General features: G+C 39.5%; 8 protein-coding genes, 3 long non-coding RNA genes and 1 other non-coding gene across 34 annotated transcripts; 7 read left to right on the top strand and 5 right to left on the bottom strand.

The window, feature by feature from the left end:
• Nucleotides 1-42,922: 42,922 nt before the first annotated feature.
• SV2C (synaptic vesicle glycoprotein 2C) lies at nt 42,923-136,183 on the top strand. 2 transcript variants are annotated; one of them, XM_085213554.1, is made up of 13 exons: nt 42,923-43,081; nt 67,569-68,234; nt 82,702-82,882; nt 91,169-91,320; nt 110,755-110,888; nt 112,792-112,881; nt 116,978-117,088; nt 118,098-118,186; nt 118,925-119,089; nt 121,961-122,094; nt 123,643-123,846; nt 124,068-124,227; nt 125,397-131,382. In XM_085213554.1, the coding sequence occupies exons 2-13, from the start codon at nt 67,655-67,657 to the stop codon at nt 125,428-125,430; spliced, it is 2,034 nt and encodes a 677-aa protein (XP_085069680.1). In that variant the 5' UTR covers nt 42,923-43,081; nt 67,569-67,654; the 3' UTR covers nt 125,431-131,382. The 2 variants fall into 2 exon arrangements, with proteins under 2 accessions (XP_085069680.1, XP_085069679.1); XM_085213553.1 differs by lacking the exon at nt 125,397-131,382 and adding an exon at nt 131,389-136,183 and having other exon boundaries at nt 42,924-43,081.
• An 11,313-nt stretch (nt 136,184-147,496) lies between these two features.
• IQGAP2 (IQ motif containing GTPase activating protein 2) lies at nt 147,497-263,845 on the top strand. Of its 9 annotated transcripts, none has more exons than XM_085213688.1 (38): nt 147,497-147,644; nt 167,891-167,990; nt 206,837-206,993; nt 208,110-208,187; nt 209,890-209,966; nt 214,781-214,848; nt 215,221-215,334; nt 218,042-218,220; nt 218,849-218,936; nt 219,510-219,673; nt 220,203-220,290; nt 222,598-222,758; nt 223,280-223,440; nt 226,242-226,366; nt 228,329-228,492; nt 236,447-236,537; nt 240,706-240,867; nt 241,864-242,006; nt 244,749-244,919; nt 246,161-246,244; nt 246,852-246,923; nt 247,091-247,160; nt 247,479-247,687; nt 248,388-248,537; nt 248,796-248,959; nt 249,514-249,738; nt 250,306-250,446; nt 250,774-250,858; nt 253,039-253,271; nt 254,396-254,528; nt 256,069-256,171; nt 257,120-257,261; nt 258,988-259,075; nt 259,843-260,055; nt 260,741-260,901; nt 261,388-261,531; nt 262,338-262,446; nt 262,924-263,845. In XM_085213688.1, the coding sequence occupies exons 1-38, from the start codon at nt 147,599-147,601 to the stop codon at nt 263,035-263,037; spliced, it is 4,977 nt and encodes a 1,658-aa protein (XP_085069814.1). In that variant the 5' UTR covers nt 147,497-147,598; the 3' UTR covers nt 263,038-263,845. The 9 variants fall into 9 exon arrangements, with proteins under 9 accessions (XP_085069814.1, XP_085069813.1, XP_085069816.1 ...); XM_085213687.1 differs by having other exon boundaries at nt 218,042-218,223; XM_085213690.1 differs by lacking the exon at nt 223,280-223,440 and having other exon boundaries at nt 218,042-218,223; nt 226,270-226,366.
• On the bottom strand, nt 230,309-234,402 carry F2RL2 (coagulation factor II thrombin receptor like 2). Its single transcript, XM_010725541.4, has 2 exons — nt 234,172-234,402; nt 230,309-232,482 (listed from the first exon to the last, which is right to left on the bottom strand). Exons 1-2 carry the CDS (start codon nt 234,224-234,226, stop codon nt 231,401-231,403), a joined length of 1,137 nt encoding a protein of 378 aa, XP_010723843.1. The 5' UTR covers nt 234,227-234,402; the 3' UTR covers nt 230,309-231,400.
• Nucleotides 257,119-270,120, bottom strand: LOC104914965 (uncharacterized). Its single transcript, XR_014880547.1, has 3 exons — nt 269,978-270,120; nt 269,597-269,889; nt 257,119-258,858 (listed from the first exon to the last, which is right to left on the bottom strand). It is a non-coding gene; the product is annotated as an uncharacterized LOC104914965 (long non-coding RNA).
• Nucleotides 270,121-270,469: 349 nt separating this feature from the next.
• On the top strand, nt 270,470-279,746 carry F2R (coagulation factor II thrombin receptor). Its single transcript, XM_010725540.3, has 2 exons — nt 270,470-270,608; nt 276,828-279,746. The coding sequence occupies exons 1-2, from the start codon at nt 270,530-270,532 to the stop codon at nt 278,021-278,023; spliced, it is 1,275 nt and encodes a 424-aa protein (XP_010723842.1). The 5' UTR covers nt 270,470-270,529; the 3' UTR covers nt 278,024-279,746.
• A 519-nt stretch (nt 279,747-280,265) lies between these two features.
• Nucleotides 280,266-324,459, bottom strand: LOC109363940 (uncharacterized). 6 transcript variants are annotated; one of them, XR_014880544.1, is made up of 5 exons: nt 324,291-324,459; nt 303,436-305,800; nt 302,611-302,682; nt 285,130-285,247; nt 280,266-284,081 (listed from the first exon to the last, which is right to left on the bottom strand). It is a non-coding gene; the product is annotated as an uncharacterized LOC109363940 (long non-coding RNA). The 6 variants fall into 6 exon arrangements; XR_004162182.2 differs by lacking the exons at nt 302,611-302,682; nt 303,436-305,800; nt 324,291-324,459 and adding an exon at nt 301,942-302,515 and having other exon boundaries at nt 280,266-283,227; nt 283,812-284,081; XR_014880543.1 differs by lacking the exons at nt 302,611-302,682; nt 303,436-305,800; nt 324,291-324,459 and adding an exon at nt 301,942-302,513 and having other exon boundaries at nt 280,266-282,319; nt 283,082-284,081.
• On the top strand, nt 304,047-313,545 carry F2RL1 (F2R like trypsin receptor 1). The gene is made up of 2 exons (XM_010725539.4): nt 304,047-304,181; nt 311,003-313,545. The coding sequence occupies exons 1-2, from the start codon at nt 304,112-304,114 to the stop codon at nt 312,106-312,108; spliced, it is 1,176 nt and encodes a 391-aa protein (XP_010723841.1). The 5' UTR covers nt 304,047-304,111; the 3' UTR covers nt 312,109-313,545.
• Nucleotides 313,886-345,868, top strand: S100Z (S100 calcium binding protein Z). 5 transcript variants are annotated; one of them, XM_085213699.1, is made up of 4 exons: nt 313,886-319,584; nt 324,317-324,418; nt 343,356-343,512; nt 344,575-345,868. In XM_085213699.1, the coding sequence occupies exons 2-4, from the start codon at nt 324,360-324,362 to the stop codon at nt 344,731-344,733; spliced, it is 375 nt and encodes a 124-aa protein (XP_085069825.1). In that variant the 5' UTR covers nt 313,886-319,584; nt 324,317-324,359; the 3' UTR covers nt 344,734-345,868. The 5 variants fall into 5 exon arrangements, 4 of the variants coding, with proteins under 4 accessions (XP_085069825.1, XP_085069823.1, XP_031413121.1 ...); XM_085213697.1 differs by having other exon boundaries at nt 324,314-324,418; XM_031557261.2 differs by lacking the exons at nt 313,886-319,584; nt 324,317-324,418 and adding exons at nt 324,436-325,150; nt 339,305-340,142.
• Nucleotides 345,869-357,244: 11,376 nt separating this feature from the next.
• On the top strand, nt 357,245-365,731 carry CRHBP (corticotropin releasing hormone binding protein). The gene is made up of 7 exons (XM_010725536.4): nt 357,245-357,525; nt 357,896-357,989; nt 358,470-358,627; nt 360,359-360,569; nt 361,690-361,838; nt 364,119-364,236; nt 365,006-365,731. Exons 1-7 carry the CDS (start codon nt 357,376-357,378, stop codon nt 365,161-365,163), a joined length of 1,038 nt encoding a protein of 345 aa, XP_010723838.1. The 5' UTR covers nt 357,245-357,375; the 3' UTR covers nt 365,164-365,731.
• A 35,718-nt stretch (nt 365,732-401,449) lies between these two features.
• On the top strand, nt 401,450-421,653 carry AGGF1 (angiogenic factor with G-patch and FHA domains 1). 4 transcript variants are annotated; one of them, XM_085212957.1, is made up of 14 exons: nt 401,451-401,867; nt 402,345-402,438; nt 402,902-403,023; nt 403,587-403,733; nt 404,293-404,481; nt 411,742-412,099; nt 413,632-413,743; nt 414,936-414,987; nt 417,154-417,255; nt 417,598-417,763; nt 418,025-418,107; nt 418,339-418,466; nt 419,834-419,933; nt 420,527-421,653. In XM_085212957.1, exons 1-14 carry the CDS (start codon nt 401,697-401,699, stop codon nt 420,725-420,727), a joined length of 2,025 nt encoding a protein of 674 aa, XP_085069083.1. In that variant the 5' UTR covers nt 401,451-401,696; the 3' UTR covers nt 420,728-421,653. The 4 variants fall into 4 exon arrangements, with proteins under 4 accessions (XP_085069080.1, XP_085069083.1, XP_085069082.1 ...); XM_085212956.1 differs by having other exon boundaries at nt 402,902-403,047; XM_031557262.2 differs by having other exon boundaries at nt 402,902-403,107.
• Nucleotides 421,654-422,098: 445 nt separating this feature from the next.
• Nucleotides 422,099-423,934, bottom strand: LOC146542168 (uncharacterized). 2 transcript variants are annotated; one of them, XR_014880358.1, is made up of 2 exons: nt 422,890-423,934; nt 422,099-422,354 (listed from the first exon to the last, which is right to left on the bottom strand). It is a non-coding gene; the product is annotated as an uncharacterized LOC146542168 (long non-coding RNA). The 2 variants fall into 2 exon arrangements; XR_014880357.1 differs by having other exon boundaries at nt 423,167-423,934.
• LOC116217577 (small nucleolar RNA SNORA47) lies at nt 422,576-422,704 on the bottom strand. The gene has a single exon (XR_004162270.1). It is a non-coding gene; the product is annotated as a small nucleolar RNA SNORA47 (small nucleolar RNA).
• Nucleotides 423,935-444,960: the final 21,026 nt, after the last annotated feature.

Here is a 444,960-nt window from a genome sequence, read left to right as displayed (position 1 = left end):
ATCTCACATGCCTGCTGAGAACTTGATCATATCCGGGCTATCATACGAGTCTTCATATATTGCTTCTCTCATGCCTAACTTGTGAATGTAATTTTGAAGGTCTTCCATGGAGGACCATAGTCCTATGTTTAAGGGAATATCTGTTTTTTTGGCCAGACCATCCGGCATGCGAATCTATTATTGAGTGGTTCTCACTGGTATACTGGACAGCAGAGTATATGAAGAGAAGTCTATAAATAGGAATGTTCTGCTGAGTACAGCTACTGAGCCTGATGAGAATGAGTCCAAAGTGAAACTGTCAAGGAGGGGTCCAGAGCAGCTCTTACTTTATGCCCTTCCTACTACCACAACCCATTTTCCTTCTTCCTGACTCCTGTGCAAATTATACTCCATAGGCATTCTTTCCTTTAGGAAATTTGCTGCAAAAAAAAGTGGTGGGAAGAGAAACATGCATCTGAATAAGAAATTGAGCTCTAACATAAATTGTAAGTCCCACTCACATAGAAACAATTCATTTTGTTTACTCTCTTAAGAGTAAAGACACAATCACAGTAAAGCCTTCCAGAAACCTCAGACCTCATAATAGATTTCATATGGAATCAGAGGTATTTTTGTCCTCCATTACAGATATTGTCTAACTAGTCCTTAAAGACTTCCAAAAAAATCCTTCCCAAAAGATCTGTTCTTTCACTTCAGTGCTTCCAGTTTTAGTAACTTTTCTATTTACATCTAACACAAATCTTTCTGGTCATCAAGTAAGCCCGGCATGTAAGCCTATTCCTTTGCTTACAACAATTCAAACTTACTCAATCTGGTGCCAGATATTTTTTTTTTACATTTCTTCATGAACTTTTATAGACTCTTTTCTGCTAACCTCCACATTTCTTGAGATGTTATGCCCAAAACATGTTCAGCTGAAATGTTCAAACGTTCAGCTGAAACTTTACAGATTTCTGAATTGAAGACAAGTTTTATTTCATATTGTCCAAGTTATACCTTCTTATCTAGCACCTGCCTTTTTCAGAACATTTGCCTTTTCCATAACAGCATGGCATTACTGGCTTTTGTAGAGATTGTAAATCATTAAGATCCTCAGACTTGTTCAGTAGAAATACTTCCCAGGCATTTATTTTCTAGCCCGAATGTATTTAAATTGATGATTCCTGTCAATGTACCTTTCAGTTGTCCTTGCTGATTTACAGTCTCTTTTAATTATCCCAGTTCTCACACCCATCCAAATCATTCCAACTTTATCCTGCCCTCTGGCATGCTTGCAGGTGCACTTAGCTCAGTTATCATCTCCAATTTGTAAGAAGCACACTCATCAAGTTCATTAAGGAAAATATTAAATATTACCAGGACAAACATTGTGAAATTCTGGAGTTGCAATACAACTCACCCACAGACTGCTCATGTATTCTCTCCAAATACAGTTTTCCAAACCGCTTTCTAATTCCCCTATTATTATTGTTTCATTAATTCTGTACTTCCCTAGGTTGTTTATGTGGTTGTTCCGTGACAAAACATAATAAACATTGTTAAAAATGTGATACATATGAATATCCTTCCCTAACCAGAAAGCTTACCATTGGCTTCTGAAAATGAATGAGTTGTTTGAGACGGTTTTTCTCTAGCAGCTCCTCACTGGCTCTTGGCTCTCCTTGTCTTTGTCAATGTAATTAGAGCTAGGTTGTTAGCTTCTTTCCTCCAGTAATTTGCCTTTCTCCCCTTTTTATGATAGATGCTTTGTTAGTCCTTCTCCTGTTATTTACATATGTAGATTTATGTGAATGTTTCCTTACTACAAGTAAGTTTCCTTTATGTGCTTTTTGTCAGATTTCGTAATCTCTGACATCTAGACTGGCTGAGACATTGAATGACTTCGAACAGTTTTATGCTGAATCAAACTTCTAGGGCTTTTTGCAAGTAACCTTAGTGAGGAAGGCAACACAAAGGTGATTTTCCAGGTTCACCATGTTTTTCCTAACATTTTTTACATTGATTGAAACAGAAGCATTGAATAAGAACAATCTTATAAGCCACAAGAGTAATACTTCCAAATTATACTCAAGCATTACTAAGATTCTTCAAGTACTCTGGTACAACATGGTTCTTAGGATGTCTGGAACAAAAGAAGTAGACATTGTTCTCAGTAAACTGCATAAGCTTCATTAAAGAAATTTTTTTCCAATGTTTTTCTTTAAAGGTTTCATTAATTTCTAGGGAGAAAAAAAAATCCAGTAAACTGCAATGAATTATTCCTTCTTTTTGTAGCTTCTAAACTGTTCTCTGGTTTTTCAGGGATGGCATCTCCACAGTTTCTCAGAACCTTGGTAAATGTTAGCTCAGAAACTAAATCAAGGATCATTATTGCCTGACAATGCAGGGTGTTAACCTTGTCAGCATTCATCCCACTAAGAAATGGCATTCACCTTCTGCGTCTTCAATAATTAAAATGCTGTTATTCAATTAGTCTCTCCTAACTTTCCCTCAGAAGTCATTGTTAGGATGAGCATTCTCAGTGCATGTAGCATGCAAATATTATCTGGTCTTATACTCTCTATGGCTAAGAATCTAGAGCACCAATGAAACAGGAAACCATTACATTAATGTTAGAGTTATTGTTTCTACTTCCTTTTGAGAGATAAAATACAAGTTCAATCTCAGATTTCATTGTTAAACGAATGAATTAATGAATTAATGACTGAAAGGACATGACAATTGAAAAGGTTCTTATTCAAACATCTTATTTTCAGATATCTACCTATGAACAATCAACTTATGAACCAGTAACAGTGTGCCACTGTCCCTGCTATCTGGGGAAGGCCAGATGGTATTAGGGAAATTATCTGCACCAGAGAGTGGTGGACATGGAACAGGCTGCCCAGGGCATTGGTCATGGCCCTGAGCTGCCAGAGTTCAAGGAGTGTTTGGACAGCACTCTCAGGGATAGGATTTGAATTTTTGTTGTTCCTGTGTAGAGTGAGGAGCTATGTTCAGCGTTACTTGTGTGTTCCTTTCAACTCAGGTTATTTTGTGGTTCTGTGATTAAAAACATGAAATGTTGCTTGCAAAATGATGTAACTACAGCAAAATGCAAAATCAGCTTGTGCAAACTGACAGTAATAGTTACATTGTGGATTGCCTGGGCCACACTGAGTGAAGAGGAATTGTCTTGCTCCACATATATAAAATGTATAGTATAGTTAATATGCATAGGTAACAAAACATATTTTTAATACTTGTTACTAAAATGTAGAAGAGAGAAACAAAATGCAAAACTAGTGGCATATTTGACCTTGTTCTTGTGAAACTAATGCATCAGGCTGGTTCAATTGCAGTGGCTGCAGTTCTCCGTGAGTTCTAAGATGTTCATCAGAGAATTCTGATGAAAATTTATTTTCCCTGTGCTTCATCCTTGAAACCAACTGTTCACAAATGTATGTACTGCCAAAAATCAGTGACGTGAATATGGCATGATTGTGAAGTGAGGGATATTTCTCTCTGTAAAAGAGATGTGATCAAATGTTTGAGTTGAATACCTGATTGCAACTCTGTATGTTCTATTTGAAAATGCACAGGTGATGTATTCACGTCAACTGAAAACGGAGGTGCAAATATGTTCAAAAATGATAATATTTTTAGCAATCTTCGAACATATTCTCAAATCCCTTTATCAAAAGAGACAGCATGGCTGCATTCTTTTTGCCATTCATACGACTGTGTTTACCCAGTGTATCACAGTGCGTACAATTATTTGCTATAACTTGAATTAGCACGACACTATGCCTTCCCTGTGTCCTGGTTTCAGCCCAGACAGTGCCAACCACACAAGAGATGTTTGGTTGTTGCTGAATGATGAGTGCATGTCTGGGGGCTGGGCTGGGCCTCTCAGCATGGCAGAGCTGCTGCCATGATGGAGTAGGACAGGGTGCAACTGCAGGACAGGCTGGGCTGGGCCGCATGATGCCTGAGAGTTGGACATGCTGGAGCTGCAGCATTCTGTGATGCTCCTAGTTAGGTCAACTGCATTTGTTTTAAATGATTTAAATAAGCAACTTATGGCTGAAAGCTTATTTTCCTATTCAGCACTTAAGCTGTCCATTTCACTTCAGTTTAGGCATTTTCCTGAGTGCTGCTTTTATCTGGAAAAGTTACTTCACTCAGTGTTTTTTTCTACTCATAATACTGAAGATTTGTAAAGAAAGTCAGTAACGTTCAATGATTCCACACTCCAGGTCCAGTATTTCAAGCAAGGGGACACAAAGAGCTGTGGAAATTTAGGTGAGAAAAGGGAGAGAGCTGTTTAAGGACAAAAGGCTTTGGTATGTGTGAATAATTGAGGACTTATATTGACAATGTCAAAGTGATTTAGATATTTAAATACAGCACCTTGCAGCATCTACAAAATTTCCATCACATGTATTTTATCACAGTAAGAATTCAGTTTTAGATTCCATCCCTCATTTTAAAACACTTCAGTGTTTTTCCCAGAATACTTTTGAAAATGTTTTCCTTGTGCATTTTTCTCCCAGTGTTTTTTGCAAGACCATATTTTTTTGCCCAGTTTGCATCCTCCACAACAGCCTGACATTTCTTTCAACTGTAGAAGACTGACCAGCCTAAAAACAGCAGGTTCTAATCTCATTATTATATGTGAACCTTTGGAAGTTAAATAATCTCTTCTGGTGTCATTAAAAGTGCCCCAGGAATCCTGATAAACATTTCTCACATTTGCAACACAAGTCTGAGGAGAAAAATAGTGCAGTTCTTCCCGCTCCAGCCATCGTGTGCACAGCAGACAGTGGGACACAACGAAGTCTTTGTGCCATGAGCTCACTTATTCTTTGTCTTGAGAGCACTACACTGTCAGACAAACTCCTTGAATCATCCGTAGTGCACAGAGGAACAGAAGTGTAAGAGTGCAGGAGGGAGCATTGTGAAGCACAGTAAAGCAACCTCCACTTACCAACATGCACCACAGATAATCATGTCCATTTTCAGTCCTGCTGCCCACTGTCCCATACCTAGTGTCTTGCTGTGTCTCTGAATAGCTGAACTGAAGTTTATGAAGTGCTGATCCTTTTGATGTCAAGCGACACTGCAAATGCCTTATCTTTGAGAGCCATTTATTTATGTGCCTGTGTTCAAATTTGTGTATCTCACTCAGGTATGAACATTTTACTCTATTAATTCCTCCCTTGCCTCCTCTCTCCCCCCAGATGATATGTGTATAGGCTTACATTTAATGGTACATTCTCCCAGAAGAACAGACAAGCTGTCTGAAGCATGTAGAGAGCAGTTCATCTCTGCAGTAAACTCTCAGAGTATATAGAATCATACCTCTCTTTGCTGGAAGGAACACAGTAAAAGGGTGCTTTGTATCTAAATCTTATCAGTGTAGTATTTGTTTTAATTATGTTTTTATGTGGAGTGCCTTGGGACATATGCACTGCAGGCACTATAAAATAGAGATTGGGTTAGACAAGCAAGGAAATGACAGTAGTGTCATATAGCATCTGTCTGGAGTCAAATAAGTGCAGAAAATGGCTGGGACAATGCAGTTTTGTTACTGCCTCTTTTATCTGTGTTAACATGGGAGAAATATGACAAAGTTCCTTTATATTACAGAGAGTGTCATACAGCAGAGTTTTATCCACGACCCAGTGGTGATTTCTCATTAGGGACCTAATACAAATCATTTCACTAATATAAATCAGTGCAGTGAGCTCTCCCATTTCTGCAATTTGAGTGTCATTGGGAACAGGATGAGCAGTAATGAACTCAACTTGTAAAGAAGCAGAATTTTCTTAGACACTGGAAAGAACTTTTTAACTGTCCAGAATTAATTGTATCAGGAAATAATGGCAATTCTAAAAATGTAGTCAAGATACACATGCTGCCAGCTATTATGTAGAAATGCTTTGGTGTGGAGTGGTAAATGAGATGATCTACTAACATCCATTGAATTTTAATTCTTATTTCTAAGTAGGTTCTTTAGGAATATTACATAATATATATACATATATAATATTATAATTATTATAACATATATTATTTATTATATATATTATATTAATAATATACAGGATACATAGAGATTGATCTGCTGTCCATTGAAGTTTCTATTTGGAACTATTGTACCATGCCACAGAACCTAGGAGCTGTAACTGGAAATCAGAATGAATAAATCACCTCTGTAAAACAATAAATCAATGCCAGATTCTGCTGCTCGTTCCCTGGATAGTTTTTTTCTCTCTAAGCTCTCTCAAGAGGATACTCTTGAGTTTTAAGGCCATCAAGACTTCCTACAAAGAGCAGCATCAGCCAGAGCTATGTCTTAGAGTGAATTGTAACTTTGATACCTCTGCAGCTGAGGCTTCAAACTGCATAGGGCTATTCTTCTATACAACACACTGGAATATTTTGTCAACCAATATAAGTTAATTGTCAGATACTTAAAGAATTCTGATTTCGCTATACGGCAATGAGAGAGAAGTGTTTATTCTGTTCATTTGTTCCATTGTGAACATTATAATTTCCTCTTCAATAAGATGGGAAAACGGTCTGATTTTTATTTAATATTCATTTTGTTATATGTTTTTATATTAGTAGAAGCTTGCCTGGGACAAGGATATTTTCAGACAGTGAATCTGTTTGTATAAATTATTCCAGTGGCTTACTTTCATACTGCTTTTCTAGTAATTCACAGGAACTGGTCACTTATAATCTTTTCAGTTGCTCCTCTGTAAGAGAGTCTTCCTTTCTTCAGAATCTTTCTCTTATTTCCAGGATCTGAGATTCCTGAAAGGCAATCTTAGCAGTAAGGGCTGAAGTAAAGAAATTGTTTGGTAACTCTGCCTTCTCACTCCATTAACAGGGAGTCCATCTTATTCAGCAGCAGACCATTGTCTTCCTTATCCTATAATTATATGTAAAGGACCTCTTCTTGTTCTTGATCTCTCTCAGATTTAATTGCAAACAGGCCTTAGCTTTCCATGTTGCATGCCTGCATGCCTGACAAAACTGCTGTATTCCTTCCAAGTGGCTGGACCCACATTCTGTAGACTTTCTTCTTTCCTTAGAGTTCTTTCATGCGCTCTTTGCTCATCCATGCAGGTTTCCTGCCACCTTTGCCTGATATCTTACTCTTAGAGATGCACTGATCTTGAGCTTGGAGGAACTGGTGCTTGAATGTCTAACAGCTCTCTTGTGCTCCCTTACCATCCAGTGCTCTAACCCATGGGATACCTCTAGGCAGGTCCTTGAAGAAGTCACAGTTGGTTATGCTGAAATTCTATGTTGCAATCTTATTTATCACCAGTTGGCTCGGCTGAAGTTCACTGTTGCAATCCTACTTATCACAGAATCGTAGGATCATAAAATCACAAGGTTGGAAAAGACCTACGAGATCCAGTCCAACTCCAACCACCATTACTGCCACAACTACTAAGCCATATCTTGTAGCTCCTCATCCAGACACCTCTTGAGCACTGTCAGCATGGCGACTCCACCACCTTCCTGGGCAGACCATTCCAGTGCCTGATGACTCTCTGAGAGAAATTTTTTTTCTCCTCAGAGAAAAACTGCTCTGGCGCAACTCGTGATCATACTTATCACCCTACAGCTTCTACACAAGGTCCTGAACTCCACTATCTCATGGTCATTGCATCCAAGTCTGCCTCAGCTTTTACAGTACTTCTTTGTTTGTAAGAAGAAAGTCCAGCTAAACATCTCTTCTCACCTTCCATCACCTGTGTTAGAAAGTTATAAGCAATGCTCTTCAGGAACCTACTGGACTGTATGTAGCTGGAAGTGTTGTATTTCCAGCAAATATCAGAGTGATTGAAGTCCCTTATGAAAACCTGTGACTATGAGTCTACTTTAAGCTGTCTGTAGAAGGCCTCATCAGCTTCCTCCTTCTGATCAGGTGGTCTGTAGCAACCCACAGTGATGCCAGCAATGTGAACCTGCCCCTAAGTTCTCCCCATAAACTCTCTGCTCCTTTATCATTCACCATACTCAGAGCTCAATACATTCCAGTTGTTCTCTGACATGAAAGGCAACTCCACTACTTAATCTTGTAGGCCTGGCTTTTCTAAAATGTACATAACCATCTGTGAGAGCATTCCACTCATGTGTGATGTCCCACCATGTCTCTTGGTCTGCAGTGAGATCATGGCCCTTGTGACCACACATAGATCTCTAGTTCTTCCTGTTTATTAGATATTATTATTTGTAGATATTTATTAGATTTATTAGATACTATTTGAATTGATTGCATTAGATATTTATTATATATTTCTTGTGTTGTAGCAAGACTAATTTTTTCCCTGATACCACTTACCTTGAAATACTGTTTCAAAATCAAATTATTTAACAAGAAAAAAAACACAAATATCAATGCAACAGTATAATACAATAATGCCAGCCACTCCGCTAGAAGATCGGACAAAGAGAACTTTCATTTTTTTTTAAAATAAGAACAAAAATATCACCAGTAATGCCGTTTTTTTTCCTGCAGTTTCAAATAATCTGAGAATGTTAAAAATACCAGCAGCTTTACAAGAGAATGCAAATGAGTTTCTGTTTTAGTTTATCTTCTTTAAGTCTCTGTCTTTTTACAGGACCAGAGGAATTTTTATAGCTCAAGTATTGTGAATTCCATAAGCTAAGCAGTATTATTTCTGTCAAGTATTGCAAAAGACTCACACATCTCCTTGTGAGGTTCACAAAATTCATGCTTAGGAGCAGCTTTATCTTGGTGTGGGCTTCCCTCACACATAGTGATTAGTGATTCTTATACATTTTTTTTCCAATCCGGCTTCTCACAGAAGCAGGGTTATTTCAGTGATGACTCATAATCAGTTTTGCCTTGTCAATTTCTTACTGCGTTAGTGCAGAGAGAGATATTTTTGGTAATTTTTTTCTCCACTTATCTAAAAATGCTGGGCTTTTTTTTTTTTTCTTACGTTTTTGTGTGTAGCATATGGTATCTGAATTTTACTTGCCACAAAATGCTCTAGAGTATAATTCATAAAGCACATGGGACATTTTCTAATGTCCTTGTTTGCTAAGGTTTCTTTAAATTGGCTTAACAGTCTTTTTTTATGAGAGTAATTACAATAGTTGTGTCTTATAAATAAATTTTCTCAGGCTGAAATCAATTGTTCCTTTTGCAAACTTGGGAATGGGACAATGTCACAACTGTTTTAATTTAGAACCTGATTCCTTCATTTTTGCTTAATACATCTGTGTTATAGATCCCAGTGGCACTGTTCATTAACACTTCCTCCCCAAACTGCTGTTCAGAAAAGGCCATATTATATTGCTGTGTATAGGGGAATAAGTCAGTTGAGTCCTACTAGTCTGAGGCAAATTAAAACAAAGGGATGACACAGTATTCAGATGACAAAGGATTAGAATACAATTATCTCCATAATTTTAATTTAATGAAAATAAATCTTGTTAAGCAGGATTTTTTTTCTGAGAAGACTGTAAGTTAAATTAATCAAAACTATGGCATAGTTTTAATAACTAGGCTTTTATAAAAGGTTAATTCGCAATTGCATAAAATTCAGTTTTAAATGTTAATATCAATAGAATAATGTCAAAAAACATCAGGAACTGATTGATGGATCTTGAAAAATTTAGTGAGATTCATCACCAAAAGGGTTCATTTCCTTTCAGTACTTCTGCCAGTGACCTGGAAGTAGGTTATAGATGTTATAAAATTGACATTATGGTATTATTTAAAGTGATTTGAAGAGTAAATAATGAGAATAGAGTCAACTCCAACATTAGATAATGCAGGTTCTTTAAAAGAAAATATTGTGTCATGCACCCAATCACAGTATCATAGAGCTGGACATAAATAGTGGTTTTACATAAACAATGGTACACTCAACTGGAAGATCTGTGGTAATCTGAAGACAATACCTTTATATGAACTCCTAGGACGATAAGATGGCAGTAAATACAAATTTTTGGTTATTAAGTACCGGAGAAAAGGAAATGACTGTGTCTGTCCACGTTATTGTTGAGATTGATGCTGAAATACTGCAGTACTTTCCTCCACAGCTTTAAAAGATTGAAAGCTTCACAAAAATAATTTATGAGTTGAATGACAACTCTCAAATGCAAATGTATTATAGGACACATCCTATATAATATAGAGAGTCAGATGAAATGCCTTGGTTCTGTCAGACTAAATTGTAAGTTGTGACTTCTTCGTTGGAGTAAGATGTAGTTTAGATATGAAGTAATTTCTCTTTAAACTCATTTGTTTGTACAGAACATCCTACCCTTTTGATGTGAAGATGTGTAAGTAAGAATGCCAAAACAAATGGCTCTGCTTTTCCTTTGCCTTAATGGTGATTTTAGTGGAGGTGGAGGCCTTAGCTTCAGGTCTGAGGTTTTTGGAGGCTTGTATTAGGCCAGAGGACGAGAGGATATCATGCCAAGCCAGTGGGCTGTTCAAAACCTATTCTTTCATTACAACTGATGAGATTAGAATATAGATTTTCCTCCATTGGCACTGTAGGTTATTATATGAATAACAGCAATAATATTTGTTACTTCCAAGCTCTGCCAACTTGAATCTGTCTCTTTCTCTGAGCAAAAGAATATTTTTTTAATATATTTTCATTTTCAAATGCAGATTTAATTTTACTTTGCATCACCTACGCAGTACAGATGCTAATATTTAAATTCAGTTCTCTGGCTGCTAGCCTATTGAATCACCTTTACATTAGGACAGTTTATTATACTGGCCTATAAAGAAAGTACAATCTGCAGTCCGTAGTCAGTTGCTTAGATCAATGAATCTAGTAACTCTAATTCAGGTTCTATAGTCTGAAGTCAGTCATGCTCTTTAATCTTTTAGAACAGCTACACAATGAAACCTTCTCAATCTAATGGATTCAGGCATATCTTTCTTTGGCTGATACCCAGAAACTGATTTTTTCTTCTTTTCTTCTCCAGTTAAATGAGAGAACTGACTTAGAGCAAAAAACCCTTTTCCATCCTTAGGGAATGCTGACTTTATCCATACAAGACCAAATTCTCCAGCTGTAGGTACTGATTGTACTAGCAACGGTAAGAAGGAGCTAGCCCTTACTGATAGACATCCTTTAATTCTGCAACCTGCAATCCCCAGAAAAATCATGCCTGTTTTTGTCACTCTCCATTGAGTTCTGTGGTTAGGAACACTTTGCATGATGAAAGGAATACTTTTTAAAAGGAAACCAGACTCCTCTTCCTAACAATTAGTGTGAGCTAAAGTAAGTGTGCTCAAAAAAAAAATTCAGATTTCTTGTTCCAAAGTTTTTGGGGAAGGGCAATACTGATCTTTATAAGACAGAGCTATGCAGAAATTATTGCAGATTTTGGCTGAACATTAAGTTAATAAAGTCAAGTGTTTATTTCTTACCTCTCCTGCACTGAAAAGCTGTGCCTTTGACCTTTGTTCTCCCTTCCACTGGGAGCTATTTCTCCTTCATTAAAGAGAGAGCACTTTCCGGTATTAAAATCACCCTCTTACTACAATTGAAATTACTGATGTATTTTTTCCTCCCTCTCACATGCCTTCATAACTGACACCAGATTCATGTTAATTCTTTCTATATATTTAGCCTTAGTGTGAGTATCGATGCTTAGATCCAAACACACAACTTAAGTGCTCAAGGGCAAAGGTGGATCCCCAAACTACATATGTTTCTGAACTCACGAGCATTTTGTGTACTGGGTCACAAATGTTTTCCTCTAAAAATGCTAGAGTATGTATTAATAAATGAGCACAAAAATAAAATAGATCTTACCGGGGTGAAGCAGTTCAGGTTTTGGCTCCTTCCCAAGTACACTGAAGTTCAAAAGTAAGTATTTGCTTTGAACTCCATCTCCTCTTCCCTTCTCTGGAGAAGCCACATTTAGAATCCCGTGTCCAGTTCTGGGCTTCCCAGTTCAAGGACAGTGACCTCCTAGAAAGAGTCCAGTGGAGTACCACAAAGATGATTAAGAGACTGGAGCTATCTCCCATATGAATAATAGCTGAGTAACCTGGATCTGTTCAGCCTGGGAAAAAGAAGACTGAGAAGAGATAAGATAAATGTTTATAAATATCTAAAGGGAGATGGAAGGCAAATGGATGAGGCCAGACTTCTCAGTGACACACAGTGACTGGACAAGGAGTAACAGCTAAAACTTGAACGTAGGAAGTTCTGTACTAACATGTGGAAAAATTTCTTTATAGTAAGAACACGTTGCCCAGAGAGGTTGTGGAGTCTTTTTCTACGGAGATATTCAGGACTTGGCTGGACAGCTACCTGTGCAACCTACTGTAGGGTTCCTGCTTTAGCAGGCAGTTGAACTTGATGATTGCTTGAGGTCCCTTCCAAGCCCTGCAGTTCTGTGATACTGTGGTTTCTCTGCACCTTGGAGTACACTGCACTGATTTAACCAGGAAAAGTGTTCATACTTATCCACAAGTCTCATGATCAGACTGCAAGTGTATACTACTCAGATGAACTCTGCCTTTATGATTGGCAGAGTGTTTTACTGTAGATATCTCTAAATCCTTTTCACTGCTTTTCATGAAATAATAGAATAGTTAACTGCAGAAGAAAGGAGCCATCTTAAATCCTTCTCTCCTTTCTGAGCCACAAGCACTTGGTGACAAACCTATTGTCCCACTGAGTTAAGACACTTCTGAAGGCATAAGATTCCAAGCATGAGTCCAAATTCATTCTCACTCTAGTGTCAAAACCACTCTTTGCAATTGCTCCTGAAACTTATGTACAATTTCAACTTACTTGTCCAGGAAAATGCAGCACTGAGGACTTCTCTTGAAGTAAATGAAAAAGGAACAGTTTGAACTCTAACACTGTATGACACAAACATGAAAACACAGCCCTTGCATTGTGGCTCTAGTGATATGCTGACATTTCTACTTTGGAATTAACAGTCTTTGCTTTAGTTTGATAGATACCGAGTGTTTGCGCTCAGAGCTTCCTGCCTCTCCCTCTTCTTGACTTTAGACTATAGAGCCGACATACTGAGACTGCTGAGTTGTAGAAGTGCCTGAAACTGTCCACAACACAAGAAACATTTTGAGAAATTCAAAATGATCAAAGTATACTTAAAATAAATTCACAAATTTCTATAATTTGTAAACATTTCTAATTTCTAAACATGTATCCTTCCACAACAGCTTTGTGAATAATAATATTTAAAAATTATTACTCTTACTTTTGATATGTGGGCAAAATGCATGCAGTGACTTGAACTTTTTTGAGTTTGGACATTTATAGTTTTCATGACAATTAAAGATACATTACTTGATTACTTGATGCACATTTTTTTACACATCTGTAAAAAAGGCATGCACGATGTAGATTGAAAATAGCTTACTCCAAATAATCAAGTTTCTATTGCATTAACATAATTTATAGTTTACTTATTTAAATACACGTTTGTTTGTCTGTTTGTTTGTTTATTGGAAAGCTAACATTGATAAATAGCATATTAACAAACCTAGAAGTTTTTGAGCAAGCACTGTCTATGATTAATGTGAGTTAAATATATTCCTTGTTGTACTATGTATTCTTTCTAGATACGAGAAATGTAACACAGCCATCTGGAACTGCAGAAGAAAGAGATAACTGACGAATTCTTTTGCCTTTTTTTCTTTATAAGTAGTAAGCATAAATACATTAAGGGACTTAGCAATGAGATGAATAAAAAGCCATATGGGCATAATAAAGATTTATGTTTTGAATTATTGTAACGTATAAATGTGTACATAATCTCCAGGACTTTTTCTGTAGCTTTTCTGGTATCTTGTAGACATCAATTTACTAAAGTAGAAATTGTCTTTCACAGCATGGACCCTTTAATACTTGATCATTTGTAGGACAGAAGAGACCATCTTAAAGGGATATTTGAGAAGTGAGAGATTTCTCTACTTCCTATTCAAGAAGGGATAAAATACATTGTATTAAATCATTATTACTATTTTAAATCAGAAGGAATTATTCTTACCTGGCAGGGGGTATAGGGTGGCAATCAAAGTATTTATTCTACTAATGATGATGACTTCGACCTAGTTTTTCTATTTAATATTTACATGTGGTGGCAAATGGAGCAATAATTATGTGTGCTTGTGTGCTTGTGTGCTCATGTGCATTTTCATACACATAAATGCACAATGTCTCAAGTGAATTAATCTAACTTTTAGGAATTTAAATCCAAAATTTAGAGTTAGCAAGATCTAATGTTCTAAGATTTTTAGGTAAAATATTATCATGGAAACTACAAAAATGTTAAAATATCCTCTCTTCACAAGTTGTTTGGTTTCATAATGTGAAGGGTGTCCAGCTGATTGCTGTAACAGGTGGTCCTGCTATAGAGGGCATTATCATTATGCCTAGCTTGCTCAAGAAAAGAAAACGTGAAGAATTCAAGGAATGAGATATATATTCTTCCCAGTCCTTCAAATTATTTGGAGAAATGACACAGTGGCAAATGGTAGGGCACTACCACCACTGTCTTTAACAGCTGTTGACTGCTATCAATGGATGGGTGGGTTTCATTGCTATGAATAATAAATGTGATCTGATTTATTGGGATTCTTGACTGCAGAACACTTGATTGTGTCTGGGAAATGAAAAACCACCAAAATTAACACTTTTAGATATGGTTAGATATATTCTACATAACTCAGGTAGTTTAGTCACTGTGTTGAACACAAGCCAGCAGTGTACCCAGATGGCCAAGAGTATCAATGTCACCCTGGCCAACAGGACTGGTGAAGTTAGTATTACTTTGTTCCCAGCATTGGTGAGATTGTATCTTGAGTACTGCAGGCTGGTGAAGGAACTAGAAAACCAGACATACAAGAAGCAGATAAGAGAACCGAGATTATAAAGTCTGAAGAAGAAGAGGTGGAGAGGAGACCTCATCAGTCTTTACAACTACTTCTAAGCAGGCTGCAGCTCAGTGACTGTTGGTCTCTTTTCTCAGGTGACAAGAAAACAGAAATGCTAAGGTACTAACAGGCTTACCTCGCCATCAGAAGGGTTCAGAAGAATGTTTATCGATAAGATGATTGGTGCTTTAAGTATAAAAATATAAATAGATTTGTAAAAAACACCTTGAGGCAATGGCCTCAAGTTGCATCAGGAGAGCTTTAGATTGGGTGTTAGGAGGAATTTCTTCACATAGAAAGTGGTCAAGCACTGGAACAGGCTGTCCAGTGAAGCAGTAGAATCCCTGTCTCTGAAGGCATTTAAGAGACATGTCAACATATCACGAAGAGACAAAGTTTAGTGACTCACTAGGTCAGTTTGATGGTTGGACCTAATGATCTTGAAGGTCTTTCCAGCTAAGACAATTCTATTCTTCTATATTTTATTCCACCGTAGCATCATTTTTATTTGCATGTTCTTTATAGATACTTAGTTGATTTGAGGAACTATTAAATAAAATAAGTTAGAGACTACATACATGTCAAATTGTTTTCTGACAGATGAAGAAGTTAAAAGATAATTTACAAATCATAGTCATAGTTAGATTTCACTCTTCCAGATAAAACATTCTGTAATAATAAATATCATTACATATTATTACAGAATCACAGAATTGTAGGGGCTTGAAGAGACCTCTAAGATCATTGAGTCCAACTCTGCTAAAACAGGCTCCATACAGCAGGTGGCACAGGTAAAATTTTATAATCTGTTGTTTATTTTTCAATATACAGATTGTAACTGATACTAATGATGAGCATTAGAAGAGGATTTTCAGAAAAATAGAAGATTTGCCATCCTTGGAGGTATTTAAGCAACATGTGAACGTGATGCTTCAGGACGTGGTTTAGGAATGGACTTCACAGTGTTAGGTGATGGCTGGACTTGATGATACTTTTCCAGCCTAAATGATTCTGTGATTCTAATTCTATGTGCCTTTTTACACTGAGAGAATTGAATAATAGAATGCAGTACATAGTCTGTGCAAAATATAATCTCAAATTATATGTCTTGTTTCCTCCCTATTGTTTATTGATATTCAGCTTTGTTGCACTCACAACTTCTGTGTAAATAAAGAGTTCCAAACAGTTTGAGCGATCAGCCTCAAAGGATGGCACTCTTCCTCAATTCTGGCTTCAGATGAACTGACATGACAGTGAATTCATAAGAATAATGAAAACTTTCATCAAGTTATATTAGTCCATTTAGTTGAAGGATACAACCATTTGCATAAGTGGTTAAAATAAAAGTCACTGATAGAATGTTTTCAGATAGTAGTTCTTTGGGAAGAAATGAAGTCTGACAATGAAGCTTTGTACATAGAAAATATGAGAGAAACTTTTCCAAATTAATGGAAGAGCAGATACGGTAGGTCTTGATGATCTTAGGAGTTTTTTCCAACATAGATGGTTCCATGATTTTATGCACTACTACAGACATCTGTTCTAGAATATGTCCTGTTTAACGTCTACGTCAATGGAGTGGTGGTGACAGCAAACACTTGTCAAGTTTGCAGGTGATACTGAGCTAGGAGACCTACTGATATGCTCAAAGACAGAGCAGTCATTCAGAGATACCCAGATATGGTACGTTCACACTGATTGTCACAGTAAGTACTCTCTTACTTGCCCTTATCAAAAGAACAGTGGAAGAAATATAATGAATACAGGCTTGTTTGAGATAAAAAGTAGTTCAATTAAAGGAAAAGGGAAAATAGCAAAGACCTTGTGGAAGCCAAATGAGAAAATAGTTGTTCTTTACTTCCATTAGCAAGAGCTGTTCAGACACTTCTTGGGAAAGGGCCTCTTCCTGAATGGTTGCTTGGGAGGACCAACACTTCGGTAACATGAGTCTACCCCTTCCTCCCCTTTGGAAGTTTTCCTGAAAGTAATGCCATACAATCTTGGATATCCTTTTGGTTACTTTGGACCATCTTGTCCCAGCTCTGTCCTCTACTTACCTCCTGTTTACCCAAACCTACTGGCTTTGGGAAAGGTTGAAGAGGCAGCTTTGTTGCTCTGCCTTGTTGCTGTGCTACTGAAACAGACATAACGTTGGTGTGATATCAAAGCTGTTGTACCACAAGCATGGAGCACAGCACTGTATGGTCTTCTGTGGGGAAAGTGAACTCTGTGCCAGCCAGACCCAGTTCATCAGATAGGCTATAGGGTTGGGTGGACAGAAAATACATAACATAAAATTCAACAAAGAAAATTACAAATTTTCCACCTGGGAAGGAAGAACTCCTTGCTACATTCCCAAAACAGACAGGAGAGTGACTTGACAAGAAACAGCTCTGTGTAGAAGGCCTTGGAAGGCTTAGTAGACTGCAAGCTGAATGTAAGCCAGCAGTGTAGCCTGATAGGGAAGAAGACCCTGTATTAGCTGGAGCACAGACAGTATATCAAGGAAAGCAAGTATCTGACTGCTCAGCAGTCACTGTATTTACTTAGAATGCCATATTTGGTTTGAGCCCTCCTATGAAAGAACAATTTCAGTAAATGAGGCACATAAATTTATTGGTGCATACACTTCATGAATCAATCAGTATCAAGCTACCAAGAAAATAAAGGAGATATTCCTGAACAATCCTTTCTTTTTTTTTTTTTTTTCCTTTTTTTTTTCTGTCTGCAGGGTCTTGCTCAGGCAAAGTTTCGATAAATGCAGCCTTATATTTAACTGCTCACCAGACACGGGAGGCAGGATTTTATTGATACTTTTCTTCCCTGCTGAGAGTACTGTCCTTTCTGACATTTTCTGTTCCTGTTTGTGTATTTTAGATTTACTTTTATTTTATTTACTTTTGTTTTACTTGATCTTTTGTGGTTGTTACTCTTATAACACACCCTATTTATTTTAATGGAAACTACAACAGATACAAAGAGCACAATAACACTGTTTGATAGAGAAACTTCACAGGTACACATCACTATTTTTCATCATAGTAACCACTTTTACCTATGCATTTTCACCAGCAAGGAACAAGAGCCTGTATGTTGGGCTCATAAAAGTCTGCATCACTGGAGGTAACCCACAGTCACTATTGAAATGCACTACCCACTGCCTCACTGTGCTACCATCCACTGTCTGATCCGCAGAAACATTTAACAAGCATTGATGAATGTCAGTATGGGCCATTTTTTTCAGCATGGAGGAATTCAATGATATACCTTTGCTTCATGCACACTTCCATGTCAGATGCCATTTTGCCAGACTGCCTTCTGTGACTTTGCAACAAAATGTAATGAAATATTGGTGGTAAGGTTCAACTTCTACTGCCATCAACATCTGATGTTGGGAACCAACAGAATAAAATAAAACGGATTACTTTTGGAGAATCCTTCCTATCTCATATCTCAGATTTCAACCATCTACAGAAAATTAATTAAGTACTCTGTACAATACAAAGATTGGAACAGACAGAGATTATACAGTCTGAGTTGTGTTAATTCCAGAGTCATCCTTTTACTTACATTTTTGGTGGCTTTCAGCATTTTAGCTTTTTAACACCCCACAGTCATTAAGGTTCATGTCTTCATTCACTGCAGGAAGGCAGATAAGTATTCTAATCTCTAAGTCTCTATCAGTTCTGTGGCAGCTGAGATGCAGGTCTGGGACATCTGCAGTCTAATGAGGACTCGGTGAGAAAATACAACTAACATCTTAGTTGTCTGTTGCATTTAGAGCTTTAAAACCATATGGATTTGAATTGCATCTATTGGGGTGATAGTCAGAGAGAGCAGAGGAGGCACTGAAATCTTTTCCTTGCTCAGTTTGTATCACGTAAATATTCTGAGTGCAAGAAATACTGCTATGAATTTTCCTAAGACTTGCTGTAGCTGAAATTAGGTCCAGTATTACTTGAGTTACCTAATCTTGAAGTGAAGTCTTGGATTGACTAATCTTGGATTGATAGCAGCAAAATACTTGTTAAGTACTGGTCAGTAGCAAAGACAGAGTTAATATTATTGCCATAGGATAGATTTAGTAGGATAACATTTATATTAAAAGGCACTGGCTATTGCTGAAATCACTTCTAAACCTTATTTAGGTGCACAATTTCACTGTATGTGTAATAATACTTCTTATATTCACTATTTTTAAAATGAAATTGCTAAAATGTGTTTAATTGAAGTTAAATGATTCAATACTTCTAAAAATAATTGAATACATATTCATGGAAAATAATACAGCTTTGAGCTGATTGAGCCCACGTTTTGAGTGAGTACATGCTGTTCTCCATTAGCCAGATATAGTATGACCTACTCTTGGGCAGTAAGAATTTTGGGAGAAAAATTACTGGACAAATATATTTGTACTCAATCTTGTCCTGAAATAAATGGAGGTAGCTTACCCCTTGGTGAGCATGACTGTCTGAAAAACAATTTTTAATTGTGTTAAAAGCCAACTAATATGAATCTTTTGTGAAAGAGTTTTGCCTGAAGTGACTGAAATGGACAATAGGAAAACAATGAAAACTACAAACAGAAATACTTTCAAATAGTTTGTCTAGTGCAGTAAAAACTTAAGTATATCTCATTAGTTCTTTTCACATTTTAATTTTTCAGATTTTTTTGTAAGCTTTATTGCTTGGCACTTACTTAATTCTTATGCTGTTAACATATTCTGTCAAAACCCACGTGGCAACAAGAAGTTTAGAAGAGTATATGAATAGAAACTGTTTCACAGAACTGCAAAACTATTTTTTTTTTCAGATAGCAATTACTGTGAAACAGCTTATTTCTAAAACATTTCTTCCATTAACTTCTTAGACCCTTCTACATATCTCCTCTAACAGTCAAAGACTTACCCACCTGACAGCTATTTTTTATTTCATCTTTGCCACATGCAATCGCTCGATGAATAGCAGGCTGTTTTATCAGCTGGAGCTATATCCACAAAACAAAGGTGATCTGGATGTTTTTTTCACTGGGAAATTCACCAGCAACAAGAAAAACAGAAGTCTTCCATAGTTCTTTGATAGTTCTTCTTAGTATATCCCAAACTCAGTGTGACCTTGAAGTTCTTAATTACTACAAGTGCTACCTCAATCAAGAACTAGTAACTGTATAATTACATTTGTTTCAAGTAAATGAAGGGCAAAATCATATATCTTACTTAAAACAGAGAAAATATCAAAGTGAGATTGAGTTTTTCAGGGTTTTCAGTTATCTCCAAGGATTCCACAAATAGCCTGTGGACTGCATAGCCTTCTGGTGAAGAATACGTTTTTATATGAAATATGTTTGTTAATTTACAGCCTGATACAGAAGTAAGATTTTGTGGAAGAGATATTTCTTTCTTAAATGTGGCAATGACAGCCAGCATTCTCTTATTTAAATTCTATAATTTACTAAAAAATTAACTCGTCAATCAAGTACAACCAAGTACACTTAGTGATTACACCAAGAGATGAACAAAGAATTAACAAAGACATTATTGTTTATTTAGAATAAATAGACACTGTAACACTCGTCTCTCAGAACGTACCTGGTCAATTTTAGGCAACGACTACAGTGAGATAAATCCCCAAAATAAGTAAGGAAACATGACAACTGTGTAATTAGTTTATATTTCTGTATGCTACTCAGTTAATTAGGAATCTTCTACACACACACACACACAAATATTCTGTAAGTTTAAATCCAAAGCATCTAAAATCAGAGGTCTGTGAAACTGCTTATGTAGAAATCAGAATTAAAGCTAATCATGCTCATGGCTCATAGCATCAGTGAACGTTTTAGTCATAATGCTACAATTCATCTTAAAAGACTTTATCATCTTTATTATCTTTATCACAAGATCTCAAAAGAAGACAAAATATTCCTTTGCTCTCTCACCACTTCGCATTAATTTCCTGTCATACATATATCTGTGTATTCTGCCCAGTGTAACATGCCATTATATCACATCTTTACATATAAGAGCCCTTCGTCTCACCACATCCTTTTACTTGAACAGACACAGTAAGTTACTAAGCTCTTCCAACTATAAGAAGATTTAACAAGTACCTGTTCTTGGGCTAAGGATTACATGAGTTTCCTAAATGTACTGCCAGATAGACACAATCTGTAAGTAACAGTATTAAAAGTGTTACTGTACAATTTCTCTGAGGTACTGTGACAGACAGAGATAGGCATAAGGATGTAATTTCAAAATAAATAAAAATTAGCACAATACAGAAATTACCTAAGCCCACACAAACATTGCATTCAAGGAGGAATTTTCTCTCTGTCCTGAAAAAGGGGATAATTTATTTAAAACAGAAATCCTGCAGTACATGAGGAAGATATAAAGTCTATGTGCTGGAACGGGATGCCCAGAGATATTGTGGAGTCTCCTTCTATGGACATATTCAAGACATGTCTGGACTCCTATCTGTGCAACCGATTGTACGGTACTTGCTTTAGCGGGGGGGGTGGACTTGATGATTTCTTGAGGTCCCTTCCAAACCCTGTGATTCTGTGAGTCAGAGAAAACCTCAGAGAAGCCAAATATCCTAAGCTAACAAGTTTCAACAAAACTGCAGCTTATTTAAAGATGATGCAGTTTTTCTTCCACCATTTTGAGATTAAAACAGTTAATAATTGTCTCCACTGAAGATTCTTACTGTGTATCATTCAGACAATCAACAGCCTGATCAATCTGAAAGAAGCCTGATTTAGTTAATTACTGTCAGATCCTACTTTTCCTAAACCTGTGAAAAGGAGCCTGAAGTAATTTCTAAGCTCTTAGAATTACAGGAAGTGTCCTAGACCTGGCACAATCTAGGTTTAGGTGAACATATGGAACAAGAACACCATTCTCTCCGTGTCAGATGTTAAAAAGCACACAAACTTCCATGAATCAGTCAGTTATTCCTGAGCTTTCTCTTATAATATTTTTGAGGATGATGGAGGAATTCTAGCCAAACAAAGTGTGAAACATTCTTAGTTTCTTTCTTAGTAACTTTCTCTCAGTTTTGCTGAGAAACTTTATCTCACTCACCTCTTGGAGCTTCATCAAGATTAATCTTCTCTCTGGCCCTATTAAACCATATACATATATGCATATATGTTTATACATAAAAATTACTGACTCGACCTGTAATTTTAGTGTGAAGTTGCACATTATTTTGTCTTATATAATATGGACAATACCATGTCATCCATATACCTTAATACCATGCAAAAAATATGAACATACAAATCACCTGGTTAAAGTAAAAGGCACAAAAAGCAGGCTGTGCTGACTGTCAGAAGAAGGAGTTTAGTATTTGTTTTCACCACAAGATTCCTTCTGACTAGAGACATCATTAACTTCTTGATTTCTTGCTTCCAGTAGAGGTTGTCTTGTTGACCTTAGTGTAGCATGAATGGTGAGTAGTGTGAATATTATTTTGAAAAAAAAAAGACTAGTTAAATTGCATATATAACTTTTCTATTTACCAGCTAAATTTTTAGCCATACTGTAGGAAGTTGCCAGGCCTTGTGACATGCAGGGCAATATTTCATTTTAACAGCTGTAGCATATCATGTCTGATCTATGTTCTCCCTGCAGATTTTCCACAGTATACTGAGAAATCACTTAAATGTTAACTAAACCCTGTCCTTACCTTCAAGACATCCTTTCATCTACCCTTTTGTGATATGCAGATTACTAGGGATGTGAATTGACAGAAACTGTTCTCCTTAGAAATAATGGGATAGGCATCAGCAGACATAATGTCCTTAATGTCCCTGAGTGCAGAAATAGGAAAGTCCCCAGTGAAAACGTTGGAATACCTACAGAGGTTTACCTGCTCTTGCTTGGAGTATATGCGGCTATGCAGATGTAGAGAAATCAAGAAACTGTGAAAGGTTAGGATCAGAAAATTCCTTATAACCCTAATTGAATTGTAACAACGCACATTGCACTGTAACAACAGGAAGATTTCTTCTTTGTACCCTGGTGTATTTATTGGGTAAGTCAACAGATGGTAATCTGAAATAATCTGTAGTAATAATAATAATATATAATGTATAAAATATTTAATATGTAATATATAGTATACAACAAATAATATGTAATACATATCACATATATATATTATATATATATTATATATATATATTATATATATATGTATATAAGATACATGTGAGTTCCATGAAATTTGAATTAGTTCAGTAAGAGAAGGAAAATAACAGATCTAGAACATATGATAGAAACATAGAATCAGTAAGGTTGGAAAAGACCTCTAAGATACTCCAACCATTGACCCACCACCATGTCCACTAATCATGTTCCTCAGTGCTACATCTATATGTTTCTTAAACGCCTCCAGGGATGACGACTCCACCACCTCCCTGTGCAGCCTGTTCCAATACCTCACCACTCTTTCTAAGAAGATTTCCCTGATATCCAACCTTAACTTTCCCTGGTGCAACTTAAGACCAAAATCAATTGTCCTATCTCTAGTTAGTTGAGTGGAGAAACCAAACCCCGCCTCACCACAACCTCCTTTCAGGTAGTCATAGAAAGTGATAAGGTCTCCCCTGAGCCTTCTCTTCTCCAGACTGAACAATCCCAGTTCCCTCAGCTGCTCCCTGTAAGACTTGTGCTCCAGACCCTTCACAGTTTTGTTGCCTTTCTCTGGACATGCTGTGGAGCCTTAGTGTCTTTCTTGTAGTGGATGGCCCAAAACTGAGCAGAGTACTAAAGGTGCCAATGCTGAGTACAGAGGGATGATCACTTCCTGCTCCTGTGGGCAACACTATATCTGATATAAACCAGGATGCCACTGGCCTTCTTAGCCACCTGGGCACACTGCTCACTCATTCAGGTGTTCAGGTGTTATCAACTAACAACACATCCAGATCCTTTTCCTCTGCTTTTCATCCACTTTGCCCCAAGCTTGTAGTGTTGCATGGGGTTGTTGTGATCAGATTTTACTTTAGACTTGCTTCAGTCACTTATTTATCAACATGTTTCTGATTACAGTCCACTGTTTAAGACAGGAGTTTTAGGCTTGGATGACCAATGAACTCTGTTTTCATGGTGACGTCACAGTAAATGACAAAATAAGCCTCAGTAAAGTAAAAATAAAAAGTAAAATTTGCTGTTCTTCTAATTTTTTGCATATGGAAACAATACCTTCCTCATATCATAGGGACTATTTGGATAGATTAGCATATTTATCACATATATAAGCTTCATATAGTTATACAAAGTTTAAACAAAATCCGTGCAAGATCTAAGCTTTCTGAATGTGTGTAAGAAATGCTGAAGGTTTAATGCTAACAAAGCAGGTACTGCCAATTTTGATAAGAATGTTGATTCTTAATTATATTTATATATATGTGTTCTCTTATAAAAAAAAGATAAAATACAGGTAACTAAATACTAAGATATAGATAACTTAGAAGTTATTGAAAATACCTTTGCAACTAGGAATTATTGACCTGATTTTAGTATTCAGAGTTAGGCACAGATATTATACAATATATATCTCCAGCTGTTGGAGGAAGAAAATTTGATATTAATTCTTTTTGCATTTTTACAGCACTTGAATAGTTTGTGAAATAGCCCTGAAAAGATTAAATGTTTCCTGCAAGTAAACTCAAGCTATTAACATATATCTTTGCTTTTTCCATTACCAGATATCTACATAAAGAAGCAACTGGCAAAGATACAATTGATTTAATTTCAGCTTTACTTTGTACATACTTTTTCAGAAAAGCACATGGAAAAATTCAATTGTAATATTTCATTACATTCTCCACAAAGAATTCAATGGTAGGACAACACTAGGAGAGTGTAAGTCCTCTTTCATTGTGGCTTTCTAGATTTTCTCCAACTCTGCTCTTTTGATATTAGCAAAAATATCTCCAGAGCTGTGCTGATGAAGTAAATCATAAATTACATACTCTAGTTGTCCTGGGAGCAGTTCCACATCTGTTTCTTTACAAGGTCTGCAGCATGATTTCATCTTCAAAAGCATTTGAACAGATTTGAGAAAGTAAAATCCAGCAAAGCAATCATCCACAAAAACACAACCTTGAATTCAAAAGACTCTTAAGTCTTGGGTTCCTTGAAGCAGGAAGGAGAAATAATTTCTTCTCAGAAAGAGTGATGCAAACTGGAACAGGCTGCCCAAAGAAGTGGTGGAGCCATTATCCGTAAGGATTTAAGGAAAGGATAGATGTAATACTTAGGGACACAGTTTAGCAGGCAATACTGGTAGTAAGGGAACACTTGGACTTACTTATTAGAGGTTTTTTCCAACCATAATGATTCTATGATTCTATGTGTTAAAAGAAAATATCACTATACATCTGTCTATTTCTTTTCCAACACCTGCTCATGCAAGGCTACTCTCAGTAAAGTCTCCAGGCCCATGTTCAGGTGGCTTTTGAAGATCTCTGAGAAAGAGATTCCACAACAGCTCTGGGAAATCTATTCCTGTGCTCTGTCACCACACAGTTTTATTTAAAAAACAAACAAGCACACAACAACATAGAAAGCCACGCTAACTTTTTTAAAGTTCTTAACCGCTCCCTTCTGGCCACTGCCCAAATTAGTGACTGAGTTTAGATGCTTTTTGGTTTGACAATACCCTATTTTCTTATAATTTGTTGCTGAGCTTTTTTTCCTGCAGGGTAAAGAAATAAGGAAAAAAAAAAAAAAAAAAAGGCAAGTTTTTCAGAGAAACAAGAAATCTCTTTTACTGAGTCTTCTAATCAAAGCTCTCCAGACCTTTAGAAGTCATTCTCATTTTTTCATAGATTATGCTGCTTCTTGCCCTTGAACATCTTTTACCTATTCTCTCTTGTATCTGATTTACAGGTAAAATACAGAACAGTTTATCTTTAGGGCTTTTTGTTTTTTGTTTTTGTTTTCGTTTTGTTTCCAAACTATGGGTTTATCAGGAATCACATTACAGAGCAGCTTTTTGGAAAAATACCAAAGTGTGTGTAATGCTACAATAATCTGATATGGAGGAGAAGATTGTCTAGACTAATAAATCTGAAACTTCTATGCATAAATTGTACATAGATTTATACATACATGGAATATTGAGTTACTCTATTTCTGATAACTATGTAATATGATTTCACCAGATAAAAGAGACAATTTCCTTTAGCCTCCTAGAATCTTCTTCTCATAAATTATCATCACTGTAAACAAAACTCTCATATGCATGAATATAATATCAGTTTAATACTTCAGTATATTACAGTTCCACTAGTATTCCAGTGACGAAAATTTCCAGTGACAGTTCTCTTTTAAGCATATAGTAACTTTGTCTTAACTGACCTACATTTTAGAGTTCAGAAACCAAACATTATTAAGCATATTTTCAGCACCAACTCTTTCCACTTTAACAGTAAAACGTCATTAGCAAGTGCCAAATTTCTCAGTTTATGTCATTGTAGAAACCCATCAAAATTTTGTTATTCATGACTCTAATCAGTACTTAAAAGTTTAATAGTGACTAGATGTAGCACTCTGTGATGGACAGCAGCCCTGCTTAATCAGAGCTCTTGTAATACTTTGGGTTAATGTATTGTGACTGTACTGCTGTTGCCTAACACTTAAAAGCATAAAATCCAATTGAAGAGTGACTATGCAGAGTTGGCAGCTTTTTAGCTCATCTAATCTGCCTCTTCTGTATGTTCCGGGATATAACTTCAGGCTTTATGGACTTAGATGTGTTTTCTCTCCTTTTTTTACCCCACTGAAAATAACATAAATAGCATCATTGGGCTTTGCATGGGATTAGGTCTATCCAGAGCATTAATGAAGGGCAAAAGAAGATCATCTGTGCCATATTGTCATGAACGTTTCTGCTGCTGCTGCTGCTGCTGCCAGTGGAAAGACTACAATCTCCTTCAGACGTTCAATATTTCTGTAGTTGGTATTGCCTATACATTATCTTAGGCCTTTTTGGATTCACAGAACATTTATTCAGTGTAATTAGATGAACACAGGAATGACCCAGTCATGTTTTGATGCTTGTACTGTTTTTGAAGGCCTAGCAGATACACTGGGGTCTTTTTGTAGTTTAAACAAGGAAATACTGTTTATATTCCAGTTCTGAAAATCCAGTGTCAGTGACTTTTATTGATCACTTTAGAGTACTTCTCAGTGCATCAGACCTCATAATGAGGAAGTCTGAAAAGGCCAGGCTCAATTTTCTTTTCTGAGTTCTATTTCATTTTTATGATTAGCATGCAGCTGTTCATACATTACAATACCTTATTTTTATTTTACTTTATGATTGTTTTTCCAGTGTTTGCAGCATGGCATGATATTAATGGTGAGTAAATTTTCACAATTTCATCAAATATTTTTAAAATTGAACTAAGTGTTACAAAGTTCAAACTCTTTTTATATTTGCTTCTGCAAGTATTTGTATAAGCTTGCTGGCCAGAATGTTCTCAAAAGCAACAAATATTAAGCAAATGTGAGAAAACACTGGCAAAAAAGTAAATTCGGTTTGCTTGAATTCAGTAAGCTTCAAAGAAACATGACCCTGTGTAAGCCCAGCCAGTTGGGAAACTGAAGTTGATAGTGATGCCATAATAATTAAAAACAATTTATTTGGAGTTGCATTAAAAGATGCCATTCTGTACTTGCCATCTTATTTGTTCTTACTTTAGTTTTTCTTTACCTTATCTTCATGTTTCTTTTGTATAGCACATCAGCTTGGCTGAGTAAAATGTATTACTTCAAGTTACAGTTCCACTGTTGGATAATGAAGCCCTCCACTAGATTATGTAGCAACCATAGAGTCTCTGTTACTGCTGGTCTTTAAGTACAAGTTAGATTCATATGGGTATTTCTCTAATGAGATAGGCACAACGGGTCCTGCTCTACAATACACAAGATAAGATGTCCTCTTGAGATTGATTCCAGAACTGTTCTAGTCTTTCAAACTACTTCTCAAGCAATCAATGCTTCTCTTTTACCTCTGAGGAAAAGGCTTTGTCTGTGTTTGCATATAGTCAATTTGGATCACACAATATGTAATAATACCAGTAGATAACAGAAATGGGAGCTGTTAGATTCAGAAAATCACATTCATTGCAGAATAAAAAAATAGTTTTTGTGATTAGTTTATCATGAGCAACCATGTATGCTGTCTTCTGAAAGACAATGTTCAGGTTATTCAACTTTTAGGGAGAACGAAATGAAGAGTGATGCAAATTTATGCTTCTAATGTTCATGAGAGCACAGAAGTTCTGTATTTAAAAAGTACCATTAAAGGTAGGATGTAGGAGAACATGAAGTTTCCTTGTTATATGTGTGCTCAAATTTACCAAAGCTGTTTTTGATGACTTGAAAAAAAATGAGACAGAAACATGATGGCTTCTTGCTAGTCCAGTTTTAAAATATAACCTGTTGTTTTAATAGTTGTAGAATTATTATTAACAAGACTGTTTGTAGGAGATTCATTGACATTTTAAAATTATGGCTTTTTTTTACTTTATTATTTTGTTTATAAATATATATCTTTCAAAACCCTTTACAAAATGTTCAGGTTGGGATAGGTTAGTTAATTAGCCCTTTCTGATTTTCAGAGGATTAACTTTCAGTGCTTATTCTACAAACATCCTTTGGATGGTATCTTAAGTAATCTCAGCATTAGCTCATTCTTTTTATTGTTGTTGTTCTTTCCCTAAGAGTGTGAATGTTTTTGACATTTTGGAACCAACCTTATGTTGGCACATTAGACTAGCTGAAGTTAAAAAATTAATGAAGTGTGACAGTGCACTGACGTGAAAAGTCCTATGCAAAAGATAGTTCATGGTCACTGAAGGAATACAATCATGTTAAAAGTTTATTAATTTATTTTCAAAGCCATCTCAGGTATCTGTCAGCTTCTTAGGTAGACCTGCCTAATATGTTCTAGTCGTTGGGAAAAGGAACTTCTAGGACAAGCTTAATAAATTATGAGGAGCTATTATGCTTGTAATTAGAGTCACGTTATCCAAGGTATTACTGGTCCCTAATGAAAACAGATGTTCTGATCTAATTGCCTGGTGACACAACAACATTTTAACTATAGTTAAACTGAGATATCATACACCTTGAACATCCAGTGATGCTTAGGTTGTGTGGATAATTCTGAGTGAGTAATATCACAACAGATGTGTCATCATAGAATGTGTGTGGTCATAGGTAAACTTGCTGCTTTATAGTAGAATTACATTTGTTTTCTTCCCTATGTTGTTTTTATTTTATTTTTTTTAATAAAATAATAAATAGTATTCTCCAGGCATGAACATATTTAACTTAACATATTTTCCATTTATATAGTTCTGCCCATTCTCCCCACAGACTACTTATTCAATATTCACAAGCTCAGCAGCATTGCTTTAAGGAATTTACTAAATTTCTTTTGTTGAGATGTTGCTTTTTTTTCTTACAATTTTATACATGTTTTTATAATGCTATTCTGTAATTAATCCTGTACTGCAGCATTAATGTTTGTTTTAAGAATATCTTGGGATGACATTCTGTAGCCATTAGAGCTAAGTAAAATTAGAAAAATTCTGTTATGTCAACAAGAGTATAAACTGGGAGGTGAGTTAATTACTGCACATAATCTTTCCAAAAAAAGTGGGGGAAAGTAAGATAAGTTCCATTTTTCTTACTCCAATATTTTTTAATATTGCTTGTTGATAAATGCAAGACATAGGAGGATAGTGGTCTTCAGAATTACACAATACTGAAGCTTCCAATAATGTAGAGTAAGAATGAATTTTTATTGAATACAGTGTTTCTAAATGTTCTAAAATTAGAATAGAGGTTGACTATTCCTTTCATAATCCATCAAGTATTAACATGATGCCCTATCATCAGCAATCTGTAATAAAGGAATGCAGTCCTTTCGTCCAGAGCTAGGTCAAGAGCTTCTTAGGGCAGTACAAAACAATCAGAATCTGGCCTCAAACCTTCTATCTTTTACAATCCGTTCTTTATTGTATATGGATGTCTCAGCCATTACTGCATTTATGCCTCTTTATCCTGTTCAAGTCTACATTTTGAAGGCACAAAACAGATGCAAAAGCTTACTTGTCAAGTGCCATTGAGAAATTTGTGGAAAGGGAAATTTTAAATGTGTTTCTGAAACTGGATTACAAATCTCAGTTCTGTAACCCATTATTTTGCAACCCTTCTGTCTAGATAACATCAGTTCCTCCTTTGTCTTGTGCAGAAATCCTCCTTTGTCTTGTGCAGAAATCCTCTTCAGGAAAATGTTGTTCCAACTCCTGGTATAAGTGTTTCTCAGGGACCTGAGTGTATGCTCTCCACTAATCTGGAATGATCACTTTAAAGGCTGCTAACATTAAGATCCGAGTTAATGGAAAGAAGTCTCTCTTGGCTAGCATAACCACTGACAAGCAATAACTAATGGAGAGACAGACACTTCGTAGGCTGTGGAAATAAGATAAAGGCACACAGAAACATCAGCAATGCATGCAATTTACACACATGAGACCTCAGGGGCAGCTGTCTATGAAACTGAGTGTGTCTGAGTTCAGTGCTCTGAGCAGAAATCTCGTAGGCTGCCATTTTTTTTCTAAATCCTTCCAGACACTTTATTTTTAGTACAGAAAATACTAACAATGCCTTTTTATTTTAATAAATAATATCTATTACAACTGATTCCAAGTCTTTCCCCTTTCTGTGAATTCAGCCTTGCTCTGAAAATGGCAGGAAAAGTGTAACTAAAATTATATTTTAATAGGAGAATTTCTTTTAATACACTTTTTGTTTTAATGATATGTATTTCTGTTTGTTAAGCTTTTGAATTCTATAGTATTTTGAAAGCCATTAACAGTGTTTTATTCTGTTTCTGTTTCTCCTCTCCAATTTCTAAACAAAGTACTTTTTGGAAAAAAAAAAAAAAAACATTCACAAAGCAAACAGTTGGGTTATTTTTGTCATTATTGAGCTGATGTTGTACTTCCAGTTATATCATTCCCACTCTTCTACAATGCCTGACTAATTACACGTAAAGGGTAGTTTTTCCTTTTTGTGATTGTCTATTGATTGTTTCTTCGTAATTCTGTAGTTTTCTGCCAGTACTGCCAGATCCTTCTTTAAACTTCTACTTGCAAAGAACTTATATTTTCTGTGAAATGTGAAGAAATGCAATTAACCTTGCTTTGACATTTTCTCCTCTTTAAGTGTACTGATTTGGGCTCTGTCTATAACAAAGTGTCATCTTTTGCATTGTAAAAATATTTAACAGTCCCAAATATTGAGAATAATCCTCAGCACAAATAAGGTGCATGTGATGTGCATTGTGATGCATGGGAGTGCGTGTGTATGTGTGTACAGGTCTGTAAGTATAACATACAAAAACATACATATGTATGCATTTGTATGCATAGATACAAATCTAATAGATTGTTTGTTATGTTATGATGATATATATCATGTATATAAAAACTGTCAATATATTCCTAGAACTTGTTCTTACAGGGAAGCATGCTTGGGAAATTTCTTTTTAAATCGTCTCTGTGTCTGCTATAGTGCAAAGCTATTTTTTTACTCAAACACATACATGCAAGGAAGGCCAGTATATTGTAAGTGAGCATCATGCTGCAAAAGATGAGTAAATGTTCAGTGTGGAGTAGGTTAGCACCAATCCTATTTCCTGGTATGAATGGGAATGAGGAGCTCAAATCCTAATTCTTCTTCTCTTGGTCTTGTTTTCATCTCCAGAACGTTGGGTTTTCTAGAAGAAATTGATGGCTTAGAAGGCTATGCAAATAAAGCTAACAGTGAGTACACCACATGTAGGGAACACATGTAGCGATAAGTAGGTGGAGCATTAGTAACAGGCAGCTTTGTGTGGTGTTGCTCCTAGCAACAAAATACTCTATTTTGAGGCTATGATCATTGTGTGTATTTAGTAAAATGCCATTAGATGAAGGAAACTTTCTAAGTATTTGAAGTATCCCATTGTATTTAGTGTTAGTGCAGCCTTACTATCAATAATGTGTGCGGTTCTGGGTTCCACCATATAAAGGGGATGTCAAAGCCTTTGAAATCACCCAGAGGAGGGAACAGAGCTGTAACAGGCACACCCTGTGAAGAGAGGCTGTGGACACTTGGGTTGCCCAGACTGGAGAAGGGGAGGTCAGGAAGCGACCTCAGTGCTCCCTGCACTACAAACTGATGCGCCCTTTTCTTCTGGTATGCTGTAGCAGTAGTAGTTGGAGCTCCCTGAAGAGGGCAAGCAGTGGTGATGCCAGGCTCTGCTCCTGGAAACTGATGGCATAACAGGAATGGCATAGAGTTGCCAGGGAGAGTCAGGCTGGGCACCCGGAAACATTTCTGTGCCTTGAGGGTGGTCACTAGAACAGGCTTCACACAGAGGTGGTCTTGAGCCTGCTGCTGCTCAAGGGATATTGGGCAATGCCCACACTAACATGCTGTAACTTTTGGTTAGCTATGACGTGGTCAGGCAATTGGATTTAGTCTTCTTTCTAGGTCCCTTCCAACTGAACTGTTTTAATAATCTAATCTAATCTTTCTTCCTCACATCTTTCCAAATATACTGCTGTATTTTATGTATTTGATTTAAGCAAAAGTATAATTAGCCCAGTAATTCATAAACTGCTAAGTAGAAGATAAAATGAACTTCAGCTTAAGACCTTTGTAAAAACAGTAATTTATTTAAATGTTTATAAAGCAGCAGAAGCCAGAAATGTTTCAGGAGATCATTTCCTATACGGTGATTTCTGTCCAAATTGTTGCACTTTTGCACCACTATTTTGATTTTAAAAATAGAGACCTCTGTAAAATCATAGAATCATAGAATCACTCAGGTTGGAAAAGACCTTAAAGATAATCAAGTCCAGCCACAACCTAACCACACAACCCTAAAATATGAAATAGCTGCAGGCTTCACTTTTCAGTAGGTGATTTGAAAATCAGGCTTGCAGCTAATCATTTTGCATTGTTTGTAAAGCCAACTCGAGCACACAACTATATTATAAAATATTACTCTCCTGTTACAAGTTGACTAGGCTTGGTTCTTAAAGCTATGTCACTCTACTGGTAAAATAAATTTGGCTTCAGCTGGGCTTTTTATGCATGTTTTCTCATTCCGGAAACGAAGTATGCTTAACTAAAACAATGCCAGAAAGAAAATGACAAATTGAACACCTGAAAGGACAACTGGAAAAGGCATTCAAAACAAACATCCAATGAATGATACTGCCCAGAAAAAAAAGAATAATCTTAATGCATTAAAAATGTACACTAAATATTACTAGATTTGTTCAGCAACTTATTTGATTGTGCATAGTTTCATAGTATGGGGACAACAGCACACCAGGAAGAGCGCATAACAAACATCAGAAAGCCATAGTGTGAAGTATCTAGTCACGTTAGTGAGCAGTTAGTCACATGAATATTTAATTATAGCTCCTTGTGTGAGTAACTGTTCACTGAGAGGAACATGGTGTTTCAAGTCTGAGCTTCAAAGATTACATGGTAATTCTGGGTTTGTGAAAGTTAATAAATCACCAGAATGACATCTCTTTGTGCATAGGTGTTGTGTATAGCTGATTCAGATAATTCTAGGATAGGTGGAAAGAAAGCCAGAGTTTGACTTAAGCCTTCTCCAACTGTGGCCACATTTGCTTTATAGCAGATTAGTGGTACATTTTGGATTTCTGTTGGTGACAAACCATTAGAAACCTTCTTTTTCTTTAAATTAGAAGGTGTTTAATGGAAGGACTGTACAGGCACTAAGAACCTTTCCCTGTTCTTGAAATCCTTTATCAGATCATATTTTAAATGAGACAGTCCTTTGGAACATGTCATTTGCACACACTGACACCCATACACTTTAGTAGATTTACAACTCTATATCTGCCCAAAAGCAAAAATCTCTGCTTGTTTCAATGCAATGAAGATTTGACTCCCTACCCTTAAGTATAAAGCAGCTCAACGGTTGCTCACCCACACAACGCTTATATCCTACCCATAATTTATCTACAAACTGATGCGCCCTTTTTTCTGGCATGCTGTAGCAGTAGTAGTTGGAGCTGGAGTTCATGACTGCACTTAGGATGTTTGTAAATTAAATGTAATTTACAAAGCAAGGATAGTATGAAATCTCCTACTGGGAATAATGAAAATTGGATGCAATGACCCTTACTTTCAGCTTTATTGTGATTTCACCTTTTGCTTATATACATGAATATTCAATGCCAATTTGGCTGCTACACTTGATGTACAGATTGTATCACTGTGTACAACATTTGCCATATTTTCCAGCAGCACACAGAAGACAGTCTCATTAGGGCTTAGTGGTGCCAGATATTGTACACGTATATAAATACATACAGATACTATAACAGATTTTGTATTTTGCCACAGAATTCAGTACTCATTTTCACCCTTTTGCCCCAGGTTAGCTTACTTTTGTATCCTTTTGTATTGAGAAAAGAAGAATAATTAAATTCTATAAATACTATCAGTTACAAGACAGGGCAAAATGCCTGTTTAAGGAATCACCTACTCTTACATCTGGAAATCCTAGACCAGATCCTACATTCTTCTTCATGCCTTTTGATTACTAAAGTTTCTTGGAGTACTGCCATTAATTTCATTGTGAAGAGCCATAAGGTCTTAGACACTGCCTCTGGTTCAAGGTGATAGGTGGGCTTAAATGAGAACAAGATTTGGGCTTTAATTTTTAGTTCTTTGAGCTGAATGGCCTTTTACAAAAGCAGCATTCAATAAAGGCATGCTCCATTGCAGATATGTTGGTCCTAGTTCTCCCTTTGTGAACCACGGTCAGTCAGCTATTCCATTGCTGTCAGTGAAGATACTGCAGGGGAAAGTGACGTCAAGAGGAAATTTCACCTTCACTTTTAGGAGAAAAAGATTTTCTGTGGACCTTGGGGTGACCAGATGGACCAATTACAACATGCTTGTGCTACCTGATAACCTCATGAACCTTTCTGATTGTTTTATAGAACTTTTTTATATTATTATTTTGAGAGTTAATGTTTTTGGGCTTATAAACAAGTATAAATGTGTTCTCTTTGTAAATACAGTTTTTGACATTAAAAAATACTGCAATCCAATAAATTCTTTCTCAGTGATGTAGTACCAATGTCAGCCTTTGGTAATAGGGGAGAGAAGAGGAAAGAAGCTAGGGAGGATAACTGGAGAGGTGAGGTGGGGAGTGAAGAAAAAATAATGAGTTCCTAAAGAATCAGATAGTCATGAGATAACCTGTCTTTTAATATAGATTAGGTGTCAAATGAAAAGACTTCTAGAAATGGGGTCCCAAAAGAGCCTTTATATGTGGTTTTATTAAAGGTTCAAAATCTCTCAAGATAGGTCTGGAAGAAGAAAAGAATTGAGCCTGGACTCTGAAGTCCTTTATGCTCAGAGTGTTAAATCAAGGAAAGACTCCTAGAGATGCTGAATCAATTAAAAAAAAATTCCAGGAAAATCAGATTCTTTCAATTAACTTGATCCAGAATGAATGCTTATGCAAGGCACCCTTGATGTGTTTACTGATGTTTATTTTCTTCCACTTCTAATAGCAGACTTTATTGTAGAGCGCAGTCAGCCACCCAACTGCATAATTGTATACTCTGTATAGATGTACTTGTTAACTCACTACTGTTCTATTTTCAAAATGTTTCCTATGACTTGATTCTGATCTCCGATCAATTTATATGTGGATTCAAATAATGGAAGAATACATGAAATGAAAGAAACCCAAAATCTTCTGTGGAATTTTTACTGGTCTCAGAATTTATTTGTTTTGTCTCAGAAATTCAGCAGGAAAAGCATGGTCCCTTTGAAAGATTTCAGAAAGAAAAAAATGGATAAATCACAGAATCATACAATAGTTTGGGTTGGAAGGGACCTTTAAGATCATCTAGTTCCAACCCCCTGCTATGGGCAGGGACAACTCCCCGTAGACCAGGTTGCTCAAAACCCCATCCAGCCTGGCCTTGAGCACCTCCAGGGAGGAGGTATCCACAACCTCTCTAGACAATCTGTTCCAGTGTCTCAACTCCCACACAGTAAAGAATTTCTTCCTAGTCTAGATCTAGTCTAAATCTACTCCCATATCAAAACCATTTCCCCTTATCCTGTCACTACAAGCCTTTATAGCATGTCTCTCCACAGCTTTCCTGGAGGCCCCTTCATGTGCTGGAAGGCATGTCCCATACCTGACCTTTAAGATCCCAATGGAGCCTTCTCTTATCTAGGCGGAAGAGCATGAGCTCTCTCAGCCTGTCTTAGCTCCAGCCCTCTGATCATCTTTGTGGCCCTCCCCTGGATCCACTCCAACAGCTCCATGTACTTCTTGCGTTGGGAGCTCCAGAACTGGATGCAGTGCTCCAGGGTGGGGTCTCACAAGAGCAGAGTGGAGGAGAGCAGAATTACCTCCCTTGACCTGCTGGTCACACTTCTCTTGATACAAGGTTCAACACTCTTGGATATTATATGCATGACTGTGATACTCCCAGGAGGGCTGTGGATTCATGCACTGAGTGAATGATCAAATTATTTAAACGATTCATTTACAGATTTTTAGTTATAAGAGATGCTGTTGAGGATATCTTTGTTTAAAAGGTGATTCTAGCATAATTTCATTATGTTTTCATGTAATTTTATCTAGTCCCAAACAACAAGTCCCTGGGACTGCACGTGCAAATGAGCAGTTCCTGAAATACAGGGTTGTTGGTTTTTTTTGTACAACCCTTAGTATAATTCAGCATTGGCTTCAGATAAGATGAACAGGTGTTTTACGTTTTTTCTTTAGACTGAAATAAAGCATCATTTATGTGTCCTGTCCTGGCTGAAAGAATGGCTTTAAAAGGGATTTGCAGCAGTCAATCATGTGACAATAAAAATTGCTACTTGTTTATGTTTTTGTTTTGTTTTAAAGAAGCAGATATGTGTAAGAAGCAAAACTGATGATATGCATTAAGAGATACTTAATGTAAGACACTAACAAGGTAAGTTAAGTTATAGCAGTTTTCAATATTCTGGACCATATCACTATACCCATAGGAGAAATGAGTTTTCTCAAGTCACATGAACTCATTTCATAGAATCACAGAATCGTAGAACGCTTAGATTTAAAGGGACCTTAAAGATCATGTAGTTCTAACCCTCCTGCCCTAGGCAGGACTGACACCCACCAGATCACCCTGCCCAGGGCTCCATCTAACCAGACTTTGAACTCCTTCAGGGACGAAGCGTCCATAGTTTCTTTGGGCAGCCTGTGCCAGTGCATCACCACTCACTGGATAAAAAAATTCCTCCTAACATCCAACTTAAATCTCTCTTTTAGTTTAAACAATTCTCCCTTTTCCTATCACTATTAGATCGTATAAAAAGTTGGTCCACTTCCTGTTCATAAACTCCCTTCAAGTACTGGAAGGCTGCAGTGAGGTCTCTCTGATGTCTCCTTTTCTCCAGGTTAAACAAGCCAAAATCTCTCAACCTTTCTTCATAGGCAAGGTGCTCCATCCTTCTGATCATTGTGGCCCTCCTCTGGACCTGCTCCAGCAGCTCCCTGTCCTTCTTGTGCTGGGAGCACCAGACCTAGATGCAGTATGCCAGATGGGGCCTGACAAGGGTGAGTAGAGGGGGACAATCACCTCTCTCTCCCTGCTGACCACTCTTCTTTTGATGAAGCCCAGGATATAGTTAGCCTTCTGGGCTGCAAGTGCACACTGCTGGCTCATGTCCAACTTTTCATTCACCAGAACCAGAATCCTGGGGGACACGGCCCATGACTGGTCTCCACTTAGGCACATTGACCACAATCAACCAACTCCTTATGCACAGAATAATCCATTCTTGAAACCGATATTTCTCCAGTTTAGAGATAAGGATGTGGTGCAGGACCACGTCAAAACCTTGCACAGTTAGACAATATCAGTTGCTCTTCCTTCATCCACAAATTCTGCCACTCCATCACAAGACAAAATGCTGCAAGATAGGTCAGGTACAAGCTGTCCTTGGCGAAGCTATGCTGACTCTCAAATCACCTCCTCATCTCACATGTATCTTAACACCTCTTCCAGGAGGATCTTCTCCATGATCTTCTCAGGTACAGAATGGCTTGGCAGCCACATCAGCCAGCTCCTTCAGGACCCTGGGATGCATGTCACCTAGCCTCAGAGACCTGTACAAATATTTATCTACTTTTACATTCATCTGCCTTATTATCAACAAATAACTGAATGTTGTGAGATACACTGCATTTTTTAACAGCCATCTTTTGCTTTCATGATTCAGATAACTCAGCCTGGTCTGTGCTAAGTTCATGTTTGAGTTCTCTGGTCAGTAACTTTTCTTCCTAATATCTGCATGCTGCCTCCTATATTAGAGACAATACATGACAGTATTGTCTCTGTCACTGGAGCCTGTGCTCCAGTGTGATCTGTGCTTTAGCACTGTGGGAACCTAAAAAAGTCAGCTTCTTGAAACGACAACATAACAGCATCAGTATTCACTCTAAAAAGAGCAATCAAACACATATGCAATATGAAGTTTGAAAGTGAAGCAAATTTCAAATTAAATAGTTAATATGATTCAGAAGTCATCTCAAAAAAAAATTGTTTCTTCATTGCTGAAAAGAAGAATTCTATTTATCTTGCTGTAAATTTAGGCCTTAATTCAGCAGAGATTTACAGGACTGAGTGGAACTGTTTTATGCAAGAACTATTCCCCAGATCTTCAATTGGATATAGTACTTAGGATGATGCAGTAGCGCAGTAGAAATGTTCTCATTAGACTTAGGGACAGATGCAGTTCTAATTATGAGATCTGTTCTACAAGAGGCGCAGTGGTATTATTCTTCATGTCTAAAGCTATAACATCTGAGTAAACAAGACCAGCAAAAAAGGAAAGCAGTGGCTTGAGAAATGTTCTGTTTAAGCTACAGCATCAGATCAGCAGAAAACCCTAAACTAAGACTTAGGAGGTATTGTTAAAGGGCTCCTGATACTCTAAGAGACCATTCATTTATGTCAGTTCGAGTATGCAATTTAGACAGCAGTGAAACAAAAGAATGCTCTGTCAAGAAGTGAGATTGTTTATTTCATATCTGTATCATGACCAAAAGGATTCAGGTATTAATTGTGTTGCTGTTGGTAGACTACTCAGTCAGCTGATAATGTTGCTCATATCAAGTGAAAATTTATTTAGTGACTCTTCACCTTTAATTCTAGGAGAGGTAAAGGATCTTTTGATCAGTGGCAGCCTTTATCTGTCAGAAGTTTTTGATTTTATGAAGCCAAAAGAAAACATGGTTTGCATGTGCATAAGTCAGTACCATATATGGTGATTTTAAAAGTCATTTTTCATTTGTCAGCAAAGAAGATTCTTCTCTTTTGATGCAGTATTTGTTTAACTTGTCTAATACTGCCAATTAAATTGAAAAAATCATTCCTCTACTCTTAATCAAACTGTAGATTTTTCCTCTGTCTTTGTCACTTGAAACTACAGTGAATTCCTTTTGTATATTTAAGCAGCATTTTCCAGCTGTTATTTATTTGAAATGAAGCTGTGCGCAAATATCTCACTTAGGACCGGATCCTGCTGTGTAGGTCCACTATGCACACATGCAGTCTCAACTGTCAGTGCACTGCATACAGCAGCATGCTGAAGAACTTCAGAGGCTGAGGTAGGCTGATTGCCACAGCAGTCCCTGATCCCTTGCTGAGGCTTAACTGCAATATTTCTATGGATTTTCCATATATATGCTGTTCATTTCCCATGGCCTATCTCATTTAGTAGCATAATGTAAGACTATGGGAGCATCGTGTAAGACCCTGATTCTATGGAAATTCAACTTTTATTTCAAGGTAAATACTATAAAGCTTTGCCAGTTGCTATATTCAAGCTCAGTAGAGAGATAAAGCTGTATTTATATCCTAGAAAGGAAATACTGAAAAAAATATACTAATATTTCATAGACAAATATTTGAGGTGAAAGTTAAAATAAAACAATGACTAAGTAAAGAAAAAGCTCCACTTCCCCCCCCCCCAAAAAAAAAACACAAAAAAAACACACCGAAATAACGAAACAAAGAAAGAAAGAAAAAACAGACATAATTACGTAGTACTTTAACACAAACATGTATTTGTCCTATACTTTTAAAACTAGAATGGAACAAGTAACTGGAAGCACTGCAGGGTCTGCATTTTCCAATTCCTTTACAAAGGAATAATGAATAGGAATAACATCCTTGTTTTTGTTCTGTTGGCACAGGGTTGCAATGCACACATGGTCACATTCCAGGATCATTCACTATCAGAACACTTTGTGTTGCTGGGTCTATGATAACTGTAAGAGAGTCCGTCCAGATGTCTCATGTGCTCACTGCAGAAAGCTGACATAACCACAGATGTCATGAGCTTAACTGAATGTGTATATAGAATACATTTTATGCATGGTACAAAAGAGTACTCTTGAGGCAAATTTCAAGAAAGTCTATGATCCAGGGGCAAGGAAGACAGGCCGTGTGAAATTCTAAGATCTGTAAGGCATTACTTCCATCAGAGATGAATGTGTGCAGGCCTCCTACCTTGGGATGTCTTTCATGGTGGTGGAGGTAAGACCTGGTTCCTACCAGCCTGCTCTGGGTTTGTGGTAGTGGAAGAAATTTTCTCCTATCATACAAAAAAATTACACTTCGTGCATAGAAAACAGATCAAGGAAGCACTGCATCGCTCTGTTTAAATGATGGCTCACATTCCCAATGAAACCTTCCAGAGATGACATGGTCATTCCTGTGCTGGTGCTTCAGGAGGGGCCTACCGCGGCCTGAGACAAGTGAATCAGTCAAGGTCCGACTGAAACCCACCCGGCTGTGGCATGCATTGTTTGTGTGTCAAGGCTGATCCTTCAGTCACAGCCACTCACCACACCATTCTACCCTGAGGCCACACAAACAATAAAGCCGATACTGAAAGTAGCCAGGCAGGCAGAGAAGTGGAAGAGCCATTCTCTTCAGCACAGAATTACTTCAGTTTAACCTGGAATCTTAAGGCAAGCTTAAAAACAGCCTTGAGTCTCTCAGTCTATCCCTTGTAATCTTACTACGACGACTTATCTTCCTTAAAATTTTAGTCCTGTCTATTCAAAGACTAAACAAGGATGTGGTTTTGTTGTTGTTGCTGTTTTGGTTTGTTTCTGTTTTTCTTTTTCAGAATAATTTGCTATTTTTTCATCAAGAAATCACTAGGAGCATGTCATCTGTCCTAATCAATTCATTTCAGTAAAATACAGCTGGGATCCTTTCAAGTACATTTTGTGTAGAAAAATGCTCCTATTTTAATTGGATAGTCAACATTAAATGGATGGTGACAATATTTTACCATTGCTCTTGTTTGGACAGCACCATAGCCTTTTATTTTGTTGTCACTGGAAAATTTAGTAATCTTTGTTTTCCATGCCTGTTGTACACAGCCGGTTTACTAACGAGGAGGTGCTCTTTTCTAACACAATGCAATTTTCTAATATTAGAATTACTGAAAGGGACAGAAAAGTAAGAGGTATTTCTTTTCTATTCTGTTTGCATTTCACACTTGACAGCGCTCTGTGCGTAGTTCATCCTGGCTTTCCCCTGGGTAACTAATCAATAAGTCCGTTTCCTTTGCTGTTTGAGACTTTCACACAAGAACAGAGTAAAACAAAAGCACTGTAGAGCATAGGAAAACATGAATATAAACTCACCAATATGGGCAGGACTTAGACGAGCTGTCAGAAATCACTAAAACCTCTGCAGAATCCATGCACCAGGCATGTGCAGAGCACAGAGCAGGTGATGGGGAATGGTAGCATCTGCCCATTACCCCACCTTCCTGCTGGAGGGAATATTTGTAGTGCAATGCATTCCAGAGAGGTAAACCCAAGTTGTGTGTTTGTTAATAGAATTGGTGGAATAGTTCCTCATTTTGAAAGGTATTTTGAATATGAAGCCCTACCCTCTCTCTTCACCCTCTCTCCTTTCTTTGCTTTGGTAATATCACTGCATTTGAGTGATGTGAGCTACTGGAAGAATTGCCTGTAATTGTACAAACCAGAAAAGGAAGAGCTCTTCATATTCTTTGTCCATCAGCGGCTATTAGCATCCACTACAACAAACTAATGGAATAATTCATAGCCCTTGATGCCATAGCATTAAAAAAAAAATAAAACGGTGATAATAGCAAGAAGCACAGCAACCTCCTGCTGTTCACTGAATAGAAGAAAAAAAGACTTCACAGGCTTACTTAGTTTATCCATTTCTCCCCAGACAAAGCAATCACCTTTAAATTTTTTTTGTGTGTGTCTTTTTTTTTCTTTTTGCTAAAAACCAACAACAATAGGGATTCAGCCAGCACCCGAGGCAGTCCCTTCCTTCCTTGCTCTCACAGTCAGGTGCTTTCCCACTCAGAAAGGTGAGTCTCACCCAGGAGACCTCCATCACCTGCTCTACTGTTTATCACCAGATTCAACTGGCAGCCTTTGCATGTGGAGCACACACAGCTTCACACTGTTGCTGAGAAGTGCTCACGGCACTCTCCAGTAGGATAACGGGGATCCGGGCTGCGGTGGTCTTCAGGCGGCCATAAGGCCTGTTGCAACCCTAAGGAAACTAGCCGCTCCACACATTCACCCTGCTGCTGCCTCTCGTGAAAGCCTGCCTTTGAAACCGAGTGCGTTCGTGAGCGTACTACCTCTATTTTCCCCTTTTACCGCAAAAGGGGGCTCGCTCCCGCCTCCCTGGCGGGGGTTTCCCTGCCTCCCTTCGCACCCGACCCTGCAGCGGGGATCGCCCTTGCCGCTCTCCCACGTCCTCCATCCCGGGTGGCGGCGGCCGCCCCCGCGCCGCTCCCCCTCTCCCCGGCACTGCCGCAGCGGCTGCACCGCAAGGCGAAGCCCACGCCGCGTCTCCGGCCCGCCCCTCCCGGCCCGTCACGCCTGGCGGCTCCAGCGGGAGGCTTTGCGCTCTCTCCTTCTCGCAGCCGGCTTCAGGAGAAGGCGGCGGGGAAGGAGGGAGCGGCAGCGGCTCGCAGTCCGCCCGGGCCCTCCGGTAAGTGATGCTGCGGGCAGCGCCCGCTGTTCCTGCCGGGCAACTTTTCCTCTTTTTTCCTTTTTTTTTTTTTCTTTTTTTTTTTATTCCTCTTCCTTCCCCCCCTCCTCCTGTTCGCATGCTTGCGGCAGGAGAACACCTCAACTTTTGCACAGAACTTGGGAGGGGGTTTGTTTGGCGGGGAGGAGGGAGCTCAGCTTCGGGCAGGTCGAGCCTTAAAGGGAGTGCAGGGATTCCCGAGTCTCCGCTCGGCTGCTGCTCACTTCAGTTGCATCCGGCGCCCGCGCGGCTGTTCGCACTCAGATGTGGTGAGACAGATGCCAGGTGGTGAGGGTATCTCATCTCGGCTCGGAAGCTGACCGGCATACTAAGGCTGGCACAACTTTTGCACGCTAGAAGAGCAGAAACCTTGGGGGGAATAGGTTCGCAGAGACTTCAGATGCTTGAGGAAAACAAGCTTGCCAGTGTCATAGAGGTAAGGATGGAGAGGAAAATCGGGCAGGCAGGAGAGACATAGGGATTCCAGCTCCTTAGGGAACTGACACTTTCTAAAATGTGCTTGGAAGCGAGCAGGCAGCGTTTCAGGCTATGGAACAGAAAAGACAAAAGGAAGAAAGGAAGAAAGAACAAAAGAAAATAAACAGTGTAAAAGCTTTGGAAAACTGTATTCCTTTTCTCACTATGGACTGCCTGCAAGGATCGTGATTCACACTGACTATGCTGGGAGTACAGTTTAGCATTCACCACTCGTAAGGGGGATCAAGGAACTCCCTTCCTTACAACTGCAGGCAAGGAGTTTTCCAAAACACAGTTACTGCTTTCCTAGCACTTTGGGAATTCAGATAGTGAGAGATGTCCTGGCAGTACGTGCAAAAGGAAGCATGGAGTTAGTTTCCTGGACAAAAGCCTTACTGAAGTCCAGGTGCAGAGTGGTAGAAAGACCCATGGGATGCTGAGTTCTTTAGGGACTGCAGGGCAGAAGAGCCAGAGGGATGCAAGGCAGACGCAACAGCAGGTCTGGAAGTCCTGAGCAGTGGCAGGACTCCAGGGATCTTAGAGCTGGGTGACACGGACGTAACTGAGCATGGTGGTCACTGATGAGTCCTGGTTAAACATGGAAGGACCATAGGTGCATTGAGATGGGGGCGAGGGTGGGAGCTGAGTCATGCCGGCTGGGGTGGCCACAGCACATCTGTGCAGCATGGGGGGGGTGAGGAGAGAAGGAAAAGATGAGAAGATCGTCTCATCAAAAGATGCTGAGATCATCCAGAGCTTCTCAGTGATTCATGATATCCTGCTCTCTTTCCCGGAAATAGCTGGGAGGCTGATAAGTATACCTCTGATGGGGCTGGGAGGGATTGCAGAGGTTAGTACAACAGAAGGGAAGCCTACCCAGACAGTCAGTACTGCTGGTACTTGGTCTGCATTGCACTGCAGTGCAGGGAGCTCACAGAACTTCTACCTTAGGAGAGAGGGAGATGCTGATTTGATCTGTTGAGGTGGCACAAACTATGTCAAAGATTATTGCATTGTGAGTTGAACTGTAAGGAGATTTTGGAAGGAACTTCTTGATGAATTTACAATTAACTGACACAAAAGAAATAGAGAAATATAAAGAAATGTAAACAAATAAACAAACCGCCAAGTAAAGTTCTTCAGCTAGAATCTTTGGGAATGGTATACTTCTGTTGGAAGTGTTTTTCCTGAGTTTTGTATATGAAAGAGCCTCCTGCTCTAATATGCCATATGTCCTCCTGAATTATTGAAGTTTTAGAATGGATTTTATTTTCATGGATGGATGTCCTTGAAGGAATGCAAATTATTATTATGCAATTTTGTGTAACGTTCATATTCTTCCTGGTCATTAAGCATGTATTCAGCATTTTCATAGAGAAGGAAGCACCATGGTAAATTGGAGACACTGGTCCTCCCCCCTCAGCTAGTCATTTTCTGCAATTTTACTGAATGATATGTTGAGTTAAATCTTATCATTTCAGGGATTATTTTGCATCTTTCTTTTCTTTCTTTCTTAAATACCTGTATCTGTAATGCAAGCATCTCTTCCCTCTGTATTCCACAGAAACATAAATTTTCTAAAATACAGTCATAATATATTCCAAGTAGAAGAAAAGGGGGAGAATTGAAAGGTGGAAAAGGGGCCCCATCAGGAAAAGTAAAAGGCAAAAAAAAGGTTTTGCAATAACTGAGAATAAGGGAGGTTAGAGGGGGATAGTTAGGGGTAGTTGATAGAAGCAGGAATGTAGAGCTCTTTAGAGAAAGGGGTATAGCAGACACGGGGTCTGGGATAGGGAGGGGGATGAAGGCCATGCTGATAAGGTTTGAGACATCTGGCAGGGAGGTGATTAGATGTCCACAGAGTGAGATGAAATTAGTTTGGGGGATGCCCCCCTTCTCTGTCAGGAGTTATGGTGAGGAACGTCAGAAGCCTTCACGAAAAAGACAACAAAATTCTTCAACCCACGACCCATTACACACGCGCAACAGGGGAGGGTCTGCACGCTTTGGGGTATAATGAATATGTATCTGAATTCCGGGAAACTATTGATTATGTATTAGTTCACTCTGTATCTGTAGCATGATTTTTCCAGATGGTGTGCAAGCTTGGAGGAGTTATCCCCCTTGCACCAGGGCTTTTGCGCAATTGGCCAAGTCAAGCGCGTTCTGATTATGTATTTCAAAAATGCAGTTAATTTGTCAGTAACAGCAAAACAAGAGTTGTGTGCTCTTTTTCTTACTTGTTAGCGGCGTTACAAGAAGGATGTTTACAACAAAGGAAGATGACGTGAAGTGTTCAGTTATACGTGCAAAACGCAGTGTTACTGCAGGTGACAACATGAAATCTATAATTGTGATTGTATGTTCCTGATTATATAAGCTTACATAAGTTGCTTGCAGTAATGGCTGGTGTAAAATGAATTTCTAAATGATGTGTTTCAAAGCACGGAGGACAAATGTTTATCCACAGCGGTCCTCATCCTGTCCTCATCCTGCCATTAAAACCTACGTGAGTCACGCTGTAGATTTCACTGGGAGCTCAAATGAATCCCGCGGTGTCATTACATAGTATTTGAAGCACAAAAATGGCATTAATGAAGATATTTCACAATCTCAGTTGTATAAGAGTTGGTTTAGCCTTACAAGCAGATTACCTGGGCTGTGTGTTGCTGTGAATCCTTGCAACCCGTATGCGTCACAGGATGCATATCAATGCTTGTTTAAACAAAAGCTCATCAATTACATTAAATGTGTTTGCAAACCTATGATAGGGAACCCACAGCTGCTGCCACCACCCTTTTATTATGTAGTGCATAATATTTTCAGCTTAGAGCAGATCAGCATCCTACAGAGGACTGAATTTAGACCTTGTTTTCTTATAGGTGTTTTTAGGAGGCTAAATGGAAAAGTAAACTGAAAGTGTGTACCACTAAGAAAATAGATACTACAGCTCTTCTTTTAAATAAGCAAACTGTTTCAATCTAGAGTTAAATGTGATATATTCTCTGATCCTCATGTTACAAAACGTGGTGGCCCTTTTTTCCATAGAGCGTTGGCTGATAGCCACAGAGATGTGTCTGACAGGCTTTTGATTGGTATTTGTGTATCACTGTGTGATTTTGTGTGTTTATTTTGCATTATCACCATGTGATTCTTTCAGAGACATTCTAAACATGCAGAGTAACTATTCTTCTGTACATATGCATGTTGCCAGTCTGTGATGCTCTAGTCAGGTTTGGTCTCCCCCTTTTTTATGTCGCTGAGAGATAAATACGCGTGTATTCAATACAATTAAAAGCAGATTTCTTTAGCATGATTATTATTGAAACTGCTGTGCCATTACCAGAAAAATCAGATAAGGTAAAGCAAAACAAAGCCTATCCTTTCCTTCTCTGTGGCTCGAACTCTCGGTCAGCTTCCCCACCCGGAGAGGCTAAAAAATGTTTAAATGCTGCAGGCATTACAATCAAACTGCTTAAGGTGCAATACGTTTTATTGATTAAGACATACGAATTTCTAAGACCGGATTCTTACCTTTGTCTGCATATCCTCTGAGCACCTGCTGATGGTAAAGACTTGACACGCACCAACAAAATATCAGACTTTCATGATTAGATGGGCATTCCTTCCAAGTATTTCTAACTGAACTAAAAATGCAGAGTAACAAAAGCTTGAAAAGCACCTCACATGTAATGTAGCTATTCCAGCACACAGCATATAGCTTTGTATTGATCCAAGAGTCATGAAAAATATAGTATTACTGCAGCTTCATGTTAGCTTGCCAGAAGCAAGATATATTTAAGATAAAGCAGTATCTCCGAGGCTGGCTATCTCCTTCTCAGCAAACTGTTTTTGCAGTCGTGGTCCTAGGGGTCTAGTTATGTTGTTTTGTTCTAGGGTGGTAATCTGCATCTTGTAAGTACGTATAGGTTTTCAACTAAAAATCCCAGCCACAGAGAGTGCGCTTGCTAGCTGCATTAAAGCATCCTGTAGGCTTTTTTTCCCACTAATGGTAATACAGGTTGTGTGTAGGGAAGCATTCTGGGAGACACATCATGGTTTAAAAGTACAGGTAAGCATGAGAGGTGGGCGTTGCTCTCAGCATCTTACAGTGTTGCTGGGTCTCTAAGTGCCATCATTTTCATTCCATATTAAGCTGGAGGCTAAACTTCCTTCCCTTTCTGTGGGAGTAACAGTGCTAATCCCAAGGAACAGTTTTTGCAGGCTGCGTTCCACCCTTCCCCCCCTCTGCTCCTCTACCCTAGGCAGACAAATAGACAAGGAAAAGGTGTATTAAGGCTTGTGGGAGTCTCTGCTATGCAGATATCTGCAAGATGGTTTCTGCAGAATATAGGTGAATGATAGAGTAATTCCCATTTGAAAGGACTCTGTGAGGCCATTTAGTCCAGCCAACTTCCAAAAGCAGGGCTGACTTTTATAGTTAGAATAGGTTTCTCACAACTATGTCCATCTGAGGTCTGACTGTCTCCAGGGATGGGGATTCCAGAGCTCTGCAGCCATTCCAATACTTCAACACCCTTATTATGACTTGCATCCCTACAGCTAGTTGGCAAAATCAGTCATATGATCCTGATGTGGTTTCACATCAGAAGAGAATAATTACTGCTGGCTAAACTCTTGTGCATACATCATCGGGCATTTATCTTTCATCCCTACAGAGAACATGGTAGAAGCATGAGTTAAAATGGCATCCATTTTGTCATAATGCAGGCATTATGTTTTTTCAGGAAGACGGTATTTCCTCTCTTACAAAGATGTTATTGTACATGATTTTTGAAACATGTTATTTCACGGGAAGTATTTTGAGACATGTAATGCTGAAACTCTATAAGCAGCTGGAGTTAAGCATATAACTGGACTACTGAGTATACGTAGGGGATTGAATATCTGTTAACAAAGCTGTGCTCTGCAGGTAGCAGTGTCTCAGTTGTGAGAGGAGAGAAACCATCTGAAATTATTACACTTCTATATACATACATATATCAATAACTTGTGCCCCAATACACACCCCTGTAATTTGAATGATGAGAATGGAATCACATTCCTTGTGAGTTTGGCTCAGAATCTGTCAGCAGAGTGAATTTGTTGGAAAAAGTTCTGATAGAAGAAAATGATTATTTTTATGATAACTATTTTCTCTTTGGTTTTACATGCTGTTGTAACTACTTTGAAAATAAGGAAGCATATGTGTGAACAAATGTGTGTCTTCCTAATACTCCGTATACTGGGAGATATCCTGAACTTGCATTTAAACAGAATCCACGTAGGTCGCTCTGAAAGTAATGCTTCTATTTGTTTCTGTGGAAACTACAATACAAAGAGCACAATAACAATATTTGATAGAGCAAATTCTCAGCTACAGCACCCTGGTTTTCAACACAGTCACCATCATTTTCACCTGCAGTCTCTGTGCACCAGCAGAGGTGACCCACTATTGCTGTTGCCGCTGCTGAAACACACCACTCACTGCCCCACTGTGTTCATATCCAGTTTTTGGTCTCCATAAACGTTCAGCAAGCATCACTGAATGTCAGTGGTTCCCATTTTTTTTTCTGCATGGAGCAATTCAATGAATTATACATCTTTGTTTCATTCCACACTTCCACGTGAGACACCATTTTGTTGGAGTATTCACCTGTTGCCATCTCTCACACGGCAACCACATGTAATGGGGTATTGGTGGGAAGGTTCAACCTCTACTGCTGTACCACCAACATCTTCCTCTGATGTCATGACCAACATCATAAAGTTGGAGGCAGTACTTTTGGAGCAGGCCTCATATGAAATTAGCCATGAAGATATTGTCATGTTAATTAACATGGAAAAACTCAGATGGATGTGTTTCTCAGCACCACAAATATAAAAATATAACATTATTTTTCCTTTTTGTTGTGGTACACTTAACTCGTAAAACCTCATAAAGACTGTAAAAGCATGTTCAGCTTTAAAGACAAAACTGTATGCGTTCTATATGTGTATTTTTATTCTTTTAAAGTTGATTATTACCAAAGAAAAATAACTTTTAGAGAAATTAAGAGCCTTTTTCTATGTATTTCATAGTTTACACATTTTTAATAAATATCTGTTTTGACAGATTTCACAGATACATTGACAGAAAAAAGGGGGGTTATATATGTAATCAGTTGTAAACTGTTTTAAAAACAGAATGTTGTTCTAGCTGGTGGCAGCCCTTTTGTTCCATTTATCATCATGATCTTATTTAGCCTCATTAAAGTCTTTGATATGGGTAGTGAAGAGAGTAAGAGTTTTGTAATACTTGAGATAATTTTCAAGTTAAAGAAAACATGATTTAAAGGAGGAATGTCATTTGCATCTGTACATGTGTGCATATGCTTAACTGTGAAAAAAAATAGAAAAATATCAAGACAGATCACTCTGTGATGTAAAGCATGTACATCTTGTGTAAGTGTACAACTTTGAAATTTGTAAAGAAGTTGAGGTCCCCATAATTGTATATTGAGAAAATTGCGTATTTGGGCAACATCTGACCTAAAGGGATGTCTCCTATAACATGGCATCATACTCAAGCATACTACTGGGGGAACTGGCTGAGAAGACTGCTGTTGGCTTGGGACTGGCTGGGCACTGGCTTGCTGCTGGTAAACTGGTGCTATTCTGCATCATCCTTTATTTTTTTCCTCTCTTTCTTTTCCCCTTTTTTACTAAACTCTTTAGCTATCTGCACATGTTCTTGCACTTTTTTTTTTTAAATTCCCTCCTCCATCCCTCCTGGGAGAGGTGGCAGCGCTGGTGGTGATGCTTTAAAAAGCAAAAAAATACTGAGAATTTCTCTGTGATTTCTTCTAACTGAAGTGAGTAAGGAAGACATAAAGAGTAACCCATGTCAGGCTGCTCTCTTCTATTGTATCAAAGCCTTTCTTTGGCTTATGAATCATTCCAGAAAATATTAGGGTATTTGTACCTTTGACTTCTGAGTATCTGAAATTTCAGGAGATCTTGCTCAAATCCCTACCGGGGATTGACATTCACAAAAATTTTGAGTAGTGGCTATTTCTCATATTTCTCTCTCTTGCCAAATTGCTACTTGTGTGATGTTTCTTCTCCAACACAGTATGACAAACTTTCTACTACTTAATAATAACTTATAAATGATATATGTAATCTATCTGAAACTTCGATAATCTTACTATCTGAGATACAGTGAGGATTTTTATAGAAATCATACATCACATCTTAGTACTACTGATGGCAAGCTTTACACTCGGTGTTTTTGTCAAACTTGGACTCCTTCTCTGTGAGTTTTAAAGTTTCAGATTCTTTCATCTACAGCTTCATGGCAGAGCACTACCAAAAGCCAGAAAATTACTTTGAATTCCTTTTCTTTTTTCCTTCTGTATTTAATAAACATTTACATTTCATGTGTTCTTAGAGTGCAACATCAAAGATTCCTTGCTATGACCTCTTGCAAAAGGTAATAAGGAGAATGGGGCTCTGCATAGAGAAAACATATTTTCCTGGGAAATCAGGCATCTCTGGGAAGAACAAGTATTTGCTAATTTTCCTATTTATAGTAACAAATAAGTTTGGTGAATTCCTGTTCAGCAATCCAGAGTAGGCAAAACTATTTCCAGTATTTGAGAAGGTGTTGTAAGGCATCTTTCAATCTGTCCATTGTATGGGTTTTCTCTAAACTAAACGTTGCTCAGAAAAATCAGCTGAATAATTTCATGCATTATATTTGCTGATATATGAGTAGCTCAAGGTGCAACCGGAAGTGTACTTAACATCCCACCTAGTGTCTTAAGGTGCATGTGTTATTTTGGTAGTGATTGGAAGAAAATGTTTGTCAGCTGTTCTAGGTTCTCCTAGATCTTAGTCCACATATGGTCTTCAGTACAGAATCGAAGGTTCCACCCAGTGAAGAAACACACTGACAGACTTAACAGTAAAGCAGGTGGCTGGGACACATGGTGACTTTGCTTAGCTGGCAAGAGAGGGCCAAGCAGACAGAGAGGTCTAAGTGCTGTCTGCCATCATCTAATGAGTGATATAAAGAAGATGAATTCAGGAGAAGGAATGGAAATTCCACTGCGATAGAAGGAAGAAATTGTTCACTGTGGGGGTGGTGATGCATCAGAGCAGGCTCATACAGATGCTGTGGAATTGCGTTCTATCATCAGAATTTGCCAAGGCATCATGCCAGAAAACCTGATCCAATTTTGAAGTTAACGTGGCTTTCAGCAGGAGTATGGAGTCATTAAGTCCCTTCATACCTTCCTTACTCTATGGTTCTAGTGTTATGAAGGGTTAGTGGCATAAAGACTGTATTTAAATTGAAGTTAGGAAATCATGTAATTCGGTGTCCCTCTCCTGTGAGCACTTTTACCCCATCGAGAATAATTTCTGGTTAAGACTATGGACTCTTTTCAAGAATAATTTCTGCTTAAGACTATGTACTCTTTTCACATTTGCTTGCAAAATCTAGACCTAGGAATGAAGAATTTATGCTCAGAGAGAGAATTTACTTACTCACAGCAAAATACTCTGCCCTATTAAACTTCATTCCATAAAGTGTCCCTTACATGGCTAGAAACTATTGCACTGGTACAGACTGAGAAACAAAACCAAGATAATTATATTGATCAAAAATTGTTTTTGCTGAGAAATAAGATTAGTGTTTCTCTTCCTAAGGAGCCAAATTATAGAAGTGCTGAATCACTTAATTTTGTATTTATTTATGGAAATTCAGTGGTTTATACTTCGAGCTCAGAGCTGGACATGAAGTGACCTCAAGGCCACATTTCTATCCCTTGGAAACTATTCTTTGGAGCGCACAAAGAAGATTTGACTGAAACTTACTGCACTTTCAGTCAGAATAGTTATTTCAAGTTTATCATGACTGTCAAGTGAAGTCCCAGATGAGTAGAAAAATGGAAATAACATTCCCAATTTTTAAGAAATGTAGAATAGAATATCTGGGTAACTACAGGCCAGTGAGCATCATGTCTGTGCCTGGAAAGTTCCCCGAACAGATTCTCCAGAGGTAGATGCCTGACCAGTCTGATGGCTTTCTGTGATGGAGTGACACCATCAGTAGACAAAGAAAGAGCAACTGATGTCATCCACCTCGACTTCTGCGAGGCAGATACGGTCCCACATCACATTCGTATCTCTAAATCTCTCTAAATTTGAAAGATGTGGATTTGAAGGGTAGACTACTCAATGGATAAGGAATTGATTGGATCGTTGCAGCTAGAGGGTTGTTGTCAGTGGCATTGTGTCCAGGAGGAGGCAGAGGGGATCTGTCATGGACTAGTACTCTTCAGCATCATCATCAATGACCTAGAGAGTGTGACTGGTAACTCTCAGCAAATATCTGCTGACAACATCAAGCTGAATGGTTCCATGGATACAAAAGAAGGAAAGGACATCATCCAGATATGGACAGGTTTTAAAAATGGGCCCAACTAATGAAGTTCGACAAGGCTAAGTGGAAGGTATTGCACTTGGGTTGGGGCAGTCCCAGATAGGAGTACAAACGGAGAGAAGAACTCTCTGAAATTAGCCCATCAGAGAAGGAATTTGGTATTCTGATGAATGACTGGACATGACTGAGCGGCGTGTCTGCAGCTGGGAAGCCCAACCCTATCTTGAGCAGCATCAAAAGAGGGGTAACCAGGGGGGCGAGGGAGGTAATTGTTCCCCTCTGCTCTGCCCTCCTGAGGCCTCACTTGGGACCCCCCCAACACAAGAAAGATGTTTAGCTCTTCTAGTGGGTTTAGAGGTTTACTTCACTTGGATAAGTGTGGTAATTCTAGAACTAATACATGTCGATGAGTGCCAACCTCCGGGGATGCGTGCACTTATCAGATTCTAGAGGAGAGCCATAAAAATGATCACAGCAAAAAGAGAGGAAATTTAGATTAGATGTTAGGACAAAATTTTTCACTCACAGGGAGTGAGGCACTGGCACAGCTGCCCAGAGTAGCTGTGGATGCCCCATCCCTGGAGGTATTCAGATTGGTGTGAGGCCCTGGGCAGTCTGATCTCGTGCATGGCTGCCTTGTGCATGGCAGGGATGTTAGAACTAGGTGATCTTTAAGATCCCTTCCAACCCAAGCTATCCTATGGTTCTATAAGCCTAAAATAATAATTTGAATAAATCTTATTGAATCATAAAGGATAAGAAAACATGGGGACTGTAGAACTTTTTTACTAGTTTAAGCTATATTATGGTAGTTTTTGTTTAAAAGATACAAAGTTTATTTGAAATATACAAGTCCACATTTCAAAGGCATAGGTAATTCTTTCATTTTCTTGAAATCATGTAAGGATTTTGGTGTGCTGGGCTGCTCTGGTTTTTCTGACTCACAGGGGCACAAGTGCTGCAGTGTATCTTCCTTGAGATTTTCTTGTATGATTTATCTTAAAAATAATGCAGTTGGATAAATTGTTTCATTTTCACCAGATGACCAATGCAGTGCAGAAGCATGCAACAATTCAAAACACAGAAATCTCATTCCTAAGAAACATCAGGTGGAGAGCCGATTGCCCTTCCCTCTGGGTTACTCATATGCATGCTCTCTTCTAGCTTGTACTCTTATGTCCTATCCCAGATGATGACAGAGGAGTAAATCTGTGCTTACCAATCTTTATACACGTACACACACACACACAAATCATCAAATTTATTGCAATAGGACTGTTCATATGAATTATTTTACTCAAGGGCATTGGTTCTTGCAGAATAAGATCACTTGTGTGATAATGTGGAAATCTTGTGGCAAATGAATTTTGACAGTACAATTTCCTGCCTGGAGAGACAGGTAGGAAATGGAACAGAACTACTGATTAAACTTATTCAGTCAAATGTCGATGACTTTTTATTAAATACGCAATCTACTTTTAGGTTCATTTTATTTCTGATTATTGGTTAAAACGATACGTTTTTCCAAGCTTGAGGGATTTGTTTTGTGTTGTACTTCTTGCACATAAAATAAAAGGAAGCCATTATGAAAATCTATGTTTCAGTGTAGAATAGCAGGAATGACATACAGGTTCAATACGTTGCTTTCTTGAATTCTTATGACTAGAAAAACTGACTTCTGTAAGAAGAAATGCAGCAGTTTTCTTTATCCTGTTGCATTTGTTCAACAAATAAACCCAATTTTATCTGATATTCTAATAGAGTTGGAATAAAAAATTCTGTGATGCCTTGATTTTTAGTACTTTAGTAATGTGCATTTTTTTTTTAATTATGAAGACCTTTTAGTTCAATAAAACTTTACAAGAATGTGAATGACGTAACTGGAATAGATTTGTTGCAGAGGGAACTGCTGTACTTCATAAGGGCTGAATAAACATGTAGAGATTTGTTAACAAATCCAGTTAAGTTCAACTTAAAAGCACTCCTTCCTGTTGGTTTAATAGTAGCAACACAGAGTAGGGGTTAAAAACTATGGCAGTGAATTTTGTTGTTGAAATGTGGAGGTCAGGAAAAAAGTATGCTGATTGAAATTCCTGTGAAATTTTGGATTGAATTAAAAGCTGCCTTTCTTTTGCAGGAATTCCCCTTGCTCTCAGACTGCAAGCAATGAACAGACCCAGCTCTACAATCTGCATTACTAGGCTTTTTTTTTTTCAATGCGAGCTGATACATTCATGCAAGGAACTGAGCACTTAATCAATGTGATATATATCCCGAGGCTAACATTATATGGTGGTTTTTAAAAGCTGATGGTGGTTTTTAAAAGCTAATTGCAGGCTAAAATCAAGATCTGGGTTATGAAGCAAGAATTTATATTTTAATTGCTTTACATATTAAATTTAAATATTTATGACATCAGAATGTTGGGGGTTATTTTGGTTGCTGTGTTGTTTTGTTTTGTTTTTGGCATGTATGTTTTGTTGTGCTTGTTGTTGTTTTCCAAAAAAAAAGGAAAATGAGTTTTAGAGCTTGGTTGCTGTCTTTCACTAGGACTTAGTTTGCTTGTTTTACCTCCTTTGAAGTTACATCTCTGTACAGATACAAGTGAGTTGTTTCTTCTTGTATGCTCTTCAGACTTGTGCAGCCATGGAATAGGCAAGAGGGCTGCTGGGAGCTGGAATCCAATTTCTGTTATTAGTGAGCTGGCACTGATAGTGTACAGATCATTTTCTGTCCATGAATAAAAGATATTATCTGATATGAGTCATCCAGGTGTCCTCTTCAGGGTGGCTGAGGGGAATCTTAAACTCTCATTTGAACAAGGAAAGTGATAATAATAGACCAAGCCCAAAGAGATGATAGATGGAAATACATATAAATGCCCATTAGTAACGTGGAATATTTTACATACCCTACTGCCCAAGTGCTAAATTAGATGACACTGAACACCCCAGCCAACTCTGACTAGTGGTGCTTCAGTGTGCTTTGAGGGTGTGCGTAATTGAGGTGTTGATAAGGCAGATGGTCCACCTTATCTGTGGCATTCAGGGGATGTACTTGATGTGGCACCACTTCCCCGATTTATTGATTCTAGCACTGCCTTTAGTTACACAAAAAGTGTATGTGAGAGTGGTACCATCACACAGGCTTTTGTATTTGAATCATTGAATCATTTGAATGTATTTGAGCTACTCGGGCCTCAACTGGTTTTATTCAAGGGCAGTATTAGTTAAAGCCAGGCTGTAAGACAGTGTCTGCTTATAGACCAGATTGCTACTAATGTCAAGAGTGAGCTTTCTGTTAGCCATTCTGGTATGAAATACAATCAGTGTTTACTAATGAAAAATAATGCAACGTTTTCCAACATGTGTCTTTCTCTGGCTGTTACTGGAGATTTTCTAAATGGTAGCTGTGGTCACACAAACTTCCTGTACTTGGACAAATGGATTTGTACGTATAAAGTGTGCTTCGGTCTTCTGGAGTTTTTTCAGATTTTCCTATGCAGATGTGGAGCCACTTGCAGACCATTTCAGCCTGCAGGCAGTATTCATACTTGTTCTTAGCTTTCACTGTCCAAAGGATAGCCTGCAAGTCATGATATGCTGCATCTGTGGGGATCCTAAATGTCTGAGCAGGCTATTTACCCTGCTGAGCTTCTTCCCAGCTGCTCACTGAGACATTATCAGGCTGGTGATCCTGAAGCTCCTCAGGCTTTGGGGCTGTGGGATTCATGAGAGAGCAGCAGCAGCCATGAGGAGGCTCCAAGGGGGAGGAGAAGGCGAGGATGCGGGGACCATAGTTTAGGTTGGGCAGCAGTGTCACTGGTGGGGCATGTTCCCCAGGCAGGGGGAGGGGAGGTTGTGAGAACAAGTCTCCCATATACAGACTGGTGAATGCTGAGCAAGGTGGTGTGGTGTTATGCCCAACTTCAGTCATGGAAAGCCAGGATGAGATTCAGGAACAGCAAGGGACCGAAGTAAGGTACCCTGAGTTTAGCACAGGCAAGCTGGAGTGCCCGTCTGTGAAAGTAAAGAGAATCCTGGGACCACAGCTGAGGCTCATCAGGGTCATTAAGATCTATGGTGCTCATGAAGTACACACAGAGAAAAGTGGCTGTCATAGTGTTTTAAAATGAAATTAAAAATGGTTCAAAATGGCAAAATTTCTTTCTGAGATGCTTCAGCACACCACACCTTGTTGCTATGTGGAGTTAAACACAGGGAACAGAACATTTTTCAGGTTAACATGCTGGCTGCTTTCAAAATAAGCTGAAGGAAGCTTACCAAAATTGAAAAAAAAAAAATAAATAAAAAAAAAATCACCAGCTTTTGTGTCTTCATTTTCTGCCTAGTCTATGCTTTAAATGCAGAGCTCTGTGTTTGTTCAGTTGTGGTATCCACTGCTATATATTCTACCCAAGGGAAGAAAGCCACACTGAGGTGTTCAGATTGCATGATGAAGATAAATTCTGTTTTAACAGAGATCTAGATTGCAGAACCAGTAAACTGCTGCCTTTTCAGTATAGAGTCTATTCCTCAGTCCTTTATCTTACTCTTTCTGTGCTCCCTTCCCACTCAGCTTATTAAGCCTACAAAATAAAGCCTCATGAAGTTCAGTGAACCAGGTAGGGATATGAAACGTAAGCCTCTAAAATATTAAATTTGTGAGTTAATGGAAGCCATGAACCTGCAGTCACTTGGATTTACTGTTTACTTTAGGGCTTAAGTTTCCTTGCAGTTGCTGAAAAATTGGATGCGCTATGGCACATGTGCACTATGCAAGTTGCAATAAGAGTATAATTCAGTTTAACAAGATAAAGAGACCCAATTAAGCATGTTCTTAACAAATGATGGATTTTGAATGTGGAAAAAAACTGAGCTTGATGGAATCTTTAGGAAGTCTTTGTTTTCTGTAGTGGATTGAAGCAGTGTAAACATTTTGTATAATTATAAGTCAGTACAGCCTTAAAAAAGTTCAGCAGGATTTTTAGTAGCAGCACTTTTAATTGGCAGGGCTAGGTGGCTTGATTCCCTATCTAAAGGTTAAGAACTGGAAGCCAATGAGCCAGACTTAATTGTAAAAATTTTCCACCTGAAACTGTTAATTTTTCCTCCAGGGAGAGGTAAGACTTTATGAGTGTAAGAAGTCACCTTTTTTAGTACAGCAGAACTAAGGCTCCATTTGAATATCACGTTCCATAATCTTTAGTATCTGAGATGCATCTGAAGCAGAGGGTTAAGTTGCTGTCATCACAGAATTTTAACATAGAATTCACTGATTTTCTTTAGCTCATAAACAAAAGGTAACTTTTGAAAATATGTTGTTTTCATCACAAGAGTTTTCTGATAATGAGACTAGTGAGACAATTCCTGAATTTTAATGAGTTTTTGGAAACTCTTTGGCCCTATCCAACCTGGCCTTGAATACCTCAAAAGCTGGAGCATCCACAGCTTCTCTGGACAGCCTGTGCCAGCACCTCACCACCCTCTGAGGATGGAGTGTCCTCCTAATGTCTAACCTCAGTCTAGCTTTAAGTCATTCTCCCTTCTGTACTATCACTATTAGACCATGTACAAAGTCAGTTGCACTAATGTTTATAAGCTCCTTTTAACTACTGGAAGGCCACAGTGAGATCTCCCTGGAGACATCTCTTCTCCAAGCTAAACAAGCCCAGCTTCTGCAGCTTTTCCTGAGAGGAGAGGTGCTTCAGTCCTCTGATCATCTAAGTGGCCTTCCTTTGGACCTGCTCCAACAGCTCCACAGCCTTCTTGTACTGAGGGCCTCAGGCTTAGGTGTGGTTCTCCAGACGAGGCCTCACAAGGACAGAGGGTCACCTCCCTTGCCCTGCTGGCTGATGTTTAGCTTTTCACTCACCAGGATCCCCAAGTCCTTCTCAGCAGGGCAATGAATCGTTCAATGAATCCTTCTCCCAGTCTGTACTCATATCTTGGCCCAAGTGCAACACTTTGCACTTGACCTTGTTAAACCTCATTAGGTTCCTGTGTGATCACTTTTCAAGACTGACCTGGTCCCTCTGGATGGCATCCCTCCCTTCTGTTGTGTCAGCTGCTCCACACAGCTTGTTGTGATCAGCACTGGTCTCCAGACCCCTGAGAGAAACCATTTGTCACCAGCCTCCAACTGGACATAGATCTGTTGACCACAACCCTCTCGCTAGTTTATGCACAGAATATGTGTCATTTACAGTAATCTATAAATGTTCTCCTACCACAACAGTTAAATACATTACGCAGAGATTTCCTGAGAGCATGAGTATTGCAGATAGTACACAGACCTCAGAATTAAATTTTAAAATGACTGATGGTTTCATATTTTGCTTTACATTATGAAACAAACTAATCACATCCATTTCTCATTATTTGCTGTCTTTCATTGCATCTTTTGCTTTGGGAATTGCATTGCTAGCCACTTCCACTTAGTCTGTCACTTAGTTTCTTTTCTGACATTTGAATATATGTTCCAGTAATAATCTGCATCTGACAGAGTATCCATACAAAGTGTGGAAAACAAGCCGAGGAAAATCCTGAAACAAACAAGAAGAAATATAAAAGATTACATTATGTTATACAGTACGGGTTTTCAGTCAAGGAATTCACAAAATATCCTGTAATAGAAACAGACAAGCTAGGGTGATGTGAAACCAAATTATTTGCAATATGTCTTAAGCAGTCTTGGTTGTGCTTGCACAAAATGTCTGAAAACTTAAGTGTGCAGTCCAGTTTAAAAATACGGTGATCTGTTTCTTAAGTTCCTTCCTCTTCTAAGTGATGCATATTTGTCCTTTTAGCAATTAACAAGGATCTTAGCAAACGAGGTAAGTGTAAAGTCTGTAATTCTCCCATCAGCATGTTAGAATTCAAATAAAAAATAATATGAAAGTGGTGACACCAGTATCTTTGAAGACAGATCGTCAACTTTTAATTACTTCAAAATGAATATTAAAGTCAGATTGTACAAAGCTTTGAAATTCTTTGTTAAATATGCAGGAAAAAATAAGCTATTTAAATATCTATTTTGAAAACACTGAAAATGCAATTTGCACAGATATCTGTTAATGTGAAATGACAAATACCTGATACATATTTAATTGCTATTAAGATCTGATATCTTTGCCAAATGTTTCTCCAAGACCAAATTTATATGCAAATGGGAGATTGTTTTCCTTTTGTTATATGGATAGTGCTTGTTTAAGCAGTTTAAGCTAACCATTTAGGTTTTGTTACCTCTGGTGTGAATATGCTACTTGTCCTCCAGAGTCCTCTGAGGTATTGTTCACTTTCTAGGCTGGATTTAGAAGACTCAGTTATTCTGTGAAAGATGTTTTCATACTGTCATATTCAGTGCTTGCCATTTGATTTTCTTTTATAACAATTAGCTCATTTAATGACAGATAATTGATTTTTTAACGTGTTACAATAATACAATATTTTGTGTTGGAACATCTTAGAATAACAGAATAGTTTATGTTGGATAGAACTTCTGTAGATCATCTAGTCTAAAATCTGCAATTATCTCAATACTCAGATCAGCTTGCTTAGGATTTTATCTGGTTGAGCACTGACTAGCTCCAAGGTTGATGCCTCTGAGCAGCCTTTTCAGTGATTCACCACCTCATCATGAAGAGCATCTTCCTTAGAAAAGATGGAGATTCCCTTGCTGAAACCTGTGGTGTTCGTTCTTTCCTCTTTGCTCTGCATACTTGAGAACAGCATAACACCATCATCTTCATAAGTCCTCTTCAGATGATGGGATCCAGTGATTTGTTTCCTCCCTAAGACTTCTCCTCTGGAGGCCTAGCAAGCCTAGCTACCTCCATCTCTCCTTGCAGGCTTCCTCCGTTAGGACTCTAAACATTTTACTGGTCCTTTCTCTCTCCAGTTTCTCATTGGCTGTTTTAAATTTGGTGGCATTAAGGGGATAAAACGGGATGTGGTAGTCCATAAGTGGCACACGAGCAGAGGGAATATATTCCCTTTGGCTAGCCAGCAGCACGCTTGTTGGTGCAACCCAGAATGCAGCGCATCTGCCAGGGGGAAAACAGCACTCTGCAGGCTGCTGTTCAGCCTAGTATCCACCTAGACCCTCAGACTAGACTTCAACATAACTCATGCAAGTATTTATTTAATTCAGGGAATGCATTCCCCATCTCAAATTCTTATTTTTGTGTAAGCAGCCTAATGAGATACAGCAATATCTCATAATAGAGCAGTAACTCTCTATTTTAATATTTCTGTCCGAGTGCACTGTTTCCTCTACCAGCAGCATTTCCTTCTTTACTATCTAGCACTAGTAAGATAAACTGCAAACAAACCAGTTCCTGTTGCCAAAAAGCTGACGTTTCTTTTTTTGACTGAACTTTGCATTCAAAGTTTTTCTTACTAACAGTTTGTCTGCAGTGAAGTGTTTCATTATAGATATAAGCATTTAAATATACACGTTATATATATAATTCTGGGTATCTAATAATAGAGATATACAAACCTATGCATATATATGCATGATGGATTTTTTGTTTGTTTGTTTTTTGTTTTGTTTTGTTTTTGGTAGATTTGGTTGTATTTCATCTTCTGTAGTCAGACTCATTTCACTTTACAGTACACCTGGGAATCTTCCTCTCCTTCCCTCTCATTATCTAGGTCAAGCTGATGAATGCTTACTTTCTCCCTCAGATTCCCACAGCTGAACCAGAGAAGCTTAATATGTCACTCTTGGTTTTATTATTTCTCTGTTTTTGAAAGACTTTTTGGCAAAGGTGCTGGATGAATAGTAATTAGTAAATGGGCTCCCAATCACAGAGAGATCTATATCTAGTTTGTCACTATTTTTTTTTTTCCCCAAGAGAAATAATACAAGCACATTTCACTGGAGGAGGAGCTGGCAAGCCCTCTCAGAGCTAGCATCAGTCTGAAGTTTAGCTTGTGGAAAAAAGTAAATACGAAGCAGTAAGCTCAATAGCTGCCATTGCTAAAAATGTGTCAAAATGAAATATTTAATATATGAGAACTGTGAAACTATAGAAAGGATTTTATTTTCTGTCTTCTTATGTTCTAATTCAAACAATAGTAAGTAACAGGTATTAGTGATGAAAGAATATATGCTTTGAGAGAGTGGCAAAATGCCTGAAGGCAGTGGGTTAAAAACCCATGGTGTCGAAATATTTCCTAACATTATGCCAAGGAAGCAGTACTTACCCTCTTACCCACACTTCATGGCAGCAACAGCTGACGGCCTGTGAGGAGTACAAAATGAACAGTGGAATGGAGAGGCTGGCAGCATCAGCTCAGGAGGGCAGTCTGGTACCTCAAATTCAGCACTCTCAGGGATGATGCACTCCTGTAGAAGGTCACAAGGTTACAAAGAGATTTTTGCAGCGAGAACCAGGACTATGACCCTTCATTTTCTCCTGAAACATAAAGAACTCTTTCTTGTCTGATTCCAGGAAGGGAGGAAAGGCGCTTAACTCCAGTGTGTAATACAGTTTGCCCTTCAAGATGCTCTTTAATCTTGCCGTATATTCCCTGGGCTGCAGTGCTGTTCTGTGACATCTGCCAGGCCAGTATTTGTATGTTTGTTGTTTTGTAGCACCTGTGCAATACAGAGTGGTGCAGTGTAAATCCAGAACTTGAGGCACTGGGGCAGATTCTGCTGTATTTGCAGATTTTATTCCCTGACGGCTTTCTACAATGAATTATTTCATATTTTTCTTTTTGGGTAGGATTTCTTGACTTCTTTTCAGAATTTCCTATCAGTCTCAATGCTTTTAAAATGCATTTTTCTCAATAACTTCCCTTAGACTTTTTAATCTGATGGTTCCATTGTAAGTGCAATTTCCTTTCTTCTTTCTGCTCAGAGCTGTTGTAGGGAGCTGATGGGTCTTTATGATCAGAGCAGTATGTTGTCCTCTTTCAATTGAGCAGGAAATATGACCATAGTGGATGCAAGAAAGTGCTAGCATTTTATTTTACTTGTTTTTGTCTTGTTTTTATTTTATTCGTTTGTTTGTTTTAAATAGCAGTACTGAGCAAAAATAACATCTATACCTGCTTTCTGCTGTTCCCTCTCTGTTTGTGGCACTGCAGCCATGCCATGGCTTATACTGCTTTGGCAGCTGCAGCCCAACACTATAGGAGTCACAGTATGGATGTGTATCTCATGAATGCTGGAAGACGCCAACAGCATCTGCTTGTGCTATAAATGCCCCTCTTATAATCAACTAATATCAACTGGAAAGAATCCTATACTTACCAGCTTTTGTGCCAGCACTTATATAAGTGTTGAAATTTAAGTTTCTAATTCTTTATTCAGGCATAGTGAATCAAGTACTGCTAATAAAAGAACATCTCTTCTGAGACAATTTTGCACAGATATCCCCATAAATTCAATGATGGGAGGTACGTATGGCGCAGATCTGCAGTGGCTTATAAGATTGCATCCAGTGTCAGATTTGAACTGTATCATGAGAATTGTTGGCAAGCTTCAGTAAAATTTGAATCCTTTGCTACTACGCAGCAATGAGTAATACTGTTATTTATTTTCTTATATATGTTTTCAGAGCTGAGAACACATGAGAGAAAACATCATCTGCTTGTGTGTTCAGGTGCTTATTTTTCATCTGGATATAAAACCATTTGACACGTCAGAGAGGTATAATTGGATGTGATTATGATCTAACAGAAGATTGATCTTCAAATGAAGACTAACTCATGACAACAGATAAACTCAAAATGCTTGTATTCATGCAAAGCTCAATAACAATGAAATGAAGGCTGGAAAAAGGAGAAATCAAACTCCAATCAAAATGTTGGCTAAAAATGAAGAGGCATTGATTAAAAAATGAAGTGTTTCTAATATTTTATTTCTATTTGAAGAATATTCATGAATTCAAAAGAAACATGGGACAGATGCTGTACGAGGTCCCTAAGTCTATTCTAAATGCTATAGCTCCATTTGAGTATGGCTTCCAGTTCTATTCTGGTAATTTATTGCGGGAATATGGGCATATAGTTAATACCATATGCCTCTTACATAACCCAGAGCCTTCCTATAGCCTACATTTAGCGAAAATGCAAGTGTTGGTGGGAGATAGGATTTCTGATGTCTCCCAGATTTACAGCTTCCTGGGACATCAGTGATTTATTTTGTAATGTCCTGCTTTTATTCAAAGCGTAGTAAAATACATACCGTCAGCTATACTACATAAACATGGCCGAATGAAATAAATATAGTAATATAATAGAATGAAAAAGAATAAACATTAGAGCAAACAGATAATACGTTAGTTTTCAATCTTTGAATTGTTGAACATTTTGAAAAATATATTTGTTAATATTTCTTGAAACAACGTCTTTATTTCAAGTGAAGACACTATATTCCTAGGGAAATAAGAATAATAAATTATTTTTTATATTTTTATATTTTTATTTTTATTCCAAGGAACTGACCAGGAATCTGTTGTTTAGTTTAGTTGAAGCAAACGGGTTTGTTGGGTAACACTAACAGGAGTGACTGGACTTCCAGCTGCTTTAGCTGTTTTATGCTACTCGGGTAGCTGCTAATCCTCATTCTTTCAGAGTCTTCAGTTGCTTACTTGCAGTCAATCAGTTTGTCATAATTAAAAGGGTGGGTATCTATCATGCATGGGCTATAAATAATTGCTCTTTGTACTTCTCACCTGTAAGGCAGGGATTTTGGTTCACTGAGAAGGAAAAGTTGTTGGAAAGAATAGTGGTCCAATAAAGTATGCTGCTAGAAAACCCAGGCAAGATAAAAGAGACATTTATGTTTTCACGTGCAGTACATCTTTCTGGTCTGCCTAGACAAAAGTTTGTTTTAGTCTGTGTGCAGATTTTTTTGCTGGCAGAGTTATGTTGTTAATTAATTTGAACAGATATAATTCCATATTGACATACTTGGTCTATTATAAACTGCACTATAAGCTCAGTTGCTTCTAAAGATTTATTTTTAGAGTGTAGCTCACTGAACTCATGAGGTAGGTGAACCATAGAAGTGCAATCACTGCTTTGCCACTGTTGACATTTGCACTTTCATTCAATATTCTTAAACACCTGCTGTCTTCTCTCCATAGAAAAACTATACAGTAAAATTGAGTTTGACAAAATCAATATGAACTGAAAATCTTTAAAAGAAGGCTGTAATTTCTGAAAGGAAAATATCAAGAATCATGGCATTTGAGACTTTAGTTTAAATGCACTGTACATGCATGCCTGGAAATAATCTAAAATGATCAAAACGATCCGGGAACATGTTGTCATCGTTCACGCTCAGAAAAATAGTAATGAGGAACTTGTGAAGGTCTTGGTAGCATCTGTGGAAGGCTGCAGTAGGTTTGGTGAACGTTTTTGTATAGTTCAGTAACAGCTAGTAGATACTGCAGTCCACACATAGGATGAGATACCTAATTCAGTACAGACAGTAACTTTGGAGGAGCACCTTGAAAACTGAAAAGCTGCAATTAGAGAAGCTGCCTTAGCATAAAAGATTCAGCAAGATGACCTACTTAGAGGAATCATCATGTACCTAGAAGCAGGCTACAGTTTTCAGTCATAAATATTACATGGTATTTTTTTTGCTAAGGCTGCATTTCTTTTCCAGAAAATGTTTCAGTTTGCATTGAAGAGCTGAATAATGACATCACATCTGATTTCTTTGAGAAACATTCAGAGTGGTTGAAGTTAATTTAGAGGAAGGGACCAAAAACAAATAATAGGTGAATATCTATAATCATTATAAAAACTATAAAACAAGCAGATCTAGTGAAATGTCTTTTGGCTTCTTTTCTCTGCATATTTTGCGATTTTCAGTTTGGTTTTCTTTTATCAAAAGTGCATCGTGTCCTTAGTTAATATGGTGAAGTCTGTAATTCTTTCACAGAATCATAGAATCACAGGGTTGGAAAGGATCTACAAGATCATCGAGTCCAACCATCCTGACATTACCACTCCCTGGGCAGCCATTCCAGTGCCTGACCACTCTGAGAGAAAAAGTTCTTCCTTATGTCTAAAAAGTTTTTCCTTATGTCTAAAATCTTTCTATCTTTTTTATCTGTCTTTCTATCCCTCAAAGCAGTACTAGTCTGAAAACCGATGCCTGGAATATACTTCTGGAAGGCATTTGCAATAGAATGAATAAATGTCAGCTTCTGAGCTCCTGCGGACCTCAGAGGACAGATTGACAACACCTTAGGAGTAGGATTTCCTTCAGAAATTTGCAGTCATTTATTCTTACTCCTGTTTTACATCCCACTGTGTTTTCAGTATTGCAACTTCAGCTTTTTGTGAAGTTGGAAAAACGGATCATTAAAATGATCGTGGTTAAAAATAACCTCTTCCCCCAAGCTGGAAGCAGGCAGTGTTTACTTGGAAGCAGTGACTGAGAAGCCTGTTTTCTCCCATAGGTGGGGTTTCTGTAATCCTGATACAGCTCCCAGTTTCATTCCCTGCCCCTTCAGAGACATGAGTAACGGTGCAGTTCTGTAATCAATTTCAGCTATTCTAACTATGGACTACTGCCAAAGAAAGAGTCTGCTTTTCCTCCTTACTTCTGCTTGCACTCAATCACCATTGCTTTTTACTAACCATAGTGATTGTGCAAACACCCCTAGTGTTTGCAGGATGTGATGAGCCAAATTACCTCGCTGATATATCTAAATATTGCCCAGAAGAAAAAGAAAAGAGAGAAAAAAAAAAAAAAGGAAATGGTTATGTCTTCAGTTAAATGAGCATGGTGCTTGGTATGAAGCTGCAGGGACACGAATGCTGGCACAGAGAAGGAGGTGGAACACTATAGCAGGGTGACTGGAAGGGAAACTAGGATGAAACATTCTGGTGCTTTTACGCAGATCAATCAGCATGAGCTCATACATGGACTAACACTCTGGGATATATTAGCTGAGGATACGTAATTGCTCCATCGTGCCTGTTGCTATGGGCAAGTAAGGGAGGGATACTCTCTGTCTGATTTTGGGACTGGAAATTGCCGAAGTGTGGAACAGTTAGCATTTCAACCCACTCATCTCCTTGCACTGATAGTAGCATGAGGCTGCGCCAAAATCGTTGTTAAGCACTGCTCTGTGTGAATGCATTGACCAAATTCAGTCAACTGGTACAGAGCTCAGAAATATTATCTCCTTAGTAGTTTTATTCATTTTGGGGGATGGAAGTATTAATGAAACTGGAAATTCTTCGAGAATAAATGCAGATATTTGTAGCCTTTTACTACACAGCAGTTCAAATGGGAAAGGACAGTGGAAACAGATCCATTGTGAAGTATAGCTTGTAGAACGACTTGTTTTCTTTCAGAACAAAATCCAGCATCTACTGAAAAATTCAGTTTTCATTCTGAAAACTTGTAGATATTAGATTTTACTATAGAATATTTTCCTTGTAACATGCAGTATTATAGCTGAAGTCCTCAACTGCGGTGTCCAGTGTTGATACACTACATAATGTGGGGAAGCAAACAAGAAATAAACTTTTGTTTTTTTTCTCTCATATTTTGCAGGTTCTTGGCCTCTTCCTGCTGGTGTCCAACACACAAATTTTCCGAATAGTGTTCAGCAGTTGACTCTGCAATAGAACAGATACAAGATGGAGGAATCATACAAAGACAGGACTTCATTAGTGAAAGGAGCAAAAGATATTGCCAAAGAGGTAAAGAGGCAAGCTGTGAAAAAAGTGAATAAAGCTGTTGACAAAGCTCAGGATGGCTACACACAGAGGTCCTACAGTCGATTCCAGGATGAGGAAGATGATGATGATTACTATGTCCAAGGAGGAAATTATGGTGTGGAAGCTAATGATGATGAAGGATCAAGTGAAGCAACTGAAGGACACGATGAAGATGATGAAATTTATGAAGGGGAGTATCAGGGAATCCCCAACATGGGGCAGGGCAAAGATGGCATGGTAGCCTTAGGGCAACTTGTGCGTGATGAGTATAAAGATCGTCATGAACTGGAAACAGAAAGGAAAGCTGATGAAGAAGAATTAGCACAGCAGTACGAACTGATAATACAAGAATGTGGCCATGGTCGATTCCAATGGGCCCTGTTTTTTGTTTTGGGAATGGCTCTAATGGCTGATGGAGTGGAAGTTTTTGTGGTTGGATTTGTGTTGCCCAGCGCTGAGACAGATATGTGTATACCCAATTCTGGATCAGGATGGCTTGGTGAGTGAAGTCTTCTTTCTGTCTTTTTGTTGATATAGATTTCACTTGAGTTACGTGTTAATATGAATTTTGTTAACACCAATGCTAGCATACAAGTATTCTTGTATTGAATATAATGAAGCAAACCACATTAAGTGCTAATATAAATTTAATGAAATTTGTAATAATGTTTTAAATAGTTGTTTTATTTTCAATGTCTTACGTGTAAGTACATCAATATGGTGGAAGATTGCATAGTAAAATTTAACAACAAGGGATATTCTTTTTCTTGTTTACAGGATAAGTATCCAGATATTAAAGGGAAATAAAGAAATAAGGAGTGAGATTTACACAGATGTGATAAAGAATAAATTATATATTACACACAGCTGTCCAGCAGCAGTTATCAGGCTGAATGAGAGCATTCCCAAGGATTGGGTGGAATACAAAATGGGAATGCAGGAAATCCAGGGAAAATACTGTCTAGTTTTTTTTCTCACTTTTATCTCTTTTTTCCTCACTGACTATCCTTTAGCCATCTGAAAAGTACAATGTTTATTTTGAGTCAGGGGAGAGAAGCCACAGGGGAGGATTGTTAAAGATGCTCAGGAGTTACGTTTTCTGTGTCTGGTTGGTTGGTGGGGAAGAGCTGCATTTTGTCCCGTTGACACTTCCCTCTAATGGTGCAAAGAGGCAAGCTGAAGCAGCCTTTTGTGCCTAGATGAGAGTGCTGCAAGCCAGTCTGTGCTTGTGCTTCCTGGGTATGCCTGACATTCTGATACTAGTAGTCTGGCTCTGTTTCAGTAAATTTAAAATCCTTCTGTATCAGAACGTAATGACTGGAAAGAGGAGTTGAGTTCTCACTGGGTGCTTTGAGAAATTCCTTTCCATTTGATGATCTACTGTAAGAAACGAACTGCTCCAGCTATCTGTACAGTGCAGTGATTTCTACTAAAATAAATTAATTTATCTAATTTTTTGTGGCTGCAGAGGGTGCATGCAAGTAATCTGCTTGGTACTGCTTGTTTACACAAACTTACGGGTTTTTTTGGTCATTTAATTTGTCATGCTTGAATGTGTGTGTTCTCAGATCTACTTTTTACAGAAAGAATATGCATAAACATATCTATATATAGCCATTTTGGAGCTTTACAAGTAGTTCAAAGAGTAGGGAGAATGAAGAGAAACAAAAACAACCTGAAAAGGAATGTTACCTTAATTTTTACTTTGCCAGTGTAGATAATACCACAGAATACATAACATGGAGAAAAATATATTTTCAAAAAACAGTGTTTCGTTTAAACAACTGTTGTGAGCACTGTGGAGGTGTCTGTGATTGAGAGCAGGAGGTGTTGTCCCCACAGCTGTAGTCGACCGTGACAATTCACATCTGTCTGTTATGATGTGACCCATGTCAGGATAAGGAGTAAGGGTTCCTCAGTAACTGGACTTTTTTTGATATTGTTTTGAGATATATTGGAATGACTCCATCAATTATTAAATACAGTTCAGTACAGAAGCTATTACATCCCTCATATCATGTATGTATGGACAAAACTATTGCTTGATTAAGTGAAGGCTTAGTGCAAGCAAATATTATCATGTCTAAAATATAGGATCCGTGATAGCTGTTCCCGTATCTTCCTTTTGTAATAGCAGAACAGTAGCCTCTGTGTTATTAACAAACAAATAATCCTATGTTAAAAGATTAAGGTGATAAAAACAAAAATAAACAAAAATAACACTGGAACTAATTAGTCTTTTTTTTTTTTTTTTTTTTTAATTCCTTCCCTGCAGTGTTGTGTGGCATTGTAATGTGGTTGTTTAATCAATAGTTGCAGAAAAATGATATTACTTGCCCATTGCTAATAGAAATACACTGCAGGTTAGAATCCTTCTGTACAGTGATGACTGTACAGAATGCTTATAGCCAATATAGACATGCAGCCTTTGCAGACAGCATAACCATAATTCCAGTAATACAAAATATTCATCAGGACTGTGAATGCTTAGTGAAAGTGTTTCAATATGATCATAACTAGATCCTCACAGCTATCCATTTCAATTACTCCGCTGCTGTGATTGTACATCATAATTACGTCCTGACTCGGGTCTTCTAGACAGGCGTGGTTTTTTTCCATGATTTTAACTCCATAATCTAGAGGACTTTGATATTAGAATACTAAAGTCATGAGACCAGTGTTAGGAATTATGAAGAGGAATTCTTACACATACGTAACATTTGTTTCTAAGGCATTTTGCTGGACTATTTAGAAATAACCTGAGAACACCCTAATTTGTCATTGAAAAAGCACTCATTCACTCAACTAATTGTAAAACCCGATTTCTCATACCTCAGCCATACCTCATGTCATGATGGTTTATTAGAAGACATGAGCTGATTAAAAGTATTTGGCAATATCCATAAAATCACTGTCACATTTTTGTTTTACTTGCACCAGGATAAATTCCTAAATTCCTTCTATATTCACTCCTGCGTGAGCTTCTGCTTGCTATTGATTAATCATCAGCAGTATTTCAGTGCCCATAAACTTATTAGGAGGAAGTTTTTATTAGAATTAAGAACTGGTTTCTTGATGCCTTTGGGGTTAAATAAAAACAACATGTATCTCTTTTCCTCTCTAAATTGATGTTTCCTTCAAAACTAGGAAGCTGATGTGATTAAACTCTTGCAAGGTTAAAGTAACTTGTCACCAACAGTGTGGGTCTGTTTACAGTATGTCCATGAATGTTTTGTACTGGGAGGCCCAGAACTGAACACAGCACTCCAGATGTGACCTTTGTAAACTGTGATTAGAGGGGAGGGATCTTCTCTCTTGATCTACTGGCAATACTTTGCCAAGAATACTGTTAGCCTTTTTTATAGTGAGGGCGCATTGCCGACTCATGTTCGAGTTGGCAACCAACAGGACTCCCAGGTCTCTTCCTGTAGAGCTCTTTTTCAGCTGGGTGGACCTCACGTATGCTGATGCCTGAGATTGTTCCTTCCTCCCCAAGTGCAGAACTCTTCACTTCTTGTTGAACTCAATAAGGTTCCTGTCAGCCAAGCTGTCCAGGCCTGTTGAGGTCCCTCTGGATGGTTGCATGGCCCTCTGGTGAGTCAGCCACTCCTCCCAGTTTCATGTTATCTGCAAGTTTAACGAGGATGTACTCTCACTATTGTCTAGATCATTAATAAAGATTTTAAATAGGACTGGATACTCTGATCTAATCCTCTTAACCAAGCTTTTCACACAAAAAATCAATATGAAAGTCACCGGATTAAGCGATTATTTTCCTTAAACTTTTCTTCTTTTTGCATTCCTGTTAAAAAAATCTGATAACAGGTAAGCCATTTGTATTATAACTACCGTCTTTTTCAGAGGCCAGTATCTTAAAAGAAATACTGAACTCATGAGTTGTATGTGGAGTTGCTGGTTCATACAAAGAATAGGGCGTAAATATCTTTAAGCAAGATCACGTTGCTTGAACCATTTATTCTCTTCCTGAGCCTGTATGCGTTTCCCATGGCTTTGGCAGAAACCTGGAAGTGCACAGTTACAGTGAATATTGAACAAAGGACTTAAGGAACTGGGTCTGGACTTTTTGCAAATATTAATGTATCTACTTGTCTGATGGGATTCTCCATATTGTCTAGATGCCTAACTAAATCCACAGATCCCTTGCATATATTCTTAGAAACTTAAGCACGTATACAAATCTGGAATTCTACTGTTATTCTCAGATTATGCTTCCCCTGGGTATTCTTCTTGTAGTTTGTTGAGCAAAATTCCGTTTTGGAGCGGCTTCTCCAGTTGTGGAGATTCAGACTAAGATGACTTTGAGCAGATTTTTATGTTTTCTCTAATATTATGGAAAGCATGTTAAAATTCATGACTATTTTGAGAGAGAAAAAAAAAAAATTAGGCTTCATTTTAAATGTGAAGTGTTGGCCATGGTATAATTTTTGTGAATGTTTCACGGATGTCAAAATGTTGAGTACTTATGTATGAAAAGTTACTGTATTCACAAGGAATACATACAGGCTAAGAGCAGTTACTGTAACTATTGCAGACCTTAGAGCGTTACACGTAACAGAGTAACAGAGTTACTTGCATTTATTGTTATAGTAGTAATAAATCTTCTGTAGCAATAGAAATATTTGAAAACAGACATGCAATAATTTAAATGTGTACTAAATATTGCAGAACAGGATAAAGATTGGTTTGTAGGATTAATACTTATTTCTTCAGAAGATGTGAGAAGTACAAATGCCATCATGCATGCTTTTCACCTCAGTATAGTACAGCTCTCTTACAGTGACATTAATAAAGTACACCTATCACTGCTTTCCAACCATAATTGTTTGAGGGAGAAAAATTGAGACACAGATCCTCCTCTGTTCTAACCAGCTATATTGTTTGGAGCAGTGGAGATGATGGTTGTGTTTCTTTTTCTTTTCTGAGGGTAAAAAAAAAAAAACAAAACACAATGGAGTGTATGTGATGTGATTTTTGTCTGCTAAGAGGCAGACTGAACATGTTTCAGGGAATGTTATAGGCTGGTAACAAGATGGGATATGGGAGCATGAATTCAAAACATTAACAAAACACAGTGTGTTCTGCCAGCAGAGAGGCTACAGAATTCTATAAGCCAGTAATTCAAAGTGGTTTACAGCTGCCCTCCTTTTTAGAGTGTGATTTTCTCACTGCCAAACCACTGTGCTATTAGGAAGAACAACACCACCAGGTCAGCTGTTTTTTCTTTCACATGGTTCCTGCATGCAGCTTTACTGAGGACTACAAGCTGAGCATCAACCTACGTGTTCATTCTTCACTTTTAAGAGGTTCACTGTTAACCCCACACTGTGGGGTTAAATATAGTATTTCTTTGGCTCAGTACCCCTCTAAGTCATGCAGATTCAACCTGAGTAACAAATATAATAAAAAAACAACTCACAATGACTGCATTGCAGAGCCACTTGCTGTTTTATCCCACTTATTTTTTGAGAACTCTGTAAGTAGCATTATCTTTTTTTCTTCTTTCTTCCTTTTTTTTTTTTTTTTAATTAAAGGACATTACTATACTTGCATACCTTGGAATAATGCCAAAGAGATAAAACCACCTGTATGTTGAGCTAGTAAATTACTGGGCAACTTTCTGAGCTAACCATTCATTGCCAGAATATATCATTTTTCAAGATTGAAGCTGTGCTTACTTCAGCTGAATTCAATGAGTACAGTCAATATTGGAAACTGGCTTTTATTTTGATGATGAAAATGATAGCCTGTAATTAGGATAATGTACGTACTTGTGAAGATTGTGTAAGTAGCCATTAAGATACTTCTGCATCTAATGAGTCTATTACAAGCATATTTTAGCAACATGTGCAAATATGCCTGTATCGCTAATCTGCATACATAAATAAAGCTAAATAATTTTGTTTGCAGTTATCTTAAAATCTTTGTCTCAGTAATTGATTGTGTCTAAAACTTAAAAATTACTGGACTGTTCTTTTAGGTACTGCAAGTTATTTTCTGCCTGTCCAATCTCAGATCAGTGATTTTCCATTCATGTCACACGCAAGTGTATAATCTTACAAAAATGGTAGAAAGAAGGAAATGCCTCCCGAAGGAAAAACCTGAGGGCCACGGTGATTTCCCATGTTTAATTTGGCTGTCACCATCACTCTTTTTTCCCTCCTTCAACTGCCACAGCATCACTGGCTGATTATATATCACTTCTTAAATCAATGCATCAAATCCAGTCTTTTAACTGAACATTCTGGATATGGTGGTAACTTGCACCAGATAAAACTGAGTCTAATTCAGGTGTCTAATTCAGCATCTTCGTTGTTTTCTATTGTTGTTTTGTATTGTTTTGCTTTGCTTTTTGAAGTCAGAGATTTCCAGGTTTGTGATATTTGTCTGTTTTTCGTCTTTGTGTCTCTTCCCTTCACCTTTTCACTGCATTGTGAAAAAAGAGATGATAACAGCCACTACAACATGGAGGAAAATAAACAAAGTTGGTTTGTCCTATTTACAAGGAAAAAAGTTTGCACAGCACTGGAATATAGTTGTTGATTAAACTCTGAAGAAATAAACATGTTAGTTTTATTGTTGTATAGATCCTTTTGCTAGAAGTGTAATCTTACTGATTAGTTCTTTGATCTCTTGTGTTAAGTTCTGCTATAGATATATATATATATGTATTTTGTAGTTTGTTACTTTTTGTTTTAGTTCAGTACTAATTAAAAGTTGGTGATATTTATAGACTCTACTCTGAGTCAGAAGCAGGACTAGGCGAATGAGGAATTAACATTCATGCAATAAAACTTGTAGCCAAAATGAATGGTTTTGATATGAAATGAGATAATTAATTCAGATGACTGTGTGGGCAATTTAAAGCTTTAGTGAAAATTCTTCTTCTTTTTTTTTTTTTTTTAACTTTGAAATTTAATTAATCCTAGCACATTGCACAGCAAGTTCAGTCACATGCAGTATTTATAATCATTCTGATTCTCAGGATTTCCATGGAAGTGCATTTCAAATTGCAAAGTTACAGTAATTTCTGGCATGACAGAAATTCAAAGCTGGGTGAAGAGTGCACTGAATTTAGCATCTAAATTTGAGAAGAACAAAATCCAGAGAAACCTCTGAAGTCACAAGGGAAGACAACCAGGAATTAGGGATATTAGGATAGCTTAACTTAACTGTGTGTGTTTTATCTGAGACTTGTCTGTTAGAATTTTCTTCCTAATGCCAGAGAGAGTGATTGGCTCAAAGGAGAAGATAGCATGAAAATCATATGTTCAGTTATAGCACCTAGAGAATCTGTCAACAGCCTCACATCAACATGTGGGATTACCTGAGTTTTTGATAAAACTATTCTACATGTTGATGTTGGTAACAACCATCTTTTAAAAATGCTGTGTATATGGGAAGAAAAATATCAAGTATTGTCTTGTTCTTACAGCCTTGTGTTGCTAAATTTAAGTACTGATTAATTATTTATGCTGTGAGTACCAAGGAAGTACTGCATTGGTCTTTTTATCTGTAATGCATTATTGATTTATCTAGTAAGCAAGAGTAGTATAAAGTAGCAGTGTGCGCTGCTGTTTGCTGCAATGATCACTACCAGTACTCAGTCTGAAAATGATTCTAATGAAGAAAATTGAATACTTTGACCTATTTTTTGTTCTGAGAAAATTGTTACAGAATAAATTAAATTATATTGACATCAGGTAATAGTTTGTAATTTTTAAAATAATTCGTTATTGATATGACAACATTCATAAAACAGAAGTGATAAAGACAATCTAATGCAAAGGTATTGGATTACCATGTTCTCAGTTTTGCTCCCTTATCAGAAAATACAGCTGTGAAGAAAATCCTCTGTTCACTGAATAATCTGTTACCTGTCACAACATCTGTAATTACTAAGCTTCTATGCATGCACTAGTTTATCTAGTTTAGATCTGAGGAAACGCAGGAATATCTATGCTTCTAGTCATTGGACTCTTTTAATTAAAATACTATATGAATACATAAGAAACTCATCTGTAAAGATGTAGTGTGTGTATATATATATATATACACACACATAGAAATCAGCACACCTGTATCTGCAAATTTTTGGTATACAATAAAGTAGCAGTCCCTGGAATGGTATGGAGAGATAATAGCATACAGAGCCTTTAGCCAATGTCAATAATACAGGAGTATACAAATGTAAACTAACAGACAACTTAAAGGTTCAGACTAAATCATATTGCTTGCACTTATTACATAAAAAAAAAATCTTCATAAATCTAATGAGAGGGAATAAGGAAATGAAATGCCATTTGTGGAATGAAACCGATCTTTATACTGCAAACATTTCAGGTTGCAAAGATCACACATGAGATACATGAAATAAGTAAACTGTGAAATGTGAGGCCCATAAACTTAATATAAACATGCCAGAGGAAACCAACAAATAATAGCTGAATAACATTTCTGCAGATGATTGATATGGGACATTTGATTTGCACACGAGTGGTATTTCTGATACAGCACTAGAAAAGCTATGGCAAAAACTTTCCATCTACGACTTTTCACCTCTGTAATCCGTCCCAGAGCTGACACAGTCTGGTATAGATCTGACATGGAAATACACAAAAGTTGTATTCCTGGACAAACTTATTTATTTATTTATTTATTTATTTATTTATTTATTTATTTATTTATTTTTATTGTCTGTGGAGACTACAGATTTGTCATTACTTATTCTTTCCTCCCAACTAACAAAATTGTCTTCCTGCCTTAGCCTTGAACTTTGTAAGCACACCATTGGGTGACAAGTTTGGGTACCTGTGCTTTCAGACCACTTTTATTTTATTCTCATAGTGATGGAAAGGAATGGAGTGGAGTGGAGTGGAGTGGAGTGGAGTGGAGTGGAGTGGAGTGGAGTGGAGTGGAGTGGAGTGGAGTGGAACGAAACGGAAGAGAATGGAATGGAATGGAATGGAATGGAATGGAATGGAATGGAATAACCTAACTGTCTGACCTCTTCAGGGTGAACCAAAAGTTACAGCATGTTGTGTGCATTTTACAAATGCCTCTTGAACACTGACAAACATGGAACATCACCTGCATCTTGTGAAACACTGTTCCAGTGTTTGACCAAAATTTTAAATCAAATTTGATCTACGATTTTCAATCATCAAATTTTGTCTTCTGTTACATATTTTCTGCCTTCTGAGTATGCCATGAGTCCCATTCACTTGCAGTCAGTTGCCTTCACATGTTTTGAGGTTTCTTAGCATGTTATTGACTACCTGTTTTCAATGTAGTATTCTGGCAAATTTGGAGTTGATTTTTTTGAAAATGAAAAAAAATATGGAAACAATCTCACTTTTCTTGGTTTTGTTTTGCTTTGCTTTGTTTGCTTGTTTTAAATTTCTATGTAATGTCTTGTATTTTTTCACCGTCGCATCTTTGTTCATTATTCTCTTTTTCTTCTCTTTAAAGGTATAGTACTTGAGTACTTCATGGCAGTTTTCCTTTGATTAATTGCTCATCTAATTATGATTGTCATAGCATTACAGACCTGTATGCTCTGAGTTTTCTGATTTGCTTATCATAGTTTTTGTTGTTTTTTTTTTTTTTCCCTACTATCTTAGAGACTACAAATAGCTTTGCAAATAGAATTTTTGAGATACTTGTTCTTTTTTTCTTCTTCTTTTTTCTTCCCATTTTAACTGGTCAGATCACAGAGTGTGATCTTTTCTTTTGCTCAGATTTGCTTTCAGTTCCATTTTCCTGACTTTCATGGTTGAGTTCCTGTATCAAATATTGCAGTTAGTCTTTACAGGCTGAGAACAGGATCATTTTGTCTGTGGACCACATATGTTTCAGATATGGTTCACTTGATTTCTATTTATGTGAAATTTCTGGGTTGGTACCAGACTGAGTGCTTTCAGATGTTTTGTAGGTATGTTCAAAAATGGCATAAGAGGATTGTCTATACTTGTTTTCCTCTTTTTTGTTGATACAATAGAGGGACAGTTTGTCTTATAAACATGAATTGTTTTGCTATATCAATACTATAGAAACAGACTTTTGGAAATTAATAAACAATTTTATGAATGATTTGGATGAAACAGTATTTCTTAGTTTTATTGTTTAGTGAAACCTTTGATGTTTCTACATTGACCAAAATATTTCGAAAGAGAAGATGAAGTTGTCTTTTTTTGATGTCACTGGCATTCAGCATCTTCCTTTATCTCAGTGAGAGTGAAAGTGTCCTTTTTTATTGACTGTGAAGGATATCCATCATGTTTTCTGGATTAAATGATAAAACAAACAAACAAAAAACCATAAAGGCTATATGTTCTGTTCTGCAAAGTTTTGCCACCATTTAAAAATTAGTCATATAGGTTACTCAGCTGCAAGTGACAAAAAAATCAAAGGTCCAAGAATCACTGCAGTATCACTGGCATTTAATAAACTTTTATAATGAGACTGAAGAGATTCAGTGTTCATTTTAAAATAGCTTTATACCTTTCATATCTTTAAACAGGTAAACTGTGTTACTACAGTTATTAAAATAATTCTAATGGTAAGATGGAATTGACTTTTTGTAGACATATAGTAAGTAGAACATCAAAAAGCTTCAAAATGAATATGTAGTTAAGCATCTGCACTAGACAGTAAGAAACTCAGAAAGAGGGCTAAGAATGAGCAGATTAAAAAGCAGACTAGTAATTGAGACAAACTTGATATGCTGTGGCATTTGGGGATTTGCATATATTGCATACTATCAGGTAAGAGAAATCATTTAGCGTATGAAGTTAAGACAGAATGCTGTGGCATACAGCTAGCATTTAGATAAAGGAAATTATGGCTTCAGAAGATCAGAAATTGCAAAAGTTAACATAATATTTAGTTTTAGTTCGCATGATCTGATAACTCACATGTTTTTGAAAGCAGTACCTTCACCTTTTTTCAAGTGTCTAAACAGTAAATGTTTTAGTCCCTTATTCGTTTAGATCTTAAGAAAGTACCAATTCATAAACATACTCCTTTTATTACACTATTTCCAGCCCTGCTTAGAGAAAAGAATGAATGACTGCTGTGGAGGAATATATTGGAGGTTTAATACCAGTGAGACAGGGAACAGAACATGATGACATGATCTATACAGGTGGTTTTAGACTTGTAAAGACAATGGCTCTAAAAAATGGAGATCTTTTACCAATTCTAAAGTAATTACAGTTTTCTTATGTTTGTCCTCATCTTAATGAAAGAGTGTTTGCTTTAATTGCTTTCCATTATGAAAATTTAATTAGATGCTATATTTGATTGAAGCAAATTTTTTACTGGCTGCAATCCTTTTCCATTTTTCTGATCAAAGAAATTACTGATAGATAATAACTATAGCTGTGAATGATTGTAATCTTTAATCTCTTGGTACACTGCTTATCAGAGCGAAAACAAAGATAAACCTGGATATTCATGCTCATGTTATTTGCACGTATTCAAGTTCTCCACTATAAGCTATTATACTCTGAGCAATAATGTATAGGAAGACCTCTGGAAAAATAAGAATACTGATTAAAGTACAGTATATGAAATAAGAATAAGCAAAATGAATTATCATACTAAGTAATTTCTTTTAACAGATGCTTACATTGTCCTTTCTATCAATGGAGTCTCAGAATAAAAATATACTTCTAGAAAACTTTATGCATGGGCAGTTGGCTGCTCTGTTGAAAGACAGCTCCTCATATGAAGAGGAAAGATTTGTATATTTTTATACATTTGCACAATGGGAAAAATCATTGAACTATGTAGAAGTTCTGCTGTTGGAGGAAGATGCAAGTTTTTACAACTCAATAGAAGAACAATAGAAGAGAATATTCATCTTAGTATGGGATGCTTCTTTTTAGCTGCCATATATTGCTTCTCAGCAACTTTCCACCAAATGATGAATGATGCATTTTAAATGATGTATTTTAAAATGAACTTTATTATTTTTAAAATATGTTTCTATACTCATACTACATGTAAAAACAGCTGTGTGCCTCATGCTACATGAACTAATTTCTTTAGAGGCACTTTCTTTTAGGCTAGTGTACCTAAAAGAAAATGAAATGCAGATAGTTTTGCAGTCAGTAATAGATGCTGAGAAAGGGAGGAAAAACCTGCCTCAAGATGTCATGCGACATTAAGATCTGAATACATATATATATGCCCATAAAATTGCTGTTTTTCTGACAATTACTTGTTTTTAAGGTTAAAGGCAAACAATATGATAGTTAATTTTTACATATTTACAATTACTAATTACTATTACTGCAATATGAAAAATGTAACGTGCAACTTATGAGTAGAGTACAAAATAAATACGGATTCTAAGATTCTACAGTCAATAGGATAATTTAACTTTTAATTTAACATTTAACTGCTATATCCCAGTGTTTTTGAGGAGGATTTGATGTTTCTATGCAGCATGAGAAATGTAGCTACCCTGTAAGATTAAAATTATGTGCATAAGTTATTTCAGAGATATTGGAGCAAATATATGTCTAAATATTTTACTGGCTTGCTGTATTTCTTATATGAGATTGTAGACTGGGAAAGCCAATGTCATGCAAGTGTGCGATATGAAGTAATAAAGAATTTAAGAGTATAAATCACATATATCAATATATATCAGAACTTTAGTTGCCTTTTTGAAATTGATCTGCTGTCCGTGCAGACATTGAACTATTTTTGCTAATTTATTTCAATTATATTTGATGCATAAGTGCCAGCTCTGCTGGATATAATTTCTAAACTACTTATGAACATCGATCTATGTGAAGTGTGGTAGAGTAGTCCTGCCCACAGGAGAGATATTACAGTAGTTGAAGTATGTCAAATCCTTCCGATAAACTTTGTGTCTTTAGCACCAGAAAAATGTACATGTGCTTGTATGTGCGTAGTACCTTAGTATCTGATAAGAAAGAAGAACCTGATGAAGATCTGCTGCCAAACCCCATTAACCAGGGAGAATACTGTCATGTCTGTGTCCTTCCTGGACTAAACCATCAGATTAAAGAGAACAAAGATATTTTACAATTTCAGCAAATTCTGAACTTATCATACAGTGATAGAATTCCTTGGATTGGAATGGACTCATCAGATCAGGACCCCATTCCAACCTGGTTTTGAATACCTCCAGGGATGGGGCATCCACACCTTCTCTGGGCAGCTGTGCCAGTGCTTCACCACCTCACAACTCACCTATATTCTCATCAATATGCCTTGATTAAGAAAGATCATAGAGAGAGTAAAAAAGTCCACCAATAAAAGGTCTTTTGAGAAGACATTTAACTGCTGTTCTTAAGGAATTTGTTGGTCTTGTATGGGTAAAGAAATGCTTCTGTGATCATCAACAGTGGATCCATCATGTGATCCTTAGGGACTCAAGGAGAAGACAGTCTAGAAGTATGCACTTCTTATTTTTTATGTCGGCTAAAACAATAGCTGAAGGCAAAAGTGATAGCTGTTTTCCTCTGTCTCAAAGATTCCATTTCGAGTGATGGATATTCATTTGATCCGGACAACTGAAGCAGGTAGAAATCATTATTTTAATTACAGATTTTGTTAGGCTGACTTAATTTAAGTTGAACAGACCAAATAGGAACAGACAAAAAAAAAAAATCTGTCTACTGCTTCTGTATACAAAACTCTTAAATACATACATAAATATATGTGGGTTTACATTACTGTTGGAAGCACTGTTTAGAAGTTATTTGAATTATACAGAGAATGAAAAAATACAAAGGATAGAAATCTCATATTTGTTTTTAATTATTACTACTACTACTACTATTATTATTATTATTATTCACTATTAATATTTTGATACATGGTGAATGTTTCATGCTCACTCATATTTCTGAACCTGCTACTCAAAATTCCATCTGCTTTCTTGACTAAATAGACTGCATGAACCTCTTACAGATTAGATTTAGAATTTTATGTATGTGGTTTTACAAATCCTTCATAGTAACTTATAGTTCAAAATGTAAAATTAGGGCTCAGAGACAGCATCAGAAGTTGCTAACTCAGTAGAGACCTTGAATTTACAAGAAACTAATGGATACTAATCATCTTCATACTACTGTTTTCTATATACTGCTTGAAATAACAATAACATAATTATTATTACAAAAAATTGTAAAATGTAAGAAAGGAAAATTAAGAAATTGTAGTCCAACCTTTGTATTTCACTGAAAAAGCCACTGTGAGTGTATATGCAGGTTTACAGTTGTCATAGATGTAGTAGAAATAACATGATAACCTACTGAAAAAACTTTTTTTTTTTAATATATATACAGGGTACTGCCTTTTTAAATAAAGTTACAGAGTGAAGCAAGAGGGAGAAAAAGATCAAGCTGGATATCTTCAGTTCTGTAGATCTCAAATGGAAAGTGTCTGTTGTTTCATAATCAACTTCTTTTAGACTTAGCACGTTTTATTCCCAGTGATTAATCCCCTACGGAATTATATTCAGGAAGTGTTCAAACAATTTATTTCTGCTGGGGAGGTTTAATGTTTGAAGTTTGAATGCTGTTCATTATTGAGGAAATGGTAGCATTCTTTCTCCAATGCACTCTTATTTGACTGTATTTTGTTTTAGCTAGAGGCACCTTATTTAGTAACTAAATTAAGCTTCAGTGTGTCTACTATCTGACACAGACACAATAGGACACAAATGTACTTCATTCTCCCTAGGTATATTTGCAAAGCTATATGCATACAATTTCTACCCACTGAAAAAGGAGAAATTAATCTCTGTGCCACTTAATTGGTAAACGTAGGAGACTACTGAAAGCAAATCATTCAAAAGCGTATAACTATTTTGGTGTGGTCAATTATGATCAGTTATGTAACTCACAAAACAACATTTTTTTTTCTTTTTTTTCTTTTTTTTTTTTCTTCTGTGTGTATTGCAGGTAGCATAGTGTATCTTGGGATGATGGTGGGGGCATTCTTCTGGGGAGGCTTGGCAGACAAGGTGGGAAGGAGACAGTCACTCCTGATATGCATGTCTGTCAATGGATTCTTTGCCTTCCTTTCATCATTTGTCCAGGGGTATGGCTTCTTCCTCTTCTGTCGTTTGTTTTCTGGATTTGGGTAAGCTCTTCTGTTTTTTTTCTCTTCTACAACTGTTTGTGTTAATAAAACTTTACTGTTTACAAAACTTCATTATTTAATGCAGGAACACAGTCTGTGTCAGGAGCAAGAGAATTAATCAGTGTGGCTATTACAATTCTAAATAAACCCGAAGGGATAGGATAATGGTAAAGACGTAATGTGAAAAAAGTAAAATTTTCTGTTCTTATTTTGCAACAGACTCATTTTGTGAACATGATAGACTTGCTTAAATACTTTGTGCACCAAATTCTCTATGTATTGTCTGTTCAGTGTACAATATAATGCATTTCTCACAAATGTACTTTTCGATTTCACTAGTGTTTGCAATGCTGCTAAAGTCCTTGTGTGCATGTGTTCATAATGTTGTTTATAACACCACTGCAGTCAAGACTGTCAAATTAATATGGAGATCTTGGAGCATGCTGAACGTTTTTGTTCTTTCCAGAAAAAAAAAAAAGAAAAGTTTGTGGGTCTGCATTTGTTTTATTTTTCCTTTAATTTAAATAATTTCTCAATTTTTGAAAATTCTTCAGATATTGTTCACTGTCCATTAAATGTATAATTTTAAACTTACACAAGCTGAAATTGAGATCCCAAAGTATCTTAGTATGGGGTTTCCACCTTAATTGTACCTCCATTGCACTCTGAAGAAAAAATCCATTCTTTAAAAAATGTCAGAAAAAATAAAACAAAATCTCCTTCCACTTTCCTACATTTTCCCTGTTATAGATCACTGAGAAAGATGAGAAAGATTCATGGCACTTCCCATTTGCTATTTTCTTTGAAGAAAATGTTTCTATCCAAAAGAACCCTCTGCCTCTCCTTCAGTTCCATTTTGTCCTAGATGTCAGCCACCATAAAGCCCATAAGATTTCTTGAATCTGTCTTTCTCGCCTTCAAGATGAAAGAGGTTCATTTTTGTTCTATGAGAACATAGTTTTTCCATCAGTTTACATTTTTGGATCTCATCTTTTTCATCTGCTCACTTAATTTCAGAAGGAAACTTACTTTTCACTTACCAGAGTTACTCAAGCTAGTATTTGTGTCACATCTAGCTTTCATAGAATCATCATAATAAAACTATGATAAAATGACAGAATGGCTTGGGAAGAGACCTCGAGGTTTATCAAGCTCCAATGCTTGTGCCACAAGTAGGGTTACCAGCAGCTAGATCAAATACTAGATCAAATTGCCCAGGGTCCCATCTCTCACCTTAAACACCTTCAGGGTGGAGCATCCACAGTCTCTCTGGATAGCCTGTGCCAGTGCCTCACCACTCTCAGGGAAAAAACTTCCCCCAACATCTAATCTGAATCTCCCTTCCTTTAGTTTAAAACCATTCCCCCTTGTTCTGTCGCTATCTACCCTAATAAAAAGTTGATTGCCCTCATGTTTATCAGTTCTCTTTAAATATTGGAAGGCCACAAAGAGGTCACCTTGCAGCCTTCTCTTTTCCAGTCTGAACAGGCTCAGTTCCTTCAGACTGTCTTCTTAGGAGATGTGCTCCAGTCCTTGGATCATCCTCAAGGCCCACCTCGGGACCTTCTCCAACAGTTTCACATCCCTCCTATGCTGGGGGCTCCCAACTTGAACACAGTACTCCAGATAGGGCCTCTCAAGGACAGAATAGAGGGGGACAATCACTTTCCTCTCCCTGCTGGCCACCCCTCTTCAGATGCAGCCCAAGATAACATTGGCCTTCCAGGTTATAAGCACACACTGCTTCCTTTTGTTGAGTTGTTCATCTACCAGGACCCCTAAGCCCTTCTCAGCAGTAGCTCTACTGTCAAGTTCTTCTCTCAGTTAGTATATATATCTAGGATTACACCAACCTAAGTACAAAACCTTGCACATTGCTTTCTTGAACCACATTATCTTTCCCTTTTTTTTTTTTTTTTTTAATTCACCTTTGGGTATGATCTTACATTGGGAGGAGCTGAAATAACAACAGACACATCACATGTCAAGCACCACGAACCATGGGAAAAGCTGGAATGTTCCTGTTGCAGGGATAAAAGAGTAAAATCTTTCCACCTATAGACAGAAGGGCATAAAGATACTCACTGCTAGAGCACACATCTTGCAGTTCTTTGTTTCCAGATACTTGGCATCAATCACTGCATAAGAACACAAGATCTTTTCAGTATCACTCATTGAAGAATTTCGAGGCATTTGTGCCACCTTTCATGCCATATGTTCTTGTAGCACAGTATGAATTTACTTATAGAGTCTGAATTAAATCTTGAGAATTTATTACATTCTTCACTACAATCCACATCTTGCTTGTATGGAAAGAAAGCTTCTCAGTTGAACAGGAATATAAATTCAACTTTAAGTCTCTTAGTAACCTCATTTCCAAAGGTCCTGCCTTTGAAACGTAGATGTCAATTCCCCTTTCCTAATGAAAGACATAGAATATATATCACTAGTCTCAATGGAAGGGGCTTTGTTCCAGCCATGTATTAAATAACCCAAATATGAAATATGGATAACTTATGTTTTAGAAGCAAAAGAATAATGCTTCACAGACTGGGCAAAAAGCTTTCTGAAGGGTCAGAGAGTTACCTGGGAAATTTCTGATAATTAAAAGTCAATGAAATATTAAGAAGTATTGATGAGATATAACATTTATTAGGTACATCAAATTTAAACTGTTCTCTTCTAGAAAATATGAAAATATATGAAGAATTAGGATCAATAATAACAGTATCTGATAGAAGATTTTATTTATGGAAAACACTGCGAAACTGATTTTTCTCAGATTCTCTTGCAGTTAATACATTTATAAAAGTGAACTGTTGAGGGAAAAAAAAAAAACAAACACCTTTCTGATCATGTTCTTGCATCTTGAAGATCTTGCATTGCCAAAAACTGAATGGTGTGGAATAAAAACAGTATAAATAATATTAAGTACTCTCGGGTAAAAGGCAATGAGGGATATGAAAGTCTGAAAAGTGGACTTAAGCTAATGAAAAGAATAAAGTGCTAAATAGCCTACAAAATCATTTCCTTTTACAAAAATAAAAATAAAATACAATAAAATAAATATATATATATAAAGTAACTGTGATCCCTCCATTGATTAATCCAAAATCCATACTCAAAAGGAAATTGAATCCCAAAGCCAGATAAAGCTCTAGGAATGCTTTAGACATGATTTCCTACTAAAAAGGTTTCTCCAGTAGCAGAACATTATAATATCACTGCTAGTTTGAATGGAGGATTTCTTGTCTATTCAACTCTGCCACTAGGAAACATTAATCTCAGTTGGAGAATTTTATCTAACCTCTGTTACAGAAAGTTGGATTTTTTTCATCTAGTTTCTAACTTACTGTTTTTGATACTTTTGGATAATTTTAGACGCAGTTTTTCTAATTCCAACACCTCAGTTCAAAACAAAGTTCCTAAAAATACACTATTTTTTTTTAAATTGGCCTATGCTATGGTTGCCATGAAGTAAACAAAGATGACAGAATTTGGGAAAATGTAGCATGCTTATCCCAGCCCAAATATTGCTTCTAAAATAATCAAAGTTTTCATGCAGTATAAAGATAACTGAAATAAATATGTATTCTGAGAATAACTACAGTTTAGAAATTATTCAGACAACCGTAAATTGATTCTTTTTCATGAAGGAAATATGAAAAGTTAAACAAGTGTGTCTTAATTTACAGACTAAACATTACGTACAGATTATAGAGATTTCTTCTATATTGCCAAAAGCACAAGTTTCACTGAACATATCCTGAAAATCCACAGAAATACTAGGAAACATGACTTAGATGTTGTCAACTCATCCAACTAAAAATCCATCACTGCCTGAGTATGACAGTTTTTCTCAGTCTGAACTATCATGTAGTATTTATTTTCCAAAAAATGTTAGACACCCTTTCAGACTTCTTTTTTAGCTACTCCTCAGAAAACATCTCTGCAAGGCTACCTGCAGTACTTTTTCCACGTTACCAGCATCTAACACAAAGTGCTGGTGTCATTGTAATAATATTAAACTCATTGTTTAGAACAGATTGTAATCAAATCCTTCACACCTTTTTGGGACAATGGTTATAAAAAATACAAAACTGTGGATGAGGCTTATTTTAAATAATGTGTTGGAGATGACTGGCCATGTAAATCCAACTTAATGGTTATTTACCACCATTTTTGTTCATTACATGTATAGAGGCAAGAAACTCTTATACTTTTCTATATCACCATTTTCTAAATCACCAAGACAGGAAGGACAGGTCCATACACACAAGATCTTCGAAAAATTTTGAGTAGATCTATGGACCATGTGAACACTATGCAGTTGCACAGCACAGCTACACAAGCTGTTGCCTTCAAGAACCTCAGATCTCAACCAACAGGCTGCTTTTATGTGCCATCAGTATTTATTATTATGTTGTAGCTGTCTTTTGTATCTTCATGCTCATTTGCTCTATTTCTTTCTCACACATCTTCTACCCTGTTACAATCCTTCTGCTTCTAATTTCTCCGTAATCTCCAGCTGCCTCCCACCCATGGCTATCAGAAAGTGTACATTGAAAGCAAATGAACAGCTCTGCAGTTTACTGGCTTCAGAATTGATAGTGTATGCCAAAAGAGCTGATATGTTTCTCAGACAAACCAAGAAAGAAGTTGGCCAGGTCTGAGCTTTTCAAATAGCTTTGGTTCCAAGCCTTTCTTCTTCAGATGTGGGTAAAGGTTGAATAATGTAAACCTGACCCAGCAGGTAGAAAAGTGGCTTGTTGTGTGAGGAGAAGAGAAAATTGTAATGGGAAAGGAAATTTATACAAAAGGAAGAGAAATATTGGAAAATTGATGCACATAAGAAAGGTAGAGAGCCGATACAATGTATAATCCGGCAGAGAAAGCAGAAATTTGAAAAGAGGAATGAAAAAGAGAGAGAATCAGATTTGCGAAAGCCCAAGACTTCATAAGCTCATAGAAAATCCCACATTGGAAGAGTCTTTGAAAAGAAGGGTCTTTGAAAGATCGTTACATCCAACCTTCCACTGGGAAAGAGAGACTATATGATATGACCAAGCACCCTGTCCAACCACATTTTGAAAGTCTCTGTTGAAAGGAATTCGATCACACCTGTAGGGAAATTGTGCCATTTGTTTCATTGTAAAAAATATCTTTTTTACATCATGGCGAAACCTTTCCCAGGTTTCTGGGAAAGGTTTCCCAGCTTGTACTCATTGCCTCTTGTGTTCTCCAAGTGAAGGGAGTGACTCCTTTCTTTTATTAGCCACCCTTCAATAGTGGAAATACTGTGATAAGGTCATGCCTGGACCTAGTCTTCTCCAGAGCGAAATAACTGCTTCAACCTTTCTTCATAGAGCTGATTCTCCAGGTCTTTGATCATCTTTATAGCTCTCCTATAGCCACTCTCCAGACTGTCTATGTCTTGGGACCAGAACTTCAGTGGTGGCCTGTGGGATGATCACGTCTCTATCTCTGCTAGTACTGCCTCTGTGGATGCGGAAATGATTTTGTGCTTGTCAATGCTGGCAGCTAATCTGACATATGAGTAGGTGCTGCAAGAAAACTCTTTGTAATTATATGCTTGTATTTGACATCAAGTTTGTCTTAACTCTTTTTACTGATGTTGAAAAAATCGAGGAATTAATTATTTACTCATCAGTTTCCATCAGAACTGACAGTATTTTAAGAGTTCTGTAAATAATCACGTGAGACTCTCAGAGACTCTTGCTATTATTACAGTATGGATCATACATGTACCTGGAAGACATCTCTAGTATATGTAGTATACTTTGTAAAATGATTAACAGTCTGTGATCTACACCGTGCTGCTGTTTTATAGGACATTATCCATCAGTTCACAAGGTGAATGAGTTGATCTGGCTGCTTGTTCTCACATATTTTACTGATCTAAAGGATGTTCTAGGAGGAAAATAAAAAAGATGTTTTTAATTGAAATTGTGCAGGTGGGAGTAAAAAAACTATAAAGTGCAAGTGGAGAAATGAAGGTGATAGAATAGCAAATGTGTTTTGATCTCATGGACTTTGTAAGTCATCAGCAGTAAGGTGAAAACTTGCAAAATACCAACATACACAGAAACAGTCTTTGAGCCTGAATCTTCTCCAGATTTGGAAGTGAAGAAGCCAAGATATCTCAGGAGAAGAACACCATCCTGTTTTGTGCATTTAGTATTTTGTAAGGGTTTTGTTGTTGCTGTTGTTGTTGTTTTCCTAATTATCTCTATTCCTATATTGCCTCTATTCAAAGAGGCATTTCAAGCCTCTTTGGCTAATGAATCTGCAAAAAAAAAAAAAAAAAAAAAGGCTTCCTGAAGCCAGAGGCTCCTGAATGCCTCGCCTAAATGTTGTTTTCATTTATTCTAGCTCTCACATTGAGCAGTTGCCAAAACCTGTTGTGACAAATCACAGCTATGAAGATAGCAGACATTTATCACCTTTGCTTGTGAGAACAAAAAATGCTAATGTACCTTAGTTTATTATTTATTTCACTAAATTCTGCTCTCCTGTGGTATGTCATTTAAATCTCATTTTGATTGCTCTCTCCTCATGATTTCACAGAAAATCAAAACCAGAAAGCATTCAGAAATAACACTATAAAGGCATGGTTTTCAATTGAGATGATTTTTTCTGATATCAGAAATGGAATTAGTTTAGTTTCTTATTCATGTATTGTCACTTTCCCCTGGATAACTGTTAAGTTTTTTGAAATGAAAAAAACAACTAAGTAAAACATCTAAACAAACAAACAGAAACAAGAAAGAACCCTCACCCTGGTCAAAATGGATCTTCCTTGGATGCTGAGGAAGGAATACTTTGTTAATACAATTCAGTGCTATGACTGAGTCCTGGACAGTAAGAAGTTATTATGTAAGCCACTTAAGCCTTGGGAAAAGGAGAGCCCACAGGCCCTAGAACAACAATGAGGTGGCAGAGCGTACTCAGTTACAGCAAAATGAGCTACAGTTCTTTTCTTCACCATGTTGCTTCCCATTCCTCTTCCCAAGCTTCCAGGATAACCTCCTAGGTCACTCTCCCTCACAGGGGAACACAATACCCTGCCAAAACATTTTAAGTGTTTTAACCATGAAAATAATATGAGATACTGCCCACCTCTTTGCAGAACTTGCAGAATGTTAGAGCTAACAGGCCCAGCAATGGTACATTAATTTTAAAGGTAAGAGTTGACTGGCAGTACTTTGTCAAGAGCTATCGAGAATGAAGTGATAGAATAGCACATAACTGCTCAATGCAATATTTCATTGCTTTACCTGAACATGTCTTAAAGTAGACAGCATTGACATGGAACTGATTTTTATTAGGATTGAAATTCCATTTCTGTATTCATGTGTTCCTTTCTAATATTTGTTTTAATCTGTTGTAAGATCCTTGGTTTTGCTCCCAGTTTACCCATCATTGAAATGACAGCATAAATACACATTTATCTTTAAAGTTGAGTTCAAAATTGCAAGACACTGCTTCTTGTATGGATGTGATCTGTTATGTAAGAATATCTCTTCCAACTTCATAGATATTTCCTTCTGCAGGAAATTACAAGGACTTGTTCTGTGTAGTGAAGAGGTAAAAACAGTAAAAGGTTACCTGGAAGTTGGTACATACTTGAGTTACACAAGTTTTGCAAAACCAAATTGAGATCTTTTTTTCCCAGGTGACCATTAGATGCTGTTTATTTTTACTGTATTAAAAACAGTGAATATGATATGAATGCATAGACTTTTCCATTACAAAAATTATGTACAAAGCAAGCACAGGCTTAGCAAATTACATCTTTTTAAATAGGAATGTAACAAAATGTATTAGTAATATAGTTCTCATTCAGTCACTTCATGGTTGCCTAAATCATGGATTGAAGACTTAGAGAAATACCTATTATTCTCTGGGAAAATTACTAACACTTTCAGTAAAATGGAGCATGTTTTGACGCTCAAAAATAGATGGCCACAATTACAGGATTTGCATGAAAGTTAGCGCTTTGTGCTGGTTTCTGTCCCGCCAGCACATTTGAATCACTGAACATACTGAAGCATATGTACAGTTTTCAAGGAAACCTTTGACAAAAGTTGCATCCAAACTGGTGAAAGCATATTGTTCTCCAGTACATGGTGCAATTAAAAAAAATACAATCTTGCTAGAAATCTGCTTGTAGTTTAGGTTCTAAATGACACTAACTATGACCTAGCTCTCACTATAACTAGCTATTACTTTCTCCCTTAATACATGGTATGTATCTTCTTCTAGGATTGGTGGAGCTGTGCCAACAGTCTTCTCTTATTTTTCGGAAGTGCTTGCTCGGGAGAAGCGAGGCGAACACCTGAGTTGGCTCTGTATGTTTTGGATGATTGGTGGTATCTATGCTTCTGCAATGGCTTGGGCAATCATTCCTCATTATGGTAAGGCAAACATCTCCTTGTGAGTTCTCTCTCTCCTAATAAAATAGTAAAGCTTTTAAAGTATAGCTTAAACATGTCAGTTTTCAAAATAATTATTCTGCTGTTTAAAAAAAAAATCTTTCTTTTGGGGGAAGTGAGGAGAATAGTTCATACCCTAAATAACAATGCATTACAAAGGAAAAATTATCAAATATCCATGCTTAGTCAGATTCTTTAGATTTCTGGAAACTTGGACAAATAGAAATGTAGTTGGTGTTAAAACTGAAACTGGAGAAAACAGCTGATATGGAGACTTGCTTCAGAGAAAATATCTTTTGAAATCTGAGTGTCAAATTTCTGTTAGATTTTTTTGTTTGTTTGGAATAGACAGAATCTCAATTACACTCCCTTAAGAAAGAAGAGTTAAGAATCTCTTAATGTTTGTGGCAGTAGTTGTGAATGTAAAGCTGTGCTGAATGTGTTGTTTTTAGTATACCTATACAGTGATGTAGAAATAAGAGAAATCAAATAGAGTACACTTAAATATGGTCCGGATGAGTGAGGGGAAATATGACAGAAATCTTGCTGTGGCTGAAATTATATGAACATGCAATATAAACTACTTTGTGAAAGGCCTCTTTACTACCGTGACATAATTAAACATTAAGTGGAGGTAGAGGATCTACTCAGTCTCCTGGTTTCGCCCTTTAGAGGAACTAAATTCTCACAGGTCTTCAGGGCTTTTGTGAATTCTCAGTGGTTTTTAAAAATTAGGCTCTGTAAGCACTTCTTGCTGGCATTCTTCAAGAGAAGTAGAGCAACTTTGTGAGCTAGGTAGCGTGAAGAGCAGTTTTCTTAAGCCAGGCAGTGACATTTATCGAAATTTATTGTGCAGAGGAGGAAAAAATTTAGGAGATTTGCCCAGACTGATTGGAACATTTAGCAGACACTAGGGCCCAGAAATAAATTATAACCATGCAGACCAATCAAATATGTAGGCTCTTGCACTAAAATTAATTTTAGACTGTACATGCAGCCAGAATCTCTGTCTTTAACCTTGGATTTTGGCTTTGCATTGCTGAAATCAGAGAAGAATCTTTGCTGGCAAAAGACAGTGCTTATATATAAAGTGGTTGGTTGTTTTTTTTTTTGTTTTTTTTTTTTCCCTCCAATTAGTAAATTGCTCTCGGTACAATTTTTTTTTTTTAATGTATTTTTATTTCCCTTACCTTTCAGAGAAAAATACAAACACTGGTTTAAATAGGCTGTCTAATTTCACTGTAGATTTCATCACTCTATAACCTTCACTGAAAAGCTTTTAAAAATGTTACAGGGCAGTGTATCTCAATGATGAACAATACACATCCCTATACTAAAGCTATGACAGGAAATGGAGGGAATTGTTTTCTTCGTTCTTCAGCAGTAGAAGAATATCAATAGCAAAAAGCCATGCAGCTTTTTTTCAGTTTTGTGTGTGGTAGACTTCTGCAAAAGTATATAGGAAAATCACTAAAGACAGAAGAATGTAAAAACCATTTTTAAAAGACAGTGTTCTTCAGCTATAGCATGCAAATTACTTTCTTTGCAGTATAGTAAGCAAAGTCGTAAGAGCCAAAGAGAGGGCTAATAAGGAAGCTGCAAACAGCAGGCGCAATTCTTTCTCATAGCAAGAGAAGTAGGTTTATACACCATTTTGGAGAATTTAACAAAATATGTTTGTGAGTTTGGATGAGGTCCGTCAATTGTCTTTACTGTAAATTAGACTTTGTTTTACTGCCTGGAACAAGCGTGGAGCTACTCTGCTGAGTATCAGATTGAAGATGCTTCATTGTTGTGATCACAATGTGCTAAGCTCATAGGCACTGCAGAGTGCACCCAGGTCAAATACTGCTCTAATGCTGGGGAGGATGTGCTCACGCAGTGCTGTATCCTGCAGACACTCCTGGTCAGGTTAATGCTGCCTATAACCTCCGCATCATTTGTATGCATGAGGACTCCTGTAGGGCAACTTTCTCTTTTAGGATTTCTGTGTGGTCTCCCTTGAATTGTTTTGATAGAATTAGGCAACGATTTATCTTTTTCTTCAAATCGTCTTCAGTCCTTCTCATTAATCACATCTCCACTGACCAGTAAGCAAAAGGTAATTATAAGCAAAGCATTCAGCCACTTCTAAGGCCTATTTATATAGTGTATGGAAATTTCTGAGCTCTCTGCTTCTCTTCTGCGGAATAAATACTGTTCATTTTTTCTATCTAAACACTGAAATTACTCAAAGGCAGTGCATGAAGTTGCAGCTATTGAAAAGCAACCAACTGCCATTGAGCATAGTAAAATTATTTTTAAATGGACAGAAAAATAGCAGACCAGCAGCACTGAGTCATCTTCTGGATATATTTTTTTTTCTTAGTCTTACATAAGACACTTAAAAAAGGTCCTAGATTCACAGCTGATATATAACATATATTATCTACCTCTAAGACAATAGTGAACCTGTACCACTTCAGCTGTTCAAGACTTACCTCTATCTTTTCCTGATAAAATGAAATCTAAGTTCAGTATGTGTAACAGTTTGTTTTTGTTCAAGCAGCACAGGAATGTCTGAAACCAGAGAGACATTTTAAAACTGAGACATTCTAATATATAGGGATATAAATACAAAGCTAGTAGTTGCCTTGGCATCAGTGTATTGTTAAGAGAGGAATCAGGGTGACATAGTGCTGCAGTGACCGCATACTGAAAGATTAATTTCATCTGGAATGCAAGCGAGTTCCAGAGATTCTTTAAGACTAGCTGTTGGCTTCTGTTTAAAATTTGAAAATGGATGCAGATTTGTTCAGAGTTCCTTACAGAAGAGTTGAGGTCATGGAGAAGCTATTAGAAGAAGCATCTGCAGACAAATGCTTCTAATTGCAGTCAATTAACAAAATCCCAGACCAGGCTGCTGTGAATAAATGGCTTTATCCAGCACTTCAGTCAGGCTCGATAGGAAGGATAATTACCATTTTATAAACCATTTTGCAAGTGCAACTTTAAATTTAGCATAATATTTCAAGGTGGATTACTTCAAAGACTGTCAAATGCATCAAATGTGTATTGCAGTATTCTTTAAAAGATTCATTTTTCAAACAATGAAAAATCTTAACAGTGAGAAATTACATTTCAGCGTAAAATCTTGATAGTGATATATTACCTTTTCATCACACTAGATTTATGTCTTTCTTCAAGGATAGGAATGAAAAGAACTCACCCTCACCCAACTTTTTTAGCCATTTTACCCCTTTATTTTAAAAAGTTGCAAAGTTATCAGTTATACAAAATATTGCCTTCTATACACGGTGTTATTTTTAAAAAGAACCTAAAATTTTATCGTTCTAGATCTCAAAACTAAAAATGAAGGACCGCTAGTTAAAGATTTTCATTTATTAATACTTTCTATTTTGGTATTCTGTGTAATTTTTTGTTTTGCATATATCAGGTATTCAATTCTTTTCAAGCTGCATAGACAGCAGAAATATTCCCTAGAATCTTTTTGCTTAACAACAAACAGATATTAACCTCACTGATTTACCAATCTTATTGATCATACAAGAAGTTGAATATGGGGTGTAAAAGAAGTTAGACTACTAAGGAGGAGAAGTGGAGATGACAGGGAGTCTGATCAGGATGGTGCAAATATTGAGGCTTCGGCATGTAAACTGCAGTTGAACCTCAAGCTCAAGAGAAAAGAACTATGTACAGCAACTGAAAGGCAGTGTCATGGATAAAATGAATTTGCACTTTCCTTTTGAATACCACTTTGAAAATAACGACAGTTTTATTTGCTTTTTTAAAGATCAGTGAAGCTAATCAAAAGTTTGTTATGTTTTTAGCCACATTTCTAAGTTATGGGATAGAGTCTTTATCACCATCAATTATTATTAGTTTCTTGGTTGTATTTTGCAACTTAATGGGGATTTCTACAACCAGTTAGCTATGAACTAAAATTGTAAGCACACCTGTGTTAGAGCAATGGTACAAAAGCACAGTTCGTAACTTCATCTCTCTAGTGTAGACAACAGACAAAGTGCAGTGGGATTATGCTACAGACTAAGATTCTCAGAGCAAAAATCAGATGTACGTACTTAGACCAAACATTTTATTTAGGCTGGTGCCTAAATTACATCACAGATCTTCAACTGAACATTCATTTTTCATCAGCAGAGACTTTTTTCCACTTACTGAGGACCAGCCACTTGTGTTTGTAAAAGACAGCATACTATAGAACCACTCAAGAAACACTAATTTGGAAGAGAAATAAGTGAAATAAGAAATCTTATAAACAAGTATTTAATTTCAGAACTTGAGATTTCTTGTCAAACTCTGACATTTCTTTCTACATATAAGCGGGAAAATATTAATGTGTTCTTTTTTTCTAGAAGATGTTTTCATTGCATTTGCAAATAACTGATAAGTTGTCCTGTGACTGAAAGAGAAAAGACTAGAACTTATATTCCTACTACTGTCATTAGAAATGTTTTAAATTAAGAAAGCAAAGTTTTGCAGAATACCTAATATATATAAATAAATATGTATTACAGATATACAATCAATGTAACTACAGTAAGTGTATACATAACTATATACGGATTTTTTTAATTTCTTTTTTTACAGTGACATGGAGCTTAAGAATGCAGACATACAAGTGTCTGAACTATAGACTCAAAACTAAGCTTTGCAGAACATTGTATTTAGGAGACTAAGCATGATTTCTATTTTAAAAGACTTAATAAAGTCAAGGACAGGTGCAGTGAAGTGCTAACATCTACTATCAAATACTGTTACGGGATCTCCACCACCAGGGGCTTGTATGGGCATGTAAGACCACTGTCTGCCTAAAAAGGTTACATGCACACTGAGCTCTCCATCCCCATGGCTGTACTGATTCTGAGAAGTCTTTTCATGGGCACAGGAGCTCCTAAGTAGCCTTTATTTCTGTGTGCAATTGTGATGACAGTGCAGAAATCTGATTTGTTTTGTGTAAAAGGCTTGTTAGGTGGCCTGATTAGCATTTCTATTGGTAGCACAATATAGTTGAGTTGAAGCAGATCAGTTTGCCTGAAAAAATCACAAAAAGATCTTATTATCACCTTTTTGGTAGATGTCTCTAGAGTAGCTTCTGTAGTACTTCCTGTTGCCGTGTTTGCTTTGTTCTTGTGTCATCCACTTAGAGATAAAAAAGGTAAACACACTTTCAAAACTGCAGTAAACCTCCCTTACATATGAAACAGTGAATGATACTGTAATAAAACAGGAACGGATGTAAGCTGAGTTGGATGCAGCTGCAATACGGATATGGAGATGGAGGTCTAAAGGCACAGTATTAAACTCAGAGCATGCTCAGCACCAGGCACTGTTAATGGAGGAGTTAATCTCAACTTGCAGCAGACTAAACTGAGGACACAGTGGACTAAAATTAGTTAATAGCAATTAAGGAAAAAAACAAACTTTTAGCTCCCTTTTTCTGTCTTTCTGTTGGAATTAAAGGTTCCTTACTCTTCTGTAGTAACGATTATTTCAAATGAATGCCATGAAACAATAGTTATATATTACATGATATGTACTTTAGACAATATAATAAAAAGCAGATTTTTCTGTCATTCAGCATTACTTTTTGTGGAAATTGAAAAGTTAGTGGTGGGCTGTTTTACAAAGACTAGAAGCCAGATTTTTTGCTAAGCTTTTATATATATATATAAAAAAAGGATATAAAAGGATATATAAAAGGATATATATGTATATATAAGGATATATATATATGTATCTTTTCCAGAAGTAATGCATCTCAAATCATCTTTTGGATTCTTTTCTAATTATGAGTTACTACTACACATGAATACAAAAAATTCTTGATTACTATGAAAAAGTTTGAGTCTTAACTTCATTATTAACTGTCTGTAGAATAGCCGTTATTTACCATATTGACATTGCTCAGATTAATACCTGTAACACATGCTTAGTTAGAATTTGTCTTTTCAAATATATACAATTCAAAGTGTCAAAGCTGATGGTGTTGCTGTAAACAAGTGGCTTTTACTTAAATGATATTGATGCTTTTCAGATATTTTGTATAGCACTTCGAAATTCCAAAATGTACATTAGAGGTGGGTCTAAGCACCAGACAAAAAGCTCAATTTCTCTCACAGCTATTTCATCAGCTGTTACCACCATTTCATCAGCAGCAAAGTTCAAAAAAGCTTATAAATGTGTTATAAATCATCATTTTGTTTTAGGCAAAGGATCACCGAGTTTCTTCTTCCACCTTTCCTTTGCTGTAGTCCCTAGAGGGGAATTTGATAATCTCTACTGCTGTGCACCCATCCAATCAAAAATACGGGATGCACTTATATGATTTATAATAAAAGGAGCCATGCTCGACTGATTTCGTATTGCTGCATCACTGCAGTATCTATTCTCTAAAGAACTAAGGGGGAAAAAATTCTTTTGTGTCTACAGAGATGATTTGCTGTGGTTGCTTGTACATCAACATCTGATCAACATAAACTGAAAACAGGAAAAACAGTTACGTTTGTTCAAAGCTGGAACATCTTGAAGTAGGGTCCCATCACTAATTTAGATATGCACGAGGGCCATCAATGATGTCTTTTCTAATTTTGATGAAAGAAAAAAAGCATGATTATCTGCAAAAGGAAAAGGAATAAATAGCTCATGGATGATAAGACAAAAAGTAATGAGCTGAAATTTTAGTCAAGTAGAGGTGGTATGGAACGGAAGAGCCACTTCCTAATAGTCTGTTAGTTAAACATCTGAATAAAACTTCTGTGGAAGTAGTAAAATCTGAGTCACTGAACGTCTTTAAAAAAGATCAGCTAAATATATTTTGAGAACAAGGTAGGGGCAATCACTGCTTCTGTCTTGGAGCAAGTAGCTGCATTGGCTGCCCCCTGCAAAGTCCCTTTCACCCGTTTTCACAGAGCAATTAAAGGAATAGAGTACTGGTGACGGACCGAAAAAGGCAGGAAAACAAAAGCAGAGACAAAACAAAGAGATAACTTCAGAACTTAGGAGAAATATTAAACAACACAAATTAATAAATGAAAAGCAGTATTTGTTATTTCCAAAACACATAGGAAAATGCTTGTTTATCAAACATTTCCTACTGGTAGCTTCAAAAGAAAGAGAGATTATTGTGTTGAGTAAACGTGCTCTGGCAGAAAAATCGGTGAAAAGGCACATACTTCTCCATTTTGAAAATCCTGCACTCCTAATTAAAATGAATATATACATTTTTTCATTTTTCTAAGACTTTTCCTCCTACTCTGCCTTTTCATAGGAGCTCAGAACAAACCCAAGCCATAGCAGCAGCCGATCTGTAAAAATCTCAGTCCAAGGCTCCATTTTCTGTTATGCAGTAGTTTCTGTTCTCTGCAGAAGATCTGTTCTCTGCAGATGTATCACTTTTGTTAATAGTCAAGAACAAAGAGGTATGCCAAAGAAAATGTGTGAGGGAATAGCTTCTTTTGCCTTTTCTTAATAATAAAGAGTCCATTAATGCAAAAATGTAACTGCAGAATTTTAAAGCAATCTCCCTTCCCTTCCCTTCCCTTCCCTTCCCTTCCCTTCCCTTCCCTTCCCTTCCCTTCCCTTCCCTTCCCTTCCCTTCCCTTCCCTTCCCTTCCCTTCCCTTCCCTTCCCTTCCCTTCCCTTCCCTTCCCTTCCCTTCCCTTCCCTTCCCTTCCCTTCCCTTACCCTCCCCTCCCTTCCCTTCCCTTACCCTCCCCTCCCCTCCCTTACCCTCCCTTACCCTCCCTTCTCCCTTCTCCCTTCTCTTCCCTTCCCCCTTCCCTTCCCCCTGCCCTCCCTTCCCCTCCCCTCCCCTGCCATCCTCTCCCCTCCCCTGCCCTCCCCTCCCCTGCCCTCCCCTCCCCTTCCCTTCCTCTTCCCCTTCCCTCCTCTCCCCTCCCTTCCCCTCCCTTTCCCTCCCCCTTCATTTCCGCTTCCCCTTCCCTTCCCTCCCCTCCTTCCCCTCCCTTCTCCTCCCCTCCCCTTCCCCTTCATTTCCGCTTCCCCTTCCCCATCCCCTTCCACTTCCCCTAATTTGGAGGAAACATTTTATGCACATTTTAAAAGCAGCAGCAGCTCTTAAAGTTTACCTTCTTTATACATTACTTTGCCTTTGTGATACAACTTCTGGTTTAGGAATCCATGAATCTGTGGTGCCATAGCCAATGGAAAGTACTGTTGGACATCTAAAAGATGTTTTGCTAATGTTGAATCTGAATTAACTATAATGCTGTAATGCGGCACAAATCGAATAGATCAGATAAAGGGCATCTCCTCTATAATATATAGTGCAACATATGCTATGTGATGCAATGACAGTTGATCTGTTCAGTATTCCACTAAGAGGCAAAATGATCCCCAGTGTGCTATACTCCTCCATACTTAGTGCATTGTCATTAATTCTGTATCCTGAGGGCTGAAACTGTATCTATACTTTAAAAATTTAAGTTAATTAAAGTGGGTACAAGATACTTTTAATGTTAACTTGATTTATCAGCTCCTACTCATGGATAGCTCTCATTTTGAAAAAATCCTATGAAACAAGATTATGTTAAATGTGTATACTTAAAAAAAAGTAATCTTCATCTTTAGAAACAAGAATGACAGAACACAGATTTTAAAACAGCTGCTTATGCATATCCAGCTAGGAAAGCAAAAGAGATCACTTTATCAGTCTGTTGTTTTCTGTGCCCTAATACAGGGTTTGATATGGTCGTTTACATGTTTTATTTGCAAGTGTTGGAAGCTTAGGTAGCTTTTACCACATCTACTTACTGATCACTAAGAGTGCTCATTAGTGAGCTTCAAATAAAACCTTCTGCTGGGCTCTGTAGTTTGACTGTGAAAGAGAAAATTTGCTTATCTGCAGGTTCAGTAAAAACCTAACAAGATATTTTGTGAGAAAAGAAGTTACAAAGCCTTGTTTCCTAAGGGTTTCTGGCCATCACTAAGTGATCCTTATTAGTTCCTTTCTCTCTGCTCCTCATTAATGAGAAATACCACAGAATCACAAACTGGCTGAGGATGACAGGGACTTCTGGGTCCATCTGGTGCAACTCCTGCTCAGATGGAGCTACACAAAGCCCTCATCCATGCAACTTCTGAAGATCTCCGAAGGGGTGACCCCACAGTCTCTGGGCAACCTGTGCCAATGCTCCTTCATCCTTCATCACAGCACAGATATGGTTCCTGACGTTCACAGGGAATCTCCTGTGTTCCAGTTTGTGCTCATTACCTCTTGCCCTGGCCATCACTGAAAAAAGCCTGTCTCCCTCTTGCTAGATCCCTCCTTTCAGATATTTACAGATATCCCCCTGAGATTCCTCTGTTCAAGGAAGAACAATCCCAGCTCTCTCAGCCTCTCATCGTAGAGGAGGTACTCCATTCCCTTCATCATCTTGGTGGCCCTGCATTGGATTCTCACTAATAGTTCCACATCTCTCTTGTACCAAAGAGCCCAGAACTGGGACACAATAATCCAGGTCTTACCAGTGTTGAGTAGAGTTGCAGCTTTCCATATCCTCCCCACAATAACTTGTACTTTACAGCCTTTTCCGTGCTTTGCTGACCTCAAAGAAGAGGCAGCACCTTTGTGCTCAAGTTAGATCTGGTGGTTTTGGCCACAGTGCAGTCCTAGCATCCAGGCTGAGAGACCACTAACTTCTGCCTTTTCCTCTCTGCACTGATAGGGCCTATCGCTTAAGCAGCGCTTTTCACGTGGTTTTGGGAAATATCGTTGTCTTTGCAACCATTTCTTCCTGTCAGATTTGACTGAAGAAAGTCAATGGTTTCAAACAGAATAAGTGTAGGAACTAATAGACAAATGAACAGACTGTTGCCATTAACATCAGTATCTAATGCCATAAACATTTTCCAAAGAAGCCATAGTAATTGTCATTCTTATAACAGCAAAACAACAGACTCTCCTCAGGCTTATTTTTAATGAAAACTTATTCCACACAATCAATTGGCCTTGATTACAAATTAAAAAATATTGCTTGAAGTTAATTAACCTCCCTTAGAATTCTGTCCACTTGCCACCAGAAGTGTCTACAGTATTGGACACTGCAGTAGTTTTTTTCACTTCCAGAAACAAATAAGATGCTAGATCTGGTAAGATTTCTTCTTTGTTCTTTTATTTTTTCCTTCTCATCTCCTCAGGAATGATACTGACTGAAGCAAGATTTCTACCTCTCTTAGTTCCTCTCATGCTCCTTGAGCCTGTATTATCTCGTTTCCATTCTAGTACAGGGGCTGCTGTTAGGGACAGTAACTGTTTCGGTCCCCATGCTAGCTGTTGCTTGAAGGTAGCAGTGCCTTAAAAAAAGATAAATCGCAACTGAAAAGATGTTGATAATGCTGTTAGATTTACTGATTATGAGGACTACACTGAAAGTAACTCCTCCTACTTTAGTATGTCAACCCATAATGTCAGAGGCAGACGTTGGTGGTATGGTAGTAGAGGTTGAACCTTCCCACCACTGTCCCATTATATTTCGTTGCCGTGTGAGAGATGGCAGCAGAGGGGCAGTCTCACAAAACAGCATCTGACATGGAAGTGTGTATGAAACAAAGATATGGCATTGAATTCTTCTGTGAATTCACTGACACTACCTGAGTTTTTCTGAAGACCAAACACTGGATGTGAGCACAGTGAAGCGGTGGGTGGTGTGTTTTAGCAGTGGCAACAGTGGCTCATCTCCACTGGTGCAGATTTTTACAAGTGTGGCATGCACTCTTGTTCATTGCTGGTAAAATTGCACAACCAGTGGTAGTGACTGTGTTGGAAAATGGTGTTTTGTAGCTGAGAATATGATATATCATACAATGTTGTTGTGCTCTTTGTATCTGTTGTACTTTCCATAGAAATACATGGGAGGCATTACTTTCATGGTAACATATGTATTATTTATTGTTTATTTAATCATGGAATCATGGAATCACTAAGGTTGGAAAAAAACCTCCAAGATCATCAAGTCCAAACCATATACGCAACCATATAAGTAGTTTTCTTTAACCCTTTTGTAGTTATATTTGAAACACTTAACTGCCTCTTGTGAGCAAAAATCTCCTTCTCACTTTGGACAAATAGGACAGATTGTAACTGGAAGTCATTACTACTGAATTTGTGAGGGCAGATAATATTGTATTGAAAGACTCTGATCAAAGTTTGAATTTAGGTCCTCTGACACATAGTATAGTGCAGAATATCCATGTTTTCAATCGATCAAGTTAGAAGATGTGAGTATGTGCATTTGGTCACATCATTAAATTACATAAACAGACTACCGAGTCTCTCTCTCTCTCTTAGTAATATGATACTGTTACTTATTTATTTGCTTGAAATTAAAATTAAAAAAATATTAAAAGCAAAATAGAAAATGAGACTACAATCACAGTACTAAAATGCTTGTGGAAAGAAACAACAGACAAGGATTTTTCGTGCAATAATTTTCAAAACAAATAAAATATAACAAGGTTACATTTTGAAAGACCTCCTCGAACTGTGTGGATGCTGTGTTATTACACTGCGGCAGAATGCAGAAGATGAAAGGCACATCACTGGTAAATGATCCATCCTCTCTCTGTTCTTCAGAAAATGTTGCAGCATTTCAATGATTGCTTTGTTTGTAAAAGTTAGACTAGATAAATAGGCCCCATTGTATTTTCATGAACTGCAGTGTTTTATTGTGCCTTTTTTCTGACTGTCCTTTTTGATTAATTGCTTCTCTTTTCTTGTTCACCATGAGCCCATCGTTTAAATATCCTTAGTCCAGATGCACATAAATCACTGGAAGTCTCAGACCAGGACAGGAGCACTTACGCTTTCAATTAGCTTCTACACTTAACAGCTGTTATTAATGGTGTCTGCAACAACTTCTCAACCAAATGCTTAGCTTTACAGCAGTTCTTACAACTCCACAGTAAAATAATTCCAAGGTTTGAATCACATTTTTCTCTGATTGCACATGCACACCAAGTGTGTATTTGAAACCATAGCGGTTGCATTTTGTGAGCTCAGAGCTATGGATAGGGTGCAGACGGCACTGTAGAAAAGCACTCAGAGGTTATAGAATGTGTTTTGTGTTATTGGTAGGGTGAAGTCACCACTCCGCAACAGTGCAATCAGATTTCGTCACAGACAAAAATTTCAGACTATTCCACAGGACATTTAGCCATTTTACACTGTTAGATTTTATCATCTGTTGGCGATTTGCTCTATCAGTACTCCCTGGTACTGTCCAAACGTACGTATCGAATTTCATATGCAATCCATTCATTACTTATTAATTAGGTGCAGTAAAATAAAGGAATGGAAAACACCAATGTAGAAATATAGAGGTAGAAATCAACAAGAAATCAAAAATGAGATCCTACAAACAAAATCTGAAAGCTCTTTCTAGTACCATTTGATTTCATGGGCTCGGGATGCATACTCACCACAGTATTCTTAAACTCTGACAGCTGCTTCTTGTAAATGTGCACACCCTACTCTTCCTTTTAATATTAGTTGAATCTGCTTGATCTGTGGTCTCTCGAAAGCATGACAGAGCCCTTTCTTCATAGACAGACAAGCCTCTAAGTCATAGGGGTGATTCAATACTGAGCTTGCCAAAGCTGTTCTCAGAGTTGTCTCTAGCAGATTTTACCTCTTTGTCTGTTCTGAGGGTTGTAAAGTGCTGTAAGTGAGCAGCTGCACAGAGCAGTACTCAAGCAAGGACTTTGCAGAATTACATGAGTACATAAATCTCTCGGGCCACAGACTCAGTCAGCCAAACAGCCAGATCAATTATGTGCCACAGTGCTTGTGATGAGATTTCTGATGGTATCAGCACAACATTAACCCTTAGTGGCCTAGAATTCTGTTTTGTGTTTTGTTGATTTTTTTTCTTTCTATTAGTTGGTTGTTTTTTTTCATGTTGGTTGGTTTTGGTTTTTGTTTGTTTGTTTTAAGTACATGACTATTTAGAAGATACTGGAGGGAAATCAACCTTTTACATGGACAGACAGTGACAGGACAAGGGAGAATGGTTTTAAACTAAAGGAGGAAAGATGCTGATTAGATGTCAGGGGGAAGTCTTTCCCTGAGAGCGTGGTGAGGCACTGGAACAGGCTGCCCAGAGAGATTGTGGATGCCCCATCCCTGGAGGTGTTTAAGGCCATGTTGAATGGGGCTTTGGGCAATCTGATCTAGCACTTGATCTAGTGGCAGGGGAGTTGTGTTTTATTGATCCTTGAGGTCTCTTCCAACCCTGGCCATTCTATGATTCTATGATTGCCTTTTCAGTTTCTCAATCCTCATTGGTTGTTCTGTAATGTAAATTCAGGAAAACCACTGAATATCTTACTCATACTGGAAAAAATATGCTTTTATTTTTTATGCTCATTTTTTATCTGGTTGTTAAGCTAATTCTTAGATCATTCTTTAATTTAGTTTTCTTTCCAGATACTGTCTGCTACCACTATGGTTTTCAACAATTCACAGTTTGCTTCTAGGCTTTATGCCTGTAAAAATTAAGACAAAAAAAGTTACTGTTCATAGATCTGAGTTAGCATTATAGCTGGCTTCCTTTCCCTTTCCCCATAATATGAACAAGACACTGAAAAAACTTTAAAAGCTAAGAGTATGTATTAAAGAATCTTAGATTCAAGCACGTAGTGCAAGCATTGGTTTCCACGTGTGTGAAGAGGGTACCACATGAGTCTTAGTATCTCTCTGTACAATTATGTAGATTTACATCAAATCTTTAAATGAAAGAATATTTTCCAAAGCCAATTCAGATGCAGGAATTTAACAAAAGCAACCATTTATAGGAAAATTCAGCACTTCAGCTTTTGATGGCACATCACAGCTCTTTTCATGCCTTGCATCTGAACAGTGGGCAAAGTTTGACCAGTCTCAATCTATATTAACTTCCATTACTTTCAAGCTCTTTTCCCTAAATAAGGGATATGAGAAATAATTCTATATAATGTAAGGGATATTCTCTGCATTTCACTTAATAGGAGTTGTTACTTAACTCTCTAGTATCATATCCCGCAATCTCCGCCATTTCAGAGATGAGTTTCTTGCCTGTATTTGCTTTTGTGAGTCACAGCACCTTGATCCATCTGGGCCAAGGGATTACTGCACTCCACACTCACACACTTTTTTCTCTTCCCATCCACCTTGACCCATCCCAACATTGTTAGGTATTCTAATAAAATCTACTTTTTATGGGCTTTGTATCAAGCTTATCACGGTTATGTTTGCATTTCCACAGCAAGGAAACAGAAACCTTATCTGTTCATAGCTCTAGATTCTGCACAGACTATTTATATGGATTCAAGTGAAAGGCTGACATATCATGTCTAAACTTTAATGAACTTTAGGCACGTATCTCATTTTTGAATGTACACACTAACATTCTCCTCAGAAAAAAGTAATAGACTAAGCAGCACTAAAGCAGGTATTAAAATTATTTAAAAATCAAGGTACTGATGTCACTGTTTAAAAGTACTGAAGCTGGAGGCTACAATACCATGTACTGGAGAAAGAATTTGTTTCTGATGTTATTAGAGAGCAGGTGATCTTCTAGGTGTGGTCAGCAGTGCTTGCAGCTGACCTACTGGTTATTTAAATGGCAGATATTTTAGCCAAAATGATTGGAGGCCTGATAATCTCAGGTCTGTAGATGTGAGTGCTGGCAAATGATGTGTCAGGAGCTGACAACTGCCTGCTCTGTGGGAGAAGGAATGTGTAATTAAAAAATGCCTTGTTCCTTTTAATCACAGTTTCAATTGTAAGCAGACAAAGTCTGGGTTTAATATATGGTAAAATACATCCATTTAACTACTTTCTTCTTTCATTGAACTGCTGATCCTTATGTCTGTAAAGGATTAATAGCATTAGCTTGAGAGACAGATAGATGTGAATGAGAATTATAGTCTTTTAGATGCAGCTTTGTCGAGGTAACCCAATCATGGCCTGACACACTTTGATTATTTTATTTCCTGAATTATTCTGCAAAAATTACCTGCTGAGTCAGTAGGGTTAAAGAATATCTATCAGTAGAGGCTAAAAATATCACTGCGTTTCCCGTGGGATATTAATAATCTAATCACATGAAAGACGTAAGTTCTCCTTTATGCTGTAGGAATTTCATATCAATATAATTAAATAATAATTATGAAAACATTATTTCTGCTTTTGTTAGAGACAGTGTATTTCACTCAGCCTTGTGAAAGTTTTGAGAATATTCCTCAGCTATGTCACTTAGGTGAACTCTCTTTTTTTCAATTTCAGTGATGTTTTACCGTTATTCCAATCAGCAGCACTAAAATATTTGGGTTCAAGTTCTGGATGTCACTCACAGCTAAGTTTAGCAGTATCAGGACAGACTAAATTTAAGTTCAATGGTAGAGTATTTTGGTTCTGCTAGATGTAGAAATTCCAGTCATTTTTGTAAGGTTGATTTAGCTTAGAGGTTGGAAATGCTCAGTGAACAAACAAACAAATAAACAAACAATAATCATTTGTGCATTTTTAATTGATTATTGTATTATGTGTGGTAACAGTGCCGCCAAGTGGCACTTCAGGTTAATCGCACACTTATTGGAAATGTTTCCATTTTAAAAATATTAAAATTGAGCCTATATGACCTGGTTGTGGTGAATAAGTGTGTTTAAAACAGAAAAAAGCAATAAAATCCATACATTCATTTAGGTTTTTTGAAAGGTGCTTTATAACTTTGTTCCTCTGGCATTTCAAAATCCTCCCTGCTAGACAGTATTTATACAGTCTGTAAACACTTTTTTTTTTTTTTTTTTTCCCATTGCTCACATTGCACTTTAAAACCTTAAATGATTTGCTGAGTTATCAAGTTCCCTTTCGGCCCTCATTTTGGAAAGTTAAGTAGACTATGTCCACTAATCAGATCTCATTAGGTACAGTGTGTCATTGTGTCATCACCTAACTACTGTAAAGAACTACACGTGACCAAGAAGACAATACTAGCAATGTAACTTGAAAAAATTCAGCATAATACGGACAAGATTATTTCTATGCTTAGTCAGAAAATCTACGACATGTTTCTTTCTTTTGGAGCAAGAACTGATGTACAGTATCCTTGTAACTTATTAATATTCCAAAACAGATGAAATACCATTAGGGTAAAGGTTTTGATGGCATTCAACTTCATACATAAACCCGTGACTGTAACTGATAGCAGCCTGTACATTTTGCTTTTTGCTCTGCTGCATTCTGCTGTGGCTCTGTTATCAGTAATTGCCATGTCTGTGATTCACTTGATCCTTTCAGTAATCTGTACAGTGAGAACACAATATTCAGCAAGAAGGCTGGTACATGGCTTCATATTTCATCACTGCAGATTTTACATTGCTCTACAGTAAACTTTTCCCAAGATGCAGTTGGGCCAAGAGTTTCAGCAATTTATAAAGTATTGCAACTTGGCACTGTTTTCAAGATTAATGGCCTTGGAACACAGCATAGCCAGGGAGCAGAGGTGGAGCTGAGCTCTGGGTTGCTGTGCAGATCTCTGAATGCTGCTGACTAGAGCTTCTCCATCTTTGCTATTGTATCTCGAATCAGGGAAGGGGAAGGCAAACTGAGTTACAGCCAAGCTCCTTTTTATTTCAAGACTCATAGACAGTGGTTATGAGAGCCACTTTGAGAGCTGAATTCAGAATTATTCTAATGGCTTCATTTTCCATATCAGCTCATGACCCCAGATAATGGGATGGTCAACATAAGAATAAATCTGCACTTGCCCTGTATTTAAAGTACATGTTTGTTCTGCTCTTCTACCAGGTGGTGGAGGAATAAGTAGGAGAAAGGGATCAAGATAGATGTGTTGCAACACTTTTTCTACCAATTCTTCTAATTCTCACATTCACTGTTATCCTTAATTCTGCAGACACAATAAATCATGGGATTAACTGCAGCATCTAATACAAAGAGAAAAAGATGTAATAGGAGCAATAGAAACTATGATGAACATTTCACTTAACAAGCTTTCAGGCATTCTGAGGAGTAAAAATACGTCTTGCAAAAGGTGAAGATGACAGCAGCATATACAGTGCAGTCATTGTTTTTAGTTAAAGACAATGTGGCTCACTTACCTTAATAAATCACACCTTGAAGTAAATTATTACTGTCATTTTTGAGGACTGCTGTTGTTTTACAACATCTATAAGACCAGCATAAAATTTTTTAACACGGAAATACTATTTAGGAAGCTAAATCTCTCAAAATATAAACCAGAGTGGTAAAAAGCAGAAAGTGTAATTATAATACTGTCTGTGAGTAGTGTGGAGTGGTTTAAACGACCAGAGATAGCATTTTGACTGTGCTGTTCTAAGAGATGAAAGCCCTGCTTCTGTTGTCTCCTTTCTAGAAGTTGCACTGCTGCCTGACTGGTCCGACTGAAAAGTAACGAAACCAAAGTAAATAGTTCTACAGTACAATACCAGAGGGTTTTGTACTGTAGGTTACAATGTATAATTAACATAATTTGAATGATTATATTAGAATGTGTACAAAATACGTACCCCTAATTCCTAATTGCCTTATCAACTCACCCTAAACCTTCCTTAATTTTTTTTCCTCCCTTTTTGATTTTGTCTTGGTTTTAATTTTGATTTTTCTTATTTGACTTTCTATCTTTGAATAAAATTTATCATCAAATTTAGGTTGACATTTTAGGTATCTTCTTTTTGTTGGATGGAACTTTGGAGGAGGAAAGTATATCTATCCAGAAGCTTCCTTATAAAAAAAGTGAAACGTCAGTCAGTGATCATCACCAATATTGTTTCTGATTTCACTTCTGCCTTCTGAGGCTAAATAAGGCTGTAAATAAATCTGATAACACTTCTGAAACTCAGAAAATTTGTAATGAATAGGAAAAAACAGGTTCCCAGTTCTACAGCTCAGTTTCACAGAGCTGTTGATAAAGGGCAAAGATACACCGTGGGTACAGGTACTTTAATTAGAAAACTGATCTTTTCCTGAGAATGAATTTATGGTGCAGAACATGAGATCTTTAAATTCCAAAATACACTGTATTCATTACAGATTAATACTTCTTTTAAAGAAGTATTTAATAAGACATTTGTCACTATGCTGTACCAGTTGTTTACTGATATCTAGTCAGATTTAGTTTACTGTGTATTTCGTCCATAAGGAATCAGTTAGCAAAGAAGTATATCAGATAAATCCAGCATTAGGACTTTCATTAGCCAGTATTCCATTTTCTCCTGGTAATCACTTCAATCACTATCGTTATTCTTATCTCCCACTGTACTTTTAATAAGCTTTCTTTCAATATTTTGCCTGAAATATTCTGCAGTATTGAAGTCAGACTGAAGGTAATTATAAATCATGTTTTTATCTTTCTTAAGATATTTTTTTTTATTTCTAAAAATTCTATCATTTCAGTAGTCCAATTCATGTAATTATATGTTTTATAAAAAAGCTGAACTAACAACTGAAGTTTCACATGAGTTTTTTCTAGTATTTCTTTCTGCTGTCTCCTTAGGAGTCCATACTCATGTATATTTCAACATCTGTTTCTCAAATGAGATGTTTTCTCATGCCATTTTTTTTTGCATAAGATCTTTACATAATAACAATTTTTTTTTCAGTGTTAACTTTGTTAATGTCAGATAGAAGTTTAAATACTAATTTATTTATTTTTTTCCTGTACATCAAGTTAAAAGAAAAGAAAGAAATTACCATATGCCAATATTTCAGTGTTGAGTTAGTACTGAGTTACAAGATACTAATTTGAAGAAGGTCCAAGAGCGTAAGTTTTATGAGCAATTTACTCTGATTTTAGAGCTTCTGTTTCTAGCAGCCTAAAAGCATATTGCTGTAGATTTTTCTGCACTGTTTCTTGAATACTTTTCACAAATTTCTGCTGTTTCTGCTTTATTCATTTATTTCTAACGATTTACTATGAGAACTCAGTGCCCAATATTCATTAACATTTAAAATAGCTTATAAGACAAAGATTTTAAGAAGCCAAATAGGTTTTGTCAGTAGAAGATAATATTTTTTTAAAAGTTTCTCATTTCTGATGCAACATTCAGAGTCAGAAAAATCAACAAAATATATCCTCTTAGTATTTTTAAGAGATTTTTAATTCTCCCTTCTTCCAGTATTCAAGCAGAACTATCTGCCTGTATGTTAAGTCTCACGTATGATCAAGACATCCCTTCTCCATTACTGTGACTACTTTCATAGAGGTTTTGCCAAATGATGTAGACTTCCTCATCATCATTCTGTATAGTATGGACATTTTCCATGTTGACATGCATAAGACTGAAATTCAAAGTGTAATATTACTTGTGAAGTCATTTATATTTGTGAAAGTTTGTGAATTTCTTCTTTCTTAGGATGGAGTTTCAGCATGGGATCTGCTTATCAGTTTCACAGTTGGAGAGTATTTGTGATCGTCTGTGCATTGCCCTGTGTCTCTTCTGTGGTAGCCCTCACCTTTATGCCAGAAAGTCCACGGTTCTTGTTGGAGGTATAACTTTCAACATGTTTTTTGGGTTTCAGTCAAAACTATTTCTGTGTTTACATTTGGAAAGAGACATCAAAGATAATTAAAAAAAAAAGCTTCTTTAATTATGTCAGTAGCAAAAGGAAAACATGGGCTGAATGAGGTGCCTTGGTAATAGAGGACACTGAAAAGGCAGAGTTACTGAAAGCCTTCCTCGCTTCAGTCTTTACTGTTGAGACTACCTAGCAGGAATCCCAGTACTCTGGAGATAAGAGAGAGTCTGAGAAAAGGAAGAATTCCCCTCAGTCTAGGAGAATTTGGTTAGAGGTTGTCTAGTCAGACTCAATGCACACAAATCCATGGGCCTCAATGGAATGTAACCATGAGTGCTGTGTGAACTGTTTACCAAACCACTGTCCAGCATCTGTGGAAAACAGCAGAGGTTCTTGAAGACCAGTGGAATGCTAGTGTCACTCTAGTCTTCAAAAAGGGCTAGAAGGAGGAGCTGGAATGCTACAGACCACTTAACCTCACCTCTGTTCCTGGAAAGTATTAGAGCAACTTATTCTGGGCGTCATCTCCAAGTAAATGGAAGAAAAGAATGTTATCAGGAGTAGCCAGCATGGATTCACCAAGGGAAAATCATGCTTGACCAATTGGATAGCTTTCTATGAAGTCATGAGTGGCTCTCCCTTCAAGGAGAGCAGTGGATGTTCTGCGCTTTGACTTCAGCAAGGCTCTTAACACTGCCTCCCATAATATCTTTGTACATAAGCTTAGAAAGTGTGGGATAGGTGAGTGGATAGTGGACTGAGAACTGCTTGACTGGCAGAGCTCAGAGGTTTGAGATTAATGGCACATGGTCTACTGTGGAGGCATGTAGCTAGCAGTGTTGCCCAGGAGTTGCTACTTGCTCTGGTCTTATGTGACATCTCCATCAGTGACATGGATGAAGGGACAGCGCACAGCCACAGCACATTTGCTGATGATGCAAAGCTTGGAGGATTGCCTGACACACCAGAAGGCTGTGCTGCCATTCAGGAAGATTTGGGCAGGCTGAAGAGTTGAGTGAGGAGGAACCTTTTGAGGTTCAACAATGGCAAATGTAGAGTTCTATTCCTGGGGAGGAATAGTCACACGCATCAGTACAGGTTAGGTGCTGATCAGCTGGAAAGGAGCACTGCAGAGAAGGAACTGGGTGCAATGCATCTTTGTGTCCAAGGAGGCCAGTGATATCCTGGTATCTTGGGATGCATAAAAAAGAGTGACAAAAAGGTCAAGGCAAGTGATCCTGCCTTTCTATGGTGTCCTGGTGGGGTCACATATGAGTGCTGTTTTCAATTCTGGGCACCTCAGTTCAAGAAAGAGAGGGAAGTATTGGACAGAATCCAGCTGATGGTCACAAAGACGATGAGTAGTCTGAGGCATCTCCCTTCAGTGGAGAAGCTGAAAGTGCTGGGATTGTTCAGCCTGGAGGAGACTGAGAGGGGATCTTATCAATGCTTAGTTATATCTGAAGGATGGGTATCTAGTGGATGGGGCCATAGTCTTTTCAGCAGTCCCCAGGAACAGGACAAGATACAACAGGCACAAATTGGAAAACAGGAATTTCCTCGGAATATGAGGAAGGTTTCTTTGAAGGTGACAGAGAACTGGAACAGGCTGCCCAGAGAGGTTGTGGAGTCTCCTTCTCTGGAGATACTCAAAACCCACCTCGCCGCTTTCCTGCTCAACCTACTATGGGGAACCTGCTTTAGCAGGTGGTTGTACCAGATGATCTCCAGAGATCTTTTCCAGCCCATACTATTCTGTGATTCTGTGATTCTCTGGTTCTGTTTACACAGTAACATTTGTATAACAGGCATTAAGATTGTTCAGTGGCTATCTGAATGTATGTTTTGTTTAAATGCTTTCATTCAATGTTTAGATTGGAAAACATGATGAAGCTTGGATGATACTCAAGCAAATTCACGACACAAACATGCGAGCTCGTGGTCAGCCTGAGAAAGTCTTCACAGTGAGTATTATTACACTTAATGTTCACCACCTAGTATATCAACCAGCTTGCTGACTGGTGAGATCTTAAGTACTTAAGCAATCAGTATTATTACTCTGCATGGCAAAGCAAATAATTTGCACTATAAATATCTAAGTATAGGGACTGAGTTCCTATGAAATTGTCATACATTCAGCAGATTTTAAGAACTCAGCCTTTGGCCGGCATATTCTTGGGGATAATAAATAGACAGGCTCCCAACTGTAATTTCTATTTTGTTTAATAATAACAATAGAAAAATGTGGAAGCCTAAATCAGCTGATATTTTTTCTTCTGAGATTTTGATTTTTTTTTTCATTTTTACCAGCTAAAATTATTTTTAAATTTATTGTCATTATTTTGAGAAATTGTTTTAATTTTCTCAAAATATCTTGCAAGATATATATTTTACTTATCTCATGATAAAGCCATACTCAAAATATTGATGAATTGTTTCTATGAGGAGGAGAAATTATCCAGCTTTGGGTTCTTTTTATGCCACCTTCTCTATTTATGAATAATATACATTTTTTTCTTTCTTCTCCCCACCCCACCCCTTTCCCCGAGTACAGTAGGACTAAACAGCAGAAAGCATTTTTTTACACTGAAAACCAGCTTCCCTTACCAGCCTGTGTTTTACCATGGGAGTGCTGGTACTCTGTTCCCTCTCATAGCCATGTGTAAAATTTTATTTCTCTTCCAGGACTTTCTTCTTACATTAATGCACATATAACTCAATTAAGAAATCCTCTTGTAGGTTCTGTACTTGCAGGCAGTCTTAGGAATGACCATCTGACTGTATAATTTTACTTCACCAATACTTGCAACTTATTGTCTTGGATATAGTTTCTATAGCCTACATTTAACTTTTTTTCCACAAGGAAACTCAAGAATTCAGCCTGAAGGAAGGCTAGTTAGCATATCTGTCATGTTACAGGTGCATTTACTGATATACCAGTGACCGAGCCCTAATACTCTCCAACCTAGCCTTATTTTATTTGTCTTTACTCAATTAGGGTGTACACATAGCCATAAATACACTTAGGGTGTAATTTCACATTTGACTCATGCTAATTTGAGCTGCTTTTGAAGGTATTCTTACTCTCAAGTCACCTTTTCAGTTTCTTCTGCCAGCATGGCTATTCATCAATCCATTGCAGAACCTGTCAGTCATAACTGACAGGTAATCCTACCCACTACTCAGACTGTTAGTTTAGGCACTTCTTAGGGAAGAAGACAGAAATGTGCTAGGAGAAAAAATATGAGAAACGATCAGCTATAGTATCACATCACTATTGGGGATTTTTGCCAGTTTCTGCCTTGACCATTGAGAAAACACAATAACAAGGAGGTGATTAGAAACAGTACATTGCATGCCAGGGATACACACTGACAGAAGTCTCTATACCCCCAAACCTAGGCTTGTGGCAATATGATTAGAAAATGCATCACTCTCTCCTCATTGGACAATTATTAGCACTTTATCATATTAAGCCCACAGCACAAAGAACTTCAAACATCCTTTTAGTCTATCTTTCTTTCCCTTTCTCTCTGGCCACTGTGACATTTTGTGTTGAAAAATTGTTCTCCTACCTCTCCTGAGCTCCATGGCTTCATCTGGTTTATGTCAATATCATTGTATAACTTAAGTGTTGGAATTTTCCTCTGCTTTCTGACAACAATTACACCAAGCAGATAAACTTTGATGGTGTGTTTTCTACTCTAACAGCTGGTGTAACTTTAATATTTCTATAATTTTAGGGTGCTTTTGTTTGACTTGTTTTCCTGAATCATATTGATATCATCTTTTTTGAGAAGCTTTTTCTTTTTTTCCACAAGTCTTGTTTATTCTTGTTACTTATTCTATTGAGGAATTAAATTCAAACCTTTAGAAAAGAAATGCATCAATTAATGAGCAATTGGTTTAAAGAGCCAGAAACTCCTAACTAGATGTAAACTAGTTATATGTTGTGGAACTTGTGGAAATAGCTCAAAATACTTTCAAAAATGTATTCTGAGACGAAACAGAGTTCAAATAAGTTGTTAAGGATTCATATAGATGCTTAAATTCCTCCCTGGGTCCATAAAATATGCATTACTTAGATAATTGGTTTAAAGGCTAAAGTAAAAACAAACAAATAAATGAATAAATAAAAATCCTTCTACCTCAGAAACCAAAATTCTCTCCATTCTTTCACTGCTGTATATAAAAAATCTTTCCATTTTCCTATTATATTTTCCTTCTCAGGAAAATTCTGTAGAATTTTAGACATTGTGTATTTCTACACATTGCTATTGAACAGAGGTTCTCTTTTCATTTAAATAGGTATTCACACCCTCCCTTCCCTCCCCCCACGTCGCTCCCCCCAATTCTTCATCCCTCACATACTGACAGCTAAATTTGCATGGTCCAGATGGGCCATTGTCCAGATTCTATAGGAGCTTTTTTGTGTGTTCGAGGATCATCAAAGCCATGGGCTTTTTGTTCCTAGTCACATGTAGTGGTCTTGGACATATATAATGCCCCCCAGCCTTTACTGCTCCAAACAAATCAGGTGGCCTGGACACTGAAAAGGCTGCAACTCAGCTGCTTGCTCATGAAGTATGCTAACTCCAGGAGTATTATTCAAAATGTTCTTTTCACTCAGAGATGTAGCATGAAAATGTTTGGGGAAGTTTTTATATACAAGGTTTTTGATAATATTAGAGGACTCAACTTTAAATCTAGACCAATTCTATTGCATAAAATATTTCATAAAAAATCTAAAAAATCTAAAATCAAATAAATGATAGACAGAATTATTGTTGTTGGAAAGGATATGATGAGAAGGTTTTGAATATAATAGTTTAGCAAGACAGTGAGCTTTTTTATTTCAGAAATTAGGTTGGTTACAGGTAGAACCACTTAGTGAGCTTTGTTTTGTTTCCATTAATGGGATGAGACTGCTGGTCCTTCTTAAACATAATACATCTGAAAAAGCAGTAGGCTGAAAACTAGAACCTTACCATTAATACCACTATTCTTTGATTCCCTGTAGTCCACTTCGATACATCTGCGGGTGGTGTCCTCGTTTTGTTAAGAAGAAACAGGATCTATTTTGGTTGCCAGATATAGCAGCCGAAAATTGAATACCCCTTCTGTTGGTCTTTCCTTCTTTCCTTTCTCATTTATCTGTCACTTTTCCCATTCTACTTATTTTCTTTCTATCCTTTCTATTCATCTTTATTTTAAATAAACTGTGTATGAATACACTGTGTTTTGCTATTATGGGAATGAAAGATAAAACTATAGTATATTAATTAGATCAAGAAATAGATAAGACTATATTAAAAATTTTTATTCTCCTACACTTCATTATGCAAGATAAAATTAGCATTGTAAGCAGCATTACATTCTCTGTCACTGGTATTTCTGTATTTTTCCTTTATGTTTGTTTATCTTATTTCAATTTAGATGTAGAAGATGATTGCTAATAACAGCAATAACATGCGCAGTTCCAGACCATTTCACCTAATTTTTTCTTTCCTCCTTAAAAAAGGATAATTAAAGCCTACATCTGAAATACAAAGAGAGTTCTCTGTCTGCTATTCCAGGAAATAAGAATAAAAGAAAAATGCTATTCAACTACTAATTCTTGATATTTCAAATGCTTCTGTATCATTACTGTATAGTTAATCAATAGACCTTCAGAGATGTGTTAATGGCAAGTCAGAAAAAAATATCAAACTCTGAGCATGCTTAGTTGAAGGTTTAAATAACATTTTATCCTTCATGGCATTAGACATAAGTACAGCAAAGCTTGAGCAAAACCTCACAGTAACATGTTGTTTCAATCAAAGGAAAAGGATTTCCTGCATGGTTTGAAAGTAGAGCTTTTCCAGTACAGTTCCCTTCATAATTAACTTTGTTATTAAAATGTGTTCTTTCATATTTCCAAAACATTCCTAATCTAAACATTGGTTTAATACCTGTTCATTTTTAGTTTATTGGCTTTATTAAAACCTTCTAACACTCGTTGATATTCAGTTCAGTGCTTCAAGAAAATGCAAATATTTGCTGTTCTGTTTCTATTTCTAGGTTAACAGAATTAAAACTCCAAAGCAGATAGATGAACTCATAGAAATAGAGAGTGATACTGGAACTTGGTACAGGAGGTGTTTTGTTAGAATTCGCACAGAGCTATATGGTGTAAGTAACAACATCTCTATTTGTTATGTAATTATCTTTTATAATTAGCATTCAGAAACACAATAAATTCTTTTGAACTAATGGTTGCAATAACTGCAATCCTGCATTTTCCATGCAACTAGAAAAGCCAGTAATCAGTGTAATAATCTAGTTTCCTGGGCCAGAAAAGGCACAGATGAATCACAGGTGTTCACTGTAACTTCAGAGGAGAAAAATGTTTCATTGGCCTTTACAGAAGTGACGGCTGACATTTGTTCAATCTCCACAATATAATTTGTACTGAAAATACATATTAATATCTACACATGTGAAGAGGTGATACATGATGAAAGTCTTTACCTAGAAATGGTAAAGTAATGAATAATTTGTGTAAATAGATGTCAGTGAGGCCCTATAAGCAATTCAATATGCATATATTTTTAATATGTCAGATATTTTACAAGAAAACTCCATTAGAGTTAATTTAAAAAGATTAATGCATATGCATTGAGATTGATACGCATTGATTATTTTTTTTTGTAAAATCAAAATTATGCAGTATTGTCAAACCTTGAAATGAAAGTTGAGTGAATACTCATTAATTTAAAAAAACAAAAACAAACCAGCAAACAAAAAAAGCAGAAAAAAAACAGTCCACGTTATTGAAAATGTTAAAAGAAAGTTCTACACAGGTGAGAAGGAAACACTTCTGAGACATACTTCAGCTGGTTTATTTAAGATAGTGAATGAAGCAACATAAAGGATAGCAGTTCTATGCAGTCAGAGAACAACTGAATTAATGGACAAAGTGAAAAGAAACCAGAAAGGCATAGAATGTACATCACCTGGTAATAGCCAGAGGACAGTGTACTTGTAACAGAAATACAGCTACCAGTTCTGTATCAACAAGATCACCCACTCTCTCTGATTTACTGAGGAAGCAAGCAAATCAGAATAAAAAAGCTTGTGCTATTAAACATAACTACTCAAAATACAATTTAAAATGAGTTTATTTCCTACTGCTTTTCAGATTTGGTTGACTTTCATGAGATGCTTCAACTACCCAGTGAAGGACAATACAATCAAGCTCACAATTGTGTGGTTCACCCTGTCTTTTGGGTAGGAGCGGTTGAGATCCTGAATCATTGTTTATGGACTTGACAGAAGAATCATCTGCATGCAAATCTCTGTCATTCAGATTACTTTTTTTTTTTTTTTTAAGTCCTTATTCAGTAACTTTACAAAAAATGTTATTGTATACTTTATTCGTGGTAATAAACCTGACTTAGATGATGTCTATCTTAGAACACTGGCATCTTCTGATGTTGAGATCATTCAGTATTTTTATACAGGCAATTGACAAGCACAGAAGAACTGTGATTGTCTCAACATTTTAAAAATATGAACATAACTTGAAAGTAAGTTCATATTCTTGAAGTTATTTTTCAGGGAGTCTTCAAGTTAGGCTTAATTTATACACCCTTTTGAAGCTCTTAGTCTGCCTATTTGTATCTAAAGGCAAAATTTAATATAAACACTAGAAGAAGATTCATCTTTGCAGCTCCCACAGTCTGCAGTTTATGAAGAGCATTATTCTTCATGTGTGGATGCTCATAGGACTTTCCAGTCTTTGTTAGGGCAGGGCCTAGCATCTGAGCCTTTCTCATCTGCCGAGCAAGAAGCAGGACAAGTGGTAACACCACCCTTTGGGACAGAAACAGATAGAGGGATAGGGATGGGAACAGAGAAAAGCCAAGATGTGGGGACCATGGCAGCTTATAGCTCTGGGAGCACAGCCCTACTGTGATCCCGCTGGATCGGGCCCTAGGACGTAACAGCATTTTCTGTTTTTCACAGCTACTATGGCTTATCTGTCTGGTTTCCTGATGTCATTAAACACCTTCAGTCAGATGAGTATGCATCCCAGGTGAAATTTTTCCGCAACGAGGAGGTTTCAAATTTTGTCTTCAACTTTACACTGGAAAATCAAATTCACAGCAGCGGAGAATACATCAATGACAGGTTTATGATTGTCTTAATAATAAATAAATGCATGTATTCTTGGAAGTCTGATTAATATAACATTTTCCCCTATCAAATGGTAGTTGATAGTTTTCTTAGTTTTTTGTGTGTTTTTTTTTTTAATGTCTCTATTCTCAATCTCATACAATTTACCATAATTCAGTCTTGAATAGTATGTTGGTACATGAGAATTGCTCCTGTGTACATCTTGCTAACTTTAGTGTTGGATCCCTTAAGCCAACATTGCTCCCTGCCCTCTTGAAAACAGACTGAAAAGAGGACCGGAAAGCTCACATTAACAGTCTTTCTTTCCACAGTGGGGTTCAAAGGTTTTCAGACACAGCATGTGTCACAACATTGCAGGGAGAAGGGGAAGGATGTACTTTCATTTATGTTGCTATTTTTTACTTGTATTGATTTAAGATGCTTCTTTGAAAATGCGAAACGTTGAGAGGATAAGATCTTAGCACAGGAAAACAGAAATTAATTACTAGTCCAAAGCATAAGATCTTAGCACAGGAAAACAGAAATTAATTACTAGTCCAAAGCAGCTCTAAAATGGGAGGACAACACTTTGGCAATGTCTTTTTTCTTTTAAACTGAATGTATACTTATTAAGGCTCTAGCTAGACTTTTATGGATACTAGATAACTTAGAAGACAGTTAAACACAGCTGCTTTAAGTTTCTGGTTTCTCTTAAGAGATAAAGAAAACCACCTTTGATTGGTCTCCTGGATAACATGGTGATAAGCAATTATTATTTCCATATGAAAAGATATATCTAAGTAAATAAAAATACTGATTTTATTAATTCAGTGCTTTTCTTCTTCTTTAATAAGAAATCAAGTTTTGACACAGCTTATGCATTGCAGACAAAAATGACCTGTTATCTCATTTTTAAACTAACAATTACATCCAGTTCCTTTCCAAGAGACATCTGTTCTCCTAACAACAAAGAACCACTTACAGTCAGTAAGTTTTAGATGTTTTGTACTCTGTCAACCAAGATCTTGTTAATCTGAACTATAAATTACTGTAAAACATTAAGTCTAGTACTAATCTATTCAAAAGCACTTGCAAATGTGCAAATTCAATAGGCATCAGACAGCTATTTGAAATTCACAAGCTATTTTGAGCAGTAGGGTGAACTCTTTTGATATGCTTTATCCACGAATGTTTCTGTATTCCTGTCATTCTTAATTTCAGTGTTTCCTTCAGCTGGAAGATACTGTAATACTTCACTTTTTACTTCATTACATTTCTGTTTGGTTTGAATTCAGATCACTGTGATTCCATTTTTAATATAGTCACAACATATTTCCTGTCAAAACTTGATATGTGCATCAGGAGCTTGTAGGACATATAATCTGTCTTTCCTATTACGTTTGACTAATCTAATTGCTAAATGCTCTTTTAAAAAATCTCCTCTGATATTAAGTTAATTTTTAAAATGGAAAGTGTTACATATAAAATGATAATGAGTTGATACTGAACACCAACCCGATTATAACCAGTGTCAGAAATGAGAAATGATAGAGAAGTGAAATTGAAACTAATGGGCTGAGAACACCTGCTTTTCTGACCAATACAGGAAGAGAATCATTAGCTAATAATTCTTCTTCTATGATAATTATAATTAGTTCTTGCTATACTTTCTTGTCAATACACAATTCCAAAAACATCTCTGCTGAGAGTGTAATTCCTATTGTTTAAAATGTAACATATTTTCTGTGCTGCTGTTCCTACCATTAGACTTACAGTAAGACATATACTTAGCTAATCACATCAGGTTTAATTAGAATAGAATCAGATCTGTGTTTGGAAGGGTTTGCTATTTTAACACAACAGTTAAAGATTGTTTTTTGAAGTGCTGCCACTTTGAATGAAGTCTGCCAGCAAAACTGTACATCTTTAATTGCATCTTTTTCCAGACCTCCATGTAAAATGAAGTACATTAGAAAGATGCTGCTTAATTACTACATCTATCTTTCTTTTTTTTTTAATTTCATTACCATGATATTAGTATTAAGTGTACAGTGGAAAAGTTTTACAGTATTGTTTTAAGCCTAGTAAAGTTTAGTTAGGAAATAACTACTAGTAAGATTCTTTGCCCTTAACTTTATCTACTGATAACTTGATTGAACGTCATGATCAAAAACGAAAGAGTTAAATAAAGGTCAGAAGGAACAAGGGTATTCAGAATTAGAAAAAGCTGCTGACGATACATTTGTGCATGTCTTATGCAGAAAATAATTGCAGTTACATTCACAGACAGAGCTAGGAAACCCATTCTTTCAGCTAGATATCTAGTTGTATGAAATGCCAACGTAATTGTTGTGATAATGGTAAACCAGTCTAAACCGTTTTTAAAATCTTGGATGGGTACATTCTGGACTTGAGCCTCACACAGTGCTCAGTGTATTTTTCTGAAGAAATAAAGGTTCTTTCAGAAATGCTTTCTTTCCAGCTCCTTGGTAACAGCAGGTGCTTGTTTGTTCTGAGAGGCTGGGTTTCTGGTGTTTGAGATCCCAATTTATGACTGTAATGTTAAATTGCAAGCACTGTTCCTTTTACAAGACTGTTGCACAAATGTCATGACATAACTGAAATATTCCGATAGAAATGCTTTCACTTGTTATGGCCAGCAGCTAGGTGCAGCTATGAACTTTATTAGTGCTTTTTCTGACAGAGAGTATTCCAGAGTCAACTAATCATTTATTACATCTCCTGAGTCTCAGTAAATAATCACTGTTTCTGGAGGTGTGACTTTTTAGAAGGATGCCTGTTAAATATGTGTAACTGCCTCAAGTTGACCTGTTGCTGTTTCTAACCTGTGAAGGGAATCTGATACAAATTATTTGTATTGGACAGGTTCGTCATGATGAAGTTTAAATCAGTAACCTTTGAAGATTCACTTTTTAAGAACTGTGTGTTTGAAGACATAACTTCCCTGAATACATACTTCAGGAACTGCACTTTTGTGAATACCACCTTCTACAACACAGGTATTACATGAAAAACCTGCGCTCTTCATCTGCGTATTCTCATTTAATTGTTATGATGTGATTATAAATTCTGAATTTCTAATAAGGCATACAGGAAGCCTTCCTATAGGGAATACAAAGCTGTAAAATCAACAGGCCTCACTGAGTAGTATCAGAAGAGAATGGATCACACCTCCGTTTGAAATACTGCAGGCCTAATATTGACTCAGATAATAAACTTTTCTTTGATTTTCAGCATTCCTAAAGATATCCAATCTGAAGATGAGAAATAGGTTGCTTTAATCAGGTATTTTATTCTGGCCTAGAAAGACTTGTGGAAGTATATTCTGCCTGCTGTAGCATGGGAGAGCGAGTTCAGGATTCATACTATCTCATCATTTCCAATCTACTAAATATTCTAGAACTTGTGTGGTTTTTTGGCTGTTGGATTTTTTTTGTGGGTTTTTTTTCCCCCATTTTTTGTACATTATAAGTAAAAGCAGAATCTTGCCAAGAAAGCTTGTGTTCAAAGATAGACAGCAATTTTAATGCTTTTCTGTAACTCTTTTATTAGCAACAGAGTTAGACTTCAGGACAAGCAATGCCCAGCTTTCTTCATCTGGAAGAAATGTACTCTTGAATAAGGATTTTAAGGCTGATGGGAAGAGAAGAAATAAAGGAGGAAACATAAGGAGAGACCTCTGAAATGTTATTTAAAAAAGAATGGCCTAAACCACTGCATGTAGTAATGCAACTGCATTCTTATTCAGAAATGCATGAGAATGTCACCAGTGTCATGGTAAAGTGGTGACCATCTGATAGATCCTAATAGGTTCTGACTGATAGCTTTCAAAATAATTAGCTAGACACAGAACTATTAAAAAAATTGAAGTCAGAAATATCTGTGGTTAGTTGTGCTTCAATTAGGAGTATTTAAACAGTCTCAGCTTAGGCTGAGATTGCAGAGCTCACAATTAGTGAAACAGTTTGATAAACAAAGAACTAATTGCATCACTTTGTCAGATACATTTTTAGTACATTTTCTTCAGACCAGAATGGAGCTGAAAACCAAACTGTCCTCTCAGGAATGAAAACAAGTGTAATCTGAAATCTGCATGAACATTTTCTTCTAAGAGAACTCAAAATAATCATGACAGGCTGTTTTATCTGAAAGGTTCTCTCGAAAAGTATGGAAAACATAGGTCTGATACCAAGCAAGGCTGTGGAACAGCAGCAATGATGATTGATAAAAACCTGCAGAAATCCTGTGCTTTTTACGCAAGACCAGCCCGTTAAGAAGGGCCTGAACCAAATGTAGTCCAAATAGAATTGAACTATGTTGATATAATCGACCAAATTCAAGGTCTCCAATGACTTCTTTATGACCTTTGCATATTTTTCTATTAAGGTAAAAGGCTATCAAAATTAACAGTGGTAACTTGTGCCATTTTATGAAGCAGTAAAATCTCCTAGTTGTCATTAAAGTTGTCTAAATTTGCAGTGTTTTTAATCAAAAGGTACACATGGAGGCAACTGTTAGCTGAAAACTTTTTTTTCTTCTTTCCACAGATCTCGAGCAATATAAATTTGTTGACAGTGATTTTATAAATTGCACGTTTTTTCACATCAGGACAGGATGCCAGATTTCCTTTGATGATGACTATAGTGCCTACTGGATTTATTTTGTTAATTTTCTGGGAACGTTGGCAGTGTTACCAGGGAACATTGTGTCTGCTCTTCTGATGGATAGAATTGGACGTTTAACAATGCTAGGTATGGACTTTACTTTAAAACAGGAAAAATCCCCAAACCCAAAGCTTTTCTTACAAAGTGACATTCTCTCTTCTTAAAGATATTCCTTTAGTTTTTTAACTAAAGTATATGAGACATTTATTTTGCTACATTCTGGGAATAAAATGTTAGACAAAGAAAGAAAAGTCATTCTTTCAAGTACAGTTCCACTTCAAATCCTTTTTTTACCGTCTCATACATAGGTGGTTCCATGGTTCTCTCTGGCATAAGCTGTTTTTTCCTGTGGTTTGGGACCAGTGAATCCATGATGATAGGTATGTTGTGCCTCTACAATGGCCTCACCATCTCAGCCTGGAACTCTCTTGATGTCATTACTGTAGAGCTGTATCCTACAGACAGAAGGTATGTAAAGATATGTCTCCTTTAACCTTGCTATCAGCAGGTATGGTAAAGATAAATAGTTAAGTATGACCTTTACAGCAATAGTGATGTTTTGGATGGATTAAAATCATATTTTGTCTTAAGAATAATAAAAAAAAAGATTATTTAGCTATTTGGTATGTCTTTCACAACAAATACTACCTAATAAGGAAAATACTGCAAACAGGCTTGGATATTTTCCCTGTTTTGCCTTGGGGGAAAAAAAAAAAAGGTAAAACTTTCCAGTTTTCTGCCAAATCACAGCTTGTCTCTTCTCTTATCACTGTGCTATTTCTTATGTCACTCAATGGAAGTTTCAAATATAGTGAAAAACATTTCCAGAACTTTATAAATGCTGGGTGACTTACTGGCAAGCCTGAGTTTGTCAACACCGATGTAACTGATGTTGGCAGTATCCTTTAAGGAAGAAAAACTGTAAACCGTTGAATATGTTTTCATATCTATTTTTAAAGAACTTTACTTATAAAGAACTTTGTCTTTATAGAAGAAATTAATGTCCATTGTTGTTGTTACATCAAAACAACTACACTAGGCTACTCAGAATCCAAAATACTAAGATTTAATTGTAAACACTACTAGTTTTATTACCTCAGGGAATCTCCTTCTGCAAGAGCTTTTTAATCAGCCAAATACTAAGGTATAATTCTAATGAATATCCTTTATAAAATATAATTATAAGTTATTTTGTTGGCATTCCTAAACATAGCAGACACAAGCATTTTCTTAAAATGAAATTAAAAAAAATAATTGGAAAACCCATTGGTATTAATGGAAGAAAAATAATTCATCATTGCTAGGAATGATTAGAACTATGTTACTGGTATTTATTCTAGGATACCTTTATTAGTAGCCAGTGATTGTTTTTAATAGTTTCTGCAAGATATGGGATTGTAGTAATTTTTTCCATGTTTTTCTTTTTTAATAATCTTACATGTGTAATAATAATTGTATAGAACTCTAATTCAAAAATACACTGGTAGCCGAATTGTTGGGATATTTTTTGCAACAGATCAGATAGAAAGTTATCACTTCATATTATCAGGGCAAACAGGTTGATAGGCCACATCTATCTGATCCAGGAAAATCATTGCTGACATAAACTGAAGATGAGTTTTCTGGTTCCATCACAGCCATTTTCTACCTAGTGGAATTACAAGGAAATGAGCAATTCCAGAAGTCTGTTACTACCCATGACTTTTCAAACTGGGGCAAAGGTGCTCACTGCATTGCTGTTTTACTATTCCAGTACATACTTTTTCTTTACTCTCAACCAATGAAATGATCACAAAGCAATTGTAGACTGCAGCTGGAAGATGGTCTAGAAGAAAAGTGTGTGAAAGGAGGCCAGTTCATGTTAACATGCACAGGAGACCAGACTGAGCAACCCCTGCTTTTCCTCATACACAATTCTTCTTTGGAAACCAGCCAGCTGCCAAGCTACTGGGGCTTTGCCAGTGTCATGCAGGCCTTTACAAAAGGTGTTTCTCAGATCGTACTCCAAATAACTTACAAGAGACTGTACTGGCTTTCTAACAGATAAGAATTTGGTGAGCAATTTGGAAATACATTGTGTTTGTGATACACAGAACATGCTTTTGTTTCCTCTTCATCATCTGCCCACAATGCAGTTTAAAGGTTGCTTCAAAATCTTAAGTGATTTGAATTCCATATGCATTCAAAATCATCTGTATCTATATTTATTTTAAATATAATATCTGGATATTAAGCAATTCAGTTGTTTCTCCTAAGTTCTTGTTAAGTGTGTTGTTGGAGAAGGATAGAAAACAAGACTTGTGAGGAGTGGCTGAGGGGATTATGACTGTTAAGTCTGAAGAAGAGGCTTCTGAGGAGAGATGTTGCTCACCACAACTGTCTGAGAGGAGGTTGCAGCAAGGTGGGTGTAGGCCTCTTTTCTCAAGTGACAGGTGATAGGACGCAAGGAAATGGCCTGAAGTTGTGCCAGGGAAGGTTTAGATTGAACTTTAGGAAGAATTTCTTCACAGACGAGGTGGTTAAGCACTGTAACAGGCTGCCCAGAAAAGTGGTGGAGTCCCCATCCCTGGAAGTATTTAAGAGACATGAAGGCATGATGCTCAAGGGACATGATTTAGTGGTGGGACTTGGTACGTCTGGATGAGGGTTGGACCTTATGATCTTGAAGGTCTTTTCCAAGTTAGATGTTTCTATTATTTTATATTTTATGACACTGTAACATAAGTTTAGCTTGTATGTTCTTTATAAACTCTGAGTTAATTTTCACAATGGCTAAAAAAAGAAACTTCAAGACTGTAAACATGTCAGGTGTTTTTCAGACAGATGAAGAAGTTGTGTTAGAAGGTGGAAGATATATTACAAATATTAGCCATAGGTAGGTTTCACATTTTCAGTTAAAAAACACTTAGTAGTATTTAAAGATTAATATATGACATTATTTAATGTGTTAGGTACTTTTTAATGCACAGATTTTAAAGCACACCAGTGACAAGAAGCCATAAATAAGCCAATTTCTAGTAAGCAAGCAAATTAGTCAAGTTTCAGTATTATCTCATAGGTTGTCTCATCTTTTATTTCATCTTTTGTCTTCTCTTCTTAATGACCTGTGCTTTTCTGGATTGACAGTCAACAGATTCTGAAAAGTCTTTGGTCTGTTGTAGCCCTCTTGAGAGCCAAACCATATTGTTCCACAGGTCTGGAAGTCCTGCTCTAAAGTAGAATTATTAAACATCTTGTGAACAGTTTTGTGTTGAGTGTCTTCTCTTTGATGATGGAGTGCTTTTCTACTCTGTTGTAAGCTTTCTGTATTTTCATAGTGCTACTTTGAAATGAGAGGATGCAGAAATTGTGGCACTGAGGAGAAAGATAATGCTGCCAAAACTGACTTTAGATGCGAGATTTGTCACTTGTGGGACCTGTTATTACTGTCACTTAGCATTTTAGAAGAGGGAATGGGCTCAGAGTGTAACTTTCACTGTAGCTAGAAGTATTCAGCACTTCAGCAAGACAAACTTGAAGGTGCTAAGCTGAGCAGCCAGAAAATGTGAAATTCATACTAATGACTATTTAGTCAGCTTAAATGATTTGTTAGGATCATATAGAATTCTGTGGCAGAAATAGGGATTGTGTACTTTCTCCTGAGAGAGCTCAGCTACCTTACCATTGAGACTCTGCTTATTCATCATACAGACCCAACCCAACAGTGCCCCTTCCAACTTCGGTAACATGTGAGGAAAATCAAGTGTCCTTCACTACGTGATTCATGTTTTATCCCTCAAGCTGTCTTTGTTCTGTGCACTGGCAGTGTGATATGGAAAAAAAATACTGTATGATGAGGTAATTATGGATTGTGCTGTAGCGTGTGTGCCCAAGGGGCTTGAAGTAACATTGCATAATTTCCTAGCTCTGCCCGTAATACAAATATGACTAGAAGGGAGTTAAAATTTTCTGAAAAAGCAACATGTAGGAGATTACTATCACTTTAAAATGCAGTCATTATTCATATGAACGTTTAATGTTTTCTTGTTAATTTGGGAAGCAGCAACTTTATAAGCCAAGACTCCGGTCCAGGAATGGACGCAATAAATAAATTTAAATCTTGTATCTCCCACAAAGTAAATCAAGGTCAGATTACATCAGATAACTGACAATTCATAGGTTTTGTAAAGGCTGCCAGACATCTGGGTTTGAATCATGGCCAGGAATATTTAGAATTCAAGATGTGCTATAAAATGATTTCATCCTGTTTTGCCTGCTTTAATACCTCTGAAAGAAGTTCATAAGGGTTTGGTCATGATTAAGAATTAAGTCACCTATCTTCAGATCATTATATTTAGCTTTTTCCTCTTCTGAAGCCCTGAGAATCTATCCCAAGAGAAATAAACCCTATTCTCCAAATGCCTTAGGTCCAACTTTTTATTGTTCTGGTTGTCAGAAGAGAAGTTTTCTATTCACTTGAGTCATAGCAGCAGTCATTAATCTACTGTAGACTGCTTGGCAGCTATTTTCTACTGCCATCCTGTGGATGTGGTTCAACTGCACTTTGCTGAAATTGAAAGGTGGTGTTTTTAAGGTAAGAAATGTAGCACCAATGCCATTTCTTAGGCAATTGTAAGGGAAGAAGGTACATTAACTTGTTTTATTTGCCTACTAAATGCTGTAATTGGTAAGCCAATGATATGCATTTGTGTACTGATTTTTAAAAAATCCAAAAATATTTTATCAGTAGAAAATCGTCAATAGCACATTCAGAAACTCTTGTTTTCATAACATTTGTGTATTATAAACCCCCACAAAAATGCTATTCTGAGTCTATTGTAAAGTGATGGGTAGGTTGAGCACCAGCTCTGGCAAGAAGGGTATCAAATGTCCATGTTATGCATATTCAGTACAACTCTATTACAGGAAAATTAAGTTTTGAGGTGCTCCATAAGCAACGGAAAAGTGATTTCAAACTATTTTAGATATACGAGCACCTTGTCTAACAAGGAGCATACATGGCAACTGAGAAGCAATCTCTTTTAATCTGAAGACTTGGATAATCCTTCTATTTTTAACTTTGGATTCTTGCTGTTTGTTATGTGGGGCTTGGGTGAAAGGAAGCTCAGTGTTTTTCTTGTCACTGCTTTCCCACCATCTGACATAAAATACATATGGTAAAATTCTTTTTCTCTAACACTTAGCTTTCTACCAGACCTGACGTTTTTACAGAATTTTCATATTTTTCTTTAATATTAATACTCAAATCTCTCTATCTCTTTTGTTTTTAACCTTTTCCTCCCTGCTTGTGATAAAGTCTTGGTTGGAACTTGATGATATTTGAGGTCTCTTCTAACACAAGCCATTCTGTAATTCTATGAAGTCTTACTTACCACATCCTTTCCATCCTATCTATCTCCACTCTCTGTGACCCTAGGAGATGTATCAGTTGGGAGATCCTTACCTGTTAGGAGCTTCTCCCCTTTCTGGACCACTTCCTCCAGGTACTCTTCTGATACTGAGCTTTGCGTGGCCACAGTACCAACGTGTCTGTAATTGACACTTGATAATAGGCTTTGAAAGTATACTTACTCCAGAAGTGTGGTTCTTCACTACTTCCTTCAGCACATCTCCCAGTGCTCCTTTGAACTATTTCCCCAAAAGACTTAATCATTCCTCCTCTGAGGAAAGCATTTTGAAGGAATTGCTGCAAACATGTCCCTTGCAGGAAAGTTCTCATGCAGGACTTAAAAAGTAGTGTGCTCTCAGAGAGATCTCGCTGGGTTGCACTGCCCTGCAGCAGAGCATGTCAGTTTGAAGATGATGACTTCTGGGTACACATTTAGCTTTTTTGGCACCAAATATTGTGTAAGTAGTGCAAGTTTAATCAAATCTAAAAAAAAGAAAAAAGGCTCTCGCTGTTCAGAAGACGTATTTGAGACCCTTCTGCTTTTTTTTTTTTTAGAGACCAAAACACTGTTGTCTGTTACAGCAGACATATAGCCAAAGTTCTAGTGAATATATCATGGTTATAATCACACAGTGAAACATACTATCTTGTATCTTGTCCTGAGATGTGAAATAGTTTGCAATATACAGACTGACAATCAAACACTAAGTATAAACTTTTGTGATTTCACTTCCTTAAGAAATGTTTTAAATAAAGAAGTTGACTTTGGCATGCTGAAATAGACAAATGAGTATTAAATGTTAATTAATAAAAACTTCTGGAAAGTATATTAACTAGTCTTCCTTTACATGTCTTCATTCTACTCTGCAAACATCCTCCTAACTAAACCAAGAATTTGACAAAGTACTGTTGCTTTAAATGATTCTGAAGTTGAAGAAAAGACAAACTAGTGACATGATGACTGTGAACACATGCATTGTTTGCTTGAGGAAGTGTTCTCCCTTGCTAGGTCTACTTTTTCAAAATTAAAAAAAAAAAAAGAATATTTCTATAAAGAATCTTGATAAACTTCTCAGTTGTAAGTTTGCTCTTGGTTGGAAGCAAGTTTGCCTGCTTCAGGTTGATTCTATGGAATGGTCTTAAGGGTCTGCAGTAGCAGACATTTGTCATATATGCTACCTAGGAGTACAGACTGCGTATGAGTAGAGGATTTCCATTTCTTTACATAGTGTCTCAGTATAATAACTAGGTAACCAGTTAGTCACTCAATCCACTAGTATTTATGTTAATATTTTCTGTTTAGACTGGAGGCATTTTTCCTCCTAATAGCAATGCTTAATATTAACAGTGTAGAGACATGGTTTTCTAAATCAAAGTTTCTATCCTCCTAAGTGCTATTATTTTGTCCCAGTGAGCACAGTGTGAGCTCCCTGTATTCCTTCTCCCTTTCACTTCTTGAGATTTGAGAGATGTTGGAGATTCTACCATTCTACTGATGATCGTTAGAACATTTTTGTTAGGATAAGATTATTCTTGCAACTATGAATCATACGGTCATGTTATAACACATTTTATTAAAATGATAGCAGTTTGCATAATGCTTTTACAGACTAAATATTATTAAAATCACACTCTACAAAGCAAAAGCCCTGCCGAGTTGCCCATACCATACTCCTTTTTTCATAAGATTCTCAGGGTCTTCTGTCCCAAACAAGGTTTTTTTTAAAGCCTCATGGTCTTTGCTCCTAAGAGATAGCCAATCATTATTATTACAGGTCTCACTGGACTTCTGAAAAAATATTCAGTGAATGTGCATACTACCTATAAAAAATCCATTTCTATTCAGTACCCCATGATGCTCATCCTTCTGTTTTAGTAACCTCCTTCCAAATAGCTCTTGAAAGACTTCCAACCTTCTCTCTACCAACCCAGCATGTTAGATATTCTGAATTTCCAGCTGCAGGTTTTGCTGTTGTGTAAAAGTACAAAGTCATTATTTCCCCATTTTGATTTCTGGAGGGCGGAATAAATTTGTCTCCGTAAAGTGCTGCCACAGTAGAAACAAGATTTCACATAAAAAAAGACCAGGTACAGAATCCTTGTTGGCATTACTTCTATGTAAGATATTGAGCCTATACTGATTTATTCCACTCAAGATTTGTTTCAAAGGCTTTTAATGTTGTATGCACATGTAAATTTATCCTGTTTGTTTGTTTGTTTGTTTGTTTGTTTTCTTTTAGGGCAACCGGCTTTGGCTTTTTGAATGCACTATGCAAAGCCGCAGCTGTACTTGGAAACTTGATATTTGGTTCCCTTGTTGGTATCACCAAAGCAATCCCTATTCTCCTTGCTTCTACTGTTCTAGTATGTGGAGGTCTGGTAGGACTTCGACTTCCTGACACAAGAACCCAGGTGTTGATGTAACAGGAAAAAGCCATTTTCTGTTTCTTTTTTCTTTGTACAAATGTCAGGTCTCCTGTTTGGTGGTGCAGAGGCTTCAGATTATTAATGCTTAGTTGAGAGTTCAGATGGCAGAAACCAAACACAGATGTGTTGAGTGGCAGAAATCTAAAATCAACTCTGAAAATTTTAAATTTCTCATTCATTTGCTTGCATACTTTGCTATTTAAAACCATTTCACTTCAAACAGCAACGCTGCCTCCAAAAACTTTCAATGACATTTCCAGGAAGATAAAAACCATATTGATAATTTGATACTTAAAATGTAAGCAGTCATATTTCTTAAAAAACACATGCTAAATTTGGCCATGGCCCTGTGAGCTCTTGTAGCAGTGCAGCCATGCAAGTCAATTACTTGAGAATCTTATGTTTATCAATGCATGCAGCAGTAATCAGGAATCTGTGCAGAGTGCATTGGTACTGAAAATACTGACCTTCTATAGCTAAGTTTATTAATAAAAACTTCTACATTTTAAGCCAGAGGCCTAGACAAAAGTGTCAGTGCCTCTTCATTGGGAAACAGCTTTAGGTAGATTCAATCTAAAGCATTCAAATTTAAATGTAGATACAGTGGACAAAGGGAGCACATTCCCCTGATGACAGAAACTGGCTTTGCTTTCAGTGAAGATATGACCTAGCTGTATTTTTAATTTTCAAAGAATAACTTTCATGTAAATCGTAAGGGAAAATTTATCAGTGCTTTTTCTAATTATGTCTCACTTCTTTTATTAGGTGACTGAATCATTGCCAAAGAAATTAGGCTTTCAGATAAGGTCTGTATAATAAACTAGATTTTTCATGACTTTTTCTTTCTCCTATGTGGGAAGTAGTAGTATCTGTCCCTGCATTTTGTCAATTGTCATCTTAGTTATTTTGTAAAAGTAAGTAGAAGATGGCCCAAACATCCAAGACCATATATTATATTTAAAGTTTACTGCTTGATTTACAGAATATAGGAGTTTCAGTTTTGAACAAATTCTTGTGTGTTGTAACACCATAAAATGAACCCAAGATGGAGTTTCTACTGTTAACAAATGACTAAAGTAACTAAATTAAAAAAGCAACAGTACTGAAAACTAGAGGACATATTTTTTTATGTTGATAATTAAAATATTGTATAGCAAGAATTTTAGTAAGTTTATTTTACAATATAAACAGTCCAAATGTCCAAGATAAAATATTTTATAATTAAATCTTATTTTAACATGTCTTCTAAATTTCTAAATATATTTAAAAAGAGGAAGAAGGATTATTTTTCATCAGGATAACAATAAAATTCTGGCCTTAGATTAGCATCTGTGGCTTTTCTCCACTAGTCAGAATCCTTACAGTACTTTAAGTCTATCTTTCCTCATAAGAATTGTATTTGCTTTTGGCTGTATTTCTCCGTGCCATTCATTAGTTACATGTGCCCACTTCCTTGTATTTCCTCTACATCTTATTTGAAATCTGAAGCCTTTGTACATGTCTGGAATGAACCTCAAGAGCAGTGATAAAAAATTACATTGTCTTGTTACGCACTGTACTCTTCAAATTCTGTCCAACTGTATGTAACACTGAAGAACATCCAGATCATACCATATGATCATTGTGAAAGAAATGGGCCATAGGACAATAAGATTCGATTTTGAGATTCTGGTTAAACATTAATGCACTGAAATCTCATCACTTTAGAAATTATGCTGTTTGCAGTGCTGGTTCTTGTCCTAAACCTTAGCCACATCATAAGTATATAATTAAGTCTGCATTTAGTTCAGCCTGAGATCCTGTTTGGAACGTATCAATAGCAGGGATAAGTAAAGACGAAGAAGTCCAGCACATGGACCTTGCTTGGTCCAGGATTAGAGTGATTGATCTGAAGTAGGAAAATGAAAAAGGAGAACAGTATGTAGAAGAAAGGTGAAAAAGTAAGCAAAAGAGAAGAATAATGCAAAAGTACACAAATATTTCCAACATACTAAACAAAACCTGAAGCTAGAATCTTCCTAGCTGGTGAGCCAGTTGGCTCAAGATTGTTGAAACTGTGTGTAAGCCAGCATGACAGCTGTTCGGCACAATCAAGTGGTTTGATCTTGAATGAAGTGAAGATCTATTCCATGAAGACAAAATGAATTAATGCAATTTCAAACTACGAGTACTTGGTTACATACTTACAATTGACAGTTTGGAATGGAAAAAAATGATCTGGATGCAAATGTTACTTACGTTATACTCAGAAGTTGTTTGTCTTTTCTTTAGTGAATTTGTCCTTTTTGCAGTTTCCAAAGTGATCTCAGGTAATAAATATTGGATAATATGAATTTCTCTTTCCTTCTAACCCCATTCATTGATATCTCATGCAAAGGGTCACATAGTGGTCTGTGTAGAATCCTGATAAACCTATAATTAAGAGGTCATTTGCATATACTTTCAAAAGAGAATAAAATAGCATAGTGGTCACTGTTTTTAAATGTGAAAATGCCAGCAAAACAGTCTGAATGCATTGATTTTTGCCAAATATATTTTATTTATGTTAGTTTTACTCATGACAAATTGACAGAAGAGCTTGACTTAGCAGACTCCTTTTTCTTAGCTTTCTGCCACTGAAGGAGAAATGGTCTGAAAAGTAAGGTTTGACTTAGCTGTAGCCTTCCACCAGCCACACTGTGCCAAACAGCGAGACAATTCACCATATAGAGGAACTGGTCTTGTTCCAGTGACTAGGAGAAACTCTCAGATATTTAAGCGCTTTGAGTTTTGTCTTATTCAAATAAAAGTCTTAATAAACTTAATGGGGATCTTAACATGTTAACTTCTGTGTAACATATGAGAAAATGTCTGTGTCTTCCTGTACTGTATGCTTTTCATTGTTCTGGCATACATGCCTGATGTCGTTATAGTAAATGTGGTTATTCTATTGTTTACTGTTGTTATCAGCAATCTTTGACCAGCCTGGAACAGGGCCATTGCCAGGGTTTCTTTCATTTAATGATTAACATCCCCAGAGATCTACTACAATAGCATTGCAGTATAAATTAATTCCAGCTACCACCTGAATAAATCCAGACTGAAAACTGCAGCATATGTGCACACACACTGACACAGAGCAGTGAGAGTGGGTAGGGCTCTGTCAAAAGCTCTGTCATACACTGCATTACTCCTTCCCAGTTTTCAGAATTCTCACTCTGCCTTCTGCTTCTATGCACATGTTCTATAGAACTAAAAAGCCTCTAGAGGAACATGAATATTCCTTTCAGAGGACTTAAAAATGTGCAGTTGCCATAGGGAAGCTAACTGCTTTAATAGTAAGACAAAAACAGCACTGTTTCAAAAAGCGAACATATTAAATACTTAATTGTGTATATTGGCATGTGGGAGTTTATGTTGATGTAAGAGAAATGAGTTCATCTAGCCCTTTTTAATAAACATGCATAAAACTATTCGTGTTTTAAAAGCCTAGCTTTTCCCTGTGAGTGCAGGGTTTCCCCCCAAAAAACAGTACTCTTAATAGCATCCAATGGTGCATGTCTAATTGTCAAACAACTTATTTCAGCCATTTTTGAAAGAATGTGATAGTAAAATTTCCCATTAAATCTTTCCACTAATAGATATTTTGCTCTCAAATGCTTAACATTTTGACATCAAAATTATGTCCCTTACTTGGTCTCAAACATACGTGTCATTTTACTCTACATTTTCTTTTGAGACAGCTGTTTTCTCTGCAGTATAATACTGCAAAAGTCAGGCATTAAAGAAGATCTCTCATATTGGTGTAAAGTGTTGGCATTGTAGGGTTATTGATTTTCTTTAAAACTTGTCAGCATCTCCTAATGCTGAACAACAGAAGGGAAAAGTGTATTTTTCTTTCTTCCCTTTTTTTTTTTTTTTTTTTTTTTTTTTTTTGTGAGCTATTTCCTCCTCCCAGTTTCTCCTACCAACCTTTCACCTTGCCATTTGGGAATACAATTTTTCAAGCTGTTTCTAGTATACAATAGTTTGGGTGTGCTAGCGTGCCTATGTCATCAAGAAATTCATAACCATTTCTGACATTCTCAGTTTCTTTATGCAAGAAAACAAGTAGATATTGTATATATGGTAATGGAGTATTTTGAAGTTGAATTCCCATTTATACGTGTTTAATTTCACATGCACTAATTTACAGCAAGATCTTGGCAATGGTCCTGGCCTCTGGTTTACAGTCATCACTATTGTACATATGTGTTTGCATGTGTGCGCATTGATAAACTCTCTTTTGGAGTTCCAAATTTTTCCTTTTAAGTCCAGCTGGTACACTTGTGAACTCATCTTTCCAGTATACTCCTCTGTGTCAGATTGCCAACTACCAAAATGTTTGACCAAGTGTTTTTATTAAGTACACTGAGGAAAGTTGTATGTATACTTGTGAAAGGGCATGCTGTGTAGCATGACTGTGTACAGTATAAATCTATAAAACGTGGAAGTGTTTATAAATTTATCTGGCAAATATTTATCATCCATGTAACAAATGCAAAATTATTTAGTGTACATCAGATTAATAAAAGGGCATTTTTTGCTCTACTATATTCAAATAAAGATTTGTTCTCTGCAGTGAATGCACATCAGGTGTGATAATAGCCAGAACATCATTTTTCACTACTCACAAAATACTGGAAACAGTTGTTTTACCTCAATTCAGATTCCTATGGCTTTCTGTTATGTTCTCCTTAGTGTTTGTAATAGAGGCAGAACATGCAAAGAAAAAAACATGGAACAAGTTAATAAAGTAACATAAATGACAATAAGAAAAGACAGATTTCAGGTTACTATGGTTGCAGGAGAAAAAGTTCTACAGTTAGCCATCTGGGGTTCACATTTTTATGATATATAATTGCACAAAATAAACATCTGGTCACAACATAGCTGCACTGCAAGACTCTGTTATCACCCCAAGAATCTAATCTGAGTCTGTGTGGAGAACTTACTGCTGCAAGGTATGATAATCTGTGCGTCCAAAAGGCCAGCTGGAATTTATACAATAAACTATGGTTCTACAAGAAAATGGTATCCAACAGCAGAAATATAAACAAACAAACACCCCACTCACCCCGAATCTACACTGCAACATTAGTTCATTGAATTTGTGCACTAAGTGCCTCAGAAAAACTTAGGTTGTACGGTAGCTTTAAAATAAGAAAAAGTCTGCCATCTCCATGGTTGGATCAGGAATATATTTGCAAAATGACAATAAACTTAATAAAGGACATGAGCTTCTTCATCTGTGTCAGCCATCGGAAAACATTAAGCTACATGTGAATTCAGGTATTTTTCAGCTCATGTATTGCACTGTCTACAAAACCCACTGAAGAGTACATGATTTTGTAACCATCTTTTGGTACAATATAGAAAAAGCTGTCTTGAATTACTAAATATAACCAACAGAAGCCATAATTCATATATTAGGTCTGATTAGTTCTATACTATAATCAATCTGCTTTTGAAGAGGATGGGTAGTATATGTGTCTCTTCCTCTAACTAAGGAAGAAACAAGCATTAACATTAGTCTCATTCTGGGAAAAAATCAGTCTTTTATGCAGAAGATACAATACAAAAGGGAGCATGGAAGAAAAATTGCACATATTCTTCATAGATACCTTTTAAAAACTTATCTCCTGAGAACTTTCATAGCAAGGAAATCTTCTGTCAGCAGAGCTTAGAACAGTAATGCAAACTGAGTCAATCATCCTCAGCAATGACTTTTCTACCTGTAAGACTGCATTTCTTAGAAGAATTGCAGACTTCCTTAAATCCAAATGAAGTAAAGAAATATATGTAGTATATTACTTTCCCTCCGTGAAAGTAATGTCTCCTATTTGTTTCCATGGAAATTACAACAGATACAAGGAGCACAATAATGCTATCTGATAGAGCAAATTCTCAGCTACAAAATACTATTTTTCAACATAGTCACCAGCATTAGTTTCACAGCTGCTATGACATTGTTTCTTGGAGAATATTGCTCATGCAGTTCTTCTGTCATTGATTTGAACAGTTGGAAATCATAAGGCAAAAAACTCAAATTATGCAGTTAGTTTGGTAGCTCAGTCCAGCCAAGACTGCCAGTGCGATCCTCCATCTTAAAGCTGATGTGGGGCCTGGTGTTATGTGTCACAAGAGAAAGGTTGTCTTCTTCTCTAGACTCACTCTGGAAATTCAACCATTCAGCTTTGTCAGCACAGTGATGTAGCAGTCAGAACTCCTGGTTTGTTCAAGTTTCAGAACATCCAGAAAGATTACTCCTTTCCCATCCCAAAAAACAGTGCACATCACTTTACCCACCATGGGCTACATCTTGATTTTTTTCTTCAGTCGGGAATTCACATGTCACTACTCCATGGACTTTCTTTCTGTCTCATAATGGTGACACCACATTTCATCACTGGTAATGATGTGACCTAGGAAACTGTCACCTTTAGCCTTTTATTGGTTCAATAGGTCCTAATGAACTTACATACACTGTTCTTTCTTTTCCTGTGTGATCATTCAGCAATCCAGCCAATATTTCCAGACTCAAGAAGAAGACAAACCTGTGTCAGCCTTATCAACTCTTGAGTCATTTTTATTATCCATCAAAGGAGACAGGCTGTGTCACTTCTACTACAGAATGGGAAGTCCCTCAATCATACTGTCCTCTGCATGTGTATGAATCATTAGCTACAAAAATGAAGTGTGAAATGCCTGCTGAAACCACCTCCAATGCTAGCTGGGCTTCTGATTAGCTTGAGTTCTGATCACATATAGCCCAGGCTACTGATCTAACCTTAGTTCTCCCACAGAACTGAACAGTCAAACGACATTTTTATTTTGAAAATCTAATGATAGCACACAGAGTTGCATTATTGCAGAACAACAGCAATTTTGCATGTGGCTAAAATAGCTCTGAATTGTGGACTTTACAACAGATTGCTTCACAACATATTTAGTTATGTTTTTCCTTATTCAATCTCTGATGCTGAGATGCTGACAATTCGCTAATCAAAATGGAAATCGTCTTAGTAAAGGAAGAAACATAACACCACACAGAGAAAAAAAGACAACAGTGAAGGATGGAGATGAATCATATTTACACTCTTTTCCTTTTAGCCTTCCTTCTTCTCCTCACCCAAAGAGCTCCAAACTGAGACTGGAATTGTGTAATATCCACCTGACTATTCTGAGCACTACATCTAAGACTACGATTTCTCTTCAGGTTCTTGCCTACTCCCTACTGCCTGTAGCCTTTCACAGCAACCACAAATTCTGTCAAAGAAGGAAGATGCTGCTCTTCAGGGCCTGTCTGCAATGGTGTCGATACAAATTACAAACCACTTAACCATAAGGATGTTGGGAAGCTCCTGGCTTTAAATAAAAACATCCCTAGCTTTGCAATCAGACCAGCTGACTCAAAGAAAGTAGGAATAAGAAATCAAATAAAATTGAAAGTAATTCACCTTCTTCAGCATCCTGGAAGTAAAGCCATTAGTGGATATATTCATATTTTTACCATTAGCTTTAATTGTATATACCCTCTCAAGAGCTCCCTTGTGAACTTCAGACTCTGCCTACATGATAAAGATAGATTATGAGAAAGGAAATCCTCTTCCTATTAAGGATTACATCGCAGCTTGGGTCTTTTTTAACATGTTTATTTCCCACCAGTCAACTCTGGGGTCTTGGTGGATTGTTACCTATGAGTTACAGAAATTACCCCTCCAAAAAGCTCAGGCCCTTTGAGTTTAAGTGCTAAACAGCAGCCTAATCTTCAGTGTGTGGGAGGGTTTATCTTTTGAGGCTTCAGCTAGAATCACAACTTTTAGAATTTGATTAAAATGATGAACCTGTTCAGGAAAATAAATAAATGAGATGCCACTGGCTATTACAAACACGTTGAAGCAAGACCAAAAAAATAATTACTATACTCTTGAGTTACAGGAATGTCACTATTACAGGAGTGTGGTGTGGACTTTAACCTGTCTTTGGTAGGGATATTGCACTGTATGCTTTGTGAACTACAATACACACAAAATATGTAACTGCTAAGGACTGGAATTTGTGGAAATATGAAATCCATGTGTCAGGGAAAAACTCTGGGCTTTTCCTGGCAGAAGTGTAACAGAACTACAGACTGACCACACACCAGGAGAAAGGTGGATAATAGTACACACCTGTTCAAAAGGTCACCTGAAATTCAATATATTACTTTGCATTGTTATTGCTAAATGAACGTTGAAACAAGGAAAAATATCTCTTCAGTACAATATAGGGCTCTCCCCATGTGGAAACATTACTGCCAGCCATGAGAGAGGAGTGTATTTTTCTGCAGAAGCCACTACCTGGTTAGTGAAAATAAACAGGCCCATGTTGATACACTGCAATTTCCAATCTGACCTACAGGTGGTGAAGGAAAAATAACTAATGAGAAAGGTCTGGAAAGATGTTGTGAACATTGTACTTGCAGTTTCAGTTACCGTTGCAAGCTGAAATCAATCACATGCAAGTAAGCATGATGCCTGGCAGACCCACTCTTTGCAAGCAAACTATCCTGAACTAGGGACTAGTTTACCTTTGCTCAAAAGCAGTCAGCCCTTTGGGAGAGGGTAACGTGGTGCAGAGTCACCTGGATGACTCCAGCCATGGCATTTCCAGGAGATCTGTTTCACCGGAAAGCTTGGCTCCTGGATGAAACTTTGCTGATAACGCCGTGGAAATCTTCCAGCAGCAGTCACCAAGAAGAGACATTTAACAAATTATCAAAAATGTCTCAGTGGCTTTGATTTTGCGGTGAATGTACGCTTCCCTGATGGGCCTTGCGGCGGTCTGCACAACATGCTCTCCAGCAGTTCCTGACCAGGGCTTCCAACTTGAATGTGGACCCAGGCCTCTCTGCAAGTAGCACTGCATCCACCAGTAAGCCAGTATCAGCATCTCAATGCTCACTGACCTATGTGGCCTTCTGGTTGATTTCTATGTGGTATTTCAGATGCTGATTCTAATTTTATAGCTGCAACTGGTTTGAGATCTGATTATCTGAGAAATACTTCTTTCCTCTTAGAAAAATAGCAAAGCCACTTCAGGAAAGGAATCCAAACTGAAGCCATTTTGATTTAAATAAGAGGAGGCTGCTGACACTGTGCTTTCTGTGAAGGGCTCTGTATGCTGGAATTAGCTTTCCTCACTTTGCCTCCCAGAGCTTGAGTTTGTCAGTCTTTCAGACACGTTTTTCATTTTTATACTAATGTGAATAATGAGGAGCTTTTCAAAAGACTGGAGCTATGCCAGTGGAAAAGTGGTGGAAATAAGAAGACACGAACCAGTATAGAGGAAATCCATGGGAGTTCAGATTCTGCTTTATCTGTGGGGCAACTGTTGGCAGGCAGGAAAATAATTGTAGGGTTGCCCTAGCCATCAGTCAGTTCCCTGTAAATGCAGAGCTCCTAGCTCCCTGCTTACAGAATAATAAATAAATAATACATTAATCAGTGAATAATGCATAGACTTTTAGCGGAGTGGAAACATTGCTAAGCACATGCAATTACAAAGAAGCACACAGATGCTGCATTACAAAAAACAACAGCAACAGAAACCACTGCCAAGCAGACCACCTCTAGCTTGTGGATAATGTGAGGAAACAATCAAGATTTTAGTTTTGCTACATCCAACATAGTCAAGAATGCTTTTTGCTGAATATGCGAGCTGCAGCCGGGCACAGATGTTCCCTGCTTTCAAACAGCTCTGAATTCGTTTTTATGGCCATTCATTATGTCTAGACAAGGAGGGTCACTCCATTCCGAAGTATTCTGTTAAATGAATAAATATTTATTCCAACAGACAAATGGACAAAGCTCTTTTCTGGCAGAGTTCTTGCAGAATGATTTCAATCTCTGTCTTGCAAAACTCATGCCACTTCTGCAGGATCCAGGGCATTTGTCCAACACATTTTGAACAAATGCTTTTTTTTAAAACCTGTTCAAGCAGAGAAACTGGTTTCTTAGGTAGCTGGGCAGGCAGGATTTAACCAAGCCCTGCCAGGATTCTAACTTCAGTGAGGAAAGAAAGGGACATTTCGTCTGACAGGAGTGGACATACACCTTACATATGCACCTTAGGAAGCACTGTGATGCGTAAGATGAAGTAATTAGCTAGGTATGGGATAGCATGGTATTGCTGCCTCGTGTTTGCTTCTCACTTTCACCACAGGACACATCACTCACCCTCATTTATAATTAAGTAGCAATTTGTAACTTGACCTAGCTCCTAAAAAGTCATATTTTGGGGCAGTGTTAAGTCAAATCAGTCCCATGGCTGAGTTAACTGTGTGGTTTCAGAGACAAAGAAGCACTATAAGCTAGTATTTGCACCAGGCTCCTTTGCAACTCCATACTGAAGTCCTTCTAGCACGCCAGTCTGAGGGGCAGTTTCTCTTCCTGCATGCTTGAACCGGCATGTTGTTCCTAGATCTAAGCAGGTCATATAAGTATTCAAGACTATCTGAAAGATGCTTACACGAGCTGTTTCCAACTAGTAGTTTGCAGTAAAGGACATGTGAAGAGTCTCTGCTGAATCACAGCATTGTCATCACCAAGTGGTCACTATCTGAAATCAAAATCCTCAGATTCGTGGCACTAACTTGGAAATCATGAGGTTTAGCTGCAGTTTTTGCCTCAAATTGTAATGTTTAGGAATGCTCTTTTTCCTCAGAACAATTTAAGTGCCTCAGAACAAAAGTACCACCTCACTTAGGCAACTGAAGATTTAGAGCAAACAGTGTTGAGTTCTGCAAGTGGTAGCAAGATGAAAGACTTCTGACACTGAAGTAATTTCTCTTTCATTTCCTTTTTCAGGTGTCAGTGCTATGCAAAAACATCCTACTGTGCACATTTATATATACTTCTGGTTTCTTCCTCTGATGGCCTTTCTCTGCCAGAGTTATCTGCACATTTATTTTCATTCCATCCCATGAACTATTTACTCTGTTTTTAAAAACTGCCTTTTCCATTACAATTTTAAGTAAGTAAACTATTACTAGTTGGTTTTTTGTTTGTTTGTTTGTTTATTTGTTTGTTCTCCTTTTAAGATGATGCCCAACAGGACTCAGTTTGACCTACTTCTGGCTTCTCTAGAAACTATTGCAAAATCTGAGGGATCTATTCTTCCATGCATTGTGCTTATTGTTCAGCATTGCCTTCAGTTTCAACCAGGACAGCTGAGAAGTTAGAATCGCTTCCTCAGCCAAAAGGAATCGTTGCCGCTGATACTGAAAAATGTTTTCAGTACTTCTGCTCTGGGTCTTCATTTTACTAAGCTATTGTTTGCCACGGTGTTTTGAATGACTTCCACAGCTGACTGCTTCACAGTTCCTAGGATGCTTCTGATGTGATGCATCCTCAGCCTAGCTTCAGCAACAGGGGACTCTGCTGGGATTGCAGACACAGCACATCTGAAGGGGAGTCTCAGGGCAGGAACCATAGGAGGAGCACGCTGCCTTACTCACCAGGTTGTCAGCAGAGGCAAGCACTGCTCCTTGTATCCTTTCCTGAGTGGGGCAGACACCGCCTGGCTGTGGGTTTTTTCAGGGGTCACTGAGGGCAGGTACATGATGGCCTGTTTGTTTACTTACCTTACAGAATAAATAATGCATTGCACAGATACTGTGCTGAGAGGGAGGATGCAGGCCAGCCAGCTCCCCACACTGTCCTTGCAGATTCCTTCCCTGCATTATCACTGAGGAGTTCAGCACTGCCCAGCAGCTCTATGGGGACAGTTGCTGATGTGGTGTTTCCTCATGTTTCCTGGAGTACCTCTTAACCTTCAGACACTTTATAAATGCATCACATCGTTTGTGGATTTTCCACTGCAGTTTATGTAAAACTATAAATCTGGGTCCATGGCTCACTGGTTCTCCAGCAGGAATCTCCTCATTGTATGTGGCTGGAGGTGCTGCTGGGAGCCCTCCTGACTTCCAGCAGTGCTGATGTGGCCCCTGCAGCTGCCCGGGGGACCCTGGCTGTGCTTTCTGCGAGGGGAGCAAGAAGCACAGCCAGGTACTTAGGGTTACACCACTCTGCCGTTTCGTCTATGCAAGCACTAGGGAGGCAAGGACAGCTACAGCTTGCTGGATATCGATTAGCTGTGCAAAGAAAATAATTGGAAAGGCCCTTGCAGTACCTGGGAGCCTGCCTAGAGTCTTTCCCCTCCAGTGGTGCTGCATGGACCCAGGCTGCCCCACTGCAGGAGGTGCCTGCCCCTGATCACCAGGGTGAACCTAGCACAGTCTTTCTCTCATGTGAATGCTAAAATGGAGTTTCAATGTGATGCACTAACAGGAAGAAGAAAAGAAAAAAATTTCTTAAATCATCAAATGCCATTTTTCTTTCTATAGGACAAATGCTGCCAACGAGAGCATGCAATTTACAAATAAAATAAAGGTATTGTCACAGAAAAACTGTTGTTAAAGCTGCTGTTTCCAACAAAAAGCCCAGTGTCTCTAATTACCTGCATGCACATGCGTCACTGCTGCATAAGCCACCCAAGAATTTCAAATATCAATATCCTTCTCCAGTTAAAATCCCTCTGTACACAACAGAACTGTCAAGGAGCATGAGGCAGCATAGGCCATTACAGCATTTTGATTTGAGCTCAGTCAATGAGATGCCCAACATTTTTGTTCCTCTCTTGTCACGATTTCCCTTCAGGTTTGTTCGCTCTAAGCCTGGAGCAGTGAGCAGCTGCCCCTGAATATGCAGCAAGCCTCACACCGGCCTGCTGCTCCACTCGCAGGCAGGTGTGTGGGTTGGCACTGGAGCCAGTAACAACGCATCGAGGAACACCTTCCCGCCATGTGATGCCCTTGATAGTGCTGGGGACATTGACCTCAAGCTCCTTTAAAAGACTTGGACTGCGAACAGGAAATGTTCGCCCTCAAACATTTACTCTAGATATCTGACTGCACTGATTTCTTAAGTGCCTGCCTCTTAGAAGCTGTGAGAACTACTAAGTCCTCTTTAAGGACTTAGAAGAGAATACGGCCAGCAGCGTTGGGTCTGCCCGGGACTGGCTAAAAGCCTCTGGTCTGTTTGATGTGAGTTATAGCCAGACTCCCTAGCCACACTCGGGAGGAGGAGGAGGTGGCAGGAGGAGTGGACAGTGCATCTGGGGGTGTGTGAGCCTCCTCTGTGCTGCCAACAGCTGATGGAGTCAGAAAAGTGGGGATTAACAAATCTGATGTGAAAGGTAATAAACAAAACCACATGGCTACTGCTTGTTACTCCAGCACTTTCACACCTCCTGCATCTCCTGCTGGGAGCACTGGGTTCATGCCCTACTGCTGTTCTGAAAGTATCATGGCAGGCAATGCTGTCAAAAACTCCTCCATCCTCCCCACTCTGGCCTTTCATTTCTTCTCCTTGCTCTGTGCTGCAACTTACATTTCAAAGAAATCATCCTACCAAAAAGAAAAAATTAAATAGATTTTATTTGGGATGGATTGGCTGGGCCCTCACACAGACACAAATATCAGCACAGAGCAGAGGGGCTGTATGGGGACGAAGGGAAAGGACAAATTTCAGGTGCTACAAGAGAAGGGTCTACATTTTGTCAGATGCAGTATCAACACATACTGGGCATGTGGCAGCTGCACACCACTGTCCTTCAGTGGCAGAGTGAGGGGCAGAGACTGGAGAATAAAAATACAAGAAGAGAAAGTGTTCCTCTGTTCTGGGTTTAGGCTAAGCATAAAATAAAAGTCAGCAAAAATCACTTACAGGAAAGATGGTGTTTTCTATCAAATTAACTTTTAATTGAACTTAGTTCTTCATTGGTTTTGGTCACCCATTTTTGCTTCTAAAAGCTAGAGCAAGTGTGTGGGAGATTGCTTAAAGGATGCTTCAGAAGCATTCATAAAGACAGGTAAGGACTACAGCTACTCCACTGCTGCTCTGCATGCCTGAGCACTAAGTCATCACTGTGTGCTCCAGGGAGTGGGGAAAACCTCAGTGAAGGTCACTGCATTTCCTCCTGGATTACAGCTACGCACAGACTGTGCTCTCTCTTCTACCACCTCCCACTGAGGGCTTAGAAGCAGCCTGAAAAGCACAGTACAGCCCTAAAACAAAGAATTCTAGAATTACTCAGGTTGGAAAAGACCTTAAAGACCATCGAGTCCAGCCAGACTAGCGTAACTCTAACAATCCTCCACTAAATCATGTCCCTGAACACCACATCCAAGTGGCTTTTAAACACATCCAGGGATGGTGACTCAACCACCTCCCTGGGGAGCCTATTCCAGTGCTTAACGACCCTTTCTGTAAAGAAGTGCTTCCTGATATCCAACCTAAACTTACCCTGGCACAACTTGAGGCCATTTCCCCTCATCCTGTCACCTGTCACCAGTCACCAGTGAGAAGTCACCAGTCACCAGTGCTGTAAGCACCTTTCAGATATTGGAAGAGAGCCAATAAGGTCTCCTCTGAGCCTCCTCTTCCTCAAACTGAACAGCCCCAGTTCCTTCAGTCTCTCCTCATAGGGCATATTCTCTAAGCCCTTCACAAGCTTTGTTGCCCTTCTTTGGAACATCTCTAACATCTCAATGTCCTTTCTGTACTGAGGTGCCCAAAACTGAACACAGTACTCGAGGTGAGGCCTCACCAGTGCCGAGTACAGGGGCAGGATGACTTCCCTAGTCCTGCTCACCACACCATTCCTGATACAAGCCAGGATGCCATCGGCCTTCTTGGCCACCTGGGCACACTGCTGGCTCATATTCAGCCGACTGTCCATCAGAACACCAAGGTCCCTTTCCATCAGGCAGCTTTCCAGCCGCTCCTCCCCAAGTCTGTAGGGTTGTTGCCTGGGGTTGTTGTGACCAGAGTGCAAGACCCAGCACTTGGCCCTACTGAAACTCATACAGTTAAACATGCCTCTGCCTCCAGTCCTGCTCACCTGCAGACGTCTCTCGTGCATCCCAGGTGTTGTCCAGGAGCTGGTGGCCACCATACTGTCACAAACCCTGGACTTGCATCAGGGTAATGCCCTGCCTGCAGCAAAGCCTGGGCTGAGGGCAGCCGGCAGTGAGAGCACTCACCCCATTCCTACACCTTGGAAAGGAACAGGCCTGCAGCTGCACCTTGTCCTGAGGTGCCTTGACTGCATAGCAAACTGCAGTGGTGGCTGCTAAGCACAGCAGGAATGCTGCTTGTGGAGTACAAGACTTATTTGACAGAGCAAAACTGCAGGTTGGAGTTCCATGCTTGGTATCTCAGCCCTCCTCACTGCTTCTTTTGACAAAAAGGCCAGAGAGGTGCCATGGCCCTTCCAATTTTGGTTCAACCTGTTTTTTATTTCATTGTAATTGTCACTGGCCTTCTTTCTTACTTGCTCTTTTTTTTTTCTTTTGTCTTTGTTTTTTTGTTTTGCTTTCTTGCTTCATCCTCTTGTCTTTTATTTTGCTTTTGTTATCTTTTATTGTTTTAATGTCTTTTATTTTGCTTTTTCTTGACTCCTTTGTTTTTTCTCTGTTTCTTTTTCTCTTTCTTGATTTCTTTCTTTTCCCCCCTTTATTTTGGCTTTCCCTTTTTTCTTTTTCTTTTTCTTTTTTCCCCAACTATCTCTCTCTTCCCTTCTCCCCCACCCCCCAAATTTTTTTGTTTCCCCTCCCTTTTTCTTTTTGTCTTCTTTGCTTTCGGCCTTCTTTGGGGCTTTTCGTATTACAATTTTTTTTCCGATTTCTTTCCTCTGCTCTTTCTCTTTCCTTTGTTCTTTCCTCCTCCTCCGTGTCGTGTCGTATCGTGCCGTGCCGTGCCGTGCCGTGCCGGCCCCGCGCCCCCCTCCGCTCCCGTGCGGCGGCGCCCCGCAGCTCTCACGCCGCCGCCGCAGCCGTACCCCACATCTCCGCGTCCCAGCGCGGGGCGGGCGCGGCCGAACGGCAGCAAATCAGCGCGAGGCGGCCGGTTCATAAGAAGGGCGGGCGGCAGCAGGCGCCGTCCCTCCGGCGGCGGCAGGATGCACCATGAGGAGCTGGCGTCCTTGCAGCGGCCCCGCTATGGCTGTGAGTCGGTGTGGGTCGGGGGCGGCGGGAGCAGAGCGCTGGGGCGGCTGTTGTTCTCCCCTCTCCGGCTTCGGTTCAATGCGAAAAGAGGGGCTCTGGGGAGGATAAAGGCAGTCCCGCCGGCGCCGCTGCAGAGCGGCGGTGCGCTCCGGCTTGCCGTAGCTTTCTTCGCAGCGACCACAGGCAGGATTCCGGACAGGTTTTCTGGCCGCTGTGTTGTTGTCTTTTTAGAAAAGTTTCTTTTCGTTTAGAACTTTCTGTACGCGTTGTAGTTGCAGCTCCGCGTTGTAACTTCAGCGCTTTTACGTTCTAGTCAGAATTCTGAGTTTTAATTCTGTAGCACGGTGTTGTAGGTGTCACACTCGTTTGTGACCAGATTGCAACTGCGTCTTTGAAATTATGATTTTACAACTTCTGGATTGCAGCTTCAGAATTCTGGAGGACAGTCGCAAGTGTTGTCTTATAACTTAGTAGCCTTCGAGTAGACTTTTATAACTTTAAATTCCAACGTGAGTGAGGTGAGAGGCAGTGCAGTTACCAGGTGTTTCCTTCCCGTTGAACTGTATTTGTTTCCCAAACCTCTATTTATAAAAAGTCCTGAGCACTTTCCTCGTGCTGCTGTTGTGCTGGGATCATGCACAGCCTGTACTTTCTATTGGTTCCTTTGGGCAGGAAGGTTTAAGCCCTTGGTTTTGCCATCCCAGTAAGGAACATTTCTGATACTTTAGGCAATGTTAGAAATGAACATGTAAATTGTTTGCAAAACTCAGAGTGCTCTCTGGTCTGATGAACAGCTTTCCAGGTTTTGGTGTGACAGTTTTATTTAAAGCTAGTTCTGAAATGTTTTTTTTTTTTAGTAGAAATGCAAAATCTTTGACTGCTGGAGGCAATGTCTGCCTTGGGAATGTTGGGGGAACTGGAGCCTAGCAGTGGGGCCTTCAGCTCAGAAGCCCTTCAGCCTCCTGAGAGTTCCCCTCTGTGGACACCTCCCAGGTGGTGCAGGTGGAGGGCCATGCCTGTAGATTTCATTTTCTGTTCCTGCTACCTACTGGGTATCCCAGAGATTTTTGAAGGTGTTCTAGTATCTTCTGAAGTGGTCACTGAAGATAAATATTGATGATGTTTTCTGGAGTGGTTGCTGGAGATGCATATTGTGTGTCTATCACAGTGATGAATCTTGGAGTCATCCTAACTTTCTTTGCTGTCACTTGTGAGGCAGGGCAGGGGACTGAGCCTGGGGAGACACAGTGCTGAGGGTGACCTCTGCTACTTAGTGATCCAGCCCTGAATGGTTGCTTTGTCCACTTGTCCACTACACAGAACTCATCACGTGCAGGTGATGTGGCCTCAGCAGCAAGTGCTTTGCTTGACAGACCTGCTCTGGCTTCTTCTTGGGACCTGTGCATCTGGACAGATGACGTGTTATCTGCCATAAAGTCCAGTGCAGTCAAAGGTGCTTCAACAAGGAATAGAGGGCTCATCCTTCATGCTTTAGTTTTCATCTGGATATTAGGGGTTGTTGATCGCCTTCCTGCCCGAGCTGCTCAGGTTGTTGCCTTAAGAATCCTGCATTCCTATTTGCTGTGGGAAAGAATGACCACATTTAACATGCTAAGTATTTGCAAGATATGGTCTCATCACAGTATTCTGAATCCAGAGTTTTTTTGCTGGCCTGAGTGGTCAGAGTGTGAAGCTGTAGCCTCTCTCCTGGCCTTGGTCTTCAGTCTCAGGGAGCAAAAGGAGTGGACAAAAGTATCCTTCTGTCTCTTCCATATGTCATTTCTCCTTTGACCAGTGCCCTCTGTATGCATAGGCACTGGTGGATGTTAAGTCACTCAGATATTCAGCCTGTTGTAAGTTGTAGATTCTCTTTATAACTGAAATTGCACTTTGAATCCCTGAGAAGCACAATTCCCTACACTGAACAATGCATCTACAGTGACTTCCCTAGAAGAGTTAATAAGTTGTCCAACTTAGGCTATCAAACTCTCAAGTCGTCTTGCTCTAGCAACCTCATACTGCTTTTAACATTTAACCTAACCTGGACTTTTGACTTTGGCTTCAAGTTCCTGGCAAAGCCTGCAGGTTGCTCTGAGGAAGGTTGGTGCTTCACTGTGACAACCTCTGCTGGGAAATACATGTGTGCAAGTAGCATTTCATTTTGATGTCTAAAGATGCATGCAGATTTCAGGTACATTTTGTAGCCTGACAGAAACGGGTGTGGGGGGAAAAAAATGTAACCCTGAGTGTAAGACCTAATAACACAAAGGTAGAGTAGTTGGGAAGACATCTCTAATTTAAATACTAGCTTTTTGTTTCAAGTTTTGCTGATGTAGTTAGTCAAAGACACGCATCTGGAAAAAATCCTCATAGCTGATCATTTTCATCTTTAGAGCCAGGAAATAGCTGAACAAAACCAAGCAAGAGGATCCCCTTCTGGTGCTAGTTCAGGGTGAACACTATACACTGAAGAAACTGTTTCAGAACAAAGCCTTTGGGCCTTCTTTTAGACTTTTTTGCTGCCAAAACTTTGTGGCTTCATGGACCACTTATTAAAAGGTGCCTCCAACTCTGTATGCTGTCAATAACCTTAAGGTAAAGGAAAGGTAAAAAGCTGTAAAAGTTTTTTCTTTGGTGCTATGCTGAGTTTGTCAGATGTCTGCGTCCAGCACAAACTCAAGTGAGATCATGTAAGTAAGAAGGAAGTAGCTCATACAGCAGAAACTGTGTTAACAGGCTCACTGCAACTGAATTTATGTAGCTGGTTTCCAGCCTGGCTACAGCTGTTGCCTGGCTTATTTCTCATTCCCAGCACAATCAATTGCAGTGTTTGACCAAATTGCAATGAATGGGGGCTTAATAGAGTTCAAGATACAAGCTATTTCTGTGATGAAAATGTTTGGTGTCATGGAAGACTGTGAAGATGAAAAGTGTAATTCTTGGGAGTACCACCCAGATTAACTAAATGTAAAGTCTGGGATGTAAGGCAGCAAATCATGCAGTGCTCTTCTTTGAGGAAAAAACTTTGTTCTCTTTTTATCTTGGTATCTCGGAAACCTGTGTGAATTAACAAACATATATGTGGATTCTGTAAGAAACACCTGAATGGCTTCATGACACTGCTAGGAATGCAGTATAGCTGTAGTGAGCACAGCTATGGATGTCTAGATTTGCAAAGGATTTCAGGCATTTCCATGCTCTGTATGTCTGAAAACATCTGTGTTAGTGGCCCCAGGTCCCTTCTCTAAGCAGAAGGGAAACTAAGTGCTTCAGCATCACCCAAGTTACTGAAAGGGAGGTGTGAAGATATCTGTCTGAAAGAAGTATCACACAGTCTCATCCTCTAGTTTTGTTCTTCCTGTGAATTGAAGCATGGCTTTGCTGTCGATAGCTTCCAGCTTGTCTCATTTTGATGAGCAGATAGAGAAGCCTTCGTCTTCTATGCTGAAGCTGGACAGCTGGCAAGTGGGTCTGACCTGGGTGTGTGCTGGGTGTGTGCCAGGCTGATCTGTCTCTGGTATCCAGTGGTGAGGGTCGTGTTGCTGCTTCTGGTCACGGTTCCCAGGAGTGCCTCTGCCTGGTGCTGGCGGTTATTGGGTGAGACAAATGAGCAGCATGGAGCTTTGAGGGCTGCCCTGCCTGTGGAGATAGGCAGGGCAAACCCAAAGTGTAACACTGCCAATGCCCTGATGAAACTGCACCCTAATTCAGCAGGATGTGAGTGCTTGCAAAGTAGTGACTTTTAGAAAAGTGGTTAAATGGAGAATCTATGAATTCGCCTGTATTGAATGCAGGGGAACAAAAGACAATTTTTTTCAACTGGATAGGAAAAATTCTTTTGGTAAATGTTCCATAGGACTTTCTTAAATGAAAACAGATGGGTAAAAAAGCTTTAAAAAAAAAAAAGCTTAACTGTATCCTATGCATATATATTCTTCTGGGTGTATGCTTTCTTTAGCACTTGCAGCTCATGAGAACACTTTCCTTTGTTATTGATGGGTGTAATTTGGCAACCAAATACTGTTTATCTCTTCTACTCTTTTGTACATTGGTAATAATTAAACTGCTGAATGAGAACTTGAAAAGTTTAACTGCTTTGTTTAACCAAGTGCTCATAATTCATGTGGTAGGAGTGGCTCCATGTGCTTTTTGTGGAAGGCTCATCTTCCCTGAAGTCTCCTGGTGAAGAAGGGAGTGAGCTCTGTTACAGCATGCTTACAGCTACTTGAGTGTTGTTGAAACAGGAAATATTAATATTGCACTGGAAGCAGGTTTTATAGCACACGCGAGTGCGCTAGATCAAGTCCAACACTGGAGGCGGTGAATTGGAAGCATGCAGATGCGCAGCTTGCCTTCTCTGTTAAGTGGGGTTTCAGCTACATAGTTGCTCTAGCTCAAGATTTAGTGGTCACTATTGCTGATTCCAGTCTGCTGTGAGGTTCTAGGAGTATGTTGGGTGTAAGGTAGGGGAAAAAATGCCTGGCAGTGATAGGCAGGATTGGTGGGTCATACTTCAGTGGGATGATAAGCACACTGTGTTCTGCCTCTCACAGCAAATGATTAACTTGATGTGTTTGCTTTACTACTGAGGCTGTTTAGATGACATATATATATATATATTTTTCTCTGGAACATGCATCTTCAAACCACTATGTGTTGTGGAAGCAAACTGCTGGCAAGGTAGAGAGGGAGCAATGCCCACGCTTGAGATGGTGGAGATGCAGTGGGGAGCAGTGTCCAGGGCAGGCATCTTGCTTGTGGGTGCAGTGAGAAGGGCAGAGGCATGGGCTGGGCCCTGCACAGCTCTCTGGTGGATCAGCACTTCCTGTGCTTCCGTGCTTGTGCTCGTCTTCAAAAAACCACAGACATCTGCAGCAGGGTGCCAGTGCTTGGACTGGGGTTGTAGCAGAACATGCACTGCCTCAGCATCAGAGCTGGGTGGAGGGAGATACAGGTGGGTTCCCCTGTCCAGGGATTCTCTTGTCTGCCAGGCCATGGCTGGTGAAGGCAGGCATTGCTTCAGTCTGCTACATGGGACAGAAAAGGGGACCAGGGCTCTTGGATATCTGTGGAGCAGAGGAAAGGAGTGCTTTGTCTTAGAGATCAGCTTCCCTGTTGCCCCTCAGTCAAGTGGTGTCTGCAGAAACTCTGCAGGCTACTCTTCTTTTGCTCTTAAATATGTTTTAAAATGCTAAAGAAAATAAACAGCTGATAAGAATGTTTGTTGTCAGTGTAAAATTAAATTGCTGTTTTGCTCAAGTGACTGTGTCTTTGCAAGAAACTTACCTGGGGGATCATGTCAGTGCTATTCTTAACACGTTGCTCAATGCAAATCTGTAGGGAGTCAAATTTGAGCAGTACCTCATGGCTCTGACTCACATCCATGGGCAAACAGCTGCCAGCCCATGGAGCTGCTCAACATTCAGCCTCCAGAGCTGGCAGGGATTGCAGTTCCCTACTCAGGAGCTTCTCCAGCTTGGGAACTGTAGACTGAGCACCAGCAAAAGCAGACAGTAAGGGACATACTCTCTGCACATCCTCCCCTGTGGACCTTCACCTACTCTGTTCATAGTGTAGCAAAAGCCCTGTGGCTTCCAGTGAGGTGTTCATATTGACTCTTATCTGGCTCCAAAATCTATCTGGACGTCCAGACTGGGAAATGAATAGTTGTACATACTAGCCCTATTTTATTGGCCATTTCATCTGAAAAGTGAGGGTATCCTCCCACACTCGTGCTTGATTTGTACAGCTACTCAGAATGCTGGGTGTATGTGCAGATCCTCCTAGCAGCCAGAAACCCACCATAGGGCAATAACTGGGGAGCTGAGTTGGGAAAAGCCTGAACTATTTACAGAAATATTATGTATTATGTAATCAGTATTCTGCAGGGTTGAAGGCCAGTGAGTCTTCTACTTGTGTTTTTACAGGAGTACATGGCTCAGTACAAAGGATACTTGTGCCTGGAAATCCAGTTAAAGTGACAAGATAAAAAGCTTAAAAACTGAAGGACGCAGTGGCTTTGCTGAAAACATGGTTCTGTATCTAGGTACAGCTTCTTTCATAAGTGAAACTGCTGATTTCAACCAGCCTTAATTACAGTGGGATCCCAGCTCCCACCTCGCTGCTGACCTTTGCAGATTCTGCATAGCCTGAACTTTCTGAGATGCCTTCAACTGATCTTATGCACTGCTGTGAGCTTTGACTCTCAGTGGTGTGGTGGCACAGAGACCCAGCCTGTCTGGAGTCTGATCACTCCTTGAAAAGCTGATCTGCGTGGCTGGGTTTCAGCCTCTGCAGGGCTGCGGTGACACAGCTGCTCATGCTGACCCTGTGACAGGCAGTATTTATGGCCAGGTGGAACTGCAGCAGCCAAGATTTAAATGAGTTTAAATTGCTCTGGAACCGCACCCTGAAGCTGTGGTTTTGTGTGTGTTTTCAGTTGGTTCTGCTGGTGTGAGAAGCAGCCTTGACTCTTTTTTTTCTTTTTTTTTTTTTTGTTTTTGGCTGGGTCAGTCCTAATCCAACAGTCAGATCTGCCAACCTGATGGTATAGCTGGCATGGGTATGAGCACCAGGATCAGGCCAAGCTAATCTGAGCTGTGTTACTGCTGCATGTGTTGGTGAAACGTGTCTGCAGAGGGGCAGTGAAACATGGGAGTGACAGTATACAGGGGGGGTCCTGGGCACACACAGGTGGCCTGTGTGGGTGGCCCTGCTTCATACACTGCAAGCTCAGTGCCCCATCTGCCTGCCAGGATGGGCTGTCTCTCAGCTTTCTTCTGGCCAGAGCAGTTCTGAATTATGAAAATGGTTGTGGGTTGTTTTTTTGTTGTTTTTTTTTTTTTGAAAGAATTTGGTCTCGCATGCCGTAGTTTCATAAAGCCACAATTGTTGGTAAAGGTGCTGCAGCATTCATCAGGTGCTGCTGAAGGGCTATGAAAACTGTAAGAAACTGTCTAAAAATTGGACTACTTGAACAAGAAGGGAAAAATACGCTTCTTGTGCAAAAAGTGTCGGTGTGTTTTTTCCATCCCATCTTGTAACACTATTCTGAGTTGCAGGGCCTCAGAACTGTGGGGACAAGAAACGGTTTGTAATATGCACTGCTTGTTTCTGGAATTTTTACTTGTGGCAGGGAAAATAATTGACTCAGTCGATATCTGTCTGGCCTCTGTTCAGCAGTAAACAAGGCTTGATTTCCATATGCTCTCAAAACAATGTAACACAAGAAATAACACACTGAAATAGCAGCGCAGGGCTTGCAGTAGTGTAATTTGTGCTGGAAAGAACAGCAATTATGCTTAGATTAATCTGGGATAGTATTTACCCAGGAAATATGTTTGGCTGTTTCTACTAAACTGGGCACAGAGAAAACATTATTTAATTGTATCTGAGCTCAAGCCGTTTTGAATACCACTTTTCAGAGCATGGCAGAGCAGTTATTGCTGTGCTACGGTCTGTGGTGGCAGAGAGATGGACAAGACTTCGTCTGTGCGTGTTAGCCAGATTACCTGCAGTGGTGCGGTGGGACTGCTTGTCACTTTGGGCTTGCGTCACCTCTGGCCATGGTCATAATAAATCTTTAGGAAATGCATTGCAACACTCTGAGCTATACGCGTTTTATCATATGGAAAGGAGATAGAGATATATATCAGGGGTGGGGTTGGAGACTAAATGCATGATTTTGCTGAAGATTTAACTGATGTGGATTGTTTTGAAACAAACTGAATGTAATTTTTGTTAGTATTTTGGACAGTAAAAAAGCAAAATAAGGGCTGCTGTTTTCCATAACAGTGGACCATGGCAATAACACTTGGTAATTTCTCCTTTTTTTTTTTGTAACTCTTGAACAAAATTAAGTACCTCCACAAATATTTAGAGACACTTCTGATAAAAGTGAATTTCTGTAGCATTTGCCTATTTCTTTACCTGAAACTACGGCAGTAAGCTGAGGACCAGCAATAAAATGCTGCTGTGCAGGCTGAAAATGCAGCTTGATGAGGGGTGTGTCTAAGTTCTCCAGATGGATGAAGAAAAAAGTAATCAAAGTGTTTGGGTTCCTAAAGCAATAGCAGAATTTGTCTGTAAAATCCACAATTGTGATCAAGTTATTTCAATTTAATTTCCAGAAGTCATAAAACGGGCTTCCTTGGAACCTGATCATCTGCATGGAAACTGTTGCCTCTTTGGAAGAAGTGTCTTCCTTCAGCTCACTCATTACAGCAGTTAATTTGCAGTCTAGCAAAAGCTGAAAAACTGATAGTGAGATAAAAAGCCGTGTTGTGATACTGAGTCTCTGCAGAATGAGCTTCCGTGTAGCATTAGCAGTTGTGATGGAACGGTTATTTTTCAGACTACTTTGATCCCTGAAGTGGTTAAGTGCCTTGTAGTAAGGGGGATAACAATAGGTGGTATGAGTGAGAAACCAGCACAAAGCCCGGGAGAGCAAACTGTTAAAGCTGTAGTGAAAGTGCAACGTTTTGAAGCAGTGCTTCTGCGAAGGGAGTGGACTGCAGCCTATGTAGGAGATGACAAAAGTCAGCACTGAGCCCTTGCAGATGTGATTTCCCACGCTGGGTTTAGCTCTCAAAACCTGAGAGAGCTAATAGCTCAAAATGATGCTAAACTTATGTGCCTTGCTTGTCCTATGTTGCCACAACAGTGATGAATGCTAAATGCACTTCCCGTGTTTTAGCAGTCTCTGTTTTGCTATTTCAAGCAGAATGCTTTTATTTTGAGGTGTATCTCCTGATAGTCTCTTTGCTTTTTTCTTCACAACTGACATTTAACATTGTCACTGCAGTGTTTTCATGAGTGGAAACACACTCAGGGCAGTGAAAAGGCTGTCCTGAGGTCAGCTCTTGCTGCATTAATCCAAATCTTTTTGAGTGGACTATGCAGTGCAGACAAGCAACCTGAAAAATTAAAGACAAGAGGTGGACAACATTTTTGTATCAGTTTAGAGGAAATCTGAATTCAGTAGGTCTAACAGTCATGCACCCACCAGTTTCTACACATGATTTAGCGAAAGCATATTTTGTGGGTGCACCTGTCAGTGACTTGCAGTGGAAATGGAAGAGCTCTGTATATTGATAAGGGGGAACATCTGGCCCACTTCAGATCTGATGATTATGCAGTGAGCAATGGTAGATGTGTCTTTGTCACTCAAACTAGTTCTGACTCCCAGTATTTAGGCCTTAGAACTGTTGAGTGAAAGGGTGGAGTTTTGTTTGCTCTTTTCTAACCTTATTGTGAGAGCTGAGATAAGGCTTTTAGACTGTTGGTGCTTCAGTTCACTCCCTCAGTTTTAAATCCTGGGAAAATTTAATTCTTATTTCTGGGCATGTATTCCAGTGAGAAATAAGGGTCAGATGGCTTGGAGAAGTCCCTAGGTGCAGCATGGGAATTGCTGTACAAGCAGTGCTTGCCTGTGACTGGTGCCCAGCAGTGAGGGAGCCCTGGGAGAGGATTAACTGGAGCCAGCGCTGCTGGTCCTGATAACTCTGTGGGCTCTGGTTGCTCACTGTGGAGCAGAGGCAGACAGGCAGGCTGCAGGTGATAGATGAGGCCATTACTGATATGGCACTGCCTTTGAAGTGCTTACCTGCGTGGGTATAGCATGTTTGTCTTCTACCTTCAAGAACCTATCATCTCACCTATGAGGCAGGAACAAAGAATGTCTCTCCTGCCTTACTGTACCTGGATGGACTGGCACAGTCAGTGACAAGTTTCTAGGGTGCGGTCTGGGTTTGTGAGCCCTTATGCTGCACCTCTGTCCTCCTTTTTTCTGCTGGTTTCTGCTCATGCAGGGTCACCTCAGCTGGAGAACAGCCAAGTGCATTGTGGTCTGAATTGTTATGCAGGCAGCTGAGCTGCTCTCCCTGGAGAGCTGGGAACACTGCGGAGCTGACCTGTCGCTGCTACAAGGTGCAGAGAGATCCCTAATTGCCTGAACTTGTTACCATGTCTGTCTATTGATGTTCTGTACCATGTTATTACTTTCCTGTGATTTGTAGGCCATTTTTATATTAAAACTTTTCAATTTAATTCTATGGGTCAATTAATTCTGTAGAGGCAAATTAAATTGGCTCAGCTATGTTGTCCCTACTTCTTAAGGTTTTCTTCCTACCCATTGACATCTAAAAAGCTGCTGCGTGCTTATATGTAAAAAAAAATTGATATTACAAACTTCGAAGGGACTCTAGCAATTATTTGGGAAGGGAAAGTGAAATGTTCTCCAAGTTTAAGGCTGCCAATCTCATGACACGCATGTTTTTCTATTTTTATTAATGTACTATTGTTTGTACTTAAAGTAAAAAAAAAAAAGCTTTCAATATTCAGGTGTTTTCTGGATGTCCTTTCAGAGTGCGGAGAGAATTAAACAGTATTTTAGACTTCAATAGACTCTGCAGCAGACTGACAGCATGGAAGGGAGCAGGGGACAGTGAATTGTTGAAAGAGCCCTGAAGTCCGGATGTCAGGACGGAGTGTCTCTATGTGCAGTCTTTCTCAGGATTTACCCAGTTCTTAAGCGATGTTTTTGCTTCTGGCTTTACTTAGGCAAGTGTTTCTGTCCTCCTGAGTCTTATAGTTCAGATGCTGAGGCTCATGCAACTCTTGTCTGTGTTACTCAGACTCAGTTTTCTCTGCAGAGCATCTCTCTCTTGCTACAGCATTCCTACTTGTCATCTTTTCTGCTCTTTGAACTACATCTAACCACATTTTCTTCTGCCCGCAGTGTGAGTTTTCTGGTGGGGCGCTTTCTGATGTTAAACTCCCAATGATGTGAACATTGAATCAGTTTGCTAGCTGTTCCCTCTCAAACAGGTTATCATTCTGGGCCTATTTTAGGAGGTGAAAGGAGCTTTTTCCTTCTTCTCTCTCCCCTCCCCTGCTCCTATTTTTGTCTCTCTCCATTCTCATAGCCAAGAGCAGCTGCTTATTTATCAACATCCATGCAGAAGGCAGAAGTGCACCTGAAATTGCAGTTGTGGTCTCAGACTGTCACGCGAATCAGATTTTTGACACTTGAAAGACCAAAACCAATGATATGTAACAGAGCTATCTCAGTTGGTGATCATTTAAATGGCAAGCAGTGTTTTGAAATTCTCCTGTGGAATAATGACAGTGACCAAAACTAGGTTTCAACTAGCTTGCAATTTGGTGAAGCATCAATACTCTTGTCAGTAATCTCTGGCTTCTTCAGACTCTAGGATACCCTGTTGCCACAGTAAGCCTAGTACTTTTTCTGTTCTCTTGAGAGAACTAAGACATCTCAAACAGCTTAGTTAGAGTGACCTTAGTTACTGTTTGCAGAATAGAGCATCTAAACAGACAGCCACAGGAGTGATAGAGCCATAGGTAAACTCAGCATGTGCACAGAGAGGATGGGTGGACAGTCCTGGATCCAGGCTCCCTGTTGTCACTGCAGTGAGTTCAGTCTGTGCTCTGTCTTTTCCCCCTGACAGCCTCTAGTGACAGCCTCTAGTCTTTCCTGTTCTTCCGCTCTGCAATGACTTGTGCTTCATCCGCAAACATTTATGGGTGGAGTTGTGGCTGCAGGTGATAGTGTCTAAATATAATGAAACATGCCTGTGGGGCTCAGCAGATGTATGTCTCTTTTTGCTGCAGACAGTAACATTTTGCTATGCCGTTCACGGCTGAGCTGCTTATTTTGCTAGCCTGGCAATATTTTTCATAACTGCTTTTATATTTTGTTTGTGTTAAGTTGAATAGGTAGGTAAGGAAACTTAATCCATATTGCAAAATTTTAGCTTTATTAAAGACTGTTAATGTATATTGCTAGTAAAAAAGCAAACATTTAAAGTAATTCTAGTGAAACGAACAGAGCAAATGTGTTGAAATACATGGAATTCAACTCCCAAGTTTAAGAAAGCAGTGAATATATGAAACTGACAGAGGAACCTTTCACGCTTTAATAGTTGATTCCTCATGAATTTACTTCTGGAGAAGGAAAGCCTGTCAGAAACTCCTACTGGAATATATTGTATTATTTCAAATGCCTCGAATCCCCAGTGAGAATCTTAACTGTTGATTTTTTTTTTTCAACATGCCTTATTTAAAAGCCCACATGAAAAACACCTTGCGTGCTCTCTGTAGGAATTTAACACACCTTTCAATCTGACTAACTCCCTTAACAGTGTAGATTTTCCCAAGCTTTTCTCAAGCTTGACTGTGATTATGACCATCTAGGTGAAGATGTGATGACCTGCCAGGGGAAGAAATAACTTGTCATTGGTGTTCACTGCCTTTTCATTTCCATCAGCCTGAGTTCTTAAAGCTTGCAACTTTATTACAGTAATGTAGACTGAGTTGGAATCAGCAAACAGTTTCAAGGTTGACTAGGTAGTTCACAGAAAGAAACTAACAGTTTTAAAGGTACCCTGAGTACCTGAATCTTGGGGATAAGATAGTTGGATTGAGGTAACCAGCTAGTGAAGTGTACAGAGATAAACAGCTTTAATAAGGAGTTACCTGAAATATTTCTATGCATGATGAAGCTGGCATTTAAATGTCAGTGGAAGCAGCTGGCAACAGGCTTAAAAACTGCATTTCATGTTTATAATTTTTCATGTTTATAATTTTAGATGACAACGTCTGCTTTGAAGCTAATTGAAATTGGTTAGGTTAGATTTTCCTTCCTTCAAACTCACATTCTGTCTCCCTCCTTGTTCCTCCAAGCATGTAGAACAAATGAAACAAATACGCTGAAGTTAAAATACAGTGAGTTTTATTTTACTGCATGAGTTAAAGTACCCTAGCAGGCAGGAGATGTCTACACTCTGGTATCATTATATTGTAAGATAAGATAGAACTACTTAATGTCTATTGCCTTTACTATAGTGACACTTTTATTGTACTGCAGAAAGCTTGATGTCTGAAAGTAGACTAAAGGTTATACATAACTACATGCAAAATGAACATTAAGCATCCCAGCTGTGCATATGATTACTTGCTGAGTGCCAAATTCATCTTGCATCTGTGTAGTTAAATGTGACTTTGTGAGAATTCAGGTATCCTGAGACGTGTCCCTGGAGTCTGTCAGCCCTCTGCCAGGGTCAACATTTGACAGACTCCATGAAATCTAACAGTTTTGATACTTGGCTCCAGAAGCATGGGTTGTGGTTGCTGTTGCATCACAGACCCTTTGTATGATACCACTAAGGTTCGTGAATTGAAATAGTACTCCATTTCTGTAAGTGGATGTGGTTGGACTTTGTGGTATGAGATATAGAAGACTGAGGCCTTTTGTCAGAGAAGTGAGGGAAAATGACTCTAGGAGAGTGAATGGACAGGCATAAGTCCCCACAAGAAAACTCCAGGGAAGGAGCGGTTTAGCAAATGTTTTATTTTGCATCAAGATGTCCTTTTACTGGACTTACTGTAGTGAAAATGGTGAAATGGTGCTTCATTTTTCTCTATGTAATGTCTGGCAGTGAAATCTGGTCCAGAACAGTGACCCGGTAGATCCTGCATGACAGATTTGTGAGATTGTCTGTCTGGAAGATGTGTATTTGTGTATGAAAATCTGAGCCTCCATAGTTCAGACAATGTAATAACTAAATTAAGAAATCCACTTGAGTCTTTTCTGAGGGAAGGAGAAAGCAGTTATTGAGGGCAAAAATAGAAATTCCAGATTGAAGGGCCTAATAATTTGATCAAGTGTGTTAGTCTACTGTCTCTGGCGAAACTATCATCCATGTTCACAACTGTGATAGATTTTGGTTGCTTTATTTTCTATTCAGAGCCCTTTCTGGAGCAGATGTTCAGCAAATTGACTCAACTTCCTTAACTGGAACCACAGAAGGAAGGCTCAGCCATCTGGTTGTATTGCAGAGACATGTTCTAGCTGTTTGTAACTGTGCTCTTTGGAAGAGGAAGTCTATAGAAGGCTGTCCTGGCTAGAATATTTGATCTTTCTACTGAAGAAAAATATCTTCTAACACAACAGCAGTCCTCTAAGTAATGAATGCCCTAACAGAACTCCTGTAATATATATTTGGTTTTGTAAGAAGTTTTTCATTGGTGACCTCTTGAATGATCTCTGTTCAGTTTTAGGTGGCATATTTTCATCTGCACAGTCTGTAAACTCTGGCACTAGATACCTGTGATTTGGTATTTGGGAACAGAGGCTCAGGAGGAAATTCTGTCTGCCTCTGTAGCTCTGAGCAGTTTTTTTTCCAACAGCCGTGTAAAACTCTCCACACTTTTTTTCAGCTGCCTGGAAACACTGTAAGCTTGGATAATAGTGAACCTGGTCAGAGAGTATGGCCACTTCACAAGCCTGCTCCAGTTACAAGGGCTGGCTGGTGCCCCATTTGCTAAGGTAGCTCCAGGAGCAATTATTGAGCCATGGTGGTCTATGCAGAGGCAGTCCTGTCTACCTGGAAGAACAGATTTTTACAGAAATAAAAGATGAAATTAAATTCATTGGACTAGATCATTCATGTTATGAAAGCATACAACTACTTAATCCTGTAACCTAAGATTTGGCATTAACCTTGATCTAAAATGCATTAAGTTTTTTCTTGAAGCTCCAACACTGACGTGTGATAGCAGATGTTTCATGTTTAAAGATTTTCATGGTGCAGACAGCTGCAAATGGAAAGCTGCCCGGAGTCTGCTCATCACTGCTTTTGTACCTAGCTCTGAATTCACCATAACAAAGCATCACTCTGGAGGTTTTGTGCAAGAGCTTCTTGGCTTTTATTTTAGTGTTCTTTGAGCTAATGCAGTACAACAGTTAAACATCTACCAGTGCACTAGTTCTGGTGATATGGAGATAGACTTGGGCAGAGCAGGGGACACAGAATTTGCAGAACTTCCTGCCATTGAGCAAGGGCTGTGAGTCAGTATGCCAGCCTTCTTATACTGCCATCTGCTTTACACAGCTCTTGGGATAGCACACAGCTGGTACTGTGAAATGAGATGTAGATGATGTTCAACTAATACTCTGGTCAAAAACCTTTATTCTAGCATTTCATTGTAGTTTGTTATATAACTTTCCTTCTCCCTCAGTTCCAAACTTACTAACTTTTCTCTGTTACTGTTTTTTTGAGGTACTATACTGTATGGGAAACGTGGAGGTTGGTGGCTCTGTCTGCAGCAGTAGGGTTGGAGCTTGATGATCCTTGAGATCCCTTCCAACCCAAGCCATTCTGTGATTCTCTGTCCTATACTGATGACTGTTGTTGTGCCAAAAGTCACTGTCTTCCTTGCTCATTTCTCATTTTCTACGGGAAAATGTCTTTGGTGGCAGGAACCTGTGAGGAATTGGCACAGGCAATTAAGATCATCTTTGCCTTTGTCAGTATAAGTCTTTGGGTTTGCTTGTGGCAAATGCCTTGTTAAAGGACCTACCTTCTGTAAGTAGCCATGTGCTGTTCCTGAGCTACTGCTGACAATCATGTCTAAGTATGAATGAATGACCAGGAAGCCTTAATTGGTGCTATATGTGTTATGATAATACTTTTCCCGGCCTCAGTTTTTAAAAATTAATATTAAAAATGTCTGTTTTGGAAATTGCTATCCCAGAACAACTTGGATTTTTCTTGTAAATGATTCCATAAGTTTACATTCAAAAATTAAAACTAAAATTAGTTTTTCTTGTATGCTCTTTAGTTCTTTTATTGAGGTTTGAGTCTGGCTTCATTTAAAAGTAAAATTCATGTATCCATGGGAAAGATTGAAAGTCACTGTGGATTAGACCTGTAAAAAAAAAAAAAAAACAAAAACATATTTACTGTTGTATCAAGTACAGAGACACAGATGTGAAAAATATGATAAACTCAGTGTTAATGCAGATTATATCTAACCCTGGGACCTTCAAAATCTTTGTCATGGTTATAGTAAGAGGGCAATATTTGCATAGCTAGCAGCTGTGGAGCTCTTGAAATTATTGTGTAAGCTGAGCAAATGGGAACCTGAAATTCTGCATCTCTTTCCAGGTGCTGTTGTTAAAGATTATGGCCCCTGTGCACCTAATCCTGTCACAGATTTCAGTAACTGTATTGAGGCTTCATAAGCAGTGGTAATGTTTCTGAGAGCTCATTATGCTCAATCTAAAAGCATTTAAGTGCTCTCTATTTCATGCCGAATCAGACAGAGAAAAAGTTTCTTGGGACACGTTATATGTAGGTGCACATGGCACTTAAGGAGTAGCTGTCATTGCATCAGAAGGCATCAGAAGGAATTCTTGCAATCCCCAGACTTGAAACATTTGTCTACTGTTCCATGTAGGTGCTGCACCATACCAAAATATTTTAAATAAAGGTGAACATGGCTGCAATATGGCAGATGATGGAAGTATTAACTCAGAATAGCCCTGTGTAAACAGACTCGGGAAGTGGACGAAACGTGTAGAAGGAGAATATATAATATAGATCTTAGAATACCACTTTATTCTCCATTGAATCAACTGAAGTAATTGTGGGAAGAGTTTGCTTAGACAATTGTTATATCATATGGTGTGCCACAGCAAGTCTATTTGTTCGTTTTTGTTGAAAATCGTGACAGTTTGAGTTTTAATGATGCTGGTTGTCCCATGCTTCCTACGTACTCTTCCTTCACTGTTTTTCGAGGAAGGAGCCTCTGTAATGAGGGAATCTGACTAAACATTCTTTTTTTGTATGTAATAATTGCTGGCTGATGGAGTGGCAACATCTTAAATGAGATGAAATAGAAAGCTTTTAAGCACTGTACTGGTATTTGTCCATATAGTCATAACATTCTCTCTTAGAGGAAATAGTCATGATGTTTTTCTGAATTCCAAATCCAAAATCCACAGACTGGTGCTGATTCATAAGGTGTGATTTTTAGATATATTTTTTCCAGTATAGCTCCTATATAGTGAGCATGTGCCTTGTTCTGTGTCATTTAGCTCTTTTCAGCAGTAACATTTTGAGTCTGTCCAGATCCTGCTTGGCCATACCAGTGAGCTGGAGGTCTCCAGGCGAAACACAGCCCCGTTCACTCTGTCCCAGTAACATCCTTTATAATAGCAATCTTTTCATTTCAGTTCAGCACTGTCAAGAAGCTACTGATAAAGCAGAATGCATTTATTATTTCATAACTCTTCCCTATCTTCTGACTGATAAGTGCCTTGTTGGGCAGAAAGACCTGAGTTCTCTGTTCTAAAACCAATATCATCTCTGTATTGAACTTCGTGTGAATGGGCATACCCAAAAATATATGCTAGAGTCTATAGTCAAAGACCGAAGCCTTTGCCGTACAAATGCTACAGTACAGTAAACCTTAAGGATCCATTATTTTGAAAGTCTTCAAATTAATTTCCTCTGCAGTTTAATCCTGGTGCTGCCTTTATCCTGAGGATTATCACTGCTGTTACTTAAAAGTGTCTGCAATAATTTGTTTGATGTGGTAGCACTGTTGCTCCAAAGCCAGCATGTGCTGGAGAGACAAAGCATAAAATGGATCTTATCAGATGGTGGTATTGCAAGAGACTCTTCCTAGCATAAGCAGTATAGGGTTGGCCTCCACATACTCTGATTGTTTGGATCTCACTTTCAGCACATAACCAGATGCTTTGACCTGTCAGGAAGGATGCTTGACTTTCTAACCCCTGAGCTGCTGATACAGTACCTCTTCTAGAAGAGATCTGTTATTTACTTTTCAGTGTCTATCAACTACTTGTCCTCTACTTTTATCCTTTTCCCTCATTGCTGGAAGGTTCTCTAAGCAGAGTGATTACAGCAGTCCTGTACTACCTGTCATTGCCTTCAGCCACCCTATGAGTTGATCTTCACAAAAAATTTTAATGAAGAATTTGAAGTTGGCCAGGTCTGTTCCCTCTGGTATGTTCTTGTTGAGGATGGGAGGGACTTGTGGGTATGTAGATCTCAGACTGGATTGTAAAGTATTAAAGTTGTTCAGGTAAGTTCCTAGAATGATGTTTATCAAGTGAGTTGTATGGTTTTTCACTCCCACTTTCAGATAAGCTACCTGTTATGTTGCTTTGATTGATTGTGGCAAGTTGTGTTTGGAGGACAGAGGAAAATGGTGGGAGCAACTAAATGCGTGAGCTGAGAGGAACAAGAAATGAAAGATGCATGTCTTTCAAGAAGGAGGTCAGATTTAGTACCAGCTGTCACATCGCAGTTGACAGGCCATAACAAGTCAGGGCAATTGGCTGGGCTCCTCTGATGGATGGCAGCAGTGCTGCCTGAAGACTTGCTCCAGAGCTCACTGACACAGGTAATGAAGTAGTGTATTAATACTGAACATGTGGCTCACTGGTACTTTGCCCTTGTCTCACAGAGCCAAGACTCCTGTCCAGCAGAACAGTGACAGGATGTGAGATCAGCCTGTCCTGGACATGCTGGTGATGAGGATGACAGAGCTCCACAGCCAGTTTGCCATGCTGAGTGTTCTATGACTTCAACCTCACGTTTACCTCCACACTAGTGTTTCAGTTCATAATGACCTGATTACAGTATCTGAGAGCTCTTTTTAGTGTGAGTCATGTTTATTGGAGATACCATACTTGAAAGAGACTCAGAGCAAGACATTTGTTTTATCAGTTCATGAAACTTCTGCATAACTAGGAGGAATCCATCTTAAGAGCAGAGGAAGATGAGAGATATCAGTTCTTGTGATGATTAAAACTGAAACAACAAAGCTCAAAGCAACTATTTGATAAACTAACAAATGTATGGTAGTTCAGTCCAGTGTGGGCAAGTAGTGTCATTTCTTGTGTACTCAGTGTGTGCTCAGTCCTGTGTATTCCTGCTTGGCAACACAGGCTCTTGGTGTGCTGAAGCAAAAGGGGTCTGTCCTGGGTGTGGTGTCCATTTGGAGAAGGAAGTATTTTAAATATCACTACTGCAAAATGAAGTGGAAGTGATTTTTCTTGACTCTATTTTTTTCATTAACTTCAAATAGATGGGATCACTTCCATTTTTTTCTTTAGGTTCAGCTTTCAATGTATGCATTGTAAAGCACAGATTCTTGCTTTATCGTGGTGTCCTTTATCCAAATGTCTCATATCAGCTCAGGAAAGTGGTTACTCGCTAAATGAAGCAGTTGCATCAGGGAAATGATGAAAACTTTCTTGTGGCTTGCGTGGTCTAAATGGCAGTTCAACTAAAGTAGTGTTGAACAGTGCATTTGGAGAAGAGAGGATCTTCTTTATGGAGTATACTTCTTGATGGTCTCAGCTTGTGGGATTCTGCAGAAAGTGTCTGGCCCTGTTTCTGTCCCCACCCTTTACTTGTATGAGCATGGCTGCAGTTGTGCAGTCACTCAGATCAGAGATGTGATCCTACAAGCAAGCCTCTTCACAAGTCTTGCTTTCCAGCAAGGACTGCTCTGTTTTCCACTTCACAAACACAGCAGTAGGTTAGTCAGCTCTGGCACAGACTTGGAATTTGTGGTTGAGAAACACGATGGAGGATAGATCAAACTCTTCTAGCAGGCACCAGCACAAACAGGGTGTCAGTTTGGTAGCTGGCTTTTGAAGGCTTCCTTAAGCATAAGCCTCATGCTGTGATTGAAACTTAGACAGAAGTCTGTAGTATTGTAATGGCCTTATTTTAGATTAATTACTGGAAACATTTGAACTTCTGGGAGGACTGAAGAATAGCTCACAAGATGGCCTGTGTTCCCTATGAAGGGGGAGATCAGTCATGGGGTAGTTGTTAATGATCAGGGATGTCTCCAGCTGGAGATGTGCAGAGAGTCATTCTTAATAGGTTCCTTAATAGGAAGTGATGTGGTTCAGCAGTAAGGAGTATGAGTACCCAGCTCCTTCATTTGCTTACAGCCCTTATCACAGGGTTCATCAGTGAGAGGCAGCTCACTTTGTTGCAGGTTAACAGCTTGCTGAAACTGCAGTTGGCTCCCAAGTTGCCCTTGAGACACATTTGCAGTGCGTTATTTCCATTTCTGCTGCTGAAGGGGCGGTTCCTCTACCAATGCTCACTTGGGTGGTCCCCAAACTCCTCCGAGTATGTATGAGTTGAAACTGTCAGCTCTCACACATAGCCCCACCTGCATGAGAATTCATTCTTGCCCCCAAGTCAGGTAGTAGACAAATGTGAGACCTGCTAGGTACGAGCATGTTGGGTCTAAATGTTTGAGTGCCAAAGAAGGCCACTTTTTTGGAGGATGGACAACTGTCTTAGTTTCTCTTCTTTGCTTAGGCTTTCAGTAAAACTGCTCTAAACCACTCCTGACGTGTGTAACTTGATATGGCTCTCTGTTTGCAGCTATTGTGGATGATGAAAGGCTTTCAGCAGAGGAGATGGATGAAAGGAGACGTCAGAACATTGCTTATGAGTACCTCTGTCACTTAGAAGAAGCAAAAAGGTGAGTAAATGAAAACATTATCACATACAGCCTTTAAATACAGAAGTTGAGGCATGCTGTGTTCCTGAACATTGTGATACTTAAAACAATTCTTGGATTAAGTTAGTGTTGGATTTTGTAGCATTTCAGTATGAGAAACAAATGCCTAATATGGAAAGATTCCTTGAAAGAAAGAGTTAAATACTCAAGAACATCTCTTGGGAGTTGCTGTGGTGACCAGCGTCAATGAAAGCAAGGGCAGGGTGCTGAAACCTAGGTCTGTGGTTTCATAAGATGTGTCAGACTTATGTGACAGACTGGGGAAATGTTTATCATCCTGGCTGCATGGTTCTCCTCCCTTCTTGATGCCAGCGCTTTTGTGGAGTGACTTGGATTGCTAAGATGGCAGATCATCGCTTGGTATCTTACTGGCTTAATGATCTGTATCAGCTGAGTGTTTTAGTGGCAGTGCGTGGCAAGTGCAGGCAGAGCAGTAAGACAAGGACTCCTTGTCTTACTCCTCTAACACATCAGTCATGTTTACTCCTCTTCTGAAGTGGCAAGCTCTGATCTGCAAGGACAAGGGATTTTATTACTCCTGCTCAACTATACCATCACATTTATTCTTCATTCTCAAAACAAATTCAGCAATGTTTTTGTAATTACAGACCAAGAAAGTAAGATAGAATATCCTTGTGCTTTTAGAGTAGCTCAAACTGCTGCCATTATCATTTGTAAAAGTATACTTCATGCTCAGAGACAGGACAGAGTTTTCTAAGATGCTGTCATGCTCCATTTCATCAGTGATGCTCTGTTGGTAACCATCCCACTTTGCTTTGCATCTGTTGATCGCATTTTATTCTTGATCTCCAGTTCGATGACTTTTCTAGAAATTCCTGAATACAAAAGGAAACCTTTACAATGACAATTAGAAATACAAGATATAAAATCTGGGAAGTATCAGTGTGTGATGGCTAATCATGGAATTCTTAGAATGGAGCAACGCAGGGTACCTCAGTCAGCAATCATCAACAAAAGAGTGCACTGGGCTTTGAGTCTACAATGTTCTCTTCAGTCACTGTCTGGCACTGACAGCTGCCTTTCAAGCAGCTATGGGGGCAGCTAGCTGTAGACGTCAGCCTTTCTTTCTTCATCTTCCTATTCATTGTATTGTACTATTTGTGGCAAGTGTTGCCTCCTTCACTCTTTCTTCCTTTCTTTATGCAGGGTGTTTTCCCTGTTTGTGTATTTAAGGTGACAGTCCTCTCTGGCAGAAGTATGACACTGGCCCTGCTCTGTGCACTCCCATTGCCTCCACTGTGCAGTTTCAGGAGATTGCCTCTGGTCAGCTGAGTCAGCTGGCTACACTGACAGGAAATCTGCAGCTCTTTTGCTGAGTTAGTTTTCTAGTGGTTTAATGAGCTGAATAGTCTGATCAGGGGGTCACTGCAGAATCAGTGCTGCCAAGAGGAAGGGAATGGGGTACAGCAAGGCTTCACCTGGCATACTAAGAGGAGGATCATCTCCACAGAGTGAGGAAACCTCACTCTGAATCAAGCTTTGATTTCTTTTACCTAAGGTTCCTCCTCTATTTATTGCAACTACACATCCTATTGGTTTCAGACAAGATGGAAATAATAAGTAATTGAAGTAACCCTTGAAACTTCATGAGCAAATGTGATATTTTTTACAATTAGTGAATTCAATTAGCATCTGCTCACCCCCCTCCTATTTCTTTCATTTACTTTCATAGGGATTGGTGCTACTAGTGGCATTCCAAGCACTACTTGGTTTTGCTCACAGGTGACAGGGCTCACATCAAACACTTAGCTAGAAACTCCAGGGCTATTAGTACCTGGAAGCATTTTTGGATCTCAGGTTTTGGAATGTTGATGTTAATTGCCAGTGCTACTATGTGAGTTGTGTATGAGTGCTGCAGAATAGGAGACCTTGTGTTTCCCTGGTGATACTGCTGAAGGGAAATTCACAGGTTGAGCAAGTGCAGCAGTACCATGCTGATGGGTGCCCTTCTGTGCATGGTGATGAGCTGGCAGAAAAAACAGCTTCTTTTAAATGAGCAAGAGGAGGAACTGCTTGCTGTTAGTGGTTTGAGTTTGTTTACAACACTGGGTGAGATTGCTTGGGGAGGGAGGGCAATGGAGGAGGAAGGGTGGTGATGGAGGCTTGAGGATGCTGTTAAATGGACGGTGTGGCTTTGGAGGAAGAGAGTGAGGGAGATTTTTCCCTTTGCTGCAAGCTTCTGGGGCATAATTCAGTTGCATCAGGATTTTTGCCCTCAAAGGGGGGTGGAAACACCCTAGCATAAGTCTGCATGAAAACTTAGGGAAATTAGCAGGAATGGTTGTATCTTAAAGCTGTGCAGCTCCTGTCCCTTCTCACCTGTAGAGTGAGTAATGCAAGTTGGGGCGATCTGGAAGCTGTTTGAGGTGAGGAAGGTGCTCAGCTGATGACATAAAGGAAGAATGAAAAGCACTGATAATTTGACCTTTCTGCTCCAGCAACTGTAGCATCCTCCTTGCAACAACAGAGCTTGAACAAACCCAGCTGTGGTAGAAAGCAACATAACCTCAGAGAGAGTAGCAGAGCCATAATTCAAGCTATGGCAAAATGGGACTGATCCACACTTGAAGGCTTGGGTGCCGGCTGCTTTGTCAGAATAACAGCCTCGTGTGCTTCAGGCACAACTCGAGCCAGTGGAGAAGCAGCTGCAGATTCCCCTGGCTGCTGGCAGGGCAGGGACTGTCAGGGTGGTGCTTTGAACACTGGACTGTAAGACAGCAGAGAGCTGCAGCCATTGCCCTCCTGGGTGAAACCTGGGAGAGAGAACTGCATCTCTTCTACTTAATATCTATCTACAGTTAAAAGCTTTTTTTTTCCCTTTGCCTCTTGTAAAACTGAGTGCACAGAGAGGCATCTTCCAGTATTCATGGCTCTATAGATAGCAATGACAATTGAAATTGATAAAGCAAGGCATTTTTTTCATTCACTTGATAACTGCAGAAACAGCTAAGCAGCAGTTTGCGAACAGTGCATTTTGACCCATACTGAAGAGGAATAAATACAGAAATAACCAATAATTAGCAGAGGAATTGGGCAAAACATGGCTTTATGTAAGATACTAAGGAAGGAGCTATGCTCTCTGGCAGTATTTGTAATCAAAACTAAGCAGCAGTTTGCGAACAGTGCATTTTGACCCATACTGAAGAGGAATAAATACAGAAATAACCAATAATTAGCAGAGGAATTGGGCAAAACATGGCTTTATGTAAGATACTAAGGAAGGAGCTATGCTCTCTGGCAGTATTTGTAATCAAAACTAAGCAGCAGTTTGCGAACAGTGCATTTTGACCCATACTGAAGAGGAATAAATACAGAAATAACCAATAATTAGCAGAGGAATTGGGCAAAACATGGCTTTATGTAAGATACTAAGGAAGGAGCTATGCTCTCTGGCAGTATTTGTAATCAAAATACCATTTTATAGTAAAATTTCATGTTGAAAGTTAATGCTGAAGTTAATTAAAATGGTGGATGTCTACTTCTAGCTGCTTTCTTGACCTTTGCGCACTTAATTACACACTAACTGGCTTTAATAAAAACTATTTTTCATTAACTTTCTGTGCTAGGCACAGCATCTGTTATACAGAATAGGAAATTGTTTTTTAAACACAATGAGTAGGCTTGTAGTACCTGTAGAGATCAGTGACGTTTGAAGAGGGTGTTGTATTTCATAGTGGGGGTAAAAAAAAAAATATTTTGTCCTTTTAGATCGTCAGTTCTTTTCTTCCTGAAATCACACATCTGAGGACAAATAATGACTTTCATTTTTCATATATAACTGGGTTTATTACTTTTGTTTTTATGGAAAATGTATTGCTTACTGAAAACATGGAGGGCAAATGAACATTCTCCAGTGTCTTTAAACTCCTGAGATGAATAAAACCAAGAATAAGGATTTTCTTCCTTCGAGCAATGTAAGCATGGATGCTTAGAACAGAGTCTTGCCAGTTGTTACATGAATACTTTTGCAGTATCACTTAGGAATTTTTTTCCTTTAAAAGATGAAGGTAGGGAATGAGTAACAGCTATGCTGCACACTGTTGCTTTATTAGATAAAGCAAATTCTATCAGATAAATCTTGCCACAGGATTCTTCTTTCCAAAGATTATCTCAGATTGTGCCTCAAGTTTGGCTTTTGCTGCTGCTTGTCTCTGTGCAGTTATGCATTTACCTGTCTGTGAATGAGAATATGGGTCTGAGGGTTTCTAAGCTGTGATTGAAGCTTTGGCAATAATGCAAGTTGAGTTTACAATAAAACTGTTGTGGCTGATGAGGGTTATAATCATCCATAATTAAGCAAGCACTATTTTTCTTGGCTTCTTGGAAATTATCACTTCTAGTACTAAGCTTGAATTTGCACTATGGGATACCTCATCTTGCCTCTCTGCATGAAACTGAACAGTTTTTACAGTATCTACTGCAATTTCATAATCATACCTGCCAGCATTGCTTATTCACTTTTTTCACTCATGCATTAATCAGGACAAGAACTCCTGTGAAACACTGAAATGAAAGAACAATGAAGACAGGGAAGAAAAACTACTGTGGGAGTTTCTTCTGAGAAATCTGGAAACGGAATTAGAGAAGAATGAGGATTTATTTTTACAATAGAAAATCAAACCATCCATTTTAGACTTCAAAACCTGCTCCCATCATTGTAGTAGGTTTTATTAAATTGGTTTACAATGGCTATTTGCAGTATTGGTCACTGATGAGATCACAGTTGGAAGCTGTTGTGAGAAAATGCACATGCAGTTTAATATGCTTAAAAGGTCAAGCCCTGAAACACTTAACTGGTTCAGCTAAAGCTAACAGCTCTGTGGTACCATTACACTACAGAAAAGTCTAGATGTGCCATTTGTCAGGACAGAGGGACCATGGGTGTTTGCTTCAGAGCCCACCCTGGAGATATCATATGAAGGCTCAAGATAAAAAGAGGGCTGGCCCAGCTGCCTGCTGCTATTTCTTTGTGTTTAGGCAGTAGTACCTGTGCAGTCTTGGGAGCTCATGGGTGAATCAGTGCAATTCAGATGCTTTGTTTTCAGTCTCTTTCTTTCATGCTAAAGAAAGTCTTTAAGGTTTTGTACTTAGAGACAAATGTGTAAAATTGTAATATGTCTGTATGACTAGCTGACTACAAGCAGCAAATGTTAAGATACTTCCTGGTAACCTGGTCTGCATGGGTTCATCATAAACCATTCTTCACACAGCAGCAGCCCATTGATATCTGGTAGATTATGAACTTTGAGTTCTCTCTCCTCTCTCTCTGCCCTGTGTCTAATAGGACAGCAAGCATCAGCTCTGTAAAGGCCAAATGTTTGAAAGTATATGAGATTAAATTCTTAAAAAGAATCCTATCTGGCAGTATAGGCAGTGATATACCTGTCTGTGAAATACTTGTTCCTCAATTATTGATCAGGAGGCATACTTATCACCTAGCAGACTACAGGCTACTGAATTAAACAGTTGTATAGTCATACAACTGGCAATTTTCACTTGCAAGTGTCAGCGGTATCAATCCATCCAAATAATGGCTTGGATAGCAATATTTGCATATGAAAAGTCTTACTATTAAGATCTGAAGGAGAGAGAAATCTTTGTGCTGCTGTGAGAGAACTCCTGTTTCTGTACAGCATGCACTGACCTGCTCATTGGGATGTTGAGGTAATTCTTGCATCTTATGGGTCACTGCTCTCTCTGTATAGTTGTCAGATCATGCTGCTGAGTAATGATGGATGCGACCTTTGTGTTTTTTTTTTGGTCACAAAACTGTATAGCACTTAATGTATAACATGCACTGAAGCTAATAGTACAATCATTTCAAAACCAGCTCTTTCCTAAAGCTTTCCTTTTGTTTTAGGCTGTGCCCTCTTGTAAAAGGAAGCTTTTGTTTCTAATAGAGAAGTGACCAGTTTGAAGCTAGGGCTCTGATACCCGCGCATTGGTGCAATTTTAAGTTCAGCTTCACCACGATAGCACATGGAACTTTCATTTCTGCTGTACTTTCTCTGTTGTGACTTAGATGATCTGTGGAGAGTCTCAGAAGCAAACTTGCCTTAATGCTCCACCCGTAAGCCTAGCTGCCTGTCAGATCAAATGGCCTCATTCTGTACTGTGTGTGTTCCTGGTTAATATTAATGTAACCTGAAGGAGCCTTGTTAAGATATCAGTAGTAGCAGAATTATCAGGGCACTGTAGGCAGCTTACCAAGGAATAGGGAAGCAGGCTGCAGAAGGATGTTGAGACTGGGTTCCCTGCATGTAACCAACCAGAACTTCCACATCCGTCCTGTTGGTAATGGCAACGGAAGGCTTAGGGCTGAGCTGTGCAGGAAGGAATAGATTTCTATCTTGTTCAAGGGATTCCTATGAAGTTACTGTTGAAAAGAACCTGTGACAGCAGCTTTGGAGGTGGAAAAATACTGGTTCATCTCTTGATTGGTGTTTGGAAGATTTAACTGTTGCAGTAAAACTTTGGGTAATCCTACACTGTTTGAGTAAGTCATGTGCTGTTCCTACACATCTGAGAGCAGGCAAGGCTTTTGAAACCTGGCATGTAAATGATGGAATAAATCACAATGTGAAATCACAGCATGAATGCTGGATGTGCAGGCTTCTGTTTGAGGCCAAATAAAACCCTCAAGTTCATGCTACCATGTTCAAGTTAGGATTGTGAAAACAGCCACGGTGCTTCACTTTTTGCTTGATTTTTTTTTTTTTTTCCTTCCTGCTGTTCATGCACTGTCTACAGCATGGGGGAGGTTTCAGGATAGTTTCTTCTATCTCATATCTAACACTGATGGGAAAAGATTCTTTAAGCCAAATATTTATTTGGGAAGTTTAAGTGATATATTTGCTTTTTTAGCCAAGTTCAGTGACTTGTGTGTTTTCTTGAGGTAGTACATGCAGTTAAGTAAGTTTAGTCAAGTTGTAACTTTCTAGGTACTTGGAGGACAAACATGTAGCCTGCCCCGGGAAGAAAGATTGTAGATTTGCAATTGTAAATATGTACTATAAAGGCTTGAGGTGCAGAAATGGTCTGCTCATATTGCTTTATGTGGCAGTGGAGATGAGAGCCTGGATTTGATTCTGGTTCTTATTGCTCCCACCTGGATTGTTAAAGCTTTTGGTTACTGGTGCTTTTTGCCCCCCAAGGAAAATGATAATTCTAGTCTGACAGCTTGTACTTCTCTGCCACCTATTGCACGTTATCTATTTCCAAACTTGATCACTGTCAAAGAGATTCGTGGCATTTTATAAAGTTAGTTGTAGTAAATAAAGGTGTAAAATGAGCTCTGTGATGAAAGTTACCTTTATAGCAGTGCTTTTCAACACTTCTCATGTTCTGCAACCCAACCATCTGCCTGTCATAGTGGCAGAAGCAGAATTCATAAGTGAAAGTGGTAAAAATTGTTACTATACTCAGGCATCTTTGCTGTGCAGAGATCCTGCTGTTATGGCACGGATAAGTCCAGGACACTGATGTGTTCACTTTGCAATGGTCAGCAATAGGGAGAAGCAGTGGAAGTGGTGTCCCTTGGGGTCAGTACTGGCACTGATGTTCTATAATGTATTCATCAGTGACATCCTCAGTAGGATTGAATATACCCTTAGCAAAGCACCAAGCTATATGGTGTGGTTGACACTCTTGTGGGTTGGGATGCCATGATTCTGTGAATAAGAAGAGAAAGGGAATGATGTGCTGGAGTGATGGAAAACTTACCACAGGCTACTGTTCTCCTGACTCCTTTGCACATGGGCTTTGTCCACCCAGAGGACTCGCTATGGGTGCTATAGAAAGCATCGAATGTATACTAAGTTACAATCTGTAGGAGTGCCTTTAAAGTCTGTCAAATAAGTTCCTCCAGGTTGAGTAAATACTAAGATACGCATCAAACATCTATAGGTTGCACCAAGCCTCTTTTCTCCGGTAGAGAAAGAAAGCTCTGAAATGAGTTGGAATTAGTGAGTGTTAAAAGCTGAGTTGCCTTCCTTCTCTGAGAACTTCCCAACCACATATTGCATCACCTCACTTAACATAGTCAAAGGAAAGCACAGAACATTTAACTTGAATGTGTCTGCCTTTATTGATGTACAGCTGGTCATGTGGGATTTGCTTTGCAGTGTGTTTGGTGGAGTGCCAGATCCTGGTCTCAGCTATGCTGTTTGGAACAGAGTTCAAGGGGGTTCGTGACTGGAGCTGGGTTTTAGGACTTCCCTGTTCTGTAGATGTTCATCAGAAAACAGGAACAATCAACTCAATACACCCATTTACTGAGTTGTGCTTTCTTTTAGCTGTTTTCTAAAGCAAAAATCAAAACTTTGCATTATGCTGACCACAGTCTTGGGATGGGGAAAACATTTTCTGGTTTAGTATCAATGGCTGTGAAAGGTCTATGTGCAGATTTTTGCTTTTAGAATATGTTTTTGGTGTTTTCCTTCCTCATTTTTCCTCCCCAAGATGACCAATCTAACTTTGTGATTAGCTTAATGTGGACAGTTATAAAGAATGTAGCCACTATCTTCTTTTATGAGCATTTATGCTTTAGAGTCTTGAGAAATGTGAGTAAATTACTGAATATCAGCATATATCTGTATTCAGTTCTTGAAGCTGGCAGATACTTTCTTAACATTCTTGCTGCTTTCTGTCCCCCAAACAGAGACCTTGGCCTGCTGCTAAATAAATATTTGTTGTAATTCCAATTTCAACATTCTCTGCTTCCTCAAGGCTAAAATGGTATCACATGATGGTCGCTAACACATATTACTTTGTCTAATGAGAAGTAATAGGAGAGAATTTCGAAGTAGGAATTTGTTCCAGGTGGTATTTTTTACACCTGGGCTTACACATTCTTATGGTATAAAGGAGAAACAGGAAGTCCAGAATTCTTGATCTTCTAACATCTGGCGTCCCTTTTGAAAGTTATGTATGGAAGTTATATAGTGAGAGGGCTATCGCTAGGTAAGGTGTGGTCTGCCTGAGTCCTCAGTGCCTGGGACCAGTAGGAACCAACTTAATTGCAATCTTTGCTGGCTGAGGTTGCAGCAGTGTTTTGAATGTCAGCAGATTGAATTGTTACTTCAATTCTTAAGAGAACATGTCAAAGAGTAATTTTCTTTTAGATCTTCGTGAGTATATCTAAGAAAAAATTAAACATCTTTCTTCTAGTGCAAAAAGACTAGCAAAACAGGAGAGGTAACTGGAACATGTAACAGGACAGGCCTTTAATAACATGAGATGACCAGGAAGAGGGAAGAGGCAGCAGCTGCTGGGTTGAGACTTTTGAAATCTGTGAAGGGCTGACTGAAACACTGTATATCCACAAGAGTCAGCAGAGCTGTTGTTTATATTGGTTCTGCTTTCTAAAATCAAGGCCAAAATCTGTATACTGGCAAAAGACTATTTTATGCAGTTTGTGTTTGGCCTTTTCTGTACTACAGACATATTTGAATCCGTTCTTTACTAAATAAAGACTTTTCCTTTCTTATTTGTCATTAAACTTCAAAATCTGCAGTCAAACTCTGTTGTTTCACAGACTTTCTAAAAACATAGTTACCTTAATTGCATCGCTGAATTCTCATTAATTGTGTATTTCCTGGCAAGTTCAAAAATGAAACACCAATCCAATACTTCCAGCCAGCATCCATATGTTGAAAAGAAGCCTCTTTTCTGAAGGCAGAATCCACAAGGCTCTCTGTATATTCTATGCTGTCTGTGAACTGAGTGACACTGGAGGAATTGGATCTTCTATGAAGATCCTGCTTAGCTGGAACTTTGGTAAAATGATTAGATTAATAATTAATGATTTGTGTGCTCTGTGGCCTCTCCTGTAACTCAAGATATGAGCAAGGTGGCTGTTATTAAAAATTTGCATGCCTGCAGCATTAAGAAGGTTTATGGTTCAGCAGCAAGAAAAAATGTAAAACAAGGAAGTGCAGGATGTACTCTGAGTCTTCAACTTTTTCTTACTTAAGGGAATGGCTGGGAGTAGGGTTAAAAGACAGTGCAAGGACCATCTGAGTGTTTTCAAGGAAGATCAAATGTCTTTTAGCATCTCTGATCTTGTTCTTGCTGCACTACAAATGTTGAAATTTAAACTGATATGAAAGTGGCTTTCTGGTACAGAAAATAGCCCCCTTTTAACCAGGAGAGCATCAAAATAAAATAAACATTTAATTGGTTTAAACTAAATGCTATGTTCTTTTGGTAGGCATGAGAAGGTTCAGTTCGTTGGATAAAAAAAGTAAACAAAAAAAGATGGAAAAAAACCAGAACTCTTGGCCGAAGTGCTAACAAGATGCTGAAGGAATTACTTCCTTATATTGGCTTTATGTCTCCCACTTCTCCGTTTTGCTTGAAACTGAATAAAGTTCCTGAACTTTCTCTGCTACTTATTTCATTTTTATTTTCTCTTAGTTATTTTTTAATTTCAAGTCTCAGACTTCAGAAAACTGCCTTTAGAAGAGTAGTAAAGAGCAACAGAATATAGTATGAGTAACAAAGCAGCTTAGTGTGCCAGTATCAGGATAACTCTTAACTTCTGGATTTCTTCTCCCAGCAGATGGATGTGGTAGACATTGAAACATATGGGAGCTGTGTTGCCAGCCATTTCAGACATCTCAGGCTGTCTACTGGGCTGGGAAGACTCAGCAGTGGGTGCAATGGAGGATGTGTAGGTACCAGCCCCACAGGCTGAGCAGAGTGGCCCTCGTTATGGGGTGAAGGGTATGGGGTGGGTGTCATGCCCTCCTCCCTCTCTCCCTGCCCCCTCAACATGGCCAGAACACTTCAGAGGACTTTTGTCAAATGCCTCTAACAGTCCAAAGCCACATAGCTCTACCTTTGCTTTTCCAGGGAAGTGTGCACCATGGATGGAGCAGGCATCTGGTGGTGAGGCTGGGACTGATTTGGGGCTGGTCACAGCAGAATGGGGAGGGACCTGGACCCTGGGGTGTCTTCCTGCTGCAGAAGGACATCCATTAAGATGGGCTGAACAAGGTATTTGGAATGGGGATACCTAAATTCATTAGCTGATCTGTAGGTGTCCACGTATCTGGCACAAGACATTCAGAGATCTGTGCATCACGTTTAGAAATAACCATGTGTTGAGTGTAAAATGGCTGTTACCTTGAAGTGGATCCTTTCACAGGGCTGCCTACTAGAAATATTCTGTCTGGGGAGCATTAGAGCATGCAAGTGAAACAAGAAAACTGCATTGTTTAGAAGTACAGCTTTGGTAATGTCTGATAAAGCACTTTCTAAAATAACAGTTGTTAGAGCTTTTGCACAATGCTGCTTTTATCAACGTCTGACATTTAAATGTTGAAATACTATTGAGTCAGTGTTGCAGAATGTTTTTGTGATGACCGTATTACTCTGAGGAGTCTGATCAAGGAGCCAAAAAACTGAATAACCTCAGGCACTTTTCTCCTGCCGCATCATCTGTTGGAAAGTTTCTCTCAAGGCACATATTCAGAAATTGTGATGAAGTACTCTGACATGGTACGTCCTGGAAAGTAGCTTAATGAGTTTAAAGTGCAATCCTGACTTGAATAGAGGTCATGTCTTAAGAGTCAAAAGTGCTTGAGCTGGTGATAAAAATGAGCCTTTGTTGTAATTCACTGCTGTTAGCCACGCTGGTTTACAGTGCTCTCTGTGAACTATATTCAATTATTTTAAAGGTTAGACTCCTAACTAGAGCTCACTAAATTATTATGATGTAAACCTGCTGAACAATTAAAGACTTGTGACTTGATCTGCAGAAATTTTTAAACAGCTGCAAATAATAGACGAGAGAGCTGGAGCCCTGTGGTGGATTTTCAAGGTTGGAGACTGGAAGAAGTGTTTTGAATTATAAACTTGGCATACCTGCACAGGAGTCACAGATGGACTCCTGCCACTTCTGTGAGTGAAGCTGTGTGAGAACTACTCAGTAGGTGCTTTGTAGCAAACCGGACCTGTTCCTCTACTCTGGGAAAGTGCCGGGGTGTGTGAGAGGAGATTGATAGCTTTGTTCCGTTTGACTTGCTCATGTATTCAGTAGGCTTGACAGTTTTCCATGATGTGCATTGTAAGGAAACACGCACCCGTGTCTCTAAGGATCTCATTAATAGCCTTTTTCCTAAAACTTAAGGAATGCAATCTCTTAGGCTCAGATGTTTACATATTCATCCCTGTACCTGTCCTGTTAAAGTCAGCAGCAACAGCTCCACTCATCTGGATGGAAGGAATTGTAGCTAGCAAATCTTAGCTCTTGATTCTGTGTGTTAAGTTAATGTGCTTTCAAGAGTAGGGACCTGATTCCAGTGGCTAGAGCATTCTGTGATGTTTTCACTGCCATTTTTCTTTGTATTCCTGTTAGATGTGAACGATTAGAAAAGCATTTAACAAATATGGTGTCACATCTGAACATAAATATAAATCAGGAGAGATCAAGATTCTGACTTACACATTGCTTAAATCTGTACTTTCAAAAAAGCACTTTTTATGCTTTTTCAAATACTTGAGAAAATACTGTGTTCCAGCTACCCTATCTGGCAGTGGTTGTGCAGCGTTATGAACTCTGGGTGACCTATTTGAATAGATTAGGGATGAATACAGTGAATATCCTGTCTCAGTATCTATAAAAGACACTGCACTGTAAGGATGGAGTTTCTGTAATGCACATGGCTTTCTGCTGTGCAGGCAGAGAATGAAAATGTTTGAACACTGTGCAGGGCAGATGGTTAACTGCTGTCATTGTGAGTGTCAAAGTACAAGCTTTAGAGAAGGAAATAGCAATATTTGGGATAAATGTATTTAAGTAAAAGAGACAAATGAAAGAAGTTCAGATGTTCCCTCTGATAACATTGCATCGGAATGGTTTTATCAACAGTAAAGGAGGGAGAAAGAAAGATAAGTGCTCTGTTCTGGGTGAAAGCCTTGGTCTAGTGGAGAACACAGGCATGTTTGTTCCACTGGCACACTGAGGGTGAGGACAGTATGTATCTTTGAGTCACAGGCTGCAGTTCAGTGGCTGATTAAACCAACTCCTGATTTTGAAGCATGTTTCTCACTGTCCCTCTTTCCCTAAGCCTGTAGTACATTCTGGGAAAATCTGCTGACTGTCATAAATGGCCCTTATGGCATGAATTACTCCGAGATGACAAACTTAAGAGTGAGCTAGAAGGAGAGGAAATGTATAAAGAGTAGAGGCAAATGTGGCTTGAAGGTGGGAACCTATGAGTGCATGGTGTAGGGGTGACCTAAGCGGAAGAGCAGCTCCTGACAATTCTGCAAATTTCTCCCAGGAGGCCTGTCCCAGCATGGTCATGGTTAAGTAGAATGAGAAGCCAGAAAAGCAGAGAAGGAAGGGTTGGGGGCCTTTTTGAATGAGGAGAAAAGCTTCCTTAGAGGATAAAAGATAAGTGTTGTTCCCTTTTTTCCTTAAAAAGGAAAGGGTGGGGTGAGGAACAGGAAAGAGGTACAGCATGAGGCTGTACTACTGAGCGAACAGAAAGAGTTAGCAAGTCTCACCCCATTATATATCATCTTTGGCCATCTGGCCTGGCTGGGCATACCATGACAGCGATGGGTGACAGTGTCAGGTGGTAATGTAATGTGGTGAGCAGCATCTGGAACAGCGTTCTTGACAGTGAGCTTTCTATGGCTTCCAGCATGCAGTCTTAGAAGAAATCTGTTTAGCTTCTGAGGAGAAAATATTTTATGTAATGTTATGAATAGCAGTAAATCAGTCTTGGTTTAAAAAAAAATGTTCTTTGTGAACTGCACCAATACAGAATTTCAAAAATCAAACATTTCTCCTCCTTCAAAACAAGTGCTAATGAGTGTTCACTTCTGTAGAGATAAAAAGGGCATTGTTCTGCTGTATCCAAATGTTGAGTTCTAAACTTTGTCTACTCAAGTTGTAAACATGCATCTAATGATGAATTACTGAAGCACAGTGTCTCTTGCTTTATAAAAGTAGTTTAGATATACTTTTAACTATCAACATTTGTCCTAGCTTTATAGTTGTAAAATCATGATAGCTATGTACTTGTACAGAACTTAGATACAAAGAAGGGGACAGGGTCTGCTGACCCTCTGCAGTGTGCCTGTTTTCTGCCTCTTCGGGTGCAGTAAGACCTGTTAGCTACTGTCTAGGTTAAACAGCTTCTGAACATGTCAGAACAACCTGTTTCTCTATCCAAGGTATTTGATAATCAAATGACGATATGCAGCAATAATTGTGACTGAGAAGCATGGTGTCAGTATACTTAAAACATTTTCTGGTAGCAATTCTTGTTTTGAAGATGTGTTTTATAGACAAGAGTTTAAGAGCCAAAACACTAAAAGCAAACAAAACATTAACCAAAGTAGCCCTTGAAAGACTAAGAGTTGTGTTGTTTACTGAAGCACAGTTAAAAAGATACCAAACAAGGCAGCTGGGGAATGGAGAGAGAAGACAATCGCAAGGAGTTATCAGAACTGCAGGATTATCTGTGGGATGAATGGAATCTGCTTTCATCATTATTTTGTACTGCCTGGGTAGTCTGTGACCATGAAATGTCCAGAAAAAACGGCCTGATGAAGCCTTGGGATGTACTCTCTGGGTCAGCTGTTCACGATCATTCTCTGCCTCTCTCTTAACTTTGAATTTGTTCCTGGCTCACTATTTATCTGAGAAGCAACACTGAGAAACAAACAAACTTGAGTTCCATTTCTTGTCCTGTGGTTTTTCTCTTCCCGTACCTTGCACTGGGATGAAGGCTTCAGCAGTTGGCTTACTGCAGATTCATCTTGCGTTAACTTGAGCAATATTTCCTGGATAAAACATATGAAGTTTGTGCCCTCTTTCGTATTATGGCAGTTACGTTTAACTTTGAGAAGCAGAAATATAATTTGTGCAAGAATACTACGCATTTCTTCATGCTCTTCCCTATACTTTCTAATATTTTTCTATGATTTCCTTATTTAGGGAATCCTAATATATGAGAACTCTGTTCCTCAATTCCATCTACTGATGCAATTTTCAGTTCCTGGAAGCAAAGTATTGCCTGCTGTATCTGTACTTTAAAGACTTTTCTGAGCTGCTGTTTTTCCTGTCTGCCAGGAATTGATACGCCTGGTCTAAAGAAAGCTGAAAATCCTTGACTGTACAGGTAGTTAAGGCAGTATACGAAAAGATGCTAGCTGTCAGCAAGAAAAGAAATGAGATGTGATCAGGGCAATATTCTGTTAAGTACATCCTTACCTTTGTATTCCAAGGATGAAGGGAGAGGAAAATTCTGTATTTTCCAGAAGAGCTTGTTCTCAAATCTGTCTTAAGTCTGACTTGGATGTTTTGAGTGGCTTGTTTTTATTGTTTGAGGTTGGTTTTTTTGTTTATTTTTGAGAAGTGGATGGAAGGAGGATTAAGCCAACTTCTGAAGTTCTGTAACTTCTGTTTTGTCTCATGAGTGATTTAAGAAGGTTTTTTTTTTTTTTTTCTGGCTCCCCTCCTAATACTCTTACAGCCAAAGCCCATACTTCCCTGCTGTTGCACCTTCTTCAACCTTTGCTTTTGCAAGGGCTAAGAGTCTTCTGTCAGTATGTAACTGACAGCGAGCCTTTATCCTGTACTGATGTGCCCTGCTTTGTCTCAAACAAGCACTGGTCTGGGGTCTTTCTGTATGCTGAACTTGAGGAGCAGAAGTGATCAGAATCAGTATTGTTTCCCCGATTTTGTAAATGATATAAATGCTGCTGCAGTCTTGTACACCCAGAGAGTTGTTGGGAGCTTTTGACTTACCTTGCCGTCTTATTTTAAGTTTCTTGCAATAATGAAGAACAGTAACTATATATTTTAACGAGATCTTAAATTCTAAGCATGTTCATTCCACCAGGTCAAACTTCTTGTTTGCAACCGATGGAGGTCTGCCAATACACGGTGCTTGAAAGGAATCATTGTGCAATATTTGACTTTTAAAGTCATCCTGCCCCATAACGGCGTGCTGTCAAGTGCAAAATGCCGGTTTTCACTCCAGAACAACCATAATGACACGGAAAACCGATCTGCATCTGTTGATTGTCACTGCATAGCCTAACGTTCAGAAGGGATCTCAAAAGGTGCAAAACTTGTCAAAATAAGCCATCTAGAAACAGTGTATCACTCAAAGCCTTACACCTTGTAGTCTTTACTTTTTTTTTTTTTTTTTGCATAAGGCTTTTTTTCATGCAAATCGCCCTCGGTGCGGACTAAGCCTTCCCGACATGAATAGCTTTCCTTCTTTCAGAGCCTATCTATGGCAGTTGTGATGTAAGCTGGGAGAGATTTTCCTCTTCTGGGCTCCCTGGTGGGAGCTGCTTAGGCAGCTTCTGGGGAAGGAAGCAGTTACTATGGGCCAATAGCAGCCCGGTGCCGTGCTCCTTGCTGCCGGCCTTGGTTGTCCCAAGAAGGCAGAATCCATTTGGCATCAGTGAAGTTGTTTGCTGTTTTTTTGAATAGTGCTCAATGCTGCTGTTGTGGCAGCAAGGTTTTCTGGCAAGGAAAAGATTAAGATGAAGGGGTAAGATATATGCATGCCTCCTTGTAACAGACATGTATGCTAAGCTTAACTTCTGTTTGCACAACTCCTTTTCCCAGTTCCTTCTGATAGCAGTTTTGTGAGGAGAGGTAAAAAATCTGTTGCCAGATATTGCTAGTTGCCTGGAATTTATTTTTAGCTACGAAGTCACCCTGACATGCATATCCAGAGTCATGATTTTGGTTCTCTGGGGCTCCTTTATATCAGTCTTGTGGATTATTAATTCCTGTTATACCTTTTGGTCCTGCTGTGGGTAGCAGAAGGGAGGTTTTATTGAAGATTGAGCTTTGTTTGTTTGTTTTTTTCCCAATTGCAGTACTGTAAGATAGAAACACCAGACATTTCTAGTTTAGCTGATGCTTTCTTACGATTCTTAAAGGGTGATTTGATAGCAACCAGGTGTTGGTCATTGCTAGTTGTCATCCCATAACTTTCAGGCAATGAAGCAGTGATTGCCTTTTGTCCTTGAATTTGGAAGCTATTGTGATTCACTGGGTATTTCTGTTTAGCACTTGATGTAGAAGCAGTGTGACACACCCACTATCCTGAGCAGTGGAGAACAGGGCTGCTTGTGGCTTTCATGGCATCTAGAAATTTAATAAATATTAAACATTTCTAGGTTGTTGTCCCATCTGAATCTGTCCATGACTGCACATACCAATCGTTACCTTGCTAATAAGACATTAGCTAGGCAGGGTTTAAATTCCTTTGAGTTCTTACCATGAGTGTCATGTCAAAAAATGAAAGGAAATATTTGGCCTCTGTTTCATGGAGATCAATACTTGTATGACAGGGCTGAGTCAAAGGCTGCTTACAGTGAGTGGAAAAGCAATAATAAAACTTCATGAAAATAGCTTTCTGCTGGGCTTTAGATTTCCTCCCTAGATACTAATTGTGTGTTTAAGATTACTGCTGCTTCATCGGACTGCTTCTGGAGATCTGGAAACATCTCAGCAATTGCAATAGCTCTTTCTGGACCAAAATGAGTTAGCTTCATTGCTTTGGTGTAGCTGAGTGACTGCACTAGGTTAGATAGTTGTCAAGCCCCTTCATTTCTTCTGAAATGGATGTTAGAAAAGCCCCATGTGCAAGAACTATTGAGCAGGTGAAAATCTTTTGGAAAGAGGGGGTGTTTTGTGGCTTTAATAGGAAATAAAAATATATTCTTCAATTCCAAAACATTACTTTTCTGTTCTCACAAAAAAAAAAGTTCTTTATAATGACTTCTATTCAGAATGCAGTTAAATACCATCTACTTCCAAAAGAGGTTTAAATACACATGAAGTGTTAAAAAAACAAAACATATTTGATGAGTTCACTGACTGTGCTGAGCCCTGTTTTTGGAAAGCATCATTTGCAGATGAATGTGCTTGTCACTTGGAAGGGTAGAGAAAGGGCCATGCAGCCGTTCTTAGCTTGTTCTCACTACTAAATGTAGATGGATTACACAACTGCAACACTGAACTTGATAGATCCAGATGGTCAACTTCAGATACTGTATATTTTGTTTCACATTTTTTGTTAATGCAGTAAATCCTGGGCTAAGGATTCAGTCTAGGATGTAAACTTACCTCGAGCTGCCCAAGAGCTTAGATTTTTTGTGCTCTCAGGGCAGGGTAAAGCACTTCCAGAAGACTATATCACCATCTACTCAGCCTTAGGGGAAGTGCCTATACTTGTATGAATGCTTGTCTTAGCATCTCCTTTACAAGTGTTCAAATTGGCTAAAAAACCTCCAAGTGAAATACTCTGACACTTAAGTACAAGCATGCACATCGTCTTTAAGACACTGTTCTATAACTGGATGACAGCCTTTGCTCTCCATGGAGCTGAGGAATCTATTTGTTGCAGTAGTCAAAAAAAATTGAGCGGCAGCTGAGTAGAGCAACTCAACTCTCCTAAGAGTAATTAGACTAGTTCTCTTAGTCATTTCTGCATTCCACATGAATGCACAGAAAAATGTCTAGACATATGTAGAAAAAAAAAGTCAGTCCTGATTGAATTTCGCCCTGAAGTTGTTTCTATAAGTGCTCTTTCAGTATATTTGGAAAAAAGTTAGTAACTTAGAGCCTTCAGTCGTAAGGAACGCTGTGTCTCTTGTGCACCATCTGTACACACCTGTGTTCACAGAGTGCAACTACTGGAAGAAACAACTACATTCTTTAAAACCTGTTTGGATAGTGTCCAGTTCTGTTAGTGCAAAGAATCCTGAATTATAGTGCCTTAAATCTAGTGCTAACAATAGTCATAACTGAAACACAAACCTGCTGCATTTCTCCAGGTTTTGATTACACTGGGATCCAAAAATTGACCATAGGCATTATGAGTTAATCTTCTAAAACAGATGATTCAAAGAAATCATATGTTCAAAAAAAGAAAATGATCTGGTAAGTTCTAACTAATTAAAACTCAAAGGGGCTAATTGAGGCTAATTAAGGCTAATTTGCAAATATGTTTGCACATCTTTGTTGAATGTTCTTAGGAGCAAGGCATCCAGCTATAGAATCTCTATAGATTCAGCTATAGAATCTCTTGTCCACCAGGTGTGATGGTCAGTTATTCTCTACCACACCTCTGAGATTCAATTTTGCATATAGGTTTTTTCATAATAATGTTTGAGATAAGCACAAACGCCTCCTAAAAGCTTGGTGTATTGTGCAATTAACATCCATCCTGGGATACTGGGAGTCCAATAGAATTGATAATAATGAGAAACCCCTTTTCTGAAAATTTCTTCAGAGGGTTAGGAAATTAAGTTACTTGCAGGACCTGGCCCTCAAAGTTACAATTTAGGTTGAAGCAGACAAAAAGTGTTTTTGTAAGCATTGATAGAGGACTTAATAAAGCAAGCAACAGATCTAATCACTCTAGTGGCTTGACTGAAATGCCAGTCTTTCAGTAAAAGAATCAATAATACATACAAAACTATTTGATGCACCATTCTGGTTGTAAAACAACCAATGGCCCTGCTGACTGACTTTTCATTAGAAATGCAGAAATTTCCTGTTGTTGGTTCTAACTTATATGTAGGTATGATAGTGGTCGTTTCTGAATATATTCCAGTTTCTGTGGTGGTCATTGCTGCTTGCTGGAGAGGGCATAGTTCCCAGACAACATGTGTGAAAGCTGCTCTTTTGAGGCTTGATCTGCCAGGAGTGAATGCCCTATGGGTTGGAACCCTGTCATTCTCTATTTTGCCAGGAACCATGCTCTCCTCCTAAGTCTCTTCCACTGGTACAGAAAAGACTCATTTTTCCCCCCCTTTTTCCACAGATTGTCATATCTGACTTTACTTTTAGTTTACTGTACAGTATTTGTATGTTCAGATTAATATGTTCAGCAGTAGGCAGTCTATCTGATTTTCTTTAGAAAAGCACGTAGAAAACAGACCTTGGGTTTGTTTGACTTTAAGCATTTTGCATTAGATAACTTTCTGTAGAACACGGGAACCAATTGGTTTTGCTGGCATTATGATGACGCATGTTGAGAAATCATTGTTTAAATTTTTGGTGAAAGCAAACTGTCTGCGTTGATAGGCTTGTTCTATCTCTTCAAGAAAACACAGCATATTTTGATAGAATATTTTTTCTAGCTTTCAAAAACAAAGCTTTGAAAGTATCTAGATGTAGAACAGCTTGACACATGGCACATTCTTAATCACTATTTATTAAAATAAATACTGTGTTGCTGATCTGGCATTCCATGAGTGTAACAACAACAAAAAAAAACAAGCGATGATATTGCGTTTTTCTGGTAGTAAGACATGATGCAAAAAACAAGGCATGGAGAAGGCATCTATGCTTTCAGTTACTAAAGCTATGTGAAATGATGTTGTCAGACAGCAAAGGAAGTGTGGATTATGACCTGGTGGTTTTCTGCCTCTGCAAAGTGTCACTGAAACTGATGCTGTAGCTTAGCACACAAGTTTTCTTCTGTGTATTGGCTGTAAAGGCACAGATAATGTATTCCCTGATCTGTGCTTCTTCCATCAGAGGCACAACTGCTGTAGAGGAGTGGAGATGAGACTGAACATTGTCCAGGTGACCAGCTTGGACTGATTTGGGTTGGGTGGAAATGGGGCAGTGCAGAGCTGGCTTAGCACCCGCTTGGACCCATATGCTTCCACTGAGGACTTGGCTCACATAGATGTGGTACATGTGTCTGAATTCTGTACTAACGCAGTCTGTCTGGGTGAAATCCATGTGCTTGGTGGCTGGAGATCAAAATACTTCGGCATGCTGTGCTCTCTTCTAGAGATAAAAGAATATAGACTGGCTTTGGTATCTTTTTGACTAGAGGTCAGAAAGGTGAAGTAACAGATGACTTAAAGTACAGAGAGATATACAATACTGTAAAATGGGAATTTTTAAAGTGGTGTTAGCTTAATTTTGTGAAGAAAAGAATCCCAAGTAAATAAGTTGTGTATAAATAATTAAAATTAACCAATGTTAAGCAACCATTATTATTTTAGTGACAGCATACAGAAAATTCTGAGAAGTTGGAGTTCTGTTACATAAGGGAGATGTATACATGTAGTAAAATTGTTTTTTGCATTTCTGATATTTTTTCGGTATCTCCTTGGAGAAGGAAGTGGTGATGTTAAAGTCCAAAGATGGAGATTCCAGGACAGCAAAACTGCATCTTTTTTTTAGTATACTCTGCAACCTTAAATGATCAGTGATCTTGCTTGGAATAGCTTTCTCCTAAATTTACCAACGGTACTCGCTCAATAAACCCACCATTTGCATAGCACTTAAGGTGACTGATTCAGTGTGTAATTAGCCTTCCCAGTTAATAAATAGTTCAAACAGGACTCTGTGAGGACTTTGTGGTTGCATGAGATCAGTTGCTTCTAATACACCTAAAAAAAAAAAAGTTTGTAGGATTTTAACCGAAGCCATAGAATAAAAATTAAAAAGGAAAATAACATAATACACCCCATCCTTTTATGTATGGACAGTGTTTCTAGGGTCTTTGACATCTGTGGAAAGGAATTTTAATCTTCTGCACCATAGTACTCTGGCTCTCAAACTGTGTCAGACTTTGAAACAAAGATTGGCTTTACAAACAAGATCCAATTAGTGACTAAGGATGAAACATTCTTCTCAGAGTGGATAACTGCCTGGATTCAGTGCAGAACTGGGAACACTTCTGTGGTAATTAGTAGTGTTCCCTGATACAGTCTGTAATAAGAAATTGTTTCCATAGTGTTTTGGACCTCTTTTCACCTTTTTCTTCAATTAATTGAAGCACTGAGCTGGGCTGAGTAGAGAAGGCTTGCTGCAGTACCACCTTGGGCACAAGGTTGGTATCATCTGTGGAAACTGTTAGCTGGAAAATGCAGGTAAAAAATCTTGTAGCTTGTGTTCTTGCATATGTATTATCTTGCACTGAAAATAAATTAATAAAGCAGTGCATGGAAGCGTGCGATTATGTAGCCCCATTTTTTTCAGACTGTACAACTATGCATCTGCCCATTTGCTTCTCTAGGATGCTCTTTTTAGTTGAAGTCATGTACTGAAATTTTTTTAGCTGCATTTCTGTTCTGAGAATCAACTGAACTTGCGTGGCCTCCACAGCCCCTGCAGACAACAGAAATCTTTGAATTGCTTGTTCTTCCCCAGTGTGACTCTCCCCTAGTTTTGGAAAGTGATGTACAGTTCTAGGCCTGCCACAGTTGCCAGAAAATGATGTAATGCAGATAATGTAATATCCCATATACAAACCAAAAGCTATTTAGAAATTGGGCTGACAAGAAAGAAAAGGAAATGAAATGGCTGTGTATCAGATGTATACCTAAATCTTAAAATCAGCATAACAGTGTGTGCATTTGTTAAATACAGAGGCAAAGAAAAGGTGCCCTGTTTCTTGAACTGTGTTTTTGGAGGATGCTAGAATAGGTAATCGTGTCCTGTTCCTCCCTTGTGTCACTGCACTCATTCACACAGCCAAGCTGTGCGTCAGACCAAGGAGCCAATCTAACTATTGCTAAGCATGTATCTGGTGATGTTGCACTAGTTCTCAGCAGGTCCAGTTCCTGGTCCCACTCACTTCTTGGACCTCTGGGCATAGGGATTGCCAAAGAGTGGAGGGAAAACACAGGTAAGAATCAGCAGCAGAGAGTGGAATGGGAAAAGGAGAAGTGTGATAACCTCTGTGGCCATCTGTGCCTTTAAACAACCCTGAAGTGACAGTCTTAGCCTCACTGAAGTGGCATGATGATTTCAAATGCAAGTTTTTCATGTACGGAAACAGGAAGTTTTTCAGTTCCTCTTCCCTGGTACTATTTGTACCAACAAGGCAGTGTTTGCCAGTGTCCCTTTGTCGCTGCTTGTGGAATGTGGGAGAAGGGCTGTTTGTCCCCAGGACTGCCTTGCCATCCCTGAGCCTCCCTTGGGAGGAGTGATCTGCAGCCCTGACATGATGGCGTGGACAGGTGAAATGCTGTGAATTCATGCTGTGGCATAAGTCTTTTTACTTATAAAATAGCAAAGGCAGCAGAAGACAACAAGTAAGGGTTGATGGGGAAAATTAATGTCTATGGATATTTGTTCCTCCCCTGTTGCTAGCAGATATGAGCTTGTGTTCTGCTGCTCTGGGAATGGATGTGGAATTTCATTTGTTACTAACCATCACACTTTCATATGTCTGACCTGTGCCTGGAAATATCATATACACTGTATCCACAAGATAAATTAACTGAGCAGCGTGTTTCTTATTACTTCACTTCTGTCACTGTATTCTGTATTAAAAACTAAACAGTGAGTAAAAATGGGCCTGTAAACTGACCCACCTGTACTAAGCACAGCATTGTACAAGATAAGTCTGCATGTTCAGTCTGTGCACTTCATTTCCCTGTGTGATATATGCTGGCTCTGCTCTTAGGCCAACATGCTTTTCTCTCCTGCTGCTCCCAATTATTGTAACCAGAACACAAACAGATGTTCCGAGTAAGAATGTTGAATTTGAGCTCAACACTGTATTTATCATAATGCAAACCTCTTTCTTAAAAGAAGTCTTTGCTGTTTGACGGTCTCTACCCAGATCACATTGTGGACCTGCAACTTAAAAGGAGTTAGGTCAGATTAGATGTGGCTGTTTTCTACTCCTGGGGAGGATTTCCCTTGATTTCCCTTGTTTTCTGTCATAATCATGTACATCATTGCTCTTCCACCAGACAGTAACTAAGGAACACTGAACATCAAATATTGCTCTTCCTCATGCAGGGGCATACTGTCCAAAAGATGTCCATTTGATACAATCTCTGAGAAACTAAAATAAATTACAATGCATTCCCCTCTTCAAAATACTTATTTCAAGCCCAATCCTGAGTTGTATTCACAACTTTGATATTTCCAGGTGAATTAAATTGCCAGTAGAACATTGTTTATGATAAGAGAGATGTATAATAAAATTGTTCCTATCTAAAGTCATTGATGATGACCGCTCCAAGTCCAGAAGGAAAATTAAGCCATGCCTCAAGCACTGGACCCTCGGTGAGATCCATTGCTGCTGTGATACAGTTCTGTCTTCCTGTGGCATAAATTCTTTTCTCAAAACTCTGGCATTGCAAACTCGTGTCGAAACACAGACTGGTGTTTTAGTGTGGCAAGAGCTGCTGTGGATCCAAAATGGGACAAATGAGGGGCTGTTGGGTAGCCTTTTGAGTGTATTTGTAAAAGTATACTTAACTGATTTTGCTGCAGTGATGTAGATATATTGTAGGAGTCTGAGTAGGATAGCTATGGAGTCAAAAATCATGTAAAGAATTTCAGAAGCTTTTTAAAAAATTGGAAAATGAAAGCAGTGGTGACTGCTAGAAAGTAGAAAAAACTGTATAACAAGTCTTCATCCTACATTTATTTTGTAATAGAAGATTAAGTCACTTTATCAGAGGATTGGGGAGAAACAGAAGGATACTTTCCTTAAACCAATGAACTACAATTCTCTACATATTCATTTTTATTCTTACATACAGTACTGACATTTCATTTAAACAGCAGAAAAGGAATGGCAGTGAACAGCAATATAAACACAATGCTTCAGTTTTGCTCACCATCATTTTCTAATAAGATTCCCCAAAGCGAAGTCAGGTATGTGGTTACTGCTACATAGCAGTAAGTTTAATGTATGGTGTCCTGTAAGTAAATATATTCATTTCAATTTTAAAAAGAAAGCGTATCTGAAATTTGATTCTGAAACTTGTGGAAAGCCTGTAAGAAATTACATATAAGGAAGATCTAATTATACATAATGCCCAACACAAGAAATTAGGAGCTAATTGTTTGCCAGTAAGTAGCGCCAATGTTAAAATGCAAATTTCTTGAAACTAGTTTAGAAATACAATACATGAGAAAAGATCTGAAAAAAAATCTGGAGTTTCCTTTAAACCAAAATATAGATATTTTCCCAGAGTTTCTTTGACTGTTTATTGCTCAGTACAGCTGATGTGTTTCTCTGCTCAGTTGTAATTACTGCAACACAAGATGTGGTGTGTGTTTAGTATGATGTTGTAGTGGCAGTTAATATTTTTTTTCTTAAAGCAGGACAGAATGGAGCAGAGGCAGTGTTTATGTAAAGCAAGCTATGTCAAAGGAGTGTACTATAATCAAGAATAACATACATATTTATAAATGAGGAATTAAGTTACTCAGGATTTTCCTAACAAGCTGCTCGTATCTTAATACCACTCTAGAGGCAGATGTAGTTTTGAAAGGAACATCTTGTTTTTCATTTAACATGTTTGCAAAAGAATCAGACCACAAAGAAAAAAGAAAACACCCTTATTTCTGAAGGATAGATGCTTTTGCTTTTTCCCTAGCCAGCCATCCTGAACACAAGCATTTGTGTGCAGTTATCTAGACAAGAATAATTTTCAGCTCTTTGTTCAAGCAATGGGAATATCTTTGAGATGGAACATTATGCTCTGTGTGTGCTAGGCACATTCTGCTATTTTTCAGTAAAGCTAAGAGAAAGTCTAAATACTTGCAGCAATCAGTTGATGGACAAAAGGATTCTTCTGGGATTCCTTTTTATTATCAGTTCCACTGTCTGATACTGTGCAGAAACATCACTTACTCTTGCTGAGTAATAAATAAGCTCTGAGTGTGTCAGTGGAAAAAAAAAGTGATAATTACTTCAGATTCCAGTCGCTATCAAGTGCATTCATAAAACCTGCTGTTCAGTAGGAGCTGTGCATATTTAATCCTGTCTACTTTTTTCTCATCCTGTTTGGCTTCTTTTGTTGGATGTATGCTTCATCTGACTTTCATATGCTTTTACTACTTCCCCTTTTATAAACTGTCACCTTAATATGCCCAGAAGAGATAATCTGAACATACCTATTCTATAGATCAAGTTACTGCAGGGGCAAAATTTAAGGTTTGCTTATTTGAGTGCTTTTTGCCTAATTATTTGTTTTTCTTCACTGCCATGCCCTTGAGTACTTGTCTTGATATCAGAATAATGCACATGCCTGTATGTGTACATCCGTATATACATTTTCTACCTAGATAGTAGATTCTCAGATTGCCTTAAAGCACAAGGTAGTGCTGGTTTTGGCTTCTTATCTATGAACAGTTATTAGTCCCCTTCCCAAGAACTGTAATCTGACACATCCTTAACAGTTGAATTGTGGTGGTTCTTCAAATTCAGCTTCTAGTGTATTACTGCAAAGTGTCACTGGTCTTACTCTGTACTGCTGAGCAGGACTGCAGTGATGAATGCTGCAGGTATTTCCTGAACAAGGATTTTGAAATTTGAGGGTCTGAGGCTTGATGCTCTGAGACAAACCCAAAATCTTTGAAAGTGGCTGAATGCTTGATCAACAGTTAGGATGCTCTTCTAGAAGTTTGGCTTGCTAAATAATTTGATGTCACGGAAGAAGGGTCCATTTTGCTTTTGAGTGAGCAGAAAGAGATTTGCTTTTCCACTTTGGAGAAACTACCCTTTGTGTAGTCTGAAGAAAACAGCTCCAAGCCAACAACTTGGAAGTATCTGTCTCTAGGAATGTCTCCTGTTTGTAAGCTGGAAAGAATAACCCAAAATTTTAGTGGTTGACTCCTTTACAAGGAAGTAAGGGTGGCAGAATGGCTACTACTATTATGTGTGCAAACATGCAATTTCTGCTGCGCTTCTCATTTAATTGCAAAACCAGCACTCCTGCAGTAGTCACTGAGTGTAGAACTCATGTTTGAAATTCAGAGCAGCTGAGCTATTATGTTTCTTTGAATGTACATTTTGATTTTACTGGAGAGAAAGAGAAGTGTATGGAGATGTCTTCCTTATGTTGAGTCTTCATATGGAAAGCTGAAGTAAAATGTGTTAAGAGTTTGACTGGGTCTCAAAGGAAGCACACAAGTTCTGTGGGATGCACTTTTTAAGTCTTAGATGAAGGCAAATATCTAATTGACTCTGTCAGAATGATTCCTTAGTTAAAAGCTTTATCTGCAATAATTGTGATGTACTTCAGGACTCTCAAGCTTTTTTTTCTCTTTCATAGGAAAAATTCCTTATGCAATTTTAGATTTAATACATCAGCAAAATTTAGAGTAACCACAATCATGTTCAAGCAGTTCTTCCAGTGCTCCTGTCAAGACTCCACATAATATAGGCTAAAGGATACCATTCCACACTGTATTCCAGATCTGTGGCACTTTCTATTGTCCTGGGCTTTCTATTCTCCTCTATTAATCTGGCTATCTGGCATCTGTTCAGCTGGCCCCTACGAGCTCCTGTGGCAGGAACCGTAAGGCATGGTGACGGTTGCACTCCTCTTCCTCTGCCCCATGACAGTTGCTTTTCCAGTACGAACAGTGTCTTTATGCTCTCTGTTGCCATATTGTCTTCCCACCCTGTGAGTCAGGTGATTTGTTGTTTATACTGATTTTTTTTCTGCTAAACTTTCTGTGCACTTCAGGGGAGGCAGTAGCATCTCCATGAATGTCTTTTACAGGAATGATCACATTGCAGACAGTCATTTGGCTCTGAAGGCTGCAACAGCCAGTAGCTCAAAATATGCAAGACTGTCTAAGACAATAGAAAGATACAAATGCTAAGAGGAAGTGGGAATCCAGTTTTAGGTTTGTGTGGCTTCTGGTTATAACTGCTACAGCCTCTGTGATCAACACCGAACAGGCACTGTGTTTGCTTGGGATAAGAGAAAGATGAAGAGCAAATTCTTATGTCAAAATAGCAACGTAAGGCACTTAGGTCTCCGTATAAGGCTGAGAGTTAACAAGCTGTGATGGTTTGCTGATTAACTTGATCGAAGTATCTAGGTCATGAATAGGCTTGGCAGAAAGGCAGATTGTCTTAAAATATTTTTGTTTCGTGTTCAGGATTTTTTCCTGTGTTAAATTGTTTGCTTATTGAGGATCAAAAACCTTGTCTCAATAATATTTGCTGCTTCCTACTATTTTAATGTTTTTCTCTTGTCCTGTTAATTTCTGCTTCAGGAAGCATAATTGTACCATCTTTAGAGGAGTCTCAATATAATAGTAATGTCACCTTTGTAATGTGAAACTCTGTAATAGCCCGTTACACCTTTTTGAGATAGTATCACCTTTTTGTGTAATAGTAAAGTGAGATTTACTTACCTAAAAATGAGATCTCTAATGAGGAGGCTAAATGCCTGGGTGACAGCCCTACATTTCAAAATAAATTTCAAAAATTATAAATTTATAAATATAAATAAATAAATATAAATATAATAAATTATAAATTTATTATAATAAATTTCAAAATAAAAATGTCACTACTTTTGTTTTCAGACATGGTTTTTACATTAATTTCCTATGTTAATTTCCTATTAATTTCCTATGTTTCAAAAAACTTGGAGTTGCTGGGGGAGGTGGTACTGGAATATTTCCATATTGGGTATGCTGCACTGGTTAAATCAATTGGTACCAATTTTGTTTCTGTTTGCTGTAGTTCTTACCTTACTGAGAAATCAGTTCTATAGGAACTGCTGCACAAATAGTTCTCTAGAGTTCATGCACCTAAGGATTCACAGAGAATTTAAATGGGCTGAAAAGTCTCTGGAAACCTCATTGTTGTAGAACATAGCTCCATAAGTAGCTGGAAATACTCTATAAATTTTGTCAAATTTTGTCCCCTTCTGTTTTTAAGTTTCTTCCATTTTTATTTCATCATATATGAACAAGGAAACAATGGTGCTTTGTTTTATATTTGCTGTTTTGTACAAAATATTGAGGATTCATATAGGTAGTCCTCAACATCCAACACATTCCGTGGTTACTGCCCTGCCAGGCAGTTCTAGTTATCCCAAATCTCATGTTTAAATTGGATGATGGGTAATGGCTATAGCACTGTCATTGTGATTGAGCAGCTGCTATGTGTAACACTGGCTTGGGGTGTGAGTGGTGAGGAGTTACCTGACGTTTTGCTTCTCTGGTTGCTAAGGTGATGACTCTGAGTGTCCCGAAGCGCTCATGTGTTGCCCTGAGCACCCGGCTTGGTGCTATAAGCCAGCCTTGATACCCCATCAACCTGTTGTTGAATTAACTGGTGTTGAAATAGCTCATTTTTTCCAGTATGAGGTGTCTTGTCTGTGACTGTTGGGCTCGTAGTTGTTTCTAGCACCTCTTACTGTCCTGAGTAGCCTTGGTGCTGGGGCTTAGATGATAGATTTTTGTCACACAGTGATTGTTGTAATTGATAAGGACATGGCATTATTCATTCCTGGAGACAGAAGTGCCTCACATATGCAAATATTGGAAATGGTGATCGTAAAAGCCCTTAAATTGAAGTGTTGTAACCAGATAGTACACTGAGCATTGATTATTTGAGATACTGTTAATCATGCTGTTAAGCTTTCAATTTGCTGAACACTACCAGTTCTTTTTTTTCTAGTCTAGCGTTTAAGTTACAGTTTGGTTTTCAGAGTCTTGTAGTCATATCAGTCATTAATATTTTTGAGGAAAGATTCTACACCCTTGTAACTAAACTAGCTTGCCCTAACCACATTCCTAAGGTATTTTGTATTCCTGGCTGTAAATACTGTCTAGGAAGACACGCTGGAGATGCTTGCAAAACTTTATGATTCTTCTAATTCTCAAAAGTCTTGCACTGGAAAAATTGCAGCCAGGTCTTCACCAAGAGCTCAGGCCTTCGTATTGTGCAGGAATTTCAGATATAATACTCAGTGTAAATCAGTATTAACTATCTGCCGTTCTAATTTAAATTCTGATAATAAACGTCAGGTTGCAGGTGGCTTGTGAGGCTTTTTTTTTTTTGATGATAGATTTTCCTTTAGTAGTTGAAATGAGGTGACTGAACACAGGCTGCCCTTGCTATTTGTAATGCTAGTCACTGCTGTAGAAAGATTGCTAATTTTCAGCAATATAGAACACAATGAATATCTTGTTTTTCTTACTTCTTGATTGTTAAATATTATTTTGCTGTCTACATCTTTCTCCTTTGATACAGGCCTGATTTGCATGTATGCACTTCACAAACTTTATAAATATATCATTGACTTGGTAGATGAGGAGAGCATTTCTTGCAGAAGCAAGAGAAAAAGAAAATGGAAAAAAGCTTGTAGGTGCTGTATGTGGCTAAATGCATTGGCTTTAATTTTGTTCCTGTATCTTATGTTTCTTTTTGACAGGAGACAAAGTTCGAACTTAGCAAACTCCCTCTAATTACTGCTGTTTTGTAGTGTTTACATAACAATAAATGCTTTTAGTAACAGTTCAGCTTTTCACAAGCTGACTCTTTCAGTCTTTTCACTTCTTTAACATCTTGTTCTCCCATCCATGTCTCTTAATTCTTACTTGGCTGCTGTCCTGCACTTTTTTATAGGTCCCAGCTGCATGTCTAGTAGCTGTATTTCTTGGTCTTCTTTATGATCTTTGTACCTGCATACTTGCTGCTAGTTATTTTCAAAGTAATGTTTGTCAGATGTTGGACAGTAAAATACTGATATCTGAATTAGAACCAGTGGAATTGAACTGATCCAGAGATAACCCTGGATCTTGCCGTGTTTGAGTTGGGTTTCCTGTTCTGCCTCATGCATAGCACTAGGCATGTTCTTTAGCCTACACATCCAAGAGGGCACTTCTGCTATCCCAGCTTGTTAATCCAAGTAAATACACAACTCTACCTGCAAATCTGCACATTTCTACTGCTATTTTTGAATGACAGGCCTGATTTTAGCACGTGTACTACATAAAATCTGTCATAGTGAACATGTTGTGAAGTTACTTTGCTGGTTGACTTTTCTATCCTAGGAACATGTTGGTTATAGTCATAGTGTTCACGCCTGTCTGCTTACCTGGAAAGAAAGGTCATAGCATATCCCTCTGTACAGCTAGACTCTAATACATGGAAGACACATCTGACTGCATGCAAAGACAATCATGCTATTCTGGTGGTCTCTTAGCCACCATTCCACAAGTGGTTAGTGATGACAGTTGCTATAAAAAGCACAGCTGGTGATGCACTGGAACTTGAGAGAGGGTGAACAAAAATGCTAGCTTCTTTATGGTCAGGTTTGGTTCATCTTGAGAGGCTTCATCAAAATCATTCTCGTATAGTATGCTTTGTAGGGACTACAGCTGTTTTTCTGTGCGTTCAGATACTAATTATTGCTGTGAGAGCACAAATGTTGAGTAAAGACTTAGTTACTTGTTCTTAAGACTAGAAGGTCTCTTGTATGATGTAGAAGTTGAGAGTTATATGAAGCAGCCATTGTTGGTTGCACTCCTGTAATGTGTTCATGGCTTGCAAAGGAGCATATCTTGTGCTGCAAATCAAAATTCCACTACTTTTCTCCTCAAGATGATTGCTTGAGTGGCCATTAAGTCATGCCAGGAAAAAAAAACTTCTTAAAATTGAAAAACATGAAATAACACATACTTGTTTTGGTTTTGACACGGTGCATTAGTGTATTGCCCCACTACAGCTGTACTGAACATAGGAAACAAGGAAAAAATGCAAAAGTATATAGAAAGACAGTACAGTATACAAGTCTAAACTATAGTCCTGGTGTCTGAGACCTCAGTGTTTTTCTTAATCGAATGTATGTTCGGACTGACTTTTATTTTTATTTTTTGGCAACTCTTCCATACCAACAAACACTACTGTTTTTTATTTATTCCTGTGCTAGCTTTTGTTTATTAAATCAATGTCTATGCAGAATGGTAAAATACTAAGTTTTGATAAATCCATGTGCTGAGTTGGTCTTCCCATATTTTCAGATAAAAGTTCTGCTTGCCTTGTAAGGCTGGAGATGGACTCTTTGTTTTTACATGTGAGACTTGCTTTGGAACTTCAGTCTGTGCTACCTGAAATTTAATTAAAATTATTTGAGACTTCCATTCCTCTGAAATGATGCTTCCAGGGGCCACTGGGCAACTGGTGAATTTGTGTTGTTGCTTGTTGCAGAAATTGCTTTTAAAACAGGGTTTGACTCTGGAGTTTTATGAAACATGAGAGTCTGAGCTGTTATTTTCATTGTGCACATCTTACAGTATCCTTGGGAGAAGACCAATCTCCAACTTAATATTTTACTTCATTTGGTCAAGTAACCTTAGAGTACTGTTCCTTCGGTTAATAAGTGTAAGTTGGGCTTTCCTCTGAAGAAATGCATCTGGTGACGCTTTTCCACTTTCCTTCCTATCTCTTCAGTGCCTGTACCCAGCCCTGGCAGCCTGCTGCTGGGCCAGGAGCTGGGCAATAAGGCAAAGCAGCTGTGTGATCACCAGCCCGAGTTTTGTTGGTACTGGCCCTTCTCACTGTGTTATCTCATAGAGTAGTTGTCACATTTGTGGCTGATATGCAGCGCTAAATCTTAATGTCACTACAAACAGAAGAGGCAGCAAAACAAAGCCTGTTCTGATTGCCATGCCGTTGCACATAAGATTGTAGGGTTGTAGACTGCTTGCTGGAGAGTAAGGATTTTTTCACCTTAAAAGAGCTAAGTAAACAGGACTTGGCTGCTGCTGGATGCCAAGTAGACTGTGCTGGCCCTGGGGCCATGTCACTGCTCCACAGGTTTCAGCACAGGTTTCCTGAGCAGCAGGTTGCCTTGTGGACTCTAATCACTGATTAACCCACATAAGGGTCTTGTGAAATAAACCAGATTATAATAACAAATAGTATCTGCACTGCCATCTTGTGAACCAGATTTTTATAACACCTTTAAGATTATTTTGTAAATATGATGGTGTTTCTATGGTAGCAGAAATCTGGTGTGGAAAAATGTTGCTGAAATGATTTACTATTTTTTTAGTGTGCCAAACCACATGAGCAATTTGTCGCAGTATCTTGTTTCTACTCATCTAAATTGAATGACCTTCATCTGGAGGACTTTGATCAGGGAGATGAATATTGTAGCAACCTGAATGCAGTTCTGTACAGTGAGATCCATACCATTTTAATACGTATGCATGACAAATATATATACAGGTTTTTCATAGTTTTCAGTGTAGCTCTTGCTGGAAGTCAATATCCTCCTGGGTTAAATAATACATGTCTTAATCATAAAAATAAGTTGTGATGCTGCTAAATCTTAAAGCAGTTGAAGATCAGGGGATACACAAAGATTTGTGGAGGGGGCAAAAATATTAAAAATCTGAAAATTTTGTATTATTTAATATAAAATCTCTTGCTATAGAATTTGATAGTCGTTTTACATGTTGAGATGAAGTTCTGAGGTCTTGTACGAGTCACAATATCCCCTGTAATATTGCATCATGTTATATTTTGTATGTACTACTAGAGAAACGTAGTAGCCTGCATCATGACTTCCCTCTCCATGCTGCTTCAGTAACTCACCTATTCTCATATTGTATTTCTGGAGCTGATAAAACTTGAGACTCAATGGAGACTGTCGCTGGAGTAGGAATCTACAGACTCAGTTTTAAACCATGTTACCAACATGTCTGGTTCCAGTGGTAAGTTATCAGCACAGAGCAGTACCTCTAACTTGAGCCAAAGCTTCCAGCTGTGACTAAGATTTGGGACTGTATGCGCCAGTGTGAGAAAAGAGCTGGAAAAAAAAAAAGCTATTCTTTTAGCTTCTGTTCTCTCTGATATGTCACTGCTCTGCACAATCTCTAAGGGAAGCCTACAAGCCAGTGCAATTATTTGGTAAAACTCATACTTGTTAAGATACTATTTGAATTGTCTGTACTGCCTTTCATTGAGTCACTGTAAGTTTTGAACGTTTTTTGTTCTGGAAATAGCACGTAGCTGTTTGTGAAACAATCTTTTTCTAAGATACCTGGTTGGCTACTTTGCTCAGCCACAGAATGCACCGAGCTCTCTTCTGCCACTGTCAGCATCCTTTTAGAAACAGTATTTAGAGGACTGTTAGTAAAAATAAATAAAAACCAGAAAACCCACCACTTTCTGCACTGGGGAACAAAAGCGAAGAATTAAGAGCAGAGATTTCTTAGCAAATGTTTAGATTCAGAAACTAGAGGCATAATGTAGCATTTGAGATGTTCCAATTCTCATGGTTCAGGCTACTGTGTATTTCTAAATATCTGCAAATCCCTTATTTAAGATAAATGTCTGAAATGGAGGGATTTTTACTTATAATGTGGGAGCCTAACATTTTGCTTTGGGACTGGTGGTTACTTTTTGTCCTTTTCTAGTAATGTGACTGTCATCCTTTCTGCGGAATGAGACGGCTTTAGAATAAGTGCTGGCTGAAAACTTCTACTTCCTTTTGATACGCGTGTGCAAGAGCAGATTGAAAGACTGTGACTGTGAGTCAGGGAAATAGTAAATAAGTGGTAACTTGTTTTTACCTTGTTTTCACTATGCCTTTTTCATAGCAGCATATAGTGTTTTGAGGCTTGGCTCTGGTGCCTTGCCTCTGCTTCTCAGGAGATACAAACCTGGTGTCCTTGGATCCACATCTTGCAGCGTAAAACCAAGAGAGAAGGGTAGTGCAAGTATAAATTCTGTTGCTGTATCCAGCAGGTGCCAAATGCAATGGGCTTTGGGCAGGTTGTACGATGTACTCTCTGCTGAGCATTAGCTTAAGCGTTTCAAGTCCCTCAGCCAGCAGTGTGTGTTTTGCTGACCGCACAGATTGCCAATGACAACTTCATAACTGGTGTAGTTCCCTTGACCCTTGCCTTGAATGAGATTCAATTTTTTTATTTATTTATTTTTCTTTCTTTTAAAGTGCAGGTCTGATCTTGTTACGCTGCTGCTGTTTTCTATGCTTGAATCCGGAGACTGGAGTCTCCTGATGAGTAGTATGCTGTTTACTGTTCATAGGTCTGGCACAGAAGAAATCATTGTTACCTTGCCAAAAGTTCACTGCTGAATCTCTCTGCCTCAGACTGCCAAAAGAGAAAAAAAACAAAACAAAACAAAAAAAACAGAACTGAGCAGAGAAAATGGAAACTGTACCTCCTGTACCTCAATACTCACTCCTGGCTGGCTCTGCAATACTGAATTTATGGTTCTGGAGGCCTATTTCCATTGATCAGGTCTTTCTTTCTTTTAGCTTTTTTAAGGCAAATCAGTGTTGACAACTGTTGGAGTGAAAAGAAATTAAAAGGCGGTTGGCTTTGCTTACTGGCGTAGTTTTTTATACTTATTTAAGATCCAGTGTCTTTTCTCAGGAAAACGTCTGTTCATACATTTGAAACCAAACTAAGAACAAAACAAGCATGCTTAGCACTGCAGGAATATTTAAATGATAGTCTAATTTTTGGTGATGCTGTTCCACAACTTCAGCAACATTACACACTTCAGTCTGTTTCCTGATACCGCTTTTTGTTCCTCCACCACAGATTGGGGTTTGGGTGTAGCTGTTGACTAGTGACCAAGTCAACTGTTGTATTCACCATGAAGGTATCTTTCTGTGACATGCATTTGCCATTTATGGTTGTTAAAAACACAGTAGTAGTTTGGGTTTGCACTACAGAAAAGGACTGTACATATTTGATAGCTATACTACTGTCACTCCACAAGCTTCATACTGGAGAAAAGTACACTGCATACTGCTGAGTTATAGACACTCTCCTCTGGTATAGCTGTGGTATTAACCTTTTCTTTTTCTTTTTTTCTTTTTTTTTTTTTTTTTTTTTTTGTGGAACAGCTCCTGTGACCGACTTTAAATCTAATGCTGATGCTGCAGAACCGTGTGCTCAGGAAAACAGTGGGAGAGCCAAAGGCAATGCTGGCTCTTTTTCAGTCTAAAGAAAAAATAAATTACTCCAAAGGAACCTATAAATCCTTATTGTCAGGTAGATACTATCTGTTTTCTTCGAAAACAGAAGTTGAAGGGATTTCTGTTTTTTCACTATAGCCTACTCTTGCTGTTACACCACATCGTATTATAACTTTCATAAACTTCCCAAACTACATCTTGAAAAGCAGAACTTCGTAGCCTTGCAAGTAATACTTTGTTCTGTTGAGAAGTGCAGTTACTTTTTAACAGAATTGGTGCACCAAGAACAGAACTATTGTAGTAGCAACAACTGCAAATAGGTGCTGCACATGTTTCAGTATACACAAGCAGAGACTAACAGTTGAGCAGCACAACTGAAACTCAGTGTTTGCATATTGCAGGGATTCACTGTAGTTCCTGTGGTGAATAAGTTCTGCAGCTTCCAAACATCAACAAAACTTGTCTTATATGTAACTTGATCATAACTATCTTCTCTACTGTGTCCCAAAAGGCTCTAAGATACTTGTCCTGTTGCTGACCTGGGAGAGTGTTTTTCTGGGATTAATATAATTTAAAGATTTTTAGCTACAAGTGGATATAAGCTTGTAATATATATATATATTCAGGTATATTCCACTTACCTGTCTCTACTTTCTCCTTTTTCCCATTGAATTACTAAGTTTCTCTCTCTGAAAAGACTACTCATATTTATCTGTACCTGGTGGATGGACAACTGTATTTTTGATTATCTGTTTTTTCTGTTTTCACTGCTTCCTCATATAGTTTTCAGATTTTTCTTTATGTTGCATTCACTCACTGAATTGCTGAGGGCAGCCTCACTTTCCAGAACAAGATGGTTCCATACTTGGGCTTGTCACCATGCAGGAAATGAATACAAAACAGATTCTTTTTTCAGACTTCCCATTATTTAAATTAAGTGAAAGAGCAGCTTCCACCTTGTATCAGCACTTCATTTAGAGCCTGGGGAATATATTTTATACAAACTCTCTACTGTCCAGACCAAAACCACCAAAATGCATAATTTTCTCTGCCTCATCAACAGTAATGGATTGTGTCTTGACAAGAAAGTTGGAGTTCAGAGGTGCAAAGGATCTGATGAAATGTGCAGAGTGCTGTTGTGGGGTGTACAGTTTCCATCACTGGAGATGGCTTAGTGGACAACAGGATCAGCTGTAGCTTGTGGTGACTACCTCCCTTTTATTTCTCAGCATGCTCCTCCTGCTGTCAGGGCCATACTTCCAGAAAATGTGTTTTAGGAAATAATGTAGGAATAGTAGACGTATGCTTTTTATTCCTTCCCCTGTGTTGAAGAAGACAAATGTTATGTTTTTAGAAAGAAATTCTTTACTTGAGGGTGATGAGACACTGGAACAGGCTGCCCAGTGAGGCTGTGGATGTCCCCCTCTGGAAGCATTCAAGGCCAACCTGGATGGGGTTTTGAGCAACTTGGTCTAGAGGGAGGTGTCCCTGCCTATAGCAGGGAGTTGGAACAAAATGACCTTAAAGGTGCTTCCCTACCTAAAGCACATTATGTTATGCCTTAATATGCACATTTATTCATTCTATAAAACATCATTAATAAAGATGACTGTTGGAATCCTCTGCATAGAACCATAACATATGAGTGTGCAATGCAGAACAGAGCAGAAATGTGTCTCAGTGTTACAATCCTTCTTACCAAAGCAGCTTTTGTGCTGCAAACTACAATTTCCCCAGTGACATCCAACTCTGTGTGATATTGCCAAGAATTATGGCTGGTGGTTTCCTGAAGAGCTATTTGGGTAGTCTGTGCTTCACTGAAACAACTTTCATATGTCTTGTAACAAATCCAAAAGTGTAATGGAATAGGTCATTTGTCTTGAGTTTTAATGTGAAACAAAATGATGTAGTCAGGAAAAACTGGCTCATTTTCAGCCTGGATTCCGCTTTCTGGTTTCTAGCATCACATCCACAAGAGTGAGTTCAGATTTGTAATGCTGTCTTGCACAGCATACCGCGAGCCTGCCTTAGTGACAGAAAGGCAAACTAATATCATCATATTAGCAAAGAACATAACTGAAGATACTAAGATACTAAAGGGAAAAAGAAAAAAGGAGGAAACAAAACGGATTTAAAACTCTTCTAATGCTAGCTACTAGAAATGAGAATACAATTACAGGGCCAGAACACTTAGGCCACCAATGCAAGGAACTTCTGGTGCAGTGATTATGATGGTAATCCTTTCCAGAATACTTTGATAGCAGTATTTCTTTTCTATGCAGTATAAATGTACAGGATAAAATGGTTTTGTCTTTTAAAGACCTTCTGAACTGGCTATATATTGACTGTTTTCTGTCTAGTGTCATACCTAAATCTAAAAAAAATAACTTTTTCACCTTGAAAGATGTTGAACAAGAAGCACTTTCCACTGATGAGTAGTGGAAATGTTTCAGCCAAGACCTTGCTGGACAGAGCTCAGATAGGCTGTTTCAATGAAAAGCTCAGATCCTTCCATCAGCAATGATACCAGGTGTCATGAGTGGAGATGAAGGGCTGCTGCCTGGTACAGGAGAATGATAAGATGCTGAATTTGCCTTGAATTCAGCACCCCTAGGCATTGGGAACCAAGACAACCCCTTGCGTTGCTGGCTTTGATGCCCTCATCATTCAACATAACCTTTTAGTCTTCCTAAAATGGGAGCACCAGTAATACACAGCACTCTGTGATTTCTTCTGGTTTCAGGACAAATCACTACCTACTTAAAAGCCTAGGATTGCTCAGAAGATCTTTACACAGCAGTATGAAAATAAAATAAATTAGACATCCTCGGGGGGACACATTAAAGCTTTTGTTTGGTTATTGATTGGTCCTTAGCATGCAGTGCGAATAGGACTCTAATTGTTTTGATCTGCTTTGTTAATGAATATGAGTATTTTCTCTTTCTGCCTATATGCTCATTCCCATTACTGACTGTGATTGTTGAGTGCTGACTTGAAAAGTATGATGTCTTTGGGGAAGGATGTCAGATCAAATGCACTGAAACTGCAGATAACAGTATTTCTTAAACAATGTCTTTGTATAGGTGGATGGAGGTCTGCTTGGAAGAAGAGCTGCCCCCTACTACTGAACTGGAAGAAGGCTTAAGGAACGGTGTTTATCTTGCTAAGCTTGCAAAATTCTTTGCCCCCAATCTGGTGTCAGACAAAAAGATCTATGATGTGAAGCAGGAACGTTACAAGGTAATAACTTTCTACTTTCAAAAAATTGTCCATTGACTAGCTCTTGAAGATCCATGAGCATGATTAGTTCGTTTTCTATGTCTCTTTTGTAAGCCTGTCAAGATAAGATGGGAGATGTACAGCGCTTAAGAAGCCAGTATGAAAAGTTAGGAATATTTTATAAGAGGAAAAACAGTATTAGTGACACTTAATGTTTTTAAAGCCAAACAAATTATACTTCTGGCTCCAGGAAACGGAGCAATTCATGCAATTATTCCTTATTAGGAAAAGGAGCCAAAAAATAAATAAAAAAAATCAATAATTAAACTTGATAACTATTTCTGATTTTATTAATCTTGTACGGAAGGACATTCTCTTCGTTAGATCTGTATCTATTTTTGTTACCAAATTTACCACTAAAGCAAAGTAATTAGGCTTGGCTTGCTACATGTGTGAGCTGTTCGTTAACTACAAGACTATGAGTAACAGAAAAATGCATAGCATAAGACCACTCTATTGAATGCTTTATTTCAGTCTGTAGAGGGCTCAGGAAAAACTCAGACGTTTAAGTTTTAGCGGTGTGATCACTGTTTGTTGTTTGGAAGTTCATAAATTAAGTTGTTCTGCTTTCATGTTCTTGATAGAATCATGGTTAGGAATCATAGTTACGTTTAAATGCTTCTCTTGAGATCCACAGAACTGGTTTCAAATTTAGCTTATCTTTTATAAAAGCATGAGTTGAATATTAGGAAAAAAATGGTGACTCTGACTGGTGAAGTGTTAGAACAGGCTGCCTAGGAAGATGATGGAGTCACCATTCCTGGAGCTTTTCAAGAGAAGGGTGAATGTGGCACGCAGGGACTTGATTAGTGGGTATGGTGCTGGTGGGCTGATGGTTGGACTCGATGATCTTAATGGTCTTTCTCAATCTTAATGATTCCATGAGTTGGACGTAGTGAGTCTGTTGATGTGTTAGGCTGCTTCATTAACAGGATTGCAGCTATGATGCTTGGGATCTCCAGGTCAAATGAGGGAAAATTGCTTTAGGATAAAAACTGGGAAGCGGCAGAGCAATCGGTAGTTAGAGAACTTGATTTGCATTGTTTTTATCATCTCTTCCTCCTGTGTATCCCATAGAGATCAGGACTTCATTTTCGGCACACTGATAACACCGTGCAGTGGCTAAGAGCGATGGAGTCTATCGGTCTGCCTAAGGTAAGCATCTGAATTTAGCAAGGGAACAGGACCAAGGCAGTGACTCAGTAATATCTCCTTTCAACTGCCCAAGTCTAAACTCGTGTACGGTAAGCCTCCTGGGAGGGCCAGTTTAGACACATATCTGAAGAGAAAGTAATGCTGCTTGGTTTGTGCTTGGTGCTGTGGGTGATGAGTGCCATGGGTGGGAATACTCATGGTGCTTATCTCGGGACTTAGAGGGGGATAGTAGTGGTGCTTTAGCTGTACTGTACTGTTAGTACTGCTTTAGCTGTAACTGTACTGTTAGTACAGTCTTGGTGGGGGCCTGAATGTGGTAGAGTTAAAACCGGAGAACTTTTTCTTCCTTTTGGTTGCTACCTCTGATGTCTTTTGCTGCCTCTTCCTCCTAACATATGTTGTAGTTTCTCTGCCTTTGCCCAGTTTCCAGGCTGACCCTGTACGTCCCGGTGTGACTGTACTGCTCTTCTTCCTCCAGCTGCTTTCTTGGGTCACCTTTCACACTTACCTCCTTTCTCATGGGTCTGCGCTTCTCATCTCCCTTTCTCCTGCTATTTCTGGGCACCAGTGAGTCTTCCTTTGGATGAAAATTTTTTAAGAAGGGGCTGTGTGGAAACACTCACTTCACTTGCCCTCATGGTTTGGTACCTGCAGGCCTGAGGAGCAGCCCCAGGTGGGTGCTCGGTGTGGGACTGCCCCACATTGTGCAAGGCCGGGCACAGCATGGATGCTCAGATGGCTGCCTGGGAACTGCAAAGTGGGACCAGCTCCCTGTGTGGGAGCCTGTAAGCAAAAATAAGCTCCTTTGACTGCCCTCAGAGGCATGATGAAGACTGAGAGGGAGATGCCTTTCCTAAGTCAACTGTTTTTTAGCTGTGTTTGCAAGCCTGAGTCTCCTCTTCAGCTGGCTGATTCCCTCTCCTTCCAAGGCTTTTGTCTCTGTTGCAGAGGAGAACTGTGGCCAGAAGATTTCCCATGTCTCCCTCCCAAAGCCACAGTGTGCAAGTGATGAGGAAGGCACCGTGCTCCTGGCCAGCTCAGTCTTACTCTGCTGGCCAATGTACCCCAGTCCTGAGCTGCAGTGTGCTGCCAGCTCACATGGATAGCCACGGCTTTCCTTTTGTTTTCACAGAGAAGTCATGGTTTGTGACTGGGTCTAAGGCCAGGAACAAATCAGTAGTAGAACCAGAACTGGAATTCACAGTGTGACTTCTTGGCTAAATTGTTTTACACTCCTCCATCTGAACTTATTTTTTTCTGTTAGTCGTGCTGGGGGTTTTGGTATTTGGATGTTTTTTGAATTGTTAAGTCTTGCAAAAGTGAACTAAAACCACCTAGTAAATAACTGTGTCCTAAACTCTGGAAGTCTGAAGGAGGAGAAATCCTATGTCCTGAGCTTTTGCCAGAGAGCCTTTTCTAACTGTCTTGCCAAAATCCTGTCTGCTTATCTTCCTTGCTTTGCATTTTAATATTAAACTTCAAGCTCTATTAGATTCTTTCTTATGAAAACAATAGATAAAGCTAAAATCGCATGAGAAGAGATTTTATTCATAAATGTATAGAGATAACAGTTGAATTTCTGTGATTCCAAGGTAGTGATCTGCAGGGAGCCCATTTTAGCTATTCTTCTGCCCAGTTATCTTTCTTTCGTTCTAACTGTATATTCTTTTTGTTTTGTTCTTTTTTCTTTTTTTTTTTTCAGATTTTTTATCCAGAGACTACAGACGTCTACGATAGGAAAAACATACCTAGGATGATATACTGCATTCATGCTTTAAGGTAATTGCTGATGGAAGTAAAAGCTAAAGTGACTAATTTAGGTGTCTAAGTCTTGAACAGCATTAGTGTAACCAGTACGTCACAATCCATCAGAATTCACAAGTTCACTGTCTTAACACTGGCATTAAAGGAAAACTTGAGCAAATAATTTCCAAAATAAAAAATGAAGTACTACTGAATTTAATGCAAATATCCCACTCAATGTGTATAACCTTCACAAAATGGTTTATTTTTTCATATCTATTTTGAAATGATACATGCCAATAATTAATTAAATTAAAACAAACAAACAAACAAAAAAAAAACCCTTAACAAAATATTAGTATAACTGTGGAAACAGAGGTGCTGATCAGAGTGAAAATGAACTGGCATCCCTCTGGCCCCAAAGTAGAACAAATAATAACTGTGCTATTAAGTCATTCATAGGAAATGTAATGTTTTCCAAGCTTTTGAAATTCTGTGCAATTCAATTTTGAATGTGAAATCTTGGAGGGCTTTAGCCTCATCACTGAAGTAGAGCTTAAGTCTTTTTTTGTCCTCCTGCAAGGAATTCCTTGTGATGTTTCACACTGAAAGCACTGAACATCTGCCTCATGCCACCCCTGCTACGAGAGGCAGAGGTGTGGGCAGGCAGCTCCTCCCTCCCATGGCTCTCCCAGCTCATTTCCTGCACATGGAGACCTTTTTATTACTTTAACTACACCTCCACAAGCCTAGTATGTAACTTATATCCAAAACTTCACTTTTTTTCTTAATGACACTCAAAGACACATCAGCTGTCCCATGGATATAAGTCAGGAGCCACTCAGTGCATGCTGTTATTAAATTTTTTTACAGTCTAATCTTTGAAATTATGCTCATGCTCCTACACTCTTGTGTGTACTTTCTGCCAATAAATACAGCAAACCACCAAAGTTCATCTTCTCCCAAGTGCTAGCAGTTCAGACTCAGTAACTTTGCTGTATGATTTTTGTTCGCTCTGACAAGTGTTGCCATTTGAAATTGCTGTGACTGCTGTAATGCTAACTGTCCAGGACTATATGAGGCAACACTTGCCTCAGTCCTCACAGGTCTGGCTCTTCTGCCAGCAAATGTCTTGTGTAAGCCTGAGGTGATTTTCTACAGCAGAAATGTGGGCCTGTAATGGTCACTGCCAAGGTGGGAGGTTGTGCTGCATTCCCCCTGCTGGTGTCACGGCCAGCTCAGATGTTTTGCACAAGGTGAGAGATCTAATAGGTGTGTGCTTGCAGAGCAAAGGCTTCATCAATTGTGGGTTTGAATGTTGCATGAACAACAAGGCATCTCATAAGATCTCCCTGGTTTATGAAATTGCAATAACTTTTTGCTTCTTAAATTGAATTCTGCAATGGATTGGCCTCTGGTATGAATTTCTGTTCCCTAGCTGTCCCAGGATTTATGTCCCTGTCAGGGCCAGTCCATGTTGTTTGAGTTTCCTTCCAAGTCTATCTTGTTTGAATTTTTTCCTCAATGCATATCAGCACAAAGCTGTAATTCCTTGCTTCTGAGCTATTATTTTAGAAATAGATTTCTGTAACGTGCTTTGCTTGTGATGCTTTGCCATGACAGAGTGTAGGAATCAAAGAAACAACTGCTGAGCTTTGTTTACTTACAGACGTGTTCCTAGAAAACATGTTGTAACCATCTCTCAACTCAAACTCCAGTATCAGTACTGAATTAAAGGCAGTCTGTGCTGAAAACAGCCAGGGAGATGGCAGTACTGAGGACAGGGTATTGCTAGACCAGCAACATTTGCAGTTGGGCTGGTGTCTAGAGAACTGAGCTGCAGGAATCCAGCTCTGTTTCCCTTCCCACTGCCCTCTTGTTGCCTGCCCTCAGCTCCATAGCAAGCACCTGCCTCTGCCCCATTCTGCTCCCTGGATCTGTATGAGCATCCTTGGCAAGGAAGCCAGCATGGGGATCACTGATCCTAGAAAAGTTCTTGCGTCTGGCCACACAGCACCTAGAAGCAGAAATGGCACGCAAGGATTTTCCCTTACCATCTGTTGCATATGAATTGGATCACCGTATGAAAATCACCACAGGGCTTAAGTGCTAAATTCTGATACATCTTGGAGCACATGCTCAAATTTCAAGGGCTTGTAACCTAGAAAAGTTAAGCACTTTGTCTGAGAGGTAAGCGGCTGGCCTACTTTCTATTCTTGCTTAGCTATTACCAAGTTATTACCCCAACACAGGAAGCTTGAATTTCCCAATGAAGCTACAGGAGTTTAACACAGATAGGATATTTTGTCTTAGTCCCATACATGAAAAAACCAAAACCATCTCCAGTTAAGATTTTTTCCGAAGTTAATTTCCTGAAAAGATCAGTATGCATAAGTGCTTAAAATTGCCTCTTTAATTAGAATGAAAAAGATTTTACTCTATGTAATGGAACCAAATGTTAATATTTCATATGAAAGTCTTCAGCTATTTGGGTTTCACTGATCTTTGAGCAGATGGAGGGCGTGGAGACAGGAAATGATTCTAGAGCAAAACTGTTTAAATATTTTGGAGATATGTTCTGCTTCAAGCCTGAAATTAAGACCATTGCCCTTAGAGCATGTGGAACAACTTGCTCTGTCAGAAACAAGCCTGATCTGTCCAGGAAAGAGTGACTTAGCAAGCAATTTCTAGATTCCTGCTAAGTACTGTTACCCTCTTACTTTTTCATGTTGATACTTAAATGCTTAAATCAGCCTTAAAAATACAAAAGCATTAGTCTCATTTTTTGCACCGTTTTTCTTAAGAAAGCTTTGGATTTGGTCCTGGTCTAAATGAGTTAAAGACCTCCCTCAGTAAAACGTACATGCTAATGATGATTCTTGTTCCAAAGTAGTGATGATTCAGATTTTGACTCTTCTGTCTCCACTACTCCCTAAAAACGAGTAGTTTTCAAACTATCTTTACAAGAAAATTGCTGCTATGTTCTGAACAAACTAGTTCTGAGGCTGGACAGTTTCAAATGTATGTTTTCCTAGGAAGAGATAGAATAACAAGCATATGCTTATAAAAGCGTAAGTTATTTTCAGATTTGTTTGTTACAGCATGCTAAACATGAGCTAAGCTTAAACAAGATTGAGGAGTCTCCAGTTAATCAGAACTATAGCTCTGCATTGGTTTGATGCAAGAGGGGCTTCACCTGGGAAGTGCTCTTTCTCCCTTCGTATCCCCCCTCCTCCCACTGCCTCCTATGCAGCCTTCTCAATCCCAAGCTTCCCACTTTGATTTTATATGAGTTCCCCAAGGATCACGCTATATGTACAAAGCATTATACAAGTTGTTTTGAGTGAACTTACTCCTTAACGTAGAGCGAAACTGTCCTTGTGTTCCCTGCAGAACTCAAATTTTCAGCACCACCTGGTGGTTAATAATCTTATCCAAGCAAAGTAGTGTAACACTCAAGGCCCAGCATCCTCCTGGAAGCTTTGAACAGCCAAAACATGAGTCTCTCGTTCATACCACTCATTTTTTTTCTCTGCATCTCCCAAATGAGATTATCCCCAAAATGCTGATCAGCCCTGTGCTGATTTCCGTGATTGCTGATGCATCTGTATGATCTCCAGCACTTAAACCAAGGTTCTAGCCCTGTCTTTAGCCTGCAGTAGAATATCTTTATCAGCCTGCAAGAAGGGATTGGCAGCTGAGGGTGAAGAAAGGTCTTGGCTCATTATTGTAGTCATGTGCCTTTCCTTATCCTGTTGTAAGTATCTTGCATTTAAGACTGTTTTGAAAGGTGAGAATGGCAATGGCAATGATTTGAAGAACTGCAGCACTCTAAAGCGTGTCTGGATGAGATCTGCTGGTATATCCATCCAGGTTGTGACAGTGCAGAGGAGCAGTAGCATGGAAGATGAAATGCTGATCCTTTGTGCTCTGAAACAATTACGGCAACTACAAATACTGGATTTGAAATCTCATCCTGCAATTTCCTATTAGACAAAATAGAAGTTAAAAATGGAAACAAAAAGGAAATGTCTCCTTCAGCAAACAGATGCCAAACCACTGTGCTCATCTGCAATGTATAAAGATCTGGATGAAGTAATTTGAATAAGAAATCCGAAATGATCCTGTCGAAGGAACACATTATTTCAGTCTTCTTTAAAATCCTCCTGTTAATAGTTGGTCCCTGTTCACAAAGCTTTATTTTGTTAATTGAGTTTCACTGATAAAAGATATCCCAGTCTTTGTTAAATAAATTTCTGCCTAATGTTTGGAGGATACCATGGAAAATATGTAATTTACTCAGCTATTTTTCAGATAACACTTCAGCTCTAGGTATTAAAAGTACAGCTTTTTTTTTTTTTCCCCATACTATACTGAATCAAAAATACTTTTTCGTGGAGAGCACTTTCACATTAAACTTACTTCATTCTGCCAAAGCAAATTGGTTAACGTCACAAATATACTTGAAAGGGGCTAAGTGCATATTAGTAGCCTTCAGTTACTAATTGTAAGAATATATGAATTTAAGTCAAAACAATTATAGACTCAAAGTAATGCTAAAATATATGCTAAAATATATTAGCTCTTGAGCTCCTTTAGAAATCCTTAGTGGAAAGCAATCACTAGTTCACACTTCCTCTGTGATCTGAGACAAAATGACATTATGTCTTACAGATCTTTCTTTGAAACTTCAAGTAAAATACAGTGAGAAGATAAATTTGTTCTGTACCCCTCCGTGAAAGATAGATGTTGAAGGACAATCTTCACAGTGGCAGTTATTCTAGGAAACATGCTCTTGAATAAAAAGTGAACGCGCCAATGTCTTCTAATGCTTGTTTTTTCCTTTGTAGTTTATATCTGTTCAAACTAGGATTAGCGCCACAAATTCAGGACCTACTGGGAAAAGTAGACTTCACAGGTAATAAACTGCTCATCTAGTCATGTACTACGAAACTCCCTCATGCCATAAATCTGCTAACATTGTACATATTTTTCATTACGGTCTTTCTCCTCCCTTAGGGTTGTACAGAGCAGCTCCTAATTAAATATGTGGGAGTTTGCTATTTTTAATAAATGTCTGTTTTTAAAAGGCAGAAGGGAGTGAATTTGTGTAGAATACTTACCTATCTTAGATTTCTTCAGAACAGAAGGACAAAAGCTGCTTAAAAACCCCTGATCACATTTGCTTTCAATAAAATAAATATTGCACTAGTATTTGTAGATATGGTGATTCACAATGATGTTGCTCAGATTTTGTTCTAATGATTTCTTTTCTTTTGTACTCGAACAGAGGAAGAAATTAGCAACATGCGAAAGGAGCTAGAGAAGTATGGTATACAGATGCCATCTTTTAGTAAAATTGGTGGGATTCTGGCCAGTGAATTATCAGTTGATGAAGCTGCATGTAAGTAAGCTCTTGTTTTGGTTCTGTTTTCTACTGAATAAACTGAAAGAATGCCAACAAAATACTGATCATCAATACAATACAAAATACAATAATCTTTTGATAAGTAATTAGGGATGCAGTCAAGTTTTCATTGACCATCGCATTGTGTATATGTTACGAGATCTTTTGCTACTTGTCCATCTGCATTTATGAGCAGAAAATATTTTTATGCATGTCCACTGCATTTTAGGAAGTACTATCAGAAACAAACACTTCTTTCCATCTTTTGCATGTGTTTATTGTTTTGGTACCTAGAATTGAAGAAGTGAGTTTTGTGGATGACTCCACTCCAGAAGGGGTACAACGAGCTACTCCAGACAGCATACCTACTGAAATTAAAATGTATCAATACAGAAAAGGAGTGCGTTGAGTTGAGGAAAAACAAGCAACAACAGAATACCCTGTGTTTATAATTAAGTGTTAGTGCAGCTTTCCTAAATTTTACAAAGCAAAATAATTGAAACAAATTTATTTCTGATTTAGTGTGCCGAAGTTTCCAGATAGGAACTTAAAGCATGCTTCCTTGTGTTAATTCACCTTATCACATATTTTGCAGCTTACTGCAGCTGATTGCTGTGTTCACTTGTGCAAAGCCAGATCTTAAAATACTCTCTTTAGAAATAAGGTTTGTTTTTCTGTTTGTTTTTTTTTTTTTTTTTAAGCAAACTTTCAGAGATTTAGTGATGACAAAACACTTTTTTTCCAGTGAGCTTCCTTCCTTCCCTAATGATGAAAGGACTGCAACTTCCTTCTCTGAAAGCTTTTTATAGCGTGTTATGTATAGTTTCCTTTAACTTTGGAAGAATTTCCAGCCCTTTATAGAAAATCAGTGTTTCCTGATCCTGATGTCTCTTTAGGCCTGGAGTGTGCTGTCAGTAATATGCCCTCCCCCAGAACAGGAAGTATTTGCTGTGGGAACCCTCACATATCAGCGAGGATTGATGTGGAGGTCCTGCTGCAGGAGGGTTATCACCCTGCTTCTGAAATGGAGTGAGCAAAAGGAGAAATAGGAAGTGAAACAATTGCTAATGCCTTTTGCTATGCTGTCAGCAATAGTACAAATCAGTCTGCAAAGAGTGCTCTCAAGTGCTCTCAAAACTGACTTTTTTCCTAAATAACCATATTTTGTACCTCCAGACTGCTCCTGCAGGTCCAGTCATGCTTCTTATTTTTTCTCTTGGTTCACAACATCCCCCAGCACAAGTTCACAGCTTTCCCAATCTTGATACCGTCTGTTTTCCACTTGATACTGGCTCCACTTCTGTTAGAGGGACCTCTCATGCAATATTGTGAGAGATTACATCCTTTCTGTGCATTTTTAGATGCAGGGCTTTGCATCTTCACTTTGACCCTTCAGGCAGATCTTGGTCTTTATGGAGCTGAATGTCAAAGAAACCAGCGTGGCTCTCTACATCTCCTCCATGCCAGCTGCTTATCATTAGAAGAGAATGTTGTACTGACTTGAGCTGGAGAAAACTGCTTTAGAGCAACTTTCTAACACCTGGGGAAGATTTTTCCATTTGATGTTTGCTGTCATGTAGCTTTGGAGGTTATATGAGGAGGGAACCTTTATGTTTGTGACGCTGTCTTCCCCAGTTGCTCATGGAGATTGTTGATTAGGAAAGGAGAAGATTCCTCTTGGACAGTTTTAGACATGGCATGTAGGGTTGTGCCCTGCTCGGAAACTCTTAGCTATGTTTTCTAGGTCACAAATTTCACTGTTTGAATTTTCTTTTTCCTGCATAAAATCTTTCAGAAATACTTATTTTAAACAATACTTTTGAGTAGTTGTGTAATCATGTAGGTGTTGGAGAATACTTCTAAGATCATGAAGTCCAGACATCCACTTAACAAGTCCACTGCTAAACCATATCCTTAAGTATCATATATACCCATTAAGTGTTGCTTTACAGACACAAAGGAGCTTTAACTAAAGGAAATGACTGAAAATCCTTTCAATTGCTGCATGTAATTGCCTTCTAAGTGACATAGAACTTGAGTAACAAAACTCAACTCACGTTTATTCTACCAACAAAATAGCAGCTCCTAGTTGGGAGAAGAAAACTTGGAACAGGCAGCTGTCAGAGTGTTACCCAAGCTGCTGCTGAGCGAATAGAGTACGTCTGTTGCTGCTGCTTAGGGAATGCATTACGATGGATTGTTCAAAGGGAAATATGGAAACTGTCTTACAGATATTAAACCATCATTTCAAATAAACTAGAACATAGTATCAATACTAAATGAATATGAGGAGTGTGTGATGCAGAAGGTTTCCAACCTGGTACTCTGAAGGTGTCCGTGGTGATGTGAGTATCAGTCCTGGGACTGAGTTGAAGGAACAGAGCTTGCATGCAGTAGCTGACTGAATGGGCTGGAGCTGGACAATGTTGCACAAGCTGCAGTTAATGTCATGGTCATAAGTGCACAGTTCTTGGATGCTTTTACTACTACTTCTGTACTTAATGGAATTGTTTTATTGTCTTGCTACAAAAACTAAGTGAATTCTTGTTAATTAGTGATTTTCCACCATTAATAAAGGAATTTGTATTTCTGTTGTATATAGCATGTTATCCACTTTCTCCTTTAAAAAAGAGGACTGAGGTCAAGGAATGATTTGAATGTTTTAATTGCTTCCTAAAATCTTGGTTTATACTTCTAATTCTAGTGCATGCTGCAGTGATAGCAATTAACGAAGCTATTGAGAAGGGAATAGCTGAGCAAACCATTGCAACTCTGAGGAACCCAAACGCAATGCTGCTGAATGTGGATGAGGAACTTGCTCAGGACTATCAGAATGAGCTCTTTGACGCTAAAAGGAGAAAACAATCAAATGCAAGACTTAAGGTAGTGGTATTTTATTAGACCTCACAGTATGTATATTCCTTCTTGTTGCTTTTCGTGCTGTAGTATTATCCTTTGAGAAGTAAGCTAAATTAATTGTTAATATTAAAAAAGAAATGGACTAGGATAAATAATGGTGATCTAACAAGCAGGCAGGCAATTCTAGAAGAATACGGTTAGTATGAATTTTGACCTAAGCTCAGCTTAGACCAAAGGATAAAACACTGGAAATCTAAAAATAAATAAATAAATAATATATATATATCATTTTCCTCTATTCCTTAAGGAAAAAATAGGTTTTCTGTTCAAAAAACAGAAGTGATGCCTTTTTTGGACATAAAATATGATCTCTTCCACAGATCCTTAATGTGGATGTATTTGCTTCGTTTTCACTTGAGAGCTTACGTTCTTGACTGCTGCAAAATGTTATGCTGTAGTTATATGGGTACTTTCCAGAAAACACTTTAAATATTGCACAGCTACGTATCATAGTATGCAGGTTCATGTGGTTACCAAATTCCTTCACAAGTGCATTCAGCAAATATTTCAGTCAATACAATTTTAATGACTCCTGCTAATGGCTGTTCTCCCACAAAATTTTTGTTGATTGCTAAGTATTTTGTTTTCTTAGAACGGCACAATCTCTGAAGAGGAGAGAGATGTCTATGAAGAACTGCTGACACAAGCTGAGATTCAAGGCAATATCAATAAGATCAACAGTAAGCCATTCAGGATCCTCACAGAAGTGTGCATGGTCTACCAGATTCCAGCTGAACGTGACTTGAACCCACAGGAACAAACAATATTTCTGTGGAAGCCTATAAAGCATACAAAATATATTATCTGTCTATAATAGGTTTTCTTGCTGCTTTTTCTCTACTAATCTTTTGGGGGCTAATGTTTGTTTGTATTTCTACAAGGATTTCTCAGTTCAGAATCTAATCATTTTTGCCTGCTTTGTTTCTTCACATTTGAGTTCCTTCTGTGTGCAGAATACTGTAAATTTTGACCCCCTCTTCTATATAGACTTGAGATATATTCGTAACCTATTAGTTAGCTGCATTAGCTGTGGTTAAATTGCTCCCACATGGGCTCATGCAGAGCCAGAAGCTTTTTTTTTTTTTTTTTTTTTTTTTTTGGTAGAATTCATCTTCGAATACATAATCCCCTGCTGGAGACTGCCACTCTGGCTGTCTTTTACTAAAAATGAGATGCTGACAGCCATGGGCTTTTTTTTTTTTTTTCCCCAAAATTGTGTATTTGCTGTTTTATAAGCATTGTTTTCATTTCAGTTCACATGGCTTTAGTCCAAGTGAATGAGGCTATTGACCGACAAGATGAAGTGGCACTGATGGCAGGTTTGAACCGTCCTGCTTTGAGCCTACTTGAAGTTCTGCCACAAAATTCCTCTTGGTACCTATTGCAATTGTGTGATTCTAAAGAACAGAAAATGCAGGTAATTTAGTAGAATGGCTACTATGCATCAGTTTTACTGACTTTTTTTTTTTTTTGAAGCTGGTATAAACCAGAGAGAAATTGCCATATTTAGCTTTCAATGTCACTTAAGAAAGAGTTTTATCAAGGTTTTAGAATAACTGATGTACTAATCAATCCCAAAGTAGTTGCATTTGCTCCTAAGAGCACAATGCACTTTTAAGTATTTACTAAGAAATCAGAAAAAAATTTGAGATGTGGCATGAAAGCCCCAGTAATGCTTGTTATATTTCATCTTTAAAACTTGAATACAACACAAGATAAAACTGAACGACAAACAAGTCAAAGCACTGGTGGAATTGAATTTCAGGGAGAAAGTCACAGGGATAAACTAACATTATGTGTACTGTGATATTCATATTGACTGTTCAGCAAATACATATTCAAATCCTAGTATCCCATTGAGGGTTTTTATCCCTTATCTCCCAACACGCTTACAAGCATAATCAAATCTATTTATTTATTTTTATTTTTTATTTTTTTGATGTTAGATAGCAGGGGTTCCAAATATGCTCGACAAAAGTGAAATACAGAAAGAAGTTAGTGTTGCCAATGCGGAAGCTGAGGCTCACAAGCTTAGTGAGTAACTGTTTTAATACTCATTTTTTAGCATCGCCATTTAATTATTTTAAGACTATTGATTCAATCCACAATTCTTTGCATGTAGACTCAGTTTCTTAATCTGAAACCATGTGCATTTTATTTTGTAACTGTTCTGAGTCACAACTGCCAAGTCACCAATCTGTGCTACACCGGATATATTCTTTTTACTTGAGGTAGCTAACATCTTTATTTGAATAACTTAAGCTACTGGTAAAACACATTGGCTGAATACAAACTGCATACAGTGCATGGCTTGATGGCTTGAATAGCATTAATCCTTATGTGGGTGTGATGACCATCATTGTAGTATTAAAATAGAACAATCAAATTGAAGAATATTTTGCAATCACATTGAAGAAAATTATTCTCATTTTTAGATGCACATATCTGAATCTGATCTGTTCTTAGACTGAGAATGTCACAATACGAAGGCTACAAGATACAGTTTTAAAAAATATAGCTAAGGGGGTTCTAAATTTGCAGTGCATGAATTGCTGTGTTTAACTGAAAACTTCTCTACTAGGAGATTCTGCTCTGTTAAACTGCTGTCATTTCATGCTACATCTGAGCATGGCTTAGTGGCTGTTTTCTGTATTTCCAGTGCTTTGAATCCTGGCTGATTGCTTTTGTAATGCAACTTGAAGGTGGTACAGTAAGGTCAACCTAAGCCAGAAGCGTGGCTTTACTTGTTAGCTCGAATGTTAGCTATGATGAGCAGTGCTCCCCTCTTTAAAGGGGTGCTGCTTTGCTATGGAAGCTAGAAGGAAAATTGTGAGCTGTGAAAAGCAGCTACAGTGACTCATTTCTCATGTTTAGTTTTAAAAGGGGGTAGGGGAGAATGTGAACATCTTAGTGTGTGTTTTGCAATCTGCATGCTTAGTTCATGAATTAGGAATTGACAGCTTAGTTACTGACTTAGTTCTGTTGTGGACTCTGAGTCTTCGCCTCTTATCTTTTCTCTAAAGAAGCATGAGTGCATGCAGTAGCTTTGAGAGCCTTTGCTGTCTCTAATCATGGCTGCAGCCAAAAGGAAGCCTTTGAGAATAACAAGATCCTGTCCAACCATGCTTCAGAGCAATTGAAATGACAGGCAAAGAGCTGGTATAGATGGGCCTGCTTACCTAGAGGTTTTCAAAGTCTTAATCCTTTATAAGTGTTGCTGCGTATATGAAAGATGAATGGTATCTGCTGCACAAGCGCTCTTGTATGGACTTTCAGCAGTCAGCAGTGATTAAAAATATTCTCTGGCTAAGAGGGTAAAAAAAAATAGATAAGGCAGAGGAAATGGGAATTATTTTGCTGATGGAAGTGACATTTACATAATTGTCATTCTTTACTCTGCCATATGCACTCTAACCTTTAAAGTTGTTTCCCTTTGCGCAAGGCCAAGGTGGTACCTTGTGCAATATCTCCCAGGGTGTGTTCTGGCTCGAGTTTCCTCAGAATTGGCTCTTCCTGGTGTGCAATTACAGTCACTGACTAAGCTGAGAGTGTTGCTGGGCTGCTGTGAATCCCTATGTTGATCCCCAGGTTGGAAGTGTTTTTCTGCTGGTATTCAGATGTCCTGAAGTGCGTTCAGCCAAGTTGAAGCTGTTCAGGGATTGAGAAGGATTGCATTCTCTCTGGTGGTTTGTTTGACACAAAAATGTGAGCTATGGACCATTTCTAGATAGTAGTACTTGTGAAGAATAATCTTCTAGACTTCAATGGACAAGGGATGGCACAAATGCCTACAAGAATTTGCGTGTGTTTTTTTCCCTCACTTTAGCCATTGAAAAGCCCACCAGCAACCTTGTCCAGCAGATTTCTAACAGGCCTCCTAAAAAGGAGTCACACTTGTCATTGTTGCAGGACAGGCTTGCTCTAGATGGCTGAGTTAGGTTCTGCTGAAAGGAGGATGTGAGGGAAGAAATAGAACACAAGGAAGCAAGTGTTTGGGTTGAGGTGGGACTGGAGTAATTGAGATGACATAACTGAGCAGAACAGAGAGACATTCTGTCCTTCTGCCTCTGAGGACAGGTCAGATTCCTGCTTTGGATTAAAGGTATCATAGAATATCCCTAATATCTAAAAGTCCGGAAGCTTTTTGTAGTCCTCCATTCAATTATTTGCTGGAAATTTTTGAATAGACACATTTTGCGACATTCAGCAGTTTATCTTGATCTGATACTTTTTTCCAATGACAGAAAATGATTTTCTTTGGATAACCTGTCATTTACACTGCATAAAAAAGCAAATGGCATATAGAAATTAATAGGTTTTTCTTTCCCTGCTGTTCTCTAGAACTTATAGCAGTTGACAATATCAATACTGCAATTCGTAACTGTGATCCTAGTAAAACACTGGTTGCACTGATGAAACCGGAGGCACAGCTGCCTGTTGTTCACTCATTTGCTGCTGTTGTCTATCAGACTGAGCTGTTCAACCTCCAACAGAATGCTGTGGTAAGAGTGAAACACTTATGACCTGCTCTGATGTTACATAGCCAAGCTGTGGAACAGCATAAACATAGCATGTTGTCATGTAAAATCAGACTTAATTCTCTATCCATGGTGTTATGTGTATTGCATGACTGTTTTCAATTGAATTGGCAATACCGAATCACAAAAGTCATTTCTTGACACACTTTGCTCTGGCTGAGCTGTTGTGTTGCAACAAATGGACTTTTTTAATTGTTGCATGCTTACTGAGGACTAACCGTTTGTACATTGCATAGAAAAGTAATCCCCTGCTATGGCACTATGATCAGAAGAGATGGGACTGTGGGGCAAAGGGTCCGAAGGATGTGTAGCAAACAGTGAGATTAACAGTGGTGTGTTAATGTGATCTGTCTGTGACTAGGGTACATCTTAGCATTTCAGTCCTAAATCAAGTCCACATCGTTGATGGTATCTGGACTGTGTAACTCAGATTCATTACACTGCTTATTTAGCTTCCTTACTTGAGGTACATTATTATCCTACAGAATTACCTGGCACACGATGAACTGTCTGTTGCAGTAGAAATGTTGTCAGCTGTTGTGTTGCTAAACCAGGCCTTGGAAAACAAGGACATCCAAATGATAAGGAATCACCTCAGAAATCCATGCACTGGCTTCAATAATCTGGAAGAGGAAAACTTGCAACGGTAAAAGTTCATTTTGTCTTGTCTAGAGGAGACTTGGCAACCTCTGCAGAAGGATAAGTAGGCATTTCACTAGGCAGGCTGTCCAGTGCTGTGGCTACGAAGCTGAAAAGGCTGCAAGATGATTATCTCTGTCAAATGTTGATAGGGCAAAACATAACAAATACCAAATTGCTTGAGAGTCCCTAAGCGGAAGCCGTCAACAACCTCAAATATTTGAGAGTAAGAGCTTATGCAAGGTGAAGGGAAGTATTTTCAGAAAGCAAACATTAAGACCTGACAAGAATTTTAGTGGAGACTAACATACATACCAGCTGTAGCTGGAAACTGTTAATCAGTAACCTCTTCACAGTACTGGTGGAGGATCTTTGGAATGTGATAATGTGCTTAATGCCTTAAGGTCAAGGAGACCCCTTGGACCCATGCTAACCCTATTTTTTTCATTCAAGATTTACAGAAATCAAAAAAATGTAGCACAGTCCCGCTTGCTAAAAAGCTGAGTATGTTACTGTGGCACGCATGCATGCCCAAAGCTAAGGTAAATCCTGCACTTAGCTGCCAGCTGCTTGCACTGCCACATGTCTGACTTGTCACAGCCATGAGCTGCTGCTGTACTCCTTTGCTTATCTGCAAAAAAAAAATAATAATAATAATCAGGCAGCTCTGAGGCCTGTGCAAGACCTGAGGCCCATATCTGTGGAGGTGTGGGCAGGTTCTTAACACCTGGCTGTGGGTGGTAGAAATCTGAGTGCTGTTGGAGGGTGTCATCAGGCAAAAGGGACAGCAGTGACCTGGTCACTGAAGATCTTCACCAGGGGACATGAATGTGAAAACAGCCCTTTACGCTGGAGGGAGAGCACATCAGGATAGGAATAACTGGTTAGTTTGTGGGGTTGAGGGAAGGAAGGATTTGTAGTGACTTGGAGAAATGGCAGAATGCTGTGAGGTGGAGCAAAATTAGTGTTCCACTTGGGTTCTGCTCATGTCAGGGAAAGCCGGTGGGAAAGAGAAACAACACTGTGAAAATAGATAGATGGGCCCCAAAGTGTCCAAAGATAGTGATTTTGACTGATGGCACTGCGGCCTGTTAAAGTTGTCAATCAGTACAAATTAAACAGTGGGAATTAATTGGATTCAGGAATAAAATAAAGCTACAGTGCCATTATGTAAATCTGGGCTGTTGCTTAGACTTAGTTGCACAACGCCTAAAGGTAAAAGGTAAAGTAGAGCTAGAGAAATTTCTGTGAGGGAAATACTCAGTGGCTTTCTACTGGAAGGCATGCATTTGTTAAGGAAATGCCTTTCCTAGAATGTAAATCTTCAGTGGAAATATGACATAGACCTGCAAAATCGCATGTGTTGTGGGGAAAGTTACTAGGAGTTGCTAGGTTCTCATAAATTTAGTTATTTTCTTATGATATCTGAAATGAGAAAGAAAAAAAAATTGAGATTATGACATATGAAGTTTAATACTTACCTGAGGAACCACCTTCTTACAAAAGATTTAATAAGTGGAACTCATTACTAAGCACTTTGTAAGTTTTCAAAATAGAGTGAATAAATGAATGGATTGCAGACCTTTTCACAACTATTAAACGTGAATGTGCATCCTCCCACTTGGAAATCCTTAAATGTAGTCTGCTGAATGCTGAGAGGACACACCAGAGCAGGAAATAATTCTTATATATTTTCCTAGCACCCACTCATTTTAGGACACAGATGAAAATAGGAGACGTGTTTCGTCTGACTCATGGTGGCAACTGAGTATTTTAATCAGGAATACTAAAATTATTTAACTTGCATGTACAAGTGCTGTGAAGGTTTCCAGCATGACTTGGTCTATGATCCTTCTAAAAAGCGTTGACTTAGGCTACAAAGCCTGTACTTGGAAGACACTGATTTGGGTGTAGAGGAGCATTATTCATGACTTCTCTCTTTCTATGGCCCATCATCCTCCCTGTGCAAAATGCAAAGTTATCTTCTGAACAGGAGGGGCTGCTACCTGATACTGTGAGAGCAGATATTCTGCTGTTTGAGTTAGTGCAGCAAGAAGTGGGCAGTTTCTCCCAAATTCTTTTGCATTACCACACAGTAAAGGATCTGCCCAGCTTTGTCACTTTTCCTTAGGGGCAAAATGGGGACTGAAGCAAGTTTCTGCTCCTGATGGCTTCCTATCAGAGAGGATATAAAATAGTTCAGGACAGATGGTGAAGAAAAAAGCCATCATGTTTTGCTATTATTTTCCGTCAGGAAGAGTCAAGGAAAGACAAGTCATTTAAAAATCAACTAATGAGCAGAAGTATTTGAAAATTTTTTCTAAGAGCTGTAAGACTCACCATGCGCCATATTCCTGCCTCTGTAACAGAACTTGGGTAGGCCACCAGGTTGCATGGTATATTTTTTTTATCCTGAGGTTATTAGAAAATTTCAAATTTTCTGGGAGCTAAATACAATTGATAACATAAAATCATACTGGACTGTGGCAGTGTCCCTGAAAGTACTGATATCTCCCGCTTAAGATAGAATCTGGGGAAAAAGCAGCCACTTCCTGAAATGATATCATAATCACTCTGCCAAGAAGAAGGCTTTGGATTAGCATGTAGGGTCAGTTTTTCACTTCCCAAAATACATGTGTGACCAAGGAAGCAGCTTGCATGTTTGTATAATTTCTGACAGGAAATGAGTTGGTCTGATAATCATTCATTGAAAAAGTCAATAAATGATGGATGATACATCTGACTAATTCTTAATGGCAATTTACCTTGTGTATGAAATACACTTATGTATTTTATATCTTCTTATAGTTATGCTGATACACTATTGTCTATTAAGTCAGAGGCTTCATCTCAAGGCCAAGATTATTTAAGCTGGAATGATATCCAGAACTGCATTGACTTGGTTAATATGCAAATTCAAGAAGAAAATGAAAGTAAGTAATTCTTCCTGTACATCGGTGGCAGAGATGGTAGTCCGGTCATCAGGACACACGTTTCTGTGCTAAATGGCCTTGCACAGACTCTGATCAATAGAGGAAGCTGTTAATTTTGAATGGCTGTTGATCTTTAAATCCATCTGAAGTGTTCCTGGTTATGTTGTGTCTGGTTCAAATGTATCCTAGAATGCCTACCGTCTGCAGCATTACAAATGTTGTGGTTCAGAATACTTGTCAGTATAGTTCAGTATTTGAATTGGATGATATTAATACAAGGATTTTGCAGAAATTGTAAGGCAAGAGTGTATTGGAGGATAGGGTCAGAAAATAGATAATACCCTATGTAAAACCATGCTTGTTAAGTGATTTCCAAGCCCCTGTTTTTCACCAGAGTTTGTAGAAGTACAACAGTGTGTCCTGCTCTCCTTTCACATAATTTGATTTCCTATCTGAAAGAAAAGTTTATTGTGTACGCTCTAATATAAATGGTTTTGGAGAATATTTCTTTCATTTAAGTGTGACTGTATGGCCCTAAAATTTTTATGTTAATTTAGATGTGGTCATTTGGGCTTCAAAAGTGCTAACAGACTGAAGTCTCTGCTAGATTATAGATGCATTTTCCATAAAATTTGAGGCTATTAGCTACCCTCTCCTTAAGCTATCAGCACAGTGCACCCTGCTATGTTTAGCAGTAGTAAGAGAAGAATCTTACCTTATGGAAATATGAAAACTGGCTGTGTTGTTGCTTCTGAACAGGAGATGCAGGCCTCTTGGCTCTTTTGATGCCTACCCAGCCTACCATCTTTTGATATCCTATCCCAGTATGGGATATAAGCGTATTTTTTCCAGTGGGCAAAATTACTTTTTGTGACTCTTTGCTTCGCTGGAGTCATGAATAGGTGAAAAAGGCCTTGAAATAGATGTTTCTTCTTTAGCAGTCAGTCTCTACTGGTGAGAAAGCTTTGCATATAGTTTCATTGGCACAGGCTTCTGCCCAGAAATCATTAACAGGGCAGAGAGGGCAGGAAGAAGGCTGACATTGCTTTCCATAAGCAAGCCTGTGTGGCTGCCCATTCCTGCCTTAGCCTTCATGAGGGCATGGATCCTGGACCCACCAGCTGTGGATGGCATGGCAGAAACATGGTGAGAGATTATCAGCTGCCAGTGGAGGGTGTCGTCTCTCACAGTTCATGAGAAGCCCTTAGCCAGTGCCCTTGTGGGGCAGCTTGACTTTAGGGCGAAATCACCCCAAGCAGTGCATCTCCACACTGTTTTGGAGAGGGAATACATTGTCACTTTAAATAAGAACAGTCTTGACAACTGAAGAAAATGAGTCATAGGTTTTATTAAGCACATCATGTGATGTGGCTGTAGTCCTCAGTGTCCACAGGTCTGAACAAAATCAAGCTGATCTCATAAGATCAGCATTGCCAGTTTGATTAGAGGAGGTGAAGTTTAAAGAATTTAGGTTAAGGTTCAACATAATGTTGTAACTTGTAGGTCAGCATGTACGTCACCTCTGAAATTAGGGTTTCAGGAAGTCTAATTCCCAACCACTCAACAAGTCTGGAATCTTTCTGCACAGCCAGCCAGTATGTTGATGCACACATAGATATGGTGTCCGGTATTTCTTTAAGCTTCTCAGAGCCTTTTGTGCTCTGCTGGTATAGTAAATTTTCTTTTTCTTTTTCTTTTTTTTTTTTTTTGTGTGAGGGTAAAATTTTATGTGGAGAGATAGGTTCAGTGGAATGAATAGGCATGGCAGAAAGGAAATCTATGGAAGTGAATATCTTCACACAAATATCTGAAGAAAATAATTTTAAGTTATTTGCTCTTGCTGCCTCTGCTTCTTGTTACTTGATTTTTCTTTTCTGTGTGTTACTGCTTTGTTTCTATCTGTTACATGATAGGCTGTATCTCTTTGACAACTATGCTTGTAATAAAATTTCTGTTTCATAGGAATTATTGCAATTGACCACATTAATGAAGCAATTGACCAAGGAAATGCTGAAAAAACTCTAGAAGCTCTACTGATGCCCACAGCCAAGCTGCAGGATGTGAGACCAGAAAATGCAAAGCATTATCAGGATGTTCTGCACGATGCCAAAACACAGAAGCGCAAGGTTAGAGCTGTTGCCTCTTGTCAGAACTGAAATGTCAATTATTTTTATTTACACATGCTCTTGTCCTGATCCTGCAGACTTTGGATTACTTGTACAAATGATATAAGCCGGAGACAAGAAATAAGCACTGAGTAGTTTTCTACTACAACTTATTCTGATCTTCACAGGAGATTAATTATCAATTAATTAACAGTAAGATACATTCTGTATCTGTTAGGAATTTTTGTAAGGATCTAGTTACTAGAGATAACTGTGCAGGTAGTTATAAGTGGGAATTGAGGCTTCTGCTAGAAAGTACTCAGTCATGCTGAGGAGAGTACTTTGGGAGCTCTTTTGCTGAGAAGCCTCGGTTGCTGAAATCTGAGGGTCTGTAGTAGTGGTGGTTCTGTTCTGCCCTTGTCATGCAACAACACACTTCCCATCTTGTACATGCCTTCAACTTCAGCCAATCTCAGCAGGATGCTTGTATCAGCTTCCTCAAAAGCAGTGCCCTGGTTAACATCACAGCTTAGGGAAGTGTAAACACAGATCAGCCTAACAACTTGCAGGATTTGACTGAAGGGAAGATTAGCTAAAGCTCATAGCTCAGCATATAGAATATTCCCGCAGTTTCAAGAAGATGTCTAAAATTCACATGATGCATTCTTAATGTCAGCTGGAAAAAGTTCCTGCACAATGGCTTGTAGAAACACCTCCCAGCTATTTTGCCACCTCACCTGCAGTACCTGCTATGAAAAACATGTGCTTCTGTCATCCACTGGCAGAGCTTTTGAACTGGGTGTTGCAAATCTCAGTCTTGCTTGTGTTCTCCCATAACGTCAGGTTTCACTAATTACTGGATGCTGAAAAGTCTACTCCCTTGCTGTGTGCTGGCTGTTTCATTTGTAGTCCTTTGACAAATACTCAAAACATCTGTTTTTATGTAATAATGATTTATTAAAAAAACCAAACAGCTCTGTTTAGGGAGAGAGCAAGGCGCTGTACTGTATATGTTCCCCAAATAAATATTCAGATGCATTAATTTGAGCTAGTAGTTTAGCTGCTGAATAAGAATATGGATACCACCTTTCTTAATATATGATTTAGATTGAACTTCTCCTAAAAACAGAATTGAAAAAACTGTGCAATAAACTCTAGTCTTTATCAACCTTTTACTTTTTTGATTCCTGTTTGTAATGCAGATTGGTCTTTAGCTGTATTTAACATGTTTTAAGAGTGAGTTGTGGCATAAGGGAGTACTTGATTTACAGCTGTTAGATACGTTTGACTTTGAACTTCCTGTATTCCTTGGAGTCTGGAAAACAGATGGATTGAAACTGCTGTCTTGTTCTGACCATGCCGTTGTTACATCCCTCTGGCTGAAGAGCCCTCAGCTATGTAGAATCTAGTTCCTATAAAAGCTAGCTGACACCTACTTGTTCATCGCTTGAAAGTACAAATACGGAATTCATTTATTCCTGTAACTTTATACAGTTGCTTCTAACAGTTCTCACTCTCACTCACATTCTCATTTCAAATCAAGTGTGTTCAAGTCTCATTGAAGAGAAACCCTGTGTTTAGGAAGTGTCTTCTGAATTCCTGAAAGGTTAAACAGCTGTGCCATACTTTGCAACATTTCCTGTGTTGTGTAATGTTGTCTGACAGATACATAGGCTTTACAATTAAGCTGGCATTTTTGTTGTTTGCAATAATTGGTTAATATGTGGATTACTTAAAAGTTATAATTAAATGATGTGCTTGTTGAAGGAATGACATAATTAATTAGGAATCAGAAGAAATTGAACAGGTAGAGCCTTGCCAGATTTCTTGGAGGCACTTCCCATTTCCCACTGCAAATGATTTTATTTTTAAGTTTCTCACAACATCAAGTACATCAAGTACTTTTTATTTGTTTTACACAGTTAGTTATAGGTGTCCACCAACCACTGAGCTTATTTTGTAGGATCTTATACTCTGCATTTGTAGGTCTTGAGCTTCTATAAATGTAAAGATAACCATTTACTTTACTAGCATGGACAATTAATCACAGCTTGCTTCAGTTCTTCTAACACTAATTGTTTCCTGTGAGGATGTGGAAATATAGAGGATACTACAAAATAGTTTTCCTTTTTTGCTTACCAAGCAAGAATAAAGCATGCCTGGATTCACAGTGATAAGGGTTAGCTTTCAGCAGTCCTTGCGGGTTGTAGGAGCATGGGTGCTGACACAGTGGAAGAACAAGTCTCCAGACCAAAGCTGGTTAAGCAGCCTCAGAGGAGATGCTTCCTTGGAAGCATGTCAAGTTCTGCTTTTAAGGCTGTAGATTTTGCTGCACTTCCAACCTAATGGGATTGCAACTCTTTAATTCTGATATCTAGGGCAGAATCTGCTCTTAGCTGTGTGCCATAATGCCTCTCCAATGCTCTGTAGCTCATGAACAGCTAGTGCTTCCACTTGTTCTCATTCCCACTGTATCAAAACCTCACATTCACATTAGTCCCGCAGTGAATGTGGTCACAAACAACATATAAAATGTTTTCAAGTCAGGAATGGGCCTTAAAAGTGCTGGATAGATTCTTCTCTTGTTCTGTGGTAACTGATGTGGATTCCTCTCTTGTTCAGTGGTAACTGATATTATAGTGTCTTCTCTGTGACCATGAATTTGATATTCTCAGAAGGAAGTTCTCAGCTGCTTCCCTGAATCTAGGTAGATTCACCTGACATCGTAGCACACACAGCATAATTATAGAGAAATATACTTGAGGATGCCTCTTGTGTGGGGTTTGGAAGAAATAAATTTCACTGAGATCATGATTTAACAATCTTAGAATTCTTTTTTAAGGTTTAATTGTCAAATCTGAGGTTTATCGCTACCTGGGTTAGTACTATTCAAAATCGTAATTCCAATAACATAAATATAGAATAAAATTCACATTTCCCTGGTTATTTTAACCATTGTTAGGTATATATTGGATTGACTTCGTATTTTTGACATTAAAAAATAAAGGAAAGGATCAAGACAGCTGTTCAAACTGCTAAGGCATAAAGCTATTAGATAAAAAGAATACAAATTATCTGTGTTGTAGTAGTAATAGTTGATATGATGGATAATAAGAATAATATTGCTTGGTACAAAGCAAATAGCGAAGATGGTAAGGATCAAAAGACTGACTTTCACATACCAGAACCACTCGTGAGTCTTTAGTGTTCGTATAATCGAAATATAGCAGAAAATGATGATTGCAAGAGGCATTAAGAATCCAAAGATAGCTAAAGAAACATAGTAGTAGAACTGGAAGGAAGATACAGTTTCGCAGGCACGGTGCACATCATGGCAGGTGTAAATGCCCAGTTGTTTCACATAATAGGTTTGCTGCATTATGCAGAGTGGGAGCATGTACAAAAAGACGATGGTCCACACAGTGGCACAGACGGCAATGGCATAGGTGCGTTTTGGCAGGCTCTTGTAGGTGAAAGGGTGAACGATGGCCACATAGCGACTGACACTAATGCATGTGAGCAGCAGAATGGAGCAGTACATGTTGCCATAAAATACCACAGTTGTAGTTCGACACATAATTTCTCCAAAAATCCAGTTGTTCTTGTTGATATGGTATGCTATTTTGAATGGCAGCATGATGCAGAAGAGCAAATCTGAAACAGCCAAGTTTGTGTAGAGGATGGCAGTGCACACAGACCGGATTCTGAAAAGCAGCATCCACAAAATGATGGCATTAGATGGTACACCCAGTAAAACAGCACCGAGGTAGACAGTGGGTATTAGCTTAGTGCTCAGAGAACTAGTCAGGTATTCCAATGTGGTGTTGTTCACTTCTGTTAAAGTGGAGTCATTATACTTTTTCAAAGAACTTTTGTTTTCCTTGATATGGATTGTCTTTGTCTCCCCTTCTATAGCATGAGGTGGGATGTAATCATAGTCTCTTGGTGAAATTCCACGGAAAGTCTTGATAAGAGACACGGTTTTAATTGCAGAATCATTCAGTGAAGACTCTTAAGTTCAAACAAACAAACAAAAAACTGTTAGAATAGGTGACCTACTGGATTAGGAATATAATTCACCTTCAAGTAAGGAGAAGGGTAAACCTTTCCATCTGAAAAACAGCTTGTGTTTAGAAAGTTTGTGGTGCTCCCCATTGCTTGGTTATTCGACTGTGCTCAGGAAAAATCTTTGTTTACTGATTTTGAACCCAACCTTGAAAATATAGTGTGAATGTAATGTTAAACTGATTTTCCTGCTTATGAGGTGCTTTCAATCATCTTTATCAAAATTGTCCAACGCTAGTTTAAAGCTTGCCTTGTAGGGTTTTTTTGCAAGGTGGTAGCAGTGTTGGTAATTTGTTACATAAGAAGTAACTGATCTGGACTTGGTAAAAATTTCCAAGCAAACGGCAGCGCTACCCTTGTCACTTAGTTGAATGAAATACGTGACTGAAGAAGATGGAAAGAGCACTGCCTTGCCTAGCACAGGTTGGGAATTTTAAATTTGAAAATAATTCTAAAAATAATTTTGGTCTCCTGTACCAAATTAAGGTTACATTTCTGTATTAGATTCTGACTAACACAAACTAAGACCTTTCAGCACCTCGTACATGAGGAATGATGGTCCCTAAAGATGAATGCAAACGTTTAGACTGATGTTAGATCAAACTCATTGGAAGATGAGGAAAATTTCTCATGCACTAGGAATATTTTTTGAATCAGTAAATATCACTGACTTTGAGCAAAGCCAGTTACTCCTACTGATGCCTACTCCTCAGCGCTTAGTAGAGAGCTTTGTAAAGGCATCTACATTTCTTACTGAAGTATGAATGTGTTCCACACATGGTCTGAAAGTATTTTGCAGAATAACTGTTGCAGAATGAACAGCTGCATAAAGAATTTTTGCATTGGGGAAAAAAAAAAAGTCTTGGCTGTGTTTAATGCCAAAAGACAAGGCGCAGAGGCGTGGATCTTGAAACTGGAAGTCGGAAGCAAGTTGAAATTTGGATGAAAACCTGTGGGAGCTTCGCTTCCAGATTGAAATAAAATATGGAAAATAGCTTTATTCAAGCTCAGTGCTGTGAATCTGGCAGGTTTTTGGTAGAACACTTAGAAATCATGATTAGTACGCCTCTATCCCTTTTAGTAATTTTCTGACTGATTAATAAAAAAATAATTTTAGCTGCTATTTAAAAGATAGGTGCAAGTATGGATATCTGTTTTATACAAAACATAGTCTTTAAAATAGCTTCATTTGAAAGCAGCTATCATTTTAGTTAATTAAAAACCAACTAAGCTTACTATTCAATCATTTCAATGATTTTTGTCACAACAGTTCTCAGAAAATTTCCTTCTAATAACGCAGTCTGAGGCTGCAGTTCTGTTGAACATTTCAAAGCAGAAGGAACGTGACTGTACAGGTTAAAGTGTATCATCTCACTACAGAAATATGATGTGTTTTCAGGAAGGAAATAATGATCCCTTAGGTAAAAACCCCTTACTGAAAATGACTGGGGAAAGAGAAAGGAAATCCAAGGTGTCACTGAAATGAAATGAAATTCTGCCTAAAGTGAAACTTGCTGGAGTATAGCAAAATGCAAAGGTGCATGCACAGCCCATTTAAGCCAGTAAAGCACCAGTCTTATCAAAAAGAAATGTTATCATCTAAAATAGAAAGTTGATACAGAAAGCAGAACTGACCTGTTGTAAGAGTTGATGTTAGAGAGAGCAGTCCAGTGAAAACGAGAATCTTCATTGTAGTTTGCTAAATCCAGATACCAAAAAAAAGGCAACACAGTTTTAGTTCATCTCAGTGGTGTTGGGAGGGGATTTTTTCCCTCTGTAAGGAACTAAGTCACAATTGATCTGTTCTCCCGAAGCATCCTGTAGGCATGAGATTTATGGCAAGGAGCTAGTTTGTTCTTTGTCTACTACAGCAAGAGGGTGTGACGTATCCAAATATGCACACATGACTCAGTTTCAGCCTCTGCCCAACACAGAGATTAAACTGCTTTACAGCAGCGGTTTAACTCCTAATTTACCACAGCCCTGAAGGTGATGGCAGTGAAGGGAAAAGGGGAGGTTCTGATGGAATTTTTATGTACAGGTAATTGAGGATAAAGGTATTTTCTGGAAAACTGTTTACAAAACACTCAGAGGTCACACCCACAGACCAGAAATTCCATACTGCTGAACTCTGCATGCTTCTTGGGGAGAGGCCAGAAGTGGGGAAGAGTGTGGTGATCTTGGTTTAGAAAATGCAGAGATGAAAGTAAACCACAGGGATACACATATGCCTTAAGACAACATTGCTGTGCTTCAGCTCCTCTGCATCCATGTAACAACCAGCTGTGACTGCATCCCAGCCCAGCTACCTACACTGGCAAGCCACTTACCCCCTTTTGCAGCCTCTCAAAATTTTACCTTATTTGCTGTTTTGTTGATCTCTTCCTTCCTGTTCCTCTGCCTGCATGGATGTTTTCTGCTGGTTTTTTTTGGTTTTTTTTTGTTTTTTTTTTTTAAGTTTGCTTCCATATTCTCCTCCCACCACCTTCACCTAAGCCAAGAAACAGTGGCTTGCTTCCAACAGACAAAATAATTGAGTTCTGGTCTAGCTTCCAAGCTAGTGGCAAGGCTCAGCATAAACCAGGCCTGGCTCCAGAACAAAATTTGTATATGTTTTTGTATTTAATGTGCTGAAACTGAAAACCAGATAAGAAATTCTTCTCAGTTTTGCAATTCTTTGCTATAAATTCAGTCATGGTGTGGGAGTTGAGTTAATGCACACTCAGGGATTAATTCTAGCTTTCTACTACGCTTGTGTGCATCCACTGTCATGCAATTGCCTGATGGCGATGGCACTTGACTTTATTTAGATAATCTAATATGTGTTTACACAGATGATGGAAACAGAGGTGTTTTTGTGTCATTCTTTACCCAATTTTCTTTGCAATTTCTATGGATAATATATTTTTCAGATTTGCTACATAGAATTGGTCCCTATGACAGTGATATCCATTGTGAAGATGGTTCTTTGCCTGCCCAGGAGCTGTTTGACTTTGTATCTCTTTCTGGTTTTTATTTTCCATTATGTTCATGTATGTATGTATGTATATATATACATACATATATATATATATTCCCAGATTTTGATTGAACCAGTACGTTGCTGTTTCGGTCATCATCTCTTTTAAATCTCTCACACTTACTGCTTCTATGGGCAGAATCTGGTGCAGCCCAGAGCTTCGTGGTGTCTCACCAGTGCATCCCTTGTGCCGGCAGTTTTTGTTGCAAACTTCTACCTGTGGCTGTTTAAGCTGTTAACACCTACATTCGTCCAGACATAATCTTGTCCATTGTAGCCATAGGCTGGAATTATAGGGATAAGGATTATCTTGTAAGAAGCACCCTCTCTTTTATTTTGGGTACGAAGTCATCATGCAGGGTTAGCCTGTAGAAAGTGAGACCTGCTCTACTGCTCAGCTCCTGCAACCTTTGCCACCAAAGCTTAGTTATCACTGCTAAACCTGAGCTGGGTTTTTACGCCAGCTTTTGTCACCATTTTGTTATGTAGCCCTTATTCACACACTCTCCTCAAACAAGGGATTTGGAAAGAAAACCAATTTCCTATGTGCTACTATCACAGGGCAGGCTGATAATTGCATTTATTCAATGCTTCAATTACTTTGCTTATGTGTTACAGAAATGGAGATATTTCCAGCTCTACTTAAAATCTCTATTAATCTAGCAGGATGGAATCTTCTATGTGTGAAAGCTTTGAGAACTTTTGTTTGAGCAGCAGTTTAATCTACTCAGCAAATAGAATATGAGCTTGTTTTACTGTTCATTTTAAGTGGTCCAATTACTTTTAGTGGTCGTGGGCTTTGAGAAGGGAGTTTGTGTGTTAGCTCTATCAGTATGTTCAAATACTATTTTAAATTCATTTTTGTAAGGCGTTTCTCTATCCCTTTTCCAGGAAACCCAAGATGAATCAGCGGTTCTGTGGCTGGATGAAATACAAAAGGGAATCAGTGATGCCAATAGCAATATAAAAGAAGCTGCAATCTGTAAGCATTAAGCTTCATCTCTATTATTCTTATTCATCTGTATTGTTCTTGTTCTTAGTCTTGGTTTTGAAAAACTGAAGTAGATGATTATTTTTTTTTTTCCCCTTCAAGGAAGTGCAGCAACCTTTTACATACACTGAAAAAAACAAATGATTATTCTTTGTCATACTGAAGTTAGGGTGATTTATGTCTGCAGGGTTATTGTTGGCTTTATCTGTGGTTACACAGGTTAATGGGTCCAAAATTTCCAGTGTCAGACTACTTTCATGTAACTGTTGAAACAGAAGGAAACGAGGATGGGAAGATGTGTTCAAGAGTTTATTTTGCTTCTTTAAGACTAAATGTATGTACCTTGATGTATGTTGTAAATCTTTCAGAATTTGCTCTAACAACTTGTTTCTATATAAGGCCTTTCATTATATAGCAAATAAAGATGAGGAACATATACTTCAAAACACTTTAAAATTACTTAAGGACATATACTTAAAAGTACTTAAATACATACTTTAAAAGTATTTAAAAGAAATAATGAAGAGCACTCAGGCTTTTTGGAATAGTGCATATTCTTATAGCCTCTGGAAAGGAGGAAATGTGTAGGAAGAAATGCTGAGCTGCAGTCTGTCAGGACAAGATGAACTCAATGCCTTCTGCGAGTGTAATATAACTAATTTTGGTAAAGTACCTGTACATGTAATTACTTTGGGCTGGCATAGATCTGATGTGAGGTTTCAAGCTTCCAATTGGTCTGGGTCACCTCCTGCTTGAATTGGCTCCAGTGGCAGATGGGATGAGACTGTGCCACCTTCTTTTGCACCCTGATAGGTTAAGTACAGCTTCTGTATTTAGCTTTCATTAATGCAGTGCTGTCATTTGTTTACTTATAGGCAAGCTATGTCAGTATTAGTGCTTTGAAAATTGTGTGTGGAACAAAACAAAACAAACATGGCCAGCTATTACAGCATTAAACCTCCTATCTGCTACAGAAACAGCCAATGTAATGTTACTATTTTTGATCTGCCATCCTAATTCAACCAGTGAGATGTACTGAAGACACTTAACATCAGTTACACATCTAACAGAATCATCTGGATTGTGTTTGCTAAGACAGGGTCTGATGCATGCATGCATGTAGAGCTGATACCCACTTCTTCCACAAAAGGAGCTTCCTTTCAGTGCTACCCAAAGGCATGAGAAAGCCTAAGGAAACATCTGGGCACAGGGAAGGGAAGGAAATGCATAGCTTATAAACAGATGTGAGCTAAAGAATGACTTGAAAACATGCCTATTTGTGTCTAGTGCTGTAAGAATCTTACAAACAGATCACATAAACTGCTTACAGAAATCAGTTATTATCCATATATCAGTACCATATGATACTGCAAATGATAACCATAGCTCTGCTACCAGTTGTTGCAATGAAGCTTTCTTTTGCGTAATCCATGCCAGTTTTCACAGTAAATACATAACTTTTCGTAATCTAGTATGATCAGTAGAACTGTTTTAAGAAGTCCCTGTTGAAAGAAGTACTAGAATCCTGTGCTCTGCCCTCCAGGTTGAAATGAGGCAGTATCTGAATAGCACATTCGTCAGAAGTGCTCTAGGATTTTGGAACTAAAAACTGAGATTTCCCCACAGTACAGAACCTGATACTTGCTGTAACAAATGCATCCTGTTTTGGGAAGTTAACATGTTCTGTTCACATAGTCTAAACTTAGAAAGCTCAACTCATTGCTTGGAAATGAACTTTTATTTTTAACTACCTCTGAGGATTGGTTTTTGAAAGGCAAACAAACACTAAAAACTTGTATACAAATGTAAAGGCAATGTAAGTCTTGTTTTCGTTTCACTCTGGACTAAATTTTTTTTAGATTTCTGCATAAATGGCAATAAAATCTGCATAAAAGAGGGTACTCATCAGTGACACTGGAGGAGTTTTGAACACTCCTCAAGTTATTGTAGTACTTTAAATAAGCATTTTATACTATGTATTAAAACTTCTCAGACCATTGCCTTTACAAACCGTCCTGCCAGTAGAAGACTCCGTATCTTTGTTTAGGAAGACCTGTTTGGCAAACACTTCTTAATTCTTTGTGGTGTTTGCTGTGCAATTTGTATCACCTTATTTTGTATCTCAAATTATTGTAGTCCTTGTCCAAGTGGAGTCAAAATGAGATTAGTCGAATATTATCTGTGTAGCATGACAGCTTTCAGAAAGAGCTATCAGCGCAGACCTTCAGCTTTAGACAGGAAGGGGCTGCCTGTTGAAGTAGTGCCTGTTTTTTGAAAAGCTGTGTTATAGAAGAGAGCAGAGATCTTTGGCCCCATTGAGAGCTCAGGCTTATCACGGCGGTCAGCTGCATCTTTGTGTATTTTTGCTGCTTAGAGGGAAGATGGGTGCGGAAGAGCCCTTCACTGTGCTGACCTGCTGGAGGAGCAGGTCTCCATGCTGCCTGATTAGGATGGCTAAGGCCTCATAACTCGTAATGTTACAGGACTATATGGGCCTTAATTAGAGCAGCAGAGTTAACTTAGCACATCAGTGCAAATGATTCATTTCTATTGAATTGGTATTTTCTCCATGCTTTTCTTTCCTTATGCTTTCCTGCTGAAATAAAGGCATGATTAGTTAGAAGATGATAAAAAGCTAGGCAACATGTATGTACTTTTGTGTTTTCCAGCACCCAAAAAAAAAGAACAAAAATACTCAGTTACTAGTGACCAGAGCTGAGAAGGTGGATGGGAACATATATGACTAGGGCTGAGCCATCTTGGCCAGCAGCATATAATGCTGCTGCTGATGTACTGCTTCTCTAATTCCTCACTGCTGAGGCTGTATGCCTGGGCACCATCATACCACGTGTGGGCATGACTTACTACAGCCTTCTAGGAAGCATGTGCTCAGCACAGGGCTCTTCTTTTGAAGCACAAAAACATAGCATGATGCAATCTGGTGGAGGTCCAGATGGTAGTGGTGTGATATTGTATACTCCCTTTGTTTCTGAGCTGGCTGCCATGTTCTGTGGAGGCGGATCTGTTTCTGTTCAGACAAAGCTGAGTATAATCATTCCACTTCAGTCAAACCAACCACTGAGGAAAACTGTTTTTTGCTGAGATGGTGTCCTCCTGCATGTAAGCCAGAACTTCTGACACTGAGCACCTTTTGTCAGGTTTTAGATGGAAAAACATGCGTAATCAAGCAATGAGAGAGGGACCTTTTTTTGAAGAGTGAACCCTTTTTAGCTTGGTGCAGGAACACAAAAAGTGTAGTGTTTGGTGCTGCAGTGTGAAGGGCAGAGTGGGCTGCATCGACTTAACTGCTATATAATATATGGCATTCCAGCTGTATACTTGTTCCTCTGTGTATGCACCTTGAGCTAAGATGTAAAGGAACATCATTTAGGATCAGAGAATTAGTTTCTAAGCAGTACCACATATACCTCTAGTGTGCAGAGCCTTTCAAATTGTTGTGTGCTGCTATGTACTATCAGGAGTAGAGGTTTCACCTCCTCTGGTGATGGTAGGGCTTGCACAGAGAAAAGGATGCTTGGGAAACCCTAAATTGGAGCACATGGGTAACTTAGTGTACCTGAAAGTTAGAGCATGTCTCACAACATTACTTTTGTGTGCCCTGAGAGCAAGATCTGCATCACTGACAAACTCAGCAGCATGAGCTCACTGCACCAGTGTGGGACCAACTTCCAATTTGAGGGGTGAGGAACACTTGCTTCAGGATCCCAGCTATGACGCTGCTGCAGTATTGCAAAACTTTGCTGAAGACAATTGGAATTTATTCCAATTTTTCCTGGCAAAATTGAATCTGCATCTCTGTCAGGTTCCTGAGTGATGTGGTGCCTGCTGGGCAGGTTGAATGAGGAGCACCTCTCAGAGCTTGTCCTGATGTCAGCTGCTGTTCTACTGGATGGGGAGCAGCTCTGCCCTCACTGCTCTCAGTCTTCTGTGATGGCATTCCTGCCTGTTGGAAAGCTGTTCTCTGACATACTCATCCCTGTGAGCATGATAGAGGCAATAAAAAGGTGAAGCACTTAACTGCTGTGTGTGGCATGCTGGTTGTGTGCACCAGCATAGAAATCCATTATCAGAGTTGCTAGAGGATAGAACTGTGGATATGTAAAGTATAAAACAATTTTCTGTTTTTATTTTTCCCTAGTGGCTGTTGGGATTTCGATGATTAACAGGAGCTTGGAGAAAGGTGATTCACAGCCAATCCTGATGACACTGCAGTCCAAGTTTGGCTTACGAGTTGTTTCAGAATGTGCTGAAACTTATTTCAAGAACCTCTCAGAAGCCCAGAAGCTGAAAACTAAAGATGGTAAAAATTGTCCTGAACAATTTGTATTATTACAATTTGTATAACAGTTTGGTATTTCACTGTCACTGAGGCAACTGGGAAACTGGCATAATAGAGTGACTTACAATCACTATAAATTAAGAAGGAGGGGGAGGTGGCTGCTAATTTTTGAAATGCATTGAGAAACGCTATACTTGCCCAAGTGCTTTTAACATGATGGTGAACTGTTGCATGCATCGTCCAGAGCTCAATGCATGCTGATGGAGTTAAGTCTGGCTACAACCAGAGTCTAAGATGAAATTAACCTTTGAGAGATTCAGAGAATTCTCTTTGAATGTCAGTAGTGCATCCCACCAGAAAATCACATTACTCCCTGATTTTGTCAGCAAAGGAAAGTGTTATACTGTGTGCTTCAGCCTTAAGGGCTACTGTAAAAGGTCAGGCTCTGCTGGAGTGTCCATGACCCATTTATGGACAGTGTGGTTTAAAAGAGAAACAGGTACCTGCAACATGAGTTTGCAGATGGCGTTTTGCACTACTGATCTTATCAGTTGTACTTAGGGCCTTTTGTCCATGAGGAAATGAGGTTTTTCCTGCTTTTCAAGATGTAGCCTTGTTTATCAAAGGCAGTGATATGGTCACAGGATATCTCTGGTGGGAGCTCACTGTCAATAAGGTCCAGCGTCTGGCCAGGAGATGGCAAGACTGTTTTCTTAGAAGCAGTCTGCATTTTTTCTGGGAAGTGATGGGAGACATGGTATATGCTGCTTCAGCATTAAACTCAAAAGCATAGTGTGCTGAGTTGATGAAGCCAACAGTGTACAAACCTCACCGATATTTTGTTCTAAAAGAGTGACGCTGCTCCATGTAATAAGGTATTTTGAAACATCCTTATATAGTGACTTTGCATGTAAAATGGCTCTGTAGCTAAATGTAGAGATGAGGAGTGGGTAGAGAAAGCTGTAAGTTATCAGTGTAATGGGACATATCTGATAACAGCATATATATTGCTTTCAGATTCTAATGAAAGTCCGTGGATTAAAATCATAATGAAAAATATGTATAGTTACTACTACAATGTGGAAACTGAGGAAGGTACCTGTGTTGTCCCTGAAGGAGTTCTACCAAAAACTTCCTGGTTAACTGCTGAAGAAATCCAGGTAGGTGGCTAAAACATTTACTTTGATTGCAAGCTAATGAAGCATACGTGAGGGACAGACAAGAAGACATGGCAGTATCAAGGGAAGAGGCTGTGCTAGGTGAGACTGAAGATCTTTTTAGTTCAGTATCTGCTTCTGACAATAGCAGCGTCTTCTGTCAAAGATGACTATAATTGCAGTCTCCTGTGGTTTTCTTATAACAGTGCTTTATAGACTTCCTGATGGGAGGCTACAGTGTTGTTTTTAATATCCACCAATAGACACTGATGCAGGGAAGTCTGATTACTTTTTACACATTCATATTTTTTTTGTCTTCATATTGTCTCATGACAAAGAAATTAATGATGTGTTTGGGTGCAAGTGTAAACACTGTTTTATGTTTATGCTATACAAACAGCTGAACTCACAATGCAGGTCCTTCACAGATTCTGACTGTATTCAAGAGAGTTTCTGTAAGCAGACTTCCTTGGTACAGTAAACAGCTCTAGATGACTGACTTCTACAAAAATCTTAGAAGTATTAGGAAGGCAGAACTCTGAATTCTAAAGTATAAAAAAAACTTCTCTTCCCAAAAGCATATCAGGCTTGAAAGAAGTAGATACCTCTCATGAAATAGTAGCGAAGTACATAGGTTGCTCTTAAAGTAATGCCTCTTATTGATTTCTAAGGAAACTACAACAGATACAGGAGCACAGTGGTACTATTTGATGGTGAAAATTCTCAACTACAAAAGAATTTGCATCAACACAATCACCACCATTAACTAAGCATTTTTGTCAGCAGTGGACAAGAGCCTGCATGCCATGCTTGTTTAAAAAATATATATTCTGCAACATTAGAGGTGAACCAGTGTTTCATAGCTGCTATGACGGCATCACTGTTAGTAAAATGTTGGCCATGAATTCCATCTTCCATCTGCGTAGGCCAAGGGAAGTCAGAGGATGCCAAATCTGGACCATATAGTGGGTGTGTTAGCACAATCCTGCCAAGCTTGGCAGTGTGCTCCACCATCCTCAAATTGGCATGTGTCCTGGTGCTATTGTGTTGCAAAAGCAAGGCTGTCTTCTTCTCTGGCTTGACTCTGCAAGTTCAAGCCTTCATCATGATGTAGTGGTTGAAATTGATGGCTTGTCTGTGTTCCAGGAAATCATAGAATCATAGAATGACCTGGGTTGAAAAGGACCACAATGATCATCTAGTTTCAACCCCCCAGCTATGTGCAGGGTTGCCAACCACCAGACTGGGCTGCCCAGAGCCACATCCAGCCTGGCCTTGAATGCCTCCAGGGATGGGGCATCCACAACCTCCTTGGGCAACCTGTTCCAGTGCATCACCACCCTTTGAGTGAAAAAATTCCTCCTAATATCTAACCTAAACCTCTCCTGTCTCAGTTTAAAACTATTCCCCCTTGTTCTATCACTATCCACCCTCGTAAACAGCTGTTTCCCTTCCTGTTTATATGCTCCCTTCAAGTACTGGAAGGCCAAAATGAGGTCTCCCCGGAGCCTTCTCTTCAAGTTAAACAAGCCCAGTTCCCTCAGCCTTTTTTCATAGGAGAGGTGCTCCAGCCCTCTGATCATCTTAGTGGCCCTCCTCTGGACCTGCTCCAAGAGCTCCATGTCCTTCATGTACTCCAGAAATCTAGAAGGATCACACTTTTCCTATTCCATAAGACAGTGTGAGGTCTGCATCTTGAGCCTTTTCTTCAGTGGGAAATTCATGTTAGCACTCCATGAACTGCTGTTTTGACTCTGGCTCATAGTGGTGACACCGCTGCTTATAATTATACAGTCCAGGAAACTGCCACCTTCAGCCTTCAGTAGTAGGTCCTGACAAATACGCATACAGTGTTCTTTCTGTTCTTGTGTGAGCATTCATGGGAGCCACCTCTTGCAAACTTTGAGATATTCCAATGTTGCCACCACCATTTCCCACATGTTGAAGCCAATATTCATTTCTGAACACGCTTCCGTGGTCGTAAGTCACTGATTTGAATGAATGAACTGACCGAGATACTCTTCATTTTACGGTATGACAGCTGTGCATGACTGTCCAGAATGTGTCTTCCCATCACTGCTGAAATGCACCACACACTGCCTCATTGCACTCCTGTTTTGTCTCCAGCAACGTTCAGCAAGTGTTGATGAACATCAGTGGTTGCCATTTTTTTCTGCATGAAGAAATTCAATGACATACCTTTGCTTCATATGCACTTGCACGTCAGACACTACTTTGTTAGACTGTCCCTCTGCTGCCACCGGTCACATGGCAACAAAATATAATGGGATATTGGTGGGACAGTTCAACCTCTACTGCTGTACCAACATTTGCTTCCGACACTACGGACAAACATCATAAAATAGGAGACATTACTTTCAGAGCAGCCCTTATAAACATTCACACTGATTAAAATATAGGGGAAAGTTGGATGGAATTGTATGTGATGAACACCTCCTGGGAGGTGGTTGAGTCACCATCCCTGGATGTGTTTAAAAACCGTTTGATGTAGTGCTCAGGGACATGATTTAGCGGAGGGTTGTTAGAGTTAGGGTAGTACGGTTCGGTTGTGGTTAGACTTGATGATCTTTAAGGTCTTTTCCAACCTGAGAAATTCTGATTCTGTGATTCGATAAGCCATACAGATAGAGAGAATACAGACCAGATTTCAGAATGGTTTTGACTTTGACAGGGTTTTCTTGCTTAGCTCCTTTTAAATGACCTTTTTCTGTGATCTCTTAACAGAACATTGTTGGGCAAGTTACAGCAGACTACAATCGGGAGCAGTTGTGGCTTGCTAATGAAAGTCTGATTGTTCGGCTGCAAGCCCAAGCAAGGGGATTCTTAGTCAGAAGGAATTTTCGGGACAGAAAAGCATACCTCCGAAACCAGGAACCATCTGCCATCAAAATACAGGTATTGTAGTGGAACAAGAAGGTGATCTGGCTTGGGACACTTTGTGCGTGTGACAGGTTAAGTGGCTGATCACTGCTGACAATATTAACTCAAACTATTTTCCTTAGCAGCAATACAGTCTTCTGCTTCTGCTCATGCATTCCCATCTTAGTAGGAGTGTCCATGCTTTTAAGTAGCAAACTCCCAGTCTTCAAAGAGTAGATCGTACCCACCTGCAATCTAAACTATTTAAATGGAAAAACTTTAAATACATAGCCCTGGCTTTATTCTGAGGTGCTCAAATCTTGTGTGGCATAGCTAGCTATACACAAGACAAAATCAGAAGCTTCATTGAGTATCGATGCAAAAATTCCTTGGAAAAACACAAGTTGAGAAATGCATTCCTTTCTACACTATCCAAACTTGTAAGTGGTTTGCCTGTGCTCCATGAAGTCATAACTGGGTAGGGAGTGGCAGTTAACCTGGTATTCTTGGGCTCTGGCAGTATTACTTGGACTTTTTGAGTAAAAGGCCACCTCTTTTTAAAAACAACTTATTCAACTCCTGAAAAACAATCAACCAGAAACCCCTCCCAAAATTATAAAGAAATGTACAACTGATTGTTTTGATATCTATAGTAACTTAATGAATTATGATATTTAATACTATTAGCTGTTCTCTGAATTCCTTTAACTTCTCTGCATGGTACATGGGCTCAATAAAGGAATGCACTGGTGCTTGAGGAATTTAGGGTCTGTGAAAAAACTATGGAGAAGTTTAGGTAAATGGAGTTATTGTCTGATTGTCCTCCATGGCATTAAAAGAGAAATGACTTATGGAATGCCAACAAGTAGAAGACAAGAATGAAATCAAGGGTATTAACAAAAGATAAAGCATAGTAAAAGTTGAGAGCAAGCAAACATATTATCTGTCTTGTTGAGGTCCTTACCAGAGTTTGCTTTTGAACCACCAAAGTTAGCCAAGAGAGGGAACTGGGAGGTTTTTGTCTGTGTTACAAGGTGATGGTACTGAATGACTTAGGAATTCCAGCTAGGAATTACTTAGGAATGAGGCTAGGAAAAGAGCAATGTGTTAGGGCACCATAAAAATACAAGCAAACTTACTCGTGGGCTAATTAACTTGTTAGTACAATGACAGTTTTTCTGTATGTGATACTCTTTTGTTAGTGATTTCAGTGCATTTGCACATAGACTTGAATAAATTTTTGTCTCTTATTAGTTGTAATGGTCTCTTGCTTATAGGCTTTCTGGAAAGGATTCAAACAAAGGAAAAGCTACATTGACAGACTAAAGATGCTTCAAAGCAACGTTGCTGCTATTATCAAGGTAATATTACACTGAGCCTCTGGATCTGAGTATGCTTCATTCCTTTAGTTGGTACTCTAGTGCCTGGGAATCTGAGCTGAGCAGCAGAAAATGAGTTGAATTTATGCTCCAGAAGTTGACATGGTGTTGAAAGTCATTGACAGCTTTAGGAAACAGAAAATCTATTGAAAGCTGGGTGTTTAAACTCTGTCAGGCTTTGCTGAGCATAACTGGCTCATAATAGATTTCCTTGCACTTCCCTTTCTTAATGCTAAGTTACAAAATATTGGAAGTAATAGTGTTGTCATTTCATTAGAAGCTGCCTAATATGTCTGAAAAATGTTTGCTTATCTTGGACTGATAGGAAATGGTCAGGAGTGGATTGTAAACAGGACATTGATTTCTTTTGAGGGTGGCTCATTTACAAATGACAGCTTAGGCTTGCAGATAGAAATTATTTGCAAAGATAATGCTAGGCATATTCTTAGAGCCTCGAATTCAGCCTGCTATTTTATTTAAAACCCTTTAATTTGGTCACTGAATTGTAGGAGCCTAACGCTGCAATCGCCTAAGACCCCAAACTTCTGAGAACAGTGCAGTGTTTCTTAAGCTGTAATTTAATTTTCAGATTCAGTCATGGGTCAAAATGTGGCTCGCAAGGAGAGCTTACAGAAAGAGACTGCAATACTTCAAGGATCATGTAAGTCCTTTTTCTTCATTTTGAACATGGAGAAATAAAGTAGGGATAATATGACAGCATGAAGTGTTTCTGAGAATCTTAGTAATGAGACTGCAGGCTCTGCAGTAAGCTTTTGAATGGAAATGTGTCCTAACTTCCTTCTTTTTCTTGATTTTTGTCCCTTCCAGAATGAGGAAATCGTGAAGATACAAGCATTTCTCAGAGCAAACAAAGCCAGGGAGGATTACAGAACACTAAGTAAGTGGTAAAACATAATTATTGGATGTTTGGGAGGAAGTATGTGACTATCAATCAGTTTTTTAAAAACTTTCATCCAGGACTTTTTAGTATAGGTGAAAAACAACCAGGCTACAACTACTTGCACCTGCTTTTGAAGAAGTATGAGAAACTGTTTTATATAGCTGTACTTACATAGTATAACAAATATTCAATTCTTGCTCTAAATGGCATAACCTTCTTTTCTGCAGTTCAGATTTCCTCCACGTTGATCAGTTTCCTGAGTTTTTCAGTGTTTTTTATTGCTAACTAAAAAGTCTGTTTATTGCAACTTTTCAGTTGGTGCTGAAAATCCACCCTTGCCTGTCCTGCGCAAATTTGCCTACCTCTTGGACCAAAGTGACTTAGATTTTCAAGAAGAACTAGAAGTAACAAGATTAAGGGAAGAAGTAGTTACAAAGATTCGATCCAATCAACAGCTGGAAAAGGACTTGAATTTAATGGATATAAAGATTGGACTTCTGGTGAAAAACAGAATCACTCTTCAGGTCAGCAGGCTGTGTTCAGGTTCCTTTGGCATCCCAGCAGCATGTACTGACCACTTCTATGTGTTCAAGGAGCTTAGGATTTAAAGTTAGAAGACACATGATGGTGGAAGTAATCTCAAGTGGGGGCACCTAAAGCAGGTTGCCCAGGTTGCTGTCCAGATGTTTTCTCAGTATCTCCAAGGAGGGAGACTCCTGAAACTCTGGGCAGCCTTACCAATACTTGATCCCTCGCAATTAGTTAAAATTGGAAAATAAAGGCTTCCTTTGCCTTGTCTTACGAAACCTTATCAAAATAGCTTGTGCAACAAGTTGCTCTGTTGTCCCAAACAGTATATCTGTTTGCTACTGAATGTCACTCCTGGTGGTAATTGCTTGGCAGATTTTAAGCATTTTTCCTGTGGTAGAATGTGGAATAGTCCTTTGGAATAGTCCTCTGATCATATTTGAGATCTTGTTCATTAATTAAAGGATGAATGAGTCTTTAAGTGAGATTATGTTTCCCAGACAGTCAATGTTGCATAGCTATACTGGTGGCAAGGTAAAGATGTTCAAAAGATCAGCTAGTGACTACAGCTAGTATCAAAATGTACTAAGTTCCCAATAAAGTATCTCGTAGAAATCTTTAAAGTATTGGAAAAATGTTTATCTTTTTGCTTTTTTGGTGAATATAGTATCTAAATTTGTATCTCACTGTCTACAGGATGTGGTATTACATAGTAAGAAGCTTAATAAAAAGAGCAAAAATCAGCTAGAAGAGATGGTCATGGTTGACAAACAGGGTATAAAAGGCTTGAGTAAAGAGAGAAGAAAAAAACTGGAGGCTTATCAACATTTATTCTACCTTTTACAGGTAAGTCATGGTAGCAATTAACATGGTAGCAAATTGCTAAAGAAAAGCATGAGTGCTGCTTACTTTATTCTAATGTTTACAAGAGTAAACAGTGCAAAAAGATTTCCAATGAACTGTAGTATATAGACCACCGTAAAATGCCATCTCCAGTTTCTGGTATTTCCTGTAACTCAGAAAATCCTTACTATCCATGAATTGTGCAAGATATAATGCTGTTTGTCTCGGAAAATAGTGAGATAATTTGTTCGTTTTTTGTAGACTAATCCCACCTATCTGGCGAAGCTGATTTTCCAGATGCCTCAAAACAAATCAACCAAATTTATGGATACAGTCATCTTCACTCTCTACAACTATGCATCCAACCAACGAGAAGAATATCTACTTCTCAAACTTTTTAAAACTGCTTTAGAAGAGGAGATAAAGTATGTGCTTTTACTACAAAATTTTAGTTATCTTATAAACAGTTCAATTTGTTTGTCATACCTGAATAATGATAATAATTTGATTAAATTTTTCAGTTGCTGTAAAACCTTGTATATATGTAATTTGTTTTCAAAATAATTACTTGTTTCTTAATTAAAGCTATTTCCAGTTTAAAAAAAAAAAAAATTATATTTCTATGACGGAGAATATTTTTTATAGAATTGCTTGAAAAAGTAATTGGTAAGGCTTTTGCTTTTGTGATTAGGAGTTTAAGGGTGAGGAAAGTAAACGTAGTTTCTGAAAATGCAGAATTGGTGGAGAGAAAATGAAACCTTGCATTTCACAGATATTTCAGCTCAGAATAAATATTTTACTGATCACTTACTATGCTCTGTTCCAGGCACAAGCATTAACTCATATTAGCATTCAGAGAATAACTGTTAGATTGTTCTGTAAGAGAAAATTATATGAAGTAGACAGCATAAATGTTTCAACATGCAAACATAGATAACTGCATACATAAGATCTAAGAACTCTTCTGTTGTTGATACAGCTCTAAGGTAGACCAGATACAGGACATTGTCACTGGAAACCCTACTGTCATTAAGATGGTTGTCAGCTTCAACCGAGGTGCTCGTGGACAGAACACTCTGCGCCAGCTCCTGGCACCAGTGGTGAAAGAGATCATGGAGGATAAATCCCTCATAATCAACACTAGTCCAGTGGATGTGTACAAGTCATGGGTAAACCAGTTAGAAATGCAGACTGGTGAGGCCAGGTGAGCAGGGGAGATAAATACATCATACCGTCTCTTGAATACCTGAGGGATCCTTCAGTTCAGTTCCCTTTTTCCTTTTCTGGCAAACAGTGCTTATATCCATACTTCCTTCCTGCATCTTTTGGAAGCACAATGAGAAGTTTTCTTGGAAAGGAGTGCTTGTAATATTTTACTTTAACCCGATCTGAACAACAAAAGTTCATGACCACTTTCCTGGTCATGAACTTCAGAAGTCACGTATTTCATCTTTGTGTGTAGTTAACCATGCCATAAAAAGATTTACCCAGGTGTTATTATAATTTAATAGTAATGTCCTGTCCTTCTGAGGAACTATAGATTAGAACTTATAAAACCCCTTCAGGGGGCAGGCAGATGATGTCATGTGCCACTCCTACCCAAATTAAATTCTCTCTCCAAAAAAAGCTAGGGCATCTGAAACATTTGTTGCAAACTTCAGCTGTATTTGTCATGCTTCTTTTTTGTGTTCACCGATGGTCCCTATGAAGTGAAAAGAAAAACGTTCATTCTCAAATATATTTAGCAGTTCGATGTCTGTTTGTTTCACAGTAAATTGCCATATGATGTTACCACAGAACAAGCATTAGCGCACACAGAAGTTGTCAATAAACTGGAATCGTCGATTCAGAGTTTGCGAGCTGTAACTGACAAAGTTCTCACATCTATATTCTCATCTCTCAGTATGATGCCGTAAGTGCTGAGTGAGGTCTCTTCCAGCTTCCGTTCATGTGAGCAGTGAAGCTTCATGCAGACTTCACCAACGGTGATACTTTCCAATTACATGGCTTGATATTTGCTTCTCAAATGACATTCCCAGTAGAGGGAGTGGTTTCCCCACTTCAGCTCTGCTTTGGTCTTGTGAATGTCTTGAAACTTCTTGTATTTTCCACTGTTGTCTCATTTTGTGTTTTAAGTGGCTGACGAAAGAGCCAATAGCTTGGGTTACTAATACGATTTGTTTGTTTCATGAAAGTCTTTTCATTGTTTTACTTTTCATCTGTTCCATTCCACGTGTAGTTATGGAATGAGATATATAGCCAAAGTTCTGAAGAGCTCACTCCATGAGAAATTCCCAGATGCAACAGAAGATGAACTACTAAAGGTAGATTTCCAAGGGCAAACTGCCAACAGCATGTTCTTTTAATGCCAAAAGGGATTTTTATTTGGTATTATCATTCTAAGGAACTGAGAACACCAATCTTTGTTGAAGGAATCTGGCATTACTTGGGTTTTGAAGGGGTAATGGAAGAGAAGGAAATTCTGTTGCTGCAACATACCTTTCTTAACCTGGGTCCTCAGCAATTCCTAGTGACAGTGCTCAACCTGTTTTGGAAAGCCAATTCAATAATATTTCTTACCAGGTTGGAATTTGTGACATATCTTTCTTGTTTTGTACCCCACCAGCAATCCTTTCATGAAAAACACTGTGGTCTTGACTTTTTTTTTTTTTTTCTTCCCTGAACTTAGCATATTTAAAGTCATAAACAGGGAAAAAAGTTTGTAAATTAAAGATAGAGGAAGAGTTCTCAAAACAAATTATTGCTACATCCTTTCATTGAATTACACTCAGATGGTTGTAAAAGTGGAAATGAGGCTTAGGCTGAAAAGCATGAGCGAAGAGCACAGTACTGGCATAGTGACCAACCTTAGGCTGTCACTGTCATGTTGCCTCTCTAGAGGGCCTTAGGAAACTTGCTTACTGAGCCAACAGTCAAGTGAGAGTCTGGAAACTTTTGCATTAGAACTACTTGCATTTAAATAAATAGAATTCTCAAATTTGCTTTTATTAGTGTTTAATTAAATTGTTCTGAAATTGCAAGATATTCATTTCAATGGGACTTTCCTGTTATCTTTCCAAAACTCAGTGTCTTTATAAATAAATAAAACTCTTCTCTTAGTGCCCATTTTGAATGCTTCAGATTCCTCAGCTAAAAAATTAATTCTGCTTCTGTACCCTAGCAGTGCTTTGGAAAATCTTGCAGGCAGCATTTTCCAAGTAATTCCAACTGTCACTTCAGCAATACAGGTTAAAGTATTGCTCAGCTTTAGAAATAAGTAGAAAATGAACATAAGGCACTCATCTGTGAATGCTATTTAAGCTGGAGGTTCTGCAGGTGACTACACATAACATGAGGCTAACTGCAGAAAAAGTTCTGTTTCTGCAACCAGGAGGGATCTGAAATAGCCATCCGCATGATGCAAACCATTGTAAGATTGCTATTGAGTGCAGTTTTGGAAAACCTGCTCTCTAGACTCTTTAAAGGTATTAGAAACAAGGGGTCCTTTGCCAATTAATATAGCTGTTTGTAGCACTCCAGAAAATGAACCTATGCAGATGGACCTACCAAAGTGTGTATGAAAGAACAGTTGTATGTGTCTGTATGCATTCAATTCAGTGTCTTACATTGTCTTGTATAAAGACGGCAGTACCAAAGTGAAACCTGATTGTACAAATCCATTACTGATGTTGGGAGAGTCTTTAAAAGGCAAAATTTTCAAATACAAAGAAGATCAAAAGTTTGGAATATGATTTTTTTTTCCTGTTGGCTAGAACTAATGAATGTAAGAACTGAACTTAAGGATGCGCAAGTGATCTTTCAGGAGTTGTTAGGACAAAAGATTGATTCCACTCCTATGTTAATATGCCATTTAGTACTTTAATGGACTAGACCTTTTGTGTTAAATGAGTGTTTTTGGACGCTTGCTGAAGTATTGGAATAATTTGTGGTGAAATGAGCATATAATTTTTCTCATCCATAATAGTTAAATAGACATCTCAGAGCCATTTTAAACTGAATATTTTACTCCAGTGTTTAAAAATAACAAACTATAAATAGTCTTGGTTTCTGGCAGTTGTTGGAATATGAATTAGAAGACTTTGAAGCATGCCTGGTAGGTTGCTGACAATCAAAACCAGATGGTTGTCTTTAATAGAAATATTCTAATTTAAATCAAGCAGTTCTATTTCTGATTATTCTGGTAACTTTATGTCACTGCTTAATATTTTGGGAAGAGCTTGCACAAGAAAGTGATTGGTGGCATAGAAGTATGCATGCTTGTTTTTTAATTATTCTGTAATGGCATAGTGCCCATTACTGTGACTGCATCATATAAACATATACAGACACTTTTCAGTTGGCCATGTAGGTAACATGTACATCCCAGGAGTCTTTTCTCATCATTTTCTACCAACAGTTTGTATGATCCAAGTCAAAAATGACTTGTAAAATTTTGCGAAATGTAATTATTGTATGAGAAGCAAAGTTCTCTTCATCTTCTTAGATTGTTGGAAACCTCCTGTACTATCGCTACATGAACCCTGCCATTGTTGCTCCTGATGGTTTTGATATAATTGATATGACGGCTGGGGGCCAGATACACCCTGACCAGAGGAGAAATCTGGGCTGTGTGGCAAAAGTCCTTCAGCACGCTGCTTCTAACAAACTCTTTGAAGGAGAGAGTGAACATCTGTCATCTATGAACACTTACCTCTCACAGACATACCAGAAGTTCAGGTATGGAAAGCTCTGACAAATAGCTGTACAGTGCTACAGTAAGAACACTCTTCTAGAATGAGTAAGGCAGACAAACTAGCTCATGTGAATTCTTAAATAAATAAAAATACATTGATCTGCCCTGCCCAGAGTTAAAATTGAGAGAATTTATCGCTGCAGAAGTTGAAGTAGTAGCATGTTGTATTTCTATTTGAGTATTACATGGACACCTATCAGCCCTGCTGATTTGGTTGCAGTAGGATTGCCACAAATACAGAATCTGTGTGTTCCTCAGCCAGAGCTGAAAGTTTTTTCTGGCAAAAAGATTTAAGATGAAAGAGTTGCTTTTTTCCATTGTTATTCTTTCATTTTTGTGAAAAAATTTTATTCTTTCATCTTTGTACTGTCATGGGAAACATGTTTTGTTACACAAAACACTGAGTGTTTTGTTACACTCAGGGACACACATTTGGTGGGATTATGACCCATCTTTTGAGGTGGCTGCTATTATTATCTGGCAGTATTCTTGTGTCTTGTGACAAGCTCATTTTTGTAACATATGTCTTTGTCATCCATCTTTAATGAAAGCAAATATACTGTTATATATATAATAGTATATACAATGGGTATCCTTGAGAGAGCAGTCATGTACACAAGGGTATTTATGCAGCTTAGTCTTTCTATTTATTGAAGATGCTATTTAAGAGCATCTCATAAACATGAAGAATAGGATAGAAAGTATAGCAAGAATAACAAAAGTTAATGAAGGAGAGAATGTATGCAAGTTGGCCCTTTGATTACTACAAGATTATTTCCGTGAAAACTTAAGACATAACTTTTAAAGCACTAAATTCAGACCTCTATAAACATTTTAAAAATGTCAGTTTATCATTCCTTGCTGAGTAAGGATAAAAATCTAACATCAACAATAACATTTCAACAGCCGTAGAGGAAACCATCATTAGTGTTTGAAGGAATCTGTCAGGGACAGTATATTTCCACATCAACACAAAATGTTGATTGCAGATAATAAGAGAAATATAATACGTGTTGAAGACTTGATTGTGTTTTTTGTACAGCCTAATTAAGGAAGAGAAACAATTATTTATTGTTCTCAATTATTTATGTCATTTTTTTTTCCTTAGGAATTTTTTTCAGACAGCATGTGATGTTCCTGAACCAGAGGAGAAATTCAATATCGATGAATACTCTGATATGGTGACCCTCAGCAAACCTGTCATATATATCTCTATTGAAGAAATTATCAATACCCATTCGGTAAGTGAATATACTTATCAGGAGACCTGAGCTGTATGGATTGTAAATAATTGTGACAAACTGTCTCTGAGGAAAGTGTAAAGTCTGTTTTTCTTTCTTTTGAAATAATTTATTTAGTACCTCCAACACTCTGGAATTAAGTATTAGATCTCTCTTTTCCTGTAAGACTGCTTCCACTCATTATCTTGAATGATGATGAAAATATAACATTGTATGATGTGGGGAACATTTTCATTTTCATCGAGTGTGGCATTGCTAACCTATATTCATAAATACACTTCCTCATCTTGGTCAAGACAGTGAGTCTAATTTGAAGTTACTGTTCGTCTGGGAAAATAGGAAAACCCAGTGCATTTTGTGACTCTTGCGTCATTTGTTGTGTTGGAAGCAGATGCAAATGTCTGATTGAGAATGGACTGAAGCTGTGGCTTCCTGTCAGTTCTTTGTGCTGGGTAAAGAACAGATTAACTGCAGTCTGTAGCATGACTCATTAGGGTGTAAGTTAAACATCTGCCACATGGTACTCATAAAGCTGGGGGGGGGGGGGGGGGGGTAACATTATTCATTTTCTAGCTTAAAAAAAAAAAAAAAAGGGAAATGGGAAGGCATGGTAGAGAACCATGGAGAACTTCCCCATAACTCTGTCAGAAAGACTACGGAAAAAATAGAATGCATCCAGTACACCAGAGTGCAAGTTGGCTTTATTCAACTGAAAATAAATAGCCTTGATTGCTAAAAACATCTGTCATCTCAGATGGTGCTTGTTTAACATTTGTTTTGGTTGCACAACTTCATAGGATGTAGTTGGAATGAGGGATCTGTTGGATTTCTCAGCTTTGTTTTGCACCTCTCTGTATGTCTCTCACCTTTGCACCAAATAATCTGTTCTGTGAAAGTATTTGTCATTTGTGCTTGAATAGCATTATCTATTTTGGAGTTTCACCCAGTATGACCAGTGTTTCTCAGCAATTCTCACAATATAATCAACGTTATGTACACCGTGGTGCAGCTGCTGCACTTTAGAGTGGAAAAATTAAATTACAGGCCTGTAATTCTCATTAACTGTTTTGTATGTAAGATTGAAATACTGTGTTTGGGCTTTTTAGTTGTCAGTGTGGTAACTAACAACTTCTGACTGACTACAGTTTGCAGTACTTAAAAGATTTAGAAACCTGGGATGGCGTAAAGCATTTTCCTATGCACTACTGACCCCGTCTTCATCCCTCTATATGCTCAGTTCAGGATGCAACGCTGAAAAGCTTTATTTGAGTCACTGCCCTATTATATCTTATTAGCTGCAAAGATATATTTTGAACTTCTTTGTGCTCAGCTGTAATATTCAGCACTGGAAATGACTGCAGGAGGAACACAATAAGCTGCTTTGCATCAAGAACAATTCTAAATTTATTGTCTAGAACTGAGCATCCTTCCCATTCACCTTGAGTCCTCAAGAATACCACAGTGGGTCTGGTATTTTAGCATATAGATTTGTACGCAAGTATGTTTTTCAGTCTATAGCTTCATTTACTTTTGTTTATAGCTACTCTTAGAACACCAGGATGCCATTGCCACTGAACCAAATGACCTGCTGAACGAATTGCTGGAAGGGCTGGGACCTGTTCCTGATGTGGAGTCTTTCCTTGGTAGGCCATTATTCATCTTCATGGCTAGCATCACTCTAGGGTGGGATTAGACAGGGAGTAGATTTAATTACTACAAGGGACACAAACTCTCATCTCTCTCATGTTACCAGTTTCTTCACTTTCTATAGAATTGTGCTCTGAAAACTTCTGACATCATTCACTATAGCTGAGCCTTCTAATAATGGAACTAAGTGCAGTGCTGTTCACAGTCAGTACATCCAGCTCTGTTTGACAGAATTGTTTTTACATGCACAGCTTCTAATTTCAATATTGACCTTAAAGTTTAATTACATTTTATATATATGATGCTAGTGCTTCTAAAAATCGTCAATTTGCGCTCAAATTGCAGACAGAAAATGATTTTTAATAACCTGACCTTAAGATTTATTGTTAATTGCAGAAAAACAGAGAATTTAAATAGCAGATTTCAATTCTGAGACTTAATTATCCAGATAAAAATGAAGTTTTAAAAGAACACAAATCTGTTATAAGGTTGTAAGGAATAAATGTGGCTGACGTTTAATCTGCCATAATTGTATTAGGATGTGAACTACCTTCCTTCTTGCTCAGAAAGAAGTTATAACATCACAAGTAATGCCAGCCTCCAAGTGAATAGCTATTGTTTTTCACTGTTACGTACCTGTTAGGACAAAGAATGTTAAATTGTTTGTATTCTTCTTTAAAAGAAGTGTGAGTCTCTTTCAGAGCAGTACATAGAAACAGAAGACATTAGAGGCATTTCCAAAATATTATATGTGGGCTTAATAGTAGATGGCATACAGTTTTGTTTGTTTAAAGTTAAAAAAACAAAAAGCTGCTACGGATGGTAGAAATAGGCATGCTATTAAAACTTCTGACAATGTAGTGATTTATCTATGCTATTGTTTTGTCTGGTGCACTGACACATGGGAAAATTGGTATACTGAAGTGAAAGATGTTTCCTTGCAGGGGAAGGGTCTGTTGATCCCAATGACCCTAACAAGGAAAGCACACTGAATCAGCTTGCAAAAACAGAGATTTCATTGTCTCTAACAAGCAAATACGAGTTACGAGAAGGTGAAGATCAGGACCTCAAAAGCCTGATGATAAAGTAAGTTTAGCTCAAAAGTATATATTCTTAAGAATATTAATGTGAGTTTCTTCCTTGTTTAAATGTGTTTTTGAGTTTTAAAAAGCCAATTTGTATTCGGATGCACTCAGACTCTTGAATAAGTCAGAGAAACTGTCAATTCTTCCAGAACATTTTTATCTTTCCATAAGCTTTACTGCCACTTGTATTTTGGACCATGATTAGACCAACTAGTGAGTACTTCTCCAGGAAGTTCTAAAATAATTCTGCTTTAAAACATCACAGCCTTAGGAAATTGAAGATGAAAATCTATTTAGGTGTGTATGGGTGGACAGTATTACTGTTGTCTCCTCCCCCACAAATGAAAACTTGTTCCCTGATGTACTGCCATCACCCACTGGAACAGGATGTGGCTGTCACTTCTGCATAAATAGTGCATGCTTTCATGCAGGGAAAGGAAATGATGTTTATTCTATTTGGTCAGCAGATAAGAAATGGGTACTGGAATAACCCATAAAGTCAAAATCTTTTTCACAAAAGCATTTATTATCATTTATTAGCACCCCTTTATCAAAATTATTTAAAATTGCCCTGAATAAGTATTAGCTTATAATAATATCCTGTGGCTAATTGAACAATGGGATGCGTTTCTTCTTTACTTCTATTTTTAGTCTTACCTCCTTCCAGAGAAATATCAATGTATTTATTTTTAAATGGCTTTGTTAAGGCATCTGTGGCAAGACCAATGATTTATAGTTAATTCTGTCTAGAAGACTTCAAAGTGCAAGGGAGCTTCCTGATGTAGCAGCTTACCTTCCTGGCACAGGAGGAGTGAGGCTGGGCTCTGCCTGTGCTGTCAGTCATTCCCACCCTGCTGCTCCCTCTGTGAAAGCTCGAGTCAAACTCAAGTAGTCAGCATTTTTTTTTTTTTTTTTTTTTGTAATGTTGTATGCAATTGTGCGCGATTATATCTTTTATCCCACCCCATTACATATTTGTCAGAATTACCAATCTTGACGAACGCAACAAAAAACTCCACCTCTTTTTAAAATGGTTATTTACCCATGTAAAGTTGAGGTTTTATCACAAAGCATATGTTACTTAAAAACCTAAGTTGCATCTTCAGGTTTCTGTTGACTCCTAAGGACAATGAGCTGTATCTCATTTATAATAGTGTCCTCTAAATAACACAATTCTGTGGTGGGACTTTCCTCGAAATATTACAGATAAGCTTCTACCAAAAAAGAACTCATTTACATATCAGAGTGCAACAGCTTCCCTTCTTTTGGTGAGGATGAGCTTCATGTGCAGTCATTGGAGAAACATCCAAAGTGTGCATCAATGCCTTATGTCAGCTGCACAACTCCTTCAGACGTTCAGCAGCTTTGAGTGCTCTTCCACTTCATTGTAAACGTGATCCTTAATGTACCTGCCTAGTTCAGACTACAGAAGTGCATTTCTTTCTCCTGTTATATCATGATCATAATTAAACTACTCATGTAGGCTGCTGTTTTGCTATGCTAAGTGGTGAAGTGTTTTCTAAAGTGAGAGAGAAAAGTAAGTGCTTACATCTCTTCTTGACTATGAGAAGTCAGATGTTCAGTTGTCAGTGGAATATCTGAAATAGAAGAAACTAAGCATTACCAAGTACAAAGGGCATGCTTTCTAGTTTTACTGTTTAATAAATTGAATGCAGTGATGATCCTTTGACAACTGTTTTCTAATATCCATGTATCCTTTTTAAAAGGACCAAAAGACTTATTGTGGATATGATACGAACACAGCCAGGGGATACACTCTCAGAAATATTAGAAACAACAGCTACTGCACAACAGGTGAGTGCTGTATTGTATCTGAATAGGGAACAAAATTATTTTATTTAGCTATTTGAAAGATTTAGATTTCTGACAGCTTTTCCTGTCTCTGTAATAAAGAAATTGTTGTCAATTTTAAACTACTTAGCTCTAGAGCATTTAAAATGCAAGACTTCAAATTGTCTTTCAGTCTGTGTATGGTAAGAGCTTTGGGGGAACATAGCAAGATTTAATGTTAATCTAATACAGCAACAGTAGCTTTAGTAATTCTATAAATGTTTTGTAAACATGTCCTTTTCTTTCTTATGCTGTATTATTATCACATAGCCTGAGATGTATCCTTCTGCTACTTCTTATTTTCTCTTGTGAACTTTCGAATCTTAAGTTCTCTGCTGCCAAGTATATTTGCTTAAGCAACATAAGCAAACACAGGCCTGGGAATTGCTGCTCAGAACTGAGTGGGAAGAGCTCCCAGTTGAAGATGTCCCCTGGAGATACTGAGTGCATAAATCTTAGCTTACCTCAGTGTATGCATGTGAGTTGTCACACAACAAGCCTCTGAGTCTTCTAGCTAATTTCAAACGTGCTTGAATTAGTTGAAATTTGTGCCTACTGTGATTAGTTACTTCAAATATGGATAGTAAGGTAACGTACAAACCACTTGGTAAGAACAGAGGAATAAAGACTGCACCTCAATCCTTAGTAATCCCCATGAGAACTCAGTGCATCTGGATGTTTAACTGTAGACTGAATTGGAAAGTAACTGTTCTGGATTTCTTTTTACCCAGGAATCTGAGCACTCGAAACTTGTAGAAAAACGTGCTATTTTAGATTCCAAAACTCCAGAGAAGATGAAGCGCAGTCAGTCTATTTTTGAAGATGGGCAGCTACCAATAGAACAGAAGAAAAGGAAAATTCAGAGAAATCTCCGGACTTTGGAACAAGCGGGATTAGTCTCTTCAGCAACAAAGTACCAAGAAATTATAAATGAGATTGCTAAGGTAAATGAAACGTGTTCCTTGTATATGGATGGATTTTAGGCATCTAGGTTCAATCCAGTCTAGACAGAGATAATAAGAGATAATCAAGTCTGGATAACAACTGCTACAGCTGCACATTATCCAGTTCAGGTAGTTATGCAATAGAGTACTATCTTGCCTTTAGATCATCAGTGAACTAAGATTTGATTCTTCTCTGGATGTTCCAGTCTGTTAGTGTAATGCCCTGGAAATGGTAGCAGAGTTCAAGACACTACAGCTTGCATTCACTTAGCTTCAGCTGCCCCAGTCACCATGAGCAAGCAGATACAGGCTTGCACGCAGAAGAGACAAAGCTGGTGTGTGTAGTGCCAACATCTGCAAGGCTAGCTTTCCAGCTGGAAGCTCCACTGGCTCTGTTGGGTTTTGAGGCAACAGTATTTGCAGAGGGTGTGGTAATCCTGCACTGCAGAACTGCAGGAAGCAGAGAGCTTGGAACCATCTGATCTGATCTCCCTTTCAGCTGTTGTCTAGTAGCTTGATTTACCCAGAATTAGAAAATTGTGACTTCCCATCACTGGCAAACCTGAGTAGCGATGTGATTATCTTCTGTTCAGTCACATAACTATAGTGCTTAATCCTAGTCACTTTTTTCTAAATATCAAGTTAATAATCCTACTACGTAAGAAATCTGAATCCTCTGTTTTAGGATATCCGGAATCAAAGAAGATACAGACATCACCGAAAAGCTGAACTGGTGAAACTTCAGCAGACTTTGAATGCGCTTAACTCCAAGACAGCATTTTACGAAGAACAAATTAATTACTACAACACCTATATAAAAACTTGTTTAGACAACTTAACAAGAAAGTGAGTAGATTCTTCTTGTCTCTTAATATTTCTACATGTTCTATAAGGAAGGAGGGCAGGTAGAAAGTTTTCTTTCCAACAGATAGACATGAGTGGAAGTCTTCTCAGTGCATACCTTAGAGATCCAAAAATTAACTTTAATGGCCAATTTTATTCAATGCCCACTACTGTATGCTTCCGAACTGCTGTTTTTAAGTGATGACTGCGGACTCTTTTAGATAGGGTTTGCATTTCAGAATGAAGTTCAAATAAACACTAGCAAATATTCTTTCAAAATCATTGTGAAATATGTCTTGAATACTTGCGAAGTGTATAAAATTCCCCTGAATTCTCAGACTTGGTCTGAATATTAGTTTAGTTCATTAATAGCAACTAAGGAGGTCAATGAACAAAGGAAAAATAAAGCTAGAAGAGTGTATGAAGTATAAAATACAAAATTTTGTGCTGGTAGATTAATCACAAGCCATTTTTCTTGTTCTCTCCTAGAAATTCAAGGAGGTCAATTAAAGTAGATGGAAAAGAGGAGGTGAAGGGCAGCAAGAAACTGAAGCAGGCATCATTAAAGTACACTGCTGCTAGGCTGCATGAAAAGGGTGTCATCCTAGAAATTGAAGATCTTCAAACCAACCAGTAAGTGTGGCACAAAATAAGTATTTTCTAATCCACGTCTCCATAAGGAGTCTGGCTTTCGCTAAAAGTATTTTCATCTTCCTGCACTGCATCTAACATACCTCTAGATTTTAACGTTTGGAGGAAACATGACTCATAACTCACTTTCTTCCCTTACACCTTGCTGCATTACCTTAGTAAAATACTGGAATTAAGTGGGTTTTGGCATTAGCTTAGATGAGATGCATACAAGGTGGGCAGCATTTTACTGACCAAGCATTTTCCTATCCTTGAGTAAATATCACATAGGCTGTTTCCCAACTATGGTAAGATGAATAGAGCTGGTGCCTGACCATGGCTGTTCTCTGTGATCTGAGCTATGACCATCTCTCCTGTTCATAGTAGTGAGGTTTTGTAAGGATCTCTTCTTTGTAATGTCTGTAAGTAAGTGCTACCATGGCTATAATTCCAGCTTACAGAGCTCACATTTACAGGCCAGCTGGCTATGAAGATTTCTAAGGTGGATCATTTAATTTGCAGTGTGGTTTCTCATACCTTACTGCTTAACTAATGGCAAAGTGACAGATGGAACAGTGTCGGGAGCGAAGTTTAGGACAGCATTTCTGACAGTCCTCCAGTATCTGAGCTGAGGTCCAGTGGCTCTTGTTGCTGCTGCTGGGAGGGAGGTAAAGCTGTTCTTACACACTGATGCCTCTGGTGAATTTTTTTTTTTTTTATTATTCTGCAGATTTTCCTCTTGACTAATTCTGAAGTATTTTAAAACTACATAGCATACATACTCAATGACTCGTATGTTTTGATTTAAGGTTTAAGAATGTGATGTTTGATATCACACCTGGAGAAGAAGTGGGTGACTTCGAAATCAAAGCAAAATTTCTGGGTGTTGAGATGGAAAAAGTGCAGCTTAATTTCCAGGTAGAGTATGAATTTTCTCACTGTGCTCTATAGCTACAGTTGCATTTGCTCTAAACAGGAAGAATTTCAGACTTCTAATATGTCCATGAACTGTTTGATCAACAGACAGGTCAAGTAGGGAATAATTATGCAACTTGTGTAGGATGCTGGGTTTGGAGTAGAGATAATGTATATGCTAGAGTGACCACTGCATGCATCAAACCAAATGCCATATTATTTCAGTGCAAGGAGTAAAAGCCAAGAGAAATAAAATACACAGGAAACAATCTTTCTTTTTGTTTGCTGTTACTAATGGCCTATAATTAGGGATCTAGAGAACATGCAGTGTTTTCATACCTACCTAGTAGTTGCTTGTAATTGTTTAAATTGTGAAGGACCAGGAGCTTAAGATGGTTATTACATGATGAAACTGACTCGATCTGGTTATTGTGAGGTATGGATTCAAGCAAAGGATAACAATTTTATTTATGATTACAGGATTTGCTTCAGATGCAGTATGAAGGTGTGGCTGTAATGAAAATGTTTGACAAAGCTAAAGTGAATGTTAATTTGCTCATATTCCTGTTGAATAAGAAGTTCTATGGAAAATGAGTGTCTTCGGATATCATGGACAACATCCATCAGTAGGAAGTCAACTCAGTATTTTTTCTTGCTTTTAAACATTTGAAATTTGTCATTGGATGCTTTTTAACTTTAAAAAAACTAAAACACCAAATGTTCAGAGGAATGTATACAGTGCCTTTGCATCATTGATAGTAAAGCAAAAAAATGCGAAATAGAATATTTTAAACACATCCAGATCTCATTGGTGTTGGTACCTTTCAATCAAAAATATTGTTTAGGACACTCAGCTCTTGTGGATATTAAGTAGACAAATTGAATTTAGTTGAATATATATGCCTCTTCTTATTAAAAACATTTTTAAATGACCTCAGATATATAATATAGTTTGTATTAGACTTTTAAGTATTTACCAAAAGAAATCCTGATTTGTTTCTAGGGGATAGCTTGCACAAATATTTAGTTACATACTAAGCCTATTTTCTGGCAGTTGTCAATTGAAAGAAAACTTATTGTGCAATTCAAAAAATTTTATAGGTAATCATAAAGTGATAGTAATGTTTTACTGTGGAAAACTATGTTTTGATTCATTCCTACTAAATAAAATGCACTACTGCCTTGTGTAAAATGACATTTTCTACATTCACAACCTTTTGAGTGGCATGGGGGTATCTGAACAGTAAACAGCTGTTCAGCTTGAAGTATTTGAATACATAAATTGTGCCTGTCTGTCTTTTTTTTTTTTTTGTAAGAAAATAAATGCAATAAAATCAGTATTTAGATTTTTTAAATATTCTTTGGAGATTGTTCTATGTAAAATAAATTTCAGTTAATTAAACTGGCTTGGTTCCTAAATTACATTTTAAAAGGTAATTAAAGTAACAACCCAGATGGTAATGAAAGAACTTTTCAGCACTTTTATAAAATAAAATTTAGTTAAACTTGGTTGTCCTTACAGTACACTTTGGGAAGGCTTTTCAGCAGTGAAGACTTCATAACCTTTTTATGCATTTGGAAGTAATGGTGATTTTTCTGATAAACCAGCAATTACATCTACAGAGCAAGAGCTTGTAGAGGGAGTAACGTACTATATAAAGTGAGGGGAAATAGCTCCTACTCTTGCTTTCCTTGTGGCATATAACTTTAAAGATGAAAATGTAGTGAGGCACTCTGGAATAGACTGTAGAAACAAACATACAAATAATAATTCTGAAGATGAAATAAAACTAAAGTTAGTGGCAGATAGATACTGATTTGTTTACAATACAAGCTGAAAAAAAGATGACACTTACTACAGGTGTAGTCCTTTAGGCATATCATAAAGTGTGAACACATTTGCCATTTAACATTTATTGGCTATGCTGATGTTACTTTTTAGCATTAACATCCAGGTTCTCCTAAAATAGTTGGTAGGGAAGCTGAAAGCAGCACTTAGAACAGGTCACTTGGAAGGGACCTGCAAAGACAAACTACTCCAGCCATCTAGTTTGTCCACTTCAGGGAGGTGCAGGGAGCAGTGAGTTCCTCTCAGCATTCTCTTCTCCAGGCTGGGCAACCCCAGTGTTCTCAGTCTCTCCTCCAGCCCTGTTGCCAGTTTTCTTGCCTCCTCTAAATGCTTTCAAGTATCTTTATATCCTTTTTGTGTTATGCAGCTCAGAACTGCACGCAATATTCAAAGCAGGGCTGCTCCAACACTGACTGCAGTTGGAGAGTCTTTTGACCATGTAGCTGTGCTGCACTAACGCACCCTAAGTGTGATTTGCTCAGGCTGAGCCTGCAGGCACCAGCAGCCCCAGGTCCCTTCCTGCTGAGCTGCTCCCCAGTCACTCATCTCCCCTATGCGTTTTCCTTGCTTGCTCCTCTGTCTTGCTCCAGTATCTCTGGATTCTTCTTCAAGGCCTGCTTAGCTCTAATGTGAATAGAACATTTATTGGTCATCTACTAGCTGCACCCTGAAGTACACTTGCTTACTAAAAGTTATTGGGTTCCCATTGGGTCTTTATGCTTGGTGTCACCTCTTTCAGGCATTTACTGACATTCCTGCTTTCCTAGTACGCATCAAAGAGTAGCTTCCATTTAATTTGTGATCTCCTTTAGAAGCTTTTTTTCTTAATTAGCTGGTTGTTTGTCACTGAACAAACAACAAACCCACTAAACAAGACTGACCACAATGGTTCCTACCTAAATATAAGATTGACAGGTACTACCAGGTACTATGTAATTCGCAGAGCAATTCTGTACCTGTTAAACTGGCAGATCTACTAAAAAGTACAAAAAATGGGCTTCAAGGAGGTTACTTCAAGCTGCAAAACTTTGGGCCTCCAAGTGTATGCAGCTAGATACTACTTGATGAAACCTGGCTCATTCAAGAAATGATCTCATGGAAAGACTTGCCTTGCTAGAGATGAAAATGGAGGGAAAAGCCAGAGTAGATTAATAGTGCTTTACTCACCTGTTTCCATCACTGGAGGAATTGCATCCTTCCTGTTTGTTTTTTAAGTCTCTTTTCCTGGATAGTAATAGTGAAATTATAATAGCCAGTGGTCTTTGGCTGACAGCTGTACAGTTCACATTTTTCTACCTCTACAATAAGATTTTTAGAGTTGACCCAAGAGTGCTTTACAGTTAACTTAGTTTGTACAAGCTTGTTCATTTTGATAGAGCTCTGAAACTCTAAAACAAGCCACAAAATTGCAGAAAGAATGTCTATCTTATTTGGCCAAGCAAAGAGGAACACTATTACAAGTGACAGCTGTGGTCTGTCTTACTGGATGCCTATCTGCAAACCTTGTTTAGCAGCCTTAGAAGAAAGCAGAAGCAACAAAATAAGCTTCCCCTAATAGCAAATTCGAAGAGCAGCAGTCACACGGGACTTCAAACACTTTCAAACTACGTAGACAGCACAACCCTTTTCCCAGACCTGGGGGACTGGTTTTGCCTCTAAAATAAGGTTCTAACCTCTCCTTTTTAGAGCAGTAACTACCAACCCGAGTCTTGCATCACTGTGATCTCACAGTACCTGATCATTAGAAAAATGGCTGCTTCCTCACTGATGTAGCAATGCTACTAGATAGTTCTAGGCTTTCTTGCTATTTCTTGGTTGACCTGCTGTGTTGTACAGGAATGAAGCACTGCAGTACTGCAATGTAACATGCCCCTTACCAAAAGAACAAAGCAAAACAAAAAGCTGAGAAAGATGGAAAAAACAGAATTTAAAAGTGGTACAAGTTTTAGAATCTGTAGATTCTAAGATAGAACTCTTCACTTCCCTTACAATTAGTTTACCCAGACTGAGAAAGTAACAAGCTGAGTTGCGTAACTACAGGATACAAGACTTTAATTTGGTGCAAACAGAAAATCCTAAGAAGTAGGGCTTTTTATTCACTTCCTGTATCTATAGTAATCTAATTTACAGTGATACAAAAAACACAGAATCGTAGAATCACTCAGGTTGAAAAAGACCATAAAGATCATCGAGTCCAATCACGACCTAACCATACTATCCTAACTCTAACAACCCTCTGCTAAATCATGTCCCTGAGCACCACATCCAAATAGTTTTTAAACACACCCAGGGATGGTGACTCAACCACCTCCCTGGGGAGCCTATTCCAGTGCTTAACTACCCTTTCTGTAAAGAAGTGTTTCCTGATATCTAACCTAAACTCACCCTGATGCAACTTGAAGCCATTTCCCCTTGTTCTGTCACCAGTGGGAAGAGAACAACACCATTCTCGCTGTAAGCACCCTTCAGGTACCAGAAAAGAGAAATAGGGATAGATAAATAAATAAGGGATAAAATAAGATTTTTGAACATAGAGCTCTGGAACTGTTCCTTATGCCAGAATGGAAAGTTTTTGCTGTGAGTATGACATGAGTTTCCCTTCACATCTTTCACAGATTTAGTGGTCTGTGGATTATCCCCAACCAGTGGCCCACCAGTAAAGACACCTGGAACTTATATAAGAAAAAGTGTATATTTCTGGTGAGGTCTAGTAAAACATTTAGAAAGACACGTTTATGTTGCGGTTTAACCCAGCAGACAGGGAAGTACCATGCAGCCTTCTGCTAATTCCACCCCATTAAGATGAATATTTAGACATTATAAACTCATAAATTCAAAGTTAAAAAAAAAAAAGACTAATTTCTTTGCAGAAAGGTCCTTAATTGATATTTGTTCCTAGCTTATGACTGAAAGTTAACTGCATAGCACATTGCTCCAAATACCTGACCTTGATGCAGATTTCTATGCAACACTGTGAAGCTGCCCCATTCAAATTATCTTCAGGGCACTAAGGGTAGGCACTTAGAATACTTCTTGGACATGTCTCCACTTGTGTAACAGTAGATCACACAAATGAGATTCTTGGAGAAAAAAAAAAAATACAGATAATCTGTTAGCTTCACCATGTCATTTTTTTTCCTCCTGTTCTCCAGGACATTATCAAATTTTTGAAGCAGACATCAGGTTTGTTGTTTTCTTTCAGCCTTCAAAACAGCTCAAAACCGCTTGTAAGGATACTTTTTGGAGAAAAAGCCACCATCCCAGACTGATGCCAATTTAAATTTAAATCCAATTTATAAATTTGACACAAGGGAAAAAAGAGTGTTTAGAAGGCAATGATTAATTTCAGTAAGATGTATCAAATAGTCTGACTGCTGTAGATGAGAATGTGATTGTGCACTTTCACATAGCAGAATGGTGAGGTTGGAAGGTGATTCTGGAGCTCATCTGGTCAAGCAGAGACACTCAGAGCAGGGTGCCCAGGACCACATCCAGGTGGCTTCTGAAGACATTTATACTGGATTTGGTTGGGGTCAGAGTTGATTTTCTTCATAGTGTCTGGAGCTCTGTTGATGCTCTGTTTCAGCTCTGGGAGAAAGACAATGTTGATGGCATACCAATGTTTTAGCTGTTGCTCAGCAGTGCTGCACAGAGCCAAGGACATTTCAATTTTACAGCTTCTCTTACTGTCCTGCCAGTGAGGGGCTGGAGACCACAAGGAACTCGAAAGGGACAGAACCAGGGTAGCTGATCTAAACCAGCCAAAGGGACGTCCCATAATATATGGTGTGCTTTGAAAAAAACTATAAAACTGAGGGGAGTTGGCCGGGGGGGGTTAGCTGTTGCTTGGGGACTGGTTGGACATTGGTCAGTGGGTTGTGAGCAACTGTGGTGCGCATCACTTGTTTTGTAAATATATATTTATTTACTTATTTGCTTACTTATAAAATTATCATTAGAATTGTTTCTCTCTTCCATTTCTGTCTTAATAAATAGTTTTTACCTCAACCTACAAGTTTTACCCTTTTCTCTCCGACATCCCACTGGGAGTGGGCAAGAAAGCAAACAGCTGTTTAGCTGCTCGCTGAGTTATCAGCAATAATCTCCAATAAGGAGATCTCACAGCTTCTGGACAACTTATGCCAGCACTCTGCCACCTACACAGCATAGCACAGAAGTGTTGGGTGGTGCTCATATTTATGCCCATTGCCTCTTGTGCTGGCACTGAACAGCAGTGAGGACAGACTTCCTGAAGCCTCAATTTCTGCTATGAAAGAGTCTATTAGAATGAAAATACCTGCTTAACTTCAACTGTCTGTCAGAGTAATTTGGCGTGTTGTGAATATTGGGGAAAATAGTGCAGTGCTTCTCTATAAAACTAGTGTTCAAAGCACATAAATCCTCACAACTTGAGGATGTAGTCCCACTGCAGATCTTAATCTGTCACTTCTCTAATCTCCAGTTTGAACTCTTGGCAAGATGTTTCCTTTTGCATTTTTCAGTAAAACAGAATTCTTACCATGCTGCCACAACTGCAAGGAATGGAAATAGGTTCATGGTATGTTTTTACTATATATAGTGTGTTAGAGTTCGTTCTGTGTTTGCTTATACATATTCTTTCAAGGCCATCTACATTTAGGTCATCGATGTCACTCTGCTGTGTGTATTTACAAAGATTAAAACCACATTTGAGTCTTATAAATACAGGCTATATAAATAGAGTGCCTCTGACAGAAAGCACGTACACAAAGTTCTGAGTGTTCATAGGGTGTCTGAATTTCATTCAGTGAAGTGAATCTGGTTGGTTTTCCTCAACTTGTAGAAAAGCAGAGTAATGCTTCAGAACTGTATGCAGTATAATAGCTAAAAAAATAGGTGTTTACATGAGTGGCACAGTGAGTTTTCCCCATACAGACATTCCCACCAGCAAATACCTCTCTCTTGAAGGCATGTCTCTTCGCTGCTGCAGCTTTATGAAAACTGCAGCATGGAAGATGAGTTCAGATCACAAATAGCTTCTGTCTATGCATACATTAAAAAGATAATGTTGGCTATGAAAGCCTCTGCTGTTATGCTACCTTCACGTATTCTTATATAGCAGCAAGACTACAGAAGTGCTCAAGGCTTCACCTGATCTTCCAAAACGGAAAAAAAAAGAAGTAACCTCTGATTAAAGTATTTTCTGAATTGATAAAAACTGAGTTTGTGATTAAGTAAAATCTATTTTCTGTGGGCTCCCCACTATGTCTGAGGATGACAGAGATTTGGTCATGGATGTGTCTCTTGTTAGCAACCACTTCTTACCTGGTGGCAGAAGAGCTGGCCAGCACTATGGCTATCACACTTCTTGCTTCATGCAAACAGAGGTCAGCTGTAACTGTGATAACGTGGAGCAGGGGCCAGAATTGTGGGAAGTGCACTGCAGAACAAGATGAGATCAAAAACTGGAACTAACTGGGCATCGGTAGTCACTGTCAAGAGTTGACTTCCCATCCTTGTTATTCTCAGTTAAGCATCAGTGTTTCTGCAGAAATGACACAAAGTCCTGTAACTGATCCAGTTCTGAACAGAGGATTCCTCCCGTTATTTCTGTATTGCTGTAAAGACAAACGTATATAGTTGAGGACAGGGCTGCACACCCCAGCAAATTACGGGACTTGTAATGCTTATGACGGCAGCACATACCTCACGAATAAAATACACTCAAACCACCAGTGGAGTGGCATAGCACTCTCAGCAAACACAGTCCAAACGATAGCGGGAAAGCTGTCTCCCTCTGCAGCTCTGCCGGCACACCGGCCTCCACCCGCGAGCAGAGCCGAGCGGCAGCCCCGCGCCTCCACCCGCACAGGTGCGGCCGCGCTCGGAGCAGCTCCGCCCAGCGCGCAGCCGCGCTCAGAACAAAGCGGGCGTGAGAAGCACGCGGTCGAGGAGAGTCGTTGGGTCGTTCTGTGCTTCCAGCGTGGCGCGAACCTTCGGCCGAAACCCTTTGTTTTGCGCTTCTCGTTACCCACGGGATACCACCGGGACGGCAGCGCTTCCCGCTCTAACCCCCAGCCCCGGCGGCGGACTCGGCGCCGCTCGGCCCTCCCACCGGGGCCCGTCCCGCCCCGCCCGGCAGGAAGGCGCCCCCGCCTCTCCCAGCGGCGGCCGAGGGGCGGCCCTGCTGCGCCCGGGCCTCACTCGCTTTCCCGGCGCGGCCGGGACGGACGGACGGACCGCAGGGAGGCGGCGGCCATGGGGCTGCCCGCGCTGCTCTGCGCCCTAGCCGTCCTCAGCTGCCCGATCTCGCCGTCTGCCGCCGCCACCCGAATCGGTGAGTCGCTGGGTCGCCGCGCTGCGGGCTGCCAGGGGGCGGCCGGGGGCTCGGCTCGGTTCCACTCCGCTCGGCTCTGCTGCCGGGCTGGGCGGGCGGAGGGAGAGCCTGCTTGCTTCGTCGCCCTGAAGCGCTGCGGTGGGTGTGCTCGTGCAGCGCTGCGGCCAAAACGTGTGAGCCTGGGCGCCGGGCGGATCGCTGCGATTTGGTCAGATAACTGTTGATTGGGTTTGGTTTTTTTTGTAAGTGCCGTAGCTCTGGAATACAGATGCCAGAGGGCTCCGGCAGTGCCGCAGGTGAGGTGATTGAAGACAAAGAATAGTTTACAGCCATCCCCCGGCTGAGGGGCGGCCGAGCGGTAGCAGGTGATGGAGGAAGGAAGGGGCGAGGCGGCGGATGCGGCGCTGGGTGTCCCAGCAGCGCGTTGACAGCGCCGGGATCCCCCAGAGGGGCTCTGCAGGTAGCGCCGGGCCAGGGAGATGCGCCAGCACCAGCCAGCTCAGCGTGTGCTCCCCAGTTACTCGGCTTTCTTCTTTGTTTAACTGGCAGTAGCACTGATGACAGCGTGCTCTCTGCCAGGTGAGATCTCGGATCGGTCTGGCTCAGAACCCGACTTGACAGTGCAGTGCGCGGGGAAGGAGCGCAGAAGACGTGTGTGTGCAGCCTCGTGGGTTCTAGCCGAGGTGTAGTAGTACAGAACTAAGTTAAGCACTTGCAGATAGCAGGGATTCTTTTCCTGCACAGCGCTTCTGCCAAGGGAGCTGGTCAGAGGAACGGAGGGTCTGCAGCTAAGGGTAGGCCTGCTGAAACAGGGGCTGAAAGAGAACTGAGCTGGTGCTTGTGCTGGGAGGGAAGGACCAGAGGGAGAAACCTAGTGCTGCTATACCACTTATCTTCACAGGGACATGAGGGAATAAAGAGGCCACGACTATGCTTATGCTGGCAGGGAATGGAAGTGTCCTTGTTGAAAGAAAAGGGGGGAAATGTATGCGTGGAAGGTAATCACAAACTATAGAAGTTAATGTTGGAAGAAGACTGTTCTGCTGAATGCTCTTATTCCAGTTTACAGAAACATCTAAGCTTGTTTTCCTGCCTTCTACAGTGTAGTCTTCATTAAAGAACATCCTAAAGTGCATCATTCATTTGCTGCTTCCGTAGGAAACAGTGAAGAACATAGTTACTGTATGATATCACTCAGGCTAAGGAAAGAAGAACTCACATTATTTGATGCACAGTAGAAGCATTAAAGCCCAGCACCTGAGCCTGTCTTCTCTCTGCTTTCACTCACTCCCACAGCAATGTCATTTCCCTGCTGTCCCATACAGCAGTTCTGTTTTCACCACAATGTACCTAGTTCCCATTTCATTTGCATTGCTTTGTCCCTAGGCTTGCTCTGCCCTTGCACCTGCAGCTTCACCCCTGCTGCCTCCTTGTTTCTTCAGCATCCCCCATGGTTCCCACCTCATTGGCCTCAGCTGGTCCTGCAAACAGAAGAAAAGAAAGGCAGCTTTGCAGTGGGTGCTGGGCACTTGCTTGTGAGCTTTTCAGGTGTTGCCTCTGAAGGGCCAAGCAGCATACTGGCTGAGGTCTGAACTGGCCCACGCTTTTCTATGTGGGGATTGGTGGGTGAAAGGAGGGATGTTACCATGGCTCAGAGCCAGCACCTGTAGTGAAAGCTGTAGAGAAAGGAAAGCAAAAAGGAACAGTCTGCAAGAAAATGGTATTTCAGTAAGGTGCGTTAAAACTGCTACTGTGTCATTTATGTCATACAGTAATGAATACTGTATAAATGGAGAGATGTGACAAAGAATATCTTAAAAAATATGGTGTTTATTGTTACAAAAGCTAGTCAATGTCGTCTCTCCTACAAGATTATCTTCCTTATGAACGTGTCTCACTTACACATCTCACTCTATCTTTACCTAATTTACGTGCCACTAAAAAATTTAGATTCTAGATGCAGGTTATACAAAGGGGGGGATACAAGAAACAGTTTTTGATGTAAGCCAGTGGTGCAGCACCACAACGAGTAATGTCCAGAAATCAGTATAAATGGTTGTCCAGTGGCACATCTTTAACTGGCTTAACTAATGTTTAGTTTCCACCTCATAAAAACAACCACTGGGAGATGAAGATAAATACTGCTTGTTTATAAATGAGTATACAGAAATACTTCAGATTTTCTCCTGGTGCTCGGGTGATGTGGGGTGATTTTAGAGATTGGTTGAAGTTGTATTTTTTGCTCTCTGCTTTTCTTTGTTCAGTACAGTACTCAGTAGCTCCTTACATACGAAAACAGACATGAAATGAAATTACAAAATAGCACTGTGTAAAACAAAGCATCATCGTTCAGGGCAAGCAGAATATGTGAACGATAACCAGGCATCCAATAATAGTATTCAATAGAAGACAGAACACTATAGTTTGTTAAAGATTTATCCCATCATTCTTATTAAACCAGGCTCTCTCGTGTATCATAAGTACAGGCAGCTATTAAGTCAGTTAGAATGCCATTAATAATCCTGGAGTTTTTACCTCTTCCCAGAGGATTGGGTGTCAGCCTAGCAAAAGCAGGATGACTGTTTAAATGCTTGTGATCGTTATGCTATCAAACCTTTATTTCTGTTCTAACAGATTGGCTATGGGACTATGGCTAAAAATGACTTAAGCCGTAGCCAAGTGTAATTTAGAGACATATGACATCTTATACAGCTCAGACTGAATACCAAGAAGATTCTGGCATAGCTGTAGCTGTCTAATGGTAGTTTTAAAATCTGTTCTGTAGAGCTACTGCATTTGTTTTGCTATGCTGTCATGGCTTACAGGTAAAGCTTGTTTCCCATTAAGATTGTCATACGTTTACTGTCAAGGTTCATTAAAATCTTTTTAAATAATACGTTGTCATTTCATCCTCTGCCCAATCTGATCATTGGCTTTTTCAAGTAAACACTGACACACAAGGAATCCAGAACCCCCGGGCAGTAACATTCTTCCTTTCTGTTTTATCATGCATGAAAAGCACTGTTGGTTTTTCTAATGATGTACACAGTGGGTTGTTCAAACGAATATCTTTGCAAAGAAAAAGAACTGGTATGTGGCTATCAACATCTTAAAATTAAATTGAACTTCATTAAGAAAGTTTAAATTCCTGCTCTCTCAGCAAGGTTAAGGTCCCATCCCATTTTCCCATGCTGCTGAGTTTCAAGTGTGATCTAAGTTTAAGGTAAGGACATGGTGTTGTCACAGTACACAGTATGGAGGTGTTGGTAACAGCAACAGGATTGAGTTAAGCTCAAAATTAAGTCACTGCTTATATGAATAATAGGTAATTTTTGCCAAGTATTACTTCAGATAATGCTAATAGAATTCAATTTACTTACGGAATGTTCTTGTCCTGAATTATTCTAATAGGCTTCTACTTCTAGAGAAGTTTGATAATGGAGTAATGCAAACTCAAAATACTTCAGTCTGTAAATCTGTAAATCTTGTAAATAAGTTAGCTCCAGGAATTCAGCACGTAACTAAAATTATTAGCAATGTTTAAGTAACTATAAGGAATAGCCAAACAAAGGTCAGTGGCTGGTAAATAGAAACTCTCTCAGTAGTCATTTTTTTCTCACAGCTTATTCATACTGTTCTAATGAGTCACTGTAAAGAAGTCGCATTGCTGGCAAGAATTTTGGCTGTGACTTAGCTGCCAGTCACTGGATTTGTGGGTCCACATAGTTCACTTGCAAGTCCTCAAAAAGTGAGACACAGCAGCATTGCTTCACTGCAGCACTGCTAACTATGGTGAGGCAGCAGAGGTGGTGGGCTTTGCAGTTCAGGGATTCAGGGAAACGAGAGGTGCTTGTCAGCAGCACCTCAGCTCCCATGTCCTGTAGACCTCAGTAGCACAGTTCTCATCTCCAAACACAGCTCTGTTCTCACCAAGGCCATTTATATCTGTGGTCTCCTCTGAAACATGCTTACCTGATGTGAAACCATGTCACATCTTCTTTGTGCTTTGGCAACGGAGGAACCAAGAAGGAGCTCTGGGGACTGGGATGTCATCATCATCCTTTCCTGAAGTTTTTGGTTTTAGAAACAATGATGGAAGAAACAGATATTTGAAGTCATAAAACAGATGTGTACTGGAGAGATCAGAAGTACAATTAAAGCTTTTTCATCACTCCTACTGATGTCTCAAAGCTTTACTATGGAGACTTATCTCTTAGCAGGAGAAATCAGGGTGTTTTTATTTTTCAGTTGCATACAGTTCTGATTTTCCCAAGAGAGGTGAACACCATCAGTGTCAATTGTGACAGGTTTCTCTTGCCGTAATCACTAAGCAGTGGAAATTGCATGACTATTTAGTTAGCTACAGGCTCAAGTTAGAGATGTTAAAAATAACTTACACTGCATCTGAACTACTTAACTAAGAGCTGACTATTCAAGTCATCTAATGACTTGGACTAAAGGTCTAAAACACGAAAGACAGGGAATCTGTAGTTCTGCCTTTTTGATAATGTTTTCTCTTGGAATGAACTCTAGATCCTTCTGTAGTAGATCCTTGCATTGTATACAATGTTTGCACAGAAGGGTAGTATATCTCTTGTACTCCTTTGCCTTTTGTGTTTTGGTAAATAGTTCCCACTTCAGTTTACACAACAATTTCCCAGATTTGAATTTTTCCCAGCAACTTCTTTTTTTTTTTTTTTCCTCTGTACTTTAGAGGATGCAGTCAAGTAACATCATACACGAAAACAATTATCTCAAACACATCCCCTCTTTTGTGCTCTTCCCCTCCCCCCCAGGATGCTGCTGTGATACAGCATGATAGATGCTGCACAGCAGTTTTAAAAACTAAAAATCCCCAAATCCCTCTACCACTGCTATGATTTCATCCCATGTTTTACTAACATTCGAGCTGTACAAAGTTCCTCTCACATAGTCTGCCCACAAAGGTTAGTAGTTGGCTGCTTACGGCTGCTCTCATTGCCATCTGCCTTGTTAAGATGCTTTTGTTCTCATCTGCATTTAAAAATAAATGAACTACTGTAGAACAAGTAACTGCATCTAAAGAACAGCATCTTTAGATGGGTGAGTTGTGCCTAGGTACTTTCAGCTCACTGATTCGAGCTTACACAACTTAATTTTTATTTTAGTAGTCTAGAATTCAAGAGATCATTTGCCTAGCTAAGCAGTTGAATGGTTAGTTAAGCAGTAGTAGCTGTCACTTCTGTCTGCTTACAGAACATCTCAAGTAACTTACACCTAACTACAGTAAGCTGAAAATGATGGTCTTCCAGAACAATTCTCCAAAAAATTATCTGAAGTAGTATCTACAGTAACTCTCCTGATGTTTGTTTTGACGTATATATGCCTTTGGCACACATTCAACTCCCTGTAATTCTCACTTTCCTAACTTGCTATGGCTACATTCCAAAGGCAGACACCCTGTTCTGACTCATCTTCAGTAGCAGTCACTGAACCATGCTGCAGAGGACCTGGCTGTGGAGACAACCCTCGTGGCAGGTTTTGGAAGTGCTGTAAGGGCATGCTGGATGCATGCCATCCTCAGTACACTGCAGATTACAATAAGTAGAGCTGGTGGAGCATTTCAATCAATGCGAGCTGTGGCTACCTGTTCAGCATAGACAGAAGGGTGATTCATGCCAGCATTGACAGCTGCGTGAAGACTTCTGCCATCCATCTTTAGCTTCATCAGGCCATTGGGATGTCTCCAGAGGCTACAGAAATATCTCAGTGACTCGATGTTTTAGGTACATTTTAGCTTTTTGTTACTTTAGTGACATATAATTCTAGCAGGAATTCTGGGTATGAATTCCATGTTTAAACCCAGTACCTCATTTCTTAGGAAATGTATGAAAGGTCAGACAAAGAAAATCAGTGGGTGGCAACTTTATAGTTCTTGTGTTAAAGTAGCCCACGTAGATGAGATCGATTTCTTAAGCACAAAGAGAATTCAGTTCCTGTCAAAAAGAGCTTAGAAACTGAGAGTTAAGTGTTTGTGGAGGGCATTTTACCCAAACGTGTAACAGGGCCTAAACTAAAAAAGATGGACCAATATCTGTGAGCAGACCACACTCTGAGTGAGAAATTAACTGGATTATTTTGTGTTACTAATATGATTTTCGGTTTCCTCATTGAAAGATATTTTCAGTTCACTGCATGTACATATTTGCTTTCTAATCTCAATGCTTTCTTATGTTTCAGACCACACATACAATAACAGCAGCATAAGGGGCAGAACTTTTCTGATACCTGACCGTGGTGAACCTATACCTATGGAAGATATTGAAAACAGTGCTGAAAATGATTCGGAGGTTGGATTAGGATCTACCAATCAGACTAGATCACCTCCACATGAACAACGAACAGTGTCAGCAGAAACAGCGAGATATCTCACTAGCCCATGGCTGACCCGTTTTGTTCCTTCGGTTTACACATTAGTGGTTGTGCTCAGCCTCCCTCTGAACATTACAGCCATATTTGTGTTTCTGAAAAAAATGAAAATTGAAAAACCAGCTGTAGTTTACATGCTGAATTTGGCTCTTGCAGATATACTGTTTGTAAGTGTGCTCCCTTTCAAGATTGCTTACCATTTCTCTGGAAACAACTGGGTATTTGGACCTCGGATGTGCCGCTTCGTCACTGCTGCTTTCTACTGTAACATGTATTGCTCAATAATGCTCATGACGAGCATAAGCTTTGATCGCTTCTTAGCAGTGGTGTACCCCATGCAGGCTCTTGGCTGGCGTACGTTAACACGTGCCTCAGTGATCTGTTTCATCATATGGTTTGTAGCAATAACTGGGGTTGTACCTTTTCTCATCAGAGAGCAAACTATGGAAATACCCAAGTTAAATATCACAACCTGCCATGATGTGTTAAGGGAATCTGAGCTTCACGGCTATTATGTACACTTTTTCTCCGTCTTCTCATCTGTTTTCTTTGTAGTGCCATTTATAGTATCTACCATCTGTTATGTGTGTATCATTCGATGTCTGAGTTCTTCTAGTATTGTTGCAAGACAAAATAAGAAGACACGTGCCTTGCTCCTGTGTGTGGCTGTTTTTTCAGTTTTTGTCATTTGTTTTGGGCCAACCAATGTCCTGCTATTAATTCATTATATCCATTTTTCATACAACAACAGTTTAGAGTATCTCTACTTTGCCTATCTACTCTGTGTATGCATCAGCAGTGTTAGCTGTTGCATTGACCCCTTTATTTACTACTATGCTTCCTCTCAGTATCAGAGACAACTGTTTAGTCTCTTGAGTTGTAAAGAGACTTTAGATCCTAACAGCAGTAACAGCAGTGGCCAATCAATGTCTACCACTAGCAGAAGGGGCACGTGCTCTACTAATGCAAATAACAGTGTCTACAGCAAACTACTAGTAATACAGTGAGATCATGTGTCTTGCACATGCTTAATTTGTATACAGTTTCAGTCAAACAAGGAGATACTATATCCAATAAGTGCAGAAGCTTATACCAAGTTGTGCAACATTACAGTAATGTACAATCCAAATTAGTATAAGTGTATGTACTTGTATGTGTATTGTATTTGTAAATAGATTAGTGTTGAAGAGAAAAGTAATTTCTTAATACTATCTCTTGACTGTTTTTTAGATGAAGTCCTTTTTACAGACAAATATTTAAATTGTTAGTGCAATTTATTATGGGGATATCATGAAATCCTGTTGTAGGATTTTCAAGTGTATCATACAGGTTAAATTTCTTACTTACGGAGTCTGTCCATCTCTCCATTATTCTATGAAGAAAGTGAAAAAGGTAGAATTTTTCCTTTATTTCTGGAATAGTCCATATCCCATATTTTTATAGCATTATATTGCATCATGGGCCCTGAGACTGTATATTTTACATTTTTATTTATGTGATGTTAGGAATTTGAACAAATAAAAAACAACTATTGGTTGTTGCATTTTGTCAAAGAAAATTGCCCTCAGTGGCTCAGAGTAGCTTTTCTTTCAGTATTCTTACCATTAGTTTATGTTAAGTGTCTTGGTTATAACAGTGGTAGAACCAAATTCCACAATAAATCAGTGTTGAACAGCACCTCAGAAAATACACTGAAAAAGCATAAGGAATCACCTTGTTATGCAGTTTGCAAATTATGCTTTCTTGCACACAATTAGTCATCATTTAATAATTAGGACTTGGAAATATCCTTTATTTCTGCCAAGTCTGTATGTTTTTTATATTTTTGCTTATGCGTACATCAGCTAAAATTGCTGTCATATGCAAGTAAATAGCTAACTTTACCCTCTGTAGCATTCTTTTACTACAAAAGACATTAAAGCTAAATAAGAGGAAGTCAGTGTTAGAAACAAATGTGTAGGTAATAGGACTTTACACAAAACTGGAACCCAAATTAAGTAGGAATTTGGTTAACGTAGGTTTTGCCACAAGAATCAGAAAAACAACAGCAGTGGCTAAATGTTGCCTTCGATCCATCACAAGGGATAACCTTAATCTTCCTGCAGGTACTGTGAGAGAGAAGTTTATTTGTAATGATCTTCTCTTCTTATTTTTTATCCTCTTCTTATCAGACTTAAACACAGTTAAATGCTGAATTACCAGTCACTAGATTTTTGTTTTCAAATAGTAGTCACTTTCTGAATAAGTAAACAAAGTAAAAATGTATGTATGTATTGTTTGTAAGGGTAGAATCCACAAATGTTTATATGAAACAATAAGATGTATTCACATTTTGTTTAATATTATGTTAGCAGTTGCTGGTTGATAGGTTGGTTTGTTCTGTTTTTTCAGTAAAAAGTTGAACTTAAAGCTATGGGCTTCCTGTTTGCTGAGAAGTTACCTCTGTGCTTCTTGTAGGTATAAGCTGGGGTACTGCTTTTTTAGATTTATCAGTAATTGGAAGTTATTTCAATGTAGTGGTATTTTGTTTACTCTTACAGAGCCAGAAGAGACTATCTGGTCAGTTTTGCAGGAACAGTATTACAAGACAGGAGGGAAGGTACTTAATGTTTTAACTTTCTGTATTATAAACTTAAGTAAAATACATAAATGTTAACTCATTGTGTTCATTTCTTGTTACATATTCCTATCTTAACAAAATAAATTAGTCTCTGCATCTTTGAGATATAATTCTACTGCTTGGTTTTGTAATGCTAAACTTGTAAGTCTCTGAAAATTTGGTGGGCTCCATGTTATGTAAAAAAGATCGCTGTACATTGGTCCAGCCACAAATGCTCAAGAGTCACAAAACCACATATTTTACTTGGGACATTTTAAGAATGGAAGAAAGCATAACCAGCATTGACTCATAAGTGCATGCATAGATATATATATATAGATATACATATGTATACCACAGGGGAGTTTGGGTTGTTGTTTTTTTTTTAAATTTTCCTCATTGCCATAATGTATTTGTGCAATAGATACATAGTGTGCAGTGAAACCCAAGGCCTCTCATGGGCCTGGAAATTGCAGTTGCTCATACAAACCCCCCTGAATATTTTGGTTCCAGTCCAAAACTGAATCCTGATGTGGCTCTGGACTGATGTTACAGAACACCAGTGTCCATGTTTTTATATGAAATTTTCATAGCAAGAAAACCTGAAAAGAAGTAAGTACATCAGCTGGTGAAACATTTTTCCCAAGCAATTAAGTTAAAACTCTTTAATTGCGTTGTTAAGGATGACATTTTGAAACATTATACAACTTTGACTGCAAAACATGCAAATTCATACTGCAGCAAACAAAGGAAGTTATTCCAGATGGGTTTTTTTCACTTGTCATAACCTTTATATACTTGAGAATGTTTGCAAACAAGCAACTTATTCTTCCTATGCTGTAGGGTGAGAAAAAAAATAAGCAAATGCTTATCCTCGTGAATAAGAACATCAACAAAGATTCCAAATAACAACTAAAAAGGATTTTATCTACGTTTGTAAACTGTTACTCCATCTCTGCCATACATGGTACCTAGGTTGGTTTTGCTGGTAATTCTAGCTTGTGTACAAATGCCAAGACCAAACTCAAACAACAACAACAACAAAACACCAACAAACCCACAACCCAAAAACACTGTTAACATGAAATCCGTTAATAAAAAGGCTTTATAAACCAAGTGCATCTCTTGACTTCTTCGTAACGAGACTAAATGTTGGTTTCCTTTGAAAAGTATTTTTATATTGTCCAAGCATATTTGAAAACACAACCCTTCCATGTGTAAAAGTATCCCACTCACACTGATCCTCTGCAAGTGCTTCAGCAAGCCTGCAAATACACATCTCTGCTGCATGTTTAGAGGTGATCTGTAATTCCTGCACAGAATAATACCTATGCTAACATTAAGTAAATGCTTTTTTATTATTATTATTTTTTCATAGTAAATGAAGCATTTCCTCTTTTAACCTCATAGAGCTAGTGTCATATTTCTTCTGGTTGTGTTTTTCTGAAGTTTCAGCTTCATGTGATTGCAAAAGTAAACAGGAGAGCTACTGCAGGGCTCACCTACTGCAAGAACTAGAAAATTAACGTGACTAGGCAAGTCTCATACCCAGAAAATGACAGTTGAAGCCTTACCGAGCTTATCATTCCTGTGCAACCCACTTTGTAGTTAGAAACTGCTGCATTTCTCAGTGTCTGCTTTTGCTGCTGCATTTTGTAGCAAGATAATTCATTTAAAGGAAGGACCTGTTCGTGCAGCAGTGGTTTATTTCAAGCCAATTTCAGAAATCTGAACATTTAAAATGAGCTTATAACTGCTAAGGGGAGCAGTGAAGCAATGTGGTCACCATTTGAGGAAGTTATTACTGCATTTAGACTGGCATGATCAAGCTAACAGGAAAAGCTAACCACCTTTTCATGCTTAATGCACCCTTGCATTGCTAGGTAGCAATGAAAATAACTGTTTCAGAGAAGAGTGAAAATCTGAGTACAATGAAATGAAACCTAGCCATGTTCACATGCTGTTTTTTTCTTGAGTCCTCTTCACATTCTTCATTTTCTTCATGAGGTGAGGATTAATGTGCATCATTTTCTGCATGCAGGAAGCAAACAAACGTGTGCCAAATGATATTTGAAAGTGAGGAGGTGTCAGACAAAAATGCCTTTCAAAGCTTGCTAATGTTACCAACCTGACAGATCTATGTTATAGAAATATTGCCTGGAGATGTGTGGGGATGAAATTTGTAATCAGCATGGTTTCTGTTGGCAAAACATCTCATACAGCTGCTATCAGTAAAACTGATTTCACAGGGATAAGACTGGCTTGATGTAGCAAGGCAACCATTTTGCAGGGTCTGGTGCCTTCACACATTACCTGCATCAATTAATTCCAAGCACACAGTTGCCACTACAACCTGCTCCCTGCAGCTAGGGTGCAGACAAATATGAGTTGCTGTCTGTTACCTCTGTTTACCAAATTTAGTTTAATCCATCCAGAAACATGAGCTTGACTGTAAAACATTTTTTATGACAGTTGGACACAGGCTGTTGTCACTGGATCTCTCCCATGTTGCAATGGGATGCAGATACAGACAGAAGGATTTAGAGACAGCAGGTCATCAACTACAGCTCTGCAGTGAAGATCTCTTACAGCTGGAGGAAGAGCGAGCAGGGTCAGGTGAGATATTCAAGTAAGTTGCTTGCTAATGCTTTTTTTTTTTTTTTTTTTTAATCACCACCATTTTTTATTTGATCACAGTTTGATCCTGTAAAGTGAAGTGAAAATAGAAGTCTTCATGGAACCTCTCATGCACTTAATGCTTTTGCATGATATTTTGCATTTAGCAAGTGCTAGACCTGGTTTAGAGATAACTAATACAGCTGGAGAAGTGAAAATAACATGCTATAACCCAAGTCACCACGAGGGAGCATTACAATGATTAGGTACAGCTGTTGGAATTTGGCTTGTTGGGGAGATCATTAGTAACCAGATCTGAAAAAAACATGCTGAACTGTGAAAAAATCAGTTCTCAGTAGATCTGGAAATGTGAAAAATATTGGAAATTTCTTGGAAAAAATGAATACCTTTATTTGAAATAGATTCTATAAAAGTTTCAGCATGATTTTGAGGAATCATTTTTCTTCCCTTTGTACATATACCCTTATAATAATCATGGTTCCTCTTGCACTGAAGCAGCACAGCTAATTTCCTCTCCTGAAAAGCAAGCCCTGCCATTTCGTGTGTGACACAGGTCTGCAATGCACTACAGACAGCAGCATTCTTCTACTGAAGTCAGAGGTGATAAACTCAACATACAGACATAAAGTCAACAGTGACAATCTGACCTGGTGTCCTCCCTCACCAAAATAAAAGGCTATAATAATTACACTATTCAAATTAATCCCCATCCCACTGTAAGTCTAAAATCATTGTCCTTGCCATTCTTTGATCATATTAGGGTTTTCTGTTTCTTGTTTGGTTGGCTTGTTTGTGCTGTATCACGCTGCACAACAGGCACTCTACTTACATTTCTTCATCCTCCTGAATGGGTCCACAGGGACTGCACACATATAATCTCAGCTCGTCCTCCAGAAGAGCTTGCAGCAACTGTTTGTTTCTCTCTTTGATTCAGCTGATGATGGCAGACAGTACACTGCTTCTTCCTTCGTAAGCCTGAAAACAGAGAAGGGAATTAACTGAACGGACTTTGAGAGCAAGATTGTCTGTAACCATTAGGACTGTTAGATCCTTAGGGTATTGTAGAACAAATCACTGTCAGCGACACACAAAACTAGACTTGGATCCTAACATCAAACCTTTCAGAAGACATTTAAGTTAATTCCCTCAGTTTATGCCTTAGCAGGCGTGGGGCCTCCCTTGGGCCCTTTAGGACAGGAATGGGGTGCTACATCAGCTGGGGATCTGACACTGCTGTGCACATACATGGGTTTGCTCCCTTCAGGCAGCATGGATCTTGGAAAGAAGCACCAGATCTGCAGGGCATATGTTTCATCATGGCCACCTCTGCTGTAAAGTCACACTTACTGATACCACCTTAAGCACTGATTATTTCTAGTCGAAGACATTTCCCCCACAGTTTTTCTTGGCATTTACAAGCAAGGTACCCTGAGGAGTTACTTCTCAAAAAGGGTTTTACCATCAGCTTTACTTGGTACAACTTAACTCCCTGATTTAAACACTTCTTTCCTGATATGGTCACTCCTACAACTTTCTCTTTTACAGCTAAAAATAATTACTGTCTATTCCAGTTTTTTGTTGTTGTTGTTGTTGCTCATCCATATTGTTGCAAATCTGAATAAAAGATGATGTGTTCTTGTTCGCAGCAAGCTTGTGTTTTTGTAATATGGTACAATTCACATCTGACAGGTTTTTCCAGGAACCATAAAACACAATAAATTTGTTAAGTTGAAACATCCCTTCAGCTGGCATAACTGGAATAACTGCACCGCATGCGTGTCAATAAAACTTCACAGCTGTACATAATGCATCGTACTGCAAACCCAGCTCTGGAGAAGAATAAACACAGAGAGAGAGAACACCATTACTCAAGCTTGCATTTTGTTTAATCAATAGGTAATAAATCTTTCTCCTTCAGAGTAATATTTTAACTGTGTTTCCAAGAAAAATATTATATTGTATGCTTTTACTATACGTCATACCAGTAATAAGCCACTATATTTGTGCCAATTGTGTAATTTCTTTCTTTCCTTTTTTTTTTTTTTTTCCTTTCTTTTGCCTCCATCTTTGTTGACTTTAAGAGGTACATGCAATTCTAGAGAGCAAAGAATATAATGAATCCAGTTAACTGTCACTGCTTTTCCTGCAAAACTAAATGCCTATGGAAAGGCAAAATGCAGCAAAAACAATAATATATGTATATATACATACCAAGAAACTAGTGTCCTACCAGTAAAAACACTTGTTTATATTTATAGAATCTCTGAAATTCAGCTTAGATCTCCTAATTTGCTTTAATGCTTCCAGTTTCTCACTGCAAATTATCTTTAGAAAACTCTTTTGAAAGGAGGGACCTACTCTGTTTTACTTAGTATATAGCACATATCTGTAAATCCGCTGTGAACTGTATGCACATTTTCTATTAAATGGCTAAGTTTAAACATTTCTAAACCTTTTGTATCTCTTTACCAGAGATATGGAATTTTGTTATATAGAATTCTTTCAAAACTACACTTAAAATGCTAGACAATTCATGCACAGGCTTGTCTAAAGATGTATTATCTTTCCTTAGCCTTGTTGACACATTTTGGTAAGGAAAAAAAGAGAAAAAAAGACAATGTGTTGGGTACTTCATACCATCCTGGAACAAACCTTCCAGGTTCATATTTTCTAATGTTAGTTTCTAACATACAGTCAGTAGTGCAGCATGCTCTGCTCACCACTGGCGTGCTTTGTTAATACAGTGGAAGTATTTCAAAACCTGAAAATCAGTCATCAAGAGCTACTGCTATTTTGATCCAAATATTTTATCTTTGCTCAATCACAGTACTTCCTGTTTGTTTCATAATGAAACAAGATGTTTTCTTCTTTCCTCACCTCCTCCTTCTGGACTGGCATCAAGCATCAGCTGAAATGAGATGGAGCAACATGCAGCATTGAGGAGAAGCCACATCTCTACTGGGCACAGCTGTTGAGACTGGGGGCAAAATGAAGTCTGTAAAAGCAATGCCCATGGATGAATGAGTTTTATGTCTCTCTTAAGAATATACAGAAAACTCCACAAAAGTATTAACTATGTCTTCTTTGAGATTTGTGAGTGCTTAGGTGCCAAGGAAGAGAGACACAAACTGCCAGTAGTGGCTGGACACTGATAAGGAGATCTTACTGAAATTTTAGGTTTTCTCTAATTTTTATTATTTTTGTTAAAGATAGACTAATGAGGAGCTTGCTCAGCCTCTGCCATGAGTTGTAAGTAGAAGACTTACATTAAGATTTATCCAGTTTTCTTGTGATGGAACAGCAAATAAAGCAAATGAGGTTTACTGCCTGAAATTATGTGGTTTTGCCCACATCAATGGTCTTAGATAGACTAATTTAGGACCTTCCTCTGATGAATAACCTCCCTTGGTCATAGTGCCACAGAAAAGAGCCTGGCTACCTTCAGTTTCACTTCAGCATCTTATGTTTCAATGTGAGCAATGTGCAAACGGCCTACATTTACATGTCTGCTAAGAGCCTGCATGAGATCTTCTGATGGGGGAGGAAGGAAATCGGTGAGGGATGTGGGACTGTGGTGCCGGAGTAGGTATCACACTATTTATGAGGAGCAAGCACTGCCTCTCTACCACCCGGGACCTGTGGGCTTTGCAGTGTGATCAGGCCAGCTCTGGGGCTACAGAGCAAACACTGCTGCGTCCATGCTGCAGCTGAGCTAGGGCATGTGAGATGGGAATTCAGCCTGCCTGCATGCATATGTCTAGGACTACGTGTCAGTATACATATAAGTGTCTGTATGTACAGCCACTTATCAGACAGTTTTATTTAAAACCATTGCTATAATTAAAACAGCATTGTGCTCAAGCAGGCATTTCCTGTATTTCTTTTTCTAATACATAACCCAGATGTTTTACAAGCCAAAGACACAGTTGATCACTTTTCATAATGACACTGATACAGATATCCAGCCCCAGAGACTAAACCTAGGGCTTCTCCAGCAAACCACAAGTTACATTCTGCAGCAGTGAGACTGCATGCAAAAAGCAAAGACATTTTTAAGGATGAACTTCTTATATCATTCACCAGAAACAGATGTCAGATGGGGAAATATCCCAAGCTAACTTTAGTAACTGAATAGCTGCATTTTGTGAGGAGTCCTATTAGCTCATTCATCTCTCTTAAGGCAACAAAAGTAGGGACAAGCAGCAGAAGTTTGGTTACAGATTTTTTACTTTTGCTCATTGTACTAGACAAGAAACTACTATAATGGTAATGTATGTTTTAAACAGAGCACAGCAAGGAAGGCATGGTTTGCACTGTGACCAAGACAGGTCACTCTCACCATCTTCTATCCAACTCTTTACTTTTTACTCTGAGACATTTCTGGGTGTACTATATAGTTCATCTGGAAAGATACAAATTACACTTGTCATTTGTTTGGTGTGGCAATTCCAGTAATTGCAACAAAAATGTAAACTGCACAAAGGCTGAAGGTATTAGCCAGACAGCAGCAGGGGTCTGTTTTTCTGCCTGCTCAGTGCTCAGCCCTGAAAAGCATTCTAGGTCTTGTTGCTGAGGTTTCTGTAAGAGTCAGCACCTATAAGTGTCACACATACCTTAGTTTTGGTATGGTGAGCAGGTGTGCAGGGTGTAGCAGACTGCTCTGTAAGAAGTATAACTGTTTCTTTAATTGTAGGCAAGCTGTCACACCCTGCAATTTCAGAAACTTGTTACAACCCATATCCACTTTGCCACGTGTGTCAAAATGCTCACTCTACAATAGTTATTTTGTAAAATTCACTGCCAGGTAGAAAGCATGACTGTGTAACCCCCAAAATACTGTTTTGCAGATAACTTCCCTTTAGGTAGTATTCTTGCTGCATTCTCATCAAAGTACCTTGACTCTACAAATAAGCAGGCGTGGGAAAAGCTGACAGCAAAGAAACATTCTCAACCAGTTAATGAAATAAATTTATCTTTCAATCTAGCTAGAGGATACAGTAATACTGAGCCATGAGATTGCCACCTTAATAACTTTCACTATTGTATTCGAAGGACTTTCACTTCCTTTCACCCCATCTTAGGCAGGATTGCAGAGCCTTTTACCTGAAGAAGTTCTACTCCTAGCCATCTGCAGTTCTTTCTGGTTTCTGCCCTGTAGACAGCCGCTGGGAGGCCTCTCCCTTTGCACACATCTTCCAGTCCCTTTATTGCCAGGGTGAAGGGAAGAAGAGCATATTCATTTCTGCAGATGGGCAAGATTTCCTTATTTAGCCCATTTCCACCAAAGGTTTCAGAAGGTTTTAGCCTAAGCTAAAGAGCACTGCCATCGGTGTTTCTGTGTGAAAGAAGAGCCTCCTTACCCTCTCAGTGCACACTGGTGACTGTCACTCCTCCTCCTCTCTTCCACTGTGCTTTCACTGAGACACACAGGAATGTCATTTCTTAGGAAGATCCCCTAACAAGTCCTACTCGTAGTCCTATCCTTATTTAATCAGGTCACCATATATCCATAAACAATCTGTTCTAATAGTGCTGTTACCCAGAACATCCACAACAGAAGTGTCTTAGTCAGAGTATTGTGTAACGGTAGCTGTCAGAGTGAGTCAGAAATGCCATGACACCTACAGTATCACAACAAAGTTAATGGCCATAAAACCTTCCCTTCTAATAAATGGTTAGTCATCCCAGCTCTATCCCCATAGATTCCTGGGTCTGCAGCCCAGCTGATGCAGAAATGTCAAGACAATAAAAAGAATGAAGAGCTAAAATCTATGCTTCGGGCAGGGTCAGAAGATACTTCCTCCAGCTATAGCTAAGAATTAGGTTCAGCTGTCACATTTCTGTGACACATGGTCCACATGGCAACAAGAAGCAATGAAGAACCTAATCAGGAGCCAGAGGATAGAAATTGTACCCAGGCATCTCATGGCAAGATGTCCCTAACACTAATTATGGAGTACAGAGGAATGGCAATGCTCAAGTAATAGTCACTGAAGATTGGATAGAAGGAAGGCTCTTCAGGAAAGCATATGTCTATCAACTTGCCTGAAAATACCAATCACCATGTCGCTCCTCACTGATGCTCATCTAATCTGATTTCAGAAACCTTCAGTGATGGAGACTTCCAACCCTGCCTCCACATTTGATGCCAGCCTCTTTATTTCTTCTCTTCTTCCTCTCCTCTCTCCTTCTCCTTCCCTTCTATTTTCTTTCCCTTTCCTATTCTGTGTATTTAATGATCTCTATCAGTCTAATCACTTCTAGTTTAAACTATCCAAAATCTTTCAAATTATCCTTAACAGGTTGTCTTGACATCTCATTCTCCTTCCCTGGCCTTTGTTTTTTCTTCTCTATGTTTTCTGAAATGCAGTGCATACACCATACTCCAGGCTACACTTTGTAAAAGCTGAATAAATTGACTTGGGTTATTATCCAGCTTGTGCTCTTTGGTATACCTAATAAGATGTTTGCCTTTTTTTTTTTTTTTTTTTTTTTTTTTTTTTTGGCAGCAGCAGCACAACAGAGCTAACTGTTAAATCAGTTTTTGCTCTTCTGCTTTTCACACTGGAGACAATGCTAATTGTGTCTTAGAAGTGGGGGAATAAAATAAGGCATTTTTCCCTCAAACCTTCTTTTAATATTCCAATCACTGCCAGTGACCACTAGGCTATCCAGACTGAATACACTACAGACTCAAAAACAATTGGTGGGAAAACTTGTGCTGTACCTTAACAGACTAACTAAAAATCACAATCTATGGATTTGATTTTAACATTTCACAAGCATTATGCAATCTGAATTAAAAATAGATACACTGGAAGACAGACGTTTTGAACTGGGTGGACAAGACTGTTCAGAGAGTTGTGTGCATAAATTGGAGCCACTGTTCTTGCTTTTCCCTTTTCATTTTTTCCCTGAGGTAAGTATTGCATTCATGGTCCCCAGCCAAATTCAAAAGCCTGTCATTTCATTTTTTAAAGTTCCAGTCATAACTCCTCACTCTGGTAAAGCACACGGTGAAATGAGATCCATTTAATTCCCCAAATCAAAAAACAATCACAGTTTTAACATTTAATCTATCAAGATTTAGTAATGCATATTTTTCCTGAATTATTCAAAAGCTAGTACTTCTGTTTTGTAAAGCACCCTGAGATGATTGTCTTATAATTTAAGCACAATAACATACCCTTTTCAAGCCTCCTGAAAGCAATTAATAGCTACAAGATGTGCCACCTAATCCATAAGCCTCAGTTCCTTTAAAGTCCAGCTGCAGGTGAGGATTCAATGTGATGAAAGTTAACGGCAAAATTCCTATTAGCCAGGTTCTCAATGCCTGCTTCTAATATAGTCATCATTAGCTGAGAGCTTCAGTTTGATGAGAGCAAATATCCACTAGCATCAGCTGGAACATGACTTTAATGGCAGTAAAAAGTGAGATAAGAAATTGTCCTGAGGGATAACATTAGCTGGGTTAAAACTGAGAATGTGCAAATATGAATATGAACAGCCTATCACTGATCATTTAGATGCGTCTGACTTCTGAAAATCAACAGAAGAAAACTGATGGTGTCCTCAAGCACAGTTCACAGGTGAACTAAATCACCTGACATCCTCTCCTTTAGTGCAGTAGGAAAAGGATTCTGACTCCTGTAGAAGGGAAGCTGCTGCACAGTATCACCTGACCCACACACTGTACTGTCTCGGAAATACTTGCAGGTGGGTGGGGAACGGGAAAGGGAAAGCAGTACCCAGCAGCACATTTCCCAGTTGCCTTCTGTGCCACGTGAACTCTGTGTCAACAGCTCAGGAATGGCACTAGTGCACTGCTGGCATCGATTCAGACTGCCTCCTCGTTTCTCCACTTTCCTCATAGTGAGATGAACGCGTATTTTGATAGCTCCTATAAAACGCAAGCAAAAACAAAGCACCTAATGGTGCTCTATGCAATCTTTGCCCTGAAGAACTGGTAATTATCAGCCAAGAGGATTTATATTATGAGGATTATAATCATTACTCATTTTTTTCATAATGTTTTAATGCTGGACTTAGTTACATGAGAATCTTTTTTTTTATTTAAAATAAAAACTTCCTTATTTTCCCAGACAAAATAGAAGTCATTTAAAAACACAGTTTGTTTTTATTGTAATGCTCTGCAACAGATAATAATTGAAAAAATAATGCTTATTATGTGTAAAGCATTATGAGACTGGGTGGGGACAGTCAGCACATTCTTTTTAACTTCTGAATACAGACACTTAACCACTGTCTAGTTTTCGTCAGATGCGAAGTTTTCCAATTGCCTAGTATGTAGTAGTCTTTTCAGAACTAAAAGGAGAGGCTTAAAAAAAACCCAAACAGATGATATACATTAGTTAAAAGCCATGAAGTATTAAGCTCAAATCAAAATCAAATGCTATTGCACATATTAATGATCAAATACTCTAAGAAAGGGTGGTCCTGCTGTGGGGATGTGGTATTAACCATTATGTTACAGAATCAGTGACAGCATAGGAGTATTTATTACTCATAAGTATCTCTTAAGGGATTAACCTGGAAATTTTGTTTTGCTATGTGTTGATTTCATTATTTAAGGCACTCATGAGGTTGAAAGTAATGCACAGGTCTTCCTTTAGCACTTTTATTTCACATTTTTTGAGATCTTGTAGTGTTCAGTCACATCCTGCCTTGTCATTGTTAATAAGCAGGATGAGGGATGCACTTCTAAAAGTGTTAACCAAATTTGAATAGTTTCCCTAGGAGAAAATGAAAATGCTCAGACATTACAGCATCCTCTACCTGGGAGGTAGGAGCACAGTGCTAGGATAAGGAGGTATCTAGGCCGAAGCCCCCTTTATACGTTAATCCCAGCTCTTCCCAACACTTAAGGCCATGGGTAAAAAAGAGGACTGCTTCTGTTCCTGGTCTTTCTGTATCAGAGAAGGCTTTCAGCGAGGAAGAGCTGAGTTTTGTCACAGCCAGTGATGCTGTGACAAAACAGAAGCAGGGTTTTATGTGATGGATATCAACACCACTCACATGGGGCAAGCCCTCTCCAGAGCTCCTCAACCCTGCTTGTACTAGCTGGGTACCTGCACAAATCCCACCCCATGGTGGAGATGTTTTCCCTCTCGTTTTTCTGTTTTCCTGTTTACTCCGCAGCTAGGCTCTCACGGGGCCCAGAGAGACACACTGTCCTCTGGCTCTACTTCTGCAGCTCACCTCGACCTCATCTACTCCACAGAAGGTTACAAATAACTCCCAATTAGGCCAAAAGAAAACTTAATGCATAAACTGAGCCAGAGGTTCACTCAGAGTTTACAAGTCATGCCCTAGCTCGCTGAGGCTGCCTGCTCCTCTCTCTCCGTCTGAGAAGTCTGAGGCCAAATACCACGATTTTTAGCTCTTTGGAACAGGTCTCCACCATGAACCATCACCTAATTATCTTTCATAAATCCTTCAAAACTTTATACAATACTTCATTGTAGCCTCCTACAACGTGTACCAACTATTTAATTAAATACTTCAAGTGTAATTTATCTCTATAAGTAATTTAATCCTATTTCAATTATTTTTGTGGATAGACCATGACGAGCACGCTATAAAAAAGGAGTCTTTCACCAACTCAGGAAACATAATATAGGAATGACTCTATCCTAGCAAAACCAGTTAAACCAGCTTTTTCTGCCAAAGCATAAACAAACCTGAGCACAGTGGAGAGCATAAACTCCAAATTTTCCTTGGTTCAAATCCTGGATACTGCAGTTGACAAAATTAGGTAGAAGACTTATGCCTCATTCTGCAGAAAATGAACAGATTCAGAGCAAGATAGAGTGCTGAAGCTGTTATCATCAAGTGAATTAGATATGGGAAATCAGCCTTCAAAATCCTAAGAATTACAGCTTTCACTGATCAAATATTTGTGGAACGTTTAGACTTTCTTCATTTTCACTCTTCATTAATTTGCCATCAAATCAGTGATGATAACCAAAACACTGAGTATTCATAGCCTGCAGAATTTCTGTGCAATTGAAATGTAAGTGCTCTTGCACTTCAGCCTTTTATACTGCTTTGCAAGACATTCATCAACTGCTAGAGAACTGTATAAGACTATTTCTTCCTATAGATTAAATTATTAACTGTAGCGGGAAGTTGAAGGGGAGGAGTTAGCATCAAATTCACATCCTGCAGATCAGGAAGGGCATTATATGTCACATCTCTATATACGTGCTTGTGCTCACAGGGTCCTGGGCTCTGGGGCAGTTTCATGGCTTGGGGGAGGCAGGGTGATCCAGTCTGAAACACACCTTGCACCTGGATCAGTATGCATGAGTGACCACCCTGATACTTCCCTAAGCTTACTAATGCCCTGGTGATTACTACATAGGACGTGCTTTAGCATAAGGTGAGTAAGGGCATTGGCTGAAACTCCTGCATCAGAGGACAGATGCAGGTGCAGGCAGCTTATGGCCTCACAGCAGCCACGCTGCACAGTGGACAACAGCCTCTGAGCCATAGAGCTGAGGATCCTCTGGCATTACTGCAGATAGACACAGACGGAAGAAGGTGCCATCGAACTCTCACACTCAGAGAAGGATTCACTCCACACAGGTCGAGTGAGCTGGAGACTTGGACTTTACTGAGAAAGGTAGTGGGTACAAGTTCATGGCTGAGATTGAGGAAGCATCCCCCAGTGAGGAGGAGTGTGGAAGTCAAGGAGGTCTCTGCCTTCAACCAGCCAACATGATGCTCACGTGGGAGTTGGGAGATGAAGGAAGAGACAGAAAGGGGAAAATATGTAGCTTCTCACTCAGCAAGATCCAGAACTGGGAATTTCATCATAAAATCTAAATCCTGTATCAGCCAGGACACAGAACAATTCCCAGTAGCAGGGAAAATGAAGTCAGTCTTGATTCTGTACCTTTCAGCAGTAGCCCCATGTTTGCAGTGGACTCTTCTATCAACAGGCTCAGGAAATCAGGGCAGGACTGCCAGGTTCAATGTTGTGTGTGGGGACTTTCCCCTGTCACTCCAATGGAAGACTGGATAGGTGCAAGGATAAAACGGCGTGCAGAGGATGTAGCAAGGCCGAAGGGAGAATCTTCTGTCCTTTCTCTCCTCTCATGGTTTTTCACAGTAGACTAATGGCAAAAAATGGCTGCTGTGCACACATGGTTAATCACTTTCAAACCCTCGCAGCTCTGTTCATTTGATTTCTAAATGCAAGCTGACTAGATGCTAACTACAAAAATGTTTATGTGAGACTACTACATATCTTTAGTTTAGATGCTTCACAGATTTAAAACAAAACAAAAATTAACTTTTCTAAACCTAAATAATAACTACAACTATGTTTTTTAGCGCTGGCTTTTCTGGGTAGATGGGTAGCATGGTGGTCCTCACACTCAGGCCAAATGACTACATCAGATCTGATAAGGAGCTTATGAGTTTTGTCTCACTGTGCAGACAGCAGGAGGTGGGCTGAAAAGCTGGGAGGAGATGAGACTGGTTCCTGCCCCACTGAATAAACAGTGTGAGAACAAATAGACAGCTGTGTGGAAAGTGTGTGACTCAGAGTGGCTCAGTGTTTCTCTTCATATCCTTTCTCAGGAAGGGGAGTATTAAAAAGGTTTTCTGGTATCTCAGCTAACCAGCATACTTTTTGCATTAAACTCACTTCTTTGTGGACATTGTCCTTTGTTTCTAGGCAGACCACAATCGTGCTGATAAAGTAGTTACATAAAAGTTTCCTATCTGCTTTTTGACAAAGCAGTAAATAAGTAGTCCCCTTTCACCTCTATGACAATGATGACAAGAATTCACAAAAGGCGATTTGTAAACCTCTTGAGCTATAGCAAAACAGCATTTACTAAAGCTAGAGGGAGAGGTCACACAAACTATGGAAAGACCAAGTATGCTCAAAACCAGACAGACAGACACATCTCTTTCATGTGAGAGCGAGAAATGGGGCACACGACCCCTGTTCAAAGAAAGGCTCACTGCCTTGGATACCATCTACATCTTCCCAGGAACTCGTGAAAATCTCTCCTAACCCCAGCACCCTTTAGCAAAGAGCTCCATAGATCTCCTACTTGCCGAGTGGTCTCTGTCCAATGATTCTTATGTTTGGACCTGATTCTCTGAATTTCTCTGTAGATGGCATCTCACTGGCAGAGGATGCAAAGACTGACCTCTGCTACACTGTCTTCATTTCAGACTGAAACATTCTTGCCTACTTTGTCCGATCACATGGAGAAGTTACTCAACACTTTCAAACACACACCATAAATATTACTGGACTCTGTCAGAGTGTAAACTGTTAACATGACTATACCACCGTATCACCTATCACTCTCAGATGTGGAAAGAAAAAACTAGATTGAACAAGATTTAAGAGGTATCTGTTGCTTAATTTCTTTAATTTATCGGCATAAAACTGCAAGAGGTAAAATACTAATCTCTGATAAACCAGGCAAACCCAAAACAACAACTCTTTCTTTCTACTAGCTATGCAGCCTCTTTAATGCTAATTTCTCGTACTGTCTGAAATTGTTGTAAGCCAGGACTGCAACCACATAAACTGCCCGACTTTCCAGTGCCCTTGGACATCCGTGCATGTCTCTGACGCACTCTTATGCTGATACAAGCATGCAAACAACAGGATTGGTAAATTTTGCCTGGTAAAATTTTGCCCCTTTCTAGATTAGTTTCCCAAGATACATGAGTGGTTGTATCAACCTATGGGCCAGCACAGGGGGAAGGAGTGGGACAGTACAAAGTTGTGCACACACCGACAAAAGGAAAAGCTGTGACCTTAGAAGTAGTATGTTTGCTTTTCACCTTTACTACAACCAGATGGCTTTTGTAACATTTCACTCTCGTGATTACTAGAAAAGTTATAAATTCCAGGTCATCCTTTCCCATGTTATTTAGATCACTGATAAATTAAGAATATTTTGATAGAACAGGATGAGACTTCAGAAAACATCACAGTGGCAGAGCAAACTAGTCACGTCAAACACTTGAAGTGAAAAACGAAGTCAGAGGTTATTAAATGCATTATTTTGTTAAAAGGAAGGCATATATAATTAGCCAAAAAATGTGGCTAACATGCTGTATTTCATATGTGCAATGGACAGAGCAATTCAGACTAGTAACATAACAAGTTTCCAGAGAGTATAGAATTTTTTAAAAATGGATAGATTGATACTGTATGAACACTAGATTAAGTTCACTTTCTTATTTATAAAAATAACATTATGATTCAACAAGTCATTTTCTAACCTCTTAGTGCAGCTATAATTTGCATTGGTCATTATAAATATCAAGGAAATATTAAGGAAGTCTCAGAGACAGGTCATAAACTAGAGATTTGATTAGACGATCATAGATTCACAGACATTATTTCGTTTGAGGTTTTCAGACCTGGAAATTTTGGAGAATGGCTCTGGCATTGGAATCATTCATATAATTTTGATGTCAGTCATCAATATTTTGAGTCAATATGTGATATCCATCTATTCAAATGAACTTGTCATTGAGACTTTCTGCTAAGATCTAAATTTCTACTTAGTTTTTTTTTTTTTTTAATATCAATTGGGGCTTAAAAAGACACTGACTAGACACACCCCAGCATTAGCAAGCATTTAGTGGTATGAACAGGATCTGATGGTTGCCACTAACTTCTTGGATTCTGAACCCTAGCATCCTATCACAACTGAGAACAGCACTATTGCTTGGACAAGTCCTAAGTTCCTAAGGAGTCATTCTTAGAGAGTTCACCCCTCCAACTGTCACAAGCCTTATCTACACTGAAGTGTTTAGATAATGTCAATAAAGCTAAGGTAATTTAAATCAACATCTGAACCTGAAATGGGCAAGATTCTCTAGCCAAATTACAGCTCAAATTCTGAAGACAGTTAATTTCTACTTTTTGGCATGTGTGAAAGTACAACCTGCCTTTTACTGACAATGGCTAACTTGGAGTATGCCTACAGTTTGGTATACATGTCACAAGACTTTGTTTCAACTACCTGAAAGAATGGTTGTGTAGACAATTTGGAGATCTCCTCACCTGCTGTCAAAATCATTTTATCTCCCTCTTTTTTCAGAATATGGTCACCTTTTTCCCCACAAAGAGCATGTGAAGTTGGGAGCACCGCTCCCTCTTGTGATGGTTGATGGACCTTTAGCCTATTAACATATTCATTGACTGAAATCTCAGTCATTCTGCTCTTCCCTCTTCTGTCTTAAAGTCTGACTGCTCTTCTTTTTACACAACTCTTGTTCCACTCATTCCTATGTCTCCACTTCCACTTTCCTCTTCTGTAGATTTGCCACAGATCTATTTAAGCATTGCACAGTACATTGGAACTCTGGCGAGTTCTCAAGAGATAAAGGAAGCACAAATTAAAAAATGCATTTCCAGGACACAACTCACAAAACATTGCTTTTTACCTTCTCTTTCCTCCCTTAGGTAGAGATGACCTAGAAGACATAGAAAAAAAAATCCTCTTTTGAAAGTGTGTGGGGACTGTAGCGTGAGGAATAATAACTGTGTGCTAGCAGAACACTAAAAAAATGCACGTGTTTCTAACAAACTGGGAAATGCAAAGAGCAAGTGAAAGCAGATGCATCAGGCAGGCAATGCCATTCTGCAGGCTTACAGTAGAAGGAGAGCTAACGCAAACAAAGGCAGTAAGAAAAACAATGATCAGGCTAATAACTAAATCAGTGCATTTCTAGGTTATTTCTACTTGGATTATTCTGGTTAGATTGCTAATCATCTGAGACATACTCCCACAAGGCAGATAAGGAGACAGTTCCAAATGGTCATGATAAAACCAGAAAAGCATGTTATATTCCAGTTTGACTGTAGAGTGTTCGCCCAACCTGGATTAGATCAACACAAGCAGAAGGGTCAACTCTTGGAGATTGTTTGTAATCACATAATTTAACTTCAGAGTTATTTAAACATTTAACTTGGCTGCCCAGAAAGTGAAAGAAGGGAGAACACAAAGCATTCCTTTAGTGCCCCAATAATCCCTTTATTTTATTCAGTTGTGTTTTAAATGCAAAATGAGTAAAAATAAACAAAAATACAAACAATAAATAAATAAAAATTTCTGCCTACCCTCTTGTGAAAAACATAAATCACATACAACTACGATGACGTTTGTTTTGCCTACATGATTAGTTTCTTATAGATACCTGCCTCATCAGAAGACAATTCAAATATCTGGCAACACACTTCCTGCAGTCCCCTATCCAAATTTAGGGTTGCATCTCCTCTCTTTCTGAAATCTGTCAATGATTTAGTCAACTCCTAAATCTGAGACTGAATCTTGATGCTGCTTTTTTGAAGGTGACCAGGTCTGTGGCTTAGTGTCAGACGCTTCACGTATTTTTATCTCGTATTTATAACACACAGCTCTCCTCATGTTCACCAAACTTTGTGGATTGGAATTAGAATCTTCCTGCAACTATTGTCTAGCTCTTTAAAATGGGCATAGACCAATTTCCCAGAGGTCTATTACTGCTCCAAAACCTATCTGATGTTCCCTCTCAGCATCATCAAACCAAGATGCATTGCAGTTCTCCCTCTGGGCTCCTGGTTCTTCATTCAGAGCACTGCTGTAACCTCTGTCTAGTAAGGAAGCAAGAATGCAGAGGGGTTTGTACAGGCTCCTCTCTCTGGAGTCAAAAACTTCCATCATCTGAGTCATGATTGTTCAGAAATGATAAATGTGACCTGAGGATCTGAACACTTCCTAAGGCAGAATCAGATAAAATAGGGTTTGGATAGCATTCTAGTAGCATCTGTTTTTGAAGAGAGATGCATGAGTGCAAGACCACAGCTTGATGCACGAGACAGAATACCATGCGGAACCTTACTGAATTCAGAATGCAAAAGGAGTAAAATCACTGAGGTTAGTGATTTCACTAACTTCACGTTGAATTAGGTGAAACTTTACCTACTTCTCCTGCCAGGGTAAACCACACATTCTTACGTAATTCCTGCTTGTCTAAACTAAGTTAAAGCTGTCAGTGATTAGAGCCACACTGATTTCTTAGGAAGAGCTCAATACAATTAATGAGAATTGTTAGAAACTTTTTCCTAATGTCTAACTTTGCTATTTTTCCAATCAACCCAGTGTACACTGAAGACATGCTCCAGACATGGAATATTTTAAGTATGTTATCATTTCCTTTGTGACTTTCTTTAGACCAAGAAAAATTAACTGCTCCAAACATTTTTCAGATTGTCCTGATTGCTCATATCTTCTCTGGATTATATCCAGTTTTAAGGAAAATGTTGAAAGAGCTGGAATTATCTTTCAACAAACAAATTATTGGTGCTGAATAAAGGAAGAACTTATTCATACACATTAGACAGAAATCCTGTTTACTGTGGGACAATACTGCTTGCACCCATTAAGTTTGTGATCAACTGCAATAATTCAGACTATTTTAAGAGGAATTGTTTTATACACTTCACATACATTACATTCCTTCCAGTGCAGATGTACATGGAGTAGACAACAACTGCAACAGACACACTGAAATCATCCATCAGTCCCTTTCAGAACAGTTTTACAAACCAATACATGCAAACAGTAGCACAAAAAAAGACAGAGGGGAAAACAGGAGGAGGGCCTCCTCTGTTTCGAGACTGTATCTCCAAAATTAAATTAATACAGATTCATTTATCTCCAGAAGGAAAAGCCATTACCTCTTCCCGTTGGACAGGCTTAATGCTTCACTATGCTCATCCCTTTGCAACATATTCTTGGCTCAAGAAAGTTTTTTGCCATAATTTTTAACTTAAACTCTCCCTTGGAACCAATGTGGCTTCACTGTATTTCCAAAAGGAATATAGTGAGTAGAAGTGGCTTTTACCATTTTTCACTCTGCTTTCAATATTTTTGGTTATTGTTCTTAATGATTAGATAATTAAGATTTCTCCTAAAAGTAATTTGGTGTTTGGATATTTCCATGGTGTCAGCAGAAACCAAGTTACCTTTGCAATTAGCTGTAAATAAACTTCCTATGTGAGACTGACCACTAGGATGCTGAAAGAGAAAGATGCAGAATATCCTTATCTAGTTTCAGAATGATTAATTCAGTGCATAATTTTCTGCCAGAGCCTTCCTTGTTTTATTCCTGCTGCAAATAGCTTGCATATGTAAGCATACAGCTCCTTAATAATCTTCTCTCTATTGCTGTAAGGCTGAACTTGTTTTTAAGTCCAAGTGTCAATGCAAACTCATCCAGCATTGTCTCTTTGCAGCTGGCATGCTCTGGAGAGTAGCAGGCTATTACAAAAGGGCACAGTAGCACTCATTCGAACAAACACGCCAGCACAGTAACAGTGCTGCTTTTTGTTGAGGTATTATTATTTTTTTTTTCTTCCTAAACTTAATAATGAAGTACTGTTTCATTTACTCAGCACAGGTGACAGAATGCTATTATGTATAGCAGACATGCAAGCACTCATTTTCACTGATCTGTTGTAAGCCATCTGCATATCCCTTTCTCTGAATTCCTATCTATGCAGAGAGAATACTTCCCCAACTTACAAAAGCAGCAGTATAATAGGTCAGTACCAGCTAAATCCTGGTATCTTGCTACCATCTGTACTTGTAAATGGAGGTACTTGAGATTATCTGTTCATTCAAGAGCCCACGATCCATCCAGTGCACCACAGAAAAGATTGGATGTAATGTTACAACTAAACTCCTTTCAAAATGCACATGCATAAGCGGGCTGAATTGAGAATGTACAGAAAGCCTGAATTACAGCACTTCCTAATTTCCAATTACTTGACTTGAGCACCACAACATACTTCTGTTGTTTTTTGAGGTTTTGTTTTGTTTTGTTTCTTTGAAGTGTACCCATACGCACACTTGAAGGTACAGGTACTGCAGGGCAAGCAACTGCCAAGGTAAGTGCAGAAGCACTGCTTTCGTACTCTGCTTAGCCCCAACCTTTTTGTTTACTTCACATGTCCTTTATTAAGGAAAGGTCACTGTAAACAGGAGTCACAGCTTTAGCTCCATGTAGTGTGCCACCTCCAAACACCAGGCATACCTAACCTTTGCCACTTCTCTTTGCAATGCTTCCAGACCAAAGCCTGTCTCCTTACTTTTGGAAAGCTGCAAATACAGATAGTGTTAAAGGCAAAAAATCAGGAATAAATACAGGACACTGCTTACAGAAGGTCAGAAAAATCAGGATGATACCCAATAACCATTAATGGACTTCCTTAAACAACTCATACTACATAACCCTTCTTCCAACACAATGACTCTAAAATGCCATGAATTAATATGCTAACCACACTGGCATCCCCAACACTAACATCACTACAAAACACACATTCACGACAGCCAGAATTCCCAAAAATTGCAAGTGTCTTAGGGTAGACAGAATAAGAAAGGGAATGGAAGTGAATTCTTAAGCACATAGTAAAATAAAACTGAGCTTTGCTATCAACGAAATAAAACACAGTTGCTGCCCATTATCGCTTGTTTCTGAAATCCTGGATGAACACATGAGTGTCATGGACATGAATGACAACGAGTATGTAGTACCCAATAAGTCTGCCAACAAAGCTGACCAAGAACTGGGTAGAAAATAGTCTGAGACCTATTCAAAGATTCTGAAGAAAAAAAAAAAAAAAGGAAAAGACTACTTAAGATGTGAGAAAGTGTCACCTTATGAACAAGAAACACAAGGAGGAAGGCTTCATAATACTGAAGTTACCAAAGTGAAATTATTATTTTATTCAAACCAAACTTCCCACTCTGTCCTTGGACCGGAGCACAGTCACACTGTTTGAAACGTAAGGCAAGTGTTTGTGCCATCACTTCAAGATACGCTGATTTTTAAAGGTGGGAGATCTTTATGTCCTCTGTCCTCCAAAAACAAGCTCTTCTTGCACCTTAGAAAAGCATTTAAGTTGCTAACATTTAAGACATACGGTACCTTTTTCCCCAGCAGGCATGTGATTGGATTACAGTAAGACACAGACTATAAACCCATTCACTGTCTGAATTCAGAAATTCACAGTGTGATTGAAGTACAGAAAGAAAGCTCTATATACAGAAAGTGTCCAGTTTCTATTACATACATTTTAAGTTTTGAGTCAGAACTAATCTGCACACTATCAATGTGTAATTTTGCTAGAAAAATAAAATGCATGCTGACAATGTTAGCTAAAAGCACTTAACTTTTAGATAAAAGTAAATAAAGAGAATAAAAGTAGAACAAAAGCCTTGTTAGCAAGGCGTAGATGGACTCTAGAATCCACAACTTAAGCATACCCAAGATCAGTAGTTTGCTGAAAAGCAAGTTGACAATTCTCCAGCATTACACATGCCTTGCACCATTCTTATAAGCTCCTCTCTTTAATTGCCAGTGAATTTCAATAATTTCTTATGAGATTTTGAAAGGAAATAATCTTTATGTCAATTACTGACATTCTTACAAAGACCTAGCCAAGTTAGAAACGTACATCAGCTTGGTCTTCTTATACTTACAGGCTAAGCTCAGAGTTTCATTTGCAAAAAATATGCCTGCAGTGACACTTGACTCTGCAGAGAGCTACAGAACTTTTTCAGACACTGCTCCAACCCCTCATGGGACAGCCTACAGCAGATTTTGTCCAGTGACAGCAATTAATCCTTTTACCTCGTTCTCAGTTCCTTCCATTGTTGCTAGCTCCAGGCAAATAAGGGATAAGCCATCCACTTTGAAAGTAAAGGGAACAAAAAGACAGACTGGATAGAATAAATCAAGAAATAATGAGCAGTGAAATTTAGGTGCTGGCAGACAGCATGAGAGCACCGGCTGGAGCAGACCCAGGTGAGAGGAGAGCTAAATATGTCTTAGTACTTCAGATCTGAGAGGGAAACCACCATAGAAAAAGAGGGAAAAAAAACATAGAAATTGAAAGCCAGCACATACACGCACAGCAATTTGAAAGGGAGATTAGATAAAATCCAGGTGGAAAGACTACAACTCACTGAACAAGGTGATTAGGAGCTGGAGACTAAGTATTCATGAAGCAGCCTGTAATAGCAAAGTAAACAGAACAGCACAGCAAGTAAGAAGGAAGATGGGGGAGTCCAGAGATATGGGCTATAACTTTCTCAGCATTCAGGAGGGAGCTGAGATTCAGATGAGCAGACTTCGCTGGGTGGATGACAAATAGGAACCAACGGGAGCTGTGAGTGATGACAAACAGGAGCAAATACATGCTTTGAGTGACTAACTTATAACAAAATACTTCCCCCCTCACCCTCCCAAAAAAAGCCCCTGAGCACAACCTAGACACCCAACACTTCCAAGTGTATTTACCTTGTTACCTCTGTGCTCCATTTTCCACCTGTAAAACGTGAGCAATGCAGACTCCATGCTTTTTCAGTGAGACTTCACAAACATATACAGAAAAAAAGAACAATTTTGTCTTCAGAGCAACGTAGAATAAGAGCACATTCATAATATATTCATTCATTTAAATAAATAAAAGAATGGAAGAAAGCAACAAGTTTATCACTAGCTGAACACTAAGCATCCTGCGTACTAACCAAGGGGGAGACGACACCACTGATGTGACCAGAAAGCCACTTCCACATCCAGAGGTGTGAATTATGGCTGAAAGGGTTTTAATTTCTGAATTTGATAACTTGCACACTTGATTTTTACAAGTCTAAATACACTCCTAAAATATGTCTATAAATTGAAAACACAGCTAGCATCACATTACGCTTGGCTGCATTATTCCTGAAATCTGTATTTGCAAAAATGAAAGGAACCTGGTGTTCCCCAAGCCTAAATGAGGTCGACAACAAAAACATCCCTGTTGTGCTGTTACCTGCAAATGCAATGGGTTAAGCAACCATTACACATATTCCTGCTTGTTTTTCATATGACAACACATCGAAGAATAGTTTGAAACCTGGCAAACGCAAACAAGCACTTTATGAGTCAGCAGGAGTAGTAAGACTCCAAAAACACCCCTCGGCCCCTTCCTTGCTAACACATTGTGGTCTCTTCCAGCTGAGGTGCGGGTCATTGTGAATCATAGCAGTGTCCCAATACAGAGCAGATCAAGCATGCTGCTGGGCTATTCTGATAAAAATGTTACTTCAGTACACGTACTGCTGTTCTTCTAATACAAACCTGATCAGTGAGCAGTGTTGGAAGAACGCAGGGAAAAAACAGAGGTGATGTGGAAGGCTTTCCTCTCCTACAGCTCAGACACCCTCACCGCCATACCCCGGTGATGCCACAGCACACGCAGGGCCATTCACTTCACCAGGTGTACATGAGAAACAATCCGGAGGTGTTCTGGTGTGACTTCTGGCTCTGCGCGGTGAGCCTCACCACCCAAAGCTGGTGCAAAAATCTGGGCAGCCTGCTGAAGTGGTTGGCAACCCTGCCCACAGGGGGTTGAAACTAGACGATCTTTGAGGTCCTTTTCAACCCAGACCATTCTATAATTCTGAGATTACGATTCGATGATTCAAAACTCGTAATACGAACTCTAAAGCAGCCCCAGCGGCCGCCCCTGCTGCGGACACCAGCCTGGGCTCCCCGCCGGACACCTGCAGCAGCAGCGCTGTCCCAGCAGAAGCGCAAGCTGTGAAAGGCGAAGCTGCGAGGCAACCCCGCGGCGGGGCTCCCCCCGCCATTTTAGGCGCTGCCCCGCTCAGCCCTGGAGGCGCGGCCCCGCCTTCCAGCCTGCTGCCGGGCAGGCCGCGCCCTCCGCCCCCTCCACCCCTCCTAGCTCAGGTATCAGGCGAAACTGGTCGGGCGTGCGGGAGAGGACGGTGGCAGCGGCCGGAGCGGAGGGAGGATGGCCGGGCGCCGCGGGCTGTGCGTGCTGCTGCTGCTCAGCGCCCTGCTGGCGGCTGCCGATCCCACAGGTGAAACGGCGCGGGGTCCGCGGGCTGCGGGGCGGGCGGACTCTCCTGGCGGCCTCTCTATCGGGCAGCGCGGTGCTGCGCGGCGTTCGGCGGCTGCCGGCGCTTCACGCAACCGGGTGTGGAGCTGTTCGCGATCGGTTAGCGACTTTCCTGAGGTTGTATCAGAAAAAAAAACCCGCAAACAAAACAGCGAACTTTAGAGATCGTTCTCACTTTTTTTTTTCCCCCCCTAATTTTAATTCCTACTTTTGCTAGTTTATATTGCTTTTTTGGGCATAAATTTTATTTGGAAGAAAAATAAGAAAAGTTACGTTGGCATTTTGCTGCTTTAATGTTCGCGCTTCCCAGCCTTTACAGCGAACCCCACCGCTGTATCTCAGTGTGCACTTTGCACTGTGCCGTCCTGCATTCGTTCCTACTGTGCCTTCTTATGTAGTAAAAGTATATGCATAAGGACTGTGTAAATAATGAAGTCAGCCTCGTGGAAGGTCGTGCTTTCTCACCACGCAAACGCTAGATTTTTATTACACGGTTATCAGCTGCGTACTCGAACCAATACGCGATAGCAACAGATGTGTTCTGCTTTGCTGTGCATAGGTGCATTTTGGCTCAGTGTTTGTCTGTGGTGTCTGGAACTGTTGTAGGTTTCGCAGACGGAAGGCAGACAGCGTGAAATCCTCAGGCGGTGAAAATCAGTGAGGCGTTAGGTGCAAATTTCGTGGTTGAGCACGGAGTCGGTGATGTGGGTCTGCCTCCTGGTATCCCTCTTGTCTGAGCTGTGACTGTGGAAACAACTTGGCAGGGGAAAGTGGTGAGCTTCAGCGCTGAAACCAGGTGCTTGATGTTCTGATGTTGAGACAGGAGAGAGCTGGTGATAGGATAGGTGCCAAGATGTGCTGCAGAGGACATAGTTGAGGGGACATGGTGGTGATGGGTCCACAGTTGGAATAGGTGATCGCTAGGACTATTACTAGGTGATGGACAACATGATCTAGTGCCTGATTTAGTGGGCTGCCCAAAGCAGGGGGTTTGGAACTAGATGATTTTTGAGGTCCTTTCCAACCCAAGTTAATCTATGTTCTTAGTCTTTTTTTCCAACCTTAATGATTCTACGATTCTAAGTCAGGAGACATGGCTGTTGTCCAACAGGCTCACAACGTTGTGGATTTACAGTGAATCTGTGCTGCTGAGCTGCTGAACCAAGCACTGGGGTAGTCCTAACTGTAGTCCTGCGTGGATATTGCCCCCATGAACTGCGATAGTTGAACTAGATACCGTGTGCTGCCACCACTTCTGTATCTGCAGGGTAGGCATAGTAGATCATTTTTTGCCCTGTGGGTTGTATCTGAAGAAGCATTTGGACAACGCTTGCAGACACGCAGTCCCATTTTTGGGTGGTTCCTTGTGGAGCCAGGAGTTGGACTCAGTGATCCTTGTGGGTCTTTTCCAACTTGGGAAATTCTGTAATTCTATGATATTGGACAAATAGCAAAGGTGTTGAAACGATCTTTTGGTGTGGAAGGAATATGTTCGTCCCCATGATGGCTGGTAAGCTTTTCCCGTGGGCAGATAAGCAAGTTAACCGCATTCTCTGCGTTTGAGTCAGGCGGAGTGAAACTCTGCTTGGAAAAAAACAGCAATTGTTATGGAAAACAGCGAGCACTGAAAGAGTATGAAAGGGTTGTAGAAAATGCACATACCTAACAAAGGATTGGTTGCCCTGGGAGGGAGTGTTAACTGCGACAGAAACAGGATGCAGAACTGTCTCCCTATGCATGCCAGCTGGGCTAATAAAAGCTGCCCAGTAACTGCAGTCAAATTTTGAAGCCAAAACCAAAAGAAGTGAGCATGAAAGCCAAACTTGGTGTGTGAAATAATCCATTTAATTTGACCATGTCTTCAAAAACAGAACAAAGGATAGCAACAATAAATCTATTGTCTCTGTTCTATCACTCTTGCAATACTAATTGTGGGTCATGAGCTCTTCAATCTACTTTGTGTTGCTTTTGTTCTTCAGTGTTGCACTAACACTATAGGGTTTTTGGAAAATATTTTTGATTATACATTTCAAACAAGCCCATGAGCATCAGTGGCAAAGCTCATGGCCAACCTACTGGAACACCCAGGTCCTTCTCCACAGGCCTCCTTTTGAGCAGGTCAGACTCTAACATGTAGTGATAGAATCGTAGAATTGCCTCGGTTAAAAGGACCTCAAAGACTTAGTTTCAATTCCTGTGCTGTGGGCAGGGTTACCAACCACCAGACCAGGCTGCCCAGAGCCACATCCAGCCTGGCCTTGAATGCCTCCAGGGATGGGGCATCCACAACCTCCTTGGGCAACCTGTTCCAGTGTGTCACCACCCTCTGAGTGAAAAACCTCTTCCTAATATCTAACCTAAATCTCCCCTGTCTTAGTTTAAAACTTGTCCTACCACTCCCCCTTGTCCTATCACTATCAACCCATATAAACAGTCACTCTTGCTTCTGTTCATTTGCTCCCTTCATGTATTGGAAGGCCACAATGAGGTCTCCTTGGAGTCTTCTTTTCTCCAAGCTAAACAAGCCCAGTTCCTTTTCAGTCCACCACTGTCCACTCATCTGTCCCACACTTTTTCAGTTTACCTATGGGGATGCTACAGAAGATAGTGTAAAAACCTTGCTGAAGTCAAGGTAGAAAACATGCACTGCTCTTCCCCCATCTACCCAGACTGTGATGACATCATAGATCACTACCAGATTGGACAAGCATGGTTTCCCCTTGGTGAATCTACACTGTCTGCTCATGACAAGCACCTTTTCTTCTACTTGCTTGGATGTTACATATGGAGTAAGTTTTTCCATTAAGTCTCGGGGATGGAGGTGAGCCTGACTGACTTGTAGTTTCTCAACTCCTCTTCCTTGCCCTTTTTGAAGACTGGAGTGACAGTGGCTTTCCTCCAGTCCTCAGGCACTCTCCTGTTGTCCGTGATGTTTCATAGATGATAGAAAGTGGTTTGGCAGTTGTTTTTGCCAACTCCCTAAGCACTTGTGGGTGTATACCATTGGGGACCATGGATTTGTGTACATCAGGTTTATCTAGATCATCTCTGATCAGATCCTCCTCAAACAAGAAATCTTCATTTCCCCAGACTCTTACCTCCAGGGCTCTGGGATTCTTGAGAAGTTTTAGTGAAGACTGAAGCAAAGAAGGCATTCAGTAACTGTGTCTTTTTGGGGTCCTTCATTACCAGGGCAACCACCACATGTGGCAGTGGCCCCACGTTTTCCCTCACCTTACATTTGCTACTGATGTACTTAAGGAAGCATTTCTTGTTGTCCTTGATGTCCCAAACCAGATTTAATTCAAAGTAGGCCTTAGCCTTTCTCAGTGCATCCATTTGTGCCCTGGTAACATTCCCCTATTCCTCCCAAGCAGCCAGACCCCTTTTTCACATTCCGTAGACTTTCTTCTTCCACTTGACATTTTCACTGAGCTCCTTTCTCATCCATGCAGGACTCCTGCCACCTTTGCCTGATTTCGTACTCTTAGGGATGCAGCGGTCATAAGCATGGAAGAAGTGGGATTTGAATGTCTACCAACTCTCTTGGGCCTGTTTACAGTCTAGTGCTGTAACCCGTGAGATACCTCCAAGTAGGTCCTTTAACAGGTCGTAGTCGACTGCTGAAGTTCAGGGTTGCAATCCTACTTATTGCCTTGTTTCGTCCATGTAAGGTCCTGAACTCCACTATCTTGTGGTCTCTGCATCCAAGACTGCCCCCAGCCTTCACATTCCCAAGCAGTAAGAACAAGGTCCAGCAGCACACTTCTTATTGGCTCCTCCACCATTTATGTCAGAAAGTTATTTTGAATTCACTGTAGGAATCTCCTGGACTGTGTTTGTCTGGCTGTGTTGCTTTTCCGGCAAATATCAGGATGGTTGAAATACCCCGTAAGAGCCATAAGTGCCTCTGATAGTGAGGCTACTTTTTGGCTTTCTGTAGAAGGCCTCATCAGCTTCTTCCTCCTGATCACATGGTCAGTAGTAAATACCCACAGTGGTGTCACTCATGTGAGCCTTCCCCTTAGTTCTGATCCAAAGGTCTCCACTCATTCATTACGAGGCAGAGTTAGATGTATACTAGTTGCTCTCTCACATAAAGAGCAACGCCATCACCTTATCTTGCTGGCCTGTGTTTCCTAAAGAGTACGTAGCCATCCATTACAGCATTCCAGTCACGCAAGCTCTCCCACCATATCTCTGTGATTACAGGGGGACTGTGATCTTGAGGCCTCACACATATTTCTAGTTCTTTCTGTTTATTTTCCATGCTGTATGCATTGGTATATAGACACTCCAGGGAAGAGAAGGGAGTAGAAGATGCATGTTTCTCCGGAAGAATGCAAGAGGATCATCTGTAGCTATATGCACCTTTGGTGTAGCTGACCTTCTGGCTCATATTGCAGGAGGCAACTAAGGAGTGTTCATCACTGTTTGGGTTGGCCTGATTTATTCCCTGGTTAGTTGCAAAAGCACGAGCATTGCCATTTTTTATATATTTTTATATTTTATGAATGTCTAAATGGAAGTAGGAGGCAAATGGATGAGGCCCAGCTCTTCTCAGTGGTGTGCAGTGATGAGGATCAATGACCTGAATCTTGAACATAGGAAGTTCCATACTGACATATGGATGAACTTCTTTAAGGTAAGGGTGATGCCTCACCGGAACAGGTTGCCTAGAGAAGTTGTGGAGTCTCCTATAGAGATACTCAAGACCCATCTGGACACCTGCTTGTACAACCTACTGTATAGAATCCACTTTAGCAGGGGAGTAGGACTTGGTTGTCTCTTGAGGTCACTTCCAGCCCCTGCGATTCTGTGATTTTGGAGCTTCCCCCACAAGTCTTTCTTTTTAAAGCCTGGCTCACTACATTGGCCTTCCTGCTGCCAGAAATTGTCCTGCCTCTTCTAGGCAGGTGAATCCAATGCCTCCCTGGTGAGTTATCTATTTCATGGAAAGTCCCATCATCTTAAAAACCAAAACCCTCATACCAGCTATGTAGCCAAGAATTGGTACACATTATATGTCTATTTCAGAGAATCTATTTTGACAGTCTGTGTTGGAAAACATGAATAGTCGTGTATTTATCTGGTTCTCGTCTGATAATTTTTATGCTTGAAAATTTTAGCTAATACAAAAATAAAATATGCTTATATCAGGAACAGTCATCCCTAAATGAAAAAGGTGTCATCCTTAAACACTGTTGTTGGCTTCTTACGCACAAGCCTGTTTGGTTAAGAAAGCTCTTTATACTCTTGTGGGTTTTTTTTTTGTGTGTGTGTGTGGTTTGGTTGTTTGTTTGTTTGTTTGTTTTTGTTTGTTTTTGTTGTTTTGGGTTGGGGGAGTTGGAGCTGTTTTGTTGGTTGTGTTGTTGTTGTTTTTTCCGCACTACAGCTGTTCACAGATACTGATAGAAACTGCGATAAGGGTAAAACACTTCTACCACCATCAGTCGTGTTTCATGTCCACTCAGTCTACCTCTGTGGATTTTTGGCTGAAGTCGGAACAGAGTAATTGTACTGACATTTTCTGTTAGTGCAGTTTGACTGGTCTGTGCAAGTGGACTGCACTGGGTATGGAAGGTGTTGTAGTGGGAGTCTCTGGACTGAGCCATGTGAGGGCTGTCATACAAGACAGAGCAGTCAGGAGTGTGTGGTTTACCTGTATGGTTTTCAGGTTTATGTGGCATACAAAGAGACAGCAAAACCTGAAGTAATAACTTTCTCGTGTACAAAGCAGTTTTGGCTGCCAGTTCTAGCAGCATAGTGATTTGGATGGAAATTGTAGAGACTGCTTAGCTACCTTACCCGAGAATTGGAAGGAAATTACAGATGTCTGCCCCTTCTGCATCTTCTTGGGCAAAGTTAGTGTGTTCATATTTAGCTTTGGATATGGTATAACATCTTTCCTCAGAGGTCTCTTACACATAGAATCATAGAATCAAATAATTGCTCCTGTTGGAAGAGACCTTAAAAATCATCGAGTCCAACCATGACCTAACCATACTACCCAACTCTAACAACCCTCCTCTAAATCATGTCCCTGAGCACCACACCCAAACAGTTTTTAAACACATCCAGGGATGGTGACTCAACCATCAATTCCATGGTTCCTGCACATATATATTCCTGCATTGCTTTCCAGTTGTTTCAGTTCCAGCTAGCCTGAGGACAGCATGCCCCTTTCCTGGAGGCAGTCAGGGTGAGGTTGGATGGGCCCTGGGCAGTTTGGTCTAGTGCCTCATTGGTTAGAAACCCTGCTCGCAGCAGTGGGGCTTGGAGCTATATGATCTTTGAGGTCCCTTCCAACCCAAGCCATTCGATGATTCCATGCTCTATTTTCTGCCTAGCTAATTTTGAGGCCATCTCATCTAAGAAACTTGTACTGCATATATGTTGGATGCCGGCTGCAGAGTTTTATGAATCTCAGCACTTGAGCAATCTGGCAGCACCAGGAAAAAGGATAATAGGCTGTGGGATACTTAAAGCAGTTTGTATTTCAACTGTTGAGCTAGTAGGAGCACCTGATGATGTGGGAAGGTTTTCTGGTAGTTGATACAATCCTTGAATAAGGATATAGGTGTTGTTTGGATAATAAACTAAAAAAAGGGAAGAAAAATTGTCAAGTATTTGAAAACGTTTAATTTTTCTATTGGTAAGGCCCTCTTTAATTGTACAGTATAAATCATGCTACCTAGTTTATCTTAAAGGTTTCAAAAAATATTAAGAAAAATCAGGAAAAGTAAATAACAGCAATTTCCCAATTTTTATTTCTTTTTCTAGAGAGAAGTAGAACCAGCAGTTCAAAAGGAAGAAGTTTTGCTGGCCAGAAGGTTCCAAACACTGATAATGCCTCTGAGGAGTCATACAAAGTGGATGACTTTGCAGCAAAAGTCCTTACAGGAAAACTGACTACAGTTTTTCTTCCCATTGTCTATGTCATTGTCTTTATCATTGGTTTGCCAAGCAATGCTATGGCCATCTGGGTCTTTTTTTTCAGAACAAAGAAGAAACATCCAGCTGTGATTTATATGGTTAACTTGGCGTTGGCAGACCTTCTCTTCGTTGTCTGGTTCCCACTGAAGATTGCATACCATGTAAATGGCAATAACTGGCTGTTTGGGGAAGGTCTCTGCAAAGTGCTTGTTGGATTTTTTTATGGAAATATGTACTGCTCTATTCTTTTTATGACATGTCTCAGTGTGCAAAGGTATTGGGTTGTAGTGAACCCCATAGTGCATTCAAGAAAGAAGTTTGAAATTGCCCTGGGCATCTCCCTTGCTATCTGGATACTGATTTTGTTGGGATCCATTCCACTGTATCTTGTTAATCAGACGGCGTATATTTCAGACCTTAACATCACTACCTGCCACGATGTGTTACCTAACAATATTTTAGCTCATGACATGTTCAATTACTTCCTCTCACTTGCAATTGGACTCTTCCTAATTCCAGCTCTCATCACTGCTGTTGCTTACATACTAATGATTAAGACTCTGAATGCTTCAATCTCAGATATAAGCACTGGGAGGAAACGAAAAAGAGCAATCAAGCTCATTATTGCTGTCCTGTCCATGTATCTCATATGTTTTACACCAAGCAATGTGCTACTTGTTGTGCACTATCTGCAGCTCAAAAACAATAATGAGAGCTCTCTGTACATGTCATACATAACTGCATTGTGTCTGTCCACTCTGAACAGTTGTATTGATCCATTCATTTACTACTATATTTCAAAAGACTTTAGAGACAATCTTAAAAATGCTCTTATTTGCCGAAGTGTGCGAACTACACGGAGAATGCAGGTCTCTCTCTCATCAGGCAGATACCCCAAGAAATCTAATTCTTACTCTTCAAACTCAAATGGAACCACTAAATCAACCTATTGACTTCAGTCCTAGAAAAAAGTGAACTTTTTACCAGTGAAAGGGAGACAATGACAAGAAAGTTATTTTGTATAACAATTTGAAGAAATAACTGACAGGTGATCTTGTACAGAATTAGCAAACAGATAAATCTTCTAAACAGACTGGAAAAAAAAATCATGACATTTCTGATGCTTTGCGAAAGTGCTGCTGGCTTCAGTGTGCTGGGGTTGAAGACATTTTTGTTCAATATTGAAGTTGTCTAAAAGCAAAATGTCACTGGAATGTTATATAGTGTCACTAGTATATTTAATTAACAGATAAATCTGTTTTATTTGGCTTTAACATTAACAAACAGTTAAACACATTATTTATGTCCAGCATTGCTCTCTGTACATGCTTACACTGAATATTGTTTAAACAGAATGAAAGGAGAATCTATTTCACTATGTTGTTGTGGATCCAGCAACATGAGTGCTACTATTTGCTTATAATGTAATCTTACATTGTTTTCCAAATGTTTTAAATACTAACCTTGTAGAAGCCCGGTGAGATTATCATGTTAAGTTGGCAAGTTGAACCTGTTATCAGCTAGCACTGGATAAATAAAATGTTAGTTGAGATTGTATACTGTTACTTAGTTCTTGCCAGAACCTGATCTTAAATGAGTCTATTTAACAAAATTTTGATAAGTAGCTTTGATTTTTTTTTATATATAACGTCTTGTTTTTTTTTAATATATCTAAATAAGACTTTTTTATGTGTAACAAATTTGAATTACCTGCTTTCTTTAATGCTTTTATGTATTTTTCAAATGACTCAGCAGTTCAACTTGCCTTGTTTCAGAGAGATTGTTCCATAGTGAATTAGAAGCCTGACAGCTACAGCTGTAACGTATGAATTTGTCAAGTAGGATTACCTGTTGATGCATTTCATTAGAACATACCTCTGTATGTTTCAGATAACTAAACCAAATGGTTCAGAACTCAGGGAAAATTATGAGATCTAAAACACGTTAATAAAGATATGGAACTTCAACATTATTGGATTTCTAAAATATCTTAAATCCTTCTCCCCCATCCGTAATATTTGTGACCACTCACAAATATGGAAATATGGAAATATGGAAATGCATTTACTTAACAATCTGAAAAGCTGCTGTTATACAGCTGGTTTCTCAAATCTTCCAGATTTTTTCAAATCTTCCAGTCTTCCTAAGTCTCACCAAGGTGTACATTGCACTAGTGCCTAAGTGACCTATCTGAGACTTAGGTGGAACTGTGTCCCTACAAACGTAAGCAAATAGAGAAGCTGTCAGTCCAAACAACACTTTGGAACAACTGATACATAGATGGGAAATAGCCAGCCTTTTGGGGATCTTCAACTGCAGCAAGAATCAGAGCAGTTATGTACAGTTTAAAGGCTGCAAGTATTCCTATAATAAATACTGTGTTATGTGCATTTTTTGTTGTTCTCTTGTGATTGCTTGCTTTTGTTGTAGTCAGTTCAGTCCCTTGTTTTATTCTTTCGTTTCCACATTCTCCCCTTGCTTTTCTGATGAGCTCATGCATCACCCTATATAAAGATGTGCTTGTTAGAACTTTCACTCTGTTGTGATAAACTTGGAATTGTTATTAAAGTCAGCGAACATTTCTTCTAAGCATCTGCAGATTCAGTAGTTTTCTTCCACACATAGTAAAATCTAAGAAGTTTGTTTAATGTGTTCAACCACTCCTTTTAAGGATTAAACAAGCTCTAGCCCTCCTTTTGTTTGCTGCAATCTTGTCTACTAATTCTAACCAGATACTTAATACAAAAGTGAAATGTCATGGTATCCCAGTGGTCCTAACTAAAACAGCAAGTCATTTTATGGATGTCTGAAGAGCAGAGTGTACACCTTTTTAGGTCGCACAGAACACAAGTGCTTTTGAGGCATGAAGGTTGTGTTTCTATCAGGAAACATGAAGAGCAAGTAGGGAAATAATTGCTTTTTTATTGAACTGAAGATGTAATGTAGCATCCTTAATGGAAAATAACTGTTCATCTATATTGTAAAGATTTGACATCTAAATTTCTAAATTCTTCTCCTATTCTGTGCACAATAAACAGAGTATGAGAATGTCTTTTTTTTTTTTTTCCTTCTGAATAGCCTGATGTGCTTCCTGCTTTATATGCAGTAATGAGTAACTTGAATGGCATGCAGTTCATGTGATTGGAGTGGTGCCTGAGCTCTGAGTACTACCTGAGCTCTCCCAGGAGTCCAAGGGTTAAAGGCTGTATGTTTGTCATGATTTTGGCTAGGATACAGTAAATTTTCTTTCCAGAGGCTCCTATGATGGTGTGTTTGCAATTTTTGGTGTTGGCACACTGATGTCCTCAGCTATTGCAGAGCAGCCAAAGATTTTTCTTTCTCATGCTGCTCTGCTGAAGGGGACACAGCCAGGACAGCTGACCCAGACTGACCAAAGGGATATTCTGTAGCTTGGGGTGCCATACTCACCAATAAAGGCTGGGGTAAAGGAGGAGATAGTGTTTGTCTTCCCAGCAAACCTTTGTGCATGATAAGCTGTGCTCTCCTGGAAGTGGCTGAAGAGCTGTCCGCCAATAGGAACAAGAATGAGTTTCTTGTTTTGCTTTGCTTGTCTGTGCTTGTCTGGGAGAGAGTGAGTGAATGGCTTTGTGGTGCTGAGATGCCTTCGAGTTTAATCTACAGTAGTCCTTTTGGTGCCCAACATGGCACACAAAGGGTTAGAGATGTTGACAAATACAATTAGACCATGGAGTGTGCTAGACCAAATTTAAAGATATTAAAGCTGTTTCACTGCTAATTGGTAGGCTCCTGTGGTTGTTACTGGCCTTGCTTGCCTTACTACATATCAGAGTCCAGTGCTTATTAGTGGCTGCTTTTTTTTCTTGCTGTTTGCTCTACTCCCTATCATTTTACTTTGCTTTGCCTGGAGGTGTTTTGATAACGGCCATGTCCCTGGGCTGGCAGATGGCCCTGGTGACAGTGCTGCCCTGTGCTGATGTACTGGTCAAGTTGAGACTCCAGACCAAACTCAAGTCATCACTTAACAACTGACCTGTGGCTCAGTGCACACGGGAGCACATACACCTTGAAGCATCTGTGGCTACAGATAAGTTCCACTCTGGAGCGAGTATTCTTCAGAGTGTTTGTGGCTATGGAAAAGTCTGTGTCACAGCAGGTACACCTTGCAGTATCCAAGTCTATGGATTAGGCCATGCGAGTAAACTTTGAAATGTCCGTGGTAATGGATAAGACCGTGACACATCAGTGTCTGAAAGGACCTCTGAAGGATCTATTATGAATGAAAAAAAGCTGCACCAGAGCAGCTTTTTTTTTTTTTTGTACTTATACCTCAAAACAACTGTGAATATAGATAAGTCCATGCCACAGAAAGTATACTTCTGAGAAAGCTGTGGCCTGTTAATAATTATTGTGTACACTAGAACAGGTAGACCTCAAAGCATCTGTGACTGTCTACGTAGTGGACTGGATAGGTACACAACATGGAGAGTAGACTGTGAATCAAGGATGAGGCCATGCTGAAGCAGGTACACCTTTTAGGGACTGTTGAGAATGGTGTCCTGGTTTCTGCTAGGACAGTGTTGATTTTCTTCATAACGCCTGGTATGATGCTCTGTTTTGACTTAAGAAGAAAAATGCTGATAACACACTGATGTTTCAGTTATTGCTGAGGAATGCTGCACAGAGCCCAGGACATTTCATTTTTCAGCTCTTTGTGCTGTCCTACTAGCAAGGGGTTCGGGAGCACAAAGAGTTGGGAGGGGACAGAACCAAGGCAGCTGACCTACCCTGGCCAAAGGGATATTCTGTACCATATGACATGTGAAAAAAATATAAAACTGAGAGGTGCTGGCTGGGGAGCAGACTGCCAGGGACTGGCTAGGCATTGGTCGATGGGTGGTGAGTAATTATACAGCATTGCTTGTTTTGTAAATATATATTATTATCTTTATTGTTATATTACTGTCATTGCTCTACTATTTCTCTCTTCATTTTCTGTTTCAGAGTTCTACCTTTCTTTTTTTTTCCCCCAATTTTTCTCCCCATTGACTGGGAAGAGGAGGAATAAATGAAATGCTGTGTGGTGCTGAGCTGCCTGCTGGGTTAAACCACGACAGATGGACCAGCCTAGACTGCAACAGGGATGAAGGGAGGAGTTCATTGCAATGCTAAACTCTTCAGCCTCATCCAAAGGGATGTGGGGTGGAGACTGTACTGAGTACACCTTTCAACTGTTGTAACCCATGATTTGAGTTGTTAGAGGAAATCCTATAGTCCACTCAAATCAACAGAAGCCTCATAGAAGGTAATACGAGACCCGACCTGAGCTGGCTTTGGCATCCACACATCATACTGCCTCTTCTGTCCTGAACAACCACCATAAGAGACAGAAGCTAAATCATGGACTAAAAGAACACAGTAGACATTTTATGACTTTTTATGGATGTTTCACAGGTGTGGTTCATAGGGGAATCATACATGTGTATTAATTGAAGGGTGATGATTAACAAAGATATGTTGAAAAGTGTAGAACCTGAACACGATGTCAATGATATGGGAAAAGGGGTGGATATCAGTGTAGGTTTGGCTGAGATAGAGTAAATTCTCTCTGTAGAGGCTCATATGATGCTGTTCAGGATTTTTGGTGATAACAGCTTGATGTTTCAGTTGTTGCAGAACAGTGTTCATACTGAGCCCAGGACTGTTCAGCGTCTCAATGGTGCCCTGTCAGTGAAGGGGTTGGGGGTACACAAGAGTTTGGAAGGGTCAGCAAGGACAGCTGACCCAGACTGACCAAAGGAAAGTTCTATACCGTATGGCATCATACTCAGAAGTAAAAGCTGGGATAAAGAAGGAGGAGGAATGAGGGGGATGTTTGGAATGACGGTGTTTGTCTTCCCAATAAACTTTTACATATGATGAGCTGTGCTTTCCTGGCAATCAGCTGTTCAGCTGCTTCCAGGAAGCAGGAAGCAGAAGCAGCTGAATAGCTATCTGCCAAAGGAAGGTAATTAATTAGTTCCTTGCTTTGCTTTATTTGTGATTGTGGCTTTTGCTTTACCTAGTAAATCGTCTTAATGCACACATTCTCACTTTTACCTTCCTGATAGTCTCCTCCATCCCACTTGGGGAGAGTGAGCAAGTGGCTGTGTGGTGCTGAGATACTTTCAAGGTTAAACCACAATGTTGTAAAGGTGATGAATTCTATGAGCATTCACATAGTGCCACAACAACTCATAAGTTATGGGTGAGAGTTATATTCTTGATAAATGTGTTTAATATATCCATTCAATCCAGGGGGACACTTGCATTCCTGAATTATAGAAAACACAGAAACTACAATTTATGGATAGTTGTGCCGTACAGTCTTGTGTAACATTCTATACTGCATCAGTATAGAATAGTTCTTTAACTATTTAACTAACTTCTCTGTAACATTCCAGAAATTAAAGTGTGTCTTTTCAGTGCATTCTGAAACATCACTTGTCTTGTTCCACACTAGCCTGAAAATTTTTCCTTGGTGGACAGTGCTTTGAAAATCTCTAACCCAATTTAGTGCTTTCAGTTGTTTATTCCTGACAATATGTAAAGTTTAATTCTTGCCATTATGTTGTGTATGGTGTACTTACAAGTGCACTAAATATTGCGTGTACCCTCACTTTTTGTTCTTTTCCTGTCATTGATAGGATCAGAGCTGGAGAAAATGAAGCAGTCACATCCGAGCACTGCAGCTCATATGAAAGAGTGTTGATATGCTTTAGTACTTGTTCCCTGTGGCCTTCTTCACTCATTAATTTTCAAAGCAGGTAGCAAGGAAGACTCTGCAACAACAGAGGTCTGTGGGTTAGATGTTATTGTGGTGTGGCTGAAAACTTTCTGAGAAAAAGTTCTAATTAACAGAATGATTTATTTTTAAAATAGATTTTACTGTATGTGACATACTTTGGAGAATAACATTCTGGTCACCAAACTGGGAGAAAAATGGATTTGATGGATGGACCACTCACTAGATAAGGAATTGGCTGGATGGTCGTACTCAGAGAGTTGTGATCAACAGCTCAATGTTGAAGTGGAGACTAGTGATGATTGGCTTTCCTCAGGGATCGGCGGTGAGACCGATGTTACTTAACAGCTTTGTAGGTAGCACGGATAGTGAGATCAAGTGCACTCTCAGCAACTCTGTAGATGACACCAAGATGAATGGTGAAGCTGACACGCCTAGAGGGAAGGGATGACATCCAGAGGGACCTGGACAGGCTCGAAAAGTGGGCCATTGCCAACCTCATGAAGTTCAACAAGGCCAAGTGCAAGGTCCTGCATCTGGGTTGGGACAGTCCCAAACACAGGTTGGGTGGAGAATGACTTGAGAGCAGCCCTGCTGAGAAGGATTTAGGAGTGTCAGTTGGGGAAAGATTCAACATGAGCCAGCAATGTGCACTTGCAGCCCAGAAGGCCAATTGTATCCTGGGTTGCATCAAGAGAAATGTGGCCAGCAGGTCGAGAGAGCTGATTCTGCCCCTCTACTCTGCTCTCATGAGACCTCACCTGGAGCACTACATCCAGTTCTGGGGCCCCCATCACAAGAAGGACATGGAGCTGTTGGAGTGGATCCTGAGGACGGCCACAAAGATGATGAGAGGGCTGGAGCACCTCTCCTATGAGGACAGGCTGAGAGAGCTGGGGTTCTTCAGCCTGGAGAAGAGAAGGCTCTGAGGAGACGGTATAGTGGTCTTCAGGAAGAGGCCCTACAGGAAAGCTGGGGAGGGACTTTTGTAAGGGCATGTAGTGACATGATGGGGAGAAATGGTTGCGAACTGGAAGAGGGTAGATTTAGATTAGGTATCAAGAAGAAATTCTTACTGTGAGAATGGTGAGACACTGGAAGAACAGGCTGCACAAGAGAGGTTGTGGATGCCCCCTCCCTGGGAACATTTAAGGCCAGGCTGGATGGGGCTTTGAGCAACATGATCTAGAGGGAGGTGTCTTTGCCTATAGCAGGGGGTTGGAACTAGGTGATCTTGAATGTCCCTTCCAACCCAAACCATTCTATGATTCTATGATTCTATGAACACTGTTCAAGGAGCTCATGATCAACTTTGCTCTTACTGAGCACTGAAAAGATATCTTCAGTCATGTTTCTTTTTCAATATAGATTACCAATCTCCATTTTTTATTTTCCTTCACTGTTTTACTGATATAATCTGGGGTTTTTGTTTTGGGAGGCTGAGATTCATTCCATTTCCAAATGCGTGTTGGGGTCATCTTCCTCAACATCAAACTATTGCAGAAGAAGAAGAAAAGAATAGCTACTGAAAACTTAATCAAGCGTCCCACAGTTTTTAAGATCTTTATCTTCTAGGTAAACAATCCTGTGTGCTTCTTCCTGTGCCTTGACCCAAGTATGATGAAGAGCAAATTAATTTGCAGATACAGAAGAGGAACAAACCTATGTAAGAATTTTTTTTTTCTTGTTTTATTTCTTCTTAAAACAATGACAAATTGTTACAAGCTTTTATTAAAACAGTGGCATTTTTTTTAACCCAGATTTTTCCATCTATATCTGCAATGCAAGTCCCTATCCTGAATTTATGAAGAGTTAATTTTGCTCCCATTAAGTGGGCAAGTAGACCAGGCTATCTGTGGCACAGAGGGTAATAAAAGAGGTTGCAAGTTTGAATAAAATATGCCTATGGTTAGAGTGCTGTATGCCACTTGATATTCTGGAAGAGCATCTTATGTTGACTTGCCACAATCCTGTTTCTCTTCCCCTCCTTTCTCAGGCATTGGTGTTATGCAGCCGAGTAGGAAAGGTTAGAGGGCTGATTCAGTAGAAAACTAGCACTACTGAAATGTAGTGCTTAGCTGAATTAAGCACATTTGAATTGACAGTTGAGTTCCTATGCAGCCAGACAGAGATAGGGCAAGAACAGTTAGCCCAGGAAGGTGAAACTGGCTGCTAAGCTCTTTTTGGAACTGTACACTAAAGCAGGACCAGTTGGTATGAAGATAGTCACCTTCAGGTAATAGCAAATGACTTCTGCGCAGTAACAGTGCTAGCCTTGCAATTGAATACCAAGAGGTGGAACAAATCCTTCCCCACCTATGGCTGAGAGAAGCCTTGGATGCTATAAAAACAGTCCTTTTTAAGTGTCAAGGAACTCAAAATCAGTGTAATTTATGTGTACATTTTCATGGTTACACAAATGTCTCAAGCACATGTTGCTGCTAATAGGCTGTAATGCAGTGTTTGCCCTGCCCTGGCTGCCAAATCAAACCATTCCCTCATGCTGTCACGGGCATGCGTGACCTTGTGGTGGAGTGGATCAATGAAGAGTAATCAGTTGAAATTAAACTTGGAGTAGAGAGTGAGGCAAAGGTTTATTTTATATATTAACAGCATTTGTCTGGTTGCTGAGAGATTGGCCCAGCATGAAGGAGAGAAGCAGCCTGTCTTTCACTGTCAGCACCAGTTCACACTGTGGATCTTCAAAGCAAGTTGAAGCACAGGAGCTGCAAGGCCTCTGTCTAATGCCTAAGCAGAAAGCAGTGAAGCCCCATGTGAGAAGATAGGAATGGCTTTGATGGCACAGATCCAGGGTCCACCATGCTCTGAGACAGTTAACTGTGCCAGAAGGCAGCAGAACTGCTGAGCAGGGCACAAGGACAACATGACATATTCACACAGGATGGGGCAGGTGAAGTTCGTCATATTTCACCACCATGACAGTGGTGTGCTATGGACCTCAGAATGAAAAATGAGACAAGTACCCTCACAGAATCCAGCTACTGAAATCCGACATGGCTGGTCTGTTAGAAACATCAGTGACTTGTTTTGCAGTGAAAATCAAACTCATCTTACTTGCTTTGAATCAGTGCCTTGATGGCACTTGTTTCTTAAAGAAGAAAAGCATGTGAATGAGTCTCTGACCACCTTGTCCATGCCTGTTGCAATTTTGTAGGCCAGTATCACATTTCCCCTCTAAGCTACTTCCCAGGCTCAGGCTTCCTGGCCAATTCAGTCGCTCCAGTTCAGACATAATTCAACATGTGATAATTCCATTTATTTCCTCTATTCTGTCCCTCAGCTACATACAATATCCACACCACAGATGACAGAGTGAAGAGTGCTGTTTTACTCCCAGTTATTTTCCCAATACTTCCCAACATTTAATTCTTCTATTAGAATTATGTTTTTTAATCCGCATCTGTTGATGTTTTCGTGGAACTTCTTGTAATTCAGTATGGCACTCCAGAGTGATTACAGTAGTTTTATCACCCATAATTGCATAAAGCAAGCTGTTTTTTCTTTGTGCAGCTCACTTTACAGTTATTTATACTCAGTTCATCTGTCAATTCATTGGTTAGTGTTGCAAAGTTCTTCTGCAAGTCTTTGCAGTCTGCCAAAGTCCTTACTGTCTTGACTAACTTTGTGTCTTCAGCAAACTTTTATTCCTCACTGCTTAAACCTTTTCAGACCAGCTATGAATGTGCAGAACAGGTCCAGCACAACACTGGTAAGCTCCCTTTGTTGTGAAGACCAAACATTTTCCTGCTGCCCTTTGTTCCTGTCTGGAAATCCAGGTAGACTGTATCTGCTCTTGTCCTCTTGTTCTTCCTCTTCCAAGAACTCCAAAAAGCTGTTAAGCCCAGACTTCTCTTTACAAAGACTATAGTGGTGTTTCCTCTAAGGATGCAAACATTCCTCAGTGATGGCTCTGGCTGTAAGTACCAGTAATTGGCTAAGTATAGATATAAGTATATATATTTGGCTTATGAGACCACACTCTCTTGGACCCTAAAGTACTTGCTTTTAATAACTGATTAAGACATTGGTTTCTGGAACTCAAGTGCAATTTCTGCAAGAGGTAATGTCCAACTGTTACAAACTCAGTTATTTTATTCCTGAGTTTTCACTGTAATCCTTGTTGAATGCCATCAACAATTTTAACATTTATTTTATATTGACTGTAGACGTGTAACACATCTCTAAACGTGTAGCTCTCCTGGGAATCGAGCACTGTCGTTTTTCTCAGTATCAATAACTTTCTGTAGACTTAGAGACAAATATTTTCCAAGCATTGTTTGCTGGCAGGACCGGTATAACAGGATGACTATGTAGTCAGCTCACTGTTAACTAGGCCAGAGGAGGTGGAGATACACTGGATATTGGAAAAAATACTAGTGATTGTGAAGGGTGCATTGAGTGCCCTGCAGAAACACTGTGACTTGGATCCATGAGGCCTAACCATTCCAGTGCCAGTCAGCATGACACAAACTTCACAATCATTTAAGTGTGGCTACAAACAGCTTCCCTGTTAGCCTAGCTCTGTGTGACGGGGGGAAGGAGGAAAGGTATGGTCCTGTATGTACATGGTGGTAGGTAGGATTGTAGTAGTGCTAGAGCCTGCAAAACCTGCAACTGTTGATGTGATTCAAACACTAGAAAAGAACCAGCTCAGGTCTGCCAAGATCTACCTGGGATTATCTATCTGGACTAGTGCAAAGCCTTTGACATTGTCCCACACAAAATCTTTGTTTCTAAACTGAAGAGATATGGATGTGATGGATGGAGCATTCAATGGATAAGGAGTCGCTTGGATGATCATGCTGAAATTGGTGGAGATCAGTAATGAATGGTGTCCCTCGGGGGTCGGTGTTGTGACTCAGCACCACACAGTTGTTTATTCACTCACTCTCAATGAGTTGGAGGAGAGAATTAGAAAAAGAAGTTAACGTTTGGATTGACATAAAGGAAGTTTAATAGGATAGAAAAGAAAGGGAATTATAATAATTATAATGAAGATAAAATAATAAGCAAAACATGTGATGCAATCAATGTTGTTGCTCAACACCCACTGACTGATGCCTAAGCAGCAGCTCCACACTGCCAACCAACTCCCCCCAGGTTTACTGCTGAGCATGGCATCAAACGGAATAGAATTTCCTGTTGGCCACTCTCCCTTTGGTCACTTATCTTGGCTGTGTCCCCTTCCAGCTCTGTGCAACTGCAGCCTCCTCATTGACAGGGAAACACAAGAAGCTGAAATATCCTTGGCTTTGTGTAAGCACTGCTCAGCAAGAACTAAAACAACAGTGTGTAACCAGTATTATTCTCATTCTAAATCCAAGATACAGCACCATACCAACTACTAGGAAGAAAATTAACTCTATCCCAACTGCAAACAGGACAGTCAGTATTGGGACTGATATTATTTAATGTCTTTGTTGGTAACGTGGACAGTAGGATTGAGTGCATTCTCTGCAAGTTTTCTGATGACACTAAGCTGAGTGGTGTGATGACATACTAGCGGGAAAGGATGCCATCCAGAGGGATCATGGAAGACTCAAAAGGAGGACTATGCAAAACTTATGAAATTCAGCAGTGATAAGAGGCAGTCCCAAGCACAAATACAGACTGGGTGATGAGTCAATTGAGGACAGTTTGTGGAGCAGGATTTAGATCTGTTGGCAGATGAAAAGCTGGACATGAGCCAGCAGTGTGCACTTGCAGCCCAGAAGGCCAAAGTATTCCGGGCTGCATCAAAGGAGGGGTGGGAGGTGGTTGTCCCCCTCTGTTCTTCCCTTGTGAGGCCCCATATGGAATACTGTGTCCAGGCCTGGGACCCCCAGGGCTAGAAGGGTGTGGAGTTGTTGGAATGGGTCCAGAGAAAAGCTATGAAAATGATCAAAGGGCTGGAGCACCTCTCCTATGAAGAAAGGCTGAGGGAGCTGGGCTTGTTCAGCCTGGAGAAGAGGAGGCTATAAGAGAAAGCTACAAGAGAAAGAGATACTCCATCCTTGGAACTGTCCAAGGCCAGGTTGAACCTTGGCCTTTGGGCAACCTGATCCAGTGGGAAGTGTCCCTGCTCATTTCAGAGGGGCTGCCACTGGATGGTATTCAAGTTTCCTTCTAACCCAAACGTTTCTGTTAACCTGTGATGCTATGATCTGTGCTGTTACTGAATTAATAAGTTCTATCAGGGCCAAGTTCTAATTTGTGTGCTTCAGCAGAGAGGCTGCACACCTGAATGCAAATAAAATTACGATTTTCCTGTGTTTCTTGGCTGGACATGTCCAGTGACATCTCTCAAAAGCTGTTTTCCTGTCACATACGCTGCCAGCTGTTGAATGTAATGTGAAGCTGCTTAACACTCACCTGGGTACTGTGTTTTGCCACAGCAGACTCCAGAAGACAATCCATGTGAGAAAACTGGTGCAATCCCTGATGAACCATGATATCAAGAACCTTAAGGGGACTGTAACCCACAGGCAGCACCTTTGCAGGTAAAATTTGTTGCATCTGGTCTCCATGGGATTGTTATTTTGGTTGTGAAGGACAGGTTTACAGCAAAAGTTATGTAAATATTTGGAGTGCTCTACCAGCACAGTTTGCTGGCACTGTGCTCTTCACGTGGGCTAAGCCTCATTCGTTTGTTTTGAATGTATTAATAATATGCAGTGATGAGCATGAGTGAGTACCTATATAATGAAGCAAGAGAACCTAGTGTGGGAGGAGAACAAAAGTCTGTACGCAACCAATCTGCATTAAGGAGTTAAGAGAAATGATCTAGTAGGGTAACAACTCTCAGATCTGGCAGCTGGTTACCTCCAGCCCCAAGACAGATGCATGAAACCAGACAGCTGTATGGGAACTGCTGTCTATGACTGATGGCATTTGATCAAATATTCCATCCATCAAGCAACAAGTGTTCTGCCTGAGAGCATGCATGAGCTGGCACATGTGAGGGATGACTGCCTATTGCAGTTAGCTGCTCCCTTTGTTTCAGTGACTGCAGTTCTGCTTTTTGCCTCACCTGGAAGAAGCAAAGTGCTGGGAATTGTGTGGTCTGCACGTCTGAGATGAATCTTTAGTGCAGTCCATTTGATTTACTCCAAGTTAGGGTGCTTGTCAGCTCTCTGACCACATAGAAGAGGAAAGCAGTGCATAGAAGTACTTCTGCAGTGACCAACCAACGGCATTCAGATTTTGTCTACACTGGATCTGAATCTAGAGCAGTAAGTACTTCTAGTGCTGTGTTTTAGCAATAGTATCTATGCTGCTCCTGGCTGAATGTCCGTGAGGGTGACTGCCCTATCACTTATCCTTATGTACTGTGGGATGCAGTAGAGAAAATTTGTAATAGGCCTAGGTCTGCATTTTGGAGCACCTAGAAAACTAACGCAAGAAAGCAAAGGACATGCTTTCCTCTTTGGAGAGGCTGGCCTACTTAAAAAATGAAAATGAAAAGAACAAACAAACAAAAAATACACATTAGCTTATGTAACTAAAACAAAAATAAATAAAAGATACAATGTAAAAGGAGTTTCCAGAGGAGTCTCCTATGACACACATTTACAAAAGGCAGAAACAAGGGGAATAGAAAGAAAACAAAAGAAGCAATAGATGACTCAGAATAGTGTGGGCTGGGAAGAGAACACCATGCTCTAGTGCTCACTGGCATGTGGCTGGCAGTGGCTCAGGACCAGCATACGCTTAAAGCTTGAACATGCCTGACCTCCTGACATTTTGTCTTGAATTCCCAGTCAGGCAAATCCATCTTTTTTTTCTGTGTGTGGATGAACTGAGTGATGTGTTCAGTCTAAAATATTAAGGACAAGACAAAAATTCATAGCATGTTGGATGCAAGTGATTCTGTATTGCATTCATATGTTGGCTTTTTTGGGTTAAATCATTGTCTCACATGTAATTTCAGCGGTACAACGTGTGCCAACTTGAAAGGCCAGAGGTGGCTGTGTTTATAGAATCATCACAGAATCATAGAATGGCTTGGGTTGGAAGGGACCTCGCAGTTCATCAAACTCCAACCTCTCCTGTTGCAGGCAGGGCCATTAACCTCCATATCTAGAACTAGACCAGGCTCCCCAGGGCCCATCCAACCTGGCCTTGAACACCTCCAGGGATGGGGCTGCATTGTGGTGATGCAGTGGATGAGCTCGTGTGGAGGATTCCGTTATTATGAAGAGGGATTTGATGGTAAAATTCAACTGTACAATGAAATTATGGAGGTGCTCTGTCATAATTTATGAATACTCTGTTGTGTATACTGGGCTGGTTACCTGGAAGCTCCCAGTGTGTGGTTAAATTGGCAGCCATGGAACAGACAAGGAAAGACAAAAGTGCCTGAGAGTACAACACTCCACAGTAAATGCCTGAACTGCTGCTGGGCTATGGATGAGTAACTGAGTCTGAGGATCCTTGTCTAGCTGCTACTATCCTCCTGCATGGGTTTTGGTTAGCAGGATTGGCCATGGAGAGCATGATGGCATCCTCTAAGGCACTGCTGGCAGGCTGCTTGTCAGGGGGCTGTTTGGACCAGCGTCTCTGAAGTGTTCTTTAAGTTCTTTACCAAGAGAGTGGTGAGGTGCTGGAACAGGCTGCCCAGAGATGTCGTGGATGCCCCATCCCTGAAGGAGTTCAAGGCCAGGTTGGATGGGGCCCTGGGCAGCCTGGTCTAGTATTAAATGTGGAGGTTGGCGGCTCTGCCTGCAGCAATGGGGTTGGAGCTTCATGACCCTTGAGGTCCCTTCCAACCCGGGCCATCCTATGATTCTGTGATTCAGTGATTCTGTGAAAAGTGCAGTTGACTTTGCTCTGATTTGCTACTGAAGGATGTAGAGTTGTCTTCAGCACAGACAAAACTCAGCTCAAGGTGATCTCTACAGGGTTATGCCATGTAGCAGTAGCCAAGCAGGTGCTTATAGAAGGAGGGACGGTAAGAGAGAGAGAAGAGGAGGTCATTTCCGCACAGCTACATTCACTTTGGTAATGCTGTATTTTCATTCTGATTATTCTGATTATTCATTCTGTGGGCTCAGGTGGGCACTTAATGAAAATTTTGGACCTAGGACCTGGGACATTGTGGAGCAGAGCCAGAAGTGGGGAAATGGCAGTGCCCAGCTCTGCTGCTAAGGATGGCTGCCACTGCCTATACCTCAACTCAGGATAGCAAGATTTCAAATAAAAGACATGTTAGCAGCCCTGTTGTTTCAAGATCCTTTTCTCTTTCATTCTGAGTTTAAGTTTAAAACAGTATGTGGTATGAATACCAACCACAGAGTTCCTTCTTGACACAAAACACCAAAAAATAGACCTATTGAATACACTTGATAAATGGTGCCTACAGAGCACTGTGGCCAGAGGACCATTCTGGGGGGCTTATTTACCTACTGGAATCACCATAGTGAGGACTGAGCTACCTGAACTCAGTGCCTTTGTGTTGGACTGGTCAATCTCAGGTTTCCTCCCAGTTCCTTGGCACTTGAGCAGGGAGACAAAACACATCTCTGCCTTGGTATCTAAACATTTGGTAGATAGATGGTACAGAGGGCAGCTGCGTAAGTCTAGTCTGAAGCTTCCCTTATTCCTCCTAGAGCACCTTCCTTCCACCATTCTAGGAGAAGCCAAAGCTGCAGCATTTAAGTTGGAGGTGCTGGTGCCTCCTTGGCTTTCTGTGCAGGGTTTTCCCCTGGTGCAGAGCCTTCCCTGTGAACATGCACTCTCACTTTTGCATATTAAATTCCTATCAGTAGAAGACTTATACATGGATATCATAGTCCCCAACATATCTGCAGAAAAGGAGCAAAAAGCATGATGTGGGATCATGGCTTCTCACACAGCAGTCAGAGATATTCTTTATCAGCCAACCTGTATGCCCGAGATCATACTGGTGATACTTAAGATCTGTTGTTCATCAGATGCATCTCAAGGGAAAAGAATTTTAAATATAGAATCATGTTTGGCCAAAAACAGCAAAAAAAAAAAAAAAAAAAAACCAAAAACCCAATACCATGATGAAATGCTCCCTCTTCTGTGTCTAGCTGATATTGCATATTTTCTTCAATACGAACAAACATGAAAGACAACCCAGCTTTCCCTGTGCTGTGCAGATAGTTTTGCAATTCATCACTTCAAAACACACAAATCAGATGCTAGAGAAGGATTTAACATCTGATATTAAATATCCCCAGTAAGCTTGGGATCGGGGAAGCAGACTGCTAACTGCAATCTCTAAATTGGAAAGCTAGGATTTGAAGGCTGGACTGTTTAATGGATAAGGAATTGGTTACATGGTCACAGCCAGAGGATTGTGATCAACAGCTCTACATTTAAGTGAAGAATGGGAATGAGTGATGTCTCCCACTGGTCTGTCTTGAGATCAGTGCTCTTTAAGATCTTTATCAAAGAGCCAGATAGTGGGATTGAGTGCACCCTCAGCAAGTTTGCTGACATCAAGCTGCATGATACAGTTGATACAGTAGAAGGCATGCCCTCTGGAGAGACCTCATCAAGTTTGAAAAGTGGGTTCACATGGACCTTGTGAGGTTCAACAAAGTCAAGTGCAAGGTGTTGTACTTGGATCACTGTAGTCCCAGATGTGAGTACAGACTGGGAAAAGATCTTGTTGAGAGCAGCCCTGCAGAGTAGGACCTGGCAGTTCTGGTGAATGAAAAGCAGGACATGAGAGATCAGGGAGAAGGGGATGATTGTCCTCCTTTGCTCTGCTCTTGTTAGGCCCTGTCTGGAGTACAGCATCCAGGCCTGGGGCCCCCAGCACAAGAAGGACATGGAGCTGTTGGAGCGGGTTCAGAGGAGGGCCACTAAGATGATTGAAGGGCTGGAGCACCTCTCCTATAATGGCAGGCTGAGGTAGTTGGGCTTGTTCACCCTGGAGAACAGAAGGTTCCAGGGAGAACTCATTGTGGCCTTTCATTGCTAAAAGGGAGCTTATAAACAGGAGAGTGACTGACTTCTTGCAGGTACAGATAGTGATAAGGTAATGGTCTTAAATTAATAGAGGGAAATTCAGATTAGATGCTAGGAGGAAATTTTTCACTCAGAGGGTAGTGAGGCATTGAAACAGGGTCCCCAGAGACACTGTGGATGCCCCATCCCTAGAAGCATTCAAGGCCAGGTTGGATGGTGTATTGCTGTGGATAGGGTCAGCACAAAGGTCACAGACACCAAGTTAAAAACCTGTGTTTATCTTAACTTTAAAGCAATGAGAAAATAAGTGAAATGATACAGCAAGAATAAAACAGAACCAGGCAATGCACCTAACATTACTGCACAAGGATAGCGACAGTGATTAAGAAAAATGTATCATCAATTGCCCTAATACTTTAACATCATCCAGAGCTGCAGTCACTGGGGAGCCCCAAATACAGTGAGGATTTGGAGAGCCTTTCCCAGCAATTGGGAGATCCTATGCAGTACATCCACTCATATGTGAAGTCTCCAACTTCACTAAAAGAGAGACCGTCTTTTATACTGGTGAATAAACAAGTTTATGTGACTATTAGGCGGAAATATCTGGTTTCATTCTCCCTCAAGCCTGGTCAGAGTTCAAGTTCAAGGAGGAACCAAGGAAGTTTGTGTACTAGTAGGCCTTGACAGTATGCTTGTAAACAAGGAAAGATTAATACATTCTCATATCCTTTTATCTAAGCTACATCTTTTGTTAATGAGATGTCTCGTCATGCATTTTTCACTAATGATTCAATACTGATGATATATAATGCTGTGTTGTGAGATTCATCAAGAGGTCATCTTTGGTTCAAGGCCTACTGGTCATGCCTGAGTACTTCAGATGATACACTGATCTGGTGGATGGCAATACTGCCAATGGCAGTGATTGAAACTGTGTGATCCTTAAGTTCACTTCCAGCCAAAGCTGCTCTATGATCCTGTAATTCTATGATTCTGTCATATTTGTGATTCTACAGTTCTCTGTTGGTGGTAACTCAGGTTTCTTCACAAGTTGAGAATGTAGTTAAACAAGAAATAAATGTATTTCTTAAGCAAAAAAAAAAAGAATCTTTTCCACTCTCTGAACAACATCAGAGTCTCTTTTGTGCATTTATTTTAATTCAAAGTTCTCTTGATAGCAAACAAGAATGAGGAATGCCTGGATTCAGTCCTTAATAAGAAAACCTAGATGCTTTGTCATGCTATTATTTAGGAGATTTCAGTTCGGCAGAAACATTTGTAATTTTGGTTATTGGACATCCTTGTTCATTTGCTGTATGAATAATTTTCCTTAGATGGCTATTAGAATAAAACACATCCAATGTCTGTTATACTTCCTGTTTCAATGACCACTGGAAGATGAAACATATGCATGGAATCAATAAAGGTATTGCAATTAGAGCGCTATCCACCTACAGCTGTAATCACTGCTAATACAATGCTGTTTTCTGCCACACTTCTGCACCATACTCAGTGCACAGTATGGTGACCGCACTAAGTAGGAGACCCAAGTGTTCAATATTGCTTCTTGCTATCTGAAAATGAGGATATTTGCATATTTTTACCAAAAGGAACATACTTGAACACCTAGCTCAACATAATGGAAGAAGGTGATAGGATGTACTTTTGCCCCAGGAGCCTGCCAGTCTTTTGGATCTGCTGAGATCCAGATGAGAGCAAGGAAGGATGGTCACTTTGCCATTGCAGTTTTTAGTCTATGAATTGGATAGCAGCACTTCATATCAATGAAAGTACCCATGAAATCTGGTTTAATAGCAACTTTGACGTTTGTGTCAGATTGTCTTCCCTCCTCTGGAAATACCACAGGGATGATGAATATTTAAAGAACCCTTAAGCAATGCCAAAGGAATTCTTTTGGAAAAGATTTTAAATAAATATAAAGCCTGATTTTGAATGAAATCACTGGGGAAAATGTAGAAAAAATATTTGCAAAGAAAATAAAAACTTAAATTAAAAAAATACCACAGAGTTTGCATATCAGTGACATTCTCCTTTTCATATTTTAAGGTATTTGGCCAAATATTTGGAAAAGCAAATAACAGATATTCATATAGTTCTGATTATGAACAAATTCCTTGTCACTGAGATATGTGCTTCTCACAAGGTATCATCTGTTATTAAACTCTTCTGGGGAATGAATATAGAAAGCTTACACAAATAAGAGTCTTTGAACGTAACTTCCGCAGTGTTCTGTGTTTCATAAGAGCTTAAACCGTGATGTGTGGCTCTTTGAAGTAAAAAGAAGACCCACCAATCAAAGGTGGAATGTTATTCAGTGTGGCAGGGAGGAGATGGGAAGGAAGTTCTGTAAGTGTAACACCATCTCTTTCAAGGCTTTGTTACAGGGCTACTTGGAAAGTACAGGGTGAGAGCAATAAAACGTTACTCATCCTTTTAGAAAACAGCAGAGCAGTAAATTTCAAAATGGATTTATGCATTTTCCATAGCAGATATAATGATAGTGGCAGTAGGACAAAGCAGTTAATTGTTCTGTGGACCTTCTCTCTGTCACAACTTTAACAAATTCTAATTCACTTCAGTGATTTTATTCCAGTTTATTTCCAAATTGTAATAACATATTTTTGGTTGTGATTTGTTCGGTTGAATAGTAGTTCCACAGTCACTTGTATCTACTTCTCCTCCAGTGATTATTTAATGTCATTGGTTTTATGCATTAGAAGTGTTTGCTGAAAGTCCATTCAGATTGCTCATGTGCAATTAATATAGTGGACGTGAAAGTCTAGAGCAAAATCGTGGGGTATGTATGACTCACAACCTGCAGATTGAGCCCTGACGAGGCAGCTGAAGCACGGAGGGGGTGTGGGTCAGGAGGCCAAAATGCAGCCTGCAGGGTTATGGTGTTGTGTGACTCAATGGAGGAAACCAGCTGTTGGCCTGGGGCTCAGAAAAGGCACTGGCAGGGCTGGCGGGGCTGGGGGCTCCTGTTGTGCTCTGCCAGATGAGGGATGGAGGCACCACAGCACAGCAGCGTGGGCTGGCTGCCACTTGAGTGTGTCTGCACAGTGCTGCTTATTCTTGTCCAAATGGAAGTGAAATGCACTAACATGTGAAAAGACAATGATGCCCCTTGGCTGTTCTGTTGTTTGTGGTTCACACACACATGCAACGTATCTCTGGGCCATTATTTATGGTGTTCATTAAACATGGAACAACCACCTCATTTCCTTGTCTTTTAAAGACAATTAAGCCAATTGTTCCTCACAAACACCTGCCTCTGGCCCTCACTCTACATCAGTTTGGTTTTTTTTTTTAACAATCTCCCTGGCTTCTGCTAGGACTTGCATTGCTCCTGTACTGCCAGTCTGGTTTCATTCCTAGTGCCATCCAAAATCTACTCTTCTGGACCAGACCCCTCAGAGCACCTGTAATATATCAGCAGTGGGACCATCCAGGAAGGGCCATGTGTGCTTCCTGCCATCAGAGCTCTGCTTTGCTGTGGTCTAATCCTGGAAATGGCTGTTGGGTCTGTTCTGAACTTTTTAATGAATGTTCTCCCTGCTGCAAAATTACTGAGCCATCTAAATGACACAGTCCTCCAGGAAAGCAGACTATCAGAACGAGTACATGTTCCACATTTTTCTTAGGACAGATGTTTTTACCTAACTTTAATTGGACTTCAGCATTAGACAACAGCTGTTACTACCCCTGTAACCTGCTAGAAGCAGTGTCAGATGCTGCTATCCAGGGAAAAAGATAAGCACGTAGCAAGAGTGATACTTGCCCAGAACACTCATCACATGTCCAGTGATTTGCATTTTGACGATGTTTTGATGACACAAGCTTTTATATTTATAAGTTATCAATAAATATTTTCCAGGAATTCATCAAATCAAGCAGTTTCACAGATTAAAAATATTATTTAGTTTGTTTTGAGCTGGTTTCTTTTCATTTTTGTTTCTCTTTATTTATATATTGGAAAACACCATGAACAACTTGTTCATCTTTCCCATGCTACTCTCATCTACATGGACTTCTGTCATATACTCACTCAGTTATGTCCTCCCATAGTCAGAGACACCTTCTGTAATTATTTGTTTCTAACATTAAAACTGCTTTTGATCTTCTTTGCTATTCTTCTCCTTACCTTTTCCAATCCTGCTGTACTGTTCCTAAAATGAGGACACCAGGGCCACCACTGTTCCCTTTTGCACTTATTTAGTTTACTTTTTCTGTTTCTCTCCCAATACTGTTTATTTTCAGATTATTACTGGGCCAACATTTTCAGTTGCTCTGTGTGTACAGTTTTTGTCAGCAAAAAACCTTTATCTCTTCATTATTCACCCCTCTTCTCAGATCACTGATAAACGTGTTGAATAGTGCAGATTCCTGCAGAATTCCATTGGCAGTTTCAGTTCGCTTGTAGAGATCAATAATTTATTCCTGATATCCTATCTTTCAGTCAGTCATTTCCCTCTTATGCCATGGCATCCTAGTTCCTTTAAGACTGAGGAATACTCTCTGTGAACAAGGTAGATCATAAGGAGAGAGGTCATCAACTCATGGTTTCCTCCAGTGAACACCAGCAGGTTTGAGCTATGACTTCCCTTTACTTTTCCCCAGTACATTATTTCTATTCATGTTCCCAGCATTCTGGTTTTGAGGCCAGACTCCTCTTTATCTCCTCCCAACAATAGATTTACTGTCAGCATATCTCTGGTTATTGCAGGGCACTTCTCACATTGACATTCTCCCTGTCCAGTTCCTGCACTGTAGTCCCAAATAAGATTTCAGAACATGGCTCCCAGGTGGAGCGCATGGTTCATCCACCTTGAGTTCCTCTACAGCTCTGGGGTGAACACCATTCAGTCCTATCAACTTGTTCTGCTCGTTGTGAGGATTTGGCCTACAGCTTCTTCCTCTACTCTGGTCTGAGACAGATACTTCAGCATGTCCCTTTCTCCATTCTGTGGGAGCCTCAAGCTTCACCACAGTGAAAACACCTGGAAAATACTTAGGTCTTTTTCTGGCTGTGGGATATACAGCCTCAGTTCTACAAAGCATGTGCCCAAATCCCATAGCTTGAACACTGAATGGTGTTAAGCACTTAAATTACCTGCAGAGTTTGTAGCTTTAGCTAACAAGATACAAGTAGCTGGAATTTGGTTTTTATTTTCTTTTTCTGTATTTTTCTTCTCATTTAGCTTGTGGTTCATAATGCAGACTCTTATGCACAGCATGCTGTAGTAGTGCAGTAGTGATCTACTTCTAGGTGTTGGGTCTGGGAGTTGCTGGTCATTCCTGGAGTTGAAATCTGGAAGTAGCAGTTCTTCAGCAAGACACTAAGGGGCAGTCCCAGACCAAAATAAGTTTTCCTCATCGGTTTGTACACAAACTATAAGAAAACTTTATTTACCTCTTTTTTAAAATATATGTATGTTGACTTTATATCAAAAATACCCAGAAATATTGAATCAGTCTGGTCTCAATGCATTACTGATAAGGAAGGAGAGTTTATTTGCCTTTTATCCCAAAACTGGTCTGCTTGATATCACAGCTTACAGACAGCAGGGAGTACGGAAAAGCTGCAGAAGCTCCAATTCTGTGGCCACCCACACATCATGACATGGCCAAGCATACTGTGCAGTTACATGGACTGGGTCTTAACTGCTTGGAGGAGCTCACTGTCACCAAAGCTTGTTCCTAAATTTAATAGTTGCTGAATGTTTAGTCTGAGACTAGAGAAGTGTGCAAAGGGACTCTTGAGGTCCGTTCCAACCCCTGCGATTCTGTGACTATGTGATTTCTTGAGATTACGAAGCAATGAAAGCATACGGAGGACATTGTTCAAGGTCTGCATGTATCCTACATGTTTCTGAGTGCTCAATAGGGGAGAATATCAGCTGTGCTGTTGAAATCATTATGAAGTAGAAAATGTATTATTGCACCTTGGGCCCTTCCAAGGCATCTTCGTTAACTAATACATCTCCATCAGCTTTTCTGTTTCACATTAACAGCTACTGGCAAACTCTTCTTGTTCCCATGTGCCCATACATGTGTCAGACCTGAGGTGCCCTTCAGGTAGGGGCAGTTTAGGAGAACCACACACACTGGAGAATGTGAAGTGGACAGGAATTTTCCTAGTCATCTACTACAACCTGCTGGGTGACATGGCCACTGTCCTGTGACACAGCCAGCATGCACCTGCACCACACCCTGTAAGGAGAGCTACCAATGGTTATGCAGCACAAGCTGTACCTATCTGCGAAAAACTTGTGGAAGGAAGTGGATGTTTAAGTGAATTAGGGCAAAGGCTGCTGGATGTTGATACAAGTATGAACGAGTTGGACAGAAATAGCATGTCTCAGGAGGGTGGGCTCCTCTTATGCATCAGTGGATTTATCACAAGGGGTATTGCTATCTTGGTTTTGCTCAGAAGGTGACATATCGTAACTTGACTTAGCATAGACAGCTGGAGCAGTGTGCATGTTCTCTGGTTACAGAAGGGAGAGCTGTGCTCTAGCCTTTGAACTGGATGCCCTGCCGCTGTATGAAATAGAGCTGGCTCTGTCTGTGTGGCATTTTACACTATTTTGATATTCCTCAGTGTAGACCAGTGGTATTAAAGTAATAAATGGCTTGGCTGATAAATGACATAGTAGATACATATGTTTCAGAGGCCTGAGTGGAAGAAAATATTGTATGACCAGAATATGACTTCATAATTTCAGTTCAGGGTTAGTTAAGGCTTTCTAGGCAGTTTTCTAGGTAACAATAAATTCCTGTACAATCAAACGTTACTTTCACAGTGTAGTAATGGGTTATTGCTCACAGAGAAAAATGTGGTTCATTTGTTAGAATGAAGAGAAGGGAGTAGTGGGTGGTGATGCAACTCTGCATCTCATATGCAACACTTCAATTCCTGTCCCAAATGAGAAGCATAAGAGAAATGACCACTATGGGAACAAGCAGAGTTCAGTGGGCTAGACATTTCAAATAAAAAGTCATCAGTGCATTTGGAAAAGATATATACAGTCTTGTTTAGCATGGGACTCAGAAAAGAATGAGATCAGGGTAAACTTGAGTTGGGCAGTCCTTGAAGTGTAACCTCTCAGAAAAGATCTGTACAGAGTAAACCACCAAATTTAGGTGATAAAAGCTATTATCAAGATCATAGAATCCTTAGAGTAGGAGTAGACCCTTAAAGGTCATCTAGACAAACACCCCTGCAGTGAATAGGGACAACCACAGCTAGATCAGGTTGCCCAGAGCCTGGTCCAGCCTGGCCTTGAGTATCTCCAGAGACAGGGTGTCCACCGCATCTCCAGCTTTTGGTATTCTGCTATCTAACATGTGGAATCAAACTCTATAACCATAAAGTAGTTATATAGCAGGTATGATTTATTCAGTGCTGCGCAGACACTGGGTGCAAGTGAGAGAGATCCTCCTAGCTTGCACACCGTCTGGAGAAATCCTGCTACAGATATAGCCTAAACTAATACATAATCAATAGTTTTCCCAGAATTCAGATACTTATTACACCCCTGAGAGTTCATTAGCATGCAGACCCTCCCCTCTTGTGCATACGTAGTGGGTCTTGGGATGAAGATTTTTCGTCTTCCTTGTGAAGGCTTCTGACCGTTTTCGCTGTAAACTTCTGAGCCTTCGGGGGGGCATCCCCCCAAACCGCTTTCTTCTTGCTCTGTGGACATCTAATCACCTCCCTGCCAAATGTCCTCGGGCTGTTCTCAAACCCTTATCTTTATGGCCTTCATCCCCCTCACTATCCCAGTCACAGTGTCTGCCATCCCTTATTTTCTAACAACCTCTACATTCTTGCTTCTATAAACTATCTCTAACTATTCCCCTTCACCCCCCTTATTCTCAGTCACTGTGAAGCCTTTTTGCCTTTTTTGCCTTTTTACTTTCACTTATGGGGCCCGTCTCACCTTCCACTATCTGTGTTCACATCTTGGAGATGTGAACCAGACTTGTTGGAAAGAGACTTATGCCTGATGTAATGAGATAAATCAGTCAACCAGCCAGATACAGAAACAGAACACAAATGAAAATGCTAGCAATGCTAAAAACGTAAAAATGCTCAATATAACATAACATGAAATGCTGGTTCAAATGTAAGTCTCTTGTAAACTCTTTAATCTATATAAATAAGCTCTTTATTCTAATCTTGGCTAGTTAATCTAGTGTAAGCTTTTTACTGTCCAGTTTATCCGTCCCTCTGAGTCTTGCAGAGTTGCCTGTTGTTTCCAGTCACACCTTTTGCCACTTTGGGGTACAACACTGATGCAGAACACATGCATCTCAAAAGTGGTGTGAATCTGGGAAAAATAAATATCACGGGATGTGGGTGGGAGGCTGACTTGTCTTTCCCAGCACAATAATTACTTGTGAGAAAATATCCCCCACATGTGTTCCGGCAAATGTTGAAAACCAGATGCCCTAAGTATGAGATTCTCCCACTGAAATTGAACAGTATTTTATTGCAGCTTAGTCTCTCACTTTGTAGGTTGCTCTGGCTTAAAAGCATCCTCTATTATGCTGCTTCAAGAAGAGACCAAAAGGAAAATCACTGTGATCCAAGAAACCAAAACCTCTCCTTCTTGTCTGTGGAAGTGAAGGGCTGTTGACTTGTATCAATCATTCTTAAGGAGCAGAGAACAGCATTAAGATTCTCTGCCGGAAGTCTGAGCGCTTCATCCCTATGGAGAAGGGAAGGTGCAACCCCATAGAGACAATGTGTACCTCTAGCTTATTCTGACTAGAAGTGAAGGAATCACTCATAGATGGTTTGGTCTTTTCTCAGATTTACACAACAAGAAAAAGCCTTCACCTCTCTCAGCAGCCTCCAGTGAAATCAGATGGATTACTCATCCTGTAAGGCTCATGTGTATTAATGCTTAGCCAAAAATGACAGAATTCGGTCCTATATAGAATTTTTGACATGCCATGTGGAAAATCCGCTCTTCTGATTCTGACAGCCATTAATTTTGCAGTTTAGTCTTTAATATTGCAGCGTGCACATTAATATCACTTTATTCATTAGGAGAAGGGCACAGCTGGAGCAGTCTGCAAGGGGCCAGCATGTGACATATAGGATACACAAAAACATGGAACTAGATTAGCTAAGTCAGGGAACAGGCAAACAGGCTGCTTTCTGGTTTATTTTTGAGTCAGGCTGAGGGATGATGAGTATTTGAAGATAATTCATAATGTCAGTGAAGTCACTTCTTGGTAGTGGTGGCAGTACAAGAAGGGCTAGTGGCCATGTTCATAACTTGGGATGTCCAGACCAAATATTACATCTTCCCTAGGGAGGTAATGCAGCAGAACTGTAGGCTACCTAAGAACCTCTGAAAATTCTGTTCTTGAAGGTTTTTAAGATTTAGCGAGATAAATCCATGGCTAACTTCATCTGGTGACCATTCCACTTTGAGCAATAGGTGGGACGAGGCATGGGCAGTTTGGACACTAATGAAGAAGGTACCAATCTTTTCCATGTCTCCAGTCACTGCCATTCTGCTCCGTCAGCCATGTGTCTGCCCTGGCACCACTCCTGTGCTCACCCTAGTGCAAACCAGAGAGCAGGATAGGATCAGTGGGGAAGTGGTGGCTACTAATACATACTTGGTTCTTCATACAGAAATGCTCTTCTCTCAGGCCACAATGCCTTTAGTTATCTTCAGCGCCTATCAGATAGCATATCAAAAAATGATTATCAAGAGTTTTAGATGAAGAGTTCAAAACAGTGGATTGACAATCATGAACTTTGAGTAGCTTCTGAGATCTGCCCTCAGAGGAGCTGGGAGATCCCTGCTGTCACTGGAGCTACCAGCAGGATTTCAATAGCTGGAAAGGGAGTGGGATGGACAGAGCAAATGAAAGGACATCTTAATAAACAAGCTCAGTGCAGCTGCTCCTTCTGTAGATGTAATCCTCCAGCATGGGATAGAGAGTTCCTTACACAATTAGCTTTAGTGAAAGTAGCTATTGAAAGAGACAACACAGATTGTATCACTGTGTAAATTATTGAGTTGATGTTCTGGAGATAACAGTGAAAGACCTTCTTTCTTCTGTCCTGAGGTTGGCAGCTCTGAAAGACTATACGAGCTGCTTGAAAGTTGCACCTCCTGTAGACTCTGCTTAAATAATTAATTGCAATATTCATAAGCTAGAGGATGTTTAATACATAGAAAAACAAGAGGATTGTATACATATCTGTTGACTTCGCTATGTTTCTTTCTGCCTGTGGGTGAAGATGTTGAATAAATAACAACAACAAAAAGGTGTTTTACTATTTGTTTGAGTAATATTTCTGAACAGTAGTTGTTGTCATTATTGAATCACAGCCCTTCATGTCTGTAGATGCATAAGTAACAGTCTCTCTTGATATATTTTTTTCTTAGCATCTGCAATGGCACATGCGTGCACAACTGCAATGCAGCTGATACCACAAGTGTCCCTCATCACATACAGAAGGGGAATGGAGGGCACTCTTCCTCAGAACTCATCTGGTTTCAGGGGCTGGTAGATTCTTCTTGTCATCAGACAACATCCAGGCTTCCATTAGGACCTGTCCTCAAATTGATGTGTTTCCTCCTCCTAGCCCAGTGAGAATCACAATCACAGTGATAAGAAGTGAAGCACTACTGTGTGCATCCACAGAGACCTCTATCCAAACGAGCCTGCCTACTGCTTCAGAAGCAACACTTCATGTGCAGTCACCTCCCATACTGCTGGATTCAGCATTTTGTGTGGCATCCTTTCTCCCAGACCATGTCCTTACCCATCAGACAAGTCCTTGCTCAAGACCCCTCCCACTGTGGAGGCTTCTTGCAGCAGCACAGATGAGAGAGGCATCATGTCTGGGGAAGAGGAGACAGAGGTGTGGGCTGAGATCTGCTGGGCACTTAAAATTATGAGTGGCTGGAAGCTTTCAGAAACAACAGCGTAGCCCACCTACTTCTCTGTCCTCCAGGCTGGGATAAAAGAAAGAAGTAGCCACAGCTATGTTTCCTGTTGCTGTTTTTCCATGCAATTTTGTTTGATGAATATGCATATGCAACAGCTGGAAAACTTTCTGGAGAGAAACCAAACTCAAGCAAGAAGCTTTCTGTTCCATTTGACTATCATGAAAACTGTGGCCATTTTGGATTTCTAGTGATAAGAAGGCCTACTGTGATGAAGCTGCTCCTTCTTGCATTCCCTGCAGCAAGGCCAGGATGTCTCCAGGGTAGGAGCAGGGTAAGAACTCTTTGGGAAGATTACTTTTTAAAAGAGGTTGAACTGTACTGCATTTCCACAAGGATCCAAGTCAGAAACGGAAACACAGAGAGAATGTCTGTGTGGTGACAAGTTTAGTCAAGTGATGGGCATTTTGTGTCATCTGCTCAGAGGGCAGAGAGGAGCAAAAGCATCTCCTGCCTGGTATGAGATATGAGCATGAAGTAGCTGTGTGCTAAACCCAAGGTGCTCTCCTTAGAACCTCTGGAATTCAGTTCAACTGAGTTGACAGAAATTAACTCAGGTCCACAGATCTGAGCACATTGCAATTCTAGCTACATCTTTATCTGAAACTGGTTTCCTTGTTTCCTCCAGAGGACTTGAGTACCAGGGCATCAGGCCCAGTCAGCATAGGTTTACGAATGGTAGATTCTTTCTGACAAACCTGATTTCATTCTGTGTCAAAGCAACTCACTTAGTGGATGAGGGTAAGGCTGTCAATGTGGTCTACCTAGACTTCAGTAAGACCTTTGACACTGTCCCCCACAGCATTCTCGTGGGGAAGCTGGCTGCCCATGGTTTGGATGGGCATACGCTCTGCTGGCTGAAACACTGGCTGGATGGCTGTGCCCAAAGAGTTGTGGTCAATGGAGTTAAATCCGGTTGGCGGCCGGTCACGAGCGGTGTCCCCCAGGGCTCAGTACTGGGGCTGCTTCTGTTTAACATCTTTATTAATGATCTTGATAACGGGATTGAGTGCACCCTCAATAAGTTTGCAGATGACACCAAGTTGGGAGGGAGTGTTGATCCACCTGAGGGGAGAAGGGCACTACAGAGGGACCTGGATAGACTGAATCAATGGGCCAAGTTGATGCATTTCAGTACAGCCAAGTGTCAGGTCCTGCATTTTGGTCACAACAACCCCAGGCAATCCTACAGGCTTGGAGAGGAGTGGCTGGAAAGCTGCCTGATGGAAAGGGACCTTGGTGTACTGATGGACAGTCAGCTGAATATGAGCCAGCAGTGTGCCCAGGTGGCCAAGAAGGCCGATGGCATCCTGGCTTGTATCAGGAATGGTGTGGTGAGCAGGACTAGGGAAGTCATCCTGGCCCTGTACTCAGCAGTGGTGAGGCCCCACCTCGAGTACTGTGTTCAGTTTTGGGCACCTCAGTACAGAAAGGACATTCAGGTGCTGGAACAGGTCCAAAGAAGGGCAACAAGGCTTGTGAAGGCTTGGAGAATATGTCCTATGAGGAGAGACTGAAGGAACTGGGGCTGTTCAGTCTGGGGAAGAGGAGGCTGAGAGGAGACTTTACTGCTCTCTTCGAATATCTGAAAGGTGCTTACAGCGAGAGCGGGGTTGGTCTCTTCTCACTGGTGACAGGTGACAGGATAAGGGGAAATGGCCTCAAGTTATGCCAGGGTAAGTTTGGGCTGGATATCAGGAAACACTTCTTTACAGAAAGGGTTGTTAAGCACTGGAATAGGCTCCCCAGGGAGGTGGTTGAGTCATCATCCCTGATGTGTTTAAAAACCATTTGGATGTGTTGCTCAGTGACATGATTTAGCGATGGGTTCTTAGAGTTACGGTAGTATGGTTAGGTCATGGTTGGACTCGATGATCTTTAAGGTCTTTTATAACCTGAGTGATTCTACGATTTGATGATTCTGTGATTCTATGGCAAGAACTTTGTCTGACAAGAGCCAGCATTTTAGGTTTGTTGAGACACCTGACAATAAAGGGTTTGGTGCAAACTCAACTACAAGCCCACATTTGGTCCTGAAATATCCTTGAGGATGGGCTGCCAGTGCCCAGGCACTTTGGCTCTCTGCTGTAGAACTATGGAGAAATTAGGAAGGTGTTTTTGAAAACGGAATGTTATTTCATACAGACTTACATTTACTGTTTGTATTTTCTAGTTTTTACCTTCAGGTCCCTGGATATGCATTTTTGTAAGAGGTTAAATGATAAAAAAAAAATCTTGATTGTCCACACACAGCCCTGTGTGCTGCCTAGTGAATATTTAAGTGACCTATCTAGAGCAAGCACTTTTACAGCACACAGTAGGCAACTGCAGAGCGAAACAGAAGACCTGTCTGTGTGACAATTATACGTCTGTCCCTATATGTGTAATCCACCCTCTCAGCCTGATAAACAAAAGCTTGTGTGTGGGTTTTGAACAGAAGGTGGCCATCACCTTCTGACTGAGTGTTTATCTTCAAACACTTCACCACGCCTGTAAAGCAGGTAAGTCTTGGTCTTTGCATTGTAATATTGCTCATGACTCCAGTCTTACTTTGAGTTTCATTCTGCCTTTTTAAGCTCACTCCTGGGACTTAATCAGAACAATATTTCCCTTTTCCTTTCACCTTGTTTCTATTTTTCAGAGTTTATTTTTTTTTATGTCAGTTACTCACTAATGAATTACATTTGTCTCTTTTCAGTTTTAGTGGTGCTTCCCTTTCTTTTTTCTTACTGCATGCTTGATAAAACAAGCCCTATATCTTATGTTTGCTTATTTCAAGTATTTTACAGAGATGAAAGAAAAATCATCTCAAACCAGTACCAAATAAAGCAAAACCTGATGCCCATACCCTTGCACATTTTTATAATCAGTGACTTTTCTCCAACCACCATAGAAATGTCAGGGGCATCCTATATAACTGCATGTCTCCTTCAGCTGCTGTTTTCTAATTCTTAATGTCCATTCTAATTTCTTGTGGAAACTTCTGAATGAGCAGCGTGGTGCCTTCATGTTTGTATTTTCAGCTATGGGTGCAAGAGGTTTCTTTTTGTAGCAAGTGTATTTGCAGTAGAACACTCTCTTAAACAAGGGCTTTCCTTTCTCTGTGCCTTTTAGAGGTAAGTGCAAATGAATTCAGAATGATATTTTATTTTCATAGAATCAGAGAATGGCTTGGGTTGGAAGTGACTTCAATTTCATCTTCGTTTGCCAGCTGTAGGGGGCCTGCTTTGCAGGGGGCTGGACTCAATGATCTCTAGAGGTCCCTTCCAACCCCTACAGTTATTGTGATTCTGTGATCTAGTTCCAGTTTTATTGTTATTTTTTAATAACATAGCCTTTTCACATGCACAAGGCAGGACAGATCAGCAGAAGACTCATTTTCTCTGTGCTGGTAACAATGCCAATCCCCAACTAGCTCTCATCCCTTCTCCATGTCAGGACTTTGGCTCCTCTGCCACATTTCTGACTCTGGGTTTATGCTCCACAGCTCTCCTGCTCCTGCCATGTCCACTCCGCTGGAGGATGCCATGAACACCTTCATCAGGATTTTTCATCACTACTCTGGCAAAGAAGGTGACAGATACAAACTGAGCAAAAGAGAGCTCAAGGAACTCCTCACCAGGGAGCTCACTGACTTCCTTTCTGTAAGATGCAGCTCCTCAGTCTCTGAGTTTCTGTTTCTCAGGTGGGATAAGCATCTATCAAAGTGTTCAGGAACAGCATCTCCTTACACTGTGCACATCCTGCCACAGCCTCTCAGATGACAGTTGTCTTTGCAGAGATGGAGAGAGGAAGATGAGATCAGATATCCCATTTGAAAAGTGGAAAGTTGAAAAGGCAGAATATGTCCTTCAAAGAATCAGTTCCAGCAACTAGCTCTCAGCAGACAAGAAAGCAGTTTACATACCATGGTCATGTAATGTGGGATCCAAGGTCTGTCATATTCCTAGGGGCTTATAACTGCATCACAGACAGCTGTTACACAGGTTTGTGGGAAACTGCAAGCAATACAGCTGCTTGTCTGCCCTGCAGAGAGATTCTAAGAAAACTTCCCAGTGATCAGCCTTTCATGTGAATTTCTTTACACATTTGTTATGTTCTTCATTATGCAGCACTGCTGCTTTATGGAATGATAATTTGATTCATAATTGTTTTTTTCTGTAGCCTCTGAATTGTAAGCATTGTTCTGAGACCCATTACCGTCAGCAGGATTTTTTTATACCTTTATACCTCCATTTCCTTGAATAGGATTTTCTTTTAATCTTAGCTACTGATTTACTATTATGAGATTGGCTGCCATTACTTTCACTGAGCAGGATGTGCTCTTTGTTAAGTAGAAACCTTCTGAGTGCCATCAGTGGAGGTATAATACAACCACTTACGAATAACATATTTTTTAAGAATGATGTAGAGAAATATGCATTGCAGATCAGACTTGTCAAAGTGAATTGCAGCTCCTCAAATCTGTTTGATCCATTTCTGTACCCATTTAGTACCTGTATTTCTCCAGTTTCTGTTACTGTGCATCTCTGGGACTCCAGATCTGTGTTTTTAATGTTACGCCTCATGGTATGTTAGTATCCAGATGCATAATTCCCTCACTCTTTTATTTCATAGCACCTGGGCTGTGACGTACCATCTGGTATGCTATAATTATGCACTCAAGATCTACACAGCTAAGTCACTTTTTTTTTTTTTCTTTTCAGGGCCAAAACGATCCTCATCTTTTTGATAAGATTATGAACGATCTGGATTCCAATAAAGACAATGAAGTGGATTTTAATGAATTTATGACTCTGGTTGCAACTCTGACTGTGGCTTGTAACGATTTCTTTGAAGAACAGCTTCAAGAAGAAGGATTTTAATGATGCTGGATAAAATCAGTCTTCTGGTCACAAATGCAATGAACCATGACTAGTTAGGTAATGGTCATCAGCATTTTGTGAACACAAACCATCATCACTCCAATTACTACTGCTGCAAAACTCTTGTGGACCAGATTAGCAGCTGGTGTAAGCTGGACCAAAGGCAGCTTACACTACCTGAAGTCTGGCTGTTAGTATTTTCAGCCTTTGCACTGCTGTAATACACCTTCGTCAGTTCCCCATTCCAGCTCTGGGGTGGCAGATTGTTTGGCAGGAGTTAAGATTTCTATTTCATAACTGTCGGTGGGATATAAAAGGAACATTAATGTTACTTACATAGCTTCTGAACTGGAAAATCTGAATGAATTGTAAAACTTGCAATTGAGTTTTCAGTCATTCTGTAACAGGCATCTTTCTCCAGGTCACGAAATTTGTTTGTTTCTTAACCACTTCTACTCATTCTAACCCAATCATTGGACACTGCTCTGTACTCCCTGCTCTCCTGTATTTCAGACATGGCCACCCAAGCAGGGTGGCACAGTGTGCCATGGTTATGGGTTTGTTTTCCCCACCTCCCCAGCTTCCATTCCACTGTGTGCGCATTACTGCACCTCAGCAGTCCAGCTCTTCATTCAGCACAAATTAATTTATTCATATGATAAATTATTCAAATGTATAGGGGATTTAGTCAGTGAGCTGCTCTAAATGTTGATGGAAGAGCCAGGTCTTCAGGGGAAAGGTAAATGCCTTCACTATTCTAGCACCCATAAGAGAAGGGTTTTGGAGGACCACTTGTAAAGGATGTCATGATGAGATCCCAGGGTACAACTTCATCATGTGAGTCATCTGATGGAACAATGATTTCATCCCATGCAGATCCAAATCCCTGCATAAATGTGGCACGGAAGGAGGCAGTGGGACCCTCTGGCCAGGCATGGAGAGAGAAGGACAATACATTTCAATGCTAATCTATGCATGGACTAAAATACATCTATGTCTAAACTTCTGCTTAAACATGCTTACAAATGTCTGCAGTCCTCAGTGGCAAGTTGTCATGCTTTTGCTTTGCATGGAGAGCTTTCTTTGTTCTTGTTTTGTTATTAGTTCAAACTGTAATAAAAGGTGTTTGAGTTAAGTCAGGATGTTCTGTTTGTGTAAGTGGTAAAATAAGAACAACTGTCAGTGAAGATGTGCTCTACTAGGTCCCCAGGTCCCTGGACATCACTCAGTAAAGACTGTAATAGTTGTATAAAATTACATGTTGTAACGTGATGCAATTTGTTATGAGAAAAGGATTCTGTTAGGTGTAGCAAATATACAAATAGGTGGAAATCATCTCCAGAAATAGGCCACCAGCAGATGGTGTTATCCTGGAAAGAAAAAGTTTGGCAGAGCCAGATCACACTATCTCTTTAACTCACCAGCGATGGAAGCTATTTAGGATTCACGAAAGATCTTATACAGAAACGCTGGAAAAGTGTACTAGACTGAAAGCAGTCACACAACATTTTGCCCCCCTGATGTCATGCACTTTAATATCTCTGCAGTTCTTGGACCAGGGAGGGCAGAAGGATTGGCCTCTATTGTTTTCCATGGGTCCTGCAGGCTGCTCCTGGTCTCCCAGTTTCCCCTTCCTCTGTGGGTAGGGAAGGGACAGCAGTCTAAACCTTCAACCCAAGTTACAAGGAGACACATTTTCTCAGAGAGGGCTCTTTTTTTCTGTTACAGCTTCTGAGCAAGAGCTCTTTTGGAAAGAAGCTCCAGCTAGTCCATAAATAACCTGCCCACCCCTGGTGGGACCAAGGATGCTCAACAGCTCATGTGCTGAGCAGAGTTCTGAAAAATCACAGCTCCTTGTGGCACACTGCTGAGGTCAGGCAGGGGGATGCTCCACAGAGCCACCTCCTCTGCTGTGCAAATTGGAACTGAGTGCAGCCTGCTTCTCCTGCAGAAAGGGCTTGCACTTCTCGTTGCCCCTCTTCACCAGGGGCTCATTCCTCTGCCATTTCTCCTCCAGCCATACCAATCACTGATGCATTTGCAGACAGCACTTCCATACATGAAATCTTTCTCTTCTGGGAAAGATCACCTGGAAGTTTTGAGCCGCCTTAGAACCAGAAACAAGGCAATGAGCAATCCTCTTTTCTGCAAGGAAGACTGCATTCAGCCACCCACATTGGACATGCAGTATGGTGTTTGCACTGCCAGCCTTGCTACAGCAGCTTTACCCTGCAGATGCACTTTTAACTGCTTTTAAAAGAAGAGCTATCTTCTGTAAATATGAAGCCATTATTTTTTTCTTATTGTTTACAGACTTTTTTTTGCTGACTTCAAGCTTGCATCCAGGAGCCCCCTTAAAGCACTACGTGAAGTGGAGGCTTATTGTGTGTCTTCCTCCAAAGTTCCTCAGCTTTAGGAAAGATGTCTTATTCTGGGCATTTTTTCATTTGTGTTATCAAACTGTCTGAAAAATCAATAGAAAAATGAACACTGCAGTATGGTCTGGTCTTTTCAAGTAACATTAAAGACTTGGAATCCTGTCTCCCACTGAAGGCTGAGACAAAAAAACTCATTAAGTACCTCACCCTTCTCCATGTCTGAGGATGCCAGCTCTCCATTTTCATTTATTAGAGAGAGTACATTCTCCTTTGCCTGTCTCTTCTACCCATTGTACACAAATCACCCCTTCTTGTTGTTTTTCACATTCATCACAAAGCTTTAATACTATCTGCATCCTGACTTACCTGATCCCACCCCTGTCCATCCAGACAGCATCCCTATTTTCTTCCCAGGCTACCATCCCCACTTCCACTGCTTTTCCCCTCAACCTGATTAGCAGGCCCTTGCTCATCCATGCTGGCTTTCAGACTTGTCTGCTCAATTTCTTACTCTGGGGGATGGAGAGCTCTTGTGCTCTCAGAAAGGTGTCCTTAAAGAACTGCCAGCTCTGTTCTGTTGGAATTAAGACAGTTTCCCAGTAAATCTCATCCATTAATTTCTTAAACAGCCTGGAATTAACTCTCCTGAAGTTCAGGGTCCTAACTCCTTACCAGACTCATATTGCCTGAGATGATGAACTCAGCCAGGACATGGTTGCTACAGTCGAAAGTGCCTCCAGCCTTAACCTCTTTTCAGGCTCTACCACCAACTCCTGTAGCGCTTCACCTTTGGTTGCACTGTCCAGTACCTGAACCAGAAAACTGTCATCAATCGACTCCAGCAGTCTCCTGGATCACTTTCAGCCCCTCGTGTTGTTTCCCCAGCACATATCTGAGTGGTTGAAATCCCTTAACAAGATGAGAGCCTGTGAGTGCAGTGCCCTCTGTAGCAAGAAGGCCTCATCTACAGACTCCCTTTGATCAGGCAGCCTGTTGTAGACCCCAGGCACCAGATGTCCTTAATCCATAGGCTGAGACTCTTCCTCAGAGGCAGCTCCTCACAGTCTACCCTTCTTCTTAACATAGAGGGCAACTCCCCTACCCCTTCTACCTTATCTGCCCCTTCTATAAAGCTTACAGACCTCGGTGGTGGTATTCCAATTATGAGAGTCAAAGAATCATAGAATCATAGAATCATAGAATCATAGAATGGCCTGGGTTGAAAAGGACCACAATGATCATCTGGTTTCAACCCCCCTGCTGTGTGCAGGGTTACCAACCACCAGACCAGGCTGCCCAGAGTCACATCCAGCCTGGTCCTGAGTGTCTCCAAGGATGGGGCATCCACAACCTCCTTGGGCAACCTGTTCCATGGTGTCATCACCCTCTAAGTGAAAAATTTCCACCTAATATTTAACCTAAACCTCCCCTGTCTCAGTTTAAGACCATTCCCCTTTGTCCTATCACTATCCACCCTTATAAATAGCCGTTTCTGCTCATGAAGGTGAGAAAAAGAAAAACAGCCTAGGATTATGAGAAGGGAGAATGATATGCACAGCTCTTCAGTCTGGGAAATCTGGATGGGGCTGCCTTTCATATTCTGGTGTGTAACTTCTTACTCTTGGTAGCCTTACTCACAGGCTAGCAAACTCCCTATTCTGTCAGTGTGATATCTGCTCCTTACAGATGTGCAAGGACTTTTGATTTTCTCCCTTGGGAAAGCAACTGTTTCCTCCTGTGGCAAGGGCTCCCAGATCTCCCCCAGTGCCAGAAGTACTGCTGTGGGTCTGCAGCCATGGTAGCAGTTGGGGGTCTGTGCAGTCCACGCAGGACAGACTGCACTGTCTCAAAACCCACTGCACATACTTCAGTGAAGCATGGCCCTAGAGCTTCCCAAGCAGAAGGAGATTCATATTCTGGTCCACAGCAGGTCACTCCCTTCCCACATCAGAGCCCCTTCCCACCATGAGAGCTGCAGAGCATGCCAGCATACAGCAGAGCATGACTAGGAGCAGGATTCCTAGCCATGGCTCCAGCCCACGGCCCCAGCCTGTCACCACGCAGAAATCGTTCAGCTCCCCTCCGATTCTCACCCAGAAAACACAAAAGGTCACGCACAAGACTTGCCTCTGAAATCAGATTGATCTATATAAAGGTTTTTGACTGGCAGGAAAATTTGTTAGGCTGTAATGTGACGTCATGTGCATGTCTAATAAGTGGCTTGATTGACAGACCAACAATTAATAATGTGTCTTCAGGGATAATTAAGTCTGTTGAGTGACACTGTGCTACTTGAAGAAAAAAGGGATCACATTTTCAATCTTATCTTTCTTTTGCCACATGATACTGCCTGAGAGAGAATATTCTGTTTATGATCTGGTAATCTTTTTCTCTAAGCTAGAACATTTCACCTCTGAGGTGGGTTACATGTCCTTGGGTAGCCATCAGACAAAGCAGATGAACAAACTTCTGCAGATACATTAGAGAAGAAATAAGTCTTTTTAAGTACCAAATTCCAGCCACCTGCAGCCAGTTGTGAAAGAGAAGCAGCTCCCAAGGAAGAGAGCTGCAGCTGCATCCACTTGTTTTTCCCTAGCAAGTAGATTCTCAGCTGATGTAAAACAACAAAGCCTACTGCACTTACTGGCATAATTTTGCAACAGCTGAGGACATGAGCTTATGACTTCAAATTAGCCTTCAGTGGAAAGCTGTGCTTCTGTTAGCTGGTTGGTTAAATAAGGACATGTCTATAAAACTGCAAATGTTGCAGTAAAGCAGCTGAAAGAAAACAAGAGCGGCTGTTGCTCAGATTGCAGGTACTTAGGAGGCAAGTAGGCAGAAGATGTTCCTGTAGGATTCCTGCTTTAAATTCTAGGCTGTTCTTGTAGGCCCTGGTCATCTTCATTGGCTGCAGAGCAAATTGTCACAGCATAGCCCTCCATCTACCTGTGGAGTCTGCCTTAAATCTCCTTGTGTTAGGATGACACTACACTCAATCTGTTGCTTGAAAAATGCAATGTGGAAATGTGGATTACAGCTATGGCAAGAAGAACCTGCATATAGGACAAGCTGCAAGGAGCTGAAGAGCAGCTGAACCACCTGGAACATTAAATGAGGCTGTGTTTTGGGAACTGAAAAATGACCAAAAAATTGAGAATACTGCAGAAAAATGCATTTTCCCCAGCTCTGGCTGTGGACATGGAGTGGCAGCAGAAAATATGTCCATAAATTGAGCAAAGTGTGGTTGGAGGAGACGTAGGGCAGGAGAACTTGGCCTTGTTAAACAATTAGCGCTTTGACTAAGTGAAACTAAAGGGTTTTTTGCCTTTGCTTTGATGACCTATTCTATAGTTGTGGGTCATAGAAAATTTTTGGCATTTTTGGCATCTCATTGAAAAGATTAATGGAAAGAAAACCACCTGTCTTTAAAAGCCAAGTTTGAGTTCTGCTTGCAAGTCTAAAAACAGGTTGGCAAACTTGAGATGAAGGATGATTGTGAAACTTCTATCAAATTTTAAGGTATCTCCAGGCTTCTGGATGTTGAAGAATGCTGACCAGGTGATCTAAAAGTTATATAGAATCGTAGAATTATAAAATGATTTAGGTTGGAAGGGACCTTAAAGATTATCAAGCTCCTGCCATGGGCAGGGCTGCCATCCATCAGCTCAGGCTGCACAGGGCACCATCCAACATGGCTTTGAACACCTCCAGGGACAGGGCATCCACAGCTTCTCTGGGCAGCACCTCTTTGCACCTTTGTCTTACCACAAAGTCGGTTCCCCTCCTGCTTATCCCCTCCTTCAAGTACTGGAAGGCCACATTGAGGGCTTCCTGGAGCCTTCTCTTCTCCTAGCTAAACAAGCCCAGTTCCCTCAACCTTTCCTCATAGGAGAGGTGCTCCAGCCCTCTGATCATCTTAGTGCCCCTCCTCTGGACCTGCTCCAAGAGCTTCACATCCTTCCTGTACTGGGGGCCCCAGGCCTGGACGCAGTACTCCAGATGGGGCCTCACAAGATCGGAGTAGAGGGGGACAATCACCTCCCTCTCCCTGCTGGCCACTTCTCTTTTGATATAGATCAGCACTTCAGTATTTGTTTTTCTACACTGACAAAAAACATTCCAGTACTTTCTACTAGGTGAAGGAATCTCATACTTGTGACAAAGGGCTAAGCACTAGGAGCAGTTCTGAGGATAAATACATCATTGCACTGGGCATACTGGTATCTCTTACCTGGCTCATATTCAGTAGTTGAACTGTGTTCCACTCCAACATTTTGCTAATTTGCACCTTAATACTTACAACTGCTTGAGCCTATTGTGTTGAATCATGCCTCCTTCTTTGGGTGAGACAGACTCAGCGAAGGTGACAGCTAGTTCAGCTGAAGTATTTGTCCTTGAATGGGAAAAATATATTATGATATCACATTTTGAAGGGGATTTTGTCAGACAGGAAGTTTATTCTTCACATTGATTCCCTTCTAACAAATTTTCGAATGTGGCATGTGAAGTACTAAGAAATTTCAATATGTCTGACAAATACATTTTGTATATTAAAGTGATCTCAGCATTGAAAACAAAATGACAAATGTTCTGGTAATGCAGAGCAGAACTGTGCGTTTGGGGAAAAGAGGTAGCAGTGGAGGACTCTGCAACATTGCCTGCTGTGCAGGTCCCACGCATGACATTGCCTTCAAGTAATGTTTGGGTAGCTGTGTCGTGTCCTGGAAAGGAGATGTCCTTCTGTGAGGGCACTGGGTCTGATCCAGGCTGTGAGAGGTGAAGGCTGACTCAGCCCAGCACTGATCTGTTGAGACACAGCCTTGGAGCTTCTAACAGGTCCCTTGTGCCAGAGCCACACTGAGCCTGCAACAGCACATCAGAGGTGACTTCCCAGGTGTGCAGATGGCCCACGCCTCTCCTAATGGGCAGAGCCATGTTTCATGGCTCCACTCACCACCTCCCTCTCACAACACTTTTCTCCTTTCTGGGTGAAAACTTTTCTCTTCTTCCACTTGTTAGCCCTGATGGCTTTGTGTAGATGCTGAGTTGAGTCACTGGCAGAGCTGGTAGTGATCATCACCCTCCAGGCAATCTCAGTGTCTGAATATAATATTTGCTTGATTATTTGTAACCTGCTAAACTATGCGCTTCACAGTCCTTGCTTTTATTCAGCGCCATAAATAGTGTTAATGCAACACTTATCATCAAGGCTGCGCAATGCTGATAGTATTTCAGTTCATCAGTCACTTGCATTTGTCATTTCTCTAAGCCACTCAACATGACAAATCACACATCTCTTGTGTCAAGCTGCCCAGAGTTAACAAGCTATGCTTACTTCACCTGACAGAAAGTTCAGCTCTACTTAAAGCCAATTTATAGATACACACACAACTAATAGAAGTGTCATTAAAGAGAGATGTGTGGCAAAGCTCAAAAGAGCGGGTGGATTTTGCTCGATGGGTATACATAGCTGGGGCCACAGATAGGGACAGAGGTCAGTGACAGACAGAGCACTGCCTTCTGAGAGTTGATGAGTGCTAGGTTCAGCCTGGACCACGTGTTTTGGGAGACCCGTTGACGCCAAACCAAAGGTGGACTAAAGGAATGAAGCACAATGCATCATCTTGGACTGGGTGCTTTTGCTACTGGGAATGTTTTCCTTCACTTGTCATTGAAACTGTGGATGGGTTTGTGTAGGAGAATCATATCAGAACATTGATAGGGGCAAATTAATTACTTTAGTCACTTTTCCAGTGTAGATCCACAGCCTCACTGCTTTGACAGCATTTCCAGTAGTTTTGTTCTGTAGTATGGTCATGGTTGATTGATAATCACTGTGGCAATGATCAAACTTCAATCTTGTGTGCCACAAGCAGTCCCCAAATGTAATCATGACCACAGCCACAGTGACAGTCCCAAGAGGCCTGGTAGTCATAGTTTGGTCACCCAAACAACAGGGAGACTTGAGATGTTACTACACTGATTGTTTTTTGGGTATGCATGATGGCTTACCTTTGACTGGGATCCACTGCAGTGGGGTTAGGTGGTGTGTATGTGTGCTGGATGCACAGAGTGATCTGGCTCCAGGTCCTGACAATTAACTGACCTGTACCTGCCATAATGCAGAGTGTGACATAACCTATTAGTAAAGAAGGGGCCTAGTGATCAGTGGTGGGATGTGGTTGCAAAGTCTCCTTCTTTCTCCTCCTTTTCCTCCTCCTCCTCCCCAGCACCTGCAGGCAAGGAGGTAGTAATACACTGAGGAGCCTAGGGCCATGGAGACCCAGAAATATGAAAGTTTCCTTTGCTAGCCCAGTATTGTGAAGTATTCAGTAATGGTCTGTGAGTACTGAGTGACCTCAGTGTCATCTATGGTGACTTATGGGATGAGGGAAATTGACCAGAAACAGGAGCTCCCTCGGGCAGTTAGACTAGATGATCTCTTCCAACTGAACTTTGTCCTGTGCTGTTCTCTTCTATTCCATTCTATTTCATTCCATTCCACTCTTGTTCCACAGTCTCTCAGGTTTTGAAGCAAAATTTTTCTAGGTCTATGTTAACAACATGGTTTCCTAGTGATCTCTGTACCTGTAATTTGTCATACAACCTTGCCTTTGCTTCTTTTTGCATAGTATTTTTTTCAAAGCTGTAATTGATAAAATTTAGCAAGGACAGAACTGAAAGTTTAGCCCCAGTAGTAGCATTTGTCACATTTCAGGGCCAGTAGATCTCTTTGCCTCCTTTATCCAGGCTAGCTAATCCCACTTACCAGGAATAATAGGGTGAAAGAATTGTAGCCAGCTGAATGCCATACCTGTATAATCAAATGTAAATGACATGTAGCTTTGTGCCATCCCACAAAGACACAGGCCTTCGTTTGGGACTGTTGCCATATGAGAAGCAGCAAGGGCTGGAAAGTGCTACAGCTCCCAGACACCATGCATGAAAGAAAAAACTACACTGTTAATTAATTCTGAATTAAAACAGAGATGAGCACAAGGGAAATGTATGTAATTTAGCACAGTGGCTAGCAGCTGACACAGCAGGCACACAGGTTAGGCTGAGGCCTAACCAGAGATCCTGAACTGTGCATCCCCCTGCATGTATCTCTCCAGCCAGACGAATGCTGGTGATGAACAGCACCAACAGCTGAAGATGGAGTGCCTGAGGCAGAAATTGACTTTTACTGAAATTGGTGGTGAAGCACCTTGGGATTGCTGCTGCTCTTACTGGGCCAAGGAACTGCCTATTACAGACACAGAGCAGCCCATGGGACATGCAATGGTCTGCCACTGGGATGCTTCTTACAGTGTCTTTGTGAAGAAGTCTGTGTATAAATAAAAGGACTTCTCATGGAGATTCTGCAGGGGGCTGTTTGAGGAGGTAGAGTCTCAAGGGACACTCCTGGAGAGCCAAAGCTTTGCGGTTCACAACACCCCATCTCCTTTTTCACAGGGGAGGCAGCCCCACGGGGTATCTACAGCTTTAGTGCCACTCGCTGGATAGCTTGGTGCCAATAGCATTATCCATGGGCTCACTGTACAGTGGTGAGGAGAGGAAAACACATTGATCACCTGCACTGCAGCACAGAGCATCATTTCATCTCCATGGGAGAGGGTAAACAGTGTTTCACTACACTTTATTCAGCAGTATTTTCTGCATCTCTCAGCACAGCAGGATCTCTCCTCTGAAGCTGCAGTTGACAAGACACCCATAGGCTCCCAGCATGACACATGGTAGGGGCTGGGGGTCCCCTAAGCACTCCCACGACCTTTCTTGAGACTCCAGAGTGACTCTGAGGCACCACAGCACAGGGCAGGTGATGTCCTACACAGAGTCCCAACACTGAGTCACAGCCGTGGGGCTGGCTGATGTGGTGGTGTCACAGTGAGATAGCTGCCAATAACAGGGCCAGACCAGGAATGTGTCCTGTTGTATTGTCCTATTTGATGTTAACAACACAAAATTGTCCTGTGAAATGTTAATGTGACTCAACACAATGAAAGAAAAATTGCACCTCCCTCATTTGCCCAAAGGTTTATATCTCGTTTAAATTGATTTTCCCTTCCAAAATGCCGTAGCAAACATTTTAAACCCTTTTTAAACTGTTGATTTTTCCTTGCTTTGTTAGGTGTAATCACAATTCCTAGAGACCTCAGGCTCATCCTTCACCACAGGCAGAGTTGGGAGAAGGGTCTGCATGGAGGAGGGCAGGCTCCGAGGGGAGGGGGCTGGGGAGGGCCAGGTGCGGCACAGAAAGCACAGAGCTGCCATGGGTCCTGTTTGGCAGCAGTTGTGCAGGAGACTCCTCACCTCTCTCAGCTCACTGTTAGCTGGGGAATCCCTGCACCTCACTCGCTAGCAACTCACAGCCCAGGGTTGTCTGCCTCCCAGGGCATCCCTGCAGGTAGTGCTGACCCAGACCTCAGCTATGCATGGCTGTTGGTATGGTTTGTCTGAGCAGATGAGCTCATAGGTGGATTATCAGACAGGTTGAGCTCCAGTGTCACCTATTCTTCCCTCTTTTTTACAGTTGAATTCAACCAGGCCTTCAGTAACAGATGAAATTCTCACAAACAAGCACTCTCCTTCCTTCAATGGAAACCTTCAGTTCAGCAGCTGAGATCTGGGCTGGGGGTCAACAGGGTCAGCCTGGACAGATGGGGGCTGGATGCTGCCAAGTGCCTGGAAGTGGGTGATCTGGGTTCTTACAGGGCCAAAACAGAGCTCTGGACACCACATCTGCGTGCTGTGGTCACACTCTTGATGTTTCCCAGAGTTGCTCCCACAAGCAAGCAGCAGGCTGCCCACTGTGCTGTGCTCCTGGCTTGCTTCATCTCTTCAGGAAGCAAATGTACAGAGAAGCGTGGGAGGCTGAGCTCTCCTGCAAGCTCCTCCTTGTCCTGCGGACTCCTGTTCCCCAGGCACATCCCAGCACAGATGCAACCGCAAGCATCCTCTGGTGGCTGGGGCTACACCCTGTGGCTTTCCAGCAAAACCTCAATTCCCCAGTAAGCTCCAGTGGATTTTAGGTTCTGAACTCCAGTGGTGCTTCTGACAGTGCTTGTCCCAGACCACAGGACTTAAACCATTCAAGGCGAGGACATGGGGATGAATTAATTCAGCCTCAATTCATTCTGCCATTAACCACTCTGTGCTTTAAGCAATTTTAACAACCTCTGTGCATCACAGCGCCAAAGTTCAATAACTGTTTTCTGTTTCCTCCGCACACTTTACGCTGTACAGATATAGCATAATGACAGAAGGGCTTCTGAGGAGTACTATGGTTTATAGTGAACTACAAATGTAAAAATTATAGCAGAGTGAGGTCAAAGCCATAGGTATACAGACAGAATAAAATTTTGTTATTATTATTTGATCAGCAAGTGGTGTGCATCAGCTGGCAAATGTTTCTGCTTACAAGCCCTATACGTGAAAGCAGAAGCAGCAAAGCTAAAGCTTTGGATGTTTTTACCTTTTGTTATTGTTGTTGTTTTGTTTTGTTTTGTTTTGTTTTGCTGAACCAAAGCGAGCTTTTAACAGAAAGGCTTAGTGCAGGAGATGTTAGCATGATGCTGAGTTTGGGGAAGGATGGTTACTGTACACAAGGCATGGATGGATCACCTGAAGTCAGAAGTACGAAGAACATGCCACAAAGCAAACCTCTGCTGAGTTCCCAATTTTCAGTACTCTGCAGAGTATAGATCTTCACCCCAGCTTCATTTTTTGAAGGTATTTCCCTGGTTTCCCTTTAGATCAGGAATGAGAAACAGCTGTATCGATTGTTCAGTGGGAAATGCCCTCTCCGAAGCTCCTAGGTTTCCTAATTCCAACGAAAGCTGTATCTGAGGGGAGGGCTGCTCGGTTTTCCCTTGTCCTTCCAGCAGACCCGTTGTGCGGGAGCAGGAAGACAGCGCTGGGGCAGCAGGAGGAGTCCCGGGTCCAGAGTGCCCCCGGAGCCAGCAGCAGGAGATGAGAGGGAGGGATGCTCCTCGCCTATCCCTTTGCGCTTAGTGCCTGGAAATCTCGGTGCCGAGCGGGGACGGGCTCTCCCCCGAGAGCTCTGCAGCTCCGCCAGACAGAGCCGTAGCACTGGCACTGACAGCGCGGGGAGCGAAACGGGAATTCGTGGCTCTGATTTGGACCCTCGTCATGCCCACCTACTGTGTCACTGCGAGAGGAATTCAGTTACCATGGTTTAACCTATCAGTACGGGGACCAAGTGCCTCCCCTCCCAACTGCTCTATAAAAAGAGTCTCCGAAGATGCCCCGGCGGCTCCTGCCTCCCGGCTCCGAGCAGCAGGTGCTCAGCGCGCACGGACGGGCTGCCGCTATGCCGTCTGCCTTCCAGCTGCAGTGCCACCTCGTCTTCATCCTGCTGGCAGCCTCCAAAGGGGACACCCGCTACCTCGAGGTGAGCAACGGGGCGAGCACATCTCACAGCACTTCTCCACTCTCTGCTAACTTTATCCCCTTTATTCCTCTGTTCCTATTCCCACTGCCCCTGGACGAAGGACTGACATTAACACACCCCCCTGCATTTTCATTCATTTACCTGTCCTTTTCTCAACCTTGTGCTTTTGGCTAAGGAACACAGTCTCGTTGTGTGGGGCTCAGCTCTCAGAGGCCAGGTTACTCCTCACTGCAGCAGCTCCCGACCGAGCTGTTATGCAGCTGTACCCCTTCTGGAGCAGGGATGCAATCTGCCCGCATCTGCTCTGGAGAGCTGCAGGGAGGGGCTGCGTTTCATGTTGTCCCGTCCTCTTCCCACTGTCTCTCCACAGGTGAGGGATGCTGGTGAAGATGAGCCCTTCCTGCTCCTCAGCGAAGACCTGAAGCGGGAGCTGTCTGCAGGACACATCTACCGGCGGTCTCTGCGTGAGTTATCTTTGATGGTGGGAGGGTGCAGAGGGAGCTCGGGGCTCTTTGGGAGTGATGGGGCCAAGGGGAGATGGGTAGAGTGTTGTAATTTTGGAAAGCTGAGGCAGGGAGCTCAGAGCAGGGCTCTGACCCGGGCTCAGGCCAGGGCCGGGGTCTCATCAATGGGAGGGTCTTACACCTGCAACCCCAGGCAGAGCCCAGCTCCAGTAGATGGGGTGGATGGAGAAGCTGTGATGAGTGAGGAATCTGAAGGAACTCAGGGTCTGCACACCTGTGCATGCACAGCAGCAATTTTGCACCCCGATGCGTTCTGACATGTCACACCAATGAGCATCCCCTGGAGCTCAGCAGCTTTTGGTTCACCTGTGACCCCCTCCTCCCCGCTGCTGGATCGATCCCTGCTGTCCCCATGCCCGGCAGCGGGCACTGGCTGTGTGCTGCCTGCAGGCAGAGCAAAGCCCGGCCCTGTCTCTGCAGGCTGCATTGACATGCTGAGCATTGAGGGGCAGTTCACCTTTACTGCCGATCAGCCCCAGTTGCACTGCGCCACATTCTTCATCGGTGAACCTGAGGAGCTCCTCAACATTGAATATGACTTTGTGAATATCGACTGCCAAGGAGGTGACTTCCTGAAGGTAGGGAGCTGCTGTTTGTCTCCGTCCCTGCTCTGGATGTTGGGTGCTGGCTGTATATGGTAGGGGAAGGCAGCACACATGCATGAGTGCCTGTGTGCACACAGAGCTTTTAAAAAGCATTTGTGACTGACTGAGAAGTTTAATTTGCACGAGCTAAGGCTCTTGACCCACTAGAAGGCTTTTCTCATTGCTTCTCTTACCCCACAAGCCATGCAAGCACTGATGATGCATTCTCTGCTGTTACTGAGCCAGGACTTCCATGCTCGGGGCATTGGCTAGTTAGGATGTGGATATTTGCAGGAAGAATTTTCAAATGACCCTGCCAGAGGTTTTCAGAACATTTGTTCTCACTCAGCGGGAAGTTTGTGACAAAGAGCAATTCATACTCGAGAACAGGGAAACTTTGCTGAACCATTCTGCTGGCAGACAGAAGAGTTGGCTGCGATATGAAGTCAGTTCTGGAGGGCACGCAGGAGAGCATCTGTTTGTTCCTCTGTCACCATGCTGCACTCTGAGCACAGCACTGAGCTCTGTATGCGGCAGCAGACTGAGCTGCTGGGAAGCCCTGTCTCTCTGCCCCTTGCTGGGGTTTCCCCAGATGTTACTGCAGGCTGTCCCAGCTTTCTGTGTGCCCATGTACCTCAAACTCAGAGTTGCCTTCAAAAGCTGGACAAACACCAAGTGATCTCCAGGGCTTTATAACAGTTTCCTTCCTTCGATTATTATGTCCACAGTTCAATTGTGCTGCTGTATTTCTACAGGTAGCTTTTCTCTGGTGTAATCTGAGCAGCTGCTTCACAAGACTTCCAAAAATTTTCAATATCAGCAAATCTGGAGACCAAGTCCTGCAGCTCTGCCATCAAAGCATCCCATGCACATTCACAGGATTACTTACCATAGCAGTGGCAGGATCTGGTCCTCAGATGCTTGAAATGCTAGAAGGGAGTGCAGACGGAGTTGCTGGGTAGGAGAGGGAAACAAGAGGAAGGTAACTCCTGTGCTGGAGTTAATAGCTTTCTATTCTGACACATTTCTCTGCTCATGGGGAGGGCAATTTTTTTGCTATTTTTGTTGTGGGGGAAAGATTTGTAGACAGTGCTGATTAATTTTTAGCCAAGTAGGCAGAGTCTGTGCTGCATTCCACTGGCTAGAGTCTACTGAAAGAAAAGACACAGGAGAGTGTGCCAAAAATTCCTCCCCAGAGCTTCATTGTGCTATGCTTCTGGGCTGAAACACCAGTGCTCTGGGAGGCCGCTGGGCTCATTAAAGATAAGCTGATGATACAGATGGTGGAAAACTACAGGCCAGAACAGTGGACCTAGCGGTCAAGGTACAAGAAGGCAACTTTTTTTGATGGTGGCTTTCACATCAGGTTGGCCAGAAGCTGGTTATGGTAGGAACGGAATTGCTATACTAATGAATCCAGAATCTGATACCAAGTTGATGGTGTTGAAGCAAAAAGAACTGTTTCCATCAAAGATACTTCACCAAAATAGTCATTTGAAGGAAATAAAAACAAAATTAGGATTTATACCTGTTCTATTCCTAAGTACTGATTGAAGCTTGGATAAATGCTAGGGTGTATATAAACAAAAAGAATTTTTGGTTTTATTTGGAGGCTCTGAATTGGCCATCAAATGTCAAAGCAGTGCCCATAATACTTTACACTTCTCTTCTCTGATGGTAGGATGATACACAAAAGCCCTGGTTAAAATTGTTGAACCCCTGCAGGTATTTGATGGCTGGATACTCAAAGGAGAGAAGTTTCCTAGCTCCTTGGACCACCCCCTCCCCACTTCCCAAAGGTACACAGACTTCTGTGAGAGTGGTGCTGTCCAGACGAGCATCAGGTCATCACAGAATGTGGCAATGATCTTCTTCAGGATTCATCAGCCAGGCAATGGATTTACAATCACAGTCAAGAAGAGTGCCAACCTCTTCCGTAAGTCTGATTTCATGTTACCAAGTGGCTTGCAGTTTTGGTGGGAAGCAGAACAATAGTGTCATTGGCACTGAATTCTCTGATAATGTCTGCACTGACACAGTTCTGGTGAGATTCTTCCGAGTGTCTGACTGTTTCAGTGTATGTCTGTGCAGGAGAGAGAAAAATAACAAAGTACGGGAGAGCATTTGAGCATGGCTTCTGTTTTAAAATAAGAAGGATCTTTCAAAGCAGATCTCTCATATTGAACACTGTTATGTCTTATGGTTTGAGCAAGTAGTATTAAACCAGAGATTTTAATCTGAGCAATTTCTGAATATGAGTAAACAAGGAGAAAGTATTTGAAAAAATTCAACAGTACATTTAGTATCAGAATGGTGATGTGAGGAGTGTTGTGTGAGTCTAGTTGTAAGTTATTTCCCTAAGCCTATGAGCTGCCAGGGCACAAATAATGGTCACTTGCATCATTTTTCCAAAAGTGCTAGTGATGCAGACAACAAGCCTGAGCTGTTAATGTTAAACTTTAAGACAAAATCAGTCTGTGCTGCTCTGGTTTCACAGAAGAGTTTGAGTTGGAAGGAACCCTCAGAGCCCATCTAATCCAACTCCCCTGCAGTAAACAGGGACAACTATAGGTAGATCAGGTTGCTCAGAGACCTATCCAGGCTGACCGTGTATCTCCAGGGACAGGGTGTTTCAATGGGATATGTCACGGGGTAAGGAAACCCCGCTGTGAGGAGCAAGACAGGACCTGTGGGTTTGCTGGCAGTATCAGTTGGTAACAAATAAAAACAAATGAAAGCCCTGCATACATGTTTACCATTCTTCAAAGTGGCAAAAAAGTACTGATGCGTGCATTTGGGGCACGTGCTCTCCCATCAACAGCTCATCCCAAAACTCTGCCAGACCTGATACTATGCCATAACCAATGGATGGAGAATTTCTAAGGAACAAATGCTCTTCAAGAAAACCTAAAAATACCACATATGTATTTTTCAGCATATGTCTTCAACTCTCAGCTGTTAAACTGTTCTTTGTAATTACTAGAAGTACATGATTTTACTACACATGGGCAGCAATGACAACACAACTAACTCTTGTACTTTCTCCTGTGCTCCAGCTTGCAATGTCATCTCTCAGACTCCCTCAGGAAGGTTTACCATGGTCATTCCTCATCAACACAGAAACTGCAGTTTTTCTATAATTTACCCGGTGGTGATAAAAATCTCCGATCTCATCCTGGGACACTTAAACGGCCTCTTTTTAAAGGTAAGTTGTTTGTTAGTTGGCAAATAACTGCTACGTGCAGTTTTCCTGGTAGTCTGGAACAGGGGTGGCCACAGCTCTGGCTGTGAGGCTGTGTGTGCTTCAGAGCAGTGTGCGCTCAGCCTGAGAGCTGGGCCCCCGGAGACCAGAGATGGGTCTGTCTGTTGCCTCTGTAATATTGCAGATACAAATCAACAGTGCAAAGTGCCATTAAGACATGTAAATATTTTGTACTGTAAAAAGGGTAAGAATTACATTAGAAATAAAGGAGTGCTCTGCCAGAGTTGTCTGCCTGCATTTAAACTTATCAAAGTACATAAGTTGCTCCAAAAGTAATGTCCCCCATTTATTTCTATGGAAACTACAACAGATACAAAACGCACAGTAATGCTATTCAACAGAGAAAATTATCAGATACGAAACACCTAACATTGTCACCACTGTTGGCCATTCATGGGGATGAGTTGAGATTCTCTTCATTTCATGATGTGACAGCTGTGTATGGCCATTTGTAACATGGCTTATCTTTCATGTCACTGTTGCCACTGCTGCAGCACACCATCTTGCTGTTCAGTCTCCATAAATATTCAGCAAGCATCAGTGAATGTCAGTGGGTGCCATTTTTCTGTATGGAGGAACTCGGTGCCCCACCTTTACTTCATGTTCATTTCCATGTGAGACACCAGTTTGTCAGACTGCCCTTCTGTTGCCACCTGTCACACAGCAACAAAATGTAATGAAATATTGGTGAGAAGGTTCAGCCTCCACTGCCATTCCACCAACAGAGAGGAGACATGGATTAAGTAGCAAGGTATTATCACAGTGGAAATCCAGCTACATTTGGCTGATCCTCTGCTCATTGTGCTGAACATCCCCTGGCCCATGTGCTCTGGTACACATCATTTGGTGCTCTGTGATGACCAGGAAGGGAGGACAAGAGATGCTGGTGGCATCCTGTGCTTGGAAGGTCTAAAAAGGTGCAGGTAACAGCATGTCAGAGGGATAACAGCAAGGATGTTTGTCTTCTGCTGCCAGTGAGACTGTAGCCTCAGTCTTCCCTGGGGCTTGGCAACACCTGGGCGGTAGTCAGGGCCCATGATCATCATGGCAAGGTGCTAGCAGGAGGCAGGGCGTGAAAAGGCAGACATAGAGGAAGCAACTTGGTGAACAGGCAGACAAGAACCAGTGGCAATGTCTCTGTCAGTGGAAAATATGGTCTCATTCATTTTTTATTTTGAGGGGTTTGCCTCAAAGGAAAGTTTTAAAGAGTTTAGAGCAAAATGAAGACACAGCTATTTGGTTTTGTGTGTGGTACCCCAGCATGAAGGACAGCATGAATGAAAGTGCTAAGAGTATCTATTTTTATTAAGATAAGGAATGCATGATAATTGTTTGCCACCTGTGCTGACAGGCAGCAAGAGCTGATCTGCTGATGCTGCAGGAAAAGAAAACAAAAAATGAAGAAACAATGTATTAAGAGGGTCCAGGCTTCAAAACTTGGGTGGAAAGAGTAACTTGCACCAAAACTGATAGAGGAAGAGGAGTTGTTAGGAGCATCTCAAAAGTCTGATAGCAAGGCCTAAGACTCAGGAAGAAAAAATGACAACCCTGGTGGAGGCTGGAGGGTTCTGGAACGGCTCTGGGCAGAAACAAGGAGCTTTTAAGAGATGTTTAAATCTCAGTTGTACAGTGAAGGAGAATAAGAAGCGTGAAGGAGTGATCAACGAAATGGCAGAGTAGGTGGGAAGATCTCAGGAACAAGGGTCAGCCTTGCAGTGCTGGAGACAGGCTGCCAGTCAGACAGTGGGAATTAGGTTTGCAGCGTGGTGCCTGTGGACAAAACCAGCCACAACTTGTTGGCTTCAGCCACCCTTTGTTATCTCCTTGCCTTACATACTGCTTTCACAAGGACACTTAAGATAGAGAGGAGATAATTCACTGCATGCCAGCTGGGTGTGAGCACATGTGCAGCACTGACTCCGTTCATTTGGTTAAGTGTCTGAGCACCCAGGATCAAATTGCTTACCTGTGCTGGGAGCAATTGGATGAACATCTTAAATACATGCCAGTGATTTTTCAGAGCCTACTTAGGTCTTTATTTGAAGTTTCTTCAATAAATTAATTTATAAACGTCAGATTGAAATACTATTGCTTGAACAGCCTAATTTTTAACAGGCTTGAGCATAAAGTACTTCTGAATCCTGGTGTTGACTGCAGTCCTGTCTAGAGAATTGTTGTTTTCATCAAAACGTGGCAAGTAATTTTTATTTTCTGTCTTCTTAGAATCCATCAGTGAGCTGTGCAGGAGTGGGGGACTTTGTGGAGCTGTTAGGAGGAACTGGCTTAGACCCATCCAAGATGTTTCCACTGGCTGACCTCTGTCATTCCTTTCATGGGTCTGGTGAGAGCTCTTCCTTCCTCATCTCCCTCTACAAATGAACATGTAACCGGAGGGGCCATGCACAGCTCTCCTAAGCGCAGGTTTCCTTCAGACAAGTGAACTTGATGTGTAGCAAAACGTGAGAGTCAGCATCCAGGGGCGGGATGCAGCACATCCATAAACAGCTCTACTCACCCCTGCAGTAATTATGATAATAAGATTAAGTTACATATATTTTTAAAATACTTATGACACATATGATTATTAGTGTCAACAGACAAGCCTGGAAATTCATAATAAATGCAGGCAGAGTTGTTACAATTCAGCTATGGCATTTAAACTGCTTTCCTGGCAGTGTAAAGGAAGAGAAATCACACTTCAACAGTCCGGGTGCTTCCAGCATTGTGATGTTGTTAGTTTTGGAGATCTCCAGGGTAGAATGTCATTACCCCTTACCTTTGACTTCTAGTATCCAACTGCAGCAACTGCAAGCATGCACCATCCTCTGTGTCCTATAAATGCATGAGACTGTAGGTGAGTGGGGGGAGTGAGCAGCATCTGCCAGAGCAAAGGCTGCAGCATCTGATGGAATAGCAAGACTGTTATAAAGGAAGACTAATAACTGTAAAATAAGGTATTTAGACAGCAATACCAGTCGTTACTATGCCCAAACATTCTTTGTTTCCAAAACCCTATTATTAGCTTGTAATTTTCAGTGCAACAGATCATTTTTCCCTCTCTCTCATATAATTTTATCTTAATGTCTTCTCTCTGTTTTTTCCCTGATTAGCCCAAATGAAGATTGGTTGTGACAATACTGTGCTACGGATGGTCTCCAGTGGCAAACACATCAATCGTGTGACATTTGAGTATTATCAGCTTGATCTGCAGGAAATAGAAAACAGAAAGGAGAATAGCATTGAAGAATTCTGCTTCCCTGGTATCTGAAAAACCAGGCAACACATTTTCATGTTGCTAATCATAATAATGTTCTGGCAAATGAAAAAAATGTAATTTTCCTTTAACCAGCTGTTGGTTTCAAGCCTTTCTATGGTGCAAGCATTTTATTTAATTTTCTTCTTCATACAAATCAATCATTCATATGAGCAAGGAGGAAAAAGCATATTTTTCTTCGTTACTACAATTATTTTCTGCAGTATTTAAAATAACTTACTATACCCCAAATCAATAACAAGAACAGAAGGCTAAGTTTCCAGTATACGTATTATTAGGGGAACAGACATAAATCCTCTGTGTATCCAGTCAGAGCACATAAAAAAACAACAGTATGTATGAATTTAATGCAGAAAATTTATCCTTTTATATCAAGAATGAACAAAAATATAAGGTGGTTGAATACATTTCCAGTTCTGTAGCAGGAAATCCAACATTAATGTGTGTAAAAATGACTTGTTTGTTTATGACTATAAATGTACTATTTAATGACTTGTTTTTAATAAAAATTTATGGCATGGATATTTCCTTACATGAATCCAAACATGAATAAATAAGTTCAAAGAGTTGGCAAAACAGTATCATGTTGTATTTTTCTGAAGAGCTCTCTTTTAACATTCTGGTTAAACTTCTTAAGTCTTGTACAGTTTTCTGGAAATGATGATTTTGTGCATATGTAGCTGTAAAACTGTGGAGTATTAAAGTGACATTATGGGCAGAGCTTTGGTTTGCCGATTTTCCATTCCCATTCAGGTGCAGTAGCTGCTTACCTGCACCTTCTCTGTTATACCATTTTTAGTCAGGTGTCCAGCACACCCATGGAGGCAAGTTATTTTTCCAGACCTTTGGTGATCTCTAAGGGGAGTATAAGCCTGGTGAGCTCTAGGAAGCACAGCAGAAGACCAGGGCTTCGAGCTTGGAAGTATTAAGATGGATTTGCATGCTTTTTGGAGGTGCTACCTGGCAAACACTGGGGTCAACAGTTCCTTCCTTGATGTTTGATAACAATAAACACTGTTTATTGTTATTGATTGATCCAGTTGCATGCCTGAAACCTTCAGAGCTGATCTGTGTGATCTATATCACATTTGGACACCAAAAATCAAGTGTCTTGAGTATTCAGCAGCTGTGCAGTTATATCCCTTGCCCCAGCAGAAGTGGGCAAAAACCTCAGGATGCCTTAAGTTTTCCTCGGTAGGGTTTTGTGAACTCAGTTCTGGATATTAGCTGACTTAATAAAAGAGGTTATTAACCTTCTTATTAACAGATGGATATGCCTGGCAGCATGGTCAGACTTGAATAAGTGTGTCAACACTGCATGACTATGCTAATGGAAGAGATTATGTGGCTATTTTACTTTTTTACCCCAAAATCAGACAAAACCTTTTGAATTTTCGAGCAGCTTGGAAGTGTTTAGAGAGAAAAGCACTCCTTAGGGAGGGCAGAAAGGGGACCCAGGAACCCAGCAGCACTGAAGCCATATTGCTGCTGGCTACTCCAAGGAAAGGAGACCCTCGCTTGTGCCGTAGGACAAGGGGTCTGGGCCACCATGTCACTGCTCCAGCCCCATCTTACCCTCCACAGGTGTCCTGAGCCCCCGCTGTGGTGCTAACTGAGAGGAAGGAGATCAAGGGCTTTAAAGTATTGCTCTTGGTTTCTGAAAAATAGTGAGGAGGAGATGAAAACACAGTGACAGACTTCAGGTCAGTCAGTTCAGGACTAGATCACTGATGGAATAAACTCACAATCTCTTGCTTAGTTTTGCTGAATTGTGGAATTTTCTATCTTTCAGCTTTGTTTGATTTTTTCCCCAATTCTAACACAATTACCTCCAAAACAGAAAATCTTGATAGTAAAGACACTTAGAGATTGAAGATTTTTCTTTCCAAGGTGTAGAGCAGTTGTTTCTATTACTAAGAAAACTTACTATTATAGATAGAGGAGAATAAAACCCAACACTTTGTGGTTAACAGCACAATCTATTGCTATTACTTTGTATGTACTACTCAAGTATGTGGTGCTGCTGGAACAGGCTGTAACTTCACCTGTTGCTTTCAATCCATATAAGTCTCAACACCATCTATCGTTGTATGTCTTGAATAAAAGATAAAAGATAGACCCCACCCAGCTAGTAGATCTTTGGTCTGTGTTCTAAGCTCTACGTCATCTACGTACAAAATCTCTACGTACAAAATCAATACTCACTTCAACCTGTGCCCTTGTATTTATGTAGGCCTCTGTCATTTCAGCAACTGCAGAACTTCAGTCTTCAGAAATCAACTTATAGATGTCAGCTGTCACAAATCCTCCCGGGCTTAGTTCTGGAGTAGTGAGGATGCAAGGATTCTCTTCAATGGGAGAAAAAAAAAAAAAAAAAAAAAAAAAAGGAAATAAAAAATAACACTGCTAGAAAAGGAAAAAAAGAAGAAGAAAAAGATACTTGAAATTTACAGGATTAAAAAAAAAAAAACACAGAAAAGGCAGTGTAAGATACATATGAGTAACATGAATATATATTGAAAAGGTAAAAAAGAAAACACTGGTTAACACGGTTATAGTCTGTAGGCTTACAAGAGCTGGAATACCTCCTAATAATAAAATAAAATAAAATAAATAAATCAAACTCCTAATAATACAAATTGAACAAAAGTCTTTGAAGGGGCATTACATGCAAATATTGGCTTTGAGAAGTATTTCTATCTCCAGGAATTAGGTATTCTGACATCTTATATTGTAGGCAAAATAATCAAAACTTGCAATTAACATCAAAACACAAAAAATTGTTGGGAGATGTGACTTACTAGTTTAGAGCAGACTCTGATGTCCAAGACTGGAACTCTTTTCACCATGTTTTTAATTTGACATCACTACTGGTGTTCCCCTCGAAGCGGTAGCTTAATACCACACTATATAGGAGTGCCTTGCCAGATTTGCATGGAAAACTGCTGAACTTGAGCTGACGGGTTGACAATGACTGAAAAAGTCTTCAGCACCACAGGACCTGCAGAGAAACCTAACCTTTGTTATTGTTATTATTTTGTTACTAGTGGGGAAAGGGAAAAAATCAACAATTACTACTGGAATCTCAACCGTAAAAAACAAGGATATAAAGGAAGTGATTCAACTGTCACATTTCGGTAGCAACATGAAATCCATGGTGGCTACTCAGAAAGAATTGCCCAGACAGTGGCTAAATTTCCCACCTTAGATAAGATTTAATGATTAAAAGTCTTGTATTTAAAGACCACACAATGTATCTTCAGCTTCAATGAAATAAATCAATAACAATTGCAGATGTGTAAAGAATTGCAGTAATCCTTTGCTGTTAAAATTACCCAGATGAGAAGATGGAAGTGCCCTGGAGATAGTGGGAAGGCAACCATAGCACCTGCCCTTACAGCAATGCTGCCTTGCCTTTGTAAGGATCAGTCAGCCAAAGCAACTTTTGTTGCGAGGTTTCTGGCAGTAGAAAGGGGAACACTATCATGGGACCTGCCAGCAGCAGATAACAGCTTGGTATAGACTTATTCAAGTATTTTTGGTCTTTAACAGAAAGAAAACTCTTCAGGAACAAAGGTAATTCTTAACAGGTTAAGGTTCAGTGTACTTTAAAAATTTATTTAGAATTGCTTCTTTTGGAAGTAAAAGCACCACAGAATGATTGTAATTTAAGAAGACTGAAGATAGTGAGAGACTTTCCAATGATTTCCTACCTTGTGTGGTGACCTTGTTTTTTTTTGCCAACGAAACAGTGAAAAAACGTAGAAATTCTTTTGCAGTAATGTGCAACTCCTTGTAATAATATATAATAACTCTTGTGAGTTAGAATTGTTCTGCTAAACTAATGTTGATTTAATCTTTTATGACTGACAGTGAAAATAAGTACTCAGGCAAAAAGTCTGAGTGGCATTTTTTTTTTTTTTTAATGACTTTTAAAATGTCTTTTAACACTGGTTCTATGAGACTGTGTCCTGGGCTCAGCAGAGAGCTGATCCCATGAAGTTTAGACTTGTAATAAGAAGGACGTAGAACAGCAAACAAAGTAGATTTGAGGAACGCATTAGATGCTTGATCATATAACCACCTTCTGAATATCCACTACTGAATATCTAATCCTGAAAATTTTAAATACATCTCTACAGCCATCACTCTGCACTGGCTTCATATGCCAAGCAGATTATATGCTACTTATAGGGTTCATATGATTTTGTGCATATAGGGTGTAGAAGGCTCTGAACTCTAGTGTTATGCACTGGAATGTATGTGGCAGCAGTTACGCAACAGCAACCAAATTCATTTTTAAGAGCTTAAAGAAATTTCACTTTTTTCCATGAAATGCATACTTCTTAGGACCTCAAATCTTTACTTGCTCAGTTCTAAACACAAGCTAAATTATCCTTCAAGGAAGTGATTCATTATAGTCATTTTTATTCAGTGCATCATTACTTTGGGTATCTGAGTAACTTTCTTGTTGATAAATTGACAGAGTTTTCAATTTCTTTCCTCACACTGCTTCTTATCTTTAAAGATCAGCAACAACTAATCATAGCAACTATGGATTCTGTATGCACATCACTTCCTATTAAAGGAAATGCAGTATATTACACGTGAGTCACTACAAAATGAAATTTTCATTATCTGTTCTTTTGAATAAAATTGATATTCATGGTACCGTGCTGCTGTGAATTACCATCAAACCATCAATTACAGTGTTGACTAATAGTTTTTTTTATAACTTTTCTCCTCAACATGAAAGCAAGCAGTTTTATAACCAGAATTAGATTTCCTCTATACTTAGCGCCCCATAGGAGGACTCACACAGCATTTTGAAAGATCCAAGCATGTCCTTAATATCGAGTGCTCAATGCTCATTTCATGCAGGACATGTTGTCCACAGATGTCCCACCATGGACAGTCCCACCCTGGTGCAGGTATTGGAGGTTTTCCAGGGGCAGCATGGTGCTAGAGCTGGGACACCAGAGCTGGAGGAGTAAGTGCTTTTGACCTTCAAGCTCACAGGCAAGAGCTCAGATGTCCAGCTCTCCCTCTTCCGTGCTGTCGTATCCCCAGCTTTTCTTTGCCTGACAGCCCACAGTGCATCACAGACCTGAGCATCACAGCCTCCCACTCCGAATCTGGGCAAACTGTTATCATTAAAGTCAATCTCAGCTCCTGTCCCATGGCAGATTCCATGTCCTGCTGGTGGGAAGCAGGCACTTGGGAAGGGCTCCCCTTTGCGTGTGAGAACAGCAGAAGCTGTCGTGTCATCCAGTCTGGCCACTGAGGCCCATTGACCATTGTACATGCCTTAGAAACTCACAGCCATAGGAAGGCACTGGCATATACTTAAGTAAAATATTACGTAAAGCTCAGTCATTAAAGCTATCTGAAGCAGCAGTAAAGGGTATGATTGAGTGTTTATCACACAATAAAAATAAAGATTACAGAATCATCACAACAGCAGATGATGAAAGATCATAATAATTTGTCTTAAGAACAATTATTCCATCTTTGGAAAACTCAGCTTTAATTAACTGACAGATGCTAGCAAATATCTCCACACAGTAGAGCTGACTGAGCTCAGACAGAAGACTTGGTGATGATGACTCTTTCTGACATCTCATTCAAAAAAAGTTTTGATTATGCTGATGGGGAACTTGCTGAGATCGCTGGTAGATCCCACCTTGCTGACTCTGTTCCCAGTATACTTTTCCTGATGGGGAGTAATCACACAAGGTACTCAGCCCAAGAGAAGCTGGAGAACTGCAGCTTCACAGTCTGCAGCTGCTACCCGTATGAGGTGTTGTAGCACTGCAAGCCAAATCAGGCGCCTCTGACATCAAAAGTACTTAGATGTGGGTTTTGCAGATCTGAAAAAGATTTAAGGTATGGAGCTGAGGATTCAGGGAAACAATCAAAATCTAACATTACTGTGAGGTTTTTATATGCTTTTGAAATAGAAACTCTATATTTGCAAGGAAAACTACACTCCTCCTATGAGTTTTGTGGCTCAGGAATTACATACAGCGGATACTACAAAAAGCAGATATTCCTGTTGTGGCTTTTGTGAGATATCACAAGATGTGATAAAATGAGCAACATTTTAAGAAACTCTTGACTTCAGTCTCCCTCAACTTGAGGTACTATAGTGAGCTGAAATTTAAACTGGACATCTCGTAGAAGAAGTATGAACACAGCCCTGAATTTCTGGCTTCTCTTGGAAATATTTTGGCTTGGATATATATCTCTTCTGCTAAGCAGAGGGGACTGTAAACATGTTTCAAGCTTTGCCATAATTTGATTGGGTTTAAATTAAATCGTCCTTCAGTCCCACTGCTTATGACAATAAATTGGAAAACAAAAGGAAGTGTCACAGACAAAAAGCCAACCAAATGGGATCTCTGATTGCTTAATCAGTCAAGCTCCAGCCTTACCTTGGGGAAAGTGTAGGCAGTTCCTTAATGAACAAAAAATCCTGAGTCTTCATGCTGAAGGAAGTTCCCAGACTGAGCTGAAGCTTTGAGAAGAAGAAACATTATTGGCATTACAGGTTAAAACAGGTTCCTGTTAAAGCACAGAGGATTTCTTTAAATAAATTAATACAGAGTCACTTTAAGTGAAAATTAGAAAAGACCAGTTTAGGAGTTTAGAGACTAGAAGGGAGGAAATTCTCAAAACAAAAGGCAGAGAAGGATTCAATCTGGGAAGATTCACAGAGCTATCCCCCATGCAATGCAGTCCATTCTTAATGCAGCTGACGCACATGTTTAGCATCTCATTAAATCAAAACATGTAGCTATCTTTGGGGAGAGATTTTTTTTTTTGCTGATCCATTTGTCACAATAGTGTTATCAGCCCTACCTGCCCCAAAATAGTATTTTTTCTATTAGAAACAGATTCATCACAAAACATAGGAATTGCTGTATGTTTACTGTCATAAATTTGTTGGTTTAAAATGGATAATGGGAATTTAAAAAAAAAGAAAAGTGATCATTCTCAGATCATCTGAGCCGTCAATTTCTACATTCAGACAAATGTGCAATTTTCTGGTGAGCTGGGGATGCAGTGGAAATGTCATTTGGCTCAATCAGTCCAATCTGAAGTACGGGATAGACTGAATCACTGGGGATTTATCCCATTGTTTTTTGCTTGTTCTAGTCCTAAACCCGCTTAATTCAGGAGCGTGATCCATCAGTTTGTTCCCATCTCTCTGCTTGCTTGAGAATTCTCCTACTTCTTTGAAGGAAAAAGATGGAGCAGAAGAGTAAAGTTCTGGCAAGTGATTATTTCCGTACTTTACAGAGGACACATCAAAGTCAAGTAGACTTCAGAGCCTGAATTGTATCAAATGCAAAAGGAGAATCAGTGGACTTGTACATCATCATCCAGGGGTATAATTATAATACTGTACAGATGCATGAGACCCCACTGTCAAAATGCCCCACTCATTTCAATCTACTTAACTCTCAATAAAAAGATCATTTAAATGGATAGTACATGTGCTCCTGTTTCTTGTACAGTTGATTAATTGCTAAGCATAATTAGTTATTGATTACAAGTGGATTAACTACTATTTCCTATACAACTTATTTTTACTATTAATTAATGCTGTTTTCAGAGTAGGGATATGGTTTCACCGAAGGTTTCTAATACAGAGAGACGTACTATTGTATGTAGAAATCTTGCAAAACTCACAAGTGTGGTAAAACTGAAAGCAAGGTAACCTCACAAAAAAAATGAAAGAAGACACCATAGCTGAATTAGCACGTATTTGTAACAAAAGCAACAGAAACAAGCAGTCTGATCTGAGGCACAGTGTAAGCTTTCTAGAGATTGCTTATGGGTTTTTAAACTTTAGCAGAACATCAGCAGGGGAGGCAGGTGGGAAGGCTCATAGTGAAGCAGAGAAAGATGGAACCATGACCATGGAGAAATTCTGGTTCTTCAGAAACTGAAATGGGGTTGGGTGTAAATGTCAGCCCCTTACTGGGAGCCTTGTAGGAGCTTCCACGGATGACAGGTCTAAGCACACTGTGGTCTCCAGCCTCACAGGCTTGTCCTTGCTGGAGAGAATCTCAGCAGAACTTCTGGGTGCTAGCTTCAAAGCTGCACAAGATTGTTCCTGTAGAGACAGGAAGTAATGGTGCCTCTGGTGAGTAGCAGCTTACTCAGCCTCAGTGTAAACGGAGACAGTCTGCCAGTGACACCAAAGAAGGTATCCTTGACTTCTAGTGCAATCAGTCACTTCGGTGGCATCCTAACATTGACAGTCTGATGTAGGACAGATGCAGACAGGGATACCATCACAACACACAGCATAAACTGCAGGCTCCATGGTGGGAAGTGTTTTCCTCTCTGTAGTGGCTACTGGAATGATGCTGGGACATGTGTACGTGTTCTTGTGATGTTCAGGAGAGGCAGTGGATATGCAAACACAGGGACCTAGGAAGTGTGCACTGAGACAAGACCTTCTCCAGTTCAAACACACTGAATGATCTCCATGACCGGAGCCATCTGTAGTGTCAGGATGTGCTTGCTGTTCAGTATAGAGGAGCAGTGCCCAGAAACTGTGGTTCTGGCTTCTCTGGAGCTAACACTCAAAATGGATCAGCTACCAAAAACTTGCCTGTGTGGCTAACCAGAGACCCAGGATCATCACATTGTTTGCACGAGCTCTGCAGATACTGCTTGGCAAAATCGCAGAAATGTTCCAAATTCAGAAGTCATCAACTTGTGTACAGTCTTAACAAATGTTAAAGATTATTTATCACATCAGGTTCACAGTTACTTTCACAGCTTTAAAGAAAATGATGCTGGATTGAGATTTTTGAAATACACAGCCTGGGGCAAACCCTCTAAATGAGTATGAAATTTCTGAAAGCGTAAGAAATGCTGCACAGTCTGTGAGGGAAGTATTATCTTTAGGAATGGGGGGTTAATACTGTTTTGTGGGAAGAGAAACTTAAAGAAAGGGCATTGCGCATACGTGGAACAAGAGAACTTACGTAAATTCAAAGCGATGTTCTATTTTTGCTGCTGTTAATTAAATGTTATCTTGCATGCTTCATGCTTACAAATCACTTCAGCTATTGTCAGTACCTTTCCTTCATTTCTTCTTCTGCACAGAAATCAATTCGAAAGTCTCGTTCAGTGATTTGCTTTTAATTGGAAAGCACTCCCAAATGCAAGCCTGAACAATGTGGTCACTGATGTGCTTTGATACTGATTATTTGTCAAGCCGGTATTTAAAAGGAAACATCTGGCTGGAATCCGTAGTGTGGTTTATTTTCAACCTTTTGCTTTTTTCCCCAGGTTTGGGTGAGCCTCAGGAGAGGTATGAAGGAAGGCAAGCTCTGAGTCTCTGCTAGGAAGCTGCAGAGACTTCAGACCATTGAAGGTGGCCTTCTATGATGCTGTCACATCCTGGGTGGATGGGGGAAGAGCGGTAGATGTAGTCTACCTTGATTTTTGAAAGGCATTTGATACTGTCTCCCACGACATCCTTACAACAAAGCTGAGGAAGTGTGGGATAGACGAGTGGACAGTGAGGTGCGTTGAGAACTGGCTGACTGGCAAAGTGCAGAGGGTCATCATTGGTGGTGCAGAGTCTGGCTGGAGACCTGTAACCAGTGGCGTCCCCCAGGGGTCTGTGCTGGGTCCGGTCTTGTTCAACATCTTCATCAATGACCTTGATGAGGGTATAGTGGCCACCCTCAGCAAGTTTGCTGATGATACGAAGTTGGGAGGATTGGCTGACACGCCTGAAGGCTGTGCTGCCATTCAGCGAGACCTGGACAGGCTGGGCAGTAAGAAACCGGATGAGGTTCAACAAAAGCAAGTGTAGGGTCTTACACCTAGGGAGGAATAATTGCATGCACCAATACAGGCTGGGGGATGAGCTGCTGGAGAGGAGCTCTGCAGAGAGGGACCTGGGCGTCCTGGTGGACGACAGGTTGGCCATGAGCCAGCAGTGTGCCCTCGTGGCTAAGAAGGCCAATGGCATTCTGGGGTGCATTAAGAAGAGCGTGTCCAGCAGGTCGAGGGAGGTGATCCTCCCCCTCTACTCTGCCCTGGTAAGGCCTCATCTGGAGTACTGTGTCCAGTTCTGGGCTCCCCAGTACAAAAAAGACAGGGATCTCTTGGAAAGAGTCCAGCGGAGGGCCACAAAGATGGTGAAGGGCCTGGAGCATCTCCCCTATGAAGAAAGGCTAAGTGAACTGGGTCTGTTTAGCCTTGAGAAAAGAAGACTGAGAGGGGACCTGATCCAGGTTTATAAATATCTGAGGTGTGGTGGCCATAGTGGTGAGGCCAGTCTCTTTTCAGTGGTACGTGAAGACAGGACGAGGGGAAACGGACATAAGCTGCAGCATAGGAAGTTTTGCACGAATGTGCGTAAGAACTTCTTCACGGTGAGGGTGACGGAGCACTGGAACAGGCTGCCCAGGGAGGTTGTGGAGTCTCCTTCTCTGGAGATATTCAAGTCTCGCCTGGACGCCTACCTGTGCGACCTGGTGTAGGGAACCTGCTTTGGCAGAGGGGTTGGTCTCGATGATCTCTAGAGGTCCCTTCCAACCCCTACAATTCTGTGATTCTGTGATTCTGTGATTCTGTGAAGGTGATGATCTGGGAACCTACAGAAACAAACCAGTTACCAAGATTGGGTAGGTTTTTTTCATCTCATCATCACCCCCTCGTGATGCTGGGGATGGAGGGAGGGAGATCTTAATAGCTATTTGTTTCATTCTCTTCTAAAAATAACAGAAGTCAGAAGTGGGTAGGTTTTGACTTTCAATAAACATACGGTTCCTCTGCTGAGCAGTCAGAAGATGCTTGTGACTGAGGCTGGAGCCATGCTCCCCGCTGAATTCCCTCACTCTGCCTTCTCTTCCTCCTATCTTCTCCATCCTTTACTGGGCTCTCTACCCTGTGTTGCTCTCCTGGATGACTTATAACATCAGTCCTCTGTTGAGCCAGAGAGATGTTCCAGTTCAAGAAGAAACTCATCTGGCAGTGTGGGATGGAGGCAGGTTCAGGGCAACAACAAAGGGCAAGGAAACACTGAAGCAGTTGGAGGCATTCGTGGTTTGTCAGAAAAACTAATTAGTGATCTGCTAGTGCTTCGTAATCATGCCATGAACTTTGCTTTCAGACAATGACCTATGAGACAGATGGTGATAAATGGGATATATTAAAGGAAAGGGCTTCCCTTTGCAAGTCACACATTTGTGCTATATTTTAGACATAATTTTATTTTCTTTGGTGTTAGTATCTAGGAAAAAAGATTCAGTATCCCTCTCATCATCTGTTTATGTGGTTTTCCCGGTAAAAGTGGAGAAACAAAATTCTTGAGCTGCAAGCTGCAGATTTCATAAGGAGAATGGCTCCACCGACAAATGGCATGTTAACTTTGTCCTCATATTGCATACCTTTAACAAGAGCTACCAAGAAGTACTAAATTGAGCACTGGAGACTGGTCTCTTTTTTAGTTAGTGTTTTCTCCTAGCTTAATAGCACTGTTGAATAGGTTATCTGTTCTGTGTTTTTAAAATGAATGCATAGCAATTATTGTTGGTTTTTGGTTTTTTGGTTTTTGGTTTTTTGCAGGATTGTCATGAAGTATCTTTAACTCAAATAATACATTACCCAAGGAAAATTATCATTAAACAGATAGCTTGGTCAGTTTTCATTAGAAAGTCAAGTCATGACTTCTCTAAATTGCCTTTATGTGTCCCTGCCTTCCCCATAAGCTCCAGCACATGTAGGCTTCATGGATCACATAGGTCCTGTGTGTAGTGACCACTGTCAAGGAGCAGAAAGGCTCAGCTCCTTAGGACATGCTCTGCACCCAGTGAGACCTCGCTCTGACTCAGCTGCTATTACTCACTCCTCTGTTAAAGGATTAATCCCACCTCTGGTTTACCACAGAGTTTTCCCACTGCTACTTACATAAACCACTTTTTATCCCACTGATATTTGTATTTTCCACATTGTTTGCTAAATAGTGGAAAGCAAATTGGTCCTTAATAGGAACTCTGGCAAAGGTCCAAACTCTCCCACCCTTCTTCCCTCAAGGCTGACTTAAAGAGTATGAGCTAAGGGATATAAAGTGAGATCATCTTCTAGCTATAATGGCATTAGGTTTTTTCAGTCCATTTTATTTTTGTACTTGGAGCCAGTACTTAAAGTTATCTGTAAGAAGTGAAGTCCACTGGTATGTGACTATTTTTAAACAAAGAACAAAAATATTTCAGAAAGATATCACAGAGTTAATCCTAGACAAAACCTGAGCTCATAGTAATCAAATAAGGTAATTGCAAGATGGGAAAATCGATAGGCCATAACTGTGTGCTGAAATACAGCTATTCCTTGGTGAACAAAACACAGAGTCTTCATTTTTCTCTTTTTATGATACTCACCTGCAGGCACAATCCAGGAGAACATGTGAGTGGAATGGCACAGATTTATTATCCTGGATGCTGACGAGGATTCACTGAAAATATTTATCCTACTGAAATAAGAAGTACCAGGGACCCAACCAGGAAACAAAGCCACCTGCCACTCACACAGGCAAGTGCTGCTTGCCTCAGCTTCAGGCTAGATCCCTTCAGTACAAAACTTGGGCGTGCTTCAGAGGGTGTTTCTTTTCCAGGGTCTGATCCCTCCAGGCAGTGTGAACCAGCCTACTATGAAACTAGCTTACTCTGCTAAAACAGAGTAAGCTCCAGCTTTCAGCAGGAGCTATACAGTCACAGGACCCTTAAGCACTGCCTTTGTGAGCTTAAAAACCATATGATGTTGAAAGGCCAGAGTAAGATGCCCAGTACTAAAGCAAAAAGTGAATGTGTGTGACGGCCCTTATCCAGGAGAGGCCAATGAGAGGTGATGTCTCCATGCTCTCACATCCATCTCTGCTGTCCCCCTCTGCTAGCTGAGGATGATTCTGAGATGAGGTAAATGTGGTGAAGGTGCCCCAGTATACTCTGGAGAAGTGACTGGGTAATGGACTGGAGACCTCAAAAGCCTGCTCTAACATAAGGGCTCACAGATCAAGGTGGCCTTGGTGACATAGAAACATAGAATATTTATGTTAGAAAAGACATCCAAGGTCATCAAGTCCAACCATCAACCTAATCTAAAGAGTAGGTAATTTGGTAATTTCTTTGGGTAATAAAAAAGCAGTTTTCAGCCCTATTCGTGTGTTTTAGAGTTGGAAAAGAGGGCTTGTGGTCTAGAAAGAATGGTTTGGACCTTGATATGAGGTTTTGAACATTTCACAGTGGGGCTTTGGACTCTGCAGCTCAGGCTGGATCCTAAATTGATGCTCTTATCTCTCAAAAAAGGCATTTGATCCCTGAAGGAGACTTAGGGCCCTAAATATCAGGCTTTGGCTCTTGGCAAGCTTTGGGCACTAGAATGGATGTGCTGAGCACTAAAATGAGGCTTTGGGCCCTCACAAAGTGCGGGTTTGGCTATTAATAGATATGTTGGACCCAAAAATTAGGCCTCAGCCCCTTGAAATGAGACTGTCTGCACTAAAAAGGAGGCTTTGTCTTATTAGAGAAGACTATGGAGGCTTTGTGCCCTAAAAATAACATTTGAGAGTATAAAATAAGATTCCTGAAAAGGCCTGAAAACTTAGGCTGCAGGTGATGAAATGATGGCTTTGGATTCCAAGTGTAAGCTCTGAACCCTGAAAATAAGAATTTGGTGCTTAATGACAAAGCTGTAGCCTGTAAAATCATATAATCATAGAATATCCCAAGTTGGAAGGGACCCCCTAAGATCATTGAGTCCAACTTCTGATTCCCTATAGGACCACACAAAAATTAGACCCTATATCTGAGAGCAGTTGTCCAGACACAACCTGGGGAGCCTGTTCCAGTGCCCACCCACCCTCCTAATGTAAAACCTCTTCTCAGTATCCAACTCTCTCCTGCCACCACTCCATGCTGTACCCTTGGGTTCCACCCTCCATCAGAGAGAGCAGATCAGAGTAGATCACTGCCTACCTACTTCTTCCCTGGCACGAGGAGGCCACAGACTGCGATGAGGTTTCTCCTCAGTCTCCCCTTTCCCAGGCTAAACAAACCAAGGTCTTCAACTCCTCCTCATCTGTCTTCCGCCCCATTTTTGTAGCCTTTCTTTGGACACCCTCTAAAAGTTTTACGATTTTTTTGTTCTGTGGTATCCAGAAGTACACACAGTGCTCAAAGTGAGGCTGCACAGCACAGAGCAGAGTAGAACAATCCCTTTCCTTGCCCAACTAGCAATGCCATGCTTGAGGCACCCCAGAACATAGCTGGTCTTCTTGGCTGCCTGGACACACTGCTGACTAATGTTCAAGTTGCTGTTAATCAGGACCCCAAAATCTCTTTCAACAGGGCTGCTTTCAGTGTCTCATCCCCTATTCTGTATGCATAGCTAGGGTTTCCCTTTACAGATGCAGAATCTGGCACTTGTTCTTGTTAAACTTCATGGAGTTGGGGTTGCCGAGCTCTCTAATCTGTATGGATCTCTCTGTAAGGCCTCTCCACCCCCAGTGGAGTCAACAGCTCCTCCCAATTTAATATCATCAGCAAATTTGCTCAAAATGCCTTCTTGTTCTGCATCAAAATAATTTATGAGAACATTAAGGAGAACTGGCCCTAAGATGGAGCTGAGGAAACCAAACTAGTGATTGGCCACCAGACTGATGCAACCTCACTTACTATACCCTTGGGTCTGACCCATCAGCCAGTTGCTCACCCACCCATCACATTTGTTTTTTCCTATCTTCATGTTGTCCAGAAGGATACTGCAAGAAACAGTATTGAAAATAGCTGAAATCCAAAATATAACAAGTGGCTTCCCTTTGTCAACTAATTGGGTGACCTTGTCACAAAGGGAAATTAAGCTAGTTAAACAAGACCTTCCCCTCATGAACCCATGTTGGCTGTGATCAATGACTGCGTTGTCCATCAGGTGATTTTCAGTAACTGACAGCATAACTTTCTCCATAATTTTACCAGGCACTGAGGTGAGATTGACAGGCCTGTAATGACCGGGGTCTTCCTTCTTATCCTTCCTGCTTCCTCTGTGCCACCAGTGATGTCATCTCCCTCCAGCTGTGGTGCAGACACAGTTGCTCCAGCAGCACAGAATATGCCCTGCAGTGAGTCAGCCCCAGATATGTGGTGGCCTTCAGTCTGGCAGCAGTGCACAAGTTCTCCAAGCTGATGTTGTTGACAGGGGAATGGGCCACACCAGAAGTGGGCTGGCAGGGATGAGTGGCAGCGGTTGGTGATGTTAGGGCAGGGATAGCCCCATCCTCACCCCTGGTGTAATCACCAATTGGGATTGGGGTGGAAGAGCTGGCATCATGTCTTCTACCACATGCCAGCCATGTGCCCCAAGGAGCTAGCTGTGCTGGTCACCACTGTTCCCCTGTCCCCCATCACCAACAGTGAGAAGATGTCTGAGCTGCACTTTGAGGCCTTCAGTGTGCCAGTCACGCTTGGATGCCTCACTTCATGCTGCTCCTATGCTGCACCGCTAGTGTAGCACTGGGCTCTGGTGTTTGCATGATATATGTGGCTTTGCACTATCTCATTCCTCCTTCCACCTGAATATGTCCAGGGAATGCCTCACACTGTACCTCAGCCAGATGCTGGCAGCCTGTGGGGTCCAGCCTCCACCAGAGACACTACAGCACCTGAAGGAGACATTCTGCTGCTGTCACCTGTCCAGTGCCCACCCCAAGCCTGTGACACTTTTCCTGCAGGGTGAGCACTCCCATTGCCTTGTGGCCCTCTTCACCCTCTAGGCTCTGGGGAGTATTGGTCCTGGGCCTACTGGAGACAGCACTTCCTGCACCTCATTGGGGCCACTCCAACAACCCCCTACCGCTCCTGGAGCACCATGTAGCTGTGAGGCACTGCCCAGCACATGGCATAGGGCCAGGCAGGGGATCCCCTGCTGCAGCCCCCAGCCACCATGTTGCTGCCTGGCTGGGAGATTCCATTGTCCCCTCCCTCAATGCCTTCCAGGGTTCATGGCTCCCACAGAATGTCTACAAAAGAACAGGCCTGACACTGTGCAATGCTACTGCTTCTGACCCCATTAAAGTGCAGCAGGGGATGACATGCAAACCTTTGTCTTTATCACATTTCTGTATATGTATATGTTTGTTTTTTTTTTAATTCTGTGCCTGCCCTAGTCTGTATCTTTTAACAGACACCTTGGAACCTATGACCCATCAGTCCACAAAATGAGCGGGCTTAAAAGCTTCATGTTTCTGAGATTATAGAAAGTCTAATAGAATTATGTGCTTTACACCTGCATTTTAGTTGCAGTGAAGATGAGAGTAAGAAACGATTGTCATCAACGGCACAGCAGCATTTTCTGTCTCTGCTGTTCTTCACTGTTCCACTCCCTGCATGCTTTTCTTGTCTCAGACTTCATAGTCAAAAGGATGCACTGACAGCAATCCCAAAACTTCCTCCAGAAACACCCAGCATCACCCATGCTGGCACTCCAGGGAGCAGCCAGCAAGGGACCATTCCTTGTTTAACCTGTTGATAGCTGAAGTACAAATGCTGTTGCAATAAGAAAAGTCTTGACATTTCAGGTGCCTTTTAGAGAAAGAGATGAAGGGATTAAAAAGTGTTCTGTGTATTTTACAAGAAATCTTTTTTAGTAGCAATTCCTTTCAAACCGATGAGCTGTAGAAGTCTCTACTAAAAATCTCTAAATCTTATCTTTCAAACAATTTGATGGTGTCATACTAACTTATCTTATTGAGATACATGATGACGTCTTGTCCAGCACCTGGTGAAGACAAATCTTCAGACATAAGAACATGCATGGCTGATGGTTTTGCCATCATTTTGAATGCCAAAATTACTAACCACATTATGGTGAGGGCTATGATCAAAGTTTTGTTTTGTTTTTTAACTAGCTGCAAATATGTTTTTTATTGAAAAAGTAAGAAGACCTCCAGTTTTACCCACACACTGCATATTTATTTGCTTTTGATCATGGAAATAGTTTTTGTTTGTTTTACAGATTGGGCTGAATGAATCCAAGCCCACACAATCAGCAGTATAAATGATGAAGAACATTTAAATCTTCTTTTTCTAACCACCCTTCAGTGAATTTCTTAAGAAATATGGGTGAAAGGCACATTTGTGACATTTTGAACTTTAAAGGAAACAAACACATTTTGTGTTCGAGAGAAGAGATAAGGCTGGTATTGACTGTATCTGAACTGTTATTTCAAAAGGCTGTGAGATATTTGTTGTTCAATTAACTAATTTTTTCAACTTAAGATATTTCACTTCTAAATTGTCTAAAAAGACATTTCAGTGCTAATTGATTGTAGTATTTGCATCTGAGGAGAAGCTAAAAGGCCACCACAGTTCAGGTCTGCATTAAAAAATCTCTCTATATATTTTAGTATTAGCACTATTGCAGTCAAAATCACTTAGTCGCTGATCAAGCACCAGAAATCACCAGTATATTAATTCTGGAGTGGACATAGAAAAGGATACATATCAACCATACCCTTGGAACAAGAAATGTTGGTGCTGATGGGAAATGAGCAACTTTAATCCTTTTTCTGACCAACACCTCATCTTCCTGCACTAGTTGTTAGCAAGAAGCACTTAGTAGAGGAGAGGAGACAGCTTTTCTGTTTCCTTTAGACAGCCTCCTGAGTAAAACAGCTTTGAGGACCTGCTGCCACTTAAACCTGAAACATATTTTAATATTAGATTATCTTAATATTAACTTTAATTTTAAATATAGTGACCTTACTGAGCATATACGAAGGGCTTAAGGAATCAGGTTAGACACCTGTACATGGATGCTGAGGGCAGTGCCTGCCCCTGCATTCTTCCATATAGCTATGAATGTAAAGACAGATCCTTCCAAGAGTGCTCATTGGGAATGTATGCATATTCTGGGGCTTTCTGATAATTGGTTTGTCTACAAATCTGAACTCGTGCCTTGCTGCATCACAGCAGTAGTGCTTAAAGCAAACTGCCTTGACATCCTCCTTTCTACTGACAGAGGGCACAACAGGGTTCATCATCTGTGGTATATACTACAGAATTCCTTGGCTATACCAGAGATATCTCCCAGGCACTTCTTCCTCCCCTTTCGTCTTTTCTATATTTAGCTGTGCTGACACAGGTTTCCATGGACTGCACTGTAGTGCGGAACAGAAAAATTTGGCAGGATAAAAGCAACCATTTTTCTCTTTGTCAGTAAAGTCTGGATAGACCCAAAAAAGTGGGTGCACAATGACATGGGAATACAGTTTTGTGTGGAAGGTGGAAAATCTCTTTGTTGGTATTCTAGCACACTGTCACTGGAATCTATGACTGAACAATAAAGTCCTTCCAAAATTCAAATTGATGGCTTCACTGTAGGTATGGTAAAGTCTTCCAGTCTCACCTGATGTCCTTGCATTCTCTGAAGTATAAAGAACTGACATGAATTAAAATCCTGAAAATTTAACATGAGCTCACTTCTCCTGTGTCCTTTCCTGAATGCATTCAAATGCTTACAGCAGTCTAATTATTCATGAGTTATTGATGCTGCATTTGTATATCTGAAGTGCTGGGACAAAAAAAAGAAAAAAGAAAAAAAAAGAAAAAAGAAAAAGAAGAAAAAAAAGACCATATATTATACCAATATAATAATAATAATAATAATCGGGCATTCTCAGTCATCAAGGTATACTTGAAATTGGTCTGTTTGGTTTTATTTCTCAAAACAATCAAACAGAAATGTATGCAGGGAGTATATGCAGCAGCGTACTTTACCCCAAAAGAAATAACTGGAAGTGCACTGGATATTTGTGACCTTCCCTTGAAATCAGCATTCAGAAGGAAAATGCAAACTCCAAATAGACATTATCCTCCTCATGAACACTTTCGGAATCCTTTTATTACCATCTGACACAATAAGAAAAGAAAGAAACATCCTTGCTTCTATGAAAAAAACCACACAAACAAAACACCTGAGGAAAAGTCTTGGAAACTATGATTTTGTCAGGTACTTAGTTATGGCTGTAGCTTTACATAATAGGATGTAACATGTAACTTCTACGGTTGAAGATGTAATTTACTTACCTTTTGCCTTGTGAACTCTTGGGGTTTAGCAACTGATGCCTTAAAGGTTGAAATAAATGTCAGATGAAGGATCAGGTAGAAGGAATGGAATTTGTTCAGTCAGATTATAGAGAAAAAGGCACAGAACTTAGTAACAAAGAAACTTTCCTCATTTCCTTTTGTTTTGGCCTTCACACCCCTTTATTCCAGAAGCTACTGAACACGTCTTCTACAGAGCAAACTGGAAAACTGCTGCATACACACATCAGCTTTTCTGTTTTCTTCAGGCTTAGACAAAATCTTACAAAGTAACTTATGATTTCCACATAGAAAAGCATTTAGAAAAATATAATGTATTTCTTGGCATGTAGCTGTGACTTTAATATGAATGTCTCCAAAGAAATGTATTTTTAAACAACATAATTACATTTTATCACAGTATCTACTTCTCAATTCGTTTCATACATTTCCTGCTGTGCTGCCTCCTCTGCTGGCCCAGGTGATAACTTTGTGAAGGCATTGGTGAAGCAGATAAGAGGAGGAAAAGGATTCTCTAAAATTTACAGGTTTTGAAAATGATTAGTTACATTTCTGTTATCATACATATTGTGTACGGGTTTCTTTTGGAAACAATTATCTTAGTCACAAGAATGAGATTTCAGCTTGAATACTGTGTGATTTACCTTTCTTTTTTACTCACTATATTGAATAACCTTTCACGTTTTCACTTTGAGTTGCAACTAAAATGCCGGTAGAAGCTGGACTTTGTGTGAGCTTTTCTATTATGACTATTAATTCCCCCAGGTACCCATAAAAGTACATTTTTTACTTCTCACCAACAAACAAAAGCCAAAAACAACCTCTTATTAACATCAATTAGGGAAAAAAATTAGCATTTTGTTCTCACTGTTAAATCAAATGCATCATGCAGGGATGGCATCATTTAAAGATACTCTTCATGCAAACAAAGAGAGAAAAGAGTGGCTTAGTAAAGTTCCTGTGCAAAAGGACAACCAAGTCAATTCTGAATGTTTGAGGCCTGCTGAAGGGTAAATGTTTTACTGAAGGTATCTGTATTTCCTTGCATTAGGTCATTCTAGGTGTATTTTGGTCTCGTCCAGATGTTTAATTATGAGCAGAGAACTGAGCTTTTCCTCTAAAAAAAAAAAAAAAAAAAAAAGCTTTGAAAGCTCCCTGACATCTGTTGGAAGGTATTGATTAAGACTCATGAGAATCTTGAAATACTTCCTCCCATAGGTCTGAGTCACGCCTTTAGTCCAAGAGGAGACTATTCTTGGTATACAGAAGCTGGAAAACAGGCAAAATAAACAATCTGACTGTCTTCTCTTAACTCTGGCAGCTTTAAGCATTAGCACCGACCTTTGCACTTGGCCTGCTTTAAGGTAGGAGAGGAGCATGTCCATGAGCTTCCGCAGAAAGCACCTGTGTCTTAAAAGAATGGAGATATATCTCTGAAAGGCTTACAACTATAAAATCATCTGTTCAAGATTTTCTCAAGAAAGATTAATGATGTGGCAGCCTTGTAATCAACAGCAAAACTGCACTGTGGTATCCGCAAGAGATGATTCTGATGACATACAAAATAAACTGGAAGGCTCCATCTGGGGACATAAAATACACGTGAAAGAGCTGTCAAGCCAGTTGCTCCAGATCTGCTGTTATTGTGCAGGTTGGAAATTTAATTATGCTTTATTAAATATATACAGATTCCTTCTGAGGCATTGATACTAAAGCAACAGCTACACATTAAGAAATACACTACTGTTTATTCTAAACACTTTTTTAATGCAGAAATTGAAAGCTATGGTGCAAGATCCTAACTAAGTCTGAAGAAAAGTGATGAGGCAAGAATCAAACCTAAGGATGAAATGAAATTAGGTATGAATGAATACAGAAACATTTTGAACTATGTTAACCTGTATTTTAAATTCAACAAGTCCATGCAAACTTATGACAATGTACTGTTAAGTGTAACATCTGTACAGAACCCTCAAACTGGAAAAGAGAGAAGGAGGCAAGGGCAAGAACCAAACTAATGCTGAGCTGACCAAAACTCTGCTCTTGCAGAAATCAATGGAAGGAGGTGGATAAAATTCTGAATAACCTGGCCTGGCCTCGTACCTACCCTATTCTAAGCATGAGGTTGTGCTAGGAATCTCTAGAAGACCCTTCCAACTTGAATTGTCCTAAGACCCTGTGGTCACACACAGAACAGGCAGATATTAATTTGAAAGGTAAAAATGACCAGATTTTTCTGAAATAATTCCCCACACTCTGTAACCAGTACATTTATGTTTGTATTTTCTATATTCAACCTAGTGTGCAGCTATACTCCTCATAACAGTGACAATTCTGGTGGTGGCTACCTCAACAGAAAAGCATCTTGCTTATGCTGAAGCTGGAGACAGATTTGCATTCAAATACCAGGTTGCCTATCAGCACCTGTCACGGTTTGACAGAAAGGGGCTTTACCACATCATACGATTTTAGGCATCTGACTCCTTTTTAAGGATTATTTTAAGAAAGGAAGACACCTACATTTGGAACCCTCTTTGTATAATATCTGAATTTAACTTTCAATTAAAGTAGGCAACTGGGAATTTAACTAGAGTCATTATAAGCTCCAGCAGTGACCTACCTGTCATCCACAGCCTCAAATTCACTTGTGATTGGTAGAAAAACTCCCCTGCTGATTTTTGGTACAAATAGACATAGCACAAACCACAGTTTTCTTTGGTCTTCTTCAGAGAACACCATTCCCAGCTCTGCAGCTGGTGCTGGCCTGAGGCCAATAAAACGTCAGAATGGATGGATTTAGAGACAGAATCATAAAATGACTAATCAAAACCACAGCACTTAACTCTCTCAATAGTTACATGCTGGGCTGACATTTTCAGGCAGGTCAACTGTGGATGGCCCAGTTGCTCCATGGCATTCAAATCAAATCTTACAATGTGGCCCTATTAGGACCAATCATTAATACCCAATTTTGCCAGTGCTAAAACACTTAGATGAGACGCCAGGTGACTCTGCAAGCTCTTAAGACAAGAACCAGTAATGAATGTGTGACCTGCTGAGTAATGAGGCCATTTCTAGGTAAAGATGAATGTTTACTCCAGAGCAATCTTATGGTTCACTTCACCTGAAAAACTTTCTCAGAAAACTGCAGATGCTGCTTTACTAGATTCCAAGGGATAACATCATATAAGGAATGCTCCAGGACTCTCAATTTAAAAATGCTTTCTTTAAAGGATTTCACAAGGGAATCACAAGGGAAGGAGCTTTGTAGACATTTTCTCAATCAGATTTTTCCAGGATGTCTATGAAGTATTTTATACATAAACTAATAGAAGTCATCTCAGCCACAGGAAAGTGTATACGCTATTAACATGTTCCATTACCATGATGACTGAAAAGATGAGTTAGGAACTGATCACATCTGCATGGAACACTGAACATAAATGATTTACAGTTTCTCATAGCCAAGCTGGATTTCCAGTTGCCCTGCATTTGTATTTTGAAAACAAAACCAAACAAACTAGAGAAGGAATTTTAAACAGTGAAAAGTCTTCTCAGTAAGACCCGTAACAAACAGAATTGTTTTCAGTGGGTGTATTAGGTCTGGTGTCTGGTCATTTCCTATCTGCATAGCACATATTTGTCAGATACAGGCATTTCAGCTCAGCATCGATGAGCTCTTCCACAGACTGTTTGTATCAGGTTTTTGCCAGTCTTAGAGTCATAGAATCACAGAATCATTGAGGACTTGTAAGATCACCCTATCCAACCATCAACCCATCACTAATGTGGCCACTGATTTTCTCTTTTGCATCATGCCAGTACAGCAATGGAAGGTGATGACAGAGCCATCTACTAGGACAGAGCACGCTTGCAAAGGACACAGTTTAGAAAGCTATACTGAAGAAAGTGATTCACCCTATCCAAAGCCTGGTGGAGACTCAAAAAGGGCATAATCTCCAAACAGAGATGCTGTTCTCTCTAGTGGTTGCTAACCCTTAAATGAGGGTGAGGAAAGGTGGATTCAGGCTTCATCTTTTCTGGTCACTCAGCTGCAGTCCCACTAAGCCTCACAACTCACACCTCAGAGGCTGGAGATCAATTATATGGTCTGAGCAACTCAGATAATCTTGGAAAATCATAATGTCTGCAGCATGTGCTTGCAGTGTAATCTGTCAGCCCTTGGCTGAATAGAAGGCTCTTCCTGAACACTCCGATATTATTTTATTTTCAACTTCTGTAGTCAGGTATCTCAAACACATCTTATGAACTACTATGTACTTACAACTGAAGCATCTTCATTACTACCCTAATGAAGCTTCTGTTATTTACAGGATAACTTTGAATGTCGGCCATTCATGACCATTACTGCTTTTGCGTATAAACTCTGCACATAAATAACTTGCTGAATAAGATTCATACTTTAAACTTTATACTTAATCTTTTATTTTGAAGACAAGTATGAAAAACTTTTCAAAGACTTCTTAAACTGGTAGGCAAAGGCAGAAGATAGACACACTGGCTGTCAAAACATTTTCAGCATTTTAGCAAAGGCTTTCTCATCTGATTAGAGGAGCTACCAAAAGGGGATGTTGCCTGTGAGTAGTGGGTGTTCTGTAAGATTTGCCTCTTTATCTGCACTGTGCAATGAGTCCTGCATTAGCAGATTCTATACTGGTTCCAAGCAAGCAGGTTTCTTTTCAAAGTGCTACTATTGGTGATAGACACTAGCTTGGCTCTTAAAAGTGGCTCATCCTTTTAATGTGATACCTTTCCAGGTTAAATTACATTTCTGTGTATGGTCCAGGTCCAAGCAACAGTAACAACTTTAAATCTGTCACTATGGGATATAGATTTCAACTTCATCTTTTTTGTCTCTGGTTGAAGATCTGAAACAGGTATGTATGCAAGACTACGTTAATTATTTAAAGCCAGTAAATCACTGTTCATTTCTGTAATGCTTTGGAGTTAAAAATTCTAGCTTCCAAGACAAAAAAAAAAAAAAAAAAAATCTAGGGAAAAACAGTTATTCAGTTAAAAGCTGATGTTGATCAAAGATGAAGCAGGGAGACAGCTACATCCGTTCTGTACTCAGATTTTAACAACAGTCAACCTTACAGCAACTGTCCTGCAAGATCTAGCATGTCACCATGATGATAAGATCTCATGCTTTAAGGAGCAACCTATTCTCCTCTGGGAGAGAGAGCTACAAGGTAGTGCCAAGAATGAGGGTCATAGCTGTTCAAAATGCATTCATTACTGCAGCTGCAGTCCTAGCCTACTGTGCCAGCTGCCCACTGCCAGAGGGACTGTTTTTCTCTGCAGGAATTTCCTGGGCCAAGGTACTTGAGGAAGATATCAGTCTTGCAGAGGAGATCTGTGTATTTTGTGATATTGTCTGTGACCAAACCATGAAGCAGCTGGTTGCCTATACTAATAAGTTCTCCTGCTTTGCTTGCCAGAGTAGCCCCAGGACTATGTCTTTTGAGAACATCCCCTTCTCTTCCCCTAAAGAATATCTCTTTGCCTTCCATCTGGTTCACTCCTTTTCCCATCAGTCAGCCTCTGACCCAGGTTTCACTCACAAGTTCCAGACCTGAGGGGCAGATTCCTGAATGTGACTTTCCAAGAGACAAGTTTTGGCCCCAGATATCAGCCATGATGGGTTCAGAGAGGTTCCTTTCCCTCAGTCATTGCTGCTCACAATCAGGCTTGGTAACACGGCACAGGTTGGAGAAGACCTTAAAGATCATCAAGTCTAACTGCAAACTAACCATACTACACTAAGTAACAACCTACCTCTAATCATGTCCCTGAGCACCACATCCAAATGGTTTTTAAACACATTCAGGGATGGTGACTCAACCAGTGCTATTCCAGTGCTTAACAACCCTTTCTGTAAAGAAGTGTTAAGTGTTTCCTGACAACCAACCTAAACCTCCCCTTGTCCTGTCGGCTGTCACCAGTGAGAAGAGACCAACTTCGCCCTCACTGCAATCACCTTTCAAATATTGGAAGAGAGCAATAAGGTCTCCTCTCAGCCTCCTCTTCCCCAGACTAAACCCAGTTCCTTCAGTCGCTCCTCATGGACATATTCTCCCAGCTCTTCACAAGCCTTGTTGCCCTTCTCTGGACCTGCTCCAGCATCTCAATCACAGAATCACAGAATTGTAGGGGCTGGAAGGGACCTCCAGTGATCATCAAGTCCAAACCCCGTGCAAAGCAGGCCCCCTGCAGGAAGCTGCACAGGTAAACGTCCAGGCAGGACTTGAATATCTCCAGAAAAGGAGAATCCACAACATCCCTGGGCACAGTACTTGAGGTGGGGCCTCACCAGTGCCGAGCACAGGGGCAGGATTACTTCCTAGTCCTGTCCTGCTCACCACACCATTCCTGATACAAGCCAGGATGCCATTGGCCTTCTTGGCCACCTGGGCACACTGCTGGCTCATATTCAGCTGACTGTCCAACAGTCCACCAAGGTCCTTTTCCATCAGGCAGCTTTCCAGCCACTCCTCTCCAAGCCTGTCGGATTTCCTGGGGTTGTTGTGACCAAAATGCAGGACCTGACACTTGGCCGTACTGAAATGCATCAACTTGGCCCACTGATCCAGTCTATCTAGGTCCCTCTGTAGTGCCCTTCTCCCCTCAGGTGGATCAACACTTCCTCCCAACTTGGTGTCATCTGCAAACTTATTGAGGGTGCACTCAATCCCCTTATCAAGATCACTAATAAAGATGTTAAACAGAAGCAGCCCCAGTACTGAGCCCTGGGGGACCGCTCGTAACCGGCCACCAACTGGATTTAGCTCCATTGAACATAACTCTTTGGGTGCAGCCATCCAGCCAGTGTTTCACCCCATGGAGAATACGCTCATCCAAACCAAGGGCAGCCAGCTTCTCCCTGAGGATGTAGTGGGGGACAGTATCAAAGGCTTTACTAAAGTCCAGGTAGACCACATCAACAGCCTTACCTTTATCCACTAAGTGGGTCACCTTGTCATAGAAGTTTGTCAAGCAAAGTCTACCAGCAGCTCCTCCATAAAGACCTGGAGGGCACTAGAAAGACTGAAGAGAGATAAAGCATTAGCATGAATAGAGAAAGCTTCATTACCCAGAAGTACAGAAAGATCTCAGGACCTTGATTATGAAGAAGAAAAAGTACATTCTGTGATTTTTCCAAATGTCTCTGGAGGTTCATTAAAAAAGGGCATATGAATCAAAGTCTCAGAACTTTGACACCAACAGGATGTTTAGAAGCCATCTGACACCTCTGAGAGTTTTAATGGCTTGAAAACATATTTCCTTCTCAGAACACCATAGCTGTGGAAAGAAGTTCCTAATTTTTACCCAGTTGCATATTCAGAATTGCCCAAGAAACAATTTTAGGTATTTTAATATCTTTGTCCTTGATGGTTACTGTGGAAAAAGACAAACTTTTATTATTATATATTCTGAAAACCCAAGCTAGCATAGGCAGGGTTTTTCTCCTCACAGATGAAAAGCTGCTAGTATATTCCTTAGAGAACAGGCAATTATTTTGTATTGACAATGTAGTAACAGAATTATCCCCTAATCTCTCTCATTAGATAAGTAAAATTTTGTTTTCTCCAGGATTATGATGCTGAGACTAGTTAATGACTAAGAAATCATTTGAACAGTGTGTGGCATTACACATCATGTTACAGCATTCCTCACATAGGTAGCTGGTTATTAACACACTTACAGCCATGAATAGAAACTTTCAGAAGTGTTCTTGCTCCATCTGCAGTGAAAAAGAGGGCTGCTGAAAGATTCATCATAGGCAGCTCTAACAGCAGGGATTGGGACAATCAAGAAAAAGTTAGAAAAAAAAGCTGGTAGCGTTATATATAATTTAGGTCTTGAATCAGTTTAGGTGTTTTTTCAAAGTTGTTTTATCCCTACTGATTCAGCAGCTCTACCAGCTACTGAACATACCAATGAGAATCTTGATTTTCTTTTGGTCTCACTTCTACTGTGAGCTATTGTACTGTATACATTTGCAGGAGAAGTATAACTGGTTTAAGTTTACGTGTGGGAAATTCATTATCTTTTGTAATAAATCTGTACAAAGTTTGCACTTGCGGTGCTTTTCTAACAGACAGCAAGAGGAGAGTGCCTCCTTTGAGGAAAGGGGAGAACCACTCCCTGAGTACTAACAAACTTAGAATGTTTATTTCTGTAGTTTATCAATGTTTGGGAAGCTAGCTGAGTAAGGTGGAGGAAAAGAAAGCCACAAGTTTTACCACAACACAGAACAATCCCTCCAAAACCATGGTTTCACTTTCCTCTGCTACATCTCTTTTCCCTTTCAGCAGCGTCTCCAGAGGTGAGCCAAACCTCATCTGTTCACCTGACAAATATCTTTTTATAAGTTTATACTGAAAAGTCCCATTTCAGAAGGAAAATTCCAAATAAACTACAATTTGAAAATTTTCTTCCAAAGCACGCCAGCCACCAGAAGAGAAACTGCAGGAGAATCGTAGGGGCGTAACTAGAAACAAGACAGCATGTTGAACATTGCTTATTTGACACAACTTTTGTTCACTTCCAAAGAGATAAAGGCTGCTCTGGATGTGAGGAATGAATCAGACTCAAGAGGCTGCTGAAAACGATGAGGAGCTAAAAAGCTGCAATCCCAAATGTTACTTTACCCCAGAATAGAAAAGACAGTAATTTTAGCAGGGGAAAAAAAAAGTACACATTAGATAAAGATCAGCTGTATTGCATATGTTTCAGCCCAGAAAAATGTAAAAATTTTGGCTTTGTATTGAAACTGCTGACAGCTTAGTAGTTGATTTTCATTTGGAACTCATTTTATTCTCTAATAACTGATAGTAAAAACAGAAAAATCATTGTTCTGTGCTTTAACTGGATTAAATCCAGCTTGGCTCTTGTACGGATAATAAATTTGCTGAGACTATTTTAATACAAGAGAATTCCAGTGAAAGACGAGGTCCTTCATAGAGCATACTTATTTAAAGTGTTTGCACCTAATTTGCTTTTAATTAAAATCTCAGCTTAATGCACTGCAATATGAAAACTTACATACAATATTCCATGGTTACAAATGTCTATAGCATTTTTGATCATTCCTCCTAACCAAGTAACTGATAATAAGCCTACAGAATTTCTCATGGAATATCAGTCAAACAAAGATGTCAGTTTAATTAACCTTGTGGAGTTTTCTGTTGCTTCTGCAAAGCCATTCCTAGGTGCATTTTTTGTTGTTTGTTTTGCCACAGTGACCCAGATAAGAAGGACTGCATTTACAAGAAAAAAAAATTATTTGAAGAGAGCCTTTTAATTGTCACCAGTTTGTTTACAACTCCATTAAAAGTGTGAACTTGCACACTCTCCCATATTTCTGTGTCTCTTCATTTTTATTTCAACAGGAATTGAAAAACTATGCAACATGTAGCATGACGCTATGGCAAGGAAATAAGAAGACATAACTAATATTTAAGTGCTGCAGATTAGCTAGGTGTAACACTTGCACACTCTTACAATGTGATCTGTGCCTCAGAAAGGTGGGCACACTTGTCCACCCAGGCACTGCAAGATAACTCAGCCATAGGTGGGATTCTGGCTTATGAGGCACCCTCCTCTGTGTTTACCCATGTGACTACTTCTCTTGCCATAACAATGACAATCATATTGATTTCTAGAGCATGTTACAGGCAAAGAAAGGTCCCGTTCAATGTGCACAGGATTGTGGAGGCTAGATTAAGAAGCAGGAGGAGCATCATGTGTGCATTTAGTTGCATGGTCTTTACCAGAGGGTTGTCATCAATGGCTCTGTGTCCAGATGGAGCCTGGTGACAAGCGATGACCCCTAGGGGGTTCATCTTGGGACCAGTGCTCTTCAACATCTCTATCAACAACATAGTACCCTCAATAAGTATGCTGATGACACTAAGCTGAATGGTACAGTTGACACAACAGAAGCGAGGGATGCCATCCTATCAACAGTTTACGGGTTGGTTCGACCTGGTTCCGTGACTAGCAGGGCAGAGGGATTTTGCAAAATCCGCACCTCCGGAAACAGGGGACCCCAAAATAATTAAAAACAGTGGGAACAATCTGAGGAGAAACAAATTTACTAAATATGGTATTGGAATGCAAGATAACACACTATAATACAATATAATTAGAATTAAAGCTAATAAATCAAATATAATGAGAAAGAGTATCTGAAAGATGGATAGGCCTCATCATAACACTGAGGAGAGATGCGCAGTCTGGTTGAGCAGCAGATAGGAGAGTCTGATGAAGAAGGAGAGTGGCCAGAGGACCTACTAAGGCCTCTGTTCTCCCTGAGCAGAAATGATAATAACACAGCGAACAGTCTTCTGGGAAATGTAGTTGTTCTCTCCTGAGACAGGTACTCAGAACTGAAGTGTGCATTAACACTTTAACTCCCAGTGCACTACATGATGTTATGATGTGAAATATCAATAACCAAAAATCATAAAACCATGACACATCCAGAGGGACTTGGATATGCTCAAAAACTGGGCAAATAAGAATCTAATTAGGTTTCGCAAGGCTAAGTGCCAGATGTTGCACTTGTGTCAAGGCACTCCCAGACTTGACTACAACAGACCAGAAGAAGGACTCATTGAAAGCAGCAGCTCTGTTGAGAAGGACCTGGGAGTCCTGATGGATAAAATGCTGGACATGAGCCAGCAGTGTATGCTTGCAGCCTAGAAGACCGACAGTACTGTGCCCTCTACTCTGTCACTATGAGGCTCTATCTGGCATCCACACCTGGGGGCCCCAGTACAGGAGAGGTATGGAGAGCCACAAAGATGATCAGAGAGCTGGAGTACCTCTCCTACGAAGATAGGTTGAGGAGCCAGGCTTGTTTAGCTTGGAGAAGAAAAGGCTCCAGGGAGACCAGGAGGATGCCAGGTTGGATGGGATCCCGTGCATCTTGTTCTAGTAGACGACAATTCTGCCCATGGCAGGGTGGTAGGAACTAGATGATCCTGCAACCTAAGCCATTCTATGATTCTATGATTCTACAATCAGCAGAGCTAGTGCAGAATTTCAGATGGAGTAGATGAAGGTGGGTATCTACAAAGAGCAGAGTGGGGGGGCATCTTGTTTGGGTGCAATAGCACAGGCATTGGGGACTGTAACACAATGTCTCAAGAAAAGAAGCAGGAATCTGTCTTACTGTTTCACCAGCAACAGTGTAGAAAGTTGGCCCATGCCAGTGGGAACTTTTTTAGAGCAAAATTTAGTAGCCCAGAGGAAGTAAACTGCAATAATTTTTCCATCATTAGCAGTGAATGTTCTCCATTGTGGAGTCTCCAATATGAATCTCCAGCAATGAGCTTTGCTTTCTTCAGAGAATAACCTACATGTACTCCAATCATGAGAACAGCTTTTCCACATTGTGAGAACAGCCTTTCGCATAACTTGAGCGGATACAAGCTGGAGGACAGGAGGATTGCATAAATGTAAGCTCAAGAACAAAATGTAGGGGCTGAGAAACTTGTTGTCAAGTAAAGACAAGAAAGTAGAATAGATGTCCTGTTGTTGAAAATAAGACAGAGTTGCCTCAGCTCAGTGTAATATGAGTGAGAACTGGTGTGGGCTACCTCCCTTTAAAAGGTTGGAAATTTACAGTGAGAATGACTATTAGCCTTCATCCCATGACCACCAGAGATAGTAATTATTTCTTGGAATTTCTGCCTATGTCCTTGGAGTGTGATGAATATGTATACGCTATACCTTTAAATACCTAGTCACTGCTTTCTCAGTGTGCATGTTGGTGGAGAATCCCCATGCACCCAGCTCTGTAATAAGGGGAATATCTGCTTGACATAACTGATTGGTGTGTCAAATTACTTTGCCAGTTTTTTTGACTTCATGCCACTATGACACTTATCTGCAATAAAATTTTTGCCTCTGCAACTGAGTAAACCTACTTGTAATGGACAAATGGAGATGTCAGATGATTGGCAGATTTATACAACCTGGAGCAAAGTGAGACAGCTTTTATAAAACATGAAACCAGAACTAGCACTTCAGGCAGGAGGTGAGGCTGATGCTGTCCCTTTGTCCTGCCCCTGCCGATTTCCAGACACCAACTCAAAGCTACAGTTCTGCTCGAGAATGTGCTGTTTGGAATGAGCTGCTAAGGGAATAGTTAGAAAATGCAGGCAGTACTACCACATACATAGCAAGAAGAAAAACATCCTTATTTATTCCTCTACAGTTCACATCAATAACAAGCTCAGAGAAGAGAGTTCCAACTTCCAAGCAACTTGGTTGCCTACATTAAAGCGTCTGTTCACCCTACAGTACTGGGCACAGCAGCAGCAATTCATACAGAGAAGGGTACAGAGATGCTGTCTCTCAGCACAGGTAATCATAGAACCACCAGTTGGAAAAGACTCTAAGATGATCCAGTCCCGGTGACTCACACTGTCTAGGGTCCCAGTTCAAACAGGCTAGCCTTAATCTGTCACTGTGCTAGCAGATTACAAATCACATCATCCCAAGGCACAGCAACAACTGATTTTGGTGGCCATCTCCAGCACCAGCTGATTCAACAAAGCTAAGATTTGCTGTTTTTGACATGAACTGCTTCGCTCAACTCATTAAGATAACCTTGCAAAGGATGAGGAGCATGAGGCCAGCCTCCACAACTCATTCAACTCAGCTTTACTGTCCTGTTTTTATGACTCTATATTGTTAACTTGCTTGTGTGCCCAAGCACAGGCTGTGTGAGAAAAAGAAAATTAGGTTAGAAATCTATCATTCTGCACAGACAGGTAGTTCTCAGGGCTGCTTTTACGAGCATTTAAAAAAAGAAAAAGAAAAAAGAAAAGAAAAAAAAGAAAAAAAGGAAAAGAAAAAGGAAAAGAAAAAAGAAAAGAAAAAGAAAAAGAAAAAGAAAAAGAAAAAGAAAAAGAAAAAGAAAAAGGAAGAGGAAGAGGAAGAGGAAGAGGAAGAGGAAGAGGAAGAGGAAGAGGAAGAGGAAGAGGAAGAGGAAGAGGAAGAGGAAGAGGAAAAGAAAAAGAAAAAGAAAAAGAAAAAGAAAAAGAAAAAGAAAAAGAAAAAGAAAAAGAAAAAGAAAAAGAAAAAGAAAAAGAAAAAGAAAAAGAAAAAGAAAAAGAAAAAGAAAAAGAAAAAGAATCCTTAAATGCCATCTAGTGGAAAAAATCATTTTCACATATCTGTTTTATGGAGAAAAGGAGAATTGTGCCAACGCATGGATAGACCTATTTGGGTTTTTTGAGTTTCCATTACATTCTTAACCTTGAATGTAGTGAACTTTAAAGTACTGTGAATAAAGGAAACATGAGTCTTACAATGTCTCATTTTCAAGTAAGCAGGATACCAAGTTGCAAATGAGGAGCCTGTCCTTGCAGTAGGACAACAGTTAAGTCTCCTACGTGCAATGGATTCCTGTATGAACAAAAAAGCCCCCAGATGCTAGACAGCTACACTACACCAAGAGAAGAAAATTTAATTAAAAAAAAAAAGAAGAAGAAGAAGAAAAAACAAAATGAATATGCAGAAGCTTTAATGCCAAGATATACATAGTATGTTGAAACTAATTCAAATGTGATGCAACAAGACCATAATAAACAGTACCAAGCAAAGCAACAAAATACAGTTTGCTGATTATATTTAAAATCTCTGTGCTGGCTCAAAACAAGCTGTCAACATAAACTCAGTCTACACACTGTGAATTAGAACCAAAATTACTGACTTCTCAGTCAGTTAGGCCTCTTGTAGGGCATAGCACTTTGCAGCCTTTTGCACATAATTTCTGGTCCTGCTTTTCAAAAGTCCTGTGCCCAAATATTCTCAGTGTCCATCAGAACTCACTGACCAGCTGCCTCCTGTTCAGAGACAGTGTTCTGAGATCACACTTCTGCAGAAATACTCCTTGTGTCTCTAGGAGGGTGCCACTGGGACCCTTTGTTAGCCCAAGGCTAGGTCAAAGCTGGCTCAGTGACCTGCCCCTCTAGTATGATGCAGACATACTGCTCCCCTGAATTTTCTACTCCACCTCACAGTAGAGGAGCCTTTGTTTCACCTGCAAGCAATTTGTCTCCTCCAAACCAGTGCCATGGGAGGGAGACGTTATCTACACGTACATCCAGTGCAATGCATACTCAAAGGAATAGATGAGTGGTGGAAAGTAAAAACAAGACAGTCTCTGAATTCATTGCTGAAAAGAACTACAACTTCATCAGTTGCAACTGGTTTTCTCTTTATTTTCCCTGTGGCTGAGTTCTCTTCAAGACACGTGCATAGACACTGGTGTTGTTAACTAGAATTGGTTGTCAGGGTGCTGAAGTCGGCACACACTATTGCTGGATTAAACATGATATGCTGATGGTAAGATCACTAAGTTCCAAAGTGAATTCTGAGGAAAATTCACATTTCAAGGCACACCATCACCACCTACACATCTCTTTAGAGCATACTCATCTTGTTGCAAGGCAGGAAAAAAGTAGTAATCCAGCTCTATGAAAAAATATAGACTATGGTGTGAACAGGTGACTAGTCTGTATGATCAGTAACTATACAGATGTTGTATAGAATACAGAGAATTTAGGCTGTTAAGATTATCACATCGGAAAAGACAATCAGAGATAAATGGAAAGTGCTCGCTGGTGTTGTAGGCTCGTAAGAAACTCCACAAGGAGCAATCACCAGAGAGAGATCCTTCCTCAGTGGCATTCAGCCCTTAAATGGGGTCTAGGAGAGGTGGAGCCAGGCTCCACCCCTTCCAGTCACACAGGTGAATTGCCTTCACCTGTGCTCCTGTAGCTGATTCAGTGCTCGCTTCAGGTGATCAATCAGAGGTTCAAGCCATGATTCAACAGTTTTCATACACTAGCCTGGGACAAAGGACTCCTGTTAGGAACACAAGTAAGCTGCTTCTAATGATATGTGGAAATCAAACCCTATAACCACAGAGTAGTAATAAAGCAGGAATGTTTAATCAGCGTGGCACACATGCCAGATGCAGGGCAGATATTCCCACCTAGCCTGCATATTGGAGGGCAAGAAAGGCACATACTTAAAGAGCAAGCTGCTTACGTACGCATTAGATGTCCAAGAAAAGACTGGGTTATTACAGTGAGTCCCCAAAATGATTGACATCCACCCTTTGCCCCAGGTCTGAGCCCATTTACACATGCATATCTCTCAGTGGTCTTTCCAATGAAGATCATTGTGTTATTTTCTTGAGCTTGAGTTAGGATGGAGGACACTTGGCTGGATCTGGTTGGTTGTCTCATCAGCCACAACTGCATTCACCAATCCGCTGCTTCTCGTTAATTTGTGGTTTTACTGTCTGAGCATGCTACCTTGCATTCCAGAGATAGGATAGCTAACTATGTTATTTGAAAAAAAACAGGAGACCCACTGTCTGCACTAATTGTCTAAGTCTGTAGAAAAGCATCTGTAATCAGCAGCAAGAACTTGGCTTAGCAAGGTCAAATCTGCAGCTGCTGATTCAACATCTCATGAAGGCACATAACTTTTAACCTAATTTACTTTCCTAAACTCACTAGCTTCTGCAGTATCTAGAAGAAACTTTTTTTTTTTTTTTGTAAGAAACTACTCTGTAGCTGTAATTAAGAACCCTTGCTTTATTTTATTGACCTTGCTTATGATGATAGAAGATGCTTTATTGTCTCCTTCTGTTATATATAAGGCCGCAGCTAAGGGTCAAAATCACACATACTGAAGCCTTTAACATCTCTAACCTGGACCTTATTCAAAGTTCTACAAGAGAAAGGTTGTCTTTTTCTCTGGCCTGACTCTGGAAGTATGAACCTTCATCTCAGTCAGCTTTGTAATGTAGTGGTAACTGATGATTAGTCTGGGTTCCAGGAAATCCAGAAGGATCATTTCTTTTTTATCCCAGAAGACAGTGTACATCATTTTATCTGCTGAGGGCTGCATCTTGAACTTTTTTGTTGATGGGGAATTCACATGTGCTGCTGCTTTGACTCTGGCTCATAGTGAGGATACCACACTTTATCACCAGTAATGATCTGGTCCAGGAAACTGTCACGTTCAGCCCCATATTGGTTCAATAGGTCCTAACAAACTTGTGGACAGTGTTCTTTCTGTTGCTGTGTGAGCATATATGGGATCCATGGGCTGCAAACCCTGTGATACACCAACATTGCCACTATCATTTCTAACACATTGAAGCCAATATTCATCTCCGTGCACTGTTGATAATCCGACAATTTGTGTGGATGTGCTAACTGTGATACTCTTCGTTTCATGGTGTGACACCTGTGCATGGCCATCCAAGATGTGGCTTGCTGTTTTTCAAGTTGCTGTTGCCACTGCTGCTACACAACACCAACTGCCTCATTGGACTGACATCCACTGTTGGACTCCACAGATGTTCAGCAAGTGCCAGTGATTGTCCTTGGGTCCAGTAATTCAGTTTCATACCTTTGCTTCATACACACTTTCATGTGTGACACTATTTTGTCAGATTGCCCCACAACTGCCATCCGTCACACAGCAACCAAATGTAACAGAATATTGGTGGGAAGGTTCAACCGCTATTTTTATACCACCAACATCTGACTATCATATTAGAATAGTACATAACATTATATATATATATGTAAATATATTATATATAAACTGCAATTTGCAGATTTAAGGCGGTAGCTTTGAATGCTATTCATGTAGGTATCATTGCAGAACTTCTAGCCACAGCATTTTCTTGGAAGGATATGAAGTTTATCTGTAACTCCATAAGGTGATATAGATGACACCCTGGGGTACCTTAAGAGCAACAAACCCAACAGTGGACTGACGCAAGGCAAGCAAGAGCCGTCTGGACCCAGGGAAGCCGTTTAAGCCAGTTTATGGATTTTGAGCACATACAGTCTCGACACTGCCCACGCAATCTCGGAGTCCGACATCCCGGCTCTCTCTGGCGTTCTCCGGACGCCTCTCAGCAACCCGCCGCCTCAGCTTCCCCTCTGGGAGCCGATACCGCGAGCAATCCGACCGCTCAGCGCCTCTCTGACGGAGTGAGACTCCAGCACGTCGCCTAGCAACCAAAAGCCGACGCCGGGCGCATGCGCATCCCACACCGATACGAGCCTGTGAGATCACTTTCTGCTTCCCCACTTTACTTCCGTTCCCGCCCAGCGGTCTGGTTCTTGCGCTTCGCGGGGAAACTTTTCCCGCGGCGCCGCTGTCGGGCGAGGTTCCTGAGTGGCGCGCGACCCAGCCGTTGGTGCTCTTGCGCCCGTCCGGGCGCCATGGCCGCGGCCGGCGGTCGGGGCCGCGGCCTCCGCTTTGTGCCGTGCGCCGGGTGGCGGCGGCCGGCGGGCGGGCGCTGAGGAGCGGGCGGGCATGGCCTCCCCGCCTCACGGCGAGGTGCGGGCCCTGCGGGACCGGGTGGCGGCCCTGGAGGAGAACCTGGCCGCCTGCCGCGGGCAGCTGGAGCGGGCGCAGCGCCGGCTGCGGCGCACCGAGCGCCTCTACCGCGAGGCGCGGGACGGCGGCGAAGCGCTGCGGCGGCAGGTAGGGCCCGGGGCTCTTCTCTGAAGCGTGGGCGGGGGGGAGGGTGGTAGAGGCCTCTGAGCCACAAAGGTGGTTCCGTAGTCTGAGGGGGAAGCGGCGTTAGCGGGAAGAGAGGAGCTTCGTGACGGTGGTGAGGGAAAAGCGGAGCGAAGGTCCCACTGATGCTTCTGGAAGTTTGATCGAAGTCACGCTCGTTCAGCACAGCGCGGGGGTCTGTGGAATTCAGCTTGCAGTTCGGTTCCTTAGAAATAAGCCGAGTTGAGTGTTCTCTTCCAGGAGTGTCACTTTCTTGAGCAGAAGTGTTTTCCGTGGTGGCAACCGTCCACGTGGAAAATTATCTCCTGCTGAACAAAGAGTGAATGAAGTGGCTGGAAGGCAACTATGTTTTGACTGAGTTATAAACAAGAAAATGGGATGAGTGTTTTTCCTGGCGTGTATCTCTGCGCTCTGTAGCGTCCTGTTTTTTTTTTTTTTCAGGTTGAAGAGCTCACTAAGGAAATCCACAGTAGGAAGGAGAAAGACACATCTAGTGTTGAAGTACAAACCGAGGACTATGCGTGGTCACAAGCAGGTAGATGGGGTACTGGGTGTTAATCTAGAGCACTGCTGTGAACTGGCATCTTGGGTTTTTTGCTTTGCTTTTGTTTGTTTTGTATAAAACATGTTTCAAGTCCCTATCAGTAGCTGCATTAAACTTAGTAACCCAGCATCAGCTTTTAGACTGTTATTTGTTTATTCAAACGGTATTTTTTAGAACAGGATAAAGTGTAGCATGCACTGTATGTGAATTTGTGCCACATTACTCTGATATGTAGTAATCTCCAGCACTATACTAGTGTTTGTTGTTGTACCAATTCTTAAAGTATGTTAAAACGAGACACATTCAGTAAAAGTAGAATAATGCGTGTAGGCAGGACTTAGTAATGGATTTTTGTTAGACTACTTCTGTGCTTAAATTTTCACTTAGTCTGGAACTGTTCTGTGTGAAGTATTGCTTTGCTGGTTTGTATAACTTCAACTTCTTTTGCCTGCAGATTATTACTATTATGAAAATTATTACAATCACGCTGATGCTCAGGACTATGCATCTGAGTTACCAGTGCAGCACAATCATGGGACTGAAGGCACTGAGCATGATTTCGCAGAGGAGTTGCAGGTGGACACTAATATTCCTTTAATGGTGAATAGCACTGAAGTAGCTGAAAGTGGAGAAGAGGAAAATTTGATCCGAAATTCACAGGTTATAAAACTTTGGGGGTTTGATGAATTTTGAAGTCAGAAATCGATTGATATTTAATTTCATTTAAAAGTTGTTCTTTCAGCCTTTATGTCAGTGTGTGGAATGATCTGTGGTGAAGATGTAATAATGATAGCAGACTTTCTTATGCTTTCAGTTCTTTGTGTGTTCAGTGTAATATCAGTCCTAGATTTGCTTGAAAAAGTGTTGACATTCTAAAACAGATGTCCATTATGGGTCGGAAATACTAAATCTGGCTTTAGGAGGATCAGGGAAAAGAGAAGATATGGAATGAAAATTTGGTTCCATTATAATCAATAGGAATTTAGCAGTAAATTGCAGATTTTTAACTTCTTGTCTAATAGTCCCTTAAGCAATCAAGTCAATAGAGTGCTAATATTTTGTTTAAAATACTACACTGTAAAGTGCTGAGGAGACGAGGTTTTTTTAGAAGAAAATTGTTTGTTACTTTCTGGTCTTAGGAAGCAGAAGATAAATCCGTACCGGAGGGTTCTTTGGCAGAGAGCTTGAGAGCTGCTGCAGAAGCTGCTGTTTCACAGACTGGATTTATATATGATGAAAATACAGGGTTGTATTATGACCATAGCACTGGATTCTACTATAATTCGGTAAGTATAGTTTTCAGAATGCATGGCATTTTTTCTCAACTGCAAATGTTTTTGCAGAAGTGGTATAAGAAGAGAGCTAAGATCCAAGCTGGCTTTAAGTTCTGTGATGGTTATATTCTTCAATGTTTTTCATAGGAGAATTGTTCAGAGTTCTCGTTTTGTCCTGTGAGATATGTGTATATACAAGTACATGTAGATGCAAGTATAAACAGTAACAAATTATACTGGAACTGCTCTGCTGAAAACAGGTTCTGTTTGCACCATTACATGCAACTCATTTTAAAAACAAATGTCATAGTAAATAAAACCAGTTGTTTTAAGTTTTATTCTACTCTTTGTTTTTACTCTTTTTATTTAAAGTCTCAAACTGCAACAATATCAGTGTTACCAGGTGTGGATGTGATCATGTTATCACATAACCAGCAAAGATCAACACTTCAGTTCTCCAGTAGGTTTGAGTATTTTTTGGGGAGTGGGTGGAAATGACACAAAAGGTGTGTGTGGCACTTTCTTAGTGCCATCACAGAAATGATAATGCTATTTATTTTTTTTTATAAAGGAAAATCAACTGTATTATGATCCAGCAACTGGAATTTATTACTACTGTGATGTGGAAAGCGGGAGATACCATTTTCATTCACGAGTGGATCTGCAGTCTTATCAGACTTCTGGTTCTCAGCATGCCAAGGACAAGAAAGGGAAAAAGAAGAGAAAAGAACCAGAGTGGTCTACTGCAAATGAGTATAAGGTAACTTCAGAGCTTCTAGGAAAAAAAGTAAAAATGGAAAACCTGTATTATTTTGGTTTCTTCATTATGAGACTTAGAGGTCCTGGCATTTGGTGTTTAGAGGATGTATGCTTGTTTTCTGAAAGAGAGATGTATTTTGAACCATATAACGCAAGTTGCTTAAATGTAACTAGTGTTAAAATTTTTCCATTGAACTGTTAAAGACAGAACTTTTAAACTTGGTTTCCCTCACTTCTCAGTGTTACTTCATTAAAATACAGCTGCGTAGATCTTTAAAGTTTAATATCAGTGAAGCTCTTTGGCAGACTCTCTGAAGTGAAGTTAGGCTACTGTGTGCACTGTTTTTGCGAAAAATTCTGTGTACCCTCTTAGTGTTTTTATTTTTGGTCTTTGCTCTTTTTTAATATTCATGTGATGAATCCAAAAATTAAGGAAGGTTTTGAAAACTTAGAGACCCACCACTTTTTCTCCATGGCTGTCCTCCAGAGCTGATTGCATTGATGTTTTCATTATATCCCTGCCATCATTTGAAACTGATGAAATCTCTTGAAGTTCTGATTACTTTCATGTGTTCTTCCATTGGTATTTTTTTATCAATACGTTTTTGTTGTCCATGGCATATAAATAAGCTGAAATCTTAGTAAGTGCTGCCTGTAATTAACTTCTATTTTAAGTTACATTTTGTAGCTTCATTTCTATTTCTTCTGATTGCTAAGGAAATCTACCAAATAGTACAGTTAGTAAGTATCTTGGAAAAATGTCTGTTGTCACATGCGTATTAAAACTCATGAAGCCTTCTCTTAAAAAACACTGTTTCTGATGTTGAATCAAATTTATATGTTGCTGTTCTGCAGATTTGTTTTATTAGGATTTAATTCAGTGTGTTATTTTTGGTTTTCAGGGTTTTTAAAGCCACTATTATAACCACTGCATGTTTTCATTAGAGATTCCAGCACAGCTCATTTGTTGAAATCTGAAAGAATCACACAGTATGCAAGCATAATCATTACGTAACATCAGAACAGAGCTTAAAATTGTGTTTTCAGAGTTCAGGTTGTCTGAAAGATTGGAAATAGAAACTTACATTGTATGTTAGATGGATAATGGTAGTTGTTTGATTACAGAATTTGTGTTTATATTGTGGCTAATGATAACTTCATGTTGAACATTTCAGAAGATTAGGGTAGATACTTAGCAATGCTGAGTGTAATGCTTGTTTAGATACAGGGAGATGATGCAGTTGAAGCTAGTTAGCAGTTTTACCAGTGTCTAAGTTCTGGATGTACTGTGAGTAAATACAGAATTACCATTCTGAAACTCTCAAAAGGCATTGTTAATTCAGAACTTACCATGTGTTCGGAAAAGAAGTTGGAGAAATTGTAGGAATTAGCCTTCATCAAATAGTGCAATTAGTAAATCCCTTAAATTTAGTTTTGGGGTGAAGTTTTCCAAGTGACCTGAATGTACAAATATATTCAAACTTTTCTGACATACATAGCTCTAACGTAGAAAATAACATTGGCTATTTTGTGGGATCCCATCTCCATCTGCATATGTCATCCAGCTGTATTGCAAAGAGCTACTTGTCTTTAGCTCACTTAATGTTTAAGATACCTTTTCTATAAAGTTTGCACAGTCACAAGGTAGGAGGTAAACATCCACTTTTGACGATGAGTTTTACTGATAATGAATTTAGCTTTGTGAAATAATTCATTTTAACCAGCAAGCTAGCAGGAAAACTGTTTAAAATATGTTCTTTTGCAGACAGTTGTGTCATGGAAACTGGCACTTGCTATTTTGTTTATATTTTTTTATGAAAGAATTCAAAATTGACAGTTACTCTGCTTTAACTTTGGAAAAAAAGCTTTCCTATCATTCCACTTTTGTGTAAATGCACAATTAGATTTACAAAGCAAAAAGCACTTTATGGTCATATCTAACGCCTCTGAACACTAACTGATTTCTTGGACATCTTACTCTTTTCTTTTTTTTTTTTTTCTTATCCCCTTAACCATTACAAATAGGAGAATAATTTTTTTGTTGCCTGGTTTGTGAAGGGCTATACTATAAAGCAGTATCAGAGTCTAATTCAGAGAATGTCAAAATATACTTGGACGTTATTATCATTCCCCAGCTGAGATTAGAATGCTTACAAGAAATGTGATCTGAAGAAGATTGTGAGCAGTGGATAGAAAGCTTGAGGTACACAATTACTTGTTAAGCTTGCTTGCTTTCTTTTTCAGTTAGGGGATTAAAAGTAAACAAATATTGATAGATATTCAGTACTATAATTTATACACAAGCAGTAAGGATGTTTAATAGTTGTACATATGCTCACCAAAAATATTTGTATATACGTAATATTGGTAGCTATACAGTTTTTACAAAAAAATTACTCAAGCCATTTAAATAACATTTCATCTCCTTTTAATCTAAAAATGACTAAACATCAAACAGATAATTTGCTGCTTCTGGTAACTGGAAGGGGTAGAGGTTTTTGTTGTTGTTGTTGTTTTTGTTCTGATTTTTTTTTTTCTAAGTTGCAATTTTGTTTGTGGCTGCTGTGAAGTATTTGATGTGCTCACTATCTTACATATGCTGCTTACTTAAAAATAATACATTGGGATGATTAGCACTACAGAAATAAAATTTTTTCTCCACAAATATTGCAGTGTTTGTGAAAAAGCAATATAAATCTAAAGAATAAAATTACTCTAATAGTTAAGTAGATGTTCTTGTGTTTTTATGAAGCCAAATTACCACATAAGAAAATGTTAATGAGTCTCTGAAAAACAAATGTACTTGTAATAGCAAAAAAATATAAGGGGAGAGGGAACTCATAAATTAGTGTTTTCTTAGAAGTGTTCTTAATTTATTATGAGCTTTATGCAGAGATTCTTTTGGGACAAACTTCTTTATTATTAATAGTTTTCTTTCAAGCTTGCTGCCCATATGCTTGCTTTTAATAGACATTCAGGTGTTGTGTTTGACAAAACATAGAACTTAGACCATACGCAGCTTGCTTCTTGAAATTATAAGGCTTTAGTGTTTTTTTTTCTTTCTGCATTGATGGTCCAAGAAAATTGATTGAGAATTAGCATAATTGCTTTCTGCACAAAAAGTCTTTAAGTAAACAAATTTTGGTAAGTTTAAAAACCACTAAAAAAATCAACAAAAAGCCTCACAGTGTAGCATGGATATGATCTCTGATTCACTATCTAGATTCACATTTTCATACTAGTTGGAGAATAGGAGTTATGCAACAGTCATCATGTAGTTTTGTTTGCCAGATTAGGGTTTTGAGTGACGCATAGCAAAACTTAAGTGCTGTCAATAGACTCTGACCTATGACTTTTTTCCATAAATAATTTTTACAGTTTATTCTTGACTATTGTCTGTTGGATTTTATTTCAGTGCGGTGCTCAAAATTAACTTCCACTGTACTCTTTACTACTATAGATCTGTCCTAATTACTGCAAGAGACAACACTTTCATAGTAGTATTTCCCATATGACTCTTGAAACAGTGATTTTTATTTTTATCACATGTAGTTTACTTTTTGCTGATATTCATCCCATCTTTAGGTACGTCAATTGACAGAAAACATGGCTAGTCTGAAGATTTCTTCTTTTGGATTGGCAGCTTCTGGTAAAGGTAGAGTTGAGACACCAAACACATTAGTCTGTGGATGTTTACCTTTAACCTTGATTTATATATTAAGAGAAAAAAGTATCTATTAGTTGATGTTTAGATACCTATTTCCCAAAAGAAATTACTCTTTTTTTTTTTTTAATTTAATCAACATCAGTTTATCTAAAAAGTAAACAAAAAAAGTAAATTGAAACACCATATAAGTAAAACATCTGAAGAAAACTTTGATGGTATTATGAATATTTGGGGAAAACACCTGTTTAGTATCACTATTTTTACATGGAATGTCTTGACTAATTGCACTACACATTCTTTAGGTAAGGCAGATGTGTGCTTTCACTGTTTCATAGCTTCCCACAAATGTATAAGATGACTTCATAATATAGGAAGAGCTTTACTCCCTTTGTGGTTTTTAGTTGGATTTTTGTACTGGAACTTCCAGTATTGCGTAGAGTAGAAGACGGTAATTGGAGTACTTGTGAAATGGTATTAGCAAGTGAAAGCTTGGTCATCTCAGTGAAAGATGTTGGGAAATGTTTCTTAGAACTATACCGTGTATACACAAAATAATTTGAGTTCTAATTTGTAGGTATACCAAAGAGTTGCATGAGCATATATGTAGCTCAGGTGTAATATAGAAAAACCGTGAAGTTCCTTGGAAAGAGCAAATTGTCTTTCTCTGTCATAAGAAAAAGTATAGTTAAATGTTTTAAATATTTTGAATATATAATTAAAAATACATTATTATTCATGTATGTAAGATGATACTTTTGATGGACTTTGTATGTGTATTTTGTGACTTGTTCTTTAGAAAGCAAAACTATCAATTCCTTCCATAGGATACAGGAGAACAATTTGCTGATTCTGAACTACTTCGCTTGTATTTTTCTCTATCTTTGTCAGAAATGTAGAAATAAGAACCACTTTAACCCTGTAGTTAAGAAATAGTTTATTATGCATTAGCTTCATCCCACCTCTCTATTTGATTATTAGGCTGACAGAGGAAAAGCCAGGCATCACGTAGTGATACTACTTTTAAAAGCTGAATGGTATAGAGGCAGTCTCTGTCCAACTTGCGATCAGTTTAGTGACTGTTTGGATAAGGCTAAAAGGCAAAGACTGTTTAGGCAAGGTGAAAATCATAAAAAAGAATATGTCTTAGTTCAGGATGTAACTACTATTAATAATAAGCATGTACTTTCATCCTTGTTATGTATCATAAATTTATCAAGATGAGTTAAATATCTTATTGAGAAATGAAGTGCACTGCTGGTATTTCAGTCATTCGAGATGCAGCTTACTGAATATTCTGTTTACTGATGGTTCTACTTGGTTTTTTAAAAGCAGTGGCTGTATGGAGACTATATTAGCTGTTTGCAGAGTTGCACATTCATATGTGCTGCATATGTTCTGTTTTATTTCTAGTGGTCATATATCACAAAAGAATTTCTTCAGAAGGAGACACTGCCAAATACTTTCAGCAGTCCCAGGCTTAATGTTTGGATATGATCAAAGTGTGAATTTTGATGCATATATGTGAAATCATTAAACGGTTTAAAATCCACAGTCTTTGGGAATGCAATTTGAAGATCCTTAAGTTTGTGCAAGAATTTCTAAACTTTCCTATAGCTAAAATATTTCAGGGGCTCAAATGAAAGTTTAAGGCAGATCTTAAGACACGTTGACTATGCATGATAATAGCTTTGTTTTTTAAATGCCTTTCATTATCTCCTGGCACAATCTTCGTTATAGACTTGCCAGAGAAACAGGTTTGACTGATATGTCTATTGTTTTTCTGGGTCCAGGGTCTGTCAGTTGCTATTAAATCCTGCATTAAATGCTTCTGCCTTTTGCTTGATGTTACTTGTTAGGTAATCATTCACTTCAAGTATCAGTTCAGTGTTTTTTCTTTGTTGTCCTCTTGCTGTTGACATACATGGTTTTTTTTTGTTTTTTTTTTTTTGCTGTCTGATGCCACAGTGGCCAGTGTTAACTCAAATTGAGCTTTTGCTTTTGTTGTCATCTTTTCCCTGCATGTGTGAACTACAGCTCTCTATTCTTCCTGTGAAGTCGGATCTTGCTTCCAGAGGTCATACTTTAGATATTTTTTGCCTTAGTGCCAGGAGAAGTTCACTGTTCCTCCAGCCTGTCTTCTGCCCTGCTTGCTTGACTTATGGCACAGTGGGGTAACCTGCTCCTGGGCTTTTAAAAGGTGGTTGTTGACAAGTGACCAGCTCTTGTGGATACCTAAACCCTCAAGAATGGATTCTCTGGAGGACACTGCTGACTAGCTCTCTGAGAAATTTAGTCTGCTCTTTCAAAGTCCAGGGTGGCAACTCTGACCTTTTTTCTCCTGATAATAAAAGATTTTGAACTATTTCATTATTGGCTGTGGCCAAGACAGCCACCTGTTGTCACCTGTCCCTCAAGGCATTCCCTATTCTCAAATAACAGGTCTGGGAGAGTGTCTTTCCTAGTTGGCTCACTCAATACTTGTAACAGGAGGTTATCTTTAACATGTTCTAGGAATTTCCCAGACATGCTTGTTATGGCAGTATGTTATTCTTATTTTATGTCTGAGAAGCTCTGAGAAAGGACCGAAGTTTCCAATTCATCCCATTTTGTTCCTCATACAGTTTGTATTGGCATACAAGCTTTACAGATGTTTCTTTCTAGACTCCCTGGAGCAGTGTAGATACTACCATTGGGCTTGTCACCTTCAGATGGTGCTGTACCATTGCCGGGCTTAATCTCAGTGCTCCTAATAGTATTCCCTTCCCCTATCAATGCTAGTTTAAAGTCTTCCTGGTCAGTCTCACCAGATTTGGGGATGTTACAGACAGCGAAAAGATCATGATGTGGATGAACTGTGCAACACTTACTTTTGGCCAGATTACTGTATCACTGAAAATCAAAAACGCAGGCATTGGGTTCATTGTTGGTCTTTTTTTCAGCCCATGAAATTACAGATTTTTCCATCATAACTTAATAATCTGTCTGCCATGCTGTAGAGATATCTGTTGCAGTAAAAAACAGATTCCCAGTAGAACCTGTTCCACATAGCACAAATTAGACATAGAAGCTCTTCACAGGCTTTTGTTTAAGTTAAGTTTTGAAAGGAAAGAGAGCAAAAAAGAGTTAGCATTTCTGATTTGTGGAACCATTCTGGGGGAGGAGGGGGACAAGAAGAGAAAAAACAGGTGTAAATTACACTGAAGATTAAAGAAGCTTAAAATAAATTGCAAGAATTGTGTTAGGGACAGAAAAATCATAAAAACAAAAATGGAAATTAGTCAATGATGTTTATAGTTTTGAGAATAAGAGCAAGGATTGTAACTTTTTTTTTTTGTAAGAAAAGCCAGAAGAGTTAAGTTGAGATTGGAAAAGGAGTGTAATCCCACTAATCAAGTAGATGATGATCTCAGTTATATCCAGTATAGGACATAACATGTGCAGAACTTTCTTGAAATGTAAGCAGTTTTTAATAGTTTTAAAATAATTGCTAATGAAGAATTTGATTCTAGGCTGATAGTGGACTGGAGTGGACTTAGACTCAATCTGTAAAGAATACAACTTTCCTCAAGTGTGATTTCTGTAACTCTTCTCCAGGATATGGACACAGAAGAGCAGAAATCATCTAACAATTTGAATTGCTTTTCCACTACTGAGCAAGTTAGTTCTATTGAAGAACAAGAGTCTCCTAATGCAAGAAAGAAGACAAAAATGGACACAAAAGTACGAAACAATCTAAGAGCCAAAGAATCAATTTCTACAGACAATATGAATTCTCATTCACACAAAAGTACACCAGATGCTGCAGCATATACAGATGACAGTAGAACAGTAGACACAGAAAGTGAGCCAGAAGAAGGTGAAATTACAGATTCTGAACGTGAACCTTATAGCAGCAGTACAGATGAAGTAACAAGTGAAGAGACCAGTGATTCAGAAGATTCAGAAAATGAAGGTGAATTATTGTACCTTTGTTGTATGATATTACTCTCTTTTTCCAAGTTCCCATTAAGGAAAAAAAAAAAATGTGAAGCAGTTTGGATAATAATAGATAAATAAAAGCATCTAACTTGAGATACTTAGGAGTAAAAAACGTTATATGTTACCAGTGTTTCTTTATTTTTGTTTACAGTGTGGGTGGAACTAATTAGTGGTGTTTTTGTAAAAGAGCTGTAACTGCCTGGGCATATGTGAAAACCTCAACAGTAGAATAAACTTGTTTACATTAGGGTAGTGATGAGAATAGGAAGTCTGTTGCTAAAATTAAAGATCTTAGCACAGACCTCGCAGTAATTCTGTACTAGTTTTTCAATTAATGTATGGTATTTCATAGAATCATCTAGGTTGGAAAAGTTCGACCATCAGCTTGACCTACCCAGTCCCATCACTAAATCTTGTATTTCTAATGCTGTTCATAAACAATTAAATGTAATTCAGTGAGAGATGACATCCACTGTGGTGAAAAGGAGTATTTGGTAGTATTTGAAATCTTTTGAGTATATTCTTGTGGCAATATATAAGAAATAGGTATATAGAGAAAAACATGTATGTTCTTTTGCACTAAATAATGTTAGGGTCTTAGGACCTCAAGAACTGAATGCTTTTTTCTGATGGTGAGAGTGAGGGAAAATGTGGAAAGATAACAAGTAACTGGTACATGCAAATGACACTGGAAGTCATAAGAAGTCTGTACTGCAGCCTGGGCCCTGCTCGGGGTTCTAACAGTCAAGTTTGTTTCTTCTGCTTTCGTTCCTTCACTTTCTCAACTACTCCAGTTCTGATTGATTAATGCCATTCAGAATGTCTGAATGCTGATGCTAGCAAGAGTGCTTTCTCTTACTAATTTTCTAAAAATTCACTGGAGTGCCAAAATACTTAAGAATGAAGATGGTATCTCTTCTTACAACTTTTTATCTACTGTCTTCCACTTTTGCCAATGTGTTCCTATCTGAGACCATTGGAAACTGTTGCTGCAAGTATGCGTCCAAGAACAGAATTCACACAGCTGTTGGAACATTAATTAACAGAGGAAAAGAGAATATGCATCTGTAGGCTCATGTTATCTGAACTTACGCTTAAAGATACTGAGTAAAATCAATAAAAATTTATTTGATAGCAATTATCTAATATAGAGTTTAATTTGCATGAGATTTGTGATGGGGCCTTCTGAAGAGTAGTTGGTCAGTCACTCTAGTTTTGACAAATGGGCGATACTAGTAAATTCTGTTTATATTTTATGGCTGTACGTAAACAGTTATGGACGTGTAAAGGAGAACTATTTTTTGATTGAAAATTTAGCGTGGAGACACAAAAGCCTAAAAACAGTAGTCTAATCAAATTTTTCTCTCAGATGTACTTATACTTTTCTTTTTCTGAAAGTTCACAGGGTTGTGCCAGAAAATTGCAGAGTGTATATCAGTTACTGTCAGAAAACTGTGGACTACAGGAGTAAAATTGTTGGTAACTTTTTTTTCTTCATAATTGTAGATGAAGAAAAGATTTGGCCTCCTTGTATCAGAGTCATTGTAATAAGGTCACCAGTGCTACAGACTGGATCACTTTATATTATCACAGCTGTGAAACCTGCTACAATTGGAAGGTAAAACCGAGTGAAATTTGTTACTTATATCTGAAGTTGTACTATCTTTCAGGGCAGCATAAGCCACTGGGGATTGTTTGTCCCCACTGTTCCTGTTTGTTCTGCTAGCCTTCAGTAGCTGGAGGTTTACTGTCTTAAGATAAGATCACAGTAAGAAACTTCAGCTATGTCACATAATGTCGTATTTACTATGATAACAACATACGTATTTTATGAAGTTCAGAAGTCATGGTAACTCAGTATTTTGACTAAGTTCTAATAGCAACATAGCTGGAAGTTAAGAAAAAAAGTACGCTTTATTTCTGTGCCACTAAGATAACTCCTTCAATAATTTAGAGTCATAAGGAAGCATAACTTGGGCTTCTCATTTGAATCCCAGTAGGGTTGATTCTCCACTTTGAAATAATATGCTGCATTATTTGCTAGCCTGCATGCATTCTTTAAGTTCTGATATTTAATACAAAATAGATTTCATCATAGTGATGATTAATTTAATGACAAATTAATGCTTTCTTCAGTGCCTACTAAAATCTTCACTCATTTTTAACTGCTTTTATCTGATGCTGATTTGTATTTTGATTTGCTTCTGTATCTGGAGGTTTCTAGGCACATTTATGTGAAATTCAACCGTTGAAAATGCTTCGGTTTCCGTATAGTTCCTTTAGTAGCTGTATTGTTTCTTCATCCTCTAGTTAAAGAACTAACATGTAAATCTGTTCATCTTCCTTTCCAGTATCTTTGAACGAAAAATCTGTATTTTTAATAATTTGTAATAATTTATATGTATTGCTTTTATAACTTGTCTAATTCTATGAAGAAGTCAGCTTCAGTCTAGAAGACTGATGCCAAGATGCACTGCAGAACTCGAGGATGCAGTGTTCAGAATGGTATCCACAGGTCTTGAATGAAATGAAAAGTTCATGTAGAAATGTCAAGTTCATAGAGTTAAAAAAAAAAAAAAAAATGTATAGCATTATCATATATTACTGTGTAGTTTACAAAAGGCCAAAAGCAAATTAAGTAAGGTCATACATTGTGTATATTGTAAGATAGTACTTCTGTATCTGTAAAACTTGCAGATAGTGCAGAAGAAAAGCATGGTATTAAGGTTCAGTTGAAATGCACCTTTTGTAAGCTATTATTTGAGCTATTTCTGTCTTGTCACAATTTATGTATTACCTTGATTTTTCAGAGAAAAAGATGTTGGTCACACACTTCAAATTCCTGAAGTTGGAGTCAGTAAGGTAACTCTTGTTTTTCTCTGCTAATAGGTAGATCTACATCTGGATAAAACTTTATTTCCTAGCTTTTCGTTTTACCAAATCGTGAGGGCTTCTTTAGCAATGAAGCTAAGAAAAAAGCATACAATAGTTTGCTCTGTGAAAATATAATGTAAACAGCAGTCTGATTTCATATTCTAGAAAAGCAAAGATTTTTTGTTCTGTGTTTTTTTTTTTTAAATTTAATTGGAGTTTTAGTAATGCACAGTTAATTACATTTTGAATCCTGAGTATATTAGTAATTGAACTTCAGGAAAATGAGTGGTTGTGTTAGATATTGATTGTATAGTAAAATATTGGCGTCGGCTAGGTGGAACCAGGTATAGAAAAAATCCAATCCTTACCGCTGAGCTTAGAGAAACAGGTTGTGTTTTATTTTTAAGACAACTGTGTGAATGTGTAAGTGATGTACAGAGTGTTTGAAAATATAACAATTTTTTGAAGCGATGTTGCCATAGAATATTATTTGTACTGAAGAAGGATTAAAAATAAATTATTTGCTCGAGTTTGCTAACTACTGCAACACAGACCATAAATATAGCTCTCTCAATTCAACGTAAGTTTATAGATCTGTAATCTAAATAAAAAAGTCAGTAAAACACTTACAAATGCCTGTATCTTAAATAAGCTTTATTAAATCTGTTTCAGATGATAGTTCTAATTAATAACAAGTGTAACATTTTATACTGAAACTTTCTTAGAGATGATCTTTTCTTGCTATTAATGACATTTTCTGGCTTGTATTTGAAACTGGGTTATAAAACAGCCAGAGTTTTTATATTTTCTCTCTTGCTTCTTAGCATAGCTAACAATATTTACCAATGTTTTGTGGAACCGAAGTTGCTCTAAAATACTTTTCATTAAAATAAGTGTGCAGGAGTTACTCCATTTTGCAAATGAAGAGGCACACACATGAAGACATATCTCTAGAAACCATGACATATCTCTAGAAAGTTACTACCAGTTTATCTACTTAGCTACTACATTACTACTCACAGTTGATAGCTGTGGCACTAATTTTTCTTAAAGTGAGATTGAAATAAATAACTCCCTGCAGATTTAGCATCTTTAGAAGTACTTTTGGTTCATACTACTTACTAGAACAGAGATAAAACTAAAAATACTAAGCAGATTATCTAGTGAATTTTTCCACTATTACAGATGTAAATCAAATAGTATAAATTTGTGAAATACTATTTTAACTTAGTGAATACAGCAAATGCTCTGGCAAGTAGCACCTGCAATTAAGTAAGAAGGGGTTTGGTTTTAAATGAACGCTTTCTTCACAGATTGATTTATGTTTTTTCACTACTGTAGCAAAAGAGGTCTTTGTCAAATTTGAAATTCACTTGTATAGATTCTCTGATTTTATTGGGAGTCTTAGTAGATTGTGGAAGATATTTTAGTTTGCTTAGTGGCCATTTTTGAAGGTAATGTATTTGTTTGGAAATTGGTTCCTGTGTTTTCAGGAAGACTGAGTTTTCTCTGTTCTGTCACATAGCACCAATATCCATATAGAATTGCAATAGATCTTTTTAAAAATTTGTTTGTTAGACTTTGATATACTGCCTATGAAATGACCTAAAACGAACAGGAAATAATGGGTAGTGATTCTACCCTGACCAGTAAGGTGCAAGTAAAAGTGAATTACGTGAAATTTATGCAAACGTGGCGCTTTCAGCTGTTTCAAATGTGAAAGTAATCTGAGCCCTTTAAACTGAGATCAGATTTTTTTAATTACATTTCTCTAAGTGTCTTCTTCATGTCTTCCAGAAAGAGCAAAATTAAGAGTGCTCAAAAATATCTTACAAGGAAAAAATACCATTTATTGCTAGGAACAGATAAAAATTGTTCATTACTGTGTCTTTCAATCCTTTAAATGAAGCATACTTTCTATCTATTGAGACAGTTTATGGTCCAAACAGATTATTAATAGAACATGTTAGCTTGTGATGTTACCACCCATTAATGTACATTTTAAAATGCTTAGAATGTTTTGTTAACTTTGAGTACCAAACTCACACAGCTAAGAGGCTCCCAAATACATTCTGAAATTTTACTTTAAAACAGCATTTAAATTGTCAAGTATTTGCTTAATGAGAACACTTCAATTACTCTTCTATTTATCAGTTCCATGCAGAAGTATATTTTGACCATGATTTGCAAAATTATGTTCTTGTGGATCAAGGCAGTCAGAATGGAACAGTTGTTAATGGAAATCAGATTTTACAGGTGAGTATTTGCTGTTACAGTGCTGTGTACATTGCAGAAAACTAATCATGTGGTTATTTTAAACATGTCATGGCAAATTGCTAACAATATTGTTGTTCCTTGATTTCCTTCAGGTTTTAGGGCCATTCTTTATATTTTATGTTTGCTTTGTATTAGGAATTAGAAAAATTCTACTGTTATTAGAGTTGCTAGAGTGAAATACCTACTGTATTTTAAATATTTACCTGCACTTGTTACTTCAGACTTTAGCAGTCTGAATTATGAGCAGTATTCATGTAATAGCATTGGTGCCCTGAATGAGTAACTAATAACTATGGCTGCCAAAACTTTCTTTTGCTGTAGCCTAAAACGAAATGTGATCCATACATCTTGGAGCATGGTGATGAAGTGAAGATTGGTGAAACTGTGCTTTCTTTTCATATACATCCTGGCAGTGACACTTGTGATGGATGTGAACCAGGTCAAGTCAGAGCACATCTTCGCCTGGATAAGAAAAAAGAATCTTCTGGTTAGTTATGTTATCATTGAATATAGTAGTTTTTTAAATATTATTATTGATGCTTATCTTATAAATAATTAAAAAAATATTGCAGAGTTCTGATGTTATTTTCTTCTCAATTGAGAATAGTTCTGCAATACATGATAATGTGTATTTTTTTTGGCATGTGTCTGTGTAATTATCTTTTATTTATCAGAATAAAATTTTGTCTTCTATTGGAAAAGAGTTACAATATTAATTAGAAATTGAATCCTGTGTTCTTCCTTTTAGTTTGCCCAGCACTTAGTAAAGAAGAGAGAGAGTTAGTCAGAAGAAAAGCATTAAAACAAATACGGGTAAAGTATGGTTTACAGGTGAGTTTACAGAAAATTAAATGTTTGAGATCTACATCTACTCCATGATTCCTGTTTTAAGCCATAAATTTCAGTGAATAAAGAAAGCTTTCAGAGTCCTGAGTCTGATGGTTTAACTCAAGCATGTCATTTGTACACTAAATCATTACTTACAGACTTCTGAAGGTAGAGCAGTGAGGTCATCAGAAATAAAGAATCTAAATATTTTTTGTCTTTAATCTGTTTGTAAAGAACACAGAGTATGAAGGCAACAAAGCAGTGAAGAATCCAAAATATAAAGATAGAGCAGGAAAACGCAGAGAGACCATTGGAAGTGAAGGAACTTTCCAGAGAGGAGATACTCCAGCTTCTGTACATATGTAAGTTTGTTTGGATGTTAAAAAAAAAAAAAAAATCCTCACAGTCTTCTAATGAATTGTACAGAACTATGGCAAATATCAGTTACTTAAGATACAGTTTGTTAGCTTATGAATTACCTGTATATAGTATATCAGGAGAACTAGAAAACAGCTATTCTCACTTCCCAGTTCATATGCTATTGTTATTAACTTCTTGTTTTCCCTTATGGAATTCAGCTTGGCTGTTACGATGGCTAAATCGCTGTCTTATCTCAAAAGACATGGAAATCGACCATTGCACTACTGACACCTCTGATGCCTTGAATAGCCTCTGTGTTTTGTCTCATCCCAGTAATGGCACATATGCAAGTTTTTCACCTGCATAATTTCTTTCAACTGTCAATATCCAGCCTTTCATAGTGTATGCATATTTTTACCTCTTAAATTACACTTATTTTAATCTTCCTTTTAAATTATTCCTTTGCTTCTCTACTTGCTATTTTGTTTTAAAGAAACATGATCTTGTAGGTGCTTGTAACTTAGTAGAAGGAAATGTGAGACAGTGAAATGTGTGTTTGAATCATTTGGTGGGAAGTAGTGATCCTGCCTTCTCATTAGTGCAGTTGATTCCCACCCTCCTGTACTGTATTTTGTAGGTCCTGAAGTCAGCAAATAGAATGTGTTTTAAAGTTGGTAATGACCAGAGTCTTGGAATAGCTTTAATATATTCATGAGAAAAGAAGCATAGAATCATGGAGGTTAGAGAAGACCTTCAGGATGATCAAGTCCAACCCTCAGCCAGACCTACCAAGTCCCTTAACTAAACCGTCTGCTAGTGCCATGTCTGCACATCTCTTAAATGCCTCCAAGAATGAGGACTCCACACTCAGCTGGGCAGCCTCCTACAGTGCTTAATTACCATCTCTGTGAAGAAATTTCGTTTCCAATGTAAGCCTCCTCTAGTGCAACTTGAGACTATTTCCTTGCTTCCAATCACTTTTCACCTGAGAAAAGAGAGCAACATCCTCTGCAGTCTTTCAGTTATTTGTGGACAGCAATTGAGGTCTCCTTCTGGCATCCACACTGAACAACCTCCTCCCATTTTCCACATAAGTTTTGTTTTCAAGTCCTTCACCATCCCATTGCTCTTTTCTGCACACTTTTGAGCAACTGGCTATCCTTCTTGTAGAGAGGCACCCAAAATTCAAGGTAGCGTTCAAGAACTTGCGAAGAAGGCAGTAGGGCTTTCTGGGTAGCTCTTGATAGAAGAGTGTTTGGGTCCTGGTTTCTAGAGTTGCATATGTATGAACATTTCTATCCTTCAGTATTTGAGAAGAGAGCATATACTTTGACTCTTGCTTATCAGTCTTCTTAAACTTTCTTTAAAGTGAAATCAGCAACAGCAACAAAGGACACAAAATGTTGGAGAAAATGGGATGGAAAAAAGGGGAAGGCCTGGGCAAGGATGGCAGTGGTATAAAGGACCCAGTAAGTGTCTCTGGCTTTTGCGTAGAGTACAAAGAAATAGAGATGCATCTGCAGTGGAAAATGTCTAATTATAAGACATGATTCACTTTAAACATTTCAGAAGTGTTCGTAGGAGGGAATAATCTCAGTATAAACTCAGATCAATTTTACTTTTATCAGTGAAGTATTGTGAAATTTTTCGGTGGTTTCATCACCTCAGTAGAAAATGACTGTAATATTCATTGTTGTTAGGAAACTGAACAGGGATGAGAGATATCGGATTAATAATCTCCAATTTGAGTACAAAGCATGGAGGAAAGTTGAAGTTTATATAAATAATGTGAATTCAAGATTGATAGAATTCTTCATCTTTGAAAGTTAAATAGCACAAAACTCAAACTAGAGACTGAGCCAATGAGAGGAAAAACTGGCTAAAGCCACAAATATCTAGATTTGATCTCGATTTAACACTTTAGTTTTAGATGTTCGTGTATGATCTAGGTAAATTAGAACTGTAACAGAATTGCCTGGAGGGGAAAGATTTGTATTATGAACTAGGGCTTTAAGTATGTAGAATACCTAACAGTTATGACAATCTTTAATGTATTTGACAGATCCACCTTCAGTTACATAAGATGCATGCGGGTTTGGGTACAAGTAGACCAACCTCAATTGAAGATATTCAGATCGTCCCGAGCAAGAATAAGAAGAACTGGGATAAAGCAAGAGAAAGGTTTGCTGAAAACTTTCAGGAACCTAAATCACAAAGAGATATGCCTAAGAGTACACCTTGGGTTAGGGGGACTGCAGAATAAAGTATCTGGTTCCACACCAGGATGGGTAATACCTGTGTATAAATAGTTGGGAGAGAATTTATTTTTATTCTCTTTTTCTTTTGCTAAAGCAGAGTTTTGGTGATATGTAAAATACAGTTGTGAAAAAAAAATATGCAAGATTAACTTGAGTATGTTAATTGGTTTTCTGTAGTCCTCATGCTTTTATAAAAACACATTTTTAATAAATGAATGAAATATAGGGGATATTCAACCTTAAGTACTTGAAGAAGAATCTTATCATGAGCAGGAAGTTTCTTCAATTCTGTTTTTACCACAGATGTTCATGGAATGTCAAAGCATCTGTTAAGTTTAAATACAATGCTTTTAACTTTTGAGCAGTGTTTTAAAAGGAAGCTGAAACAAACGCTCCTTCACCTCACCAAGCACAATGAACAGAATGTTGCATTGCCTTTTCCTCTCTTGTATGTTTATTCACTACTGTCATGAAATGCTCAGCAACCAGGTACATCACTCTTAAATTCATGCAGTCCACTACTAGCCATGTCTCAGCTTACCTTCAGTGGAAAAAAATTGTTTTTTAATGATCCATTAGTACAGTTTAGAAATAATACAGTATTCCATGAAATAACAAACTTTGAAGAATACAATGTTCAGAGGACAGCTTGTAGCAAAAATTTTCTTCTGTGAAGAATTTGATTGAAACTTGCTTAATAAATCTGTATCATGCCTTTTAAAACAGGAGGTATGTTTAGAAAACTGCTGTCTGTGTGTATTGTTTATTAACTTCTTGTTCTGATGCATCCATTGCTGGCAATGGAGTTTCTGCCAGAAAAGAAAGCAACAACAACCAGCGCATCTTTGGTGGGAAAAGGTTTGCCAAACTGAAGCTAACAGCTTGGTATTTATTCACTGTTCCTAAACATAATAAATTATTATAAATTTAAGCATTGTGCTTCTTGATACTCTTGCACATATGCAGGATATGAGTGCTCTTCTAAAATGAGAAAAACCCACTTTTTTAGAACATTTAACTTAACATCAGTGTACAGTTAGTAATTTAGCTACAAGCACTCTGAAAGCCTGCAGCAGTATTGGTTCATTAAAGTCAGTTCACCGCTTGCTTTTTTAAGTAGCTGTTCTTTCACAGTTTTAGCTACAGCTATGAATTACAACTTCATCTTTTCAGAGGTCATCTAGCTGAGGAAAGCATGGTTCCATATTAAACGCTCATACAGTAATTTTTAGTTTGCTGAGTGTCTTTTAAAAAAAGGAAAAAGTTGATCTGTACAGTTTTCATGTATGTTTTATATTGAAAAGAACATATTTTGTGGGTACCTCAGCTGAACCTTACCTTACCTCTCTCCCCAGTGACCAAAGTCACACCTCTGGTAAAAGTCAGTCACTATTTTATTGTTGCTAAGCAAAATACAATGTTAAAAGATTTGAGTTTGCGTTCTGTCAAATTTGTGAAGTTAATTCCTTCAGACACATGCACAGCCTCCCAGTCCAGCACTTCACAGACGTTTCCTTTTGGTAGTGCAGAAGCTTCCTTTTTCAACAAATAATTTTTGTATAAAAGTTTGAAGCCTAGTCTCAGTTTAGTGCTGGCATGACAGTGACAAATTCCATTATCTCTTGGTGCTGCCTGGGGAAACAGGAAAAACAGTTCCATTAATACACAGCGTTGTTCAGAAAAAAAGTGAAAAATAAGGTATGACTAATCCTCATCAAGCAGTTGTGTAGCTTTATTGAGTAGAAAGACGCACACTGAGCTAAGTAAGGCTCTTATCCCCTACCTTAATCACCCCTTAGTAAGTTTAAAAACGAATAGGGTAGGAGCCTTTTGTGGCATTCCAGCCTTATGTGCAAATGCAGTATCGCTTTCCCTCACGTGAGCAGGGAAACATGAGTTGCTTTTGCACCGTTATAATTTCGGAGGCCGTAACCAGTAAGATACAGCATCGAGTTAAACTGTCTTACCTTCTCAGTCCTCCAGACATCCTGTCAGCTCTTCCAACTTGCGCTACAATCACCACACAGGCAAAACTACTTTTCTGCATGGCCAGAGTCAAACATTTTAGCAGTTTACTGTGTATATAAAGTAATATTGCCAGTGCGTGTAATCTTAAAGCCATTAAGAACAGTAACAGCTTTATATAAACAAAATAGTTTATACAGACCTAACAGGGAATTTTGCAAAGTGCCAGTTTTCCAAACGTACTTGGGAATCTAAAACAGACTTAAGTGCAATACGTTCCTATCTTCAGTGCTGAACACCTCAGCAGTCAAGTAAAAACGCCGAGCACGTTCATCGCCGAATGAAAGCCATGGGGTTAAGCCCCCAGGGGCTCTGAACTCTGTTAAGTGACGAAGGCTTGGTCTGCCGAGCCGCGGTCGCTCCCGCGCAGCGCTGTGCCTGCCGCTCGGGCCGCCCCTCCCGCCGCGGGCCGTCCTTACCTCCCCACGCGGCCGCAGCCATCTTGTCCGTCCGTTCCGCGCGGGGGAGCCCGAAGCAGGGCCGCAGGCCATGGGCGAGGCCCCACTGGTTTGAAGAGTCTTAAAGCGGTGGGCTGCGGAGCTTGACCGTGAGGCCTCTGAGGCAGCGGTCGCGAGAAGAGGAAGGGGAAGGGGAAGAGGAAGAGGAAAGAGGAGGAGGAGCCGAAGGCGAAGTGCTGCGCTTTTACTCCGTGCGTGCTGGTCGGGGTGGGCGGCAGCTGACGGAGCAGGAGGAGGGTGGCAGCGCCCAGGGCACGCGGCCGCTGAAGGAAACAGGAAGCACAGACTGCTGTGTTAAAAATATGCATCTAAATGGGGTTTTGAACATTTAGGATCAAATATTATCCTGAGAAGAATGAGTGGAGTCCCAGGAATGATTCTGAGGGAAACGACAGGCAGCAGCCAGCACAGGCAAGCGGAGAGCCTCAGCCTGCTCAGGGATCAGCAACATCTCTAACAAAAACAAAAAAACAAAAAAAAAAACAAAAAAAAAAACAAAAAAAAAACGGCTGATTTAATAAAGCTTTCATGCTTGACTTACTGCCATTGCACTGGTCACTGGTTTGGTTTTTCAACCTCCCATCTTTTTTGTTCAGTGTGTAATACAGCAGGACAGAATTAGGCTCTAAGATGTTCAGTGATTTTAAATGGGGCTTACTATGTATCAGTATTATAAGAACAGTTCTTTAACTCCAGGCTACACCTGGAGTCCAGTGTCCAGTGCAAGAAAGACATAGATGTATTGAAAACAGTCTAGTAGAGGGGTGAGGAAAGGTGTGAAGCATCTTCTGTGAGGAAAGGCTGAGAGAGCTGGAACAAGATGAAGCTTGGAGATCTCTTTGGCAATCACAGTTAAGAGTAAAACAGACTGGGAGAAGAACTCAATGAGAGCAGCCCTGTGGAAAAGGAGTAAAGGGTCCTGATGGACAAAATGTTGGACTTGAGCTAGCATTGTGTGCTTGCAGCCGAGAAGGGCAGCAGTTAGGCTGCATTAAAACGGGTAGCCAGCAGGGAGAGGGAGGTGATTGTCCCCTTCTACTCTGCCTTTGTAAGGATGCATCTGGAGTACTGCATCCAGTCCTGGGGCCTCCACAGCAGCAGGCATGCAGAGCTGTTGGAGTGAACTCAAAAGAGGACCAGAGAGATGATCATCAGAGGGATGGAGCACCTCTCCTAAAAAGAAAAGTTGAGGCAATTGGTCTTGTTAAGCTTGGTGAAAAGAAGGCTCCAGGGAAATCTCACTGCAGCCTTCCAGTACTTGAAGGGAGTTTACCAGCAGGAGGGGGATCAACATTTTACTGTAATAAATGGTGCAGTGACAGGACAAGGGGGAACGGCTACAAACTACAAGAAGGGAGATTTAGGTTAGATATTAGGGAGAAAGATTTTACTCAGGGGGTGGTGAGGTACAAGAACATGTCACTCAGAGAAGCTGTGGATACCCCATCTCTGGAGGCATTCAAGGCCGTGTGTAGTGGGGCACTGGGCAGCCTGGCCTGGTGGGTGGCATCCCCACCCATGGAATCGGGTTGGGACTGGGTAAGGTCCCTTGTAACCCAAGTCATTCTATGATTGTCTATAAATATCTGAAAGGACAGTGCGAAGAAAATGGAGCTAGTCTCTTCTCAGAGATGCCATGTACCAGGACAAGAGGCAGTAGACACGAACTTGAACACAGAAGGCTTCCTTTGAACACAAGGAGGCATTTCTGCTGTGCTGGTGTTGCAGCACTGGTACATGTTGCCCAGAGGCTGTTCCTTGGAACAAAAGTTCCCGGACATTGGTCTGGGCACCCTACTCTGGGTCTCTGCTTGAGCAGGGATTGGATCAGATGGACCAAGAGATCCATGTCAACCTCAACGATTCTGGGACTCTGTGAATTTCCTTTTGACTCTTTATTTCCTCAGTGGGAAAAATAATACTTCTTCAATCACAGAATGTGCCACAAAGATCTGATTTGTGTTTGGATACTGTATGTATGGAGGCCATAGACATATCTGAAGAGGCATAGAGAACTCTTGAACTCAAAATATCGAGAAAAATGAATATCTTGAATTAGAGAGGTCAGTTGAAGACCTAGATAACCTGCCATCCAGCCTACCCTGTTCACTTCTGTCAGTTACTGTTGAGGTAAGGATTCAGATGCACAAGAGGGTAAGTGTTAAGAGTTTGAATGATAGGTGTTAAACAGGAGTTTTAGAAAAACTTTTGTTCTTTAGTGTAAAAACCAGCCTTTGGATTTGAAAGGTCAGAAGAGAACTCCAACAGACCTTCCCCAAAGCAGTTTGTGCCACCACTGTGCTGTGCACAGCACTCTCCTGCAGGTCAGCAAGTCCTGTGTTCCTCTGCACAGAATAACAAAGAAATGATCAGTTGAAAGAAAAAAGGAATACAATGCACAATGCACAAGTAAGTTGCACAGTAGTGGGTAGATCTGACTTTTTAAAATATTGTCACGTACTTCTGTAAGGAGCAATTCTCCATCACCTGATGTTTTGCAAACTCCTGGTGTTATCAGACTTTGCTCCAGGGCAAGTCAGAATGGAATCCTTTACCTGTAGGCAATTAGTAATTGTGATGAAGGTACACTGATCCTCTGCAAAGGCAGCATCAGGGAAAATACCAATGGGGTGTTTCAGAGGCATGTCTTATGTTCAGTGATTTTGAAAAGTCTTCAGAGTTATGCCAACGAAGAGAAATCTTTGTCATGTTTGCTGTGGGAAAGCAGATGCTCTGGTTTGGTGGGTTATCTGATTATAAAGAGTTCCTAACCTTTCTGCAGAGCAGGTCTGTGGGATGTGAAAATAATAAACAAGAAGCAGTGGAAATGGAGTTCTTATGCTTGATCTGATTGAAGATAGAATGAATCATAGCCCTTGTCTGGCTTTTTAGAGCTTATTCATAGCACTCTTTGAGAAGGCGAGTGTAGTTGGGATGTTTTGGAGAAATATTATTTCTTTGTGACAGTTGTTCCATTTTTCAGTTTACCATATAGATTGCTCATTTTAGGCATCTTTTCTTTTTATAGAAAAAAGACCTGTCTTGGAAATTGTTCACATCAAGAGGAAAACTGAGTTCTTTAAAATAATTTCATGCCAGTATATTTTTTTTAGTCTCAAATTTTTGAGATACTTTTGAAGGATATTTTTTGTATTTTTGAAGGATAGCTATTTTGATCAATTTGCAATATTTATTTTTTTAAAGTGTTGAGATATCCAGTGTATGTTTTGACTTGACTAATACATGTAAAAGATGAATGGGTTCTTCAGATTTATCTGCTTTTCCAACTGTGTATCTGCTTGCCATGATGCTGAGCATCAAAATCTGCACACGATTAGTTGTTTTGTCTTGAAACTGAGTGAAAACCAGATGTTGTTTTTAACCTGTAATCATTCTCACATAGGGTAGCCACAGTTTGTTCTTCCTTAGACATTTATAAAAACCAAAGTGAGCCGTTTTTCCTGGAGGCTGTATATACTAAGTAATTCGAGGGACAGAAAAACACTGCAAAAATATGATGTGAGCCTTACCTGTTTTTTAGCTGCCCTGTTACCTGTATTCATGGAAGTTTTTGTTTTTCCTTAGACAACGCTAGCACCTGGCAATGGTAATGTCACAAATCTTAGTATTCAACATTAGAACTACTGAAGTGTTGAATCCTAGATATATCACCTCAGGCATTACAAATAAAGATTAAGAAGGCTTAATTGAAGGTAAGGCTAATTTAAAAAAATGCTGGAGTAGATGCACTGTCAGGAGACCTTTAAGTTTCAGATCTCAGTATGCTTGAAGAGGCCTCCTGTAACAGCTGGCAGGCTTATTAATGCTGCCACAACTGATTTAGGTAAAAAATTGTTTTCTTCTGGGATTTTAACTAATGAGTCTTGTCATTTTGTTCAACTCAGTTTTTATTTGTTTTGCTTTGAAAGGAAGAAGCTTTTGTTATGCAGACATGGATAGGGTCAGTGTGTCTGGATTTGGAAGCTGGATAAAACAGTCTACAGAATCTGAACTACAAGGGCAGGAGTCTCAACCGGGATGTATCCTTGTCTTCAGAGAACACATGCTAACACTCAGATAATGATTCTGCCTACAATACTCTTAGTCCAGTGATAGTAAATGGATAATGGAGTGAATGGATGTCGGTGCAGAAACCTACACGAACACGTGCCCTAACTGTTAAAACCCAAAGAGAAAGAAATCTTTTTTTGTCAGACATCAGAACAAACTCAGATGTGCTCTTTCCCAGCATCACTTCTTGCCAAACTGTCTATGCTGCATCACAGCAATTAGCTGAGAAAGATCTTTCTGTTGTCACTCATTTAGGATCCATTGTATGTTTGCTCACCTAAATGAAGTTTACCCCCTGATTGTATTCTGCATTTTGGATGGCAGCTGCACTGATAGTTGGTGTGATCGTAATGTCAGCCAAATTGCAGCAGTATTGTAAATGTCAGAATGCCTGCTTATTTTCAAAACACTGTACGTTTCGTATTGTGCTTTTCTTATTTGAATGATTATATTTAAGGTTTAAAGGTTTAAATTCCTTTACATGCTGTTAGAAATAGCACAGAGCCTTAAAGGCTGTAGCTCTGACAGCTGCAGTCTTGTGATTTTTTACAGGTTTCAGCAACTCTAGCTCACTATTAGCAATGATTTTTAAAAGCATATTTTGTACTTTATAAGGCTCATTTGGAACAAAAATCATTTTCTGCAAAGTGAGGATAGCACCAGGCTTTCATACTGGTGTTTTTTACCAGCTTCTTGCTGCTTTAAGTTCCTGTTGGTTACATAAGAATATAACTTCAGTGATGCCTGCATCAATTTTTTTATGACAGTGCCTCACCTAAGTTCAATATAGTTACTTGGATTTTACACTAGTGTTAATAAGAAAACTATATCCCAAGCTCTAAATACTTGGAACAATCTGATGCTTGCATCACATACAAATCAGTATGATGAGTGCATTGTTGACATTGCACTCAGGCCCTTGGGTGTAACAAAGAACTACAGTTGCCCAAACATTTATGAGGATTCCGGCTACTCGGTGCTTCACTGCATGATGCTAACAGTGTTCTTTCAATGGAGTTTTCTTGCTTTATAATTTAATGTATAATTGTATTCTCATGCTCTGTGCACTTCAGGACCCCTGTACAGCTTTCAGAGCGCAGGAATTAACATACTTAGCATGCAAGCAAGCGAATCAGAAGTTTTACCATCCCATTTCTCCACTCACAACTCCTCTTCATACTTTCTGACCTGCCCCAAAAATCCCATGGTCTTTCTTTGACCATCTCTTCTTCTCACCATTAAGATTCCCATATTCTTTGCCCTGCACTGCCTGCGCTGCAGCAGTACAAATAGTAACTCAGAAGAGTAAATCTGAAAATGTTGCAGCATGTGGTACCAATAACTGAATCTTTTTATTTCAAGGTAAAGGAATAAAGCACCGACAGTTTTCAAGAATTGTTGATTCCTTAAGCACCACTTTTTAAGTGCTTTGATGTTAAAAGCAAAGATTCAGAGGCTCTAATCTGCACATGACCAGTGTCCTACTGTATTGCAGTCACGGAAGTAAAAAGCAAAGATCTTAACGACCTTGGGCTGTTCAAATTTCAAAGAGAGATTTACAGCCCACATAGAAGTATTTTGACCAGATTCTGATCTTGAAAATCACAATGTGACTTATCTACAGTGTGGCTAAATTGTCCCTTTCTCATGACCGAATCTCCCCTGTATTTCCTATTATTGTATCTTGTCAAAAGCAGTTGTGCATTAGCTGACATATTATTGCTGGATTCCTCTAGGGCAGCAAGATTATTACAGGAGCGCGAAATGCAGAGATTGCTTTATCTGCAGCATAGCCTTGCAATGCAGGTTGTAATCAGTATACCTGCACAGTATCTCCCAGGCACTGACCTGACATGGGCTGTTACAGAGAGTTGAGTCAGGAACACCCTTCATAACTGCCATGGCAGCTGGAAGTGCTGCTGCTTGTCTAGTCTGTGGTCAGCAGCAAAAAGACCTGGTTTTCCTTAGATTAGAAGAGAGGCCTACGCATTTCTTCCCTCAGCCTAGCAAAGTTGTTGGTTCATTCAGGTAGGGCTCACCTTATGGATCAGGTAAGTTTCAGGCCGGATCGTATCTTCAAGTACTCTCTAGGCTAAATGGTAAATTTTGAAACACTTGTTGCTTTCTTAACTTTTCACTTTATACTGTTGTCGTTACTTCTCTCAGGCTCTGCCAGTAAAACGTTTTGCAAAGGTTAGAGGTGCTTTTACTTTGCTGAAGACTTTTTCAAATTCAAATGAATTCATGCAATTTTATTTGTCTTCCATACTGTGCATCTTAATGGAGCCAGACTCCCTGTTTTGCATTTCATTTCAGTGCACTCTATGAGAATAACTAGAACTAACTAGGAAATTTAATTTTTCTAAATGATACTTCTAATTTATCTCCGGTTATTAGGTTTTCCATTTCTTCTCTGACTTCACATCTCTCTGAGTTCTTGCCCAGTTTTCTGCTGAGTAATGCTGACTGTTGTGCAGCATACATTCTTCCCGCGGAAACAGAGCTAGAATGGTGTTTCTCTTCAGTCTTCTCTTTGACTTAAAAAAAAAAAAAAAAAGTGAAATCCATCTTCGTATTTATCTGAAGAGAATGTGTCCATAGCAGCCTTTCTTCATTCTGAGCCTGGCATGGACTTTGGTCTAACAACATGATTTAAGTGCTTTATGTGTTACTGAGAAATAAAAGCCTACTAAGCATCCATCTATAATATGTTAATCCTTTTATAAATATTTATTTGCACATCTAAAACCTGGAAGAAACCTTTAGCTAATGTAAGCCAGCATAGCCATAACTATGCAGTTTTACACCACCTGTTCTATTTCATATGAGCCACTCTTTCCTGTAGGCAGTCTCGTCTCTGACAATGCAGAATTATATCAGCATTGCTCAGGGTGAAAAAATTGAACAAACTTATCTCCTAATAAAGCTGCTAAGACTTGCTAAGGCTGTTGCTGATGTCCTCCGTGAAACTAACGTCCTATCTGTTTATGGAAAACTGGGAGGAAGGGGATTACAAGAAATGGTTTTGCACCTGAGTTAGACTGAAATCCATCACTTCTGAAAGATCTGGAAGCACATGCTAATCTGGGTTAGTTAGAGCACTCTAAGCTTATATGCAGACCATATTTTGATACGAATGGCATATTTCAGTGTAAGTTTATGCTTGCGTGACATAAATAAAAATGAACTGGAGCTAAAGAAGGAAAGACTGATTTTCAGTGGTATTTTTTCTGAATCAGCTACATCAAGTTTAAAATCATACTTTGAAAGAAGCCCCTTTGACTCTGCATGCAGACAAACCTTTGAGCTTCTGTTTGTTTGCATGATGTAAAGACTAAAGAATACAAAGCTCTGATCCGCATCTCTTTATTTCTTCACTTGTTATTTTCTGCTGGATCCGTGAGGTCGTCACAGTTGGACTATTGTGACTGCAGTAGTGATTTTGTGGAAAAGTTATCTGTGGTGAAAATAGCAAGTCTAATTTTGTTAACAACATAGTGAAAGATAGGCATGTCTTTACCTGGACGATGCTGATCTGTTAGAAGTGCTTTTTCCTTACCTGAGACTCATTTCAGTCTCAAGCCTATTTGCCTGTGTGACATGCCATCAACTCTCCCACATACTCTGAGGAAAATTTTACACTTACAGCTGCACACTGATGTTTGCCCCTTTCACTTCCTCTCCCCTAGTTCATTAACATGCATGTCTTCTCTTATTAGTGTTCATCATAATGTGAACAGCTGGTAACTGTTCTGTTTTCCTTCTCTTCAAAAAGAGGGCTTCACAGCCATGAGGAAAATTAGTAGTAGGTAAGAGCAATTTTTAATACTGACTTCATTAATTTTTTCATTATCATTATCATCATCATGATTTCAAGGGTGGGAAGGTAGGCTGTGGGCCCGATTCTTCTGGTGCTTGGAGGTGTATAAAGAGAGAGAAAATCTTCTGAAGGCAGAAGGGCTACAAATGAAAATTCGGAGTAAGTATGAATCAGGGCCTGATCAACATTTTTTCATGGCTGCCTTTAAAATATGAGTATTTTCTCTTTCAAATTCCATGAAATGTAATGAAGGGGGGTTTTTTTTGTTTGTTTGCTTGCATTTTTCAGACACGTACTTCATCAAAGTTTTGACTTGCCACTGTGCCTCTGTGTCTTACTATCAAGGTAAGAATTATTTCTCTCACTCATTTAAAGAGAAGATGAAGAATTATGAGATAATTGGAAACTAGACATATTTCCTAGTTTCCCAACTTCTGTTTTTCCTTCAGAAATATGTCTGGTTAAGATGGAATATGCATTTTCAGTGGATCATGACTGTACTTAAGACTGTGAACTATGAATACTCATGTTGCAAGACACTGTGGAATGTCTGAAACATCCCAGAACTTAGATTTCCACCATCCAAGTAGAAGACAGTTTTGGAATAGTATTTCACCTTGCTTTTTTAATCACTTACAGCAGCAATTTTCCAGCATGCCTTTCATCCAAGACATAAAATGTACTCAATTTTCCTTTCTCAAGTAATAACCCTGAGAACTTATTCATTTTCCATAGGTATTAACATGCTCATTTACGATTTTATTTTGGTGTGGGAAACTCCATTACATGAGGTGTTAGACTTGGACTGTGTTTTCCATGCTACCTGTGGGAGAAGGCAAGAGCCCTGAAACTGTGGATGCAACCCACTGAGGGCGAGAGATATCTTCAGCTACGTAATTTAGCTGAGGTGTTATCCATCTACATGACCTCACACAGCATAGTTGTCCTTGGGTATACAGTGTGACAGAGCAACCTTTCACCTTATAAAATGACCAACTTTTCTTTATTATTATTAGCCAAATGTGGTCAGTTGGCAAGCCAGGTACTAAAGACAGATAGCTTTAAGGAGTCTTATCTGTGCGTCTTGCCTAATGGAGCCAGTGTCCTGCTGTAGGATTGATTTGATGTTTCAATGTGCTAAGCCTTCCCATAGTTACAGATATTCCTCCTTCAGGCTCTTCTCTTTACACAGGCTTGTACTGCCACAGAGTAGCTTGCCTCAGTCCCTGAGGTAGGAGATCATTTTTTCCCCCAGAAATGTTGTCATAAAGCTGCAATCAATGGCTGACCAATTTCCACTCCTTTTCCATATTAAATACAAGAGCAAAATACAGACTCCTATTTTCTTTAAACCAAACAAGTTCTTCAGAATGTATCTACAGTTAAGTGAAAACATGTGTTGGCATCATAAGGACTGGAAATCAATTGGATTGACTTGGAACTGATTGTTTCCTTTGCATATTCCTTCCCTATTGTTATACTGTCTTGGTTTTCATTTGACTCTAATCTCCCATTCCAAAGAAAAATAATTTAAAACAGATTGATACGTTACTTCAAGAAGAACAGAAGTCTTAAGCAGTTGGATGAACAGAAAATTTAGGAAATAGTGGAGGCACGATGTCAGGAGAAAAATAACAATATATATACTTTGAATGTTGAGTTACTTCCCTGTCTTCCAAATAGAAATTTACATACAGCAATCAGTTGTCAGACAGACACTACACCTGCTTATTTATGCCCTGTGGGATCGGATTTTTCTTTGGAAATATTTATTGCCTATTGTATGCCACTAGAGGGTGCTCTGATTTAGTATTACCGGGAAATTATAAGAAGTTTCTCTGGTGGAATCTCTTACTTCTCTGAAGTTTACTGCAGCCTTAGTTCTTATAGTCCTAATTCTTATACTCCTAATTGCTCTGTCTGGCCTGTTTGTTTGCTTGTTATACTTCACTTTTTTATTTAGGATTTCTGCAAACTGAGAAACTCCTTCTGAATGAGTTAGTCGTTCATCATCGTGATGCTATTTTAATGGCATTTGTCAGCACAGCACAAATACTCTCCCTGCATCTCTCCTCACATCACAGCCAAACATGACCTACCGTCCTACACTGAAGCCAGCATTAAACAACAGCTTTCAAGTGATTAAAATAGATGTGGTAGAATCCAGGAATCCAGGACTGTAAGCAAACCTTAGCTCACTCCCTCCTCTGTCCTCTCCCGAAGCTAAGGATATTTGTATGCCCCAGGTTTACCAACACCTATTTCCCATGCAAGGAGACAGTCCGTGTCCCAAAATTACTCACTCTGTCACCCATACTAGAAAGCCTAGGCAAATACACAGCACTTGTATGAGGCATTTGAATGTCACAACTCTTACAGTAAATACACTTCACTGTGCTGTGTAATATATGTGAAAGCCTTTGTGATGACTCAAAGAAACCTTGCATATACACTATTTATAAGTCCTCCAGGGGCAAGGAGGGGAAAATCTTAATCAGGAAAGCACAATATTTAGTAATTAACTCATAACTTGGTTTTAGTACTGATAATTAATCTGTGGAACTCCACACACCTACCTCCTCAATATACTACAAAACAGCAAGAACATATTTTTCTGTTTCTTCTCCAGCTTTCAAGACAGGTCAAGACATGGAAAAGAGTAATTATTTAATTAAAGGTACATTTGTGCCATTAGAATCATGGAGTGGCTTGAATTGAAGTGGACCTCAAAGCTTGCTCATGTCCAATCCCCTGCTGTGGGCAGGGCTGCCACCCAACAAATCAGATGGCCCAGGTGCAGATCCAACCTGGTCTTGAATTCCTCCAGGGATGGAGTACCCACAGCTTCATTGGGTAACCTGTTCCAGCACCTCACCATCCTCTGAGAAGAGAATATCCTCCTAATATCTAATCTAAATATATTCTCTTCTAGTTTGAAAACATTCCCTCTTGTCCTATCACTATCAGACCATGTAGAAATAAAAGTTCCTGTCTTTTTATATGCTTGCTTTAGGTACTGAAAGGCTACAATGAGGCCTCCCTGGAGCTGTCTCTTCTCCAGACTGAATAAGCCCAGCTCCCTCTGCCATTCCTCACAGGAGAGGTGCTCCTGCCATGTTGATCACTGAAAGAGGCAGAACTGTGTTAAAATCATCTCTCTTTCTTTGTTAAATTGATCTTAACTTTATTTAGAATCATACTCCAGATTGTGCTCAGATGACTGTGCAGTCTCTGGTATGCTGTGAATGACAACATAATCAAAGTGCAATTTGATGGAATAGAGAGAAAGAGTATACTAGAAGCCTGATTTGAGGGATCACCACTTAATTACAAAAAATATATATGTAATAAAATAAGCAGAGAGAGTTAACAATATGGTCCAAAACTTTAGAGATGAAAAAATGGTAAATAAAAGAATTCAGTAGTTTGAAAACTAGTTATTGCAGAGAAGTTTGTTCAGACTGGAAGACCAGGGTGTATTCTTGTAGGCAGGTAGGGAAAAGGTTGAAGTCTGTACATGTGAAATGCTAACAGGAAGAAAAGGAAAATGATATGAAGAAGAGAGAAATAATGGGGTGAATGTGCAAGCTTTAGAGGCAAACTGAGACAGGACAGCTTCTGCAAGAGGGAATCCCTATTTTTAATGAAAATTAACTGGTACTGTTCTAAGTCCAAGGCAGCATGATTTTTCTTGGAGTATGTTTCCTTCTTTAGCAGAAGTTGTGTTATTCATTATCATCTGAAATTAAACACAACTTATTTATTTAAAATTATCATTCTCATACAATCCAGTAAGAAACCCAATATGTCACTTTAAAGGTCAGACTTTAAAATGGATTTGAATTTACATTATTGAAATAAGCCTGGAAATGTTGCACACAGTCACTTCTGACTGCAAATAAAGAATATTTTATTTTCCTGGATTGTGGCTGAAGGTAATTTGGGTCAGCAAACAGACTGTAAATCATGTTGTGTACTGAAATACACTAGAGAATGAAAAAAAAAGAGTATTCATTTTTTCACACCTGCAGTTAATTGCATTTTCTAGAAGGTTTTCCAGACATCACTAGGACTGTCCTATGATCTGTGATTTCATATTTTCACTCTATTACCAAAAGACCCCTTTGCATAAAAGTTGTAACTTTCATACCCTTTATCCTTACATCAGAATGAAGCCTTCACGCAATTTTGACTTTTCTCTGTGACTTCTGATATTTTACAACTGACAGTAGTGTTTTATAATCTTATCTACATCGCTGAAAGATTTCTCAGTCTTTTGTGTAGATACCATTTTTACACTCCCATTGACAGAACTGGGAAGAGAGACATATTTTTTTTGCTGTGGTTAAGCTGTAGTGAAGATTCTTGAATACTTCCTGGAGGGTAATACAAATCATCTTCATTGCTTGTGGAAATGGGCAGATTAGAGCTGTTGTGCCTCAGACAGGACTGTACAGCTCAGAAGAAGATGCATAGTCCTGTCACTGTACCTCTTTTGGAGCTGATGTTTGTTTTATTATTATTTTGATTTTTTAAATAAAAGAAAAAAAGGTATTGCTGCTTTTCCATTCCCACTCTGAATATTGTTTTTCTCCAAGACTTGTGTAACTACAGCTAACTGTGTGGAAACCACTAAACAGGCATGTATACTAATTTATATAATAAATACCTATGTATTATATCAGGTACTGTAATAAATGATAAGAATTTTATTGTGATAGGTACTTTAAAAGTTGTGCGATAAGTTTTCTGTCACCTGCTGAAATCTCACAAGACTTTCTAAAATTAATTTGTTCTAGTTATTCCTAGAGTCAGGTAATATTACTTTCTTGCATGTACTTACACTAATTCATCCCTGTGTATAATTGTATGCAAAAGGGCCAAGAACAAGGCTGAACTTTCTAAATTGAGACTGTCTGCAGATCGCCATGATTAGCAGATCTGAATACCAGGGATGTAATTGATCTGGGCTAGACACTGTAGAAAGCAGGAAAAAAAAGTTCTGCTGCTGCATCAGTCTCCTTAATTGTTCAGAAATAATTGTATTCATGAGGTACTTTATATTACATGAATTGAAAAAAAAACAGGATATAATTCAGTATGATGAGCTGAGTAGTGATTTCTCAGAGCGTTAACACTGGAGAGATTGTAAACCCAACTGTTAAATATTTTTATTCCAGCAGGTACAGATGTATTCATTTGTAAACATCATATTAACATTACTTTGCACAGGCATGTTGTCTTTTGTCCCAAAATGCCAATGAGCTTTACAAATAGTAATGTTTCATGGGGTCTATATTCGTCATAGCTTCCTTAGCCGTTCAGTCACAAGTGCTGCAAATAGTACACAGTTTGTTATATAATCTTTGTATTTGGTTGCACAAGTGTACATCCTGTGATGTAGTCATATGTAGTCATGCTTGACAATGCATTACTTACCACATATCCCTGCTGTGGAGGGATATAAAATAGTGGGATTCATGTTTGTGTATTTAAAGCATTTGCCTGACCATTTATAGGCAGAAAATGATTCTTGTTATCTTTTCCTTTTGCATTCTTGCCAAGTAACCAGAGAGTCATAGAATAGCTTAGGTTGGAAGGGACCTTAAGGTTTACCCAGTTCCAATCCCCAGCCTTGAGCACAGTTGCTACACTCTAGATAAGGCTGCCCAGGGTCACTCCCAATCTGGCCTTGAATTCCTCCAGGGACAGGGCATCCACAGCTTCTCTGGGCAGCCTGTTTCAGTGCCTCAGCACTCTTTGAGAAGAGAATGTCCTCCTAATATCTAATCTAAATACATACTCTTTTAGTTTAAAACCATTCTCCATTATCACTGAATTATATAATGGTTTGGAAGGGACCTTTAAGATCATCAAGTTCCAACCCCCTGCTATAGGCTGGGACACCTCCCTCTAGATCAGGTTGCTCGAAGCCCCATCCAGCCTGGCCTTGAATGCTTCCAGGGAGGGGGCATCCACAGCCCCACTGGGCAACCTGTTCCAGTGTGTCACCATCCTCACAGTAAAGAATTTCTTCCTGATATCTAGTCAAAATCTATGCCTCTTCCAGTTCAAAACCATTTTCCTTCATTCTGTCACTACATGTTCTTATAAATAGTCCCTTCCCAGCTTTCCTGTAGGCCCCCTAGGCCCCCTTTAGATACTGGAAGGCCACTATAAGGTCTCCTTGGAGCATCTCTTCTCCAGGCTGAAGAGCCCCAATTCTCTCAGCCTGTCCTCATAGGAGAGGTGCTCCAGCCCTCTCATTATTTTCATGGCCTTTCTCTGGTCCTGTTCCAACAGCTCCATGTCCTTCTTGTGTTGGGGGATCCAGAACTGGACACAGTAGTCCACGTGGAGTCTCACAAGAGCAGAGTAGAGGGGCAGAATCACCTCCCTTGACCTGCTGGTCATGCTTCTCTTGATGCAGCTCAAGATACAGTTGGCCTTCTGGGCCATGAGCACACATTGCTGGCTCATGTTGAATCTTTCTTCAACTGACACCCCCAAATCCCTCTTCTCAGGGCTGCTTTTAAGCCATTCTCCACTTAGCCTGTATCTGTTCTTGGGACTGCGCTGAGCCAGGTGCTGGACCTTGCACTTGGCCTTGTTGAACTTCATGAGTTTGGTGTGGACCCACCTCTCAAGCCTGTCCAGGTCCCTCTGGATGGCTTCCCTCTAGTATGTCAGCTTCAAAACTCATCTTCGTGTCATGTGCAGAGTTGCTGAGGATGCTCTTGATCCCACTGTCCATGTTAACTACAAAGATGTTAAATAACATCAGTCCATTTCTTTGTAGTTAACATGTAGTTAACATGTAGTTCCCCAAGGAACACCACTCATCACTAGCCTGCACTTCAACACTAAGCTGTTGACTGCAACTCTCTGAATGCGACCATCCAGCCAGTTCCTTATACAGCAAGAAGTCCATCCATCAAATCCATTTTTCCCCAATTTGGCAACTAGGATGTCATATGGGACAGTGTCGGTTTGTACAAGTCTTGGTAGATGACATCAGTTGCTTTTCCTTTATCCACTGATGCTGTAACTCCATCATAAAAGGCCACCAAGTTTGCCAGGCATGTGAAGCAATGTTGGCTACTACCAATCACCTCATCTTTATTTTTCATGTGCCTTAGGGCCTTCAGAAGGATCTGCTCCACAATCTTGCCAGGCGCAGAAGTGGGACTGACTGGCCTGTAATTTCCTGGATCTTCTTGTCTCTTCTTGAAAATGGGGGTAATGTTTCCCCTTTTCCGATCAGTGAGAACTTCACCAGACTTCCATGACCTTTCAAATATGATGGATAGCAGCTTGGCAACTTCATCTGCCAGTCCCCTCAGAACCCATGGATGGATCTTTTTGGGTGACATGGTCTTGTGCACTTTCATCTTCTTTAGATGGTCTCAAGCCTGATCTTCACTTACAGCAGGGAAATCTTCCTTCTCCAAGTTCTTACCTTTGCTTTCTGCAGCTTGGGTGGTGTACCTAGAGCCTTTGCTGATGAAGCCTGAAGCAAAAATGTCATTGAGCACTTCAGCTTTCTCTGTATCCCTTAAGGCAAGGTCTCCAGTTTCCTTCCAGAGGGCCCACATCTTCCCTCACTTTCATTTTATCATTGATATGTCTGTAGAATTTCTTCTTGTTTCCCTTTGTATCCCAGGCTTCACCTGGGAGTGAATGATGAACTAGGGGAGAGCTTGCAGGTAAAAGCTACAAAGTGGGCTAACATAGGTGACATAACTGTAGGTATGTACTACAGGCCATCTGATGAGGAGGAGTTGATGAGGTCTTCTACAAACAGCTGGAAGTAGTCACACAATCTTGGGCTTTGGTTCTCATGGGAGACTTCAACCATCCTGATATCTGTTGGATAAGCAACACACATGGCAGCTCCTGCAATGCCTTGAAGATAACTTTCTGATACAGATGGTGAAGAAGCTGATGAGGAGGGCTGTTCTACTTGACGTTGTTCTTACTAACAAGGAAGGGCTGGTTAGGGAAGAGGGCAGATTGGGATGCAGTGATCAGGAAATGGTGGAGTTCAAGATTTTGTGTAAAAAAAGCAAAGCAATAAGTAGGGTTGCTACCCTGGACTTCAGGAGAGCCAACTTTGAACTCTTCAAAGACCTACTTGGAGGTATCTCAGAGGCTAGAGCTTTAGAAGAACCATGAGAGCTGGTTGACACTTACACACCACTTCTTCCAACTTCTAGATCGGTGCATCCCTAAGAGTAAGAAATCAGGGAAGGATGGCAGGAAGCCTGAGTGGATGAGCAAGAAATTCATGGATAAACTGAAAGGAAGAAAGAAGGTCCATGAAATGTTAAAAAAGGGCCTGTCCACTCAGGGACAATATAGGAATGTTGTTAGGACCTGAAGGGATGCTAAGTTTGGAATTAGATCTTGCAGAGGGGATAAAGGATGACAAGAAAGGATTTTTTTAGGTATTCCAGTGGTAGAAGGAAGATTAGGGAAAATGTGGGTCCCCTTCAAAATGAGATGAATGCCCCAGTAATAGGGTATGCTGAGAAAGCATAGATTTTGAATGCCTTCTCTGCTTCAGTCTTTAACACTAAGACTAGCCCTCAGGAATCCCAGACACTGGAAGTAAGAGAAAGTTTCAGGAAAGGAGGATTTCCTGTTGGTTGAGGAGGACCTGGTCAATGAGCATCCAGTCAAAATAAGCACACACAAATCCATGGGCCCCAATGGGATGCACCTACATGTGCTGAGGGAGCTGGCAGAAGTGACTGCTGAACTGCTCTCTATCATCTTTGAAAAATCTTGGTGAATGAGAAAGGTGTCTGAAGACTGGAGGATAGCCAATGTCATACCAGTCTTCAAAAAAGGCAAGAAGTAGGACCTGGGAAATTACAGGTCAATCAGTGTCACTTCTGTCTTTGGAAAGCTGATGGAACAACTTGTTCTGGGTACTCTTACAAGAAATTGGAAGAGAAGAAGGTTATCAGGACTGGTCAACATAGATTCCCGAAGGGAAAATCATGCTTGGCCAACCTGATAGCCTTTTATGATGTCATCATTGGCTGGGTAGATGGTGGGAGAGCAGAGGATATTGCGTACCTCGACTTCAGCAAAGCATTTGACACTGTTTCACAACGTCCTTGTTATGAAACTTAGAAAGTGCAGGATAGATGAATGGACAGTGAAGTGGATTGAGAACTGGCAGTGCTCAGAGGGATGTCATTAGTGGCACAGGCTGGTTGGAGGTCTATAACTATCAGTGCTCTCCTAGAGCTGGTGCTGGATCCAGTCTTACCCAACATCTTCATTAACAACCTGGATGAAGGGATAGAGACCACCCTCAGCAAGTTTACTGATGTTACAAAGCTGGGAGTAGTGTCTGACTCACTGGAAAGCTGTGCTGCCATTCAACAAGACCTGGACAGACTGGAGGGTTGGGCAGGGAGGTACCAAATGAGGTTTAACAAGAGCAAGTGTAGAGTCTTGCACCTGGGGAGGAATGACCACATGCATCAGTACAGCTTAGGGGATGACCTGCTGGAAAGGAGCTCTGTGGAGAAGGACCTGGAGTTGTGGTGGACAACAAGTTGGTCATAAACCAGCAGTGTGCCTTTTTGGCCAAGAAGGCCAGTGGTATCCTTGGGTGCATTAAAAAGAGGGTAGCCAGCAGGTCGAGGAAGATGGTCCTCCCTCTCTACTCTGCCCTTGTCAGGCCACATTTAGAATATTATGTCCAGTTCTGGCTCCCCAATTCAAAAAACAGAGGAATCTCATAAAAGGCTACAGAGAAGGGCCACAAAGATGATAACGGGCCTGGAGGATCTCCCATATGAGGAAAGGCTGAGGAACCTGGGTCTGTCCAGCCTGGGAAAAAAGAAGACAGGGGGAATCTGAATAATGTTTATAAATATCTAGAGACAGGTGGGAGGGAAATGGATGAGGCCAGGCTCTTCTCAGTGGTGCGTAGAGATAGAACAAGGAGTAATAGACTAAAATTTGAGCATAGGAAGTTCCATACAAACTTGCAGAAGAAATTCTTTATGGTAAAGGTGAAGGGACTGAAATAGGTGCCCAGAGAAGTTGTGGAGTCTTTCTTTTCAAGACCTGGCTGGACAGGTACAGTACGACCTATAGCAGGGAGTCTTCTTTAGCAAGGGGTTTGGACATGGTGACCTCTCAAGGTCTCTTCCAACACCTGCAGTTCCATGATTCTGTGATTCTCTGAAATAATTTGTTTGGTACTTTCACATTCTCCACATTTCTTTCTTCTTGTATATCAGAAGTCATGTACTCTCTTTTGCCTTTCTTTTCTGACTGAAGTACCTGTGAAATCCCTTGTTATTTTTCACATCCTTTGCCAAAGTTCAGTTCCATCAGTGTCTTAGTTTTCGTGATCCCAACTCTGCACATCTGGATTCTTCCCACACTACACATCTCACTTCCACTGCCTATACATGTCCTTCTAATCTCTCAATTTTCACCAGCATGCTCTTACTTAGCCATGATTTCTGCCAGTACAGTTCTGCCAAGTACTGTGGCTCTTGAAAGCCATATTTATATCTTTCCAGGGAAACAGATATCTTTCATAAGCCTACAATCTGACAAAATGAATAGAAGAGTAATTTTCTTGTGATGCCTAAAATGAATGCTCTTAAATTAATGTAATAGTAAAATGTATGTCACTGGATATTCAAAAGCAACTCTCAGTGCCGAAAGTTGGTATTTATTTATAGGGAAGACAACAAAAAGAATAGAGAATCATTACTTGAACTAGAGAAGATTATTTTTTTCACAATTTTTTATTATGAGTTTAAGAGTTTACTTTGGAATGAAAAAATCTGTTTTTGGAAAATGCCTTTTTTTTTTTTTTTAATACACAGTGCTACAAATCAGGATTTACGGTTACTTTATAACTGCTTTCCAGTTAGAGAAGCATATCTCATCTGTTTTTACAGTAGCATTTTTTATTCCAGAGTCATTAGAGGACTATGATCCACAAAAGAGTTGTGTTTCCTAATTATGAGTTAACAAGACAGTATCTTCACGTGAACTTCCATGGCAAAAGGATCAGACAGTACAAGTCCTAAGTTTACTCTAGAGAGAGAAAATGAATTCGTTGTCTTCTCTAGCAATTTGAGCAGTATTTCTCATGTACTACTGCATGATATACTTCATGAGGTGTACATTCCATACTCTAGCTATGAATGACTGAGCTGTGCTTAATTCTGCCAGAGGGGCTCATTGAGTTAAACATTTCTGTTTCTGTAGTCTTGACAATGTAGCATTGTGTTTTCTTCCAATTTGCTGTAAGTCTATAGAGAAGCAATTCCCTTGGTGACTGTTTGTTTTTTGTGATGATTACAGCTTGCTGGCTTGTAGTTTACAGATTTTCTTATGCTGGAATATTTTTACACTCCATTACTTTTGATTTACCTTGCAAGGATGTACAAGATACCAATCACACTTAATAATAAATTGATTGTCTACCAACCAAATGAGGCACTCCAAGGCAATACAAGATTCTACTGTACATTTCAGCTTACGAACTGTATAGCTGACTTAAGATATTATGGCACAATATCACACTGCAGAAGATTAATTAGGACAAATTAAAAGCAACTCAAGTAACTGATACACTTTGAAGCTTATAGAGAGCAAGAGGATTAATGTGAGATCCTCTAGCCTTTCCCTCATGCTAACTGTCCCAATAAAGCCAAAGGCATCAGGACTGTCTGAAGCCTGATGGAAGCTCTTTGAACTGAGACCTCTCATTCTCAACTGAACAGAAATCTCTTCTTTCCGTTTTCTTGTTTCTGCATGCCAAAGTCGAACTGTGAGCAGTTCAGTTGTTTAGTGCTTTTTTTTGTTGGGCTGGGATTTTTTGTTTGTTTGTTTTTGGTTTTGGTTGGGTTTTTTGTTTTTTTTTTTTTTGGTCAAGAAGTTCACAGAGATATGTGCAGATGATATGTGCAGATGGAATAGAATTAGGGGAACAGCTTGGAAATGCAATGTATAACCAAGTGCCTGGCACCTAAAATGCAGCATAAAGTCCACAGCTCGTTCAGCTTCATCTGTGCCTTTATGTGACGTGGCAGTTAAATGTTCAGGAATTCAAGCAAATGTATTGCTATTGTTCTTGCTCCTATTGTTATTATTAATCATTATTACTATTATTATTGAATGATGTTTCCTTCTCTGAAAAATGGTTCTTTCTTAGCTAGTGACAAAAGCAATGCTTTTTTGAGTATGCATCACATGACATCTCTGTCAGGCAGTGTTGTATTCACCCAGCTGTGTTCTGCTGGAGTATTGTTAGACATTTACCACAGCTTCCAGTGTCAATCTTCAATGATTTGTCTCTGTTCGCCCTTGTGACTACCTAAAAACCTGAGGAGAGATTAATACAAAGTTTGTTTTTAAGCACTGAATGAGAGAAAAATCAAACCAAACAAAAACAACACATCAACAACACCAAATCAACAAGGATGCAACAGTATTTTGTACTCTAGTTTAGCTTACAGTCTGGTAAATTTTGATATTAATATTGGAGCTTACATGTAGATTATGGATGTTCATAAAAATTGTTTGTTCATTTTAAACAGCTGATTTTGATTGACTTACCTATTGATATCTATTGATAGTAATATTTTCAAGGCTGGCCAAACACATAAAAAATAGTTTTTGTCAAAGAACATAGAAATCCTACTTCTACCAAAGAGGATTGGAAATTCTCATGGCAGGGAAATGAGGGAGGACTTATTCATAGGGACAAGTCAATCTGCAAGACCAAGAATCTTTTGTACTTTGCTAAAGCCAAACAAATGGTCAAGCACAAATGTAGTCTGAGCTCAGTAGTCTGCTTCAGCCCAAAGCCTCGGAGCCAGTACAGTGAGCATTTTGCTTGCTTAGGAAACATGAGCTCTGTTGCTATTGCGGCACAGTTATCTTGTTCAGACACAAATGGCGTGCTAGGGAAAGTCCATACAAGGACACAGTCAAATAACCTCTTTTTTACTATTGGCATAAGTGTAATAGCTTCTCAGAAATGGGCTCCTCACAAACTAATTTGTGGAAAAGATTAATTTTAATGGCAGATTTATGCAAAGGAAATCAAGAGGGCAAAATGTCAAGAACATAACTGGCTTGTGTGGAGGAAAGAGCAAGAGAAACATCATAAGAAAGAAACAAGGGACTTCTGAAGTGAAAAAATGTTGAAAATTACCTTCTTGATAATAACAGAAGAAAGTCCCAAAGAAATTAATATGAAAATGCAGCCCAAAGGAGAGTGGAAGTCTGTGTACATTACCCACTAGGAGGCACAGTGTTTGCATACTAGAATTTAAAGTTATTACTCAGGACACTAGAGTGTACTTACAATGCTCTCAGAACACAGCAGAAGCAAATTAAGAGAGATGAAATGGATTAATAAAAAAGCAAATAAAAAGGCTGTAAAGTTCAAATGAAGGGCCTAATTCCATTCCTATTAAAATATAAACAGCCACATTCCCATTAAGTTCAGTAGGAGTAGTATGAAGTAGAGTCCATACTACATCCTAAAATCTGTACGCATGGAAAATGTAATGAAAAAGCAGACAATTAACTTTTTTTTTTTTTTACTTCTAGATCTAAAAGGAAAATAGGCAGAATAATGGACTATATTTGGGTTGCTTCCGTGGAAACAAGGACTTAGTTACTTTTTGTCTTCTAAATCATTGACGTTAGCACCAGCAACCCAGTCTCACGTCACAGGTGAATAAAAGGCAAGTGGAGTCTGTGCTGTTTGTTTGCTCACAAAAACCTTTGCTGACAGAACACACTGAAGCTATCCTCTCTTGAGAGTGCACCCCAAGGACCATTTGCCTGCCACATACTGGTTGAT

The sequence above is a fragment of the Meleagris gallopavo genome, chromosome Z (assembly GCF_905368555.1).
Source record: "Meleagris gallopavo chromosome Z, MGAL_WU_HG_1.1, whole genome shotgun sequence".
NCBI classification, from domain to species: Eukaryota; Metazoa; Chordata; class Aves; order Galliformes; family Phasianidae; genus Meleagris; species Meleagris gallopavo.
This window is presented reverse-complemented; position numbering and strand designations above follow the sequence as displayed.

What these genes read in the sequence shown, in the direction of transcription:
- SV2C (XM_085213553.1), top strand. Translation starts at nt 67,655, where the DNA reads ATGGAGGAATCATACAAAGACAGGACTTCATTAGTGAAAGGAGCAAAA. An exon ending in GGCAATCATTCCTCATTATG is followed by an intron (nt 91,321 to 110,754) that starts GTAAGGCAAACA and finishes CTTCTTTCTTAG; the next exon opens with GATGGAGTTTCAGCATGGGA. An exon ending in CTGTATCCTACAGACAGAAG is followed by an intron (nt 124,228 to 131,388) that starts GTATGTAAAGAT and finishes GTTTTCTTTTAG; the next exon opens with GGCAACCGGCTTTGGCTTTT.
- S100Z (XM_085213699.1), top strand. Translation starts at nt 324,360, where the DNA reads ATGAACCATGATATCAAGAACCTTAAGGGGACTGTAACCCACAGGCAG. An exon ending in CACAGGCAGCACCTTTGCAG is followed by an intron (nt 324,419 to 343,355) that starts GTAAAATTTGTT and finishes TATGCTCCACAG; the next exon opens with CTCTCCTGCTCCTGCCATGT. An exon ending in AGCTCACTGACTTCCTTTCT is followed by an intron (nt 343,513 to 344,574) that starts GTAAGATGCAGC and finishes TTTTCTTTTCAG; the next exon opens with GGCCAAAACGATCCTCATCT.
- F2RL1 (XM_010725539.4), top strand. Translation starts at nt 304,112, where the DNA reads ATGGCCGGGCGCCGCGGGCTGTGCGTGCTGCTGCTGCTCAGCGCCCTG. An exon ending in GGCGGCTGCCGATCCCACAG is followed by an intron (nt 304,182 to 311,002) that starts GTGAAACGGCGC and finishes TTCTTTTTCTAG; the next exon opens with AGAGAAGTAGAACCAGCAGT.
- AGGF1 (XM_031557262.2), top strand. Translation starts at nt 401,697, where the DNA reads ATGGCCTCCCCGCCTCACGGCGAGGTGCGGGCCCTGCGGGACCGGGTG. An exon ending in CTGAAGTTGGAGTCAGTAAG is followed by an intron (nt 414,988 to 417,153) that starts GTAACTCTTGTT and finishes TCTATTTATCAG; the next exon opens with TTCCATGCAGAAGTATATTT. An exon ending in GGGTAAAGTATGGTTTACAG is followed by an intron (nt 418,108 to 418,338) that starts GTGAGTTTACAG and finishes CTGTTTGTAAAG; the next exon opens with AACACAGAGTATGAAGGCAA.
- F2R (XM_010725540.3), top strand. Translation starts at nt 270,530, where the DNA reads ATGGGGCTGCCCGCGCTGCTCTGCGCCCTAGCCGTCCTCAGCTGCCCG. An exon ending in TGCCGCCGCCACCCGAATCG is followed by an intron (nt 270,609 to 276,827) that starts GTGAGTCGCTGG and finishes CTTATGTTTCAG; the next exon opens with ACCACACATACAATAACAGC.
- F2RL2 (XM_010725541.4), bottom strand. Translation starts at nt 234,226, where the DNA reads ATGAAGATTCTCGTTTTCACTGGACTGCTCTCTCTAACATCAACTCTT. An exon ending in AACATCAACTCTTACAACAG is followed by an intron (nt 232,483 to 234,171) that starts GTCAGTTCTGCT and finishes TTTGAACTTAAG; the next exon opens with AGTCTTCACTGAATGATTCT.
- IQGAP2 (XM_085213687.1), top strand. Translation starts at nt 147,599, where the DNA reads ATGCACCATGAGGAGCTGGCGTCCTTGCAGCGGCCCCGCTATGGCT. An exon ending in GGGAAAAGTAGACTTCACAG is followed by an intron (nt 214,849 to 215,220) that starts GTAATAAACTGC and finishes GTACTCGAACAG; the next exon opens with AGGAAGAAATTAGCAACATG. An exon ending in TCATCTCTCAGTATGATGCC is followed by an intron (nt 250,447 to 250,773) that starts GTAAGTGCTGAG and finishes TTCCACGTGTAG; the next exon opens with TTATGGAATGAGATATATAG.
- CRHBP (XM_010725536.4), top strand. Translation starts at nt 357,376, where the DNA reads ATGCCCCGGCGGCTCCTGCCTCCCGGCTCCGAGCAGCAGGTGCTCAGC. An exon ending in CATCTACCGGCGGTCTCTGC is followed by an intron (nt 357,990 to 358,469) that starts GTGAGTTATCTT and finishes CTGTCTCTGCAG; the next exon opens with GCTGCATTGACATGCTGAGC. An exon ending in AAGGAGGTGACTTCCTGAAG is followed by an intron (nt 358,628 to 360,358) that starts GTAGGGAGCTGC and finishes GAACCCCTGCAG; the next exon opens with GTATTTGATGGCTGGATACT.